Raw genomic sequence first — 576,716 nt, 5'->3', positions numbered from 1 at the left:
TTTGCCTACAGAGCAAACAGGTCTGTTGAGGATGCAGTTAACATGGGGCTGCATTTTGTCCTGAAACATCTGGATAGACCAGGGACCTATGTGAGGATCCTGTTTGTGGACTTCAGCTCCGCTTTCAACACGATCATCCCATCACTGCTCCAGACAAAGTTAATCCAGCTATCTGTTCCTGGCTCTATCTGTCAGTGGATCACCAGCTTTCTGACAGACAGGCAGCAGTTAGTGAGAATGGGGAAACTCACATCCAGCACCCGTACAATCAGCACTGGCGCCCCCCCAGGGGTGCGTTCTCTCCCCACTGCTCTTCTCCCTGTACACAAATGACTGCACTGCCCAGGACCCTTCTGTCAGACTTCTGAAGTTCGCAGACGACACCACACTCATTGGCCTCATCCAGGATGGTGATGAGTCTGCGTACAGACAGGAGGTTGAGCAGCTGGCTGTCTGGTGCAGTCATAACAACTTGGAGCTGAACATGCTTAAAACAGTGGAGACGATTGTGGACTTCAGGAGAAACCCCCCTGCACTCCCCCCTCTCACCATCATGAACAGTACTGTGGCAGCAGTGGAGTCATTCAGGTTCCTGGGCACCACCATCTCTCAGAACCTGAAGTGGGACAATCACATTGGCTCCATTGCTAAAAAAGCCCAGCAAAGGTTGTACTTCTTACATCAGCTGAAGAAGTTCAACCTACCACAAACTCTATTAAAACAGTTTTACTCTGCAGTCTGTCCTCTGCACTTCCATCACTGTCTGGTTTGGCTCAGCCACAAAGTCAGACATCAGAAGACTACAGAGGACGGTTCGGACTGCTGAGAAGATCATTGATGCTCCCCTGCCCACCCTCCAAGAACTCTATACATCCAGAGTGAGGAAAAGGGTTCAGAAAATCACCCTGGACCTCTCACATCCAAGCCATCATCTCTTCACAATGCTGCCGTCTGGTCGGCGCTACAGAGCACTGAGCACCAAAACAACCAGACACAAAAACAGCTTCTTCCCTCAGGCCATCTACCTCTTGAACAGTTAAATGTTTTTACCCACCGTGCAATTAATAACTCTATAAAACTAATAATTAAGTGCAATATTAATTATATCCTCCAGATAATACACTATCTATTTTTATACAACTTTTTCTGTAAATTATATTTCATTCATTCTGCTGTATATAGCACATACCTTGTACTACAATAGTCTATTCTTATTTTTTACTTGTACATATTTACATACATACATAGCTTTACTCTCTATATCTTTATCTTGTGTTTATTGTATTGTATTTCTTAATTTTATATACCCATAGGCCCTTATTTAAATCATCTGTGTACTGTATTCTATTATGTTATGGTCTCTGTGTACTGTTGTTGCTGTTTCTGTGTTCTGGATGCTCCTGTCACCAAAACAAATTCCTTGTATGTGCAAACATACTTGGCAATAAAGCTCTTTCTGATTCTGATTCACTTCCAGGCATTTCTGCTAAAAAAATAAAAATGTTGTGGTGGCACATGGGTTGTTGACCGTAAATGTGTCCTATGGTGTGACAGCAAAAAAAACCTAACAACCAAGATAAATCTTTCCTATAATATTTTACATTATGAATATAAATATTAATAAAATATAATAATAACAGTTTGTTTTCTATTTTTTGCTATATCAGACCAAAGGAAACATGTATTGTCATGGTTCTGCCTCGTCTTGCCAAGTTTTTCTAGTCTTGGGGCAGGATCATGACAGTATGTTCTGTGTGGAAGCTCGTAGGCATTGCTGGGTTTGGCATGCCAGGAGCTCTCCGGTCTTGTCTATGTCTCCGCCCTCTCGTTACCTCGTTAATTATCTTGTTATGGTTTCATGCCCCTCACCTGTTCCCTGCTTGATTTGGTTCCTTATTTAATGCCCTTTTATTTTCTGTCCTGTGCTCGTTCGTTTTGGTTGTTAGATTTCCTGTCTCAAGTCGTCTTATTATTGTGCCTTGTTTCAAGGAGTTACTATATGTGTCCGGTTCAAAGACGTTGCGTCTTGTTTTTGCTCGTAGTTCATGTCTAGTCTAGTCAGAATGTTTGTAGTGTTATGTTAGTTTAGTCAAGTCCAGTGTGTTGCTTCTGTCGAGTCTGTGTTCTATACTGTATCCCTGCCTGTGTTGCTTTACCCCCTCGTTGGTTGTTACTTTGTGTTTATTTATTAAAATTATTATTATTTTTCCCTCACCTACTGCCTGCGTTTGGGTTCTGTGCACAAACCGTGACATGTATGGCATATTTGTCAACTACCCCCCCACACAAAAGTGGACATTTTTGCCGGTGTGATCTGTTCTAATATTTATGCCCTGTGTCTTTGCACCTAATCCCTCACCAACACTCTGATCCCATCAGTTATAAGGCTGGCTGGTGCCGAGAACTCCAAACTATTCACGTTGGCCAACTGTCTGTAGATCCAAGCATTCATACACATCCACTCACTGAAGCTCTGGGGAAATGCTTGTGGAAACTGGGATGAAGCAAGACAAGGAATTTTAAAATAATAGCAAACACTGTCCCGGCTTTTCTATATGAGATTTAGCAAGAAATACCTGATCGTGAAGATAAGCATTGAATACTATCAGGTAAAGGTAACGCTCAAGACTCTGCAGTGTTTGTTGCAGGAAATACCCCTTTGTGCTGCTTTCCTGGAAACAACAATATGAATAAATGGCACTTAATAAGAATTTCATTTGACATAAAAGTAATAAACGCTGAGACTCACTTGAATCTGGTAATCTTCCCCAATGCCTTCCAGCTTTAGTTTGTTTTCATACACAGCATCTTTTATGTTATGCATCTCTGAACACATGGCAATGGCATCATCAACCTATGGCATATATTTATATAAATATAAAAACATTCACAATGGGTTATATAACATCATTCATTCACTGCATTTAAAAGGGGAGTAAATTCTAATGTGTGGCATACATCTTTATAGCCGCATCATGAGGCACCTTTCGATTTTTGAATCATTAGTTGTACACTGTTTACATAAACACAAACAAATTCTAACCTCTTTGAGGACCTGTTGACCTTTCGGTAGGCGACTGATTAGCAACTGAATCACTTTGAAATCCAATTTGTGTTCACTGTTCTGTACTTCCTCACTCCTGTAAAAGAGATGTGCGTTTAAGTACAAATTAATTTGACCTTCAAAACATATTATTATTTACAGTAGAACCTAAGTAATTAACATTTCCTTTGAAAAGGGAAACAGGAATGGGATAAACTAACAGTGTACTGTATGCACCTGGGGTTTTGTGATGCCCCCTGCAGGTGATGTAAGACTAGGGCACCCAGGATTAAGCCAAAATTGGTACGTCCCACCCCCACTTGGCAGCTGAAGAGCAGTGCAGGCAGAGGTCTGGAGGTATCCCTCATCATGGAGAGGTTCACGTTCTCCTGCATATGACAGAGAGTTAGGTGTATCAGTGTGGGAAAGGCTTATGCTTACATACAAGTATTTCGATAAAATGAGAAGAAAATTGAAAAAGATCATCTCAAAATGGAACACACAAAGAAACTGGATTATAAAGTCTAAAATACTTTCTGAAGCAGATACCTAAGGACATGTTTTATGGTCATAAATTAACATTTGTAAGTGTACTGTATGTCTGTTTAAGATTTATGTTACTGGTGACGATGAAATATAAATAAGGTTTACTGACAAGAGCTCAGTCAAACTTTCTGGGTTCTTGGGATATAAATAAAACAGAGCTCACATGAAGCTATTCTCACATGAAGTTATTTTTAACTTCAGGAAAGTAAGGGGAAAATGAATGGGAGACAAGGGCAAGTCTTCACACTTTTTACCCCAGAGAAAAATAATTATGATGATTATGATTATGATTTTTTAGGGTTGGTTTGTATTCTGAATTGGCACACCTTATAAGGTCTTGGCTACAGATTAGATAGATAGATGATAGATAGATGATAGATAGATAGATAGATAGATAGATAGATAGATAGATAGATAGATAGATAGATAGATAGATAGATAGATAGATAGATAGATAGATAGATAGATAGATAGATAGATAGATAGATAGATAGATAGATAGATAGATAGATAGATAGATAGATAGATAGATGATAGATAGATGATAGATCTTACCCTGAGTATCTTAACAAACTCATCAAATATCTCCTCCAGTGGTGCTCCTTCCATAGAGAGTGGTAGCCTGTAATATCTGAATTAATCAAAAAGATTAAACAATATACAGTGTCTCTCACAGTACACAGTTTAGTTTGTTCTGCTTATACTTTTATTTAAATATGAGCAATTACCTGTGCAATGGTTGACTGAAAAGTGGTCTTTTGTAGACCTCCTCAGTGGTGTAAATGTCCTCCTCTGACAGAATTTGAATACGCTGAGGTTCATCTTTGAAGTGCTCAATGTCATTATAGACAAAGAGCATATTTTCACTCAGTTTGGCCAAGTCACACAACTGGGAAAAAGATGTTAAACATACCAAAGATTTAAAAACTGACATGGAACAGATGCTCTGACCTCTGTCTACATGTTACCTTAAAAGGATGGCAAGCAATCCCCTGATGAGACTCAACATGAATTTTAGGCAGGCTAGTTCTTCTTACATGAAATAAGGCTTGTCTTCTCTTTAACTGACCTCTTTCTGGATGGAGAGCTCCATTTGTACTGCACTAAGCCCCTTGTCCAGGTTGTGCAGGTTCTCATGGAGGTTTTCTCTTCTTCTGGGAGAGTATGGAATGAAGTCTTTATCTAAATGAAAGAAGACTACTGGCTCCTCCCTCACACAGATGAAGATGACCTCCTGTTCATATGTTTTGTGGGATGAAAAGTAAAATTATTAATCTGATCATCAATGCAGAACACATGGAAATACCATTGTGGAGATTTTCGTGTTTCAATGCCCTTTTGCCCTTTAGCCATATGTTTATAATAAAGCAAAGCATACCATATTGCTTAAACAGCTAAGAGAACTCATTTTCTCATGGGGGACATGCATTACATCAACAAGCAGCATGACACTTGTTTCTTTCCATTCTACTTAAAATGTAAGTCTTCACGGACCTCATACTTGTCATTCTGCAATCTCTGGAGGACCTGTTTGAAACCTCTGAGGCTTGGTTGACCCATTCCAAAGAGTGGGTAGTTTCCCTTCACTTTGCGGAAGTTGGGGGCCCCGCAGCTTTTTGTAGTACTTAAGACATCAGCTCTATTGTATACATCCTGTACCATAAAAAACTCCCCCTGGGCAAACAAGAGCAAACTCATAAAACAAATTCATATGTTCGACAAGAACTTTTCATGCATTGATCTACATTTCTGGGTCATTCATACATTTTTATATTAAATAATTGTCAAAAATGCAAAATATGTCAAAATAAGTCTCTGTTAAAACAAACTTACCAACACTAGGTAGTGCTCAGGCAACATGTCAGATATCCTCCCCAATGAGTAATTGGCAGATTGGATCTTGTCATGAATCTGAAACTCTTCCCTGCAGTTATATCTGTATGGAGATGAATCGTGTATACAGCCACGAAAAAATGAAGAGACCAGATTTCAAAATTATTTTCAGTTTTTCTGGACTTACTAGGTATGCGTTTAGGTAAAATTATAATTTTGTTTCATTCTGTGAACTACTAACAATATGTATCCCAATTTTAAAAAACATTGTTTCTATTTGCAGAAAATGAAAACTGGAGAAACAACAGAATATAATATAACAGAATAACAGAAAAGATGCTCTGTATTTGTTCAGACCTCAAATACTGCAAATAAAACAAGTTCGTATTCACTTTTAATCAACACAACAATATTTGTACGTGCATTTAGGAAAAAATAAAACATATTTTTAATGTGATAACCTCGATATTTATCACAGTTTTCATGTGTCTTGTCATGCTGTCAGTCTTTCACTGTGACACAATGACTTTGTTACTCCTGAGGTTTGATTTTGTTGAAATTCAACAACCCAATACATCTAGAAATGCTGATTTAATGAACATTTGGAATGGTCTCTTAATTATTTCCAGCAAAATCGCCAGTGTTAAAAAGGGTCAAATGAACTCTCACAGTGTTTATATAATCCACACTTTGAGAGTGTGGATCATATATACACCGTGAATGTTAATTTGACCTTTTTTAACACTGGCGATTTTACTGTGATATTTGTTTAGTTTCATATATACTGTATATATAAACCCACTCAGTTAATATCTTTTATTTAATTGTTGTAACAGAACATCAAGATAACAATACAAATTAAAACCTTTTTGCAATATGAAGATGCCGATGTTTTTGCTCAGTGCATTTGTCACATATTAGCCCACAGGTGTGACATTTTGTGCATACAAGAGTCCTTATGTCAGTTTTAAAAAGAATCACTATGCACTCGTCACTTACGTGATGACAACAGGGGCCACTTTGTTTGTGATGATGGACTTAGCTTTGCTGTTGCGAATGCTCAGTGACTGTAGTGAGTGCCTGTCCTCAGCCATGCCGTTACCTTGGTGATCAGCGTGTTGTGTAAGCGGGGCAGCCTGGGATGTTGCACTGGCGCTCACACCCATAATCTGCACAGAGCTGTAATGAATCTCTATTGTGATTATAGTAAACTCCAGAAATGTTAGTTGCTTTTCATTGGGTTATTTCCCAAATGGCTTTGATGAAAAGATACAGATGTGCTTTCTGTTGAGTGGTGAGACCACAACGATTCAATTTCCTTTTTCTTAAACATCAACACATGCAGCAACACACAACAAAATTGGTTATAAAACACTAACAAACAAACGAGTGGTTGGAATTTTCTCTCTTTGAAAACATGTTATCTATACCCCAAAATTACGTCCAAAATACACATGTACAGCATCTCTGCTGTTTGACCATTAAACAAACTGCTTACGGTCTCACGTATGTGCCGCGTGTGCTGACATCCTTGGGTTTTTGCATCTCAGCTTCAGAAAGTTCAGGGCTCTTTATCTGTAATTCCAGTCAAAACCAACTTGCTCTTCTGTTGCCAGCAGTATCCCTAAAACATAAAAAGCCTTTTGTTCCAGCTCAACTACGATTTCCTACCACCGAAGTTATCCTGTTGTCAAATTCTCTTTTCTGCTCAGTCTCGCTCAATGTCTCTCTGGTTTCCTTCTTAGAGTGACAGGATAACGGTTCTAACCCTTAGGGGGGCAAAGAGAAATACATCTGGCAACCAGACGGCAGTGTGGGCGGCTCCAGACATTCACAGGAACAGCCCAAGCAAAGTTCTCTTAGGCCATAACACAGACATTACAGAAAACCAAACATCGGAGGAAACAGAGCACAAGACGAAACATTAGTGAAGCCTTTTTAGCATCTACAGAAATCCACCTCAAGTATGTGATGATCATAATGTAAAAACAAATCTCCAGGATAGCTCTGGATTACAGAGATTAAGAAGTAAAAAAACAGTCTGTTTTTTTTCTATTTCATGAGATTATCAGATCTGTGCCAGAGAGATATCGCTGGGAAATATATGAAAGGTCTGTGAATGTCATTATGACATTCTTGTCATGTGTTTATACAACTGTCTGGTCTATTGAAAGTTCGCATTACTGGGACCCTGGCACCAAGAGCAATGCTTCCCTATTCAGGGACTTGATTTAAATTCCAGTTGGGTCTGAGTATCACAGTCCCGGAACAAAAAACAACAAAAGAATCTCTAAATATGGATGGGAAAGGCCCTGGGATGTATCCGTGAAAGCTACACAGATCAGTGCACATATATCGAGCTGCAGTGATTCTGGAGTGACTGACATGTGATTGTCCTTCCATAAATTAAGTTTAAAGTCACCATTAAAACAAAACTCGTAATCCTTATATTTTTTATGAAATATTGCAATGTTTCTTATCATTCATTTGTGCATATTTATGTGTCCTTGAAATGTTATATAAGTAGCTCAAACAACACCACAGTTGGCACGCTGCGCTTTACATCAACAATAGAAGTACAATAATACATGGCTGTGTAACAATTCACCATAACACACACTTCACAAACTTTGATATTTGACTTAGACTTGGCCCCATTTTCCCCTCATTTAGAACACCTTCACAGCATTGAAAGCACAGAAAGCAATCTAACAGGGGTTGACAACCTTATATGTGTTCTTCTTGACCACTGTTTTTGACACTTGACATTGTAGTGTTCCTCTTGTACCACTGAGATTCTCAGCAACCTGCAACCTCCAATAAAATAGTTTAAAACTTTAATTTATAACATTTACAAACATTGTTACATTATGTTCTGTTTTTGACTTTCTCTGCCATATCGGGGTTTACCATATACAACTGAAGAAAAAGATCTACATTTGTCTAATTCGTGTGTAATATAGAATCAACCAGACATATTATTTTGAAGTATGTGCTTCAATCATAGATTAAGAAGAGAATTACAAAATAAAATGATGTTATTTAGAAGAAGCAGAGAGTATTGATTTAAAATTTGTTATGTTTTATGTATCAGTCCACAAAACCTGACAACCTTTGTTGACTTCTAGGGGTCAGAGAACATAAAGACAGAACATCAACAACATAATGGACAGTTTCGCCTAAACATTCTACCCTGGCTGTGACCACCAAAAACAACAATGGTACAGCTATTTTAACATAATTGTTTTAACAATGAACACATTTTTTTTGTTTCAACATTTTACAGAATAAAATAGGCTAGACTTAACTGTTTAAATAATAATAAAAAAAACCTTAAAAGTGCAAACTTAAGTCTGAAGCATGACGTCAAGGTAAGGTGATAGGGAAAGTAAATATTATTCAACATTTTCCTCACCTGGTCGTACCCGCTCTCTCAGACTCCTTTCAAGACTCTGATGATGAGTTGTGAGAAATAGCTAAACATAAAGACCATGTCACACTTATCTTGAGTCCTGTCAGTCAGGGGCGTAAATCTCATTTAACAGTGGGGGGGGACAATAAACATAAAATTTCTCAAGAGCAATTTTTGAAGGGAACACAAATAATACCATCAAAATTGTACTCACTATGACACAAAGCGACAATATGCGTTAGGTTCATGGTTTATCATGCAGACTTGCAGTCATATTATAACTGAACTGAACTGGCACGTACTGTAATACAAGTGAACACCTAAGAAAGCGGTTTCCATTAAAAAAAAAATTGTCTCTGTTGTCAAGACAGGAAACAAGTATAAAAACACACTACCCATGATACTACATGTTAACAATGAGTCACTTTTTAAACACTTAAACATTAATGTTTAGCTTATCCGCCGCGCACACACTGCACAAAATAGATGCTGAGAAAAGGAGCTTTTCCAACCGAATGAAAGCTGTGCACCTTTTGTGAACAAAAGGGGTCTGAAATTCGCTAAAAAATAGTGCCAAAGTCACTAAATTGTCACCGGTATGTGCGCGACTGTGTGTGACACGGGACCTGAATGGCAAGGATCGGTGGTGGCTAATTGTGGCCGTTAATGTTAACATTATGCCAGGTCGCCACAAATAAAACAATGCATGGGAAACGGCTTCAGCGTGTTAAGGCTGGAATACACTACAAGACTTTTAAAATCTGAACAGATTTAAAAAAAACTAGACATCATACACTTGCAGACCTTTTGAACGTTTGCATAAAAAACAATACATGATCAAATCTGCAGACTGGCACAGACTTTCTGCAACAACTCCGGACTGAAAATCTGGGCAAAAATCTGGGCAAAAGTCTTGTAGTGTATCCAGCCATTAGTTGCAGTGTGTGACGCACTATGCAACAAGCTATTGTAAACAAGCTAACGTTAACTAGCTAAGTAACGTTTCAATCGCTAACATAACAGATTCATGGAAAAATACATCAGTAATCAGCTTTTTATGCCACAACTAATTTATTAATGAATCAGCATAAAGAGAATCACTCCATTTAACGTGAATAAAATGGCCTTCTTACTGGAGTTCAACAACCACTGCTGAACTGGGCCACATACCTTACTAGGTAGGTAAGATGAAGGTGAGATGAACTGGGAAAGCAGGCAGTGGGCCAAACCACTGTGAGGCAGGGGAGGGGGAACTCAACTGTTTCTAAACTTAAAACGCATTTTTTTGCGTTTGTATTTTTTTCTAATTACACAATTAGTTTAGGTATTTTTAAATATATTTAGCAGAACAGACAGTGCGATTTTTAATTATTTTGGGGGACAACCCTCTGATGGAGGGGGAGACAACCCTCTGATGGAGGGGGACGTGTCCCCTCCGTCCCCCCGGGATTTACGCCCCTGCTGTCAGTCAATTATGTACCAATGAATGTGGGTCCAGAAACATCGTCCAGCTGAGCTTGTGAGACAGTTTACAGCAGCACGAGCCATGGAGGAGGCGGGGCTTGAATTCATAAACTTACCATGGCATGAACTCACCTGTAAACTTTGGCGGTGCTGCTAGTAAAGTGTCATGTAGGCTAATGTACGTTCACTGTTGTCACTTGACTACTTAAAATGCAAATTAATCGAAGTAATCGAAAGTCAAAAACAGGTGACGTCATCACCACGTCGAATGCGCATTTCGTCTATATGTTGGTAGCCTACTCTCATATGCTCACTTTATTTAATACAGCCGATTGCCGTAAAAGCTGTTTTCATTTATTTATTTTTAATTTCTATTGATTTTTGACTGAGCCAGGCTTTAGTGACCAGGTGACTACCAGCAGGCACGTTTGACCGATCAAGCGAGCGAGCGGAAGTCCAGAAACACAGGTCAAATATTGTACGGACTATAAATTCTTGTATGTAATAATAAATAACTTAAGCAGAATGGTACATTTTAAAGTTATATTAATAAATACGGAAACTTTAAATTCTAAAGCTGATGTCAGCAGCCCCCGGTCAGGCAAAACAGTGACGTTATGCGCAAACGGTGGCGAGAAACACAAAACTCCAAGGGAGAAAAAAAACCTCGGGAGAACCCAGGCCCAACCAGTTCCCCTCTGGCAAAACTGCAGCATCTCTACAAGCTCGACAGTGTTTGCACAACTAGGATAACTAAAAAAGAAAATAAACATAGTAAAAAAGGTAGATAATAGGTTTACAATTATCATTAATAATCTAATAGTAGTTGACGATATTTAAAGTGTGTTGTAATGTTTAATGTTGTAGTATTTAAAGTATTACAGACCCTTCCATCTCCATAATAAGAGTATCTCTGATTACTTTCACCACCAAGTAAATGGCTCTGCGGATATGCAGGTGTACTACTACGACTACTTTACTGTAAAAAAATAGTTAGGATGTGTCGCTCGCTCTCTCAGAAACAGACACCTAAGAACACACATTACTGTAAATCTCATATTATGTATGGAGGGTGCATAGACTGCATATCCTTGAAGAAGCCGTCTGTTAAAATACCTGAAGTGGTTCTTTCCACCAAAAGAGATACAAAAGTCTAAGTTGATGGGGTCGATAAATTTATTAATAACAATTTTAATAAGGCTTGCATGAATAGCCTTGTGTTGTTTAATGGTCAAGTCAATGTGACTAATGTTTTTGATTGAATTTAATTTTTTTTAAATAATCTATGGAAATTACTGTGGTAAAGCAAACACTTTGTATTACATGTACATATTTTTGTGTATGCATATACACGTATATAAATATATATTTTTAAACATCTCGACTAACTTTTTCTCCATCTTGTACTTTACTGCAGTGCTCCTCCTAGTGGCCAAATCTAGTATTTCATTCATGTATAGACATGATATTCCAGCACAGGGCAAAAGCACTTGTCAGAAAACATAATAAACAAAGACAGTTATTATCAATTAATTTTTTATTGATCTTGCTGTAACAGTGTACACTGGCATTGGCATTTTATTCAAATTAAACAGAACAGGGTCTCAGAGAAAGAAAATATACTTTTACATTTCTGCCACATTAAAACACCCCCATCCAAAAATCCCCTTTTATAGAGCTAAATGCATTTCTGATACTTACAAAGACTCAGGGAATGTATAAAGCAAAGGTAAGCGGTGATATTTTTTAAAATCTAAACGTTCATATTTCAGAGTGGGGATTTGACAACTCAAATCTATTACAGAAGGGCAGTAAATATAAATTCACTTTAAATCTTTATTACTTAAATGCAACTTACCAAAAGCTGAAAGGGTTTAGAGTGGTATATTAAGGATTTAAATTCAATTCACCAGTATGAAATATTTAATAGAAAGTTTAAATGCAACCAATCAAAGTGAAACCTAACCATTTTTTAATTCAACCAACCCATTACTTGTATTACAAACATTACATTGATGTAAGTCCAAATCTTTCCATCTCTGTAAGAAAGTAAAAGATATTAAACATGTTTCCAAAAATATAAATGTTTTCTAGTAAAACTTATCTTGATCTTATTCTCAACTTAACAGGGAAGAATAAAAAGAAATCAAATGGAATGGAATTATTCCCGTTTTAAGGTATGCAAGGGAACTGCATTTGACATAGCTGCTCAGCTTAGTAAAGTAAGGCATGGATACAGAGGCGAAGCACAAGAGATTGTTTTGAGAGAAAGTCAATCTTTCTCTGCTCCAAAGAATAACTAAAACACAGAAAGTCATGAGAATAAGTTGTATCCTCTTTTAAGCCACTTTGTTTGAATAATCTCTTTGTTTAATTATCTTTCAATATTAATCAAAGCTTCTTCCACAAGATTTGGCATCCCGAAAAATAAGTGAACTCCGTAATGTTCGAAGGATACTGACATGTGAAATAAAGAGCAGATCAAAACAACATGCATAGAAGAGCATCAGATTCAATTCAAGTTTTCAAGATTTGTTGATGTGAATCAAAATATGAATGTCTGGTCACTATAAAACTATCCATCTTTTGAACTTTCACATTCTGTAGTTGTGAAATAGACAAAATGACCAAACATTACTTCAGTGCTCTTCTACCTTTGTTTTGATTATCAAGGTTTGTAAGAATTGTAGTAATTGTCAAGTGACAGCAGATGTCACAGCTGATATTAATGTTAAATATTCACTGTTATTACTCCCATGAAAGGGGCAGTAAGATGTGTACTTGAGAGGTAAAAAGCACAAGTACTTCCTGAGACCAGCTCTATTAGTTGTAATGTTTTCTTAACTATGTGAAATCCTTATCCAGTCCAACAGCACTGGGTATTGTCTACCTTTGACCAGAAGTGTTTATCACATACAGTGACTACAAAGCTGATGTTGATGCTTCAAGTATTACCTGAACTAACTCGCAACGCAAGCTAGAAATAAACCGTACTGTTACCAGTCTGAACTTCGCAACCGTTCTCTGACCAAAAGTAACAGTCTCAACGTTCAAGTTGTTACACAATGTTTTCAACCCTAACCTTTAATGTAAGAAAGGATGAAAGATATTTCAAGTTTAAAGTTGATATTTCAGTTGACTGAAATAGTCATTATAAGGGAAGTTCTGCATAAACCTAAAAAGTATGTGTATTTGTTTGGCATCATGATTCAAATGATTGTTTATGGTCTGTGGTACGACAACTATGAACTTGTTCTTATGAACTTAACAAATACCTGAAAACCTTGAAATCCCAAAATAAAGTAAAAAGTATACAGATGTGTAAATGATACAAAACTTGGAATGAATATGGAACTGATTTCAACTTTAATCAAAAACTATGATGATAATCCTGCTGTTCCTTATTAGCATTAAAGGGACAGTTCACCCAAAAATGAAAATTCTGTCATCATTTACTCACCCTTAGGTTGTTCCAAACCTGTGTAAATTTTTCTGTTCTGCTAGACACAAGGAAAGATATTAGTAAGAATGTCAGTAACCAAACAGATCTCATACCCCATTGACTCCCATAGTAATTATTTTCCCTACTATGGCAGTAAATGGGGAATGAGATCTGTTTGGTCACTGACATTCTTACAAATATCTCCCTTTGTGTTTAGCAGAACAAAGACATTTATACTGGTTTGTAACAAGAGGGTGAGTGAATGATGACAAAATGTTCATTTTTGGGTGAACTATCCCTTTAAAAGAAAAATCAAAGGACCACTTTGAAAAGGGAAAGATAACAAATATTAAATTTGGGAGAGCATGTACATATTGATAGCTTTTTTCGACTTGACTGTGAGTTTACTTGTGAACAAAGTAGACTGCAGTAAGTGCCTTTAAAAGGTATCCACTGTAACAGTGTACTTTGAAAACAACTATCAGCAGTGCATCAGAGATTCAGCAGCAAATCTCTGATGGCGGATTTGTTTATGATTGTATTACAGTAAATTGGTAAGACCGGGCACTAAAAATACAGTATTTTTTTCTTGCTCTGTGACATAAGCAAGTACAGCTGAGGGTAACCCTGAAACTTAAACAGAGCAGGCTCATAGGTTAACTTTCAGGGCTCCAGAAGCCCCACTGGGCAAACATTAGTCATTTATCCGCATGATTATACAGCACCCCGCAGCTAGAGAGAGCTAAAGGAGAGGGCTCACAACATTGGTTTCTACAAGCCAAGCCACTGGCACACAGGTACCAGGTAAATAATCATTCTTCATGTTGGTTTCTCTTCTTTAGATGTCCATCTCAAACTGAGCATCGTCACCTGTGAAAAATTATATGCAAAATGCACAACCATTAGCAAACTAAAGAGAGTCACAATGTCATAACAATTATACTCTATACTGTATATTAATTTCTAGTCTAAACCTGACCCCTTAATTTAACTGTTTGTGTAAAAAAGATGACAGATTTCAAAGCAGGATGGTGCACGTAGAAACAGTTCCAGTTAGATCAATTTTAGACTAACCTTGCCCTGGTTTGGCATCATGATTTTTGATGTTTTTAGCTTCAGTCTTCTTGTTTTCATTCAGGATGTTTTTGCTCGTCACTCCTGGGATAACCGGCAGGTGTGCTGGTGGGGTCTGGGCAATGGGTGAGTTACGCCGGTCTAACAGGAATTTACGATCGTAGATGATTCGGGTACCTGCATTGGCATCACAACTGTCAGGATGGCATACTTTTATGAACAATTTGATACAATACTAATGACAAATACCAGCTTGTGACATAAGTCAAGCCTACAACAATGGAATTCATGACTAATTTAGTATGACTGGTCACAACAAACAATAAATTATTTAATCAATACAAAACCATTCTGTTCAGCACAAACAAAAAGCATAACAATGGCTATTATTTTTACCCTTCTTCTGGATGCATTAAACTAATGCATTCCTTTGTTCTGCTCTATTCTGTCAATCAGTCACCGCAGACCAATCACAGGCGCGCTCGTCGCTGCTGTTTTTGTTTTGAACTAAGTTACATGGCCGTCTCAAATCCTAGCAAGCAACCTTCCTGGATATTTTGGGCACCATCTATTTAAACCTCCTAACACCTTTACCTTTTTGTCCTTACACAAGCTACAACATGCCAACCAGACAACATTGACTTCAATGCTCAAAAATGCTGTCTACTGTCTATATGTGGTCAAGGCTTCCTGGCCAACATAGGCCACCATCTAACTTTAGACTGTCATCACCATTCAAATTACAACCAGATATCAGTCTCAGGCGGGCATTACCTCCCGGGGTGGTTGAGAATAAAGTGCCCCCTGGTGTGGTGCAATAGTCGTGAGGTAGCTGCGTTGAGTCGTTGATCAGCACCGTCCTGGTCGGGATGGACCTGCTTTCACTAAACTGACGGCTGGACGACATTGCTCGTGCTTCGGGTGCTAATCAGAGTCGAGCGATAAGTTATATCTATGGAAGGTGACACCTCGGGCCCTTTACTCTCTCTTTTTATCGCTTTCCAAGGCTTTCTTAACGTTCAGCTCGTCCTCCCAGCCGTCAGCACCAACCCCTCCCTCCGCCAGGCAGGAAGCGAAGAGCGCTGGGCGGATATGACGTCAACGGGGGATCGCGTCACGTAAACTCCCATCCCACATGCGCATCACCAATGACATTCTAATGTTTACAGTAGTTCTGCTGTGTCAACAAGTGTAAGAAAATCAAGTTTAATCATTTAATCTAACACAATAATAATACATACTTTTATTAATACAACTTTGAGATAAATCTTAGCGCACTTGTTGACTTGGCAAACAGATAAATGAGCTACAAACTACAAAACACACCACATGATAAATACAATTTTGGTGTATGCTTTATTAAAATGCGTAATATTACTGCAAGAGTATTATAAGTGATAATACACCAATTTGTTGTTTGTCAAAAAGAGAATAATAGCTTAGATATCTAATAGATTCACAACGCTTGACACATACGCAACACAGTTTCTGCGCATGCCTGATTTCCTCTAGCTAAGTCGCAGGGTGCTGTACAGTCTCCCGGAATCAATACATCACTGAGCGTGCAACATGAGTTTCACCATTGAAGAAAGAGGAAACCCTAACACTTTAAGCTACAGGGTGTATTTCAGTAAGTGTTAACGGTGTTCTTTAGTATTTAATGATGAGAAGTTTGTATGGCGAGGGTAGTTTATTGAATGAAGATGAAAGGGGGTGGGCCGCAAGTCCCACGTGTCGTTTTTCCTTGCGTCATTCATTAGCTAAAACTTAACCAAAATGAGCCGTAAATTCAATGGTTTTATGATATGAGGTTGAAATATGATATTAAAGTGTTTAGATTTATGACTATTAATGGTGGATTTGATTAAACGCCATTCTAACTTATAGGGATAACTTACACGTTAAACCTGTTATACCGGCTTCAGTACAGACTGAAAGTGGCAAGTTATAGTCAGGTGTATGTTAAATAATACCACGTAGTGCAATATTCATCAGTCTGTGTAACAGTGTCATGTAAGAATTGTATAAATGCGTGAATGAGGCTGTGAAATACACATGAGAGTTCGCGTTGCATCATTCATCATATTGCATCATTTTGAATGGCCTTTTCTGTTTTAAGATTTTGTCTTTGAATTAGCTTTATCTAAAATAAAGTCTATTTTATCTCGAAGTGGGGCGTGTTTTGTATATTTGTTTAGTTGCCACCTGTGAAATAGACGTCCCACCCTTAGCAGATGGATTAAAGGTTTTAAAAGTTCACACAGTTCATGAATTGTTTGGATTGTTAAATCAGGTGCACAATGTGGATTTATAAGTGATCAAATGTACCATTCCCTGAATCATACAGCTGTGATTGTAAATAGAAGTTGATATATAATTTAAACTTTCCTTTTTGTATAGAAAGCTCAGATGGAAAATACATTTCACCATTCCATGACATACCTATATATGCAGATGAATCTCAGGTAAAGTATCTTGAAATCCAATATTCTTATGTTTACATTTACATTTAGTCATTTAGCAGACGCTTTTATCCAAAGTGACTTACAAATGAGGTAAACAATGGAAGCAATTGGAACAACATAAGGACAACAAAAAGCATAAGTGCAGTAAAAACTGGTCTCATATAGCCCACCACAGTATACGAAGCTAAGGATTTTTTAAAGGATTTATATGTTATGACAATGTAAATGTCTCTTGTGAGAATCCTTTGGCACTAAATGGTCGTTTTATAATCTAGAATGATCTCTATCAGTTCCTTTATCAGGTTTACTTAATAGGTGAAGGGATGCAGTGTCATCATTCAAACACTTTATACTTGTCTGTTATCTTACCTTTGTAACTTGGTCAGTGTCATCCTTTTTACATGATAATAAAAAGAAAATTGAAGTTTTACAGTGCAGTTTCAGAAACAGTACAGACATTTTCTCCTTTCTTTCTTTTATTTGCTTCGCAGAATATTGTCCACATGGTTGTTGAAGTGCCAAGGTGGACAAATGCAAAAATGGAGGTATGACAACAATGCAAAAAGTTTACTGTTTGTATCTGACAGATTTATTTTTTTATTTGTGGATCTGTGCAAGGAGGTCCCCAACTAAGCAATATCCAAAATCAAATATTTTTAATACTGTAAACTTCCAGAGGTTACTTTACCATGGTTAGAAAATCCCACTGCACTTTGTAAATGGACTTTGCTAGGTCATATACATGGAGATAAACATGAATGGTTATATAGGACAGGTGCATTTTAATGCTAAATATATTTGCTCTGTATTTAAGTTTACTGTATATTGACAAAATAGAATATCACTCAGTAACTGTGTCTGTGAATTTTCTGCCATTCCATATGTCACCATTATGGTTCACTTTCAGATCGCTACAAAAGACCCTCTGAACCCAATTAAGCAAGATGTGAAGAAGGGCAATTTGCGTTATGTGGCCAATGTTTTCCCACACAAAGGCTATATTTGGAATTATGGAGCAATCCCACAAGTAAGCCATATAAACATACACTGACTATGTACATTTTCCCCGGGCGCTGTAGTGATAGCTGCCCACTGCTCCGGGGGTACGTGTGTTCACTACTCTCTGTATGGGTTAAATGCAGAGGTCACATTTCGTTGCCTTGTACTTGTACATGTGCAATGACAATAAATTGAATCTAAATCTAAATCTTAAATCTTACATGTAACATGTCATATAAAACAAATTAGGGATTAATAAGAAACACTAAATACATAGAAACACATAAAATACAATCTCCATGTACTCCATGACCTTTACGTTTTCCAAGTAAAGTTAAAGTCACTGTTTATCATTGCTGATGCACTGTACAAAATAATACAGTTTCTATATAAACTGTCTGTCTGTGTATGCTCCTTTTTCTGACAGACTTGGGAAGACCCTGGGCACAAAGACAAAGACACAGGGTATTGTGGTGATAATGACCCGATTGATGTCTGTGAAATTGGTAACAAGGTATCAGTATTTTGTTTGTTCAATATTTTGAAATGTTCATTAAAACAGAGGAAAGTTATTATATTATAGCCTAATTTACTTTGCACGGATAGATAAACTTCATGCTGGGTGATCTTTTTAGGTACTCTCCCATGGAGATGTTGTCAAAGTGAAAGTCCTGGGAGTTTTGGCAATGATTGATGAAGGTGAAACTGATTGGAAAGTTATTGCAATCAATGTTGATGACCCTGAGGCAAAAGACTTTAACAGTAAGTACAGACACACTGTACACACAGTGCTTCCCAGTTGACTCATAAGAGTGACGAAGATGTGTGATTGTTCCTCTGTTATAAAATATAGATATTAGCGATGTGAGGAGACTCAAGCCAGGCTACCTTGAGGCCACAGTTGATTGGTTTAGGAGGTACAAAGTACCAGATGGAAAACCGGAAAACCAGTTTGCATTCAATGGAGACTTTAAAGACAAAGTATGTTGTTCAATAAATTCACAAATTTTCAGTCCAAAAGTTCAGTCCTCCGAACAAATTTCTTATACTCCATCAGACATAAATGTGCTACGGAGTACAATTTGTCCTGTAGCTGTCTTGTTCAACCTACTTTACATCACTGTTAATATGCTACATGTATTACAGGACTTTGCCATTGAGACAATCAAAACCACCCATGGCTTTTGGAAGGCACTTATTTCACAGCAGACCAGTGGCGGAGAACTAAACTGGTAAGGCAATATTGTTCTTAACAGTCTTGATATAATTTCATAATATTATAATATACATGCATATGTAAGAATGTACACAAAATGTGCTTTTGTTTGTATTTGCATTGATATTTTATTGTAGCCATCACTAGCTGCGCTTACATGGACCATTGTAATCCGATTAAAAACCCAATCCGAATGAAAATGCTCCATATAAACATGTCAATCAGATTAAAAATGCCCACCGATTGAAATTTCAGTATGATTGTAAGGGATGGTTTATGCCATTTGTAATCCGCTTGATAGGACATGTAAACACTTGATCAGATTGAAAACCGAAGTAGGAAGTTTTGCGCATGTGCAAAGATGTCGCTGGGTCGGACAGACACAAGGGCGTTTGAACCATAGATTCCGCAATCGCATCTGTTTCTATGGGCCGCTATACGTGGGTCGTCTGCCATATTGGAACGGTGCGAGCCGGTCTGTTAACACTCAAGATCAAGCTGTCTGTACGATTATGAAAACATATTTATTGTTGTGTAAACTCAAACATTATATCTGCTACACTAACACATGACAACAACGAAAGGTTATCCCATTTTTCGGGAATTTAAATCCGGTGGTTTTCACAGCCATGGCTGCGCAGCGCAGTGTTGGGCCATTCTAGTCAACTGTGAGTGACGTTAGTAGACCGTTCCAAGATGGCGGACACATCTACGTGCCTGTAGAGCTTGAATGCGACATCTAGTTATATGTATCTATGGTTTGAAGCATCGAATGATCAGCTGCTATAGAAACCAAAAGCCATAGATCTGACAATGCTGCACAAATTTCCATTTGCTTCATCTATAAATGAACAGTAATATTTTTACGCATTTAAAATGTCTTAACTGTTTCCCTGGAGTGAGATTTTAACCGCAATTTCTCCGTTTCTTTTTAAAACATGACACATTTGCAGATGTACAAACATACTAGAATATCTAATCATAAAATTTCATTTGTATTTGTAGTTACAGAACATTTCTTTTATTTACATTTCAACAAGCAGGTGTGCAGGTGTACCTAATAAAGTGGTCACAGGGTGTAAACTGAAGGCTGTTGACTATTTAAGTGAAAGGACAAGCACTTTGATATCATACTTTAACTTTTTGCCATAATAAGAAATGTACCAACACAGAAAAGTTCATGGAGTCTTTGAAGTTTAAAATTTCTTCTTTCACTGTTTAGCAAGAACGCATGTATCTCAGGAGGAGACAGTCCTTTCTACTGTTCGGTAGATGAAGCCAAAGCGGTTGTTGATGGAGTAAGAACATTTTGTTTTATTACCAAGATTTTATTTTGATAACTTACAAATATCATGATATATTGCATTTTAGTGGTGCCCTATGTGATTTTTGATATGGTAACAAATACATTGTGAGTGACATCCTCGCAGATTTCTGCTTTGATTTGTGTAATACTCCGCATAATGTGATAAATATCTGTTTGTTCTTTACGTTTTCAGTCATGCCCGTGTGGAGATGGCAGTCCAATTCCTTGCTCAGGTTTGCCTCTTTTTGTCTTAAACAAATAGCATTTTTCACTATTGTGCAATATTTACATGGTTCTTTATTTTTTTTCAGTTGACAAATGGTTTTACTATGCGAAGAACTGAGGAAGATAACACTGTGGATGGACCAGTCTGATCACGTTTAGAATATCTGTATAGTACAATGTACATTTTAGAAAGACATAAGTACACCTTGTAGGGGGGACTGAAAGTCACAAATACAGTTAAAAGTGCTAACCGATGTCTTAAGTTAAGTTTCCTGTTTGATATTCTGTTTAACAGATACTAAAGTTAGGAAGCAGTCTGGTCAAACTCAGGTACTGTATCATTCTGAACAATTGCTTTAATAAAGCTTTTCACAACGATACTGCTGTTGTAAAATACTCTTTTGAAAATTCTGTATAACGTCTACCCTTAGGAAAATTTAATTAACGCAAAGGTTAAGGTTTATGGCAGATTTATTACCATTTGTGTTACCTCTACAAATAGTTAAACTATGCTACTTATGTTACTATGAGACCATGGTCAATTTATAGTTGCTATGGTTTTACAACAAATAAAACCAAACTTTTGTTACTTTTGGGTTACTTTTTTTACGAAACCATAGTTAATTTCTGCACGGGTAAATTGCGGAGTAGCTTATGCATTTTTTTAAATTAGATATATACATATATAGACAATAATGTAGACATTGTTGTCATCTACACGCAATGAGTGACAAGCATGTCTGAGCTGTTATAATAACACCTACAGTGGCTTGCAAAAGTATTCATCCCCCTTCATTTGATTCACCTTTTGTTATGCTGCTGCCTTATCTTAAACTACTTTAAATGATTATTTTTTACATTAATCTACACTCCATGCACAATAATGACAAAACAAAAAACTGATTTTGACAGCTTTGCAAATTTATTAAAAATTAAAAACAAAAATAAGTACATTGCATAAGTATTCATACCCTCAACTCAGAAAATGGTTATAGCGCCTTTACAGACTCAAATCTTTTTGGGTATGATGTGAAAAGCTTTACACATCTGCATTTGGCAATTTTCTGTCATTCTTCTCCTCAGATCCTCTCAAACTCTGTCAGGTTGGATGGAGATCATCAGTAGACAAACATTTTCAGGTTTCTACAGAGATGTTCAGTTGGGTTCAAGCACTAGCTGGGCCACTCAAGGACATAGACAGAGTTGTCCATAAGCCACTCTTGCATTGTTTTAGTTGTGTGCTTAGGATCATTGTCATGTTGGAGAATGAACCTTCTGCCCTGTCCGAGGTTCTGAATGTTCTGGGCTAGGTTTTCATGATCATTATCTCCGTATTTTGTGTACAGTCCCTGAAGCTGAGAAACACCCCCACATCATGATGCTGTTTCCACTACACTTTACTGTTAAGACGGTATTGTACAGGTGTTGAGCAGTGCTTGTTTTTCTCCAGACATGATGCATGAATCTGAGATTCATCAGACCAGAACATCTTGTTTCTGACAGTTTGAAAGATTCGTTGAAGTACGTTTTTGCATATTTCAAGTTTCCATGTGTCTTCACTGAGCAAAGGCTTGAGTCTGGCCACTAAGCCATAAAGCCCAGATTGGTGGAGTGTTGCAGTGATGTTTGTCCTTCTGTAAGTTTCTCCCATCTCCATATATGATCATGGAGCTCAACCTGAGTAATCATCAGCTTCTTGGTCACCGCTCTAACTGAGACCCTTCCTCATCGATGGCTCAGTTTGGACAGGAGGTCAGCTCAAGTAAGAGATCTGGTGGTTCCAAACCTCTTTCATTGTGGATAAATGGAGGCTACATGCTTCTGTGAACCTTCAATACAGCAGATTTTTTTCAGAAGTCTTCCCCAGATCTGTGCCTTGATACAATCCTGTCTCAAAGCTCTACTGGCAGTTCTTTTGAACTCATGTCTTGGTTTTTACTTTGATATGCATTTTCAGCTGTTGCACCCTTTATAGAGAGGTATGTACGTGCCGCTCCAAATCATACTTATTCAATTGAATTTGGCACAGGTTAACTCCACTCGAAGTGTATAAACATCAACAAGCAAAACTAATGCTTCTGAGCTAAATTTCAAGTGTCCCATAAAAGGGTATGAATACTAATGCAATGTACTTACTTCAGTTTTTAATTTTTAATAAATTTGCAAAGTTGTCACAAACCTGTTTTTTGTTTTGTCATTATTGTGCATGGAGTGTAGATCAATGTAAATTATTTTTAATTTAAAGTAGTTTAAGATAATAAAGCAACATAACAAAATTTGAATAAAATGAAGGGGGATTAATACGTTTGCAAGCCACTGTATATGCCCGGTTTCACAGACAAGGCTTAAGGCTAGCCCCAGACTAAAATGAATGTGTGACCTGTCTTAACTGAATATAACTTGCCCAGAAATATCTTAAAACATATCAGTGCCATTGTTTTGTCTCGAGATGCACACCCGTAATGTATTCTTTTAATGCATTTTTATAAAAGCGACACATAAATATCTTAATTCAACTAAGGCATAGTCCTGGTTTAAGTTAAACCGTGTCTGTGAAGCCGGGCCATAGTCTCTAAAACCTTCTCAAAGTTTCTATGGTCCTTTAAAAAGCTGCTGCAGCAAAAGCACGCATCAGCCGGACGGATCCATTGATAACCTGCGAAATTTTGATTCTTGTATTTTTTTTACATTTTAACAGTAATATGGGCCAGATCGCGTCAGCTGTGGGTCACATTTATCATTTAGCAACCAGATTCCAGTTGATAAACTAGAATTGACGTGAGACCATCCTTTACAACTACGCAGTTCCGGTTAAACGTCAATGTTGGATCGGCGTTCAGCAGCACAACACAGTGAGCGGACTGCTTTACTGTAGACGCGGACCCTTCCAGGTTTGGCATATATGTTTTTGTGTGACGCATTGTTGTTTGTAATACTTCAGTGTAACTGACGCATTTTCTTGCGCCTGGTAAAATAGCCTTACCGGATTAAACGCACAATGGCAATAACTTTTAACACCGAACACGGTCTCTCTGTGTAAAAGAATGTGTTGAGCTACACCTGTTTTTCACCCATTTGACTGCGCAATGCAGTGCCAGGTTTAAGCTTTTATTTATTTTAACAGGCGCATTTGGCCCTTGTTTGCTCTGTATTGCAAAGCGCGCCTCCAGTGAACGGACGCGTTTCTGGAATGTGCGCGCTAAACATTTGGGCTCAAAACGAGCGTATACGGTGACAATTACATGAAGGATGGGCATATGAAATAAAAACATTATTACGTATATTCCTTGTTATTTACATTACAAAATATAAGATCATACGGCATGCTATTAATGTATAGAAACAGTGGAACATTAAGCTTAGAGTTACTGTCATTTGAGTGACAGCTATGTCTGTGCGCTATATCCATGGCGTCAAGTGACAAGGTCTCGCAACTAGAAATAGTTTCTTGCTTGTTGTGTGCAAGGGTATAATATTTTGAGAGTTCGCATTTCTTTTCTTCAAAGTATACTTGTTAAGTTAAGGCTTCCACTTTTCCCCAATGTTCTGCAGCAGAAATGCAAAGCCACAGAAATAGCAAAACAAACAATTAAGTATTGTATGAACACTTGTTTACAACAGATCTTAAGAGCATGAGTTCGTGTTAAAACTGTTTAACAGTGTCATTTGTATATGTAAAAATATATCAAATATATAAAGAATTTGGTGAGGTCTCACAACTAAAAAGGCTGGGTGGTTAATAGCTTTGAGGTTTTTACTTTATTTTCTTCAATATACTTAGGTGAATGTTTATGCAGACATGCAAACTGTTTAAATAACTGTGGGGGTAATTTGTTATTGGTATATGGTTCATCACCTTTTTACAGTACAGTAGCTTATTTTGTAGTTAACAGCACCTTTTAAAATGATAGGACTGTATGGTTTTGCCAGAGAACAATTCTCTCATTTTGTCATCATTTAATTTCAGGGAGCAAAGGAAAAAAATGTCTTTCATATTTGACTGGCTCTACAGAGGATTCAGCAGTGTCCTACAGTTATTAGGTAAAGTATCAGCCTGAAGTTAAAGTGCTCATGGTTTTAGCATAAACTTTGCCCTTCAGCGTTGATGCAACAGTTGGCAGGCACAACTTCATTTAACTAAACTAACTTAACTATGTATTTTCCCTTCGTACTCTCATTCGTTGTAGGATTATATAAAAAGTCTGGGAAACTTGTTTTTCTTGGATTAGACAATGCTGGAAAAACAACATTATTGCACATGCTAAAAGATGATCGACTAGGGCAGCATGTTCCAACACTTCACCCTAGTAAGTAAAGTTTTCTTTCACTACAATATACATCATCCTTTTGATGAATAATGCATACATTTAAAATGACATTTACGTTGTACACTGAAGAAACCAATGTACACAATGTGTTGTGTCCTGTTTATGCTCTGTACTCTAGCATCTGAGGAGCTGTCTATCGCTGGAATGACTTTCACAACATTTGATCTAGGTGGTCATGCTCAAGGTAAATGTGGAGATATTACTTAGGTATCTCTTTAAAATACTTTTCTAAACTGGCATAATAAACAATGATTGTGGGCCTAAAATAAAAATACATTCATCAGTGCAATCATTTTAGAAATTCTGGACACAATGTAACAAACCGCTCTTGTCTGTTCTTTATTCTCTCAGCAAGAAGGGTTTGGAAGAATTATCTACCAGCAATAAATGGAATAGTCTACCTTGTTGATTGTGCTGACCATGAACGCCTACTTGAAGCCAAAGTTGAGCTGGATGTACGTATTTGTTTTACATTAGGCCTACTTATACATTTAAATATTTATGCTATATTATTATCTGACATACTTCTCGAATCATAGGCTCTCCTAACTGATGAAACAATCTCCAATGTGCCAATCCTTATTTTGGGGAATAAAATTGATCGTCCAGAAGCAGTTAGTGAGGATGCCCTTAGAGGAATGTTTGGTCTTTATGGACACACCACTGGAAAGGTACGTTAATTGGAAATATGTTTCAGTAAAATAACTTTATTATTAACTGGACAGTAAATAGAAAATGATTATAAACCAGAATCGAGCTGAGGCTTAGGGTACAGAATCTAAGTGTTGCAAACTGTTTAGAAATTAGATATACTGTATTTATATCATATCTATTAAAATTTTCTGGAGCTTTACAAGTTTTTTTGTTTCTGTGTCTACACAGGGAAATGTGTCACTAAAGGATCTCAACCTAAGGCCAATGGAAGTGTTTATGTGTAGTGTGTTGAAGAGACAAGGATATGGTGAAGGTTTTCGTTGGCTTTCTCAGTATATTGATTAGCATGTTTAATGTCATGATTTATTACAATTTATTTATCAAAATCCATATACCCTTAGTTATTCATTAATTAATTGTCTTATTAATTAATATTGTAATAAAACTATAGGAAACAGGGGTGTTGTATATTTTGTTATTTGAGCCTTTAAAATCCAGTGTGGCTATAGAATAGGCTTAGATAAACATTCATTTAATGTGTATCCAAGCAAGTACATTTTTATAGCATTTAAAGATGCTGTTTACTTTTCTAAAAGCAGGGATAGAAAACAATATGATAGTAGTTGATGTATATGGGTAATTTAAAAAGATATTGACAGTGGTACAAAACACCTTCTTTTACCTTCATGTCAGTAACGTATACCCTGCCAAGTGTAAACACACCTTTGTTCATTTGAATCATGGACTTTCATTCAGGTCATTATTTGTGCTGTGATACATTTTGATGATGTAAAAATCATCAAATGACACAAAATCAGTGTTTTGTGTTACATTACCTCTGTGCCTTAATGCTGGTGGTCTTTAATAAAACTTTTCAGCTTCATTTTCCACCTATACAAAAGAACTTTTGAAGTGATGAGGTGTTTTGCCTATGTATACATACTCATCAAAGTGATATAATATTTTTGATTCGTTTTTAATATTTAAACATGAAAATGTTTGCTATTATAGTGTTTTGATACTTTTAAAACAGTGCTGATGTAACACATAGTTGCATCTATGTATCCGCATTGGTCTGTTTAACTACAACACTAGACTACCTGAATAATCAGTGCAATAAATACTTTTTGACTGTCAGCTGTGATTTTGCAGCTTTGACATGAGAGTACAGAGGCTTTCTTTATTTCATAGAAAAGATGCCTGTGCAATATGAAAACGTGTCATTACTGGGTCACTTGCCTGTAAATAGGTTTATGTGAAATGCTGGCTGTTGAAATGGCTAATTGTGTACATGCAACTTGTAACACAATATTTATGTAAGCTTTACAAATAAAATATGAATGCAATACAATATTTTGAATTTCCTTGTGTACATATATGTATGCATATATTTCAAAGCATGTATGAACCATAAAACGCATTTTAAAAAATAAGAAAGAAAACTTTTGCAAAACAGAATTTAATCTTAGTTATGCAGGCAAACCACAGCCTTTAACAAGCAATTGGTCCAACGCGGAAAGCAGCAGCTTTGTATGAACTGCCGATTAGCCAATGGATCGACGTGCTATATGATCACGTGATGACGTCTACACCAATCAAATCATATCCGGAAATTATGCAGGTGAAGACTTTATGCTGTGGTCGTACAACTTCAGTGGGTTGGTTCGCCGATATATTAATAAAAATTGGGTATGAATTAACTTACTTTAATTAACTCTACTTACTTTTAAGAATCGTTTTAGCCCGTTGGTTGACACATCTGTGAATTAATGTAGTAGTAAAGTGTTGCTCTTTAAGGTGCGATAACTCATGCCCTAAACGCCTAAATTATCTAGCTTTTTTATTGCGATCAGTTTTAATTCATGAAAAATGAAGACTATTGAGGAGGCGTGTTGTGTTGTCACAGCATCTGAGACGCCCCTCGACCTCAGTTCTGGGTCTCAGAATAAAGCAATGAGTTGTAGTGGAGTATTTGTAAACTCCCAGTATGGAATTGTAGTCTGCACTGGCATTGTGTTTTCTGAGTTTATAAATGAACATTTCGCGAAAAATGACTCAAACCCGTTGTATTTTGACAATTTTTGTAAACATATGAAAGTGTACGTAGATTACACAAAGCGTACTGACGTTTCCGATAACTGTAACCAGAGGATAATGGACCGACCCAACGTGATCCGTCAAGAGGCGAAACTGTTAATGATGGTTAACTGTTTAGAGTTTCAAGACGCATTTCATAAAATCTTCAAGAGGGCAGATAACTGGGGTTTTTATAGTGGCAGTGAGGACACAGGGGTTCTGAAACACTCCAGGTTCCTAAGCTGGTTTGCTTTTCTTAAAGTGCCTACTTCATCCACCTTTAGTGAATCTGTGCCATGGTTGAAGAGTTGCAATCTTAAAAAGGGATTTGCTGTCCTCGCCTGTGGATCTCCTTTTGGTGGTCTCTGTCCAGATCTTTTCATGAACACCATCAGTAAAGGTATTGTGAGTAATCTTGCCGGAGATGAAAATGCACTGATCCTGACTGATGCCCGCTGCTTGCCTGGCACTGAAGGAGGAGGACTGTTTGTTAGTCAAGAAGATAGAGCTTACCTTGTGGGTCTGATCATTTCACCACTATGCTGGAAGTCAGACGAATGGATTGGGTTGACATTAGTGTGCTCTGTTCATTTAATTCTGAAAAATATGCTAAAGGTTGTTGAGTCTCAGAAGTCACTGACAAAGATGTCATCAGAGTTCATCTATAATTCTCTTCAAGCACCATTAACAAACAATGTCAGGTCAGTGTGTGGGTGTGAACGTTACCCAGATGTGGTACTGATCGACGCTGGTTACTTGTGGGGTTCTGGTGTACTGCTAAACCAGCAATTGGTACTGACCTGCAGGCATGTGGTGAATGACAAATCGGTGCTTACAGTCAAAGCCAACATGGGAGGAAGGTATGCTGTACTTTGAATTTATGCAAATTGGTCTAGAAAATACAAATATTGTTAGTCTTTGTTAAAATGTAAGCATTCATAAAGAATTGTGTGTAATCGCCATCTCCTTTGCAGTAAAATAAATACACTTTTTTCAGATTTCATACAGTGAGTGGTGAGGTGCTGTACTCATCAGCACCATCATCTCCCTATGATATTGCTGTGGTGAAGCTTCAGGAGCCCGTCTTGAATTTACTAACTCCCCGGTTTGCCACACACTTTAACCCAGGTAGAGTGCACCCATTTTATAATTACTTATAAAATGAGACAACATATTTGAGTCTTGAGATTTCTGGCTCCAAATATGCCTTAATTACATGCAGATTAATTTACATTTATTACATGTATTGTTTTTATGACATAATTACAATATAAATATAAACTTAATCATTTTCATAGTAAGTACAATACACAAGCACATATGACAATAACATTAGTTCTGCATGTACTTTCTCCCATTTTCTGTCTTGGTTCAGGTGAGGACGTAGTTGTCATCGGTTACGGGGCTTTAGGAGGTAGCTCTGGACCTTCCTTGACGTCAGGGATCTTATCCAGAGTCATCACCCATCAGTCACAACCTGTGATGTTGCAAACTACATGTGCAGTACAGTCTGGAGCCAGTGGTGGCGCTGTGGTTCGTCCTAGCACTGGGGAACTATTGGGTAATATCATTCATCGGCTCAACCAATGGTGTGAATGTGGGGTGGGGCTACTGGTCTGATAACAGTCATTATTTTTGCAGTTCTGTTTTGTGCCATTAGTGGCTCAGAAATTACACACGTTAACCTTAAAGCCACAATATGGAATATTTGGACCGCTAGATGGCGCACTTTCGAAACAACAACAAAAGGCGAAGCTAAATGATGTTATGTAGGAGAGTGGAATTATGGGACATGTCGTTTTCACCATCCAGAGGCATATGGAGATCGCCCATCATGTTCACGGACGAGGTAATGAATTACTTTTATTTTGTCATCGTAATGAATTAGCTTGCAAGAAACGTGGACTGTAATGTTACGTTAGCCCGCGACTGATATTGGACTTTGTCAGTTGATTTTGTAGCGTAATGCTACACAGTTTTACCTGTTTAAAACAGTCATACAGTCGTCGTTTAAAAAGTAAATTGGAACGAACCCACATCATTTACAAGTAACGTTATTGGCTACATATTTTTGTGCGACATATACTGTTGTATTTCATAGAGTAACTGCATTCATAACTATTCAAATAATCTGTGCATGAGTATTTCATGTACAATAAAAAAAAGTGCTTACCTGTCTATTAAAACACTTGCGAGAGCGGAGTCTCTGTCGAGTCCAAGTTGGTCGCGAAGCTCTCTCCATTTAGAAAACGCTTTTATTGATATAAAAAAGGATATGAATCCTTGTTTTATTTCTTCGTTTGTCCATAAGCCTGCTTGCCTCATTTGGCCTACGTTTACACTTTTTGGGGGTTCCTTTACTTGCCAAAGAGTAATCGTGATCCATAATAACAGAACAACAGATGCTGCGTCTCAGATGCTGTATAGCCACTTCCGCATTTGCGTGTTGCCGTAGTTTCTACAACCGGAAACTGAGGGTAGTGCGGAGCACCGGATATTATGTCACTGATATGCAACAGAGACAAGGGAGACAAGGGACGGGCCGTTATTTTAAATAGGAATTTCTCTGGATTTGCACATTCTTGGGAACATTTGGGATAATGTAAGTACACAACTGCATGAAATATATCACACTGTGCAAGTGATTTTTGTATATTTCATAACAAAATTCTTCCATATTGTGGCTTTAACTGACAACCACATGCATTATTCTATTGTGCTATACCTTCTCTAACCAGAAGAGGGCACCGTGTGACCAATTAAAGCATATTGTTTTCTTAAATGTGAGGACTGAAGATTTCATGCTTTCTTTTATATACTGTTATTGTAGGAGTCGTGTCTAGCAACACAAGAGACTTTTCAGCAAAAGTGACATATCCTCACCTCAACTTCAGCATCCCAGTGACAGTTCTTGAGCCGCTGCTGAGACTCTTTGCTCAAACTGGAAATGACGCTGTGTTTAAGGCATTAGACAACGCAGAGGAAGATGTCAGAAAAACATGGAGACTACAGAGCATTCAAAGCAAGCTTTGATTATTCTCATCAATTCATGTAATTGTACAAGACATTTGAAAATGAAATCAGGAGTGAAAATAATCAATGCTTCGAAGTTGGAAGAATGTGATAAAGTTTCCTAGCAGTATAACAACAACATAAATGCTGTTTTTCAGGTTTGTATTCCTGGAAAAGACATGTAGTGCATGGGTAGACATTGGGCTCAACAGCTTGACTCAGAAAAAAGGGCTTGAATGATTTAAACATTCACATATAAATCCTGCTTGAATACCTGCACATCTAAAATTGATTTTTTTAGTAATTTTATAGCAAATATTAGCACATTAACAAAGTATTTTATGATCGCTGGGAGAAGCAGCTTTAATTTATGCCATGTTTAATTACCTGTTAGTGTGTTGTAATTCCGCTGTTTATGGCCACAGTAATATATTTTACATTTGTCATTTAAGTACTAAATTATTCCAAATAGATAACCAAATTAAAACCTGAAAAAATGTATGTTTTCTGATTGATTTCTAGCCATTCCAATAGATCAGAGCAGGATACCACACAAGATCAGTAATATGCAGTATCATAATTTAGACCTAATGCAGATTCTATTATGATGTTAAGGACTCTTTAATTCCCTGTATGACATCAAGTGTGTAGTTGAAAGATGTTTCTTATGTTAACTTATGACTTCTATTAAAATGGATTTATATATATTTTTTGCCACTAAATTATTTGAACCCACTTCAAGACTTGTGTGTCTTTAAAACCATTCAGCCTTTGGTTATTTTCACTGTATTTTCAAATTGCCAAAACATGGTATGTACGCAGTCTTGTGAGTAATAAGGAGAAGAAAGGAAACGCGTTTAGGGCCCAGAGCCTTTAATCATATTCAGGCAAGAATGACACTCAGACAAAGAAACATGCAACTAAATGCAAATATACTGCAACTCAGCGCAAATAGAACGTTTTCCGTAAAATCCAAGTATTTACAATAATAATGGCATGTACAGTACAATACAATCATACACTAGTCCAAGTGGCATAACATCACTGTTAGCAGACTCCTGTACACTGATGAGCAAGACATCAGAACATTCACAATTGACTTTTAATGAGTAGGCCGTTTTTCCACCCAAACAAACCAGAGATGCTATCTGGTAATCCAGATGTAATTTAAATATCCCCAAACTTTGTCTTTTTGACATTTCTATTTTTTAGAGGATTTGTATTCGGCACGAAAAGCAGCGGTACGTTGATGAATATGTTTACTTGTTTGGATGTTACCATATCAAATGCATTTCCCCCTTCCCTATTTGGAGCTCAGAAAGCGCGTCGGAGTAAATTAGCATACCAGACCGAGTATAACTCATACACGTTTTACAATTCATGTGCTATAGCGAGTTGAGACTCGACACTAGTGGAATAAAGAAAGTCTGTAAAGCCAGCTAGCTACTTTGATTCCAAAGCGAAAATGTTTTCCTCATAGATGCACAAAGAGATACTTAAAGTGTTTTACACAAGCAAGGTTCCTGTTATACTTGGTCTTAGTTTATAAATTTGGACCTAGATTATAAATCCTCGCGGCACAAGATTTACACCTCGTAACATTACAGCTAACTCATCTTTCACTGCAAATGATGGGAAGATCTGATTAGAAGACATCTGCAAAGACAGATTGGTCCCTTTGGGTATATAAAGGGGAATATGTCAGATTGCATTTTCCAAAGCTCATTCCTGACTCCTGTTCATCCATATACTGCCTGGTTATAATAGCCACGTCGCCTCCGAGGCACCGTATTACAGCCTGACCTAGTGAAGTATAAGCAAATTCTATTACGATAGAAATATGAAACCAAAGAGCACATTTCTCAGGATTTATTACTGTGCATTTCAAAAGAGAATACAATGATTTGGTCGTCAGGGTTTGTGGGAGAGAAAGCTACTGCACTGAGACGTAGTTTACATGAAAATATAATGCGTCGCCTGGCTCTGGTTTCGGTTGGATTATTACACAAAAGAGAGAAAAAACAGTGCCTTTAGGACCAGGATCAGGATCTTGTAGAAGTGCATTGTGTATTTCTGGCAAACAGGCTAAAATCTGTTGTAGTTTGTGAGAGAAATGCATCATATAAGATCAAATAAACTGATAATCTTAAAATGTTTATGACTAAATGTACTTCATGGCTGCTTAATGCAAAGTGTTAGTATTACAGATACAGAAACTGATTTTGTTCAGATCTTACATGGACGATGATGATGGAAGAGGGTAACAGTCTTAGCTCTAGAGTTATTTCTTAATCATCGTGAGGACATAGAAACTTGCAATTTACATGAACTCTAAGAGCAAAGACATTACAAAAGCAGTCTCAAAAAGCCAAAGCCGTTGGACAGAACAATGGTTGACAGAAGGTCTAATGAAGCAGTACATTCTTTAAAAAGTCAGATCCGTACCTCAAACTATTTAAAATTACAGGTAGAATTTCCAAGTGTATAGTGATAAAAGTATGTTTTAATTAGACTTGCATAAGAACGTATCACATCACACCTATCAACCGCCTAGAGCTTGTGTTTGCGGATGCTAAAGACTGATTCACCGATTCAACAAATAATATGATGGTTCACAAGTAGTCATAAGCCCAATAATTTAAAACTCTTTGCCGTTATACCATAATCTCACTACAGCTAACACTAATCAGCGAGCCCTCCCCACCCCCTCCCTAACTCGATGCTGTTTGGAGTGCAGTATAAAGATGATCGACCCTCCAGTGTCCACCATTTAATGTCAGAAGATAGAGCTGCCTCTGTAGCGATGGGCCACAGAAAGCTACGTTGAGTAAGGCGGAAATTCTGTTACGTTCTACCAAATGTATCCACCGTCATCGATCTCCCCAACCTCCCCTTCTTCTTCCTCGGCCTCCTCGCCGTTCTCCTCCGCCTCCTTCTCTTCCTCATCTTCCCATCCGAGCCCGCTCCCGAAATCGCCCGAGTACGTAACCACCTCATCTGAAGAGAAAAAGAGTGATTCATTGATACGTGCATGGTGTTATGATAAGCCATATGTGCAAACTGAGCAATTTACGTGTGAAAAACCTCTAAATCGAAGTCGGCGTGTAAACAAAAGGCAGACAGAAGGTGTGACTTTGACATTGCGTTTTTTTAATCGCTATTTTATGTCCAGTCAGGGGATTTGTTTTATCACCTGCCGGTCAGACACAGCCAGAAGTGATTAATCTTACAGACCTTTATTTCAGCGAGACAACTGCTCTTTTGGAATGGAAATGAACCTGGCCTAATGAATGTAGCACTTGGTCTTCTGTCAGATGGGTGACTGATGTTCTTGTGGATCTAATCCCTAAGCTACAGAAGGAGTATTGTCCTCCCTGTGTGTGTATATGCGTGCGTACGAGCGCGTATGCGCTTGTGCTTACCACAGTCGGGGTTGCCATGGATTCTAGAGCCCATTAACTCTCCTCCATGCTGGTCCACACACCAGCACTCCCTTCTACTCTTATCACACTGCAGTCTCCTGTAAAAGCCGTCCTCATCACAGCTGGGTATGTATGTATCTAAAATAGCAAAAACCACACATGCACGTTTTAAAAAGTGTGTTTTTGGGTGAAAATTGGGTATTAAATAAGCGTTGCGTCATGCGTGACACTACAAACTAGTTTGCATATTGCTGGCTATAAATCATGTGACAGACCCAAGTGACAATTCTCATTGTAATGCAGAAAATGTAACCTTGGTGAGGGTTGAAGGCTGGGGTTTCTGTCTGCAGTATCTCAACGCATGGGTTGAAATGCAGGATGTATATAGTTCAATATAGTGACCAGTTTGTTTCATTCAAGGTGTGATGACATCACCATGAGCAAATGTTTTTTTTAATGCTATGGCTTTTATTGCAAATTGACTAAACAAAAACAAGACCTTTAACCCTTACCTACTGTATAAATGTATATGCATATTAGTATTTTTTTTACATAATTTTAGCATAAATGGCAAAAAACGATCATGCACATACATTCTGGACTATTTGCCATTATCTTCTATTGCAATGCAGACATGCTATCAAAATACCTTATTTCTATAAAATAAAGATTGAAAATGATTATATTCTTGTTTTGAGGTGATTTTATACGCAAGTGAAGCTTTCAAAATAAAGATGAAATACTTGTGTTTATTGTATACATTGCTGTTTTTTCTGAGGCGTCGGGTGCTTTTGCATTTTCCCTGATTCTGATTGGCTGATGCATCTGCAGCGTGTCCTTGGAGAGTCCTAGGAGCGATGCAGCCCAACACGCAGCGCTGCCCACTGCCAGGAGCCCCGCTCTAATCCCCACACCTGATTCTAAACTAATCCCAGCCCCGTGCTTATCATCTGTTAAATAACTCACTTTTATTCTCTGCCTCTCTTTTTTATTATATTGACCTTCATCATTCTCAATCTTCTAGCGGTATACATTCTGCACGTATAGCCTCAGGTGCTTTCGTCTAAATCTTTTTTTCCTCTCCCTCACACCTTCACTTGTTTTTCCTGAGATAGCACAGAGAGTCTCAGCGGAGCGTTCATTCTTACCCGGTTTCTTTTTGGCTCCCTCTTGCACTTGGATTCTCTCTAGCTCAGCCAGGCAGGGAGGCTCTGAGGAAGAAAAACAATCTGTGCCTTTAGGGGAAAGAGCCGGCGCTAATCTCCTCCAGACAAACGCTTCACACGAGCTCTCCCACCATCTCCCCGATGAGGTAGCATTATAGAAGACCTTCCCTCTGTGCAGCCGTACAATCAAATCACACTATCACACCCAAACATACCCACATTTTACAAACGGCATAATGGATTGTTATAATCTTTAGTTATATTCCAATGTAATTCTTGAAAGTAAATTACATTTTGAGTAATATAACTTGCTTTGGATAGATCTTGAAAGGTTGAGTTAATGAACATCCGTTATTAAACGCATCATATTGCAATTTTCGTTTATATGCCGTGAGGCTAAATGTACAAACGTTTTCATAATGCTTTAAGGAAATAGTTCAACCCCAAGTATTAAAATTCTGTCATCATTTGCTCGTCCTCATGCCGTTCTAAACCCATTTTCTGTCAAACATAATATGGGGCTTAGTCGTGCTATATTTTAAAGGGATTCAAATTTAAATTCTGTCAACCCTAACCCGAAACGTCGAGTCGTTCCAAATCTGTATCAATTTCAAGAAAGATATTTGGACGAATGCTTATAACCATACAGTTATTGGACCCCATTGACGACCATAATAGGAAAAATTACTTTATATGTTTTTTTGTTCTCTGGAACACAGAAGAAGATATTTTGAAGAATGTAGGACAGCAAACAGTTCTGGGGCACTTTTTTTACCATTGTCATTTTTCCTACTGTGGTAGTTAATGGGGTCCAAGAACTGTTTGGTTACAAGCATTCGTCCAAATATCTTTCTTTGTGATCAACCAAACAAAGAAATTTATACAGATTTGGAACAACTAGAGAGTGAGTAATTCATGACAGAATTTTATTTTTGGGTGAACAATCCCTTTAACTGAATGACTTTAATTCAAGGTGATAACTGAGTCTGTTCATGAATATCAGCGAATCAAATGCAAAGCTATCATGTTTCACAGCTACATGTGAGGGCCGGCCAGGTCAAGTCTAAAAAACGCGATGAGTTTCTGACTGCCTGTCTGGTTTCAGTCCCAAAGAGTTTGAATCTGAACGGCCTGTCAACAACCAACAGTGATGTTGTTTTCTCTCCGCAATAACCATTTCCTTTCCACCAGGGGAAATACGAGGGGAAGACAAAGTGTGACAGGCCAAAAGCAACGGTGCCCTCCCCTTGAGAGATGAGAGTGCCCAGCCACATCGTGAGCAGAATCACATCAAACAAGAGGCAAGCTGATACAGTGTGTGTGTGATACAGCTCTGTGCCCTCCGATGAGATGCAGAGCAGAGCATATGTCTGTTTGTGTGAAGAATCTTGCCATGCTTCATGGCTTAAGTAAACACACACACACTCACGCAAAGCACAACTCAAAGGAATTCCTCAAACAAAGCAACACACACCTGCTGACGAGTCTCATTAATATGTATAACATGTTGCTGAAAAACACATGCACATGCAAACAGACTCACGTTCTCTCGCTGACAACACACACGCACGCGCACATGCTGTCAGTCACCCTAGCAACACGCTGAATACCAATTCCTCCACACATACAGCGAAGACTTACGTATCTACTCGAATAAATACTCCAAATTACACTTGCCGCATACCATAAACAGTTAAAGGTCAACTCCCGCTCGCTGACTCCCTCATCTCTCGTATTCTAGTCAAAGGGCTTGCGAGAGAGAGCGTTTGAAGGAAATGAAAGCTCTGGATTACAGTAATCCAAACATCCCACATATGCTTCAATTCCCCCCTTTCAATGTTTGATTATATTTAGAAAACCAATTAAGTTGAATCCAGTGCAAACCGAATGAGTTACTGACGTGCGTTTTAAAAACTCTGCCCATAGATAGATGGATTTTCCTAAAGCTCTACACTAGTATGTTTAACGTCAGTCCAGTGAGCACTACGTAAAATACACATTCTGCACTACCAGCCGAGTCTATGCGGGCAAAATCTCTTAAGTCTTCGTAATGGAAACCAAACAGCCCCCTCAAACCAAACTCAAACATAATTTCAGATTTTAAACTCCCAACTGTCTGAAACTCTGTGTTCAACGTGCTCAGACACGGACTTGTGCTGGCACTGACATTCAGCCATGTGTCCCCCTTCTGTCACGCTGATATAACCAAGCAGAGCAAACTGTGGACCGTGTCACTACCCAGCAGGGTGCAGGGCACAAATGTGCAATGCCAAGGCAACCATCCCAGTTAGTTGGGTTTAAAGCTGAAGTGCCTCATTTTCCCGATGTTGCAATGTTTCTCCTATCCAAGCTTAATTCAATGATTTGTTCTGCAATTCCACAGTCATACCACAAATGTACATTTTGCTAAGAGAAGTTCAAGCTGTTTTGTTAATTTTGCACAAGCAAAAGTCATTTAAATATGTTTAAGTTCAGTGGCTATATTGAAAACTCACTTTCTCTCCAAAAGCAGAGGCACCACTCGGCTGTGGAAACTTTGCCATCGCGGTAAGAGTCACAGGAGTTGAAGAAGGGCCGTATGCACACTTCATACTTGTCCAGATTTATGGCGGCCAGCTCGGCTTGGTCCAGATACAAGTCATTGTTTGTATCCAACTTAGAGAACATCCAGCCAATAGAGTCCTTACAGGTCGCAACAAGTGTCCGGTCCACAACTGTACAGAAACACATAGGCACATGTCAAAGTGATTTCTTATTGTCTGAACTGGCAAATGAAAGCCAACATCATTTTCCACAGTTGCCTTACTGTAGATCAGAAATATCAGCTGTAAAAATTCAACCAATCTCCACTTAAATTGTTGTTAAAATGTATTATTTTTATTTGGTTGTTTTCAAGTCATTGTTCAACAACACATATACAAGGGATTCATAATGAAGCCACCAAATTTTCTACAATAAGTCGTTGATCAATGACATGTGCATGTCAAATGGTCTGAAACGGAGATCTTTCGTTAATATAAACCAGGAGCAAATAATAGAAACAATGCCACAAGAGAGGCATAGCAAGTTCACAGCTAGTTTGAGAACTGATGAGGCGTATGGTGAATCTGGCCATATATGTGCCATTAAACTTGCATTTTAATTTGTAGTTGGAACAAATGGAGTGCTTAAGCTACTGGCATTTCCCAATTCGACTAAACTGCTTTTCAGGGGTAAAATGGTGCCTGTGCAATTTGGTGATTGGTTTATTCTAAAGGCATGAAAACCATTCAAAATATAATAGCTCTGAGTTATACCGGCCCTTAGGCACATTTAAATGCAAAATGCAGTGTGGTTTTATTACTGGAAACTATCATAAAACCATCTTTAAGGCTCTTAGAACATACATTTTATAGTGTGGTCCAAATGTCTGAGACACATTGAAAATCTGGCATTTAAATTTCAGATGAAAAACTGTTGGTTAAATAAGAAATATTTAAGATTCTTTACTATTACTTGTTAGTATAGTAGCAGCATACTCTTGTAGCTCATCTGTAGTCTGCTGTATGCATAAGAGGCTGCTATATGCTAAATTCTCCATTGTTGCTGTCTTTCCGAAACCTTGGTTGTCCAAATTTGCTGTTTTTCAGGAAATGAAATAAATGCTGTACTTTTGAAATGATTAAGGGTAATGATAAAGGGTGACTAATAATATCGATTCATGGCAAAGAAATAAAAATCACGAAATATACAGATACAAGATTTCAGAAGGACAGCAGCGATATGTAACTCTGTCATATGTCATAGATTATAACGCCGTCGTAAGTGGACATTAGCGCCTCACTTGAAGCAGAGCTGGCTACAGGATTCCCTGTGTTGTTCTGCTTCCCGTTGCCTTGGAGCAGCTGAAACCAGTCCCGCAGGCGATCGCCCAGATCTGCCAGGTCCTGCCCTGTGCAACTCTCTATGGAATGATGAGCAGAGAGACAGAGAAATTGTGAAAAAAGGTTGATAAGAGAGTGTTGCCAGATGTTGGCATAAAAAAATCTGAAGAACCAACCGCGTCCAGATTTTGCCCTTCTGAACTTAACAAGCAAAATCTACGGACACTGCAGATATAAATCAAACTTAATCAAAAGTCAGCACATCTACAGAATGAAAAGAAAGACGCAGAGCGGAGAGTGTGTTGATAAATCAATAAAACTTTTGTTAGGTGGAGCTGCAAACTGCTCCGAGGACGTGAAAAGAGGCAACTGCACTGCAGCAGTCTTTGTCATCAAAATATGATCATGTGAATTTAAAAGAATGAGCTTTTTATTGTACTCTTGCAATTCAGTAGGTTATTCCTTTTTTACATCATGTTCTTCAGGTGCATATTGCAGTGTGTGGCAGGTTGATACCATGTTTGCTGTCCGCGTCTGTAGAAGGTGCCACAGTGGCGGTACAGGGGCAGAGACCAGCACATCTTACTTTCAGCTCCTTCCCGGTGAGACATGCCTGGTGCTCCAGTTTGCACTGATTCACAGGTGCACACACACAACACAAAGAATAAGCACTGTTCATATAACACCTGTCCAGTGTCACATGCCCCAGTTCAGAGAAATGAATTATAGCTCAGATACAAAACAATTACTTTTAAAGATGTCCGAAAATCGCTCATTCAAACATGATATCTCCATTAAAGAGAAGCTGTAGTCAACCTTCATTTCTTCAATCACAAGGTCAAAAATAGGTATAATAGAGATAATACATAATTCAACAGAATGGCCCTTTCATCTCAGTGCACCCTGAATGTTCTCAGGCAATTCTTTGATTTCTGAAGATGTCAAGGGCCACGGTACAGAATACAATAGAGACCATTACCCATATTGCTCAAGCAGATTGATCTGTGAGTCACACAGAAAATCATGCACACAAGATGGAAATATGCAGTTATTTCTAACAATGCCCATGGTTTTGAAATTCAGAAACGAGCGCAAACCAGAACAGAGCACAAACTGCAGCAAAGCCAATTGTATTTAAATGAACTGATCATATCCGCTGGGTGTAAGAGCTGAAAGGAAAGGTGAAAGGAAGCATATGTGCGGTGTGCAGTACCTGAGAGGCGTAGTTGTGTCCATCAGAACCGCAAACTGGGCCAGCAGAGGACACCGGGCAGGGCTTACAGCTGCTCTCCTGCTGCTGCTTTATGACCTGCTGCTTTAACCTAACACACAATAATACATATATTAAACTAAAACTGGGGAATAGCTGGGTATTTGTCAGTCAAAGAACAGGGCGAGCTATAATTAGCCAGTTTTTTTTCAGTGCAGGTAACATTACATGTTGTCTGTATGGATTTGTACAGTACAAAGAGAAAACCTCTAAGGAATGGTCTTTGGAACATGTTCAGCTTCAGTTACTAAAAAACCGCCAAGGGACGCAAACCGTGTACCTTACAATCAGACAACACATGGCTTTTTTGTCGGTGTTAAATATGACACCAGATGTACAGTACAGTATGTGTCCGATTCTTTTCCATATTAAGTTGTTTTTTATCTGGAAATAAAGGGATTGCTCAATTGAGGTTTCCTAAAAATTATTTCTCTTTGCTTTTCTATCTTCATTCAGGATTATCATTAAAATACATGTTCAGTGACACAAGTAATGTCACAAAGAATATGAATGTGATTTTAAATAGGTTGTTGACCAACTCAGATTTACCTTTGTACACTTTCATAAAAGATCAATAGAAGATATTAAAAGATCAATAAATTCAATAAAAGTGTTGATGAAAAGATTACGTGCAAGTAAAATCTACTTATATACTCTATTCTAGACATTATACGCTACACTATATTTCAAAACTGCCATTTATCGCCATCCATAAACAATCCACTCTGATGAATCAACTGCAAACAGTATGAAGTATTTCTTTCACTCCCCCCTACATACAAACACACTCACATGTCTTGTAAATTTTGTATTTTTGTACTACCATGTCTCAGTTCTCTTCTTTACACTGTGCAGTAAATGCAGGGATAATTCACCCAATGTAATAATTTACTCATACTTTTCTGATCCTGTATAGGGGGAGAGAGAGAGAGAGAGAGAGAGAGAGAGAGAGAGAGAGAGAAACAGTCTTGTCTTGTAACTGAAGGGCTCACCTGTGCTCCAACTTCTTGCGATTGACGCACACAGCACGCTGGTAGCCCTGGGCAACGCAAACCTTGTGTCGGCTGCACTTCACCTTCTGGCACGGATCTTTAGTGGTATCCACATCTGCAGAGATAATACACTTGTATATTTTATCTTTGACATTTCATTTATTTTTCTACCAGTTTCTCTCAAACCATAATTTTTGTGTACTTTCTGCACTTTGTCGTGTTGTGCACTGTTTTAAACACTGACTATACAAATGGAAATAGTATTTATTATGCATATCAATTTGAAACTGTAAAAAATGGGTGCCACCACACAGGGGCGTAGCTACATGGTGGCCATGGGTGGCCACGGCTACCCCTGAATGATGGATGGTCACCTATCTGGCCACCCCTGTTGTGCGAAGTAGTTTTAAGATGTGTGTCGGAGTTTACGGAGTGCTGTGCAGATCATTTAGCGTATGCACTGAAAGTAACGCGAGAACATTACTCTCGCGTTAATATGATGTCATACACTGATGCACTGATGCAAACAGTCTGAGCGCTATAGCTGATCAGCTGCTAACGGCTTCGTGACAGTGTAATGTACTGTCTGTGTACCATGGAAGTTCATCGCGAGCAGAAGGATCAGGTCAGTAAATTCAGTCTTGTTTAACTGGATTTCATTCATTAATTACATTTTCGCGAAAGTTTAAGCTGGGGTACTGCAATGTTTATTTTCTATACAAAATGCTAACTTACTGCAAATGATCGCTAGCAAATTATTTTAAAATAATGTTAGCACATGAAAGCATTGCAAATAAATTGTTTACTTTACGTTCTTTGTGTATGTTTTTGACCAACAAACTATGTGTAATGAAGAATTGGTGTAAATTACAGTAGAAGTTAAAGAATTTCTGTCTCTAAGGATTTTTTGGTCACCCTAATAAAATCATTGGGTCTTACCTGGCCACCTCTAAAAAAAAGTTCTGGCTACGCCCCTGCCACCACAATTCATATTGTCAGTAAGTGAGACTGACGGAAAATGTCGCAAGAATCAATATTAACATTTCTTGAATTAACAAATTCTGGAGGATTAAGTAAAAGTGTTGATGACATGTACTCCAATGTTAAAAATAATAACATTAGTAAATATTAAACCAATGGTATTATTATTTGAAGTGTGTTCTGATATTGTAGGTTAATGTCATCTCATCAGCCACTCTGATTTCTTGTGTTGTACTGGATTTTATGATCTATTTTTTCTTGTCTATTATTGAGTCTATTAATAGTACAGATACAGATTTAACTCATATAAATGTTTCTTATAACTGAAAGATATGTACTTTAGTTGACTATGAGTTCAGATAACGTAAAAATGTTTCCCACTGCTCCCCTGCAACATGGACACTTTTGTTTTTCACTTTTTGTTTTTCCACAGCCAGCTTAAGTTACTATATTCAAAAAATATGTACAGTATATACAACAAAGATACATTTATTCTGAGAACTGAGAAGTAATAAATCATAATTGCGCAAATTCAACAGCAACCGCCCATACAGAGAGACAGACAAAACAAATATTTTTAAGATCCACCAGTAATCCATTATAATTGCACATTGTGGTGCAAACTCACATATTTACAAAACATATTGTTTTCCTTATTTTTTGTGTAACAAATGGCTGAATCTAAGTAACACAACATTATAATCCTCACTGAATGAGAATCCTTATTTTAAGATTAAAAGATTATGATGGCACAGGTCCAGGATGATCTCAAAGTCTCACTTTGGCACAACAGGCTCTAGCAAATTAAAGAGAACACAAGAATGATGATGTTGCTATAGCAACAGTCCAACTCGAGAGTGAAGACTGATTAGAAGCTCATGTAAGTATTCTGGAAAAAAGACAACACTTCTCTCTCTGTCCATTATCATCACTCTTTTGGTCTCCAGTACCTCCTATCCATCAATCTCCAAAATGTTTGCAGTGGCCCTTTGAGTTTGAGCTATAAGACACATTAAGCAGGCCTCCATGTCTGAGCGATGCCAAATCCGGCTTAGAGAGCCGAGGACTCTCGTCTAGTCACCGCTGCACCATCTCTTACCCTTTGTTTACACACACACACACACACACGGCAGCATTTAATGATATCATTACATCACAGGGTGGAAGTGAGGAGCTACAGACTCTAAATCAAGCCCAGTCAAAGCTTGAGCTAATGCAGCTAATATACATCAACATAACCACTTCCCTGATAGCACACATACATCTGGTTTACGTCTATTTGACGTCTGCATTTACATCTGCAAGACATCTACAATACATCGTTTGCTCATCTGCAATACGTCTCGGAGATGTCTGCTGTCAGACATCATATAGACATCTAGAAGATGTCTGTAAGATGTTTATGATTTAGAATGGATGTACAACAGCTCTTTCTAAGATGTTTAGCAGATGTTTTTAAGCAGCAGATCTCCATATTACAGACGTTCAGACGTCTCCGAGACATATTGCAGATGAGCAAACTATGTATTTAAGATGTCTTGCAGATGTAAATGCAGATGTCAAATAGACGTAAACCAGCTGGATTGTGCTATCTGGGTTAACACACAGCATATCAGATCAACTCGCATGAAAAAGGTAACATTACACAGACATACGGATGTGACATACGCTGTTTACACAGGAAAGAGAAAATAAAAGCCCAGTGATAAAGAACACAGATTTATTTAATATAAATATCTCAGTTCTTTTCTTTATGAATTCCATTTCCTCTCAACAGACAAACTCAATGGAATACTTATGTTATTTTCACAAGGCCTTTAAACCCTGGGGTACAAAAGCAGTGCTTAATAATACTAAACTAGTACTGTAACACATGCCCTGTGTGTAACTGAAGTGGTATATACTATAACACGGAGGTTATTATCTCTGGCCTGAGAGTTTAGATCCAATTCTGATCAAACTCACCTATGTGTAAGTCGCAGTTTGCCGACTAGGATCGCTCTCGTCTCGCGGTACTTTGCTACGCCAATCGGTCTGCGGCTGCGCATCTAGCGCCGCCTATATTCGAACATGATTAGCTTGTTCGGGAGTGTTATCTGGGTTGGAGCTAAATTATGCAGGGAAATGGACCTCTCGGGACAGATGTGAAAACATCTGCTATCTCATCATACTTCATCATGGTATGGCAACTGCCGTGATGCGATTTCAATTCAGGGTCGGTTGAATAGCATGGAGCTTGTTTTACAGTTTAAACAGGCGCGTTGACGCAAACACAGGACGTGGCTGGCATAGGGATGCTCAAAACTCAAGCTTCAGAGATGACGTATTTTTGTATGCAAAACCCGGAAGCGAAGTAGCATTTTAGGACTTCTGGTTCCATCGCTACAAAGTCTATGAAGCTGTGTCCCAAATGACATACTATGCACTTAAACTATGCACTCAACCATGTAGTGTATGACATTTAGAAGGGTAGTATCGTCCCAAATGGAATACTAAACGGTTTTATACTAACCGGAAGTACATCGGTTTCCCAGACTAGTGCAAATGACGTCAATCGCACGGTACAATGCGTGTGAATAAAAATCAACTTGAACATTTAATGTAGTTTTCATCTGTTTTGCACAGCATTACTTTAGTCATCAGATTGAAGCGTTATCACTCTGCAGGAGAGTTTTGCTTGAGCAGCGTCTGATAGCCCCGCCTCCCTTCCGCTACGTCGTAAGGGAAACTGCGACCGTTGAGTGCGTTAAGTGTCCACAGTTCCACACTTCATATTTCCGGTTGAAAAAGTGCATCATCCGGGTACTTAAAGTGCACTTCTTTTTTGAGGATTATACACAAGTATAAGTATAAGCAAGTAGGGGTAAGGTGCCTTACTCAAGGGCACCTCAGTCGTTACCGCCAGCCCTGAGAACCGAACCGGTGTTCACGAGTCCGACTCTCTAACCATTAGGCCACGACTGCCAATGTTTGCACTAAGTAAACCACATTGTTGGTTGTTTGGTACACATAATAACTTACACAGATCAAGAAAAAAACAATGGATTGATATACCTCTAACGAGCAGGTGATTGTATCCAAGATCAAATAAAATTCTGATGGATACATCACGTGGGTTTGTTGACAGCCATTGCGTTGGTAACGTGTAAAATTCAAATTTGTTCCTCATTAACAAGGTAAGAAACTGACCTCCCATACGAAGCCACTGTAAATAAGGCTCTTTGGGAATTTCTGCTGCATGGGTATCTGTTAGCTGTCTGCTTCAGGAAAATTAGAAACCATAGAGCAGGCTCCTGTAATATACGCTATAAATAAGATCTTAAATAAATCACAATTCAATAGAACATGACTGATATTCTTTATTATTTGTCCTACACAGCAGATTTAGCCAGCCTCGTTCCTATCGTGAGGCGTGTTTTTAACTCAACATGTTGGCTAGAACAATGTCTTTGATTGGATAGATTCTGCTTTGGGAGAAATGTCTTTTGAAGTGTGAGAGTGACTTCAAACCAAAACTGTGACACTATAGACCCCTTTACGGCTGACGTCACGCTTACATCACGGCATTAGCTAGAGGCAAAACAAAGGGAAAACTGGAGGTGTAGTTTCGGCTAGATAAGGAGTTTAAAATATCCTCTTGTTGTGTTGTTTAGTGCCACAATTGACTGAATACACTGTCCAATTTGATATTTTAACACATACCTGCTGCCATGGCCAAACAAAAACACTGACGACAGCTGTAGTTAAATACAATAAAACGAGCGGACTGAACAGAAACGATCATCAAAAATGCTCGGGTTTCTCTTCATAACACTTAAGATTAAAAACTACTGTCTTTTGTTGGTGTGTGGATTATGATTTGGGTATGTCTCTAAAAAATATCAAAATCAGAAACTGGGAACAAGGTTATTTTTCCACGTAGCCTTAACTTTTGAACGCATAGGGTATGCTAGCTAACTTTGTTAGTTATACAACTAGCAGTTAACTATCGGCCAGAAACTAAACATAAAGGAAACTGTTTCTCATCTCTTCTTGATCTTACAGCTGCCTTTGATACAGTTGATCATAATGTTCTTCTTTGGAGGTTAGAACATTTGATTGGTATCACGGGTACTGCTTTGAAATGGTTCAGTTCATATCTTAAAGACAGGACTTTTTCTGTTGAGTTAGGCAAGTTCTCTTCATCTGTTGTTCCTATTATTTGTGGAGTACCTCAAGGATCCATCTTAGGCCCACTTCTTTTTAATTTGTATATGCGACCTCTGGGAGATATTATTAGGAAGCATAATGTTTCATTTCACTTATATGCCGATGACACTCATTGAACCCTTATTGGCCTGCCTTGTGGACATTAGAAATTGGTTATCTAGTAGTTTGCTCCGACTAAATGAAGACAAAACTGAAATAATTGTATTTGGCCCTCCAAAGCTGAGAGGTATTGTTATAAAGGAGCTCACCAACCACTTCTCCTCAGTCTCATCACAGGTCAGGAATCTTGGTGTTATTTTGGACTCTGAACTTTGCTTGACTAAGCAAATAAATTATGTTGTTAAAAACAGTTTTTATCAATTACGGATCATCTCGCGACTGAAGGCATCTTTGTCTTTTCATGACTTGGAAAAGGTCATTCATGCTTTCATTACCTCTCGCCTTGATTATTGTAACTCATTGTATTTGGGTCTCCCTCAGTCATCCATTGCACGTTTACAGTTAGTACAAAATGCTGCTGCAAGGATGTTGACCAGGGCAAAGAGATCTGATCATATAACACCTATCCTGGCCACCATACATTGGCTCCCTGTCTGTTATCGAATTCAATTCAAAATCTTGCTGTTCATTTTTAAAGCTCTTAATGGCCAAGCCCCATCTTATCTGGCAGATCTTCTTACTCCTCTTTCATCCTCCAGATATTTAAGATCATCTGACAGGGTTTTTTTAGTTGTCCCTCATTCACGTCTGAAAACAAAAGGTGATAGGGCTTTCTCAGTTGCTGCCCCCCTCCTTTGGAATCAACTACCACCTGACATTCGCCTTGCACCTTCTATTTTAACCTTTAAAACAAGGTTGAAAACATATCTTTATTCTCAGGCTTTTAATTGATTTTACGTATGTTTTTATTGTGTTGTTGTTTTTGCTTGTCTTATGTCTTTAACTTTGTTCTGTACAGCACTTTGGCCAGCTCTGCTGAGATAAATGTGCTATATAAATAAATTTTACTTACTTACTATACTTGTTAAAATTTAATCCGATTTTTTGCTAGTCATTGTCAAAAAGCAAGCAAACAAAACTACCTAGCTACCTAGCATTAGTAATGCGGTCAGGGGAATCTTTCTGCCTCCACCTAAGCTCCGCCCACAAAAACACGTCACAATGTTTACTAACAGTAAAGGAGTCTATAAGTTCAATAAAATGTTCTTTGTTTCTGTCTTTTACAGTAACCAAAACCCTAAATTAAAAGGATGTCTACACTGGCCACGTCTACAAGCGGAGACATCATATTTCTTGGGGGACTTTACCAATGCCTCATTATTTCACTCATAATTGAGACGCAATGCTGTCACATGGTAAGATGAATAGGTATTATTTGGTTGGGATTTCTCTTTCCTGTTCTATTTATGCTATGGTTGTGCAGCCACTCACTGAATATTAAAATATTAAAATTGTTGGCACAGGTATGAATTCTTAAAGGCGTAGCTGGCCAAAAATGTTTCACCCTTGTGTCATTCCAAACACTTTTTTACATAGAAGATAAAAATGCATGTTAAGCATGCTGACAGCCTCAGTTTTTGTTCATTGTATAGAATTAAGAGCAGCACTTAACCACAATTTCTTTTCCACAATTTCAAAACCACAAAAAAAAAAGAACATCATACAGGTTTTGAATAACACAAGTGTTATATTTGTAGTGGTATGTGTGCATTTTCTCTAACACATGTCAGACGAATCAGACAACATTCATTTTCAAAGGAAATAACTTAAATAATACTGAATGAGTTTCGTAGAAAAGTTCTGAGATGGGAGTAATGACAGCTGCTCAATATACTTTAGATTAAACTCAGAAATGGACCATCAGGTTCATGGACCTCTGTTCTGGACATATGAAGATTAAGTGGATTTGTGCTTTGAAGGAACAAAGCCGATGTCAGTCAGTGCTAAATCAAGCCTCTGGGGTTCTTACTGGGCCTTCAGTGGAACTAGCAATTATCCATTAATTACATCCTGGGATATTTGCTAATGGACCCCATTCTAAAGACTTCATTTAAACTGAAAATCCAGACACAATGTTCGAATATGCCCGGGCCTTCTCTCTACTCAAGCACACTGAGGAGATGACCTCATCTCTTGTGTAAGCAATTAGTGTTTGGCAGCCAATGAGAAAAGAAGGAAGGGCTCTCTGCTGTGACAAATGAACACAGTGCACATCATCTAATAATAATTACAATGCTTGTAAGGAGACAATACATTCAGTCAGTCTGGTTTACATCAAGACCTTAATAAACAGACTGCTATTTTTGTTTTTTGAAAGCATTATGCTTTTACAAAGTTGAAGATCTGCATTGAACTGACAGCAATAAAGTGACCATCATTAAATTTGCATAATTCATTGTGATTAATTCTTTTTGGGATTTAAAGAAAACATTCACCCAAAAATAAAATTCTGGCATCATTTATTCTCCCACACTGTATACGACTTTTTTCTGTGGAACACAAAAGAGGATATTTTGAGAAATGTCTCAGTGGTTTTGTGTCCATACAATGGAAGTCAATGGGGGCCAATGTTGTTTGGTTACCAACGTTTTTTTTTTTATTTTATTTTGTGTTTAACAGAAGAAGGAAAATCATACATGTTTAGAATGTCATGAAGGTGAGTAAACAATATTTTTTGTGTTGCATTTCTTTTAAGCACAACCAAAGCATGACACCTAAACACACAGGAAACAAACTGTCTGAATACCGACCCCAACATATAAATACAAAGTGTACAAAATATAAATACATTGCACTATAATAATTATTTTAAAGAAGACTTACTTTCATTTGAGTCTTGATTTTCATCCCATGATCTGATGTAGTCGTCCTGACAGAAAAAAACAGTTGTTACTCAAATGTGCTTTTGATTTCGAATTCAAGTCTTTGTGCAACAGGCTCACAATTTTTATCAGTGTATATAATCTATAATTTACTTTATTATAACTTACACAAGCAATCACATTTTTATTGATGGCAGGCAGAGAGAAATCAATAATGAACATGGGATGAATAGAACAGAGAGAGGAACAAGACAGATAAAGTGAAAGGAAATGTAAAGTGTGATGACTGGACTGTAGTGAAAAGCATTTTAGAACGTTGTTGAAGAATATTAGATGGTTTTAAAGCACCACGTTTTAAAACAAGACATCAAACACAAGCAAAGTCATGAGGCAAGCACTACTAACCTCCACTTCCTGGTGAAATGTGAGGAAAATTAATAAAAGAGAAAAGAGGAGCAGACAGTTAGAGGAGAGAGATGCATCTCTGAGGAGTAACTATCAAGAAAACAAAGACAGCCTCCAACTGCTTAAAACATCCATTTGCCCCCTGGGCAGAACTTTGAATACATCTGTAATATTCTCCCATGTATTCTAATAAAATAGGCAGTTACTTTAAAATAATTATGCACTTGGTGCTCATAACACTTGAAATATTTCAGTATAGTGATTAATAATCTTTTTTTTCTCGAAATGCACAAGCTGTGAACTTTACATATCGGCAGTCATTTATCTTGTAGTGGTCTCTTTGCTGTTGTAAATATGTGTAAATAAGAGGTGTAATTGCGTATTGATTGACAAATCAAAAGTGCAATAAAGGAATTACTTCTCTGTAGAAAATCCTTCAAGTCAAGTAGCTGTTGATATGATGTTTGCCGTATACAAAGATTACATGATTATTCGACTTGCGCGTGGTTTTATAAACTGCTTTTGTAGGTTTAAATGAAATACAGCTAAATCATTACGCCACTTCAGTATGTAAAATACGCACAGTTGGTTTTTCTCAACTAAATTCTTCATGCTTTTGAATGTAAAGGCCCGTCCTTTGCTTAAGATCTCTCCCGGATCAATTATAATAAATCACGCCATAAAAACTATTATTCATGCATGTCCCTAATAAGACATTACCTTGTCATATATAATGATTTCATTCGATAAAAGACCAGTGGCTCGGTCCTGCAGTGCTTAACAGCAATACTATATGGCAGTGAACAACCCTGTTATTGATTTCCTGATATTTGCATTATTTAGATCTGTTTTTGCTTCACTGGCAAATGAGATAGTGTGGTGTACTGACATATTAAATGTCTATATCAGTAAATATCTAATGTTTTACAAGGGCAGAACAGTGAAGGCATCTCAGGGGGGTCTTATATTTTTGTTTTTAGATTATGCAAATTAAAGCAGCCAGCCATACCAACACAAAAATGTTGACATGCATTTTTAGGGTGGAAAATATTGTGTCACATTGATGTGTTTCCCCCCTGTCTAAAAAGAGGCAATGATGAGTCAGAGCAGAGAAATATTGCATAACATATCATCATATTTAATATCACCACCACCATCACGGTCCTTACTCCTAATTTCTTTATAAGCATCTGCAGCTGAGCACGTCCTATATCCAGAGTCAGCTCATCTTTGCCCTGTCTTGAGTAAAGGCTGGCAGGAGTATATCTCCAAGGACCTCCGTCTCATGAAATACATCACAGAGTGCTTCACCCCCCTCCTGCGCTGACTGACAACTCTTTTATTCCTTATATCTCTGCTATGTAATCCAACATGTCTGCACATGCACTCTGTAAATTCAGCTGTGATTTTAAGTCCTTGATAGCACCTGTGTATGTTTACGTCCAAAAAATACTTATTTGATTGGCACTCCAGAAACGGATGAAAAGCGATACGTACACATGTCTGTGCGTTCGAGCAGCAGTTGGAGGGTGAACTGGATCTGTCTTTTTCACTCACACTTGACATTCACATCACAATGCAGAGACACAGTGAGCAGTATGAAGGAGTGAGCACTGTTGCGCTCATGTTGCTACAGAAAACGCTTGCGACAGTGACGTGCGGCAAGCACACTTTAGGAAACATCAATATGAAATGCTGTTTATTGACTTGCTTTTGCAGTAACTTCTGATGTTGCATGTCTTTTGGAGAAAAAAGACATTGGGTACGACATAAAGGAAGAATATTCAAGTAAACCTTTTCTTTAAATATACTAGTCATTTACAAATGATAGTAATCATAAAAATTCTTTGCCGCATAATTTCCTGTCATTTGTTATCATGACTCACATTCAGCCTGTGGCCTCCACCTTGCAGCCTGTTCTATTTCATGTCAAGCATTGGTCTTTAAGTTGATTCACATTTGGCTCTCAACATTTTGCCTTTTTTTGCACATATTAGTAAATCGCTCTGACAAATCTGCACGCCGTGTTTCTAATTATTGCCTGTCGAAGGCTCTCAGCAAAACAGCCTTCCATAATTGAATAAAAGCCGGATGGATCCTTGTGGTGATGACCTCACAATGGCCTCACTCCCACACATTTATCACACCACAGCATTGCCAGATATCACGCAGGCTTCTCGCAGTTCACAAACACCCCAGGCAGTGTATGATGCTGAGGTCCCACACATCCATTCTCCCTTTGACTCCGAATCTAATCAGTCGTGTTTGGCAAAGGGGAAAAATCGAGAGGAAAACAGACACCGTATTATCAGTACCTTCCAAACTATGTTTTCACTGTCACACCATGGCTATAGCTGACAGGCATGCACAAGCCTCCTCCTTGATTTATGCATGAGGCCCTCCGACTGGGATTTTCAGATTAACTGTACACAAGCACATCAAAAAGCTCTGCTAACAGCCCACTCCTTTGACTGTGAACATATCCTGACTTTCTTCATACTGAGGAAAAAGCTCACAGGCCTGCCAGTCTGTGGGGGGTTTGTAGAGCTAAGAGGAGAAATGCAAGCTGCTCCTCCAGGGTACAACTCCAGACCTAGACAGAGAGATGAGCAGATGAAATGAATGAACAGAGCTGACTTTTCACTCAGAGCATTTGTCACTGACTCAGGCCTTTAAATGAAACATACAACTGAAGCGGAGAGCATCTGTTTTCAGATACATGCGAGTTATAAAATGCAATTTGATGCATGAGAGATGTAACAATCTCTTGACTTCTTGAGGCCTTTTATACAAAATACTAATTTCAAGGTGCTGTGTGTAATTTTTTGGAGGATCTATTGTCAGAAATGCAATATAATTATACATGTCTTTAGAGATGTATAGAGACCTTATATAATAAAGCGTTTTGTTTATATTACCTTAGAATGAGTTATTTACACTGCAAGTCCCCTTGCATGGAATTCACCATGTTGTTTCTACAGTAGCCTCAAACGGACAAACCGCGTTTCCTTTGGGAAAGAAGCGAAAATGTGACGACATATTTGTTCTGTGTGCTTTGAAAAAGGACGGGCAAGGGGTGAAGTGAGCCGTTGTTTGCAATTCGCAACCTCACTGCTAGATGCCGCAAAATTTCATACACTGGACCTTTAAAATGATAGTTCACGCAAAAATGTAAATTGTGTCGTGACTTATTTACTCTCATGTAATTCAAAACCTGACTTACTTATGTGAAAACAAAAGCAGATATTTTGAGAAATTTCTTTGTTCTATACAATGGGGTCATTGTTGTTTGATTAACAACATTCTTCATATCATCTTCTTTTGTGTTCTGCATAAGAAAGAAAGTCATACAGATTTGAAATGACATGACAGTGAGTAAATGACAGAATTTTCATTTTTGGGTGAACTACAGTATGCCTTTAATAATAATTCTACACACATCACATTCAAGCAACCTTGCTTTTTCTTAAAGGGGTCATATGGCACGAACACGTGTTTTTCTGTGTCTTTGGTGTGTTATAAGTTGCCCATGCATGTATTAAACACGTAAAATTGCAAAAATGAAAGTGTCGGAACAAAAGATGCATTCTGTCTAAAAGCGAATGCTCACCCAGACCTGCCTGAAACGCCTCGTGTAACCACACCCCCACAAATCCATGTCAGTTCGTAGTATGAGTTAACTAAGACCGCCCAAATGTATACGCAAGTAAGGTAGGTGTATACCTGTCAGTACAATTGCTTTGGAACCTGATGTTCCAAATATGGTAAGAGGCGTTACATTTCCGTCACACGCTTGCAGTATTCGACCAATCACTATGCACTGATTAACTGGCCAATCATAGCACACCTCGCTTTTCAGAGCGATGAGCTTTGTAAAAAATCTGCGCGTTTCAGAGAGGCGGGGCAAAGAGGAGATACAAACATGCAGGGTATGTGGAAATTACAGCATTTTTTAACCTTAAATCGTGTATACACATTGAATTACATCTAAAACAATCGATAATATTCATTTTAGCCGTGTCATATGACCCCTTTAATGTCTAATGCAAGTGGAAATTAGCTCAAACATGTTCTTATATACGATTATTTTGGTCAGTAATCTTCCATCTTCCTGCCTTTCAGCCTCAATAACACTCCCAACAACTCAATGGAACTGACTGACAGCCCTTAAAAAAATAGTGAGAGAGAGCAATACAGCAGAGGCAAGAGCTGCCTTTAAATGAGCAAATCTGACACCAGCAGCAGTCAATAAGGCATTCTCTGGGCGTGGAAGACTGAACCTCTGAGGGGTTGACAGGTCACCTCAACTCCATACCTTTACAGCTCTCTGTAGGATTTAGTTTATGCTGCCTCATTATTGCTGGGGGCATAATGCGCTTTATTGGAGTTTGGAGCAAGTCTGTGCCACTTAACTCTGGCATTCTCAGAAAAGCACGTCTTACTGTATTTCAAGCAGACTTGAAAGGGATGAATTATGCTGGCTTCATCAGGGACGGGAAACCTTAGGGGGAGAAAACAGCGTCGCCATGCTATAGTTTTTGTAATTGGATGCCCGGAACAGGAGCCTTTTTATTTGGTAGGTCAGCTTGATCTTCAGAGGACACTGAGAACCTAGACTCCCAGAGGCTGAGAACCGTCAGGAGAACGGAAAAGTGTGGTCGCTTTCATTTCCAGCGTGTATCGTAAAAGCACTTGTAGATATTGGAGAAAAAGGCACGTTAAAAGAGATATTCACAACTGGAGCTGGAACAATCCCGACAAAAAATCAGCCTGGCTCCTGCATTTTCCAGATAAAAAGTCAAATTCAACAGGAAAGGCGCAGACCCCGAGAGCGGCATGATGAAAGGCCAGTTTCTCTCCACTCAATTAAAGCCCACCTACACTCCTGGTCTTTGGCCAAGACATGCTGCTTCATTGCCCTCATTCGCCTTTGTCAACTTTCATCCTACAGCACTCAATCTCCTTCCACCAGGCCTGCAACCTCCTCCGCTGTACAAACCGCACCGTTGTGTGTCTTAATCGAGCCTGAGAGTGACAAACAGATGTGCATAAGCATGCATTGACTGTGTTCCAGAATAAGCATTACATTTTGCATTTGTGTTGCAGTGCAGCGAATGCTGATCTTTCACGATTAAATCTTAATGGGGTATTTGGGTGTATCATCTTATGCTGCATTATCAGTAATTATGGACCATATGCTACGCTGCTCTGGCAGTTGCGAGGGCATTCCCACCTCTACAAGCATGTGATTGGAATCCTGATGGACCGGAGCCATGACAGGCCAGCACTGAAGTTCTCTGTGGTGGGTGTGCAGGCTTGTCAGATGAAATCACTCGCTTCTTTTGACGGACAAAAACTGCGCACTTCCTATCACACTGACACATACGCGCTGCATCCACATGAGGTTATTTTAAGCGGTGAAAACAAACATGCTTAGATGTGCCAAAAAAGGCTCTTGCTTTTGAAAAGACAAACGCATTCAATATTTGAGCCACACTGAAAATTTCATAAAGTAAGAAACAGACACATCTAAAGCAATCACAAGGAACAACCTTTTCCCATCCACTCTGAATGAACACATGTGCATCTTAAATGAAATGGTAATGAATGGCGAAATGGAAGACCATTTTCCGTGTAGGCTTGAAACATTTTTGCTTCATTAAAAATGTAGCGGGGGAATAACAGGTGCAAGCCGACAGCACTGATTTTTAATGAGCCTTTTCTACATTGTGAAGGGGAAAGAGAAGAGAGGGTTTGCCAGCTACCGGAGGATTGGTCAGCGCTGCTGGTTGTTTACTTTCAGCTGAATAGGTAACAGATTCACTCCTGGTTTGTAAGATGCTCTTTTTAACAGCCAGGAAGGTTAAGAGGTGGAATTAGACAGAGCTGCTCACTCTCGGCAACTCCAACATGTTTACCGATAATGAAGGTATCACACCATGAGATGTTTGTTTAGGTGCATTACTCCCTTAAATTGTAAAATAAAAAATATACTGTATATAATTATATATATATATATATAGTGTGTGTGTGTGTTGGGGAAAATCTGATATAGAGCCGAGTTAAAATTAACGTTGCAGAGGCAATTGTGAATGTAATTGTGTCCAGCAGGGATTTGTCATTTAAAATGATCTTATCTTTTACATTTTGCAGTATATTCGGTCTTAAATGCCGACCATGAAATAAGATTTAATTTTCCACTTGTATGGAAATAGATAAGCGAGCATGACAAAAGTGGTTTAAACCCACACTGTGAGTTTTAAGTGTCTATGTGATGTTCTCGGCTAAGCCTGATTCTAATGTATATCAGCACTTAAGGTTGATTAGTATGTAATTATCATCAAATGTAAGTAATCGTTTTTAATCCAGTCACTGTGATTACAAAATTGCAGTACGTCGATAACATCGTAACACTTTTTAAAGTCAACCAGAATTGACTCTTTACTTTCTTTTTGTATGTTGCTGTTCACAGTAATGATTTATCTATCGCAATTTCTGGTCCAATTTATACCTATTATTCCAAAAAGGGACAGTTCACCCAAAAGTGAAAATTCTGTCATTATTTACTTACCTTCAGATAGTTTCAAATGACCAAATCTGTATATATGTCTTTGTTCTGTTAAACACAAAGGAAGATATTTAGAAGAATGTCAGCCAACCAAACAGATATCATCCCACATTGACTCCCGTATTTATTTTCCCTGCTATGGCACTAAATGAGGGAAGAGATCTGTTTGGTTACTGACATTCTTACAAATATCTCCCTTTGTGTTCAGCACAACACAGAAATTTATACAGGTTAAGAACAACCTGGGGGTGAGTCAATGATGAGAATTTTCTTTTTGGGGTAAATTATCCCTTTAATGTTGTTTGTCTTAAATGTTTTTGTGCTTTATGTAACTACTTTCTGAAATGACTTTTTGGCTGATGTCAATTAGGTACCGCAAGCTGTTGGATGGTGTTAACTAATAACAAACAATTACATAATCAGAATCAGAAGAGCTTTATTGCCAAGTGTGCTTGCACACACAAGGAATTTTCTTTGGTGTTGGAAGCTTCTAGTACAGACATTCAACACAATGACAATACAATACAATACGATTTACAGTCTTAAAGATTCTAAAATATGCAAATATAAAATATAGACTTTAAATTATGTTTATAATCACCAGAAGAAAATAAAGTGTCTGGGTATCTTTGTTCCGACTTTCCATTTGATATGAGAATGAGAAAACATGGTAATAACACCTCCTTGGGCCCCATAATGATCCCCTTGAATTACAAGAGGTCTTTGGGTTGGTAGTAATATTAAAGTCCTTTAATATTTCGCTTATGATGATGCGTCACCATAATACAGAAGAAGCTATTTTCGTTTGCAAAACAATTTAAATGTTTGGGTTCCTTAATAAATCAAAAAGTGCAGAACTTAATTCTAAAACAGAAACATCAGTCCCATTCATACTGGTCGTACTGTATTAAGCCAACGTACACGTCCTGTTAATAGAAATCAACAATGCATGGAATACAAAGAGTGTTAACTATTTATATCAAATCATAACTTTCTGTGTATGCAAGTCAGCATGCATTTATAAGCCTTTCATGCTTTCATCAACATTAGCTTGGATTGTATCATTATTCAGCTCTGAGAAACTCAAAGGACTTTGAAAGCCAGCATCAATTTGGATTATTTGCTTTTGTCACAAGCAACACTTTAAAGATGAAATAAACTGTGTTCTGCAAGAGATTAACTTTCAGTCTCCACCAGTTCTATCTCTGTCTATGATCAGAGATAACAGGTGACTATTAAAATGGTGCTGAACTGTGTCAGAAGGCCTGTTGCTTTTGCTAATCCATGCAATCTCAGAATAATAAATACATTTACTATCAGAACACATCAGCATGAGTTTCCACATTTATCTAAATGCATTTTAATATACTTTGTAATGATTATTTTTGTAAAAGCAAGGGACAGGATTGAGACTGCATTTAAATCAATATTTAATTACATTGCAAATGATGTAAATTCAGGAACTGTGTGGATGGACCTATACTAACTTTTATTTCTTTGTCAGTACAAAAAAATAGAAAATATAGCACAAGCTAAAGAACTGTAGTTGACCTTATTTCACATGATTTGAGATGTATGCCTGTTGTTCTCCGTCAGCAGGAGGGCAATACTCTTAAATAAACCTAATCTGAAATGAGTTGCTTTTCCTGTCTGACTCAACCAAGCCTTTGTTGCTAAGGCAGCCAGCTGTAATGAAAATCGTTGCTTTAAATGTGGTAGATATTTGCAGCTTTGATGGTCCATTTTTTGGTTTGTTTCTAAGCACGTTTTCAGTCTTTTCTCCCTCGTCAAGGAACTCTTCAAGTTGAAATTTCTTTAATTTATCATTTATAATTAGAGACATTCCCATCTTCTGTGCAATGACATGACAACCCAAATAATACAGCTGCAAGCATTTCATGAGCAAGTGCTTCAACTGGAATAGTTTAAGTAAAAAGCACAACCTGCATTTTAATTACATGGCCACGGAGACAGAGGAAATGCAGCTTTTTTCAAAGTTGTTTTGATTTTCTTGAATGGAAGGAGGGCTGTTATTTCAGCAAAACACCCATATGTGTTGGACAAGCATTGCTTCTCCGCTATTCATATGTGTGAGATGGTGTGATCAATGGCCATTGATTGGAGAATACAGAGCCTGCTGCAGGGCCTTGTTTGAACCTAAGCCACTGCTGTAAAAATGCTGTACCCATCCATTTATAATCCTGGTCTAATTCATTAGTAATCTTTTCATGGCCACATTTTGATAAATTCCTGGTTCTCTTGGACGTGTTTTTCTACGTAATCATTTAAGGAGTTATACACTTAATCCACTTCCAGAAGGGTAAAAATAGCTGCCAGCCAAACACTGGTGGAGATAAATCTCGGTTTCTATTTGGAGGTTTAATGTTTCAATTTGAGCAGCACAGCTCAACAGAGAACCTTCTAAAGGTTGAACAGTACCGCTACTGTCAATTATCAAAATAGTATTTTTATAGTGTTACATTTCATCAGAATTGATTTTTTTCACCCACTCTCAAGTGTATTTTTCTTACATGGGACGAGATGTTATTTTCTGCATTACAAACACAAATACCATTGGATAAAGGATCAATTAACACACCATCTATAACAACTCTATGATAATACAGCATGACCTTTGGGAAATGAATTAATTCATAAATCTCCCTCTGAATGCATGTGAAGCCCGTATCAATTATTAAAGTTGCCTATTATTACATCACATCAAACAGCTGGCCAATGAATGGCACTCTAATGCAATCTGCTTTATTCTGTAATCAAACCAATGTAGTCAATTAAACACACAACAACAGATGGTGCATTGTTTTGAACCAAGTCTATGTATTATGTGTAAACAGCAGTGCTGGCTATTAAAGATGCAAAAGATTGCTATGTAGGCTATTTAAAAGCCTTTGTTTAATGATTAAAAACGTGCAATTTAAAACACTCAAGCAGCATCTTTTAACTCATCATTTAATCTATAATCTGTCCTAAGAGTTACTTTATACTGATTTCTTACGTTAACGGACTAATGATGTTTTAAGAGAAACGTTTAGTAGCCTACGTCTGTACCGCTTACAAATCTATGCGATCCATTCTGGTCAGTATTTATGAGAAGAAACAGTCGTGCAATGTCACCATTGATACTCTTAAAGGAAACTCACATCTCTGAAGCGGTTCCAGTGCTTGATCTTGCGACTGAACTGGGAAATGGTGGACAGCCACTGTTCATCTTCCATGAAATTCCCGGCTTTCGCCGCTTCTTTCCCGTTTTTGACGTCCACCTGCATGGACACCCGTACGAGCATTAGCAACGGGACGAAAAGACATCCCAAATCATTCATCCACACCATTATTCCGCCTTTCAAATGTCTCGATTTCTCCGATGTAAAGGGCGAGAAACGGATGCTGAGACTACAGTGAAATGTGACCTGATTACGGGATGCGTCTTCCCTCTGCTAGAGAGAGAGAGAGAGAGAGAGAGAGAGAGAGAGAGATGTAAAAAGCTGCTACTATCAAGCTTGGCAGTGGAAACGCGGTCAGAATGTAAATTGTGTGAATAGACATCATTATACGACAGTAAAAGTGACATTGGAATTATCTGGGTCTCAGTGATCACCATGGGAACAGAAGCAGACGGATTTTATTAAAATGTAACCACACTATGTGACTATATATTTTCTATAAATATAGCAATATTTCCCCCCAATTGCAGTTTAGGCAGATAATAGATTTAATAAAAGAAACAATAAAAAAGATTATGAAGTTGTCACAATAGAACTTGCAGTTGAAATCAAGTATTTACAAAACTAGATTGACATTTTATTTTACACTGTTTATTGTTTATTCAGTCTATTCTGTAGAGCTGTTACATAATCTTTTGTTGTTTTTAAATTATGACTAATTCTTTTCTATTCTTTTCTATTCTAAATGCAAAACAATAAAAGATAAATGTTCATTCACAATATAAAAACACTGTTTTGACAGAAATGTTACAACACTGTGACAACTTACCCCAACCTGATATTTACATGACGTATACCTTGTTCTCAGAACACAGTTCAGCTTTTCAGTTCAATTATTCCCATATATCCCTGATTTGTACAGTTTTGAAGTAGATATTTAATACACACACTGTTAGAGAGACAAACTGTATAATCAGAGAACATACTCAAAACCTTACCAATATTTACTGAATACACTTGTGACAACTTCCCCATGTGTCCGCTTCATATTTGTAATTGGACAAAGTGGTCAATGTGACATGACCCATATAACCTTTGTTGATTAATTCTATCTTAGAATTGTCTAAACATATTGTAGAATACATGCTTTAAGTATGAAATGGCTTGCTACCTGTTTGTTTGCAGAGGAGTGTCACATGAGCTGTCACACTTCAGGAGGCACATTTTCACTATATGTATTGTGTTCATAATCAGGGATGCACATAAGTGGTGCGCAGGTGCGCATGCGCGACCAAAATTAAAAATGCGCTCTGTAAATAAGTTTAGAACGCTCATTTGCGTACTGACATGGTTGAAACCTTTTGATGCACAATCACTGTTTTAGACCGACTAAATGTAATACTGGATAAGATTTCCGTTTGTACTGAATGCTGCTAAAACTACTGATATCTCGTTTGTTCCCGGTGTTGAACGGGACCTGGGTGTAAATTATGAAAAACTGAGTATTGGTAGCTCCGCCTTTGTTGGTTCTGCTTTCGTTACTAGAGAAGCACGCGGCACGCGCAGCCTCTGTGAATGTCTGGAACTGCGCTGCACGTCTACCAAAACACCGATTCTCTTAAACTTTCTAAAAGGACAAGCTGTTTAAACTTGACACTTGCACGCAGCTTGTGTTTCTCTATGCTATACTCAATCCTAGCTCCGCACCGCAAGTCTCCATGTGCGTTCGCAAGTGCAGTTCCCAGCAACCTGCCAAAAACCAAAAAGGTTGTCGTTTTAGGTTTCAAAATTGGTGTTGAAAATTAATATTTACTAACGTAAAAATAAAAACAAGAAGAAATACATTATCATTGTATTTTAAGTGTACTTTAAAGTAATATAAATATAGTATTATCCCACTTTATTATTTTGTTCATTGTTCATTAAAAAGTAACTACTTTTTTACTTTTATTTTTAATAATATAATTTGTCACATTATGTGCAATGTGAGCACCAAACCGAATCTCCAGGTACTCTCTTGAGAACCAGATAGAAAAACTTATTTGCACCCCTGTTCATAATGTTATGAAAGAGATTCCGTTACTCTAATAGCAGTGAAGTATCAGAAGATCTGTTTCTCCTGAATCAGTTGTAATAAGGAGCATGTATTGTATGGATTGAGAAACACTAATTGTGTGATATCTAATACAGCTATTTAATACAAATACATTTTATTAACCAAAGCAAGCAAATCTACATTATTTATCTAAATTACAAAATCTAAAGTGGTTGGGAGGAAATATGCACTATGACACCAACATGATATGACATACAAGGCACTGACTGACAGTACAATTGACTGAACATGACATCGTTTTTCTCTGCATGAATATGACATTGTGTCGTGTAACTCAACCCTGAAAGTCCCACAGGGGGCTTCAAGGGGTCTTCATTTTTGACTATGCTTGTCACTCATGTTAAAGTGTGAGAACACCTGATTCAGATGAACACATGCTGCAGGCAAGCAATGTAAACCTGCACAGACATGCGCTGACATTTTATTATATGCATGTATCAATGTCACAGTGTGAACTTAATTTGCATTTGTGCAATTTAACCTGTAAATTGAACAAAAATACATTTTTGCAGAGTTTAAATACACAAAAAGGCTATAAACACAGCAAGGAAAACAAACTCATGTTTTTCCAAAACAAAGATTCTAGATAGCCAGCATTCTGCTCCTTTCTCATGCTAAGGCACGTCGATGTTTAGAGGTGATGTTGTACCACACGCACTGGGATGGGGTGCTGTTTTTTTTTTACTGCTCTCAGCACTTCCCAGCACTGCAGCACAGTGTCACTTCTGCCACTGATATGCTGCAGTAAAGGCAACTTCTACACTTACCCTCCTTCATTTCATTGTCTTTCATCTGCAATGATGATATTATTACCTTACACAGCCAGTCTTAACGGTTGCCTTTAGTGACTATAAGTGATACTGATTTGTTTTATTTGCTTTTGCTGATACTTGTTGGCACTTTCTCAGAAGTAACTGGAGACAAATGGAAATATTTATACATGGACAGGAATATTACCATGAAAGCTCTCATGTCTCATTATTTTAAAGTGCACCATGTCGATCTTACAAAATGAGACTTTCCTTTACACTCTTAAAAATAAAGATGATAAAAATGTTATTTGCAGCAACGACATTGCTGTCTAAAAAATTTGTCAAAAACTGTACCCAAGCTGGGGCAGTACCCTTTAAAGGGATTTATGTACCATTAAAATACATATTGTACACATTTGGCATGGATATATACTATTATAAAATGGTCAGTTCTGGTCCTTGATTCTGATTGGCTGAGCCGAGTTCTAAGCCGTTATAAAATACCCCGATTTATAACGGCTGACTGCCTTACATAGCCTAAATATCACTTTATTTACTTTATTTTATGAAACCTTGCTACGCATATGGAATAACCGTTTTATAAAAGCAATAAGCCCCGCGAAGCAGTGGTTTACAGTGCATTTTATAATGCACTATATAGCTAAGGGGGTTTTAGACAACTGTTATTAAAGTGCACTGCAAGTGTACTTAGCTGCTATAAAATGCACTGTAACCCACTGCTTCGCAGGGCTTATTGCTTTAATATACACTCTTTGGTACCAATATGTACCTTTGAAATGCAAATATGCACTCTTTAGGCGCAAAGGTGTACTTTTTGAAAGCGTAGAAGAAGCATTTTTGGAACCTTTAAGTCAAATTCTTAAAAGAAATTAATCTGTGGTATATAACTGGCATACCAACTCTTTAAACACAACTCTCTAAAGATTTGGCTATCTTGAAGATAGCAGTTAGAGTTTTACGGTAGACTATTATTGACAGCTGGCACATAACATGGTGGGAGTGAAGAGCATGTCAATTCAGTCTGTAGAGTCATTCTATCATCTCAATTTTTAAATCAAATGATATGATCTGCTAATCCATTCCAACTACATTAAGAGATATTTACTGTAAAAATATTTGTACATTCCTCTCTGTATTGGTCTTTTCTCTTCATTTAAAGCTCTAATCCTTAATTCAGTGTGTTATTATTCTGTTTTTCCTCACCACAATGCAAAATTTGCACTCAAAATGTCACAGCGACATTCTTTTTCTCTCAAGAACACAGTTTAATGTTTAGAATGGCTCAATTAATCTTAACTGAAAGCGTTAAACAAGGGCTTATCCCATTATAGCCATTTTCTCAATATAGCAATACTGTCTGTCTGGAAGACATTATATTTGCACATTTTGCTGACAGACGGAGTTTAGAATTGTTTTAGGGTTAGGCTCCCAAAAAGAAGCGACATTTTAAATGGCGTGACATTTTCATAAATGACTCATCAATGCAATACTGCAGCTGAAAGAAATGGACTTTCCCTAGACATATTTTACAGCCCACTAGATAAGTGTTCTATGCTAACCTTATATCTAAATTCACTGTGCTGTGTATTGGAAATGCATGAAAAAACACATCTCAGCAAGAATTAGCCAACATCAGTGTTTCTCCTGCCCCCATCCTCCAGGGAGCTGGGATCCTTTTCGGCCTCTCCTGCAATAAATCAAGTCTTAAATGGAGCAGTGTTTTGGTTAAGACACAGACACATACATATTTTAGGTACAGTGTGTCTGTGGCTTGTGTCTGCTACCTGACGTCAACCACAATCCACCTCATTTTTGAATCATTATTGGATTAAATGTGTTTGTTATGAAAAGTAGGATAATCTGAAATAAATCCACACTCAATATCATAGTCAGTTGGCATTGCAACACAATCAGTTCTGGAGATAATTATGGTTTCACGCCTTTTAACAGCAGCAGCCACAGACAAAACAGGAGTCTGTCTTCTTTCCTAAAAGCATGTTGTTTCTATGGTTACTGACTCTCAAAGCAGTCCAGGGACTTTTCTGTAGCTCCTCCCCTCTCTGTACAGCCCATTAATTCAGCTCAGTACATGATTTCATCAAACTCCAATACTGGACCCACCGGCACTAGTTAGAAAGTATCATTTTACGATGCCTTAATGTCATGCCCATAAAAATGCATCTCCTTAAAGGCGGGGTGTCCGATTTCTCTTAGCCGTTGTTGATGTTCAGATCACCAAAACAAACACACCCTTACCCCCATCTTTCGCCTTCTTCAGTGCTCGGCTCGGCTAATGTCCGTCCTGTGCATTGTGCACCTTACTGCTGATTGGCTACTAGGTTGTTTTGGTACCCGGCCCAACTCAGTTGACTAAAGCGTAATTCGGAAATCGGTTACCCCGCCTTTAATATCAATTATATATATCAAAGTAAACTTTGACCTGGAAAGGATTACGACTGCAGGCCACTTAATATCAATTGCAGTTGTTTTAAAAAACCTAAATATGCCATGACAGAATTTTCTTTTTTTGGGTGACCTATCCCTTTAAGGTTAAAATAACAAAAAACTCTACCATGAAAGTTTCTCTAAATCTAAACATCTGTAAGGCACATCACAACCTTTATTCAGAAGCTTCATAGTTTCATATACCAACACATTTTCATGCGTAAACCAAAAGAGTTTACTTTACACATACTTTATTGTTCTTCCAGCAGTTGTTCCTCAGGTTTGAAATGTAGTCCTCCTCCACACTTTGTTCAACATTCTTTAGATTCATTCCTGTATATTCCTTTGAGAAGTGATCGCCCACATAGTAAGGCACCTTCAGATTGTCGCCTGTTCTGCAAAAGATGGAAAGTTTTAAGAATGTCACAGCTTTTCTTCACCCGCAAGCCAACCATCAATCATCAATATGCCTTACAAAACAAGATAAATGGGTTCCAGTTTTTCCAATGTTGGTCTTAGATATAAAAACAAACAAACAAACAAAACACATTATCTTATTATTAAAAAGTGTGTTACTATCACACAAACCATGCAGTGTAAAATCACAATGCACAATAAATAACAAAGTTTTTAAAATAATGCTCATTATTTTGATAATCGTTTGGTTTTACGATAAATGGCTGAGGCTAAATGGTGGGCTGGAAACCATCATCTGACTAAGAACTGAAATGATGATCAGAATGAGAATGAGGATCAGCAATAGGCTACAAAAGGCGTACTTGGTTGCATAAAAACACATAAAAGCTCTAAACACAATAAAAAGCTGCTGCTATTTTTTTTTTATAAGTTAAAATCTTAAACACTTATTAAGTCACATGAATACAATGCACCTCACGTGATTTGTGTATGTAATATGTAGGCTACTGATAGTGTGTCTGTGTAATATCAAAAGCAATATGACACTGTTGAAGATGAGCGTGACCTCTTAGCTCTGTCTGGAGCTCTTGTCGTTCATGTTGGTGAGACCTCATCCTGCCATACACCTGCAAAATACCTAGAAGAAGAGCAAACAACAGCAAAGCAATATTTCCCGGTGCTCAACTGGTAGAACAAGCTGTCCTAAGAAATGGCTCTATGAGCATTATGGATCATTGAGATGGGCTTTTAATAGAGTTTGTAATGCAGGGATGTTAATGTTAGCATCAACAGCAGCAATATTCTTATACATTTTAGGGTGGGTAGTTATTATTATCACAAGACAGACCAAGAACAGTGCTGCTGAATAGCAAACGTGTAAGGTCGACAGCGTTTTCCTGATCGAGTTATAGTAGAAAGTCTTGTGACTGCCTCCCGGTGTGCAATATCGGTATTACAAGACTGATATTTCTGGAAATGAAATTTAAGGGCTTTTTACGAAATTGATGTCTTTAATAAATGTTTATAAATGTAGAAACACCTTTGTTCTTCACTAAATTAAGTCCAAATAAGCCTTTATTTCTTAGATATGACTTTGAACTCATTTTCTGTAGCCCATTCAATTAGAAAGTTAAAGTTATTTAAATACAATTTTATTTTTCTTGTTGCCATGTTTTAATGTCCCACTTTCAGCCATCTCAAAAATCTTACCTCATAGTTCTTTCACAAATAGGCAGATTTTAAGAAAATCATTAATACTATATTTAACTGGCTTAATTTTTGAAAGGAAAGTACAGGGTCATAAAATTAATATCACTATGTATTTACATAAAGTCCTGGCCTAAGGTGAAGCATAACTGGTTCTTTACAGTACCATCTCTTTCTTACCTTTTTATAATCTGAAGAACATTTATTCGCCACAAAGAGCATTTGTAAAACAGAACGGTTCATTGGATGTTTAAGGTTCTTTATGGAACAATTTACACAAACATTTTCTTCTATGGCTCTTTGAAGCACCTTTATTTTTAAGAGTGTATGCCATATTTACATTTTCAAATAAACCCCCCTGTTATGCTGCGGTTTGCTCTTTTGTTTAATAAACAACTTAAGTTTAGTGTTTTGTACCACACACTTCATATTTTTACCGTTTAAACATACTGACACTTTTGGTTACCACTGTCAGATGGAATATTAAAGCACCCATTAAATCTGAAGAACCAAGTCCATGTTTAAAATGATAAGAAATTCATATAGTAATTAAGCATAATTCCTAAAACACTAAAACATTTTAGAAAGAGGATTTATTACTTTTCATGTCTTTTGGATAACTATATTGTGTACATACAGGCTATTTACATTTTACATAAAATGTCATATAGAATGAATGTGAAATGGAGGAAAAGTAAAGAAAATTAGTAGTTTAGTGGGTAACTGGTCTGAACATATCAGCCTAAAATCTGATGTTTTTTCCTTTCTATATTACATGTATACAGGGAGTTACAGTACACAGTAAGACTGGAGCTGGCAAGGCACTTGAATATGCTTTAAAACCCAAAATCTACACTTCTGCAACATACTGTTAACAATTAATGCTCGTTTCTGTCATTTTCTATCTTAAGAAATAAATTAAATGGAAAAAATTTATAGTATGATACCATTTAATAAATACAAATATTATTTTCTCATTTGCATAAACATTCTTCTTAAAAATCTAACAGGCAAAACCACAGTGAACAATTCGTTAAATGCTGAATGACCCCAGCGTAATGGTTTAATTTCCTGTGGTCATAAACAGATCGAAAACACTAATAAAATCTTGCAGTTGGCTCAGAATCCCAAATATGGGTGTTGAATAAATGCTCTGAGAAGAAGAGAGTTGTAAATAAAAAAGCAGTAAGCTAGCAGCATTGATTACCAAAAAACAGCCGTTTACTTTCTCTCTACCACCGCAGGTTCCATTTTTCATTCTTAAATCGTAGCATTTTGAATCAATGTTAAGATCTTCCAGGAGTTGCAACTTTCCGCAAATTTTGAGAGACATATGAGCTCCTGTTGCACCAGCATCTTTGCTCCTCTTCTACAGGTACAATGCAATGTCCCAGTTTAGCACAGCATTTCTGTACATAATCATCTTTGAACGCCTTCAACACAGGACACTACCTAAATGCAACCAAGATTAAGAAACACAACCTTAGTATATGCAATATAAAATATATTATGACAACTGCACTTTAAGATACATGACGTATGAACTTACTTTTTGCTACTCAGTGTCCATGTAACAGAACCTGTATGTCTGAAAGCTTTGAGCAACTGGGTGTTGCCATTTTTTGCGCCCTTTGGTACAAGTCTGAGTCTCCAAAATAACGTGCCCGATACAGCAAACCTTCTTCTGCAAATCAGAACACAGATGTCTATGTTAACAGACTATTCATAACAGCCCTCTTAACAGCTTTGAAATATTAAATCTCAGTAAAAATTGCTACTGTTATAGCCCATTCAAACAAATCAACAACATTTTTATCTATTCATGAACTGGGAAAGACTGCAAGCCACAAACATTTTAAAGCACATCATCCATTATTAAGCAGTCTTATATTTTCACAGGAACGTATGAGAACATTAAAGAGCTTCTCTGATGTCCTATCTATAAGGTATCTGCTTCTTTCAAAGCACAGAGCTATAACATCATTAATCCACATACTTTGTTGTTTCTCCTTCCAGCAGTTGTTCCTCAGATTTGAAATGTAGTCCTCCTCGACACTTTGTTCAACATTCTTTAGATTCATTCCTGTATATTCCTCTGAGAAGTGATCGCCCACATAGTAAGGCACCTTCAGAATGGCAGTGTGTCGCCTGTTCGTGTGGCCCATGGATCTGCAATAGATGGCAAGTTTTAAGAATGTCAGAGATATTTATCACCCACAAGCCAACCATCAAAAGGCCTTACTAAAACAAGACAAACAGGATTTAAGATTTCTCCCAAAATAAATAAATAATACACAAACAATCTGGTTATAACAATATCTAACTCAAAAGGCACAATGTGAGATATATCTTCTTCATATTATACATTTTTTGTTTAAAATACACATTATAGAACATGAAAAATACATATACATTTAAAAAAAGACATGGTCTTACGGTCTATGGCTGAGGCTATACGGGGGGCTGGAAACCATCATCTGGCTGAGAGCTGAGACTATGATCAGAATGAGTATAGGCATCAGCTGTACAAACAAGGCAAGGCCACCCTAAAAAATATTCATTTAAATAAACAATACATTATGACATAATGAACAAGCTGTTGGTATATTCCAATGCACAAATACACACGCTTACAAGACAAATGCTCAACGAATATAAAGCAACTCAACTTTTTCCCACATAAATGTATAAATTCCTACTGTTATCATGCAAACCCATCTGTGACCGACTTAGATCAAAGACAATACATGACTCCTACCTCTCTCTGCTGTTCTCGTCGTTCATGTCTTTGGTGATGAGCAAATCTCATCCTGCCATTGCTGTACACGTGCACATTACCTAGAAGTGCAAAATTTTACTGCTTTTAGGTATACTACACCACGCTGACTAATAATATGTATCTAAAACAAAAGGTTGCGATTACACAACCTATGATTACACTACACTGGACTACTCACTAGTGGGAAAGCCACCTCCAAAAAACATATTAAAAAGGTCCTCAGGGGAAATATCAGCCTCAAAATTTCTGTGATGGGTCCTCTGCCGAGTGGGATGGGCTTTTTCTTCTCCGTAGACATTATACTGTCTTCTCTTTTCGGGGTTGCTAAGAACTGCATAAGCATTACCTATAGCTGTTTAAGACAATGAAATAAAAAAAAACGTGAAAACCACATACAAACATTCTCCATGCAGATTGCTAAAATATATGCATAAATTGATACCTTTAAAAGCTTCTGTGGCACCAGGCGCATGGTTTTTATCTGGATGGAACTTCAGAGCTAACTTTCGGTAGGCTTTTTTTAGATCTTCCTCATTGGCCTCTTTAGTGACTCCAAGAATCTCGTAATAGTCCTTACACCTCTTAATTCTGCATTAAGGGAAAGAGTTTATTGAGACGTCAGTGGGTAAACAGCGGTGAATGCACATAACCAAAATGTATAGCACTAAATGAATGTCCATGTTAGGAAAGCAGTCGACAACAAACCTTTTGACGGCATCTAGCTGTTCTGATGTATATGGTTTGGCTGAGTCTTTGGCACCATGTCCAGAGGAGTGGTCTTCTGTGTTGTGCATTCTGTTTCGTAAACCAGCACCATCATGTTCTCTGATGTTTTCTTCATTTGTGGAAGGTCCTTCATTCTCAGCAATAGACTCTAGTAAAGCTAATGTAAGAGTACTTTCATTTCAATAACGAGAAATAGCATCAGTGTTCACATGATTTATTATATATAAACAAAAAATTTTACACAGCTATCTTATCAATACTATATTACTAAATACATTTTATTACCAATACTATAATCTATAGTTTATTGTTATGATTATGGGCATCGACTCTATTTAATAAGACTGACATATAACCAAAAGCACACGATTGCACGATTCAAGGAAACACTAATAAACATTCAAGAGTAGAAAAAGCACTGTAACGTCACACTTTTAATAAAAACACGAGATTACAGAGGCATAACTGCCATATCATTTATCTAACGTTACTGACTACAGGTTTTCCTGTGGCCCTTTAACAAACCACTTACGATCTATGGTAAACACGTCTGTACATTACACGCACCTTTGACCTTATCGGTGGGAAACAGTTTCTGTGCTTTTTCCAAAAAACGTCTCGCTTTGTCGTGTTGATTATCTCGCAACGCTGCGATTGCAATTTCGATGCAGCGTTCCGCTTCGTCCTTGTTTGATTCCATTGCGACGGCGGAACTGATGACTGATCCCCTTCCTGGCCCTAAAGACGCACCTTGATGACGTTTACAGCAAGCTAAAGACATTTTCAGTAGCCCATAGAACGTCCACATTGTAGTTATGAACGAAAGTGTCGAGCTTCAAACTTAAAAAAATCATGAAATATGTTATGATAGTTTAGTGTAGAATGCATTAGTGTAGTGTAGAATGGAAATAGTGTAGAGTGTATTAATATTAAACGGTAATTAGATCCGTTATTAAAATTCATGTACGATTCATTTATTGCAATAAGCTTATATAAGCTGTCATTTTTTCTTTATATTTTTCATTGCATATTTTTATTTTAATTAGATTTCCTTATTGGTTTATGCTGAAAATCCTGATTATTTTACTTCCGGAAACCAGCTGTTGCTTTCTCAAAGCAGAGTAGGTGAGCTAGTAAATGAAGTATTATCTTGCTATAACGAAAATAGTGTTGCTTGTTATGGACACACGCAAGTAACGTTAAAGGCAGAGAAAACGAGGCTTGTCATACAGGACTTTTGGCTTTATGTTGTGGGGAATAACATTTCCAAACCTGTGGTGGTCTCGTATAACGGCATTATTAGAAATGTGTTGGTTTGATGTCACGTGCTAGCTAACTCACTCGGCACAGAAGTCAGCATTAATGATTAATGCATGAAACAATGCGCGTAAATTTAACGTACCCGTTGTTGAAACAAATAATCACTTTACCGAAAGTATGCTTTAGTTCAGTATTACGCCACAGTTCTGTCGTTACTGACAGAAACCCTGTAAAGAGAAAAAATAAAAGTAAACGCAAACTACCTGCTAACTTTGCCTCGCTTTCCTGGGAAGAGAGACTGGCGGACACTGTGACACCCCTATGGAGACTGAGCTATGCGGAACAGCTTAAGTGGAAACAAGAACAGCAACACAACATCTTACTTGAGATGACAAAGCAGCTGGCACAGTATTCATCCCAAGATTTTTCAAACGATTTAAGATTCCCCCTTCTGCCCATAGTTCCCTCACCAGTGACTGATGGATATCGCAATAAGTCAACCTTCTCTGTCAACAAGGGGATGGATGGGAATCCAAAGACTGTTGGATTTTATATAGGCAATGGAAAAATGGGTAACATTGTGTGTGTCCGTGGCGACCACCTCTTGAACATGCCTCCAAAACACAAGATGGTTGCAAGGCATTATGAAGATTTCATACGTCTCTCACCACTCAGTCCATGTCTTTTGTTTCATGATGGTGGTCACTGGAGAGAAATCACTGTAAGGACAAATTCTGCTGGTCACACTATGGCTTTAGTTTACTTCCATCCTCAGCAGTTGACACCCGAGGAGATCAGCATCCATAAAGCTGCACTGGTGGAATACTTCACTCGAGGTCCTGGAGCAGTTTGTCAATTGGATTCTCTTTACTTCCAGGAGAGCTCAATGACCCGTTGTAGTCATGAGCAATCCCCCTATCAGCTTCTATATGGACAGCCTCATATCTTTGAGGTGGTGCTTGGATTTAAGTTTAGAATTTCTGCTGATTCATTTTTCCAGGTGAACAGGGCAGCAGCGGAGGCCCTGTATCAGACGGTTGCCGAGCTGAATCGGGCGTGTGTTGGGGGAACCCTTCTGGATGTCTGCTGTGGTACAGGAGCAATTGGCATTTCATTATCTCCGCAGATGGAAAGAGTCATTGGCATAGAGCTCATTGAACAAGCAGTTGAGGACGCCAGATATAATGCAAAACTAAACAGAGTTGACAAGTGTGAATTTCTCACAGGCAAAGCAGAAGTCGTCCTACCAAATTTGATGGCCACATTGAGTTCTCACAGTGGACTGACAGCCGTTGTCAACCCGTCCAGGGCTGGCTTGCATTATAGAGTTGTCAGAGCCTTAAGGAACCACCCAGCCATAAGGAGGCTTGTCTACATATCGTGCAAACCTGACGGTGAGGCAATGAGGAACTTTAAAGAGCTCTGCTGTGGTTCAGATGATCAGAGGAAGATTCTTGGAGAAGCCTTTAGACCGACTGTGGCCGTCCCTGTGGACCTGTTTCCACACACTCCACACTGTGAACTGGTGCTTGTTTTTGAAAGATAAAGAAAATTGGGACTGAAGGGAATTGGTCATTTTGTAACAACAGTAGATGAATACCTCTTTACTATTTGAGTGTAGTTACCATGAATTAGCTGAAAATTGAGACTCGGTATTACATTAAACTCATTAAAATTACATTCAAATGTATTTTTTAATGTTGCGAAATGTGTTCATTTCATTGCAATGTCTGCATTGCAAACCCTTAACATTATCACTAGAGGGTGCCATTGCGACGTTCCTCCATTTTGCGTGACGCTACTTGACGTGCAAATGAGCGCTATATTATGTACCAAGGTTGCAACATGCCAATGCCAATAATAAAGTGGGTTAGAAATAAAGCAAGAAACAATCATTATTAAAAAATTAAAAATACCTTATGTGTTCAAAACCTGCACGACTTTGTTCTGTGGAATGCAGAAGAAGATTTGGGAAATATCTGGTTTTGTGTCCATACAATGGAAGTCAGTGTTGTTGTTTGGTTTGGCTCTTTTGTATTCTGCAGAAACAGCCGTAGTCAGAAATAGTTTGAAATAAGGGATTAGGCCTAATAAAGGCGAGTAGAAGGATGAAAGAATTTTCATTTTGAGTGAGCTATCCCTTTATGTGCACAGACTGAGCAAGCATCAGGTAGGCCTAAATGGTTGTCTCTTTGACGAGAGAACACGCCTGTGGCTGAACGCAAGTTAATATAATGCGGTTTACTGAACTCGTATTCAATCACTGAGGGTTTTTTTTCTCGATTAGAGTTTTGGGTTCCTCACCCATACTGTTTTTTGCACTATTTGCCTGGCCGGGGGGCTGCTTTAGAATTTTAAAGTTTTACTTAATTAATATTGCATATAGGAATTTATAGTCTGTTATATTTGACATGTGCTTCTCTCTCCTTTAGCTTAAATGTGTGCTCTCACTGTGCATGCGTACTTGTCTGCACGCGTACGTGTGTGGTGTGTGTGTGTCTATGTCTATGTGTGTTAGTACGTGCATATTGTGTGTGTGGAGTGTTTTGTATGTGGGTGGGTATGTCTGTCTTCTGTGTTTTCACCTTTTTCTTGTTTTTACAGGTACAACTTTAATTGTTTTGCTTATAGTCAATATGTCTCATGTACAGCTGCTTTGTAACAATGAAGATTGTAAAAAGCGCTATATAAATAAAGTTGAGTTGAGTTGAGTTACTGGCTGGAAAAGTCATCTCGTTCTATGTTTCTTAAAGGCCAATGATGTCTCATTAGAACACTGACTAACTCTATGCAAAAAATGGAAGTATTTGTAAATGCATCACAAATAAATATTGGTTTGTACGTTATAGTTCCTCGTATCTTAAAACGATGCCTTTACAGATGCACTCATGAATGCTGAACGTCTGTCAGGAGATCAAACGCAATGTGTATTCGAACACTATAGTTTTAAAAATAACATCTTTTCTATAGGCGTTATCGAGGGCTATGCTAAACTATTTGAGTCGTATGTTAATTCTTTGAGCCACAAATATCAACGTGACTTGATTCTTAGCGTGACTTCATTCTTAGCAATGAATGAAGTATAATCATATACAGCATAGTGTACATGGCGTTCTTAACATAAGCATCAGATAACCAGGCAACCAATGAAACTGGTTGGAGTAGATGGCATCCCTTCTGCCTCGCCCAATTGCATCGTTTTCAACATCCAAAAACCGAAATCAGAGGGTTAGATAAGACAAAAATCACCCGACGAGAAAGCGCTGTTGTCTTCTCCCGCTTCTTGCCAGACACGTCAATCATATTGCAATAGGCTACGCAGTTATGGTTGCATCTCAAATAAAGGTAAGGGCACTCACGTTAATGCGCGTTTATTTTATCGCGTGTCTGAGGTTTGCTGGCTAAATTAAGATACTCATTTATATCCAGAAATAAAAATGTATTTGTTAATTGTATGCGTGCTTTGACAGATGAGCGCTTTGTCTTAAAAATATCCGAAAAACGCCTTTTGCACACGGTCGTGAGAATAAAATCGACTCCTTGTCTCGACAGAAAACATTAAGGAGCATGAAAGCAATGGACAAAACACCGCTAGCAGAAGATGCGTATGATGATGCTCCGAAAGAGGGCCCGGAACCTTCAAGACAAATAGTCTGGAGAAACGTTGTGTTAATGTCTCTATTACACATAGGAGCGCTTTATGGACTGATCCTTATTCCATCCACCTCTTCCTTAACCCTCATGTGGAGTAAGTTATCTTGCTTATTCTGATACTGTAAGATGGCTCTTATGTTTATGTTAATAAATATTTGTCTGTTATGTTTGTCTTTTTTCTGGTTCCACCGTTGTAATGTACATGTCTTGCCTCACGTGAGCGTGGCGTTCTCTAAAGATTAAAGTTGTGATTACAGATCTCAGATTTAATCTATTAATTCAACCTTTAAAACAATGTTAGACATTTCTTCTCCCACAAAAATATGCCATGACACCTTTTGTCTTTGCTATAATTTGTTATTTCGAATGGTGTTTGTATGTGTTTGAGAGAGACAGTCATAAGAATAACTTGAAATTTCACCAAAATCTAAAACTGCTTCACTGTTTGGTGCATTTTTTGCATCGCAGAACAGCATAATATTGCACCCTAGAACAATGACCGATTGCTGTTTAAATAGGCTCTCCATTGTAAACTGAGCAGGGTCATAACAGTGCACTCTTCTTCACAGTCTGGGGCTTGTCTGACAGCACACAGCGAGATATATTGTCCACTCATAGAACAATTCCAGGGCACACGCGTGCACCATTACAAACCAAACCACAGAATGACTGTGTAGTTAAACCTACTATTTTTTCTGTTGTGTGGCAGGTGGGGTGTGTTTCATGATAAGTGCTCTAGGAATTACTGCTGGTGTCCATCGCCTTTGGAGCCACAGGTCCTACAAAGCCTCACTGCCATTGCGGATCTTCCTAGCAGTCGCAAACTCTATGGCTTTTCAGGTAAACCGTTTTATAAAGTGGATGAAAAAATACAAAGGCGTTAAAACAGACACCGAGGCATGAAGGAGAATCCTTTAAAAATAATGTAAAGTTGAACACATCTTAGATGAGGTGATGTGGTGTAATGGGGTGAAATCTCACAAGGGGTGTTGCGTGAACTATCAATAATGTACCTTTTTGGCTGGAAATTTTTCAGAAAAAAGCACCTGCCAAATGACTAGTACTTTGCTATAAATTCATTTTTTTACAATCTCTCTCTATATAATATAAATGTATGTAAATATATATTATCCATTTAGAATGATATCTATGAGTGGGCCAGAGATCATCGCGTTCACCATAAGTTTTCGGAGACCGATGCAGACCCCCACAATGCTCGGAGGGGATTTTTCTTCGCTCACATTGGCTGGCTGCTGGTCCGTAAACACCCAGATGTTATTAAGAAAGGAAGCAGGCTGGATCTCAGTGATCTTGAAGCAGATGGAGTTGTAATGTTTCAGAGGAGGTTGGTAGGAAGATTTTGTCTTTTGCTAGACTTAAAGGGCCCCAAATCTAGCTCTTTTACAAAATGTAATATAAGTCCACAGAATGTGTCTGTGACAACGTGCACATTGTTTTTATAAGTGACAATACATGGGACAAACACGTCATATGTTTAAAAACTGAAAAAATGACCCATTATAAATCCAGCATTTTACTAACATTCATTTGTGAAGCATCCCGGTGTAAAGTGACTTCACCTGATGTCTTCTGCACATTCCGTTGAGAAATAAAAGTAATCCACAGCATCTTAAGTGTCTCAGATGTCGGGAGTAAATGAAGACTTATGTTCAGTCTTGCATCCAACAACAAAACATTCTTGTAGCTCTCTGTAACTATACAGTCCAGCTTGAAAACAATGGTGGAGAGTGTACAACTCGATAAGGGCGGAGACAGCAGTCCATCAGCATGTCTTAGGCAGGGCAATCAATGTGACGTCAGTTTACTGAGAATGCCAACACCTTGTTCAAGAGGACTGTTGAGCTTTATTGGGGATTTAAAAAAAAAGATTTGTTTTTTTATCGTTCTAGGGTGGTTCTGTACACACACACCTGATACACAATTATGTTCAAACAACATTTAAAAGTGCATTTTCTGGATAAGGGGCCCTTTAAGAGTTTCGAGTGCAAATGCTTTGTTTTGTGCAAATGCTTTATAGTACTCCTGCCATTTATAATAAAATATAATGTATTGTTGCTTTGTAATAGCTATTAAAAACTACAAAAAATAAAAGTACAAAATAAAATGTGATCCAGATGTTCTCTCATGACAAGGAAAACTGCCATGTAGTTTTGGAAATTAAAATAAATAGCCAGTTTCATCACATTGGCTGAAGTCCAACAAACATCCTGTACCTCTTGATAAGAGTTCAATGTTTTGATAATGTTTCTAAAACATATAATAGAATGGCTACATCAGATAGTAAAGAATAAGCTGGTTAGTCAGCATTTCAAGCTGTCCATTCTGTTCCATCTGGTGTTTCATAGAGTAGAAGCGATCAAAACACATGACACACAAAGCAGTGTCTGTCAGAGAGAAAATATGAAGATTTGTTTTTTTTAAATATGCTTCATTTCTCTCTTTCTAGATATTACAAGTTGTCTGTGGTGGTGGTGTGTTTCCTTATCCCCACGGTTGTACCATGGTTCTTTTGGCAAGAGAGTCTTTGGGTGGGTTACCTCATCCCTGGTCTGTTGAGATACACAGTTGTCCTCAATGTGAGCTGGCTGGTCAACAGTGCAGCTCACATGTGGGGAATGAGACCCTATGACCAAAACATCAACCCTAGAGAGAACAAACTGGTTGCCTTCAGTGCCATTGGTAGGAACGGTTCCCTCTTTATTTCTATTTTAAAAGCATTTTTACTTTTGTGACACAATGATATTTATTTCTTGCACAGCTATGACAACATATCCATCATTTAATTTCAGGTGAAGGGTTTCACAACTACCATCACACATTCCCACATGATTATGCTACAAGTGAGTTTGGCAGTCGACTGAATGTGACCAAAGCATTCATAGACCTCATGTGCTACTTTGGCCTGGCCTCGGACTGCAGAAAGATGCCCCGTGAGACCATCATGGCCCGTGTTAAACGCACCGGTGATGGCAGCCACAAAAGTGGTTAAATTATTAATTTCGTATACTGAACGAAAAAGTTACGGTAAGCCAAAATGTATAAATGCATTAGCAGCATTTCACAGTGTTCAGTGAAGGTTACGTATCCACTTTCATAAGATGAGAAATTCCAGAGTGCATAAGACTAACATTCATTCTGAAAACCTTTTTTCCTTTTCATGATGTGTTTTGGAGTATGAGGATGGGTTGTTTATGATAAAAAACATACATTGAGAGAATAATTATGCCGCAGTCTGCCTCAAGTGGCAGGAGATGGTACTACTTTGTGTGTCTCATTGCAGCTCTCTCAGGTTGACCCATGTATTTTTTTTGGATAAACTGCTCTGAAGTAGAAATAGAATTCCAGCATGATATTAAGTTGTAAAATTAAGATGACATGATATTAATAATCACCTGGCTTTATTTTGCATTCTCTGGTTTCTAGTGATAAAAGCTGCTATTTGAAATATGATTAACTCTAAGTATAAGCTCTTAGTCACAAGTCTGGAGTGTTGCTGTGCCACAGAAAATGGGTCTTGAGGGTTATTTGGTAATCTTAATGTAACCAAACATTTTCATATTAATACATAATATAATTGCATTGAGCTTTAGAATAATAACCTTTTATCAGTACGGACAGCATAAATGGAAATGTTGTGGATCATTCATCTTCTGGCATTGTTGTTAGAAACATTGGCGATAACCATGAAATGATGCTAAATACCAAGTCAAAAGTCACATTTTGGATAAATGGTGCTAATGATGAGGAATTTCCTAATTCACCACAAACTTTTAAGTAACATTTATCATTTTAATACACCTGACAAATATGATGAACAGGTGTATGGTGACATGTTTTAAAACAATTGCGCTTAAGCAACACGTGCTATAATATTTAGTTTATCTGTTGAGGTAACCGTAGTATAGGCTATTAATCCATTACAGATTTAATATGGGACTTTTATTTGTCTTTATAAATGGAACATTTATATATTTAAAAGTTCATGACATGCCTTTTGTCTTAAAAAATAAATACATTCAACTATTTTGCCTATACTCAAAATTGGAACACAAAGATGATGATGCCTAACTTTCCAATTTTCCAAGTGGGCTTTTCTCGACTCTTCTCTGAAAAATGAATAACCAATTGCTCGCTCAAAATACACATTGACTTTATATATATATATATATATATATATATATACTGTATATGTGTGAAATATATATTTAAAATATATACCCATGTTTAAAACAAAGAAACAACATTTTCTGTATATATTTTATGGCTGTGTTATTTTTACAGTGTTGACCTTTAATGTCTGAGCCTTAATGGGCACATTTTCAAAGAATGTTATTTCACTGTACCATGAAATAAACGACAATTTTGAATCAATATTAATATTTTCCTAATTTAATAAAATGTGTGTATGTCTGAAAATACTCGGTAAAGCTTTCTTTTCTCGCGCTTGTTAATTGTTAATGCACGAGCTAGACTATTTGTAAAGAAACCATAGGCTACGAATGACTTGCATTAAACATTAAATTGCTGTCTTTGTAGCATGCCTCTGAAATGCGTCTAATTATTTTTTACAATTACTGAATTCATTTTCAAATAGTTTAATTTTACTAATTTCAGTTCTGTTTTTCAGCGATATAGCAAAAATTAGAACTTTAGGCACATGCTATTTTAAACTATATTTTGAATAATAGTTTTTGTTATTAAACATTTCTTAACAGTTGCTTTGAATAGAGATAGCCTACAAAAAAATGTCAGTCATTTTCAATGGAAGAACATTTTAGAATATTTAACATTTACCAACTTGCTATTGTCCCCCACAATCATTTTTTGTGGAAATTGTTTATTATCGTTTGTATCAAACTTAAGTGTCAAATTCGTGAATTTCATGAATGTTTTTCACGGCGTAATCCAAAAACATCCCCGTGGAATCTCCCAAATATCTTTCCTAATCCTAATTTGCACATGAAGATAAAGACGTCAAAGAATCAGACCCTAAAGGTCATGAAGGGTCAGCTATACAGATAAAAACACCTATTTAAATCCTGCCGAATAAAAAATGCAAACACAAATCTCATCAATTAGGTTTATAATCCTTCTTATCTATGTAAAGTCCATCTGTATATCATAATCTCTTAATTCGCCCCACGAATTTGGGTATGAGATCGCTTGATGTTTTGAAACTCGGTAATGTAATCAGCAAAACGCTAAATTACAACCGCTGTCATGAATTAATCATTACCCGAAACACGCATCTTATGTTTCTTAGTTTTGGTGGCTTTTATGATTGTTTATTCATTTTATGTTTTAGTTTTATTTTCCATTACATTTTTAGATGTATCTTTGATAAAACTGTGAATAGGCTAGCTATAAATACTTATCTTTCGCAAGGCCTATAACACCCCAAATAGCATATAACACTACAAATAACATTTGTCGTTTGATCCAGCAGATAATGCCAATAATCATTCAATAAGATTTTTAAGACACTACTGTATCAAAATTTTCATGCTGCTCTTGAAATTTAGTTTTAAGGCACAATTTTAGAGATGCCATCCCGATTTCATATTAATTCACTGCAACTGTTAGCACGCGGGGAGTTCTTCCCAGCTATTTGTCCCGAAGGAGCCCAGGGTGCCCTTTTGATCATTTCAGTCTCTCTCTGGTACAATAGTTCTGATTGGCTGAAGGAGTAAGAAAAGGGAAAATCTTTAATTAAGCAGATAATCTCTTGTTGGGATGAGAGGAGCTCCATTTCAGAACCCCCTTGGCTCACACATGAGACCCCCAGCCTCTAAATTCTGGATGTAGGTTATATAGAGCTCTTGCAGACTCCTCTGCTTTCCAAGGTGACGAAAAGTCTGCCGGTCCTCTCTCAGGATGTTCATACATTGGGAAGTTTATTATTACTCTTTCATCTTGATGGCACACATGAAGTCTTGCTGCAGTTGGTAAGTTCATCGTTATATTGTTGTTAACGCACTTTGGTGATAACATCGCGGTAAAAGACTTTTTAAAACATCTTTGGATTATTTATTGCCGACTTTTTCTCGTCAAACAAAAGCATTTCAACTGATTATCTCATTTTATAGATCTTCATGGCCGCCATAAGGAAAGATTGTTTTTATTAACGCATTTTGCATTAACTGAAAATTGTTGGTTTTGCAGATAGCCTAAAGCCTACAAGTATTCTGTAATTCACTTTGTAAAAGGTGCATAATAAACAATTCTTGACTATTTTACTTTGATACTGTAGGACTGAATGTTATTTGTATTTGGAAATTTATCGTGCATTCGCAGTTGTAATATAACGGCTGTGAAATATACTTTTGAATGGAAGCGTTGTTAACAAAACGATGTTTTTCAGTGTGGTTTTCTCTTGTAATCTCCAGAGAAACATGTAAAAAATGTTGTCTCTCCATGTAAAGCCTCAGACCCAACACTGATTTAATGGGCTGATCTATCTTCCAGGTCAGTGAATAATTTCCTGATGACTGGCCCAAAGGTAAGCCTACATCTTTTGATCTCCTTTTCTGATCTTTATCAGCCGAGAAAAACTTCAAGAAGTCGAAATAATTCACGGATTTGAGTAGCTAATATTTGACGTGCGCCTTTTGATCACAACGCGAGCAATTAAAAGATTCGCACAGCACAGGTGCTGTATATTTCTTCGACATGTATATCTTCTATTAGGTATTGCTTGCTACTTGGGGTGGACTGGACCATATAGCTTTCACACACTTGAGCTCATTCACAATGTGAAGTTGTGAGGACTTTTTAGTGAGTGGCCAGGGAAGGGGCCTGTGGTGGGTGGTCATCATTAGCAACCCAGCCGTCCGTGAGAGCACTTGTAGAGCTGTTTCTTCTAAACCACTTGAGACATATTAGATTGTATAAACCACAGTTTCAGCGCTATATAGACCCTTATTGTTTACACTTTATGTTTTACCATTGGGAAAACCTCTACTTTAAATTTCTTGTACTTTTCCATAACTTTAAGAGTAATTATAATACGAATAAAGTCTTTATTTCATTAATATAATATTTCATAAACATATAACAGAAACATTTTTATGTGCCTTAAATATTTTTACTTGCAACCCTGCATGATGACAAAAAAATTATAATGGGTTTTGGTGCAGGCAGTACATTTGTGACCACTTTACTAGAAGTATTTAATCTAGAATTTGTAGTATTTCATTGTTTGGTCTGGTTTTGTGCTATTTCAGGCTTACTTGATCTACTCCAGCAGTGTAGCCGCTGGAGCACAGAGTGGGATTGAAGAGTGCAAGTATCAGTTTGCATGGGACCGCTGGAACTGCCCAGAGAGGGCTCTTCAGCTTTCCACCCACAGTGGACTGAGAAGTGGTGAGAACGGTGACCTCTGCTGATTCTTATTTTAGTGAAATTGTAATCTGTTAATAAATATATACAATTTTAAGATTTCAGTCTATCAAAATGAATGTCTTTTTGAATAAAAGTGAGACGGCGCTTGTTATTCGTATAACTGGGAACTACGGGAACTATGCTTAATGATTCAATTTCCAGTTGTAACTATCACAGATACGCCATCTAAAACAAACACAATGATCTGGTTTAGACCACAGAGAAGCCTCTTTCAATGTTGATGTGCATAAAAACATTCTTGAGTCAATTAAACCTGCTCTGTTAACAGGCAAATAGAAAAGCCACCAAGGGTATATTGTGTACCAGAGTGAGTGAGTGAAATGGACGCCCTCTCGAGTCAAAGGGTGTGGGTCAAAGGTTTGCCTCTGACTCTTTTCATCAGGCATTCCTCAAGTGCCAATGAGGGACCTGTTGCAGTCCAATGCCGACCTCAGACCGACGATGTATGAGAGTAGACCAACACTTGTACTGAATGTTTGTTGCTGGGGAAAAGTGTCAAAGGCCATCCTTGTTGAGATGGATGCCAATATCTTAAATAGAAACATGTTTTAGTTTATATAAAAACAATAAAATAATAGCCGAATGAGGTGCTTAAAAGGTTCTTCCCAGCGATGCCATAGAAGAATTTTGGTTCCACAAAGAACCATTCAGTCAAAGGTTCTTTAAAGAACCATCTCTTTTTCAACTTTTTTATAATCTAAAGAATTCTTCAGATGTTAAAGGTTCTTTATGGAACCAAAAGGTTCTTCTATATGACATCGAAGAACCTTTTGAAGCACCTTTTTTGTAATACACGACTGAATTCGCATCATTTAGTTTAAAATTTGTTTGATACAATAACATCTAAATAAACTGGTTTCCAACTAAATAATTGAACATCCTTTTATCAGGATTACACCCACAAAAGTAATTTTAAGGGTTAGATTAGATTTCCTTATGGTAACAGGGTGCCCTTTAAACAATGTAGCACATACGAATTTCAAAATCAGTACAAACTCCAAGAGCAAATGATTAATATAATTAACGCTTGTGTTCACAGCAAACAGAGAGACTGCGTTCTTCCATGCTATAAGCTCTGCTGGGGTCATGTACACCCTCACCCGGAACTGCAGCCTCGGTGACTTTGACAACTGTGGCTGTGATGACACCCGGAACGGCCAACGAGGTAAAAAGCCGTCAACTGAAAACACGTAATGCTTCGCATTTTCTGGCAAAGTACATATAAGTAGATTTTTATGCTTGATGTCTGTCCAAAAGCATCATGCTATTGCTGTTTTAGGTGGCCAGGGGTGGCTGTGGGGAGGCTGCAGTGATAACGTGGGTTTCGGAGAGGCCATCTCCAAGCAGTTTGTGGACGCGCTGGAAACCGGACAGGACGCGAGAGCGGCCATGAACCTGCACAACAATGAAGTAGGACGCAAGGTACATAAAGTCATTTTTACCCTTTGGAGAGTCTCTCTCATCTTAAACCTTTAAGAAAACGACCAGGCCGGTTGGGCACTTGTGCCATAAGACGGCGCCTAAAATTCAGACATTTATTTTGGCCTCCGACCGATTGTAGAGTGCCTTTTGAATCATTTTTCAGGGCTTCTAATGATTACGTACCACCCAAGAGTTTCATTCACGGCCTTATAAGCAAGGTGCCACTCGTTCTTCCAATAGAGTGTGCGCTGTACCAGAAGGGCCTATTTACAGCCTGTGAATGTCCTTTATGACGGACCCTTAACTTGAGATTCTTGGGATCAGTGGTGCTAGCTTAATTAGACGACCTAGGGGTCCGCACTTTCCAAAGGTTCTGTATTCTGTTGCTTCCCAAATAAGTGTTTAGTTTTATTCTTGCAATAAGGATCTTACATTTATGTTGGTCTTTGTTGTACTTGAGAAAGCCACGGGGATCACGGCCATGTGGCTGAAGTGCGCTTTGTTTATCCTGTCTGTGCCCCGTCTGCAGGTTTTGTCAATTGATTGGCACCTGGAGCATCATTGTAACTGAAAAAATGTGAAAGAATTCTTTTTCACTTACTCTTCAATGGACTTACCACTGCGTCTGTCCGTGACAGAAAACATGTTGACAATGGCTATGCAAAATAAATACACCCCTTTCCTGTGTCGAACAATCCGGCTCGATGTGAAACCCTGATTCTGTGCCTAACGCCTCGCAAGTGCCTCCCTGAGAAAAGAGGCGTTCCTTTTTAAGCGAACAGCTGTTTGTTTCAGCTGAAGTCAGGAATTATTGTATGCTCACCAGAAAAGAGAAAACCCCAGACTTGAACCTTGAACTGGTTCCTCTTAACTCAGAGTTTCCTTCTGTGTTTTTTTTTTTAAGTGGATGTATAGCCTGTCTAGTAAAGACAGCATTGTATATGTAGACAGATGAGTTCAATTCCAATTAGAGTGTTTTTAAACATGAACGTTTGCCCCCGGAATGCATGAATGAATGCCCTTGATTCTGAATGAACCGTTGAATGAAAAGTGTTCTCCACAGAAGTGCAATGGTAATTCTTTAACACGAGATCCTCTTCCCAATAAGGCGGTAAAAGGAACCATGCAGAGAACGTGCAAGTGTCACGGAGTGTCTGGCAGCTGCACCACCCAGACCTGCTGGCTGCAGTTGCCGGAGTTCCGCGAGGTGGGCAACTATCTGAAGGAGAAATATCACAGAGCTCTGAAGGTGGACCTGCTGCGCGGAGCAGGCAACAGCGCGGCCAGCCGCGGTGCCATCGCCGAGACCTTCAGATCCATCTCGCGTAAAGAGCTGGTGCATTTGGAGGACTCCCCCAACTACTGCTTGGAGAACCGCACCCTGGGTCTGCCAGGTACAGAAGGCCGTGAATGCTTGAGAAAGGGCAAGAACCTGACCAAATGGGAGAAGCGCAGCTGCAAGCGTCTGTGTGGAGACTGCGGTCTGGCTGTAAAAGAGCGCAGGGCTGAGACTGTGTCCAGCTGCAACTGCAAGTTCCACTGGTGCTGTGCTGTGAAATGCGAGCAGTGCCGTAAAACTGTCACAAAGTACTACTGTGTGAAGAGGACCAAACAAGTCAAGAACGATAGCAGTCGCAGGAAAAGCTATCGGTTAAAGAAGAAGCTCTAGAGATGTCCTGAACTGTTTGTTTCAGAATATGCCTTTAGGTTGTGAAGTAAATAACTTGAGGTCCAGAGGTATAATTGGATATTAAGGAATGCTTTAATGGAGGTCTAGATCTCAAAGAGATTTTAGATGAGCACATGTGACCCTGTCTGTGAAATCCAAGATAAAGTCTCAATCTAATTATGAGATTAGGAGCATTTCAATCATTAATTTCACTATGATTACAATCTTTGACATGACTTTACTCAGTCAGCATTAAATATGGTAAAGTTATATTTCACAGAATGTTCTTTACATCATATGTAGAAAACAGGTAAGCACAAAAAACAATCATTTATCCGTGTTTTCACATGCAGGGTCACATATATTTTCATCTGTATTATTTCACTTGCAGCTATGGCGTAGGTTGTTAAATGCACGTACGGTAAAACACCCCCTACTAAATCTTTCTGCATTTTATAATAGCACTGCATCAAATCATTCAAAGCACAATAGACTGTAAAAAAAACCTTCACCAACAGGGATGTACTTTACTAGATAATTTATTTGAATGATTATACAAGGGGTTATTATGAGGGTATGTCTCCATATCATGTTTACAAAAACGTTTTCTTGCTGAGTGTTTGTTTAGCATCCTGAAAATAGTTTTACCCTGTTACTGTATATTAACTGTAAATAAGAGGAAGCACTTTGTATATTGTTAATTTATTGCACAGATACTATAGTGCCGTTTTCTAGTGTTTTTTTATGTTGCATTCATCACCTTACTTTTATAATTAATTAAAGATATGTAATCTTGTTGGTAATGTATTCGTTGATGTAGGTCCGAATGCATCTGAATTTGTTGTTTTTGTAGTCTTCTGCTAAATAAATGTGCTTCACGATAATGACAACTTCAAAAATCAACAATGAGGATTTGTTGGATAATCTTTATTATGTATGATGTCATTAGCCAACACCGCCAATACAGAATTCCACCAAACGCCAGAATCACACATTCCAAAACCAAATTTGCCACAGACTGTTGGCCAGATTTGATTATTTCTTTGTCTTCATCACATATAACCTTTTTCTTTTTGTATTGTTCAGCTTGATGTCACATAACCCCGGGGCAAAGAGACAATGGGAGACAGCATTTAATTATAGTCTTCCTTCCTTCACGCCTCTCTCAATTTCTTCTTCACAAATGCCTCCTTTTCTGTCGTAGTAATCCTCAAAGCACTCCCAATGCTTTTGCGCTTGGATGTTTCTTTACTGTTTAAGACTAGTTTAATTAACTTTGTTGAGACAGAGGGAAAACATGAACCAAATCGCCCTGCAAATCATCCAGCGTCTAATTTTGTATGCTAATCTCCTTTTTCATGCCACCATCTCGGGAGAGGAAAAAATTGTTGGGAAAACTTCATGTAGCCTGTATTGGGCTTCCTGTGGATGTTTTATTCCAGGCCCACCTATTTGGCTCTTTTCAGTCTTCTAGGGCCTTCCTTTGCTCGATTTAACAATGAATGGCGAGCTAATCAGCTCCCTCGGAAATGCACTGCTACTGAAGACGCTAATCCCCCCTCTCCTCCTCCTTCAATGGCCTGTCGCCTTCAAAAGGACTTTGGGAAAAGGCTTTGCATGGATTCACACTGTTTGCTGAATAGAAGTTAGTTCAAGTATTGTACCCAAACAAGTAGGGTTTATAAACAAATACTTGCCAGCTACCGTCCCATCTGCGAAAGTGCCAACCCAACAGTATTACACTGTGACAAAACCGTGGCCCTTTGAATGTTGACTTAGAAAAACAAAAACAAATTAAAACTTAATTTATTGGGGACATTTGGTTCTGATGTAGTCCTCGTGCGGATGTCCAGTTATTGACATCTTATTTACAAAATATAAACTCCCCTTAGCTGTTCTAGTTTTAAATGACACATTAATTTCAAATACGAATCATAATATTCAAAGGACTATAAAAAGTCCCTATAAAACATTGCAAGTCTTATGTGATAAAACAAATATCTGCAGTATTTTAAACTCTTTTGGAGGCCCAATTTTTCCTTCTAGGTGTAACGGAGGCCAGCTAGTGAAGAGCTGTGCAGTGTGTAAACCTCACTCCCCGACCAACAGAGACGCTCTAGCGACAGACGCTAGAGACTGCGGTCTTTAGCCTCCTCGTTAGAGCGCCCGTCTCCCATTCGGACCGTCGCCGGTTCGAGGCCCGCGCAGAGCGGTGCAAGTGGGACCGGTTACATAGGCATAGGTGAAAATGTGTCATATACTGTTTATGTCAAAACATTTTTGACAACAGGTAATAAATCCAAAAAATAAGGCACAGTTGATAAACCAAGCCCCAGTTGATTCAACCTTAAAACCTACTGCTAAACTTCACTTTTTGTGGGTTCTAATGAAAGCAGGGTCACGACTGAAAGGTTGGCCTTGCCATGGATGATTTGCAGTGGGGCATGAGTTTGAGGTGGCTGAGAGTGAGGTGACACACTGGAAGAGAATAAGATTAGATTTTGTCATGTCTGGCATTTCCTATCCCAGCTTGGTGTCCCACTATGGGAATTCATAGCAGATATGCTTCTTATTAAAATGTGTATTGCTTAAAATATAACTAACAAAAGATATTTTACAAAAATGTAGACTTTTTTGTATTCGTTTGTGGAGATCTACAGTAGGCTATTCACAGTGAAGTACCTCAGACCTCTCATCTGACTGAAATGATGACATAATCCACAGAGATTGGGAAAATAACATTTAATGCCTCTGAGAAACCTTGACTAATAGGATTTATGATTTAAGACATCTGGGGGAACAACACTAAGAGGTGACTAAGGTCAGCATGGGTGTGAGAGTAGCAGTGGGTGGGAAAGAACTATTTATCTTCTCCAATTGACATTCCCTAGTTTGTACAACAGTTGGCTCACGTGGATTTCAGATGAAATGTTACATGCTAAAATCACACTTTAAATCATCAGATACTTTTTGCATTTAAAACAGTCTGAATCATTTATAATGATTAGTAATTTGATACATATTTCCTAAAATTCCTAAAAAAGGCTAAAGAAATATCTATGACGATGGTTGCAAGTGCGTCAACCAGGTGCAATAGTTCCATCTGCTGGTGAAGTTATTACTGACACTAACAAATCCACTTGTTCATGACACTGCGAATATTTTGGATGAGTTTTCAGCGCCTTCTGGTGGTGGCCTATTCGTAACAAAAATTTAAACTCGGGAGAAAAATGAGAGTAGCCAACAGTAGCAAGTTAAAAAAAAGCCATTTGAGGGTCATTATTTAGAAATCACACTTATGTTGTAAATTAACCTCTTGTGTCTCTAATGGCCTTCACGAAAAAATAGTTGGGGTTTTATTTCGCTTTTGGTTCAGACGCATAAACGCCATATTACATTTGTTTTTTTATATTTATTTGTTCTGCATGTAAACATTTTTAGCTGCCGCAAGTTCAGATGAAAAGTATAAATAAAAACGTTAAAATTCTAAATATTTGTTCTACATTTAAACAACGATACCACGTTTACACCACAACCTTAACAATTGTTCCATCTGATGAAGGATACAACTTTGATATCATTTTGAATCATAATCCATTTCAATTTAAAGCGCCCGCGCATTAAAAAAAGAGAGTTTAGGATAAACAACAATTCTAGACGAGAATACCGTGAATGACGTTAGAGACTTTTATTTTGAAATGTCTAACGTCCTGTGAAAACAAACCATAATTTCTGTATTCACACCCCTGTAATTTCGCGATGCACCAGGCTGACTCTGTTTGTGGTTCAGTGGTGTATGTAAAGGTGAGGGTGCGCATCGCTCTCTTTAAGCTCTGTGATGTGCAATCGCTCGATTCTATAGTAAAGTAGTAGTTTCCGCGCTAAACAATCCTCTGGCGCACGCGAAAGACATGGCAGCCGCGACCGTGGCTGAAGCGGACCCGGTGGATAGCGATGGAGCTGCCGCCTCCTTTGCGGATCTACGCGATCCAAGTTGGAATGATTCGCAGCTACGGCAGTATACTTTTCAAACAAGACAGATACCACGACTTTCGCATATGGATCCATGCGCCGAGATGCTAATAAATAACGAGGTAAGTTGTCAGATTTATCCTGGGTTGCATTACAATGCGACAGATGGAGGAGCTGCTGTTGGACTCATTTTATGCAAGGTGTTCGCATTACTCGCAAAGGGGATGGCTAACTCAAACTCAATCAGACCCCCCTGGGTTAACATTATATCATAAATCTGGTGCTAAAACGTTCTCATGTACTTGCCAGATGATTGCCCATTCATAACATCAGTTCTTATGATCTAAAGTTATTATTAGAAGCAATAGTTATTAAGTAACTGATGGGATGGGCTTTAGTTGTAGCAGTTAAATTGGGAAGCAGACAATGTGATATGTTGAATTCAAGCAGAAATTAATTATGTATAAATGAAAAGGTAAAACTGTTTGCCAATTTGACAGCAAGGTGCAATGCATATTAATATATTTATTGCTGAGACAATAAAACAACTCAAATGTACTAGAGTTAGGGCAATGTAACACTTATTCATATACGTTTACTTGATTATAGATCAAAAATATTTGATTTATAGTAAGAAGAGCATATTGAGAACAGCGGACATGTCAGGCCCTTTGCAAGTACACTAAACTACTAAATAAATAAAACGCAAAATTAATAAATAAAAGTTCATCTGCAATATCTCATATAAAATATAGTATGATATAAAGTTAAAGATGCAAGACTTTACAGTGGAATTGGTTTGTAACGAGAAAGCGAGTGAAAGCGAGTTGCTCGTGCTGTTTTGACGTCTGTAACGTTATCATGGATGTAAACAATGCCTGCCGACTCTTAGACGTATAGTATTTATAAAATAAATGAAACGAAATGCATTGTTTAAAAACACTCCTAACAGCGGTGTTGTCTAACTACATAATGGGTTGTGCAATATATATATATTTTAACTAAAATGTTTAGTTTAAATTCATGCGTGATGCTGTGGGTGGGTTTATTGTATTGGTGTAGCTGCAGCGGATGGCCGCGCGCGTGCTGGATCGGCGTACGTTCTTCTAGTCACGTAGCACTTTTCATTTTTTTCATAGTGAAGCATCTGTATTACTTTATGCAAGTTACATTTGACGCAGAACCTTGGCGTGTTCGCTACAGGGTTCAGGCAGTATTGTGCATTTCTGCTTCTGCAAATAAGTGTTTGATGTTTAATTTAAATATTCGCCTTTGAAAACATGCAGTAAACTTAAAGGCGACTATGCGTACTGAATGATGAACTGCAGATGGCCCGCCCAAATATACACCATGTTAAACAATAAGGAGTGCGTTTAACACTCATTTAAGCTGGTGTTTTCAAGAGTGTTTTCTTATTTTGTGCATATGATAATACTTCAAGATTTTAGGTGTTTTATTTTCTTTCTTAGGAGCCTGTTGTGTTAACAGACACGAGCTTGGTATACCCCGCTCTGAAATGGGACATACCCTACTTGCAAGAGAACATTGGCAATGGGGACTTCTCTGTTTACATAGCAGAAAATCACAAATTCTTGTATTATGACGAGAAGAAAATGGTGAACTTTGAGGACTTTGTGCCCAAGTCTCGTCGATTAGAAATGAAATTTTCAGAGTTTGTGGACAAGATGCATCAAACAGAAGAGCAAGGTGGAAAAGAAAGGTATGTCATGTTTTGCATGTATGTTCCTATTATGAATTATGGGTGTTTCATATTTTTAATGACTTTACAAAAAAAATAATGCAGTCTGTGGTGGTAGCCCTTATTTGTCTAAAAAGGCAATTAATTGTAACTTATATTGAGCCTGTCATCAAAACAAAAATAATCTTTTAATTATTTGTGATGAAAAAAGTCCCATTTGTGTATGGTTTTGAGTTATTTTCATTGACATAAACAGTATATATATGTCATGTTCTGAATAAGTGTTGATATGCACGAAATCCAATCCAGAAAATGAAATGACTCCGCTACATGACTAAGCAGTTACTTCAGCCAACGGGTGTCCAGCCCACATCTCTGACCTTTTACTACAGCACTTTGGTGGCTCTACCCCTTATATCATTTACAGTCATCTTGTTTCTGGCCCTTTGACCTGAGTAAATAAAAGCAACAAGAATATTCAGTTAGCTATAATCTTGTTAATTTCAGAGAGAATAGAGTTGGGATCTAAAGCACTACATGACATTAGGACTGTTTAACGATTAATTGCATCCAGAATAAAAGTTTGTGCTTACTAGTGTAGCCAACTTTGACAAAATGTGACCTGTGCAGCAGTGCTAATTAGCATATCCATGACGTAATCGCGTAGTATTTGAGTCTCTGAACGATTACATACAGTACTGTACAGTATTTTAATACAACTAAATGCCCAATAAAGCCGTTCTCTGTTGGCAACCCTAGTGCTTACATATATGTCTGTGTACTGTGCATATTTATTTTGTAGTTATAAACACATACAAGTACACATACATGCATATATTTGCATTCACATATTTATATATACATTTAAATTATATACAAACTTTTATTGATTTTTATATTTTAATATTTTCTTAAATACTGTATATATAATATGTGTTTATAAATACAACATTCATATGCACAGTACACAGACATATATTATTTAAACACAATCATGTTTTATTCACCCTCAAGGCATCCTAACTGAATATGGTTTTCTTCTTGAAGAATAATGCAGTGGGAGTTATAATATCATGTATCGTTTTTCTTCCAAGCGGTAGAATGGGAGTGAATGGGGGGCAATTTTTTGAAGCTCCAAAAAGTGCATCCATCGATCAAAGAACTGCTCCACATGGCACCGTGGTCTTAACAAATGTCTTCTGAAGCGAATCAATGCGTTTGTTTAAGAGAAATATCCATATCGACAACGCTATTAACGATAATGTCTAACTTCCGTTATCCCTCGGCTACGCATGAACCAGGCTTGTTTTTCCGGCAAATGACGGTGAAGCCTCTGGTTCACGTGCACAGGAGGGATAACGGATTCTTCAAGAAGAAAGTCATATTCAGTTAGGATGCCTTGAGGGTGAGTAAAACATAGGGAAATTTTGTTTCTTGGCTGAAGTATCCCTTTAACAGCCCTATTTGACATATTGATGTGGTGAATTGACTTTCTCCATTGTTTAATTTGCAGTGTGTACTTACAGCAAACTCTGAATGATACTGTAGGCCGAAAAATAGTGGTGGATTTCCTTGGATTCAATTGGAACTGGATTAACAAACAGCAAGCTAAACGAAACTGGGGACCTCTGACCTCAAATCTGCTGCTCATCGGAATGGAAGGTATAGTTTTACTGCACTTTATTCCAGATCCAAATTATTACCATTCTCATTTAAAATAGTTAAAACAAATACTAAAAAGCCCACATTTTTCTTGAGTTTTGAGTAAAATTTGCCTTTTGAGAATTCTCTGTTTGTTCTTACTGCCTGTCTTTGTTTTTAAGCTAATAAATCAGCAGTGCAGTGACTGTCATCTAATTTTTTTGTGTTTGTTTATCCTCTCAAAATGCCAAAAGGCAACGTGACACCGGCACACTATGATGAGCAACAGAATTTCTTTGCACAAATTAAAGGATATAAGAGGTGCATCCTCTTTCCTCCTGATCAGTTCGACTGCCTCTATCCATACCCTGTTCATCATCCATGTGACAGACAGAGTCAGGTATTATATATTTGATAGCAGCCTAGACCAGTGGTTCTTAGAATGACATTGGAAATTTGCAATCATCATTTTTATTGGTTTATTATACTGGTTGTGTTTGCAATGTTAATGTAAGGTGTCTTAGGTCCATCGTCTGTGTTCCACTTTGGGAGTGCATGTTGCAAAATATGTTTTTATGCAGTTTTATTATTATTAGTTTCTAAAAGATGTACATAGCATTTGCGTGTGCAGTATAAGATTAGCAAACATTTAAATCATGTTGCAAACATAAAATAAAGTTTTGCATAGACTAGGTAAAAATGTTGAAATTCTACTCCAATTTGCATGAGTGTAAATTTGGCAGAAATATTAATTTTCAAAGTTATTTAGCTGTGGTTTGGCCACGCTGGTCAGAGTGCAACTCACAATTTTATTTATGTTGAATTAATTGATTACCAAAAAGTGAAGATACTGTATGTGTCTTGGTCTGTGAGTGCTGAGATGCTTTGCGCTTAGTTTTGAGCATAATGATCGTGTTACTAATAATGTCAGAAGATCAAGGGGAATGTGTTGTCACCACATATTTGAAAAGTCCAACATGTTCTTAGGTGTTTTGTGTCCCGAAACATTTGAGAACCACTGGTCTGTTTTTTTGCAAGTCATATGTTTTTAGACTTTGTGATATCCCCCGTGAACCGGAAGTTGCGATCGTTATTAGTGGGCGTGGCTTGCACTTTTTACTGCGAATTGATTGGATGTATAAAAACAGCTGTTGCATTTTGAAATGAAACTAGCAGCAGACTGACAGTTGAAGGGGAAGGGTTAACGGATGCTCCGCCCAAGCCGTCTTATTTACGTCATTTGAGATGGATCGTCATTTCAGGGCGGAAGTGCATTTTCAGATTTTAACCGAAGATTATGAGGGTACATGAATTTTAAAAAGAAAATGACTCACATTGATAAGCTATTTACTATAAACATCTGCAATATTTCATGGAAAAATAAGAATTAAAATGTTTAATTTCACTGGGACTTTAATAATTTTGAGCATTTTTTTGCTATAGGTTGATTTTGAAAATCCTGATTATGACAAGTTTCCTAATTTCAAAAATGCCATTGGATATGAGGCAGTTTTGGGACCAGGTGATGTTCTATACATCCCAATGTATTGGTAAGAGTTGCTTGTTTAATATTCTTAGATCACAACGTTTTTTTTTATGTTAACAAGCTTTCACTACTATACATGAAAAATAACGCTAAGCCATATATAGGTGAAGTTGAGGTTTACTTTTACAGAATTCTTTAAACATATATAATTGGGAAGTATTTGATATAGTGTTGAAAATCATTCAAATAGAACTGAAGTGACCCAGCTGGTGTTGGCCACTTTTCAGTTGAGTGCTTCATTTATCATGCCTCTGCCTCTATGTCTATATGGACTGCTGACTTAGTTTCAAGCCTGTGAGAGTGACTCAGCCATGTCTGTTTCCTCTTCCAACTCCTTGCTTCTCCTAGTCACTGGAGGGCAAAATGATGCCAACCAGCTGTGTAATTCTACAGTCCATAATATTTCCCAATGCCTGTCTGAGAGCGAACATCTTCCCTCCTGTTGTAAGGCCTCTGTTTGAATTAGAGTGCTTGTTTCAGCTGTACCTAAATTTTCAAGTGATTGTGCTGTAGGGTTTTATTAATAGTAATTTCTAGATGTTTAAATATCACTAAAGCTTAACAAGATATGTGTTTACATTTTTACTCTTCAAGGTGGCATCACATAGAGTCCCTGTTAAATGGAGGAGTAACCATCACAGTGAACTTCTGGTACAAGGTATGTTTTTTCATCTCAATCATACTTTGTGTGTCTGTGTGCGTTGAGAATCTTCAACTAATACTGCACAAAATATTTCCAGGGTGCACCGACTCCAAAGAGGATAGAGTACCCATTGAAAGCTCATCAGAAGGTGGCCATTATGAGGAACATAGAGAAGATGTTGGGAGAGGCCTTGGGGGACCCGCATGAGGTACAGAGAAATGGAACAGTCAATCAAATTCTTTTCTTTTTTTAGTCACTAGATATGAATAATGCATTAAGGAATTCCCTGTGTATTTTGACCTTGACAATAACCTAATTACAAGTATATTTGTGGCTAACCTGCTTTAAACCTGAGTTAAATTGTGTGTGCCTATATTTGACTGGGACTAAAGCAAAAACGATCTTTTTTCACCTTTTGACTATTTCTACCATAGTATTTCTTAAAGGTACAGTTTGTAACAATTTTGCAGTAAAATATCCAAAAACCACTAGGCCAGTGTTATATACTTTGTTCAGCTGAGTACTTACAATATCTCAAATGTTTCCATCTACTTGTAAATCGTGAGAAAATCGCCATTCTAAACAGTGACACGGGTCTGTGCAGTCGCCTGTCAATGGCGTCATATCCACGTTACCCTTTGTTACCGCCTTTACTGACATAGAAACCGCATGACAACATTGTCGTGGACAAATGCGTAAGTAGTGTCTAGCGTCTAGCAAGCCACTAGCTTGTTTCGTGTGCCCTCTAGCGGCGGTTTTACAAACTGTAGCTTTAATTCGACATTTGCAGTTGTTTCAAATTTGTTATTAAGATTGAACCAGAATAATGGCAGTACATTTTATCTTGTTTATTCTCTTTTTTCGACAGGTTGGTCCATTGCTGAACATGATGATCAAGGGCAGATATGATCATGGGCTGAGTTAATGGCCTGAGCTGAACCTCTTTAGTCTGCTGCTAGAACGGTCTGTTTATATGTATGTGTGGATACAAGTACATATGCTTGTGTGTGTATATTCAGACTGTTGAAATGCAGTATTTTGGCTGTTATAATGACAGTCTGCCTTTTGTCTGCTTTTATTTACTGGGCCCGTTATCATTAGTTCTGTGTTGGTGTAAGGAGATTACCACTAGTGAGACGTCTTTATTTGATCTCTCCTTTATAAGACCCCTTATCCATTTGTGTGAAGCATTACATACTAATAGTCTAAAGCATTAGCAGAACCTGTAAAGTCCTTTTGACACCACCCAGAGCGCCTGTTGTCAGTTTTTGTCCCATGTTGGGAAGAAGAAGGTGCCATATAACATGATTAAGCTCCTGTGGTTCTGAGTCGGCGAGATGAAATTGGCAGAGTGCCTCGAGCATATCCACCAAGGAGGTTCATTTACAACTTGAAACCTACAGTTGTTCCATTGAACAGTTTAGATAGCAAGATAGCAACTGTCGATGCTATCTTTTTTTTTTTAGAAACCGTAATGACGGTGCTTGCTTTTTTTTAAGTTAATGTTTCTGTTAGGACAGAGGTAATGCAGAATGCAACGGACAGCCAAACTATGTTTTTAAAACAGAAGGAATTTTCTGATCCTTTAGTACCTGAATCTCACTGTATTAAATTTTGCATTTGTAAATGCATTTGTGATGATTTTTGTCTTTCTTTTCTTTTTTGCTTCAGTTTCTTGGTTTTCATGTACATGGTACAATTTCAGTCAGGATTTTAATTCAGAACAAACCTCATTTGCCAACTGTCTCTATCAAATGTTACTTGTAATTACATTTATTTTGATTTGAACTTGTAAAATTCTGATTTTATTAAAAATTCTTGTCTTTTTAGGAGAGAATTTCTGTGTGCTATAAAGCTGAAAGTTTTATTACTTATGTTCAGGGAAACAAAACAAGCAACACGCTGGTATTTGACACGCATTGTGCCAAAATCGTCCTCTGTACATGTTGTGATCTTACCTGTGTTAGTGTGGTTGGCTTCAGTATCAGTTGAGGTCAGTTAAACAAAACAGCCTTTACATTATTTGTAACATCTTCACATTTGATTTTGACAATGTCAAAGTGTTCCAGTGTTGTTTATCATGATTGTAGCCATCTACAAAGTCATATTACTGGATAAACTAAGGTGAAATAAATAAACCGTAGCACAGGACATTCTGGGAATGATTGTGTTGTTGGGTATACAAATTTTAATTTGATAAAAAAGTAATTTATATTTTGTCTTTAAAGAATTACCACAGGAGTAATGTACTGGAGCTTACTGGTGTAAAATGTTAGGAAAACAAACCGATTGTTTCAAAAACTTTCTGCATGATCTCTGTACTTATCTGCACTGATTTCTGAGGGGCCTTTGAGTTACAATTGTTCTGAAAGAATCTGCTTGTAGTCTTAAATAAAAAAATCATACATTTGTGTCATACACTTCATGTTTAGGCTTATTTAATATATTTATTCCTTTATGGAATAAATATATTCCTTAAAGGTATGGTTTACCCCAAAATGAAAATTCTGTCATCATTTACTTACCCTAACCCTTTACTAGTTCCAAACCTGTAAAATTGTATTTGTTCTGTTGAACACAAAGATATTTGGAAAAATGTTAGCAACTGACATTTCTGGGACATCATTGACTACGTAGTAGGAAAAATTACAATGGTAGTCAATGATATGTCCCAGAAATGTCAGTTGCTTTCTCTGTGTTCATCAGAACAACGATATTAATACAGATTTGGAACAACTTGAGGGTGAGTAAATATGACAGAATCCTTTTTAGGTGGAGCATCCCTTTAACTTTAAAATGAATTATCCACAACAAAACTATTTTGAAAACTATTAATGTCAGAAGAGACAAAACTGTGGAGACAAAGTATTCTTAAAACATTAAAACTTTACTGGTTACTTTTAGAAACATGAATCAGTCCTTCAAAAATAATGTGAATATATTTGAATTTAATCACTGCACATTAGTTTCAGGGTCATGGTGGTACTGGAAGTGACTGGTAATGTTGACAGCTGAAACTGAGTCTCTATGCAATACACCACATGGTCAACAAGTAAACAGAGTACACCAAGCACAAACTATCTGCATAAAATACCAGTGTAATATGGATATGACTCTACAGCTGTTCGTGAACACAAACCACATCCTTTTCTAAAACTGCATAGCCAGCCGAGAAATTAAATATGCCGTTTGATCTATGCACATTTGTCAAGTGTTGTTTATGAACTTCAACAGAAACCCCGTCACAGACCCTGCTAGTCAATAATCTCGGTAGGAACATATATGGAGTGTTTTATTTCTGCATATGAAAATAAAGATAGGATGCAAAATATAAATACTGATGTTCATCTGTTTTCCTGCCACTGAAAATGTGCTAAATTAGTTGATTTTAGAACAAAACAACCACTTAGCTTCATGTTTCACTGACTGTAATGATACTTTTTCAAACAAGGTTTGATTTAAAGAAAACAGTCAAATATAAATACTCCAGTGTTCTTAAAGGGATAGTTCACCTAAAATTAAAAATCCTTCATCTCTTACTCACCCCCATGTCATTCCAAACCAGTATGACTTTCTTCTGCACAACACAAAACCACTGAAACATTTCTGCAAATACCTTCTTCTGTGTTTGACTGAAGATAGTCATATACAGATTTTGAACAACATGGGGGTAAATAAATTATGTGATTTTTATTTTTTAGTTAAACTTTCACTTTAAGTATATTGCAATGTTTTTAGTAAAAAAATACAGTAACCCACAACCTGCTGGAGTTATACACAATACACAGCAAAATCAATTCCAATCCATCAAACTCTCAAGTAAACAAAAACTCGAGCACCACTTAAATAAATGAACACGCATTTTGAACAAGGTACAATTAAATAAAAACCAAACCAGTTGTTTCCAGTCATAGGTAAAGACAAAAGGATTTACTAAAAGATCATCTGAATGGTCCATCAACAAGATGCTTATCATCAATGAAAACGATATTTGCGTGCTGGTTTGAGACTGACGTAGGTCTTCTTCATATCGTCAGTTCCTTCTTTCTTGACTAGATGGTAGCGTTCCCCTTTTGTGGTGACCACTTGACTTCCATGGTAGCGCACCAGTTTCTTAGGGGCCTGCAGATAACCAAACAGACAGAGGAAAAATAAGTAAATATAAATATATATACCCACCTAATATACACTGCCCGTCCAAAAAAAAGTAACACACTAATATTTCGTTGGACCGCCTTTAGCTTTGGTTACGGCACGCATTCACTGTGGCATCGTTTCGATAAGCTCCTTTTTTTCCCATCCAGTTGCATTAATTTTTTGCCAAGATCGTATTGATGATGGGAAAGTCCAACCGCTGCGCAAGGTCTTCTCTAGCACATCCCAAAGATTCTCAATGGGGTTAAGGTCTGTACTCTGTGGTGGCCAATCCATGTGTGAAAATGATGTCTCATGCTCCCTGAACCACTCTTTCAGAATTTGAGCCTGATGAATCCTGGCAGTGTCATCTTGGAATATCCCCGTGCCATCAGGGAAGAAAGAACCCATTGATGGAATAACCTGGTCATTCAGTATATTCAGGTAAGTCAGCTGACCTCATTCTTTGGGCACATAACGTTGCTGAACCTAGACCTCCAATCCAATGGGAGGCTCTTACCTATTTGCTTAGTTAAATCCAGGTGGTGACTTTTTTGGACGGGCAGTGTATTTTATATATGATAAGCAATGGAAATCATTTATTTCTTCACGATTGCATGGCCAACAAAGATTAAACCATTTTAAATCATATATATTGAAACTCAATAAAAACTGCTTTAGAAAATTAAACAAAAGACTCACATCCTTTGGAGTGACTGGTCTGTGTACTTTTTTATCTTCTTCACTGTCAACCAGCATGTACCTGTAGGAGTTTGAAAACGTAGAAAACATTTTTTGCATTTGATATAACAATTGTGATATCTGAAATATGTTTGTGAAACAGTATAAAAGGAATAAAGGCAGTTTTAATAAAGCTCACTTTTCTAAAATGCTTGCTTTAAGTTTCTGATCAACTTCAGCTGATACAGCCTTCCCTTGGTTTCCCTGAAAATGTAACATTTAAAAAGGCATTTACACACAAACTACAACATATCCTCCTCATACTGTAACAGGTAGATAAAACATATCTTGTGATTATAACTTTTTTTATGTGAACTCACGTCGAGAGAGGGAGGACACTTAAGCTGGACATCTCCCTCAATAATAAGGCGAACAGCTTCTTCCATAACTCCTTTAGCAATGGACAACGCACTTCTGGCCTCAGTCACACTACATTTGGGAAACATCTCAAGAAGATGCTGCTCCTGGTTATCCCAAACAGATTTAGTCGCCTGAAAACATCCCCAAACAGACATCCATTTGTATAAGTTTGATCTCTAAGTATGATTCAGTGAAATCCGTGACAGTTTAATATAAATGTCTAGATAAGAACATTGCTTAAAAAGTACCTCTGGTGCTGTGGCTCCCTCTGCTTGTGATGGGAGGCTGTGGATCTTTTCTCTTGAGTGTTCCTGGATAATGGCCGATCTTTCTGACAAAGGAAATGTATTCTCTTCTGTTTTAACCTCCTCAGATTCTTAATGTAAAATGCAAAGAAAAAAACATCACAATTTTGTAAACCAATCCAATCACAATGTTTCCATGACAATATCTAAAAAGACAGTATTTGTTATGAGAGGTAACAATTACCTGCATCCCGTGCCGAAGCCAATTTGGATGCCAGATTAAACATCATCTCGCAAACTTTAACACTGAAAGCAAGAGTGGCTCATCAATGAGCAAAATTTACTTTTTCAAAACACTACAAAGATTCTCCATGTACAGAATTATTGTAATTATAACACTTTTAGTTGGGTCATTCAGTGTCAGATCAACCAAATTTTTTATATTTCTCCGGCTCAATTTTTTTAAAGAAGCAAGACCAAAATCTGGAGTGACGTTAAAAAAATTATGAAATGCCACAGATTAATAGTTATTAAGTAATCAATTAATTAATTTGTAGAGGGAGGTAAAAATGTCAATTTTCACCTGAAATTCGGAGCCATATTCGAGGGGGTACAAAATGAGATGATAAATATGCCAGCATCATAATTTTATTTTTACTCAGAGATCAGTATATATATATTAGTAAATATGTTAATTTTAGCAATCCTTGATGCATTTTATGCCAATGGTGAAAGCTAAAAAATGAAGCACTTTTTGTGTTCTTTAATGTCTTTTTATATTCTTGTAATTGACCAACTTGTCTTTTGGGAAATACTTTTTTAAAGCCCTATAAGCTTTAGTCCTAGATAAATGAGGATCTCAATGTGGCTTCATGAGAAAACTGTTAAAATGGACACATTTTCAGTCATCAAAAACTAAATGTGGGTCATTTAAAAAAAATCTCTCACTTAATTTCTTTTAAAGAGGAATGTCTGAAGAACAAATAATGTTGAAACTAGAACTGTATATTTTTTCCTTCTATTAAAACAACTGCACTAAACATAACCATTTCAGTGTCCTTTTGGCACTGAGTTACTTAAAAAATATCAGGTTAAGGCACATTAAGTTGCTCTGAATAGTTTATTTAGAAGATTCTATATTTCTTTCAGTTATAGGGAAATTTTAGGGATGTTGTTAATTATGGCCCGAGCACAGATGATGTGAGGAATTGCTCAGTTTGTTATAATCTTCAAAATGTAATTCATTTTGAAGATTATAACAAACTGAGCAAATGCTCGAAACCTGATGAAAGTGTGCATACATGTCAAATGTGTTGAAAATGTACATCTGATAAGCTTTCTGATATTATAAATATTATTGTGGGTTGCAATAGATGATAGAAGGATCTTAGTAAACAACTAAGATTTGAATACTTTTTAAATGTGTTGTTTTTTATGTGGGACAGCAGTTTGCACGAATTCTGTAGAATGGCCCAGCAAGATCAATATGGTTTTTGTTCAATGTGTGTCCATAGTGGCCCTGAAAAAGTTTTCAGGGCAGTTCTTCTTTAAAAGAAATAAAGTGACAGATTTTTTAAAAATGACCCACAATTAGTTTTTGATGACTGAAAATGTGTCCATTTTAACAGTTTTCTCATGAAGCCACATCGAGATCCTCATTTCTCTAGGACTGAAGCTTATAGGGCTTTAAAAATGTATTTCCCAAAAGAGAAGTGGGTCAGTTACAAGAATATAAAAGGACATTAAGGTATCTCTAACAGTTCTGGAGTTACAGGCATGCACATTTTGTAAAAAGAACACAAAAGTGCCCTTTCTTCATGTTTGAGCTTTTATTATTGGCACAAAATGCATCAAGGATTGCTAAAATTAACAGATTTACTAATATATATACCGATCTCTGTGTAAAAATAAAATTATGACGCTTGCATATTTCTCATCTCATTTTTACCCAATAATATGGCTCCAAATTTCAGGTGAAAATTGACATTTTACCTCCCTCTACAAATTAATTGATTAATTAATAACTATGAATCGTGGCATTTCATTTTTTTTTAACATCACTCCAGATGTTGGTCTTGCTTCTGTAAAAATAGAAAAAAAATCGAGCCGGGACCTCTGGTTGAGTTGACACAGAATGACCCAGTTGTGTAATTTTAATAGGATTAAACTGTGATACAACACAACAGCAACAGGTAGGCTACCTGTCAATATCAGAAAAACCAGGAATGTAGGCTTCCAGCATTTCAACAAACACCTCCACATCAAAGTTTTCCTCCACACTTTCTTGGGATCCCAAATCTTCTAGCACCCCAGTGATGTACGACAAAATCACATCATCTAGAGAACTATCGATAGAAAAAAAAGAGAACTCGATTTAAAGATTTGCACAGAACATTAAAACTTTATTTAAACGCGGTGAATTGACACACGCTTACCTGAGGTCTGCTTGAGGTATATAGGACTGAATGAACATGTAAAGTGCGTCTTGAATGATTTGGTGATTGATCTGGATGTCCATCTTATCAGAAATCAGTCTAAAAAGACAGAAGGTCAACAAAGAAGCAAACGACAACTTGTTTAGGAGCCCATTTCAGTTTTGCTACAAAGCAGAAATGTAAGGTAACGCATTTGGCATAGAAAAAAAGACACCGATGAAAACATTAGATAATAACTGTTTATTTTAGTATTTAAACAAACAACAAAAAAGAAGGGATTTAGAAGATTAAATATACGACTCAGCAAAACGTTGACTTTCATCATTAGCAAATCCTGCAAAAGTTACAATCTCCTAATTCATAATGTTTGCACGCAAGGCCGCTTGAACTTTTATAAACATCGTCTAAATAGCCGAGTCTTTAATGCACTTCACTGTATGCAAAATCAGCACCGAATTGATGCGCATTTAGCTCATCTTTTTTACACACGTGTGCGAAAACAACAAATACTTTAAACGCTTGCATAACGGTACCAAATAATGCACGCGATCTGCACAACTGGTTCAGCTAGCAGGCTTTGTGAACGCCACTAAATATTCAATGTCATGATCATTATAAAAAAAAACGTTCGCCAAAACATGCATTTTCCTACTGTTAAATAAATGTAACGTTATCTGATACCGATATGACGGGTTGTTTACTGTTGCTCAGGGTGGTAGCTGCTGATGGCTAACTACTAGCACCCATAACCTGCGCACAGGCCTTTAGATGATCGTCTTACCTTTCAGATAAAATCGCAAGCCTGAAAGAACACAGAGAAAATCGAGGGCTAAAATATATGTCTTAAACTAGTAAGGTGACAACCAATCTTAAAATGTTTAGCTAATTCATTAACCCTGCGCGCGGTCGCAGAGGTTTAAAACCATTGACGTCATATCCGCTTTAATGTAAACACACCCTCGTGTCATTGTTGTGATTGCCGTAACAGTTCTTCACAAACACATATTATGCTGTTTGTGCGCTTTTCTACTGTTTAATGCACCATATCTTGACACTATCAAGGTGTCTCACAGAAAAACTATTGCAAATGAGTTTAGTTGCTGATGGGCAACGTGGTGTTGTGTAACTGAAATGAAATGTGCTTTGTGATTGTTATTGTGTGACATATGTTGCGTATGAACAGAGGCTAGCATCGAACATTGTATTGATAGGCAGTAGTGAGTAGGCTACTGTCTGTGGTGTTTTGTTGATCTTTTATAATGCCCCACATACATCATCATTTGTTAGACCACATACAAGGGCTGAATAGTGCTCTAGTGGTTTCTGGTGGTTCAGTGTTATTACACAAGTGTATGCTGTCACGCCTCCTGATTACAAATTGGTTTCATAGATGTTTAGCGCTGCATAATTAATGCTTCATTATGCCTGTGTGTTTTATCCGGCTGCACTGTTTCATTAGTTAGTGCGGGAAATGCAGTACATGAGGCTGATAATGAGTAGAGGAGAAAGACTTCTCATCCTGGCTGGACTTTATTTAACCCTCTTGGGTCAGTGGCATGTGGAATTGTTTTACAAATTGAATGCATGAATGGTACCCATAGTCATTTCCTATATTTAGGTACATACACTGTATGTTCTTTTAGACTTCATTAACAAGTCTCTTATTAGGTTGACAAAAGTAAGGCTTACCTTTATGGTTAATAGCTGTAACCTTTTATACATATGCAATATAAATATATTGTTAATAATTGTTGATTTTTACTTCAAAAAAGGCTACACGGTATGAGGATTTTATTATTGCAGGTAAATTAGAGCTCGTTCAGGACTGTCTATAGCAGTATGATTACTGGGTTAGGGTAAGCCTGTATGGCTTCAGTCAAGTTTCACATTGAGGCCAATTTGAATGTTTATGGTATTTCTATAGCACATGCTATATTGTTTTTAACAAATTAAATAGAAGGATCATTTTCCTGTTGACCTTTAGAGAGATCATAAGTATCAAGGCATATTGTTCCACTTGGTCTAAATTCTTACACTGAGAATGAGCTGTAGCCTGTAGGATCTATAGCAGGTGGATTGAATAGGTGGGCCGACACTATTTTTAGCTAAATTTAAAAAAGAAATAAATATGGCAGTATTGCACAACAATACAGAAAATACAGCATTTACAGAACAGCAAATAAGTATTTTTATCTTTTCGATTTTTGACTCACATATAGTTACTGAGATATAGCCCTTGTATTTATCCTTTTGCAATATTATGTTATTAGGGCCACACAACATAACATTTTTGTAAGATTTAGAATTCAAGACGTTCACTTTGTTTTCGAAATATTCTCTGTATATTATATGTAATTATTAAGTGACGCTTAAAGATTTGTTGTCGCGGTTGGCCATATTTGACTATTTGAATGGTCGCTGTGGTCGTCACGTTGTGAGCACTAGGTGGTGGCATTGAGTCATGTTACACGTTTCATCGTTGCAGTGCTGCTTGTAAACAGAAACATTGATGCACTTACGAAAAAGGAAACGGTGACCCATGATGATGTATGGCTACGAAAACACACGCAGTTTTTATGACGTTTACAGAAAATGATCAAGGCTCATGTTTATTTCCTGTTTATTTCTTTTTGCTAAAATAACATTTATTTATCAGTAACTACAATTATCCAACAATTTAAAAAGCAAATCATTTATTTTTTTCATATATATTATTTTAATCCATTTTCTTTACAAATGTAAATGGATGTATGTAGGGTTGCATGGCATGGCTATGCAAAGCTTTTCACGTTGTAACATAAGTACAGGTTGTTAGTTGATTTTTGCTGCCCGGGGCAATATTATAGTTGTTTTAGTCACTAGTCTTGCTGTTTATTTTCTTTTTTTTGTTGTTACTGACACAAGAGAACTATTTTCCAGTTGAAGGCACGATGTGGCCCATCTGCCATTGTGTCAAAACCCTTGTGCTTAAGGTGGGCCACAGAGACACTGAAACAGCAGAGACCATTGTCTCATCAAGCACATCCCTTAACTGTGCTGAGCTTTAACATACTAAATGCAACACAATGCACATACAGTACATATGTTGTGACACTATATTACCATCCCTAGTGTTTGTTAAACACACACCGTTGTTGCTCTGGGCACTCGGAAACCAGATGTGAAATTAACAGCCTACAGCTGTATCATACAAATGTGTGTTATACGTTGGATATCTAAAGTTTCTGGTAAATTTCTCTCTATTCTGTATGCTGTAAATATCCTTTTATCATAAAAGAAGTCTTCAATGCGGTGTTCATTTTGACTGCAGTTAGCATTATTAAAACTTTGAAGCCAGACTTTTATGTTATAGTTTATAGGATGTTTGATAACATGACTAGTATTATTTTTTAAGTTACTATTTTATTCAGTAGAAATCCATTAACATTACAATAAATCTGGTTTCGGTGCCTTCCTAAGAATAAATACACAATTACTTCTAGTTTAATTTATTTTTTCAATGTCTTTTATAAGGAAATAACCACATTTAAAACATTTTGCATTTAAAATATTAAAAAGTAATTAATGAGATTTCACTCATAGTTACTGGTATGCTCAAGCATGTCATTCAGCAGTGGAAGACCGCGATACACAATGTGCATATTGTGTTAAAAGAGAAAGATTTCCAATTGATCAGACACAATGGAAGAAGACTTGATCTCCGCTTTTGCAATTTCCTCTCCTTCGTTAGAGGTGCCAAACACAGTGCGAATAAATTTACTGCCAAATTAATTACCTTTTCCTCAACTTTAGACAATAATACCAGGAGCTGTCTGTCGGAACACATCTCTAATTATTTTATTAATGTTTGATTCACAGTTCAGGTACAGCGGTTTCACATTTTTTATTAACTTTATTATACTTTGAAGTGAATGTGTTTTATTATATTCTATATTAGATGATTTTGAATTGAATTACCCAAGTGCCAAAATCAAATCAACTGATTTTTGTTTTCATCTCACAGATATTGATAAAAATATGGAACAAATCTATTGTGTAATTGAAGCCACCGAGTATTATTAATGAGGTTTTTCTATCTTTTCACAATTTGTCCTCTAACCCTCAAATGGTGAGATTAATGAATAGAATTTAATCACACAGCCAAACTGTTAAGGTGCTTTAAAGTTCACCATCACTTATGTGAAGGGAACAGAATGTTAGGTTTAGCCTCGATTTTTGTTAAGTTGATGTATTTGTAAAACACATGCAGTTTCTTGATCTGTTCTGTACAATATGTAAAAAATGTAATTGCTCAAACAAATAGTTTCTTAATTCTGGTATATGAGACAATATGCATATTTTAGATTAACACTAGTTATATAACGTTTGTTAAATTTAATATATCATTTACCATCCTCACTACTGAACTTTGAATTAGCAGTAGTACATGTGTATCCTGGCAGGTTGTGATCCGGACACGCTTTATCTTTGTCCTTGAATACAATATGAAAGACTTGTAGCAGGAAACCCAATGTCACACAGTAGCATGCGTGCTGCAGGCATGACAAACGTTATTTAGACCTGCTTCTGTGGCAAGGGTATCAGGCTTGGGGGTCTGGAGCTGTATCAAGCCATCAGAGCTGGCTTATCCGGCCTCCTGCAAGGCAATGCTTGCCTTCCCGTCTGGCTCCTGCTTAGATCCTGTCTCAAGGAAATAGGCACCAGACTGGCCACTGCTCTCTAAGACCCGCCGTGAACAGGCGGCATAATGCAGTATTTTAATGTAGTCTGATTTAGATGAGTCTGCTTAAATAGCTCAAATATAACGGAAACATCTGCATATACTGATCTTGAGAAATATATTTTGTAAGTGCACATACACACAGTGCTACCAAAAAGCATTTAAATGCTTCAAGGGATAAGTTACCCAAAAATAAAAATTCTGTTTCTTCTGTGTAACACAAAAGAAGATATTTTGAGAAATGTGTCAGTGGATTTGTGTCCATATAATGGATGTCAATGGGGTCTAATGTTGTTTGGTTACCAACATTCTTTAAAATAATATCTTTTGTGTTTTGCAGAAGAAGAGTCATACAAGTTTTGGCGTAATTTGAGTGTGAGTAAATGATGAAAGAATTTTTATTTTTGGGTAAACTTTCCCTTTAAGTCATGTATGCCATGAATTATATTGCATTAGTTGCAATTTATCGAACCATCTGAAAACAACTTCAACTGTCATTCAAAAGTAAACAAATAGAACACATTTCTTAGGTATTTTTTAATTAATTTGAAAGAATTGGTGTTATGGTGACTTTAAGTGGATGTAAGTCAATCGTGTCCCAGTAAAACAATAAATCGAGTGTATATAAATATATCAAAAATTAATTTGAAAGGTCAGCTTGTCCTATGAACTTCGCGTCTGTAAATCTTGTATAGAGTATACTGTATACATGTATGTCACATTGTCTGTATATGACAGATATACGACAAAGCCGCCCAGAAAGCTGTAGTATGATATATGAAGTGCTTCATATAAAATAAAGACCTTGTTTCGGGCTCATATCGCTTATCAGGCCTATGTGTGCCATGACCCCAGCACTTAACTGGTTAAAGGGTGTCCGCAATCCATCTTCAGGACCCCCTGCATATTAACATTGATCTGTTGGAAATGAAGAACAGACGTGTGTTATCGTTTACAGTGGGAAAATTTTTCTTTTCGTGATAGATCTGAAGAGCAACATTTCTGACAAATGGCCTTTCTAATGTGTTTTGTTTTCAGTCAATAACGCGTCTCTTCTCCGGATTATGGATCAATAGAGGCAAACGCTCTGTGTGGTAAGACTTAAAATTGCTATTTTTTCGTTTTCATCTTTTGTTTTGATCTAACAATGGTTCCTTTCTAGCCCTTTGTAAAACTTTGGCACCGGTACTTTGCTGCTTGTTTTAACACCCCTCTGCGTTTCTGACTGGAATATTTAGTGGTGGGTCGCCCGTATGGGGGGCTGGGGGTAGAGTTTTTACCAGTGTGAACATACATTTTTAGGACGGTTTCCAGAGCTTTTGGGTGTCTCTCATGTGTGAGACTGCTCAGTGGAGAGTAGACTCCCCTCGGTAGAAACATCTGTTGTAGAAGAGCCTGTCACATTTCCTTTTGTAGGCTCTGTCTCTTCCTCAGACTGAGCCTGTCATCAAGTTTGATCATTTGCGCGGCTCACAGATTATTGTAGCAGAATTGGGCATGCGTTCATGCAGTTGAGTAACTCTGCGTATACATATTTCTCCTTTGGATTTTAGAGGAGCGATGTTGTTTTTGTCACCGAGACGAAATAAGAAGAGTGAGATGCAATGAAAAGAATTACAGTTTTTTTTTCTGAAGCCACACGTCTGAATGTTAAATGTGACTTAAATGCATTTTGCATATGTTTTAAAGGGATAGTTCACTCAAAAATGAAAATTCTGTCATGAATTACTCACTTGTTGTTCCAAATCTCTATAAATTTCTTTGTTTGATTGATTGAACACAGAGAAAGATTATTGGACGAATGTGCCCCAGAACTGTTTGCTGTCCTACATTCTTCAAAATATCTTCTTTTGTGTTCAACAGAACAAATTTTTTTAGATATTTCCTACTATGGTAGTCAATGGGGTCCAAGAACTGTTTGATTCCAAGCATTCTTCCAAATATCTTTCTCTGTGTTCATCAGAACAAAGACATTGATTTGGAACAACTCGAAGATGAGTAAATGATGACAGAATTTTTATTTTTCCATAGTTGTTTATAGGTCCAAGTTGTTCATAAGTTGAATGGCATATCTAAGAAAAAGTAAATAAATAAAATCATTATAATTTTACGGAAAGCATCAACGTAACAATTGAACAATTGATTTAGTTTTCATTTATGATTTTGTTTCTGTTGTTTCATTTAAATTATCAGTGTCTCGAGATAATATTACACTATATTATAAATATACATTACACTAAATACATTTGTGTTTTACTGTTATAGTGGTTTGCCACCTTAAATTTAAATAAAGAACCCCTGACTTGTAAATCGTAATAATTCTGATTAATAATTTTAATTATTGATACAAAAGATTAACAAAACATGTTTTTTTATCAAATTTTTATATTTTTATACTAAGGCTTGAAAGTGATAGATGAGATGAACTTTATCAATTTACAGGTACTGCCAGTCTCATTCAGTTGCCCTTATCTCAAACTTTTCATAGATGATATATCCATGTCTAAAATGGCCCGAGGGTGTCTCGTCTCTCAGGCAACACAGGAAATGTTTTAGAGCAGCAGCAAAACAATGCTACAAGGCTTCTCACCTCCTTGTGTCTTTGGGTCAACTGCCATTTATCTTGTCAGAGAGCACCTTGTGATTCTTCATCTTATCTTGACATTAGAGCTACTTTAAATCATACCATGGCCTGATTTTTATGCCACAAGGATAATATTGCCAGACATGCATGTAAAGCAAACAACATAAATTTCAATTCTAATTCATTAGAGTATCTCAAATTCGGCTTTATTATGAATCAACTGTGTGGCTATTTCAGACCATTCATTCATGTTCATTTGGTTCATAGCGAGGTATTGAAAAAGATTCTGTACTGCTTGTTGAGTCGTGTGATATCTCTAATGAGCCTTTTTAATTCTGCGTTTTACCTCAAACAAGCATCTGATTTCTATTGAGAACGTTTTTGAAATTCAATAAGACATTGACAAGGGTTTCACTGGTACAAGTATTATTGACGCTTTAACAGTGACTTTATTGATAGCTCATGGTCCGCTCTGTACAGTTTCAGTTGGCATAATTGGATTTGATTTTTCACACCATTGTTTATTGTTGTTGTAAACGTGGCTCACTGTCAAGCGTTAATACGGCACGTGACAAAAAAGTGTCAGTGTTTAGCAAAAGTGCACTGCTAAATATAGTGCCCACAAGTAGATTAGCTCAGCCAAACCTTTGCACTTGGATGCACAGATGAATACCATGTTCACCTGCCTTCTGCAAAGATAGTCTTGCTTATGAAAACGCGGGTTATTTCAGGACGAAAACACGCTCTGCTTCAGAGGAAGGGCTCCGCGCCACTCTTGCCTGTCACCATATTGCTCATCTTGCACAGCGAGTGGAATTCCAGCTCTTTCGACAGTGTGTGTGTGTGTTTTGTTCAGAGACTGTGTTCCATTCTTCTAACTTTGTTCCATTGACTGAGTAGCCCCGAGTGAGCTATGAGAGACGCTGGCTTTCTGTGCCAAAGGTACGCTAGCATTACTGTCTGAAGAAAATAAAGCTTGCTGTTTCGCTTAGCTGCCACCAGATGCAATTCGCAGCATGAAACACAGGCGGTAGACTCTGGGCTCTGCGCTTTGTGCTAAAAAATCGCAGGGTGCTTTCTGCTCAAAGCCCAGCGTTTTCGCTCGCAAATTATACATTTGTATCATTTTCTTGTTTTGTATTTTTCTTTTACTCATTGGAAAGACGAGAAAAATGACTTCCACAGTGATGCAGAAATACTTTTTTTGTATTAAAGTGAGGGTTCTAAAATGCTTGCATCAAGACATTCGCTTTTTCCGTAATTTCAGCCTAACTTTGTAACCCCATAATTAAAGATGTAATGCGTCTTGTCATCCAAATATAGTATTTATTAATCAAATGTTAGCTGCATTAGTGTTTGGGCTGTTTTCAAGTTTGCATTGTTGTTGCGGATTGAAACATAATAATAAAAGATGATTACCAGTCTCTTATCTATCACAGTCAATCCTTTGACACACTGTTTTTTTTCCCATGGCCAATAACTAGATCACCTTTCCAGGCTCCCGCTCTGTACGGTTACACACCTGTGCTATAAAACTCAGAAATGTTTGACTGAGGTTCTCCCTTTCACAAATGCAGTCGTAGCTTAGAGGACAGTTAAATGTGTTTGTCCAGCAAGCTGTTTTATGAGCCATAGACTCGATTTTGTTTTATTGACATTAACGTTTACATTTATTTCCTTTGCATTTTTTGTGTAAACGCATATTAAAATACAAGAACAATTTTGTATTATTTTGATATACTTTAACCCTGAAAACTATTTAATGTGAATAAATCTGCAGACAAGCTGAGATCTATGAAAATAATTCATGATTGTAGTGGCCCGAAGTAATAAAAATGTGAATGCATCGGTGTAAAATTAAACTTCATTTTTTTGCGTTTTTGTTGTTGTCTTCTCAGACAATTAATATTAAAGCTTCTTCAAGGTGAAAAGGCAGAGCGGCTTTTCCATGCCTCTGATTTAACAGTGAAGCCCATGTCATTTTCATATTGATTAATTATCTTCCCCTCTGATGTTCCAGCAATGAACTGGCCCCTTCTTTATCTCTCCGATACATTTTATCTGCCTCCACCATTCATGTACTCATTTATTGAACGCGGAGACCTCGGGATTCATCTTTTGGCCACCATAGAAGCATAACTAATGGCAACATTAGAGCGGTTTTGTGAACGAGGCGACCGGATGCAGGTTAACCAAGCAAGAAATAATCTAGGATTTTATATCCTGCATGAACGAGCATAGGATATGCCAGGAATAAATTCATCCCCCAAAATAATTTGGGAGGGCGCTTCTTGAATGGGATGGTTTTTGGGGAGTCGGATTGTTGGCGCTGATATGAAAGCAACGGACTCTACACATGTGTGGCATTTGTGAGCAGATAATCGCTGTCAGTTTAATGTTCCGTCGAGGTCAAATGATCTATTTTGTCTCTGACCGCACGTCTAGACAGCTGCCGTTTAGAGCTCTGCCGTTCTTTGTGTGCATTGAAGGCCCGTTTCACTTCTCCTGCCCAAACAAGGAATTTTTTGAGGGGTTGACATTGCCACACAAGCTGTCCGTGGAATCCCCTTTAATTAAAGTGACATTTGAAGCTTTTCTCGGCCACTAATAAACCTGGAAACCCATTAAGATCTCCCTAATTACTCCGTTTGGGAGGAAGGAGAAACACATGGGCAGCCAGCACAGGGGTTAGCCCGCTGGCATTTGGCCCCAGAAGCTTAGCGGCACACAAAAGAAAACTGTCCCCTCGCTTACCCATCCCTCCCAGCTGAGCTACGCTCCCCCTTGTGTTTTTGCTCGCGATGAATGGAACTATATGACATGTCAGTCTTAGAGCGTCCATTCATGGAGTTGGGGGAATGTGTGAATGAAGCCTCTTAATTAGAGAGTGGCCTTACTAAGTCACCTGACTCATCATTAAGATGGCATTAAGCGAGCCCTCTGTTTTAATACGGCCCGGGGAGGGAGAGTCGGACATGATGGTCCTCGAATGGGGAGGAAATGAACGAATAGCATGAGAGAATCTGTAAATGATATTATATATGAAATCTATTTTACTCCATTTGTACGTGTTTTTCACAGATCAGTCGGTCGATGCCGCAAAAACAAAACGCACGTTCCGCAGAAACAAACAGACGACGAGGAAATTCTCTTATTGTCATTTCTCTGTGTGAAGCCCGAGTCTAAACAGCCTCTGGTGTTTTCTCCCCGAAGCTGGTACAAACAGGCTGATGTGTGTTTAGTGCATGTCCTCGACGGCAGATTAATGACATTAACGAAGTTTCCATTAGGCCAGCGATGGGGGGAGACTGGGGCGTCCATGCGGAAAGCCACATGACTGAAGCACTGATAAGAGAAAATGAAACACATCTCCGTGGGCCAAGAGGGGCCAGGAAATGCCACTCCAAATTAGCCGCCGGCCCAGTTTGTTGTTACTTCATTAGCCCAACAGCCTTGGGAAAAATAAAGAGGGAGGTTACGACCTCTCCTGTGTCCAAATGGGAGGCCCAAAAGAGAGCCTATCCAAAGTTTGCCTCTCTCGCTCTCGCTCCCTATCTAAAGACAGGTGGCTGGGAGGGATGTTCCTGGCACCAAACCAGAAATGACAAAAACCTCACTAGATAACAATTTATTTAGCGCTCAAACACAGGCCTGGGGATAGCCATCAGGTAGCTCGCCACTCAGCGCCAACACGGACCAAGAAAGCCATCGGTGCGGAGCCGAGCGGCTCCCTTTGTTTCGTGTTTTAGCATGCGTAGGAGATATTTTTTTAAGACTCAAGTTCCACAACTAAGCTTCTCGCGCAGGAAAAGCACTCGCGCCGACTACAACCCGCACAACCTTAGCCTTGAGTTGTGATCGGGTTTCTGTGTTTTTGGGTCTGCATTAGCTTAGCATATTTGTGGATAACAAACCCCCTGGAGGCATAGTGCGGCCCTTGTTGTTGGTAATGCGAGCGCGATAGCGGCTCCTCATTTAGCCGTTGGTGACTTTATTAAAGTGTATAGTTTCAGACCCCTGGTGCCTGAGCTATTGTATTCTCACCCCTCTATAGCAGGGTTAAGTCCTCCACAGCGAGTGAATACACAAAACACCTCTCAGCCATATTCAATGTTTTCTAATGCATTCAACTCTCATCGAAGGGGAAGTGATTGTTGCTCTCGTTCATGCTGACATTAATGGAAGGCTTAATATTTGTCCGATTTTTTTTGCCTTTTGTTTGTGTTTCAAAATATTGTCCCAATGTTGATTGACATTGAGGCCAATTATGCTCTCAATTTCTTGAGCGTTAAATTAATTTAGAGCTAAATTAATGCGATTTTAAAAATGAACACAATTTATTAAGCCACTTGACCTGCACACAAGATTTTTTTTGCTTTCTATGGTCAACATTACTGACCAAACGCTGACTGTACCAAGAACAGACAATAAAGAATAACATTATATTTATGCATTTAGCAGATTTAGCTTTATCCAGAGCGACTTGCATTGCTTTCAGGGTATACATTAGATCAATTTATGCGCTCTGCCACAACCATAAGGATATAAGATACGTAATTAATTTGATTCTTTATTTTTGATCAGTTGACACCCCTATTTACTATACGATTTTACAGCTTAAATTCAAATCAGCCCTTAAATCGGTTTATTTCAACAAAGATGCACATCCACACTCAGATATACATTCTTATCTGTTCCGCGCACAGATGTGGCTGTCTGCTGGATGAGCTGTAGTTTGTACTATGTTCACAGAGTTTTGCTTTGCCAAGTACCCAGTGGAGGGGAAGACACACGGCGGCCTGTATGATCTTAGGTGCTAAGTGAGCATGTAATATTCACCTCTGGGCTGAAATGCAATCAGTGGCCAGCAGTCGAGAAATTACAGCGATGAGCATGGCAATAAAGGACAGCTCTGAAACGCTTGACTGTGTGGCGCTTGCTTATCTCATATACTTAGATATAATGTGATAGTGTGGTTGCTTCTGCATGGGTTTGATTTAAAGATCATTATTAACCTGCACAGGTATATTAGTAAATTATGCGTTTTTTTAGGAATAGGACTTATATTTTTAATATTGGATATTGGCATTTATGAGTTTTGGCGAAGTTCTGTTAACTTATTTGCATTGTTTTATGTTAATGTCACAAAAACAAGGAGTGACTTGTGAGTGTATGTTAGAAATGTGAAACTCTTGTTTTGTTTTAGGCTTTAATGTGAACGTTGTCACCAGCTAAGCACATTGTCATTATAGTTGCATTAATGCATAAACAAAGATATGCTGAGCTTTTTGTTCACTGTTGACTCTCACTCGTGATTTTTGTCTTTGAAAAATATACAATTAATATTATGAATGTGTATTAAAATGCAAGACATTTCACAAAAACTGAATATAGTAAATAGCAACGGGATTCATTTACGTGTTTGGTGGAAAGCATGCGCAGGTTTTTGAAATACTGAGGATGTTACAGTTTTCATTTCAGAATAGGTTTTAGAATATATGGCGTCTGAAGTTTCATTATGTTTCTGTCTTCATCACTGTGGTAATATAGTTCTTATTAATATAGGAGATTAAATAGTACACAACTGCAGATTTATTTGTCATTTCCCGGCATAATTTCTTAATGGTTTCCTCATTATAATAAACCTTTAGAAATAAATCATATCTAACCTAAAGTCACAGTGCCTTCAATAAGATACTTTTTTTCTAAACAGATTTCTGTCGGGAGTATTTCATATAGCTGTGTTTTCCACAGTATAAATTAGTCATTTGGATGGCGCATTTGTCATCTGTTGGCAAAACCTACAACGAGGTATTTATTTTAGGAGACGACTCCTAATTGTCAAGGCCATTTCGGGTACCAGCGTTAGAATTAGTGCTGTTTTCATTGAGTTTCATTAGCTCCCACTGGAGTCAAAAGCTCTTTAGTGGTGATGGCTATTGTTGGTGCCCCGGTTAGAGCTCCACTGAGCACGCAATAACATTTTATGTGCTTGAGACGAGAGTTGCTCTCTGAGTGTTCCGCGGGAGCCGCTGGAGAGGTCATTTACACCAGCGCTCTCAAGATTCCAGTCTACCTGAGCATTTGGGTGAACAAAAGCAAAGAAAACAAGTTTTTTTTTAATGACGTGATCCTCAGACAGAGTCTTGAGCTGCAGTCTTGGTTATGGAGGTGTGTGAGTTTGGATATGAAAGAATTGCTCAATTTAGTTTCTTATTTTACAGCTGCTTCACGTTTTTTTCTATTGTAAGAAATTTATAATGATTTGAAACGGCTTTTTTGTTAGTGTTAAACATCTATAACGCTGATTCTGATTAGATTTCGTAAGTGTGATAGAAAATGAAAAATATTATTTGGATTTTTTTCTTTAATTAGTAACAGTTAAATCATAGCTTGTTTCACATTTTGTTTACATTGGCTACTCAGTCAGTTTTGACGGGTATCTTGACCTACTCTTGAATTGTTGTGTTCATTCAACATTTTACAGAAGCGGATTAAATACTGTTTCTATGATCTAATAGACAAAGTCAAGCCTCTCTTTTTTTTGTAGTTTTCCAACCAAATTGTGTTTGAACGTAACCAACTACGCCACTCTTCAACCGCATTGCTTCGTTGTGTGAACGTAGCCATTAAGATTTCATTCATGAAATTTCTCAGTAAGAATCTGAATGTACATAATGATACATTACAAGCCACTGCAGGTAAAACACAAACAACATCAAAAAAGACATTGGGTTTCCCAGCACTGTTTTTATTTTCTCGTCTGGCCACTGTGTAAAAAGGTGGATTGTTGATTGACAAAGTGTTTATCAAGGTGCTATAGTTACCAGACACAGGTAAAAAAACAAACAAATAAAAAAACAACGCACACCCCCGGGGGCCGTGCAGACGTCCAGGTACCAGAGAAAATGGACCCTTCACATTTAAAGCCATGTGTTATTTACTTCTGTTTGTATAGTGTGTGGCTGTTAAGCGGCTGAGAGTGGGAGTGTTTACAGGCTCCTCCGGCTGTGGAGTAAGTGTGGGATCAAGGTCATCTCTGAGCAACGCTAGTGTGATGGGCCATCAAAGAGAGCAGTGAAAGAGCTCTGACAGACACAAGAGCTTTTATTGACTTCAGTGGTGTTCCTCAGGTAACAGTGAGGGAGAGCAATAATGGGACACTTTTATCTCTCCCTCTCTCTATGTACTCTGACCAACACGTCTCTCTTTCTCGCTCTCTCTGTAGTATGTACTTTGACCAACATCACATACTCATTTTTACATGTGTTTGAATAGTTTGTGTATAGCGAAATGCTCCTGTGAAATAAATGCAGAGGCCAGTCTAGGTATTTTAGTACCTAAATATTTAGAATCTGTGAACATTTGCATCGAATATTGTTGGATTTGATATGAAGTATAAATCAATAAGTAAATAAATAAAAAGTTTAGTTTGAAAAACTTTAGTTTAAACAATTAAGGAGACCAGGCCAGGTCACTTTTTATCCAGTGAAGTCAAGTTATTTTCTGTATAAGCACATACCTACTGTAAAGCCTAACATATAATATTATATTGATTATTTCATACATTATTTAACACATTCGATTCATTCATTCATTCAGTTGTTATACAAACTTTAGTCAAACAATAAAAATGTAAACGGTCTTATATAGAAGTGAAGTTTTCGAACCAAAGGTGAAGTATTGTAATATTTATATAATTTAACGAGCATAACTCCCAGACAAAAATGACTCCCAGAAAAGCCCCGGACTCTGATGTTATAATATTTGTGAAAGAAATATTTGAATATCAAAAATAAAATATTTCAATTAAATAAAATATTCTAAAAATTATAATAATAATTGAAAAACTTAGTTAAAAATATTTTTTTAAATGTGTAAAAGTTACACACGTCTGAAGTCTGGTCTTCAGTAGTGTGTTGTAGCATAGATCTGGCGTGGTGTGGGTGAGACTCGGCGGTCGGATTTGAGCAGCAGTGACAGATGCCGTATGGTCGCTAGTATTCCCAGTAGAAACAGACCCCTAGGGTCTGCTGACATCTGACAGTACATCAGGGATCAGCAGTGACACTCTCCTCTGATGCCATCGTATACTGTATGTCAGTGATCACATGTACAGCGCTGGCCCATGCTAACATGCACACTGAGGTGATGTCATCTGTCCAATCATGTGTTCGCTTCTTCACCGCTAAGTGCACATTGAAAATATATTTCTGGAAATCTGTAATGTTTCGGTAGCTGTGATGGTCCTGCCTGGTTGGATTTAAAATTTTGGTGCTTTTTTTTAAGCATGAAGGCATTTATTATTGAAGTTAGGGCAGTTTGGGAAATTGCAGATATTATACAATGTAGACATTAATTTGAGTGTTATAAAAAATAAAATGACAACAAATGTTTCGGCATTAATATAATAGATTCTAATAAATGTAAATGGTTGGAAGTTTGAAGTGTTTAAGGAACTGCATTGCCTATGTTTGGCCAGCTGAGGACATGCTTTCCCCAAACTGGGCAGAAACGGTGACCAGAGGCAGTCTGCGTCCATTCTCCTCAAACACTGAAGCTCCCTTTTAGCCCTCCTCCTCATTTTCATTGATTCATTGCTTTTTTCCTTTTTTGTGGGCTATGACTCTTTCTGCACATTGAAGTACCAAATCATCAAATGGTTTGAATTAAAATTAAACTAATATTGTTAGAAAAATTCTTTTATTTGTTGCCGATAGACCTTTTTTGTTTGCTTTAACTTGCATACATATTGTTTTATTGATTTTTTTCTGGCACGGATTCGTGGCCATGGGGCTGAGGTAGAGGACCTCCATACAGAATAGAGAACTGAAGACAGTTTCCCTGCTGAAAGGTGGTCTACCTGTGCAGGCAGGGCTAGGGGCAGCTGCATGTCATTTTTGTCCCAGCCTGCCAGGGTCTGTCAATTAAGGGAACACAGGGCAATCTGTGGCCACTGAAAGAGATCCCCTCACCCTGCTTGCTGGCAGAGAGACGGGCCTTTGTTCACCGGCATGTCTCACATACTTTCTGAGGCCAGATAAGCTCGGGCTCCATGAAACCCGGCTTTATATTTGGCCACTGTAATGTCCCCGCGAGGGCAGAGTGTAGTTAAAAAAGCACAGGCAGTGAAAAGGTAATATTCCCCTCCTCATTACGGGGTCGGCAATAAAAGCCACAGGTTAGGTGGTCCCGAAGTCTGGCTTGGAATATTTGCTGAATGATGCACCCCCCACCTCCTGCCCGTGGTGGTGTAGAAATAAGCTGGGAAGCTAGAGGGCGGCTTGGTTGTTTCCTGAAATCGGATTAGCAGCTACTCTACACTTAGATCTGCAGGGAAAGGGGTTTTATTTGAGCTCGGCTCAAGACCACCCATCAGGTAAACAGGTACATTAACGTGGGCCTAAAGAGAGAGAGAGCAGAAGTCAAGGGGCAAGAGAGGAAAAGTGAAAGATGTGGTCAGTGATTGGGAGCGGTCTCCATTGAGAATAATGCCTCTTTTTCCTGTTGATTTTCACAGAATGTTTTAATCCAGAGGAAATAAGTATTATTATTGTCATTATTGTAAGCTGTATATGCAATGTAATGTAATGTAATATATAATATAATATAATAATTATTATACATTTTATACTTTTTTAATAGAGGGAGATTTTTATTATTTATATTATATAATTTAATAAATATTATATTATGTTATATTATATTATATATGTACTTTTTTCCTCGGCAGCTGTTATTTTGTTCATTTCTATGCAATGCACCCCCAGATCCCTCATGCGCCATGATATCTAAAGCCTGCCATGTCATAGCACCACCAAAGCATCCTGAGGAAATCCCTGAGTGCTCCTGAAAATGAGTTTTTGGCAAGTTGCTTGAAGACATGCTCTTCCCTGCAAGCCACTCAGGCTTTGTTAGCATTGCTGGCCTGAGCCCGGAGCCTTCAAGACACCTATTATGCCTGACTCAGTGGGGCAGAAAGCACAAGAGCCTTTTCTGCAGTCATGTGGCCACAGTGGCATTATACACAGTTGAGTATTAGATATTTTGTGAGTCATATAAACAGTGCAGAGGCTGCCTGGAGAAGTTTTGATAATTGGGAGTTATATAAGTGGCCAAATCCTCAGCGGAGGCTTGGAGGAGTTTTTCCCCCTTTTCTTTTCTCCTATTATGTATTTTTGAAAGCCAAGACGGCCTCACAGCGGAGGTGACAAATCCTTTGACATAAACTGTTGTGTAAAGGTTAGGGGAGAAGTAAAGTCTTCAGGAAGAACACTGCTAATTGCCTCGTCCGATTAAGTTTTTTTTGTGCTCTGTTTTACAAATGAAATCAGTGTTTGTGTTCACTGTTGACCGTTATTCAGTACTTAATGCTATTGTATCCACGCTGAACGCTTCACTCACTGAGGTTGTACAAGGTACGTGCCGGTTGGGTGCCGGTCGGGAGAATGGAGATTTTATTAATCAGTGATGGGCAAACTGCAGCACGGTCAGCTGTCAGGAGGGGGGGGGGGCTTCCTACAGGAAGCAGACAGAACGGCTCTTATTTTCAATCTACTGTTGTTACAATGTGGCACTTTTTTGTGTTTGAAATGCGGGGATGCGCTGTCCCTCCATTGTGTGGTAATGCATGAACTGTTAGCAAAACTGTGCCACAACGATGTTTCATAATGTTAAGTAAAGAACAAATCTGTAATTAAGAGCAGGCATTAGTGTTTTCATAATGTGTAATTGGACAAGGAAGCATTTGGTAGATATTATAAAAACGTTGTACATGTGTCTGAATATAAACCACACATGAATATAGGTGCACAATTCTAGAAGAGTTTAGTTAATCTGGATACTTGTCCTAATTCAAGCTACCTTTAGAAAAATACAGTACAGCGAGTCTTTTTTGTTGTATAGAACAAAACATTTTAATGGTTTACATTTCATACATCAAACCCCAAGTGAGGCATGCATAAATAAAACAAAACACTCAATTGTTTTGTTTGTTCTTAATGGCATAGTTCACGCCAGAATAAAAATGCTATCATCATTTATTCACCCTTATGTCATTCAGATTGTATATGATTCGTGTGGAACACAAAAAAAGATATTTTGAGAAATGTCTCAGTGGTTCTGTGTCCTTACAGTGAAAATCAATGGGGGCCGGTTACCAACATTCTTCAAAGTTTCTTCATACTTGTTCTACAGGTTTGGAATGTCAGACTACACTTTTTTACATTTCAACCCCTTCCAAAAAACAAAACACAACACCGTCCAGTCATGTGAGAGACCGAAACATACAAAGCTTTAACGTTCACCCTCTTGTTGTCTTTCTTGCCCCTTTCCCTTATTCCCCTCCGGTAGCTGCCCCAATTATAAACAACATGAATATCCCCCAGTGCGGGTGCATCCTCCTGCCCTGTGCAGCTGGCCGGTGTGAAGCCCTGCTCTCGAGCTGTCTAGCCCCCTGCCACCCCAGCTGTGAGAGAGCGGACTGGTTGAAAATGTACGACGGGCTGAGGCACTCAGGCATGACCCTGACCATGTCAGGCCATGTGTGCCGGGGGCACAGAACCGAACGCCTCCAGCGGCGTCTTCTGCCGAGCTCACAAACAGGGATTTAGTTGCCGGCGGAAAGCTCTCCGCCTTCATTCATGTACAGCCCTGAGAGATCTGCTCATTTCTCATACAGCCTTGCATGTAGGGATGTGAACAACAAAACTGTTGCGCTGTATCCGTCTAACCATTTCTACGTTACGTATTTCAAAGAATCTGAAAAATTGGGATTTGTGTACTCTTGGGTTTGCTTTCCTACATAAACTGACATTATTTATACTTTCCTTCTTTTTGTTAATTATATTGTGATTTATTTTTTATTCATGTCATTTGCTTAGTTTTTTTAGGATGATATTATTAGTATAGGCTTCTCTCTGTGGGAAGCTGGTGGTGTGGAATTCAGCTGCCAAGAAGGCCAGCCTGGGGCAGAGGCTACCGGTTAAGCATTTTCATGGTGAATTTGAAATCAGATTATAAATGTGTCCGCTCAATTGATTTAATGGATTTTAAGAGACCAGAATCCTATTAAAAGCAGCGCCGCCCCCCCAGGCCACTCCAACACCAGTATCGCAATAATCTAGCATGCAAATGAAATCCTACCTCGATATGCTTGTCTATTTAATGTAGTCTGTTACTGTTACCCCTTTATTTGTTTAGATGTAATAGTCTTTCAAGTACTCAGAGCCACCGCGCAGTAATTGCTCAGAAAGATGAAGTGTGTTTTGGGGCACGGAGTGCCTGAGGACAGACCCTGATCATCACGCAGGAGGTGCACGTCATATTCTGTCATTTCTCTTTCTCAGATCCACTCTCATTTCCCTTCCATTCGCTTCCATCTCTCAGTGGGGATTAGGAAGCGGCAGCCATTTAGGACTTTAATCCAAGCAAGTGCCACTGTTTGCTCTGTAACTGAGCTTATCCAGTTTTTTTCTCCCCCCTCTCTCTTTTTGAGCTAATGAGAGCGTCCGTCGCCTTATTTTTTTGCATCCTGTTACTGTACGCCCTATTAAGAGCCAAAGGTACGCTGCCTTACGTACATCGCATACGTTAATCGGCTTTGGCTTTAATGATGACAGAGATTATACAGCATATAGCGCTTTGACTTTCACTTTCTGGGTGGTGTCCCAGACAGGGCTGACCCACCTGAGCTGCAAACACCTTATACCGATCAGAAATTAAAGTTTAACTCGGCTGGAGGCGGAAAATCCCCAGGAACCGAGGAATAAGTGGCTGCACATTATCTCTCTCTTAGCGAAACGCCTGGTTTACGTGCAATTTATTTGTTCCTTATGGCTTGAAAATGATTTCTTGTGGGAGCGTTATCTGCATCACAGAGTGAGAAGATGTTCTTCATAAAAGAGCTCTTAGCTGTAGAAGCAGGTGGTGGTGTTTATTTATTCATTTGAACATCTCAGAACGGCAGTTAGAGGTGGCGAGTTAAATGAACGTGTTTTTAAATAAATTCTTAATTAATGTAATTAAGATGCTTGCAAAAACCTTTACTCATGAACTGCCAGCCTCCACCCGAACTGCAGCATCTTTCACAACTTTCTAAAAACAGCTCAAAACATACCTGTTCCGCATTTATTTGACTAACCAATAACTGACTATGTCTTGTGTCTAAACAAAATAAAAGAATCTTGTTTTTCATTCTCTCCCTTGCTTACTCCAGCTTTAATCCTCCTAGTAGCATGGCCTTGTAAACTAACGGTACTGTTTAGTGTGTTGACAAAATGATTATATGCTCTCCTACTTGTAAGTCGCTTTGGATAGAAGCGTATGCCAAATGAAAAAGGTAAATGTAATACGTTCCACGAGCGAGTTCGTGCGTAGATGGTGTCTTTCATTTTGAATTAAAAGATGTTATTATCGGGCCACGTTTAAATCAATGTTCTCTTCTAATTAGCCATCGGTAGATGGTGTCTGTTTAGCTATGACAAGTGTTTTGCCAATTAAGATATAACAGACGCAGATGAGAGACAAAGAGCTTTAGATACATATCGGGTATTGACAGTTTGATCACAGCTTTGGAATCCCTAAAAACAGAAAGCATGGAATATTTCCTGTTTCCCAGATATCAACATCCGGCCAAATAAAAATAAATAACCACCTTTCAAACAAAGGTATGCTCGGGAGTGCGTACCTCATTTCAAGCACAATTAACTTGAAATGGAGTGCTGTTGGATCAATAGTCCCCAGTTGATCCAAGGGGGCTGTCACTATGTGGAAATGGCACACATATGGTAATACCCCAGCTTAACAACAATTTAGAGGATTTACTGTTGCCGTTTTCAGACCAACATGAATAACAAACAGTCGTCCACCCCCTGGGAGCCATTTTGTTTTATCCCAGCTTCAATTAATCTTTCTGGGGGAGGATACCATTTAGGATAAATAACAGGGGGAGCTAAGTTGAATGTATTGAGGAGCTGAACAGTAAACTATGCTAATTATGAAAATGAAAACCTTTATTTATGTAAATGATATGCGTTTCTTTTAAGCTCTACTGTGCATCCGACTAAGGGAGAGATATTCCATTGTTATGCAGCAAGTAAATATTTGTAACCCAAATCTCTCCCTGGGATAGGGAGTTTATATTTCAGGTCAGATTATGATAATACAGAAGCATATTGTATTGTGCCGTTGAGTCACATTTCTTAGTTTTTTACCGTTCATCAGAAAGTAAACAGCGAGTAGTTAACAAACTTTTAAAACAGTTAAATATTTTGTGTTATTGGACATCTTGATTATTTTTATTGACCACGTGGATGCAAATATTTCCTAAAATGAAGGCAGTGTCATCAAGTTGATGTCAAGTTTTTCATCGAAAAAATTCAAAGATGACAAACAAGGCGAGAAAAAAAATATATCAAACACATTTTAAATACTTTGTATTTATCTATGTAGCATTTTCTCAACATTTGCGACACTGGACAATAAAACCAGTCATAGGGGGTATTCACATTTTGCGTCTTTTGCGTGCGCATATTCGTTATTTTAAATGTATATGCGCGACAAGTGCGCTCAAATAGGGAGCGACTCAGTCGCGATGCGCATGCGGTTCGACGCTCCCGTTTTTCTAGGCGCGGGTGGAGCATTGAGGTGAAAATATTTTAACTTTTGACAGGTCATGTGACAAGAACCAACCAACCAATATAGACAAGCTCAGTGAAGATGGAGACACAGATGATCACAGCACTAATATGTAGCAGAGTTATTGCAAGGTATTTTCAGTGCATATAATCCATATATCCTTTGTTTATACCTCCTCGTCTCAACGGCTAGCATGGCCTATTGCCTATTGTGTCAAATGTTTTAAATAATGAGCTTTTCACTGATGTAGAGGCGCTGTAGCAGGCCCTTTGCTAAGAAGAAACATATTTGTTTAAACGCGCTCTATTGACCTACTGCTGTAATGACGTTGTGGAGAGTAGATGAACCCAAAAGCTGAAAATCTAAGCTTTACATAGATACCAAACTTGAGTGGGTAATTCCCAAAGAGCGGGCATCATCTAGTAAAGTTTGTAGGTTTGTTTCCAGCCATTTTTGTTCACGATTTTGCTGCATCCACTCACCAAAATATTTTTTTAATATATTTGCGGTATGAAATTTATAAAATATCTTCATGGAACATTATGTTTACTTAATAGCCTAATGATTTTTGGCATAGAAAAAAAATCTATAATTTTTTTCATACAATGTATTTTTGGCTATTGCCACAACCTGTGCTACTTATGACTGTGGTCCAGGGTCACATTTTGCTTTGTTTTATGAGAATTTAAGCATTTTTGTCTCATAGAAGCAAGGCAACACAATGCGTGTATCATGTAGCCTACAGATGCTGCTTATCTAGACTGAATTGTTCACCTATGAGTTCCCTTTTCTGTCTCTAAGGCAGCTCACTAGGTTTTGGACCAGAGGCATTGCATAGCATAGACTGATTCTGCAAGTACTGCGAGTTCTCGAGCACTGAGCGCTGCTGATGAGTGCAAATGCAGACAGGCATATAAAGAGGGAATGTCACCCTAGATGATGAGAGAGCCGAGGTCAATTCCAAATTGATTTCCTTCAAGTGCAGAATTGATGTATTCCATTTGATCATGAAACTTTGCCATTGCAATTTAACAGCAAAACCGTTCAGGAGCTTGTATTAGAATTGACTATGGTGTGTCAAAGCACTTTCAAACCAGGTTTGGAATTGCGTATGGTCTGCTATCTGCCAATGGGCCAAATATGTTGTTCCTTGTTTTAAACTAACCTGTGTGGGTAGCGAGTTACTTTAACAACTTAGATGATCACAGTAAAGTTAACAACAAATAACAACATTATGTACTTGTTCCAGGTTTTATCGTAAATGATTCTTCCCCTCAGCTATTAGACTCTTAAACAGGTAGCGATAGTGGACTTGCCTATCTCAGAGAACAGTCGGTCCAGCTGTTTCATCTCATTTGAACATTTGTAATGTTATTGCTGTTATTACTACAATTTATATTTGTTAATATTACTCATGTAGCCTCATCTCAATTTGCACATCTGTTACTATTACTGCTGCTATTGTTATCATGTAAGTTGCACTCAATTTGCACGTTACTGCACTATTGTTTTTTGCATATGAGTTAATACTGTACATTCGCATATATAAATTTCATATACAGTACATAGTCTATGTTTAGTTTTTATTATTATGTTTCAGCATAGTTTTTATTATATGTTTCTTACATTGTATGTATGTATGTATGTGTGTGTGTATAGTTTGTGTATGTGTGTGCATAGCTTTGCACTGTCTTTGTGGACAGCAAAGTAAGAATTTCATTGCTCAGGGAAACTTGTTTCCTCACTGGGCATATGACAATAAACACTTTGAATCTTGAATGATGAATCTGCGCATGTACTGAATTTAGGAATTTGGCAGATGCTTTCTTCCAAAACTGTGCATTCAAGCTATGCTCTACCAGTTGAGCTTCCCGTTCCATTCTCTTCCTTTTCTCCTCTTTTAATGTCCTGTTTCACATAAATGCATCACATTACAGAATTAAAATAAGGGTTCCTGTGTGTTTATTTTGGGTTGAGCGCTGCGTCTCTTCTCTGATCTCTTGCCTCTCAGACCGATGCTGCTCTTGCGGGCACGGAAAGGGAAATACTCTACACCGAGGCAATTCCCTGTCCTCTTTCCCCAGGAGTACGTTAAACCAAATCTAAATTGCTACTATGATTTCCTCCGTAGCCCCTGATGGAAAGCTAGCGATGTTGGTAAAGAAATGAATAAATGAGAAGCAGTTCAGCTCAGGGGCCTGGTCTCTTAGACTTTGCCTTTCTCATGTAAATCAGAAGATCGGGAGTGGGTTAGGAGGACAATTCCCAAGCCGCCACTTGGGTGAAATGCAACTTTCCTGTGCTTTGAGGACCCACAATGAGGAATTTATTTGCAGGATTCAGTTTTAATTTAAAAAGAGTCATCGACTCAAGGGAGTGGGACTCAGCAGTCATGGTTTGTGTGTGTGCGCCCGTGTGTTCAAGACAACTAGGGCACTGCTGGATCCCTCCCACTATGCACCACGTTCAGTTTTTAATGGAAGGGAGTTCATCAGGGTGAAGAAGTGCGTCGGTTTTGGTTATTATGTTTTTAAAAATCATCTTCTGCTCCCTGTGAAGCAAAAAATGAAAAAAATTCTCCACTAGAGGCAATACCTTGAAATTGACAGCTGTTATCTCGCTCCAATGTGCGGCACCATCTGCTACTGATGCCAGACAACAAAAAGGGTTAATATTCTATGATGTTTTCTGTTGGCACTGCCTTCACAACCAGTCAAAGTGCCAGCAGATTGTATCGACCAGGTTCTGGTCCTGGTACTGGTTCACGTAGAGGGGAAGAAATGTTTGGGACTGTGCCAGAAACCCATAGGACTGTTTTGGTGATGTCATACATTATATTATTGTGTCTTTGCTTATATTGCAGTTGTACAGTAAGTTTTCAGTGCAAAGCTGACATTGCACCGAGGCCACAGATGTACATTTGTTAAAACAATGGGACATACGCTCTCTTTTCATAGCTTCCAGAGAGGATGCAGCCCGCTGACATTAATAGGCTTCCTGTGGCTAAATAAGCAGTGGTGAAATAACACTAAATGTCCCCAGATTGTTTGACAGACAGGGCCAGAGACTCAGAACAGCAGGTAGTTATTATGCAACGTCCTAGAGAGGGACATATTTTGCGACCTCGAGTCCGCATCAAACCCATTACTATGCAAAAAATCACTTACGAAGAACCAGTCAGAGTAAATTAATTTATAATCTTTCGTGCCGTCCGACTCAAGTCATTACTTTTGGCGACGATGTAACCGAAATCACGAGGAACTCGAAGACGTAGTGCATCAAACTTTTTTGCAGATAATAACACATATGGACACTCATTTGCCTAAAGGTTTAATGTTGACAAAAAGCTAACAAATATGTCCATAAATATGTGGTTTAGCTGGAAGACAGGCTTTTTTTAACGAGTCGCTCATTTAGCATTCTGGGAGACCGTTCGCAAAATGGTCCAACATAGAAAGCGAGCAGCGGGGGGTAAATTGGAGCTCAGAGATGAATTATCATATAATCAAAATTCCAGACTGCGCCAAAAACAAAATACACAACATTGAGCAAATCACATCACTGTTTCACTGCTTTCCATTCCTCACTTTTCAATGATAAGTTTTTTTTTTCTCCAGTTTGCTTTATTTATTTACATATAAAATGTGAGTGATTTACACTCAGAATTGCTATTGATAATGATGCCTGCAGTGTCACAGTTTTAAAAGTACAGGAGCAATCAGAAGAATGTTACTCTAGATCATGTAAAGACTAGGCTTTGTTTTACGATGCTTTTGTTACAACCACCCAAATTTATTAATGATAACCCATGCATGCAGATCAAGCTTTAAAGAAGAATGAGAAATCAAATTGAATTTACTGGACAGGAATGTTACATAATACATAGAAAAGAATACTGATTTGATCCGACTCATTTCATTACTTGTAACATGTTTTTGTAATATGTTTAAATAGCTGTTCTTAATACATCCTGAGTAAATTGGGTGTCCATTTAATTAATTGAGTAATCCCACTAATTAATTAAGAGAATGTAATTAGAAATGTGCAGTTAATTACTTTCTTGGATTAACTTCCCATGCCGGCCAACTGTGTTTACAAATGAGAAGCCATGTCCTGTAAGAAAAGATCAGGTTAAAGTATATAAAAGATGTTTCCCATAACACTTAATATGGTCTTACCCTATTACTAAACATGAATGTTTCTGTGGAGAGTTTAGAATTTGAAGTGTAAAATGTGGATTAGGTGCTTCTCTCTTCATGGTTGCAGGTTCTGTTTTGGTGATTAAGAAAACAGCGGGGCTCAGGCCACATGGTGAGATGAGACTTGTGCAATGGTCAATAATCTATTACCGCACACTGGCCTCCACAGAGTGACAAATGCCTATCACTGAAATAGAACTGCAAAGGTCAATGTTGGTCTGGTGACCTCAGCCCCAACAACAAAGACTGGAGTGGTTTTACACTTGCAGTCACTGTCTCCAGGGGAAAATGCAGCCACAGACACAAACAAAAGAGCTCGGCTTTTGCAGGCTGACTGTTGGTGGAAAATCTGTACATAAGTAACTCATAAAAACACACATGGGCACATATGTTGTATTGACATTGATAATTAGTAATGATTTTTGGTTTGGGTTCTGTTTTGCTGTTTTTAAATGCTAAAGTTACATAATTGTGTTTCTTTATTTAACATTTCAAAAGAAAGCATTACTAAATAACCAAATAACTAAATATCTAAACAGATTGGATGCATCTAAAGGGCTCTTTGCTTGGTTGCTGTTGTTTTCAACGGGGAGTTGACTTATAAGAAGAGTTGACTTATAAGAGGCTGCAGTTGATTCTTGCTGAAGGGAAATCTTTAGAGCTCAGTAACAGGTAGAAGAACATCAGTCCAAAGCTTTTATACTAGTCAATGTATGCCACTAATTCACATTCACAGCCACCCAAGCGTCACCCATTGCCTCATCTTTCCTCTTAAACCCACCTGCCCTCCAGTGCTGTTCGATAAACACTGCTTAGCTCCTCGAAATATTTACCAGACAGCGTTTGTTGCTTGTCCTACAAATCAACATTGTTGTCAGGTGGTAGCATCTGTTTAGATTTTTTGTTCAGAGTTTAGTCTCAGAAAGTATCTAAAGTTGTGTTGTTTTTTGTCTTATTTTTAAAACTCGAGCAATAAAAGGCTGAGGAAGCAAACTTGTGGGCGCTAAAAACTGTCAAAACATTTTAACACGTGTGCCGATATATTTTATTGTTCTGCCCCACATTTTACAAAAACATCCCACATCCCATATAAATAATTTGTCTGAATAAATTATTGTACTCATTAGCTCTCTCAACCGTTTATTTAAACGTCAACACACTTTTTGTGTTAAGTATATTCACCTTTATAAATACACTCTTAAAAATAAGGGTGCTTAAAAGGTTCTTCACAGTGATGTCGTTGAAGAACCATTTTTGGTTTCACAAAGAACTGTTCAGTTAAAGGTTCTTTATATAATCTGAAGAATTTTGTTTTACAACAAAGAACCTTTTGTGAAAAAGAAATATTCTTCGGATGTTAAATGTTTTTTGTGGAACCATTTAGACCAAAAAGGTTCTTCTGTGGCATAGTGAACCACCTTTATTTCTAAAAGTGTATTGTTACTGTTTTATAATTTTGTTGCTTTAAAAAAAAAGAGAAATGTGTTTGTTGTGTTGCCAAAAATATTCCACTTTGTGGCAAGTTTTTAGTAAATGTCTGCTGGTTAGGTTAAAGGAACAGTTCACCCGATAATGATCTTTATTTACTCACCCTTGAGTTGTTGTTCCAAATCTGTATAAATTTCTTTGTTGTGATGAACACAGAGAAAGATATTTGGAAGAATGCTTGTAACCAAGCAGTGATTGGACCCCATTGACTACCATAGTAGGAAAATTTGCTTTATACATTTCTTTGTTCTGTTTAACACAAAAGAAGATATTTTGAAGAATGTAGGAAAGCAAACAGTTCTGGGGCACTTTTGATACCATTGTCATTGGTTACTAGCATTCATTCAAATAACTTTCTCCGTGTTCTTCGGAACAAAGAAATGTATTCAGATTGGGAACAACTTGAGGGTGAGTAAATGATGACAGAAATGTTATTTTTGGGTGAACTGTCCCTTTAATGTCCAAACGGGTATAAAAGGGTTATATGAAGTCCCAGAGAACCAGGACCTGAATGTAGTTAAATTAATTTTCATGAATATTAATCGGCTTGTTTTCTTGTCCCATACCATGACTGACAGAATAAGGTCTTGCATTCTAAGGTCGAGTTGAGAGGAATTAATCCGATGGTCATGTTGAGATTTATTTATTTTGCCAAACAAAGGACCTTGAGTCTGGACTTTGTTGCTTTGATGTGTTGGGTCTCTCTGCATATTGGCATTGTGGCTTCCATGTAATAATGATAAGAATGGACGTGAGCCATTTAAGTAGCAAATCAATAGCAAATTAAAATTTTCGGCTCTGAGGCGCACTTTCACAATCACGTGTAATTAGCCCTGACAGTCCATCCCGGGCTGAATTAGATTGCTGCCTCTTGTCACGGAACCTCTTTTTTAAGTCTACTTTGGATTAGGCCACGCCAGTGCTTTATGGTGAATTTCAATGTGTTGCGACCAAACGGCGGCGTGGTGGCTCTGTTTATCATACCTGCAAGGCTAGAACATCTGTCCCAATATTAGACGTAAACCAAAGAGAACGTTGACATCAGGTATCAGTAAACTATGAACCCTTAATTAAAGAAAAATGAAACAAAATTGGGTCCCAAGGCAAGAAAACCAGTTTGTGTTGCATAGAGATGTATTTAAATTCACCATTCAGTTTGTGGAAATGTCTTTGTCAGACCAGCTTTCAGTATCTCTGTACGTACGTTTGTGATTTAATGAAACCAAGTGTCCGATTGTTCTCACTGTTATGACCGTTATCTCACATGACCCAGAATAATCACGCTAGCTATATATTCTCAAGGAGATCACGTTGGAAGGGCAGGTCTTGAAGACTCTACCTGAAGTAGGTTAATCAGAGAACACATGGCTCTTGCCTGGCGGTATTGGGGAAAAATGGGCTAGAACCTGATTTAGATAAAGCATGATGACCCACAGGCGCTCCTATATAATGAATAGTGTGACGACAGCGTCCTCCAAAATGCACTGCTTGCTGCAAACCATTCTTCATCTCGCTTCTCCATATGAATAAACAGCCTTGTTTAATTTATCTTTCCTTCATCTGTTTGTAGGGCATATGGCTTCAGATTCTACAAGCATCCACCAAGCTTTGTCTTTGAAGCGTTCATTAATTAAGTTGTTTTTAGTTGTTTTTTATTATGCATTTAAATAGAGGAGACAAGGGAGTGTTGTAACATGGGTCAAATGGTAATCGTTATCGTAACCCACTTAAAGGGACAGTCCACTCAAAAATGAAAATTCTATCACCATTTACTCAACCTGAAGTTGTTCCAACCCCATATAAATTTCTTTTTTCTGTTGAACACAAAGAAATATATTTGGACGAATTTTAGCAATTTACAGTTATAGTAAGTAAACAGTAGAAAAAATATTGTATATGCGTTGAACACAAAATTTGATATTTTGAAGAATTTAGGAAAGCAAACAGTTCTATGGCACCTTTGACTGCCATTTTATTTGTTCCTACTATGGTAGTGAATGATGTCCCAGAACTGAAAATGGCTAACATTTTTCCAAATATCTTGCTTTGTGTTCAGCAGAACAAAGTATTTCTACAGGGTTGAAACAACTTGGGTTGGGTGAGTAAATGATGACAGAATTTTCATTTTTGTGTAAACTGTCCCTAATGGTTACATAGAATATTTGTAAACTATTTAGACTTCGACGTATGTTAAAAATATCCTTATAAGGATTTTTGGTAGATTCGTGTCTTTTTAATTACCTCATACGTTCCCATTTTCCCATATTGATTCCCAATCTGTCCATGTTTTCTACAAGTTTCTAGCTGAAGGTAATATCGGTTCATTTTGATTGAACCAACATTAACAGCACCTGACTGACACAGCAAAGACCCTCAACGGGCTCGAAATCTGCAGACAAACCCCCTTTTAATAGACTTACACCTCATTTGGCCTCTAAAGCCTATTGAGGGGTCCCTGAGGATGGGTTGAAGGCAGGTCCCCTTGGAGACCGCAGGCCTTCTCTCACTTCTCTCTGGCTGTGTTGAAAGGGGGAGAGTGCTGATTAGAGCATTGCATCCCAGCCAGAGGAGACTACAGCAGGACAATGCAGCATTTTCCCTTTCACAACAACAGGCCAGCCCGTCTGACCTCTGTCACCGCCAATGTGTGTCACTGCGAAGATGACACATGCGCACACACACATTGACAAACAACAAAGCAGACGAAGACCCTTGCTTGGTAGTTTTTGTATTATGTAAATGTCTGTTGTTTGAGTGTACTGTGTACATTTTACTTTGTATTCACCGCTTGATACGCAGTGGTGAGTGCCCTCCACCAGAAGGTTCACACAAACACACACACCTTTAGATTTTTCAGGCTGTCATAAAATTTTACCTTTTTCAATAGCTTACTTGCGATTTTAAAGAGATACACTGAAACAAAGAAAAAAGCTATACTTTTTCATCCTTAGTGTTCCTCTTCATTGTATGTATACAGTATTTCTCCCCTTAGTTGATAATGCATTGACATCTGGATTTGATTTCACGTCTATTAATATTTAATTATTAATATAGTTAGTGTAGGCAACACTTTACAACAAGGTTGTATTTGTAAACAGTAGTAAATGCATTAACTACATGAACTAACAATGAACAATATCATTTTTTATTAATCCTGGTTAATGTTAGTTAATGTCAATACAAATATTTATGTTAGTTAAGTGTGTATTAACTAATGTTCACAGATGCATTTTAATCTAAAAAAATGTCTTAGTAAATGCTGAAATTAACATTAACTTTAAATGTTTTGTTCATTGTTAGTTCATGTCAGCTAATGCTTTAACTAATAAATGACCTCATTGTAAATTGTTATCAAATTGTATTGCAATTATATTTCATAATTAATAGTGTTGTTTTTACTCTAAAGGAACCTAACCACACTCTCTACGCTGGCAGCATATAAGCTAAGACTCGGGAACGTTATACATGCAGTTTACACTATTGCTGAAAATCATATTCCCTTTATCATTGAACAGAACACTAATAAAATGTTTCATCATGCACATGGTGACCCATGCTCTACATGTGTGCCACTATTTTATATAACTTGAGATTTAAATAAAAGTTCAAAAGTTAAAGGTGAAGTGTGTAATATGTTTACCACTATAAACGACATCAAACTAAATTGTGATTTGTTTCACTTTACAGCATTGGGTGGTTTAAGTTTGTTGTGGGACCATCACAATGCACCTTTAAGTTGAATTGTTTTCTGCAGTTTTCCCTCACCGCTGTTATAAAAATCCTCATTTTTTTCCACTGCAGTCAGATATTTTTTATGTGCCACGATGTGCTTTTTAAAGCTGAATTTTTATACATGTAGCAAGGACTAAAATGAAAAGCTGTGCAAAAAAGCTGTCAGCCTGGGCAGCTCTTTAAAGCTCCTCTGTACAGGTGTGTATGGAATTCAATATCTGTGCTGTGTGCAGTATATCACTGAGCTGGCTGAGATGGGAAACACTGCTCTTATGCTGCAGAAGAGACTTTTGGCGCTGTGAGTGTGCTGCTTGTCTTAAAGTGACGTCCTACATTTAGCCCCCAGCAAAATACCTGATAGAACCATGTGCTTTCATATCTACCTAACAGAATACTAATGCACACTCTGCGTTAGCTTCAGAGACAGATCAGCCACGTGAGGTAAACACAGAAGTGTTTTATCTTTCAATGACAATGTATACAGTAGATTGCGATAAGATCCCACGTAAACAAACAAGCAAGTCAGGTTCAGAAAGAAACATTTTTTTATCCGATTCAGCTGATGGCAGAGCCGATTGCCTCACTAACCCTGCTGATGTGCTGCGCAATATGGCAACTTTCCACGAGTCAGGCTTGGGTGAAGTGGTCATTAGAAACAAACATTGTCATTTGGAATGGATCGTTACTCATCTGAGTATTGTTCTCTCGTATTAATATGGAGATGACCTTCTCAGGAGGGGGCCGGTTTTGCTTAGCCGCAAATTATGATGAATACCAATTGCTATTTATGATATGCCGCAAAATACTTATGCATCATAGTGTCATATTCAAATTGGTGCCCATAACCTTGCAATCCCTAAAAAGTCATATGTTATGAATTTGTGTTGGTGGCACTGTTTACGCTGCATTAATCATGCAAACATGCATTTGGAAAACAAATGGCTTGTGTGTTTTTTGGAAATGATTCAAAAGGTCTGGCGCTGGTATTGCTGGCTCAATACATGGCAAGAATAAAGAAGACGTGGCCGTGGAACGGCTCTGACGCTTGCTATACCGCTTGCTTTCTTTTTTTTATTATTTTTTCATTCCGCAAACCGATTTCCTTTAAAGAACAATTTCTTATTGCGAGGGAGCGCTTCATGCTTTGCTGACACAAACACGTGTAAGACACGCTGCGAGAAAAGGCCCATCAGCCAGCTGTAAATATAAAACCAGTTAAATCTCTTGACATCAGTGCTCGGATTTAGGAAAGGACACAGGGTTTCAGGCCAATAGAAGTGCACTCAACGGTGTCCCTAATCTGCCCGTACGATTTTACGTCTTGCTTACCTTCTTTTTCGCTGTCTGAAAGATTTGTCTGTATTTATGAACGTGATCTGCTTTTTTGAATGAAGATTATTACGCCTGACATTATGCATGCTGCTGATTATGGGATGGCTTGACCTCAGTTACCCAGTTACCCATATTGGATGCAGGTCAGTAATTGAATACCCGCGGCAGACGTGCTGCTATTTTTTAGCGAGCTCAGCTGCTGAAGGAGCTGTACTGTCATTGCCGTCCAATGAATAGCTTACAGCACGTCTGAATGAAGGTTATTCTTGGCCGAGACAAATAAAAGGGATGTTGGTGATTTCATGAATCGTAATGAACATGTGATGTGCACATTTTCGAGAGCTTAACCAAGCACAGCCTTGGGCTCCTTTTCTCTCTCGTTCTGAAAGGTGACATCCAACGTTCTGATAAGGCACTTAATGTACATGAAGAGCTCTTGCAAAGCTCATTTATTCATTGGCTGTTTCAAAAGCATCCTTTGTCTACGCACGGGGCTTATTGTCTCCATATTAAGTGGGGTTCTGTGAAGATTTGAACAGCATCTTGACTCCCCTAAGTTGAAGTGCGGACGAGGTTAAGTGGTCTCCGTGCTCACACAGCACCCATCTCCACTCCTGCGTGACAGCTGGGGACTGGGCCGTTGCTATGGTTATGGCTCCTTCTGTTGCATTGCTGTGCCCCAGACTGCTCATTTGAGATTGGAGCAGTCCACCACCCAGTCGAAACGACGATCTGGAGATCAGTAAACTTCCCGAAGGGCTCTCTCTTTCTCTCTCTCTCTCTCTCTTCCCCCCTCTTTTTTTGTTTGCTTATGGCATTTGGCTGTAACTGTACCCGCTTTGTTTTCACGCGTTTGCAACTTTTAATTGCGCACAAATTAAACCAATCGCATAAAAATGGAAAGTCGTTTTTGGAACACTAAAAGTAAATTCCATTCACACGAGACAACCTTCCTCCAGTTTATATTGCTCTCTCTTACAGAGCACAGTATTGCAGATGGAAGCTTTCCAATTGATAGCGAGACCACTGATCAGGAAAATTATTTCAAATAGTTTTCACCAGTGCCCTCCCCACAGCTTTGGCCTTTGTAATAGTGCAGGAATAGCAAGCGTGTTTATTGATGTTCTGCACAGAGAATTTATTGAAATGGTTGTAAATTTAGGCATATTTATTGTTTTCAAATCGCATATTAAATCAAACGCATTCAGGTTTTTATTTTTTGTGGAATATATTGGACTTGAAATATGGTTTGTTTTGTAGTTATAAAACAGTAACAGTTTTGGCTTGTACTGTGGCATTATCGATTCTTGAGATGCGAGACTAAACGTGTGTGTCTTACAACTATACCAGCTGTTAAAAAGTAGCAGCACTTCTATTCAGAAAGTTTTAGGGTTAATTATTAGAATGTTCTTCAAATTAATGTTCTATTTTTATTTTCTAATTTTATTTAAAAAATCATTGACTGCCTCCCAAACCACCTGCTATATGGAAATGTGGAAGTTAGATTAAATTTGTGGTAGAAAAAAATGGCATTTTAATAGATCAACTAGGGATGTAACGATTCACTCAGCTCACGATGCGATGCGATTCACGATTCTGATCTCACGATGCGATTTATTCACAATTTACTCACGATTTATTTTTACAAAATGAGTTGAAACAAATTAGAAATGAACAACTTCCCTTGCATTATTTCTTAAATGCTTCACGTTTCTTTGTATAATAAAATGATCTTTTATTTCAAATAACAAAACTAAACTGCAATTTTATAACAAATTAATAATAGAAAAATGTCTTGAAAAAAATCTTGGATTTTTTTTGAATTTTTTTTTGCATTTAAGAAATATCAGCATGTCCACGTTTATGTTTGCAGTGAACATGGCGGCCCCTGCTGTTCAAAAAATGTATTGCGATTCAGTTCACACCTCAACCGATTTGAATCGTCACACATTATAATCCTTTTTCAACCGGCTCACGGTGAATCGTTACATCCCTAAGATCAACCTGAAAGTCATTAGAAACCATCCTGTAGTCTTAAGGCACGTTTACAAGTCAGCAATGTACTAAAAACACAAAAGTACGTTATTGAAAAAACATTTCACGTACACGCAAAACATTCCGTGTTCACATGGATGCACAAAAACATCCCAGGCGAGCAGTCGCTTGGTAAAGAAACACACACAATATGCATGCACATTACGTCACCATGTTTTAGTTTCAAATTATAGACAATAATTGTATAATTTGCAAAAACATGCACTGTGAGACCTATTTTCAAACGTTTGCATTTTCAGGCCCCCATAATGCCATTGTTGCGCCCTTCATTTCCTTCCTTCTTTCATTTTCTGAAGTGAATTTTACTCTGTCAATATTTATGAATAATTATTTTTGACACATTTTGAATTGTCAAATATTGCTCCATATTGACTGAGAGGCGAAGAAAACCATACACTTTTTGAGGAAATTGAAGAAGCAGATGTAGCTAAATGTAGCTAACAGTCAGTAATATACCTATTTATTGAATATTATTATGTTTTTATTATTGAAACCGGTTAACAAATTCCCAAATTTACAGACTATATTAATGCATTCCACATTTTGTGTAGTTTGTGCCGATCTCAGTGCTGTACTATGAATGTGTATGAATGAGCGTGTAGAGATGAACTCATTCCGGCAATTTATTTCCAAGAACGCTGTTTGTCTGCTAATGGGGTACAGGCACATATGGATACATTTTTGTCACTGCTGTCACTTTTAGCTCTAAATTAGTACATCTACCCTCTCTTTGTCAGCAACCCTGAGAGAGACTGGCGTCCTTATCTCAGAATCTTCTCAAATCACAGAGCAACGCAGGCAGACAAACAAAAACATTTCCTCTAGTGAGAGGCACGTCTCTTGCAGGGCGAACATTAACAGCTTTGTATGCAGCTGTGCTTGTAATTGTTGTTTTTCTTCCGAGAGTCGTAAAGATGAACTTCAAAGAGTGCTTTAAAGGAGAACCATTCCAATCCCAATGCGTTCTACATTCTCGATTTCAATCAGTTCTTACAAGGGGGTATGACTGGATGCTTTAAAACCGCTTAGATGGAGGTTACTTTGATCTTAAGTGACAAAAGTACATTCCAAACCTGTCCCAATGAAGACAAATAGAGCGAGTAAACACCCTTCAAAGCCCAAGTTTTGGCAATTTATAAGTTTTAAATAACCCCCGTAGTCATTGACTTGCCTAAACTCCAAGCCTGGCTCTTTCTGTCATCACCGTTTTGTTGCTGGGCCAAAGTGCCTGGGCCGTGGAGCATCTGGAGGTCCCCACAGCGTTAACCTGCCTTCAGCACCTCCTCCGTCATGCTGCCGGCCGGCTTGCGTGAAGGGTAAATTCAGGCCGTGCGTCGGCGGGCCCCACCGGAGCCTCCAACCAGCAGGCTCACATTAGAGGACATTTGTTCCACAATATTGCTGCCTCCTGCTTTCCCTAGGCTGGGCTCGGCGCAGAAGGTAGAGGCAGATATTTGGGTTGTGGCCAAAGCATCTCCATAGCCACCTCGCTAGCACTGCAGGTGCTGAGCTGGGCTCCCCACTGCTAGCGCTCGGGGTCCAGAGCCCACACCGCCTGACGGAACAAATGCCGGCCGCACGCTGAATAAACTTATCTCACTTGCATGACAACACATACCCTCGGGTTAGAGCGCTGCGCTAGTTTTGCAAAGCTTGCGGGGTCAGCAGCACATCTTCGGCGTGAGGGGGAGGAGGGGTGTTCCTCCACAGACGGAAGAGATGATGAAGTGTCCTTTTTGTTTTTATTTGGCACGAATATGCATTTTTGATAAATGAGCAGATAGTTGAAAGGAATTGTTTACTCACGTTTTGCCATCATTTTCTCACTCTAATGTTGTTCCAAGTCTGTGTTTTTTATTACGTGCAACACAAAATGGTAGGGCATGTCAGGGCTGCTCTTTACGCCAAAAATGTGCTGCTAAAAAGGATAAAAATAAGCTTCAATACAATATCTTAAAAGTAGTCAAAGATCTTGTATGACTTGGAGTATCGCGCAGAAGCCATATGGACGACTTTTATCTATTTACTCATCCATATTCATGGAAAATGCCATTATGCCTCTCATCTTTTGTATTTCACAGAAAAAGAAAATAATATGAGATATGAATGACATACAGATGATTAAATGATGACAAAATATCCATTATTGCATGAACTATAAAGTATATGCTCTTGTGTTTTCCTTTAAAACCTTTTATGTAGCCTGTGTACAAACCCATTTGATGCTTGATGATTATAAATTTTGGTGCTTTGGAATTTGTTTATTATTATTCAAATTTATTTGAAAAGGGACCATGTACAATTTTAACATAAATGTTAAAATGCATAGTACCGAATTTAGCCAATGGCTAGTTTTCATCCGCGGCCCCTTGTCAGGTAATCATAATCATAGGTAAACATAAAAACATAAAACAACAAACGCATACAATAATACGTTGAATTGTATTGTATGTGAATGAATTTAAATGCGTTAAATGCGATCTCTTTGACTTCACGTGACTTGAATGGTCTTGGCATGTGTTGAATTGATTGGCTCACTTTTGCTTTTAAAACCCGATAAGATCTCATCAGGACCCTGATGTAAGGGTGCCACAGGCATGATTGATCACCCCCAGCAGATTACCCCCCAGTCCCGGCCACGACCACCAGAGGCCAGCCGCGTCCGGCCGCAATGATTTGCAATGATCGGGGGTGAGGAGTTTGATGATGGATGAAGCTTTCTTAAGAGGTCAGACGGTCAAAGGAAAAAGAGCATTGACCATACGGGGTATTGACACAGGCCGCAGAGACTGAATAGCACTGTGCCGTATGTCTTTATCATAATTAAGTGGGGATACTTAACCCTGGAATGATGTGGCTCTTCACGTCCATTGGGAGGCACAAGCAGGCCTCCTCGGGGAAGCTCTCTCACAATAGCCGGCCATATTGTCAAATGATATGCTAATAGCAGTGACCTATGGTACGGAGGGGCTATTCCCACATCTGAGAGGTTACCCTCATGAACTGGGCCATTTAATGAAGTTTAGGGTGTCTTTTTAGTCTGCACTGGTGTAGTGTGTTAAAAATGACTCAACATTTTAAACCGAAATGTATCAATGAGATTTTAGTTTATTATTGACCTATTTGAAGTCATTATTCATCATTAGTTTTCTGTATCTTTATCCTAAGTGACGTTTAGCATCACATGAAGTCTTTTTTTGAATGTTGACCTTTTCCATGTAAAAGTCAATATTAATATTATCATACTCTTTTTTTCCCATATAATCTTGACCATGCTTTTCTAAATAATGAATGATTTATGAATTGAGAAAATCAATATTTAGTTTCATTTTTGGTTTTTGCTTGAAAAAACATAGCAGAGGATATTGATACAGTCCGACTGTATGTGTTTTATGCACCCGATGCCTAAGAAGAACCTTGGATTTGGAAGGGTTGTCACTGGCACACGAGTACATGCATCACAGAGCAGGAGTGCTCAGCCAACTCCCCCAAAAAGCCTGTCCCTCGGTACGGGGAATTACACGACCTCTCTCAGCTCACCGTAACCTCCTCATTATACACACACCAATGAGCTCGGATCATATTTTCCTGGGCAGTGGGAAAAAAATGGAAATGGGGTGGTGTGGTGCCATGCATTCGAACAATGCTTTGCTGTTTTTTAAAATGACTCCATGGAGAAGTTCAGATCCCGTGTTACCATAAAAAAATCTAATTTGCATTTTCAGTGTTTTTGGAGGATTTTTATGCTTGAATTTGATTTATGAATAGTAACATTTTTAATTTTGTCTTATGGGGAGTCAGATTTCTAGATTTGAGTCTGTAAATGTTTTTACTGTCCATGTCGAAAGAGCTAACATTATTTTTAGAGGAAACATGTTGTGTTGTATTTGTTGTTAGACATACGGTTTACGTCTGTCCTTGTTAATTAGAATAACATCAGTAGTATCAGAGAAACCATAGAACCAGTTCTTCTATTTTCCTGACATTTGATTTTCAGTTGATGAAATGCAAGGTATATGGTTATTGATAGCAAGAGGATCATTAACACGGAATGCTGTTTATGAGGCTCTTGTGTCGTCTCTGTTCATGGTCCTCTCTCTTGTGTTCCCTCCATTCATTTTCAAATTAACCTCCTAATAGACCTCATCTGTCCACGGAGAGCCTATTAACTGAAGATCTGTTTTTATCTGCTGAACAACTTAGGACAGGAGAGACCCCTGCCACACAGACCTCCACTCCCATGCAGCCAACAGCGTCAGAAACACAAATCGAATCAAAAAAGAGGTAATAAAAGGATTTCATTATATATAGTTAATTACCTCCCAGGCCCGGGCAAACCCTTTCCTGGCTAAAGAATTAGAGAACCTTAATTGCTTTATCACCCAGCCCTGTGAAATCCAGCAATCAGGTGGCTTTCGTTTAATTCAGCTGCCAGGGGACAAGGGGTTGCGTGCTGCTCTCTACCTGCCCTGGAGCACAGGTGCAGGTGGGGTGAAGTAGGGTGAGCCCCAAACTGGCAAATTTAGTGTCTGTGAATTAATGAAAATCAACAGAGGAGTCTGACGACTGCCCCTGAGGTGCGTGTTAGTGGAGGAAGCTGTGCTCGAGAAGGAGACGGCTAGTGAAAGCGTTTCTCGATAGTGTTGAGAAGATGGGGAAAACCTCACACTGAACGCCTAAGGATGAACGCAGGTACCGGGGGATTTGGACAGCTTACGATATCCAGGCAATTAACAGAATGTATGAGAAGGGGGAGGCTGATGGTGTCTCAGAGATTGTCAGAATGTCTTATTAAATGGCATTTACAGTATATATATTAATTAGAGACGTTTTAGTTTATTATATCAAAAGGATTATCAACCTGTGTCTATGAACATGATTTACATTTGGGCCTAGTGGGAAATAGATTCAGAATAAAGGCTGGTTGACACCAAGATAAAGATAAAATATAATGATAACTATATTAGTGTCCACACCATTGGCTGATAAAGTTAGACAAACAGTATTCAACTGATAGTGAGTAATGGACAAAAAGGGTCGATGTTGGAAAGTTTTCATTGGTAGGCGGTAGATAACATCTTATAATTTTGTCAACTTAAGTCTCAAAGCTATTCTAATGGACTACAAGCAACATTGTTGAGTCTTTAATACAAATATGTTTTGTTTTTATAGACTGTTTCAACAGTTTTCAAACGTTATGTGACCCAAATTTAACTTCTGGTAGACCTCTTTAAAAAATCAATAACTGTTTTAAAACAATTCATATACAATTAAATATTCATTTGAATATAAATTAAATAGAAAATAAATTGTTATATTAAAACCAAACACGGACCGGAAGTTAACTTTGGGCTAGACGCATGCTACCGATGAAACTGTCTATAGACCACTTCAGGAGACGTAAAGACAGCTGCTCCAACGCTGGTCCAGAGATGCTTCCTGTTTCAGTTTTTTTCACACTAAACAAACAAAATACCCCAACAGACAACCGTATCAAAATGTTAAACAAATATCTTTAAGATTCAATTATACTGTATATGTGAGATTAAAAAAACTGAAACTGGAAGTGCTTCTGGACCAGTGTTTACACTTCTTGCGAAGTGGTCTATACAAGATTAAAAGAGTAGTTCACTTCAAAATAACCCCCCATTGACTTTCCATAGTCATTTTTATTCCTACTATGGAAAGTCAATGGGGGCTTATTTTAAAGGGAACTACTCCTTTAAGGGTGCGTTCATATTTGTAGTTCGGTTCTCTTGGTTATTTTGTTCTGGACCAAAAAAGCAAAAAAAAAGAGTCCTGGTTCGCTTAGCGTTCAGACTTGCTTTTTTTACAGCGAACCTAAAGAGACCCAACCTAACAGCTTAAGTACAGTCACAATATGTGGTCTCGGTTCACACTTACACAAATAAACCGCACTAACAGACCAATCGCACCAGAGTTTGTTTTAATCGAACCAAACATGCCATATTTGAACACACCCTAAAACAGCATATTCTTATAATGATGCCAAACCACAGAATGTAGATAAATTTGCTTTTAGTTAAGATTTCAAAACATTCTAATAACAGATAGTTCTAATCTTTTGACATAAGTTGTGTTTAGTAATGGAAAGGTTAAGTCTAGATACAGTCCAGTAGGTGTTATCTTGCAGTGCGTTTTTCATTTATCCCTGTGATGCTAATAAGGTCCCATTTAAATACGAAATTCCTGACAGGACATTTTCTGACATTGTTACCTTTAGGTTCTGCATGGCTGTTTGAATCAAAGAGTGCTTATCTCTTCTATTGAGCTGTAGTAACCTCTGTCCAGTGTGATTAAACAGACTGCCGTGAATTTTCTTGTTATTCAGGACCAGGTTTCGGGGTCATTTTCTGTCGAAAACAAAAATGCACAAGGCAGTAAAAGACAGTACGCATGATAAAACAAATATTACTAATTCACACTTAGTCCGGTTACAATTTTGCAGTTATCATTTAGTTTTAATTGCCATGCATTGCAATAGTACTCTCCTATGACTCCTATGGCTCTGTGTAAACTTCAGTAACATTGTGTTTAACATCCCCTTAAACATCCTTAAAATATATCAAACCTATTCCCATAAAACTTATTATCCTGTCTCTTCAGGTTCCTCATCTACTGTTAGCTTCTTTGTCTCAACACCAGATAACCATTGTCAGTCCTCGATTAAACTGTTGACTTCTTACTCAGAATTACCCTGATTATTGTAATTGAATGTAAAAGCGTGTAGCTCAGCACAGGCCATGATCAGAGGAGATGGATTAGGAGAGAAGGCTTTCAAATTGAATACAGTTTTCCCCTCGCAGCCCATTAATTGTGCCGTTTACCACTACCTGAGTAAGTGACCAGTGATATTTAGTTTCTCTAATGATGATGCACAGTGTGCTTGGGTCAGAGATAATTAAAAAAAAAAGCTTGGCCCTTCTCTCAGCCTTTACTTTTGGCCCATTGACAGCTGAGCACAAGTGAAATATTGAGCTGTCCTCTTGGCAGCATCCTGACTGCCAGCATCGAGTTCTTCAAACGGTCTTGTGCTCTTTCAAGATCTAAAAAAAACTTTCGTTGTTCATCTGCTCATGACTGACAGAATTTAAGTGTACTCTCATGTAATGTGAAGAACTTTGCAAGACTTTGTCACTGGTTTAAATGAAAGTGTTTTTTTATGTTTCTTCTGAAAAACGGTCTTCAGTTGTTTTCTATATTCTCTCCCTCTTTCTCTTTTTCTCTCTCTCCATCTTTTCTCCGTCTTTTTCTCTCGTCTCCGCTAGTGTTGTGCAATTCCATACATGACCGCAGGCTAAGTGACATCAAACCTCATTATATTCATCACATGACATTTGTAACCTGTTAGAGGAGTAAATTGTGCTAAAATCAGCCGATGCCTCCTCCCCGTCCTCGCTCTCGCACAGAAGATGTTCTCCACGTTGAGAAGTGCAGCACAGGGTTAATTGGGTGGCTTTGGCCCTGTTATATTTCCTGCCGTTTCTGCCGTGAATCCATATCTAACATATTTCAAAGCCTGACACAAGAATACATTGTGTCTGGATGAAAACTGCAGTTCACTGATCTTCTGTGCGGCAAAATGTGCGTTATGACATTTATTTGGAGAGGGTGGTCGGAGGTGCTGAACCTCATCTGTAGTAAACAGGGAACATCAGCGGATGAATCTGTTTAATGAACTCATTTGGTTTTCAGCAGAAATGACTTTTTAACCTGCATTCTCTTGAGTTATTCTCGACGAGAGACACACACGGCTGTTGCGTCTCAGCTTGTTGTTTTAACATAGTGGGGTGCAGTTAAAAAGGTTTGTGTCAAGAGAAATATACAGTAGACCACAAGTACAGATAGGTAAAATAGACTAAATAAAAACGTCGATGTTACAGTTTACTTAAGTGTGTTATTTATACTGTGTAAGGCGGGTGAAGTGAGAGGCTGTATAAGTCTGCACATTACAGCTATAAAAAATGTTCATTGTACGTTTTGAATATTGTTTTAGTAATACAACAGTATTGTTTTGTTAAAAGGAGCATTATTTGAGGAAAAGTATATATATATTTTGTCTAGTCATTAGTCACAAAGTGAATGTAAATGTGCTTTACAGTGAAATTTAAACAGTAAAGTTTGAAATGAAAGGACAATTCTAAATGTTGTTTCCAACTTGGATAAGGGCATACATATATCTGTCATTTATTTTATTGCCTTTTGTAAAGAAGGACATGTTGGGTCAAAAAGGAATGAACCCGACCTTTGCATTGTAAATGAATCTATGCTGGATTGTTTCAACGCAAAATGATGGGTTGACTTTTCTGAATTAATGTAACCCAACGGTTGGGTTTGTCTCTTTTGACAGCATGGTGACATGATGTTAATACTGTACATGGTGAGAATTGGGTGTCATATACTGTATATGATGGTTCCTCATGAGTACAACAGGTATAAAACTGCTGAATTTGTTTTTTACTCTGAATTAGTGAATTTTAAAAACAAGGGCTTAACAAATTTGTGACTAGTTTTGAGAGTATTACATTTATTTCATTGTACTGTGATCTATTATGCAGTGCTGGCAGCAAAATGTGTCTCAAAAAGTACATGTAAGCTTGTAAGAAAGGCAGATATTCTTGTCATCTTGATTTTTAAATATGAAATCTCACTTAAGTTTTCCAGAGGGGAAACATGCTTCACCCATTCTGTACTACAGCAGGAGAGAGAGGGAGAGAGCGCAAGAACAATGTATGCCACCACTGGTGCTGAGCATATGCTGGAATAATTATGGGGAAAAAATCTTGCGCTTGTGCAAACTTCCAATTGCCAAAAAAATAATCTGTCTCAAACAATAGAAAGACCCCTATGGTGCCGGGGTCTATGGTTTCTGTCATACCTATTCCTGTGGGGTTTCACATGACAAAATGCAGAAAGTTGTTTTGTCCCTCTTTCTGTCATGTTACACCCCTTAACCGGAGTGTTTTTATTCTCTCTCTCTCCCTCTCTCCCTCTCTGTCTCTCATGTTGTCTCGCTGTCTGTGCTGTCAGCCCATAGCCTGGCACCTGCTCTCATGTTCCTAATTAGTCTCATTTAATTAATTATATTCTGCTGCACATCTCCTTATCTTCCTCTGTGCTCAGTTTTTTTTTCTCATTTTGCATTAGGCTGAGAAATGAGCTGCTCACTTAAAATAGCAGAACATTTAGAGACTGGGGTCACTTTAATAATGCTTTGTTTTCTATATCTAATTTTCTTGTGTTTATGATAAGAATGAGCTTAGCGCTAAATATAGGCTGGGGCTAGTCGTCGCACAGAGAAGTCGAAAGGTTTCTTTCAGAATCACAGAAGTCGCACGTGTGTTCTCTAGCAGCGGTGTATAATACACTTTAAATTCAACTACATTTTGTGAATCTCCAAACAACAACTGGGTATTGAAATAGTTTCTTCCCTATTGTCATAGACATATCACAATGATTATTAAAGCAATATCCAAACTAAATTACATCATTAGGCACACGGCTCAAATCCACATGTGTATATCTTTTCTTCCCTCTGAATTTCCCATGTCAGTTTATTCATTCATCCATTTACCAGTCACTTAGAGTCGATCTGATATGTGCTCTCTGTCAGCAATCCCCACGCTCAAGGCCTCACTGCTTCGCATTTAGTTACTGACACACTCATCCGTCGGCTCTTTACCTTACCTAAGAAAACAAGTCAACTTTAAACATGGCAAGTGAGCCGCGGTCAGGAGCGCACCTCAGCAAAGACAGTTTACCTAAGCACCTTCTTTCTTCTCGGTTAGTTTCTCTATTCTATTTGTCAGATTCACTCAGCTCGTGTGCCGATGTTGTCTATCAGGTTTACTGGGGCTGTGATAAATAGCGCTCTTTCAGCAGACTGTTGACCGACCGAGCCCGATATAGGAGCCGGGACTCAAGTGGACCTAACGTGTGGAGTTTAGTCTCAGATTGGAGAGCTCATGGGTGATCACTCATCATTTGATGGGTGATAAAGGCTTTTGGTACAGTTCCAGACTTACATGTACTGTAGAGTTCTCAAGGTTGGGAAGATCAGTTGAGGTCTAAGATAAAGAACTTTGTTGGGTGGACAGTTTCTCAGATGACTTTTTAAATGCATAAACGTCCAATCTAATGTGGTTGAAAAAAATCCTGTCATCATGTATTCACCCTCAAAGCCTGTATATGACTCTTTTTTTTGGTTTGGAACCCAAATGAAGATATTTATGTCTCAGTGGATTTGTGGCTTTACAATGGAAGTCAATGGAGGCCAATGTTGTTTGGTTACCAGCGTTCTTCAAAATATCTTCTTTTGTGTTATGCAGAAGAAAGAAACTCATACAGGTTTGGAATGACATGAAGTTAAGTAAATTATGAAATAATTCAATTTGTAAGTGAACTCTCTCTTGTTGTACTAACAATTAGCAGTGGTTCCCAAATCCAGTCCTCGGGACCCCCGTCCCAGAATGTTTTCGGATCTCTCCTTTGTATAAAACACCTGACTCAACTCATCAGCTGGTTAGTGTGTTAATTAGGTAGACATCTACAGCAACTCGGGTTTTTTAAACATTCTGTGAGGGGGGTCCTGAGTACTGGATTTGGGAACCACTGAATTATTGGACCTATTGTAGACTTGTGATAAATAGATTCCACTCTTTGCCAGATAATCTTTTCATCTAAGATACGTCTATGAAAGGCCATCATGGTACCTTGGCCTTCTCTCTGCCAGCCTCAAATTTCACTTCCTATTGGTTGAACCGGGATGTTCCACAGATGCCCGAGTTCTAGTAGCTTCCCCTTACAGCAGGCCCGGCGTCTTGGCTATATGAGCCCCATCAATAATTCAACCTCTGATCAGACCCTCCACAATGGGGAAGAACAAAGTTTTGGCTTCACAGCAACCGCGTCACACTGATAGTATTTCTCGTGCTTAGATAGCTTTGCATTGACCATATGGACATCATAATTACTAATGGGATGAAGCAACAGTCTCTTGATCACCAGGCCAAAAATCACACAACAACCTTAATTAGTTTGGGCTGCTTCAGAGCCCATCCTGGACTAATCCGATGCTGTAATGATGTTTTCTGATAGACCAGATACCATAGATACTAATTAATTCTAATCCAATTTTGGAAATGTGCACGGAAGATAAAGAGCACTGAGGAAACGGGAGTGGAGATATTTGAGCTAGAATATCAAGCTGTACTTTGCATTTTACTGTGTGCCATTGTCACATAGGTACATTACATACATCAATCCATAATATGTGACCCTCTCTGTAAAAACCCAGTCATTTTTTGTTATTTACTATTTTCTACATAAAATCATTCTACATAATGTAAAGAACATTCTGTGAAAATATAACCTTGATAACTATATATCAACTGAGTAAGACCATGTGGAAATCAAATTGAAATCTTTGATGCTTGTCAGATTATAAAATATTATGAGATTATTCAGGGTCACATCTATAAACAATCAAATACATTTCTGTAGTTAAAACATGCACAAATAAATAAATATTACATTTACTCATTGTTTGTTTTCATCCAAAGCAACTTGCAGTGCATTCAAGATACTGCAAACATTTTATCAGTATGTGCGTTGTTCTCTGGGTTTCGAACCCATAACATTTGTGGTGTTAGTGCAATGCGCTATTAATTGGGCTACAATTCGGTAAAAACAATTAATAAATAAATAATCATGAAATTGTATTCTTGTTGTCTGCTGTGCAAAGGTTGTGGGTTCAATTTCCAGAGAACACGCAGACTGAGAAGAATGTATACCTTTATGCATTGTACAGTAAGTCACTTTGGATCAAAGCGTCTGTCAAATGTTTTAATGTAATTACTTAAATAAAGATCTTGAGTAAAAAGTAAAAGTTTCCTCAAAGGCCTCTTCCAGCCCATGAAGCCACATAATATTTTGGCCAGTTTTCTTTCACTAAAACCCATTTTTTATAGTATTTGAAATGATGGGATGGGATTCTATTCTATTAACCTGAGTGCAGTGTTAAAGGATCTGTTTATGGAAAGGAAATGACAAGAAATCGGGTTGACAGCCCTGGAGTGAGACAGTTAAATGCCCCTCGCTGCTTTGGATAATTAATAAATAAAGCACCAGGGGAGCCCTGCCATGCCTTTTCTCTATGACAGGGGCTGTCTCCGGTGCGCTAAAGCATTAAATGACCAATTTCTGTCAGACTAACTTCCTCTACGCACCCTCTCGTTCTTTCTCTCTCGCTTCTCTCCGTTTCTTCCTCCTGCTCTCTCTCTCTTCTCCGAAGTAAGCTTCTTTGCTCTCTTTGCACTGAGTTTTTCAGCGACTGATGGCTCTAGTTCATTTCTGCTGAATTAATTGGTCCCTGAATGAATTCTGTTGACAGGGCAATTCATCATGTGTTTGGCCTGACAGTGACTGGGTGTTGGGGAGGGGGCGGGGGTGCGTGGGGGGGGGTTTGGGGTTAGGAGGGACGATGGGGGTTGGTGCTTCTTCACTTTCTCTGTTTTTCTCTCTCTTTCTCCACTCAGACACTTAACGGGGAGGATGAGCCTCCGCGTGGAGCCTTGAGGACTGGAAACGGGGGATCGCGTGTTGTTTTAGCCCCTCTCTCGGATGTTAAGGGTGCCCTGGGGTTGCAAACAAACAAATCCCCCTTAGGTACGGCCTTTGTCGGTTTTCTAGAAGATCTCCACTTGATTGGACAGCTGGGTCAGAGGAAAGCGCTCTGTTTTTAGATGGTTTGATTTCTCGTGCCGTTTCTTTACGGGCTGGGTGACATAATCACACAGAGAGGCAGATTGCGTTAGCTCTTAATTACATAATGTGTCACACAATGGCCATTAGAAGCCATCATTTAGCCGCTAAAAGAAAATGAGTTTTGGCTGGTGAGGGAAGTGGCCAGATTTGGTGAGGAGGAGGTGCGGGCTCTGTGATCACACAGTCTTCCATAAGAATCCTGTGCTAATAATACAACTAATAAAAGCGAGGCTGAACTCCACCCACATGGTGCTTTTTACAATGCAAAGTCAATCAGCGCTCGCTCATTAGGATGCTCACAAACTTATGTAAGTGTCTCTTGGATGGGCTCACACAGCTTGGGTAATATTGACCTCATAATCACAGCGCAGCCATCAAGAGAGTGTCTCTGCTTCGCTGCCACTGTTTTTTTTTTTCACATTCAATAGAATGAAAGAAATTCAGTGTCACTATATTGTTTTACAAAATCATTACTGTCCCATATGAAGTTTTAATACACTTAAAAAAATTGTAGTTAAGTAAGAATTGCTTCGTGTATACAAATTTTGCGTATTGGCAAGAATGATTAGGAAGAAACCTATCAGGATAGAAATAGACCTATAGTGTCTGTACGGTTGTCTGTTATGGTATGCTGTAAGGAATTTAAACTTTAAAAAGGAAGCATGCTATTTTAAAATTTATGTGAATATGTGTTGCTGCTACAGCTGTAAACCGTGCGCTTCTGTTAGAGAAAGCCATGATAATTTATTACATAAAGGGGCAGTCTCCCGGACATGGTTTAAGACTAGTCCCAGACAAAAAGTTAGAACTGTCTTAATTGAAAACTGCTTGCATTGACAAATCTTAAAATATATCAGTGGCATTGTTTTGTCTCAAGATGATCACCAGTAAAGTTTCAAAACCATGTTTGTAAAAACTACCTAAATATCCTAATTTAATGAAAGATTTTCAGATTTTCGCACACACATTAAATCTTTGATTCAGGTACTTGTCTCTTTACACTATTTTGTAGTTTCACACACACAAAACTGCAAAAAGTTGTGCAAACTGGATAAAATGGTTATCAATTAAAACAATATTCATATTTAATAAAATAGCTATCATTATTCAACTTGTTGGGGAAAAATAAAAAAATAAGAAACACCTTGAGCATTAAAAAAAAAGTTTGTCATATTGAAAGCATAGCATGCAGGCAACTTAAGAAAAAAGAACATCTGTTATTTAAAATGCATATTTATTAAGCATTTGCAAGATTGTATATAAGGTACTGCATAGCATAAAAGAAGTTTTATTTATTTATTAATTTTTAGGCAGCATGGATAATAGTCATCTTGACATTTCACAAACTACAGTGTCTTGTTCATCCAAAGTACCCAAGAAACTAAACACAACTCCATTTCCAGACATCAGAGAAAATTTCATAATTAGCAATGTCCCTAATGAGGTGGATTTGATTGACAGCCCCAGGTTGGCCTTTCCCCTCCCCGGCATCATAAATGACAGCGATGATGATGACAAGCACGTAGACGTCTGACAGGACGTAACAGTGAGTGCTGTCCAGTGTAACTCCTCTGGTGCTCCTTCTATTTCCAGTGTGATGCCCCATGACAGATGATGCGCTTTTCTCCCCATTCAGGCCTCCGAAAACACCCGACGTTTTCTCATTTCTTATGAATAATGTGCCTGCGAATCTTTATCGCGTGTGGAGAATTTACATAGAACTACATGGGCACATTTTCCGTGCTATTACCAATGTGACTAATGCTTGATGAGATGCAGGCGGTGTCACGCTGGCCTGTTTCTTGGTAACGTGTATGTATGTATGTTGGTGATCAGGTTATTCTTGTAAAATCAGCATAATGCAGTCATAGATTTGCAGTTTCAGATTGGCGTATAATTGGAATATGCTTACATGTGGCGACTCGGGTAAAGCGGAGTGCTTGTTTTTAATATATGTGTTTTTTATTTTGTATTGCGCAGTGTCAATATTTCAATGGTGTTGTTGGAGAGGTATTTGGCATTGTATTGACCAGAATGTGTTTTTACCCTGTTAAAAGTTTAAACTATAGTTTAACACCCAAAAAATGGAAAATTCTGTCACCGTTTACTCAAATGTAATACTGTATGACTTTCTTTCTTCTGCAGAACATAAAAGAAGATATTTTGAAGAAAGTTGGTAACAGAAAAGCACCAACCCCCATTCATTTCTATTGTATGGACACAAAAACAATGCAAAGTGAATGGGCGCTGGTTAACAAAATTCTTCAAAATATCTGCTTTTTTGTTCTGCAGAAGAAAGAAAGTCATACAGGTTTGAATTTCTGGGTGAACTATCACTTTATAATACTCTCAGAAAACTCTTTTTAACAGGCTGTCTTAAAAATATTTAGTCACTTCAGTTCCTAAACAAGTACATTGTCATAAAAATAAATATAAAGTATCATAATCATATATGTTTAAAATATACTTCAACTTCAAAATTTACTTTTCAGAACTATTAAATGCTGCCTTGGCTCTGAGAAGGAGGCCGAAATGTCTCGCATTTGTTTGTCTAGTGAGCTCGAGCAGCACAGCGCCTGGGCCCCTCAGTTTTTGAGGAGCCGAGAGGATGACAGGTGCTTTTTGTAATGCCTTGCTGATGAGAGCCAATCAGCTGATTCCATTCTGCTGCTTTTTTCCCCCATCTCCCCTGTTGTCATCTGGCATGCTAAAGTAAAGATGAGCCTGATTGACAGATGCATCCGGGTTCACAGTTTATTGGTTCCAGCAAAAGAAGCAGATATGCCAATTTAGACAGGGGAGTGACAAAAAAGTTTCCATCTAAATGGAATAATTTTACCACTGGGAATTCTCAGCTGGGGGAAGAACAGAGGCAGGCCTTTTTTCGTTATTTTAACAAGGGCTGAATGACAAACATATACGACAGTAAAAGGCTGACAGAACAGCGGCTTCTGATGCTTCACAGGGGAGCTATGAAATAAACAATAGGCAGAAAAATTGAATTACAGCAGGGTGGGATTGTCTGCTCGGGCAGGAGGAGAGCTGCTGCAGGCGGCAGTCGGCTGCGGAGGGAAGCCTATGCATCATTAAATAGTCCACACTCTGTTTTACACCCTTACTGTGATCTTACGCTCTCTCGTTCTTTTTCTTGCTTACACTTTCTTTCCTCGCTCTGTGGCTCTGTTTTCTCTCGCTTTTTCTTATTTCCGCTGCTTCTGCGGTTTGTTTCTCTCGCTCTGCTTCTTCTCTTGAAGCGCTGAGATAAAAAGCTCTGGAAATCTTTTTGGGGTTTTGTGTCAGTACAAGCGAACACGTGGCATTTACAGTTAATAAAATGGAGGATTATATGAATGAATATAAGGATTATATTTGATTATATTCACATAGACACACATTTGAACAGATATGATATGTTCATATAGATGCCGTTTATACAGACCTTGAACTCTAAGTGACTTCCTCAGTAAAGGGTCAAAAATCACCACCACGGTCACAGGCTGACATACAAAAAATTTATTTCTCATATGCACAAAAAAAGAACTGGACAGAGGTTGAATAAAGAGATGGCTGAGGCCATGTGTGTTTTGTTACATATTTTCATCAGAAATTCTAACCTTTATAAAAAATGACAGTTGTGATACATATTTTAAGACCCCCCTTTCCTCTGCTGCTGTTTGCTTCTCATAAAATGAAGAAGCGTGCTTTATTGTAATCGGGACTATAGTTTAACCTAACAATTGCCCAAAATATTTTCCCTGTGTGTATGAATTAGAATGTGTGGCTGTTCTGTGTGTACATTCATGTGTGTATGCATACACTTGTTTTGATTTTCCATTGCATGCGATGAATTTGGACTTATCAAAGGATCTGTTCTCGTAATAAATAACTCTGTGTTGGCAAGAAAGCATCATTTAGTATTATGTTCAATTGTATGTTGAAAATACGGCAAGGTTCAAAGTACAAAAGCAATCCACAAATCCAGGCATGTGAAATGTATTTGTTAATTTCTACAGGCTTATCCTTTATACAGGATTTAGGGATCATTTAAAATTAAAAAATAAAATGCAGCAATAAAGGTGAATACAGAATACCATTTTACTCAATTTGCATAGAGACTTAAACAGTATGAACAAGTTAAGAAAAACCAAACCAAAACATACAGACAGCCGCACATGTGGTGACAGCATTTGAAACCCGGGGGCGGGTTTCAAACTTTTCGTTGTGCGTTTTAGCAAAGCACAACACGTTGAAGACACAAATGTAATGTCAATCTTTTTTTCTTTCAATTCTCATATCTACAAATGGAATCAGTAAATTAGTACGATACTGCGATGGTGAAATGTAGGTGATCTTATATACATAGAATTGTTTTCACATTATACACAAATCATTCTACAAAGCAGCATTTTGTTGCAAATGACATACCTTTAAGTAACAGAATTCACCTTTCGTGTGTGTACATCGCTGTGGGGCTAAGATGGATCTTGTTCTTTTGTTTTATTATCACATATACAATCAGTATTGACTAATATTAAAACATAATACTGTTTTATTGACAGATACAGCAAATAAAATATTAAATATCAAACTAAGTCTTTGGCAAACGTGGTATAAAGTACATTCACTTTACATTTCCAGTGTGTGTATGGACCGTTTTCATTCCTTTCCTTGATATCCCACTTAGCATTTAGAGAAATGTTTGTTGAACCACAGAAGGGTTACATGCATGTCTACCTCTCAGGACCATAGCAAAAAAAAGAGAAAAAAGCTGTAAGGCATTTGTTGTACAATTAATGAATTTTTTTTTTGAGCCAGAGTAGGTCTGTCTCAGGTCCACAATATAGAAATGTTGTCCCTTAGTGTGAAACAAATGGATCCTTAAAAGGAACAAAGACTAGTTTGTAAATAAAAAATGATCAGCTTTTGTCATTTTTTGTCCAGTGTTGTTGTTACTCCATCGGTTAGAGTAGACCTCTGTACTTAAATATAACATGTAATCTGACAAACTTCAGAAGATAACTGTGATTCATTTGTACTTATAAATGCAGTGATGCAAAATAGTGCAAACGAGAAAAGCGGCACCAATGATATTACACATGATAAATCCGAAAAATGTATGACACACATAAATGCACACACGCACACAAACCATCAGCTAAACCAAAACAATAATTTAATATACTGATTTCTTTTCAGGCCATGAACAGCAACAGTTTTTCTTTCCGGTGTTGATGACCTGATTTTTCTTTTTTCTATTTTCTTTTCCCCCATTTTGATTGTGTATCACAGAAAATGTTAAATCATACCATGAGTCAGTGATGGCTTTGAAAACTGTTTTGCTGTTCTGTTTGACAGAAAACTGGGCAGTTTCCTTTTATGCTCAACTGAGTGGTACACATTGCTGTTCCGTCCGTGAGAGGTAAGACACTCGTGAAATGGTAGGACATGGGCAAATTACTTTAAAGGCCTCAGGCAACCTTGTGTGTGAACTGTTAGCGATACTAAATACAGCATGTAGAGGAATGTATTGATTGATTTAAAGAGAGAAAAAAAACAACAACACATCAATTGTTACTTTGTATTCTTCACACGGTTCGTCTTGTTTTATATCTTGTATAATATATATATTTTTGTAGAATCTTTCAGAAGTCTTTCAGGACATAGTTCAGTCATTGTTCAGTGATTTAGAGAACGAGAGCCTTAGTGTCGATGATGTGGGGGGGTATAGTTGATGTCTGTGGGGGGGGGGTGGGGGGGCGCTGTTGCTCGACCCTCCTAATCCGATCTCGGCCCCATGAAACTGAAGATTGTGTAGCCTTCTTCAATCCCTCTGACTTTAACGGCTTTCAGACTGGTACGATATGGAGGCCGCGGCCATGGTCCTGCAGTTTGATTGGGTTGCCATGGTAACTAGTGGCGGTCATAGGCAGTGGCAGCAGTGGGAGGGGCGGAGCCCCGGGATGCGGCACTATAATAATAAGGGGAACCTGGAAGTTAACAGAAGAGCGGAGCGTTTGAAACCACAGCAAGAACATTTACGCCCACTCTAATACAAACGTAGTTTGTTGGCATTAAGCAAAGAAAGCAATTGTTTTCCTTTTCACTCTGGGGATAATTCTACTTTTGCGTAAAATAAACCCCAAAATTCTATTACTCCCTGCACTGGCAAAACCACGGGCGAAGGGTTTATGCATGTCTCGAGTTAATTTAGAGATGCAGTGTGTTATGACCTCGCAAATCAAAAAAGAAATAAAACTGTACCTAGTTTACTAAAGCTGTATGCAAATAATTTCATTGTAAAATGTGATTATATTAATCCCACTTTAAAGCGACTAATCCCATAAGGGATAAGCAAAAAGGGTTAATACTCACTTAATAACGCGGGGTTGCTGAACCGCCAAGCTTCATTGTAGGTTGTGTACTGTGGGTGAGAGTAGGGATTTCCTGAAAAGTCGCTTCCTAAAATCAAATACAAATCACGGGTTAGCAATGAACACCTCTGTACTAGGAAACAATAAAATAATGGCATGTTGTGTTTATCTTCACTACACTGTTTGAAATAATGCTTTTCTTACATCAGAACTGAAGCCATTGGCATTGTTTCACTGGACCAGTTAGCAGATGGCTTGCCCTGTCCTTTTTTTCTGCGCCCTGGTGCTCTGCCATTTTGGCTGAATTTGTTACATTAATTCTGAGCAGGGTTTTGAAGTTTCTTTCTTCGGTTGTGTCTCGCACTCTTAAGATTCTCTATTCTCTGCTGCTCACACCAAAGCCTGGCTTCAAAAAAAAAACACACACGCCCCAATGGATTTATTCTCGCATACACTCGCCCCTTTTTACACAGCCGAATTCGACTTTCAGGAAGCGGCTCTGTCCATGTCAGTGAGCAATGCTGTTGGTCCCCCACGTTTCTTTCTTTTATGAGACAATAAAGGCAGGGTTTTATATGAAGCTGGTGAGAAATGGCTTTTGCTTTAACAGTGTTTGGGGTCTGTCACTAAATCTTAGTCGTTCGAGGGCCAGATGAATGGAAGTGCACACAAAACCCATGGCTCGGGGATTTAAGAGGATTTCTCAGCTTGTGTGACCAATGAAAATGAATCTTTGATGAAAACATATTTGATGTACCTGTAAAGATATGTTTGACCAGCAAATGAATCCTGTCAGTGAATTAAATTTGCTCCTGAAAAGTATTCACGTTTGCTGGCCGTGGAAACCAAGCTTGAATCCGTCTGAGTCACTCAACAGTGACCGAGAAAAGAGTCCCTCTCTGTGTTTGATGTAAAATATTTGTTTTCCAATTTTCGCACACTGTATGTTTGCACTCAGGCGCTACGGGTCCGACTTTGTGAGCGATGTTATCCCCTGGCTCTACCTACAATGGCATTTATGCTGTTCCAGACCGACAGTAACTGCTCTGTTGCAGGCAGCCCGCAGGTTGTGTGTTTGCTGCCGTTTACACACTGTCCGCTACTTATGCCGTTTGGGGAGAGGGCACCAATCTGCTGCCAGATTGCATCCCGTCCTGGCAGTGGAACTCAAGTCGGGTCCCTTTGAGAGATAGTGATTTAAATATTTACAGGCCTTTCCGCCCGCTGTTTTGTGACCCTTAACTGTTTGCTGTGAACCTGAACTGCAGGTTAAGTAGAGGGGAAAAGAGATACGCTCTGCAGCACTGAAGGCACGTCTGGAGAGAGCCTTGTTTATCGATGGCCCGTGAGAACGTCGAAATGAGCGCTGGAACCCGAGTGGAACCGTCCTATATCCTGTACTTATGTGCTTGATCACTTATTGAGAGGTGCTAATTTTCTTCTCAACAGCCAATAAGCTGTGGCTCTTTCACTGGGTATTGATGTACGTGAGCGAGATTCACGCTGCCCATCGGCTTCATTAGTTAGACTGCAACCATCCTGCAATTAGAGCTCCTCATTAATCTTATCCTCATTAATATTGTTCTGCTCATTAATATTATCCTGTTTAATAAACATTAGCATCACCATAAATGTCACGGGCAATATGTTTGCAGCTTTTGTGTCAACTCTCTTTAACTCTCATTTAGAAAATGTTTTTTTGTTGTTGCAGAAGGCAGAAAAACATCAAGTAAACAGGTTTGGTATTTAAGTATAATTTTAGATAACGCATTCTCATTATCAGGTCACTTTGGATTTTACATGTAATATTCAGCCGTGCAGAAGTTTTTCTCTTTGAAACATTTCTGAATAAACTTTAGGTTGGCTTTGCATGACCTCAGGTTTCTGAAAGATGATCAATTGTTGAGGACTCGTTGAAATTATTACGAGCTGTCCTAAAATTAATGCCCTCGTAAAAACAGTAATTACTCTTACCAGGCACCATTCCAGCAAGTGTAGAGGTGGGGTAGCTGCCCTGCCCAGTGGGGGGAACGTGAGGTGGGTACCCTGGTAGGGTCGTGCTGGCCATGTCTCGACCTGTAAAGCAAGAGAAAAATGGTGTTAAGAGCAGTTTCTAAAAATACATAAAAAATACTTTTTATTGAATAAGGAATATTTCACAAGTTGCATCTTTTTAGAAAGCCAGAAGGTGCAACTGAGGAGATTCAAGTCAGGCAGAATTGATTTGTAGAATTTTTTAGATTAATATCATAAACTGCCAAGAATTCCGTATTTATACCATTATCAAATACAGTTTCTTTTTGATATGCTGTAAAAAAGTATAAAGCGAACACCACATATTTCAATACATCAAACTTTATGATGCATAGAATAAAGTGGGAAAAGTGCCTTAAGCATTAAACTACTTCAAGTACACCCGAGATCACCTTGCAGATCAATAAAACATTTATAGAAAAAATAAAATAAAATAAAAACCACACACACACACTATTGTGTAAATCCTGTAACCCGTTCAATACGTTCTCTGAATCCAGCTGTAGCTTTTTTTGGATGACCTCAAAGACAAATAACTAGAACAACATGCAGTGGATAAAGATCAGCTCTCCTTAAATTCACAACTTCACAAACTATGACCATGCAAATGCTAAAAACAATCCAGGTCACTCAGCCTTTAAGCTTCCTTTATTACACAGAGTGGCGCTGCACCGAATGCCATCGGCCTGCTGGTGGCATCGCTGCAGCTGAAAAGCCCAGAGACTTCATGACACTCATGGCCTCCATATTCAGTTCTGTAATTGGAAGTGACGTCTAGCGATCCTGCTGGCTCAAACTTTGGAGCACGTAGGCCTAACTGTTCTCCCACATGGTCCTGCATCATTGTTCAGAAGAGGACCCTGCGAGGGTCGTGGGGAACGTGTTTCCCCTTGTCCGGTTATTTACAAGAGAGCCACTAGTCAAAGCTGCTTGGTATATAACACAAGTACACAGCAGTATCACAAGCAGTTTATGAAATCATAAACTATAATTGGAATATTATGTCTTATGTTTAATTAAAAACTAAACTATTAGAAAATATCACAATATAAAGTGTATCAATGGCCTAGGACAGTAGCGGTCTCCCCCCAACCAGCGCAGTGTACATTTTCTTGTCTTTTTTTGTAGGTCTGTACCTGCTATAATAGGCTGGCTTGCATACTGGCCGTAGCTGGGGGCATGATGGGCATAGGCACCGTAGCAGGGGGTGGAGGCATCTACTGACACGCTGGGCTGGAGGGGCAACAGTTCCGCTATACCCGAGACTGCCAGTGAGGAGGGGGTGAACGGAGCCAGGGAAGCCTCATGCGGCTCCTGCTTTACGCACATCGAGGATGAATGCAAGTCTGCCAGGTGAAGAAAAACAACAAAAAGCCACACACACACACACGCACACACAATCAGACAATGCACAATCGCTCGCATTCAGCAAAAAAAAAAAAAAAATGAATCATGACAGATGGAAGTACTGAATGGAGGCGGTAAAAGAAAGGGGAAATGAAATTTGGCTGATGGTGTTTGGTGTTTCTGTGACGCTACATTGCGTTTAAAGGAAAAAGAGGGATTTACATTGTTACGGAAGCCGCTGTGTTCTTCTGACCCAATTCCTCGGGTGTGTTGAGGAATTTTAACGCGAAGAGCATTTCTGTGCGCACTAGGGGATTTGGTATTCTAGTAAGCCAGGAAATGTTGTTATGTGGGTTTCGTGTGCTTAAACTCACGGCTAAACAGTGAGAATAAAAGATGGGTACACACAAATAAATAAAATATATCTTCAACAACTTATGTGCTTTACAAGGTTTAGTATAAGAGTTAATGAATTTATATTTTTATACCATGTAACCATGTGTCTAGTATGTTTGGTGTAATGCACAAGAGAGAATGAATTATCTTTTTTTTTCAACATGTTTTTTCTCTCTCTAGTTCTCTCCAGATAAAATCTGAAAATGTGCTTCATAACAGAAGAGGCTATTACGGTCGTCTAACACATTTAGACTAAATCAACTAAATCTAAATAAAACTACATTTTTAAACAAATCCGATTGAAATTACCAGTCCAATGAGCTAAATAAATTTGCACCTGTTAGATAATCTTTTTAGAAAAAAAACAAATGAACACATCTCTCTATAAAAATCCTTTTCAATCTCTTTAAAATAACATCAGCAAACAGCAGCTCGCAGATCAATCAAGCTTGAATACATCGAGATTTCCCCCAGGTTTCAGCATGTGATAAAACAAAAAAATCCACAAATAGCAAAACGGCCCCATTGCAACACCAGCCTTAATATCATTTGGCTGATGAGGTTGGGCATTTTTCATTTTAGTGGGTTTGTCACTGCAGCTCGAGCAATCAATGTGAGCTCTGTCTTCATCTCTCTCTCTCTCTCTCTCTCTCTCTCTCTCTCTCTCTCTCTCTCTCTCTCTCTCTCCACTCATCCTCTTTAACATCCTGTGCTGTTATCATGGTCTGTGGGGAGGGCTCTCACAGCTTCATGATAGCCTCATTAGCTGCTTCCCAACTATTGTTGTTTTACAACCGAGCTATGTGCGGAGAGTCCCTCATTAAGATAAGGCCTCCTTGTTGTCATACGCAACCCTGACAACCCGTTCCGACCTAACGCCAGGAAATCAGGCAACTTAACTGGCCTCTTTCCCACACAAATCAATGGCAGAATTTATTTTCCTGGGACTAACAGCTGACTCTTTGTACATTATAAATATGACTTTCTAATCGCGAGGTGCGTAAAGCAAGTACAGATCTGTTGCCCTTCCCCAAGTGAGGCGATGTGAGCTTAGATGACTATATTCCAGGAAGGTATGTAAGGTATGTTACTTCAAAAATAAAAACCTTAGAGGCCAATAAAGGAGAAAAGAAGGGAGGCTGTCGGAGGCATTAGGCCTCCCGTTTTCACAGGCTCTGCTTTGCCGTTGTATAGCAAACAAGGGTAGACGCTACGCTGGCCGAGACCCAGTGTTCGAGATCACTGAACTCTGAAACTAATCAGAGGTGTTGTTGCTTATTGTCCTGGAGACAAGCGAGACCTGCAAAATGGAAGGCTGTCAACCTCCTGATTACCGAGATGGAAGATAAACACTGGTCTATGTGGAGGCACATCACATTTGAACATGAACCAGCGCTATAGAGTTCTCCACGTCTGCCCTCGTGAGTGCACATGGGTGAAAAAGCGAGAGAGACATCCCTTTTTTCAACCCAAAGTCACCTGCCTTTTGAGTCGTCAGAGATTAAAAATACTATATTCACGAACACCCTCCTTGTTTGTTATAATAACAGCCACTGAAATCTTTGACCTCAATTTTCGACATTCCAGATCTGGCAATTTATCACAAGCCCACGGAAAAAAGCGTAATAGACTGCTTCACCCCAATCAATTACAGCAATGTAATGTTTGGACAGCCAAATTGCTTGAATCCCCAATATAAGTTCTAAAAGTCATTCATTATCAAATGTGTGCTCAAAGGTTAGTGTGCTATTGTGGGGATGAAATAAACATTAATTTGGGCACTAGGGCCTGCCGGGGCTTCTGGTGACTCCAGACAGAGGCAGTTTGTCACCGGGCCACACATCAGGTAGCTCAGCTTTAGCCGGCAGCGTGTTGTTTGCTGCTCACTGGAGAATAGCGGGCCACACTTAAAAAATGGCTCTCTGGCGGATATATTTCAGCCGGAGTTCATCAGCGGAATAAGGCGACACAAAGCAGTCTTTTCTTTCGCTCTGCCTGCTTATGCTGCTTTTCTTTCTATCTTCTCTTTCTTCATGTGTGTGTGAGCTCTGTTGCTTTCAAGCCCGGGCATTCGTACCCCCTCCCACGTCTCTGAAGAGATTTGGAACAAGGGGTAAGTCTTCAGCACCTGCTCAGGTTTGCAGCGGGTCGGAGGGGTGCCCATTTACATGGTACCATCCCACTGGCACCGGGAAGACTTCCATTATACGGCTCGGCGGGGACGGCGCTTAAGAATCTGTGCTGGTCGTTCATTGTAAAGGTATGTGCAAACGGCCCTTTTTAAAGGGCTGGCCGTATCTGGACGGCATCCAGGGTTTTTACTGCAGTTTGAATAAATCATGCCATTGTTTTTTTCTCTACAGTTAATACATGAAAGTGTGGAATGTGAATGACGCATAGAGGATTGTATTGCTCCTGATAAGTCTGAAGCCCTAGTAACAACTCGGCATGTCTGTTCTGATATTGTTGTTTTTATCCAATTATTATTCATTTTTATTGTTTTTTATGAATCTACAATGCTTACATTTTTTTTACATTACTTTAATTCAAGCAATGCAGTTTTTGCAGTAAAATAACTAGATATTCCTCATGCCTGTTCTTTTTTTTTGCCTACCTAGGTACAGAGCAGTAACCCCTAAAACTAATGGGTAAACAGTGAGCACATGTCTTCTATGCCTTGTGGTGCCCTTAAAATTCCAATTTCTGTTTTGTAATGAAGAGTTCATTAATCATTCATCTTTAATAGATTATGCAAATCTCATGACATAAAATCAACAAGACCAATGGCAGCATGAATTTTAATTGGCTCAGGAAAACATTGCTGGGAATGAGCATAATCTCCAGCTCTATCCAATGAGAGGGAGTAATTTATTCAGAATTAGCTCTCAGTGTAAATGTGTAGGATAATTTAGCACGTCCTTTGACTCTGCCCTTATTCTTATTTCCAGTTTATCACATGCTAGTACACCATAACATTCAGTTATTGCCCCCTCAAACTGCCTCGCTCTCTCAATGTTTTTAATATATAAATGAAGTTATTACTACCGCAAGTAATTTAGAATGCAACATGAAACGCTTAATATTTCGGTCTGTCGAGAAAAGCTATTTGGGCCTAATGCATTCTGAAAAATAATTACAAGCGTATTTTTAGAAAATACTAATTTACAATGCCAGAATGTTTACTTTTTTACATATTTATAATAATGCATTTACCTTTAACACATACAGACTGATTTTTAATATATAAAAAGTTTTTCAAAGAAAAACTTAACTAATCTTTCAAACAAATCTCTCTGCAGGGAAGTTTTCTTTCCTCTGAGAAGCAAGAGGTGGTCTGCACTAAGACCCCCAGTGTGTCCCGTCCCAGGTGCAAGAAAGGCCACCTGCCATGAGGGTGCTCCCCAGACCGAGACTGCTTTCATACAAAGGACAAAAACACACCTTTCTTCTCCAGAGGCCCAACTTTCTGGAGGGAACTTTACCTCCCACATATTACCGAAGGGGGGGGGGGAAGCTCTTTCTTTTCACATAACATTATCCAGCTATCATGTGAGAAGGGGGCACAGCAATTTTCAATCATCCTGTCCTCCACCCACACAGAACTCATTGGCTTTGATGGCTCCTGCATAATTATGTGAATTTTATTAAAAGCTCAGCGTATTAATCTCAGGCCGACAGTTGGCTATCAGTAAACTTAACCTTCTCTGAGGTAATAACAGCCGCAACAATGAAACAATATTTCAATTAGCCTGGCTGACATTAACCACCGCATACTGAGAGAAGACACAGAGTAAAAAACACTGCAGCGATAAAGGCCAAACCGTGTTCGAATATTTCTCTCTCCGCGATAAGAGCTGAAGAAAACCTGTGTTTACAAAGTGAATTTTAGAAAAGGAAAGTGCCACTTCCCGCAGTAAATCCCCTAGCACTGGTCATCAAATCTCAATCATCGCTTGGAATATTTGGCTTCTCATGCAAGTAACGGTACCTGTCTGTTTAGATTGTCCCTCTTTTACACGGCCCCTCAGAGCAGACAGCACTAATCCATCCACTTTAAATCAACATGTCACATTCCACAGTCACCTGTCTGCTCAACTTATAAAGCTCGCTTTACCGCTCAACACACATAAAAAAATCGCACAGTCTAGATTAACTCTGAATATGAGCCTCCCGCCAGTTTACTCGTGAGTGTTTTAGCGGTCAATTGGGACGGTGGTCCAGCGTTCTTACCTGTCACTACCGGGTAGCTCTGTGACACGCTGGAGCCCAAATCTGAATTGGCGCTGGTCGACAGACTGGGCTTGACTTCGTCCAGTCCAGGGTTCAGTGCTGGTAGCGAATATTCATTAGCCTGCCAATGAGGGGAGGGGGACACTTTTTAGAAGATATATTTTGTGATTCAAGCATAATTTGCTGAGGTGTCCAGTTAGAAGGCTGCCAGTCCAAAGACTCGAACAATTTTTTGAACAATTGCTTAAGCCGGGAATTTTGTTTGTTTGTTTTATAACAACATTTAAGCTTTTTAGGAGTTAAGTTTGTTTATAATTATCAATCTTAGTAATATAATACAATTTTAGGCTGTTTGTGCCCACCAGTATGGAACTTTTTTGGGGGGATTTTACAATGGCTTGAAACGTGGCTCATCTATAAGAATTTAAAGTCAGAGCTATTTCGAATGAGCACCTGAAATTAAGTTATACAAAACTTTTGCATTATTTTTGTCACCCTGTCAACGCAAAGCAAATGTGTGCCTGTGTGTCTTGGTGAAAGAGTTAATGTGAACTGTGTGTGCATACATTAAGGTTGTGAGCGGGACAGAGAGTAGGATTTGGAGCAGACTGAATGGAAAGGGTGTCAGCTGTCTCTTTGTGCTTGACTGCAGTCATTCCCCTGACCAGCCAAGGGAGGAGACGGGGCCGCTTTGTTACATTACCAACATGGCCTCGATTCGAGACACAGAATCAACCGTTTGTAATTGTTTTCTGTAGAATAAGTAAATGTTGAACATAACAACAGATCTATTGTTTTCCAAAAAGAAAACGTTTGTTTTTTTATTCGTACATATTCGTAAATAAAAATGTATTGTTCGGTTAGTTGAATTGGCTTAACCTAAGTTTTTGTGTTGGTTCGATTTTGTTCAAAACAGAACAAATGCAACAAATGAGAGGAGATTTCCGGCTACCATTGTTCCCCCAGAATTCTAATGTGGACATACATATGTCCATTCTTACGTGTGTATGTCTGTATGTTCGTGCATCTGTGCACCACAATAGGCCGGCGTCCCAATGGGAAATGCTGTGACCTCAGTCTTGTCTGCCTCAATTCCAGATAAACTCTAATTGTCTGCTACAACTGTTCAGTTGGCCAGTAGCGGATGTTCCTCTCTATTTGGTCTGGCCTCAGATGCACAACAGCTATTTTATCATGCAGATAGGGGCAAGTTGGGCGTGGGGCAACTGAAGAGCCATCTGAAAAGGATGACCAAATGGCTGGCAGAAGTGTGGGAGGGGTGAACCCATTGAGTTTAGCATTTCCAAAATGGCTTTTTAATGCCCGGCCTCACGCAGCAGACATGGCTAATAGGTCCGTTCTTTCAAGAGGTAAAAAGGGCCATGAAAACCGACCAATAAATGGGAATGTAGTCTGATTAATATTACATTAAATTAAAAGTGATTTTTCTGGACTGTTCCAGGGCTGTTTTTTCCCCGCGTTTAGCCTCTTTCCTTGCCTTTTTTAATACCTTCTTGGCTTCTCTTTGTGATTGCAAGTCATTTCCAATTCGTTTTAGTATTGATCTTCCAGTAGAAATCAGTTTTGTAATTAGCTGCAAATTAGGCTCTCTACAAGGGGTGAGGGCTGTCCCCCTGATTTATCACCAGTGTAATTCTCTGCGATCGGAGAGAAATTAAAATGAACTCAATTAGGCCACTACTTTTGCTTTATGGGCCTCTACTTGGGGTTCCAAGGGAAACATTAATAGTCGGTGGTTGTTTGATGGTATAATGAAAGTAAATAAAGGTTATCTATCGTAATAAGCCAAAATCTTTAAATAAGCAGTTGTATATACAAGCACGTTTTTTTTGCAAAGTGCGCTTTTTGTTTTTCTGGTTTGTAAAGACTTATTTGACCTGTGCCAATATGTTTACATGGAAATTTGTCAGTTGTTTTTGCTCGCATCCGCATGATTTTTCATGTTATGCAAAAAAAGTTTGTTGATATGCAAATAATGAAAATCCAATTGATGAGACTTAAATGCACTATTTTTATCGTAATTTATTACGGCAGACCATCTAACCAGCTACGGATTTTAAGTTCGTATTTTTGAGTTTTCGTTACTGGCAGGAAGTATTCAAATGAATTCCATCAACCTCAGTATTACTGACCTGCTCTGGCTTGATGTGCTCTGACGTGGGGAAGACGTCAGGGTACGACGGCCGCTCGAACACGCGGTCCAGAGCCTCCAGCTGCTGTTGAGTGAAGGCATCGGCCCTCAGGTGCTTCCGTAAACTCTCCACGCTACCCTGAGAATCACTGTTTGGGCCAGAGCCATCTGAACCATCTATGAGAGGAGAGAGGGACAAGGCCAAATGCTAGTACCAGTCGTTATGGGCCCATTTCTGCACCCCCCCCTCCCCCCGCACCCCATAACCGCTAAGTCTAGTGAAGCTCTCATCACCAGTGCAGTGAGCAGGGATGAAAGATTGGAGTATATCAGCTCAAATTCAGTCAGCGCTAGCCTCAAACTGATCCTAATGGCAGTGGAAAGACAGAGCACGTGAGACAGAGAGAGAAAGATGTGGACGGTGCAAAGAGGAGAGTAAACGACCCACACCTCCCCCATCCCAGCTCAGCATCAGCACCATCATCTGATGGGCCTGCAGTAATTGATGGATTACCTTCAGAGCAAACATATACTTGTTGGGAATGCCATGTGTTTTAGCATGAGCGGGATGGTGGGGGGGTGGTTCTTTTCCTGTCAGCGGCTGGTGGAAAATGGAGAACTATTATTTAAAAGGCACAATTTCCTTTAGAATGTAATGCTGCTTTCACTGTCAGATTGCTTTTCGCTGGAAAAATGGTAGACCGGTCCCAGCTTGAATACAATTACACAGCCTGACTGCCAGCTTATGCGTTTCCCTCCATCTTCCTCTTTATAAACAAATGAACAGTTCCCCCTCAGCCCGTGACCTCATCACCCTGTCAGAGCAGGTGCCGTTGCTTTCCGCGGCGGCTCGCTGAGAGCCCTCTGCAAACATACGGCCAACGTCCGGGCAGCCCCGGCGGTCCTGCCTGCAGCCTCCAGCCTCACGGTCTCTGGTGGTGGAGGGGCTTTTTGCTCCCTTACAAATCTGTCATTCTAAATTTGCAGCAGATTATGTTCTCTCCTCGGCGAGAGCGTAGTGATATATGATATGCAAGGCCCCTATTGATTGCCTGATCTGGTGGCAGGAGAGAGGCGAAATGAACTTGAAATGAACATCATGCCTCAACTCATTGTGCGTATAATACTCTACTTAATCCCACATTTTTCTGTGCTATGGAATTCAATTGATCAATCATGTTCCACTGATAGTACCATTTCAGGGGCTTTATTGCCATTCTACCCGCCGGCTTGACCTTTTTTCGATGGCTGAGGCCACAGGATGAACTGACTTTCAGGAGAAATAGAGCCACGGAGAGCTGCGATAAGAGACTGGGAGATATTGCGTGCGTGCGTGTGTGTATTTGTGTTGCTGTGTGTATTTAAGCTACAGTGAGACATACGTTTTTCGCTTCTGATATTAATTCCCATTGCGTTTGTTTTTCTTCTCCCAGCATTATCTGAGTCATTCCATGCATTCCATATCTGAGCGCTGGCATTTTTTATAGACGACTCCTTTGAGGGCCTTCTATAAGGCTGTGTTGTGTTGCCGTATAAACCTCAATTGTTTTCTTTGGTACAGAAGAAAATAGAGTCATTAATTACTTTCTATCAGCTGGTCTAAGTGCGAACTGCGATCAATAAGCAGGCGTTTGTCATTTGCTTCGGTGCAGCATGTTTCCCATACTCAACAGCCCACAGTGTGCTGACCGCTAGTCCATGCAGGGGACAAAGCTGCAGTTTGATCTGTTGGGGGGGGGGAGTGGGGCTGGGCTGGCCTACGTTACATTACAGTTAGATAAGATTTAGGTTAGACCAAGGTTATATTTGACAACCTACGCTGTGTTCAAGCTAGGGCTGTTTTGCATTTCGAAAACCGGTAATGTAGCTTCATTTTAGAGGGGTTTACTGTGAATGTCGTCTAGACTACATATATGGCACGACTCCTGTTTACATCTATTGTTGTGCTACAGTATATTGATTTCATCGGGACACTTGAGTGTGTTTGTTTTGACATCCCACTGCATTAGCACTCTGGTGCTATGGGACTAGAGCTCTGTCAGATCAGATAACCAGAGTCCATAAAACACGCCTCCCTGGGGTTTCCTCCTCTGGAGACGCCAGTTCAAATAAAACTAAGACCAAGAGACAGTGAATGGCTTATCGTGGTGAACTTGTCATTTTAGAAGATGTTTTGATGTTTGTAATTGCTTTTTAATTATATCAGAGTTATCAATAAACATGACTTGACGAACCGCATGAGGGAGATCACAAATGTTGATGATTTAGGAGGTGGATATTTACGGTTGCCTGGGCAGGTGTGACATTCTTTTACAAGAACAACCCTGAGTTTCCTGCTTTCATCCCATCAGATAAGAGCGTCCGGAAGAGAGGGCTATTTGAAAAGCAAATGAGGGTCCTGTGACCCCCGTAACCCTTGACCTGGTATCACACGTCTCTTGTTTTTGTTTTTCTGTATTAGTTTACTCTTGCGCTTAGTTGGACGTTTACGATAGCGTACTGATTTACAGAATCGTTTGGGTGGTCGTTTGTCTTTGGTTGAGTGGTTCGTCCCATCAAAGCACTGCAGCAAATTCGGATGTAATAAAAAGGTGGCGGCACACTTTTTTTTTGAGAGCAAATCTCCTGTTTCTAAAATCTATTAGGAGTACAACGCAAATGACTAAATCAGATCAAAACGAGACAATACGAGAGAGAGAGAGAGAGAGAGAGAGAGAGAGAGAGAGAGCAATAGAAATAGACATAGGAGAAAAAGAGGGAGATGGAGAGAGAGAGCGAGAGGTGGCAACAGCAGCGGCGGCACAACCGGGGCTGTTAATTTCCTGTTATGTTACAGCGTGTTTAAAGGCTTTATTAATTCAATTTAGCGGTGTTGAGCAGTGCGCCGGCTGGCAGTAGGAGCTGTGCTCGCTCTTGTCTTTTTTTCATTCTCTGTCTACCGCTGTCAGCGTGGGTTTCTCCTCTCACCCATAACACACATCCTTTACTGTATTCGCACCCGGTCCGTCATTTAGCACATCGGCCTCATGTGACGCAGCGTTCTGGAACGCAATTAATGAATGCATCTCTCCCTCGTGCTCGCTCTCTTTCCTTTTAAATCCGCGTAATGCAGCGCACCATTAATTCTCAGCATCAGTGTTCATAATTGACTTTTCCCTGACACGATTCCCCTTTGAGAGAACCACCCTGTCCCGAGATGTTTCCATGCTGCAGATTTTCGGTTTGCGCGAAGGCGGTCGGCTGGCTGGGCAGCGGGTCTGCTTGAATGCAGATGTATTGGCGGAGCGGGGGCACAGACCTTTTGTGTCCTTTGATAAGGAGCCCGGCACCTTCCTCTCTGCCGGTTCCGCTCTGCAGCCTCGCTCAAATCTGAGCTTTCTCTTTCATACAGAGGCCATCATCATGATGAGATCGGTGGGACGGTCTTATTCGATTTAGACTGAGGCCAATCCATTTCTTGGTTTGGATGTATTTCATTTCTATTCTTTTATAAAGTAGAATCCATATTGACACAATAGATTCTCACAAGGCATGAAATGGAAGCACAGGCTGAGGCGTTCGAGCTGCGGGCCAAACTATTTTTGCAAGGGGGATTCTACTTTCAGATGAACAAACAAGCTACAGAGTGAAACTTTTTGCATTCTCGTACCGTGACGGCACGGGCAGTGCAGATGTAATCTCTTTATCTCTATAACGTCAAATAAATACGCCGCTGAGCCTTTTAAATCACCTCGCTTTAATTTCTTTTACATATGAACGTGCACTTGTTCACTCCCACAGCTGATTCAAGTGTCAAGTGTATTTTTGTATATAATTTATAGCAGCTGCCCTTAAACCCTAAAACTCCCTTTTGTGTTTTTCAGTCTGGAATGATAGTGATGGAAAAGAGTGCTGGGTCATACCAACCCGCTTAACAGCCTACACAAGGACAGGTGAGAACAGAACGGCACGCAAACACGTTCTTTATACTACATGAATCATGGCTGTATGCTAGTAATTAACTCAGTTCACTCATTTGTGTCGTTTTGTAACAAAGTATTAACTTTGACAAATGAGAAATCCCAAACAGGCTTAATTTCCCTCTTTTGCCATTAATGCATTTGGCAAGAGAGGCATTCTATTTTCCATAATGAGATACACAAATAAATCTGGCAGTGGTTTGAAGGGCCTGTGAAGGCAGCAATAAGGTTGAGGCGCATTCTTTGTGTGCTGGCATAATTGGTATCACTGCTTGCAGACATATAAACCAATCTTTACACACATAGGGCTGTGTCTCTCTCTTCCCCTTTAGGCTATTTCTTTTGTCTCCTCAATAGCTTGCACATCCATGATAGAAGAAGGGGGTGCTAATTTGTGAATTAATAGCTTTTCTCTGCAGAATTGCAAATTCTCTTAAATGTCACTATGTTCAACTTGCCACCGAAGAACTAATCTTGGGAGCCTCCCCCCAACCCCTGCCTCCGACGGTCCGCGCCACGCTAACATCACCCGTAGCCAGCGAGCAACACGCTACTTTTAATTTGCAGTAACACATGAAAATGACAGATTAATGACTCTTATGACACCTGTGTCCCTGAAGCTCCTCTTACAAAGACCTGGGGTACATAACGCATGTCACACTACATTATCTCCATATCGCTCTTGTAATAGGCATCTTTTTTAAAGGGCACTTCCATCATCGAATTTAAAGGCTCCAGAAGGCTTACCCCTGTTTCTTAAAACAAGCACTGATAATTTATCATACTACAAAATGACCCGGGGGCTTTTTCTGGGACCTTTCTGTTTCTGACCTAATCTTACATGGTCGTTTTAAAGTGCACGCTCGTCCTCCACCTCAAATCGTATTAGAATATTTTCGGTTATGTCATCATCTAATGAAGGGAAGATCGGCTGCGCCCAGCCAAATAAGGCTCAGGTAGCCCAAGGCTGCTGGGCTGCTATGAAATTGAAACCATACACTGGCTGTCGCTCTGCCTCCCTGATGTCTCGGTGTGAAATAAGGGCTAAGTTTAAATAACACGAAGCTTTTTAGACATTTGGCACTGTATCAAATTACCAGCCATGAGATCTTCATTAGGGGCTCGGCATGGCATATTCACCCAGGATTACCGCCCTGCGAATGTGTGGCTACACCTGGAGAGACCTGCGTATGGTCACCGTGCCAAGAAGAAGGAAACACGCTGGCAACGATGGGAATATTTACTCCCGTCATTAGAATGATAATCACAGAGAAAATAATCCTTGCTGAAGCGATATTAAATTTGATATTGCACACACAAGTAAACTCATGTTTTCCCGCCTAGTGTTTTATGATCCAATTACACTCAACCCCTTCATCCACTCTTCACGTCCTGTCAGTTCTAATCAAACTAGGAATAAGTACCGACACTGGCATTTGGCTGGATATATCCGCCTACTTTATGTATCTCTGCGTATCTCCGTTTTTAGAAGCAAACGCTCGAAGTCCCAGCATGCCATGCTGTAGCAAATGCGATTTGCCACAGTCGCATTTCACAGTCTTTATATATGATCTACAGCTCTCTCCATAAAGATATCATTAAGCGTCACTGCGCTACGTCTCACCCCCTCCCTTCCCCACGACACACAGACCCACGCATGCACACAGTCACACGCACAAAGACACACACACCCAGAGCACTTGATCAGATTCGAGTGGCTCATGATTGAGCAAGCAAAGAAAAGGTGGGCTAACAACTTACAATATCCTATTTTCCTCCCATCCAAGTGGTTGCCACTCCAGAGAACTAAAGAGATGGAAACATAAGAGAAGCAAGTAGCCCTGCTTTGATAAATGTTTTAAGAGATCATTTCCAACCACTTCAACCTCCCTTTGACTACAGCGCTTTCTGTGTTCCCATTCGGCCCAGTGCCACATGGATGTTTATTCACTAGCATTCAAAAGGCGATTGTATGAAGAGCCGATCGGCCATTAGGCCTTAGGCAGTATGTGCCCTCTCATTTAGAAAAGGATAGAGAATGTTGGCATGCTCCCTTTTTGCCACTATTTCAGTTGTTCAAACTCAAAAATGCGTAGCCAGAAAATCTTTGGTTGTGACTAGTATTACCATAAATCACACATCTGGTAAGTTCCCATTATATTCTAAAATTCCAGTCTGCATTAGCACATTTTTCTGCCGTTTTCAAATGGATATCTCTGATTTATTTGTCTCTGACCTGCATTTTTTGCAAAAGCATAAAGCCGTGACCCTGACGCACTACATAAGCACAATACTGTTGTGATTCCACCGAATGATGGTACCTCGTGCCATGTAGGCATATTCTTGTTCGTGTAGAGGTATTGTATCATCAAATAAAATGTGCTACAACCCTGCAAACAGCAGAGTATCAACCCGGCTGAATGAAATAGTCCAATCTGCTTTACTACATAACAAGTCACTTGAGAGCGCTTTTTTACAAAACGCTTTGTCCAGTGCTATCAAACTACCATCTTTATCTCCCCACACAAATTGGAAATTACAGGGGGCTGTAGACAGGCCTAGAAAAAGAGTAAGGGGGGAATAAAAACCACGGAGAGAAATCCGGTCTCTTACCATCATCGCGTTTTCTCTTTTCGCCGTTGGAGCGAGGGATCCCGAGGATGCCATTAATAGAGTAGGACCCCACAGGGTCGTTGGAAGCGCTTGACACAGGAGGGGACGCCGAGCTGGGTACTGAGATAGCAGGAATAGGTTAATACATATAAGCGTATCACAATATATAACATCAGCGTAATTGATGGCACTGATAATGTGAATTTAATGTCGTATGTTCTTACCTATAGTGTGTCCTGCTGTGGTGAGAGGCGTTCCCGTGCCATCCGAGGATGGGTGGAAAGGCTGCTGGACTTTGGTTCGAATGATCCTAAAAAAATTCAAATGAACACAATGAGTTGCCGTGAACACATCCAGGGCACGCAGGATTACTTTCTGGTGAGTTTTCGCATAGCCCACCATAGTGTTGTTTTAGAGCCTTGCTATATAGATCCACTGATTCTGTCACAAATAACCAATCTAAGGGTATTAGGGCCAATCACGGAGTATACGGTGAGGCAGAGTGGGAGCTACCGCGGAGAGAAGTGGATTCAATCAAATGGGATCCCATCTTTAGAAATATGATAAAGTCCCACTACCTCGAAGGTGTGATATGGGGGAAAGTCTTTATTGCACTTTGGTCTGAATGATCTTGCAAACAAAGCATGAAATCACATCAATTCACCTCAATGATGAGCTTCACTGCCTCGAACTGGCCTCAGCTTTAATAATCTCTCCCTCTCCCTGTGCTTCTTTATCTATCTCAATCTCTCTCACTATCCTCCTCCTCACTGAAGCAAGTGAAGATTGCTTGTAGAGTGTGGATACTGACTTCCCAGATCCAACATTTTTTCTAGCACAAACATTCAGGGGTGCCAGGGCGGATGAGGCCCTATTGATCGGGACTTGGGTATAAAAAAAAGTTGGGAATTAGAGGCAGAGAAGAACAGATGCAAATTGAGGGCTATAAATTATATGTGACAGGAAAGCAATAGTGTCTCATTGCTCCAGCAAAGCCCACTGCAGCATCTGATGTCTTTAATCTGGGACACGCTTTTAAGAGAAAAAGCTGTCACCCTATTCTAGGAACACATTTATATTCCTTGGCTACACATTTTTCACATTTGTATAAACTATAATGTGGCTGTAAATTTCATCACTAAACACTTCCTCAGTCACAGTCAGTCTTCATACAGAAGATTTCAGTAAAACTGAGTAAATCTAAATCGGATTATTTATTATTAAACGCTTCTATATAAATATATAGCAAGAATATATATGTGCTACTCATTCTTGCATTATTTATTGTACAATGATGCACTGAGATTTTTTTATTTATCATTTCTTTACATTGTCCTACGCATTAAAATTGCAAAATGTATATACAGATCCGCCTTATATAACATGTTACAATTGTCTTTACATTTTTTACATTTAGCCAAAACTAGGATTTGACCTTGTGACTTTGCAAATTCAATAGCTTGAATCCATGTTCTCACAATCGAGCTATTTGAAAGGTGTGAATTAATGACTTGCCAGGGTGCTGCAAATTCCCTGTAGAAATCTGAAAATATGAATCAATGCTATTGAAACGCTTACAATCCAGGCGATAGAAGGTCTCAGAACTGGTTGTGTGCCAGTGGCTTCATGCTGTGAGGAGGACACAGAGAACACCCCAGACAGTGTGTAATCTTCAATAATTCATGCAGAGAAAATGTGCTTAAAGCTGGGACATCTTCTAATGTCAACAGAGCATAGGTCAACCTCTAAAGTGCTCAGGGCATGAGGGTCCAGCCTCAGAAGTCTGCACAGTGAGGAGGGAATACTTTTAGACGGGGTACAAGAACACCTGTTTGAAACGGCACAAGGGTTACAGTAGAGCTAGACCGCTACAGCCTGTGTTAGCTGCAAATTATTATACAGGAATTAGAAGAGAAATTGTATTGTAGACTTGACTGCTTTTCGCAGTATTATAAGACAATTCATAGAGGTAGCTAGACTTTATATTGTAGCCTATACACTTCACACAGCCTGTAGAAACTGATGTTTTTCCTCTAAATGCACATTTAGAAAATGATTAGCTCAGACAGTTCTCTCTGATGTATAAATTTCCTGTACACAGGAAACTCAACTTTCTTTGATTCAGCATAATAGGCAATAAATTCCTACGTCTACTAAATCGCTATTCATATTAATTTTCCACGTAAACAAAGGTCCTTACAATGCCCTCCTCTGAGGTGATAACTCGAACATTGTTGGAAATGAAGGTTTATTGGCTCTTCTTTCATGTCATTAATGTAGATTTAAAATTTACCTCATACAAGTGTTGAGACCTGTTCAAATTGCCCTTTTTAAGCAGTCATAGTGCATGAAATGAATTTTTTCAGCCTCTCACTCCCCCAGTTTTCTTCTAGGAAATGTCTTATGCGGGTCGGCCCATGATCTCTCTTCAGCTCATTAAAATGTAATGCTGCTGGCCAGCTCTATGGAACAGTGCCTCCTAACCAAAGTTCATTACTCCTGCTTGCAGGTAGGCCTTTTCACCTTGTTCTTCCACTCTTCTCTAATCCCCCCCCACCCCACACCGCACACATACTTGGTATAGTCTTGCTAGCTTTTATTTTGAAATGGGAAATAAGAAAGAAAATGGTAATTAATTGTTAACTTTTTATTTTCTACATGTGATTTAATGAGTTTATGTATAGCCCATAGTAATGTAGGATTGCATGTGATGAATGTTGTATTTCATTAATAATGATTACCTCAGGCCCTATTTTTCATGGTTAAATGGCTCAATAAAAGTTTTACAGAAAAAATTTCGACCAATATATTTTATGCACTGTTTCATATATTTTTCCTTAATATTAATAAATAAAAATATTAATAAAATGTCACAAACAAACTCTTTGCAGTATATAAGGTAAATATTTTTTTTCTCAACACTACATTGTGTTTAGAGGAACTCTTTTTGTCTCGCGTGTATTTTTTAAAAGAAAAACTAGGATGGGATTACGGGTAAGGTAGTGAGGTCTGCTTGCGTATTTCCTAGGCCAGTGGATCTGGTTACAGAGTATTGATTGGTTTTCATCGAGACAGATGTGATTTTCGCGGCTCAACTATAGATCCTATGCAGGCTGTGGACAGATTTGGGATTGAATTGCACATTTGAGACCACCCCGAGAGAAAACATTAAAAACGGAAAAAAGGAAAAAACACTCGTGAAATACGCATCGTAAATTGGAAACAATGCATAAGCCACATTTTTCTCTAAAGGATTTCAGATTAGTTGAAGATAATTTGGTCGTTACAGTTAGCATTCGCGGTTTTTATAACAGTGCTGATGATCAATAGAGAACAGAGCCAAGTTTTCATTACCAAAATGGTGTTTTTTATGGGCTCAGGATCACAACATCTCTAGTTCTATGACATCATGCTTTTCACAATAATTTCAAATCGGATTCAACAGTGAATGTTAAAATTTCAAATAGCTTTTACCTGTTTATAGATGAAACACTTGGTACGGTGTCATTGTCACAAACGCCCTCGGCAAGAAGTCGGTCTCTGATCTCCCAGGCGAACATTGTGGGATTCTGGCGCTTGTATTCTGCAATTTTATCCACAACTTTGGGCGTCGCCACCTTTGGTTTGGACCCCCCAATAACTCCAGGTTTAATACTGCCGGTTTCATAATATCTGGAGAAAGATGAGCGATATTTTGTTTATATAATATTTTTATGACATACTATACTTAAAGACTGGCGGTTTTGCTAGCGTGTGGCATTCTGTGTATTTATAAACAGTGAGTTATGAATACGATTTATAAATATTTAAACTGTTTTTGGTCATGTTCTTTTTGTGGATTCGATACTATTATATGTGATTTTTTCCAACACTATTATGAGAAAAGCGTGGCTCATTTCTTACGTCCAAACGTCCATTTTATAGGTTCGGGGACTCAATAACATTCGTTGGCTGCAATTAAAAATCGTAATCATCCATTTATTAAAATGTTTCCTCAGCGACTGATGTCCCATGCACCCTACGATTTAATACATGCCACCAACACATCTCATATTTCTAAGGAACATTTAAAGTGCAGAATACCTTTTAAGATCCTTTTGATAGCTGAAAAATATTTCAAAGAATTCAAAAATCTATATAACAGTTTCCTAGAAAACATCTTCCTCCTCCACAATGAATTTTCATCTTAGACGTTTTCACTTTAAGGGAAAAACTCTCAGTAACACATAGTCTAATAATAATGTTTAAGATTTAAGCACATTAAGCAGTAGCCGTTAATAGCTATCAATATTAGCTGTAAACGGAAATAAATGCACAAAATATGTGTGTTCTGCAATTTTTCGTACCTTCCGAGAATTTTGCTGACACAGCCATGGCTGACCCGTAATTGTCTTGAGATGTCACAAGGTCTGACTCCTTGGTGCGCGAGCTCCACGATTCTTTGCCTGACCACGTCAGGTAGGGGTCTGCCATTCACAAACACCCCCCCTAGCTGGTTCACACCGCCGTGCCCTATATGGGATACAACAACACAGACACGAAAAGCATAACATTACATACATATAGAAGATAGGCTACATCGTTAACATGGCTACCACATAGGCGTTTAATTCTCTTTCTCTCTACATTACATCTCTCTGTACGCTCTGTAAAAATCTCCGCACGAGAGCGCGTGCACACACGAATACACTTACACACGCTGTTTGTGTGCAAAATAGTGTGTGGATGACGAATTAGAAAACCGCATTAATGTATATTAAAGCTAAAAATGTATTGATCTCCTTCTCCTCGTTTTTTTCTCCTCTTTTTATTTTTGTGACAATATATAAATGAAAATGATCAAAAGTGTCATTGCAGTTTCATGTTTTTCCACAAACAGTTAAAAACTTTGTTCAAGGTTGGCCAACAGTTTTCAATAAATATAATTACTCTTTATATTAAATAATAATAAATTGTAAAACTATATTATGATATAATAAATAATTAAGAAATTATAAAACGTCCATAACTATCTTTTTAATACGTACTTGTGTTTGAAAACTGATAAAGTCATGTGCTATTCCATAGGTCCCGCTGCAGTTAGGTAGTATTTTCCTCTACTATTCCATTGCAGCCAAACACATGTCGCATAGATTATGTTTCAACCTGTTTAATTTTCCTTGCACAATTATTGTAAATAATTAAAAAGAGCTTTGATAACTCATATTACAACCATGGAGTATAGGCTACTGCAAAATAATTAAGAATTAATTATTTAAATTAAACCCAGGCCTCTTATTACAATACCGTATTTTTAAGAAATATCTCACAAATAACATTAAATGAACACAAATAAATTATGACTTAATTTATAAATTATAAAAAATATTTTTTCAAAATGTTGAGCACATTTATTTTCAAAGTATATTTTTTGCCTTCCGTCTATTCTACAAGTATTATAAGATAATTATTCGAATGTTTCGCAAATAAACTGGTATTATCGCGACAGTAGCCTACATGTTTCTGTAGATTTTGATGTATATTTTTTGCGGTATTCTTTCCATTCCAATGTACCAATGTTTTTACCTTTACCAAACCTTTGTTTAAAAATAATAAATATTTATGCGACGTGTGGGTAAATTAGTCACGTTTTTTTAAAAGATGGATTATTAGTATTCAATAAATTACCCTTAATATCGTATTCGACATTTTGGACGACTTTATGAAATAAGAAACTGCAAAAGACAATACAAAAAAACAATATTGCTGTACAGTGACTACTTTTCATATTCACTTTGCGTGGCGAGAAATACAAAGTAAAAACAATTTATATATTTTAAAAATATTATTTAACTTCTTTAAACTTTGTAAGAAATGTTTTAGCCCTAATAATTTCATACACAAACACATTTTTCACACATTGGTAGTGCATGTATGCCCAGCCAGGTAGAGATTTTCGATAATAAACTGATATTTTACTCACGGTGCATCGCCGAGAAGGGGTCTGCTTTGCAGTGAATATCCATGGGATAGCAAAGGAAGGAAAGATAATCGACTGAGGTCGCCGTCTCGACTTGATTATGTAGCGTAAATTGGAATTAATAAAGATTGCTATCCGTTCAAAGCAGTGCTTCCGATGTGTACAGAAGTTCTTCAAGCGCGCGACGAACTTTATCTCGTGCTGTTCAGTCCATTCAATGAAGACACGAGGCTGGTCAGGTGCAGATCATGTCCTGCACTCGTCTCTCAAAAATTACGCAGAGCCGTTAGCGGAATCAGTCGTTCAGTTAATATTTGTTAGCTACATATTTAAGGGAACGCAAGCATTTGTGGTTGCGTCTCCTCCAGTGTCCTCTGCAGTGTAAATTCCTCGATATGAAGAAGCGTTTCTGGTGAAGTCTGAGGGGTACAGTCAGGTTCGTGCGGGCATGACAGGAAAAAACATGGACACGGCGAGTGTCTCTCGGTCCCCCTCTCTTCAAGAATGGGATGTGCCTGTTAGAAGCTTTGGGCTGAGACTGAAACCCCTCTTCTCAGTGTGTCTGTTTCTAAAAGCTGCAGTCCACCGCCCCCTCCTCCCCAGATCCCCCCTCGCATAGAGATGGATGACATGTCAGACAAAGGCAATAGATTCCAACACTTTGTGATTCGCCAACGCAAAAAGCTGGAGCACCAAATGAGGAGGTCTCTTCATCTGACACTTCGGAAGGGGAGGGATGCAAACAGGGAAATGAGGAGAGATGGGTTAAAAAATCGAGGAAATTAAAAGACAAGTGGAAAGGAAGCGATAACACCAGCGACCAAGCATCGCGGTATTTCAAAACTATATACGTTGTCAAACTAAGTAAATCATTTTTTAATCATATTGGTGACCTAAAAGAGTGAATGTAATTATTTTGTAATATAGTTGTGCGCAGTGTTGCCAAGTTGAAATCAATTTAAAAGATCGTTTGCATGGAGGAAGCTCCAAGAATTCATAATAATGTTTTGCATTCCCTTTCTGTTGTACTTTTCGTATTCCGGTCTTATCAGATGTTTTTGTTGAACACCGGTTATGTAGTCGGTAAATATTTCTATTTCGGATTTTTACATAGACTTTTATTTAATCGTTTTAATGCATTTCATTTTTTATTGTTTTTACGGGAATATTAAAACCTTAAAAATAAAGTATACATTATAGAGTGAAAAAGAAAGACCTGAAAATGTAATTCTAATTTCTGAAAGAAGTTTGCTCGTCCATTTGACAGCTTGGTGACATACGAGAAGTACTGTAATATTATCTAAATTGCTTTTGATACAATAACAAGGTAGGTTTGCTGCTTGTCATGTTAGATGAGGGGTTGTGTCTTGACCATGCGGTTTGGTGTGTTGTGTTGTAGGTATATCTGTAGATGGCGCTGCTTAGTTTGCTTTATTCAACCAAGAAAGGTTCCTCAAGTTTGTTTTATGGGTATTTAACAAATCTCTTGATTATGAATAACACCCAATGAACTCAATATTTGTCGGTCATTTTTCATTTTTATCTAGTTTTATTTTTTACGTTCATCTCAGATGTAGCTAACCCATCAGAAAAATGTAACTGAGATACGACTCAGTTATGACTTTGATCAGTTTGTTTATAGTTGATCATACAGTTTATAACTGTTAGGCTTCACATATTTTTTTACATTTTAGTATAATAACGACGTATATGAATATGTGTCTCGTTTTCATGTAAGCCTATACATGTAATAAGTCTATTCAGCATTTTATTATTTCATCGAATTCATTTGCCATTTAAGAGAAATCAATCGTATAAGGGCACAATTTTTACAGTTACAATACATCATTCAAATTATTTATATACTAGGCCTATTTGGAAAATGTATATGTTATTTATATAAATATTATAGAACGGTTTTGGTTTTAGATATTGGCTTACTGTATAGTCCCCAATGAGGATGTTTATTTTATCCCTACAGCGAAATCAGTTGATAACGTTATAAATACTTATTTTAAAAATGCCTTTGAATCAAAAACTGCAGTTCTGCTCATGGTCTAAATATGTTCATGCATGTTTATGATTATTCCTTTTTTTATTATTAATATTTTCGTTGGTGTTGATTGCTTTTACATTTACGTCCTTATATCTGAAATGACAAGTGAAAATAGAGCTGAAGTTCAGCAGCCTAAATGATGTTAAAAACAAGTCTGCCTGTACTAATTTGATTTTAAAAAATGCAGGTTTTGGTTTACTGAAGAAGGTACTTAGATTTATAAAGTATTCGTACTGTGACCGTTGTGGGTTCGGCTAAAAGAACAGGAGGCCATGTTATGTTATGCCTCCCGGCCAAATATGGGGACGATTCTTCTTTTTGTTAGTATTTTTGGAGGGAGCTTCTGGTACAATATGTAACACCATGGGCTGTAATTTCACACTTGACTACACATTTCCCTTAAAGCTGCTTTTATTTCCCCCGCAAGACCCCAGCCTTTTGCCTCCGCACCCTTTTAGTATATTAGTTACTTCCTCTGTTAAATGATAGGAAAACTAATTGCAACTGATCATAGTGGCCTTTGAATACTGAATTGTGACTGTGCTACAGTAGCACTGCCTTTTAATGTGACCAGTCGAAACGTTATTGTAAATATTTTCTATGGGGTAATATTTTGTCACACCAGGAAAAAGAGGGAAGTGCATGCCTTTTGATTATACAGATAAAACAGCTAAATAAATTGCAAGGCTGCTTTGGGTTGATTTGAAAACATTTGAATACATTTCGGTGTTCTTTTCCAGATCAACCATTAATTAACAGAAGGATTTACTCTTAAGAGGAAGACTGAGAGAAAGAGAGATCGAGAGAGAGAGAGATACTCAATTGCAGGTGATACAGTGCTTCTTTTTGACAGTCCCCGGCATGTCACAGAAGTTTAGCAGCCAACGTGAACAGCGATGAACTTCCAATAAAAACGCAGAAAGTAATTCTCTTTCCGTTTTTCGAAAGCCTATGGGTCCTTCTCATTCACTGTAATATTGTCCACGTCATCAATCGATACTTTTCACTCTACTAAACCTACCGTTCACGTCAGTTTAAGTGTGCCACAACTGAATGCACGCAGCCTTAGCTCTTACAGCAAGAATAAACCATAATACAAATTTGAGAAGCCTAATGACTTTACTTGTATTTTCAGTAAATTGTTTAGTTATGATACTGAAAAAATAAATAATGAAATGCGTGTCCCACTTGGATATCCTTTTGGAAAAAATGAAAATGTCCATTTCAATTATTAAAGCTTTATGAATTTGCAAATAACAATTTGTATAGTAAAGGAATAACAATTATAACAGTAAAATAAATGATAATATTATATAACAATATGCAGTTGTTGTATCTAAACATTTAAAACATTTCAATAAATAATGTTGTAAAATTATATATACACAAATGTAATATATCCCAAATGTAAAAAATATATTTCGATATTTCAGCAATAAAGACCCAGCACTTCAATCCCCCATATAAAAATATGAGGTGTCCAAAAAGGGATCGCTCTAACCAAAACAAAACAACGCTATAGACATGATATCAGCTGTGCCTTTATATTACCCATTCATGTTGTATAGAGTGAACAGATGGACCATCAATTGAGTTCTGTCTACAGCATCAGAGATTGATTTTGTACTTGCTTTTAATTTTTCCATAATTAATTCGATTATTACAACTGTTTTTATTGATCTTCTCATTTACACCAAAAATAGAAAGGTGAATTAGCATATGATCTATGTCTTCAATTAAACGAACGGCAGAAGAAACAACGAACAACAACAACAACAATAACACTCCTCATCATAATATCAACAATAGCAGTGTTAAGAAACAGCAACTTTCATTATTAATGCATGAAAATTATGCAACTGCGAAAAGGCTTGTTTTAGCAACATTAATACTTTTTTTAATGATGCATTTGGAGATCGCGCTGTAGTAGGGCCTATTGATATAGATTACAGTGTGCACTTATGTCAACACATGGGCCCTAACATCGCATTATAATAATATAATCCCAGCGTGAATCGGTTGTCGTTTTAAATTCGCAGATTGTCAATGTCAGACTTTGCAGCACATATAAATAACCCGCGTAAGAGCAGGCAGTTAGTCAATAAGGTTAGTTGGTGGTCAAGTAGTTTGCGTTTGTAAAGTACACCTACTGTACGATCTTACCTGAGCTGACGGCGACTCACCCCTACAGCTAGAAAATAAACACTGACACTGTTTGGCGAGACGAAAAGAGAGCCCTGCGCTTACCTGATCGACCAGAGCTGTGAGCCATGGCTTTTCCCTGTCTAATGGTCCGTTTCGTCGATGCAGCCCACTAGATCTGTCCGGCCTCCTGCGTTCCCTCCTCGGCTGGGCGTCCTGCCTCTCCCCGCTGCTTTTCACAACCTTTGACCGATCATCCAAAACTAAACGGTTTATACGACAACAAAAAGGAGAGCAACCTCTGCTCCAGTGAGCTAGATTGATAAAGGATGGAAAATAGCAATCAAAGCAAATAAAGCGTTGCACTTGTTATATAAAAGAAAGAATAAAACTACTGGAAGTTTAAAGGGGACTAAGAGTATGGAGATATGCTAAAATCCGCACGCAGGCTTTCGCGTTATGAAATACTCAAAGGTAGGACTTATCTTGATGAATATTCATGATTATTTGAAAACACATTTGTATGCTTATGTGTGCGCCCTTCGGCGTGTGTTCTAATGTTTTGATCGGTAACTCGTTAACTGTGAAGTTTGGGTTAGAAAGTTCGTGCCGCTCATTGGCTGAACTTTAAGGTGAACCTGTTCCCGGTAGGAGGGTCTAGCGAAATAAACCAGCTAATATGGCATTTGCGTCCGTGTTAATATATTGCCAGATCTGATAATTGCATCTTATTGGGTTTGACTTTTTTGCGTTTACCAGGTGATGTTTTAAGAGTCTTATAATATCATCTATATATTTATAGCCGAAGTTTTACCATACTGTTTTTTCAGCAATTTACTAAAAGCTTACCTAAATATTACTATAGCCATTCTTCATGCATTTCTACTTGTATACCATATATTAAATCAATAAAATAATATTTTAAATAATGATAATTAGTATAGCTTGATAATAATTAGGAAAGGGTCTTTTGTAGGTTATTTCAGATTATTTAAATCACGTTAACCATGATTAACAGGTTTTGATGCTTATTTTATCTAAATGCAATGAAGCTGCGTATACAGATAAAGTAGGACTAACGTTTGGAAATGAAGTAAGCATATTTAATTCACTATATGCAAATGGTATTTTGTAAAGTTCTTAAGGGTAAGGCCTTTGAGCTTGTATTTTTTGACATTTTACAAACGTTCAAACATAGACACAGACCGACCCCAACCCCTCCCCCGCTACATCACTTCTGCCATCAACTGTGAATCAAGGTAGATAAACACCCGTGTAAGGTAAAATTCTTAAGTGCACATTAATTGTACATTTTAGGTAACGGTTTTACTAAATTTCGATTATAAAGCCTGCCGCGGGAATAAAACATGAGAATGTTTAATTGTTTCTTTAAAAAAACATCCATAACATTTTAGTGTTTTCTTTTTTTTTGTATAGCTAAAGTCTCTCAACGCAAGTTAACGCAATTACTTGCTACCATAAATTTCTTACTGTCTATAATCATGTTTACTCACACACAAAATGTCTAACTTTTAAGCCAGGAGCTAGGATCTAGTAACCCCACCCGCCTTACCAAACAACAAAAAAAGGCCAAAGTTTTCAGTTGAGTAGTCAAAGGTGTGCTCCCCTGTCACGGAAACAAGACCTTAGTCATTTGTTTTGGAAGATGGTTGTATTTTAAACCAGTGTAACGTTTCTTGTTTTGTAAAATTTACTGCATTTCGTGCATTACCAGCAGTTATGGCTGGTAATTATTTTATTAGTTGATAATAGACCTCTAGGTGCTTTTATGTATATTTTGTTTCATTTTAATTTAAAATATTTCTTATTCGCTTGCGGTAAAAATCAGTTAAAATAATAATAATAATATTACTTCTTAAAATAAGTATTTTGAGCAACTATGCAATTTAAAATCCTTTTAAAAAATCTCCCTGAAATATTAATGACTTTTTAAGAATATGAAGTTATTCTGTGCTAATGTAATATAACGAATGTTGCCTTTTTCCATAGGATTATTATTATAACAGTGACACGTCTCTGTCACTAGTAATTAACATACAGGCCAATTAAATTAGTCTGATGTAGAGCAATGAACATGTAACAAGGCGTCCACCAATGTTTTAATGAAATCGATTTCTTTGCTTCTCTCTGGCTTCAGTAACCACAATTCTGACGTTGTACAGAACCCTAAACTCTGACAAACGTGGATTCGCACAAAATGTTTGTTAACTAGGCGAAGTAGAGGCCATAATAATTTAATGTACAATTTTATGGCTTTACCACGCTCTGTCGTTCTTTTGGATATTGTAATATGGCATTTTGCAAGTTACTTGTCTGTTAATGTTCCAGTTAGTAGACTTTATCATCCCTTTCCTCTTTTTTCTTTGCGATCGTTCGCGCTGTTAAACTCTGGCTCAAGTTTCCATTCATCCGCTCTACTTATGTGCATTTGTGATGGGGGCTATACATGCATCTGCATTGAACATTTGAAGCATATTGCTCACAACATAATTCCGTGTCATTGTGCTACTTTAATGTACTGAAGCCTTGTGGCCGCATGACTGTTCTCCTCGCATAGTTGGCGTTTTGCAATAAACCACAGCTATGGGTTTTTATTTTGAATCAGATGAATACGCGTATTATTCGTTGTAAGTTTGAGAGGGATTGTTTTAACGCCCAGCTGGTTTCTGGATTTTTTTTTTTTAAGTACTGTTTTAGGATAGTTTCCAGTAGGTTTAAATACTATACTATTTGTGTTGCATACTATTAATGGATTATATACAAGTTTATGGACTTTTCCTTTTCGTTAAACTAGTAGTAATAAAAATATAAATCAAATGGCAAATCAAACATAAAGAAATCATTATTATCTGAACAGTAATTTATACCTGTTTGTATAGTATGCAACATTTACATATATTTAATTTGTCAAAACTCATTGTTTACATGTATTTTAATATTTCTCTATAATGAATTTTCAATTGCCTTTTGTGTGTGTGTGTGTGTGTGTGTGTGTGTGTGTGTGTGTGTGCGTGTGTGTGCGTGTGTGCGTGTGTGTGTGTGTTTGGACCCTGAGGCAGCCCAGGGTGCTCTCAAACCAGCTGCCACTGTTTAAAACAGACAGGAAACAGCTTCCACTAACATGGCTGCAATATGGAAAGCAGCGACCTCCTCAATGCACCCCATGGCATGATACTAATATCCCCCTCACACACACAGGACTTTTGTTAAATAAATTGTTAATGTTTAATGATGGTTTAATATTTTACCCTTTTTTTGCAAAAATGCATAGCATATAAATCCACAACTTATTTTAAATATTTCCAAGAGCATCAGTTTTTTGTTATATTGGAGATCATTGCAGGAGGTGCCGCCACAGGCAGCGCTTCGTGAGCGTTTTGTAACTTTGATAGAGAGTGACTTAGATTTCCCTTGTGCTGTGGAGATGCTTTGGTTCACTGTAAATGGGCTTGTCTGTGTGAGTGCATATGTATTATCCTTCTGAGAAATGTGGGTGTGCTCAGCTCCCACACTGGCCTCTGATCATCTCCCTGTAAATGCAGCCTGTCACCTTCAGTGGTGTAATGATCACAGAAACAGTGACCTTGATCTATGGCTCGCCATAATGGAGGAGAGAGCGTCTCTCCCACACTCGGATGTAACGGTAAAGCCCAGTGCACCAAAGCCAAAGGAGGGTTTCGAACAGGGCCGTGTTTGATTGGCAATAAAGCTTGTTGGAGGGTCTGTAATGGATGTGAGACCTCTCCTGTTATCATCCATTTGGATGGGGCATAGACTGAAGACGATGCGATTCCAGATTGAAAACTCAGGGAGTGGCTGATTATGGTTTTATTGCATAGTCCATTACACTGGTCAACACTGCACACAGTTTCTCAAAGCAAGGGCTGTGCTGGATTAATGGGCCAGCTCTTCTGTTCTTTCCTGCCCCCTCGGACATACGGTACCCACCTTTTCTTCCCTTCAGTGCGAGGCTTTTTTGAAAATGTCCCAGTTCTTGCCAGATTTAGCTTTAAATAAGTTTCACCCTCCCTCCCTTTAATAGAAGGGCACAGCGGGTTCATACACCCTATGAGTTTAGCACTCATCATTTATCATCCCTCTTTTTTTAGGGTGAGAGATGAGCAATATTGTGTCATTGACTCCTTTATGATGCCCAGGGAAAGGTCTGGAAACTGTTTGTGATTTGTTCTTTTTGTAAAATAGCATTGTTAATATTAATGTTAAGGACAAATATAGCATGTGCAGAATTTGCAACCTTGTGGGAAAAAAATGAAATGAAGTAAATTAAGACATGAGGGTTGGGAAAATAGTGGGTCAGCAAAGATTGTGCCCAGGCTAAGGCCATAGCAAACGCTGAAGCCACAGACGATATATAATGCAGGAAAGTACAACAATTCTCCCTGCAGAAATCTGGATGGTTTCGTGAAATCTGGTCCCCACAACTGCGAGCCCCATCAACTCATCTCCCCTTGCCAGCTTTTCATATTTAAAGCCAGTACGGGTTTAATTACCAAATGATGACAGTGTCATATGGTGCCATGATGGCACAGGATATGTGCGAGACACTGACTGACAGTGGGAAGCTGGAAAGCAAAACGGGGGAGAAAAAAATAGCTGAGACAGTAAAACATCTGTAATTTGCAATTCACTGGTGTTCAGTGGTTGCTCATGGATTAAAGATTAAAAACTATTGTCTAGCAGATGGAAGAGAGCGAGAGAAAGAGAGAGAAACATGGAGGGAGGGGGAGCTTCTAAGCAGCCCATTTACATTTGTATATAAGCAGCACTGTTAGGATAATCACATGGAAAAAATAAGCTGTCTCCATCACACACCCAAGGCAATGCCTCCATTAGCCCCCATCTCCAGATGCAGATGCTTCTATTTTCAGATTGATTTGCGGCGACAGCATGTTGCCCTCTGTAACAGCTTGGCATATAGTTTGGCACGGTTGCAGAGATAATGTTTCAGATAATGGCTGTAAGATGGCATGCTTTAAATAGCATCATCTATAAATCTACCTGTAATGTGTAAGGCGACCCAATGCACAGACCTAGAAACTATTACCTTTTCTCTCAATACGTCGTGTTTATCACAGATATTAGTTTCCCTCTGTGATGAAGAGACCAACTACACCTGATCTTTTTGTAATTGTAATTAATTAGTGTTTTGTTAGTCTTGCTGTGCCTTAATGAGTTAGCACTGCCCAATGGAGTGCTGCGAGAGACACTACCTGATACACATCAGACTGCAAATGATTTTTGCATATGGTTCTAGGCTTAAGCTTTCTTTGTGAAGTTGACCCAGGACTAGCCCAGTTTGATATGCTCAGAGGTTCCTTTGATGCATTGGGTGTATGGGGGTAAATGGGCGGCCTACTAGAGCGTGGCAGACCACCTGAGAGTTGTTTTCTGGATTCTGGGAGGTCACCTGACACCGGTTCTCCCTGAGAAGGTGCACAGCGCTGGATTTCATGCGAGCATCGGTGACGCTGAATTAAAAGACCTCTTCAATAAAACATCACCGGCTTTCAATGGTGCACGCATGAGCTGCTTGTGTAATTGACTTTTTGACTTTTTTTCGGATTTGCATGGACTCTCCAAAAGCAGCTCACCTGGCAAGCATCGCTCTGCTCCAAAATTACAGTAGCGGTGGGTTATATTACAAATTATAAGTACTCTCCACTGGTCACAGCTACTCGGATTGTCTTCAGTTGAATTCATGTTATATACACGTCAGAGATCTTGAGTCTCCTGAAATCGATGTAATTGGGTAAATAAAATGCTTTAATAGCTGTAAATGTTTGAACTAATAAAATGACTTCTTCTCTATATCAGATGGATTTCATTCTCTATGAAAAAACTAAATTCTATACGCATAAAACGTCTCGGCCATTCTAGGACTGAGGAGACTTATCATTTCTGTTCTAAATGGATGATTCTGAGCCAGAGGTGAATCATACAGGGGTTTGTTTGTATCTGTGCCTTTGATCCCCCTCTAATAGTCCCTACACTGCGCAACATCTGTCACGCCGCGTGCCACAATCGCTCACGTGAAGCTTTAGGTGATGGTGGTGTACGGTTGTTCCTGCCACGCGGTCCACATGGGCATCCCCAACGCCAGCTCTCATTAGCAGGCAGGTGGCGTTAGAGCTTCGACTGGGGCTGTAACAAGGAGTAGAACCTGGCACACCAGGTTGTACGTCGGCGTCGGGTAATCCCCGCCAGATTGCCAGAATATCAGAAGTGACATCACAAAGCCAACAAAAATTAGCATCCCTAATGGTCTGCCAGGCCAAACATTATTCTTCATGATGAGAAGCAGTCATGCCTGCCCAGGGCTCCTGGTGATTTGGCCAAAAGTGGAGGAGGCCCCTAAACTCTCAGCTACAGCCAAAACCAACAGCGTCTATTCTCCAAAGCTATAAAGACCATTTCTACTCTCTTGACAAGAAGGAACTGAGGTTTATGACTTAAATGCTGCAAAATTGCTTCTGCAGGGTCCTTGGACGGAGACGTACGTTTTGGGAGGGCCACCTGAAGGCGAAGACCATATTTTAAAAAGAGACTCGCACCTGCATTGGATAGCCAAAGAAAAACACCTTGAGAAGACGTACAGAAGCTAAAACCAAGATCAATGAGAAGAGTGGGAAAGACTGGCAGATTTAATTAATTACTCCATATTAGAATGTTTGTTTACAAAAGTGAGTAGTTACAAGGGGCCTGATGGTAATTAATTTAAAACGCACTTCCCCTTGTCCCTGCTTCGCGTCGCGGGTAGACGTGGTTGTTTCATGGCAGGTAAGTCTACGTCTCATTGGATTTCCATCAATTGCTCAAAGGTGTGTTTGAAAACAAAGATGCATGGTACGCAAATTAGCCTGAATGTTAACATGATCGCATGCTAAGAAATCTAATTAGTATTCATGGAAATTAAAAGGGATAACGCACATCTAAAAAGATCCCATAGTGTGTTTCCTAATATTTCACACTTGAGTTCAAGAGAAAAGCTTATTATACAAAATCTTAACAGTTTGAATATACATCATGAAAATCTGTTAATTCTTTAAAGGTGAAGATGATTTTATTTCCCCGACAATGTCACAGTGGTTGCAGGTGTGCGTAAGTGTGTGTGTTCGACTTTGGTCAGGAGGTCTCCTGAGGTCCCCCTCCAGGACAATGATGTATTTAAGCCCCCTATGAGGTCAGATGGACTCTGTCCAGAACATCACCTGCAATCAATAGTGTTGGTAAACCAGGCTCAACTGAGTGGCCATGAAGACTCCCCTTATAAACACGCTCGCAGAGAGGCCTGCATGGCCCATTGCTCTGCTAAAACCACAACAAAGATCCCCGCACGCACACATACAACACATGCCACCACTCTGAAAACAAGTGTTGATGACAAAGAGAAGAAAAATAACAGCACCTCTGTGGTAAGTGAAGCCTCCAGGTGATGAAATCCTCTCTAAAGTGACAAAAAATAGAGGCAAATTGACAGCCATGAGAATGTGTTCATAAATGCTGGTGGGTGGTATTTCTGTGGAAAAATGAGAGGCGAGTGAGAATAAAGGCCCACTGGAGTGAGCAATGGAAGATTTATCTAATTTGTTTTTGCCACGTAGAATCATTATGTTTGTGAAGTCATGACTGTGGCTTGGATATGTACTGTAGGTGTAGAATGTTTACAGCTGTTTAAAATGGCTGTTATGCATATCACTGCTGTCCTTCTGAAACCTTGTCCATATTTCAAGAACCTTTATTTTTTGCCATAAATCATAAAAAACATTTATGTTTGTAACTGGGATTTGCAAATGTCTAACCAATAAAAAGTATTAAAAAGTGTTTTTCTTCCATTTCCTGAAAAACAATTGGACATCTGAGATTTCGGAAGGACAGCAATGAATGATATGAAACTTTTTTGCATTTCAATCTATACGACATGTGTCACTGAGTAATAACTGAAGAGTGGAATTTATCTGCATATTCTTCTCAAAATGGGTTTAGCATCATTATTTATTTTTTACTGTTTTAACGATAGCCTAATATAGGTGCATTATTCATGTAAATGTATTAAATAAAATAAAAAAACGCCATGCACTGAAGAATGTTTGTACTATACCTCAAAGGATATTTTGAGAAAAGTCTCTGTGGTTTTGTACATTGAGTTGAAGTCAGTGAGGTTCAATGTTGTTCATTCTTCAAAATATCTTCTTTTGTGTTACACAGAAAAAGAACATCATACAGGTTTGCAATGACATGGGTGAGTAAATGATGTAAGATTATTATTATTATTTATGATAATCTCTCCCTTGAACTCATTGTAATGCTTAATGTGTGGTGACAGCTACATAACCAGCTTTTTACAAATATTAAAGTCAAAATAATATTTAATACTAAATCGCCATAATAATCATTATTAGGTTTTAAATTAGATCATAAATAAGGGTTATAGACCACTTCGAAAGACATAAATCCTGCTGGTCCAGAAGAATTTACTGTTTGAGTTTTTTACACTACACAATTATTTGAGCAAACTGCAACCAACAGAACATTTACAGTATAACCAAATCAAAATGTTGAACGAATATATTTGGGATTTAATTATTTATACATTATTTTACATAAAAAATGCAAAAGTCTAAGTAATTTTAGGGCTAGAAATTAAAACTTAAGATAACAGTTACAGATTATCACTTTTTACAGTGTGCAAAGAACAATTTATTGCTGTGTTTAAGTGTTGTACGGTTGAAAAGAACAGTGGACAGTTTCCTTTTTTGAATGTATGAATAAAACAAAATTTTAATCATTGTTAAACTTCTTGCCTGATTAATACTTCCCATGTTCCAGCTCCTTTTTTTCCTTTGTATTCAAAGTCACTCTGTCATAACCAAAGTTGTGCATTCCCCTTAACGCACAGGTGAATTGGGTGCACTGGTTCAATCAAGGCTTCACTATTGGGTTTGAGAGTCATCTGAGCCCCGGCAACAAAAGCAAACGCTACAGTGAGTGTCTCTACTGTAAGTGGCTTTTGAAGAATTGGCACAGTCAACTGGAGAACACCTCACATCTCTCACAAACAAATGAAGGCCTGGCGCTTCAAAGTGAGATTGATATCTCTCTCTGAACTTCAACCAGAATATTCTGAATATTGAGAGAGGTGCACGCCTCCCCCGAGACCGCCGAGACACCTTCTCTCCTCCCTCGCCCCGCCAAAAGAGGAGAAAAAAGATTGCCCTCTAGATCTTCCATGTTCATCAATATTCACTCATTCATTGTGAGCCATGGCAGCTGAAATTTGGCCTAGTACTGCTGAATGGATGAACCTGGTACCCACTTTGTCGCCATAAAGATGTCTGCAATTGAGTTTTTGGATTAAAATAGAACAATACACAATTTTTATGAACTTCAGACTCATCTGTATATTTTACACAGTGACAGAAAAACTTTTCAATTTGCTTTGCAAGTCCATAAGAGTACTCAGCCATTTAATAGGTCAGGAATAGATGTATCCGCTTTGTTCTGCTCTCTGACTTAGTGGGATAAAGCATCTGTGTGTTTGCCAAATATCACATTGGGTTTTTGTGGGCTTAGATTTTTTTTAAATAGTGAAGGAATCTACTGTTAAAGTAGGTTGTCATAAATCAAATATGTATTGCTGAACATATCTCAGTTATGTCACACCATATTTCGGCCAATACAAATGCAGAAGAGAGTCCTGAGTTAAAAATATTGAAGTAATAAAATGTAGGAATCCTCTTGCACATGCATGTAAAGAATGAAGCATTGAGATGTAATATTTAAATGACTTGATTAACCTTATATTTGTTTTGGTTTCGGAATTAAATAAATACTAACAGAAAATAAAACATTGTCTTGAGCTTACTTGTTAGGAAATTAATTCATAATTCTTAGGCAAACACTAATGATGATGCTCATCATTTTTTTCTATAATTCTGTTACAATAAGGCCGTACAGTAAATGGCAATTCTATATGTCAGTGTTTCCCTATTTTTATTTATTGGTACATTGAAGTAAGATGATCATATTCATGCTTAGCACAATATAAATGTTTTACACGTGTTTTAGGATCAGTTTAAAATATGAATATATGATGGAATACGCCTGATTTTTTCACATCTTTCCTGCGTCTTCACATTCTCTTTCACATTCTCACAATCTTTCACATTGCTGTTGTGTGACTTTGTCATTCCTGAGGTTTGTTTTTGTTGAAATTTAACAGACACTGGACTGGAATGACCACAATGCATGCAGAAATGTGATTAAAGGCAAAACTGTAGTGCTCTCTTAATTTTTTGCACAATGTTATTATAGTTTATTAATATTAAGATCATGTTGAATTAATATTACAACTTCAGTTCTAACACCCAAGTATGTTATTTCACAAAATAAAATAATTTTGAATAAAATAATGTGGACAGATGTGAGAAATGTGTTAACTTAGTTTGAATGTTATTTTAAAAAATGTTGTGTTTGCAAATCTTTTCAGTATGTGAACACATGAGATTACTGTAAACGACTGTATATGTATAATACAGCAAGTCTACTAAAGTAGGGAGTGCCTTATTAGTGTCTTGGCCTTGACACAACACAGTTGTACTGCATTACTTCAAAATACTCAAATGTTAATATGTATATAAAAAATATTACTATGAAGCTTAATTCAATAAATCTAACAATTGTTACAAAAAGAAACTATGAAAATGAACAAGTTTATCTTGCAAATCCTGAGCACATGCACCACTGAACATCTTCAGGTCTATGTGTAAATACAAAATGAAAAATTGAATAAGTAAATTTAATACATTTTCATTGCATACTATGCTGTCGATATTATGTGTATTGCTATGGTTGTAAATAATACTAACATTTTCCATCATACAGTATAATTTCTATATGTGTACATGTTAAAATGTTTATAATACACAACAAATCCTATAATGATCCTCGGAGGTAAATCAATAACTGCAGAGCTACAAGAGAGTGGTTTATTCTAAAATGGTAATTAGCACGGGTCGTGACCTCCCTCATGGCATCTCTCAGTCTCCCATCTGAAAGCCAGGGCATGTCCGGAGCTGACACTTAATGACGCTAACATTACACACTCGCTGAACATTGTCGGGCTTTTGTCTTCATTCACATCGAAATGAAGTTCTTGGGGCCCACGTTTATCAATCATGGTGGGGCTCCAGCTGTTCGCCAGTCTCTGGCCTGACTTCAACAGCCGCGCTTACAAATTGTCTCTGAATAGTGTGGAGCTCTGCCTCCCCACCCTCCACCCTCTTTTTGTCACTGTCTCCTGACAAATGTTCCTCTGCAGCTTTTCCCAGACATGGCCGACCCTACCTTCTGCTCCTCACCATTCAGAGGGGGGTTCTGGCCTCATGTTCCTCTTCACAAGATGAGCATGATAATCTGTTGGCCATTGAGCCTCTTACACATTTACACTGCGTTATAGGAAAAGAACAAATCGTTTCCATTGTGAAGCGACGTTGTCAGTTTATAGCAGGTAAGGTACTGAGATGAAGTAATCGAGAATGTAAATAAAACATGGTTCTCCAAAAATAAATCATTATTGCTCATTTGATGAGATGTTTGTTCACTTTGTGCTTCATTTTTTTTTTTTGTGACACTCTCTGGATCTTCTAGGCTAGATGGTGTCTGATGTCCTTCTAAAATTTCTCTTGGGTCCATCCTGTAAAACAAAACAATAGAAGCAAAATCAACATGGTGAGGAGATGTGTCGGCCGCAGAGGTTTGAAGGACTTATGTAGTTTCTCTTTCACTCCGGTTGGAAAAGTGAAATAATTAAGACAGATGGGCAGATGAATTAGTTGTCTTCCAAGGTCAAACGCTGATTGTCTTATTACTCTATTACTTCACTGTTGGGAAATTGTTACCGTTGACACTTTTTCATGATATTCTTTACATCCACAAAAGAGAAGGCTTGAGTGAAAGAGTGAGAGAGATACAAATTGATTGTTTGGCTGCCAAATCAGTCATAGTCATCTTGGGTGGAAGGATTAATGGGTCTGATGGCTGTTGCAGGTTCAGGCAGGAGACGGGTTGAAAACAAGAGAAATTGGTTTGGGCCCCCGGGAGCCGAATCGATGTGAGTAGCATGTAAGCATTGCACTGTTGTTTTGCGCGCGTGTGTGTGTGGTGGGGGAGAAAAAAATATGACAAATGATTTATGTATTTTTAAATTTGTACAAAAATTCTTTGAGGATATTAAACTGAACAGTGATAATTTAATTACTAATTGATTTGACTAAACACTCAGTTTCATTGTTGGGTACTTGAATACAATTTTAATATTTGATTTAGATAATATCTATGACTGATTTGTGTCTCCTGTCATGACCCAGGTTTCCTCATGTCTTCCTGAAAGGGACCCAAGGAGGTTAGCAGCTGTGACAAAAATCAAAATCCATTTTCTGTGGCCAAATGTAATGAGGACCAAATGGTGGATGTTCCATTCATCTCTCCAGCCTGTCTGAGCACTCAGGCCACAGGCAGGAGGCTTGTAAGGGCAGGTGTGAATGCTGGGGGGGGGGTGCATTGTACAGGCATGCAATTTTTACTTGTGTTATGTCTGTAATACACCCATGCTTTTTGCTAGAAATAGTGTGTATCTAAAATAATCTTGAATAAAAACCATTTTCATGAAATTACCATGTCAATCCATTTTTGGGTAAGATAAATAGAGTGGCGCTTAGAGGTCCATCTAATGCTGGTTTCAGGAGTGGGCAGCGGTCACCAGCGATTGTTTCTATTTGTGGATAAAAACGCAGTTTGTTCCACATACTGAGAAACAACGCATGAAAATTTCTCCTGGATTATGACTGAGAGCCTACCCTCTCCAATCTTCACCCAGCACACCCACACTAAATTTGGCAGGGCAATTCACTATGGTGAAGTTAGAACTCATGCGTATAGCCAGAATATATTTCCCTCCTTTGCGACGGAGTTCATATAAAATGAATCAACTCCCCACTGTAATTCTAAATATTTGCCTCGTGGACTGATTGGGGTCAATGGCTCAATTCAACATCAAGTCAACGTAAACTCCCTATCGTGATTGATTGCCAGCATAGTCACACATATTATTGAAATGAGTTTATTAGCTGTAGATCTACCGGTTATGCATGGCTGTTTAGGGCTTTCCGTGTAATTTTCAGCGAGGCTGATCGCGAAGGCTTTACGTGAAGTAGATGCCTTGTTTTGGAACTCTCACCTGGTTAATCTGGGGACAGCTACTGTGCTACTGATGAAACAGTCCTGAACTACAGGAGAATTTCTGCTTGTGATTTCTATTTAGAATGAGCTCTCAGGACCCTCACTGAGCACCAGTCAAGGCTCGTTATTCCCTCGGATAAGCAGGCAGGTCAATCGGAGACCACCGAGCCAATTCCCAATTTTTCTGTTTTTTTGTCCCCCGTATTTATGTCGTAATCTACATTGCCATGATTTCGCTCAGCAGCCATAAATCATAATTGCAAAGAATATAGAGGCGCCAATTTACTTGCAGATAATAAGGTCTTTGTATTTATAGCTACGCTGGCAGTATATTTTATGGTTATGATCATGTGCATTACAGCAGTTCATTACAATCAGCATTAGCTTGAGCTTTTTAATAGAATAAGAATAGTGCCAAATGCCTGTCTATTTTAACCTGCCTTTCTAATAGCCATATGAGTCTGATAACTAAGCAAAGAGCTTGGCGGTAATGAGTCATGTGACACCTCATGGGGTTTTCCATAACTATTTGAGTAAATGGTCGCTCTCCACCAACAATTCCCTTTGATGACCCATTAGATATTATGGGGCAGCCTGCTGTGAGCTCCATAGTCATGATCTTACCAAATTTGTGTTTAATGCCCAAGAGACAAACAATAACTAGATTTTAAAAACTTCCTAACATTATCTCTCATCTGAAAGTCTAACAAGTTTTGTGGTGACTGACATTTAATTTTTAGACATTAGCTGTGTTTTTGTTGCTACAGGATAAAAACAAACAAAAGCATCCTAAAACAAAGGAAACGATGAGGAGAACAAAAACCATACCTAAATATCTAAAAATTAATGTCACTAAAAAGTCACTGAAATTTTATAGTACTCTTACAATAGTACTCTTTAAAATGAAATATATTGCTTGCTGATTTAGAAGGATAGTTTACCCAATAATGAAAATTCTGTCATGAATTATTCACTCTCAGTTGTTCCAAACCTGAATTATTTTTTTGTTTGGTTGAACACAGAGAAAGATATTTGGATGAATGCTTGTAACCAAACTGTTTTTGGATTTCATTGACTACCATAGTAGGAATAATTGCAATGGCAGTCAAAAGTCCCCCAGAACTGTTTGCTGTCCTACATTCTTCAAAATATCTTCTTTTGTGTTCAAAAGAACAAAACAATTTAATAGTAATCTTTCCTACTGTGGTAGTCAATGGTGGCCAAGACCTGTTTGGTTACAAGCATTCTTCCAAATATCTTTTTCTGTGTTCATCAGAACAAAGAAATATATACAGATTTGGAACAACTCGAAGGTGATTAAATGATGACAGTATTTTTATTTTTGGGTGAACTATCCCTTTAAAGCGTCCTATTTATGTTTGAACAGCTACTATATCTTATATGTAATGTAGGACGCTATACTTATTCTTGTATGTCGTGTATTTAAACAGTGTTTGTGCTTTTGTTTTAAGACATTTGTTTCATTGAAGCCTTTACCACTGACGCCTGATCAACTTCCCTCGCAGACGCTTGTCAGACGGGGAATATATAAAGATAAATGGTATTATGTTAAATTCCACTTAATGACAAATTTTTAATTTTCTGAACATGGTCATTTTCTGGCTTGTGAATCAAGTGTAAGGAGCTAATTACGTGAGGATCTGAGCAAAAATAACTCCTCATCTCAAGGATAATGGAAGAGAAATGTTGTAGATTAATGGCACTATTTATCTTTTTTAAATTTCTATCTTTCTCCGGTGATAGCTGCGCTCCCCAAGGAAAATATTCATAAAATGAAATTGAAGTCGTAACTTAATAGGTTATTAAAAATTTTGAGTGCATATCACTTCTTCTTTCGCGGCGCTGTAAATTTAAATTGAAGTTTGTGGCGTTCAGAGTCACCAGCGGAGTTTTTTATGATGGCACAATAGAGGGGGAACATGCATCTTTGTCAGGAGGTATTTGCTATTCTAATTTTATGGCAGGCCAGATTATCAAAAAGGAATGTCGTGGCGCGGGCTGCTGACAACACCTCAGCCTTCAGCCATGTGTTTCCATTAGGGGACTGAACCATCCGGGGGTTTGTTCGTCCCATTATTTTCCATTTCTGTCTTTTATCTTGATTTAAAGTGAGGCTCACTGCATATTCCTGTGCTGTCATTTCCTTTTCCTCTGCCAGAGCCCGAGATTGGGCGGCGCAGGGCGCCTCGGCGCGGGGACCGTTGCTCTCTCTCTCTGGGGACCGCGTGTAGAGCGAATCAAGGTGGAATATCTTTAGCCTGCCTGTATGTTTGGAAACACTGTGCGAATGAGAGATGGTGATGGAAAGAGAGAGGGGCCATCATCACCTCTCTGGCATTTTTCCTCAAGGTCAGAGGGCCAAATTTATTTATTTCCCTGAAAGTTACGATGAAATTTTACTGAGTACTTTGCAGTAATGATGAGGGACATCAGCGGCCATAAATTTCTCTTGCCATTTGTTCGCCAGTGATGAACCATTTTTTATTTAGCCTTCAAGGACGTTATTTGGTATTTGTATGGAAGCAGTGTTATATGTAATGATATCCGTTTCATGGTGTCATATAACCTAGTGGAAAAATTTAAGCCAAAGCCGACTGGTGGGATTCATATTTATACTATATAGTAAATAATTAGTGATGCTTGTTTTCTCTTTTGAATATTTTTATCACATAAAGCTAAAATGCAAAAGAAAAAATTAACAATGAATTTTAAGAACAAATAAAAATGCATGATAATCACAGCATGATATTTTTTCTTTGATATGTGCTATGGACAGAAAATCAAATAAGTGTCCCAGCTGTGTGTGTGGCTTTCCAATGTCATCAACTTATTTGTATTTCTTTTCAGCTCCTGTATACCTTTCCAGAAATCCACAGATTTCCGTCATCCAAAGGTCATGTAATTAGCATAACATCATGATGTCTTTTATTGATTGGCTATTTAAAATCCCATTGTAGTCCTGGGAGTAATGTTAATGGGTTGAAGCCACACCTCTTTATTGCCTCTATTATGATATCCCATGAGCCCTCGTGGATATTCCTCAGTGTGCGCTCTTTTGTAGTTCATTAATGGTCAATTACTTAGAGCTCATGGGCCCCACTGTGTCATCAACACAGACACTAGACAACCCTCTTTCAAGCCTAACCAATCCCTGCTGCCTCCTAAACAAATAATAGAAAACCTTTCGGTGCGCGAGGGCTGCGAGCACAGCCTCTTAACTAGACAATGCCAGAAAACCTGAAAAGTTCCCGGTCCCTTGTTATTTGAAAATTAATACCATTTTGTTTCTCAATTTCGGGACATTCGGCATACATTTGTCATCTGAGAGAGAGCAGCCTCCATTGTTCCCCCAAGGATATTTTTCCTCCTTTTTTTCCTCTCGGTCTCTACTTAGAGATTCTGCATGCTGAAAGCTTAAAGTAGAACATATTGGAATGTTCAGACAATCCTGACCTGTTTATGCAAGCAGAGTTGATAGGTTGTCAGGCCCCCAGCGAGAGGGCCCCGAATGAGGCGAGCTATCCTTTAAACTGCCTGCCTGATATTTGTGGATAATAAAAGAAATAAATCAGACAATAGGCCGGAATATTTTATTTGTTATCCATATTCCTTATGGGCAAAAATGATACAGAAATGTAAAAACAGCAATTTCGCTGTGGCCCCTGATGGAATTGTAACTCTGCCGCTGTTGTTTTCATGTCTAAAGACAAAGTGCATTCTTCCCACTCGGCTAGCTTGTGCTATATGTGCTATAACTCTATTCAGCAGCCCATTATTGCCTATTTTAATGGGGCCGTGGATACATTGTGCCCTTTACAGATATCATCCTCCTAGAATTCCGTCCTCCCCCTTTTGATTCTCGTTTTGTGTCCTTGCTTACAGGAAACTGAATGTTTTGTAAATGTCAATGTAACAGTATCTGTCCCTCAGCCTCACCTGGTGCAGTGCGTACACGTGGACCTGAAGCCTATCGGGGTCACGCTCGCCACCGCCTGTTGCCCTTCATTTAGCATCTATCCCCTTGGTGTGCCATACTCTGTCTATGAAAGATGCCTCCATCAGCAGAATGGGGGTGGTGACAGTCAGAGGGGAATGAGCTCGTGAAGTGATTACGAGAAAGGGTGGCAGTCATTCAGATCCCCGAGATGACAGCGCATTCGGAGTGAAAGTGCCCGACTGGCATTAATCCCGGGAAAATCGCCGGCCTCCAGGAATGCATTGTGGGCCTGATAAGATGGTTGCTGTAATATGCACTTAATCTGCAGGTCTCCAATGAGCCTGCTTGTATTACCAAACTAGAGGGAGCCATTGTTGAGGGGCCTTAAATGGGATGCTTCTAGTATATTTTAATGCAAAACCTGCCTAGATCGCACTGCGCCTCATCTGCATTAAAGCTATAAAATCTCACTCTCCTATAAAACGTTTAACTCCGCTATAAAAACTCCTCCAAGTCGCTCAGCAGCAAAATACATACGTAACATAAATAAATAAGAGCATTCACTGTAATTCAATGTACTAATTTAAAATTCATCTCATTTATAAAATTCAATGCATTGCTCTTTTGTTTTCACTATACCACTGAGCCTGTTGAATGTGAAACAGCGGGAGTACACAGACACACACTATAGCCGACTCTGCGTGCCAAAACGGAAGGTGTATGTGGCCAAAAGCTGAATGTGTCCAGTCAGCACGTTGTCAGAGCGGAGTTGACGGTGCCCCTTTCCTTCTGTCATTAGGCCTTTTAGGGGTGAATATGTGGCTGTTTTGAGCAGGAGGAGCACGCTCAATGCCTGTTATTATCAGTTTTATCCTGACAACACATTGGTCTTTTACTTTCACCAGGAGATGGAAAGATGTCTTTTCAGAGGCCCCACCTGAAAAGGAGCCATTGACCGAAGGTCATTTTCTTCAGAGCTGAATTCTAGTGACTTTATGTTCACGCATGTATTATTTTAACCTATTTTTACAGGTTTGTTTTAATATAGTATACAGTATATAACATTCTAGAAGTATTTAGCGTTATTATAACATTTTGGTAACACTTTACAATAAAACTGTGTTTGTATAACTTTAGTTATTGCATTAGTTAACATGAACTATAAGAATGAACAATAAAAGGTATACATGTATCTGTTAGTTAGTTAATGCTCAATGAACTAACACGAAGAATTACATTGCCATTAACTAACGTTAAAGGAGTAGTTCACCCCAAAATGAAAAATTCTGCCATCATTTACTCACCCTCTTGTCATTTCAAACGTATGACTTCCTTTCTTCTGCAGAACACAAAAGAAGATATTTTGAAGAATGTTGGTCACAGAAAACTGTCGGTCCCCATTGACTTGCATTGGTTTTGTGTCCATACAATAAAAGTGAATAGGGACCAACATTCTTCAAAATAGCTTCTTTTGTGTACTGCAGAAGAAAGAAAGTTATACAGGTTTAAAAAGACAAGAAGGTGAGTAAATGATGATTTTCATTTTGAGATGAACAAAACTTATAAACGTTGTTCATTATTAGTGCATTAACTGATGTTACCATTTGTGACTTTTCATCTGTTTTCATCTTGTAGAGATAAAACATACCAGAACAGGTGTTGGGAGCTACCCTCTGCCATAAACGCTTTAATTGAGCTAGTTGATGATTGATTTTCATGCTTCACTGCTGGTTCTATTGGTCCATGCCATATAAATGTTGATTAAAAAATAAATATCACATACCTCCCGCTGTCATTTAAGCACCTGACTGGTTAGAGGGTTTGGCAATATCAGCCCACTGAAAACCTGAAAATTCTGTCCACCTGTGACACAAGTATGACACTTTTATCCAGAGCAACATTGAACATATTTAAAGTAAATCGTTTATCACCATGTGGTTTCCCTGGGTGTCGAACCCATGAGCTCCACACTATTCATGCAACGCTCTGTCAACTGAGATGCGGGAACACCAAGCACCGCCAGAAAAATCCTCCTTCACCTTGCGGAAATCTGGCTTCTGATGTTAACACGTGGTGTGGATATATTGCTCCTCAGATTATTAATGATAGCGGGCCAGAATGGGCTATGTGATGGGGGACCCAGGTGAGCTCCAGGAGAGTCAGCACACCACACCCTGGGGTCCCACAAATATCACCCTTGTAATTTCATGCCTCTGATTATTATTGCACACTGTAGCTCTGAGCACTGCTCCTCCACCCATTCTCTTTTCTTCCCCAGCTGAGCTACTGTTTTAACAGGACAAGCCCACCTCCTGCTTCGCTCTCACATGCGCACGCAAATATGGGCACGATCAACTACTGTATTCACTGACTCCCTCTCTTTATCTCTGAAGCGCAAGCACACAAATACTCACACACACTTTAATCTTTATTTTTTAATGTTTTGCCTCCCTGGACCAGTCATGAGCCTTCTCATTTCTTCTTCGCTCATTTTCTGTTAATTCGCTACCATCTGCCTCAGCATCTGTTTGAGGAACCAGAAAAACTGTCTGCCGTGATGCAAAAAGTCTCAGCTTTTTCTTTCTCTTGTTTCGCTCGTATCTCTCTCTCTCTCTTTCTCTCTCATTTACATGCCAACCCTCTTCGCTCTTTGTTCGGGGTCCGTGCTCCACCCCTTTCACCCGATCTTTTTTAGCATAATCTCATCTGACGCCTTTTTTGCGCCCTAACTCTATCGGCCAGTGAGTAAACCCGTGGCCTTCTTCCTCTGTTGGCCTCAGAGGGAAAGGACAGAAGAGGGAGTCATATCCTTTCCATGTCCGACCGCTTACTTAATATCCACAGTCAACAGGAGAGCACAAAGGATTTTAAAAAGTGCAATTGTAATGCCCAGACAATGGCACAAGGCTTTCACAAGGTCCTCAAAACATCTCCCTTCCCCCGAAGGCCCCCCTTCCGAATCCCCCGGCCTCCTCCCTGCATCTTTGAGGCTCGCCGACAATAGCGGCAGGCCTGCTGCAGAGCAGAACCCGGGCCCGGCATCACCCCCAGCCAACCTGCCGATTACAGGCATTCTTTGTGAGGGCCAGGGTTGCTGCGGTCCCCTCTTAGGAAGAGGCCGTGGAGGAGGCTGTGCTGTGCCTCAGGCTTCATTCTTCTCTGTTTAGAGAAGTTATTGTGTTCCCCCTGTTTGACTGACACGGAACCCATCATAATCTCCTCCCCGCAGGGACTTGCGCCAGTTGTCTAGCAGACCTTACAAACTGTTTCGACCCCACATCCTCTATTCCGTGCCGCATTAGTGTCATTTAATTAATTCCGCCTTGCATTTCATCTTCACTTACATCTCCCCATGGTGTCTTGGTAAAATACACAACATTTTAATATGTATAAATAAATGGAATGAAAATGTTTTCAGAAGGAAATGGTGTGGTATGCATGGACTTGTAAATAAATGTAATTATCACAAGTGCAACGTCGTTTTAATTAAATTGCAGCGATAAATTGTGTTGTGTCTCCTCTGAGGGCCGGCATGAGCTCCGGGGTATGAATGGCGGTGGCCTCATTATTTTATGCATATTTTGAACTCTTCAAATAAATTATAATCTATAACCTATTAAGATTAGGATTATTTGTTATACGTAGTGATGCTGACCAACCATTTCTATACGATCCTCTTGGCTTTGGATAATAACTCTAATGGAGTGGATGCATTTGGCCTAAGGTGCAAGTGCATGGCATTCATTTCCCATAATGCCTCCCTTGCTCTCCCTCTTTCTCTCTATTTCTCCACAGGGAACACTTTGCTGATAAGTTGCTACATTACATACTAACTTTTCGGCAATAGCTCTGCATTTGACTCCTTTATGGTCCAAGTCCTAATGGTTACCCCCGGGCTCTGCCTCTGGCAGTCATGTCACAAATAAATAGAGGCTGACACAGTCATTTACTTAAATCTTCTCTCTGCTTTTGCACCATTTTCCCTTGGAGATTACTGCTGGAACAACAGTTATTTGAAATGTCACTGATTCATTCCTTGAGGCCATAGACAAATGAACATTATAAATCTATTAACACCTATAAATATTTAAAAAATTGCATTTATCTATTTAAATTTCACTGCGCTTTTTTGATAAGTTAAAGTCCTATTCCCAGACCATTGGAAGATGTTGCTGTGAGCAGCTTTTGTGTATTCATGTATTTACTTTATTAATTGTAGCTTTTCAAACCATCAACATGTTAAAATTTATTGTGCTCCTGTGGTCCATTGTAACCGTATAACAAGCCTTTGTTGATGTCTGAGTGTGAGGTCATCTTCTTTAACCACACTGCAGCTCCTTTGATGTTTCAGTATCCGTGGTGATGAGGGGATCTGCTGTGGTGACACTGGAGTTGCCACGGGGACTTTGTTTGTGTTTAATTTCCAAGCTGGCTATTGTTTAGCGTGGCCGTTTCTACAGAGGAGGGGGATCTGAGGCCGCTGTTACAAAAAGTCGTTCTACATGACCTCCTGTAACCTTTCATCTGCCCTCTGTGGCATCCCAACATCCCTTTCGACTGCCTTGGCTGATGAAGATATTTTCGCATGCACACACAGAACATCAAATAGGTGAAGTGGATTTAAGCATAGATAGAAATCAGTGTGCATGTCCAAATCCTCAACCTCTAGCAGTAATAAAGACCACTAAAGGATCAGGCGCCATCCCAAGTTAAATGTAATACATGGGTCAAATAAATTGCTCGTAGCCTTTAAGTCTTTACATCAGACTACTTTTATTCCACAGAATTAAAGTGCAACCAGTCGTATTCCACTATAGCTTGATGTCCACTTAAAATATGACGATATAATGATATTGCTCACAGTATCAATCTATTCCATCTGATTGCCTTTTTGATATGGGCTCAAAATCCATCTAGGAATAATAGCACCATCTCCCTCTTTATATTGCATGTATTTGTTACCTTTAGCCCAGTAGCAATAAATTCAATCTAGTCTTTTGGATTTGGACCACTGACCACTAGGAGCTGGTCACAGTGAGCTGCCACAGACCACTTTACCTCCACCACAAACCAATGACAGCACCATAACACACACACACATACATCTTCATTCCACGCACACACCTTTTTGAGTTAAACATTTTATTAGATAACATTTATGAAATCAATATTAATATTCAAAAAGTTTTTAAGGGTCAGTGCAAACTTTCTGCTTTGCCCACATTTTCATTTCATATTTTTCACATTAGTTTTACTGATAGTAAGATTTCTTAATAGTAACTACTAAGAACTTTTACGCAACAGGTCCACATAGCAACTTGAACCGGAAATCCTTGACAAAACTGATCGACTTACCATGGTAATCATGACTATTGACATTTTTTATGACAGGTAATTTGCAAGTTGTACAGCAGTAATAATTGTGGCAATCTTGATTTGTTTGACTCACTTAACCATTGACGCTCTAAACATTGTGTACATACTGCGCGTCGTAATCTACAAACTCGCGGACAAGAGCTAAAGGAGCGCACCATTTGACATCAGACGCATGGCGCGAGAGCGTGCGTAAACACATGACCGTGCAGGCGGAGCTACGACAGCGTCAAACACTTCTTCACGTTTCTACAAGCAAACATCAAGTGAGTAAATGATCTAGCCTATTACTGTGATCATTGTTTAATATGTCTTCTGGGAACGCCGTCTCTGAGTATCTCACTCATTCGTTTCTAAACTTCGCGACATATTGTTTCCTCCGAGTACAAACATTCAGAAATTAAATTACTTATGAGTGATTACTGTCTTTTATTACTGTTCCCACGCGAGCTGTTAATGGAGCCCAGATGGCATGTAAAGCCACTGTAAGGAGAAAGAGAAATAAGATATATGCCTATGTTTAAGTTTCCTTTTGCCTTGTGAAAGCATCACCTTTGCGGACATAGGCGTATGCCTTGCTCTGACTTAATAGAAACCATAACAGAAATTTGATTAGGAATTGCATTTGTTTAATGTAAACTATGGACTCTATACAAAGGAGTCTATACTTGTTGTTCTCCTGAAGAATTTTGTGATGGGTTTAATGGTAAACAACTTGTGGTTCATAGTGGTTTTGCAGAGCACAAAGGAAGATATTTTGAAAAATGTTCGTAACAGAACAGCACCCCAGTGACCAATGCAAGTGAATGGGGGGCTGTTAACAACATTCAATGTTCTTCAAAATATCTTATTTTGTGTTGTGCGGAAGAAAGAAAGTCATACAGGTTTGAAATGACAAGAGGGTGAGTAAATGATGGCCAAATTTTCATTTTGAAGGTGAACTACTCTTTTATAGCTCAGTGCACTTTTTTGAGGAATTACTTTAGATCTAATCATGAGGCCTAGACAGAAGAGCCGTATAGCCACATGCAACAGGCCAAAGCTGAGTGGCGCACCAGACTGTGCCTTTGCAGTCTTCGCTGGAAATGTTTTAAACAAACTAGCACAGTAATTAGAGTGCTTGGGTTGTGAATGAAAAATTCAGTGACTCCCATGACAGTGATGTATTCTACATTGATCATCCTCTGTAATTTTGACTTGCTAATTAATCAACTTTATTTATGCAGTAAGGGGAAAAATTCCTAATGAGCGAAATGCCTCAGCAATCCAGACACGCTCAATCATATAAACTTTTGGGAGTATGCTAAATATGTACATTCTTTTACATAGGATAATGAAGAAGTTTTAAAACCGGTGTATGCATTGTGGAGAATCTGAAAGAGCTTAAAGTACTCTTGAGAGTATTGACAATAAACTGATTTGTTTTATAACAATAATTTAGCTTTTTAATCATTTAAGCTTGATTAAAGGGTCACTTTTTTTTGAAGAACGTAGCACATGTTAGATAGCTTTGCAGTGATCACTAGCCAGGTATGATAGGTTGTGTCAGATTTGCAAAGGGTAACCATTTCTTGATCTAGCACAAGTTTAGCTACTATTCCACAGAGTTAAATGTATTTTAGAAAATGTCTATCACTTAAATTCATTAGACCCTCAAATGGCCTCACGTTGTACTCCAGAACAAAAAAATATGCACACCCTCTACCCAAGGATCTTTGCATTGGCCGGCTCACTGTATTTTATGCAGTTTCTCTTGTGTTCATTTGCATTTTTATGCAAGGTTACACACAGGGGCTCGATTACCGTCGTGAATAGATTAAGGAAACTATCAATCACATCTCTTGTCGGACACAATGAATCAGACACACGGCTTTACCTTAACACTGGAGGTGTGGACTGAAAACTGTCTATTCAGAGAAAGATGACCTCTCTTGTGATTTGACTTATGTCTTGCAAGGTCAGGATTTTGTGGGGTACTTTTTAAAAAGTTATTGTCAATGTCTAGACTAGCCAATCATAATAGCATTTTGCACTCCATGTCACCTGTTATTTTATTTTCCAGATGCGCTTGCTTTGTAAGGTGTTCACACAAACAACCTGAATAGAGAGTCTATGCTTCTCAGTGAAAATACGTGCGTTACTTTTCTGAGGCGAGGAGGACTTAAAACTTCAAGCTAATGATAACAAATGACAGCTAATGAGTTGTCCAAACATAACAAATGAAAAGAATTAAAGGCTTAGAAGCACCACTGTTTCATTAAAATGCAATAAGGAGAGGAAAGATTAGGTTTATGGATGAGTGAGGATTTTTATTGTGCAGGTTTGGTTTGGAAATGGAAATTCACAAACAAGGGCACAGTTGTGTTTGGTTAGCTGATTGGATGCAATTTTAGTCTGCCTCCCTAGTTTGGCATATGAGGATGCCCATACAGTTTGCACAATTTCTATCTTGTGTTTTAGGTAGACTTGCTGCTTAGTAAATGTTTCTTTGTGCTTCTTAAAAGTCTTTGTGCTCGACACCGTGCACAATATCATTTATCTTTATGATTGTATTCCTTGAGTAGCAGTTTTCTTAACAATAATCAATATTGAAGTCGCCATTGGCCAAAGCGAGCAGAAGAGCACAGCTGTATGAAGAATGGGGAGGTGAGGGAATTCTTCCACTGAATTGACCTTGTCAGTGTAACAGTGCTGTTCAAGTTTGGCCCTGAGCATTCAAACATGCTCTCAATCACCCCTGGAACCCGGCAGTCCACACTTGGCTGCAGTAGTAGCCCTTTGCTATGATCTCAATTTGTATGTTGTCTCGGGCTGTTACGACTTGACGTGGTAAAATGAATGGATTGATCTATCGTTTGAGTATATCTCCTTCCTGGAGGCGGGATAAGTTGTTTTCGCAAACTTGTGTGAAGAATAAATAATTGGAACGAGAAAGATCACTGAATGTCCCAAGGTCGGAGATTGTACTTGGGTTAAACTAGAATCATTTAGAGAAGAGTCATAAGGATGACAATGCTTTTATTATTGGGCTGTTTTTGTTGTTAATCCTAACAGGCAAATTATTTTCTTGTTTTTGAATAATTTAGTTAGCGTTGTTCTCAGCACACTAGATTATTATTCAGTTTTGCTCTATTTACTCTATTTGCATAAACTGAATTTACATTGATGTATTTTGTATGTTTTTCACATTGCCAGCCCGGCTCATTTGTGTAATTTTGTTTTTATTCCACCGCATCTCTGCGTACCGTATAGCCTGCTCTGTTTTGACTCTTGACGGCATTACATCTGTTAATGAGCTCGCATATTCTGAACGCCGCTGCGAATTACTTTGCATGTTTTTAGAATGCCCAGCACAGAATGGGTGCTGTGTGCTTTCCATCTTCTTGCAGTCTCCTAGAGAGAGTGGAGAATTACACTTATGTTTACTGCAGAAAAGGAGGCGTGCTCACAATTAGATGGCAATAGAGAACCCAGCAGTCCACTAGACTTCATGCCAGGATTTACAGAATGAATACATTCAGCCATCACAGTGTCAAAAGCTTCATTTGTTTTTAGCTCAGTGTGATAGGTCAACATTGGAAAGCTGTAAATACTGTTGTGTAGCTCAACATAATGGAGAATTACTATTCATAATCCTATAGGCAAATACACATCTTTTGAAGATTACTGTGTTTATAGATTATATGAGATTACTATACTGTACTATAGTGTACGTGCTAAAGATCAGTGGTTCTCTTAAGGATGGTGGATCAGTGGTTTTGCGAAAAGGGATAGTTCACCCAAAAAAGAAAATTCTGTCATAATTTACTCACCTTCGAGTTGTTCTAAATCTGTATACATTTCTTTGTTTGGTCGAACACCTAGAAAGATATTTTGATGAATGCTTGTAACCAAACAGTTCTTGGACCCCATTGACTACCATAGTAGGAAAAATGACAATGATAGTCAAAACTGTCCCTGTTTGCTGTCCTACATTCTTCAAAATATCTTCTTTTCTGTTGAACAGAACAAAAAAATATCAAGTATTTTTTCCTACTGTAGTCAATGGGGTCCAAGAACTGTTTGGTTATAAGCATTCTTCCAAATATCGTTCTCTGTGTTCAACCAAACAAAGAAATTTATATAGATTTGGAACAACTCGAATGTGAATAAATGATGATTTTCATTTTTGGTTGAACCATCCCTTAAATGAATTATTAAAACATTGATCTCAGCATCTATAATAATTGAATACAATAGCACAATCCAATTAATCCAATAGCACTTACTCCGTGATTGTTATTGTACGTTTAGCGTTTAGTTTTAATATTTATATCATTTTTCCCTGCCAGAACAGAACCAGAACCTCTCTGACCTACAGTTGAGAATCACCACGATATATACTGTATAACATCTGAGTGTTAAGAGAAATTCATATGTGTGTGTTTTTGTGTGCGTGAGAGAGAGGAAGAGAGAAGCAATATCAGCAGTCACTAAATCATCCTGTAATCAGCTCTCTGTGTAGATCCATCCATGCATGTTGAGAGCGGAGTCTTAGTGCGGCCTGCCTCCGAACGCAATCCCCCCTCGCCACCTCCCCGTCAGCCGACCCCATCTGTAGCCCATCTCCTTCTGCATTATCTGGAACCTATAAAACTCCAGAGCGGCACAAAAGAGTTAATGATTCCTTTTGTTTTGTGGAGGGGGGGACGGCACACGAACAAATGACAACAACAGATCCATCAAACTTAGCGGCGCTGGGCATATCAGCACTTTCTCTTCACCGCTGAAGTGCACATATTGCACGCTGGCCCCCCCAGGAGTGGCAAGCAGACCGCAGGGACAGGGCGGCCCTTCGGTGGCCAGCCAGGACTTGATAAATGACTGGAGCAAACTTCCCTGTCGCCAGCCGGAGAGGAGCTCCCCTGCAGTGAGCTACATCGTCCTAACAGCATTATTCTTTGTATGCTGTTTGTCGATAAAGCCACCCCCCTATGATTGGCGTGGTAACATGGGCAGGTTAATTGGAAGGCTGAACTGTGAAATGGCACGGGAAGTGCACAGATATTGTCCCCACACCATAACATATGAAGAGTGTGTATCTGTCTATCGATTACATGCCGGGTTCACGGCTTCACTGTAAGCCACAGATGATTGGAGATGGGTGATAAATGTATGCAGGGACAAATGTATGGACGGTTTTTTAGGGTGCTTGTAACAATGAGTGAGGGAAGTGGTGGGAACTTTGAAGCTTTTGTAGTACTTTTCACCTTTCCAAATCCCAAACATGAAGGGTGAGTTACAATAATGATTTATCGCAAAAATAAAAATTCAGTAATATGGAGAGGTTTTCGAAGGACAGCAAAGCAGTGATCTATTATATTTATTACACATTTTATGTACGTACAATGTAAAACTTTGCTGTAATTTTGCAGCAGGTTTGCCAGTAACTTACTGTAGATTTGATTACTACTTAATATTTTCCTATTAGTAGACTACTGTTTTTAATTTAAAGTTAAACTACTATAATCAAAATTAAAACACTGACTTCTGAGATTCAAAATGAGCAAGAAGAGACTTGTCTCATTACTGGCATCACACTGAAAAATTACATTCTTCCGAAGCATTTTTGTTTTGTTTTCTAGTAAAAATATTTAAAACTTCATAAATTATGTGGATAGAGATATTTAGTCTTGTTTTATGACAGAAAACAAACAAACCTGCTGCAAAACTATACAGCAAAGTTTTACAGTGTATGTATGTGGGTCAAAGACTATAAGAAATGTACAAAAGTGATTTTATGTCCATAAAAGCACATTAAATTTAAGTAAAATGTCTACTTTATGGTTTCAACTAAGTTTTTGGAGAATAAAATGTCAAAATTTGGTTGAAATGATGTTACATTGTCATTTAGTGTAACACAATATTTATGTACAAATTCAAACAACGTGCTTATTCTGACTTGTATATATTAAAATATATAAAAGAATAAGGGAGCATATTACATTTTATTGTGCTTTAAATGAGTAAAAAATTCTTATTGACAAATGGGCAAAACCTAGGACAGTGGCAAATTTTAAAAAATGTAGAATTACAACTAATTAGCATTTGGGGTGAAAGTAATTAGTCTTTTAACATTTAGCATTTGTTACACTGAATGACATTTTAGTGGGCGTCTTCTGTAAATCAGGGAAAGATGTATGATATTTATTTTTTTATTATATATATATATATATATAACCTGTAAAATTAAATATATATGTATTATTTATATAGAATATATGTATTATTTATATAAAAACATTACAATCACAAAATTCATAATCACAATACCACATCATATAAATTATCTCAATGTCCACTTACTTTTTTTAAGCCATGACTTGAGTGTAATTTTAAAAGTACAAAATCTTATACACTCTCTAATATAATTAAATGTTTCCGCTGTTCTGACTGAAAAAGCTGATTTTTTTAATTCAAGCAGTCGCTTCTTAGTAATGTCACAAGTGTCTCTTCTTGAGTTTCAGTTCAAATCTCGACCGTGTCACACACCATTGTTAGATCTTTTTTTAACAACAAATAGTCTGAGCTATTTATCTTCAATAATTGCATAGCTCCATATTGTTATTGTACACACCAACAATTGTCTAGGTTTTATGACAAAAGTAAGTTGGAATGCAACACAAATGACAACTCCACTGGGATTCCTAAACAATAAATCGGCAATAAAATTAAGGACAAGTTCTCAATTATAGCATCGTTAGCATTTGGACAGTGCTAAAAAAGCATCTTCTCAAAGGTTGAACTGCATTTTGGAACAGCAGTAGTGTCAAAGAGTCATGGCAATGTTTATTGTCTGGGCTCTTAGCTCTAGTAGCTCTCTTTAGACTGTGATCCCTTGCATCAGGAGGCCTTTTGATCAGAGGGCCATGCCTAACATCAGATGCAGGACACTTGATACCAGACAGAGGAGGTAATATAACACAACGTCCTCCTCTAGAACTTTTGCTCTCTGTCTTGCGTGTCTGGCCACCCTGCTCCCTGATGCTATCAGCAAGAGAAAAGACTGACAGTAGCTCATTGCCACAGGATAGGACGTACGCTTTTTACAAAGCCTGACAGGGGTCAGGTATTTAATTGCTGTGCATTTTTCCCTAGAGAATTTCACAGAGAGTGTGTGTATTTTTGAGCAGATACATTCATGTAATTTTGCTCATGTCTGCTTGACTTTTGAGTGTACATTTTCATGTGTATGGCTGATCGGGTTTGTTTGTTTACCTTCCTTAACTTGTCTATCTGTTACCGAAGTTATCTCTCTCTTCACATAAATGAAGCATTACGTGGTCAAAGTGCAGCCATTACTTCAATTACCGCCCCATCATTCCAGGTAGTGTCATGATTCATTGTTTGGGTATCAGGATTTTCATTAGTCCGATTCCTTAGCCCAGATATATAGCTTATTAATTTTGAAATTAATTGAAAACGCAAAGTGACATTTTACAAGAAATGTTTAGCACGGCATGAAATATTACTTTGCTAAATTTGATGCAAGGTACTTGGGTGCATATCCTTGACTTGTGAAAAGTGAACTGCTTTTTTTATTAAGTATTCCGTGATTGGTCAAAGTCACTATTAGAAATGCTATTATGGCTCGTTGGCCACATTTGAAGGGCACTTTATTTCGAAAAAGACAGGTTATATGGTCGACAGGCCCTGCATTCCGTGCCATACATTTTTCAAGTTAATATCAAATATGTCTTTTTAGATGTTCACAGTGGGGCGACAGAAAAAACAGCTGAGTATGGTCTTGACTTTGCCGACGCAACTTCTGTCGCCTTTATACTTTAGCACATAGTCAGATATCATCAGCAGGACAACAATTAAAGCATCTTGCGGTAGCCTCGAGATCCATGTGTCCGCTCCGTCTCCCGTGGTCCGTCTCCGCACGAGCCTCTGTGAATGGATGGAAGGCCCCAGCAGGCAGTGTTTTGGCCGCCTCCGCGCTTCCTGTGCCTCCTGGGGCTGGGTGAGTCTGCCTCTTCTCTGGGTGGATGGAAAGATAAGACTGTCCCTCACTGCACGGCACCGGGGTCCAGATTGCTATACTGGGACAGTCTGGAGGTGGGCTATGGCACTCCAATTCATCTCCCGCTGTAGCTCACCGACGAGAGCGCCTAGTGCCCACTTCTCATCTGTGGGAGCACTCAGGAAGATGGATTGGTTGGCCGGACCATCAGAGGAGGCAAAGCGTGTGGCTAAGAGCCTATGTAGCACGTGGCTGCTCTCATATGCAAGTTTGATGAAAGACATTCACAAACTGAGTCTGGGGAGCTTCTTCTATATCAGATGTCTCTGAGTGGCCTGCACTTTGGAGATGGCAATTGTATGAAAGCGACACAGTCAGGTAATGGCAATTCATCACCTGGTTTTTACTTTTGTGACTATCTGGAGTACTTCCAGCGCATTGGCTAGTTTTGCTAGATCTTTGTAATGCCTACTGCAGAAATGATGATGATGATGCTTTAAGACGACGTCCCACCTTGCTTGAACTGGTGCTCATAATTACATGGGCATGTCCAGAAAGGCAGACTAAATTACACAGATATAAGATGAGGTGCTATCAGTAATATTCTTATGATGTTCCTATTAATCAGCTTGGCTGGTTTTTATCACAGCCCGCCCTGCCCACTGCTGGCCAGGCAATAATCAGAAATACATGAAGAATTTCTAGTAGAGCCAAGACCCAGCTTTGTCTTATTACGGAATAAACCTTGTGGAAAATATCGGTTCATCCCCAGAAGCGGCTACAAATTGGTCCTGCGCGACACGCTCGGAATTTCCGCCGCATTCCATGACCTAAAACAAAAATGACATGAACATTGACAAATTTGACAAAGAAATTTGTGCAAAAAACAACCTCTATTTGGTCAGCCAAGCAGCAAATATGTCGGATGATATGCTTTATTAAGCAATCCATTTTTCAGCAATAGCTGTGCCATCTGCAAAGGTTAGCGTGCATCAGGCTACAGAAATTTCATCTGCCTCTGTGGGCCTCGGCAAACACTCCGGCACATTTTTCATGTACATACAATTTTGGATGCAAATAGAATACTTGATGAAAGGGATGACCTTCTGAAGTGACTCCTTGGCAGTACGGTAGGACGGAACAGGCAGCAGGAACAGAATGAGTTACTGCCTTGGCTGATCCAGCAGCACTGTAATATATGACTACTGTTCACACACAGAGTGAAAGCTCACCCCAACCCCCCCCCACACACACACTGCTACGTCTCGTTTTGCTTTGCCTGACCAAAGAAACTTGGCAGAACTTGGAGATGGTATTCTTTTAAAATATGCCTTAAAGGTATTTCATATGTTCTTGTTTGTTTATAAGCAAAAACTAAATAACTAAAACTGTTTAAAGGGCTAGTTCTCCCAAAAATAAACAAACATTATTTTTTTCACACTTATGTCATTCCTAACCTGTATGACCTTCTTTCTTCTGTAGAACACAAACATGTATATTTCAAATAACGTTGGTATCCAAACAACAATAGACCTCATTGATTTCCTTTGTATGGGCACAAAACCACTGTGACATTTCTCAAAATATCTTCTTTTGTGTTCTACAGAAGAAAGTCATAGCTTTTGATCCACATGATAGTGAATAAATAATGACAGAATTTCTTTGGGCATACTATCTCATTTGTTTGTCCTATACAGTCTTGAGACTAAATATCAGGTATGAAAATCCACATTTGCTCACTATTTATAAAATATTGATTTTTCCCCTAAAATATGTTATTGTTTTGTTTTAAGTTTGTTACCTCAGATGTTTCTGCAGTAGAATTTCAAAGTTGATCTCAACAATGTCTCAAACTGTGCTGAGATTTCTGAGAAGTAAACATTCGACAGTCAAACATTCTCAAGATATTTTTAACATAATCTGAGCTATTCAACACTGTCATTTTCGTGGGTTGCTTCCATTTAAATTGTACTTTTTACTGTGTGTCAACAATTGACTAATATATCTGGGTAGTTGAAAAAATATACCGTCATGTCCTCTGGTGTGACACAGCAAAAAATAGAAAACATACTGTTAATAATATATTATTTATATTTGTAATATAATATAGCATTAGAGAGATTTATCTTCATTGTTAGTTTTCTTTTCATTTTTGCTGTCACACCATGGGACACATTTACACATTTATTTGAAAACTACCCATATATTTATGTATTTTGGTACTTAAATGAGAATTCAGTTAAAGGCATAGTTTACATTAATTTTATTTTCATCGTTTCATTACCTTTATGTCATCCCAAACTTTCTTCTGCAGAAAACAAAAGAAGATTTTTTGAAGACTGTTGCTAACCAAACAACATTGCCTGCCATCGACTTCCATTGTATGGACGCAAAACATTTCTCAAAATATCTTCTTTTGTATTCCACAGAAGAAAGAGTCATATACAGGTTTTAAACAACGTGGCCGTGAATAAATGATAACTTAATTTAACTTAATAACGATAATTTTTTTCGTGATCTTTTTAGGTCTCATTGGTCATGAAAAAACAACTTAAAATTATATTTTTACAATTAGTTATTACTTAATCAAAACAATCTAACTGCATTCTGATTGATATTACTTGGAATGCACAATAAGAAAACACGATTCTTGAGATATCTGTTTTTGCAAATGAACTCTTCAAATATTTCTGACCTTTTATTGGTTGCCTAATCTAAGTGAAGTATTTTTTTGTGTGAAGTCTCCAATGATTTTGTCACCATGTAAGCAACGTTCTACTCGCTTTGTCTTTGTTGTCGGTGGTTTAACAAATGGACAGTCAGACAGCTAGTGTTCCACTTACTCAGAGACGTTGGTCTCATCTGTATTGTGGCTGGCAGCACAGTCATCTTCATTCTCTTTGTCCTTACTGAGGAAGGTGATCTATCAGACCACAGACATCATGGTGAATCTAGCTGGCCTCTGCCTTCTCCCATTTGAATTGAACACACACTGCTTTAGTGCTCGGCAAGCGTTCCTCTAACCAGGACAGGATTGAGAAGGAGTGAGCTGTCCTTGGCTTGTATTACTGTCCCAATATGATTGAGTTCCTTAGCCGGAATTGAAGAAAGGATGAAAATTGAGGACTTGACTTTCTGCGTTTCAGTAGGAATCAGTAATGTCATTTCCATCTAGGTCATTTCGCATGATTTTTTGATATTATAAGTAGTGTAGAATTTCATTAAAACTTTATGAATTTGTTTTAGGCTGACATTACAAATACAATTAGTTTTCCAAATGTATATGTAGTCCCTAATGCGAGCGCATTAGGATGTCATTTTATATCAGCAACTTCATTATTGTTTTTGTTGTTGTAATTTAAGATATTTACAAAACAGTTAGGCTACAGTAAGCTCCAGGGAAGGTTGAATGCTGTTTTGTACAGTATTGTGAGGCATATGTTCTGCATTGATCAACCATGTAGGTTTTGGTTTTGTTTGTCGTCTGACTCAGGTGTGCGGGGATGATCACGGCACGATAATTCAAATGACTTCGAAGTTCCTGCTTCGATGACTTTGTCCCGCGGAGGGACGTGACTTTCAGACCCCCGTTGATTGATTGTTTACTCGGGAGCTGAGGGAAAAGAGCATCTCGTTGTTTCCCAAGGTGAGCGTTTTTCCAAACACCTGCTGTTAAATAAGCGGGGCAGACCTCTGGCCGCAGCTCTCCGGCCAGGGGAATACACCAGCTTTGTCTCCATGATGAAGGACTAGAGCTATTTATCCAACCCCCCCATTCTCTAGACGTGTCAGTGGCTATGTGCTTACGCTTGAGTGTTATATATAGACTTCCTCAGCCTCTAAATAGAAATGAAATGGGATTGCCATTGTGTTTTTGTTGGGATGACATCAGAGGAAAAAAATTAGGGATCTGCTTGCTGTGTATTTCATCACCTGCAAAGCCAATGAGGGAGAGCGCCGTGTGCCCGGCGACTGTAAACTGCGCCCAGGTTACTCCACGCTACAGTAGCCAAGAACGCATGCTTCTGTAGATGATTAAATCAATACAATTTTGACAAGACATGTAGGAACATGCCTCTTTATTTCACGCAGTTCCTTCCCCTCCGTCAGGGGGCATTTATCACCCGACCCAGGCGGCGTCATCTAATGGAGATTGTTCTTTAGTCCGCGCTTGATCGAGAGGCAGGATTATGATGCATGTCGATAGTTTGCCGTGGTATTGACAGAGGGACAAAGAGCACAGCCGGCAGCCACTAGCCTGCTTATTCACGACACACAAGGTATCCCCTGTGGACGATTCTCATTGATATCCCATTGATGAATCGGTCCGAAAGCCCGGGTGACTGGCGGCAGTCATTAAGACCCCCGCGAATTCATTCAGTTAGCGATTAACGCCGCGAACGTGTGGTGCGTTTCTCATCTTTATTTACCCTGGCGAAGAGAGCGCGCCTTGGTGTTTGATACGGTAACACGTTCTCTCCGTCCTCCCTCAAGCACTTGATAACACGTCCTTGGGACCTTTATCACAAGCATCTCTTATCAGATCACAAAGGGTTAATGATGAAAGACAGCACTTGAGAAAAGAAGGCAGAGGGATAATGAATATGAAAAGGGGGGCTGCATTGGTAAGAGGAATGAGAGGGGGGCGAGCTAATGACAGGTGTAGCTGTAAATTCTTCATTCTGCATGGGCTGATGGGAAGCACTCGGCTGTGCGTTCGCCTGTGACTTTACAACTAATCCTGTTTGTAAGTTATTATTTATCTTCAGCAAACTTTGTCAAACTTGGGCTTTGTTTTTTTTTCCTCCTGCGATTTCCCTCTTGTGGCTCGCTCTCGCACATGCTCCCCACATAATTTATGACTGCCTCTGGTCCTCGTGACAGATTATTAAAAGTAGAATTAGTTTTTTGCGGCGGATTTTTCCACTGGGAATTGGGAAGGCAGTCCTCTCGGAGGAAGGTCTCTTACGAGGTCTCCATTACTAATAGAAGTTTTTTCCTTTTTTTGATGGGGGTGAGAAGACTAATGATTTGAATTTACTGTAGCGGGCGTCACGTGGTCGGAAAAGCATCAGCAGACGAGACAAGAGGTTAAGTTCTTCCCCGTAGAGAGCTTTATTGGATTGTTTAGCAGCAGAAGGATAATGTTTTTGTCATAGACTGCTGCTGCCGCTGCTGTGCTGAAGTGCAGTAGTGTGGCTTTACAGAATAGAAACGGATAGAGAGAGGAAAAAACTGAACGTGAGCTCTACGTGTAGGCAGACGTAAAAGATGCTTTGTTATGTGCGTGGTGTATAGATGCGAAGTGAAACCCGCACAGCGCCGTTTTTATGTAATTCACCTGGACAAATTCAAAGGTGCGACTTCGAGATTTAGAAACACAATCTGTTTTCTCTTTTGTTCTTTCATTTCCTCTGTCATGCACGCAACGCACAAAAACACAGGATAGAGGGACGCACATGCACGCACACACAAAGTGCTATTTCCATTCACCTGATGGCCGTTTGGAGCTTGTTCTCCCAGCATGCTACTGCAGCATGGGAACCAGAGGGGAGTCACAGCACAGCTGAGAGCCTCGGCTTAATCTTATGCATCATTAAGCACTCAGCGGCAAGCCAGCGCTGTTCATATACATCATCCACGCTTAATAAACATAATGATGACATAAGATGTAATTCTAGATGAATTTTCATTTTATAGGGAAATGGAGAATTCCTGTAGAAAGGAAAAGAAAGAAAAAGTAAATTATCAGGGAAGAACAAAATAAATGATGTTTTTTTCTGCAAGATGAATGGCGGTGTTTGGGGCTTTAGAGCGGGAGAGGAGAGAAGGTGTTATGCAGGAATGAGATGAAGGGGCAGCGGAGGCGACCGGGAAAGGGGGCTGGGTGGGGGGGCGCTGGCCATTTGTACGTTTTAATCGCGGGTGTCTGATAGACAGGCTGAGGGAGTCGGACTGGGACTCATCCATCATGGGCAGTGAAAATCAGTAGTATGAGAGGTAGAGTTTCAGCCCGGGTTGCCTTACAGGGGAGGAAATAGGATTCTGATGAAAGTGTGAGGGGAGAGCAGCCCTAGACACTTGCCGGGGCGGCCGGGGTCAAGGGAATGCAGCAGAGACCCGTGACTGCCGCGCCTGCTCTGAGAGCCGGCCACCCACTATAAGCATGGGCCATGTGATGAGGGGGGAACTCTCCTATTGGGCCCCCCAATAACGTTGCGTCCTGGGCCCTGCAAATTCTTTCGATGAGCTTGGGTGGGACAGATTTTCACACACCCATTTCAGCCAAAAACCACACTCACCCCGATCCCAGCCCTGCGCCACAAAATAGCACGCCCCGTGGCACAGGAGCGAGTGGGACCCATGAATAAATGCAAACGGGAGGGAGATGAATCGCCCTTTGAAATTAGTGAGCACTTTGAATTCCAACGGAGTGGGCCGGGCAAACTACTTCCCCTCTATCAGTGACTCTTGACACGGGTAGATAACGGCGCAGAACGAGCATCTACAAATCAAAGCGTAATTACGACTGCTGGCGTCCCATAAACGTTCTAGTCAAGATGGCCGCTCGGAGCTGTGCACTGTTTGTACAGCTGTGTGAGCCCGAGCTTCAGATGCGGTAGAGATGAAACGCCAGCAAGTGCACAGTTGCATGTCTGCCAAAAGGCTGAGAAAGTGGAATGCTCTGCTTCTGTCTAATGACTAACTAGAGCAGATCAGCCCAAACACAACATCCCTTACGCAGTGCTGTGAAACATGGTGAAATTATTTTCCAGGTTTCTTTTTTTGGATGCGGTAAACAATCAGGGGATGTCTTTTCTCCTTTTTTTTTTATCAGAGCATAGCTAACAAAGTCGTTCTTTTTATTACAGGTTTTGCAGAACATGTACTGTATATTTAGAAAAACACAAACTCTGTAGCTTGAAATAAGAAAAATGTACCATGTAGTAAATGTAGATGAAAGCTTTATGTGGTGTGATTGTGAATTGAGAAAATATACACTGTTTAGCACGCCTCTGTAGTGCCAGGATGTGTCCCAATAAACTTGCTGCCAATGCTCAACTGGATCTCTTCCCAGAATGCGAGGACTTGTTAATATGGCCTTGTAGAGTTTTCCAAATTTCCGAATTCACTATTTGCATAAATCATACGAGTGCAAAAAGACAAAGAAATGAATGACCAAATACCAAACATTTCATATGAAGATGAGCTGCATGCATCCACACAGGCGCTTAAATAGTCATGTTGCAAATATTATTCAGAGCATTTACTTAAATAATAAAAGTGATTCTTCCTCCGTTCATTTCCATGCTTGTAAGGTGATGTCATTATATATGTAGCACCTGTTATGAAATATTCCGACAGTCCACCATTGACCTTCATTTTGTGCTTTGTAACTCAGCGATAATGTCTGTACTTCTGACATAATCTTTCTCTCGTGAAGTATAGAACTCTCAAGCATAGCTGAGCTGCTCCTGGTACCGCTAGCGTATTACATCTTGTTTCTCCGACTATTAAAAGTGTCAGCGCTTGTCTTTTGTTGCTTTTATATGGTGTTATTAACGGCACAATGCTAACCGCCCTGAATGTACATCTAATTAAAACCCCCGAACAGTTACGGCGAGGAATGAATCCAAAAGATAGGATATAATCATAGCAAATAATGTGTTTTTTTTCTAGTGCTATTGGAGACGGGGTTGTAATGGGCTATCTGTATTCATACTGTGGGTTGTGAACCCACCCAGTGATTGTTATAGACCGCTATTAAAGTTGTGAGCTCCTGTGGCAGCTTTTATCACGGCTAGCTTTCTTATTTTAACGCCTATTTTAATTTATTATAGGTTCATTGGATTTGTTATTTGGGACTAAGGTTAATTTATTGACACTCTTCTTAGCAATAACCTTTATTTTCTGATATACTATTCAAATACCGATAAACTTTACCAGTTAGACTACCTTTAGCTTACAGAGCGTTGTGTTAGCAGTTTCAAGGTCATGGGTTTAAATCTCAGGGAATGCGTAGACGTGTATCATTTCTTTGCACAAACATTTTCTTTGTCAAATTTAGTGTAATGTTGTATGTGGCCCATTTGCCTCATTTGATTATGAGCGGTGACCAGGTGTGACTTGTAGGAGTGTTGAGGGAATGTTAACATTTTAGCCAAGTTAGTCTTCTCACCAGTTCAAATTTGAAAATCGTGTATATATTTTCAGACCATGCGATTTAGATGACAGTCAGTGGGGTGGTATAAATACATCTTTCTGCCGTAATGCATTTTTGTCTGGTCGGCTGGGGTCTCGGCCCCCCGTTCCCCCTCATTCCTGCCCTTTGACACAATCATCTCCCATACCCGAGCCCGCTGGCCTGCATTCAAGCCCCCTGTCTTAACCTGAAGAATTATGTGTGCAGATAATTAGCTCTTATAGGTACACTTTCCATTGCTTCACTTCACTAAGCACATCATCTTCCTACCCTCTTTATTGTTTGCTTTGCTTTGTCAGATCGATGTCTTGCTACTGCGTAAGTAGCAGTCATATCTAAAGCAACATAAATCACAACAAGGTTCCCTGTCGCACCAGTCACCGTGCACTCTGTCTGAAAACGGTAGGGAGCTTCCTATTTTTTTGGATGTCTGAGTATCACTTCGCTCACCCTTTCAGTGCTATCTGTATCTGTGTGGTGCTGTGCTCACTGGTCTTTTGCCATGTAAAATGGAATGTGATTACACAGCGCTTCGCTTTGGCTCTCAGACGCTGTCAGAACACCGGCGTTTGCGTCGGATCCCTCTCCGCCCATACCATAATATCCCCCTGCTCCCTTTGAGTCGGGGCAGACTGTTGAGGGGGAACTTATCCGATTATTCCCTATCTGGTGCCTTGGTGAGGAGAGGCAGGGTGGGCAGCGTTTCTCCCACCATTACTGCCAAGCCCTGTGATCATGCCCCACTAATGAATGCGCAAATGCAAATAGCCCTTCCCTGTAAAAGTTGACATTGTCTCCTGTGATAAATTTTCTGCTGAGGTAAGAGACAATTTAGAGTGGAATTACAAGCAGGCTCTTTGTCACTCTTCGGGTCCATTTACATCCGTAATTAGCTGTAATTCCACTGCACCCATTAGAGAGAGAGAGAGAGAGAGAGAGAGAGAGAGAGTCGCCAGTAAAACAGATAAGCAGTAAAACGGGGTGAGAGAGGGGAAAAGAGGAGCGGCAGATCTCTTGATGCTTAGCACAGCGCCGTCAGCTGGTGATTTATATGCGCCCGTACGCGGCTGTCGCCACGCCAATGGGTGTAAACATTGATTAGGAGCAGGAAATGAGGCACACACTTTGTCCTCTGTGTCAGGGTCTCTGGGTCACCGAAAAGGAAGACTCGTGGTCTTAATGTGCATGCTCCTCAACACCTGAGCGCATTTTAGAGGGTGGCGTTAGATACGCCTCTCAAGCATTACCCAAACAAACACATGACATTGTGCCACAGAGCTGCTTGAGTGACAAGCTCAGACTTGTCACCGAGTGTCTCTCAGGCCTGTGACATGTAGATGGCCGCTTTCACCGGGTGACAATGATGTGCTTTGCGTCAGCTGGAAAGCAAATGTGGATTGATGGAAAGCTTTGAATGAGACTCAGAGGGTCATTTGCGTTATGTATCACCTTTTGGGATCTGACAAGGCAAACTTTTTTTGTTACAGTGTAATCAATGTAAACCTCACCTTGCTCTTTTTAAACTGCTTAAAAGTATTTTTACCACTTCATTTTGTGTATTTGTTTATACATTATATATATATATATATATATATATACATTTCAACCTGATCTCACAGGAATTCAAAACTATTTTTGAGGTGGCTATTTTGTATGAATTTGTACGTTGTGAATCGTACAAAAACGTACGATTACTATAGGAAAAAAGCACTACTGAAGCCCCGCCCCTAACCCTGCCCCTAAACCTAAAGTCACTTGCGCAAAAGCAAATCGTACTAAAATGTACAATTGAGATCGTGCAAATGCATACGAATTCGCCAAAATTAGCCACCTCGTACAATAGTTATGTTTTTGCTATGAGATGTTTTATGTTGTACATTTATGTAATGGTTTCCTCTCAAAATATCTGATGATGGCTTTATCTGGAAGGACACCAAATATTTGTCCTTCTCCCTGCCGTGCCAGGGGACCAAATAATCTGCAATAAAGGTTAAACATCTACTTCCATACTTCCTTAGTGCATTCTAATTATCGATCACGGTCAATTCCCCATATCCAGTCTTAAAAAGAAGTGAAACACCTACTGATACTACTTTGGCCAAATTTATCTATTCAAAAAAATTATTTCCTAGTAAGCAAAATCAACAGCATGTTTTTTCCCATAAAGTTAATGTCAATCAGTGCCCTTTTATTGACCACTGGCTTGACCTCCAGTCCCAACCTGTGGTGGAGATTTTTACCCAAGTGCTTTTGTAATGGTCTTAAAATAATTATTTGAATTCCCAAAATATTGTTTGTTTGCATGTTAGCTATATTGGCAGAATCCACACTTCTAGATTTGAAAAGGGTGCCATTTGCGTATACTGTACGTCTACCTCTGCTTTCTCGGTAGTAGCAGTTCCCCCCTCTCTCTCTTTTCCACCAGTGCTGTTTCATTCCCCATGTACCTTCTGGTCTGTTACCCTGGTGCTGTAAAACATAGATGCCTGAATTGTGCATTAGGGCATCGTGATTACATCCATCAATCATGTCAGAGATTTTGGAAATGATGGTTTAATGTACCTTTTTAACTACATGTAACTTTGTTGCTGCCTCTGTACATATTTCGCGCCATCGATGTGAAATGCGCGAGAAGGAAGGGTGGAAAAGAGAGCAAAAACCCATTGTGTTTTTTCCCTGTCATTAAGCTGTGCCTGGGAGATGATGTGGAAGCCGTATGTGGTCCAGGGGAAGTATTTATGGCCCTGCTTGAATCTGGTTGGGCTTCGCTGATAGCTGAGATAATGTGAGCGAATGGGATGCAGCGAGCTGTTCTAATGGCACCAACAAGACATGCGAACAGCCAGGATAAATAAATGTTAGCCATTTTCTCTACTCCACGCCATTTGCATGTTCCATCATTAGAGCTGCTTAAATAGTTGCGATAATAAAATAATAATAAAAGTAACGGTTGCGTTTTGAAAGCGGAAAACGGCTCTTTAAATTTTCTTAATACATTTAATGCAAAGGCTCTGTGTTTCAATTGAATGGTGAAGTTGTGTTCGCTTGAAGATAGCGGCAGCTTTAATTTTAATTTGTTTTAATTCTGACACTTATGCTCCACTGGCTTTTCTTGTGAAATGGGGATGAATACAAACAAGATTTCACTTCATTAAACAGCAACAAACTGTACGGAAATTGCACTTACTTATGGAAATGGATTTTAAGCATGCAAAGCATTACTTGCTCGGTCTACGCTGAAATTTGAAAAACATTACAGGGTGAGCCTATTAGCTCTGACAGATTTGAGCACAATTACAGAATGGGGAGATCAAGGTACTGCTAAACCCGTGATGATAAAAAGTGACAAGCTATTAGGGAAGTATATTGACCTTAAAGAGCACTTAATTTAATAAACCACAGTTTGCACAGGTGGCATTACTCTGAGACTGGCATAAGAAAAGACAGTGATAGAAATATCACGCTGCCAACCTAGCACACGGAGGTTTGTTTTGCACACTCTCCGGTGTGAATATATTATTTGTGCGCTTTTATGTGCTTGTGCATTTCTACATATCTATACACTGATTATGCATTGATCAAAGAGAAATGTGTGTTTTATTGACATAGTTTAAAACAATTAATTGTGTAACGTGATTTGTATTGTGCAATAATCTCATAGTTTTTTTGGTGTTTTTTTTTAAAGCCGTATAAGAATAACATGGTTCGATTTCTCTAGTTCATTATTTGAAGGATTGTATAATCGTTCTGACTTATTTACTGGTGTGAGTGACTCTGGTCCTGTTGGCGAACTTGAATGTTATCTGTATTTTCAGTGCCGCTGGGAATTAACTGGATTTGTTTACAAAAGACCTTTCTTCCTGAATCGGCTGTTAAAGGGCATATGGTGGTGGTACTGTTCACTTATTTACCCCAGGTAGGAGGTAAGGCTAATAAAAATATAAGCCATTTTTACATTTTTAAAGATTGTACTTATAGCTTGCTTAGCTAGTTATAATTGCCTGTGATCCTAAAATATTTTTTTCATTATTATTCAATGATTACCTTTTGTACCTTTGTACCAATATTTAAAAAACATACTGTATAAATATGAAGAATTTAAAAATAAGGTCTTTAAAGGCACAATTTACAGATTCAGACCCTTAGTACTGGCCTGTTAACTTCCCAAACCCATACCACACCATCCTCCTCCAGCTTCTTTTAGTCGAATGATGTCAGGAGGTCCAACACGACTCTTCCCCGATCCTTTGTGACGTCAGCAGACGGGTCGGGAATAAAGCAGTCTCCACCAGCTCTTTTTTCCTCCTCTCGTGTCATCTTGTGCTCGGTCTAATCTCCCGAGCATCTGAGGCCCAAATGCCGCTGGAAATGAATAGAAACTTCAGCCGTATTGTTTATGTGCCGCTCAGTGTGACCGCTCTTTGTGTCCCCCACCTTGTTTTGTTTTTCATGCTACTTAACAGTGACATTGAATTCCATGTGTGTTTATCTGTCTTCAGTGCGTTAATCTGTTTGCATTACTGCCGGTATTCTGGTAGTCCCATTATATATTAGAAAAGCAATTATCACTTCATTAAACATAAAAGGTGTTAACACAAGTCATAAGACTAAGCCATCTGTTGAGTTATCTTCTCTGTGTGTTTCTGATGCTATCCGCTAAACAACGCTTCTCACCAATTAAGGTTATACTTGGTAATTTAACTTTGAAAATGGGAAGTGTTCTGTTACCCCTCTAATAATAGCAATGCATATGGTGGTTATTTAGAGTTTTTAATGAGAGAGATGGCCTCTTCAATTTATCTTTGAGATCTGGAAAAGGCAGATTGGACCCCGAGGACTCAATTCACCTGAGCATATGTTAGAATCAGAGGCATTTTTTGCATGTGGTGGCAGACGCCAAAACATTTTTTGGCCTATTTTCGTATTCAGCTGTGGGATTGTATGACAGCATGATTTCATTTTTTCCTTTATATCCGTTGCTCCTTCTGCACCGTATGATAATTGTTTTCAAGGTCAAAACGTGTTCGTAAAATTGCTGTGAATTTATTAGAGTAACCAAGCTGGTGTATTTTATAAGGAGTTACTTTGTCACCTCTATATTTGGATTAAGTTGATTTGCTGTTTTCGAAACGCTTCGAAAAAAAACGAATCGTCACACGTGAACGCTATGAAGTATAGGCCACTTGTACTTCATTTTAAGTGCAGCGCTGATATGTCAAAAAGCCTGTCATCAACTTAACCTCATCTCACTCCGTAAAATCAATAAATCAGTGCTATAATTGGGCTGCTTTAACATGTTTTCTGTTTTGAATCACACGCTGGGGTAATTTGAAACTTAGCAGTCATAAGCTAACATCTTGAATTATGTGACATTTAGGCGTCTTAAATCTGAAATGGAAGCATTAAGACGGATAAATGTGTCGGAAAATCAACTGGATTTGAAGCCGAATGCTTATTTTTCATGCTTCTCAGTTCATGTAGTTTAACACATTTTATCCGGTCGGAGCCGTCTGTATATCTGAACAAGATTTGTGCCAATTTAGTTTTAAAGATGATGTTATCTCTTTAGCTGTGCACATCCTACTGATTTAGAGATTTAACAGCTTAAAAGCGCCTACCTACTCCCGACAAAAGAGTGATGTGTTTGGCTTAGGATCATAAGGACCAGCAAAATAAGAACTTAAAATACAGATATAAATGATCATAAAATAAAATGAAATTAAACGGATGGTTCACCCAAAAATAACAATTCTGTCATCATTTACTCACATTCGAGTTGTTCCAAATCTATAGATTCTTAAATATAAGAATGCTTACAGTTCTGGGACACCATTGACTACCATAGAAGGAGAAAGAAGATATTTTGAAGAATGTAGGAGTTCTGGGGCACTTTTGACTTCGATTGTAATTCTTCCTACAATGGTAGTCAGTGGGGTCCAAGAACTGTTTGGTTACAAGCATTTGTCCAAATATATTTCTCTTTGTTTAACCAAACGAAGAAATTTATGCAGGTTTGGAACAACTAGAGAGTGAGTAATTCATGACATAATTTTCATTTTTGGGTGAACTGTCTCTTTAAATTTAAATGCAAAACACAATTTGGTTAGAAAATATTTTAACCATGTTTTTTTTTTGGCTTTATTTTGGTTTGTTTACATGTATGCACTGCTAAAGGAAAGTGTCTCTAGTTATAAAAATAGTTTAGTCATTATAGGCTAGTATTCATGAATGCCAGATTGCAATTGTTTAGCTAATCTTTACTTCTCAAAAATTCAGTTGTTCTGTGATTTTAGGGAAAAGTCCACCTCAGACTGCGAACAGAGAGGTTTTCTCTCAGTGTATTGACAGCTCAGATGGGAAGCTGGCAGAGGAAATGGCCTCATTTGTTTCCTATGGCTCGGTAATGGCAAATCACCTCTTAGGGGCAGTCAATTGACAGACTCCAATCCTAGTGCGCAAACATCCATGAGGATTTTATTGGTTTCCTCCTCAACTCCTCCACCTAATGTGGTTAGCCCAATGAGGCCCAAAAGTTGTAAAGGTATTACAGAAAAAAATCAATCACTCGCTGTCCGGCCGAGTTCTGTTGTAGGATGGATCGTTTAAATGAGGACATCAATCAGACTTGTTGTGTTATGTTTATTCTAGTAATAAATGCAAGGTTTGGTGATGTCACAGGTTTTAAAAGAAAAAATGGAAGACAACAACAACACTGAAAAGAATACATCTTGTCTGTTGCTATTTTAATGTTGACGGAAGATGGATTTTTCTAATCCGTTTAAGTACACAGTAGCTCTTGACATCCATCATTCTCTCTTAAGCTCCCGTGTAAAGAAAAAAGATGAAAGTTTGGTTTTTCAAATCTTCTCCTTTGTCTTAATGAACAGGTGTCTACATAACACAGCCCACTTCACAGATGGCTATATAATTAGCATTCATTATGGCAGCCTTGCCAAGGCCAAGATCTGTGTGGCCAGGAAGACTTGCTAACCTCCTCACCTTCAAGCAGACCCTTCACGGTGGGAGTCTGACACTTCTTTTTTTCCTGGGTCCGCCAAGAATGGGGCCCTTTCAAAAAGTGTCTTTTTAATGCTTGAGCATTACTGAGACACAAGGTTAAATTCCAAGGAGGTGAGGGTCTTGTTTAGAGAATTAAAACATGGTGCTGTAGCTTAAAAACATTTCTCTTAATGTGCATCCGTCTCTCTTGCAGTAATAATTTTTAGCCACTTATGCAAGTACCATGCGTTCAAGCCGTCACACTATCTCCCGGACCAACATCCCATCTCGTAGAGCTTAAAACAATACAGTTTACCCCTGTAGTCACGGTAGTGGCAGCAGTGGTCAGGTCATTTCTCGAGCATGTCAAGTTTCATGCCTGACTGCCTCCGTTGTGGGGCGAGGGGGGTGGGCCAGAGTGCATGGCGCAGGAGTAGGCCTATAATTTTCTCCACTTAGAAATGAATTCCATCTAATCTCATTTCACCATGTCAAACGGCAGCGTGACATGCTGTTTTCCTCAGTAACATTTGGTTATTCTGCAGCAGTCGACTGCCCTGCTGATGCAGGCTGACACCCTCTGGTTATTAAAAACTGTTTGCACTTTGCGATATTGCATGATGCGGGTTAAATGCAGAGCAATAGAGAGACTAAATAAACCCTCTCTGTTTTTTAGTTTCACGAGCTGATGTCTCATGCTGGTACAGTAGCTTGTCTGTTTTTTGAGGTTTGCTTGCTGTCAGTGGACAATACAGTACATGGCTAATTTATTTTGTATTCTTGGTGTCTTAGTGTTTGTTCTTTAATTTAAATGTGTTTTATTAATTCACCTTTTAAAATTATTATTTATTTGAGTAATTACATTTTTTAAATGAATAATTAAAATTCAGTTTATTTAGGTGTGATCATTTAAAAAACATTTATTATTATTTTCATTATTGCTTTGTTTGTTACTTGAAAAGGTGAATTACAATGCAAAAACTACTCAATAACTCCACTTACACAATACCAGTAGTTAAGATGTTAATTAGAAATTATTTAGTGTCACCTCTTTGTTTTTGCTGAATTTTACAATTTAAACAAAGCAGTTACAGTATTTTTTATTTACATCTAGGCACAAAGGAAAAACATATATTGTAAATACCTGGACATAGTTATTTTTACAGTTTATTTTGTTCATCATTTTAAGAGCATACTTTTTGGGCACTGTAAGTTCAGACATGTATTGAAATAGATATTCTGCATTTAGCAGTAAATGCCAAACGCACAATCTTCCATCCTGAGTGCCGACACACACACGCACACACACTGAAGCTTTTTCCTTCACCTCACAATAAAGAAGTGCACATTTAGGAGATGGAGTTGCAGTTATTTGCAGGGCTAATGTATTATTCTGTTCAAGTAATGATCAGGTAGTGTTAGATGAATGCGAGGTGTTCAGCTCCATTACTGGCCGCACATCAGTGAGGCATTATTACATTATCACTGCTCCTTAGCAGGAGATTGGCTGTGTGACCAGGTTCTGAATACACTCATACTGCTCGGGCTGGCATAAATTGCAGATTGGCTCATTGCTTTCAATGATAAAAAGTAAGAATTGCTAGTAAAAAGAACATGGACTCGGCAGCCGCCTTGCAGTTGTTTGTCAACTAAACATGTTGGTGCACAAGAGAAGGGATGTTCAACACAAGCACAGACTTGAAGATTTAAAGAGATTTAGACTACCTGAATGTCAGAGATTTGTTTTTCATCTGATATGAAAAATACAGGCGTTTTTGAGTGTTCTGTATAAGAAGCCAAAACACGATGAACGGTATTAAAAATAATTGTGTATTTTTGGCTTTTTTGGCTTTTCTCAGTCATGTGGATGGCTTGCTAATTGCTTTTATTTACTCATTCTTAGTCTGGCACACTAGACCCTGGATAATCCTTAAGAGGGAAGGAAATCATTAAAGCAAATTAGACTGTAAATATTCTAAAGAGCATTTGTCTTGAGGATCAATATGTTCTGCTGTTCTTTGCTGGATTCTATAGTGTTTTCGAACCATCATGATGTAGATTATGTGGAGAGTCCCTTTTTCGGTTTACAGATGTTATTGACAGGTTTGATAAGTGATGACTGAACTCCCCTTTATCCTGTTGCAACACTGTAATGAATAAACTCCTTTTGCTCAAAAAGGCCAAATGGAGTTATTGATGTATTCCGCAAGTAAAATACTGATGCAATTAACCCTCATTTTTTGTCTATTTTAGAACAAATAATCATTTATGACACATCTTCTCAATCCAATATTTCCCCTTTTTTGGTTGCCAGTTTGATCATATTAGACTCCATTCATATTAAGGACGGCACTGTACAAGGTGTTCCACTAAATTGGACAATATCACATGTATTCATTTCCTCTTCTTTGTACCTTTTAAGCTTATTTTCACAGGATGAAAGGGAGAGAAGTGTCTTCACTAGATAGGATTTAAAGCCCAATGTAACCAAAGCTCTATTGTCATTTACACAGTCTGGGCCCCTAACCTATTCCCCTGTCATATAGCTGAGGCCTATGAATTTGTGACCCCCCTCCCCACCCCAGATAATAAGTCTTAATGGCAACAAAATGACTCCTCTGTTTCGTTCTGTTGTTATGTTAAAAACAGCTAACCCTAAATGACCACTCTTCCCATCTCAGGCTGGGATGTTTGCCTTGCTTTTGGTGGGCTGCAAGTTGGAGATCCTTCTGTTCCCCATATGGCAACATTGTCTTGGTAATGTGCTACAATGCCCCCCCCTCGGAGCGTGCTGCAGGCCCTGCTGCTAGAGGATAAACTATTGGTTTCACTTTTTCTCTCTCAGAGCCCCTGGAGGCAAGCCTATGGCCTGGGGGACATGCTGCTCCCTGAGCTGGGGGGCTTTCAGCGCGTGGCGCCCCGCCACCCCCGCCGCGGCTGCCGGAGAGAGCCCTTAGCCAACAGAAAAGAGAGAGCGAGGTTTGAAAGGAGGGATGCGTTCTGGGGGGCACTGAAAGGAAAAGGGAACCTTATTGTGTCACGTACGGCGGGAACACGACATACTGCCTTTTTTATATGTACATGTATATCTCTGCAATTTCTATGCATTCTACCTTTAATGCTAGTATAATAATAAAATAATTGTAAACTTTTTCTGCGTAGAATCATCATAACTGAACATGTTAAATTGTGCATCATGCATGATTTTCCTTCATAACTTGTCATTTACTTTCCCCAGTTTTTTTCCAATATGAGAGGTCTTATTAACAATGCATGTTTAATGCTGGTCTTTAAAAGAAAACGTTAAAAAAGTAAAAATCGGGGCGTCACCCTTCAGGCATCATCTCAATCAAGAGCATACATTAGCCCAAATGAATAATGGCACTAACTAAAATAATTAGCAAAGATTTTTAAGACCATTATATTATGTAAATGTGTAATCATAAAAAAGTGCTGCATTTGCAAATATGCATATGATTTCATCTTGACTGCTTTAATTAACCACGTTGTCCTGCCTGAGAGATAATATGATTTATAATGTGTCATTAGCAGACGATGCTCTTTCGTTTGTCTGTTTGTTGAAGTTATCTGTAGTGTCCTCCACTGGATCTGTTGCTTGGCTGTCATATAGTTCTCCGTTAATGGGAAAATTAATTGCCAGCCAAGATTGAGATTGTCATCTCTCAAAGTATAGAAGTCAGTTGTAATGTAAACTAAGTAGAATGGTAATGGCACCCCTGCACATCGTCCCACATCAACAATATCAGACAGTGATAATTAAAAACATTTAAGCTAACTAATGTATTAGGATATTATGTTCTTTAAGATGCAAACTTGATAAAAATGTACTTATTAAACTGTGCTGTCATTTTGAGGCTAACTTAGTCCGACAGTAGAGATGCTTTATGTACTGAGCATACAAATCACGTAATGATTTGACATCTTGTGCTACACGAGACATTGAATTGTTTGCTCTGTAAATTAATCTGACACATTTATTCTGTCATTATCTCGAGTTGAGGGGTAAATGTAGTGTTTGGAGTGTATGTAATTTGCATGTTTGGATGTGTCTAGTTTGGCATAAATTCCATTTTTGCTTATTGTCAGCAGTTGACAAAAAATTGGTGTAAAGGGTCAGTGACAAATAAGGTTGCGTGAGATAGCAAGAAACATTTTTATAAATGTTTTTAAAACATGTTCTTAATGCAATCTTTTTATTTACAATACATCTTACAAATGAAAGATAAAAAATAAATACAAAATATATATTTTTACACAATCATGACAATCCAAAACTTTTCTTGTTTACTTAATTTTACCTGAGCAAATGTCTTTTTAAAATATAAAGTTGACACACAATAATAGGGTATAAAGGGGGTCCTTTGTGTTTTATGGTTTTCTTGTCACTTGTCACAAAATGACTCCCTGCATGTTGATTATTTTGTATTTGTTTGGATTCGTCATATTTGTAATCATTCATATTAATAAGAATATTATCTTTGTTATTATGCTTTACATTTGATTTTGAAAGTATTTTAATTACTAAACAATTTTTATTAGAATCAGTCAATTAATTGTTCTAGAAAATATGAATTGTTTTAAAATGAATGAACTTACTTGCATTTAAATTTTTTACCTAAAAATAAAAACATAAAAGATCCATTATGATAGATGTGTGTAATAAAAAAGAAAAATCAGTAATTAAATGTATCGCAAGGAAGAAATAGTTTTCTTTCTGTTGTTTGTTCTGTTTAAAGACCACTTTAAGTCTCTCTCACTCCAGCGTGTGCATCTGAATATCTGTAAGCACTGCTTTGTAGAGTTACATCATACTAAAAAGAAACTCCACTCATAAAAACTCAAATCTAATTTAAAGTTCACACGAGACTTCAAGAGTTTTTCTTTTGGCCACTTTAAAACTTAAAAAAAAAACCATCTCTGGTTCATCGCTCACAGGACATACCTTTTTCACTCCCCTTTTTGTTCCGTCCCCCCTCTGGGATTGTTTCTACAACACACATTTGTGAATCTTGAATTGATGAAAAAGTAACAAAGGCACTCTGTTGTGGCAGGATGAAGGGCCTTTGAGAACACTGGGCTTATCTGCTCAATAAATATGATGCTTCCTCATACACCAACTCTTTGTCACTGACAAAGAGCAAACAGCTGGTAGATGAAATGCTACATTGCAGCACAGGACAAGAGACATTTTCAGCTTGGCTGACCAGACACCAGCCTTTGAGCTGGATCTAGGAAGGCTGTTTGTTTGACCCAAAGGAGTGGAATGACAGAGAAAGCCTGCAGCACTTTTCTCTTCTATGACTAAGGCCACAAATTATTTTCCAGCGTGAGGTGGTGTTTGTGCTATCTCTCTCATGACCGCATTGCACCTGCTGTGTCCACGGGTGCTTCAACAAAGAGAGCACTTGTTTACTGAACTTCTTTTAACATTAATACTGGTCACTTCAAACACTGATTCGTGCAGATATATTGTCAAAAAGTGCTTTATTGAATAAAAAAAGTGCTTTCTTACTGTATATAATTTTATTTACTATTATATGTCCATCAATATTCCTTTTTAAATTACAGATGTGAACAGACTTTTCCAGGTAGCCTGCATGAGTCTCTTGGTATAAACGGGAAAATCCGGTGGCGTTGATTTATGATCCAGGGCACTCACAAATTGACTTATATGCAAGAGATGTAAATGGGGAAGGCTGTTTGATGGAGACACTCATTTCCTTCTATAAATGTTTTAAATTAACTCAACCCTTGTGGCAGAACAGCACAAGCTTTCTTCCCCCCCACTCTCGCTTTTTTATTTGCAAGATTATCCTCATTATCAGGCAATTTGTTTCATAAACGGAAACATTTCCCTTTGATAGAGTTAGGACGAGGGAGTTTGATTAAGAGGATTCATTTCTGAAAGTAAACCTATGAAATTAGCCAAGGAACGAGCCATGTTAACAATGATGCAGAGCAAAGATGTTTATAATCAGAGCTTTTTGACAGCAGATAGATCACAGTAAAGGTGGAAATAAAGCAACATACGAAAGAATCACAGCTCCACAAAATGATACGATAGTATTCATTTATCAAGTTTGCGGAGCTATTCCATCAGACCGTAGTCAATTACCGTATGAATAGTAAAGATGCATGTGATTCCGGATTCACAAATCTTATTTGCTTTTTGCAGAAAGTGTATTGTTTAGGGAAAAAATATTGTTGACGACTATTTTCTGCAATAAGTAAGTTAACACGCATTTTCACAAAGATGTACAGAACATGTGGTGTATACGTCACATAAGGACTCTTTAAATTTTTTCTTGCGTGATGTAATGTTTTATGACTTATTTAAATTTGACTTATTTTTTAAGTTGCTTCTTAATCTTGCATATCGGAACAAATTGGACAATTTAATTTTAAACTCACCCTGTCTCTCTATCTCTGCCTCTGACTGCACATATCCTTAACTATATGGTTTTCAATTATACCTCTGTGCCAACAGACCCTTCAGACATAAAAGTTATCTACCAGCTCAGAAGCTGTGGCTCATGCCTTCTAATGGCGTGGTGTTAAAACTGTACTAATTAAAGAGAGGAAAAATGGAATATGAAGTCATACATGGTAAAAACACAGAAACCTGACTGCTGTATGATGTGTTTTAAAGCAGGCACCTTCACTGCTTGCTGTTAGAGGGAGGACCCCTGCTGGAGGATGTCGTGCCATCGGGTCTGCTTGTGTTACCTCATGAATCCCATAGCATTTGGCCCTGAAGTAAGAACATTTAAAAGGCTTTTATATTCTGACAATAATTGTATTTAAATTTCTTGATATCTTGGCTGATTGTGATGTGACTGGGTGAGACTGGCAGATTTTTAACACTATCTTACAAGCGTGACAAGCTTTCATTTACAGATCTTGACATTTGCTCTTGTTTTGGACCCATTATCTGAATAATTGCAGGCATGTGAACAGGTGAGCAGCGAGACTGTAAAAAGACTTGAAAATATACACCTGTTGTGATTAAAATGTTGAACACCACAAAATGTGAAAAAGAAATAAATTGAACGCATTTTATCAGATATAACATACTGTACAAACATGGTTATTCAGCATCTCATTTTCACCTCATGTTCTATGTGCGTTTCACTGTTATCCTCTTACAAAAGAACTCTCTTCACGAGTTCATGCAAAATGAATGGGGGGGGGGTATGTACGAACGAAACCTTAGTCCTCTGGGAGGGAATTTGTCTTGCTGTACTTAAGAAGCAGGCCTTGTAAATTATAAGCTTCTAATTTTTGTAATTAAATACCACTTGAATATTTAACACCATTGTTTGGGTCCCCGGCAAAATGTCGTACAATGTCGTTCGGACTATCAAGTGACTATTGTCTCTCAAATTGGGATAAAAAGTAAAGTGCAAGCCAATCCCTTGCTCTTCTCCATAATTTATTTGCATAATTAGCTCTTAATTTTAATTCACTATGCAAATATGTGCCTCTTTTAAATTGCATTAAAATGTGAACTGAGCTCACTGTCAAGGCTAATGTGAATGTATTGTTAAATCGTGATGAGAAATGATAGAGGAAGAAAGCCCGTATAATGGAGAGCAGAATGCGCTCGTAGACCATATATTGGCTATTTAATCTGTTTAGAGAGTGTCCGTTCTACAAATTCAAGAAACTTTCATTTCTGGGAGGCGAACCTGCACCAGCTCTCCTTTTTTAAAATCTTGTTTTAATACACAGGCAAGAAATTTCTAACCTAATTTGCCCGGGGTTGATTTGTGTTGATAGTTGGAGGACTTTATTCTGTATCCATTTCTGTTTGGATGCTCTTATGTCAGTTAAGGGAGTATTTGCTCTCGTTTCTCAAAAGGAAGGGAGGTATGCTTTGAGGACACTTATTTCCTTCTATTATTCAAAGATATCAAGTGGTCAAGCATTGAGCTAACTCTTAGTGGCTTAGCCCACAGTGTAGCCCAATGGTGGCCTTTGTAGGGAAGGGAATACAAACCCTTGGCTAGGACAAAGTGAAGGGAAATTGACCTGCTTGATCCTTTTTGGGGGTGCGGCTTCATCTCTTTCATCTTCTCTTGAGGTCCGTGATCTTGAGGTAGCGCTTAAACAAATTAAATTATGCCCATCAGTAACATGGACAGTCAGATGGACTATCCTCAAGTTAAATTTTTACTTTGTGTGTTTTGTCATTTATTAGAAAACAAGAGTCATTGTTTGAGGGTTGGGTCAAAGGATTGTCTTTAAATTCTGAATTCGATTTGTTGAATTAAAATCATACATGTTGTTTCAGCATTAAGAACGGCACAATTGCAGGATGGCAGTGAGAGAGCAGAGGAGCAGAATAGAAATATGAGACTGACAGGCCTTTAGGCCGAGGAAGTAGCCAAAAGGGACAAATTAGCTTTAAACAATAGGGGATCTCTTCCACTGGGGGATAATTAAATGTTTTCTTCATCAAAGCCAAGACAGTTTGCAAGCTGCTCATTTTGTAATCCTATCATGTTTGCCCCTGAGATATGCATTTTGAATTTTCTTCCCCCTCTCTTCTTTAGGTTAGTCACTATCTCCATTGATGGCAATTCCATTTAATAACACTGTCGGGGGTGTTAATTATGCTGAGGGCTCAGGCCAGCCTGTCTCAGGCTGCTGCTAATGCTGTGCCCTATGTTGAGTCTGTGGGACTCCAGCCTGCTGGATCAACACAAACAAAGACCTTTTTCGCATTTTCAGGTGAGCTGCAGAGAGACTGCCAGATACCCTCGGTTGTGGGGATGGTTTTCTGTGGCAATGAAGAGATTTTTCGAAGAGCTTCCAACTTTATTCATTTTAAAGTGAGACACATTTTCATGTTCCATCGCTGCTGTCCTTCTGAAACCTTGTACCTCCATGTTTCGTGATTTTTATTTATATTTGCCATAAATCATTATTATTAGTCACCCTTTATGTTTGACACTGGGTTTTGCAAATATTTAACCAATAAAAAGTATTAAGAATCGCTTGTCAACTTTGATAACACAGTATTTAATCATTTAAAAAGTCCAGAGGTTTTTTCCATTTCCTGAAAGACTGCGAATCTGGACATTTGAGGTTTTGAAAGGACAGTGATGATATTTTACGACGTTAAAATGTTTGAATATTTTGCTATGTGTAACAGCACCATGCTGTTTTGCTGTTCTCCTGCCAAGAGATTAAACTTTAATATATCATCGCTGTCGGGCGGAATCCTCGCATCTCCAAAACCATTATTTTCAGGAAATTAAAAAAACTGCATATTTTTTGAGTTATTAAACATTGTATCGTTAAAGTTGGTATTATGCCTTATATTGCTATCATATACTGTTGTGTACCAACATTAACACAACATTTCTCCAAAACCATGTTTAATCGGAGATACAAGGTTTATGACTTGGGAGCAGGGAGATTACGCTGTCATTGATAAGAATGATACGGACACAGACGTCTCTGCTGCCAGCAGTGTTCATCAAAGTCTGCGGTCGCATTGCGTCTTTTGAGACGAGGCTAATGAAAGCTAATGATTGTGGTTACATACATCTTCCTAAACTCTATTTTAAACGTTAGAACTATGAGTGATGCAATACCAAAATAAAAGTTAAACAGGCTGTCTAATATAGGCGGAAATTAATCTGCACGCAAATAAAGTCGGCGGTCGCGTTGAGACTCTTGACAAGAGAAAAGGCTTCAATAGTTAACCAAAGCTAACGACTTTGGTTACATACATCTTCTTAAACTCTATTTTAAAGGATTAAGAACTATAAGTGATGTAATACAAAAAACGATGAGCTGACTAGGCTGTCTAATAGGTGGAAATTAGCCGAATCTGCTCGCAAATTTACCTTCGTGGCTCACGGGCTGCACCGAAGCATTACAGCTATCGATTTTTAACAAAACAGGCCTACTCAAATGCATCTAACCTAACTATTTTCACTCGTTATTGTCTAAAAAACATAATGACATAATGCCGAGAGGCTCCCGCGGAGTGAAGAGGTGGAGTTACGAGACTTCTCAGACAGTTGAAGTGTCTAATGGAGTTAAGAGATTTGCTCTCAAGCTATTTTCAACACTTTAGATTGGTTAATAATTTGTAAAAATACCAGACCCACATGGGGACTGACCAATAGCATCGATTTGTGAAAAAATATGAAATTGACCAAATTTGGACATAGGAGGTTTCCGCCCGACAGCGACGATATGAATATTAGTTTTAATTTTGGGGAAAATGGCGACTGATCACTATTCACAGCTTCTTTGGGGCCGCAAAATGTGCTGTAGATTCAGATCAACACAAACTCTTTTATCATTCAGTAAAATATAATAGGGCTGTCAAACGATTAATCGCGATTAATTGCATCCAGAATAAAAGTTTGTGTTTACATAATATATGTCTGTGTACTGTGCATATTAATTTTGTATTTATAAAGCATACGCATACATGCATATATTTAAGAAAAATATAAAAAATAATAAACATTTATATATAATTTAAAATATGGTAAATATAAATCAATACTGTACGTGTAAATATTTCCTAAATATGTATACATGTATGTGTATGTTTTTATAAATACAAAATTAATACGCACAGTACACAGTAGACATATATGTAAACACAAACTTTTATTCTAAATGTGTTTAATCACGATTATTCGTTTGACAGTTCTAAAATATAACCAATACGTTTATTTTTGTGTGAGAAAATGTAACGCTGCACGACTGTGCACACATGCATATAAATACAACTGATTCTATACATTTAAAAAAGGTGAACGATTAATCTTTTGGCCATAGACTCAAACCTAAACCTGCAGAGATGAGCTCAATGCAACTTTTACTGTTTCTCCTTGTTCCTCAATCTCTCTCTGTCCCATCTGCACATGTAACAGGGACATTCTGTGCCCGCTCTTTCTCTTTGGCCACTGAGCTGTGGATTACATGGTTTGTTGTAGGCCGAGGATCAGAAGGAGGAAGCTGAATAATATTGCCCCTCTCTTTGAGGGAGGCCCACGGTCGGCCGGCTTCAGAATAGCTTTAACAGGATATCTCAGAGGAAACGATGGCTTTTGTCCAGTGCTTTCCAAAAAAGGTTAAGTCAGAAAGAGTTGGGGGTCGCCTTTTAAACAGTCGCTGGAATACAGCTTAAACCCGTGCCCACAGCGTTGCCTATCTAACCTTGTGACACCATCAAACGGCATGCTGGGATGTTCAAATCTTGAATACGTCCCAGTGCACCATGCCGCCTGCCTGGTCCCTGTGGGCATGGCTGAACATTAATACCCTCCTTGAAGCGGAAATTTTTAATGTAACAGAGGGAACAAAATGCATATGGTTAAAATCGATGGATGCATTTTATTAAGCTGTTGGCACTTACTGCTGGTTTTGTAGGAGCTCTTGATTTTGCGAATATCTTTCGGTGGAGGGTCATTCCAGCGTTTGCTTTGGTGGTGCAGATTTTGGCGAGAGGATCCTTGAAGTGGAGGAAAGGATTAGCAAAGATTATCAGTCACAGCGAATAAGCAGAAGTGGAAAAGTATTTCACCTTCCAGGGCCCGTGGTGATATGAATAATCAAACGCTCCCCCAGCACCTTGTACTCCAATGCACACATATATTCACACACACCAACACGTTCGCAGTGCCTCGAATTATCTTTTCCTGGCATGAGAAAGACAATATGTTTTGAGGAATAAAGCCACGCTAAAACAATTGCAGTGCCTTGCCTCGGGGTCTGACACTGACTCTGGGGGATTGCGTTGAGCTCAGGGGCCTGTTTGCTCAACACAATCCGTCCTCTTTTCCCAGAAGGCCTGTCACTGTTCAGATCATTTAAATAGCCATTTCTCTAATGGGAACTGAAGCCTGTCTAGAAGAGCTAGTCTGTGCATGTTTGCTTAACAAAAGGAAGTGTGGCTTTAAAGTCAAGTGTGTTTGTATTATTGTGGGAAACATGTAACTAGAATAGAATAATCAAAATCGTTGTATAGGATTAATTAAATAATGTGATGTAAGACCAATGTTAGCGTATTTTTGTACATTTGAACAGAATAGAATATGAGAAATTGTGGGTACATAGTAGGTTTTAAGCTTTAATGTGGGAAACATTTTTAAGACAAGAATCGCACAGTCCTCCTAATTGTTATTTATAAGAGATTTTAGTGAACACAAAAATTTTAATTATTTACATTTATGCATTTGGCATACACTTTTATCCAAAGCGACTTACATTGCATTGTTTCTGACTATGTGCAATCCACTGGGATCGAACCCATGACCTTGGCATTGCTAGTGCCATGCTCTAACCACTGAGCCACAGGAAAGCTTTAAAAAAATGATCATACTCACTCCCAAGCTGTGACTTACTTTCTTGTGCAGAACACAAGGGAAGATATTTTGAAGAATGTCGGTAACAACATTGACCACCATTAACTTCCATCATATGGACAGAAAACCACTGAGAAATTTCACAAAAAAATCTTCTTTTGTGTTCCACAGAAGAACGAGTCATATATGAGTACATGTGAATAAATGATTTTTATTTTTGGGTGAACTATCCCTTTAAGTACATTGTACAGCCTCAAATTTCATGTTCTAAAATTTTCCATTTCCTTGGAGTGCTTTCCAGCCCCGTCTCATGTTCAATATCATGACAATGACAAATGACAGTTTCTGTTTTACATTTTAATGTGCTTAATTGAAATAGCCATGTAATCTCAGTTTAGATTGGAAGGCGAGTAGTCATTCACAAACCAATATAAAATAAAAACATAACCACATTAGAAAGCCCCAGAGGCAGTTTAATAGACCTGCTACTGCTGCCTGGAGCCCCATATGAATGCGTTTTTAGTTGAAAGGGATATCTGGGAGTACATAAGCTGACAAAATTTATAAAAAGTGAATGTATAATAGCTCTGTCAAGTCTGATGGATTTGTAGGCCATCTGAAGTAGCTGCCTATACCGAATACAATCACACTATAGTTTATGTAAACAGGCAGGACTAAACCCCCCCTTCAATTCACCGGCCGGGCGATGCACAGGCGCCCGGATCAATAATACATTCATCCCTCAGTAAGCAGTGAGACAAAATACATGATGGTTAAAGAGTTCAGTCCATGAATCTGAAACCGCTCGTGAGGCTTTCTCGCAGGGAGTGTGTTTTTCCAGCAGTTTGGCCAAATGCAATCAATGGCAGAATGGGCTTCAGCTCATTGATGATAGCCCGTCATTACAGATTACTTTCTGTGAGTAATGAGACCCCACTAGAGAAGATAATGTGATTCAATAACATGTTAACTGCGCTCACAGGAAGAACCAAATTTCCGTACTTGTGCAATTATAACAACAAAAAAGCTTATCATGGGGTCTGAGTTTTCTTACTGACGTTCATGCATATATAAATTAAAGGGTTTGAATGACCAATAACGTGTCTGTGCAGGACATAACTTCATACAGCTACACCTGTTTCCAGTATGAATATTTCAATCTAATCCGGGTCTTAATTTACGTGGTTGCAACAGAAAAACAGTCGTGCAATGCCAATTAATTAGGTGTGTATAAATATTTTAATGTATGCTGATACAAAAGCAACAACACAAAGATTGGATTTAAAACCACATCCAAGAGAATATTAATAATGCATAGATGTTATGTTTATTATGTTAGCCCTTTACCATTATAGACAAACATACAGCAGATTAAAACAAAAATTCTGAATTTACTATGTATAGGTGTGTGTTTAGGTAAAATTATCATTTTTGTTTCATTCTGTGAACTATTAACAACATTTTTCCCAAATTTCAAATAAAAATGATATTTGCATTTGTTTGCAGAAAATGAAAACTTGGGAAACATGTCAAAATAACAGAAAAAATGCTCTCTTGCAAATATTGCAAAGAAAACAAGTTCATATTCATTTTTAAGCTATACAACAGTAATATTTGTACATGTACTGTATTTAGGAAAAGTAAAAAAACAATTATGTGATAACCTCTGCAATCTTTTTATCACAGTTTTCATGTGTCTTGTCATGTGTCAGTCTTTCACATTGCTTGTGGATGACTTTGTCACTCCTGAGGTTTCATTTAGTTGAAATTCATCAGACACTGGACAGGAATGATCACAACACTTCTAGAAATGCTGATTAAATGAAAATGTGTACTAGTGCTTTACATTTTTCAGAGGCTGTATATTCTATAGTTTTGTTTTTCATTGCTTAAAGTAGCACTTGAGGTTTTAGTGTGCATAGGCTTCATTTTGGTGTTGTGTTTTTGTTGTCTTTTCTTGAATTATTGCATGCTCAGTCATCTGTTGTGGACCATTAGCTTAAAAATAAAATACCTTCTAGATTTTGATGTTCTGTAGTTGTTTGTTCAACTTTAAATTAGTCAGGCATTGTTACTGTTATTAAGGCTAATTCATGCCACAGCTCCACTCAGTCACTGTACAGCTTCTCTGACGCAAACATTAAGCCAGGCATTGGTGCATTGGTTAGTGATAAAAAGAAGCCCATTATCACAATTATTAGCATTTTTTGGCACCCCTGTGAAAAGGCCATTAACAACATGCGTATGTGCGTTAGCGTCAGAATTTGTTCTGTGCACGGACACGGCAGGGAACCCTCTCTTTCTACTCTAATTCACATCAGAGTCAAATCAGCATGCTCATTGATGAGTGGCATCAGAGTTGTGGGTTACAGCCCAGAGACGAGCCGCTGCCATTAATCACCATTATTGTTATTTTGAGATTAGATGACTAAATGCTGATGTGGGGGAAGAGTCACAGGACCTTCAGTGTCTCATTTGAAGGCCCTGGTGTTTCCTCTAAGAGGTTAGACAGAAGGATAGATAAGAGGTGGCAGGGTTTTCAAGTAGCTGTTACTTTCTCTAGGGTGTTTAGTTTTAGGTCAAGTAGACAACTTTGGTGCCTGAATTGATTTGTTTTACTGTACAAAAGGTGTGTTTGATTCTTAGTCAATGTCATTATAATAAACAAAGTTCAAATTAAAGTTATATTCTCATATATTGCATGTTGCTTAAATTTATTTCTGAACCAATTCATTGCAGAATGACTAATATGATTTGATCTAGAACTTCACATATCAGAGAATAGAATAGTGGAGTAATGGAAGAGGTCTTGTGAAATATATGTTTTCAACAATCTTGGCATTTTTTTCTACCTCTGCCATTAGAATTACGCTTGTGCATTTTGAAAATGATTAATCTAGTGGAATTCATCATGTGCTTTGATAGGTTCTGATTAACATGTATTTATGCAATTAATCAAAGCGCTCTTGCCAAAACAATGATCACGCCGATGACTTTGCCAAAGATTCTACACCTGCTGCCGAATCGACCTACACATTATTCTGAGAACGCTGGAGCATGTATCGTAGCATATTTTAGCATCGCTGTTTTACCAAAACCACTGAGGCTATAAGAATAAATTCATTTCCTCCACACTAATTTTTCATCCATGACCTCGAAGTAAACAAATAATCGCGGAACAATCTATCAGACAAATTTACAAAACACGGGCTTTGGACACGATGAGCATCCCTTATGAAAAAGCAACTTAAAAAAATTTGTAAAAAGGATTTCTTATGTCCACATTCTCTGCAATAATTGCTCTGTTTGTCTATCTTACAAAAGAAACATATAAGTTTGTTATTCATGAATTCAGTCATTCTCATCAGCATGGTTGGGTAGGAAAGCTGTAAAATACTTTCAGATAGCCATAAACACATCTGATGGAAACAAATTGGGGCAGAGAAATATAACTGTCGGAAACATTACAGGCTGCAGTCGAAATGCGTTAGAGGAAAATTTTGACGTAAATGTAATAAATGACACTCGTGTCGCATAAAAATCCGAATCTCTATTTCGCATATATCATTCGAATGCTTTTCTTTTCCATTAAACATGCTATTAGGAATACCTCGACGCATTTATGGAAATAAGGTTCTGTTGCTAACCTGTTGATACACAAGTAACCTTTTATGAGAAATAACTCTCTCGAATAAAGTAGCCGTAATCTTTTGACAACGTGAGATGAGAGTTTGGCTGATTTGTTGGCGGGCTTCTGTACTATTCTTGTTAATGAATTTTTAATACCCTTAATGACAGCAGAGGAACGATGTAATTAAAGGAGCAAGTTAAGAAAAACGCTGACTTAAACTCTTTATGAGGACCATTTTAATGTTAGTTTAATTGGAACTAACACATTATCTTAATGAACAGATTGCCTTCAAGGAGGATCTTTCCTTTAGCGGCCTCAAACTAGCCTGCATGCAATTTGGAAATGTCTTTTTTCTTCTCAAGCTGGTTCCAGAAATGAAATCAGTCATATAATACAAAACGTAGACTTTTCCTATCAGAATTGCAATGTTACAGCAGATCGAACTGGCCTACCAGCAAGCAATGTCCAGGTTGCATGAAATAAATGAGGGCCCAACCAAATGGACTGTCCCACAACCTTGACATCGTAGAGACAGTCCCGTCTTTGTCAGGAATGTCTGTGCACCTTGGTATGGTGTGGATGGGTTGTGCTGGCGGTGGGGCAGGGGGCTGTTTTTATGCGGTAAAGCTTTGGGCAGTTGAGTTTAATTTGGGATTTACAAGTGACATTGTGCCCCCACACCCGTCCTCTTACTCTCTGGGGTTTATGGAGTGAGACAGCGGGTCTTCTCCTCATGAATAGACAGCCTGCAAGCGGCCATGCACAAAGTATTATGGCTCTGCTGCATTATGTATCCAAATACAACCCCCCTCACCCCGCCCGCTTCAACCTGACTCGCACAAACTGCGAAGGTCAAGGCTTATACACGGCACTAAAGCAAATTGAGATGTTTGTACCAGCCTAGAAACATAACCTGTAAAACATTTGGCTAAATAACACTGCACGTGGTGCCAGCTACTGTATGCTCTTGTTATCGGGAAGTGATGGTGGCAAGAAAGAGTTGGTCAGGGGGTATGTGAGGGAGATATGCGTGAACCGCATGGACCCACATGTCAACCGCGGGGCTTATCTACCCGAAGCTGTTTCCCTTAAGCCCTGGCATTAATACACTGATAGCCCAAGGAATAGCCAAGCATAAAATGAATGTAAAAGGATGAAGAAACAACAAGAAAGGCAAAAAAGAAAGAGCACGAAAGTGTTTAGGCCAAAAGTTCAACAGACCAGTGATACAGAACTACCAGGGGCATTACAGGATGGCTCACATCCACGTGTGTATAATTTGCTGTCATGCCGCATGAAGATGAAGCTCTCCAGATGAGCGTTGAAGGATCGCAGCTACTCTTTGGCATGTCAGCAAAAAAATTTGCATCGTTTATTAGCTATGCAGTATTTATCTTTCCATTATAAGCACGAATTGACTGATTATTGAGGAACACGTTTGTTTCTCAGGGTCCAAAGTGCTGTCATTTATGGCTACAAATGAGGCTGACAAAGACTAATAATGATGTCCTAATTTTAAATATAATGGTGCTATTGAGTGGCAAATCTATAGCTGTTTTTCGGTAGTTGACTCGTTGGATTGACTATGGATCCTACCATGAACGAATATTCCAGTGTTCCATTTTCTCTCTGTAGTTTGATCAAAAGCTCAGATGAAGATAATAGGAGAGGATATTAACATTGTGTCTGGGCATTAATTTAGCCTCTGGATCTTTTGCTCTAGTGAAGTGTAAAACAATTTGTAAAGGACAGTTAAGTTGTTGCCACAACTCCACCTCCTCTGTGCACAGGACTATGCAACCACGGCAAAAGGTACGAATGACCACTACTACATAAACCGTGTATTGCATAAATGACTGAAGAAAACATTAAGGTTGCAAAATTTAAGATAATTTGTGGACGACTCTGAGAAATAGTTAAATCAAATCATCTCTCAATCAACCACCCAATCAATATTAAATAATTTTTGGTGACTTATTAAACCAATACGTTATATATTTCCTTATTTTATTGATTTAAAAAAGGCCCAGAGGCACTAAAACATACAGGCAATGATTAATGTCCCTCTCTGAAAAAGAAATTATATGGAATAAATTAAACTACTGCGGCAGCAAATTGAAAAATAAGGATGTAAATGAGCTTTGAATACTTAATATCTTATAAAGAAAAATAGTCAATGAGGCCCAAAAATGATGAGGGATCGCCAAAGAAACATAATATTAACACTAATGACCGAGGCTAGGTTTCCGCACTGTCAAAATCTAACTGTCACATGTGATTTGCTAGCCATAAAATGAGTAATGGGGGACAATATAGACCAATTGAAAGAGCTAACCTTGTTCACAAAGCGCAAGACAGGAGCAGTAACCCGCTGGAATGTCGGCTGTGAAATATGGCCTAGAAAATTCCTTAAATCTTTTGTATTTAGTGAGAACGGTGATTAAGCGAATTGACGTTGGACCTGAATTGTTGGTCACTTTGAATCATTTCAGATTGTTATAAACCTAAACTTAGTTCCGTGTCAGCTTTTAGGTTGGCAGAAATTGTCCCTTTCAGAACACATTTTTTGTTAATTTATGGCTAGCTAGACGATCACGTGGTGCAGTTCTGGCTCTGCAAAAGTCATAACCCTCCTCCAATGAATCCCACCCGGAGGTGCTGGTAAAACCAGTGATGTGAGTGGAGAGATCTGGCAGGCTCCCGTCGTTCCTCCGGCCCGGGAGAAGAGAGGAGGTGCTGTATATTAAACATCGCTCCTTCAATCGGAACCTTTAATTAGAGGATCTTGGTATCAGTTACAGCAGTCCCGCGCAGCTTCCCGGGCCCTTCGAAGCTTGGTTACTCTACCAAACTTAATCTGGGTGCATGGGGGGAGGCGAGGATGCAGATCGGTACGACTCGGGATATTAGCTGCCTCTCGGCTGTCTTCCAATTACAGAGGCAGCCAGGGGCACATGACCCGGCGTCCAAGTCCGCTCCAAAAATCTTCTGTTGCGTTAGTGTTATTTGTGATTTTATTCCCCCCACCCTCATCATCCCTCTTACGATCCCCACTCTCAGACCTAAGGATATACTGAAGCGTGTGTTATGCACACCTAAAGACGCAGTAAAAATTGCTGATGTATAAAATCGAAAGCGCTCAAACCTTCAGTGCAGAAATACCTGGATGCTCAGCCTATCGGGTGGAGAGGGAAACGCTGGCAAGGCCAGAAGCACTGTAAATCAGACCAAGTTCCGGCCTGTTTGTTTACATATCACAGTCTTTACTATGGTCCTGGTAAGCTGGAAGCCCTCTGCTCAGGCTATTGTATGGCTCATAAAATGCAAGAATATCATGATTGTGCAGGGTTTCTCTAGCTTGTTTGCTTGTGGCTCTGTTATGGTCTGCAGAGTAGAATGTTGAAAATGGAGCTCATGGTTTGATGAAAAGTGTCGGTGCATTATGGAGCTTGACGCTCACAGTGCAGTGTTCCCAGAAGTTGACATTTCAGAACATCAGATAGTGTCATTTGCTGAATTAACGGCTCACAGTATTTTTTTTCTTTTGAAGATATATGGAACCGTTGTAAAAAAATGTTGCATCTTTATGTTACAGATTAAAGAATTTGAATTTTAGATTGTTTATTTCATTTTTTTAATGTTTTCTTTTTATTCTGGATGAACTCTTAACAAAATAAAGGTGCTTAAAAGGTGCCATTTTTGGTTCCACAAAGAACCATTCAATCAAAGGTTCTTTAAAGAACCACCTTTTTCTTCCTTTTTACAATCTGAAGAACTTTTTGGAAGACAGATAAGGTTGTTCGGATGATGCAGCTTTCTTTTTAAAAGTGTGGTTTATTTTTTTTATGCTGTGCAATTTGTCGTAATCAATTTTTAATCCATTTTTTGGCTTCCTTCAATTATGAAAACAAAATTATCAAGGTAAAACAATTATTATGGTGCATTCCATTTAACAAGGGTTGTCTAATTTCTGTTTATTATTTTTATATGAGTATTTGATTGTATTTATTTATATTATATGAATATTTTAAGAATTAGTTATTTATTTCTTCATTCATAATTGATCTATTTACTTTGTTTCCAAACTCAACGTGTAATGGTATTAAAGGGATAGTTCACACACAACCCCCCCCCCCAAATTCTGTCATGAATTACTCATCCTCATACTCATTACTCATCCTCAAGTTGTTCCAGACCTGTATAACCTTCTTTGTTTGGTTGAACACAGAGAAAGATATTTGGATGATTGCAAACAGTACTTGGACCCCATTGACTACCATATAGGAAAAATTACAATGGTAGTCAAAAGTGCCCCAGAACTGTTTGCTTTCCTACATTCTTCAAAATGTCCTCTTTTGTGTTCAACAGAACAAAAAAATTATAAAGTAACTTTTCCTACTACGGTAGTCAATGGGGTCCAAGAACTGTTTGGTTACAAGCATTCTTCTAAATATCTTTCTGTGTTCATCAAAACAAAGAAACTTGAGGGTAGGTAAATGATGACAGAATTTTTATTTTTGGGTGAACTATCCCTTTAAATAATTGTGATCTCAACACAAAATTATTGTTAATATAAATTTTGTCATAGTTGAGCAGCCCTAATTTCTTTATCATTCAATGTTGCAGAAGTCTGTTTGAATCATCAGGTTTCCAAAGCTCTTTCTGTCCACTATCAGTTTATGTACTGTACAACTTATCTCACATGGGTTTAAATTGCATATTATTTTCTATACATGACACTGGGGTTACTTTTTGCACAAAGTGGTAGCGTCTTTAAAATAGGGTCAAGAACATTCAAACAAGCATGTCAAGCTCTGTTTCTAATGTATGTGTTTACGTGTCACACGGGCACCCGGTGTGTCCCGTTTTACAACAGAATGTAACTAATCAATGGAGGCTTGTAACTCATACATGAATAAGTCTACAGTCCTGCTGTATATCAAGCATGCGTGTGTGTTTACAATGGAACGCTGGGCAATCTGATATGTTATCGCCTCTTCCTCTCTCTGTCTGGTGTGCAGCGGTAGCAGGCCTATAGGGAGTTAAACCAGACAGGTCAGGCATGCAGTGTGGCTTCCTCTAGCCAGTAATCACAGTGCTTTAGTACACATACACACTGATGTCTCCCTCAGTCCCAACAGTCTGCATCACTGAGAATAGTCTCTCCCAAGCGCATGGCTGATTACAGTCAGGCCAGACCCACACATCTCATGGTTTTGGAGCAAATGTATACCAGGCTAAAGGCTTGACCGTCGCCCTGAATGGTTACACCCATCTTCATCACACCTTGTCCTGCCTGATAAGCCAAGATTTTCACATTTTATGCTTTAGGTTCTGTCACACAGGCCACTCCCAGACTTATATAGACTAGTGCACAGGATCAAGGAGAAAACCCATAGAAAAGAAGCAATGTGCACGTTTTTCTTTGATTGTAAGTAAGTTAATGTAAATCACCAAATGTTTGTAGTTTTACACCAAAAACTATGTTGAATGTCTACGGTGTCGGAGGACATAACGTGCATGACAACGAGAAGGCCACAGAATAAGAGAGAGAGAGCTTGGTGGAAAGGGAGGGGGAAACGTGGGACAGGTAAACAAATTCCTTGTCATTTTCTGTTGTTGTCTTCACTGTGCCACTTGGCATTTTAATGGAAGCGAACCTGATGTTACATACAGTGGTTTGGCGACCGCGGCATCATACAAGCCAAGAAAACTTAACTCCACAGACCTATGCATTAAACATATTGTAGAATAGAGTGTAACATTTATCACTGTCAATGGCACAGAGTTTGTATAAATTTAAATGCAGTCAAGCGTGCTCGTCCCCCCTCCCCACTGTATATGTGCACAAAAGCCCATTTTCCCATCTTTTCCATTGTTCTGCAGCCCTGTGCCAAAAATACCACTCGAGTATTAGGAATGTGCGAGACCATTTCTCACCATGATATGGAAGCGGCTTTTTATGTATTAAGCGAGTGTCATATATTTTCCATGACATAGTTTTTATCATTTTGCGGACTGTATTTGTGTGTGCGAGTATTGCACTAATGATTGTGGCCATTTATAAATGGGCCAAATAACTGTTAAAATCTTATTTTTGAAATGTGCATTTGCCATTACATTATCTGCAATAGGAATGACAAGTTGTGGACTTTGTTTAGCACTACTACTAAATCTTCCATTGTGAATCAGAGGTTCACTTCAGCAACACACATCACTTTTGTGTTTTTTTTTAGCACACAAGTAGAGAGCCGGACTGCGAGAGTAATTTATGGGGAGCACTTTTGCCCGAAATAAGGGCTGATTTAGAAAAAACAATCACGCCTGTAAGTGTGGAATCTGTCGGAGACCAGAGCATGGCAGCAGTGCTAGCTGACACTTTGCACATTAAAATAAATTACCTAACCTTTCCACTTGCAGTGACAAAAACAGGAGAAATGAAAGATAATGGGTTATTATTCACGGCAAGATCCTATACATAATAATGATATCATCAATAATGGCCATGATACCACAGCTCCTGCGGCTTTTAAAAAACATTTAATGGAATTACTTTTCGGAATCATCACTCCTCGTCCAGTCCTGAGCTATTCAGCTGGAAACGTGCAGGCGAAGAGAAGTCTGCGTGTTGGAGAAAGAGAGGGAGGGTGAAAGAAAGAAAAATGGAGAGCATTATATTTCTAGAAGCCTGTTACCAACCGCCAGTCATGAGTCAATTTGCCAAATAATGCGAGCAGAACGAGAGAGAAAAGGACTTTTTTTAAGGCAGCGAGTGACCATTAGCTTAAGTCGGTACCTTATACAACAAACTCCTAGAAATGTTATGAAGACGATTGGCTGGCCTTCAGGGGCAAATATTTTAGAGTACATTTGGGCGGTGCATGGACTATAGCATTAGAGGGCGTGAGCTGAGGCTGGGCACATTTGTGGGCAGGAGGCAAGACTGGCACGGAGACCCAGGAGGCTGGAACGCTCGGCTGCCCGTCACTCTTCACTGTTGCCCTGCTTAATGAGACTAAATCCTTTGAGTGGAACTCACACAAAATTTGTCCTTAGGTGATGGGCAGTAGTTAGATTTTGTCATTTTTTATGCTGCTTAAAATAAGGGATGGATTTTTGTATAGCCGATTTTGGAACTGTTAATAGGATGAAATTACCCCAGAGTTTAGTTGGATTGTGTGATGCTCATTTATAAACCTGGCACTTAAAAGTCATTAAGAAAATGCAAACTGGAAGGCAAAAGTAAATGATACAGTATTTTCTATAGTCACGAAAACAGGATTGCTTACGTAAGTCTCTCAGGGCATTGATTTTGTTTCTAGTTATTTAGTGTTGTGGCTTGTTTTGTGACGGTTTCGTGTTTTCATATGTGTCCATTTTAAATTTAATAATTTAATGCAGATGTGTTTTTGTACATGATCTGTGTATCATTTTTTGATTCGCTTAACGTGCATGTGGTTTGTTTGTCGAGTCACCCCGCGATTTAATAGAGTCTCCAAAGTTAAGTGTGAGTTTCTACCATAGATAAGATGTCTTGTGCGTCTCCTCTCTGAATAATCACAGTGATTAGGTTTTTTAATTAACATTAGCATTATGGCATATGTGCTGTGACTGAACACCTTCATTTCAGCGAGCATGGAGAGTGAAGCAGTATACTCTGCAGAAAATTCACTAAAGTAAATTTAACTGTCTGCATCCAATATAGTCCACTGGAGATTGCTTTATGCATTTGACTTCATAATTAACAGGTTTCAAACCCATAAACTTAAATCATTGAACACAGCTGGCGACCTGTAATTAAATGCATTAAATATTTGAATGAACACCTTCCTCAAAACAAGACAGCAGTGTCATTTCTCTGCGAGAACTTTAAGCTTGAACTTCAGTCGTGAGAGTTTTTTATTGAGGAGAAGGTCTTCTGTGCTCAAAGTTTATGTCTCCATATATCTAAAGACCACATTTTTCTCATTTTTTAGTGATATCGTGTTTGAATATATTGCTTGATATATGGTTATATGGATATGTGCAAAGCTATTCTATCTATACCCACATAGACTTTTTGCCATGAGGTATTCTTATACGTTGATAGTTTCATGATTTATTAAAGCTGAGCATCTCTATCATAAAACACTTGCCAAATGCATTAATGTAAAAGTATTTTAAATACTTTTTTGCACAGTCTTCTTCTAGATAAGTCCCTTCACAAAAGCCACATTGTTGGACCACCGCTGTTTGTCTGATTCTTTTTTCTGTCTCTTCTCAACCCACCAATGATGTAGGACTCAATGAGATGTGTCCTGGATGCAGTGTGAGATTGGTTAATACAAACGCTTGTTGGTGAAAACAATGTCCTCTCAGTGGTGACAGAGACAAAGTAGCTCCGTTTGGGGGACGCGTGCGCTGGAGACAGGTGATGGCTGCTAGGGAGCCTTTGAAGAGAATTTGAAATTCATGTGCGAGAGGAGGCAGCTCGTCATTAAAAAGCCTTAATTTCTATGTCAGGTAGTTCTACAGGTAATCGATCATCTTGTCAGATGGATTTTATTTTTTCCACTCCTTCAAATGGCCCCTACAACTCTTCAATTAAACTTGTAGGTGAAACGGAAAAATGTCTCGTGGCGTTAAAAGAAAAATCGGAGAAACTAAAAGTGCAATAAAATATTAATCCACAGGGCCTGATCGGTCAATACTGTAACACGGAGAGCAGTAATGATCATGACATTAGTGCTGCAATATATTGTAACCGCAAAGCCTTTATAGTAATTTCATTGCCACCTTCTGGGTAATCAAACAGTAATCTGGATTGGAGTGTTCCAGTTATCGGTGCAATTCTATTAAATTTGTGCTCTGTTTTACACACAGAAGCGTTGTTGCTAATTGCATTGGCGAAAGCTGATGTGATTGTAGGAGCTCTCATTCTAGTTTACATCCCACGTTCTTCTACTAAGATGCACTCTTGTTGCACCACCAAAATATCTCCACACGAGAGCCACTTATTGCTACATTTCTAAACGTTAACGCTTGTCAGCTCCAATTTCTGTCCCAGACCCTCTTGTACCTGGGGAACAAAATGCTTGTACATTTGTGCTGGAGGCTTTCTGCCTCCCAAGGCACACATTAGATCAGACAAGGAATGACAAAAGCCACCACACGACGGTATGGTACCCCCTCATGCCCAAGAAGTTGCCTATGGCTCTTGTGACTCCATGTGTACCACGGGATGAGTGTTTTGAGTAATAATAATTCAGTTGCAGATGATTTAGGTCTATAATGAAAAGTATTCTATGGAAGGTTATTCAGTGTCAGTCCAGGTTTTGCTTTTAATACAAATGATTTTATGGTCATTTCACTTTGGCAAACATTAGAAAACATGTTTCCTTTATACCTAAATTTGCCAACAAAAAAATTGGTGTTCTTCACCTCATTCATATGCGTTCATATGGTATAGGTTACTGGAAACCATGTTGGTACTTGTAGAATAAAAATAAAAAGTTATTAGAATAATACAATTTCTATGTAAAATTATATGAAGAGTTTATTTGCAAAAATAGATTATTACAAATTATGTTTTTTATTATGTTATCGTGTTTTATTGTGTTATTTAGCTGTATTTTATTATTATTGCTTAATCAAAATGACCCGACTGCAGTTTGGTTGATATTACTTGTAATGCACAATGATTTTTTTTAAAGAACTAAGTTATCTGTTTTTGCAAATAAACTTATTACAATCCTTTACAAAAAAAATCGAATCATATTTTTTTAATGGAGCAATACATAAGTATAATATTAAGTATTACAGCGCAGTGTGCAGATTCAGAAACAGCCGTGCGAATTGTTCTGAGCAGTAGCTACAGCGAGCTGGTCTTAAAACATGAATGTGTTCTGTTGTCACTCTTATACGGCCTAAATGGACAAAAATGCCAGTGCAGCAGAAAAAAAGGGTGGAAGAAATAGAGTTGATTAGCAGAGCCTTCCCAGCATGCCGTGCAGTGACAAATGATTGACTTGGAACAATATCTAAGGCGATCAGGATAAAGCACCGGCCATTTCAAGGCTCAGCAAAATTCAAATTCTAATTAGACTCTGTACCACATTCCAAATAAAAATTGTTCCCTTGGTATTTTATCCTATCAGGTGTCTCTGTCCGACCACTGAAACAAAACGAATAAAGAAAATGATTAAAGTGATAACAAAGGCATAAAATTTAAATTATTGCGGCCTCACATCTGGGATCTGTATGTCACCGGGCTGCCATTGTTGGCCCCCGCACTCAGAACTCCATTCTTTCTGCATGAGGGCAACTGTGAGAACAGAGGAGAGTAAAAGAGAGAGAAAGCGCGAGCGAGAGGGTGAAAAAAAGAGTATGAAATTAAAAGGTAGAAAGCGAGAACGCAAATAGGTTTTCAGCTTTAGCGTTATTAATGACTCTTCAAAAATCTCCGACTTTTCCAATCTCTCCGAGAAGCGCTTGAAGGAGCTTGCAGATGAAGCTGACCTTCAAAATGTTCTTTGGTCTTTAGTTAAGAAATTCACTCACCATTATGGCATCATTAGGGAAACAAGGATAAAATTACTCCATGGTTAATGACCTATAGGATCCCCCACCAAAATTTGTTTCAGATCTAATAAAACTGCGCTTAACACACTCGAATGAATTATGAAGACTGTTACGTGGGGTATTAAAATGTGGAAAATAGATTTTCTGAAGCTTGGAGGACTGGACTTTTCAAATCAGATAGTAGAATGGAATTTTCTGGGCAATAAATTCTACCATGTCTCAATTTCATTTTTTTCACCGGGAATTTTTCAGGCTGTGATTGAATCTCTGAGCGGGATGGCGTCTAAAAATGCATTGTCAATAGACGGCCACCCTTAAAACATCTTGCGATCGGCCGATTGACAAATACATGGCCAGATAAGTATAGTGTGTTTATCTCAAAAGCAATGCGAAACGAGGATCAAATTATATATTTTTTAATAGGTGGTCCATTGCAGACTTGTGACACGCGAAGAGAGCGGAAATATAGAATAAAGAGTTTAATTAAGAAGATCTGTGTTATTGAGCTTGATAATTTACCATGAAGACCTTTATGAAATTGGATTTGCATGTACATTTACTCAGCGTGCTGGCCAGATTAACGAATGCCAAGGTGCTAATTAGCAAAATGTGTCCTAGAACTGAGAAAGCATGCAAAAAGCTGTTAGTGAGAAAAAATGAGGCTGCAGGCTATTGGACCTGTTCTTTTACACACACACAAACACAGTCATTTAGGCCGATATGATGTTATTCTCTGCAGTCTTAATGTCAACTTATTTTGAGAAAAGGGAGGAGAAGTGGAGAGTTTGGCTTAGCGAGAGCTGCTTATAGCCACTGAGAGGTGGTTTGTGCGGTAATGCCATTTGCTCTCTTTAAACTTTAATCTTTCCTATTAATTCCCTGCAACTGGAGAATGTGCAAGAGTTAATGTTCCATGAACGTGTTGCTCACTCTGCAATCTCTTCAAGCTAATTACCTTCAGGTGCTAAATGGAGGGAAATCGCAATCCATTTGGATGAGAGAAATTTCACCTCTCTGTCCCCTGTGCAAGATTTTTGGGTGCTTTATTGAAGTAGGTTGAAGAGATGGGGGTTGGAAGGAAATAAAGTCTTAAGTAGAGTAGTTTTCTAGACATATCATCTAGTTTAAAGGGCTTTGCTGTTTTGGGTGTGCTAGCGCTGTGTGTCCAGTGTGACCCGGGAGATGAAGCCGCTGCGTGCCGGGACGCTTACCTGTGGAGGTCACCCGGAGGTCAACAGGTGCTGTCTGGGACACGTGGGCAGTTTAGCAGATGTTTGATTGACATGAATCATTCGGATGGCCCATTAAAATCTTGTGATGGGCAGAATTGATAGCGCAGCCGTTTTGAAATGTAAATAGGGAGAGACTGTAGAGGTGAAGGGCCTTTCAAGATGTAATTATACTTGAAGGTTAATACGAATATAATTATCGTCATAATTGTTAAAATCTCATTTTAATTGATTTGCCTTCTTTGTGCCTACCTCTGTGTTGAAAATTATTTCTTAACAATACCCATTCTATGTATTGTAAAAAAAATCGCCCATAATGGTTTTGTCAGTATTTGCTCATTCTTACATACTGTATTATGCACATATCTATTGATATTTTTTCATACAACATCATGTTTTTTCTTTATGGCATTGGACTACAAATATGTGTCAACATGTTCGCTTGACCTGCAAGACTTTTTTGATCTCCTGTGCCCCCCGCTCGCCCACTCCAGGAGTGCGTCTGTGGAGTAATGTCACAAAGACATCTCATATCAGAGATGTGAAGGGGCCAGCTGGGGAGGGCTGGCCACATTGTGATCACTCACCTTCATCCTTAATTTGTTGTCATTACCTTTACGAGCATTTCAAGATCAAAAACAACCAGAGAGGGAGGATTGCCATGTGACAGAGCAGGATTGAGGGCTTCAGAGGGAAAGTGAGAGAGAGGGAGAACGAGCAAGGAGACATTTTGGACACCCTCTGCTTCATTATGGCTTTCATTATCCCGGTTAGTGATGAACAACACGCTCTTTCCTACCCAGCATGCTCTCCTCTTGTGTCGCTCCTGCCATCTACACATGGATCCAAATCCTGTATTTTTAGTCTCTCTGATTTTCAGATTCCTGCGGCGTTTGCAGGCAAATTGCCTTTCTTGCACTCGCAATAAACCCCGACTGCTAGCTATTGACAGATCTCCCTAAATGTTTGCAGGAGGGGGATGTAATTATCTTTTATCAAATTTTTCCCTCCACCTTGCGGGAGGGTCCTCAGGAGGGGGCTAAAGGGAGAGGAAGTGAGGAGATAAGAGCAGAGGGAGGGGGGTGATTATCTGTAATAGAAGAGCATGGAGGGGCACTTTGTCCCCTGTTTGATGTGTCCCTTTGGATGACACAGCAGGAAATTAAAGATGAAAGAGCTTTACCACCACTGTTTTCTGAACAGCGGGGAAAAACAGACTCGTTTGTTGGTCGCACACCGTACATGGACATTGGGTTTAAACCGTAGTCACCCGTTTTAATCATTATCATGCTGTTTGTTATTCTTACATGTGTGCCGTTGGCAAACTCAGGTGAGGTGAGATAGATACTTATTTTTTCCTTTTATTTATCTGAGATTATGTGTCCGAATGTGTCCATGCACGCAACCAAATTGATTTGGCAATGGAATTACAATGAACAGTCAACCGCTAGTTTGAATATCAGGGCGGCTCAATGTCTTTTATTGTAATGGCTATGGCGAAAATGAATGGTATCTGTATAGAGAGCTGTTATATTAATGTCAATAAAACACAGTATGTTGCATATATACATATATATGCAAATTTATTAATGTTTTTTATTTTATATATATATATACAGTATATATATATATATATATATATATATATAGACAACCCGAGCTTACAGAAATTCATAACTGTTTTACAAGTTGGCTAATTTGTACGATTATTAGAAAAAGCAATACTGAAACCCCACTCATAAAACTAATGTTACTGGCATGAAAGAAAATTGTACTAAAACATACAATTAAGATCATACAAATTCATACAAATTAGCCACCTCGCAAAATAGTTAAGAATTCCTGTAAGATTGTGTTGGTTTGAAAGTTTAGGGTCATTCGCTAGTTTACTTATTTTCTTCCCATTTTAGAATAATCGTAAACTCATCAAAACTATAAAAATCCAGAAATGTAAATATGAAAGTTATGTTTTGACCAAAATAAATCAAACCTTATTTTTAAGCATCTTATTTTAGAATTTCTAGAAATGTTGTCTTGGCAGCCAGCTTCTTGATGTACTGTATCGACCTGGGATGCTTTTAAAGAGTAGTTTAAGAGTTTCTATGCTGGACTCATGCTGGCAGATTTTTCTTCACTATTCAGTAAAAGTTATCCATGTAAAAAAAATGTTTTTACTAAATGAAATGTTAGTTTTTTAATGAAAGAAACTAATATGTTTGCACAATTCTATTTTTGTCTACAAAACTAATTTCAGTCATTTAAGCAAACCCCTTTGTAAGTCAAAATAAACATGACTAGAATGAGTATGTGTGTATATATATTGAGCTTAATATATAAAAAACAATTTAAGACTGAGTTTAGTTGATTTCAGTTTTAACAATTACAAGGTAAGAATGATGCTTTAAATTAAAGCTGAATCTTGGTTTTCTCAGAGAGCATCTGATTTATATTACTCATTACACTCATTTAAACAGTAGAACATCTCTGGCATGATGTTCACAGCGGCCCTCACATTTTTCCTTGGCCATATTTCACCAAGGTAATAATAAATGAATTAGCACAGAGGAGGTTTCCAAACAGCCTGTATCTTACATAAACATGTTGAGTGACAGGGCAAAGCTCCCACCGTGGCAAAGAATCTCCCACAATTAACACTCCCCAACATATATTTCAACAGCTGAGAACTAGTTGGCCGACAGTACTTCAAAAGAGAAACTCCCCGAGACATGAATCTCCTAAGCATTGGAAAAAAATATAATAATCCCATGTCGTCTCTGTTTTAAACAAAGTGGCAGACTTGTAAAGTGATTAATGGTTCCTTTAAGTTTGCTGGTAGCTAATCATGGTTGACAGTCGTGCATATTTGATAACATGCACTGTAAAACTTTGCTGTAATTTTGCCAGTAGATCAATAGTTTATATATTTTTCTTTCATAAAACAAGACTAAATATCTTGGGTCACTTTTCTTGTTATGTAAATGTTTTGTAATTTAAGAAGTTTTAAAAAAAGTGTTTTAATTTTGATTAAAGTAATTGAAAACAGTACTAATTGGAAAGTATATTAAGTAGTAATTAAATCTACAGTAAGTTACTGGCAAACCTGCTGCAAAAACTACAGCAAAGTTTTACAGTGTGTCTATTTATCAAAGGAAAGATATCATGTTGTTTTATTTAAAGAAAACATTCTGAATAGTTTATGTGAGAGGATGTAATGGCTTTCTGGGTATTATGAAGCATGTATGCCCTTTAAAACACATATGGGCCAGTGATCCCTTGAAAAAAGCATTGACATTTTAAGTGAGGGGAAAAGCATGCTCATCTCTTTGATTTTTCAGTAACTTGCCACTGTATGTGCCAAAGAGGAAAATATTTCTGCAGAAAACCTTTCTATTAGCCTGTGTGTGGTTATGAGACTCTTGAAATGAATTGCTCAGTAAGTGTCTCTACCCTACAGCAGTACTTATCCTTCAATGTAGCATGAAATATCAAATAAGAGTAATCGGCTTTGCGAAAAAACACTAAAAAGTAAGTTAGAGAAGTTTCCCTCTCATGCATGAGCTTCTTTCTTTCTTTCTTTCTTTCTTTCTTTCTTCTTATTTATTCATTTAAAGAATTTGAACCTGTTTTTACTTTAGCATATAAGTAATATATGCAATATTCTGTAAACCTTTGGTGCTACTGCAGTCTCTAGCTCCTCTCTCTTGCCTTTCTCATTTCTCATTTCTCTTTCATCTTCCTCTCCTTTTTTTCAATGTATAAACCTTCTGTTTTAGTATTTTCACCTAGTATGGATTGAATGTATAGGTATACCAATACTGTATTTAGCCTTCAAGGCCATATATTAAATATTTTTTAGAATATGTTTGGTTTATTTTAAAGTTTGTTTTCTGATGAAATTCGTTTTTAAACTATCCTGCCTGAAATGACAACTGTTGAAGTGTCATGTTTGGCGATGGTTTAGAGATATTGTATGCCATAGATGTGGTTGCAGTCAAATATAACTAAGTGACATTGTTGTAAATGCCTCAATGTTTATATTCAATAAATAATTAAATCTTACATTTGAACTTATACTAGAATTTTTTATATAAATATGTACTGTTGTAGATTTTAATATTTTGCTCCCTCTGCTGGGCAGACAGACCTTCTAACATTGTACTGAAACTTAACTAAAAAGAGGATTTTTTAAGGTTAGGCATAACACTGCAGTATATATAATGCCATTTCAAATAATCCATCATTAGACTACATTGTTTTTAAAATTCCTGCCGTACGCTTTGTATCTAAAATTGACCAAAGCCTTAGCTCGCAGCTATTAAACAGTTCAGCGAAATTGTCATACAGTACGTTTCTTTTTGTAGCATTTGGGCGTGTGAATAGGCAGGTCGATGTAAATGGAGCAGTTGGCAAAAACTGTGAGTGACTCCTGCAGCTATGCTGGTGGTGGCTCACAGCACTCAGAAACATAGATTTACTATTTCACGCTCCAGAGTTCATGCTGTCCTTAAAGACTTAAAGGCATTTCACACCAGGATTACAATTTTACAATCACAGAGAGTGACCTATCACTCACTCGCAGGTCCCACCGCTCCAACCAAATCACCTATTCTTTCTTTAAAAATGAGCTGCCCTCTATCAGCATTATTCATTCTTGCCCTGATGGGAATTAACAAACTTGGAAACAGTTCCACTTATTAGATTCCAGCAATATTGTTATATCAGTGGGTAAAGGGGAAAGGGATTTTTTGCCACATGCATAGTAGGTTCGTTTATGGGGTTTGGACTAAATGAAATTCCACTGATTTTTAGTCTATAACATAAAATTTCCTTTTAACTCCTATATGAGCCTGCCTGTGAAAACCAGGCTATAGTCTCATAATCTAATTTTTAGAACAAGCATCAAAGTTTGATTTCAACCATTCATTTCACTATGATTTTAATCTTTGACGTGTCATTACTCAGTCAGTATTAAAGATATCAAGGTTATTTTTTTACACAATGTTCTTAACAATCTGTATAAGATGATTATATGTAGAAAAATGACTTTAGCTGGCCCTTGGTTGGGTTTATTGGGTCTTTGTAGTTTTAAAAATATATATTTATTTTATTTGTACATCTTATTAAAGGCCAGACTTTTCCATTAAAACGTATGTGCAAAATATTTGAAAACAAGCTGATCCAAATGTTTATTAATGAAAGAAACAACACAACCGGAATGATGTGTTTAGTAACACCTTAAAGAGAAATATGTAAAACAAAATAATTTCAGTTTCATTATAAATATTTTGGAAGCTGCTTCGCCATGGTACACTGGGGACAGAGAATAAATTATATTTGTTATGCAAACAAATGCTTTAATTTTATTCCAGTGCCTAACAATAAGGTGTACGTTGCAAAAGCTTTTTCTTTAGTCTAATTTGAGTCCCTTAATCTCAGAGTCCTTGTTTTCACAGTGATGGGAATAATTCAATCTGTCCATCAAAACAAGTACTGCGTTTAAATTTTCTAGCTGGTATATTATCCCTTATATGGATAGTATAGGTCACAATGCGTCTCATCTTTCACCTGAAAAATGAGAAATTTTAACCGTTTATATACACAGTTCCATGCAAAATAGTACAGTCAGGTGGCTTGAGCAGGTCGACAGACTTCTGTGCCAAAGCTGTGGCCATTTAGCTGCCGATAACGCAGGTAATTGCATTTCTGGAAGAGCAGAAGCAGATGAAACACGACGCGAACAGATACCACTGGCACACCGGCCCCTTCTGTCGGAAAATTTCATTTCTTTCCACGAGGAAGCCATGAATGCGAAGGCTGAATCCAAATCCGTTCCCCCTGCACGTTTATCAGGCCTGGCCCACCAAGTGGGTAGATGGAGGTAATTCACTCAGCTGAGACTCACCACTTTAATCCAATTTACAGCCTCCCCCAGCAAGAGATAATTACAAGTCTTAAACCAGTTAGGAGAAGGGTAGAGGGGGAGAGCAAAAAAAACCCCTCCACTCTCCCAAACTGCTCCCGGGTCTAGGAAATGTCGACGGAGGACGGGAGAGAAGATTTCTGTTGGGAGGACTCAAGCAAAGGCGTTGTTAAAAACTAAGAAAGTGTGCAACTAATGAGGCAAAGTGAATTCCACCGCAAATGGAATTCTGGGAAGAGTGGCGGATTACACCCTGGGTTATGTTTGCACATTTGCGCGCACCCTGGCAGAAGGAGAGCCGACTTTGTGGTCAATATTTCTGAGCTTAGTGTGTTTATGTGAAGAAAAGGGTCATGTAACGCTGCAAGCATGGCTAGATGTTATTTTATCTCTGGAGTAAAGGACAAACAGGTGATTTGCTGGTAGACTGTTGCTGTTGAATCCAACCTGATCTCACTGAGGTGTCATGATTTAGATTTTGTTTACAATTCAGTAGCTTAAAAAACAAAAACAATAATATCATTTATTAATAAACATGCAGTGATTCTTTCAGTTTATTGTATGATGTGTTTGTCTTACTACTTCTGCTGATTATGTGTTCACAACATCACCTCGCCGTTATGAAATTTATCACACTACATATATATTCAATTTTCAATGACCTGTATCCCACTAGCATCTCAAAAATGTCTTTGTAGTGAGCCTTATCGATTTTCAAAAAGACATTTTAACAAAAGAAAGGGCAGGTATTGATTTTCTTCTCTGTGAAAATAATGTAACATTTAGCCCTTTGTAAACAGAATTAACCTGGTATCACTGGGCTATCCATGGGAAGTGACACTTGTACTATCACATTAATAACCATACAGATGAAGTGTCAGTGTGCGATCCCGAGGTCATGAATTGTCATTATCTTTGGAGTCAACTCTTAGAAACTGAAAGTGTGTGCTTATGTCTTTGTGTTGTTGTGTGTGTTTGGGCAGGGTGAAAAAAATGATGCAGGTTTCAGATATCTGGGTCATTTCCACTGTGTCATATATTTCAGTCTGATCAGTATATAATCAGAATTAATCACATGAATGTGTTCATTGATTCTTTCTGCTCATCCTTGCAAACAGCAGCAATTCTGAGAAAAATGGTTGGGAACCATTTCAACCAGAAACTACTGTATGATCAACATTTTTGATGGATGCCATGAAGATAGTGTTTGCAATTATTATTATATCACTTTACACATTAAAATTCATGCATACACTATATGGTTCTGATTTTTTTTTTTAATTTGTACTTTTTTTATCAACTTGGACAATACAAAGCATAACAGGGGCTTGTCAAGATGAATATAATAATATGAATATTTTAATAGTAGTTAATTCACAACCCATCTTTATAAGATTATTCAGATTAAAAAGGACAGACTTAAATAGTAAAAGCAGACTGTGTAAACGCAGATAACAAAGAAGTGATGCAAAATGTATTTTATCATTACTTTAAAACATTTTAATAATACACACTTTTTAAATGGACAGCAGTCAAATTCCGACTGTCTGTTTATTCAATGCTTTCCTATGCATTAACATAGACGTTATAGCAAATAGCTTTAGTGAAAAAGCATAGTGCTCGCACGTTCTTGATATAACCACTTTGAGTGTATTTTGCATTAGGTTATGTTTGATGTACTAAGCGTCACAGGTCTGTATAAAGTAAACATATTTTTATTGACTTTTACAAAATTTTACAAACTTTATTTTCACTTCTCTCCAAATAATATTCCGGTCACCAAGGCTAATACACGCACAGTATGCATCTGCAGCCAAACCAGCCAGCGACTCTGGGCATCTGCTTCCTTTCTTTGATGTGTGAGCTGAGGAATGGGGTTAAGTTGTGTTAAAGAATGTGAGGAAATAATAATGAGGCAGATTCTCGGGGAGCGGAAGCGTCAGTGAGCCCTAATTAATGGAGGGAGAGACGCTCCTAAAGTCTCCCATTCAACGCCTCACAATGGGCGTCTCTCTGAAGCAGAACCTGCGGTGGAATATTAAAGAAATGAATGAAAACGGGCGCAAATGCTGGACCCTCGGCCACCCCTACCCCACCTCCCGTTCCTTTGGCACCCCGGCTCTCATTGTGTGTCTGTTCTCAAGTGTCTTCTCCAATCTTCCAGGGGAGTCCCATTCATCGCAATCTGCTTCAGAAGATCCAGCCGCGCCGTTTTGTAAATATGGCCCTGGACAATCCGCACAAAGGGAAGGCACATTGCCAACAAGTATCCAATTTGGTGCTTAAAAAATGTTAACTCCTCAAGCTCGCCCTTACTCATTTAGATGGTTGAGATGAGGCGAGATGTGAAGGGCCACGGTGTTGTAGAGGGGCCCTTGTGTAGACACAAGTCACATCGGGGTATTTGAGAGGGGTGATGGGAGAAGTGTGGACCCACCTGTCGTTGTTTGTCCCTCCTGTTAAGGGGTTTAGCATTGACCTCTCCTCCTTCTCTCTGGTCTTTACCACTAATCTGTTCATTAGCCACAAGCACCAAAAGAGTAAGGACATGTGCAGTGCCAAGGTGATCAGAGAATTTTTGTGTGACAGTGATGCATAACTGTCAGATTTTGAGGGCCAAGACCACCAGAGAGCTAGTTACTTGTGTCTTATGGTGACCCTGCAGCTTTTTGAATACTCAAAAACTTTGAGTTTTTCCACATTTTATAATAATAGTAAACGCATCAAAACCATGGAATTACTGTAACTGTGGCAATTGTGTTGTGATAGAAGCATCCAAAATAAATTAACTCTATATATTTTAGCACCTTCAAAGTAGTCACCCTTTGACTAGAATTTGCAAATTCATACACTTGGCATTTTATCATCCAGCTTCTTGAGGTCTCAACTTGGGAGGCTTTTAAACAGTATTGAAGGAATTTCCAGCTATGCTGGTCTCTTATTGGCTGCTTTTGAGTCGTTATTTGGTCCAAGTAATCCATTTCAAAAATATTTTTACATAGTAATTTAGTTTTCTAAAAGAAATGAATATGTTGGCACAATTATATTTTTTTCTACAAAAGTAATTTCAAACATTGAAACACAAACATTGAAAGATTTTTAAGATTAAAAAAATGTTTGTCAAGTGATCCTAAACTTCTGACCGGTGTTGTATATAAGCTTTACGGCTTCAGAGGAACAACATAAACAAACGCTACTGTGCATTCACGCTTTTGTATCCATCCACAAAGAAAAGAGTCCCTGCAGATTATTTCTAAAAACAAGCAAAAGATATAACAAGTAAATTACATTAGCAAGCAAGTTAAAAGTATGTCTGGCCAGTATTATTTAGGGTTACCAGTAGAAGAACTTTTACTTGACCCATTAAACAAATAATGTATTTAATAAAATGAATATACAATAAAAATAAATTAATTAAAATATAGATAGTTAATAATTCTCGGTATTAATAAACCATTAACTACGACTTTTGCCTCAGTAAACTCTTAATTTGGTGCTTATAAATAGTTATATATGTAGTTGTTAGGTTTAAGTATTGGGTAGGATTAGGGAAGTAGAATATGATCATGTAGAATATGTTCTTTATAAGTGCTAATAAACAGTGCTAATAATAGGCATGCTAATAAGCAACTAGGTAATAGTGAGAACTGGTCCCAATACTAAAGTGTTACCACAAACACAGACCGGAAGTTAAGTACAAGCATGGCCAGGCGCATTGTGTCAGATGAAACGTCTATATTTAAAATATATACAAATAATGTATAAATAATAAAGGGAACCCCTGAAAATAAAACCACTGAACAGAACATATTGTTTAAATTCTGAGTTATATATTGCATGGATAAATATGAAGCAATATGAAGTCTTCGAGCAATGGCATGTTAATTTGCAGTAGAGCTGCAGAAGTCAGTTAGTTGTGTGTTTATTAGTATGTGACAGGCTTAAAGGCATGTAGATTAATTCATGACCCCGAGAAAGATTGGACAACAATTACTGCCAAACGTGTGTGTCAGAGCAGAAAAGTAAAGGTAGCAAAAAGATGACAACAATCCATGCTCAATTCATTATACATATTAATGAAGTTCTGCTTGATTACTTGTAGATGACATTCAACGCCTTAGCGTTTCGTTTTTTTTCGCACCTGACATAATGGACACTCGCATGTAAATAATTGAATCCTCAATGATTAAGCATACTAACATTTTGAGTTTTATTAATGTCCTCTCTGGTAGGTCTAGTAATTAAATGCAGTACAGTCGTTGGTCATAATTAAACTATTAAGCATCTCAAGGTTTGACCTTCTCCCCTCTGACCCACTGTTAAAGCAAATGTAATGACTCAGAGAAACTCGTTTGTGCAGGCACGTGAGGTGACCTTTTACTGGCATAGGACGCCGGTTATATAAGGTTTCTCTTGAATTCAGAATGAATGTAAGTCAGCCGGGCTTCAGAACAAGATACCTTTTGTGTAACATTTGCATTTTTTCGTCTAGAGCTTGCACATGAAAAGAAAACTCTCAAACGCAAATCCACAAATGATCTTGATTAAACAACTACAATTAAAGTGATATCCATTTAAAGTTGTGATTTTATTAATTTATTTAAAGAGATATTTTTTGAGTGCACTCAAAAATGAATATTCTGTCATGTAGTTCAGCATCATTTACTTTAAAAAAATGCTGGGTTCGGTTAAAAAGGGACAAAACCCACTTTGGGTTATAAATTAACCTGTCGCTGCTGTCCTGAAACTTCCATATTTTGCGATTTTGATTTTTTGCCATAAATTATTATTTTTAGTCACCCTTTATGTTTGTGTCACTGGGTTTTGCAAATATCTAACCAATAAAAAGTATTAAAAAGTGCTTGTCAAGTTTTTTACATTTCCTGAAAAACGCCTATTTGTACATCCGAGGTTTCTGTAGGACAGCAACGCTATGCTGGGTAGTTTTAACCTATTGTTGGTTCAAATATGAACATTTTTGGGTTGGATTTGTCCCTTTTTGACCCGACCATGGGACCCGACCAACCCAGCATTTTTTTATAGTGTCATTCATAACTCATAGTGCCGGGCTATTCAATTGGCGGCGGAATTGCGGAATCCAGGCATATGTTGCTGTATAACGCGGAATGGCACAGAATATGGCAAATGTATTATTTCAAAAAGTAGCACAGAACAAAGCTAACTCAATTCAAATTTTGCATGAGTAACTTTAGAAATATTCAGATGGTGTGTAAATATGTAATCTGCAATTGTTTTGCACGTGCTCGTGGAGCTTTAAGAGAACGCATGCACATATGACCTGTTTCACTGTTTCATGTGAGAAAAGCAACTGTCAAACCAAACACCCTTTGCGGCGACCCGTCAAAATAAAAGTCCGGTTAACTTGAACAAGTTATAACACACCCACATTTTACCACACCATCCTTCTTGATTTTTTTTATAGTTCAACCACTGAGTATATTATTTACTTTAGTAAACTAAAGTAAATGTGCTAGTAAAATTATACAAAATTAGAACTTATTATAAAAAATATGACTTACATTTAAGTAGACTAAAAAACAAAAACAATTTTATTTTTGTTTTTCCCTCTATGGTTCAATGTATCTACTGCAGGTTTTTTAATATAGGGTTATAAGTGAATACTGTAGTATTTTTTCATGTGGGCAAATATATTGTATAGTAAAGGACAGAAAACACAGAATCCAGTCAAATTTAAACAGAAAAAATGGAATTTGGGAAAAAATAACACTGATTTCTTATTGTTGTTGTGTCATCCCTCATATTGCAAGCCACAACTCTCCGGCCCCTCATTTGGGATGCTTTTCATGAACTTGCCCCTATGACGAACTAATTGAATAGCCCTGACATAGTGTATGACTCTCTTTGATAACAAGGTGTCTAGTAAAGCAGTTTTTGCAAGCAGTGAATGAAAGAGGATTCAATGGACCTTAAAAAAATTAAAAAATAAAACATATTTTCTTAATATTTATGTTACTCCCTCTCTAATTCCTAAGACTTTTGTTAATACGCCATTAGACCTTTGAATTTTTGTAGGTAGACTAACACATGTCTGCTGCATTGAATGCTAGAGCGCTGACATCTTTCCTCCATTTCTTCTAATTCGGATGGTCCAGTAAACAACATCTGCCATTCCATTTGCCCACCTTACACTGTAACCTCTGTCTAGTATAGTTAAGTGAATGCACAATGGAGGGTAATGATCTTCTACTAATGTCTGCTATTACCAGCACTCTCGCAGTGATAGATTAGCGTAGATACCTTGTATATTTTCCCAAGGCCGCTTGTATCTAATGTGCTTGCATTGATGTTTCTCAAAGTACCTTTTGCTTTTTTGTCCAGTTTTGCTATTGTTTACTTAAGGTTTTAATCAATGTACTGAATTAGGATGCTTGCAGTAGTATCTGAGCCGTTCTCAGAGGACATTAGATTTGTTCACATTAAAGCATCGCCTGTGATTTGACTGTGTTAAGCTGTTGATAAAGATAATGGACCTTTGCCCGTAGCTGCATTTGCTTTATAAGTGGCCGAGCCGTAGATCAGCCTCCTACATGCAGATCAGTGCCAGATCAATACGGCACTACAACGTGACCCCGGGACCCGAGGTCAATACCCTTTAAATCAATGCGCTCAGAATTAGCTGTCATCAAGCTCAGTTAATGGAGATGCCTCATCCACAATGGTAAACTGACTGGCATTGCCTATTCGCTATACGCTAGGGCTCGTTCGAGCAGGTCACATCGTGGCTTGCGGTCCTCCCAGAATGGTGCGTGCTTGCTTGCTGTTATCATGTTTGTTTGATGTGCGTGAAAGATGGCTTTCCAGTTGTTTCTAAAGCAGTGCACGATACATACGTTTCCTTGAGGAAGTAATATTATTCCAAATATTATGGGCTCTTTGAACTCATTTACACATGGTTACTGTTTAATCCACAGGCATTTCATTTGCACCCATGAGTAGGAGCAGTCTGAGGGATATTGTTTCCCCGAGGAGATCATTGACTAAAGCACGTTGCATTCCATTCACTGTATGTAAGTCATTTTCAGAGGTTATAACCCAAAGCCAATGGAGGAGGGCACGGTTGCTTTTATAGCCCATAACAAAAAAGGGGGATTTGTGTGTGTGTGCATTTCTCACCGATTTAATATTTACACCCGCTCTCCAATTTCTTTGTGCGTTTGTCAGATTTCCTAAACCCATGAAGAAGATTAAAAGATTAAACTGTGTTTTAAAAGCCATCCAGTATGTGTTTTTGTAGCCCGCGAGTGCATTTGATCAACAAGTGCATGGGATTATTCTTCTCTCACCACTAGACTTCCCCGCAGGTGAACAGATCTGAGAGCTGCCGTGCGGACCCTGCTGCTGCTAAAACTGACCATCACAGGCCACAGCTGAGACTTAAACTGAGCAGCACAAACTGTTTTCTCAACAAAGGGATTGGCTCAAACAAATGTCATAAGCCTTTAATGAGAGAACTGATCTCACTAATACCTACTTCTATTCACAGGCCTTTTAGCCGCGGGAGTCATTGAAACTTAACAGAAGCCGTGTCTCTTAGTAACCCACTGCAGCCAGGCCACATGACAATGCAGGTCAATTAATTGGTTCAGAAAAGTGGGAATCCAATTAACGTGTATCAAGCTGGCATTTTTGCATGATGATAGCTCATTAGTGGGGGTGTTGTGCTGGATTATCCCCCCCTCATTAAAAGGCTGTCTCTCTCAGTAGGGCTTTAGGCAGCAGGGAGGGGATTCTTTATGCAACAGGTCTGAAACAAAACTCTATGTTATCCCCATTTAATGGATTTAACGCTGTTGAATTTTTAAATGGCTTGGGCAGATTCGCATTCACACTCACTTTCGCGCTGTTTCTAAATTACTTGGAGGCATTTTGCGGAAAAGTGAAAGCCAGGGAAAAGTTTTTGCTAGTTTTGCTTTAACTTGTAAATAGTGCAATAGTATACAGTTAAAGCCTTTTTACATTGTAAAATACATTTTAAATACATTTGACTTTCTGGAGGTGTTCATCTGAATGTAATACTAAATGCAGCTTGAGAATCACATTTTAAAGTGCAAACCATTGTATTGTGTTCATTTGAAAATTAAACACAAAAAATGTACCGATACTGTAGTCTGTAAAATTGCACCATTTTATGATTTGCCTTTTGGCATTTGTTTTTAAATAAAATAACTTTTGTAAATAAATAGTTGTAAATAAATAACAAATAAAAGTAGTTAAATAAAAAAACAATTAAATAGTGGCTGTACAACAATTAGTCGCAACTAATCGTATGCAAAATAAAAGTTTTTGTTTACATAATATATGTGTGTGTACTGTGCATAATAATTCTGTATATATAAATACACACGCGCATATAAATATATATATATATATAATATATATATTGTATAATTACAAAAATGTATATACACATGTAAATATTTCTTAAATATATACATGCATGTGTGTGTATTTATATATATGTAAACAAAAACTTTATTTTGCATACGAGTAGTGGCGACTTATAGTTGTACAACCCTACAATTAAATTAAACTTATAAAATATTGAGTTGCCCAACTATACTGTACCAGCAGAAAGATGTGCCGTTTGACTTTTGTTGCTCTGTTGTTTTTAGTTTTTCTCTGAGCAGAAGATTGATATCCTTGCCATACTTGTGTAGAATAACTTCACTTTAATCTTGTTTGAGGCAAAATTTCAAGTGGAGTGTGTCTAGTTGTTTCCGAGATTACTTCATCTTTCTCTCTGCAGCCACTTCCGATTTTGTCCTCTGGCATTCAATGTCCCATTACCCTTCACAAGCAGCTAGTTTCTGCTGTTTGCCCAGTGCTTTCCGCTGGGGCCAACATCCCAAAGATGTGCAGAAATACCTGTTCTTCTCTCATAACTGGCCTGCTTTACAAACGCTGATTAATTGATGTCTATCTCTTTCGTGGACCGTTTCTATGTGCGTGTTTTTCACTTTCAATTAAATAGGATATTCCTGTTTGTTGTGGTGCAGGTTTTAGCCGATTGAAGTGAAGAAAATCCCATGTTTGTGTCAAGTGACATGTTCAGAGAGCTGGGACAATTAGTCCAAAGGCAGGCGGCGTTGGGAAGTTTTTAGGCACATGATGTAGGTCACTGAGACTGGCTTTAACGTGCAGAATACCCCTTTGTTCCTGGAAATCGTGAGAAAAGCTCACCCGTGCATCCAGCCACACCCATAATTCATCCTCTTTGTACATTCATAATTGTTTTAATTAGCTTTCGGTTTCTTTTGCCTTTTTTCGGTGTTTTTCCATCATGTTCAACAAACAATGAGTTATCAGATCAAATTGCTTTCAATGGGGTATAATTGAAGTTAGTAATTATAGCCTTAGAACATTAAAAAGTAGTTTTGTATATTTGATATGTGCCCTGAACACTGCGAAATGTAAAACGGAGTGTCTATTTCATGAGGGTATCAAAGTTTAGATGAATTCAGCCTCAAGTCATGGCAAATGTTAATTGTCAACGAGTAATGATGAAGTGGGAAAATAATTAGGAATATGTTAATCAAAGTGTTTACTATGCAACCCAAAGCGTCCTAATTTTAGCACTGAATGTTTTTCCCAAATCTAATACATATTTGGTCATTATTAAATGTGTGTAATATGCTGGAATTTGGCACACCAATCTATTTGGAGCATCACGGCAGAAAAGAGCTACTTATTCTTCCTGTCCCATTCTTGGCATCAAATCAACATGACAAAGTTACCGTGTGTATATATTTTTTGTGCTGTGGGAGTCTGATAAAGGCCGGTCTGTCAGATCCAGAACAAAATCAACCAAAGTTGCAATTTTTTTCTGTTTTTGGCTATATTATTCCCCCATTCATCTTCTAATCATCTATTCCGTGCAGTCAGGCGCATACATTGACAAATGTTTCCAACATTCGCTATGTACCTAGCATAGAAAACGAATGCAAAACATTTCAAATACCTACTGCGTTAGAAAAGCGAAATTATAAATCAATGCATCCCACCTCGTGGATGTTTGTTATTTTTGCTTTTCTTATCATTCTCTTAACCAAAAATATCATCCATCCATTAAAATTCATCATCTGTGCTTTGATGTCTCAGACCCTCTGGTGTTTATATGCTGATAAAACTATTTCTTGATTTTGGTTTAATGTTTTGAAAAATTGAACAGCTTCTATTCTTAATCCTGTTTTACTAAACTGCAGAGAGAGACATGCAGTTTTATGTGCAGCATCCCAGAGGCTCTGCAGTAAAACCCAACCCCTAAAAATTACATTCAACATTAGAGTTTAGCTCAAGATCCCTAGGCCATGCGAAGAAGGTAACACTGTTATTTTAAGTGCTTTTAACTACACAGACTCTCTGTGCGTCCCGCCGTTAGAACGTATCCATTTCAAAATCAGTTTAGACTGTAGCAGTGAGTCTAACAGTAGTCGCCGTGGGGTTAAATCCTTTTCATTGGTTCCCTGTAATATACTAAAACACTGTACAGTACGGCCGTACATCGGGGAGTTTGATTTCAGCCAGATACTGACCCTAACAATGAACAGATTTAATCTGCGGCAGTCTCTGTAAAGCAGGGTGCTTGTGCGGGACCAGTCAGTGAGTTTACCCACTCCTGCCATCTGTTAAGAGGCTGCTCCAAAGTTCAGCTTGGATTCACAAACCCCAGGAGTTCTACCAGCCTGTACACTTCTCCTGGCCGCTGGATCGTGGCGCGTGTGGGTTATGTTTGTATGTGTGTTCATGTGTGCATGTCTGGACCCACCTCTGCTTCACATACCAAACCGATTGTCCCCGCATTCACACAGACGGGTAGGAGACTCGCTGGCAGGGTAAGACTACCATAATAGTGTACTGTAGAAGATGTAGACCTTGCATATTAACTACAGCAATTGAATGATATTGCAAGAAAGTTCATCTCTAGTTTTAGCCACTTGTAGCCTTTTTGGATGAATAAATCTGGATTTGACAAAATTGGCAAAAAAGTGAAACCAAAGTCTCTCTCTCTCTCTCTCTCTCTCCTTCCTTTTCTCTCTCTAATTTCCTGATTTATAGCGCCACCACCTTGCTCGGACTGACTAATGAATTAGGTTGTATGTTTTAAGTCTTGCCCTCTTTTTCTTCTCTAACTATTATCACCTCTAAGTACTGTCTTTTCCTCTCATTTCTAAGAGTCGTATAGTCTTAGTGGTTTTTTGGGCATTTTCACGACATTGTTTGATATCTGGCTAAATTTGTAATACAAAACATATAGTGACTCTTTTAGTGTTTACATTTTGTGTTTTGGAATGCTTTCAAAAGAATTGATGCACAAACAAAATATTTTAAGAGTTTAATATATTTAAGAGGTTTTATGTCAGTAATATTTAAGACAATATTACTTTACCAATACTTTTTTTTGTTTTGCAGGCTACAGTATACTGGTAGTATTTGAACTGGTAGGGTGTCCTGAAAATATAATATATATATATATATATTATTTATAATATGGATAATTATGAAAATAAAACCAGTATATGGTAGGATGGTAGATTTTTTAACTAAATAAGTGGCTCATGATTTAACTCTTACATCTTGGATTCCTAGCCTCTCCCCAAAGTTTCTGGGTTAATAGATAACCAAAAAACAAAACAGATTGTTAAAAAGGTGATGTAGTTTGACCCACAAAATCATTTCAAAGTCAAACCGTACCCATACATACTTTATTATTGAAATACTCTTGGTTTGTGTGATTGAATTTCTGACCTTTCTGTGAAATGAGCGCGAGTTGTTTCACTGTATTGCTGTGCAGACAAAGGTCGCAACTTGACACGTGTAACATGCAGTGTGTAGAACTTAACATTGGCCATTTTAGACACAACCTTTGCGCTTTTTGTAGAAAGCTACATTTGTAAGGATTAAAATAACAATAATAAAAAACATTTGATTATAATTTTGCTAAATTTGCTAAAATTGTTTTGCATTCACATCAAACGGCCAAATTTGATATTTTTGGTACATTGAATTCTTGGAAGCATTTTGGAAACTCCTAATATATTTAATTACATTTGAAAGAGTTTGATCATTCTTGTGGAATATAGAAAGAGAGACTTAATGACACTATGTTTGTTCTTTGCTAAGTAAAGTGCGAGCCGCTGTATTGATGTGGGACTGTAGGAGACGGGATGGCGGGGAAAGTTTGGAGGGAAACCTGGCAGGCCCCGCCAATCAATCGCAAAGTTCACATTAAAAAGTGCTGACAGCAGTGGGAGAGAGAGTTCCCACTTTCATCTAGCACGAGACCTCCAGCTAACCTCCACGTCACACTTTTCCTCTCCAGACCTTCTTTCTTTATTAAATTGTGTTGCATCCCACGGTGGAATTGAAGGCACCGCCTGCTTTGTCACTTATCGCAAAACTTTGACTCATTGCATTTTTTATATGAAAAACAATTCACATGATAGCCTTGAACCCAGGGCCTCCTTTTGTCTTTGTAGAGGCCACACACATTTTTCCTGTCCAGATTTACCCTTTGCTTAATTGAGTTTGCTAAAATCGCTGCGGTTAGAAACTGTGCGTTGAGTTTAAGTTTTTTTTACATTATTCTTATGTTTTTGTGTAAGTTTTTTATGGCAACTTAACAATTATTTTGTTTACTGTGACTAAGAAATCGTTCCAAGATTGTAAATACACAGTATATTGTTTGTTCATCATTGTTCATGTTTCTGCAGTGCTAGGCTATATTTATCTATTCATGTATTCTTAATTTAATTCAATTAAATGAGTAAATTAAAGGTTAACTTTTCTCTTGCTTTATTTATTGTATAATCTGATTATTAATTTATCACATTTACAAAAGTTTCAAGCTTTTTCTTTTTTTTTAAAAATAAAGGCAATAAATGTTTCTGATATCAATACTGATATCTTTTCCTAATAATTAGTTGTAACAATAAAAAACGAACTGTACGATAAAACCTCAGTATGATGTTTATTGCAATATTTAAAATTACAAATGATGACTTGGAAACGTGCAATAAGCATCCTCTTTTCTTTATTCTCTAATCATAACTGTTGCTTAGAGGTATGAGTTATAGTATGAGATGGGTCAAATGACCTAAAAATCAAAAATGTATGTACCCATCTATTATTTTTTCTAACATTTTCTATGTTAGGCCCGGATGACCTTTCATACAGTGATGTGACCACGATAATATTGAGACAATTTTGCTTTTGCGATAACTCGATATCGATAATATTGTTACATCCCTACTAATAATGGTAATAACATAAGTGATTACATTTTTTTGTGTCCCAAGTTATTGTTTTTTACTTAAAACCTAGAAAATGATTCACACATGCAACACAGCAGCTGATCTCAGCATTGCACCACTAACATACACTATTTATCCTTTACTGGTAAAGGTTCAAATTTAGTGTGTTCGGTTTCTGTAGGTTAGATCAGGTAATATTATATCAGGTAATATTGATGTGTTGTGTGGAAGATGCTTGTCTGTGGGTTTGTTTGGGGAAAATGTGTGTAAATGATAGGCTATACTTAATAAGGAGACCAAATATTTGGCTTTATAACACCCCTTATCCTTATCCAACCTTAGTACATTGTCCTGGTACAAACAGGATTTAGCTAATCTGTGTATTTTTTCATGAGATGTTTTTGCGTGGAAACTGTTTCGTTCACTTTTAGGTTAGTTATTAACAGAACTATGAAGTGCTATTGTTGGGTCAGATGATATTTCGCTGCTTTATTTGTTCTTGTGCTTCTGTATTTAATTTGTATATTTATTCATTTATTTTCATTCTTAACAGTTTCTTTGTAGTTTTTTCTTTTGTCGTAAATACATTTTGGCATATTAAAACAGTATTACGTAGATATCCAAATGTTCATTTTTGCCAAAGGGAAATGGCTCTTTTTGCGCTAAATACTGCCATCAGGTGGTGTAAATTTGTTACAGCAAAATGTATGACAAAGAAATACAATTTAATTTTAGGATTAAAATAAAAAAAATCACTATACATGTATAAACATTCAATTGTACTATGCGTTTTATCCGACAGACATGCTTAGTTTAAATTTATTGTGTAAAATTACAGTGATTTCTGTGTATAATATCTATAAATGTTTGCTTAAAGTGACTTTGACTCGCAGCTTATCCAGTGTCAAAAATTTAACAAAAATAGATCAAACATATTAATGACTTCAGCATGCATTTCCTCTGCCAGTATTAAATCTCAATGCCTTTAACTTTGTTCCAGCTTCAACAAGACACTAAGACCGTCACTTCGGTCTTGTTACCTATAAAATATGTTTTCCTTTTCTCTCTTTTACTTGAGCCCCACTACAACCTGTCAAGTGGACACAAAGGAAGGAAGTAGGATATTAAGTTGCTGGCCTTTGCTTGTGTGGTGTGTTTATTTGCTATGTCAGAGACTGAGAGATTACACTGTTTGTATGTATGGAGGCTGGAATCTGGTCAGGTGTCTCCTCAGGGCAAAAGCAGCAGGTCAGAGGCTGATACACTGTTGAGACTGGCATTAGGAATGAAAGTTGTGACTGGAGACTTCACTGAGAGTAAGTGGCTGCCATCAATCATTCTGTGAGAAGTGGACATACATTTAGAGGGAGAAAGAAGATCTTCCTTTTAAAGAAGAGCTATAGTGTGTAACAATGCAATATTTGTTTTCATATCATCACGTTTGAAAATTAATATTTTATTTTTTGTATATTTTATCTTTGGAGTGATATTGAAATTAGTGATATTATCATTTACATATTTATTTTCGTTTCAAAAACTTTTTTTGCTTGCAAGTGTATTAAATTGAATACTTTTTTATCCTTTTTTGAATATCTGAAACTTCAAACCATACAATAAAACGAAAAGATTAGAGTAGTATTGCCAGTTTTCATACTAGCGGCATCATCAGAAACCAAAAATGGCCAGTTGCCAGGCCTGCTGTCAGTGGATTTTGATTGATTACCATAAAAATATCTATTGCTGACTACATAGAAAGTTGATCCTGCAGACCGGAACCCATTTGAAAAATTAGGGGATATATGTGAATTTCAAACTATTTGTCTATAAAAGCAAAAACACAGATAGCAGCCTTACAGTCATCAGAGGGAGTCATTCCTGCTTCTCAATATAACCTGAGGCACTATAAACACTGGAAGTGCTCGGATATTCTCTATAGTCCTGGCCGACTCTATTCTTTGTCTCCACTGTCTCACTGATGGGAATAGATGGAAGGTTTTTTCTTGCTTACGGTATAGAGATGGTATCAGAATGAATACAAATGTATGTGTGGTGTCAGCACGCCACACACAGGTCTTCAAGGTCAAAGAGGCTGTCTGTATGTTAGTTTTTCTGTGTGTTTGGGTGGGAGTCTCATTGCATATTTGTTTTCTTATTACAAACAGTTTTAAACAGGAAAGACTTTCTGAATGTATATAGTTACACATTCTAAGACGAAGAAAATAATTGAAAGTTATACAGTGTGTTAGAGGAAATTTCCTTTTGTAATTCATGTCATTTTGTTGTATTTCTTCTTTAATTAAAGTAGTCAGAAGTTTCACCGCTCTGCATATCAAAGTCAGCGACATTTGGAAATGGACTTGAAGTGTGCTTTGTTAGACATCAGGAAACTACAACTGGCAGTGACATTCCCGGCACTGTTAAAAGAAAAAGTACTCTTTTAATTCTTTCTTTATCAATTCCATTAGGAATACTAATCACCTATATGTCAATGGACACAGCAATTAAGGCTTTATTTTGCTTGGATCTGATGTCCTCAAGATCTGACACTGCTACACTAAAAGTTTTAACAACAGCAACATTGTTGTCACAAAGGAAAAGAACAAAATCCCAAGTGTTATTTTTATTTATTTAATATTTTATCTAATTATTCTAGTTATCTAGTGTATTTAAAATAAGCTGACATTTTAGTTATTTGGTGTATTAAGAATAAGCCTGTTATTACCTTGTGGTTGTTAGTGTAGAGCTTTACATTTATAACACTGTTTATTTGCATACATTTGTTTTGAAGTAGCTGTGATTCTTCTGGTGTGCGCGATCCCTGTCAGAATTTCTACGATCGGTCGCTTTGCATGCATTATAGACGAATACAACCAGAGTGGCTTTAGCTAAATGACCTTACGCTTTCCACACAATATCCCTGACATCCTTCTGAGAGCTCTATATATTACTCCAGATTGTACTGAATGATGCATTAGCAAATGCTAAAGCGATTAAAAATGCAATGTTTATTTTAGTGGGTTAATAGATGCCCTCTTTCTCAGACTGGCGTGGGATTCCCTCTCACCTCACGCACAGAGGAAAAAATGTTATGCTATCTGTTACAAAGAGCATGAATATTGTACGAGTAGAACAAATAGTCCAGAAATTACTTTTCATAGTTCGGGACATTTGAGAAGGTTCTCCCAGCAGAATGATTGATGGATCCGTGTTTACGAGGCACTTTTGGATAGTGTGTCAGTGACGAATAAACTCTTCATTATTTATGTGGGCAAAGTGTTGACCTTACGGTGTGGTATCGGCCTTTAGACGTTCACTGGAACGTTCTGAAAAAGGGAAAAGTGATGCTTTTGTTTTAAACCGATGAGTGATGGTATTCTTTTTGTCTTTTTGGTTTAGATTTATATATAAAGTGGATAGTTCTGGGCTTTGATGCTGGCTGGTTGATAGTTGTAGATTATTAACAAGAAAACACAGACATGACCACTTCACTTGCATCACTGCACAGCACCTATTGTTGATCATTATTTATTGTTCAAAACAATGTTCAGTTACTGTTAAATGTTAGGGATTATATTTTAATTGAAAATGCTATTTAATTGTTTTTAATATATATACATGTAAACATTTATATTGTTTATATAAAATATATTTATATATTTAAATATTATATATATTTAAAATATATATTTTCAACATTTTTTATATTTTTAACATTAATAGTTTTAGCTTTCTTTTTGCCTCTATTTTAAGAAGTTTGTCTTTTGGGGTATTTTTTTTTACATCAACATAATCCGAAAATCCAACTCTGTCAGCAGATAATGTTGACAAATGAAAGAAAAAAACATAAATTCTGTCAAGTTTAACAAGCATTAAAAAAGAAATTGAAGTTTAGTTTGGATAAGAAAATAAAAGCATAACCACTTATTTGTGGCCCAGATAAGGCTATGATATCATTTCAAAAACTTATTTTGAGTAAAATTATACGAAATTAAAATGATACAGTGCTTAATTTCTATCCCATAATATTAGAACATGCAGCAGGAACTTAATATTACTTTACATTACTTTTACAATTTATCACTTGATCATTTTTATTTATATACTGTAGATGTATAACCAAGCATCTCCAAGTGCTGTGCTTTTACCAACTGCAGGTATTGCAGCACAATGGCTGAAGAAAGCTTGTGTAAATGATAGGGCCTTTATATTATCAGAGAACATTGTAAAGCTCTTCCTCTTTCAGTCAGACGCAGATGTCCACCTTCTCGCATTACAGTGGAATCCAAAGGGAAAGGTCCGCAGCCAGAGCAGGTAGATGATGGACAGCACACAGCTCCTGTGAGGGACCATAATAGACCTAACATGCCATTTTCCTGCCAAGCTGCCAAGCATCTCCATTACCTCTCCTAGTTTGCTTAATTAAAAGAACACATCCATAGACGTGTCAGTCCGACCAGGAATCACGAAAAGACAGCTCAATATAGTGTATGTAATGTAATGAAGACAATATCAGTTTTAGGATCTTTACATGCAAAAACAGAAAGAAGTTTGTGTTCTACTTAATATGAACCACTATCTAACAAATTCATACTTTTAAAGTTGAAAATAAAAGTGTGCGTGTGTGTGCTTGGGAAATTTTGGTAAATAAATGTTTCCTACTTCTCTGAGACAATCAAACTGAATCTTTTTAAAACACAAAGACCTTGACAAATCTCCCCATGACTGACTGACATCCATAGTTCACTGCCCTCAGATTGTGGGCAGGTCTGATTTGAGACATGGTTGACCTCTCAACGCTTGGTCTCTAATCTCTGTGAAATATTCATAAGTGTCGCCCCTGCATATGTCTTTCAGTGGGAGGTTTCAGAGGTGTGGCAGGACTGCTTGGGGAAGCGCTGATGTTTGTCATCTAAAACCGGGTTCTTCTATCAGCTCACACACACGACCAAGCCGCTCACATTTGGCTTGTAATGGGCTCCTGGATATCTACCTCTGCGAATCGCCCACCTTTATCAGAAGCAGTCGTTTAAAAAGATGCGACTAAAAGAATCAAAAGTACAAATTATCTCAGAAGAGGACGCAAACCATCTGTGTTTGCATTGCAGAGAGAAATGTGAGCTGATTTTTATCTGTGGATTTTGATTGTTTGCAGTTATAATGAGAAGTACAGGGTCAACGAAAGAGTCCGATTCCTGATAAACATTTTAAAGCAGCAGCGCAAATAATTTATGTATCAGTGACCTCAAACGCTGACATATTTCTCTACACAATGTTCTTTTCCATAACAGTCTGTGAATGAAGGGAAAGGTTGTTGGTATGAAATCACTCATTAAAGATCAGACAAGAAAGCTTTGCTCATTGCCACAATGTTTTGAACTAACATGGCACGTAATGAAAGAGAAACAACTCTTTCAGCAGAAGAAGAGAAATAGTTATGGCAGAGGACATTGTCTTGAGGTTTTTTCATCATGACAGTGGTTCCCGAAGCCTGACCTTATTTTATTAGTTTTAAAAGATGACCACAGAGCAAGGAAATGCTTGTTAGGTCTTTTATGGTCTGTGGTCTCAAGCTGTCTTTGATCAGTACCGTGACTTCTCTTCAATCTATCACTCAAACAAACTAGTAGGTGTTTGTAAAATGAACTTTAATAAATAAACAAACCAAAATGATTTAATCATACCTTAACTGTAATCATACCTTAACATTTTTTTACAGTTTTTCTACGTATAATGTCAATAAACTTTAATTACAGTAAAAAAAACATAAAATTACAAAAAGACCGCAAATTTACAAGAAAAATGGGAAACGTAATTTTACTAAGAAAAAAACTGTTATTTTACGGTTTATTTCTGGCACCCCAGCTGTCGGAAAATTTCTTTTTTTACTGGATTTTTTGTTACAGTTTATTTCTGAAAATACAGTCAAAAAACGTAAAATTGCAGAAAAAGACTGCAAATTTACAATAAAAATGGGGAAAACATGTAGATTTAGAGGAAAAACTGTTATTTTATGGTTTATTTCTTGCGCCCCAGCTGCAAGAAAAGTTCCCTAAATAAACGAAAATACACTATTACATTTCCTTTATTAAATAAAAAATAAACCAAAATAGTACAAATACAGTACATTTTACCAAATCGTACTTTTAAAGTGAAACAGTACGTCTAGAATATCAGAAATACACTTAAATATATCAAATGCACACCCATGTACTTTCTAAATGTTCACGGCAGTTTGAGGACAGTATGTTGGGTGGAAACTGGGTATTAGTGTGGTGTGACCATTAGGAACCGAGTGACAGGGCCGGGCACCCCTGTCCGCCATTAACTACGGATTAGTGCTGGACCTCACACCCTTTGATGAACGGATTCTTCGCATCCGCTCTACAGAAAATCTGCAGGCAGTCATGCTTTCACGCACACACTTTTCCTTCAAACCTACTGTATTGGACATAGGAACAGGGTGTTTGTCACATTCATTTGTTCATGAAACCGTGGAACAGAAGCGCGTTTTCTTAGCAAGATGTGACCGTAATGGTGTCCCAAGAGTTTCAGTGTCAAACTTAACTTTTAAAACGTAAGATAATTATAACTTTAATGGTCTTGTTGACAGCATTGGGAAAAAAACTCATTCTTTCCCTGAGATGACTTGTATGTTTCAAAGCTGCTTTATTTTGTAGTGCACACTGCCCTCTACAGTTAGAGAGTATGAACAACATGGACATCAGGACACCAGGCATTACACCACAATGTGGACTTGTAAGGCCATGTTGGCAGTATGCTAAAAACCCCAAGAAATCCAGTTTAGTTTTGTGGTTCTTAGTCCATGTCTGTTACCTTAAATACTATATTTATGCATAATTAACTTTCAGCTCATGCACACGTTTACCGTATATATTCCCTCGTGCGGAATGGAAATTTGATTTCAACTTTGCAGGGCTCAGAGGGACTGTTTATTTAAAATTGGTTATTATTAGTATAAACAGACAAGTCTCTCCCTCCCTCTCTCAAGCCACATTTCCCCCTCCCTTTTCCAACACTGAACCCAGACACTAAAGATAAACATCTGCAGAACGACCCAAGTCTGCATGACTGAGAAACAATTCGAAAATAGGCTCTCTGGGATTTTCTTTCGTAAACGGACATTAAACCTCATTTTTGTCGTTTTTTTGTGCATTCTCCGACACATTCATTGTAAAGCCATCAATGAAGCACTTAGAGAATCTAGTGGGATAATCCCTCATACGATATGTCAGATTCTGGAAGACCAACAGGCTTTTGAGTCATGAACAGGCAGGCCTGTGTGCTGCGCGGACTAGAAGTTTTGCAGAGATGTATGAAAGGCCTGTTTAACGGCACTCAGAGCTCTAGTGTGGGCACAGGGACTCTTGGAAGGTGTGGCACATCCTGTGGGTATGGTACACATGCACATACACAACGAGCCTAGTTTCCTGTTGCCCTGTCTGCACAACGTTCCCTTATGAAGGCATAGTAGACTTAATGCTGGAAAGAATCATTTAAAAGAAAACATACTTAAATAAGAAAATATCTCTGGTTGAGTTTGCAGGACTGTGTATCTTTTATAGTGTACATGTACATGTTACATATCCATATGATACTATCGCAGTTGCATAGTGCCACCTCAGTACTTTTTTGTAGGTTGAGAAGGGGCACCTTGTCGTTTGGCCTCGGTGTGAACCAGCAGCAAAATCTTACGGGTAAATATTCTACTTTGTGTTGAATTTACATGTCATACTCAGGAACCCACCTACGTTGCACAAAATGTTGTGCAGGTTCTATAATCTGAATCGGCTTTCACGACAGACCACAGAAGATACAGCACATACAGCGAAGCAGAGCGGGAGCGTCAGTCTTTTGCCAACACAAAATTCTGTATCTCCCTGTGGATTAATTTAATCAGAGATTCTGATTTCAAGAAGCATGGTGTGTATTATCATAAACCCATATTTTGTGACACACTGTGTGTAATACTAGTGTGTAGACAGACATTCTGTTCTCTCTCTCTTTGTTTAACAGATGCTAGATATCTGAATGCACATTTGTCTTATACTGGCATGGAGCAGTGAATGCAATAGCGGGTCTTAAATTATTTATTGTTGCAAACACAGAGCAGCGGTACTAAATGGGAACATATTTTAGGGAGCCTTCTGGTGGAATGAGATAAATTCATGTTTTGCTGGGGTTCGTTTTTGACAAACTATTTCTGTAAATAACTATGAACTTGTATATGGGGTGAAGAAAAAAAGAAACGCCAGTTCATGTGACAACCCTTGGAAACGGCCTTCGTGTTGTTTTTTTCCATTACCACCCTCTCTACACTAAAAAAAGCAAGTGACGAGACATTACAGAATTAAAACACTAACGTTATTGTTATCAAATGAGTCTATGAGGAGGTGTTTCATTCATTATAATAGGAGCCTTCTAGTTTTGTCACTCGCTGTGTAACTCATAAAGGTGCTACTGTGTCACTTTTCATAAGGTCACCGAGTTCTCAAGACAGACATCTGAGCTTTACCATTTAGTAGGTCTCCATGGTCAGGAAATTGTTTGTGGGTGATGTTATCATTTAGTTCTGTAGTTTTTAAAAATGAAACGTTAGATAAGATTGTGAAGTAATGTGTGTAGAGAAAACATTACTGTTTCAAAGCTCTTACATTACATACTATCTTTGAATGCATGTTTCCTAAAATAACAGTTCACAAGTGGTCAGTCTAAAAATAAAGTTTACTGTATCTGATTTTTGGAAGAGAATGTAGCTTTTGGCCATTCAAATTATTTAAAGGAAATGCCATTGAACTACTTGCAAGAATGCAATTGTAATTGTAATGCTATGAAAACTGTAAAGGGGGTGAATTGTCAAAGTAACAGTTCACCCAGAAATAAATATTCTGTCTTCATTTACTCACCTTCAAGTTGTTCTACAACTGTATTCATTTCTTTGTTCTGATGAACACAGAGAATGATATTCAGAAGAATGCTTATAACCAAACATTTTTTGGCCACCATTGACTACCATAGTTAGGAAAAATTGCTTTGTAAATTTCTTTGTTCTGTTGAACACAAAATATATTTTGAAGAATTCAGGAAAGCAAACAGTTCTGGGGCACTTTTGACTACCATTGTCATTTTTCTTACTATGGTAGTAAGTGGTGGCCAAGAACTGTTTGGTTACAAGTATTCTTCCAAATATCCTTCTCTGTGTTCATCAGAACAAAGAAATTTATACAGATTTGGAACACGCCGAGGGTGAGTAAATGAGGCTAAAATGTTTATTTTTGGGTGCACTGTCCCTTTAATTCACCCCATACTTTTGCATTAAACGCAATACTTGTTTTCTATTTTTACACCTTTTCAGATATTCTATTCCTATTTCTGAAGTTATTAAAAAGATGTTAAGTAAACATTCAAGTGAAATTTAAAACATATAAAGACATTGCATGGACAAAAAGTCTATTTGTGAATAATGGCAACATTGTATTCAGTCATCACAGCTGCTTGCCAAAAGCTGACTGCATTTTCACCAACTGCAAGTTATTTCTCAGTTAATATCTTGTCTTTTAAATTAAACTGAACTAATTTTATATCATTTTTGCTTTAATTTCAACAAAGCAATTAAAAAAAAAACACTGATCACAACTCTAGCAGCATCCACACATAAATAACATTTATTTCTTTAGATAACATTATCCGTTCATGTTTAGAGAAAAGGAAATGCTGTTCAGACACATACACACAAGATTCAATCCAGGCGATTGCTATTTTCTATTCCCTAAACTTAACCTTGACACAAACACAAAACATAATTAGTCTTTTTTTAAATAGGTAGAATGACGTCAGTTTTTTGTGTATGTTTTTCATCTTTGTAAAGACATGTTCAAACAATTGGTCCTCACAACCTACACTCATACACGTACAGCCACTAAACTCAGACCACTTACTTTCTCATCACATGAGTATCGAGGATTTTTGCCCTAACGTTACAGCAAAGGTTTTATCAGATGAAGACATCTTAAACCAATCATTTTTTAAGGTTAAAGGCTCTTGCATTCAGTTAAACCAAGTGACAGATGTCACAAGCAGATCAGTATAACCAACATCCCAGTGTAGATACAGAAAACCTGGTCACATTTCACTCTAGACATAAACATGAAAAAGCGTTAAAAATGTTTTTATGAAAAAGTAAATTCCTTCTCTTCAAGCAAACTAAAAGTTTTGTTTACCAATGTCTGTTCATTTTCTACAAACCTATAGCCAAAAAGTTTCATGGTCGGTCCACAAACTTCTTGTACGACTTGGGCCAGTTTGAAAGGGATACGCAGGCGCCATTTCTCCACCTGTTCGGAAGAGTTTTTTTGGGTGGAATAAACGCCGCTGGCCTCCGCCGACGTGTGCGTATTCTTAAGGATCCAGTCCCTTGCTTGTGTTGTAAATGGAATCCCTGTGAAATTGTACATTTCCACTGCTTTCTGCATGGGGTACCTGGCGATGTCCTCGTAACGCACTAACATGTAACGGTTCTTTAACCATTCAGGCTGACTCAAGCCCAGCTCGGCAGACATGCGGATGTTGTTACAGTTTCCCTCCAGTCGTTTCACCTCCTCGTCCTCAACAGGTACTTCTCCATTCACAGCCCAACTTTTCCAGTTCTGGTACTTATTGGCAAAAGCCACCATCCTTGATGCCAGGATGGCCCGAGGGTCCCTTACCAGCTGTATGAGTCTGACATCCAGTTGCGGGTCCTCTACTAGAGAACGAAGAGTGTCTAGTTGTTGGACCCTAACGGTTTTGATAACCCTGTGTTTTTTTCCCTGGCAGGCCTCAGACGCCAAGGTCAGATTAAGCGGCCCGCACCGTCTCGTCTTGCAATGGTACCTCTCAAAAACGTGTTTTACCACTGGGGTGCAGACCCCTTCCTCACACAGGGCCACGCTGGACTCCCTGCGGAACAGGGCATGGGTGACGTGGTCCCGGGGAGGGGGGCTGATGAAACTCTCCAAAAGAGAGAAGTCGCACAAGAAGAGATGTTTCAGGACATCCCTGTACACCCACACAGATGTGCTGGTGTTTGTGCCGCCTGTGCCCAACGATAGCATCCTCTCCACATGCCAAAGCGGCTCAAAGAGGTAAAACATATTGGCGCCCTGTTGGTTGAATAACTCGCCCACAAAGGAGGATCCCGTGCGAGTTGTAGCCATCAACAGGATGTGCTTTTTGCCTTTCTGGCTGGCCCTTAAAATCTGAGTGCCATTCTCGGTATAAATCTCATCTGGATAGGAGCTGTTGTCATCCATAAGCACAAAAGAACTTGAGACCGGCGTCTCAGGCGTCTGCATTGTTCTGTGAAGTGTGAGCTTATCTGAAACCCTAAAATATTGAGAGTAAATAAAATTACAACTTTGTAAAGTTTAAATTAATTTATTCTTTTCTAAAACTTCTCACCTTGAAATAATGTTGTTTTCCTTTTCGATGACGACAAGCGCCACAATGGAGATAATGATAATTGCATACTTGTTCCTCATTCTCAAATTCAATTCTGGTTAGAAAGTGCCTCCACAGACTGCTTATTAGTCACCGCTGTCAGTGGTTTTGGTCTCATCTCATGTCAGAACCTGCACTAACAATTCATCTGAAATAAAATCAGAAGCAACGCCACAGTTTAGGACAACCGTATTAGTCACACAGACATAAAACAAGCACACCAGCCTACGTATTTATTCAGACCGGTGACAGATTTAAACCTTTTGGCACAGGGGAATATAAGCAGACACAGACAATCTCAGCTTTGTTCCCCAACAAGCAACATGCACTGTCATCACCTGTCCAGTAATTCCTCTAATTTGGAATGATGAGAGATGATGAGTAGCACAATGTCTCTCTTTGGTCTGTGCGCTTTTTCGTACTTGGGTCACGATGAATCATTTTCACATCAAAACGTGATCTATGTGCTTCAGAGCACAACCTTAGAGAGCAAAGAGGAAACTAAAAATCATACAGTAACTTCATGACGCTGCCCCTAGGCAACCTACTGCAAAAAGGATATAACACGTCTTATTGCAGAGACACTGAAATTCTTTTTTTAAATCTGGGAAGCCAGTTTCTGTGTGGATTTTGTGTTGTTGTGCAATGAAGCTATTCGTTTTCTGAGAAATATTTAATTGTAAATAATGTGGTTTCTGCTCTGTATTTGTTTAGCTGTTATTACTTGCATTTATAGCTGTTTTCATTCATTCGTCTTCTTGGTAGAACAGCACACAGTAGCTGGCAAAACATATAACGAGTAGGTGGCAAAGAACTGTTTGGTTTCAAGCATTCATCCAAATATATTCATTTGTGTTCATCAGAACAAAGAAATGTATACGAGTTTGGAAGGTGAATGATGACAAAATTAGCATTTTTGGGTGAACTTTCCCTTTAACTGAAACAGTTCAAGATTCTTTCACATCGTTTTACTTCCACAAGACATTTGCTCACTGCAGCGGTCTGTTGTGGGGGTAGTTTTGGTCATAAACTGTTAAAATTGACACTTTACTAAGGTGATACATTTCCAGGGTTTAGTTTCTTTATTCAAGTTGTTACTACACTAGTAGTTAAAACTTTGACTACTCTACACAGGTTATACGGGTTTAGAAACAAGTTTTAACAAAACGTTTTAATATATGTAAAACACCTTTTAGGCTTTTATGATGAACACATTTTCTACACTTCCTCTAAATGTTGTGGAACGGTTGTTATAATGATATACCTTTTGAAAAGCTCTGTTGTACTAGCACTATTTAAAAAAATCCCAAGTATGGATATTGTTTTTTATCGCACCAAAGGCAAAATGAGGTAAAATTCTCTCTCTCTCTCCCTGTCAAACACACTCAAAATAGATTGGGCTGTTGCAATAAACCAGTGGCTTTAGGGCATGTTTGACCCCATATAACCCCACAGAATGGCTTTATATGCATTAGCCACCATAACCAGATTCGACTGTTGTTTACCCGCAGTAATGCATTGTTAACTCAACAGCAAGACAAACACCAGTTGATAGGGCTTAATCTGGACCATACCATGAATACATCTGTGATGTCAGATTTTCGACTGTAACACTCTTCCAAACCCTACACAAATCACACAGTGCAGTATTGTCGTCATAAAATAAGATGCGTATCGTGCTACGTGCAACTGTCATAGGTAAATGCCACGCAATTTGTCTGCACAAAAAGTAGCATTTAGGATGTGACACAATTTTCATGCCGTCAACGAATGATAGTGTGCAGTCCAAGTAAATATAAACCAATTATGTAGGCTTATTATGCCATAGCCGTCAAACTGTCAGGCACGGCGGTTGAGCCGAGATCTTTACATATTCAAAACCCACTGGAGCATTTGACAAATCTGATGATCTGCTCAGGCAGAAAGGGACATCGCTCTGTTCATCATTCTTATACAAATTACATTAATGGCTTCTCTTACAGCCGTATAGATGTGTTAAACGTGTACTGGAAATTTTGGTTTTGAAGGATGCTTGCATGAACCTTTTTCATTTGTTATTATCTACAAAATGACTGCGCTTTGATGCCGACATTCATTTATATTTCCAAGAAACGGACGGTACACTACACATCAAAGGCTTGTTAAAATAATAGTGTATCTGATGTATTCCGACCGGTCTATAACATGTGGTCAGTCATTTTAAACTTTTGGAAAATCACTGTTACACTGATATAATCTAGTGCCGGTGTCTGTCAGGAAACATGACACAGAAAGTGAGTTAGCAAGCGGGTATCAGAGAGGTGTGCGCAGTCTAGGGCTAGGGAGCATGTTTCATCCTTGTGTTTTTGTCTTGTTTCATTACTGAGCGCTTTGCGGTTCAGCAGTGCGTGATGGCGCCTTCTGGGAGATAGGCAGTGTTTAGCTGGAGTTCTTCTGTGAGATAAATCCACTATCACCAGAGACAGCCTCACATGTGCTGCCTGGGCCCACAAGTTGCAGCTGCGGCGGTGGTGGAGGAGGGGAACATTGGTGTATTTGTCATGGAAAATCTTAAGTAGACATGGCACCAAATGCTGCTTTCTCTGTCACAGACGCACATACAAAGTAAGGCTACAGTATTGCTTTCACTAGCTGTTCTGTTGATGAGCTAATAAGGGCGAACTTACAGAAATGTTGCTTGCTGATTTATCTATGCATACCTGAGAAAATATGAACAGTGGCTTTCATAGAAATTAATTAAATAAATAAAAATATAATACTGTATACAATTGTAAAAAATAAACACTTTCTTTTAAGTAATGAGATTTAGGTCTAGATTTGAAATGAAACACTTTTGGTGCTCATTTGCAAAATAAAGGGTTGATGCCCCAAATGCTTTTGTTGTGGCAATATTAGAGTTTAATAGTAAGAAACGCAGAAGACACGAGAGGACCAAATCAATGTAGCCTATGTGTCACACTGACCTTGGCTAAACGTGTCTCCGGCGGCAGTTCCGGAGCATCCCGAATGATCGCGTCTGGTCACCGGTACACATTGTTCCGTAGCGTACGTAAAGTCTCCAAACTACTGCAGTGAGTTAAGTCAGTATAAAAGCTTTAACTCAAAGTTAATGTTTGACTTTTACAGACTTAGATAAGAGGATTCCCCTGAGAATCTTTTAATCCACGAACAAAAGGAGTTTGATGGTTTAAAGTTGAGTTTAACGCTCCAACTTTGACATTTTTGCATGTACTCTCTTCGCGTGAAATGTCCTGAAGTCATTTCCAGACTCGAACAATATTAATGACTTACAGACGTATCTCCATTTGCGTTTTTCTTTGCGACGTGCTGAAAACGTTCGGCACTGCTCAAGTTTGGGCTATCCTTGGATACAGGGTCACGTGGTAAAAAAGAGAACCCCCTAATGTGAGGGTCTTCACAAGGGCTTTTCTGTTTAGGAGGGCTCGGGACACTCCTACGTGGATTTCTCCACCCCCTGTCTGAGTCACGTATGTGTTCTTGTGCTCAAAATAAGCGCCAATGTTTAGTTTGCGGGGAAAGATTGTACACTCAATGAGCGACTGAACTAAACAATTTAGATCTCAAACGTCAAGCTTACAGAAAATTAACCTAGTAACCTTACGACCATTTCTAGTGAAACTGCTATACGGAAATATATCATCCCACCATAAACATTCTTGTACTATAATAAAACCACTGGTAATTTCCACAAGAGAGTGGACCCCTACTTGCCATAATGAACGAGGCTAATGACCACATTCAATCACACATGATGATAGATGTTTTTCCTGTTATGACCTGTAAGTGGCAGCAGTGTTCACAAGAAATGTAGAAATCAAATAAGTTAAGCGCTAGAACATTATAAGAGACCAATGTTAAAATCGAGAGGCTATAGCAACTAACAACGCTTTTTAACGGTTTGTGACATTTATGAGAAATAATCATTGTTTCGTAAATAATCGCTGTAGTTATTTATATGGTAGCCTACCGTTGAATGGTTAAAGATTTATGTTATGCCATTGGTGAGACCGGGGATGAATGTCACAAGATTTAATAACTTTATTGGTCCGTATACCATATGCGAGGAGTAAACTAATTCTGATGCAAGAAAATAACTTTTTATGACAGTTCCTGTCATGTTAGTGTTTTTGCTGTGAGGTAAACTATATCCTGGCTATTCTGGGCAACAGTGACACAAACAACATAAGTGTTACAAAGCTTTTTTTTTAAATCCAGAAAGCAGTCATTTGCATTCTATATTTTTTACTGCTCACTTTCTGTGTGTATTTATTATGGTGTTTTTAGTGCAATTAACATTGATGTTTTTTCTTTGCTAAAATACGCTTACAGGTCTCCAAGCCGTGTTGCGAGAAAGAGCTTCAGGACGTTTGGCAGTAATATATTCTTGCCACTTGGAGGCAGTGATGCACAGTGTTACTGACGACAATTTGTAACACTACAGTGGACATAAAACATTGACATTTTTAGGGCTTTTGTAGTGATTTTTTTTGTATTGAGCCAGCACAGTGCAGTTATATTTAGTCTTCCAGTAGATTGAATCAAATAGAAACTTTCTTATTAATGGAAATTATACATGATGATGAGTGTTCCTTTTAAAATGAATTCATTAGGCAAATGTTTTTTTATCTAAAGCGAATTTAAAGTTACAATCTTAATATGGTTATTGAATCAGTGCTGCTAAATGGAGTGTTATGAAACACTATAAAATGCATGACTCTCCTGGTGTAGTCAAGACTTTGTATCTCAATATAATTGTGTATATGATTTAACTGAGATGTACAGTCTACACTACAGTGTTTATACAATCTATAGCAAGTTTGTGGGGGAAAAAAGGGGGGCTCTTCACGTGAGAAAATGTTTTGGAAATAGGAGAAACGTGACAAAATGATTGGATTGGAGGACCATGTAAAAGCCTCCACCCTTAGCCAAAATATGCCTGTATATTATATTTTTAAATCAGGTGAAGTTTGTGAGAAGATTAAAAGATCCAAATTTGTAGTTGATCCAGACTTAAACTGGGTTTTGAGTTTTTTATTCATCCAATCCAAAAATTATTTGTAATCCAAGAAGTAACATTCACATATGTACAGGGATTAAATACATGGTAAACACATTGAAACTGGGATTTCAATTAAATAATTAGAGGGATTATGTTTCTAGTATAATTGCTTTACTAATAAACACAATATTCTTTCATTCATCTTCAACCTTGTTATAGAGCATCTGTGTTGCACATGAGATCTGAAATGTAATAGTAATTTGCTTGGTTCAAAATGTCAGTGGTTGAACTTTCCCAGGATGAGTTTTCATCAGGAACATTTCCTTTTCTTTTCCCTTTTTTATACGTGCATGTCCTATTTTAAACCATGGTAGGATAAACACAATAAAAGGGCTATCTAAGGCCTTTTATAGTCACGTCACAGATTTAAGCAGATGATAATATTTCACTTAAATGGCAAATCTGTTCTATTCTGTTATGTAATCCATGACTGACGTGCATGGTCACAATATATGAAAAATGTACAATCTTAATCTTCTGATGAACTGTAGGTCAAACCTGCTTTTCCATTCTTCCACTATACCAAACACAAATGCAAAGTGTTTGAAGTGATTTATATGTGGACAACGTTAGCTGTATCATCGTCGTCCTTATCATTTATTTACATTAAGTATTATTACAAATCTAAATAGTACAAAAGAGATATTTTTAATAAATGTTATTTTTATTAAATGTTAAATTTAGTGTATGGAGCAGAAACGAACAGATCAGTCAACATCTTCATAGTTCCTACAAGATAATCAATATTATATGTTCAGTTCCCTGCTTAGACTCTAGTCTTCTCTGTAGTGCACATCCAGACATGTTTCTGTTTTGTGTGTCCCTGTTGGCTGGCTCTGAGCACTACATGATGATGAAGGATTATTGTAGGTTAATCTGCTTGCCTGCCATCTGCCTGCTCCATACAAATTGAACCTGTAGGCAAAGCTACACTCACAAATGTTGATGAAGGTAAATTGGCAGGTGTTTCATTTTGTGATCCGCACAGCTGCTCATCTGCACAAAAGTAATATGAAAATGCTTATGTGCAATGATAATTTCGCAAATATGCTTACTGAAGTTTCAATCTCTCAATTTAGAATCAGTTTCAAAGGCAGTAATTACTTGTTAAGTGCATAGTTCTTAAAACAGTATACAAAGAAATAAAGTATATTTTCAGTGGTATCCAGTGTCCAAATAGATTTTCCAGTTAATTTGTGCAAGAAATCCTCAGTTATTTGTAACAATGACTGCAAATTACATGAATATAATTAAAATGAATACTTCATTTTCACAAATTGTACATTCCATTTATACGTGGGGCCAATTGAGCAGCGACTGAGTACATCTTGTATTGATCAAATTCTTTCAAATGAAAATGAAATAAAAAAATGAATTACTCTTTAATAATGTTTTCTCGCTAGTCTTTGATGCTGAATCATTTTGTATTTAGGTTAAAACAAGTACTGTAACATGAAAATGCTTCATAAGCTGTCATATCAGATGTGCTGTTCATGAACGTCTTGTGAGCTCTGTTCTACTGGACTCAAACACAACAGGGTTAAGGCGTGTCATTGGATTAGGCTCTTAGCACCTGCCTTAACTCTCCTCCATCTGCAATAAACACATTTAGAAGGACACTACTATAGCATTGTTCCCTAGTGCGCTATCTGGCCTGCTTTGCTTTGATAGGATGAAGAATGCTATGGAAATACAATTTTCATTATTTTTTCTGCTAGGATATATCTGCTTTGGTATGTATTCAATTTAGAGAACACATTGTGAATTCAGGATGTAAACCACAGGCTAAACGTTCTTATACTTGACTGTTACATTGTTACCTGATGTATAATGCATGTATGTATTTCATTTTTTCATTTGCATCATCTGTATTCCTGCTTGACAGTAGGAGGTGAGTAATGTCCCTGAAAGAAAGAATAAAAATAAAAATGTATTATTTTCTATTATTATAATGTAAAATTATTATTTATTTATTGTTTTAATATATTTTGTAAATGATTATAATTAAGTAAATTCAAATGAATTTCTTAAATGAATTTAAGTAATGAAAACGCTTTATTAAGTCAGGGCGCTCATGCATGACGTAAAGCATTTGTAATCCTGGACAAGTATTGTGATACAAAGTTAACTCTGGTTATGATATACTGTTAAATTGGTTTGTGTTATTCTCATTTCTTGGTCTCTTTAATGTTGTTTATAGCACAAAGTGACTACGCACCTTATTTCTATGATAATGGGCCCAACAGTAGCAATGGTAACATGGCATTGTTTAGTCTTTCAGAAGACACATTGAAAGGTAAGATGCTATTATATTTCATTTCAATTTATTATTAATATTTTGCTTGGTTGCTGTTCAGATCACTAAACTTGCATGTTTATGCTAATGTTACCAACTAATTAGACTTGAAACATTTTGGACGGCATCTGTTGATGGGTTTTGGTCAACAGTAACCAGTAACAATAACATGGTGACTGCTATTTATTATATACCGTGTTTTGAGCTCTGATGAAGTTGGTTGGTTGTGAGATACTATTGAGTTCAGGAGCTGTGCTATGCATTGTTCTTATAGCTCAACGGGTATTGTGTGGTGTTAGTGGTGTCAAGGTCATTAGGTCTAGAAAACGTAAAAACAGAAGCATCCAGTTTGGTTAAAAACCTCTGCCTAGTGTGTACAGTTTTGAGAGATCACAGATTGACATACTTTACTGTCTTAACCGTTGTTGTTGTTAATAAAAGACCTAAATGTAATTTTCTCATTCATTATCAATTCCTCGCTAATTCGCTGCTGTTATTTACAGGAACGCAGATTTATGTTCTAAATGGAAGTGACCCAGAAGGTCAGCCAGTCAAATATGGGCTGACCTTTGAATCTGGATCCAAGGAATATTTTTGTGTTCATCCTCAATCTGGAGAAGTAACTTTGATAGAGGAGCTGGACAGAGAGGTACATTTAGCATGTGTTAGTCTAAAGCGTTTTTATATTTGTTTAGAACCTGACAGCTGTTTATTATCACAGGCACAAGATGCAATTGAGGTCTTTGTCAGTATCTCAGATGGCCTGAATAAAGCAAGTATTGTTGATTTTAAAGTCTCATCCAGTGTTAGGCATGTGTCTTATTAATCTTTCCAACACTGTGGTGTCATGTCAGGTTGTTGAAAAGGTTACAGTTTTTGTACTGGATGCCAATGATGAGAGACCACAGTTTCAAAATATGCCCTCCATCGTGGATGTGCCAGAGGTGAGGATTCAATTATGAGTTATAAGTGAATTGCTTTGTTTTCCTTATTATTAACATTTAATATGAAATTAAGGCAATGTATGTAATCTGTTAATTAACTCCTCAATAAGTCAATAAAAATACTATGATTTTGAAATTATTCAGTAGGCTTCTTTTAAACTCTATTAATATGTGTGCACAGAACACAACATCTGGGAGCAGCATTTTCAAAGTGTTGGCAGTAGACCGAGACACAGGTTCAGGGGGATCGGTCACTTACTCCCTCCAGGTAACATCTGGCAAATACTTGCCTGAGACTACATACTGTATTAAATGGAATTAAGGTTAAATAAAAGAATGACATTTGCCTTTAGTTCATTAATGCTGGAGCCTTTATTTGAATCCACATGTTAACAGTACTGTTGAATACTGAGTCATAAAGAAAAAAATTCTATGAGCCCATTTGAAACTGGACTTAAATGGATTTTTAGTATCAGTCCACTCTGTGCTTGTGCTGTTTGGGACAAGTTTAGATTAAGTGGAAGACAGCTGGGTAGTGCAAATGTTTCACTATATAAAGTTTATTATTACTGTAAACAAAACAGCTGGGTGTTAAACTGTAGTTCAGAGAAATTAGTTTTGACCTTCCCCCTAATGGCACAAAATGGCTTTTTATTCCTTTCACATATTTTTTAATCTAGAGCACTGAACCAAACACAAAGTTTGCTATTGACCACAACAGCGGTGTGCTGAGGATAAAACCTGGAGAAGGCATCGATTATGAGAAATCTCGCACGCATTTCATCACTGTAGTGGCAAAGGTGAGAGACTCTGTTTCACCAATGAAAGCTTATTGTTCCCATTTCCAGCCCTTATCTGATTATATTGAATACTTATGGAATTATCAGGTATGTTACACTATACATATTAATGTAACAATTTATTTTGTTTTAAACTTTTGGTTTCAGGATGGTGGTGGCAATTACAAGGGAAAACAAGTAATGATGACATCATCTGCCACCTTGACAATAAATGTGATTGACATTCAAGACACTCCCCCCATGTTTGTTGGAACACCTTACTTTGGTTATGTCTATGAAGTCTCCTCACCTGTGAGTCACACTCCACACATGTCATAGTGTACAGTGTTTCAAAGCAGCTTGCACAAAAGACAAAAAGCTTCTGTCATCCTATAAACCATCATGGAAATTTACTGGCTTACATAGTTTTCTAATATATGCAAATGCCTTCAACTACACTACTTTTTTGGCAAATGCTGTAGCTTTCGTAGATCATTTCTCATTTTTCACCTAAAATGGAAATATATCGACTAACTGAACAGACTGTACCGTTCCAAATCTGAGACTGAGTTTTGTCCACAGGGCTCTGAGATATTTATAGTTTTTGCCAAAGATGGAGACATAGCAAATCCAAATCCAGTCATTTATTCAATAGACTCTGGTATGTAGTGCTTTTCTGGTTTGTAGTAAGTTTTTCATTAGTAACAAAAAACTAAAAACAAATATCAGATCTTAAACGAAACTGCATTTTATACCACCAATTTAACACATTCTTATTTAATCTATACAGGAGCAGATGGAGTTTTTGCCATTAATAAAACCAGTGGCTGTATTACACTGAAAGTATACCCGACACAACTGAAAAGGGAAACTTTTAATATAAAAGTCAAGGTAAAATTAATTTCTCTTCTTTACATGTTTGCTGCTGCATCCCTGATCTCTGAATTGAAACAGCGCTACAGTAACATTTCGCCTATTTTATGAATGAGGCAATTATTAAAATTGATCTGGCATGGTTGTGTGTTAATGCCTTCATTTCACAACCGTCATTTCTTTTGTTCTCAGGCATCAGAAGTCAATCCAGAAGGGAAACTAATGGACTATGCTGTTACCACAGTGACCATTCGGGTAGTGGATCTCAACAACCATCCACCCACGTTCTACGGAGAGAATGGACCACAGAACACGTTTGAACTAACAATGTATGAACATCCTCCAGTGGGAGAGTTTCTGAGGGGCTTGAAAATCACAGTCAATGATTCAGATCAGGTACATTCCTGTTTGCTTTCATTTCTCACACTAAACGTTTTGCAGCAACTTGCCGTAACTTACTGTAGATTTAATTTACAATTTTGTTTTAAACATAAACTTACCTAGTTCTTTTATTTTCTTTCATAAAAGACTAAAAATCTTAGGTCACTTTTCTTGTTATGTGAATGTATTGTAATTTCAGAAGTTCAGAAGAAATTTTTACTAGAAAACAAGACAAAAATGCTTAAGAAGAATGTCATTTTTTGCAGTGTTGCTGTGCTAATGCCAGTAATGAGACCAGTCTCTTCATGCTCATTTTGAATCTCAAAAGTCAAAGTGTTTTAATTTTGGCTAAAGTTGAGTTTAACTGAAAATCAAAACAGTACTGATAGGAAAGTAGCATTAAGTAGTAATTAAATCTACAGTAAGTTACTGTCAAATCTGCTGCAAAACTACAGTAAAGTTTTACACTGTAGATATCTGTTTATTTTATATTTGTTAGTCAGTGTTTAATAATAGCAGATTAAGTATAACAGAATATTTGCAAAGAGCATTATTTAAAGATAAACATGGCATTAAATCATTAGTTTAATGCATCACTTCAGTGTGCTTCAATGTTCAGTCATAATGAAACAGATTCATTTATGTTACATAAATGAAACGAATGTAACCAAACAAGCAGGTGGTCCATTTTGAGCTTGTGTCATATTATGTAATAATTTATCTGGTTATTCAGCATTCATTGAGAGATGTGCAGATTCATTACACAAATGAAGATCACATTGGGAACCACATTGCAACAACATACAAACTAAAAAACATTTTTGCCATCCATTCAAAAAAAGGTTTTGAGATATCATTCTAAATTTACATTTTTAAAAGCTGTAAACATTACATTTGTAAGTATTATTTGTGAGATGAAATTATGTTACAAAATGGGTTTATGGTGTATTCTTGTTGTTAGGGAGCAAATGCAAAATTCCACCTCAGATTGGTTGGCGCAGGCCGCATGTTACGGGTGGTTCCTCAGACTGTCCTGAATGAAGCCCAGGTCACTGTCCTGGTAGAGGATTCTGCTGGAATAGACTTTGAGAAATCAAAATTTTTGACATTTAAGGTAATCTGCTGGAATTTTATAAGCAAAATTTAGAAGAGTATAATGAGGCCAAAATGTCACGTATTTGTTTCTTTTTTCCAGCTCCTCGCTGTCGAGATTGACACACCTGAGAGATTCAGTGCTACAGCAGATATAATCATTCATCTACTAGACACCAACGATAACGCTCCAAAGTTCACCTCCGATTTTTACATTGCCCGGATTCCAGAGAACTCACCTGGAGGCTCCAATGTTGTGTCTGTGACAGTGAGTACAGGACACTGTAGACATTATATAAAAAAACACAAGAAGATTAACAAGTCTGTCATCCTCTCCAGAGTGTTCTGCAACAGTATAAAAAATGCTAAGCAATAATCATCTAAATATAATGTTGGAGGACCAGATTCCAAAATCATGCTCAGTATGTGAATTCTTACTAAGCAGTAAGCTTCCAGATGGCTATCATTTTCATTCAGTTGTGTAACACCAAAAGCCCAGATTTGATTTTGACATTAATAGACACTAATGGCATCAGTACCATCACCTGATGTGGTCTTATCATTAAACCATTCACTTTCTCTGGTGACAGTAACATCAACTTCCTCAATGTCGAATAAAATAAGTGAATATGTTTTTACTGTCATCTAAAAATATGAAATATAATATAAGGCACATAATATGTTTCGAGGTTACAATTTGCTAAGTGATCTGCTAGATTTTGGACATAAGAACATGCTCCAAACATGAGTAAATCCTCACATCCCCAAAAGTCATCTGTTCTGTTACATAGACGTTGACCACGTTCACCATAAATGAGCATGTTTGTGACGTTTGTTTATCCCAATCTTCTTATGCTCTCCACAGGCCACAGATCCTGATTCTGGTCTATGGGGAGTGGTGAGATACTCCATCTACGGTTCAGGTGCAGACCTGTGAGTAACATTACTCTGGTATCACGCTCTTCATCTCCATCTTTGGATGTTAGTGTATGTTTGATCGCTTGTAAGGTGCTGTGGGACCTGCTGGTGCAACACCAGCTGACTGGAATAAGCCATGTGAAAAGCAATCGCTTATGCAACATCATTAGCACCGAAACGCAGACGGTTTAATGAATGGGAAAGGAGGAGGGATGTGTCTGAGCTTAGCTCGATTCATCACACACTGGAGGGGTCCAGTCACATGCAGCTTACAAATACTAAGGCTCCTAAGACATTACAGACTTTATAAACAGGTGGTAATAATAATGATCATAACCATTCTGGCAAACTTCCAATGACTTGCAGTAGTAAGAGTTGGCTTTGTGACTCTGGCTGCCTTATGACAAGTCACTGAGGACGAAATGTACCCAAGAGGATTTAATTTTGTTTTCTTTCATTAAATTCCAAACCCAGTGCACAAATAGCTGGAAAATTCTTGCCATCTTGGAATGCAGTTCAGTCTATATTCAATGAACATGTGTCCAGCTCTAAGCTTCTCAAGGCCATAAAGATAGATTCATGATCTCTTTTGGTAACATATTATTTATGTTTTATACAGCATAAAACACACGACTACGAACCAAATTAAGTCTGTAAGTGGCGGCTTATTGGCAGAAAAAGCATGTTAAATCGTTGTGGTGTAAGCTCCCGTTGGCTCTTTGAACTTGATGTCTTGCACACGTTATTTAAAACTGAGTGAGCGAGCAAGTGAGTTAGAACCCATGTAAAGACAGTAATACCAGTTTATATCCCTTGTTTCATTTAACTAGCACCAAAAGTCTAAATTGTATGAAATCATTTCATTTAAATGTTAAGTTCAATCATGTTATGTCATTAGTAGAAATTTCCAATATCCAATCAACTGTTTACTTTGACCAAATGACATCATCTCTTCTCTACAGAGCTAAAAAATAGAACTACAAAGTTCAATTTCTGGAACAATCTGCTTTTACACCACACGTAGTACCTAGACCTCCATTTTGGTTAATCTGCTAATGGGATTTATGGAGAAAATAGATTTGTTGTCATGCTCATGTAACTGCCCCACTTAAAGGTGCAGTCTGTAGATTTAGCACCATGAAATATTGTTTTAAAAATACTGATTCAAAAATAAGTTTCACACAAACAGAAAGAAAGAGTTTGTGGTTTAAATGATCTATACGACAAGCCTAACCTTATTTTCTATACATTTACATGCAGGTTTCTCATTCAGGCTGATTCTGGAATCATCTACACCCAGCCCTGGGCCAGTCTAGACGCTGAAGTAAAATCCAAGTATAACTTTTATGTGAAGGCCGAAGACACAGAAGGAAAATACAGTCTTGCTGAAGTCTTTGTTACCATCCTGGACCTCAATGACCATTCACCAGCATTTAATGAAAACTCACTAGAGAAGACGATGATTATCGGCGCACCGGTGAAAATAGAGGTCAGCTTCTAATTTTAAAATGACAATTCACCCAAAAATTACAATTCTGTCATTATTTACTCACCCTCTTGTCATTTCAAACCTGTATGTCATTCTTTCTTCCGCAGAACACAAAAGAAGATATTTTGAAGAATTTTGTTAACTGGCCCCCATTCACTTGCACGTTTTGTGTCCGTACAATAGAAGTGAATGGGGGCCAGTGCTGTTCGATTACCAACTTTCTTCAAAATATCTTCTTTTGTGTTCTGCGGGAAAAAGAAAGTCATACAGGTTTGAAATGACAAGAGGCTGAGTAAATGATGACATAATTGTCATTTTAAGGCTGTTCACTGTTCTGTAATTTCTGATTTATCTTTCTTTGACGATGTTTAGGCAGTTGATGAAGATGCAGAGGAGCCAAACAATGTAATTGAATACTCCATCATGAAAACCGACCCAGACAACATATTTGACATTGATGCAGATACAGGAGAAATAAAGTTAAAGCCGTACATCAAGTCTATGGACATTGTCCAGAACATCACTAACCAGAGAGACTGTACCTGGTCTGTGGTAGTTCAGGCCAAAGACAGAGGTTCTCCATCATTTAGTACCACTACTATAGTAAAGATTGACATCACAGAAGCGGTAAGTGTTTTTTTTTTTTGTTATTTCAAGAATATTCTCATTCAAAACAATCTAAAAATCTAAAAGTTACCAAAAGGCCATTCAAAGAGGTTTGCACTCACGTTTATTGTACATGTAAGCCAAAACAGTAGCCAGTATTTGTTGCCAGTATTATCTCTTTAGTGAACTTGGTACTGCAGTTTTTACTCTTGAGTGCAATTTTTTACTACCTTTTTTCTATTTTTTCAATACAATATTTTTGAAGGTCTAATTTAAGTAGACCTTTATTTTATCTGTATTGTGAAACTTTAACCTTACCAGTATAACAGAGTTAAGTCAGTGTTATTGTGTCCTTTACAGATCAAATCACGAATGATATCATACTTCTTGAGTTTGAGAACTCGGCCCTGGACTGTTTTCAGCATTTGTATGAGCGTTGTTGTCCTCGCTGTTTGTTTGACCGTTTTCATTTCCACCATAATTTACTGGAATGCCGTGAAAAAGTCCCGGGTCCACCCAAAGGGCAAGATCAGAAAGATCATTAGAAGGTCCTGACCATGAGACACTGTTACAAGACTGCAAATATATTTCTTTAATTGACAACAACACAAATGCTCAGCTTGGTTTTTTTATTTCTTTTCCATCTTTCATTTTGTTTTGTCTGTAAAAGAGCGCAGTTACAATAAAATCATTCACATATGTCTATTTTTCTGAATTGTCTGATTATCTGTTCAGACTTAATTAGTTCAGCATATATATCATAAAGACGAGGCTACATGGTCTTATTTGTGGGTGTCTCATTTAAGTCTTCTGATCTTGTCTGGCTCTTGTGTAGCACTTAAATTTAACCATATTATCTGGCTAAATCAACTTTTTTCAGTCAGTTCTCAGACGCCAAGATGCCATGCAGTCATGCCATTTATATTTACTCTGAGCAGCCCTATCTGTGCTCTCCAACACAGATGTGTACAATCCAAACACTGTGTTGACTGCTGTTGGCATCTCTGGGAGATGATTTACCTCCCCCACTTTACCATTTGTCTCTGGGCAAATAGCAAAAGCCTACAATATAATCCTTGAGTCCTGTGGACTTGATTTCTCTTTGTGCTCTTTTACAGACTCAACTCAGGGGACCATTGGCGTCCTTTTTAATGAAAAGTAGAGAAAATCCCATGCATATCCTAGGCTTGATTGGTGGTGTCATTGTAACCGTGGTTTGTGTGACAGTCCTGATCTCTACCGTTATATACATAAGAAACATAAAGTCCAACCGGATCCTGCCCTCCCGGCGCATCATACGGAGGAAATGTAAACCTCGGAGACGAGAGAACTTTCAGCAACCATTTCGAGAGGAAAATCATGGAGATCATTTCAGAGAGAGGGGATCTGAGATTCCTACAGTAGAAAACGTCAACTGTAATAACAACAGGAGTGCGTGTAAACATCGATCCCCTCCGTCACCTCCTAACGCCCCCGTTCCCCCACCGTTGCCAAGTCACTACAGGAAAAAAGACAGGGATTGGACGGTACCTACAGTGTCTGCCTCCGTGGCGTCCAAGACAAAGAAAAGGTCTGTTAAGGAAAAAGACAATCCTGTCAACACGGCACTGGTTTCTGAGCTCAAACTCAGACTGGAGCAGAAAAAGATGGCTAACAGATACTGAGTATGTATGCTTAAGTATGATTGCTTAAGTGATGACCACAAGGACAAGATCCCAGCAGGCATTGGACACGTCTGCCAACTTGGCAAGCTACTTACTGAATCTTTTCTAATGCGTACATTAGTTGGGGCTGCAAGTCAAAGCTAATGGATAATTAAAAGACGTGTTACGGGAAACTAACAGCCTGCTATCATGCCCTCTTCTGGATAAAAAACAATCATTGGTGTACCACTGTACCTACTGTAAGCTTCTTGGACATTTCTCCATCTTTGGTTAGTTTTCATCTGGAAATTTAAAATACACGTATATTTACACTATAATTGTAATATAAGGGTTTTTCATAAAAAGGGAAACTAACAATGAAAATAAAATATGCCTCTTCATAGTCCTGTACTCACTATGGTTTTTAAGTTATTAAGGCCAGGGTATACAGTATATGGATTCTGGATCTCATAGAATATTGTCTGTTCCTTTAAAGAACCATCACAATGCCAAATTGTTTATAGAATTTGTTGGTTTATATGATATTTTATTTGACAAAACCTTTTGATTGTTTAATCCAGTATTATACTTTGTGTAAACCGTGCTAAGCAGATGTCTAGACTAAATTTTTTAAAAAGCTCCACTGACAAAAAAAAACAATTATTTTAGTACGATTAGTACTATCATGTCTTTCAATTATTCATACATTAAGGCACACTCCAAAAGATAGAGGTGCTTCACGATGCACAATTTTTTTTGTCTAAATGGTTCCACAAAGAACCTTTAACATCTGAAGAATTCAGATTATAAAAAGGTAAGAAAGAGATGGTTCTTTGTGGAACCAAAAATGTTTCTTCTATGACATCGCTGTGAAGAACCTTTCAAGCACCTTTATTTTTAAGAGTGCAACTGTGCATGATGTAATGTACCTAATCCCTTCATATAATGCAGTGTTAAATGATTCTTGGATTGCTCTCAATTTATGAACTCTTTTGTATATAAATATTTAATGCTAAATTCTTGTTTGTTGCTTTTTCTTTAGTTTAATTTCTAGAATGAGAAAAAAACTGTTTGTCTATTGTCTATATTGTAATATGTTGTTTCTCTCTCATACTGGCTAATGATCCAGTTGGTGACAAATAATTTGTACAAGTGATCATAGACACCCACAGTTATCTATCATAAACTGTCCAGCTGCAGCTGTGGTTTGTGCTTTGCTGTCCTGCTGTGCTTGTTGTTTTTTGGGCTTAGCATGGAGCTTAGATTTGGTGCTCACATTAAGATTTTTAGGACAAGTTATGAGTTTGCTCTCTGTGGCTTTCCTAAATCTCTAAATACGCACTGTCATATGATAACAGTTCATAAGAACACTGTTTAATATTAAGTCAAACAGTCTATTTTAAACACTTGATGGCTTTGTTCAAACACCCCTGCGCATGAGACAAAACTGCTGTGATGGCGAAAGTTCTGGTTACAGATAGTAAAAGCAGCACTTGGGGGTAAAAGCACAAATGTTGTGGAATTATACCCCATATAGGAAGCAAGGAGGATTACTTGGTTTTGAATGTTGCGTTTCTCTTTTATCCTTGTGCATCAGCGCACTTTGGAAGTTTGTAATCCTCTCTAAAAAAAAAACAAGATGTGTCCATGTTTATTTTGTACTGTGGTTTACTTTGAAAAGCTCTGGCTGAGGTCACAGAGCGGACTTAACGGTCCCCATCAGAAAATGTTCCGAGTTTATATGAGGATTTGGTTTGAAAGCTTTATTCATTGTTCAAGGACACCAGTAACATGATACAAACAGATTGTGTGTTAAACAACTAAATATTCTGAATCATTTGTTTTGCTTTTGTCAAATAATGTTGAAAACTGGTAAAAAAAAAAGGTTGACTGTCGTGTTGAAAAACACATCTTAAACTGAATCTCAAAATAAGATAACTGAATCGCGCTGGTATCCACATTTCACAATCAATATCTAGAAAAGCAGAGGACACATCAGCCAGTGACAGCTGTGCAGAGATACAGTTAAATTTTGGATCCGGTAAATGATCATTCTCTGTTAAGTACTGGCAACTTGATTTGCGTCACAGAAGGGTGGGGGGTTGAGAAGCCAGTGGGCTTAGAGGGAATTAGAAGCGCATGACTGTATAGCTTTCACATCAAGTGAACAATAAAATGGTCTTTCAACATATATTCCTCAACCATCTGCTTGTGTTGACCATTGCGGCTTTAGACGGCTAAAACTCATCTGCTCAGCTGTTATTCTCATTGTTATGATTACAATACAATGCTAAATTCAAATGAAAATCAGTCTGCAACATATGCAATAACCGTTTCCCCATATAAAAGCAACTACAGAAATCATTTTATTTAAACACAAACATTCAGTAATGTTCAGTAATGATTTTCAATCATTCAATAACACATATTTACAATAGTACACTGTAAGGAAACCATTATTAATACCATACACTATAAAAAATGCTGGGTTGTTTCTGCCTATGGTTGGGTCACACGTGTACTCATGAACCATGAGTTTATACAACCATGTGACCACAGATTGTGACATTCCTTGTAATTAGTGTATTACGTAGTGTAGATCTCCAAGCTGGATGAACCTCCCAATGTAATTAAAATGGAGTCCTCTCTGAGTCCTGGGTATTAATCAGGCTATACAGTAGATACCACTTTGCATGTGGCCTCAGTAAAGCTCAGCTGTCGGTCTGCGATCATTCCTCATTTTATGTATCTTTTCAGCAGACCTTCGTCGGGTCTTCTGATCCTTGCTGGATTCCTGACAGAGGCCTTCATCGCTGGCAGCTTGGAGACTGTCAAACGTACCCTGCCTCTCATCCGGCCTGTGAGGGTGCTCAGTATGTCTCCTGTTTCTCCACATCTCCACCCCACGCTCAAAACAGTTGAACCTGGCATCGGTGGTGCACGCGTACATTCCCGCCGGCACGGCGAGCACCATGGCAAGCACAATGACCACGATGTGAATGAGCCTCTCTCTCTGTTCCATCTCATTGAAATCACTGCCCGTAACAAACACGATGCACTGGTCGTTCCGAGGTGCCTGGCTTTTCAGAGTCACACAGATTTCATACTTGGTGGCTGGGAGGAGGTCTGTGACAGAATAGGTGTTAATGCCTGGCCCGATGTATATCAGCTCCTTCCTGGGCGAGTCAGGGCGGCCAAAATGGATGGTGAACCAGGTTTCCGCTGGATTCTCTGTCACAGCACGCCACTCGATCGTGATGCCGTAGACTGTCTGCTTGGCTATACGGATGTCGATGTAAATGTTTTCTTCAGCTATGGCAGCAAAGTGGACTGGGGAATGAGACAGTGAGCCATCTGGGTTTTTCACGTGTAGTTGGATGTTGATGGAAGAATTGCCAAGGAAATTGTTGGCGATGCAGGTGTAGACTCCTCGATCAGCCAGGTGGAGAGAAGGGATGACCAGCTGGGACATAATAGTGTCCTCATCCACACGGCTCTGAATCTCTGTAGACATAACACAAATGATAATATTTAAAGGAAAATGATAACTGTATATGTTCTTTGGGTGAAAATGTGCCAACATAAGCTTTCTGGTTGTATTAAATGTTTGGCTTCTGTTAAAAATCTTATTGAGATTAACCGATTTGTGAGATAATCCTGTTTCAGAATATAACAACATATGCAAATAGATCTGATGTATTAAAAGTTTTAGGATAAGAGTTTAGGAATCGTGCGTCATGTATAATGCTATAAATGCAAAATATCGTTGGCTGTAGAACAATGTTTACGATGAGTTTACCTAATATTCAAAATACATATAGGCTATTTAAATAGCTAAAGATAAACATACGTTTATGTTTTCAAAAGAATAAATCTTACCACGAAATCCTCTTAGTATCTTAAGGCCGTATATCCATCGAATAGCAGGTTCAGGTCTGGCCGTCGCAAAGCATGTTAAAGTGACGTTTCTGCCCAAAGGCACCGTTATGTTGGGGGTCTGGACTCTAACTGCTGGTTGCACACATGCTTTTAACGCGACCTCATGAAAAAACTTCCCAGCCCTGAATTCCGGACCAGAACATGTTAAATACGAGTTCATTAGAATGAACGGCTGGCTCAACGATCTGATAAATTCAACGAAGCCCCCAAGGCGACAGTCGCAAAGCCACGGATTGTCGTGAAGTGCCAAAACAACATTAGGTGCTGCGGTTTTGTATTTTTTGCTTTCTGTGTACAGAGGCCAGTTCAAGAAGACGTCCTTAGAAATGACCGACAGTTGATTAGAGGATAGATCTAAATAGGTCAGACCTGGTAAAAACTTTAGCGCGTATTCAGGGAGGGCGTCAATGAGGTTGTGTTTCAGGTCCAGAATCTTCAGGTTGGGTGTTTCCTCAAACGCTGTCCATGGTACTGAACGCAGTTTGTTACCCTGCAACCTGAGCTCGGTCAGGTTAACCAAACCCTCCAAACTTTTGATGTTTATGATGGCGATTTCGTTAAAATTCAGCCAAAGATTCTTTAATGACTTTACGCGGGAAAATGCTGACCTCGGCAGCTCACGTAGCTGTGACTTCTCAATGCGGATTTTGGTAAGGTCTTGCGGTAAATCCTCAGGAACTGACGGTAATGCTGTTTCCATACATGTGAGTGACCTAGAAAAAAGCGTTGAATACTTTCAGTTGTACATTTGAACGTTTGTTTGCAATATCTGATTCTTTAGTGTATTTACTGTATTTTTTCGACATCTACTGTATTATACATTCCTAAATGTAGAGGTGCATGAAAAGTTCAGTAGCCTATGAGTGTGGTTCCATATCATCCACAGAATCGTTCTGTTGTAGAAATGTCTCTAATAGTGGAAAATTATATAGACTTATAAAAACTAAGAAAACAACTTAAAAGAACTTATTTAAAGAACTTTTGGCTGAAAGTCTTTTTCTGAGGAACTAAAATGGTTTCACAGCATCGCTTCAAAGAAGACGTTATTTTTTAAGAGTGTTTAGACTTCAACTTTCAAATATGTCAACGCTACGCTTTTCCTCAGAACCGTCCTGACATCATGACACCATTGTTATTAATCTAATGCACTAAAGGAGCTGAAACTAACCTTCCATAACGATCAGTCACGCAGGAGCATCCCGGAAAACACTCCGAGTTGATGTGACTAAATAAAAGAAAGAAGTAAATAAAACGAAATATATCTGAGACGCCCATAGCCTCCTGTAAAACTAACATAAGCACAGTGTCCTCACGCTACATGACTGCAGGAACTGTACAGTAAAGCTTATTAACAGTAATCCTTGACGTGAGAAACTGATTGGAACTTATGTGGGTTTGCAGCGCTGCCGTCAACACATTTTAATCAGGGCACCAATTTGTTATATGCCAAAATAATTCAAGAAGAAACAAAAACAGGTTTAAAATGTAAAAACCAAGTTTATTTTGGAGCAAAAATGGGTGACTACAAAGAAACCTTATCCTGTCATAAAAAGTGATAAGGTGGCACACGTTTCACTTGTGATAAAAATATAAACACAATGAGGACCAGGTTGTTGCATAAGGACATTTTAAATACTCTCCATGTTCATATTTTCTGTGTTACTCAAGATGCATTATTTTCTCTGTGTAAAGAGATCGTATTTGTAATACAAATAAAGTGTGTGGAAATCAATCTATAATTCGTTTATATAATTAAAGCAAACAATAACAGTGATGCTATTACAGGATTTGTTCATATGCGCAGTCATTTACATGAATATTTCCCTTTAAATCAGTTTCTTTTAGGAGTATCTGAAGGGCTAAAAGTTCATGTGTGCGTGTTTCTGGGATTGCTCAGCCACAACCCCACCACCAGCCAAATGGCTTAGTTTAGAAACCAAGTCCAATAGCACAGCAACAAATAGCAACATTACTAAGACTTCTTAGTTGTGCGCTTTGTTACTTCTGCAAAGTATCAAAAAGTTGCATTACACATTGCCAGTCACGTACTGCTGGTACAGATTATGTGCACTCAGGTACTGCGGCTGGGCCTGGATACTTTGGAGGCTGCGTGGTGGAACTGTGGCTGAGGAATATTGTCAGCAGAAGTATTCATTTGGCTGTCCCTCAATCTTAGCTGTGGATTCAGAGTCCAGACTGGACCTGGCCGACAGCAGTCTGTTGGACTCCTCTGCATTGAGTCTGGTGAGGTATTCCCCTTCCAAACCTTTGGACTTTGTGTTGGGGGAAAGTGTCTCAAACGTCACATACGAGTCCTGAATGTCTTTCGACTTTTTCCCCAGAAACTTTTGAATTTTCCTCTTAAGCGCCCCACAGCACACGATCACAGTAAGAGGCACGGCTATCACGCAGGCGACCGTGATTACTACTACATTAATGAGCTTTTGGGTTCCATTAGCGCTCGCCGCCGCATCTGTTGAGAAGATTACACACTGCTCCTTTTTGGGGATCAGCCCCTTGACGCACACACAGGCGATGTATTTGGTTTTTGGAACCAGTCCCTCGATGATGATCCTGTTGTTGCCAGGACTCACGTTGATTCTGCTCATATCCCTCTCTCCAAATACGGCATAGAGGACGCTGAATGCTGTGGTGTTCTTAGCCGTTGGGGCTCTCCAGTTAAGACACACGGTGTAGTCTGTATCACCGATCACTTTTACAGAGCGGACGACCCTGTCAGGGTCTTGCTGGAGAGAGGATGTGTTTGCAGCGAGATTGCTAAGATTGGTCTCCAGGTACCCGTCGGGACTGGCTGTTTGTGTATTTGTTCGACTGTTGGCAGCATTGTCCCTCTCCATACCTGGATACGGGCCTGTGTAACTCCCAGTTGCGCCGAGTGGTGGTGGATTCTTGGGTGTTGGTGAAACATATGTGGCAAAAAGTTTGTCTTGATAGGCTGCCTTGACAATAGGGCTTGGCCTCTTGCCCTTAACTTTGGCTTTCGAAATCACCGTCAGATTCTCTGCCTTGGGCGAATCACTTATAATCAAAGAAATGACAGCCTCTGCGCTTCCTGCATAATTTGTGGCTCTGCAGATGTATTTTCCAGTGTCACGGTAAGATACAGCAGGCACGCTTAGAATAGACCAAACTATCCCCTCCTTTGAATTCTCCAGTTGAACTAAAGTTTTGAAGGAGAACACAGAAAACAAATGAGTGTATTTGCTCAATAAGCCGCAATGCAGTGATTAGTATCACAATTCACTGCTGTGCCAGCTTTCTCATAATCATGGTGAATTAACACTTCTGGTTAATAGCGCTTGGCAACTCCTCTACTCTACTAACTCACCTGTGCCATTCAGTGGCTTGCCATCTGCCTTCCTCCATGCCAGCTCTGGGATGGGGACGCCAATGGTTCCGCAGCGCAGGAGGACATTGTTGCCTACCACACTCCTCACCCGGGCTACAGCTGTGTGGACCCGTGGCCCCTGGCAGCGCCTGAGCTCGGCATCGCTAAACAGAACGCCGGAGAGGCTCTCAGGATCAGCGCACCTGAGCCGCGTGTCAATGAAGGCCACTGACAGACTGGGAGATTTCTGGAACTGGACCAGGTCATATAATCGACAATCACACAACCAAGGGTTGTCATGGAGACCTGGGGCAAAAAAATGATCGGATCAAATTTTTTTGGTAATATTTTTGACATCTACTATTTTTTGTAATTAATGCTTTTAATTATTTATTTAGAATTATTTATTCGGTAAGAATACAAAAAAACTTTCTTACTCACCAAGGATCATTTTTGAACTTTCAGGTCCCGGGATAGGTTTGATTGTCAACCAAGTACTAAGAACCTCAGATGGCACCGTAAGCAAACTGTTGCTGGATAGATCCAGGTAGGTTAAATTTTTCATGTAGAGAGCTGCCTCTGGCGGAATGGAGGAGAGCTGGTTATTGTGTATATCGAGTAACCTAAGACTGGGCATGTCCATTAGAGATTCCCAAGGAAATGAAGTCAGTGAGTTTCCATCCAGTCTTAATTCCTCTAAACTGTACAGACCACGGAAACTGTCCGAGTTGAGAGAGGATAAAATGTTAAAAGACATCCAAAGGAATTCTAAATTGGATAGGTAACTAAAAGCCTCGCTCGGGATCCTCTTGATGGTAGTCTTTTCGATCCGAAGTTTCGAGGTGTCCTGTGGGAAAGTGGCGGGCACCAGGGAAATCTCTGGGTCATTGCAAATCACGCTCCTGCAGAAACGTATTAACAAGAACAAGGCACGATAATCACGGATTTACAAACATGCGCATTCGACATGAATCTTTAAAACCAGCAGTCTCAAATCACAAAAATATTACATATGTAAATGTATGAACAATAGGTTGGCAAATGGTCCTTAATTTGAGTCTGAAAGTACACAATGCAATATAAAAGTGCATAAAAAAAGATGTGCAATAAAAAGAGAGAAAAAATGCAAGGAAAAGTGAATTGATGATGATTCAGTCATTTAATGATATTTAAAAAAGTTGTAAACTAGTCAAATTTAGATTTAGGTTGTTTTAAAACTAATAAATACTGAAATGCCTAAAATAAGCATAAGGTATATCCAATGAATATGCAAGGTCAAATGTTTGAATACAATTGACAACAGAGCACCACAGTTTAAATGGAAAACTGGAATAATAATGTTCACGTAACATAAAAATGTTGAAATTGTAGCACAGACACGCACCTGGCTCTTGACCCATCACTCAAGTTGTGATAAAAACAGCTGCACTGAGAAGGACAGGAGCTCCAAACAAGTGGAAATCCACCTGAAGCCAGCAGCAGACCAAACAAGACAGTTAGAAACATTTCAGCACTAGTGCGGATAACACAATCCTGTACTTTTAATTAAGAGCCATCTGGTTAAAATGATGGAAAAATCATCAGCATGTCATGGTCCCTCTGCTGCGCCGCCCCATAGTGATCTGACTGCTACCAGCACTGCAGATAAAAAGGATAGACGAGGATTAGCAAGAGGATGTGCGTTATTTTCATTTAGATGCGTTTGCATCTTGGAATCTGATAGGCTACACAGAGATGTAGCCCTTAATTATAGGAGAAAAAACTTCCAAATTGGTGTTACCAATCCTCCAATCTCTACCAATCTCTCTCCTCTTTACCAATCGTTTTTAATCCATCCTCTACCCTAATATAATTGATTTGGTTTTAATTGCATTGGATTGCTTTTTTTGCATCACTTATAGATGGTGTGAAAGCGGTTTCATTGTTTACAGAATGACTACTGCATTGTTGAATTAAATTATTTTAAAAACAGACTATTTTGTTTATGCTGGGCTTGTAAGCTTTGGCACCAAGTCTTCTGTTCTGACAAGACTCAAATAAATGCCAAGTTGAAAATAAGACTTTCACAAAAAAAACAGAAGAAATTTAATCTTTTTTGTTTAAAAGGCATTGTTTTGCATAATTGGTAAGCATGATAGATTTAATGTGGAATTACAAATTGTGTCTATGATTATTTTCTAATATTTGTAAATTATTGTAAATGATCAAGTAACTCATTATATCAGTTTCACTCTGTGTAACTTATCTAGTATTGCCTATTCACTCAAGTATAAATGATTTAATCAGAAAACAAAGGGCTTTAGTACAAAGGAATTCAAATTCCAGACCAATTACAGTACATGTTTAATTTTTGTTGTTCTTGTGAAATATGCCGTTTTATATTCTACAATAACAGTCCTTTACAACAGAATATCAATCAATAAAAAGAGAATGTTCTACACTGGTGGTCTTTTGAGAAGAAATTGAAACCCTTATCTATTTTACCAAATCTGCATGTAGATATTGTAGCAAATGGTAAAACGACTGTTACTGTAATAATCCAATACAAACTATCAGCTGTACAGTCACTGTAAGTGTAAAGAGTGACAGCTCAATAACACCTGTTGTGAAGTGAACAGAAAGAAAATCGATTGGCTCAGACTGGGCTGCTTCCCACCCACCCAACACACCCGACACACAAAGGCTTGTTGTGTAACTGAATGAGCGCTTTACTGTCGCCCTGCGTAAATACGTATTGTGGCAGGAGTTATGTTCATTAAGACATTCTTTCGCGGATTGTGGCGAAGAGAGAGAATCTTTACATAATTGCGTTTATGCCTTTTCACGTGAAATGCTCCTTTAAAATAAGGTTTCGTTTAAATACACCTAGATACAGCGAGGGCGAGCGGACTGTGAAGGCGCACTCTGGTTTCTGCACAGTTAGCGCCACACATTACATACAAAAATGGTTACGTCGTATCCTTTACCGAAGGGATTTTCCGATTTCGATGTGTTCTCCCTTGGATCTTGCCTGCTCGTGGAGGGTAAGAGCTATTGCTGGATTTCTGGATATGTACATATAGCCATGGAGGGATGCCCTTTGCGCGCTGTCTATTCTGGAACAGTGGTTAAATAACTGCCAGGTTGTGGCGAAACAAGTACCAATTGTTTTAAGCGGTGATTTAATTTTCCATATGAAGACCATATGCATTATGCATAACTGTTGCGTAACTGGGGTTTGCGCGCTTGTTCATATGTTTTCTATATTTTCTGAAGGTCTCCTCGGTTTCTTCCTGAATGCCGTGACCGTAGTTGCTTTTCTTAAAATAAGAGAATTACGGACCCCGAGTAATTTTCTTGTCTTCAGCCTGGCTTTGGCAGATATGGGGATTTCTATGAACGCCACCGTTGCAGCCTTCTCCAGCTTTTTAAGGTGAGCCAGGACACGTTTCTCATGTTGATGTTTTTAACTGCACCGCTAGAGGCTAGGATACACTATGAGATGGATGTAGTGCCCGTTTGTAAATAAGGATTAAGAGAGGCTTGTTAATGTAAATGACCAAATCTTGTAATTAGTATAAACTTTTAGATTAAATTATTATGTAATCATTGTGTTTACGTGTAGCTATATGCATAAGATACAGAAAACTCTTTAGGCCTTTTTGTATTTTATAATACTTGATCGTTAAACTCTTAGATACTGGCCTTATGGATCAGATGGATGCCAGACCCATGGCTTCCAAGGTTTTCTGACCGCACTTGCCAGCATACACTTCATCGCAGCCATTGCTTGGGACAGATACCATCAGTATTGTACCAGTGAGTAACATGACCAGAGAAAGTTCGTACAGAGAACAAATGAGATGCATCACACCCCATGATCAAAACTTTGTTGGATGTGAGAGCCTTTGTTGTGGATCAGCCCACCCACATTGCTAAGACCACCTGCTAAATTTCCAGCCCAATCTTTCTGTCAAAGGCCTATCACCCAAGACCATTGTTTCCAATAAACCATTTGCGGATGTTTACTATTACAATTTGTGTATTAAAATTGAGCAACTCAGTTCTAGCAATCAGGTCAACATTTATCATTAGAAATAAAATACAAATAGCATCATCCATTGTACCTTTTTTATTAGGGACAAAGTTGCAGTGGAGCGGTGCTATCAGCCTGGTCATTTTCATCTGGTTGTTCACTGCCTTCTGGTCTGCCATGCCTCTGATTGGCTGGGGAGAATATGACTATGAGCCGCTGGGGACCTGCTGCACTCTGGACTACAGCAAGGGTGACAGGTAAGATCACAGTTATCAGCATGCCATCATGACATGTACATGAATTATATCAAATGGCCTACAGATTGTGTGGATTGCAACATATACAGTAAAAAATAGTTTTCTGGATCAGACATAATTCTGACCAATTTATAAAGGATAATGTTACGGTGATATGCTATGACTTTTTATCCTTGTAAATCTCTACCATGAAATGAGATCCTTGAATGGCAATAATGCTGTGTTGTCTCTTATTTTACTCAGGAACTATGTATCTTACCTGATCCCCATGTCCATCTTCAACATGGGCATTCAGGTATTTGTTGTGCTGTCTTCCTACCAGTACATTGATAAGAAGTTCAAGAAGACTGGCCAGGCCAAGGTAAAGTATCCTGTGCATTTATTAGAATTGGACATGAGACTGACAGGTCCATGTAGAGACCCCAGGTATACATTTCCCACAATGTTGCGTAATACTATTATTCATGGTGACTGAGTAGAGCAGAATTTTTTTTTGCCTGAGAGCACAATGGCGTTGTGAACTTCTCTTCACTTGCAAGTGACCTCTCATCCAGGTCAGAACTATTACGTAACACAAAAAATGTATCACATTATTCATGGGACAGTTTGCCTGCACTACACACAGAATGAAATGATGTGACTGAATGTGATTTATAGCTGTAATTGTAAAACAGAATTCGTTTGATTAGTCGTATAAGGAGACCTGTACTGCTGAATTGCATTCTCTTCTGCACTCTGCATACAACAGTATGTAGGTCATGTTATTGTTTCTTTGTCTAGCCTTCATGTCCAATTTATCATGTCACATCTACACTCAATGCAAATAATCTTTTTGTTGCTTTATGAAGTTTGAAGTTCTTTTTCTGCTTAACAATGCTAAGATTGAATTAAAGCAGAAAGTACATTTAAAATGATAAAAATATAATATATAAAATAAGATATAAAACAATAATAGAGATATGAAATATGCATCCATTCAGTCACGCACAAAGAGCATAAAAAAGTATAAAACATTCAAGTACAACTGCAGACGGGGACCCTAAGCATCCACATTACATTCATTGAACAGTCTAATACCAAAAGGAATGGTAGAACTTGCATAACGTGTTGTCCTTGCTTGGGGTAATGTCAAATTGCTTAAGAAGCCGACCAGCTTTTTCACCCCTGGTTGGTGGAAAAATATCATGGAAAGAATGATCATTCTGTGCCTTCTCTTGTATTCATTTAATGGTGGCTTGCTCTCTCCGCCCTTGTAAATCAGGCAGATGTATTGATGTGTTGGTGAATCTCTCAATGATTCGTTGTGCTCTCCTTTGAATTCTTCCCAGCAAAGCGGCTTGCTTTTTTGTGCAACCTACTAACAGCACATTTGCCTACTCCAGACAGGGTCTGATCAAGGAGCAGTACTGACTAGATCATCAGCAGAGGCTCCATGTTTTGCAAAAACTGTCAGAAAGTGAAGACGTTGAGATGCCATTTTTACATACTCGTCAATATGAGAATTTCTTTTTAATTGATTGTCTAGAGATGATACCCTAGGTATTTTGACTGTAATACCACAGGAACCTCCTGTCCTCCCAGAATAAGTGGTGGTGGTTGTGCTGGATTTTTTGCAAAACATATCCTCATTTCGACAGAATTTTTTCCATTTAAGAGCATTGTTGTTATTTTGTGCCCAAGTTTCCAAAGCAAGTGCCTCCATCTTTTTGTCTATTTCTATGTCTTTTAGATTTACAGCTCGTGATATACCAATATCGTCTGCATAAACTGTATCCCGTGTATCGCCAAAAATGACTTCAAGAGTTGACATATGGAGTAAAAACAGATATGGTGACACAACTCCACGTTGGGGAATCCTGTTCTTAACCAAAGGATCTGTTTAGGCTAATAAGCATACTGATTGTTGCATTCATTCAGAACTGTTGGCAAGTTTCTTCTACACAAACCTCTCTTGTATTGACAGATATTAGCTTCTTTTACCATGCCGTTGGTAAAATTCCCAATTGATATGAGGTATTGATCAGATGTGCTATAACTGGTGCCAAATCTTCTGCGTGGTTCCTGAGAAGCCAAGGAGGTATATCATCAGGGCCACTTGCTTTCCGTGTATCTAACCTTAAGGGCTTTTATTTGTCCTATACTACACAGTTCATGTGTTTTTGTTGGTTTGTCCAAAGGAACAATCGCACACATTATCACTTGCCCAGGCCTCAGCAAAAAACTGTTCGAAACTTCTGCCGCATGATCTCCATTCACATTAATAAGTTTTATCTCAGTTCTATTGCTTTTAGATCGCCCAAACTCATTGTTGATGTAATCCCACCACTGTCTCGGCTTTTTACTCTTCAGATTTTGTATTTTATTTGTATATTTATGTTTTGCTTGTTTGATCTTCCATTGGACAATGTTTCTTGTTTTCTTTCATTTTTTAGTTTTCCCATGTTTTGGGTAAATTTTCTGTCGACTTTTTATAGCACATTTGATTTCTTCAGCCATCCAAGGTCATATGTTATGTACAGTACAGTACCTACTCATCAGAATAGTTAATAGTGAAGAGTTAATAATGGTGTGTATTTTCTTATGTTACATCAAACTCTACTGAATTTGACATTCATCTTACCTTTGCAGGTATGTAGACTAAACTTTTTTTATCCTCTCTTCAGTTCAACTGCAGCACTCCTTTGAAGACTATGCTGTTTTGCTGGGGACCTTATGGTGTCCTGGCCTTCTATGCTGCTGTGCAGAATGCTACCCTTGTCTCTCCTAAACTAAGAATGGTGAGAAAATTACCATAAATGTACAGCAAATGACTTATATGATGGAAAAACTATAAATGACTATAACACGAAGTGGGAGTGTTGCAATAGGAGAGCAGCGTCTCGGTGTTGAACGCGCTGCTTTAGTTAGACTTCAGCTTTTTTCTGTGAACTTTTGTTTTGGCTTTTGTTTTTGCGGCGTTTAATGAACAGCCACAAAGGACCGCCTACTTCTCCTTATACGTACATCATGCGTAAACATGAGCGTGCTAGCCAGACAGGATTTAAAATAAGCCGGCTAAAAACCTAAAAGTTTGGTTTAAAGATGAAAAACATACCAAGCAGAATGTTTTCTCGCCATTCCATTTCTAACACACGCATACAGTGTTCGGCACTGTCTCACATCTGTCAAAGCAGAAATAAAACCGCTGCTCTCTGTATGTTATTTCTGTCATCTCCGGTCGCGCTCATATGTACATTGCATGCACTTACTTAGTCTATTTCAATGAAATATCTGAAAAAGCAAATACATGTACCCAGCCAGGGTGTATGGCTGGGTAAATGTGTATGCTTTTTCAGATATTTCTTGAAGAAATCAGGACAGAAGTGGTCAAAAGTGGACAAAATACAGCAGCAGGTGTAAACGGGTATGTGCTTCTTTCGTCCGCTTGTGATCCGATCGACCAAAACGCATCTTAATACCAGGCATAAACAGGCCCTAATAAAGACTACAATGAGCCGCAGCAGGGGGGCAGAAGAGCCACATGCTGCTCGAGAGCCACGGGTTGCCGACCCCCGCTTTATGACCTTCTTTCTTCTGCAGAACACAAAAGAAGATATTTTGAAGAAAGTTGGTAACCGAACAGCACTGGCCCGCATTACCTTCTATTGTATAGACACAAAACCAATGCAAGTGAATGGGGGCCAGTAAACAACATTCTTCAAAATATCTTCTCTTGTGTTCTGCAGAAGAAAGAAAGTCATACAGGTTTGAAATGTAAATGATGACAGAATTTTTATATTTGGGTGAACTATCACTTTAAGTACATGAAATTACCAGTATTTTGTTGGGCAAGTACAAAGTTCACACATTGTAAAATAAAGTGCACCCAAAAAAAATTGTGTTGTACTACAGATACAGGTCAACTGTATTCGGATAAAAGCATTTGTTAAATATCTAAATGTCACATTAACACTTCAAATTTTAAACACTGTGCTTAAAATGAATCATAAGCATGTTGATGTATTCTTACAGATCGCTCCCATCTTGGCCAAGACATCACCTACGTTCAATGTCTTTGTTTACGCTCTTGGAAATGAAAACTACAGAGGAGGAATCTGGCAGTTGCTCACTGGTCAAAAGATTGAGTCTCCTGCTATTGAGAACAATTCCAAATAAACTAACCACCTAATCATTCATTTAATGTCCTGGTACTGTAGTTTTTAACAGGTATTGACATCTTTGCTTATGTCATTTTTGGTGTATATTTATGTGCCTCAGATGTGCTGAGCATTTGTGGTGTGTTATATTTAATATGACAATTTCAAGGAGTGAAAATGTCTAGGTTGACATTTTGACAAAGCACATACAGCAGGCTGCTCCTAATGAATATTTAACTGAACAGGGTCCAATTTTATAACTTGTTAGAAGAGAATTTGTGGCTACTTTTCAATATGAGTTAAGCTACTGTCAAAGTCAAAGATCATATCATCTAAGGTATAAGGTTTCTGGTAAACTGTATTATTGCTTTTATACATTAAATTACATTTGAAAATGTGACAGCAGCCACTAAAATTAAATAAACTAAACTAAACCTAATTCTACCATCACCATGTAAATTTATTTTAGTTATGTTGTCCAGAATGTAAAGTTTAACAATACAATACGGTTAGGAACTGAAGTGTATGTTTTTCCATAGGTGGAAATGATTTCCTACGAGAGAAGGACTACATCAATCTTTTGAGACTGAATTAGGCAAGCAACATCATCTAATCTCAGTAACACTGGAGCTTTTTATGAAAACACATTCCCCAGTGCACGAGATTAGCAAAAAGGAAAAGATTACGCAGGAGACGCTTTAATTGGAAATGTTCTCATGCCAGCGTTCTTGTTTTCCTCATGCACATTCTCTCTCCATTTCAACATTAAATCATGTTGATTCTTAAACAATCTAAACAAAAAGTCATTTCTTTACGCAGGGACACTGTATAAATAGGCTACTAGAAAAATGAACATACACTCAAAAGCTAAATATAGCATCTGGCCAGAGTAGTTCACCAAACATTTATTTTGAACACATTTGTTCTGCTGAACAAATACTACACTATATAGGGAAGTATTTAAATGAAATCCATAAAAAATTGCAATTGCAAACACAACATCACACTATTACAAATATTAAATTGTCCTTCTTGCTTCTCTGTGCTGAAGTTCTGACACATCTATGTTTGTGATGTTTAGTGTAATGTATATCCTGACTGCAAACTCTATAATACTGTATAAACAATGTGGCATTTCAGAAATGCTTGACCGTTAACAATCCATAAAAATTGTACCCAAATTATTGTATTTTGTGTCACAGACAATAGAGATGTAATGTTTGAGTGCAATTCTGTACCACAACACTTATTGTTCCGTTCAATTTGTTGTCTTGTTAAAAAGTCTACTTCAGGTCAACTTTCTCAAGTGCACTTTATCTTGTGAATGATGTGCAACATCTGTTCAGTGCATACATTGTCAACCAAAGTCAATTGTTATCACCCAAGAGGCAAGACAGTTAAATAAACATTGCTGGACACGTCTCTGTGTTTTGATGTTAGAATATCACACTCTCTAAGATCTCAGCTTCTCTCCAGTCCTGGCTTGTTCTCTATTTATAACATTTAACATATTGTAATCAGTCACAGGTTTACAATCAGCTTGTGGTTCAAAAGCTGAGTGAGGGGTTACGCTGGCTGCCTGAAGCCAGGTATTTTTCATTTGATCAACATCTTCTGTTCACATGTGAAGCAGATTATGCAATCATTACGCAAATGTGTATGGAAGCAAAGCAGCCTGTCACAGGATTGTTAGTTCACATAATCAAGTGTTTTTACAAACAGAAAACATCAGTAAATTAAAAAGTGATGACATGGTGGTCCATTTAATTCCAAAAAAGAAACCTCTGGAATTTGTTACATTATCTCTGTTTATGAACATTAAATGATGGTTTGAATAATTACCGTGGATACAACAGTCAAAAGGGACATTTTTGGTGTTTTTGCAGAGAAACTGTATTTTAGGGGATTATGGATATAGAGTAATCTGGATTACTGATGTGTGCGTCATTGCTTTTTTAAAGTGCTGCGTGCACTGTCATTTAAAACACGAAAGCCATTTTAATTTTACTGTACAAAAATGATAAAATGGATATAATTATAAATTAAATGTTTATACATTAAGCAGTTTAATTTGAAAATGAAAATTTGCCTAAATACAACAAAATTGGATGTTACTATTGTCTTTATCAGCATTTAAATGATCCACACATTTTGAGCCTCTATGAACTAGTGCTAAACAACAATGTCAATTTTCACAATATACAAACTAAAGAAATGAAAACAACTTCCTCTTTCTCAGTGTAATGATGTAATAAAATCAAATTTTTAGAAGAATTTGAAAAAAAATTAATTGAATTAAACCTATAGCAATTTTGGCAAGAAGTGCAAAATATAATGGATATTGCACTTTGTAGTTTACAATATGCTTAAAATAAAAATGGTTTCCATTATCACGTCCTGTAGACCTTAGCAACAACACTTTTAGATGTGACTTTTTGTATTTTTACTTTAAAACTGAGAGTCTATGGTGTGTAATGATTTCTTAGCTTGAGTTCATTTTACAAGTGAGCAGTCTGAGCTAACCTCCATTAATGAAATTGTATTTCCTCAACAAGGTTAGTTTAATCCTTTGTTTATAACTCAGTCAGACACTGATTAAACATTTTAATCATTTTTTCTGCATATTCTATTTCACATGATCATGCAATGTGGTTGGTCTACAGCTTGTTGTGGTGATTAAGAGAGACATGGTATTAACACATGGTTTGACCTTACAAATGTACTGCGATTTACTGACAGTAACAAACGATCTATAAATGAACACAAATTAATTTATAAATAAAGATCTTTGAACCATCTCTCATGTTATTATAGGAATAAAACAAATGAAACACAGACAGAAGATAAAAAAATATAAAATGTGTTGTGCGGATTTCAAATGACTCACATTACAGCGTACAGTACGAATGACAAGTGCAAACTGGTGACAAAAAGTGAAATATAGGATAACATTTATACCACAAGGAATGTAAGGCCCATTTCATTTGTTCTGTCGTAACCTGGGAGATTGTGTCTTTTATCAGGATTACATGAGGATCTTGATTCTCTTCATTTCAAATCGAAATGAAGTCAAAACCAGAACAGCAAAAAACTTTGATCCTTTGGGAACCAATCCAGTGAGGAGGAGGGATTATGGATATGACGTGCAGTATCTGCTTCATGTCTGCGAATGCAAGGAATTAAAACCATATTATTTCCAGTGAATGAATAGACTGCAAAAACAACATGTAACGTAGAGGATTATCAGTGAGAGCAAAAACTGAAAACAACAAACCCCACAGGAAACAGCAGATTTTAGCGCATGCCGTATGTACAGTAGCACATGTCAAGTGTATATACAGGACATCATGTGACGTCATCAACTGTTTATTAATATACATTTATCATGGGTATTCACATGATTTTTTTTAAAAACACAAAACTGGCAAAAATGGCTAATTTACATAGACCATTATGAAATATATTAATTGCATGGTACAATCACTTACTAAAATATAATATTTTTACAATAAGTAAACAATGTAGTTTTTTCAACAAGTTAACTGTAAATGATTAAATGTTTGGAAAACTAGATTTAAAATTAACCAATCATAAAAAGATTTTGAAAGATTTATTTTAAGTGCCATAGTTTTAGACTCTGTTCGTACCCTGCTGTCACATATCTTTTCCCTGCCGCCAGAGGTCGCCACACACCACTCTGATTGTTTCACCCTGGACTCCATTTCCCAAGATCCCCTCTGATTACACCTTCACCTGTTGCCTATCACTCAATCACTATAAGCCACACTCACTCCATTACACACTGCTCAGTATTGTATGTCCCACAGCTTTACCTAGCTGTTTCCTTGGTCCGTGTATACCCATGGTTTGACCTGTACCTCGATCTTGTTTTATGATTGTTTGCTGCTTGTCTTGACCTTTGGCCTGTCACTCGATTATCCCTTGATTTGCTCCTTTGGATATTGTTTGCTGACTATCGACCCTTGCATGTTTGACCACTCTGTCTGTTAATAAAGCTGCATTATTTGGATCCAACCCTGCTTTCCCAACCCATGTGTTACACCTGCACATACCTTAAAAATATTTTCATTTAGTTTTAACGAGTGCTTTAAATTATGGCATGTATGATTTACCAGGGACATCTTGTGGCAAAACTCAGTATAGCATGACTTATTCACCTTAAATTTAAATACAATTATTTACCATTTTTACGTTTATTTGGCCCATGATGCAAACTAGCATGTGAGCTGAAAAAATCCGAAAAAGTCATTTTGATGGGACATATTTTTTTGTTCTTTGTTATTTATTACCCTGCCATACCTAACACAAACAGGGGGGTTGTGGTTATGCAATCTTCTGGTGTCACTATTATAACATTATTTTTTCTGTAAATTACCAGTAGCAATAACTTCCATTACCTCCAAGTGTTTGAAGATTAATTAGGTTATGCACCAAAAGCTTTCTGTGTTTTCTGCGTTGAAATGCAATTCCAGATTCATCCAATATTATCTACTTTGCAGTAGAGTGATAAAACCACTAGATGTCATTAATACCCCATTCTTCAAGCAAGAAACGTTGCGACCAAGCTTGCCCAGCAGATGGCGTTAGGTTACTTCACTACAACCAAAATCACAGATACCGCTCGACATTGACGTGAAACCTTACTTCCGTCATTCATCAGCAAGAAAAGGGTGACTTTAAAAATGGCAATGCTTACACTTGTAACTGCTTCCTTGAAAGCTCCGAAACAAATCTTGACAGTTTACAGCTGATCAGTCTTCGTTTTAAAATATATGAGGAGCTGTCCAGCCAGCTGTGGTCCTGAAACACGATAAATTAGAATTTAGATGAATTCGTAAAATAATATAATAATAAAAGACGAAGAATAACAATAATAATAATAATAACATAATAACCATTTACATTATATTAAAAATATTAAACAATTACATTAATCTAGTAAATTAAATACTGGTTTAAAATGCTAAAAATGTTATGCACACGCACTTTGGTCGTTTTGGTTAATGCGTAATAACATCCCAATCATGAAACAACCTGTGATGAAAAACCTATTTAACCTTGATTTAATTACACAGCAATTTTTCCAATTTTGCGTAATTAATTACTTCACAAGACTACCAACCCTTTGGGTAGGGGGTAGATTACACAGTTAGCTACTATCTTTGTAAATAATTGTGTCATTTTTCTTTTGTGTCTTTTGATCCTCCTCTCCCCCTGAATAGAAAGGAAAAAATTACTATGTATGGAGACCAAAATAATAAACTGTCTCCAAAAAGTACACTGCTACACAAAAATCAATGACGTCTCAGTGAAGTGTAAACTCTCTGAGGTCCTGCATGTGTTTGAGGTCATCTCTTGGTGAGAATCTACAATAACATTGCCAGGCATCTTCCTCGTAGTCAGCATGCCTGTCAAGTTCTGTGACATAAGCTTTGTGGTCCTAAGCAGTTACTGAACTCGGTCAATATTTCGAAGTTATAAAGCAAAGCACCGGCGTTACTGGGTAGGGACTTGACGTGTTAAATTAGCATAAAAGACCCAGCTGGCTGGGGAACCACTTGAGGGGGTAGCAAACAGAGCGTCACATCCTTGGGAAAAAAGAGGAGCGTTTTCAATGGAATCAACATGTAAGCGCATCTACATTCTGTGGCATCAACGAGAAGACAGCTGAAGAGACATGAAGACATCGCGCTACAGGTGAATTAATTTATTCAGGTTCATTCCGCGAGTCGTGCAATGACAGCGTAAAGAAGGGAAAACAAGAGCGTGAATTTTGACTTGAGCACGAGTTTTGGCGTCCTCACCCGAATGACGGGTCATGATACGATGAAACAATACAGGCTGACAGCAGTCACTAGAGAGGAAATGCACGCGCAACGGAGGACCGCAGCGGCACGCGAAGGTAAAGCAGGAAAAGTTCGCCCGCGCGTTGAAGCCTGACTATTCAAGAAGTGTTGGACAACTCACTTCCTTTGCAAGAATCGCAACAGTACAGAAGAGAGTTACAGTCTTTTGGTTAAATCGAGAAAAGTGTGAAGCATGGCGACGGACGCATCCGGTGGCTTGGCGCAAACCGCCGCCGTTAAACTGTCAGAGATGGGCGAAAGAACTAAACAGTTGGGCACTGCGATCCAGGACCCCGAACGGCAAAGGAGGATTATTTTAGTCATTGTGTGTGTGGCACTTTTGCTAGACAATATGCTTTACATGGTCATCGTCCCAATTGTTCCAGATTACTTAGCCCGCTTAGAGAGCGAATCGGAACGTGCTCATGTAACGCACAACTCATCCAACAGCACGCACTATCAAGCGCAAAAAGAGAATTTCGATGTGCAGATCGGCGTGCTTTTTGCGTCCAAAGCCATTTTGCAGCTCCTTGTCAATCCTTTCACGGGAACATTCATAGACCGCGTCGGCTATGACATTCCACTTTTAATTGGACTTAGTATCATGTTCGTCTCCACCTGCATTTTTGCGTTCGCCGAAAACTACGCGACTCTGTTCGTAGCACGCAGTCTGCAGGGTCTCGGTTCGGCGTTTGCGGACACTTCTGGGATTGCCATGATCGCAGACAAGTTCACGGAGGAGGCAGAGAGAAGTCGAGCGCTGGGTATTGCCCTCGCTTTCATATCATTTGGAAGCCTGGCGGCGCCCCCGTTTGGAGGGGTACTATACGAGTTCGTGGGCAAACGCGTCCCGTTCATTGTGCTTGCTTGTGTCTGTTTGGCAGATGGCATATTGTGCTTGACTGTCCTCAAGCCCTTTTCCAATAGGACTAGAGAGAATATGCTAGTTGGCACCCCAATTTACAAACTAATGATAGATCCCTATATAGCTGTTGTGGCAGGAGCTTTGACCACGTGTAACATCCCACTTGCTTTTCTGGAGCCCACCATCGCTAACTGGATGGAGGAGACCATGGATTCATCCCAGTGGGAGATCGGGCTCACCTGGCTACCGGCCTTTTTCCCTCACATTTTAGGTGTCTACATCACTGTCAAACTGGCAGCACAATATCCACATTTGCAGTGGTTTTACGGGGCACTGGGCATGGTTATCATTGGTGCCAGCTCCTGTATTGTGCCGGCATGTAAAAACTTCGAGCAACTCATTATTCCCTTATGTGGCATTTGTTTCGGCATTGCACTGGTAGACACGGCTTTATTACCTACTCTTGCTTTCCTTGTAGACGTCCGTCACGTGTCTGTATATGGTAGTGTATACGCTATCGCAGACATCTCCTACTGTGTTGCTTACGCGCTGGGCCCAATCATGGCCGGTAAAATAGTACACGATTTAGGTTTCGTGCAACTTAATCTAGGCATGGGTCTGGTGAACGTCCTTTACGCACCAGCCCTGCTCCTGCTGCGCAACGTGTGCTTAATGAAACCGTCTCATTCCGAGAGAAACATGTTACTGGAGGAGGGAGCCACAGGTCTCTATGACACCATCAGAATGGAAGAACGCCTAAGTAAGAAGCACGGCTATAGTACATCTGGCAACTGTGTGCCTATCGACGAGAATGGGACATTTGCTGGACAATCAAGGTCCTTCTCCGAAGAAGAGACGTCCGAACCAGAATGCATATAGTCATCCGTCCTAGTTCTATTAGTCATCTTCAAAACCTCTACTAAATATAAACGTTTTTCATAACTTCATGAATTCATTTACATGTAGTTTATTGTCCCGATGAGATCCACTGGTAAACATCATACAATCTGAAATTATTAATTTACATAAATTATACGCGCAATGAAATACAATTTTCCCAATACAAATATAAAAATGATCAATGAAAAATGTACTGTATGTTTTCCCGCTGTACTGAGTTGTATTCAGGGACATAAATATGGTGCAAACACATTAAATATGAAGACGCGTGTCTACGTATTGAATGGGCCTTCGTTGAAGTTATTCCGCCAATTTTGTGCTGTAACAATTAATATGCAACATGTCACCTGACACCTTCATAGAAAAAATGATGGAACTGGTGTGAATCCTGCCTTCCAGTGTCTAAGTATTAAATGTTTAGGGTGTATGTATGGAATGCATTACTGTATGTTATGGAACATAATGTGTACATATGTGCATATAAAATGTACATAATTAAAAAACCTATATGTGAAAAAACGGTGAAACGTCTTGTTTTGCGGAGTGTTCAATGTCATTTCATAAAGCATGCATCCCTATAGCATGCATCTTTAAAGTAACCTTTAAACAAATAATATTTACACATCGTAAATTAATTTGTTTTATTTCGTTTTGAATAACTTTGAGCTTGATTTCACATCGTTTTACAAATTAAATATTGATATTCAGAAAACGGAAAAAAATGTTTATAAAAGATACAAGCAACACTAGAACCATAAAACCTCATGGTCTTTTGTCGTTTAGGTGAATTAGAAAAACATCATAATAAAGAAGAAATTAGCGTTCAAGACAGCATTTAAATATAAGGGCGAGAAGGCTAAAGATGTTTTCTGTTGCGGGAGAGAAATAAATGAGAAGTTTATACAAATAGGCTACTACAAAACATTTGGTTTCCTTCTACATTTCTTTCCACCCCCAAAAAGATTCTGAAACGATTCGTATCCAAAACGGTGTTTGCAAGTGCTTTTGAGAACAGAGGTAAACTAAATCTATTCGTTGAAAAATTACAGCGCAAGGTTGTATGCAAAAAACTTGCCATATTTAGTTTTAATTAAATTATCGAGCACTGTTATGTACAATGCACAATATTATTTTACTTTGACTTCAGTAAGGGTGTCTAATATTGCTCAAGGACTCAACTAACGCAACATAAGCAAGAGGTGGGCGGCAAGGTGGACTGCAGATCAGACATCGAGCGAATGGAGTTTGGTGGGAGGAGTCTAAAACAAGGTGCCGCTCCTTCAGCATCATTCAGCATCTTTCCCAAGGAACATCTTACGGAGCTTCTTGTTTTTAATGAATGGAATTCAAGAATGCTGTCTGAAACAGGACAAAGTTAACGTTTACCACTTACTGCACTTCCCGATGTGAAAACATACGGATTATGAACCTGTATACACCATTTGCTATACACTTTTGGACTCGACGGGAGTATGCCATTTTGGTGAGTATTTTTTAAGTCAATACTTTTTAGAATTTTAGCAACAGAAATTAATCAAGTTATTTTATCACAATGTTTATATATTTTATTTCATTTTAAATAGCAGCCCAATGTACAAAATGACCTGCTGCACGCAACAGAAAAACTGCGAAACTGTACAAGATGTCTTTATAGTATTAGTAAATAATAATTTAAGGTGAAGCATAACTTATCGCTTAATAACACTGGTTGGAAAGAATAGGTATGTTAAAAACTTGTGTGTTTGCAATGCAAAGCATTCCCTCACACCTGTCTATTCCAGAGGGACACTAGTGGAATTTCGTCTCGCTTGACAGAACTCTGTCTGTAGTTTCTGAGGATGCCGGTTTTGCAACGGGAACCATCAAAAAACGCAGGAGATCCCAGTGTAAGTTGCCTATTGTTACTTTACGACAACATTTTTTTTTTGTAATGTTTTGTAGCGTAACAATCCTATAGTTCAGGGGTCTTCAACCGGGGGTCCGCGGTGGAACTGCAAGGGGTCGCTAATTACTGTTTACTCACAGGCAACTTTCTGTTAAAAATGTAAAGCATGGGTACAGGAATATTACAACCAATGTTCTCTTTAAGCTGCGCACGTGCGCGGCCGCTCGGACTCATTGAAGCTCCCGCGCACTGCAATTATAACCTGTGTGTGTGCAGACATAAACATCCATTCAGGCAGCGGAAGCAAGCAATGGAAGAAACGTTACATCTGCATCATAAAAATCGGTAGAATTAGAATCAGTGCATTCTCTTTCTCCCTTCCGATAAAAGTACGCATGAAAGGAGTTGCTTGCAAATAAAGTGCATTCTCATATGTTTCTTAACTTCTTTTTAAATTTGTTAAAGCTGTAAAGCGCTAATTTGACAGCCAAATGACACCACACCGCTTCTGCATTGTAAACTCTGACAGAACTATCGTACGTGTTTAAAATCAATGAAACACGCGCCGTCTACTGATGGTGAACGTCAAACAAGTTGCCCCGAAAATAACGCGGACTCGTTGCATCATGTTGCTCTCCTTAGTCTGATGCTCTGCAGAAAAAAAACTCGTGTTAATTTTCGTGTAACAGCCGCGACAATGCTGATCCACGAGAAGACAACGGAGCTCAGAATTATACAATAGCGGTGTGTTCTACAACACACAGAAAAGCGGAAGAAAAACAAGAATGACAGTTAATAAAACGGCCTGATTTTACAACAGAATGCTTAAAATCTGCACCGATTTCTTTCGCATCCAGAGACAACCCCTATCTCCACCAGAATAGTCTTTGTGCCATTAACCAGGGGCAGTCATCTCATTGAAGCCTTAATAAAAACTAAGGTTCAAATAAATGTTTAATTGTCCATCTCACAGTAAAATTAAAATGTTTGATGCTGCAAATCCCTTAAAATAATCAAGCAATCTTTATTAAAAACAAAAATAATATACAGAAAAGTATTTAGCCTATGTGCAACAATAACATAATAGTGCTAATGTAATGTCTTAACATAATATTGCTGTGACAATAGGGTTGTTTCTATTTAAATAGCTCCTGTTCACACATTTAGTATAAGGGGGTCCCTGCTCCATGCATCTCTCATCTAAGGGGTCCTTGCCCCGAAAAACGTTGAAGACCCCTGCTATAGTTCAAACCTTATTTTATGACCAGCCATGGCTTAATAATATAGATGCATGTTTGTCTACAATGTTTTGTTTGCATTTAAAACATGAATGATAATTTCTATTTATGTGCGTTTCTGTAACTCGGCTGGTCGGCATTAGGCTAACAAAATTAATAGGTTCGATTCCCAGAGAACGCACATTAATACATAGCTTGAATGGACTATTGTAAGTCACTTTACATAAAGTGTCTGTCAAATTCTTAAAAGGTATTTCATCAAATTAGCATGGTCTTACTCTGGCATTTGAAGCATGAAGAATATACCAGGACTCTATCAATATCGTCTGTAAGGCTAATTTGACAAGAGACTCATTTGCAAAAGTTTACAGCCAAGCAAGCAGACGGTATCAAAACAGATGCTGCCCCTGACATGATAAAATATATTTAAATAAATGATACCGAAGCTCTCTTCATTATATGGTTTTAGGGCCTGCCAAAGCTCCCGGTTGCCCCGCTGCAGCAAACTCTGGACATGTATCTGAAGTGTATGAGTCACCTCATACCAGAGGAGCAGTTAAGAAACACCAAAACTATTGTGAAGAAATTTGGAGCACCTGGCGGGGTGGGGGAAATGCTTCAGAGGAAACTATTGGATAGAAGGGATCTTAAAGCCAATTGGGTAAGAACTCTGCAAAAATGTACTAAATGTAACTTTTAATGCGCAGACATTGAATTTATGTTTTTGAATGTTATTTGCAAACACCTTCTCCATCATTTGGTGATTTTATAATGTGTGTGTTTTCCATCCTTTAATGATTTTTAAGGTATATGACTACTGGCTTGAAGATATGTATTTGAATAACAGGTTAGCACTACCTGTCAACTCCAGTCCTGTAATGGTCTTTCCCAAGCAGAAATTTAGGTGCCAAAGTGATGTCCTCAGGTACTGGGACTTATAGGGACATTTGTTGCTACCCCACTTTAACTTGCCTTTTCAAATTTTTCAAATTTACAACTTTTGTTTTGAAACAGTTTAAATGCTTTTTTTATTATATATATTTTAAACAAAATGTAATAATCTAACAGTATGATCATTCTAAACAACAGTTGTATATTCAAAATTATATATTGAAAAATAACATTTTTTTTCTTCAACAGATATGCCGCTAATCTCATCTCTGGTGTATTAGAGTATAAATCTCTCATTGAGACGTAGGTTACTTCACCTTGTTTTCAACAGCAGAAACACCTGAACTTTACACTACAGTAATTTCTCTAATTCTGAAAAACAAAATGCTCTTCATTGCAGACATAGCCTCCCTGTGGAAGAGGGTCGTGGGCAGCAGGCTGGGACGCCCCTTTGTATGGATCAATACTACAAGGTCTTCACCTCTTACCGTCTGCCTGGGCCAAAGACTGACACTCTAGTGGCTCAGAGGAGTACTGTAATGCCCGAGCCAGAACATATCATTGTGGCTTGTAAGAATCAGGTAGGCATATTAGTGAATCCAATTAGGTCTGATCTGAAAGTGCTTTCCATCAAGTCATTAATAGACAAGTCCTATGACAGATGCTCAATGTTTCATTGACGTGTAAGAGATAGCTGGGAATCAATTATTGTTATGCCTCAGTTCACTCTAATTATGTTAAAGTTTGTCTCAACAAATGATCAGCAAACGTCATAGCAGTCTAGGCCACTTAGAGGATGTTTAGTTTGAGGTGGACTTGGATCCTGGCCTTGTAAGTCTATAACAGCATCCATGTTGGAAATAAGTCAGCATAAAGTCTAAAGTCAAAAATGATACACCTACATCTTTATTCTGTATTTGCAGTTATTTGTTCTTGACGTGGTGATAAACTTCCGCCGGTTGAATGAAAAAGACCTTTACACTCAGCTGAAGCGAATCAGAGAGATGGCAGACTGCGAGGAGGAGCGTCTGCCTCCCATTGGTCTGCTCACATCAGACGGCCGAACGCAGTGGGCCGAGGCTCGCAGCATACTGATCAAAGGTCAGACATCACTTAACCTCAACAAAACAAGATGTATCTGTTATCAGACCTGCAATTTGACATTAAACATTTCAGGTTGCCCACAAGAAACTAAACAGATTGACTTTATCTGGATTCGTTTATCTCCTACTGAAAAATTCCCCTGATAAAACAGGAAAATCTATACAGGTTAATTGAATGCACACATATGTAATGTAACGCTATACAATCGGGTTCAGATTCTACTAACAGGGACTCTCTAGACATGATTGAGCGCTGTCTGTGTCTGGTGTGTTTGGATGACTCGTCTGGCGTTGAACTGACTGACACCAACCGTGCTTCGCTGATGCTCCACGGAGGAGGAAAGGATAAGAACGGGGGAAACCGCTGGTACGACAAACCCATGCAGGTACTGAGAACCCAATGGGATCTTTAAAGTCCCCGTGAAATCAAAAATGTTTTTTTTGGCTTTTTGTCTCTCACTTCCATCATTTTGCACCTTACCTTCTCGTCAGATTTTTCGGACCAATCATAAGCTCTCTAGAATTTAGTGTCCGCCTCTGCTATTGGCCATTTTAAAAGGCCAGGAACCACCCAGTATGTCCCTCCCTCATTTCCTGTTTCAGAGGAAATGACATCAACGCATCAAACAAAGCTGCAGATTTCAAGGCACTTCGGTCTTTTAATAAAAGTGGCAAAAAGCATATAACCATCAAGACTCATTCTAATATTCAACTACTGTAATGATTTCAGTTTGTAATAGGTGCAGATGGATGCTGTGGGGTTGTCTGCGAACACTCCCCATTCGAGGGAATAGTGCTCGTGCAATGTACAGAATATCTACTAACATACATGTAAGTTAAAGAATCTCCCTCTATAGAAATATATTTCAAAGCAAATCTCTACCCAGAATGCATGTTTGGTTTGGCAGATTCAATGAATACATTCTCTTCTGAAAGAATCTTAAAAAATGTCTTTTCACTAGAACTGGGCATGTGAGGCTGAAATGACAAACTCTAATTAGGTGACTTGAGATCAGAACATTGTCAAGTGAATACACAATGTGATGGTTAACATGATTGTGTCTCAGGAGAGGCAGTCCTTCTAAGCTGGTGAGAGCAGCCAGCATGAGTGACCTTTCAGCCCCTAGACGACTGCGCTGGAAATGCTCGCCAGAAATCCTAACCTTCCTCACAGCCTCGACAGGCAGATTATAAAAGTAAGCCAACAGGATAGACATTACACAATTTCCAAATCTTATGTATGTCATTCTTAACGCGCCGTGCTGTAAATCTAGATTAGGTTAAAGTTAATTATTTGATCTATGCATCAATCTATGCATCCATTTCAAGAAGAATAAACAGAATATTACATTTGTTTTTTATTGATTCATTTATTTATGTATTCATTCAAATAAATAAATAAATTTCAGTTAAGAGAGAATAATTAAGTCTATAAGTATATTTGACAACAAATCCACTGCCAAATTCTACAGACTTGTTCAAAACTTGGACATGAATGTCAACAAATTCACCGGCTATGGAAAAGAGTTCATCAAGAGACAGAAGATGAGCCCTGATGCGTACATTCAAGTTGCCCTGCAGTTAACATTCTACAGGTCAGTTATCTCTATAATATACACCAGAGCCATTGAAAAACAGAGTTACGACACTCGAGCTTGCTGCTGTGTGGTCACGTGGTTCATGGAGCGCTCAATAGTTCCAAACAAATCCGTGCTGTCAACCTATTTGAATGGACTTTAGCAGGACAGACAACAGCAATTTGCATAAATTTGGCCAAATATATTAGCACATGGTGTACAGTGAATACTACGTTGACTACATTTATAGCAGAATTTTGTCTGGGGAGTAATATGTATTTAAGATTTATAAATATAAGATCTATGAATAGATATGTCCGCCAACTCGTTAAAATGTATAAACATGCCGTTATTTCACCAACTGTACAGCAAATGCGTTTGGGAGACATTGAAATGAATGGGCTTCAGTGCAGTGTTTGGAACTATTGGTCACTCCATGACACGAGTTATTTCCGCATTCTATTCTTTCAAGTCTATGCGAGTGTCGTAACTCTGTTTTTCAACGGCTTTGATACACACTGTCTAAAAGGGATATTTCACCCAAGAATGACAATTCTGTCATCATTCACTCACCCTCAAGTTATCCTAAACCCGTATAAATTTCATTGTTTGGTTGAACACAAAGAAAGATATTTGGGAAAATGTTAGCAACTGAGATTTCTGGGGCACCATTTTTGGGTGTACTATGCCTTTAAGATTATTATAGAGTCTTCATGCCTGACATGTGTCTTTCAGATGTCATAGATGTCTAGTTCCCACCTATGAGAGTGCATCAATACGGCGCTTTCAAGAGGGACGAGTCGACAACATCCGCTCTGCCACACCTGAGGCCTTAGCGTTTGTTAAAGCTATGACTGTCAGCTCCAACATCACTGTACGTAAAATGGCCTGTACATAACATTCTTACAATTTAATCCAACTGACCAGCAAGATGCCCATTGCTGTGTGTATTGTTAAATGAGGAACATAAGACCCCACTTGATTCCACCCCGTCTGCCTTTATTTTTGTAGGATGCTGAGAAAATGGAGAAGTTTCGGACTGCTGTTACGGCCCAGACCAATTACACAATATTGGTAAGTAAAAGCTAAATGTGAACCACATCTGTCACAATCATTTGTTATTGTTGTATCTGCTCTTACAATTTACCTCTTTATCAATCTGTGTAAACAGGCAGTCACAGGTATGGCAATAGACAATCACTTGCTGGGACTACGAGAGGTTTCCAAGGAGCTGAAAGTGGAGATGCCAGAGTTGTTTACTGATCCGACCTATCTCACCAGCATCCAGTTCATCCTTTCCACAAGCCAGGTTCACATGCATACCTATACATAAAAACAGATTTGTGCTCTACAGTGCACATGTTAACTTAATTTAAATAACTTCACATCTAATTTGTACCACTAGACTTACCAAACGGTCTCTTCAAATTGTTGACTTTGCATAGGTCCCAACCACTGAGGAGATGTTCTGCTGCTATGGTCCAGTTGTCCCTAATGGCTACGGAGCCTGCTACAACCCTCAGACAGACCACATCATTTTCTGTGTGTCAAGCTTCCGTGACTGTGCAGAGACCAGCTCAGATTTGTTTGTGAAGACTCTTGAGGGGTGCCTGAAAGAAATGCAAGATCTATGCAGAAAATGCAACATTCAAGCAGACTCCGCAGAAAGGATGGGAGGAACTCCCAAGAAGACCGCAAAGAAATCATAGCAAGAAACAAGAACCTCACTGGCTCATCCTACATCGCTTGAACCATATGGACGATGCTGGAACCATTTTGACAGTTGTAAAGTCGTTAGAATGGGATTTTAGGAGTCAAACAATCTATGGGTTTGATATAGAATCATACAGTACGTATGCATATTTTTGGTTATAAGGGTACATGGTTGAGAAGTGTAAGTGGAAATTGAAATTAAATTATTTTACTGCCAGTGTATAGAACAACATTGTGCAATTGGAGGAGAACAAATATAGATGCTAGAGAAACAATAAGTTTAAATGGCAACAGTAACATTGATATAGTATATACTGTTAATATAAATAAGATCATATATTATAGCTAATAAGTTCAAAGACTCCAGTAGTCAAATAGAGCAGAACGATTAGTACAAGTTTATTCATATTGCACATTTCATGCTTAGTGGTAATTTAATGTACTTTATGCATTTTAAAGCTCAAGAAATAGACATAAGAAAATAGGCCATAAATTAAAGGCTAAAGAATATAAAAGTAATACAATAAGAATAGAAAAGGAAATTTTATTTATTTATTTTTAAATAATTGAAATAAATTATATAAAAAATGGGGTGACTTGCTCAGGGTTTTCTTCAGTTCTAATGATAAGAATAAGCTGCAACGGAACTGGAGCAGAAGCTTCTGTTTAACTTTGTTCTTGTGAGTCTCAAAATTATATCCCAGAGTTTACTTTAATATAATAATGTATATATTTAGGAAAAATATTGCAAAATACATGTATTTTGAGCCTGTAGTATACAAACAATACCAGAAAGCTACTATAGTTTATATTGTATCGTATTATAATTTTAAAGTGTGCTGTGATGTGTGTTCTATCCATTTAATTCTCAAACTGTCAAAAAACAGGGGTTGAGCGCTTGAAAATAATCTAGTGAAAGAAATGGGACTTAATATTTTAAGAATATGGCCCATAGTGAATCAGTAATGCATGAACATTGTGTGTAGTTACATTTTGTGGAATTGTTTTAATTTCTAATGCAATAATACTAACAGGGATTGTGATTTGCAATGCAATAGCTGTAGGGCAAGATAAATCAATTCATTTAAGATGAGGTTACAAAACTGATAAGCATTTAAAAGATACAATCAGCATTGTGATAAAATGATTGAATATTCTGAAATGCCCTGCACAGTGTATGTAAACATTAATGTGTTCAAATTTAAATGTGCTTAAATTTAAGAAACTATACCTGATGCCTAATGTGCTGTATATAGGTAAAAAAAGAACACTATTTTTAAATGCATTTAATTTCTAGATTCTGTAGGTTGACAGTTGTGGTAGTTGATAAGGAAATATAAAAAGTATATTATTTTAAACATATAAGCCAATGTATTTTAGCACTTTACAACTAGCTAATTCAAATATATATTGTATTAAAAAAATCTTAAAGCAGTCAATTGTGCTACATACACTTGACTGTACCGAGAAAATTCGATAAATATGTAGAGAAATTATAGCCTTAGTGCAAGTATTAGTAAAGGGATATGTCCTTTGTGCACAGTGTTCTCAAGATGTGAAATCTGAAACTGAATGTTTTCTGTCAAACGGGTGGAGGAGTGTTTAAAACTGTGACATTCTTTGATGTATTTTTTTTTTTAAGTTTTGGTTTGCAAAAAATAAATGTCTATTTATTATTATTGTTGTTTTTGTAATAATGTCATAAAAACTACTAAACAAAAGTGCACTGAGTATTTCATATCTTTTATAGCTGTAGCCTAGGTGTACAGCGGCACAGGTAGACCCATTGCTTACATACTATGCTATAAAATATATTATTTTATTTATACTGTATTTTATTTTGCATTAATTACATTTACTTTTTTTGTCATGCTCATGATAATGCAAAAGTGGGTTTACTAGGCAACTTTCAGCATGGCACATAAGCTTCCAGTAAATTTTGTTTTAATTGGGAAAATAATCAATGATTGTTGCAATAACACTTAAAGATAATAAATAGAACACTTCTAAATAAAGACAAACATCCAAATATTATTAAACAAAAGTATGTTTCATTGATGAGTCATAAATGTAATGTAACTTGAGTTTGTATGTCCCTCCCACTTTGTGTGCACTTGACATTACAGACTCTCGGTTACTATGGAGAGAGGTAGACACACAGACGCAATTAATCCTCATTGTGCCGATTTACCAGTGACCTTTTTGTGTATTTATTGGTAATAGTTTAAGAAAAAAATGCCCCAGAAGAACTCACCGGTAATAGTACAATACGGTCCATATGAGTCGTGTGGTATCGTCGAGCACAGAACATGTCGCCTGGACGGTTTACAAGGTATTCACCATATTACTAACCGACGTTAACTTAAGATGTACTAGACAACAAACCAAGTTTACCAACCCGTTTTTTTATAGTAGGTCTAACAGAAACGACGACTGTGTTTGCGGTCGCTAGGGTCATTTATTATAATACTTAAAGAGAAAGTAAATTTGTCATTATATTTCCTGCAGCTGCCCTGAAAGCAGACGGTCACCAGTGTGTCCTGGAGGAAACAGATGACTGGACTACAGTGAAGCTTATTGTGAATGGAGAGTGTGTCTATACGTGCAGCATTGCTGACCTGGAGTTTGGTAATAGTTTGCGTCAACATTTGGAAACCTCTGGATTACAGCATGATATGATGGTTATATAGTGTCTAACTTTGTTCATAGGGGGTGATGGACGACTTGATCCGCTGTGCCACCAAGCCATTGACGCAGTGAGGGACGCGTACTGAATCTGATGCTTTTCGAACTCTACACCTAGATTTGCTTATTTGAGCATGCGCACTGAGTCAATAGCAACATTTCTATTAGGGTGCGGTTAAGTGGATTTTGTGCATAAGTAGTAAATGATAATAACCAAACATAGTTTGTATGTAGTTTGTTTATTGCCAGGTTATAAGACACATACATCACACATCACAGTTAATCACCTTGAATTATTGTTTCTCTTCTCTCTTATGAGAATTGTCTAATAAAGTGCTAAACCAAAATCTGAAATACTGTATTAAATTATCTTATATTAAAAACGTAAGTTCACTATTGCATGTGTCATCATCACACGTAGGCACACAGCCTACAGGTCTAGTTTACAGTACAATATACTGTAAGTAAAATCCTCGAGAGTGGCAATATCGTTTTAGTTATGTTCACCACAGTTCATTACACTATGGCCATGAGAAAGTAAAACCATATTTTAGTGCTATACATCGCTTATTATTGTGGTTTTGTGACTTGTTTTTTCATTTCTGTGTATAGCCTTTTAAAGTTTCGCTGTCAAAGACATCAACATTAAAGATTTCTCACAAGTCTTAAATGCTACAAGAACCATAAAGTCTTAAAAGGAAACATATTTTGTAAAAGCTACAGAGAATATTGCCCCTGCCGCAGAGAATATTGTTATTTGTCTACATGCCATCTGTTTGATGTCTCAGGATGAAGCCAAGCGTGACAGTTACGGAAGACAAATAAGAAAAAAATAAAGAGCAAGTATTACTTAACACAAATAAAGCATTTCTACTGAGAACAACTTTGACTGATCAGCACACAAATCTTCTGCCCTGTGCTTACAGTTATGTATTCTGTGTGCTTTTGCATATAGAAACCTCTTGAAGACTTACCTTATACCTTATCTAATATTGTGCGTTGATAGCATGACCTGTATCATATTCACTTCAATTATAATGTTAACATCTCCCATTATACATTAAAAGCTTCTGCCCTTGAATGCCTCCAGGTTAAAGGCAGTGTCGATGAACCTCTTCAGCTCAGCTACATGAGTAAACTTGTTTCCGGTGGCAGGGGCTGCAGCAGGGTCACGGCCAACATACCTAGGAGTGAGTTTGATGCAAAAGATGTGAACAGGTTTCTGTTGGTTTCACCAATCCAATAGCTGGAAAACTGAATCATAACACTGACCATACTGGATTCTTGTTAGACAGCACGGTGAGGAAGCGTGGCCTTACATAGTCATAGTAGCCCATGTTCTTGTGCTCCTCTTGACACCATACGAGTTCAGCATTACTGTACCGCTCAACTTCATCTTTGATGAGGTCAAAAGGAAATGGTGAAATCTAGGAGAAATAAAAAAGTATTTTATTTTCAAAAAGCTGTAAACATTGTCACATGTACAAGTAATAAATTCATGTCTCATGGTTCTTCTATGCTTCTATGCTTTTATTTAAAGACAGCAGCAACCTGTTCCAGTCGGATAATTGCAACATCCTCCTCTATGTTTAACTGTTTTCTTTCCTTAGTCAGCTCATAGTAGACTTTTCCAGTGCAGAAGATGATACGTTTGACCTTTCCTGGGTTTCTGGATGCAGGACCATCATCTGGAATTATTCTTTGGAACTTTGTACCTGCCATACAGAAATTGTGTAGGTCTGATTTTTTGGAGACTGCAAAAGCTGGAAAAAGTCTTGAATGTGTTTTATCAAATTTTTTTGTACCTGTGGTCATCTCATCAAAACTAGAGCGGGCTTCAGGGAGCCTCAATAAGGACTTTGGTGTGAAAATGATCAGCTGAATATGATTAGAAAAATGTTGTTAGTCAAGTGCTTTGAACTTGGAAAACGTTAAAACTTCAGTCTAAGGGATTATACAAATATAATAAAGACAGCTGTGAATCCAAGCGAAACAATAAATTAAGAGCACTTTCATACATAACAAACAAAATCATCCCCAGACGCTAACAGTTTCATTTGCTCAGGAAGACATTTTCTCATGCTCCACAAACCACTGTATTTATCTCCAACAGGGAATCACTTTAGACAATTGTGGTGGCACAGAACCAAAAGCGTGCAGGAAGATACTTCAAACTTTTACATCACACCTCAACTCTAAGTTTCTAAAATGAATGCAAACTGCCATAAAGCCATCCGATTTTAACCAGAGCATAAATGACATGAAATTGCCCATAGGTGTAAATCCACAAATAGCTAGAAGTTAGAAATCAATGTGACAAATAATATAGACCATTTCAGAAGATACGCATAAAGCTGGTCCAGAACTTTGTGTTTAAGTATTTTAACGCTACACAAATATTTGAACAAAATACAACCAACAGAACCTGTCAAGATGTTGAACGAATATTTTGAAGATTTTACTATTAATGTAAGATAATACAAAAAACAATAAAAAAATTGTTTACATCTTGTGAAGTGGTCTATACTAAATTATAAGGACAAGAACAATGTTTACATTATAGATCTAAACTAAATAATTTTGCATATACTGTATATGTCAAAATTACACTTACCGGCTTTCTAAAAGGTAGTAAGATTTGCCTTCTTAGCACATGGAAGTAGTTGGCAGGTGTTGAGCAATTGACCACAATCCAATTACAGTCATAGAGCTGTTGGACCTCAAAGTCTCCAGTGAATTCCTTAAATGAAGTAAACCTAGCTCATTAAAATGATCTATTAATCTCCTGTCAAAAATGTGCCAAATTAAAAAATAAACAAAAACGTGTATTGCAGAGGTTTAATACAACAGTCATTAGCAACTCTAAATAAATCCACATAATTATGTGCTATTTCAGCAATGACACCTCTGTTTACATAAAGTGATAACAAATTACATATTGTAAAACATACATCATATTATATTAGAATACAAGATATTCATACATTTTTACCAACACAAAGTAATTGTTGATGAAATGAAAATTCTGTCTTCATTTACAAACCCTCGAGTTGTTCCAAATCTGTATAAACTTCTTTGTTCCGTTGAACACAAAAGAAGATATTTTGAAGAATGTAGGAAAGTCATTTTTCCTACTATGGTTGAGGGGGAGTAAATGAAGACAGATGTTTTTGTGAACTGTCCCTTTAAGTCATGTTGGTTTAGTCAGTTTGTTTAATGACTGCTCGTTGTATACACTGATCAGAGTAATAATTAGTATCATTCTAGTCTGCTGAATGCGTTTAACCCTAATACCTCGCCAGAATGACATACTACTACTGGACTAAAAGGTAGTATTAACAAGGACTATATTAAGCATCAAACAAATTGGCAATCAGAAGGTTGAAGTGAAGTGCGTATATTTCAAACTCCCCGTGGCCATCAAGGCATAGCAGGAAAGGCCACTCACCGGATAGCAATCAGGGTCATCCTTGCTCATCTGCAGGAAGCGTTCGGGCCGCGCTGAAGAGTGCTCCGGACCCTGCTCATTAGTGCAAACACACCAGCGCTAATGAGAGCACGTCTATCAAAGGATTATAACCTCATTTATTGGCTCAGACAAAACTTGAGTCATCATTAATGATCGCAGTACTGCACAGCAATCTTGTGCTTAAGGAGTAAGGGAGGTTTGAAATAACAACATGAAAACTTACCCTGTGCTTACACAGCAGGAAATTAGTTTCAATTGACTATTATGAGCTACATAACAGACTCTTAAAATAACATCTCTTTACTGATACGGCTTAATAGGGCAAAGGCAGAAACAGCTGAGTGTTTAAATAGTACATTATATTTATACTGCTGTCTCATGGAAACAGGTTACACAATTAGTTCAGTTCCATAATTAGATCAAATATACTGCTAATGTATACTTATTGTAAATTTGTATTATAAGACATTCATATTGATATGCTAATATCTAACTTATTTACCATTCCCTCCATCCCGTGGGGCAACAGTAACACAATGCCATTGTGTCGGACCCACTTGGCCTGGCCTGCAGAGATGAACTGGTCTATGATGCACTGGGCTGTGTTATGAAAGTCACCGAACTGAGCTTCCCAGCACACCAGGGCATTAGGATTAGCCATGGCAAAGCCAAGCTCAAAACCTAATGCAAATCAGAAAATACGCAAACAATAACACTGCATGGAAATAATTATGCATGTGGATCTTGTAAAAGGGATAAATGAATGTTTATGGGTATATTGAGACGTTTATATAATGTTAGCGATATCAGAAGCGGGGAATAATTGGGATATTTCCATGCACTGATTGATAAACATGCAAATTGAGCACAGGTGCTTCTTACCCAAAACCCCATACTCAGACAGGGAGCTGTTGCACACTGTGTAGAGAGCCTGGTTCTCCCACAGATGGTTCATTGGAACACAGAAGCGTTTATCAACTTCTTGATCATGCAAGACGTGGTGACGGTGACTGCAATGATAAGGCCACAAACCGCACAAAGCACACATCAGGGGAAAATGTGTAACAAGTGCATTCATTAGCATTTCATTCAATAACAAGATTACAGCTTTATCGCTCAATTTCTCTTTCATGGCTTTTATTTCGCAAGGATGCTAATAATATGTGGAGGACTTTTTTGCAGGAACACAGCGAGTTCAAACAAAACCATTTCCTTTATGCAGATTGAACCCTACAAAAGTAAATAAAGGGCACACTGTAGGCCTATGTTTAATGTTTAAAATATTGTAAATTCAGGAAGCAGAATTGTAGTCATCTTAAAGAAATAGTTGATGTAGTTACTCATCCTCATGATGTGCCTACGTATCTGAACACATGTGTTTGGTAGTTCACCCAAAAAATCTGTCATCATTCACTCACCCTCTTGTCATTTCAAACCGGTATGACATTTTTTCTTTTGAAGAACACAAAAGAAGACATTTTGAAGAAAGTTGGTAACCGAACAGCGGTGGCACCCATTCACTTCTATTATATGGAAACAAAACCAATGCAAGTGAATGGGTGCCGCAGTTGTCTGGTTAACAACATTCTTCAAAATATCTTCTTTTGTGTTCTTCAAAAGAAAAACAGTCACCAGGCAAAAAGTCATACAGGTTTAAAATCACAATTCATTTTTGGGTGAACTAAGGACAACACAATTTGTGTTACTTTTAACTGCACCTTGTGTTGTCCCTTTTGCTTATTTAACACACAATCAACACAAATTACATTTAATGTGTTAAAATTACACAGTGTGTGTTAAAATTCCAAATACCATATTGAAATCCTCACAAATAGCAAAAAAAATGATACAAGAATAAAATCGGGATGCGTAAATAAGAGACTTGGGTAAACTTTATTTATTTTGTTTTATTTATTATCTACTTTATTATTCATGTTTGACAATTGTCTTTTATTTATTTATAATTCTGTATTATCAAACCTCAGAACAGTTTATTATTTTCTATCATTGTAAGAGATCATGAGCAGCAGCTGAAATGAAGTTCTGGGATTTCAGACAGGAGATGTAATACGATTTGCTGGGTTACTCTGATGCGATGTGCAAACCAGCCATCTAACCCACCGCGAATGTCTGAACTTTAAAGTCCCTTAAAAATCACACTAATGATGTCCTCTGGCTGTCTCCAATTCCAATGTGTACATATATATATATATATATATATTACATAACTATTAAGAAGGTACTTTAGAACTGACAAATATGAGCTCCGCTGCTTCTGTAGATAATGCTGTGAAATGAATTTAGCCATAAGGAAAGTGCTCGGGCTAATCAGGGTCTGTCTGTTATGCTCATTTAATAACAATTGTAAATCAAAAGTGGCTCGTTGTCTTGTCCCTGGTGGGCAGCTCTGGAAACACAGAGAATCTTGGGAGTAAATAGTTTCTTCGGTGCATCAGCTGTGTGTCAGTTTCATCAATCATGGGACCAGAGCACAGTACTTAGTGCATTCCCAAACACAGCCGACTGAATCAATTACTCATAGCCATTAACTCCCTAAGTAACAAGCAGAACCAGCAGACTGAGGAACAGCAATATGTTCACTCCTCTAGCCTTCGCGTGAGATAGAAAAAAAGACATCCACCGGCAGACAACCCACTTCAATAAATAGGCTCATAACCCACAGACACTACTGTGTTGATGTCTTTTTGCTCATTTTAGCTTCAATATGCTCTATCAAAGCTTCGCTGTATTCTAAACAATGCATATAACGCTCCAGCGGAACCCATTGAGGAAAAATCCAGAGACGGAATGGTAAATCGAACGAGTAAATAATGCCATGTGTGGTGTGATAAATTCAGCCGCGAAAGGAGAATGCTGATGTCTCAGTACTGACAAAACAAAACAGCCTGCCAAAACTCCTTTACACAAGACAAAAGTGAACAGACTCTGGATTCTGTGTCTGTTCTGTGGAGTGCCATCAAATGGGTTTCCTTCGGAAGCAATACCATGACGGCACCATGTGGTCTTGTCTCCCCCTTCTCAAAATGACGTCATTTGTCAATGAGAGGAAAGTTTACCGTTTTAACAGAGCCATGAGGCAGAAAATATAAACCTGTCTATTTTCAACAACTGAAATCCAACAGTTAAAACTAAGTCTTACCTAAATGTTCCTCTTTCTACATCTTGTCCACTGAGTCTCACATGAATACCATCCTTTAGCAAAGAGCCAAAGGTCATGTACTCTGCCAGAGCCCAGTCCACCGAGCGCTTGGCAACCATATCAGCACGGCCGCGAAGGATCCGTGACAAGCCTGAAAGGAGGAAAATCCTAAACAGTCATTAGGAAAATTAAACGAGGAAAACAATAAACAGTAGAGCGAAAAGCTACAGTACAAAGTAAAGCCACAATCAGTTCTGGCAGTTCTTAAACACAATTTCCCATTGAAGTAAAGCACCGCTCTGTGTCAGGGAAGTGCGTGTGCCGGTGGACCGGTTTGATGCTCGGAGGCAGTTGTGCTTAAAAGCAGGCAACAAAGAGTTTAGCTGGTTACGGTGATTTGGCAGAATTTAAGGCTACCAGATTGAAGTCGACTCCTTAAGTGCAATGGTCCCTTAGTGCTACTTCATCAATCCACTATAGCTCACTTGTGTCTGCTGTTTAGTGAAAGAAAATGATGACCCATGGAGCAATGAGACATTCCTATACCACAGAAGCGTACGCATCATTTGTCAGGGCTTTGCTGATGTTCCACACCATTACCACCATCATCTCGCAATGCTTTGATGTCAGCTTCCAGTGTTTATCCCTAGTGGTCACAGCTTAACATTACTTTAGATATGTGCGGTTGATGAACTAGTGTATCCTTAACCTAACGTGGTCTGTGCTGCAAAATAATGGTTTTTCTAATCAGCATATTTGTCCCAGAAAGCATCGAAACAAGATCATCCTTAATTGAAAGAAGATATATTTACTTAGGAAGCAAAAAAACATTTAAACTAAGGTTATTAGGAAATAAGTTAATTTTTCTAGCCTATTGCCAAAGAGGTTTTATGCTTCATGCATAAGTAATTTAAAACAAAATAAATATCTATTTGAGAGATATTTGTATATCTGTTCTTCGATAATGGATTATACCCCGTTCAGACCGCCAGCGTCACCCAGCGACAAAGTGAGGTGATGTCATTCATTTCAATGGAGAGCACCAGCGACAGTGACCATTGGTGACAGGAAGTGGGTGTGTCTAGCGACGTGACAAAGTTGAGATTTGCTCAACTTTATGTAAATGATGAGCGACTTTCGGGAGCGACTACCAATAGGAGTTAAGCAGGGGAGCTCACGTCATCCATCTCCCGTCAGTTACTGCAAGGTTTGTTTATAAATGTTACTAGAGCAACCAAAGCTAGGAACGCCTTCTAATGACCTCATAGAAAGAGACTTGCGGCACACAGGCGGTCTGAATGCACCTTTATACTGCATTGGTCGATTTTTTTCACTTCTGTCCAGATAAAAGACAAAATATTTAATAACTTTCAATTTAGTTGACATGTTGCCCTCAGATAAACCTACAAATAAATGTCCAAGGGTACATGTTGTGAGTACAGGAAGTTTGCTTTTGCAGGATTTAAAGGTGCAATGTGGAGATTTTAGTGGCATCTAGTGGCGAATCTGCTAATTGCAACCAACAGCTCACTCCACCCCTCCCTTTCAAAACACTACTGTGACTGCACAGAACTAGGATGTCATCACATGTTCGCTTCTTTGCCAAAGGAGATAACATGTTTACGAAATGTGCTCTGTAGAGCAGTTTGTCCGTTTAGACTAGAGATACTGTAGAAACAACATGGTGAATTCCTTGTAAGGGGCAACCGGCTTTGTATGTAGATAGAAATATGTTGTGATTCTGCCTCATCTTGTCATGTCTTTCTTGATCTTGTGGCAGAATCACGACAGGATCCCTTGTTTTATGTGGAGAGAGAAGTTTCGGCCTTCCACATTCCCTCTCTCTCCGGTGTGGCGTCTCTGTTCCCGCCCTTTCGTCTCGAAATTGTTAATTGTTCATGTTAATTAGTTCATGTCCCGCACCTGTTCCCTCTTGATTTGCTCCCCTTTAAATAGTCTTCATGTTTCATTGTCCTGTGTTCGGTCATTGTGTGTGGTGTGCTTGTGTTTGTTGTGACATGTCTCTGATACAGAGAGTATTGTTTTGCCTGTGATCGTTACTAAGAGTCAAGTAATTCAAGTCCAGTAAGTGTAGTTATTTGTCTAGTGTTGTATTCATCTAGTTAGTCTGTGTTCTTGTTGTGTACTTGATTATTCCCTTTGTCATTATTGTTTTACCCCCTAGTGGGCCTTTGTTTTGTGTTTTATATTTTATTATTAAAGTTTGTTGTCCAACGCTGCCTGCAATTGGGTTCTTCTCCTCAAGTTCATGACAGAATGACCGAACCACAAGAGAACCCAGCAGGCAGCACAGACGTGAGGCGGTGGCCGTGTACTTCCAACCCGGAGTGGTGGAAGGCCATAGCCTCACAGACCCATGCTGGAGGTGGCCCATTCCCAGCCCAAGGCCACCGTCCCATACGGGACTATGCTCGGGAGGTCGAGGCCAGGAGGGCTTCCGTCCCCGAGGTGCTGGTGAGTGCCTACCTGTTGGCCGGGATGGACGAACCTCCATCTTTTCCGGAGCGGGAGGAGTGGGTCTATAAGCCGTTCCCACAACTGTTCGAGGCCCCTCTCCCAGCTGTTGTCGAGACTCCTCTCGTTCCGGTTTGGTGGACATTCTGGAGGACTGCGTAGTAGGCACTCTCACCCTGGGGGACTCAGCACCCCCTGCGCCAAGCACCGCCTCACCCCCTGCTGCCTCGCCTTCAGCCAGCCTCTGTGGCAAGCAGGGGAGACGAGAGTCCTGGAGGTCCTCGGCAGAGGCCTCCAACCCCGAGCCTGTCGTGCCCTTCACCTCCTTCCTACAGCCGACCACCAGACGGGTGGCTCTGCTGAAGAAGAGGCAACGGCGGGCAGCACGGGGTCCCTCCCAGGTGGTGCAGCAGCCGACGTCCCAGCCGGTGACCCAGCCGGCGTCCCAGCCGGTGACCCAGCTGGTGACCCAGCCGGTGTCCAGTCCGGTGCAGCCAGTGTCCAGTCTGGCGTCCAGGGCAAACGGCTTTCCAGCCGGTGTTCCAGCCGGCAACTCGGCCGGCCTCCCAGCCGGCAATGCAATCGGCTCCCAGCCTTGTGCGGCCGGCCTTCCAGCTGGAGCCCAGCCTTGTCCCGCCGACGTTCCAGTCGGCGGTTCCCCCCAGGACTTCCGCCCCTAAATCCCCCAGAACTCCGCGCCCTCAGGCGCCCTCGGGGACTAGGACTGTTCCCCCGAGTCCCGGCTCCTTTGGACTGCCTCCCACGAACCCTTGTTTTGCCCCACCCCCCTCCCATGTTTGTTGTTTTTGTTGACCCACCCCAACCCAAGTGTTATCCTTGCTTGTCTGCCCCTTGTCATGTTCACCATGTTTGTTTGGTTCTTGTCATTGTCACAGTCTGTCTTGTCCTGTTTGTCACCTTGAGGAGCGTCAGGATATCGCTCCTTAAGGTGGGGGTTCTGTCATGATTCTGCCCCATCTTGTCATGTCTTTCTTGATCTTGTAGCAGAATCACGGCAGGATCCCTTGTTTTATGTGAGAAAGCCATGAGTTGTTTACGTTTTTACATCTCATGTGCTTTCTCGTGTCTTGTCATTGGCCCCGCCCCTCTCGTTTCATGTATTGCCTCCCTGCCTTGTCTAATGTTTCCCACCTGCCCTCTTTGATTACCTTTCATTTGTCTTCCCTTTAAAATGCCCTCATGTTTCATTGTCTTGTTGCTCGGTCATTGTATATGGTGTCTTTTGTGGCGTTCCATGTTTGGTGTATCCTGTGCTTACCTGTCTCCCCCATGCTCGTGTTCCTGTTTGGATTGTCCCGTCAGTCTTAGTAAGTGTTTAGTTTAGTTTGTCTAGTAATGTTTAGCTTAGTTTAGTGTCAGTTAGTCTACGTCCTGTTGTTTGTATTATTATCCTGTTGAGTTGTTTTCACCCCATCGCGGGTCTTTGTTTTGTGTTTTTGTTTAATATAAAATCTGTATTGTTAACCCCTTAATCCTCGCTGCCTGCAATTGGGTTGTTCCCCTGTGCGTTTCATGACAGAAATAGCTCATTCTACGATAATAAAAACATAACGCATCATTATGTAAGGTCTTTATACACTTCTAGTTATAGTTAAAGTTTTGTATATTATATTGCATATCTGTCAATAGAGCCTCCCGAAAACTACACACTGGACCTTTAATAACCCCACAATCTTTTAGTTACCTGACCAAACCATTTTCCCCACTATACCACACCTTCCAGTTGTTAAAGCTATAATAAAAAAGATCACACTTTAAAATCTGAGATTGTTGAAAATTATTGATGGGAGACAACATGAATACATTAAATAAATGTGATTTATTTATGTAAATTAAATGCTAAGTATGATAAACTCACCACTGTGAATGGCAATGTCCTTTAAAGGGACTGAACTGGCAACCTCACCAATGTGTCTGAGCACCTCTTCATTTAGACCAGTGGAGGGACAGCTCATGCTCTTTGGCTCTCCTTCTGGTGTAAAGAAGTCTTAAAGAGGAAGTACACACACAAAAGACCAGAAATAAGGTTTAAATGCACCTTACAGTAAAATTTGACTGAAAAGACTATCAGGATGTAAAATATTACACAGTTAATTTACCAGCAATGAAACTGCATTATTGGTGACTTGAAGGGAAAGTTCACAAAAATAAAAAATAAATTATCTATTACTCACACTCTTGTCATTCCAAATCAGAACACAAAGAAGATATTTTGAGGATCGCTAGTATGCAAAAAACATAGACCCCATTGACTTCCATTGTATGGACACAAAACTACTGAGACATTTCTCAAAATATCTTCTTTTGTGTTCCACAGAAGAAAGAGTCATATACAGGTTTTGAATCCCATGAGGGTGAATTAATGCTAACTGGCAACCAACTCTATTTGATTCACTCACAAAAGGACATTTTTATTCATATTAAGCACTTTGTGTTCACTTACGACCCTCTGGCCAACCACAGTTTAAGTGGTCTTCATAATTTACCTGGCCACGGTGAGTCAAGCCAGTGGCGTATGTGTAGAATCTTCTCATCTTTGGAGCTTGTGTACGCTTCCTCACAGATCTTGTCATATTTAGCAACTTCCTCCTGAAAAACAATTCACAGTAGTACAGCCAAAGCCCACCAACCACCATCTTCATCAAAAACTCAGACGCGTGACACATTTGTGACAAATTATTAATTAATGATTCATGGCACCTATGTGCTACGGCGTAGAGAAAATAGCGAGATTCAAGTCACAATTTATTCTCGGAGTGAAATCCCCTGAGCGATGTCAGCGAGTGAAGAGTGACAAGGCTGCAGTTGTAAATAAAACGAGCTGTCGCTGTGCGAGACGAGGTGTCAGCCATCCGCACTGGAGGGATGGTTCGGTCCGAGGATTGTGGTTTCTACGGCGACACAAATCTGAGGCTGGTTGGGGGGAGCTGAAAGCCTGGGGAATGAGAGCTTGGGTCAATAGGTGAAGTATGAAACGTGTCATCACCAGAGCGAAAAGACACTGGCTGAACATCTGAGAACACAACCTCCATCAATTGTCAGGAAACAATGTACAAACTGAACAGGAAATGCATCATTTCCTAATAGCCCAGGAAATCAACAGCTGCGGAAAAGATGGTTAAAGAGGTCAATCAGGATGAATCGTGGGAGTGACTCCAGGTGGACTTTTCATTTTGCACAGTGGGGACATGTGGACATTTTCCTTAATGATTCAATAATCCGATTTTCTTAGTACACAAACCTCAAACTCTTGCAGTGTCACAACCCCCTCGGAGATGAGCTTGTCGGCGTACTTCTTGAGCACATGTTCCTGTTTGCGGATCTGCTTGTACATGAGGGGCTGCGTAAACATGGGCTCATCCATCTCGTTGTGCCCAAATCGCCGATAACAAACCTAAACAATAAACAAGCACTATCAGTATACACAATACAGCTACATGGGTGCAATTTTTCAACCAAAAATATCAAATAAACAAATTACATTTAGACATTTTTAAATGAAATATTGTTAAATATTGGATGTAATACAATGTAAATGCATTATGATATATCTGACCCTGGACAACAAAACCAGTCTTATGGGTCAATTTTTTGAGATTTTTGAGAAATTTTTTGAAATTGAAATTTTTACATAATCTGAAAGCTGAATAAATAAACTTTCTATAGATATATGAGTTGTTAGAATAGGACAATATCTGGCTGAGATACAACCGTTTAAAACTCTGGAATCTGAGAGCGCAAAAAAATCTAAATATTGAGAAAATTGCCTTTGAAGTTGTTAATCAGGGGCACTGTGGCAGACCATCCACTCACAAAAATAAAGTTTTTATAAATTTAAGGTAGGAAATTTACAAAATATCTTCATGGAACATGATCTTTACTTAATATCCTAATGATTTTTGGCATAAAAGAAAAATCGATAATTTTGACCCACACAATGTATTTTTGTCTTTTACTAAAAATGTTCCCGTGCTACTTAAGACTGGTTTTGTGATCCAGTGTCACATATTAATTCATATATTTTAGTTATATACGTTTTCCATAATGATCCACAGACCCCCTGCAGTACCTTCACTAACCCCCAGGGGGTCTGAAAACAATATAACGCATCATGCTTCTGCAACCAGGATAAGGTGACTTTAGTTTTGTACTCAAGCACTACAGCTGTGATTTATTTAGTTACTGTACTTTTAGTGATATTTATTTAGTGATGTTGTTTAGAAAATGTAATGGATATAATGGTTATAATTAGAATTGTACTTGTAAACTAACAGTACTGTTTAGCGTGTTGACAAAATGTTATTTGCTCTCCTACTTGTAAGTCGCTTTGGATAAAAACGTCTGCCAAATGAATAAATGTAAATGTAAATAATGGTGTCTACTGGTTTGTGATTGATTCTATTGGTGGGATGTTGTAATAATGCCCAAAACAAACTACAAAAATGAATTTTGTAACAGTTTTAATGGAAAAAGCTAATGGTTCATAATGGTATTTTAATGGAAACCATTAGAATTTCTGTCAGGGTTTCTATTGTTTTTTTTAGCATGGATGTGTCTTCACAGTATTTACCAGGTCTATTACCACATCCTTATTGAATGTGTTCCTCCATTCTGCAGCAACCCTGCACACATACATCACTGCCTCTGGATCGTCAGCGTTGACATGGAAGATTGGTGCGTTGACCACACGAGCCACGTCTGTCGGGTAGGGAGAGGAACGTGCCATTCGGGGATCTGTAGTGAATCCAATCTGGTAACAACAGATAACATACATCAATCTAAAGCATACAGAAAGGTCAGGGGTTACGTGTTTGAGCAAAAACACATCCTAATCTCTACAAGCTTAAACTTCTTCAGTCAATTCTGATGGGAAAATGGGATGTCTGATGTTCACCTGATTATTGACCACAACATGGATTGTGCCATGTGTGGAATAAGAAGGGAGTTCACTGAGGTGGAAGGTTTCGTAGACGACTCCCTGACCCGCGAACGCAGCATCACCGTGCATTAGGATGGACATCACCTGGGAGACACAAATGCAGGTGATTTACAATTTAAAATAGAAATGTCTGGCGTAATTGGTTTGCATTCATCCAACACTCATACAGTAGCAATAGTATGGAGTTATTTTTAAGATATTACCCTCCTTCCTTCAGTGTCTCCGCTGTAGAACTGCTCTGCCTTGGTCTTGCCCTGAACAACAGGATCCACTGCCTCCAGGTGAGAGGGGTTAGCCATCAGAGACAAAATGATATTCTTATCTGTTTCCCTGTTGATCCGTTCATGATACATCCCCAAGTGATATTTCACATCTCCTGAACCCTGTGCAAAACGTTAAACGTACATTAGAAGAACAAAATAGAAGAATAAACAAAAGCAGCTTTCATCAAAACAAATGATATAATATCTCATCTGCGGCCTCAAGTTTGGGATCAAACTGGCAAAAAATCTGATCTAGATCTTTGCGCACCACATTGGCCAGAACGTTTAGTCGACCCCTGCGTGAGTAAGAGGTTGTGTTGTTACTGCTGAGCTAAATTCTTAAAGATAGAGTAATATTGAATGAACCTGGTTTATTGGTACCTGTGAGGCATGCCCATAATTACACTTTCTATACCAGCTTCACTGGACTTGTCAATGATCATCTTCAGGGCAGGGATGAGGACCTCACAGCCTTCCAAACCAAAGCGTTTCTCTGAAGACCATTTACGAGCCAGAAAGTCCTCAAACCTAGAACGTTTCACAAAAAAAGATATTCTGAGAAATGTCTCACTGGTTTTGTATCCATAAATTGGATGTCAATGGGGGCCAATGTTTGGTTACAAATGTTGTTCAAAATATCTTCTGTGTTCTGCAGAAGACAGAATGACATGAAGGTGGGTCAATGTGATGAAAGAATTTTCATCAAGTTTCTGTTATTGTGGGAGACTCTTCTCATCCCATGTACGGTTCTTTCCGGTTACTTCCCTCTGGCAGACGGTAAAAGAACCTTTAGTAAAAAGGGCCAAGTATAAAAAGACCTTTATCCCAAATGCAATTGGTATTTTAAATAGGATCTTAAAATGATTTTGTTTGTACTGTTTGTGTGTTTGAGGCTTTGTCTAAAGATAATCTTCTATCTCTATCTTCGTATATAAGCAAAAGCTAACATCCTCCATTATCACCTTTACATATATGTGCATACAGTACACTGTATATAAACCATTACATTAAATAATATATATTATATACTGTATATAAACAGTGAGGGAAATAATTATTTGATCCCCTGCTGATTTTGTACGTTTGCCTGCTTACAAAGAAATGAAGGGTCTATCATTTTTATGGTAGGTTTATTTTAACTGATAGAGACAAAATATTAAAAAAAACAGGGGTAAAATTTTATATAAAGGTTATAAATTGATTTGCATTTCAGTCAGTGAAATAAGTATTTGATCCCCGGGCAAAACATAACTTTGTACTTGGTGGAGAAACCCTTGTTGGCAAGCACAGAGGTTAGACATTTCTGATAGTTGGTCACCAGGTTTGCACATGTGTCTGGATACATTTAGTCCACTCCTCTGTCAATCTTTAAGGTTTCTTGGCTGTCGCTCAGCAAATTGGAGTTTTAGCCTCCTTCACACAGGTTCTATAGGACTAGGGTCTAGAGACTGGCTAGGACATTTAATGTGCTTCTCCTTACACCACTCTTTGGTTGTCTTGGCAATATGTTTTGGGTCTTTGTCATGTTAAAGGCTCATCCATGACCCATCTTCAGTGACCTAGTTAAGGGGAGGAGGTTCTCGTCCAAGATTTTACGGTACATGGGCCCGTCCCTCAGCCCCTCAATGCGGTGAAGTCATCCTGTGCCCGTAGCAGAGAAAAAGCCCTAAAGCATAATGTTTCCAACACTGTGCTTCTCTTTAGGGATGGTGTTCTTGGGGTCAATGTCAGCATTTCTCTCCCTCCAAAAAAAGGGGTCAATTTTGGTCTCACATCACTTTCTCCAAACCTTTTCTGAATCATCTTGATGTTCATTGTCTAACTTCAGATGAGCCAGGCGGGCCTTCTTGTGCAGGAGGACCTTGCGGGTGCTTCAGGTTTTCAATCTATTGTGGCATAGCGCGTTACCAATGGTTTGCTTGCTAACTGTGGTCCCAACTGTCTTGAAATCATTAACAAGCTTCTTCCGTGTAGTTCTGGGCTGATCTTTAACCTTTCTCATAATCATCTTTGGGGACAGTTGTGGCCTAATGGTTAGAGAGTCGGACTCGTGACCAGAAGGTTGCCGGTTCGATTCCCAGGGCCGGTGGGAAACAACTGAGGTGCCCTTGAGCAAGGCACTGCTCCGGGTGTACGTGTGTTCACCACTTGCTGTGCGTGTGTTCACTACTCTCTGGATGGGTTAAATGCAGAGGTCACATTTCGTTGCCTTGTACTTGTACCGTACATGTGCAATGACAATAAAGTTGAATCTAATCTTTACTCCATAGTGGAAATCTTGCAGGGAGCTCCAGACCAAGGGCAATTGATAGTTATTTTGTATTTCTTCTATTTCCAAATAATCACACCAACAGTTGTCTCCTCACCAAGCTTCTGTCTGTTGCCTATTCAAGGTTTGTGCACGTCTACAATCTTGTCCCTTTTGTGCATGTCTACAATCTTGTCCCTGACATCCTTTGAAACCTATTTGGTCTTGACCATGGTGGTGAAGAGGTTGAAATGGAAGATACAGATTCTGTTGGCAGGCATCTTTTATATACATAACAAGCTGACTTAGGAGTACTTTCTTAAAAGGATCCCTGGGTATAGAGCGATGTATGGCTTTCTTTATGAACAATGGCATTGACTTTATATTTGTGAAATAAAAAAACACATAACTGTCACAGTATTCATAAACTTTGAAAAAATATTTTTACTTGGAGGCCGCCATTTTTTTTGCGTCAGAATCCGTGATGTCAAATGGTTGCGACCTAAACCTGTTCTCTTTCGCAACAGCGAAGCACACACGTTTTCTATATATAACAGTAAAATATGACACGTAAAACATAAGATCAGATATACAAACACACAGGTACAGTAGGTGGCGGTATGTCCTCTTGACACAAGCCAGCCTGCCAGCCATAAAAGAAGAACACGTTCAGTATTAGACGTTTACGGAGCCCGTCTGGTCACCCCTCGGAGAAAAAAAAAACAAGACCCGCAAATCCGTGGCCACAGTTTTGTAATTCTTTCCCTCAGTTTAAAAATCCGTACTCACAGATTCTAAAACTGTTCCCACATTCAAAACCGTGCTCTCGGATTAATAAACTGTACCCACGAGTTTACAATCCGTGCTCTCTGTTTTGTAAACCGTCCACTCAGTTTTTGAAATCTGTACCCACAAATTCTTAATCTGTGCCCACGCTTTCGCAATCCGTTCGCACAGTTTTGCAAACTGTAGCCTACTCGCAGAATTGAAGCCTCTGTCTGTCAACAGAACAAGCTCCTACAGGAACATTAACGAATATTGTATACTGTTTTATTTTAGATTATATTATACATTGTATTGTAATATCACAAACGTTATAGTGTAAAACGTTGTTCACGCTCACCTTGAACGTTTGTTCAAGGTGAGCGTGCATTAAATCATAGCTTTAAACTACCGCCTTTGAGACATTTAAGACTATTTAAGACATTAGCATCCACCATATCGTATACTTTATACATTATGAGAATATACTGATAAACACAGTAATAATGCTTGCGGTTTAGTTATTTATTCTGTATTAGAGCACACGTGAATATTAGCCCCCGTCAGCTAATGGCCGAGGGAGAGAAGACAATAATGTTAGGCTACTGATGTTGATAAATCAACATCAAAAAGTCAAAATCTGGATAAAATGCATTGTATAATGGCTAAAACATCTTGTATATGATAAATTCGAAATGATTTTGGTTATTAATATGCATGTTTGTGTTGTTTCTGACAAACAATATTAAAATGTAGGAAAATACACCAAATAGCGTCTTTATTTTCTTTCTTCTTTTAGCATTATATAAAAGGAGGAGCGACAACAGTAAAGGACTAGAGAGAACCAGGCCTGGACTTTACATTTTGTTTTATTATGTGTGACCGGCAGTCGACCGTGAGGGAGCTGTTGTTCAACGTTCGCCGGTTCCCTCCTCCTTCTTCCTTGCTGTGAACATTGTTACACACACACATATATATATATTATCCTACAGAACCTTATATTTACTGAAGAACTGATGTGTCGGTGTTTAGTTTGGCTGCCTAGCTGTGCGTGCAACCAGTTTACGTCATCGAAAATGAATATGGCGGCCTCCTTAGGTTAAAATGAGTATTACATTTAGGGGTTTTTTAAGAGCTGAAAATATTTGATGTGTTTCTAACGACAAATGCCAGTATTACAACGCATTAAGCCATACATCTCTCTATACACCGGGTTCCCTTTAAAGTGACAGGACTAATCTGCGGTCCATATAGGCACATATCCAATCTTTGGAGCCAGAATTCTTGCTGGTTGGTAGGGGATCAAATACTTATTTCACTGACTGAAGTGAAAATCAATTTATAACCTTGTATGACCCTGATTTTTTTGTTGATATTCGGTTTCTATCAGTTAAAATAAACCTACCATATAATTGATAGACCCTTCATTTCTTTGTAAGCAGGCAAACTTACAAAATCAGTAGGGGATCAAATAATTATTTCCCTCACTATATATATAGTATATATTCATTTATATCCATTTTAAATACACTTTCACTCTTATATAACCTTGTCCATGCAGTTTAAAAGAGTTTTGACAAGAATACAAGACACTATTGTTCGGAATAGATTATAGTATTTATATAGTTAAACAGTCACCTTGTTGAGCGAACCAGCCTGGCCAGCAGCGTTCTTTTCTCTCTGTCAGAAAACGTCATGATTCCTGGACTTTCAAACTTCTGTCGTATCCACTGGCACTGCTCCACATTGTTGATGAACATGAATTCCACCCCAATATGACCACAGTAAGACATCTGAAACAATCAAATCAAATTCATTGCAAATTTGTTCTTTTATTCATTAATGAATGCATTACTGAAGCATAATTAAACGTCAACATAATCATCAAAGCTCATCAAAGCTCATCTTTTCAGTATAAATGAATGTTAAGATTAGTGAATGTCACATCTGAATCAGTCAAAGCACAAAACCAGCTAATGATGAATGGAGTGCTTCAACTCACATGTAACCTTTACCCACCTCAAGTCTGCGTATGATTTCTCTCAGTGGGAGTGTACTTTCATTTCCCCCGATAAACGTGGTTGGTGGCAACTGAAATGTCTTATCCAGATCAGATTCATCCAAACCATAGGAGCCTAAAGTTTGAAGACGAAATCAATATTAAATAAAAGCAGCAACAATTCAAAGATTGGATATTATAAAGATTTTATATTTAAAACAATAATTACTACAAGGGAATATTAAAAAGGGGTAACACAGACGTTAAGAAATCCAAAAATACTATTTGAAAAATGCTCATTTCAGAACTCATTTCATAGTGTGTCAAACATTAATGTAGAGAAACAAAACCATGCAATATGTAATGCATCCTGTAGATAACACAGGTCTATCAGAAACCCTGGGTCTCCTCAAGAGAGGAGCACACACAAGAGGAGACAGGTGCAAATGTAATTAAAGCCACAACCCAGATAAAGAGGGCAGCGAATGGAAAGATACATCTTACCGAAATTAAGTGCCTTCTGGTTCAATACACGGCCTCATTAGCCGCGTGTAGGCTAAAGTAAAAACGATGACAAAACCCCACCTGACCCACACAATGAGTGTATACTGAGCGAAAAAGGCATGTTTTGAGAGATCTTCTCACTGGCTATTACTCTCTCTTTTTCGATCTGTTATGAGAACATGTCCTACATCCTTCTATTTTGCAGACACTAAAGGCAATAGGACCCGACAGGAGCAAAGGGGAAGATTTATGGGCCTTTATCTCAGATAACATTAACCTGTGCTTGCGATTCTGTCTCTTCCCTCTAGCCGCTGTCTGAGACCAGGGAATCTGTAATGGCCGAATGAGGAATTGTTTGGCTGACCATTTACACGACTACACAGCCAGAAATGCACACACATACATACACACTCTCAAATTTAATCTTGCTATATGAGTCACCAAATAACCAAAGCACTGGTACAAGCAGCGTTACAAAAGTTCATAACAATAATCGTGATCCTTAAAAAATATGAAGTGCTATCAGCTCTGATTATGAGGTTGGGAAAGCAACTTCCAATGGACTTCGAAGGCCCTAAGCAAAACTGAAACGACTGATTTAAAGAACTATACATAGAAACATCTCAGAAACGGCACTTGACCAGCTTTTATTTCAGATGAAAATTAAGACGATTTATAATATTTAACACTTGGTTTTTAGCATTGTAATAATGTTGGGCTCTTAAACTGTTATTTGATAAATGGTAATAGCTGTATATCCTCAATTTGCAATGAAAGATTTTTTCTGAGAGCTACAACAATCTAATTTTCCTTTCTTAATTAAAAAGGAGATGTATGTAGCGGATGGGTGCAGTCTTGTTGCTACAGTGACGTATAAACATTGCGGCCACAAGGTCAGCCACCAATTGCATTATACATCGGGTAGAGAGCTGTTGTGCTGACATCTGACGACAAAAATGTCATAGGCTGTGTAATATACAGTATGTGTAGACAAAATCAAAGACAAAAATAAACTAGAGGAAGTCTGTAGGACACAATCTTTTTTTGTGTGACCAATTATTAGGAGAGCTTCCATACAAAGAAAGTGTATCTCTCAGCAGTTACCGTATTGAATGGTGGTGTGAGCTACAGAAGAGGGGGGTGGCTAACATAAGAGGATAATAACAAAAAACTCTTAGGGATGAGCCTCAAAGTCACGGAACCAAGTCAGCTTTTTTGTCTTTAGAATAAATATTCTTCTCTAAGTGAAACAGTGTAATTATAGCTGAAGGACACTAAAGATATTAACATAGGAGGAGAGTGTTTATAAGAATTATGAATTAAAATATGAATATAAAGTGCTTGAAAAATTTGTTAGACCACCACCCAATCATTTTTTTCCTGTAATGGTTATTCCACCAGTATGTGTAAGTTCTTTAGTCACAGTTGTATTTCTAATTCTAAAATATAGTTGTTATTATCCATATATTTTTAATTTACCGCTTTACAAGATTTGAATGATATTTCATTCGACCATTATCAGTTGAATACGCCGGCTCAAATTTGGGTATAAAACATGAATAAAGATTCTTTAGCTGTTCCAGTTTGTTTTTTGCCTTATAAATTATAATAAAATGTTTAGTTTTAAGCTTTTGACAGATTCCTAAAATATTTGAGTTTTCTTTTAATTTTACATTAACCATACATAATTGGTCTACATACTTTGATATACAGAATTTGTTCTGTATATCAGAAAGGATATCTCACCAAGCTTGTCAATCGACGCGATCAAATCTGAGGGATTGAAGGAATTTCGATCTGCTGTAAGGATGCCAAGAGGGTCTAGCTGGGCCACATGGTGACCACGTACCTACGGGGATTAAAATGCATATGAGAAATGATTTAACTTGGTATCTCCATACCTGAAGTAAGGAACACTTATCAACACACTTACTGTATAAACAAAGCACAACCAGACCAGGAAGTGTATTTCCTTAACTGCTACAGTAGCTGACCCACACAAACATGAAACAACAAAACTCGGGACTAAAAATCTCCCAGGATTTCACACCAAGTTGAACATACAACCCCAGCAGGCTGGTAAGAGAAGATAATAAATGTCTTTGCCAAAATACAGAATTTAATAAACCCCTGTGATACTTCAATATTTAATTTGAGGAAGCAGGGAAAATATTACCACCTGTTTTGATTCAAATAATCTCTTTGATATTTTCATTTTCAAAAGGAAGCACATCCAGTCTAATTAGGCTGGGGTTAATCAAGTGGGACACTATAAAATGTATAGATTTACAGTCCCTTTTGATTTGTTACAGTCCCCTTAACATGAATGCCAATACATTTGAGTGAGTACAATTTTTTATCAAAAATTCTTCTTGTTGATTATTTGATCAAAAAAGATTTTGCGCATAAAACCTGCATCAGATCTAATACAGAACCACTCATAGGCTCTATTACCTGATAGGCTCTTATAAGCGTGTGCACAGCTAAATGATCCTCCACCACTTTTTGGGACATGGCTGGTGTCTGGGACATGGTTCGTCCTTGGAGAAGTGTGGACAAGCGCTTCTCTTTTGTTTCCTCTGGACTGCTGGCCTGGGCGTTACGGAAGTATGCATCCCAAGACTGTTGATAAAATAGTCATAACCTATTTAAAAATGTTTATTTTTATGTTTATTTTCAATTTCAATAGCCATTTGATGCTATTTTTGGAGAAAGATTTATAGAATGTAACATAACAAATTAATAGCAATGCTAAAGTGATATAATAGGAAGCACACTAGATCTCTAAAAGGACACATACAGAGCTTCAGTGCCTTTAGTAGATGTTCACTGCACCTCATGAACATTTTTGTGATCCTCCAGCCAAGCGTAGTACATTTCCACGACATAGCTAGAGCTGCAGGCCGCCAATGAGGGCTCAGCAGCCCCGGACGAACAGTTACGACGTGGGTCAAAAACTCGCCTTCCTGTCCCCACGTGCCCCCTCATCCATTGGCCACTGCTTCTTAAAGCAACAGCCAGGTGTCTCAACTGACTCATGTCTGAAAAAATGGATAAGAAATAAAGTAACAAAGTAGGAACTCATTTAGTCTTTTTAGAAGTTTAGAGGAACCAGTTGTAGGCTATGTAGTCAGCGGATATATCAGGGACAAATCACACCAGTATAACGTGCTTATTTTATTAACATTTCTGTATCAACCTATAAATAGCCAAAACATAACGACTCTAACTATATAAATACCTCAAGTATCGACAATTATGAAAAATGTTTAAACATAGCTTGTCCTTCATGTCTAGCTTTCCATTGACAAATTGATTTAAAAACCTCTCTCCATCCAATCGCTTCCGTTACATTTACACGATGCAAATGTATCGCCGGACAGTCATAAAGACGCATCGATTTCACGGTTTTGTTTACAGCTCTTCTGCGATATCCATCTAGGTTACCGTATGTTAGCAGTCGCCTGCTTCACCTCATCCGCATCGTCATAAGAAATAAATGTCACCTTGAGTTATAAAGACGGTCCAATGGACTTCAGATGCTGTTGGTTTTACAGCGCATTGTCGTCTGGTTCTGGGACGCCGTGTTCTCTCCTGTCTATAATCTCACCAGCGTCAAATCCGCCCTATAATCCAAATCCACACGCGTTGAACGCGCACTGCAGTGTTTCCATTTTGAGATCTGAACAGCACAGCACAGGTTAACGCAGAATCTGAAGTAACTGCTTATTTTAATCATCGTTTAAATGTACAGTTGTACTGTTATACAGGTATAACATGAACTACTTAACACCAATGGACACATTCAATTTACTTGTACTGTGGGCACAAATAATGCATGAGCAAGTGTGTGCTCTGGGTGTCAGGTAAACCAGAAATATTCTGCTCACCTTAATATGATTCAATTATCCAAGTTTCCCCCTACATCTTAATTATTTTGAAGTATTAAAATCAATAAATCTAATCTGGTAAAAAAAATTACCCTACACAGTAGGGACAATGTTGTCCACACGAAACTTGAGTTTGACTATTGAGATCCTTTTGTAACTGTTGAATTAGAATTTCAATTTAGTTCATTCCTTCAGTTCCCTTTTTTTGTCATTTATTAATTGTATTTTAAAAAATATTACAGATTTACGGTCTCACATTCATGCCAAAGAAATACCTGGTAAAACAATGAAGATTGTGGATTTATCTGAGTGCTCATATACACAATAATATGGGTTATGCAGTATCAGACATCACAGCATTTGTGATTCATAATAGGGTTAAACTAGATTAACATTCATTTAAAACAGCCAAACAGAGAAGAGCAGCAACAACAAACAAGTATACAAACTTGCAACCACGGTTTAAAATGAGTGCAATAACAAATAGAAATGACATCAGGCTATAGATTTGTGCCAGGGCCTAATGAGAACATTGAGATTTTCCATTCAATCTAATTCCTAATCATTTCACACAATTAGGCTTTCCTAATGTTCTAAGGGATTGTGCAGAATTCTCTTGAACATGTGATTTCTGTCGATTGATGGTCTTTATGTTTCTGAAATATATAATCTGAGCTAATTACCCTCCCTCCCCCTCAATAGTTTAAAACTAGTTTCATCACTCTTAGGGGCCAACCACCAGAAAAATAAAGCATTGTCATCAATCATGACATGAGTCGCTATCATATGCATTATGATTAAACTATAGCGCTAAGACAACAGGTGGTGAAATGTCAAACGCATCGATGATTTTTTTGACATGTCATGAACAATTTTTACGTAAAACAATATAGAGCGATTCTTACTTTAAAAAAGAACACAAATAGCAAATTGGTTCTCCACACTAACATGGGATGAAATTGTACAAAGTGCAAGATGAGTCAGAGATTCAAACTGTGACGCTGTTATCAATATAATCAAATATTCACACTTGTCCTTACGACAACCTGTTTGTCTGGCTGGTGATCAACATTAAAGTGCCTAATCGAAACTCTAGTTTGGAACAAAAAAAGCATCTTGTAACCAAGCACAAGTAAGGTCATGCAATTATGAGTGAAAATGCCATTTTGGTGCTCTCTGACTTCAGCTCTTGAAATAGATGGAGCCAAGAGCCCCAATTCCAGACATCTTATTACAGGCAGCAGTCATTTGAAAAACAATGTGATTTAATACCCTCAATGCAAACCGTTTGTTTTTTAAACAAATGTAGAAATTTAAGTACTGCTTCATAATTCACTCATTCCACTGACATTTAAATTTCTAATACAGCCCGACCCTTTAACAACTGCAGTTTGAGAAAGCTAAATCTGCCTTTAAATAATAGTACATTTATAAAGAACCACCTGGACACCAAGTGGTACTTCTGCTGGAGGTTGACATGATGAGGTTGAAAAGCATCAGAGATTAAGACCAATCACAACAAAATGAAGACTAGTGATCAAAAACGGACAATCAACTAATCTGATAAATGAGCTCAAGACTTGTTATGTTATCATCTTCACTGACAGTCGACAACCCAAACGTTTGAATAAGAAATATGACAAATATTACATTGATTATGAATTATGACAACACCAGTGCATAGCATTGAGCATGAATAATTGAATATTTAATAAAACAAAAGCAATGTAACTCTGCACTGATCTATGAGTCTATTTGTTTAAAAGCTTTAGCATGTTTTGTCATAGAAAGAAGAAATCTTGGCATACATAGACCTAGCAACAAAGAACTTAAATAATGGATAATAGCAATTGTGCTCCTGTTTCTGTATATTCATTGGTGGTGCTATGGGCAGATTTTCATAAATTTTTCTAAAATACAGGTTTTCACTTACTTCTTGGAATGGTTGAGAGTTTTTTTTCACACAATAAAAACAAACCACAGAAGTATCATAATCAACAATTTAATTATCAAATTATAATAAAATAAAGAACACAACATATGAAATTAATCACTACCTTTAAACAACCCCATTTCTCAGGTTTCTTTAATCAAAACAATAAATGAAACAGTAAAAACCTTGAGCATAATAAACTGTTAAAAATGTCATGCAGAGATGATATATATTTTCCCACAATTTGATAATGCAGCATTTCCATTTGTGAATATACAAGTACTTTTTTTCAACATCTAACATATCTTTCACTATCAAATATTTTCGCATCTGGAAACTTCAGCAATACTTTCCCTTTCAAAGTATGGCAGAAAAATCTGAAAAAGTTAATACCTTTTCTAATTAAGTGTCAGGGGGGACTAGTGTATTTAGAGGTTTTTAAGTGTTAGACATCACCACACACTTTACTCAGTGATACTGAGTGCCTTGAGAAGTGCTGGGGAAAATCAGGACTTTAAATATATCATTTAATTTCTCGTTTCATGCAGTAATTTTTGACCACCAGTAGATTTGTCTGGCACTCCGAGGAAGGATAAAATGTACCAAAAATAATGAATTACATATTGCCATAATTCCTGTCCACTTCTTCAAAGTGACTTGAAACCTATACTCATGGGTAGAAATAAAGGTATAATGTGCTTCCCCAAATGCACATGTCTGAAAATCACCTAAAAAGTCTTTCTAAAGGAAAAAGAACACACTAAGGCATCAGTTATTCACCAGCCAGCATTAAAGGCAGTTTGCAGGAGAGGTAGAAGGCTCACTGTGGCTGTCGCTGGGACCCATGTTGGGCTCCGGGTCTGGATCGGAACTGACCTGCTCATAGAGGAACCCATACAGACTGACATCAGGCCTCAGGGCAGTCTTACACAGCACATTAGAGTACTGCTTTAAGAGGCAATACAAAGTGCCTGAGAGACAGAGAGAGAGGAAAAAAAGAGGAAAAAAGATTTGAGGGATGGTGAGCATCATGGCGTCAGCGGAGTCCAGAGCTATTCATAAATCAAAGAGCACTTGGCTTTACTGCGGTCTCCACTTCACTAAAATAGATAGCTGACAGTGTTTTCCCAAAAAGGCTTCAATAAATGTCACAAAGGACAAATGGAACAGAAACAGTTGTGGCAGAAATTCACATAGAACAGGATAAATAGCATAATTTAATTATGTAAAATAAATCGTTCAGTATAGCAAATAAATGACCACTTTTCTTAATAAATGTGGTGGTAGATAGTCCTGGATATTTCATGAGTAATCAAGGGCTCGCAATATATTCAAATAATATGAATTATACAAGTTTTTAGATAAATCTTTTTTGTTTGAAAATTCAATTAATATGCATAAAAAATGTACCAATTATACTTTATTAACTATGAAATTATAAATTATTTAAATGATAAATGTTTTTATATTTTAGACGTTTCATACAAAGAAACCCCTCCGTTGGTAAAAATATCCACAACACAACAAACAACCTATTAAAATGTTTACTACAAGTATAGTAATCTAATTCAGATGTAGCATGTCCCTTACCAACAGTGACGTGTCTGTCTTTAAGAAATGTGTGCAGATCATGCACGTCCCTCATGAGTTCTTCATCTCCGAATGTGAAGTAGGCCACATCTCTGCCAGCCTCGGCGGCCGCCATCAGCTGCAACAGAGCTGGAAGGACAAATCAACAGGGTTGACAATGAGCAGCAGTTCTACAGGGCCCTTAAGCCATAAAAAACATTTAGGATGCATTTCATTATAATCCGAGCATATTGACAACCCAGCCATTTTCTTTTCTCTTTACCATAAAATGTACTACTCGCATCTCTAAACAGGAATGACACGCATGCATTTATGCATGGATTCCTGTCATGCATGTATGGAACATGAAATGAGAAAAAAGCAAAAGCAGATTACCCCCACCACACCATTGGCACAAGGAAGGGACAATCAACCACTAGCACAACACTGGTCATACATTCTCTGAGGGTCTCAAATGACTAAAATAAGATGCAATAAATCATAAAACTAAATAGTGTGGATGTCTTATTCTTGCTCTGCGTTCTTAGCTTTAGAGAAAATGATTGGCACATCCAATTTGTTTTTAAAAGGTAAATAATCCATGTCCAACAACCCCTATTAAGGGCCTCAATCTTAGTCACCCAGCTTCAAATTGAGTCTAAAGATTTTAAATATTTAAAGAGGTTGAATGCAGCACACTGATGAATGAATATTGTTCAAATGAGAGCGACCAATTACAGCGGGTAATCTGCAGTATAACTGGCTCTAACATAGAAAAGTAAACTACACCGTGTGCGTAAAAAATATCAAATTCATTTAGAATGCAAAGATTAATTTACTATGTTTAACAGCTCTGGATGCAAACACGCACACGCACACACACCCACACCCACTTAGTTCATTAACTCCATTCTCAATATGCATGTCCTGTACCTTTGAGTCGAGTGTCGCCTCCAAAAGCACCACATCCCCAGTTCCCTGTGGCAACAGCAGAGAGGTTCTGAGGGTCAACACCATGCCGCACAAACCCACAATACGCCTAAAAATCAGAGACATGTCACACATTATCAAAAAAAAGACCATCTAATCTAATTTATCAAAGCATGAGACAAACAAAGAGACTGATGTAATTACCAATTAAAACCTCTAACCAACACATAGAAGACAAGGTTAAAGAAAATCAAAGGCCATTACACCGTATCTATACTGGATGCAACACGGCGCGACGCGACAAGAGACAATAGAACGCATTAGAACCCAGAAATTTTGTCAACACCGGACGTGGCACGGTGAGACAATCCAATTAGAACAAGCCGTGAGTGGCGCCGCGTCCGGTGTAGATACGGTGTTAGAGCATGACAAGAGGTCAAGGATTTTCCTTCTCATATCTTCAGTGTGAAACAGAATTTCTTTTAGCACAATTTGTGCTCGAAGCCCTTGCTGACCTTGTTTAGATCCCGGGTCATTTTCTCAGGTTGAAATTGCTCCATGAAATGCATGTACTTCAGCGCGTCCAGGGCAACAATCTCAGTGCGCCTCCGCTGCCACTCGTCCCTGAGTGTGGAAACAGATGTTATGTGAGGCTTCCCTCATTTCTTTCTCTCATGTTGTTGACTGTGTTACATTTAGACATTTTACATGTTTTGGGAAAACTGTGGGAACTGTATGAAGGGTTTCTTAAAGTTACAGAATCAGAATTGTTCTTACCTGGGTGTCTCATCGGTGTGGTTTTCTTTCCATCTGTAGCTTTCTGCATAGCCAGAGTACTTACTGTATTGTTCAGTGCCTGAAAGTAAATAATTTAAGAAAGTCTACATGTAAATTTAAGAAAGTGAAAATAAATTTAAGAAAGTGTGAACGAATATTATTATTATTATATTATATATAATTATATATATATATATATTAATACATGGTGTAGTAGTTTACAAAATCTACTCATCGTTGTAGACTGCTTTGAGGTAAAAATACAAGATTTAACCTTCCAGCTTTGAAAGACATACCAAAAGGTCAATGCAACTATGCTGTAGACATCTAAATATGAAACTTCATGTTCTGTATTTTATGTCAATGTCATTAATGTGAAGAAACACTTCAGGAATTACTTTAATTTCCCTTAAAACCAGAATATGCATACATTTTCTTTATTATGATTTTCATAATCAGCGCCGTCCTAACATCCCAAATCCTCTTCCCTCACCTTGATTCAATTTGCGTTTGTGGCCAGTTTCAGTGGCACTCAGACAAAGAGCAATCACAAGATTAAAATCCAGCCCCGGTACCAATGCGTCTGAATTCCTGCCCACTCTACTGACGCAGAAAGTGCATTAAGGACCCCGTGTCATGACGCATTACCGGCGGGATATGATTTGCTGCGAAGGCGAGTTGCGGCGCAATAGAAACAGAGACGACAATGAATATTACGTTTGTTCTAATAACTGTGATGGAATGGCTGGATCCATTAGAGAAGGCCAAACCCACAGTCATTCATTGTGGCCAGAGGTAATACCATTAAGTGGAAAGGGGGCAGAAGGGGTGAGCGGGAGAGTATAAGTAAATGAAAGAGAGAGAGAGCAAGCATAAGTGAATGAGAGAGAGAGATGACTAATATCCGAGCTCAAATCTATTTGAGAGTATGATGTGTGCTGGGGTAGAACGCTCCCAAGTTCACCGTGACTTTGAGGCGGATTTCCAGAAATATGACTCACGGGGAGATGCCCTGAGAATGACTTTTCAATGGTACGGCCAACTTTTGCACCATAACTATCAAATCTTTTTTTGGTTCTAAGGCAGATAGCGTATCAGTGTGCAACCCGTGAAATTTTGATTTATTAACACTTTGCACACGGTGGCATGTGCTGTGCTTGGCACAGCATTTTGTGGTGAAGATTTGAGTGGGTATGGGTGGCTGAGGAATAACAGCAGGTGTGCGAGTGGGCAGCGGCCAATCACAGCGCAGCCATTCTACATGGTTGTGACTGCACAGAGACCTCAAAAGGAGAGCGATCAACTATGCAAACAATACTGTGGAACAGACAGTCGACTGTTGAATTTGTCTTTCCAAACATCCATAGTACATTTAGACCAATAAGATTTATGAAGTAAATCTTTTTTTATCTCTAACTTACTCCATTGGACAAATTGATGTATACAGGACCAAGATATGACAGGTTTTTTTTAACACAAAATGTATAAGCATCTTACAAACACATAACATGTAAGTATAATAATATCTTGAAAGACTGCTAAGGGGATATGTCAGACATCTTATTGCAAGCACTATTTTCATCTTACGGTCAAATTTTAAGGGGGTTCAATTGAAAGACGATGAGATCATGTCTAGCGCCGCCAGAGGCGTGTCTGTAATATTGTTATAAAAGTGCAGCAATAGGTGAGAGAGGACCAACGAGACCCGCAAAGAAATTTGGGAGAGAAAGCTATGCATTTTGGATGCATGGGAAGCAGGACCTGGGCTCCTGTCCAACCCTGTCACTCAGTCAAACAGTGCTGCTCATAAAGGACGAATACAGTGACGAAGGACTGAGGATGGAGAGGATGGGGGGAGAGATATGTGGGGGAGGGGGGTTGTCACTTAACGTGTTGACTCAAGCACAGTGAGTTGGAGGGTGAAAAATAGGGCAATTCAGATAGGGAGAAATGAGGAATAACAGGGCTGCTCGAAGTCCAGCGTGAATCAATGTAATGGATTTACGTTCAGATTGGATGAGGAGGACGGGGGGCGAGGGCTGAGTCTGAATGGAGCCTCTGTGAGCAGTGGCAAATTGCTTGCAACAAAAAATAAACTGAGGTGCAACTCAGGCCAGTGTTAGAGAAGAGTGATTATACAGCCAAGATGGACTTCAGTATTGGAGTGTGGAAGAAAACCTTATTAAACTGATTAAAACATTGATAATCTCACACCGCGTTAAATGTAATTACATTAATTGACCAATAGAATGTGGACAAAATTATAAAATGAAAAGAGCAGCTGTTACTGTATGAGTTAAAGGGACAGTTCACCCAAAAATGAAAATTCTGTCATTATTTACTCACCCTCTTGTCATTTTATAAACATATTTGTAACCAAACAACGGCGATACCCATGGACTTGCATTAGTTCTGTGTCTATACAATAGAAGTAAATGGGTACCGCCATTGTTCGGTTAACAACATTCTTCAAAATATCTTCTCGTGTTCTGCGGAAGAAAGAAAGTTATACAGGTTTGACATGACAAGAGGGGGAGAATAAATGATGACAGAATTTTCATTTTTGGGAGAACCAACAATTTAAATAATCTTTCACAAACCTTTACTTACACAGTAGAGCTTCGCATACTGTTTTTATTGTTGGTAAAATGCTCCATTTTTTGTTAGTCACTTTGCATAAAATAAATGTAAAATGTAATACTATAACTTATTCTACTCTTCTGACCAGATTTTGGAATATGGTTCTGCAAGGCAGGGAGCTTGTAGGTTTTCAAGGGGATTCCAACTAAATCGAACTATTCCTCAATAAACCTCACATTTGTTTACGGTGGAATAAACAGAGAATAAGAAAGAGCCTGTAACATTTTATATTTTTGCTTAATTTAAAGGAGCAATGTGGAGCTTTTAGCAGCATCAAGAGGTGAGGTTGCGAATTGCAACAAACGGCTCACATCACCCCTCACTCTTGAAGCACTACGGTGGCTGACACAGAACTAAGATGTTGTCGCATTTTCACTTCTTTGCCGAAGGAGATACGAAATGCACTATGTAGAGCAGTTTGTCCATTTTTGGCTACTGTGGAAACAACATGGAGAATTCCATGCAAGGGGGGCGTGTATGTAGATAGAAATAGCTCATTCGAAGGTAATAAAAGCAACGCTTCATTATGTAAGGTCTTTACACTTCTGAATATTATATTTAATTTCTGTCAATATATCCTTCAAAATATTACACACAGCACCTTTAATGCACCTGCTAGTAACTTCTTATGTAGAAATCCATGTCCTCACACTTTTAGCCATGTAGGGCATCTAACACATTGAATAACCATGATTACCCTTCTCCATCTTGACAGTAACAGTAGTAGATAGTTAGCACCTGTTACAGTATATAATGAGCCACGGGTTCCTCCAAGGATACAACTCTGATTCTTTTTTTTAGAAAACAGGTGACTGAACAGCTAGATGGGAGGAACCAGATACCTCATTGGTGGATGACTTCTATCAGATAGAGATGTGCGAGTGTGTTGAAGACAGACGGAAGGGAGGAGAGGACAGTTTCTAAGGCTGCGTGTGTGTATGTGTTGACCTGTGATGATGAGGCACTCGTTGTGTTCCAGAGCTTCAGTGAAGAGGCGTGATATGATGAGCTCAGGGTTGATGAGGAAGCGGATCTCCTCCTGGACCAACCCCAGACCCGTCACCCCTCCGCCCACCATCCTGTTTGCGAAGTCCACCTGTGGCACACGCGGACAAACACCGAGAGAAAGACACATAACATCAGCTACAAAACAGCCCTGCTCAGCGTGTCTAAAGTGAGAAAACGTGTCCGCAATTTCACCCTTGAACATGGTGTGAAATGACGTTTACGGTACAGAGATCGGCAACACTCGTCTGACCATTTTAACAGTGTGAATTGTAATATCTGGTGACATACTAAAATACCTGGCTTACAAGTTTTGGTAAAGGACACAGAGTTAAAATGCACAGGGGTGGAAAATCGAGCGATGTGCTTAGATATGCACAGAATTAAGAAAAAAAATGTTTTAGCATTTAGCTTTAATTTGGGCAGTTTTTGGTGCATGTACAGACATTGTCCGAAAAATATTTGAGAAAATTGTGAGAAGTGTTTCTTGTAGTTGCTGTATGCACATCTTCAAGATTAAAACCTCACACGTTTCTTACATCTCAGGGTCGACCATTGCTGGTACAATTCGACTCATATTAAAGGAACACTCCACCCAAAAATGAAAATTCTGTCTTTATTTACTCACCCTCGAGTTGTTCCAAATCTGTATACATTTCCTTGTTCTGATGAACACAGAGAAAGATATTTGGAAGAATGCTTTTAACCAAACAGTTTTTGGTCAGCGTTGACTACCATAGTAGGAAAAAATGCTTTGTACATTTCTTTGTTCTGTTAAGCACAAAAGAAGATATTTTGAAGAATGTAGCAAAGCAAACAGTTCTGGGGCACTTTTGACTACCCTTGTAATTTTTCCTACTATGGTAGTCAATGGTGGCCAAGAACTGTTTGGTTACAAGCATTCTTCCAAATAGCTTTATCTGTGTTCATCAGAGCAAAGACAGTTATACAGATTTGGAACAACTTAAGGGCGAGTAAATGATGACAGAATTTTTATTTTGGGGTGAACTGTCCCATTAAATCAGTCAAAGCTTATTTTATCTCATTTTATCTGCCATCTTGTATACCGGACTTATTATGTACAGTATGTGCATGATTCCTTTGTGCAGGTGGAAATGTTTTCTGTCTTAGCATGTTAATAAAATCTAACAGCCTACATTGACACACAGGACCCTTATGGTTTCTGTCCACATTGACACTTTGGGTTAGTGTCAAGGCCAAATGCCACTCCCCTTGTACTGAATAATGGATCTGTTAAGCATTATCCATTACCCACAGAGGTCAGATAATTCAAACAAATGACTCTTCATGGCTGACCGATTAACCTGTGATCTTATATAACGTTGTGGTTGCAAAGCCACTTGTTTTTGTTTAGGATATTGTACCATACAGGGTAAAATACAGCAGTAAACCTATTCTAATAATTTATCTTTTTAAATACAAAAATTTTGTTAAAACAAAATATATATATATTTTTTCCATTTCGATTATTTGATTATTTCATATATATATATAAATACAGGATACACCGCACAAGTTCTTTAAACACTGTCTAAAGGGCATACAAAGGCCAGTCTCTTGTCACAGGAGTTATGCATTTTTATTGTTTCAGAGAGCAGTTGAGTGCAAGCAGCGGTTCTAATACAGGCCCAGGACAGCTTTGAAAAGGTAAACAAGGGAAGCGCAGGTCCCCTTTGAGACTGCGTTCTGAGGGCTGTCAGGCCAGGCTCACTGGGCCACAGCCTCCTCAGTTAGATGACGGAGAAAAGGGGAGGGAGGTTGGCAGGCTGCCAGATGATCTCGTTGATCAGGTCACTCAACTCCGACTCCGACTGCTCCACCTCTCCTCAGCGCTACTGACAACCTGTCAGACCGTCCCACCCTTCCGGAAACATCCGTCAATCTGGCCTGCAGGACCACAGGCTCCTGGGACCTCCCAGGGCTGTTCATGTGTGCCCATCAGTTGTCAGGGCGTGCCCTGCCCCAACCGGATGAAGATGAGGAGAGAGGGGCAGAGGACCCGGGCAGACAGATTGTACAATGGGTGCAGCGAGAGATGTGATTGGCTGAGAGATGTTTTGTTTTCTCTCATTGCATGACATGGTGAGCAACACTGACAAACAGTCTAAAACTAAAATCTAACAAGAGGCTTAAAATGAAAAACAGCTAGTAAAAATCTTGTAATTTCAGCTTCAGAATCGCTTAATATGACCAATATGATTAATATGGCGCAATTAACACCTTACATGTGATTTAAAGGAGTATTTCACATTCAAAATTACAATTTTATATGTCATTTATGTCATTTTAAACCTGTGTGATTATCTTCAACAAAACACAAAAGAAGATATTTTGAAAAATGTTGGTAACTAAAAACCGTTGATCCCAATTGACTTCTGTTGTATGGACACAAAACCAATGCCAAGTCAATGGGGACAACGGTTTTCTGTTACCAACATTTTTCAAAATATCTTCTTTTGTGTTCTGCAGAAGAAAGAAAGCCATACTTGTTTAAAATGACATCAGGGCGTGTAAATAATGTCAGATTTTTCATTTCAAAGGTGAACTACCCCTTTAAATGATTTATTTCGTGAAATGGCAAGAATCATTTTACAGTCCATAACCAAACCTTAGTTGGTCTAGTTAAGTCTTCTGTGTCAAAGTAAGCTCACATCTGACCAATATTACTGTCAATGTATTTAGAATACGTTATATTCTCACCTGCAGCATTTCATAACCCTGATCCTCTATGGTGCCCTCACAGGTGATATGAAGACGGGTGAGCTGTGTGTTGGAGCTGAGGGCAAAAAAAATCCATTAAAAACACTATGAGTGCTTACCATAGCAGTAGTATAAAATAACAAGGAATTGGTGAAATGAAAAGTTTGTATAAGGTTACAATCTTGAATTTAAGCAATTTGAAATATAACCTTCAGAAGGGTAAGAGTCTTCTAATAAGCAAATCAGAGTGGCATTTTGGCTTGGCCTTCACTGCCACTGAAAGCAATTGGCTAAAGTGACTACACGGTGCCAAACTTCATTTATCAAGTACAGAGTTTTGAAGGAGTCATTTCTGCAAGTGACGTACTTTAAAATACCAGAAAGCCCTCTAGCTGTTGCAACTGTTTACAAGTTAAAAACTGTGCTAATTATTACATTTTTAAATAATAAAATAAAAATATATTAAATTAAATAAATTGAGAAGACGATAAAAACTTTCATTTAAAAAAATGTAATAAGTAAAATATATAATAATATAACCATGTTAACGCATACCTTTCCCATTTTGGAAAATTGCTTAAACCCTGTCTCATGAATGTCACAAGTCCAGTGGGCACTGAAGAATAAAAAACAAACAAATATTTAATACAATAATAGCAAACTTACAATGTCTGAATGGGTCTCTGTACAATTTACCACATCCACTCTCAGACTTACTCGACGTAGTCACTCTTCTGAAATAGCACAGCAGAGTTTTGAGTTTCTCAATCTTACGTGGGAAGGAACCTTCAAACAGTCTTGAGAAACAGAGACGCACACAACTCACGTTAATTAGCTACTTAACACAATATTCACATCTAAACACTTTTAACACTACTACCACAACATCATCCTCTTGTTGTTGATTATGAAAGTCAACATGACGTATATAAGCTTCATCTTCTGCAGGTCAGTGCCTCATACAGAACACGTGGGAGCAAAAAGGGCTTCACCGCTTCATCTCACAAGTCCCGTTTGCTCTCGCCTGTGATGGCCCCTCTGTCAGGACAACAATGACATGGACCCGCGGGCTCTGCTGCGCTCGCATCCCATTTCACAAAAGCCGACGGAGAGGCGCGTTGCTACTTCTCATAAAGACCATTAAACAACTGCAGCCTTGCTTTTAAAAGTCACAAATAGCAAAAGCCTTGAGTGATCAGCAGCAATGCCCTCTACCACACCAAATGGCTTCCTCCATTTAGAAAACTGCAGTCTTCGAGCTAACCAGCTTCCACTTACATTCATCTTCCCTCTCATGGAATAAGCTGAAGAAAAGGGTGAAACAAATGAAACGACTGTGGAAAAGCTGATGCACTAAAAGCCCTTGAGGAAGGCAGACGGAGTAGTCATGTATTAAAGCATCCTACATGCAGGACGCTTGATGCTGGGGCTGATTTTATGTAATGCAGCCTGGAAGGCAACCTGTCATTGACAGAAGATTGACGCTGGATGGGGAGATAGCGTTTTAGTTAGAAACAGATTGCTGACCTTTAATGTGGGGTAATAAAAACATAAATATACAGCAAAGATCACAGAACCAACAGCAGAACAATCATATATTATAGGATTTTATAAATCTAATTTGCTACAACACAATGACAGGTTGAGAATTGCAGGGTATACGATGGGAAACAAAAAAGAAAAATCTCTTAAAGGAGTAGAAACGCCCCAAATGTCATGAAAGTCTTGCGGCGAGTAGACAGAGCACACAACTGTAAATGCATATTTCAGATAAATCCATTAAATCATTTAGTAAATAATTGTATATTAAATAAAACTACAAGATTGTTTTTGTTTAATGTCTGTTTTCATTTCACTATAAATAATTCAGAGTTAAATCCGAAGCTTTACAAGAAACAATGACAGTTCTCCAAACTGTATTTATAGTTTTGCGGGTTTCTGCAGGAAAGCTTTGACGCACACAAAACTAAAGTAAATGTATCTTCAGCTGGCCCATATGTCATTTCCCAGAGGGGAGACTGTGACAGGTCTGCCAAACAAGCAATCTCTAAATTGCCTGGTGCTTGATAGCGGCAGTGCTCAAGCCAATGAGTAAACTGATGGACGGTCACTCAATTAAAGTGGGCTGCACCATAACGATCCGCATCTCTGGATCTTCTGCTGTCTTACACCGCATTCCTGAAGCCACGGGTCACAATATCATTCCACAAAGTACTGTGGTGGTATTATGGGTTACAATATAATGTAATTTAATATAATTATTGATATCATGTTAATACGGCATATGATAATATCGTAAATAATTCAGTCCCAATAACTGATTTCACTCCGACAAAGACTGGATTTCTTACCTTTTTCCATTTAGCCTTAAAGTCCCAATGACGTAAAAGTTACCCTATTTAGCTCACATTACCTTTGTGGTTTAATTTATTTCTGTAAGTCAATCCACAAAAAAAGAGAAATAAATGTCTTGGTAATTTTGAAAATACTTCTGCTCTGGAATGGCAATCATTCTCTGATGACATCAGTTTGATGCCTTGGGCAGAACATCCATTAACCCTTTCCCTCCTATTGTCATTGTGTTGCGGGGTCCATGACTGAATGAAATGCCTACCTTTCTAGATACAATTAAATTCTCGGAATTCTCAGAAAGCACGCCTTCTATTTTTCTCATTCATTATTTAATTACATTTGGAAATACAATACTGAAGGTAAGGCCATCACATACCAGCTCACGGGAACCTTAACTGCCACTTTTTAAGGGATACACAATTTAAGCAGCAACAGCATAAACGTTATGTGGCCCCAACTTAACTCCCTTGTAGAATAGATTATTTTATTACAATGAATATAAACCAAAATATTAATGTAAATTAAATATAATATAAATTGTTACATTATATAGATCAATAAACAAACACTGACAGGAAGTTAACTTCGGGCCAGGAGTGTGCGTCTGATGAAATGGTCTATAAATCTGATGACACAGTGTAACAAATTTTTGTTTCGCCCGACCTTTTAATAGTTCTTGTACAATTCTGTGGTGCCAATTATTGCTTTAGTGTATATTTATCACAAGTAAATTTTGAGCTAATATCATTAATTATGATACATCAGTATACTGCAAATAAACAAAAACAGTACAAATTTTCACATATTTTAAAAATTATTTTTCAATTGTCACTATCAGAAAATTCTAGAAATTTCTGTTGCACAGGGAAGGTGGGATGAAGCGATGATGAGTGACTACATCTGGCACTTTCGTGAGGACAGTAGGCTATAAGTCATAAAAGACAAAACCGATCAAAAACTTTAGAAGTTTTGGACGACTCATTTTTAGTAACTTATGTTAACCTGTTGTTTTGAGCTCAGTGCTATCCCAGATTCTTGTCATTTCCACGTACGAGTAATAATATCGAAATGTATAAATGTGTGAAAATATATATATATTTTTTGTGAGTACCATTGATGGTAAAATTTTTTTATATGATTTTCGTATTCAGCTTGTTAAACTTCATCAAGAAACAGTATAAAATAAAACGAAACACAACTTAAAAAAAAATGGTTGCATCGTGTAATAAGACAGCTCTGCTGTACAGGATATGTTATGGTACTCGATATACCACAGTATCATGGTACCAAAAGATCGGCATATAGTATACTACTTACATCGTACTCAAATGTGATTAAAAAAAGACTACAGTATTACCATGTCGCTGTATCATGTCAAAAAAACAAACACAATAATCCAACATCACTCAGTTTGTGTGTCATCATTCTAGTCACAAATGTGTCCTTTCCCTGTGTTCCCAAATCCAATTAGAATTAATGCTGATATCACTCAAACCGATTTTATCTGCAGCACTTAAGCTATGTCCGACAGGGAAGATAAAGTCAGAAACACTGCAAGCCAAATGTATTCTACAGCCTCTTAGATATCCAGAGGATCTAAATATAAGCACTTGGTGTGCATGGGGAATCAATAGCCATCTCAGCATGACAGCTTAAAACTAAGGGCTACTACGTTTTTCTGCAAGTAAGCGGTACGACAACTTACAAGAGCTTTCAAAATAAGATTTCAAAGGATGTCGTTTTAACTCTGATTTGCATTGCAACAACTTCATTAAAGTAGAGACAGATGACTGCTGTCTTTTCTAAACATGCACGCAGATCTCCGTGTCATCATGTTACATCAGGAAATGCTATAAAACAAGCGCATCGGATTGAGGCAACTGGACAATGTCTCTGCAATTTTTACAAGACAAATGCTGTTACCAGCTAAATATTAAATAGCATTAAATCTTGCATCTGCCATTGATGGGACAAAACATAATCTTGCCCCGAACCCATGCCATTGATTGAAACAATATTTCAATGTTCAGCTGCACAACTGTTGCTATTGATGCTGTGCCGCTATATAATAAACAGGTGTTTTATGTCATAGATGGTTACTATATTACTGACTGTACCACAGCTGGAATGGTGTTTTGACCAATCAGCATCCGGTACCGGTGCCATCCGTTTTATAATGTCATATAATAAAAACATCTTCATGCGAAGAGCTGATCTCCAGCTGGAGGGATCCTGCTCATCAGAGGAAGATATCTGAAGAAGCACAATGACAGACGGGAGATGGATGGCCGAAGACGTCACATCAGTCTTTCTAGCATCTAATTCATTTCTTTTAATCAGCCTGTAAAGATTTGATTTAAGTACTGTGCCACATGAGCGCCTTTGTTGCAGAGGCACAATTTAAGGGGGGAGAGAAACTCCTACACGTTGTCTCCTCTACACGCAGTAAAACACTGCGATGAAATCCATCAAACCAAACAACGGCAAACGAGGAGTTGCAAAGTCAACAGAGACCATAAACTGTAGTCTCATTTAACATCGGCCAAGTTGACGCAGTCTCCAGTTCACAGGTCTATTGCAACAGTGAGAAGTTAAAGGGACAGTTCAAAAATAATTTTTTTATTGTGATTTATTCACCCTCATATGGTTAAAAACATTTCTGAATGAGAAATGTGGTTTTGCATCTACAGTATACAATGAAAGTCAATGGGGGCCAATGTTCTTTGGTTACCAACATTCTTCAAAATATCTTCTTTTGTGTTCTGCCGAAGTAGAAAGTCATACAGGTTTGTAATGACATGAGAGTGAATAAATGATGACAGAATTTATATTTTGAGAATTTATATCCCTTTATAATGGCTGTGCTCTGCATACTTCCACATCCTCATGACATCAAAATCTATTCGCTTGATCTATAATCCAGTTGTATGTTAGTGTACTTCTAAAAGTAAGTAAATTAACATTTGGTAAATATTTGCATATTAAAAAAAAAATTAAATGCAGGTTAGTGATGACTTTTCCTGCACTTCAGTTGTTCGACCAATCAAATGGTCCCTAGAATAAGAATGCCCCTCCCTCAATACGTCCTTCAACGGGTACTGTAGTACATCAAGGTTGATGGCTGCGATGTAACTAAAACCTACGGCTTACATAAAATAATAACTCTGATATATAAGCTTATAATATAAAAACACATTATTGTATTAATAGGAAAGGCACTCAACAGGTTGTTTATTGGGTCTTTAAAAGTAGTCATATTCATCACTACCCCCCACAAAGCTCCAAATCTCAATGTATGAGGTACTCTGGAAATCAAATTGGATTTGTGAATGTGTAAGAGTGTAATTTTGATAAAGAGGAGCTTTCACTAAACTTACACTTACAGGAGTGAAGCCTACACATACCACGTATTAAGGAGGTAAAAATCCATTGTAAATGTAATAGAAATAGACAACAAGAAAATGGGAAGCAAAATTAAATCACGTCGTGACTTACCTCACAGCCTACAAATAAACTGTAATTTGGATGGAAAACTAAACCCTAAGCTAATCAATAGCCAGACCTGAAAATATGTAAGAGCTCCCTAGAGAGGCTCCGTAATCTTGTAAAGAGAGGACACGGCACCTGTAAAAATTGATCTCCGGGTAGTTGGAATATTCAGACTTGCGTGAGTTGCGTCTGGGAAATGTACAGAAGAAGGCATTGGCTAGAAGGCAGGCAATTTGTTTCTGTGACATGGTCAAGGACTGATTCATCCCCATCTTAAGCAGAGGGATTGGCTGTGGAAGAGGAGAGAGAGGCAAAGATAATTAGTTTAGCAATTGACCAAACAGGGAGACAGAATTACATTAAGCAAATGGCCAGGAGTAATTACGGTGCCCTGCTGTATTCCACCATCAGCCGCCAGCATTTGCATTGAGGGTCATTCATCTCTACTGATTGGATTTAAAGACTGTTTAAGACCAGTGTAGACGACTAATCGATGCAAACATTAATAAAACGTACGTAAATAAAGAGTGCTAAGCAAGGAGATGAAAAATACCTGACTTCCCTAAAGCTCGTTTAAGCACTGATGAGTCAACTGGGCTATATTGAGACGTGAATGTGTTTTTGTAGCAGCGTAATCTTTTAGATGTTAAATTACGGTGTTTCATCCCAAAGATTTTAGAAAACTTTCATTATTATTCCAATTCTGTTTGGTAATGCTAGTGGTGCAGAAATTATACGCTTAAGCTATAAAATGCTTAGTTGGGTTTAATTTCACGACTCAACGTTGCCTTCTGGCAATCCCATGCAGTTTACATTTAGCAAAAGCTTTTACCAAAGCAAATGATAAACAGTAAGTTAAAAAAGATACATTACATTACATGATGGTGAATACGGAGAACATTCTTAAAAGGGATATCTCACCCAAAAATGAAAATTCTGTCATCATTTACTCACCCTCAAGCAATTTCATACCTGTATAAAAAAGATATTTGAAAGAATGTCAGCAATTTTCAGTTCTGGGACATCACTGACTACCATAGTATGAAAAATTAAAATGGTAGTCTAGTCAAAGATACCCCAGAACGGTTTGTTTCCCTAAATTCTTCAAAATATCTCATTTTGTGTGCAACAGAACAAAAAAATATATACAATATGTTTTCTACTATGGTGGTGGATGATGTCCCAAAACTGAAAATTGCTAACATTCTTCAATTTCTTTCTTTAGGTTCAACAGAACAAAGAAATGTATACAGATTTGAGACATCCTGAGGGTGAGTAAATGATGACAGAACTTTCTTTTTTTGGTGAACTGTCCCTTTAATGTGCTTATTGCTGGCTGCTATGGCAAAATGTTTAAAGCTCCCTTATTTGTTAAACATGCCTCAAATTGGTCAGGTATATTCAATGAAAGGGTTATTATTATTTAGTATGTAGTATCATTTAATCAGGGAAAAATCTGATGTTCAGGCTGATGGATGGTGTTCTTTGGCTTCCATTAGTTCAGATCCTAATGAGACACAATTGCTCATGTGGAAGTGTCCTTCGCTAGCCACTGGTTTTACACAGCAACACTCTTGACCCGCTGTAGACATGATTATCACTACTTATCTACTGCCCAAACGCCGAACTTACCTGGGTGCATATCTCGGGCATTTTCACTGTCAGTTCCACCATCGCAGGCAATATGTTGTTAAAAAGAAACTGTACTTCACAATTCTCCAGACCCTGCGAAAGAGAGGTTACAGGTGTTAGGTTGTTATTTACAGAACATTTAACACAAGACCTGTTTCTTTATAGCTATTTTATCTTCTACTAAACTCAAACTTATGAATGTCTTCCAGTTTTTGCTTCTTTGACGAAGGAAATAACGTATTTACGAAACCCGCTCTGTAGAGCAGTTTGTCGGTTGAAGGCTACTGTAGAAACAACATGGCGAATTACATGTGTGGAGACCCACAGTGCATGTAAATAGAAAGGCTCATTCTAAGGTAATAAAACATAACGCTTCCTTATGTAAAGTCTTTATACACCTCTGAAGACAGTCACGTATATTATATTGCATTTCTATCTATAGATCCTCCAAAAAAATGACACACTGGACCTTTAAACTGCCAACATTACCATGTTTACTCCTCAAACTAATAATAAAGAAATAATATTCAAATGTCAACTGTCTGGTACGAAACAGAACAAATAAATGAACCATTTTCTTGTTTCTCTTTTCCTGGGGCCTTTTCTAAAATACTATTAAATGGAAAACAACTGCCAGAAAACAGAGCCATATTGTTGAATAAGACACTTGAACCCAGCTGTCCACTTGTCATAAAGAGTATAATTCAAGTGTCAGATTTAAAAAATGACTGGCTGTCATGCTGTCAGGATGACATCAATCGGTAAGGAAAATGATTTGCATCCTGGGCTGTTGGCTCTCTGGTTAGCTTTCAATTCCTGTCGTTTTTGTGTTTCTGCGGACAATCCCAGCAATCACGTAATTGCCCGGGGCTCTGCACAAAGCTGAATTCAGGTAGTTTCAGAAATAGAACCCCTTGGTTTCTCAGTGTAGTAAGAAAAAACATCACTCATATCGAGAGAGGCAGTAACAGCGCTTGATCTATTGCACAGAGGTCATAAAAACATCATTTTGGGGATATTGGGGGAGCTCCCATGGTGAATGACATCACTGAGGTGGAAATAAAGACAGCCGGTGCACTTTTTAGTAGAATCCAGCAAACCACCATAGATCTTATACCAGGCGAACGGTGTTACTGTGCAATACTCCGGCACGGCCGTGGGTGTCAAAACAGCGCGAGCTGGCTCAGCAGCCTTGTATGATTTCAGCAAAATAAATACGCTTCTGTTTTATCATCACACAGATTTACAACACACTTATTTACAAGTATACTGGCTGCAATTGGCAGAGTGCTCAGTCACGGGCCCATTTCGTCAAGGTTACAGGGCGTGCTCAGCTGATTAAATGGGCTTCCTGGAAGGGATGCAAATGGGCTGAGGAAGGAGAGGCGGCGAAGGGCTCCTGTGGATGGGAAGCCTCGTCTGACAATTTAACCAAGGAGCATTTTTACGCCTGTAAAGGAGGCCTGACTAAACGCTGTCATAAGTAATGACCTGCTTGACATCGTAAAGTGCTCCTCTGGGTCTAATGAGTGAGGAGAACTGACAGGCCCGATGGGTCTGAGCTGAGGTTGCAGGAACTAGACCTTACTAAATCAAACTGCCTCTTATCCTGGCCAACCAGAACCTGTTAGAGCAACGCATTACAATCTTCATCCAATCCCACCAATGAGAACGCACTGTATAAAAGCAAACGTATAAAGGCGAAATAAGCTTTGAGATTGTTCTCAATGAAGCTGCTTTAAATGGCATAGAATGTATCAGTCACAGTATTTTGTCCAACAGCAGTCCTTGTGCTTAATTTATTTGGCATTATTTTGCTGGCATGTATGCCTACATAAACGCACTGCATAATAGTTTCTGGGAACTCCCTCCATTTAAAGACGGCGGCATAAGAAGGTTGTGAAGGCGTAATGCAGTTTTGTGCACTGAGACAGCAGTGTGAATTGATCAGAGCCCACTCTTCTGACACTTTCATTTCAGGGTAGGCCTGTGGCTCAACTACAATTTATGACAAGACAGGGTCTAATTTGTATTTTGCTCCTTTCCATAGCCATTACACCTCTGTTGTCAATCAAAATCCCAGAAGCCGTTCACTTCGTGACAATAATTGGAGACCTGTGGTAACTGACACGATTTTAAGATGCCTGAGAGTCTATTTACACATCTTATGGGGATGGTATGGTTACAAAAGCGTTTAGAAATGGTTGCATTGAATATAAAACCCAGCTAAGAAAAGGTGATACCTACTCAAATATTCATACAAACTCTGTTTAATGCTTGCGAAGCACTTGTTTAGTTACAGTGATAAAGATTTTTTTTATTTCAAATTCTTTTCTAAGCCTGGAATTCCACTTGCATATCTGATATTTCCAAGATTCTAAAACTGTGGGAATCTTGGAAGATTTTTTAGTCTATGATCCATGTGATCTTGCTGAAATCTATATTTTCCAGTAAAATCTACTTTAGCAAGCTCACATTTTTCTGACTCATTCACTACAATTTGAGACTCCGCTATGGTTTTCAACTGCTGTTCTCTTAATTTCAAAAACTGAAAATCATTTACCAGCTCTTTAGCCTGACATACCAGTGCCCTCTATCGAGGATAAAGAGAACACAGACAGCTTGTGCAGAATTGTAGGACAGCATTAAAATAAAACAAAATAGAAACAGGGTTCACACACCATTTCTAAGACTCGTACAGTCATTCATGATGACTGGACCAACAACATATTTATGAGCTAAAGCATAACTCAATATTCACTTTAAAAAGATTGTAATAATTTTTTATTTATTTATGAACACTCCTATAAAAAAAATCCACTAATCAGATTTTTAATGACTGTGGAAACCCTGAATGTAACACATTTACATTTACCTAGCACACACTTTTATCCAAAGCGACTAACAAATGAAATAAACATTACTTGAAGTTTTTACGACAAATAGTTTAAGTAATATGAGTAATATTTCACAATAGCCGCCTCACAATTTAGAGACAGCCACTAGTACAGATCTATAAATAAACATAATCATTCAAGTTTTTATGGGCAGCAGCATACTAAACTAGAGCTGCAAGCAGTGTAAATGACACTGCATTGATTAAGTAAAGGAAATAAAAAGAACATATAGATTGTATTGCACAACTGTATTCATAAACTGTATCTGGGAGCGTAGATACAGAGATTTTCCTCATTCTTATGTGCGTCTAATCAATGTAACCAGCGTATGCTTACCAAATGCATTTGTGCAGTAACAAAATTATTAAGAGGAAAGAAAAAAATTCCAAGGAACGCAAAGACACATTGTGTCTGAGCCAAAGAAGAAAAGTACAGCTGAAGATGTTAAGTGGACAGTTTAAAGGACTGGCCCCCTCAAGCATGCTTCATTACAACAAGGTGCACTTTGCTAATGGCTTTGATTGGCTCCCTTATAGATTTAATGGCTGCGGTTAATTAAATTGAATAAAGCCATAAAAAGAAACAGACTGCTATTGATTTAAACCGGCCTGAAATTATTCTATCAAATCATTTTAAACGTGCATGGAAATCCTGAGGTCTTGGCCGAAGCCCATAAATCCAAGAAAAACACGGCAGCGCAGAAATGGCTTTCAAGTATTAATCTAAGATAGGACGTAGATCAAAGTCTGCAATTTACAGAACCCTAGAGAAGGAATCAACACGACTTGTGATGAGTCGAGTCCCCAAAGGTATAGCCTGCACAAACAGTAAGGTCAAGGAAAGAGGTCGAGAGAGCCCCCCTTTAAATTTTGTCCTCTATAAATTTCAGCACTGACCCCGTCTGTCCTGCTAAACAAAAACAAGAAATTGAATCGAAACGCAAACAAACAAGTACCACGACACAAAACAGACCACTATTTAAGACAACCTCTTCGCCAGATAAGAGCACTCGAGTCATCTTCCAACTAGATCTACCGTCAAAACCAGCTTCTGGCTATGAGAAAGAGTGTGGCCCATCTGTTGAGTGTGTTTATTTGCAGTAAACAGGGCTCTCATCTCCCTGGTCTTCCTCTACCAGCTGCTGCTCGTTATGCTGAGTGCCCACCTCTGTCTTAATTGACTAGTGCTGGATGCAAAGAGATCCCCGGAGACGAGGAAGCAGAAGGGGCAGACGCGGGCTGCTTGGTGCGTATCCACTTGGAGGCTAACCTGCTTCTTCTCTTTGACTGAAGAGCACTAATGCCTTTAGTGTGCCAGTAAATTCAAACCAGTCGGATTAAACAATTACAGAGCATTTTTAGCATCCCGGGGGCCTTCTGGTCTCATTGTGACACATCACAAGAAATCACACTTTCACAAAGCACAGACCTCACTGCTCTAACTTCATTAAACTAACAGTGTTATGGATTTTATTTGGCCTGCTGTATCTAATTGCAATTACTGTATGATAGAGATAAAACAAAATATGACGGACAGCAAAATATACTTTTTACAATACTGTTTTTATCAGTATTCCAAGCGTACAAGTCTTTAAAAGTGATGTCAAATAGTGATGTTAAGGTTTAAAAACATAGTTTTGCTGTCCAAGCACAACGTGTTGTTGCTAAACTGATTTACTCATAATTATTCGCTTATGTACAATTTGTTTAAACTCATTAGTGATTGGGCAGTTGTAGATTTCATTTATTATTTTCTGATTTAATTTCCGCTAATGACACTATCAAATGCAAATCAACCATCTGCATGCACATTATTTGGTACACTTTGAACAGTATACAGCTGGGGGTATGTCAAATGTTTCTACATCTGGCGATGTATCTGCATAAATATATTGGACAAACGGACTGGTATGCCCATCTCTGGCCAAAGTGACGCTCTATACAAAACAAAGATAATTATATTTTTAAGAAAAACGTGTGTGCCTTACCTCAGTGCAGAGAACGTTCAAAGCTGTGAAGTCCCATCTTTTAGCATGTGCTGTATTGTAACTTAATATTGCATCCTGTGAGTTTACAGAGAAACACATTTTTAAATAGCAAGTGTGTTTAGCAATTCAAATATTCTTTAGCCAATACAAATTTTCATATAGGGAATACCGCTGTTGTTTAAAAACAAAATAAGTAAAGTCTAGTAAACTAAAGTACTAAATACTAGCCCTATTAAATTAAATCATTTAGCAATCATCTTGGTGCAATTCTGCCACCCTCTGGTGGTACAGTATTCTTTACATATTTATTCATCTTTTTGACATTTGACAATCTGCCAATGTTAAAATTATTTAGAGATTTCCACCAAACCCACCCTTATATCAAGTGAACTTTTTAAGCCCCCTTTTAAAGCACTAGAAATCAACTCCCAACGACTCTGCAGTCCACTTCCATCCTGAAAAAAAGAACATACATCATACAACATTAATAATGGTATGTCACATATCACTTTGTGATAGCATAACAATTATTATTTTAAAACAATGTGATAATACAATTTAAAATGGCCTCAAAGTAGCACTTACCTCACTTTCCACAGGAAACAGGTTCTTTTCTGAACATGGCATTTTTACAGTCATATCATCCCAGGAATCTCTGAACTTATGTAATGGATATGGAATGGGGAGTTCACCTGCTTTAAGCAGATCTGTCTGCAAAACAAAACCAAGAGACACTTTTAATCGGTTATGTATCGGATCACCTTCAAATCACTAGTACAAACACATATTTCAACGACTACTAAATCTCAAGTTTCAAAAGATAACAACATTTTTAGTCTCTGCTAAACATAAAAGAAATACTGCTACAAACAAATAACAATTTGTCTCTGCTTTGGTAAATGTGAAGTACAAAACTATTTACTTTAGGGCCAATTTAAGTATCAGCCATCACTTCAGTCCACATCACTTCCATGAAACATCACTAAGTTGTATGGTGTGCAGGCACAGCGGTGAGATGCTTGGGCATCCACATCCTGATCATACTCAGACTGACAGCAAGCCCTTAAGCACTGGATGAGAACTGCGGAGTGCTGTGGAGAGCATGGCTTACCCTGATGAGCACTTTGTGATTGTCTGTCGCCCTGAGGTGTGGCAGGGACTGTCCAAACTGAGACCTCCGTCTAAGCTCCTCTATTGGGGTTCCAAGCCACTTCGTTTCCTTTTGCTCGTCCACTTGCCCGCTAAACAGAAAACACACATGTCTTTCATTTTCATTGTGGTGATTTGTAATATTGCTCATTGCATTAACTTAATATTTTCTAATGACTTATAAATGTTTCATTTCAGAAAACATCGCAAAAGGAAAATTCACAAAACACAGTACTGTACCTTGCTGAAGATGATGTTTGGTTACAATTCGACTCTTCAGTAACAGCAGTTGAGTTTTGCTCAACATCATCCGTTTCCATTTCTGTCACTTCAGATATGTCTTTGGTGTCATCATCTGGATTTGGGATTGGAGTTTTGGACTCCGAGTCAGGGCAAGCAGAAGCATTTTCGCCCAAATTTCTGGGACTTTCTTTGCTTGTGGGGCTATGCGGGCTCACCATCTCCACATCTGTACTACACGTCTCACTTGCATTTAATTGTGGGCTGAGGTTGGTCATCTCTGTAGCCATGCAAGTAAGCTTACTAAGCTTGGCATCAGGCGAGCTGGGTTCAGAAGCCTTTTCTCCATTGCTTGGCTTCGTCTGGCCAGTTGTATCATTGCTGTCCACGACATTTGTAAGAATGGTGTCCTTTGAGTCCATGTCGCATTTCGGGTCCTGCTTGGCATCATCTTGCTCCTTGCGTTTTCTTGTTGATTCAGCTGACTCATTGTCTTTCATGGCATCTTGACTGCTTTTCTTCTGTCCACTCTCAAAGGACATGTTGAGTTCACTTGAATTCTCAGATGTGGTATCTTCACCATGGCTGTTGAAAAAACACTGCTTTAGACAGAGACTTTTATCAATATAAATAAAACAAAACAAAACATAACCAGCTTACCTGATGTTTTCTGTCTTAGATTCATCCATATTCATTGTAAGCACACGTTCAGCCAAACTACGTTCTGAAACAAGCAAAGCGATCTCATAACTAAAACTGTAAATATTAAAACTATTTCAAGGCAAACGTGAAGATTAAGGGATAGATTGTAGCATGACTCGTTTGACTAAAGGTTAGTAGAGTTGCTGTAAAACGTGAGGAATGAACATTTCCTTTAAGGGGAGCAGGTCAAATGACGATCTGACTTTAGGTTTCATTTTCCACATAAACTTAACCATCAGCCAGAGCGGCCTTTCATTTCATCTGAATAATTATACCGCTATTATAACTGCTAATGTTACATCAGTGCTAGTCACATTTCCGTTTACAAAGAAAGATGTAAGCATAAATAAGGTTTAAAATAAGCAGGCGCATTCTGTTGATGTGTTATAATAAATGGCTAGGCTAGCTCAGTGAAAACAAAAGGGTCCTATAACAAACAAAAGGCATGTCAGTATTTGCATGAATTTCTAAATTAACACATCAGCCTGGACAGAAAATCATCTTTATGTTAGTATATGGACCTCTCAGATGATCATTATCAAAGTAGTTCAAATCTTAAAGCTAAAACACGTTCTAGTGTGATGGAGCCTTGCAATATCAACAATGCATTCAACGGCATACAGCTTGAGTCCATTTTAATTATCCGTAATCTGCCATTACTATTGATACAAAACTGCAAACGCCGTAAGTACTTTATCCTGATATTTGTGACTATGACAGGCTGATTTGCTGTAGGTTTGCTCGCGGATCAAAAATCATACTTGCACTCTTATTCTGCTTTGTCTTCGTATCGCTGTGCAGCTCACACACATATTCGAGCTCTTTTCCAGCTGCAGAGGGGAAAATAGCAGCTGTTTATGCGAAGGTATTCTGCTTATAACAATCTATCAAAATAAAGAATACACTGAAACAGAACTAAACACATAATAGAACAAGAGTGCAGCATCAGTTCCGGGCCGTGACGCTGCTCGCTGATTGGTACGTTCGTGTCACGTGATTGAAAGAATGGTTTTAAAGGGATACTTCAACCAAAAATGAAAATTCTGTCATCATTTACTCACCTTCGAGTTGTTCCAAATCTGTATACATTTCTTTGTTCTGATGAACACAGAGAAAGATATTTGGAAGAATGCTTAAATTGACTCCCATAGTAGGAAAAATTACTTATATTTATTTTTTTGTTCTGTTGAACACAAAAGAAGACATTTTGAAGAATGTAGGACAGCAAACAGTTCTGGGACACTTTTGACTACCATGGTTTTTCCCTACTATGGTAGTCAATGGGGGGCAAAATCTGTTTTGTTATAAGCATTCTTCCAAATATCTTTCTCTATGTTCATCAGAACAAAGACATTTATACACATTTGGAACAACTGGAAGGTGAGTAAATGATGACAGAATTTTCATTTTTATGTGAAGTATCCCTTTAAGTCGAGGGGTTTCTTTCAAAATCGTTTGCTATACACCAATGCGTTGATTGTGGGTATGTCTATTAATTGGTAAGAACGATTATGATATAGTGAAGAAAATATGTTTCAGTGAGTAAAAAATATACATTCATTGTGTACTGCAACTTTGTGTATTGATATCCATGACAGTCGGTCATAGTGCGCCACCCTACGTTTAATATAATTCAATGATTTTTAAGGGAAAATTGATTTGTCCTCTTTTTCACCATCATCGTCCTAAAAAGTTATCCAAGATGTTTCAAAAACTTGTAATTAACACGGAAACCTAATGAGTAAATTATTTCTGTATAATATAGTGATCTCATAAATCTATTGACAGAGTTATTGAATTATTATAATATTTATTAACATTATTGCACTGTATGTATTTTAAGTGAGGCAGCTACTGTGTAAATATAGGGTACAAAATACAAGAAAAAATCGTTTAATGAACAATAAACAACAAAGGAATGGATACATCAACATCCATTTGAAAATGTTGGTAAATACTAGCCTACTATATATGCACAGGATAAATTCTACAAAAGCAACACATTGAAACTGAAATTTTAATTCAATCCACCTTTTGCATTATTTGGAAAATATATCAACTGAACATAGTGCAACTTCTTGCAGTGTTGTAAACCACTAACCCAGTGTAGTCCCCAAGGGAGAATAATAGCATTTAAAATAGATTTGACAGTCAAGTTTGGAGTGAAAACAAGAAATGCCTAAAAACAGGTTCACTGTTGACTATGTCATATCGCTGGTTGCTTCACCAATATTTCAAAATTCTCCTATTAAAACGGCTTCACGATTTTCATGGAGATGTAGTTCTAAAAGAATACAAAAGAGGTGTTAAGGCAATGCACATGATACAATGATATACGTATTATGATATATGTATTTAAGTGATAATTGATTGATTTTAAAGACTTACAGGCAAGGAGTACAAGAAGATTCCAAGAAACAGAATCACCAGTGAGAGAATAAGGATTCCAATGAAGACCCATTTGAATCTGCGCCATACAATAAACTTCATGGTCTTACAAGGACTTGTGAACCAAAAGAAGGATGTATCTGGACGGCTGTTGAAATACATGAAAACATTTTACTGTCACATCATCTAATCAATCAATTCCTAAAAGACTAAAAGTATGATATTCTTATACTTTGGAGGATCAAGTTTGGGGTTCATGTTGGGTTCATCTCTTCCCTTTCCGGCTGGCCTCTCCTCACCCTCCTTCTCCTCCACCACTTCTAGAGTCATCTCCACTTTACCCTGACACAAATACAATGAGCATAATCAACTTGATGTACTAGTTTACAATGCATACTGTATGTGCATCACCATTATACTGCATGCTTGAAAGTTAGACTTACTGCCAGGGTTTTTTTGCCATCCTGTTCCATGGCACATGGCCACCACCCTCTCACTGACTTCTGAGAGAAAAGTGATGTTAGGGGAAGGCTCTTGCCTGTTTGTGTTAGCATGCTTAAATTGCACTTCTCAGGGCTCTTAGAAGGGGGAATAAGATGAAGCAGATCCAACTCCACTGTGCCTGTTTGAGAAAGCGTGCTATCAGAAATTCCACATTTGGAAAAATGTGCTCAAAGCTTTTTTCTTTTCTACAGAGAGCTGAACAATTTGGTTGCTATGTATGTTCATTTGAACCATAATATTCACCTAAGTAATCATCCAAAGAGAACTTGTCATTGTCCCAGATCTGAATAGTCAGCTTGGGAGGGATCCTGAACTCAGTTTTGTCGAGATTCCAAAAGTGCTCCTAAAAATCAATACACAAGGTTTGTTGTAAATACTAAACACTATTATTTGTTTAACACATTGTCTAAAGCACTAACCTTTCTAGACACAATACACAATTGTTCTGCAGGCAGATATTCAAAGCCAAAGACAAATCTCCAGTTGAAATTTCCATCTCCATCTAGAGACCTGTAATGGACGTCAGTTTTTTGCTTGTCTTCGTCCATGCCCGGCATCCACCTGTGAATACATATAATACCGAATGCATGGCTGACGTATACAGCAACAGGTTTACGAATTAAATACAGTGATTATAGTCCATTGATACAGAAGATTTTATATTTAGATAAGCGATTACCCTTTCACATAGATGTCACTCATGTTTTCTCCTGTGATGCTGGTCTCATCCAGAATGACTTCAGTCGTGTTCCAAATGATGGCTCGCAGGAAATATCTTCAATGAAGGCAAACACTTTAGAACAACATTTCAACACAGTCATTTCAAAGATGTTACAGTGTGAGGAAAAAGTAGACTGTACTTTTTGGGTTTGCGAGGAGTGATGTGGCAAACAGGTCCGGGAATACCAAGGCTTTTCGGAAATATTTCAACCCACATCTGAATTTTACCCTGCAAAGAAAAGTGAACGCGAGAGACACGTTGGGATAACATTGTCGTATACCTGCATATGTTTCAAAAGAGCTGAGATCATAGGGCTGACCTGAGATAGAGTGGGCTGGTAGGTGCTGAACAGGGTCCTGTTCTCCACATGCTCGGGTACGAGGCCTTGCCTTCTCAAAACATGAAGGCAGATTCGCTCCTTAGGTGGGCCCAGGTGTGGGTGGATGCTTTTATTGGCCTCTATGAGCAAAGTGGCATGCATACAAAATATCAGTTCATATTCAGATATGTGTATGATGTCCAGTCTAACGGTTTTAATGTACATACCCAGTTCAGCAAGCCTGTACTCTCTTCCTCCAAAAGACAGAAAACTACCATCATCTGCAATGTGAGGAGCAGCAATTCCTCTCATTCTGGCCAGATTCTGTAGGATCTGAGATGGTTTGAGTTGGTCCCTCCACTGGTTCACTCCAGATCTGTTTCAGACATATTCATAAGACACATGCGTCACATGATAAACAAGTAAAATGACTACTAGTAAAATGAATACGTACATGCAGTAAGATTTTGGGATGCCACAGTGAGAGCCAAACCGCGACAGAAGTCGGTTCTCAAGGTCTATCACTGTTTCTCCCACCTTCTCATCAGCACTGAGCAGGTCAAAGTCATAGACAGAAATCTTCAAATCTTTGTCTTGAGGGATGTAGCAGCTCAACTCAAACAGTCTGCGAACATACAAAACATTAAAACCGCTGTAAATACCACTGAATTAGAAATACACAATCTCTGATTGCATCACAATTCAACTCCATGCTAACCTTCCAAAATCTGGATTCAAGGTGTTTGGTTTATAGTGATCTCTGTCATCAATCGTTTTCTTCCCCAATGTAATCTTTATGTATGGATCACACTTGATAAAAGGCAAGTATATGTACATGTTAAATTTCATAGATGTGCCCATTAAAAAGTTGCATTATGGGATGTTTTGTGTACAAACTCACCATTCCGTTGTTGTCTTTGGGCTGAAGGTCAAGGCAGCGTACGATGTAGATTCTGACCAAGCACTCCTGAGGGCGACTCTCAGGCAACTCCCTAAACTCCCGTGGTGGATCTGACACACTTGGGTCATCAGATAGGGGATACACTCGAAACGACCCCTGTGAACAGAGTCAAAACCACATTGCTAAATTATTTTTGCTGGCACATTTGTACTAAGGAAAGACCTTGTTGTTACTCTAGTTGGCCTCCAGATGGCAGTCTAACATCATTTATAGTATTTGGCACATTGAGGCAACATTATTTTCCTAGTTTTGTTTACAATCCTTCGCACTTGGGAACTTGCCATTTAGCAAACGCTTTTAAAATGTTTATATTATTACATGTTACAATACACCAGTGAACATTCCAAACAACTTGAGATTAAGTCTTTTACAAAGTCACAATGGTAAAAGAATGAGTTTGTAATAGCAGCAACTCTCAAGTTTCCACAATCCCCTACTTCAACCTGCAACTTTTGGGTTAACCGCGTAGATCCCTAATGATGAGAAACCACCAGCCTTTTTAAAAAAGCCACTCGATTGAAAAGCAAAGGAAGTTTTTGTGAATTGCCATGGGTTTCTGAGCACCACATGGCACAGACTTGCCTTAAACTCTCCCACCACAGACGGGTCGTCATCCTCATCCTCAGTTTTCCCCCTTTGCAGTTTGAATGTACTGCAGAAGTCTGTCAGGCCCCTAAATTCCGGAACCGCCTCGAGCTCTGTGTCGTAAACCTAAAAAAACATAAGCTTTTAACACTGTTCATTAAATAACAATGGGCATATCTGCATTGAAACACAGGCAGGATGCAAACAGGATGGTAAGAGCAGGCGGGTAAACTCACTGTTAAGGTGTCATATCCCTTTTGGAGATAAGGGCCACACTTATCGGGCTCATTAATGGAGGCGAAGAATTTACTCCACCAGTCGACCGTGTCTTCTTCCTAAAACCAGAATTGGGTTTAGAAGTAACAATCCGCCTCCAGTGGTTTTTTAGCTATAACGGCACGGCTTTAATACTGTTATGTAATGAATGGTAAACTTTGTGGTTGATTAAATATCACAAGGGTTTAAAGATAAAACGAGTAATTATTATAAAAGCAAAATTAGTCCTTCAAATCTATTCACTGTACCTGTCTGGAAATGCTGGGCATTCCGCCTCCCATATCAATAACTACATCTCTGGGAGCGGCTGACATCATGGCCACTGATATATAAATAATATACAAAAAGAACATTAACAAGGGAATGTTACTGATTGTATTTAGATATTTTTAGACATATTTTTGTTTTTCTAGACATTTTTGTAGATATTATGCAGACTCTTATACAATTTACAAGAAATAAGAATAGATTTTAAATGTGACTTTACCCCTGGCAGACATTGCCACCTCAGTGGTGACTGTGTACGGGTCACATCTAAACTCCTCCAGGGAGTGTATTGTACATTGTCCGACAACTGGTTTTCGGCCAAAGGGCCTGTGGTCAATAACTTTGAGCACAATGGGTGGAGTATATATCTCATCTTTGGGGAGAAGCTGAAGAGAGAGACATATTTAGGATTTCATTTTTAGCTTTATTGACAAATCTTGATTTTGTGTCATTGTAAATTGCGAATCTTGAAGGGATAGTTCACCCAAAAATTTAAATTCTGTCATCATTTATTCCCCATTGAGTTGTTCAGAATCTGTATAACTGTCTTTGTTCTGATGAACACAGAGAAATATATTTGGAAGAATGCTTACAACCAAACAGTTCTTGGCCACCATTGACTACCATAGTAGGAAAAATAATTTTCTTTTTACTTGTTCTGTTGAACACAAAAGAAGATCATTTGAAGAATGTAGAACAGCAAACAGTTCTGGGGCACTTTTGACTACCATTGTATTTTTTTCTACTGTGGTAGTCAATAAAGTCCAAGAGCTGTTTGGTTACAAGCATTCCTTCAAATATCTTTCTCTGTGTTCAACCAAACAAAGAAATGTATGCAGGTTTGGAACAACTAATTCATGACAGAATTTTCATTTTTGGGTGAACTATCCCTTTAAAGTAGTACCTAGATGTAGATTAAATACATCTTAAAGCAAATAGCAGATTCTTTGAATGAGGGGAATACTGTACCACTTTGAGGAACAGGACAGATCCTGGGAAGTTAGGACTTTTCTTGATGTTCTTGATTATGCCAGTTTGAACCGTGTGCCCTCCGCATTCAACTATAAGGCTGGGAGACGACACTGCAGCAAGCTGATATGGCTTCATGTTTCTTAAACCCCATGCCAGGATCTGTCGCAACACATCACAACACATTTTGTAATTCCATTTGGTTTCAACCCATTATGTCCACAAGCCGGGTGATTACCTCAACAGCAGTGAGCTGCACCACAGGCCTGATTCCCTGAGGAACCATGTACAGATTCTCACTTCTTCTAGGTGGAACCAGTGGCAGGTTAGCTTCATTTGCCTGAGGTCAACAAATGAACAACATAGGGCATAAACAAATCTGAATGGTGATGTGGTTCAGGCGACACCTTTAAATGTGTCACTGGTTTTTGTATATTTTAAATAATGGAGAACTGGCATGTCTCCATGCTCCATACTGTACTTTGGTCAGTATAACAAAAAGTTACAAAACAGTTGACAGTTGTGTGCAATTAAACAAAACTCTTATATTACACAAAAAAAACTAACAAAAATACAGGCTACACCCTGTGATTTTGAAACTGCTGAAAACCATGTGATACAAACAGTATTTACATACGTCACTATGAGACCACCTGTGAAGGCAGAAGACAAATATTTGCACTAAATTCTTACATTCGGATCTAAAGTACTCAAAATATTTATATAAAAAACCACCTTATCTTTAAGGAGGAGCTCAGCTGCTACCAGCATCTCTCCAGCGTTTCGTCCTTTCATGGTTATTGGGAACCAGAGGAGTTTCGGGATCAATGGGTTCCCAGGATTGAGCTTCACTACTGGAAGATACGTAGATCTGCCCATAGGTTCATCTTTTCCCTGTGATACATCCAAAAATCATTATTAAATCATAACACCAATCATTAATGTACATCCACAATCTTATGAAAGTTTAGCTCATATTTTACGGCTTCATTGTTTTATATAATAATAAGAGACAATTTGCGTCACACTCCACTAATCTGGAAGCCCTGGTTCTTAAGTATTCGTAATAATAGAGAGTCGTACCACTTGGTCACTATCATAAACTTCCAGAACAACACTGGGTGGGTTATAAGCGATGGTCTGAGGGTCGCCGTAGATTTCAATGTCATCGAAAATGAGGGTCTGGTCCCATGTGGGGTTGAGGTTGGACTTGATGATCTCTGTGGTCTTGCTCACGTGCAAAAAGGACACGTGGACATAGGGATCTGTAAACAGACGACCAATAAGCCATCATTCATTAAAAACATATCTGCTGAAGTGATTGGAATTCATGTCTGGTGAAATGCATTAATGAGTTAATGACTCATATTAGATGAAAAATCACTTGCCTGAAAAGCTGTCTTTATCCATAGGAAGAAGGTTCCTGGCTTGATAGACATAGACTCTGAGATGATAGATGAATGACTCTGTTGAGAAACAGTGGCTTGGGTAAAACATCAAGTGGGTTGTATTGTATCAGACCTATGTACTGTATGTCTCAAATCTGTATAGTCAATAATAAACTTACACTATCTGAAATTTCTGGAGAAACTACCAGGTTGCCAGTAACTTACTGTAGATTTATATGCATCTAATTTGATGGCAACAGTTTGTTCAAAGATTAATTAACATTAAACATTACAACATAAAATAACATACAAAGCATTCTGGAACCAGAAATCCTCATCAACCTTAGTTTTCTGTTTTTGTTTCTTTCTGATTTTTGGTTCCCAGAATGCTTTGCACGAGGCTGTTATTTTACAGTTTTTTTTTTCTGAGAGTAAATTATGGGAAAATGTGTATTCCTTTAACACATTGTGAAGTAACTATTTTAAACAACCTTATAATTTTAAATAACTTCTTTGGAAACACCAATAGGTGTTTGCTGCTTCCTCTTCCTGTTTGCTGATTTAATGTATCAGCAGTTTCCAGTATTTCTATTGGCTCCTACAATGCGTGTTGTATTTTGGCGTTGTCTTATGTCCCGAAAGGGAAGAGGAGGGGTGTGTTATTCTGGGAGATATAATCAGTATGAGGAAATTAGATTCTTTTAATCAGCAGGCACAAATAAACATGACTCACTGTCAAATCTGCAAAACACAGTGGGTGTGCTGGCACCAAAGAGTTTAGCCGTGTCCTTCTTGCTGCCCTTCTTGCTGTCCTCATCATCGTCTATTCCCTAAAAGCACAGAACAGTTTGTGTCCTTTCATGTGAGATCTAAATGAAATGAGAGTTGTCATTCTTAATCTTGCTCAGGCATCAAAGTACCACAGGAATGTTACATAAACAAGCAGTAATCCTTTTAATCCCGTGTCAAGGATATATAAATGAGCAATAAATCCAAGTTTGTCCTCTACCTCAGTTAATGCAATGACCAAAGGTAAACATATTTCAAATATCTAATTATCATGTTCAGGTCTGACAGTCATTGAAAAAAATGAATGGTCTAACCAATGCCCCCTCCAAGTTAAAGATAGCCGACGGGCCCACAATGTTGGCCGGTGCCATTTTTCTCCTCCAGCGTCTGCGGCGGAACGTGTCTGAAGAGCGCTCCTTCCTGTGGAATTTCCAGCCAATCAGGGATGAGTATTCCCAGCCATCGCCTAAATCTTTCTTCTGTTGGGAAATTGTGATTATACATAGTACAAACAGTGATTAAGCCATCAGAAGTGATCCTGAATTGCAGTACAGGTGCAAAAAAGAATAAATCACACAATAACTGTAATGAAGTGCCCTTACCTCGAGATTGGGTGTGTCTGCTATCTTCTTACGGGGTCGAACCAGTCTTTTTCTGCGATGGATGTGGTACATTTTCTCCGCAGCAACCCAAGACCTAGGTTTATCATCAGGAGGTATAGTGATGCCATATTCCCAACCTAGCATCCAACAAAAACAGTGGAAAAACATGTTTATAAGGCATCCTTTATGATGCATACATATATATATATATATTATATATATATAAGTCTAAGACCACTAATGAAAATGCTTCGATATAATGCAATTTTCTCAATATTGTCATTACAAATTTTGTGTAGTTAAACATGTTCTTTCCCACGCACAATAACTGTGGTAAAAATATCATTGGAAACCCTGAGATACTCAGTTTTGAACAGCACATAAAAACAAAACAAACTGATTGTTTTGCATGTCAGTCAGACGGCTCCTCCTGTCTAAGTGAATAGTTCAGAATAAGCTTCTATGTGAACCAATGTCGACTTTTCGCCACTTAAGTAAAACCTAATGATCCATATTATCCAAGTCTGATTTTTTTTAAATTCTAGAAATGATCTAAAAATGACCTAAAAGAAGTGCAGATACTTAAATATCAATTTATCACATTTCATTGGTTTCAATGTTCCTGGTTTCCATTTTGGAAACTTTAAAACTCCACTGCCAAAGACTAATGTGCATTAAGCACTCACTGCATCCAAATCTATCTGTGTTTTGCAATAGTTTTATCACAGGAATACCAGTTCCTGACCTTTCTCATCCACTGCCCTGTTGATGTCAAAATTCCACTCGTCTTCCCAACGCCATCCTGGAGGACACTCAAACTCCTCTGGGCTCTGGGCTTTCTCTCCATTCTGCGTAGAACAAATCTCTTAAAATCACTTGAAAAACATTACCTGCTACTGACCCAACAGTGAACTTTCTATGTGGCCAGTGGAAAAAGTCAGCTGCTTCCAATTTCCATACTACATTCAACATTCAAATGTAAAACTCAAATGTGAGCATTCAGACTGCATTCAGCAGTCAGCCAGCTCACAAGAAGATATACTAGATGTAAGCTTTCAACTGGGATCTTTTTCTGTGCCAGGATATTTTTTAGCGGCGCCAGGATGTTGCTCTCACCACATCAGTGTAGGGTTCAGCCGCAGGTTTCCATTCTCCCCCCGGGAAACGTGTTTCGTTTTGGTAGACCTCATCTGTGAATTCGGAGTGCCCCGCATCAGCCTCTGTAAGCAGGCTGAGTCAAACACATCATGTATTAATGGGGCGGTGGTGACAGGCACCGTATACCTCTCATTTCTGTTTTCTGTTTTATTTGTGCACGCACACAAAACACTCAAACATGCCAACAAGGCCGTGACACAGTAAAGGGTAGGGAGAGGGGTCAGTGTGGGAAGCTCTAAAAGAGAAGAATGAGCTGACTGTATAAACACAGAGCAGAGAGAGACTGGCTGAGAGGTTAAGAGAGGAATATGTTTATTTTACATCAGACCAACTATGGATGTGTGCCAGCTACCCAAGTTTCCTTTGATTGTGTGCAAAGAGCTCAATAGAGACTACATGTACCACACACACAGGATTTTACAGGACTTTTTTGTTTTATTTGATAAGGAAAACTGCATAGGATGTTATGACTTATATCTTGAATATAAAGTATCTCAAATTATGTCCAATTATGTTATATATTTTTTGTATAACATGTAAGCATAATTCACCAAACAAGTTTATGCTTAAAATGTTTGAGACTGTTGTAAGAAAAATGAACTTATTACAAAAATATTATAAAAAAATCTATAGGTAAAATATTTTTTTGTTTGTGTTTTTTTTCTTTGCAATGTAGCTTAAATCAGTGTCAAGTTAATAATGAATAATCACTATAATTATTATATCAACCACAGAAATATATCATCACTGTTGGGTGGAAACCTCATATCTCTATATTATGTGATTTTTATTTTTTACATAAATCATTGCTTTTTTTCACCCTTACATTTGTCTGTGGGTTTTGCATATATTTAACTTAAAATACATTTTTTTTCCATTCCCTGAAAAGTAGCAGTTTTATAACGATATTTAGAAATTGATGCACATACAGTATTTATCATACATCATCAGCTCACCAGCGCTCAGGGTCAACTATCCAGTCTCCTTCCCACTCCCAGCCCCGGGGAGGCATAAAACGCTCCTGCTTTAACTTCACCTTCCCCGTCACATCTGAAAACTTGTGGCGGCCGACCAGACCTGTGGTTCCCCATTTCCCAAACACCTGAGCCTGGTTCTCATACTAGCAAAGAGGAACAGAAAATGGATGTTACTGTGTTTCCAAGCAAGTTCACACAACATACCATGGCATAAAGTAGAATCAGAATCAGAATCAGAAGAGCTTTATTGCCAAGTGTGCTTGCACACACAAGGAATTTTCTTTGGTGTTGGAAGCTTCTAGTACAGACATTCAACACAATGACAATACAATATAATACGATTTAAAGTCTAAAAGATTCTAAATTGTGCATATATAAAATAAAGACTATTTTACAGAAAATGGGGGGTAATAACATATAAGAGACATTGTACAGGGTAGTAAATAGTAGAATATACATATTATAGATACATATTATATACATATTATAGTAAAAAGAAAATGTACCATTTCTGCATATACGCTGAATGTTCCCTCTGCAAAGGTGTTGAATTTCTTCTCATGTGCAGACAGACCCAGCCACATGTTCACACGCAGCTGCACAGGAATCTTGAGACCTTTGTTTTTGTCCATTGGATACTATAAAAACGATATGTGCACTTTTAATCTGCTTCAGGATTACTGGCACAAATATTTATTATGAATTGATGAGGGATTGGGATCAGGAATTGAGTATGTTTCTGTTAATATTATTAGAATTAAAATATTATTATAAGAATTGAATTAAAATGTTTAATGCATTTACAAATAGCTAGTGAATCCTGGCATCAGTATGATATTGAGAAATTCTCCTCTTTACCTGTAGGAAGATACTTTGTGTCCTGCCACAGTACTTGCCGGTGGCCTGATCGTTGTGGGTTGAGTAGAGCACCTGATTGGCTGGGATGCGGGCATAAGCCACACGTTTCTCTCCTCTCAGCATCCATATGATGACATCAGGCATGCTGTTCTGAGGCTGTGTCAGAAATTCAAATGACCATCTTGATTTTCAAAGGGGCTTTTGGTTATAAACAGGACTGTACATTATTACACTATAAAATTCCTTCTTCAGTGTGAACACAGATATTCAACAGGATCAGATTAGTGTCTAATGAGGCAGGATTCAGAGCCAAACCTCTTCTGTGAGCTGTTGTAGTCGCTCCAACCAGTCCTCTATATCAGGCATGGTGGCTTTAACATCAACAGCCTCGTCTCTCATGCGATTGGCTGCATCCTGGATGCTGGCCATGGTTTTGTCACGCAGATTCTTGATCTGAATATCGAGCGCTGTCAGGTTCGGCTTGCCCTCCAGATCTGGTACCCTGTAACTAATAGCAACAGCATCCAAGAGCCTCAGTCCCATTTCGCTTTCATTGTAAATGGTAAACATTCTTTAACATTTCTCCTCTTGTGTTTCATGAAGAAAAGAAGATGTGTTAGAAATGGTGAATAAATGATTATACTATTATAAAAGGTTTTACCAGCAAACACATGCAAAAAAAATCTGTCGTCTCTGATTTACCTGGTGAGGTCATCGATGAGTTGAGTGATGAGTTTCAGCCAGATCTCAGCTAGACGAGAGTCCGACACTTTAGCCAGGATGGCCGTCTTCAGAGAGGTAATGTTTGATTGCTAGAGGAAACACATACAAATGATGTCATTTCTTTGATTCATATCCATTTGCTAAAATGTTGAAATGTCACAATTTAACTGCATTAAAATTATACCAGCCGGTCAGCAATGTATAGAATGATGTTCACTGCATCCAAGCGATGGTTGATGTCCTCCCAGAAAGACGTGAGGATCACAACAGGCTTAGAATCAGCCCAGGGCAAGTAATAATAGTGATTTCCTTTAAAACAAAACACAAAATTCCATTAGCAAAGGTTTTGATGGTTTTCTTATTTGTATGAGTCATGGCTATTTGTGTTCTGAGATCATCTCTTTTTGACTCACCATCAAATACAGCACAGCTTAACTGAGTGGTGGAGGCCAGAGGTTTGCAGGTGGAGTCCAGTTTATTTCCATAGTTCCCAAAGCTGACCTCAAACTGAATCGGTTCACCTGGTTCTTGAAGCATACATGCACTGTGGAACACTGCACATAGAGAATATTTCCTTCTGCGCTGGTATTTCTGCACAGTAAGGTACATAAAACAAGACGTTTAAGAACCCGCTTCTGTGAAAATAATGTCCTACCATATAATTGGACGTAGGAAAAAAATGGGACATGCTTGCCATTACCTGAGCCACCAAAATGTCATCGTTTGAAATCTCTTCCACCTTCTCCTCAGTTTTGTTCTCCAGTTGAGTAGATAGCTCGATCAGAACCCTCCCTCGATACGCCACCCCTTCACCCTACAACACACATGCTGACTGTAAAACATTTGACAGCTGCCGCAGATTGTGCAACAGAAAACTGACAGTGTAAACGTGAAAGGCTGCCTGTGCTATGTTTGCTGGAATTCTTTACGCAAAGCTAACAGTGAATAACAATATTATCTTGAAAGCTAAGGTGTTGCAGAGATGTTTTCTTTGCCAGCATATTTCTCCACAGCCCTCACCTTTCCGCAGTTCAGCTCCTCAAATGGGTCAGGAAGCCCAGTAAATTCTCTAGGACTTCCATATAGGTTCACAAAACATGGACCGAAAGCAGGAAGAAAGCCCACCTCAGAGTCTGCAGTGTCCGCTGGAAAAGAAGCAAGCAGTCAATGAACACAATAAAAAATACTTCAATATATTTAGATTTATTTGAAACATATATATATATATATATATAGAGAAAGATATATATATATATATATATATATATATACTGTACATATGACAGCATAGATCATATGAGTTAAAGGTAATGTATGACATGGAAAAAATAATACATAGCCAGAATAGTAACAATACCGTTAAAGGAAGAAGGCAGACCATTCTCTGGTGTCAATTCTGGTGAAGAAAGAGAGAATACATAGATTGTTTGACAGTGAAGTTTCAAGAGCTGCTTTTTTTATAAACAATAAAACAACAATAAAAGAAGTAAAAGAACACTTTAATGACACGTCACATGTCCCCAGAGCCCAATATTAACCTGACACACCAAAAACGGTGGGTATATTGACAACATCTAAAGATCATAAATATTTTATTTTATAATATGTGTCCTAAAAACTCATTTTTCACTCCACTCATCAAAACTCACCAAAGACCATTTTTTCATAATTTTTGTGCATGACATATTCATTGTGGACCTGAATCTTATGAGATGTTAATAGGAAAACCCTACCCCCTTCTCCCCCAGATGATGCTATTTTGGTCAGATTCAGGAAGGTGGTCCCAATAACATCATTCCTTGACAGCCGATCCCTGTGAAAGAGTCGATTAGCAGAATGAAACCAGGATAAAATTAGAAAATGACACAAGCCAGACTCAAACTCGGAAAAACAAGCACCGTAGCTCAACCGCTATGCCACAGCTTCAACAATGTCAAAGAATATCGAGATGTATTTATAAATATGTCAGATCAGACAGTGAACCTACCAGTCAAATAACGTGAGCTTGATGCGTTCACACATCGATGGAAACTAAGAAAGAAGAGACATTATGCCCCTTACTGAAAAGTATTATAGTCATTTTACATTTATAATGTACTGTATTTTTCAGCTGATAATGGGCTTTAACTCTTCCTACAGTACCTTGACCTGCAGGTGAATAAGCTGGTTCCACTCTGGATTGGCATTCTTCTCTACAATCTTCGTGCAAACCTTTATGCAGAAAAAGCAAGTCATCATCATGTTTTTAGCTCTTCAACAATAAACTTCAATCCTTTGTTTTACCTTTTTGCCAGCAAAACTGACTTCTAGAAAAGGATCCACCAAATTTTTCTTGTCATCTGTTCCACCAAATATGCTCTTTACTGTCTGGGCAAACGCATCATCCACTGTAAGTGATATGGGAATGGAAGAATGTTACCGGCGGCAATAAGACAGACAATGTCAGTAAACAGAAAGTCAGTGGTGTGTTTGTCAGGATTACTCTGTGGCAGGTCTTCTCCACGGTAGATTTTCAGACTGAGTGTAGCCATACGCAGAGCGACTCCCGCCGGTAGCAGCAAGTTACTTTCTATGTCATCCTGTTCCTCATTCCCTTCTCTTTTTTCTACCTGATCAAAAAATCATCAATGCCACAAAAACTTAATAACATGAGATGCTAATTGTGATTTGAAATCAAAAGTTTGAGTTTTAGTGCATTATATTATAGTGGTCTTCTAAAAGGACACTTAGCCTGTGTTTCTAATATCACATATTTATTTATGCATTTTGCCAGACGCTTTTATCCAAAGCAACTTACATTGCATTATCCTATACATTTTGTTTCTAAGTATGTGCAATCCCCTGTTGTTAGCACCATGCTCTTACCACTGAGCTACAAGAAATACATATACGTAATTACTAATTCCAGAGTAAATGTATATCTTATTTACAATGTCCCAATGTCCAAACTATTGTTATAGCAAGCCAAATGCATTTAAATTACCATGTAAGCTCATGAATTTCACATAAAAAGTGTCAGATGCACAGATCGTTGGAGAAATAACATTTCATCACCATTAAAAATCACAAAAAAAGTCATTTTTGCATTTTGACTTTTAATTGTGTTTTATATTTTGGCTGACTACTCAGTTTCTAAGCATTTCAGTTTCAGAAGAGCATGAAAACATCCTTAAACTAGCTACAAACCAACAAACTTCTTGAAACTTGAGAGTTTAGCTCACTGTACACCAGAGGTGTAAAGAGTACCTGAAAACCATACTTAAGTAAAAGTACAGATACCTTGCAGTGAAAATTACTCCATTACAAGTTACAAGTCACCAATTCCAAAACGACTTCAGTAAAAGTCTCCGAGTATCTGATTTTAACAGTACTTGAGTATTTTACTCATACTGAATGTAGGCTCAAAGAAGCACTAGTCCTCAACACTTAAGAGACACGTCAGTGAAAAACAGTTGATTTGTGAGGAGAGCAATCGCATTTATTTTCTTAAATCATAATAAGACTGAACACCTCAAAATTGCAACAAATCATGGTCGACACCATAACCTACGTCATTACAAACACCCTAAGTCTCATTTAAGCTCAAGTGCTCATAAGTAAACCAAACTCCTTCAAAAGGGTCTCTTCAATATAACAGATAAATAAAATAATGTTAAGTAGAATTAAAAAGTCAAAGCCTTTTTGCACTGGACATGCTGGTTTGGGCCTCATCGCCAGCTGCAGTCATGTCCTCATTTCACATACACGGTTAGCCCTTACCTGCCATTTCTACAGTAATATATTGGCAACACTGTTGCCAGCTAGTTACTGTAGGTGTTTTACAGTAAACTACTGCAATGGCTGTTTGAAGATACATTATTAAAGAATCTATTAACGCACTTAAGTCACACAGTCTTAGATGACCAAGTGTAAATAACAGATGAACACAATAAATCTGTCAAGATTTCACCAGAGGAGAATTAAACACAAACATCAATAACATCTTCACATATTACAGACACCACTTTCACTTTATATCTGTCATCTGTGTAAGATCTTATTGAGATTTAACTCTAGTTCATAGTGGTTCAATTAGCTATGTTTTAAGTCACCATTATGGCGATCAGTGTTTGCTTTGGTTGGACTCTTTGACTTTCTTGTAGCTTTAAAATGTACACTTTTACCGCAACTTTATGTTTGCTTAGTAACTGAAGATACATCTGAAAGAATTCAATCATTAAATAATAATAATATAGCATTTAAGATTTATTAAGATATGTTTGGTAAAGTGATTACATGTTATAATGGAAAGATCTCTGTCAGAAAATCTTTCTTTGCAATTGAGACACAGTTAGACACTTGACATACAAACCTCATCAATGATGACAAACAATCATGAATGAGTTTTGTACTATGTACCCAGCATGCATTGCAGCATGAAGCTGTTCAGTTGATTGTCACCATTGTTGAGATTCATATGTGGATGGTTTATTTCTCTGTGTCCGACTCATTCTATAGGTTAATATTTTGTCTTTTGAACTTTTGAAAATTGAAATACTATACATTCTTTTTACTGGTGTACATCACTTCATGGCAATAGTCCCACCATATGGTCAAATTTTGAGAAAACATGTTTAGAGCACATTTAGGAAGAGTTAGTTTTTAAAATAAGAGCTATAGATGTGTGACCTACAGTAACTAGCTGGCAACAGTGTTGCCAATATATTACTGTAGAAATAGCGGGTAAGGGCTAACCGTGTATAAACCGCCAGCGATTGACATCTACCTGATACTGCACTCATATTCACATAAAGAAGCCATGTTGACAAGTTTTTGTAAGTTAGGGCAAAATCCACAAGATTGTAGTACCTTCATTGCCCTGTAAATGGCGATATTAATTATAAGATAGGTGTCATGCAAAATGTAATGTGTAATTGCATTAGTCATTACAAATGTAGTGGAGTAAAGAGTACATATACTTGTTCAAAAATGTAGTTAAGTAGAGAGTAAAAGTTGCTAATATCTTTAATACGCAGTACAACTACAAAGTAGCCAAAAAGATACTTAAGTAAAGTAACTAAGTACATTTACTCCAATACTTTACACCACTGCTGTACACCCCTCCTTTACATCAAGAGGTCCTTCAACGAACAATGTACTCAATGAACTTTACCAAAGAGGCCTTGCATGCGTATATATCCATTTGTGTGGGTAACTAAAATCTTAACAGTTGAGTACTGTATGCTTTCAGACTTACCGGAGGCTCATCTCCGGTTCCAACTACGAACATGCTAACTTTCAGGTAACCTTTGGCTCCAGAGCTGGAGTCATCGGTGTCGCTTAGCAACAGCCACTTTCTCATAACTGCATGCCCTGTTCACACCACACATAATGTATGTCAATAAAACACCAACTTTAAAGATGCAATTTTTTTCATTGTTACACAGTTAACACAGCTTAGTTAAAGGCGGGGTAACTGATTTCCGAATTACGCTTTAGACAACTGAGTCGGGCCGAGTACCAAAACAGCCTTGTAGCCAATCAGCAGTAAGGTGCACAGTGCACAGGACAGACATTAGTCGAGCCGAGCGCTGACGAAAGTGAAAGATGGGGGTAGGGGTGTGTTTGTTTTGGTGATTTGAACATCAACAACGGCTAAGAGAAATCGGACACCCCGCCTTTAATTCGCATCAGTCAATCTGTTTACGTACCAGGTTCATCGTAGATATAGCCAACATCCAGCTGTGTTTGAGACAAAGATTTATAAGAAAACGTAGTATACTAAAGTATACTCTTATCCACTGTAAATGTTTATAATCGCTTGAAATTACACAATAGAGTTGTACATCTACTATGATGACTTTAGGATTGTATGGAATAAGTGTACCTTAAACTCCCCCATAAGACTGTCTGCTCTCAGAGAGTAGGCATTGTACACCTAGATTTAAGACAATGGAAGATCAGCTAGGGTCAAAACATTAGATAAAGTCTAACTGATATATAGACACGAATATATCTAATATCTAATATACTGTATATAACTGATATATGCATAGACACAAATGTAATGTAGTGAATTGACATCTAAAGGCCACTTAAAGTGGTTTAGGATATGCTCCTGGATCTTTATTCGCATCGACCAATCAGTGGCTAAAGGTTGGGGCTATGATTGGTTGTTGCACCAGGAAACCTCATTCATGAACATATCCTATTTGTGTTGCTGTGTTGTGTAATATCTCAATATCTATCCTACCCGGATCATGATGCTCTCGTCGAAAAGCTCAGAGGGCAGCATGTTGACATTATAGAAGAAAATCTGTGGAAAAACGACTTAAATTATGTAATGTTCAAAAAACAGTGGACCACAAAATAACTCACACTAAAAACCGCGAAATGCGAATAGAAGTGGTTTCAGCGCAAATCTCTTGTCAGAACATGTCTGTAATATTAAGAGATTGTAAACTCACTGAGGCAGGTGAGAGGAGGACAGAAATATCAGGGCTAAAGGAAAGAAGAGGGACAGCAGATTTTTAACAGGCGCAGACAGAGCTGAGGAGACCAAAGCCTTAAAAAAGTCCAGAGAAAGAGAGGGAACCTATCTAGGTAAAAATATTTATTGACCAACGACGAAGCAAAATGTTCAACAAGAGGCAAAACATATACTATACCTCATCAAAGAATGGATTGTTTCCTCTTCTGACTCTTGTTCTGTGGGTCTGACCGCATACACATACTTTGACCACCGGCTTTATGTTGTTGCCAGGCAACTGCCGACCCTCAATGACTCGAACACGGATCTAATTTACAATAACATTATATTTGCTTGAAATCCCAGAAGTTATCAGATAAGAAATGTAACAATATCAAGACATACTGTACCTGAAAGTCTTGGGGTTTGTTGGCCAAAGTTCTTTGTCTCTTTCGAGTTGTACGAATCACCTTTTTTGAGTCTTTTCCAGGCTGTCCAGAGGGAGAACCTCCAGGTTCTCCAGGTTCAGTCCCATCTGCAACATCTTCATCATTGTCCACACCTTTCTCCTCTTCACCTGCTGACAGCAAAGCAAACAAATATACATAGTGTACTAACATTTGTTTACAAAAGTGTCTGTAAAAAAAGTCATTTGGCCTAATTGCAACACACAGAAACTAATCAACTAATGCAGCTAATCAATAGATAAATAAATATTGTAAGTAATAAATTCTGTACAGAATAAGAGTGTAACTAAAAACTCTTAACTTCGTTCTAGTTGAGGTGAATCAATAAAAATTTTATACTTTATTTTAGAATTTTAATAAAGTTCTTTCATCTATCTGACTCTTAAACAGGTTTAAATAACATGCAATTTTTGCTACCTGACTTTTATAAGTACAGTAACTAGTAACTTCTAAGACATATTATGTCAACGTGCTAAAAGCACGTGTTATGACCTATTTTTCCAGGTGGATTGAAAAGGGAGTTTGCATTGTAAACAGTGTGTCAAAAAGTGTATTTTAATTTTTTTTATTTTTATGACTTTTATATTTCGGATGTTCCTTTTGTATTACACAATTATTTGGATATATATATATATATATTTTTTAAATTGTCTACAGAACAAAACTGTTTGAGTGTCCTTTGTGTTTTGAGCGCTTCGTGTATCCTGTATTTGCATCATTAATTTCCATGTGTTCCAAGTAAACACAAACAGCAACATTCTTCCTGCATCTCTGTAGGGCAGTCCAACCCGAATGACGTAAGATAAAAACAGAAACAGTGAGAGCAAAATAAAATGACCTCCAGTTTCTCCAGCGACAGATCCATCTCCACCTCCGAGATCATTTGGGTTTGGGACGGTACTTGCGGGAGGCTCATAACCAATCGTAATGTTAATAGTTGCCTACAGTAGAAAATGCAGAGACATGGAATTACAATACTGTACAATCTAAAGCTTATCATTTTAAGCCATTTTAATTTGGCCAATATACAGTATAAGTTGCTTCACATTATTATTCTTTGTTCAATTTTATAAAAATTACCCCAATATCCTGCTTTTTTTCATTGATTAGAGGAAAACTCTTTGAAGGAAGAGATCTAGCCTGACCAGAAGCCAAATCCTTGAGAGAGATCTTTGCAGAACCAATAAATCTACAAAACAGAAAGTACTTGATTTTCAATTGCACACATGGCTTATGAAACTCTGTGCTTTTGTTGTAGTACGTACACACAGTATAGAATTGTATGAAAAATCCCACTTCCATCTTTTTATTATTCAACATCAATCTGATACACTGTTATTCTAGGACTGGTTCACATAAATTTGTGTTTTTAGCAACATACATTACATTATGTTGTTTCACTTCAGTTTTTCGCAACATCAGTCATAACTTTCTTACACAGCTAACGCACACACCTGGAATAGACCAGAGTAGTTTTGCAATGCCTGGTGATTCAGCTCTGGTAAAAATGTTGGTCGGGATCAACCACCACATTTCAACACAGGAGCAATGATTAACATTTAGACATACAATATTTTTCATGGCTGATGAAAGCATTGAGTTGTGAGCGTACTGTATTTTACAGATTGCATTGTACAAACTATTTCTATTTACTCGAAGAAGAAAAATCTTGTTTTCCATCACAATCCCCACTAAAAGCTATACAGTACAGCAGAACCAGTGGAGCTTAGAGATGGAATCAGAGGAGAATTACAGCTGTTAGTAATTACACCACACCACAGACATATTATGTGCCAGGCAGAGAGGACAAAAGCAAACAGATTTGATTTTTTCCTACTATGGTAACCAATGGTGGCCAAGAACTGTTTGGAAGAAATGTATACCGATTTGGAACAACCTGAGGGTGAGAAAATGAGGGTAAGACAGAATCTTCCTTTTTGGGTGAACTGTTCCTTTAAGACAACTGTTTTGGTAAAGCTTATCCTAACACACTGGCATGTGACTAAGACCGCAATGTAAATAATTTACATGACAGACATACTCACGGCAAACAACATCATCGTTCAAAACCCATTGCATTTATGATGAAAGTATGATGCAGTAGCCTCGTGTGATGACAAACCTGTGAGTTTCAAATCTGAGACTGATATCGCCAAATAATCTGACACTAGGATTTGTTAGTACAAGTAAAATATGAACAAGGGCATCATGGGTTGTGGTTATTTAAACCAACTTCATTTATGTTTCTCATAGAACGTCTTGGTTACGTATGTAACCTCAGTTCCCTGATGGAGGGAACGAGACGTTGTGTCGAACCGACAGATGGGGTTCGCTCTTGAGAACCAATCGTCTTCTGACTATTTGGAAAAGGCCAATGAAATTGGCGAATGAAATTTGCATGCCGGACTCCGCCCCGGACATCCGGGTATAAAAGGAAGCCGGCGTGCTCATTCATTCACCTTTTGGGCTGAGGAGCCTGAGAGCATCCCTCGACCACTGTGGTGGGCGGCCAGCGTTGTGGCATAAAGGACACAACGTCTCGTTCCCTCCATCAGGGAACTGAGGTTACATACGTAACCAAGACGTTCCCTTCCTGTCGGTCTCTCGACGTTGTGTCGAACCGACAGATGGGGTTCCTCTGGAAAACGCCACAGCGCTGTGCCGCGTCACAATCTCTAGCGAGGCGACGCTGACTGGCCTAGGCGTGTCAGACGTGAGCGCCATCGTGAAACTTGTGACCATCCAGTGGAGAGGTAGGGGGGTCCCAGAGCTTTTTAGGAAAGGTGGGAAGCCACCTACCACCGGCCGTCACAGGCGGAGGCCTGTTTCTCTAACAGCGAGAAGCCGCCCGACACCGTAAGGGCCACTGGGTAAGCGTTATTCCCCCCTTGGGGGGAAAAACACTGCAGAGACCACTTCCTGCCGTAGGGAGGAGATTAGTGGAGACACCAGCATGGTCTCACCATCGGGGGAGATCTCATGGGAAAAATATGCAGACTGAAGAGTTAACCGCAAGGTGGGAGTCCACCTAGGGAGGTCATGGGTTGCCGGCGCGGTAACCACTCATGAGAATACATCAGACAGAACCACCCAGTGGGGGGTGGGGTTACCACGTCTGGAGCACTAGGTCCGGTTAGAGCTATATGGTAGATAACTCAACTGTTACCCAGCCTAAGGGGGCAGGGCTGCTCTGCCCAGCCCAGCCCGGTCCCCAAGAAGGTGCTTAGTGATGGATGGAATGCCCAATCTTCACCCAGTGGGGGGAAGAAGGGAGGCAGAATATAGCGCACTGACCCACCTAAAGAGAAGGGGGAAGGCGCTTTCGCAGCCCTACTGGTCGCCGTTTCTCACCTGTTGCCCTGCAAGACACGGGCTGACACCGGTTCCACTCGGAGGTTGTAAAACCTCACGAAGGTGTTGGGCATAGCCCAACCCGCAGCTCGGCAGATGTCTGCCAGAGAGGCGCCCTGAGCCAGTGCCTACGAGGAGGCCACACCCCGGGTGGAGTGTGCCCTCACTGCCAACGGACACGGGCAATCTTGAAACCGGTACTCCGTAGTGATGGCGTCCACGATCAAGTGCGCCAGTCTCTGTTTGGAGACAGCCCTCCCCTTCTGCTGACCTCCAAAACAGACAAAGAGCTGCTCAGAGCTTCTGAAGCTCTGCGTGTGGCCCAAGTAGAGGCGCAATGTGCGTACTGGACACAACACGGATGGGGTTGGGTCTTCCTCCCCAGTGGGGAGCGCCTGCAAGTTCACCACCTGGTCCCGAAAGGGAGTGGTGGGAACTTTGGGCACGTAGCCAGGCTGTGGTCTCAGGATCACGTGAGTCTCCAGGCCCAAATTCTAGGCACTCTGTGGACACAGAGAATGCTTGTAGGTCCCCTACCCTCTTGATGGAGGCGAGCGCCACCAGGAGAGCCGTCTTCATCGTCAGATGAGAAAGAGCGGCGTCTCCCAAGGACTCGAAAGGGGGCCTCTGGAGGCCCGCCAGGACCACTTCAAGGTCCCAAGAGGGTACGGAGCGCGGACGAGGCGGATTCAGCCTTCTCGCGCCCCTAAGGAACCTGATGACCAGTTCGTGCTGTCCTAGAGACTTGCCAGCACCTGGTTCGTGATGTGCGGCGATAGCGGGAGAGAAAGGGGAGAGGTTACTCTCAAGTCTCTCTTGTAGGAAGGACAGCACGTACCCGATCGAGCATCTCTGCGGGTCTTCTCCTCGAGAAGAACACCAGGACGAGAAGATGCGCCACTTCAAGGCGTACAGCCGCCTAGTGGCAGGGGCCCTAGCCTGCGTGATTGTCTCAACCACCGCAGGGGGTAGGCCACTCAGGATCTCCTCGTCCCGTCCAGGAGCCAGACATGGAGGTTCCAGAGGTCTGGTCTCGGGTGCCACAACGTGCCCTTCCCCTGCGAAAGAAGGTCCTTCGTCAGGGGAATCGGCCAGGGGGAGTTGTCGTCAGAAGCATCAGCTCTGAGAACCAAGTGCGATTGGGCCAGTAGGGCGCAACCAGTACCACTTGATGCTCCTCTTCCCTGACCTTGCACAGCACCTGTGCAATGAGGCTCACTGGGGGGAAGGCGTACTTCGCTTGTCCCGCGGCCAGCTGTATGCTAGGGAGTACCAAAGGGAGTACCAAAGCGGGCAATGGGTGGAGTCCGGGGAGGCAAACAGGTCCACCTGGCCTAACCGCTCCCATATGAGCAGGACTGCGCGGGGATGGAGTCGCCACTCTCTGCGAGGCGTCGATTGACGAGAGAGCGCGTCGGCTGTCTGGTTCAGGTCGCCTGGGATGTGTGTGGCTCGCAGGGATCTGATCACCTGCTGACTCCAGAGGAGGAGGCGTCGGGCAAGTTGTGTTAGCTGCCGTGAGCGTATGCCACCCTGGCGATTGATGTACGCTACGGCAGTTGTGCTGTCTGACCGGACCAGCACTTGCTTGCCCTGCACGAGGGGCTGCAGCCTCCTCAGTGCAAGTAGCACAGCCAACAACTCTAGGCAGTTGATGTGCCAACGCAGCCGGGGGCCCGTCCACCGCCCGACACTGCGTGCCCGTTGCACACGGCACCCCAACCCTGCAGGGAGGCATCCGTCGTCACCACAAAGTGCCTCGAGACCTGCCCTAGGGGGACTCCCGTCCGTAAAAAGGTCATTGAGGACCAGGGGGTCAGGGTGCGCCAGCCCCACCATCGAGGGAAGTGAGGGCGACAGAGCTGGTCTGACGGAAATGCGCCGAAAAGGGGGCGTTCCATGTCTTACTGAGCTCCTCATGCACCTCCGGGAAAAACGGGACCGGGGTTGGGCGCGGCTTGGAGTCGCGTCCAGACCCGAGGTACCACGTATCCAGCCACGAGCGTTGGGGGAGGGGCGGTGCAGTGCACTGCAGCCCAATGCTCGCGGCGGCCCGGGAGAGCATGGTTGACATCTCGATGTCCGCTTCATCCTGGGCTCGACCCCCCGAGGGAGGGAGCTCCGAGGAATCGTCAGGATCAGATGCCAATAAGTCACCCTCCGATGCTGCAAGCGACATCTCCTTGTCATCACGTACTTCAGAGTACTCCTGGGGGACGATCAGATGAGCAAGATGGGGCGCGAGCGGTCCGTGAGCCTGTGGCTGACGGGTTGCCGCTCACAGAGCTCCCCTTATCACCCCCACCGCTCACCGTCAGGGATGGCAGGGCCGTAGCCACTGTGATCCTAGGACGGGAAGCTGACGAGGTGGCGGCTGCTTCCACAAAGAAAACAGCTACCCGTGACCGCAACGTCTGAATAGCCATACGCCCGCAGTGTGGGCATGACGTATCCACAAATGCTGCCTCAGCGTGCCGGAGACAGACATCGTGTCCGTCCCCCTCCTCAATGAGCGCGTTGCACCCACGAGAACAGCGGGACATGCCGCGCTGGAGAAATTTGCTCTTTTAGAAATAAAAAAGGAAAAAACTCAAACACCTCCGGAACTGCCGAGACGCCCAGGGGAGAGTCGCTGCAGGAAGGGACGGTCCGCTGCACCACGTCGTACCGATTCCAGCAGAAATAGATCAGTAGAGACCGCAGAATGATCATAAGATCGAAAGCTCCGAAGAACAAAAGGTGAATTAATCAGCACGCCGGCTTCCTTTTATACCCGGATGTCCGGGGCGGAGTCCGGCATGCAAATTTCATTCACCAATTTCATTGGCCTTTTCCAAATAGTCAGAAGACGATTGGTTCTCAAGAGCGAACCCCATCTGTCGGTTCGACACAACGTCGAGAGACCGACAGAAAGGGAACAGTGACTCCCTTTATATTATATTGTTGCTTTAGACAAATACTGCAGAGGCTGCTGGTATTACGTGATCGGTTTTGGAACACAATAATAGAATATTTAAACTATTATTATGATTTTAGACGATCCAAACCATTGCTCTTTCCTGCTGAAAATACAACTATTCCTATTGAAACAATCACTGCAGTCTTCAATCCAAAATAGAAAACACAGAACTCAGGGTTTAACTTATGACTCATGAAACTATGCTAAAACTTTGTAAAATATGGCACTTTCCCCAAAGTTCCCCTATAAGATTACTTCAAAATCCCATACTGTATAAGGCCAAAGCCAGTTGGGAAGGAATATAAAAAGAACAGTAGAGATTAACATTCCAAGATGTGTGTAAGTAATATGGTGTATCACCAGCGTTTCAGCAGCTATCCAAGAAAATCCACAATCAAACTAAACACGTTATCACACGCATTACCCTGTTTCTTCATTTTGTTGCTATGTTATTCTCCAGCCTGTGACAACAGAGAACAATACTCCAGTGAGTATGTGCCGACATGTGCATGAGTATGAGTCCGTAAACCTCAACACAAACCCACTCTGGACGTCTCTGGTGTGACTCATGGAAACATCATTACCATGACAGACTTGTGCAATAAAACTTGGAAAACGAAGCCCATGGAGGAAAAAGTCCCCCTTTGCTCACTATTAAATGCAGTTAATTCTGACCTACTAAGCAAGAATAGAACTACTGTATATAGCCCCACTTTATGAATAAAAAGTAATATTAAAAGTAACAGCTGCTGTTATCAATCCCATGTAAATATTAGGGAAGGTTTTAAAAGAACACATTGTGAACCTGCAGTGTTCCTTCATAATGCCCAGCTTTTCTCACCTCACATAACTCAAGTTTGTAGCAAGTGTAGCAAGTTTAGACAAGGTGGTTGGGTGTGGCAATGAAGGTTTTAAAAGTTTTCTTTCCTCAGCTCTGCTCTAACTACATCTCCTTTTGGCAATGGCTTGCACTAAACCATTTATTCACTCAGCATTTACAAAGTTACTCCTTATTGCCCCTTCACCTAAACATAAACACCCCGCCCCCTGGTATAAAATTAGAGTGATTTCAACTACAGTGATATAACATTCATAAACTATTACCTCTCAAAATATGACTACCATGGTTTAACCATGGTTCATTTGTGGTAATGTTTTTCATAGCAAAACTATGGTTAGTATTTGTAGGGGCTATGGTCTTATTAAATGTAGAAAGGCCCATGAATCAGTGATGGGTGCAGACAACTGTACATACTTGTGTTTTCCGATGGTTTCATAGTCTTTCACAACCACATCAATGAATGAGGAAGAATCCAAAGGGGAACCTTTCAAATCAAACTCAATGATCTGAGACAAGAAAGGCAAGTGAATGATCCAAGTATATAAAGTAATAAATAAATGATGTTAGCAACAAAAAAAAACAGGGGAAATATCACTGACCTCATTCCATAGAGGATTTAATTCACTGTCAATTGCTTTTGTTTTCTTTTTTTCACCTAAAGAATAAAAACCTCATGAGTTTGAGCTCGAAAGTTCAAAACTGTCAAGTATGAGTTGTATTATTTCAAAGCATGAAAGCATCATATTTTAACTTTTTCATACTTTGAAATGTATGTTTCTACAGTATTGTACAGTTTCAATGCCACTAACGCTGTTAATTATGTTTTTAGTTAGATTTACAGAAATAGCTTCTTAAAGTAACAACTGCACATTTTTTTCATTTCCAACAGGGAAAGAGAGAGAGAGAGAGAGAGAGAGAGAGAGAGAGAGTATCCCTTAATGATGGGTCATTCCAATCCCTTATAAGGACATCTGCTCTTCTTTTCATGCAAACAATGGCACAACACAAACTGATAGATTTCTAATTCTATAATGCATATAATGCTGAATGTTGATAGAAAACGTTTAAAATACCAAATTGCTTCAGTGCTTCATCTAGGAAATAATTTTATTTTATGATACATAAAACACACTCTTGTCTTAAAAAAAAGTTAAATTATGATAATTTCTGCTTTAACCCATAAGAGCAAAAAAAAAAACGTATAATGAGACATTAACTTACTGTAGAGAAAAGTGACGTTCTAAAGCTTACCTTTAAAAATAACTGCCGCTATGGGATCTGGAAGTCCAAGTGTCTTTTTGGGAATTCCTTTGGCCGATTCAACAACCACCCTCAACATGTTGCCAAATATTGAGAGTTATGGATGCACAGAAGACATGGAGTTAACAAATAAATTTCACGGAGAGCAGATGCATTGACCAGAAGAGGAAGCGCAGAATGAGAGGAGGAACAACACAACGCGCAGTCCACCTTCAACTAACCACCTTTGCCTTTTTATAAAGAACGTTTTAACGTGTCTTCAGTTATTCATTACACCAAACTAACACTAATATCTAAATACTGTCTTTTTGTTGTTTGCTGTTATAAATAATAGATGTAAGCCTAGACCAAGGACCTCAAAAGAACAAGGTTAGTCAGACCCAGATTTGATTCTCTGGTGATGTGGCTTTGGGGGCTGGAGGAATAGCATCAGTGATCAGAGGAAACGGTAAAGACTGCCACATCCATCAAGTCAACTGCTACCATTCCACAAAGCCGAGATAGAGAGCACAAACCTAATATCAGCATACAAATAATGCTTTGTCTGTAGCCTACATACAAAACTAACAAACTCATTTGAATAATATATTTTTTGTGTCCAGGCTCCACCAAGTGGTGGCATGTTTAACTCACATTCCCTTTTAGTCTATGGTTTTATTTATGTAGAAGTGGTTCATTTTATGATTTAATGGTTATTGTTTTACTACAAAGAAAAACATGTATGGTTATTTTTGTTAAGGAGCTGAGCCTTTTTATTATTCCAAATATGTTTCATTTATAATAACGACGTAAATATGATGAAAGGACTAACACATCATAAGGACAATACCTAACGTTAGCGATAGACGACTGATGACAAATATAAAGCAATATGTCAACAGGGGCGTCGCAAGTGGGGGGGGGAAAGGGTGACATAGGGCATGTGAGGGGCCTTGAAGTTCCTGAAATTATATTTATTATTATTTTACAATTGTGCGCCTAAAATTGTTGTCCGCTAATTTTGACAAGCTTCGGCAGACGTCTGTCATGCCTCACCGCGAACTGCACGATAAGCTTTATGAGTAAAGTGGAATTGACTCACATCCCCCACATTTTGTTATCACTCCGCAAGAGATCCGTGTACTCCGCTCCGGGTTTTCCATTTCCCGCTCACAGTCTGCGTTCATTGACTCCGCTCACAGCAGATGATGGATCTCATCGACAGGTAGATGAAGACCTGCGTGAAACACCCAACGCAAAACATTTGCAAAATAGCGTCAATCGTTTGTGCTAGTGCGTGATCCGATAAAAGTAGTATTTGGGTAGTTTGTTTTTAGTATTTGTGTCGGAAATGTTTGTTTTTGTTTCTGATTCTTGTTTCTGCAGGGGCAGTATGTTTGGAAGCCTGCTTAAATGATTGAAATCGATCTCGAAGGTCTAAATTACCACAAAATTCACTGTTCTTAGCCTTCACAAAAATTAGGCAGGAGAGGAGACTGTGAGAGTTATATTCAGTAGACAACCCCAAAAATAGTTGGAATGGAATATACAGAACAGGCTGCTATAAAACAATCACTTGAAAACAAAGTACACCGGACTACGGAGCGCATGTAGGGACAAACATCTCGCGCTTTTTGTTTTTATCTGCGTATTGAAGTAAACTTTGGATATGTACGAAGTTGAGGCAGTTCTTCTGACATATTCGTTTGATCCCTAATAATATATAAACATTCAATTAAAATAATAACACGCTAAAGTTAAAAAGGTCAATAAATATGTAAGCAATAAAAAGATGTGCTAGTGTATTTAGGACTTTTTACTTTTAATAAAAAATAGAGGGCCATTGTTTCTTGACATACTCGACGTGGCATTAAACTTTTAAAGAAATATTAATTGGCAATCTCAGTTACAGTCATGAAGTGGCATTATTACTACCATTTATGCAGTACTAGTACTAGATTTTATAATGTTCAATAGTTAAATGTGCAATGTTTTTGACTATACTGCACAGTGTCTCTATTAATGAAACACGATTCTAAATATATAAATACAGTTAAACGGTCAATTCATGTTTACGGGATACTGAGGTGATTTATTCATATATAAGTATATCACAATTCATACAGAAATGAGATTCAGTGCTGTATTATGAATCAATATAACAATTTACTTAAAAATAGCGTGGAGGGGCCCCACACATTGCCTTTGCACAGGGCCCGAGATTCTGTGCCCCCTGTATGTCAATATTCTATGACGTGCTCATCGTATGATAAACCATTTAAAACAATATTGTAAAATAAATTTACGTCAGAAAACTAAAAACTAGATTTATCTAGATCTTTCAAAGACTTTAACTTGTAGTCTTTTTAGTTAATTTAACTACCAGAAGATGGCGCTAAGTGACAACTTACAGTAACTTAATGCGGTTAAATGACTGAAAATTGTATTTTTGCCGTGTATTTTTGTCAAGCTAAATGTTATAATTGTGTGATTTAGATGGTTTTCCCAATCATAAGATGTATAGGGAATATGTCAGATAGGCTACACATGGGAAATAATATATTCTAAATCTATAAGACATAATTCTTCAGCTAATAAAATAACTTCCTGTGCAGAACAGAGTCATAATAGGATTGAATTGAACGAATGCCTGACAATTTATTCCTGTATTGTTAAGTGCTAAAAGAGTCTGTGAATTGCTCCATGGGAAAATGGAATAGATAGAGATAGCAGAAGGCAACATTTGATTACATATCTATCCAACCATTTTAACCAAATGATGAAACGAGTCTTTTGCTCAAACCAAAAAGCCCAGTGCAGCTGCTGAGGGCAATATACAGACACTAAAAACCTTTTCACTCGCTCTCAATCGCTCTTGCTTCCTCTCGAGGGCATTGTGAACACTTTTATCTGGGAGATAAATGGAAGAGTGCATCCTCTCCACATCCCTGTAACAAGTCTATAAAGGGGGGAAAAGGTTCCAAGTCCGCAACCTATTTAATCTGGCCTTAAAAAGCTTCAAATGTCAGAATCTTGTTACATTGAGAACACAGAGAAAGAAGTCAGTCGTTGCATTCAAACCTGAAGTTAGTGTTGGGGTCAGATGAGAGTACAGTAATGATCTTAAAATATTCTTCTGCCATGGAAATTAATTGCTTTAAAGCTGACCTTAACCAATTAAATATATAATATAATATTATATGATGTTGGAAATATATCATAATAAAGATAAAATAGTGAGCCATTTCAGGTGAATACATTGATAACCATTCGAAATGTTGTTAAAGGGATCACCCAAAATGAAAATTCTGTCATCATTTACTCACCCTCTTGTCATTTCAAACCTGTATGACTTTCTTTCTTCTCCAGAACACAAAAAAGATATTTTGAAGAATGTATGTTAAATGAACAACGAGGATACCCATTGACATTGGTTTTGTGTCCACATAGAAGCCAAAGGTTACCGCTGTTGTTTGGTTACCAACATTCTTTAAAATATCTTCTTTTGTGTTCTCCAGAAGAAAGAACGTCCCGCAGTTTGAAATAACAAGAAGGTGAGTAAATGATGACAGAATTTTCATTTTTTGGGTGAACTATCCCTTTAATATTCAAGCAGTAAAACTATTTGAAAAGTGGACTACAGCACAAAACATTAGACATTTGTCTTGTTAAACTAGGAAATATAATTTATTGCATAAAAATTATATTTAGGTACAGTAAGAAGTCTAAACAGTTATGTACAGTAGTATTTTACAGCATTGAACCAAAAAAAACCTCTTCTTGTCAACCCTCTTTCGTAAAAAATGACATCTGAATAAAATAGTTTTTTCGGCCACATGTGGGCATCCAGCAACTACAATCCAGAGAAGCGAAGCCGCTTCACGCATGTGAAATGGTCAAAGGCGTTTTCATGTAACATCAGCCGAAATGTGACTAGAGACATTGCAGAGCCATTTAAAGGTTCAGAAGCCATTTGAGATTCCGCATGTTCACGTTGGGATTCTACCGCATGTAGATGTTTAAAACAGTCCTCCAAGCAAACGTTGTTAGTTCATTGTGAGGGTGCAGGGAAAGGCCAAACGCTTACTAAACAAATAAGGAGGAACAATATGGTGGTCATGGATCCCTGACCCTCAATTACAGTTTTGTTTGCATTTATTACTGCTGAGTGGCTTCATTTTCATCCCCAGCTTAGTTACAGCAGAGATCAGCAGAAGGAAAGTAATGATTCCCATTCCACGAACATCATAAACGGTACATCAAGACGTCCACAGATTCACTTTTGTTGTGTACTTGCATAGTACTTATAATGAGAAAGAGGAAACAACAGACACAATGAAGCCCATTCATACAGTACACTGTAGCACTATAGTGACTCATACGTCTGCACAAACAATCTCTCACGCTCTGTTTCTCTCTTTCACACACATACGCACACTTTATTTATTTAATTCACACCTTTACAGGCATGGACAGATACTGAACATTTGTGTTTTGTTTGTTACCAGACATTTGAACACTTCTGAGGAACAAGTCAAAAAATAAAGTAATGGACCGAACACGTCGTTCTCCGAGTCCATGCGATCGCATGATTTTTGTTAATAAGCAGTCCAAGTACATGGCTTTGAGTCTTGCTCAATGGGAACCCCTTAAACCCAACAAGTCAAAAGAGACAATAAAGAGCAAGTGGGTCATACTGCAATCAACAGAGCACTTATGCCACCTCTCGAGGCTACTATTTATAATTTAAACAGCACAACAGACTGGCATGAAACCCTGAAAAGAGCTTTCTGCAACCCGTGCAATTTCATCCTATTTGAAAAGCGCAGCATATTCATGGTGAACTTCCGCAAGGAGGTTCAAAGAACGTTTAACCTCAGCACAACATTTACGTTTCACCCCGTTTTAGGTTCAATTGCCAAATAATCCAGATTTACTCGCAAAATGCAGTCGTTATGAAAGGTGAACGCAAAACCTTTAACATTCATGCAATAAATTGGGGACTTGGGAAAGTCGTTACTTCCTTTTGTGTTTAACACAAGAAATAACATAAGGGTTAGTCAACGAAGACCACATTTTCATATTTGTGACCCTGGACCACAAAACCTTCTTTTGGGCAAATTACTTGAAATTGAGATTTACACATCATCTGAAAGCTGAATAAATAAGCTTTTCATCGATGTTTGGTTTGTTAGGATAATAACAATAGGACAGTATTTGGCCGACATCTGGAATCTGAGGGGGCAAAAAAATCCAAATATTGAGAAAATCGCCTTTAAAGTTGTCCATCAGAGGCGCTGTAGCAGGCAGTTATTAAGAAAAAGGTTGTATTAACCGTCTCTATTGGCTTACTGCTGTAATAGCGTTGTGGAGAGTAGATAAACCCGAAAGTAGAAATTCCAAGCTTTACATAGATACCAAACTTAAGTGGGTAATTCTCAAAGAGCGCGTGGCAGCGTGCAATGTTTGTAGGTGTGTTTCTGGCCATTATTGTTTGCTATTTGCTACATCCACTCACAAAAATAAAGTTTTGATACATTACAATACAATACAATAATTTTGACCCATACAATGTATTGTTGATGTATACCCATGCTACCTATGACTGGTTTTGTGTTCCAGGGTTACATTTGAGCTAACTGTCCCTTTAATTCGTGTTTATACTGCTCTCCGCCATTTTACCTATATTCTGCAAAACACAAATAAAAACAAAGATCATGAATCTAACAGAAGTTATGAGTGACTGTTGAAAAACAATGATCCACAAATAGGCATATAACTCAAGTCCGTTCCCTATAGGAAACTAATACGAGTTTACCAAAAAGCTCTCTTGCATTACAAATCATAAATCGAATATAGAAGGCTAACGGAGGCATGATCAGATAAAGAAGAAAATTCTGCGAAAGCGTGTTCCTTTGCTAACGAGAGCACTGCTTTCTATGTCTGTACGCTACTTCAGAAGACAGACGCCTGAAATAATGCTTCAAACAAAAGTCAAAATGAAGCATCTGTTACTGATGTGTTTTGTTTCAAGTGAAATCATTATAAAGTCATTGTGAAAATAACTGTTGATTAGTGCAGATGATCTAAGTCTCTCGCTGTTTATTCATTTTTCATCCGTATTCCCACACTCCTCCGCACCTGTTTATTTTCTGTTTGTGTGTGTGTAAGTTTCCTGAGGTGCTGGGCACACTGCTGTTTTATCGGACACGGGTTCTCTGTGTCTTTAAGCATCTAGTGGTCGCTAGGAAACAAAGCCAGGGGTTTGATGTGCAATGGTTTGATTATGTACTTTTAAGAATAGCAGTGTGTATCTGCACGTCTAACAGGGTGTGTATCAGTATGATGAAACTATCATTTAATCATAAGCTTATCAGGTGGTGCTCTTAACCGTACCGGCAAACACACCACACACAGGCCTTCATTATTTTTAACCTCATCACACGGCATCTCTGTTGTCCGAGTACAGTGTTGTTCCATGTGCTACATTTAGGTTTGTATCCCTCCGAGATCATCCCGACTGCTTGACCACCACTCAGACGCGTTGCAATCGTTGGAAGATTCCGCACAAACGCAAAGCAACTGAGGTATTGGCTTGGCAAGTTGTAACAATTGGGAACTTGGTTTGTGCATCTGACGCAGATTCCTTCTTATCATCCACTTGCGTTAATTCTAGGTTTGTAGTGGCGAATACATCTCTTCACACTTTTTGATTTGCCAATCAGCAATCGCCGTCTGTCGTCATGACGACCAAGACCTCACTCTTGCCCATCTCTTCAAGAGCCGTCGCCAGGGAGACCAGGTCTGCGTCACCCTGGTGACAAGCTTCCCACAGGTCTAGCAGCACACCTGTGGGGCTGGGTTTGGTTGCAAAGTAGTTCAGATACCTGGGGGAGAGAAATGGAAAGAGAGGAAAGCGCTCTAATCATTCGTCATTTTAAAATAAACAAGCACATTTTTCACGCTGTGAAAGATTCGCGTAAACGTAAACAAACGGGTGCTAAAATACCTGTCGAAGCCCAGGCTGCGTGCCAGCATTCTCCAGTCACAGCCACGCGCGCTGGGGGCATCCAGACTGGCACAAATTTTCTGCCGGATGGAGACGGGAAGTCGGAAAGCATATGGACCCACTTGAGATGAAGGCAGACAAGAACCACCTGCTGGCAATGGGGAGTGGGGGGGCAAAGTCTAAAGAGGACACACACACACAATAAATGAAATTTTACGTTTAAGATTTTGGAGAAAAGTAGATTTAAATGCAACTTTAAAATGCAACTGTAAGATTTATTTAGGTAAAATAAATGATGGTATACTGTAAAATGCTTTAGTCTACATTGTAGACTTCTATAGACCACTTTGCAAGATGTAAACACTGGTCCAGAAGCACTTCCGTTTTCAGTTTTCATTTATTTCTTTATTTTTTTTATTTATATTAGTAGTGTTTTTTACATATAAAATACATATATTATATATATATATAATAAAATAAAGATATTCGTTTGACATAACATAACACAACATAGGATATTCTGTTGGTTATATTTTGTATACTATTATATATTTTATAAACTGTATATATATATATAAAATATATAATTATGTATAACAATTATTATTATATATTTTTATTTTGTATATTATTACACAACAAACATTTGTGTAACTGAAACAGTACTTGGTACTTCTGGAACAGCACTGAACCAGTGTTTTATACTTGTCTACTGTTTTTTTCTTGTTCATGTTTTATCATGCCTAAGTGTGCATGTGATGCAGAAAACTACAGTAACTACTCTTACTAATATGATTTACCTCTTGGATGTCAGTGTTAAGCTGGAATATCTGTCCCTCTCCCTCCACCTGTCTAACACAGATCTTGCAGGTGAGCTGTGAAACCACCAGGCTTCCTCTTTCTAGACTGAAGGTGCAATGCAGCGGCCGCTGGCTTCCGCTCCAGATGTGATAGAACGGGATTTCCTAAAACACAATTAAATGGACAATTGTTGATAAAAGGCTACAAACAATACATTAATATATAGGCTGTATACAGTATACAGAAAATATTCATTTGATTAAAAAATGTTATTTCAAAGTGCTATTCATAAATGTTACACAAAATTACAAATATATAGAGTGTTTCATCGGATGCAAGCACTGGCCCGAAGTTAACTTCCAGTCTGTTTATTTCATATTTCATTTATATGAATATTTTATTGTATATTAATAGTATTAAATTACATTAAAACTACTCAACAGTTATTGATTCTTTGCGGAGGTCTGCCGTTAAGTTTGGTCCACATAATGTTTGTTTATGTTGTTACGCTGATACCGCCTATAAGTTATATTCATATAACCAATACTGCTGCAAAATCAAAACAATTAACAATAACATGATTACGTCTCACCTGATACTTAGCCAGAAGTTTACTCCTCCAGTGAGAATGAGGAATGTCATGGATTGATAACCGCAGATTGTGATAACTGTCCTTAAAGAGCAGAGGTTTGGGGTCCTCTAGTAAAACTCCACCCAGACTCCGCTCAACCTCTAACACTTCCTGCACAAAGATAACAAGTTGATTTCCAAGTTACTCAAATACTAATTCTTTTGCGATGCGAGTTAATATGAGTGTTAATTTGGGGCAGGCAGACTTGCCTTAAGGGCATGTGGGGTATCCTGTATACAGTAGACCCTCAGGCTGTAGTCCAGAGAGAGGCATGGCGCTCTGGGAGCAAACAGGGCCAACTGCAGTCTCTTACAGGCTGGCCGAGGGGGAGCCGACTGTCCCACCAGCCCATACGTGCCCAGCTGCTCCATTAGAATATGGCAGCTCTGCTCTTCCACCTGTAGATAGCAGGGTGATGACAAGCTCTCCTCTCCTACAGTTAGCACCTCCTAGTGGTAGGGAAAGGGATGGAATGGGGTAAATGTCAATAGGGATGACGGAGACACTCATGGTGTTATGCTGTCTACATGATCTTACTGTAGTGAAGTTAAGATAACATCCTTACCTCCCAGGCACCTTGATGGTTTTGCATTTTAAGGGTGAGGGTCCAGTCAGGGGTTTCTAGTTGGGCGCAGTGGGGCAGAGTAAGGACTACAGGTTTGCTGAGCAGCATGCCCGAGGGTCCGCAGCTCACAACAGGACTCAATACCGTCTGACTACCATCTGACGGCAACCTGACAAAATAAAGCCGGAGGCTAAAGTTAAAAAAAATCAGGAGCATAACAAATATACAAATAAGATTATACGTTCGTTAATGCATTATTCTGTTTGTAATGGTTTCATTGACTGATACATCAGAAGTCATTAGCAATTACGACTCAATGTAAGTAGTAATTGCTTGTTTTTTTATTATTTTATTGGATCTGATTCAAACTCATGTCTTCTTTCAGGGCATATAGTATGTGCTAACTGCTAGACTATAGCTCAAACATCAACTGTTTATTTATTGAGAAACTTTACAGCAAGCAAAAATAATGAGCAGAGCCAGAGAAACACAAAGTTTGCAGTCCGAACGCAGGGAACCATATTTATATATTTCATATCTGACGTTCAAAACAAAACCAGCAAGAAATAGCGCCTCAGCAAAAAAGTCAGAGCTCAGACAACCATTCAGTGGTTTCATAACATATTTGTTGAGGTCTTTTTTCATTGTGTCATAGCTTTGAAATGTTATTTTCTCCTTTGTGATGCCATTGGGGTCACAGTGTTTCTGGAGTCAATATTGCTTCACAAAGGCTGTCGAGATGTTTTGAACTGGACTGTTTGCAACTGCACAAAGTGACAGATAAAGTGTTGTACTGTATGCTGGGCTGTGACAGCATGATGGGGACAGAGTACAGAGAAACTGTTTAAAGTGGCAGACTCACGTTGTTTTCTCCCATTTGTTGATGATGAGATACATCTCATAGAACTTTCCCTGAGGAATTGTTCCCGGTGGAACCAGCAGACTCACTCCTGAAATAAAGAAATGTGACATTACATTAACATTATTTAAAAGGGTAGTTCACCCAAAATGAAAATTCTGTCATCATTTACATCATTAGTTGTCCCAAATCTGTATACATTTCTTTGTTCCGATGAAAACAGAGAAAGATATTTGGAAGAATGCTTATAACCAAACAGTTCTTGGACCCCATTAACCACCATAGTAGGAAAATTACTTTATAATTTATTTGCTGTTAAACACAAAAGAAGATATTTGGAAGAATGTGGGACAACAAACAGTTCTGAGGCACTTTGACTACCATTTTTCCTACTGTGGTTATCAATGGGGTCCAAGAACGTTTGGTTACAAGCATTCTTCAAAATATCTTTCTCTGTGTTCAACCAAACAAAGAAATTTATACAGATTTGGAACAACTAGAGAGTGAGTAATTTTTGGGTGAACTGTCCCTTTAACAGCAGTCAATTACACATAGAACTAATTATAAGCCGATTATATACATACATACATACATATACTGTATTATGAATTACTAAGTAAAACATTTTACTACATTACATTGAAAAATCTTAGTATTTGTGTCTTGTTTTCTAGTACAAATGTCAAAAAATTCTAGAACAAATTTCTAGTACAAATGTCTAAAAAATCAAGATGCATTTACTTGACATGCAAAATGCAAAACTTTTATAATGAAAAATTGTTTGATAAATTTAAATTAAGTGAGCTAAGAAAGCAAAAATAGTTGCCAGTGGGGTAAGAAAAATAAACGTGAATTAAGTTGAAACAGAATTTTTTTTACCCCACTGGCAGATAATTTGGCTTATTTAAAAAAAATTGCTTTTCAAACAAATGTTTTGATTTAAGCATTTTTAGACATTTGTACTCGAAAACGAGACAAAAATACTGAGTACATTTTTTATTTTTGCAGCGTTTATGTCATATCTATGTAGGAACCATGAATCTATAACATGTAGAACATGCATGTATATAGAGTATATCATATAGAAATATATAATAACTAAACTTGATGGAAGCTTATTTACACATATTATATTTAAAGTTGCAGACAGTACACATATAAAACAAATGAGGGGAAATAAAGTGCCTGGAGAACGCCTGCAGTGCATCAGAAATAGAAACAGCATATCTGTCAACTGTCTCCATGTGGCTGTCATCGACTACATAGGAGCGGTTTTGTTTCAAAGTGCCATGCCAGCCGTTGTGGATTTTAAGAGGAAAAGCCGTATTAAAATGTCTTCTAATACACTACCTGTATTAGGGATGGTGAGACGACCTCCCAGTGAGCCCAGTGTGATGCTGATGCTGTGACTGGGCTCTCTGGGCAAGGTGTGCCCGTGGTGGTCTTTAGGTCCAGAGCCCACGGTCTTCAGACTCATAATCTCTCCATCAGTATAATCCGGACCGGCCGGCAGCTCAAGGGAGGACATGGTAGAAGCATTATACACCTTTATCTTCAGACTAGGCAGTGAGTCCAGCAGAGGAGACGTGGTCATGGGGATCTTATGGGTGGAGTCCAGGGTAGCCTGCTGCAGTGCGTAAAGAGGCCCGCGGAAGGTTCCGGCACTCGCTGTGAGGTCAGGGGGGGCTGCCGGGTGCAGCAGGTGTGGGTTATCTAAAGAAGAAGCAGAAGAGTGAACAGACAGTCATTTTCTCACGAAGAGAGAAAAGAAGGAATATTTTTAGATAGCGTGCAAAGTTCTGACTGGATTTGCCTAAGAAATATGAGCATTAAAGGAGAGAGGGATTTAAAAGAGGAACCATATAAACAAGTTATAGCATCTTAAATACTGAGAGTGAGAGAGCAGAAGACGGCATGAGAACGGATTAAAAACTTAAAATACAGGGAAATAAAGAGATTATATTAGGTGTGCTGGGAGAAGAGAGGGAAACAGAGAACAAAAGCAAGTCTGAGAAGAAGAGTAAAGAAAATAAAAGTGGAAAAAAGAAACCTAGCACAAACTGGCCTAAGGTGGCCAGGCTGGTGTCTTTAGGCAGTTGCATTGGATAAAAGCATCTGCTAAATTAATAAATGTAATATATAGGAAAGAAGTCAAAGAAATAAGAGATACATAGTGAAATGTAAAAGACAGATGGCTCACCCTGTCGTGGTGGTTTGTAGTTTCCAGGATGGAAGGCAGCTGTGAGGGCTGAGGAGGAATCTGTGATTTCACCGTGGAGGTGTCGACAGCTCCGCCGATAGACCAGGATTCCCACACACAGTACGAGGATTATGCAGAGCAGCAAAGCTCCCACCAGTCCCGCGTACACCGCCACACTAGCACCAGTGCCCAGAGCTGAACGCAAACAGTACAGATTTTCTCACATATGCAAACCTGTCAGCCATGTCATAAAAACATCATACAACATAAGGCCAAGGAAAACAGATAAGGTAAAGATAAAAAAGATTATTTCACATAAGTTTAATGCCCCCCACCTCTCAGTGTTTGACAATTTTCATCAGACATTAAATGAACAGACTGTGTGGTGTGAGGCTGAGAACAGGTCAATAATAAGGTGATTATAAGTGTGTACGAGTCTCTTCTTTTGTGTCTGCTGCTCGCCTAATTATCAAACAGTTAGTGTGCTGTGGATCTAACAGTGCATTATGGGAAAGTCAGCCAAGTGTTCTCTGATCAATAAGGAAAGAAGAGAAAAGAGAAGAACCACCAAAAGAGAGCCTAGCATTTCAAAATATGGCAAGTAAATATGTTTTTGGTGAAAATTAACATGAAGAAATCACTTAATATTACAACTGTAATGATAGACTGTTGGTATCAATCAATTATTCAGTAAATTATGTATTCTAGCAGTTTGTTTAATGTGTTGTAATACAGTTGTTCTTAAACTGGTGGCCGTGGCCCCCTGGGGGCCCCCAAGATGGATTCAGGAGGCCACAGATTTTGTATATATGTATATATGAAATATAAAAATGTATGATACATTTTATGCAATCAAACATCAGAAAAATAGCACCAGCAACCAAAATAATTTACTGTTAAGCATTATATCACTGAATATGTTTTTGAAAAATGAAAAGTCTTTATTTGGGGGGGCACAAAGCGATGAACTCTACACAAAGGGGGCCTTACAACAAAAAAGTTTGAGAACCACTATTGCTATTTTTGCATCTCTGCATATTCGATGTTGATATAGTTTTATTAGTAACACCATAATTGTTTAGATTGAGAATTTTATTTTAACAAATCGATTCAATTCAGAATATTCAACATAACTGTGTTTAAATGGTTATAAAAATGCCATCAGCAAAGATGACACCTGTCCTGGACTCCAGACGAAGCACAAGAATCACAGCGAGAGAAGGAAAAAAATGCAAGCAGAAGCGTGTGGAAAGTAAGAGTGGGAGATGGGTAAAACAGCTCACGGGTCTGGATGAAAGTGAATCCGACAGCCGTCTTAACTTATTATAGCAAAGGAACCAAGCCGAATTAGGTGCTTTACTTTTCGCTCTCTGAAGTCCCGAATGTCACATTGATCTCTGAATATTAGCATCACTTCAACTGTAAGCTACCCTATTGATCGCTCTGGGCCAGCAAGATGCATAGTCATTAACTTCAATGTCTTCAAAAAGCACTCTGTTTCTGCCTAAGTCTGCATATGTATTATACATAATCTTCCAGGAACGCGTATGTACATTTTCCTGTGTGCGTTGTAATTTACATCTGTGATGCAGACTTAATCTGTTAAACAACAAATTTGTTTGTATATGTCAATAATGGGGTCATTTGGCGCAAATACGTGTTTTTCTGTGTCTTTGGTGTGTTATAAGATGACCATTTGTGTATTAGACACGTAAATTCACAAAAATTAAAGTGTCGGAACAAAAGATGCATTCTATCTAAAAGCGAATGCTCACCCAGACCTGCCTGAAACACCTCGTGTAACCACACCCCCACAAATCCACGTCAGTTCATGGTATGATTTGACTAAGACCGCCCAAATGTATAAGCAAGTAAGGTGGGCGTTACTGTCAGTACACTTGCTTTGGAACCTGATGTTCCAAATATGGTAAGAGGCGGTACATTTCCGTCACACGCTTGCAGTATTCGACCAATCACTACACACTGGTGAACTGGCCAATCATAGCACACCTCGCTTTTCAGAGCAATGAGCTTTGTAAAAAATCTGCGCGTTTCAGAGAGGCGGGGCAAAGAGGAGATACAAACATGCACGGTATGTGGAAAATACAGCGTTTTTGAACCTTAAATCGTGTATACACATAGCATTACATCTAAAACAAATGATAATATCCGTTTTAGCCGTGTCATATGACCCCTTTAAATATACTGCTAGAGACAACCAAACCCTTATGTTTGAAAGTGATATGTAAATGGTTATAAATAATGATAGATGATCTATTAACCAGTTTATCAGATCAGCAACATTGGCTAATAACTGAAACTGTTTTGCGCACATTCAAGTGCAATATGCCATTATCAAATAGAACCAAATATACCAAAACTAAGAATTTCTGAAATTTACCCACTTTTTAGATCAACTTTAATTGCAATACTGTTCAAATAAACTGCACAAGTGGTCTTTTACGTCCCAATGTATACAGTAAACAGACATTTTATTGACCATTAGCCATTTCAGTCATTAGATATCAGTATTGGCATAAAGCACTTAAAAACCCACTAATCGACCACTAATTATAAATAAAAACATCTGCAAGAAACGGCTGCAGGAAAATTAAACGTCTACATGTAAACAGTGAGATGCATCTCTGTCTGTTCATCAAACACACAAAATCAAATTACTTACATTATATTTACATTAACATTTACAATCACTAAGATAAATACAGTACATAAATAAATATCTAACATAGAGAGGATGAAAAGTGGGAGAGTGTCAAATGAAAAGTGTGGTATTAAAAGGAAAACTTACGATGGCTTGCATGTTCAATAGAAACCTTTTTATCTGTCAGAAAAAAGGCAAAAACAAAGAAAAAGAACAAGAAAGAATGAACGTGGGGATGGATGAGCAAATTATGAGTGTAGATCAGAGACGACTGCAAATGAAAGTGGAACAAATAATCAATAAATGCAAAAACAAGACTGCGAATGAAACATCAAAACAAACACTGACATGATTTACAGCAGATGGAGCAAAAGTAAATGACTTAACAGGGCTCTCAGGGGACAGCAGGCAGTAGAAGAATTATTTGAGAGGGTACATACTGTATATTTCTCTCTCTCTCTCTCTCTCTCTCTCTCTCTCTCTCTCTCTCTCTGTGTGTGTGTGTGTGATGCATTATTAATGCTGAAATCTGGGTTGTGCTTTCAGCTTAGACAGACCACACTATAACTTTCAGTCTGCACTGTGTGAAGACTGTATGTGTGTGTGCGTGTGTGAGCATGCTATTGATGGTCTCCTGAGATAATTCAATGCTGTCTGCTGTGCTCATCCAAAATCAGCCCTGCAATGAGCACCCAGTGTCAAGATGAATTTGGCTCACCATTGCATGGATGATGCACTTGAGAGGTTCTTTACTTGCTTGTGTTAAGTACACTTTGTGTGCTAAACCTCTACGTTTGTGCTCCTGCCAATCTGCGGAAGTGGCAGAGTGTGGGGGCGTGTCTGGGGGTGGAACCACTGTGCCATCAAAATATTATATTTGACCAAACAATTATATATTTCTCATTGGTTTAACCATCACAATATGTGACTCCATTTAAAATGAGAACATCTGCAAATTAATCATGATACTATTTGATCCAAGCAGCAGCTAAACCTGGCACGGTCACTTTCGGGCGGTACAGTTCTTTAAGACGGCATGGGCCGCTGTGTGCAGAGATAACTCTTAGATGTGTGCTGCATATTCCGGGCGGATTTACGGAATCTCCGTTCTGCTCGCCCTCTCATTGAATACGAATTGTGACTTAGCGGGTAACTTTTTTCAGCAGATTTCTGCATTTTACTTCACCACCCCATCTCATTTTGGCTGCTATCTGCCTGTACCACGGAAACGGGATAAGCAATCTACCCATGACAATCTCTTTACCTGCCAGAGCCCAAAAATGAGGCAGGCATGGATGATAATAATGGCATACTGTTCAGGGCAAGTTAATCAATTCCGTAAATAAAATGGTATTTTACATCTACTAACACAGAGTTTATATTTTACCTGCTTTCTTAAAAAACTCCAGGAAGCTATTTTGGGGAGACTTTATGACCAGTGTATTTATTATTTATTTGCAATTCTTGGTATGTTTTTAAGTTATGCACGTCTGAATTGGTCTTTCGTTTAGCAGATCTACTTTTATTACTGTAAATTGCCAAGAGTGCCTACTTCAAAATTCCAAACTGTCACTTATCCTACTGTTGATTTTGTTAGAGATCCAGTGTTCTCTAAAAAATCATGTGAATGAGGGAGGGTGTTGGGTCATGTGACTCACTGCGGGCACACAGTCCCTCTGTGCAGTTCTTGCTCTCCATCATGCTCCCGGTGCAGTGACGTCCACCATTGCGTGGAGGGGGCGCCTGACATTCACGGCTCCGCCAGTGCATGCACTCCGTCCCGCAAGCCGACCACTTCGCCCACTCTGTCCAGCCTCCATCAACTAATGCAATTCATTCAGTAACAAAAAAAAACTATATCAAGGAAAAATCTAGATCTCATAAATAAACAAGTTGAGTGTGACCCATCCGCATCAGAATCTGATAGGTGTAACTCTTACCTGGACAGAGTGTTGTACAGGTAACTCTCTGGAAAGGTGGTCCCTCGCAGAAGGCTCCTCCATTGAGGGGTGCCGGATTGGTGCAACTGCGTGTCCGTCGCTGCCAGCCCCGCCCACACTGAGCATTGCACTCTGACCACTCTGTCCAGGATGACCAGCCACCGCTCACTGAGGATAGAATCAAATTTTATGAGACATACGCTGACAAATCTGGGCTCATTCATACTTGCACATGTTGTTTGCTCTGAGGGGAATGAAGCAAATTAGCCACAGTAACTGGACTGAGAAAGAAACAACTAGAAATGCAAAATGAACATTGTGTGAACCAAACAACACTGTAAGTCTTAAAGGGATAGTTCACCCAAAAAAGAAAATTCTGTCATCATTTACTCACCCTCAGATTATTCCAAACATTTCGTTGTTCTGATGAACACAGAAAAATATATTTGGAAGAATGTTAGCAAACAAATAGATCTCATCCCCATTTACTGCCATAGTACGGAAAATAAATACAATAGGAATACATGGGGGATGAGATCTGCTTGGTTACTGACATATATCTTCCTTTGTGTTTAGCATTACTAAGAAATTTATACAGGTTTGGAATCATCTGTGGGTAAGTAAATGATGACAGCATTTTCTTTTTTGGGTTAACTATCCCTTTAACACAAGTAATAGGACACAAGATGTTATATACTACAACAATGACTGGCAACCTCATTGCTGTACTACACGAATTAACAATCCCCCCAGTGTTTATTAATATGCCCCGAGTTGTGAACTTTCCCTTGACACATGCATTCAGTGATTTGGCTTCCCACTGAGATTCTGATTGGTCAAGTGGTTACCGTAGACGATGAGTGTCGCAGTGCTGCTGCGTCGCTTAGCGACCACATTGCGAGCCATGCAGGTATAGTTAGCCGTGTCGGAGAGTCGAGCCTGCTTGATGATCAGGTCGTGATCGATGGTAATTAGAAAGTTAGAATCCAGTGCCGGGTCAATGAGCTCCTCATTCTTCAGCCAGTCCACCTGTGGCATTATGGAAAATCAATTCAATCAGTGTGTATGGAAGAATGATGTGAACGTGGATTAAAACTGCACTTTAAATGAGCATTATCATTTGAATGGGAAATTAAAGAGCGTTGGATTTGTTCTGAATATAACGGGTGTTCGATTTGAACAAGGGTGAATGGTGTAAAATTTCCTGCGCAGTTCAAACAATAAGACAAAGTGAGGAAGGAGAATGGTCACCTCAGCAGGTGGGATGCCCTCTGGTGGACGACATTGCAGCAAGACTTCTTGCTCCAGACGAACTTCCCTGCCAAGTGGCTCCTGCTCAAAGTTCTTTCTTAAATCTGAATAACACAAAAATTAGTGCTTTTAACAAAATAAAATAGTTAATAGAATTTGAGCCAGCAGAACTCCATAGAAAGCGCTCTAGAATTTAGCAGAATTGGATGTGTGGTCAATTTCTTTTACAGATACATTCACTCGTTGCGTCTTTGTTTAATAAATATTTGGGGAAATTTTATACTTTGGTTACTTTGAAACTTAACTATTTTTTCAGCACTGTTTCTGTGTATAAAAAACTAGGGTTGTCAAACGATTAATCGCAATTAATCGCATACAAAATAAAAGTTTGTGTTTACATAATATATGTCTGTGTACTGTGCATATTAATTTCGTATTTATAAACACATACACGTACATATACATATATACATATTTAGAGAATATTTACACGCATTTATTTATGTTTACCAATAATTTATTATTCCTTTTTAAAATTTTCTTAAATATATGCATGTATGTTTACAAATACAAAATGAATATGCTCAGTACACAGACATATATTATGTAAACACACACTTTTATTCAGGATGCGATTAATCGTTTGACAGCCCTATAGAAAAACACACTTTACCATGTTAAAATTTACCCAAACAATTTCTCCTCAAAATCAGATTTTTTTCCACAGATTCCATTTCGGCACAATTAGAAGCAAAGATACATGTTATAAAACAGCATAATAGCAGCGAGTAAGTACCGTATTGGAAAAATAATGCCAAACACATGTTTTTGTTTAGGTCTTCTAACTGCATTGTGTGTATTACATAACCACATAACACATAACCAGCCAAACTCACAAGCGATGCGGACGTATGCCCGTCGGCTCTTTGTGGTGCCTGCCGAGCTCCAGGCAACACACTGACACCAATAATCGTCAAGGCCGAACAATTCTTCTACCTGCGTGCGAGACACAGATATGTCCACTTCTCTCACAACCAAACCTGAAACACAAATAAGACATACATGTCAATGTATGTACAGTATGAATGATACTGTTTGTCATAAGTGTGAATAAAGCCTTCAAGCAGAATTTACCTGTGATAGGGTCCAAACTCTCTTTAGTAACGTGGTCATTCTGGTTCACCCATTCTCCATTGCACTTGAAGTATATCTGCGTGGCAGGGGCGGCCTTGCAGGAGAGCTTAACCGGTCTGTTTTTCACAATGAAGGCATCCTCCGGTTCACTCTGGAATTCTGGCAACGGTTCGGCCGGAGCGGATGGAAAGGAGTCCGGAAGAACCTCGCTATAATCACTGCCATCTACACGCACGGGGAAGAGAGAAAGAGAAATAAACATGTTCACAGTTTATGCGAGTGTATTTACAAGAGTATCTCAGTATACAATATCTGTCACTGCAAATGAGTTTGGCCTTGAGGGTAATGGCGAGACTGTCGGTGTGCACGCTAGTGTCTGTTAAGAAGGCCTTGGTCTCTGACATTTCAAGTTTACTCTAGTGATACAGTGTTTGCTCCCCTCCCGCTCCCCAAAGCATCCCTGAGGAGTCCAAGCAGAACCGGGATAAAGGCGGGGGAGCTTGACCTTCCATTCAAATGGCCAGTGATCACACATTATCCTCAGACATTTTCCTGGTGACACATCCCTCACAGCGGAGAGCTCATCTAGGGGCCAGTGTGCTTCGAAGCTCCGCACCCGGGCCACCCTGACCCCTGTCACCTTCAACACGACAACGCTGTTAACCTTTCAGTAAAAGCTAACAGCAACACAGGCTATTTACTACCGAGTGAAAATTAGGTCCGAAGACACCCACTCTGCTGGGTGTAACAGGAAAGTTGTTAGTTTGCACTTCTTCAGGGCTGACATTTTTCAAGTTTTGACACCTGTTAAATTTACTTTATCTGAAAAACACATTATCTACTTTGTCTCTTAATTACACACGAGTGATAATGTGTTAAAACAAAAAACTCAAAGCAGCACAAATAGTTCTTTTAAAGGGATAGTTTAAAGGGATTTACTCACGCTCATGTCATTTCAAACCTGTATGACTTTGTTTCTTCCGCAGAACACGAATGAAAATGTTTTGAAGAGTATTGGTAACCGAACAGCAGCGGTACGCTTTGACTTCTATTGTATGGACACAAAACCACTGAAAGTCAATGCGTACCACCGTTGTTCGGTTACCAACATTCTTCAAAATATCTTCTGCAGAAGAACGAAAGGGTTTGAAATGACAAAAGGAAAAGTAAATGATGAAAGAATTTTCATTCTTGAGTGAACTATCCCTTCTGCATGAGGCACACTTGGCAACCATAAAAACTCATTTCTGAGTCATTGAGAGTCATAATCATAAATAACAACAAAGGCAAATACAAAGCAAAAATAAAACTGCAAGACGGATGAAGCCTCTCTTTAGCCATGATTGTGGAGCATCTCACGATCTCGTGACTGAAAGCGCCGTGTGAGTTTAATTACCACACACCCGCTGTCATCGTAATGATGTCACTAAAACATCTCCAATGGCGTAGCCTAGTTTGCACCAGTGCTGGAAAACGACTTAGCCCTCGCTCATGTTCACCGACACAGTGTGTTTCACCAATAAAAGGGTCAGAATTCAATATAGGCTGTAATGTGGATTCAAACAGAGAATGAAAGAGAGTGGGTGGGGGAGCATAAGTGCTCTAAACGCTGACACCTGGGTCGAATATCTTCCCGTGCCGTCGCGTTTGATGGAACGTGTGAAGGGTACAGGGGTCTGGACGTGTCCGCGTGCCGCAGAGGTGAGAGAGGTGAGGAAAAGCAAGCTGAAAATTGGATTTGGGAGGGTGTTTTCAAATACGGTAGAAAAAAGACAGGAAGATTATACAAGTCAGGTAAAAATACAAAGGGCAGAAACAAGAGAAAGTCAAAAACAGAGTAAACAAACTGGGCTTGACCAAATATCGTCACACCTTCAGAGTGCTGGTATGTTATAATATTTGAAATTGTTTATGATGCCGTGTCGTGATTTTTCTTGAGAATACATGTCAAACTGGGCGGAGCCTCATGTGGTGTCATGGAGTGCACAGCACACAACAAAATCAAATTTACCCACACGTACATCAGATAGGTCAGTGGCTGGAAGGCCAATTGAAGGTCCTGCCGGAAAGTGTCAGTCTAAATCTGTGTCACTATTTGACAGCCGTGCCCTTCATTCAAACCCACAGTAAGAAAGACGAACAGATACAGATCCATCTACCTTTAAAATAAGAATAAAAATGAATAGTAATATTATTTTGCAAAAGCGTATAGAGTGCTTACAGTAGGACAAATTGTAAGAACCAAAAAAAATTATTGAGAGTATCAAAGTCCGACGATTTTAAGCAATACTTACATTTTTGACATTTTTTTTCACATCTCTCTATATTATCCTCTCACCACGTCTTAAATAAAATAACTTTGTTAAACACAAAGGCTTCAAACCAGCTGAGCACTTTTTGAGCTCCTTTTCAAATCACAAACATGTTTTGTGGTTCTGACTGACTAAGTATCTACCCCCCCACTCTTTCCAGTCTTTTGTGCCGTTCGCTCTCTCTCTCTCGTCTCTCCTCCGTCAGCTGTCAGCCTGTCTTTTTCAGACTTTGACTTCTCTGTCGATAAGCAATTGTGTTTCGCTTTTTCCACACTACCTCCATATGGCATCGATTGCTACACAAAATCACCAGTCAAAAACACAGGCTGTCATTCCCTGTCACACGCAGAGAAAAAAAACAGACGTTTTGTCGAAACAAGTAGCCGAGTAAGAATGTGTACTAGAGTTCTTCAAATGTGTGTTTGTGTGCGTGCATGTTTGTGTGAGAAAGCGAGGATCTTTGGGTGACAATGTGTGTGTGAAAGTCACTGAGAAAGAGACGGAATCAGTGAGATAGCACAGACCGAACATATGGAAAGGTTGTTTTGTGCTCACGAAATCACTGAAACACAACATCGCTGTCCCTCACGCACTGGGGCGGACGCTCACTTCACACTGAATGCTTTCACACATATTTTGAGGAGCGGACACGAATACCCATCAGGCCTTTGGCAGCCCGCAATTTAGCTGGAATGGTCCTGGCACTCCTAAAAGAGGGAAGCTCTTAAGAGGCCCCCGACTGCAGGTCTTTTATCACGGTAATGATAGACAAGACGCAGCCGGGACCAAAGCCTCCCAGCCCTCGGTCTCTGGGAAGGGTGTAAACATCCACACATATGTGCAAACATCAACACGCAAAAACAGGAAAACAAGACACACAAATTTAAAGCAGAGCCAGCAGCACCATGGGATACAGTGCGTGTGGTACGGTTACTTCTAGAGAAAGGGAACAAAAAATGCGTAGATGTCAAACACGCAGCTAACACTAACATATGGACTAAAAAGAGAAAAGAAAGAGTGTTCCTTGACCCGTCCTGTTTCTCACACACACAAAAGTACAATGGCAAGTCTCAAATTATGCACAGAAGAATTTCAACGATCGCTCGCCATGGAGGAGGATGTCAGCAGTGTAATTTCACAAGCTCCAGAAAGTCGGCAGTCGTGGGAGCAATGCTTTATCATTAGCTTACAAAGGCTGTCATTATCGTCCACATTATATATATTGACTGCAGCTTTACCCTCAACTCTGCTCTCTTAATGATGCTTTTGAAACCTGGGAAATCTGGACTGCACCAATGCCAAGATTTCTCGGCAGTCAGACCTCAGGCGGGGAAAATGGGTGGTAAAATCCTGCCTGCGGAGACTGTAAGTACATGCATGTCTCAAATCCTCTTTCCTAAAGCACTACAATTCTATTCCCAATTTTTGCTATTTTTTACAGTAAACCTAATACAAGAGAGTGAGGACAGGAATTCAGGGCATGACACGGGCTGAATTCAAACCTACCACCTCCACTTGAGTGCACAACAGGTAGAACCACAGCAACACTTTCAAACATAATAAATACTTCACATACTTTTGCGTAGCAAAACGCTAGCTTTATTGATTCTTCTAAAACACCTGTTATTCACAGGTTAGTGTCATCTCCAGCTTCTATTATCATTCATTTTAATCTCATCCTGTTCTTGTTCTTGTGACAGACAGTGTAATGCTTGTAACTGTAATTGTGTGTACTCGTATATTGTACAGAATTGTCCTGTTCTAAAACAAAATTTATAAAATAGATCAAAGGCGATTCTAAGTTTTCAATATTAGGAGGGCTCAGCCTCCAATGAGGAAATATACATATACTGTATATGTGTGTGTGTGTATTTTTATAGCCACTTTCTAAGCACCACATACATTACAAAAATAAATAATTAAGAAAGAACATGCAGAATAAAGACAAGTTATTAAAATTAATATCACATTAATCGATCAATCTGCAACATTTATAATTCAAAGTGACAACAACAGCCACAAATCAATATAACAAATGTCACAATCAACTGCTGAGTCATTATTTAGCAACATTGGAAGGAATAACTTGATATGATGTTTCCCTGCCATTCATTCTGATTAGCATGAGCGCTGTCACTTCTGTGCATGACTGCGTGTTCATCTATCACATCCACAATATGTTTTAAATTAATAATACAAATACTGAAGCGTCTGAAAAACGACAAAGAGCTTCTAGGTACACTTTTGTTTACTCGGAACAATGAATAACTCGGCCACACCAGGCTGCCCGTCGTCTTTCCGGGGCTCTCAAAACTACCGTCTGCGCTCTATAACTAGGTGCAGAAAACGTTTTCTAAAGTATGTCGTCATTGGTGTGAAATGATACGACGGAGGTATGACATTCTGAGTGAATTTACACACACATAATATCTTACTTTGTTTTAAATGTACAGCAAAAACATGAAGAGCAGGTTAAAAAAATAGGTATGATGAGTATCACATTACCTCAAAAAGTATGGTCTTTACACTTGTACAGCTGTATGAATGTATAAAGGTCCAGTGTATTAAATTTAGTGGCATCTAGTGCTGAGGCTGCAAATTGCAACAAACAGCTCACTCCAACCCTCCCATTCGAAGCACTACGGAGGCTGACACAAAACTAAGTTGTCGTCATGTTTTCTTTTCTTTGCCGAAGGAGATAACGTATTTACGAAATGCGCTGTGTAGAGCAGTTTGTCCGTTTAGGGCTCGGCGCTTTCCGCGTCCGAAGTGCGACCCCCTTAGGTAATAAAAACATAACGTTTCATTATGTAAGGACACCTCTGAAGACATAGTTATGTATGTTATATTGCATTTCTGTCAATAGATCCTCCAAAAAATTACACACAGCGTCTTTAATACAACAGCATTCATTTAGTGCCTTCAGTGGCATTTGTTTTCACGAAATATTAATAATTTGTTTGCAGATGCCACTTCATTTGACACTTGACATTGAGAAATTTCAAACAGAATCCAAAAAAAGAGTCTGAATCTGGATATTTTTAAGGAATTGTGAGTAAAGAGAAAAGGAGATGGACAACGGATGTGCAATGGAAAAATGTTAGAGAAATCAAGGAGGGAGTGTGAAGAGGACTACGGCAAAGGGACAAGATGAAAACATAAAAAGCACTCGAGGTAGGAAAAGAGAGGGAAGCTGTAGGTTAGAGAGTGTTTCTATATAAACACTGGCAGGGGACGTGTATATTGACAGATTACAACGGTCCATTAACGCATCTAAAGTACAGAAAGGTGTAACATCGTGAATCTGACCTGTCGCACAACAGTTCACTGAGCGCTCAATCTCTGCATCGCTAGTGCACCTTTCCTCGTAAAATTGCCACGCACGTAGCGTTAGGAGGAGACTTGATGCATTCAGAAAATTGAGTGATGCTAGAGGACAAAGTACAACAGCTGCAAAACAAAGTCTTGAAGAAAAAAGCAATCAGTAAATACAAAACACAATCTTCATCCTTTTCCCAGAATGCTTTACGTCTTGTTCTATCCGTGTCTGTTTCCTCTTTAATCGCATTCAGAAACAACACTTTGTGTTGGACAGACAAGCTTGTTATCACTTTCAACTTTAAGCTATTCTCTGACACACACATGGCAACGCACTCACACAAACATTTAACATGCATAAAGATGAGATGAAGATCCGAGGACAATGGCTTGGGGAATCATAATGGCAACAGAAATGTCACGCCTTTGATTGAATCTAGCATGTTAACATGTTCTTGTGTGACAGGGCTGTTTCTGTCTTGTGTGTATATGCGCGGGCGTGAGGATGTAGTCTCCAGGGTAGGTGGCATATTGGCATAGGTGAGGAGAACGGTTATTTGAACAGACAAGAATGCCCATTCTCACCCATTCAGCGCATTTGAGTAGCCACTGGAAAAACGCACTGATGTAAGCTCACATGAACGTGCACGTTGCCAGACACCAAAGTCCCTTGGGAGACGTTTGTCAGTGTGTAAACAGACACAAAGAACACACATGTCAGAAATGCATATACATGTCATTATATGCATAATATCTGGACTTATTCGGTGTCAGACACGGCCACTCCCCCAAGCCTTATGATTACTGCTGAGGGCATTACTGGCGTCTGTGGTGTGTCTGTGGTCGCACAGAAAAATCCAACAATGTAGTCCTCACTTATTTGACTGGACAACCACAAACACAATGATGTTAGTGTACTGTCAGAATGCATGAATATCGGACTCTGCAAGTTTACATTCCTGTATTTGGCAGATACTTTTATCCAAAGTTACTTGCTGTGCATTAAATACATAAAAAATACATTTTATATGTTGCCTGGAAATCAAACCCATGACCTTTGGGTCAATGCAATGCTCACTCTTATTAGTATTTTATTACTTTTTGATTATGTTTTTAGCTTTTATTACTGTAATATTATATTTATATTTAATATAACACTTGGAACGATGGAAGTGACTTAAAAAGTGTGTCATTTTATTTTATTTTATTTAAAAAACTACCCCAACATGTGCAAAGACTCGACATAACGTTACCTTACTATTAATATAAATGAATAGAAACTACAAATATACACAAGTCATATTGTCAGACTGATGTTTATAAGCAACAAACGTTTTAAAGTACATTGTGGAACCACTACATGTCACTGTGATGAACAGAAAACGTTCATTTTGGATGAAGACATCTGTTAAATGTAAAAGTGTACATGCAAATAAAATCATGTGTTCTGCTGGTGTCTGAATAGCTGAGATGTCTATGTGCGTGTGACACGTTCCATGGGAATGACATGAAGACGGAGGAGCGCTCCTCGCTGCTTATCTTCCTGTGCTGCTGACTCTGTATTGGGGAGCAGCTAGAGGGCGCCACCCCCCACTGAGCCCATTTATCAGGCACCATCAATAACAGCCCAGTTGCGCAGGACCCCCTCTGTTCCATCCATGCAAACCTCTATCCCCCAACACCACCTACTGCATGGGAACAGACAGAGCACCCCCAAACCATCCATCACCCCCAGACACAAACATTTAAGAAAGCAAGGAAAGGGAGAATTTTAAACATGTGGTCTATGAAACAAAAAAAGTAATGGACTAAGAATAACTGTGGATGTGAACGTGATGACTCTTGACCCTCTGGCTGTGTTTGTGTGCATGCCGTGTGTAGCTGCGGGATATACACACATAGGTGGCACCAGCTCTGATCGCTCTGCATGTGTGTGGCTGGTTGCCATGACATTTAGTCACATGGACTTCATCCCTCCGAGGGCCTTGAGTTGACACACAGATCTACACAAAACACCAGAGCTTTGCATTAAACTCCTGTTTCTTTCTTTTCTCCTTCTTATCATAGAACTTAATTTCAAGTCTTTTTCCAAATGACACAAGGCACCAAGTGTATTTCGGTGACATATTTAGTTGGAAGAATTGTTTCATCTTGGAGTCATGCAGTGATCAAGGATCTTCTGGGTTAATCCTAAAACACACACGTTCACTTTATGCAATATTTTCCCCGTGAAGAGTGTCTTTTTATCTGACATTTCAGGAATTCCCAAATTTTCTCGGATCAAAGGAGTCTTTGATCATGTGTACTTATTGTTTTCATATTTCATATAATAAAATGGTTTGGTTTCTAGTATACATATTTGTGTCGATTACTATTATTATCATCATTATTGTCATCTCCATCTGTTGTTTAGATGTGTAATTGCACATAGGTAAGGCTAGATATATCAAGTTCATGTTTTAATGATTTAAATTAAGTAAAAAGGTAAACAGCAAGCTGACATTTACCACATGCTAATTTATGCAATACTTATCACAATAACAGCCCTTAGCAACCTGACACATAGGCACAAATGTACATATTCTACTTTTTCACAACTATAGTGTTTTCCAGTGGTAAAAATATGCAAGTTTTCAAAACCTTGCACTTTGATGCACATTTGCAAAAGTTTGCGTTTTGAGCCCCCCCCCAAAACATCACTGTTGTGTATACGAACAGCCAGAATGCATGAAACGTTTTCAGTTTTTAGTTGAAAATGCTGTCGTGTAAATGGCCCCTAACAATGCACCTTTACACCCCACCCCCTTCCGTGAGTTTGGAGCCAGGCTGCTTTAAATGGGTGTAATTAAATGAGAAGATGAGCAACATTCCTTCCTGAGGATAGGGTGATTACAGGCCCTCTCTAGACTCCCTACAATTACCCACTTCTTTACCAAACACACACACACACACACACACACACACACACACACACGCGCGCACACGCGCAGACACACACACACACACACACACACACACACACTCTCTTTCTTCAAACAAACTACTCCACCTGATTACCAGCTCCACTCAGTAAAAGGACATATGATGGACAGCAGACACATAAAAACCAAAAAAATCTCAAATTTTAGTGAGCGGAGCTCAACGGTCTGACCTTTGACCGATGATGATAATGCACAAGCCTCAGGCTGTTTCAGTAGAAAGGCCCAACGTTTCATCACACCGGACCCTCACTTGCAGAAATCTTCCTTTCTGTTGTCTTATTTTCCTCTAAAACCTACACTACTCTCAACCCACACACTGGACACACTCTCCTTTCATACTGTATCATATCAAAATAAGTACAATAACTTTTAATAAATGGTACGTTGACTGGCACTGTCACTGTGGAGTATAATAAACACCAACCTGTGAGTCACTTACACTGTGTCTTATATTCTGTGTTTAGAGGAGTATAAAATGGTTAACATGCATTTAAGAAATACAATTTAACTACTTTTTTAAGAAAACGCCAGAGATCATTGCCAGTGGACTGTTATGCATTTGCTAAGGTGCTTCTGAGCTGTTAGGGTTGCTATGTGGGTGGTTGTAAATCTATATTATATTCAGATCTCGAGATATGTGTGGGATTAGAGCCTGGGGCTCATTCTCTGTGCATGAGAAATATTAATATATCGTTTTTGTAATATCAATATATATAGATTAACATGACTCATTCTATTAGATTAATGCATACAGTCAATGAGCCATAGCCGGGGTTTTTCCTGCATAGAGAAATTGGAGGCGGCCGCCTCCGTCAAATGTCGTGCCGTCTCAGGCTCTCGCCAAAATTATGTTGCGAGTCTTCACAAGAAATGCTGCGTGCATTTAACAGACTGTCATTTGTAACTGCAGTTGCGACATTACGCCACAGTGGAGGCGCTGTTTCGTTATCAGCACACTGAGGCGCTAAAAAGAGTTGCAGAACAAGAGCCAACGTGTGTTTCACGGCTGTTTGTTTTGCGTCCAAGTACGTTTCATTTCTTGAAATTTCTTAAATTAACATGACGCACATCATTGTAATGTCTTTAGCTGTGCAGTTGGATCGTTGAATCAGCGTATACTGTACACAGCGAGTTCGCCAGTATGAACGCACATTGCGATCAGAACGGCACACGAATGACTCATTTGAACCGATTCATTTAAACTATTGAACTTTTCATTCACTAGCGTATATAAGAGATCCTTGAATTATTTAAAATGAACCACAGAGAATGCAAGAGTTGAATGACCTTTGCTCATTGAGAAAGACTGGTTAATTCAGTTGGCTATTGTGGGCTGAAAAGTTAGTTGAAAATGATTAAAAAAAAGCTTTATTTGATAAAAAAACATTTCTGTTTGGTTGAATAAAAGTAATGTTTTATATAACTTAATAATTGTCATTTTTATCTAATTTTATTAGAACTTTTAATATGTCAAACTCGAAGTCACTTTGGTTAAGCCACTAAAAGGTACGGTAGGCGTAGGTGTGTGTACAAGATCAGGATGGCACCACCTCAGCCTCATTTTGAGCCAGGAAAAACCCTGCATAGCCTGTCTACTTTTCTATTTCAGATTTCAGAGTATTATACCACAATCCTTCCATCCATAAATCCAACACATTCGACTGGCAGAACATCCAGCAAAGTGCGACTTACATTTTACAATGAGGGAAAATCATATATTTTTCTTAAGGATATAAAAATGTACACAGCTAGTAACACTTAATATACAGTATAAATGAAATGCTTTACAAGATGCAGCTTTGTAAACTAATCTCACACCTCACAACAAGAATGCTGAGTTGTGAATACTGTTTGCTGTCATCTGCAGGAAGTTTCAAAGCCCCAAAGGCTGATTACACGCATTTTTCCATTTAGACATTCCACCTAATGTTTTCTCATCTCGGATGTTAAATGCTTAGTTGGGGGTGATGGTGAATGTGTGTGAAATGCTGGGTCATCAGAACGCCAGTGTTGTCTTGAGAGTTTGTGGTTTCGCACATGTGAGGAGAGGAAGGAGGGGCAGTACAAGCTGAGAGAGAGAAAGACATAAAGAAAGAAGGTGTGCTATCTCTACAGACTGATTCAAATGAATGAATGTAACTTTCAACCCAAATGACATCAGGACACCAAAAGAGATGCTAAAAAGAGAGAGAATGGACTGAGGCAGATCATGGAAAAAGAGGAATCCTAAAAATCCTAATTCTTAAAAATGTAACTTGAATAAAAAAGAAAGCATAATAGTGACATGAGATGACAATTTGGTCGAGCACAAGCTGAGAAAGAATTAAAATGTGTGTGTAGCTACAGAGATGTGTGCAGAAAAAATAATAAGGGGATTTTGTTGAGGAGGAACACAGAAACAGTAAGAGGGAGGGACCAAAACGTGTGTGCTGCTGTGTCCAAGTAACCATGTGGAAGAAGGATGGAAAGAGAGAGAGAGCCAGAGAGAAAAAGCAAAGAGAGATGGGGTGGGGGCTCACCATTTCCAACAGTGTGTTGGGCTGTTCTTGTTTACAACACTGTTTTTTGTTATACCCATCCTCACGAAATGTGTTGTGACAGGCCGGCATCTCTTGACTAAATGATTTGGCAAGGCTGCACCCCTGTCACATTAATGAAGATGCGTGGGGATGTGCAAAAACGGTGGGCGACTGTCAAATTGCTGCGGACTAACATGCTCACATACATCGATACATGCACAGATACACAGTGGTAAGAATAGATGCCGACTGGAGATGCTGATAGACCGACACAACACCCCAATATCCCACGTACATAACAGATGCTGCAGGACTGGCATGATCACTCATGCCTGTGACCAGATGAGATGTGATATATTGGCTGTAAACACTCAAACACACACAGGCATTCACGCGTACACACCCGGACAGGCACGCGCGAGCGCAGGGACTGGCGTCACACCACTCTGACATTGCGTCCCCTTGCATCAGAGAGTTCCCCTGGTGCTTGCTCAGGCAAGAACAGGTACAGGGAGCACCAATTGCACTATCCAGTGAAACAGACACACGCACACATGTGCACACATGCTACACAAGAGTGTTGAGGAATATACTTTAAAACTGTTGCTGGCCAAGCTATAGTCAAGAACACAACACAGCTTCAATACAAGCTAATATAATATCATATCATTTAACAACATTTGTTTATTTATAATTTAATATTTATTTAATTATTTAACTTATTTAATTTAATTTATTCTGTGCAATGAGAGTATTGATTCAAAACAAGGGAAAATTTTAATTTAAACGCATTAAATTTACACAATTAAACACAATTCCTAAGCTAGAAACACACAAAGGTAAAAACGGAGCCAAAAACAGCATGCTGCCAGTCCTTAACTAAATATCTGAAAAACAAAAACATGCAGGAGTTAAAAAAATTCAATATTATTTGTTCCGTGAATCATTTACATGAACTGAATCAAATCATTCCTTGAAGTTTGAGTTTAATAGGTTGGCACTTGGCAGTGCTAATGATACTTTTAGTTAGCACTCCCAAAAATACGCACACACAGGGTGAAAAGAAGAATTTGGGCCAGGGGAAAGAAATTAGAAAAGAAAACCAAAGTTTACTTAAGTAGAAGAAAGATAGATAAAATTGATAGATCGAGCAAGTGAGAAAGCGGAAAAAAATAGAGCGGCTCATCGATCTCCTGACCCCATTGGCTTTGACGAAGTGAATGTGCCTTGCACTCAGCTTAACTAAGCTTAATGCTGTTTACATCCTTTATCTGCCTAGTATTTTCTCTTTCTCACTAAACTTTAGCCACACCGGCTTTTTCGCTATTCCACTCTCTATTATATATATTTAACTTATTTAACCTCTCACCTTCAACCCTCTCACAACCTTTCGCTTTTTCCTCCATGCGCCTTGTTGGTAGACAGCACAGCATTTCTGCCCTCCAACTCCATTAAAACAACAGTAAAAAAGCTCTTACAGGCTAATGTCTCCCACTCACATTACTGGTTGTTTTCCCAGTCTAGTGACTCAGCGCGTTGATTTAAATTATTCAAAAACAGCATCTGACGGCTGATTTTTTTTACTTTCATGAGATTATAAGTGTATGTCTGTGAACATAGGTTATGCCCTTACTAGAATGTAACAAGTGAGTTTAAATGATCATATAAATAGTTTAAACAGCTGACCCACATTTCTCAGCATCAGACCACATCCACATCCCAGGTTTGTTCACGTTTGACAGGTATAACAAATGTACATACAGTATGTTGTCACAGCCATAAAATAATCAGTCTTGCGTCTTTTGGACACATGTTGTGTATATTCTGTATAATACATTATACTAAAACAGTATACAGCATACTATATAGAGTCTACAGTTCTCTGAATGCGCTGCAATGTGGACCAGACTTTCCTCTGAAAGCCAATTATCTAAATTTGCACTTGAGGAAAACTCAACAAACCTCTGATGGAATGAAGAACAAAAATCTGTTATCATCTTGAAACCCATCACAGGTTGTCATTCATCTGATGTATCATGACTGATCTAATTCCTCTGACTACCTCCTCTGGCAGCACCGTTTGATCACTTTTGTCTGAAACTTTTACATTGCATTATTTATTGAAAGCACATTATCTAGGGTCCGGCTGAATCAAAGCCCACCGTTTGACATACAGGCAACTGCAGGTCGAGTGGAATCACAGCTGCGCTCCAGTGATTGACTGATAGTGACAGTGTCTTACTGGGAGCTGTGGTAAAGAAAGACTGGTCATGTCACATGTCCAGAGCCCTGGGCTTGGTTGTTTTCTTCTGTGATGCAGTGACTGAGCGACTGGTGTGACGGGCCCCCACATCTGCTGTGCTGTGATACTAACAAGCAATGACGTCTCGTCTCTCTTGCTCCTCTTTTCTTCTCCTTCAGCTGCTCTTCACTCCTTCACGGTGTCTTTTCCCACTCATTTCCACTCAGCCAGGCAGAGATTGACTGGGATTTAAAAACAGCCCGGCAGTGTGTCAGCCAATCAAAATCCTGCAGATAATCCACTGCTATGTGGATTATAGATGCATGCAATCCAAATTATTGCCTGTCTATCGTTGTCTTTATTTTCGAAAGATAACAGAGCATTGGGCATCTTTAAAAAAGCCTAATTTTGCATGCGTAACCAGAATCCGTGTCATAAATTGTCCTGCATGATGACAGAAGATTTTCTCCCATTAGGCTTCTATATTTACATGGTGCATACATTTGGTGCCAACAAGTTGCCCGGCCCATTGGAAGAAATCCTGACGCTCACCATGTCCAGTCAATACCTGCAGCCAGCACACTGGGCAAAGAGTTCAGACTCTGTAACAGCAGCAATACTGCTCCGGAGAGTAGCAAGGATGCCGACTGTGTGCGCGTAACACATTGACAGATCCAGCTGTGCATACACTTACCACATCTCCATTCGTACGTTTCATTACAGGTCTGCTGGATTTCCAAGGAAACATTTCTCTACGCGCCTGTTTTGAGCTTAAGATCTTAGACAAGTAAATGTTTCTCTATCTGTTCTTCTGTCACGCTTCCTTGCGCACTCATTTTTTATGCATTTGCATATTTTCAACATTCCTCTCGCTGTGCATCGGTATTAGCGGTTTGACACGCTGCACGGATTGCACGCTGTCTCTGGGTCAGCTGTTTGTACGCAGCGCCTTTCTCTCGATACTGTGTATCCATGTGGACACTGTCTCCAGAGCAGAGAGAGGGCGGACTGTTCCGGAGCACGCCGCGGCCCCTCGCATGCAGGCAAACCCAGAGCTATGTGGCTCCCATTAGGATGATAAAGAGACCTCTCATCATCCCAGTCCCTCTGGCTAAGAGCTGACATAAGATTTACCTTCAAAAGTGCTTCGTATAAGCCAAACAGCCTGCCAAATAACTGAACAGACGGAGGTGGAGCAGGAGAGAGAAAGGCAGAAAGAAAAAAGACTGTTCCTCACGGCCATATTTATTATATTTCTAAGCCTGTAGTCTAGATATCATGAGCGTTATGGAGGAGCCTTCATAGTACAATAGCACTACGGCAGGGTTTTTAAATGTAGATGGTAAATCAATAGAGAGACAGGAAGACAGATGCAGTGTGGAGCGATAGAGAGAAATAATGAGGAAAAAGTAAGACCAAAATGATGTAGGTTGAGTCTGACCTGCATAAGAGGGAATAATATTGATTATAACTAAATTAGAGCTGGGTAGACTGAAAGCCCACGGCTTAGTTTTTTAGCGCTTTGTGACACTATTTTCACAAGCAAAAGGTATGAAAATCTTAATATTAATCTTTCACGGCACTTTCATTGCATCTTTTTTCATTTAATGAAAATGAAGGACGACGGAGGCTCATAGTCCTTACTACATCTTTTCATATGAGTGTGGGTCAACATAGGGTAACTGTTGACAGAACTTTCATTTTTGTCCCTTTAAGGGTTCATAAATAAATCATTTGATATATATTGTCACGGTACCATAAAAATATCGTAGGATACTATACCAACCGAAGTGTCACAATACCAAGTAGTATCACGATGATGTGCCATGTTCATAATTAAAATCTAGGAAATAAACCAAATTTGCTTAATACACAGATCTAAATTAAACATTTTGTATTTACTAGTAAACTGTATTATACTGTACACAACAATATTTAGTAGTATTAACTATAGTAATTGGATAAATTGTTGCAAATATTGTAGTATACTTAAATACAATGACAAGACTCAAAAACATCAGTATCTAGAATTTAAGTTTAGTATAGTAAATACTAAAGTATACCAGAATTTTTTATACGTGGGAACTAATTCAAATGTGTGACAAATTTAATTTATACAGTAATGTTCATGAAGGGAAATGTTAGGCTTACTTTAAATGTGAAACTAAAACGGCAAGTAGGTGGCAGCAATTTTTTATTAGTTACTGAATCATTTAACCAATTTGTTCATGAATGACTCACTTAATAATGAACTTGTCCGAGTCGTTCAAAACACTGATTCATTTGAGAGAAACACAGCAAAAAGGAAGATGTACTGTAAGTGTTAAAATGGACGTTAATGCGCATATGCAACAGTAGTCTACTTGCAGTAGTACGGTATTTTTTTATTTAGCATCACAATGCTAACGTAGTGAATTATTAAAATACTGACATTGCATCTCACATGGTAACTATACTACTCACTTATATACAAAATAGTGTTTTTTAGCATTAAAAGTACACAAAAAAGCAGAAGACACCAAGCCAACACAGACAAAGACACACTAACATGAAATGAAGTACTTTAGACAAATCACTTTATCTAGGTATATTACTGCAAATCTGCATGGACCCCACAGTAAGACAGTGACAGTTAGAAAACTCAGAATCTGTGCAAATCCACTTAGAAACGTTATTAACATAAGCAAAAGCAACATATGTGGGTTCTATCTGATGATGTCTGGTCTATAGACACAAAAAGCAGAACAATGCCATCCACCGTGGGCTCTCTCACTGGTAGAAACCCCCACCCTCTCGAAAACCCAGATTATTGCATTCAATCATAATAGATTATCTTTCCGCGAGCCCATAATCGCTTTGTGAAATCATAGCTAAATCACAAGCAGGCGGAAAAATATTTACTCCAGTAAATGCTTGAGATGAAACATACTGTAGGTGAAACAGCGGCCTGTGCGTCTGCGTGCTCACAAACCCGCACACGCCTGGACACATTGTAATAAAACGCGGGATTCGCACACGCTTGAGAATAGAAACCAATATAAGTCAACAATCATTTCCATACAGAACCGCCATCAGCAAACGCACACATCCTTACACACCCACACACTTCAGCCAATATAATATCCAAGTGTCCCTTTGGGAGGCTCTCAAACCTTTTAGGGCCAATTCTGGTGCTATACCACTAGAAGTTTTTGCGAGAGCGCACGTCTGCTATTAAGACAAAAGTATGCCATATGAATGTTACATATCTCAGGGGTCTTATATTTACCGAATCTTCACACTTCTCAAACAATGCCCATGACAATAACAGACCACACAATAAGCCAGGCCTGAGTAGAACTCAGGTCACAGGACAACTCAGAAAAAAGGGTTGTTCTAGAGGTAAGAGCACCAAGAGGGGGCAACCACAGCTTTATAATAAAGGTACAAATGGATGAGTGGCCGTAAATGAGGTCCAGTTAGAGCAATCAAGCCTGACCCTTTAAAGGTTTCAGTCGGTTCTGCCATTTATGGAGCAAAAAAATTAAAACATTATCTAATGTACCAATGCTGATAATGTCCACTAGGGAACTGACCTATAGACTTTTTGGAATGGAGCACTCTTTGTATATGTGTGTGTTCAGGTTTGGCTATACCAGTGAGGGGCAAATTATTGAAAATATCCTCATAAAGGTTTTTCTAGGTAATCTTGCTGGTGAAAAGGCTTAAATCATTATAGGCTTAAATTTCGAAAGGTTTTAATTTGACTTTAAATCTAATAATGATCACCTCAAATACATCATTTCATGCCGGTTAGAACCTCTACATGAACTACTATAAATCTTTAAAATTATAAGATAATGTAGCTGCAGAGAGATTAAGAGAAATGGGAAATATACTAAGCAAACATTTTAAAGGTCCAATGTGTAATTTTTAGGAGTATCTACTGAGATGCAATATAATATACATATCTATGTCTTCAGAGGTGTATAAAGACCTTACATAATGAAGCGTTATGTTTTTATTACCTTAGAATGTTTTTTCTATCTACATACACTCCTTGAGTTCGCCCTAAACAGACAAACTGCTCTACAGAGCGCATTTCGTAAATACGCTATCTCCTTCTGCAAAAAAGCGAAAACGTGAGGAGGGAGCCATTGGTTGCAATTCGCAACCTCACCACTACATGCTGCTAAATTTCATACACTGGATTTTTAAGAGTCAGTAATCCATCCATATCCTAAACAAGAAAATGATAGAGATTTATACAAATGTTCAAACTGAACTGTTATTCAGCAGTCGTGACTGTAATTTGTCATGGTTCTGCCTCATCTTCTCATGTATTTCTTGGTCTAGTGGCAGAACCATGGCAGAACCTCTTGTTAGGTGTGAAGAGAAACATATTATTGTTCCCTTGACATAATATGTGTCTCGTCTCTAAGCCCCGCCCTCTCGTTACCTCCTTAGCTTCTCCTTAGTGTTTGATCCTTGTCACCTGCCCGTCACCCTCCCTGTGTTATCTTCCTTCGTTTGTATTTCCCTATTTAAAGCCTCTGTGTTTGCTGTCCTGTGCTGGTTCGTTTTGCATTTTCCTCTTGTTGTAATCTACCCCAAGAACGTCTAGTTTTGCCAAAGTTCCTGTCCAGTCAAGTCTTTGTTATAGTTTATTCTCTTTGGTTTTGCCCCCACATGGGAAGTTTTTGGTTTTGCATGTTTGAATACTTTTAGTTACCTTGTCTGTCCCCCATCGTGGGTGTTTTCTTGTTTGTACAATTAATAAATCTGTGTTAACCCCTTCACCGCTGCTGCCTGCATCTGGGTTCTTTCCCGCAACCCTGACAGTAATTGCTCAGTTCTACTTGAGAAACCTGGGGTTAAGTGACCTGCTCAGAGGGCAGATATCTAATAGTGTTCTCTTAGTAACTCCCAGTTCACGGGTCACCTCATCCTGAGATCCCGAGGCCGGCAAAAGAGTCTCAACATGTAGCCAACACTGCTTCGTGCATAGCTGGAGTGCATCGGATTATTAAACATTTATTTTATTGTGAACTGAATTTACACAATTCCATAAAAGATTGCAATGAAATGTGTGAAATGGGCAGACATTTTGTCAGCAGACATAGATTTACATGTATTGTTAACAGACATTTATTCAGGTAACTGATTTTAAAAGGCCTCAGGTAAATTTAAGATATAAATAGAAAATGGTTGTTTTAGCAAAAAGCAGGTATGGTTTCTTCAGGGAAATAAACCAAATTAACAAATAAATGTCTGGGGGGTGATACAAAAACTACTGTACAGCATGTTTGTGGTGAAATTAAACTTATAAATACTGTTAAAATCTTTAGTTTTTTTACAACCACATAAACACGGCCATTGTAATGTACTGTAAAGTACTTTAGTCATCTTATAAACTCATTAGTTTCTTTAAGAGCACAGCTCATATAATTTCATATCTGTGTATTTGCCATATACTGTGAGTTGTTATGAATCACTTACTGTAAATAGATACTGTATATAGCAACTTAGTCCCTCACAGGCACTATATATTTAATCATGAAACACGGCGAAAACAAGTTTCTGCCTAGTGAACCATAACAATGTTTCATCTTCTGTCCAACATCCAATATACACCACTTCATGTTTGTAGTCTATTAATTTCCTTAGTTAAGTTTTATACAGTAAAATATTTAACAACTGGTTAGATGAGACTCTGTGTCACCTAATGTCTCAAGCATACTTAAAACTCCTAATCAGAAGTTGAAAATGAGCGGAGCCCTTTCGAGTCCTGCTCTAATCTCACTGTATTATGAAACGCAATGTAAAAAACATCATGAGAGAAGAACGACAGCTGGTGAGGAAATGGTGCACATACTGTAAATCAGGTATCACAAACAAGAGACTGACTAGAGACTGCAACCAACAACCAAAACAAGAGTGAGAAAGATATGATGAAAACACGAGATGAACGGTGAACAAGTGCGAGAACGCCTCTGCTTCAACTCGCCACTTTGGTCGAAACCTGTGAGGACCTATATAATAAAAGAAGTGGTGACCAATTACCTGCCAGCACCCTAAAATCTTTCAGCTCATAATCTAATTGGGCTCTGTTTAGCCTGGCCCGCCGAATCGTCTCAGGTGTTCCCCGGAGGAGGCAAGAATAATGAAATGTACACTGCAGTCCGACCCGAGCCCCGGCAGAGAGGAAGCTAGTGTAAACACACAGCAGCCCCCTCAATCTCTCTCATATGAGCAATAAAACCAATACTAATATGCAGTTTGGAGAATGCTTTCATTTGTTTAGCTTAGGTGTATATTATGAAGGTCTACTGGGGGTGGATGCATTAGTAAGCAAAGGGAGAAGACAAAGTCTCCTCTCCTTCTTTATCTCTCTCTGCCCGGGGCTGAACAACTCGACATTCACTCACAGCGGCTCTCAGCTTCCTCTTGTTTCATAATTCATCTTAAACAAGGGGGAAAAACAAACAAGTGGTGAAGCAACCAGAGGATGCTAAGAGCACAGCCCATATTTCAAGGGAATAAATGTAAGAGAGAGCACAAAAGGTCATATTGTATCATGGGTGTGTGCGTTTGAGTTGAAGATGAGCTTCCGAGATTACATAACAATGCATATGTGCAGGTAAAGTTTCCTGAATGACACAAAATTGACAAACAATGATTTAACAAGTGATGTAATTCTTAGTAAGTCTGGCTGGAGCCACAGGCATCAGATCACACAGGAAGAGACTGTCTGTCTGGCATGTAAAGCGACCAATCACAGTGGTGTTAAGGGGTGGGCCATATGAAATACATCATGTAAGGGATTATGTACAGACAGCCGGATGTTATCACAGAAATAAGACCCGACAGTGTAATCAGGACCCGACGTGAAGCGGCTACTTGCCACATGAGAAAAAAAACTGGACATGAAATGTGAATTTGAAATATTTTTTAGCTCATTTTTACCGAATGCAGACCTTCCGCAAGGAAAAGCCATTTACTTTCGGTTTTAAGGTAAGAAACGATGTTCAGATGTCACGGACAGGCAATTTGGTTTAATCATTTGTAAATATAATGTCATATATGTTATTAAAAGATATATTTATATTTAATTTGTCAAAAAAACCTGCCAAAATGATTTTTGAGAGGTTGTTATCTGGGAATAACGAACCTGCAAATGTCGCGACTGGTCAATCAGAATCAAGAATTCCAACGAGCCGTGTAATAAATGATATTAACAGACAGGTGAAGAAAAATGGATTTACATGGGAGCATTGCAATCTCTGTAAATGGTTACAGCCACAGTAGTGCTTCGAACGGGAGGGGTGGAGTGAGCCATTGGTTGTAGTTCGCAACCTCACCACTAGATGCCGCTAAATTCCATACACCGGCCCTTTAAGGCACAATGAATTAACAGAAACATAAACAACTGTATTGTCTTTAACTAACATTAAGAACGATTAATAAATGTTGAAAAACTGTATATGCTAATATACGCTAATGCATTACTTTAGTTAGCTAAGCCTAATGCTAATACTTTTACTAGCTAATGCATTAGTTAACAAATACAACCGTACTGTAAAGTGTTACTGTATAAACTTTGAGGAAAACAACTGAAAAACTGTCTGTACCTTTCCTAACAGGGCTTAGTTCCCCTTCAGTCGGTTTCTCGACGTTGTGTTGAGAGACAGACTGGGGTTTGATCTTGAGAACCTATCATCTCCTAGAGGAATTTAAAACGGCAATGGGCTTGGCGAATGGCACACGCACGCCAGTCCCCGCCCCGTGCATACAGGTATAAAAGGGAGGTGGCGGCGGCCATTCACTCATCTTTATGTTCTTCTGAATGTCAAGCGATTCTTCTCTCCGAGAATTCTCCTTCCAGACTGCTGGATTTACGACACAAAGCAGCGGATTTCTCTCTCTCGGTAGCGGACTTCCCCTGGGCGTCTCGGCAGCGAGCCGCAGATATTTCTAAAAGAGCAAATTTCCTCTCACATGCGCTCTCCCATCAGGGGACACCCCGCGGAGAATGGCGACTCCATCCCCGCACAGTCCAGCTCATATGGGAGCGGTTCGGCCAGGCGAAGGTGGACCTGTTTGCCTCCTGGACTCCACCCATTGTCCGCTTTGGGACTCATTGACCCGAGGGGCCCCTCGGCATGGATGCCTTAGCACACAGCTGGCCGCGGGACAAGCAGAAGTACGCCTTCCGTTCAGTGAGCCTCCTTGCAAAGATCCTGTGCAAGGTCAGGGAAGAGGGACATCAAGTACTGCTAGTTGTGCCCTACTGGCCCAACCAGACTTGGTTCTCAGACTTGGTGGCTCTGACGACAGTCCCCCCCTGGCCGATTCCCCTGACAAAGGACCTTCTGTTGCAGGGGAAGGGCACGGTGTGGCACCCCAAGCCAGGCCTCTGGAATCTCCACGTCTGGCCCCTGGACGGGACGAGGAGACCTTGAGTGTCTTGCCACCGGCGGTCAGGGAGACACCGGCGTGCAGGCTAGAGCCCCCGCCACTAGGCATTTATACGCTTATAAGTGATGTCTCTTCTCGTCCTGGTGTTCTTCCCGAGGGGAGAACCCACGGAGTTGCCCGATCGGGTCGGCGTTGGCCTTCCTACAGGAGAGACTTGAGAGCAACCTCTCCCCGTCCATGCTGAAAGTGTATGTAGCCGCTATTGCCGCTCATCACAATCTCTTGGAGGGTTAGTCCCTCAGCCAACATGACCTGGTCACCAGGTTCCTTAGGGGTGCGAGAAGGGTGAATCCACCTCGACCGCGCTCCGTACCCTCTTGGGACCTTAATGTGGTCCTACAGGGCCTTTGTACGGCCCCTTTCGAGCCCCTCAGATATGCCAGTCTTCCTCATCCGATGATGAAGACGGCACTTTTGCTGACGCTAGCTTCCATCAAGAGGGTGGGGGACCTCCAGGTGTTCTCTGTGTCCCATAGGTGCCTAGAATTTGGAATTAGTTCTCACGTTATCCTGAGACCCCGGCCAGGTTACGTACCCAAGGTTCCCACCACTCCCTTTCGGGACCAGGTGGTGATCCTGCAGGCGCTCCCCTCTGGGGAGGAAGACCCAACCGCCAACGTGTTGTGTCCAGTACACGCACTGTGCCTCTACTTGGACCGCACGCAGAGCCTTAGAAGCTCTGAGCAGCTCTTTGTCTGTTTTGGGGGACAGCACAAGGGGAGGGCTGTCTCCAAACAGAGATTGGCGCACTGGATCGAGGATACTGGTCCCAAGATCGCCCGTGGCCACTTGTAATGAGAGCCCACTCCACCCAGGGTATGGCCTCCTCGTGGGCACTGGCTCAGGGCGCCTCTCTGGCAGACATATGTAGTGCTGCTGCCAATGTCTTACACGCTACCGGCATGTAAGGTCGGCAACTGGGTTGGGCGTACGCCTGTGCCCCTCTACACGCGAGTCTAGCACACTATTTTAGCCTCCCTACTTTCCCCCTTAGGGCGAAGTACAGGCATTCCATCCATCACTAAGCATTGGCAATTGTGGTAACAGACCGGACGGAGCGGTCTGTTGTAACCAAGTCCAGTACTGGTAGAGTCGCCCCTGCTCATGTGGACCCCTATACTCAGACTGTTGCCCCATACGTAGTGACTCCCCTGCAGGGTCGTCCCGTATGTTGAATTCCTCACTCTTGGTTCCCCTGTTGGTGAACCTGTGACCTCCCCTCCGGTGGGTTACCCCACCTGGGTTCTGTCTAGGGCTGTGCAAAAATATCGATACATGTAACTATCGCAATAATAATTTTTTCAATAGTGTATCGATAGTGATACCTCTACTATCGATAATTTTTTTTAAATCATGTCATATACATACAGCCAAAAGTAAGTGGAAGTGAGCATGGTAAAAAATATAAGAATGCTTGGAGCTCTCAGAGCTGATGTGTGGGTGTGCTCTGGTTTTCAAAATAAGTCATGGAGTATTGAGTTATATAAAATAATGCTGTTTGTAGGCTTCGCAAGTCATGACACAAGTCACTTGGCTACTGCAGTGCATTAGACATAAAGTTTATTAAGAAAAGTAACAATGACATTTATTGTGCTTTCACGGATGTGACACCAGCACATTTACAGCACGGATGAAGCAGGGGTTTTATACTGCCCATGTTCATTGTTTTAACTGTAATCAGGGCTCGACATTAACGCTTGTCCGGGACAAGTAAATGTTTTGTATGGGCAAGTGAGAGAGAATTTTACTTGCCCGACCGGACAAGTAACTTGAAAAAAAAACAGTGCGACATATATGTAGAATAATAAGAATATGTGCATTAGACAGAGCTGCGTGTTTGTCGTGGTTGTGCTTGTTTGTGTGTGACAATAATCAATGGCGCACCGCACTGAGTCCACGCGGACGAGGAATACTGTTATCTAAATGTCATCTGGCTGTTCTGGGTGTCTGAGTGAATTATGTGCACAGTTTAACATACAACACGAGTGATGGTCGAGTATTTATCTGCGCTGCATTGTATGATGATATGAACACATGAACTTCATCTCCAGAGTTGCTCTGAGAGTTTATTTTACGAATGTTTTAGTGTTTGATTGAAGCTATCTGCAAACAAGCGTCTTCCCAAAGACCCGTCAAAATAAAAGTCCCGTTAAATTGAACACTCAGACAAAAATACTGTAGTGTACTATTGAAAATTGAAGTGCCTTTGTAGTAAATTGATAAACACTGTATACTATAGTAAAGTTCAAAAACAATATAATAAGAATTTTTACTGCAGTTTACTATAGTAAATACTATAGTAACCTACAGTAATTTATGTGGACAAATATACCACTATTGTATAGTAAAAAAGGAAAAACACAGAACTTAGAAATATTAAAACAAATTTAGGTAATCTAAAAATTATATATGGCCCTAATTTATCCATCTGTATGTAACATTAATGTCTTTTGTCAGTTATCTGCCTATTCATGTTGAACTACACTTCCACATTTCTGCCTGTGCTACCAAACTTTAAACCTCTCTAGCACCAGTGCTATGTGCAAAAAAAGTTAATTTAGCCTTAACATAATAATTACTGCTTGCCTTTGTTTTATAGCAGTCACGGAGAGTAGGCCTATAGCCAAATTCAGGCGGCCAAAGCTGACACTAGTTAAAATGCTTAGAAGCAAACTTGACCAATCTAAATCCGAAACAATTATATTGATTATATTATATTATAATTCAAATGAAATATCATTTTTTTTAATCTTTGGACAAGTATTTTTGTACTCGGACAAGTGTATGTCAAATTAACTTGTCTGATGGACAACCACATGACAATGCTTAATGTCAAACCCTGTGTAATGCACCACAACAAAGTGACTTGCGTGAGCCACCTTATTACCTAATTATTCCCCTGTGCTACCCACTTGAGGGGCGCAATCCATAGTTTGAGAACCTAAACCTCTTATCTAAAGCTCCATGCATCGCACATCATGGCCACTCTGCAGAGGTAAGGGATGTTTTTACACTTATCCTTACAGAAAATCCCAGGTGGTGGACAGCATGTTGTATTTCTAGCTCTACTTTTTACATTTTCTATTAAAAGTATTGCAATATATCGCAAATGTGTATCGTATCGAAACACATAGCAATATATTGTATCGTGACCCATCTATCGTGATATGTATCATATCGGGAGGCACTTGCCAATACACAGCCCTAGTTCTGTCCCCCCTACTCGGGCTGGCGCATTTTTTCACATGTTGTTCTCCCCACCGGTGAGACCATGTTGGTGTCTCCACATGTAAACTCCCCTTGTCGTAGGATGTGGCCTCCGTAGCACACTCTTCAACGAGGAGAGCAGTTTTTCCCCAGTGTTCCTTACGGCGCCGGGAGACGTCTCGCTAATAGAGACGAACGCCACTGTCCATGACGGGCGTAGGTACGAGCCTCTCAGGGTATGCTACTAAGTACTGATCCCACTAGAAGATTACGTCTCGCAGTAGCGCTCACTTGTGTCTCGCTAGTCTAGTCAGTGTCGCTCCGCTTGAGGTCGTGATACGGCTCAGCGCCATGGCGTGTAAAGATAGGTCCCCAGTCTGTCTCTCAACACAACGTCGAGAGACCGACTGAAGGGGAACGTCTCGGTTATGACTGTAACCTCCGTTCCCTAATGGAGAGAACGAGACGTTGTGTCTTCATGCCACAACGCTTCGCCGACCCGCTGCAGTGACCGGGTGATGTCTCTCAGGTTCCTCAGCCCAAAAAGATGAGTTAATGGCCGCCGCCACCTCCCTTTTATACCCGTATGCACGGGGCGGGGACTGGCATGCATGTGCCATTCGCCAAGCCCATTGGCGTTTTAAATTCCTCTCGGAGATGATAGGTTCTCGAGATCAAACCCCAGTCTTTCTCTCAACACAACGTCTCGTTCCCTCCATCAGGGAATGGAGGTTACAGTCGTAACCGAGACATTTTCAGGCATATAATAAAAACCTGAACTGGCATATTTCCTCACATCATGCGTCAGATAGCTACACGTTTGAGAAAACCTCAAACAAAGTGTGAGACTGAGATTAAATAAATATCTATTTAGTCTTTAATCTATATGCCACAGACAGGGCAATTCAGGCGTGTATGCAACGATAACCAGCAAAGAAAATATGCTGAGGGGAAACGCATGACACAATGACAGAGCTCATCATGAAGTAATCTCACTCTCTTCGTGTCCCTGTGGGCATGTATAAACATTCACACAAAGGCGCAAACACAACAACAAAGAAATCAATTGTTTTGTGTCATCGACGGTGGACGCTTGAATACATGGAATACAAGCTGATGCTGTCTGTTTTTATCATCTCTCTACTGTCATGTTTTTGCAATCTGGGACCAGTGGTCAAGCGCTTTAATCAATTTTCTATTAGAGCAACATGGTCGGTCAGAGAGTGAGTTGGGTACAGGCCCGGCCCTAACAATAATACAAAATCTAATCTGAATTATGGTTCAAAGAGATTAGGGATCCATAATCCCTTGAATAAACCGTGGAAAAAAAGTGAGCATGAAAAAACGCTTAGGTGGGGGGTTGAGCTCCTCCTGCGGGACTCCATTTGTTAATAAGGCCGTGTGGAGCTGAGTGCCAGTGTGTGCATGTTTGAAATCGTGTTGTCCATCTCAACAGATCTACCTCTGAAAACTCCATTTCATCAAAACCAAACTAATCCTCAAGCAATCTCTCTCTCCTGGGACTCCCCTTCCTATCCCACCCTCCATTTTTTTACCTTTTTCACTTCAGCCTCAAAGCCAGCCTGATAGGTTTTGGTGGATGGGTATGAAGCAGTTAAATCTAAAAGGTGAAAAATACACCCTTGATGCTCAATCTCATTATGAGTCACACTCATTTTCTTGAATGCAATTTTCAAGAGCTCATTGGATGTTGAATGAGATCATTATGTACCTCTTTTTTAAGGTAATGTGTCTTTATTTTCTTTTTAAATTGCAATTGAACAGTGCTTGAAGACTGTCCACCCTACACCACAAAGAGTCTGATAATGCTGTGTACTGCAAACAAACACACATAGTTTTGGTAAATGTATAGCTATGACTTCAACCTAAATAGTATTACGAAATCTTTATCCTATGTTATTTTTCTATGATTTCTTGTTCTTAACAGTATATCTAAAGACATATTACAGGCACAAAATCTATAGCAATGTTTCAGCTACATTTTCATGGCATTTTTATATGCATGTCTGTGTTTTATCAACTCTCGCTGCAATACTAATCCATCCCTGTCTTTATTTCATATATTTGCCTTTGTTTTGTTTAAAATGTCTCATTTCTGAAGCCTTTTGTCTTCTGACCTTTGGATGAGTTGTGGCTAAATGTCATTTGACCATTTATGACATCACAGCCTCTTAAATCTTACAGCGAGACACACACAGTGTCTGCCGTTATTATGCTCAATGAAATCAAATGTAATGGCTAGTTAGCCTGAAGAAAGGTTGTCAATGCATCTTACAACAGCTAAATTGAATTGTCATTTTCAAGCTTAAATAACAAGTCAGTATTTTTTTTCCCATTATTTTATGCTTCCTCCTTTGGTCCCACCTGGACGTCTCCATATTTAGAACTGCTGATCTGAAAATCTTAGCAGTTTTTAATATTCCAGAATATACAAAATTCTAATTATGTATATTTTGTGCCAAATTTGTTTGTGTAATTGTAACGAGGAAGGCGGGACGAGAGCCGCGAGGGAATGGTGCGAGGCCGGTGACGCGAGTGATAATGAGTGTCAGCTGCGTGTTGCACCGGTCTCGCATCTCTCACGGAGGAGATCAGAAGCATAAAAGGACGAGCAACAGGAGTGTACAATGAGAGAGGACCAGGCCTGGATATTGTGTTAAGTTTTATTTATGTTTGTGTGGCCGGCAGTTGACCGTGAGGTCGCTGTCGGCCCTTTACTTTCGTTTTGTTTGTTTGTTTATTTTATTAAAAGTTTTATTTAATGTTCGCTGGTTCACGCCTCCTTCCTTCCTTACTTTGGAAGGAACACCCTCCCTTATTTACCCTTCCTTACTCATTTCATCCTTACATGCACATAAAATCACTCTTTTTTCTCCACTGAATTAAAACTAAGCTTTTAAAACAACACTGTCTTTGTATGTTTGAAAAAATGCCACCTTTGAACTCTGGCTCTATGAGGGTCTTTGTCTAAGCTCATATTGCCAGATCTTCTTGATTTTTGCCTCCAGTCTCAGACACGACAGACGGCACAGGTCTACAGCATCACAAACAAAACCTTTGTTCACACACTCCATGTCAGAACAACAACATATACTCAATGGTAGATAATGTTAAAGGATTAATGATTAGTGCTAACAACCGCATTAATATGCACATATATTCAACAACTACTACACCTAATAACCAGACCATAAGGCAATATAAATGTTTGAAAGTGTGTTCTTGTTTCAAGTAGAAATCAAAAAAAAATAACGAAACCCAATACCCGCTCATACATTTTTACTCATTGATCTATTTATGTTTTGACTTTCAAACATACAAAAACGTACAAAAATATAAATGTAGATTATATTGATGGTTTCTTGTACCCACCCCCGGTGGCTTTATCTCCATTTTACTAAGTATACTTAAAGTTCACTTTTAAGTATACTTTATGTAGCAACTACTAGTAACAGTATATTTATAAGTATACTCTTAAATAAAAATAAAATTATATATATATATTATATTATAATAGATTATAAGAATATATTTTTAATTATAATTTATATAATAAAAATATTAAGTATAACATTAGTAAACTTTTTTTTGTTGAGAAGAATGAAAAGTACACTGAACAGTATACTTTCTTATTTTAAGTTTTACAAAAAAATATTAGTAGCAAACGTAAATAAACTTCTTTTTTGTAAGGGCAGTTATTTCATAGTTCAGCATGTCCTGTAAAACACACACGTAAATATAATGTTATAAGGTCTAGTGAACCAACAAAACTGCCACAAAAATGGGATACAAAATTTGTGCATACAAAAGGCCGAGAAGATGCCTCTCAGGTTCCTGATGGATCAAAGAGTCAAACTGGTCTTTTATGTCCTCAAAGGTATTCAAGAGTGTATCTCTGTCGCCGTGTGCGACAGAGCCCCTTATCCAGGACGTCTCCATGTAATTGCACGAGAAGGGACCATCATTTCAGCACTGCTCCTCTTAGCAGATGAAAGACAGGTAAGACATAGTCATGTAATTGGCCCTCTCGCTGAGAGAAGAGCAGAAGACACAGAGGGCAGGTTTGTTTCTATACGTCCTGTTTATTCTTGTTTCCCATCATTTCTCTCTCTCTCCTTATACCGTCTCCAGTCGATTGTGGGTCATTAATTCCAATGTGTCTGCGCCTTCAGGACAAGTGTGTAAATGGTGGTGCTAAAGGGTCCGGCCTCATTTAGGATAGATTTACGCACTCCTCAGCACTGCACAACTGTCATTCAAGCAAAACACATACTCGCAAACAAATACGATCTTAAACGCAGCCGCGAGCAACTGCGCGAGATGTGGGAGGACGCCATAATCTGCACAAAGACTCGTACAAACATTTCTTTATTCCTGTCAGTCACACTCGGTACTTTAAATCAATGAAACAAAAGCTCTGTTGCACTTAATAATGTGAGCATCGACACATCAACATAAGCACAGTTTGCTGGCGGCAGCTTGCGTTATGAAGATTTAAGCAGCAAATGACTAGACTTCCCGGGCCTTCTTTTCTCTCCATTTCGACTTCAATTTGTCTCACAAATAAAGCAAAAGGGTCGTAAATGTGTTCGGAAGTCATTACCGGAAAGTAGATTATAAGAAGCCATTGCGGCGATGGCATCTCAAGAATAATCAGTGAAGCAATGACCGAATAAAGGATTTCAGAACGACTTCTAAAAGTACCAAATCTGTGCACGGGAATAAGTTTTGCCTTGCCAAACCCTGATGGGTCTTTGTTGTGTTTAAATCCCTATTACGGGCAGATGGTAACATAAAGACCTCTACAAGTATTCTGTGACCCCAGAAGAGAAGTTAGTCTTTCATGCCAGTTTGTGTTTTTACACCACCTGTCTACCCCAGAGTGACATACGTAAGGTTGCAGCCCTTACATCCCTCCTAACAGACCGCGGTACACGCACAAAGACTCCCTGTGGGGCTGTCCTTCCAAAAAACATCTTCTGTTAAAGCTTTCTCCCACGGGCTGCTGGAGGTAAGTCTGTCTACCTGGCTTAAGTCATCTATTAAGATTGCTAAGTACGTTCTGTTTTTGGCTGCAAGTCGCTCAAAATGTTAAAGACAAAGAAAGAATAGTGTTGGAGGTTCAGGTTAACCCTTGCGTATACAAAAGGCGGGCTAAACTGAGCCATGTCTCAGAAAGACGTGTTTAGACAGTGATTCTTAATGCACAGGAGTGGACTGTGGACTATGACTATGGGTCTGACAACTGGTTTCACACTGTCTGATGAAAAAATAAATATAAACTCCATCAGTCCAGCCGTACAATTTCAAATCAGTTTGTATTTCATTGCCATGTCACCCATGCTCTTTGACAAACTGCCGAACAAAACCACAGCGGCACATACTTGTAACATACACAACTCCTTTGGGAAAACCACTCTCTCTCAGCCCCTGGTTTGACAACATGATGTCAGGAGTCTTTCTTTAAAGAAAGTCCCACTGCTTCACTTCAACATTAATCAATCAAGTAGAAACACCCAGCCCCACATCTCAGCTTTCCGATCAATAAACATCTTCACAGCCGTCATGAGTGCGATCCGCCTCCCCCTGCTGTAACCTCGCTCTCCCTGCAGACCTCTGGTCTGGCTCGGCCCTGAGCTCCGGAGCGAGATGTGCAGGGGCGGAGGACTTTACAACGGTCGCGCTGAGAGTTAATGAAGCCGCACCAGTCAGCATGGCCGTCCATCTGTTTCCTTAATCCTCGTAAACACGAGCCACACTGCGATAGGGCCCTAGCCAACCCTGTGCACACTGCTCTGATTTACAGACATAAGGATCGTTTTGCTTCCTATGAATGGATGGGTGGCTGAGGGGTGCGTTGGGGAAATGTCGGCTGTGGCAGCGGTTTGAGATGCCTCAGGTCTAGGTATAAGCACTAGGGTGCGCAAGAAGCCACTACACACTCAAATCCCCTGCTAATCGGAGCAGATAGGTGGAACAGAGCCGTGTGACCAAAAAGGTGAGTGTGAGGTCGGCAGCACCATCCATCTGTCCATTCACGGGTAAGAAGCTTGAGAAACAGCAGAGGTGGGCATAAGTGTAAACTACACCAAATGGAAGAAAGTAATGCATGTCTATTGAAAAGAAGCCTATTTGAAGGACAACAGAGGCCACCTTACCACTGTAGATAGAGCATAAATCTAATAGACTACATGCCTAATAACTTTAAAGATACATTTTTAGACATTAATATAAATTTAAGAGAATAGGGAAGACTTAACTACAACTAATGATACAGAGGAAAGATATGGTTCACTTTTAGACGTTTTTTTTACAGCTGGTGAACAGTAAAAAGATATGACATCCAATCAAAATCCATTCAAATTTAAAGAGATCACATATTTAAAATGTGAAACTGTCTTAATAAGACTTATGTGGGCAGACAGCAGAATCAGGTGAGATTCCTTGAATCGTTTGATACGACTGACAGATGTTTTTCCCAGGACATAACTAACATTTAGGTATTGTCACCTCGGATGTACAAATTTGCTGTTTTTCAGGAAATGAAAACAAACACTGTGCTTTTAAAATGATTAAATATTTTGTTGTCAAAGTTGACAAGCACTTTTTAATACTTTTTCTTGATTAGATATTTGCAAAGCCCAGTGACAAACACAAAGGGTGACAAAAAATACAAATCATGAAATATGGAGATTCAAGGTTTCAGAAGTACAGCAGCGATATAGTATTATCTTTACGTGTTAAAAAATCAGTGCAGTCTGTCTCAACAGCAAATAGAAAATAAATTAAACTGGGCTTTTTATTCAATTTACATTGAACAGCTGATTAATTGACTTGACAATCAAAATAGCAAACAGTAAAACATATTTCAATTTAATCTGAATTGGGTTCAAAGTGACCAAAAACAGACCAAAGCATATCAGACTTGCATGAGTGAGGGGTGTAAAACATTTGATTGACAGGCCCTGTGAATGTGGCCTTCTTGTGAACCCTAGTTAGCAGTTAAAGATCCACTTCCCTGCTTTTGCTCCTCCCTCCACTTGAACATATCAGATTCTGCTACCTCACAGTCTAGGAGTGGAACCATTCACACAAGGAAACCAGGCAAAACTGGTAAGATCAAACCAGAATCACACCAAACGGGTGTGGAATCAGCAACAACACACAATCCAAATAGATAAAGCATCACTAGCTTATGTGTTCAAGAACAAGGGTGCAGCCAAAGTCCATAAAGGAGTCACTCCTAAGGTGTTGACTGTGAAACCAGGGCTCTTCTAAGTTTGCTTTAATTAGATGCGTGTAACAGTGTCTGTTCTTTTGTTTTTGTCTAAAGGTTAGTGTTTAAAACACCACATACAAATGTAATACCACCAGTGCATCAAATAAATTTATTGCATTGGTTTCACTCATTCAGACATCAACATTTTACACTGTTTTTGTGTCAAACGCCGCATTCTCATTTCCTGGTCAGGCAGGGCTGTTCGTTCACAAAAGCACATTGTGTGTGGCCTCCTCAAAGAAAACTAGAGCGACGTCACAAAGAAACATTACTCTTTGGTCACACACCATCAGACTGCCTTTACCAGCATGCCACACACACAGGGGACGTTTCGTTCCAGCACTTCAACATTGAGAACAAGCCGTTGAGCAGGCATGTATGTGTACGTGTGTGTTCTCGGGGAAGATGCCCCCCATCCCTCCCAAGAGGCCCCGCTGTAGCATGCAAACCACAGAAGACCCTAATAAAAACCCCAAAAGATCCTCAACCCCCAATAATTCTCTATCCCTGGGGCAGATGGGAGCCTTAAAAGGCGAGAGATAGAATTCTCCACGCTTCCTTCCAAAAAGCAAATCCACAAACCCCCATCACAATAGAGGAGCCAGAGGAAATAAGAGCGGGATGGAGTGAGCAAACATGAGTGAGGAGAAGATTCCACAGCTTTTAATTTAGCGGATAACATAGGAAGGAGATTTTGGCTGACAGTGTGGTTTTTATTTATCCCTTGTCTAAAAGACTCAGTGGTGAAGTCTTAAAGGCACAGTTTAAAAATGAAAATATCTGTTCTTGATGACTTATCACCCTCATGCTGTTTAAACCCATGTGATGTAAAAAAAGATGTTTGGTAGAAAGTAAGGAACTGACATTTTCGGTCCCCGTTGACTTTCACTGTACAGAAAAAAAAGAATATAAGTGAATGGTGACTGAGTCTATCAGTCCCTAATATTCTATTGTTGTGTTCTACGAAAGAAAAAACGTATATTAAACATTGCTTTTAACCAATTAACACACATTTAGCATCTATTAAAGTAAAATGCACAGTCACACATACCACAGATTGGCTGGGGTCTAATCTTTAGGCATGGACCGGCCTGAACTTCCTTTGAAGGCTAAGAAGATGAGGGAAATCTCCATGGCCTCAATAAGTCTCTCTTTCAAGACAGGACACACAAAAGGCAGGTGGACTGCAGGAGACCTATTCACGTGGCCCTGGCACCAACACTTCCAGACCCCTGCCGAAAGGAATCTGACATGCTATCCAGACCCCCACAGGTACCATCAAGGGGTCTGACTTGGAGGCCCTTCACTGCTGATTTTTGTAACTCCTTTAACTTTTTATACATTACTCTCTGATGCAAGTAGTAATCGTCATGTGAAACCGATTCTGAAGCAGCTTAGAGAAGCGAATGTAAAAACAGAAAGGGTTGCATAAAAACACTAACTTTACCAGTCACATCCATCTATCAATCCGTCAAAATGAGGGTATCAGTTTTCCAGCCAGCACAGCTGAATACTGTCAAAGCAAACAATTCGACAGACTAAGATTGAGAGGCTGATGCTCCTAGATGTTTGTCATGCTGTTGGGTTTGGAAAAGATCCTACTGTACGCAGTAATCTCTGGACTCTGCCAGGCACAGCAGCATCTACCCTGAGCCTGAGGGAAGGCTGTCCGCCAAAGTCACTGTTGGCTTGGCATAATTGTGTCGGTCTGCCGCATTTTGCAATGTTCAACCGTCGCATGTTTTTCTTGAGGTAAAAGAAGCCATCAGGCTGGCATTTGGTAGATGTTTCCACGGAGGATTCAAGATATGCATGAGTATGTGTGAACCCCGGGTATCAAACCCATGACATTGCTCTAGCTAGTGCCAAGTCGTGCTACAGGAACATTCGTATCAAAAAAAAAAGATGATGAAAGAGTTATATTTACAGTACGTACACTAAAGACCAATGAATTCTGACATAAATGTGTCGGCTCTTGACGGCATTGTTCACGAGGACTGAATAAGAAGTGTGACTATGAATGGAATGCAGACACAGAGGAAACACAAACATACACCGTCAGTCACTCTCTCCAGCTGAAGAAGTTGCAAGCATTCTGACCCCTCCTCCCTCTCACCCCACAAACACCCCACACACAGTGGCAGAAAAGAGCCTCATTCAGTTCTCTATTCAATCCGGGCACAAAGCCACCCTACCGAGTCATTCTTCTATAGACCCTGTCACTCTCCGCCCCTCGACCCACCTCCACCACCACCCAGCTGCCGTAAACCCCAGTGGGGTGAAGAGTCTCCCTCTCTACTATTCTCATTCAACCATCCACTCCTCGCTTTGACTTCATTAAAATGTCTTTCTTTCCCATCATCCATCCATCTATTCATTAACACACGCTTACTCTGTTCCAAAACCTGGTAAGCTGCCTATGGAGACAAAATTTGAAGGTATCATAGACATGCAGGATACCTAATTGTAAAGGAAAAGGCAATCCCACAATGCACTATGATGCACTTAGTAAAAATATATTATTAATTATAATACAAATAAAATAATGCATATAATCATAATAAACAGTAAATAATAACAAATAATAAATATTTAGATATAAAGGTATATATAGATATATGATGTAATATTATAATAATATATTTGATCTATTTTATAATTAATATATTATATAATATGTTAAACATAAAATATAAATATTTTTATATTTTATATATATATATATATATATATATATATATATATATATATATAGTAATAATTATACATTAGTAATAGTAATTTTATGAAATTATTCTTATTCGTAACTTTTTACATAAAAATATTAATCTAAAAGTTCAGTATAAAAAATATGGATCATTTTACTTATTTGAGAGTTCAGGTCCACATAAAAATATGTATCTTACATAATACAAATCAAATATTATGTTTACAGTATTGTGCTATCAGCTTAGTGTTCAATACAAGGGAACTCGACTCATTTGTACACCACATTAAGTCGCTGGCTATGTATAGACTCCAAATCGGTCACTTATGAGGTTTCATTTCATTTAGGCCGCTGCTTCTGAAGTACATAACACAGCTAATGTCTCCTCTCAACCCTCTTTCCAGCTCCTCTGTTGTTCATTTGTCCTCCTGCCATGAAGTGATACCTGCAATTACAACTCCACCACATGTTCTTTAATATATCTTTTTAACCTCTCTTCCTTCCTCTCTCGCAGACTCCATCCCTCCTGTTTGTTGCAGATTTATGGCGGTGTACATGCACAGTATTGGCAAAGCATTAAAAATGTCCACCATTAATACAGAGAGCTTCAAGCATCGATAAGAACCTTAATAAAAACATCTCCACTCAACGATCTGTTCATCACACAATGCTCTCTGTCACCATTCCTCACTCTCTCCCGCCGCTGTCGTCTTCTCTCTCGGTGTGTGCCAGGGACTTAATGATGCTTGAATGCCAATGCTTCTGACTCCTGACTTTTCGCTCTCGCACTCTTTTTTTAATAAAGTCTGTTTAAAAGGCAATCCCATGGGCTCCATCCATCTCAATACATCTCCCTTAGATATATTTCTCTCACTTTCATTCTCAAGCTGCTTTTGCTTTTAAGCCGCAGATGAATATGTCTGCGTCGTCTTATCTTCATGACGCATACACATATACAGTAACCTACACTCACAAGCACCGTTCACATTCAACAGCCTGACATTCAGCATAAAATCTTCTTATCAAATAACTTGTGACTTACCATTTTTCTGGGAAAGAAAAATCACAAAAATTGTGTTTAGGTAAAATTATTATATTTGTTTCATTCTGTGAACTACTAACAATGTCTCTCCCAAATTTCAAATAAAGTTTCTATTTGAATTTTTTTGCAGAAAATTAAAACTGGAGAAACAGGTCAAAATAACAGAAAAGATCCTCTGTATTTCTTCAGACCTCAAAAACTGCAAAGAAAAAATATATAATTTTAAGCAATACAATACAATTTGCATATGCATTTAGGAAAAGTTTGAAAATTATTTATTCATGTGGTATTTTTTATCACAGTTTCCATGCGTCTCGTCACGATGTCAGTCTTTCACATTGCTGTTGGATGACTTTATGTCACTCCTGAGGTTTGATTTTGTTGAAATTCAACAGACACTGGACTGGAATGACCACAATACATCTAGAAATGCTGATTAAATGAATTTGCGGCTGTATATAATATATGATACAAAAAAAAACTTTCAAAACTTCATTCTGCCACAAACCCAACTACAACAATCATTAAGTTTCTCTACTGACACACAAAACCTGTATGCACAAAAAAACGTGTGTCCGACACCACTTCAGCAATCCGTTGCATCATAAACAGATCACACACCACCATAAACTGCTTTAAAATATTAAAGAGGCCACTTTACAGTGATGAATAATACAGTATGGGGGTGAGTGAAAAACCAGTGATCTCCTCCAATGCCCTGTACTCACCCCTCTCTTTGCCTCCCACAGCGGCCATAAACCTAATGCACACCACAAGACTGGCAGTTCAAATCTCTGCCAGACGTCTTATAGATCTAAGCATTTTTTTCTTTTCTACCTCTAAAACTCAATTACAAGGCTTACTAGTCTCTCTCCTTACTTCAGGAGTTTTATTCCGTTTCACTTTTCTCACGACATGCAATTCGGTGTTGCAACTTCAAAACTCGACTGCAGGATGCAGATGACCTACTCCTAAAGATAACCAATTACACCCCCCATCCGCCCCAGACTGCCAACGAAGTCCGATAGCTCCTGTTGGGAGGATCCGACATGTTACGCTTTCTAAACATGATTGGGGGGCTACCAGAGCAAACCTCCCTCCTCCATCTTGACCTTAGGCACTGACCTGCCTACTTCTTAGCCAATGGCACTTAACTGTCAGGCTACAGGGTCTCCTCATGCGCTCATTCCTCTATAAACAGTCAAAACAATAAAGATCAAGTGTTTATGTCTTATTCATAGCATTCCTGAGAGAGTTATCTTCTCCAGCTCCCACAACACGCACACGTGCGTGCAAATCCAGACTGTGTGACTCCATTACATACACAAGAGCAAAGATCTTCCGTCACTCATCCCACTCTAGCGTGTATACAAGGATGTTCAGCCAACCAAACACAAACAAAAACACACGTGCACGCACACACACAAATCAAGCAAGGAGCAGAAAAGCTGATGGGGCAAAGGAGCCAGACGTGGGTTCCTGGCAGTCTGGGTAATTAATGTGTATGTCAACAGTGAAAAGCTGTAGCATACAGGAAATCTGTGCTCAGCACATCCACAATACACAACGACAAGGAGGAGAGGAAGAATGGGAATGGACAGAATGCGAGAGGAGACAGTATCCATCTTGACTGTGATGGATGTGTGTCAGCATCTAGGCCTGAGAGACACTGATTCAAACACTGAATTTTGTCTTGAAGAACTTCTGTCTGCAAAATCTTTTTTTTAAGTTTCCAATATATTACATATGTTACTATTTGAGGGAAAATAAGCATCCAGTTATATTCTTGTTTTCTTTTTACAAAAAAAAACCAATCACATAAACTCACTGAATGTTAATCTGATTTTATGTGTGTGAGAGCATGAAGAGGGAGAGATTTCTTATACGCTTCATTGCTTTCTGTCACTTCTAAGGTCAGACAGAAGATAGGTTAGCCTTCATGCAGAAAAATAACACATCACAGCATCATCTGCTTGTGAACTAGCAATTGATAAACATTATCCAGAACTTTACAAGGAGTTTATTAGCCACGTAAAATGAATTTTTAAAACCAATATGTCCAGAAGCTTTGGTTATTTCATTAGAACAAGCATTACCATATTAAGAGAAAACTTGAATGAACCTGGTGTGCCATGTTTCAGCTTTCCTCCTTGTTCAGTGTTATTATTAGGCATCAGGCCTTGAGGTTATAGCACTACTTTAGTGATTATATATGAAATGTAAATTAGGCTAGCGTAGTAATGTAATATTTTCACAAAATGAATTATTCAATGTCAAAAAGTTGGCAATCTGCTGAGAAAACTTCACCCCCGCTTAATCATCAACATTTGCTAAATATAATCCTAAACTACATCAAGAGAAAAAAGTCAAAGAACCGGGAAAAAGGAAAAAGCTTTTTAAATGCTACAACGTGAATCGCAGAATCGTCTGCTTTCCTTCAGATGTTGTTTCCTTTTTACAAGGTTAATATTTCTCTCTCTCTCCTTCTGAAGCCAGGAAGACATTGCGCTAAACCTTAATTACTCGGAGAACACCAGGGGTTCAGCTTTATTCTGCTGCTCAGAAGCTCAGCACCGCAAGCAGAAAGAGATCAGAATATTTCTCTGAAGACGCATGCCTTTAACTGCTTGATAGATAGATAGATAGATAGATAGATAGATAGATAGATAGATAGATAGATAGATAGATAGATAGATAGATAGATAGATAGATAGATAGATAGATAGATAGATAGATAGATAGATAGATAGATAGATAGATAGATAGATAGATAGATAGATAGATAGATTTTGTTAAAATGAACAGTGCCACCTGTTATAATTTAGAGACAGTGCACATTTAGTAAAAATGGATCAACCTAAAGCCTTATTCATTCCCTTTCCGCCTTCCGTAGATAATACTGTACCTCGTCCTCTTTTAATCTTTCATGTCGTTCGTGCAAAGTTGCGTTAAAATGTATGCAATTCCGGACACGGGAAATAAACAGGAAAAAGTATAAGGCTTTCTGCAACTAACCATTTTCGCTTAAACCGCGTGACCTTTATATTACAGTTTTGTCTTAATCGTTGATGAGAAATTCACATCCTGCTTGACAACCTCATTATCACTAAACTTATCTGTGTTTTGGGGTGTGTATGTTTACATGAGTGTGCGTGTTATAAAACGCATCCGAGCTTATCTGTTGTATGCCTCGTATCGAAAGTCCGTAAACATTCACTTAAATAACCGAACATAAGGGTTGCTCGTACCTGCATGGATCGCAAAGGTTCCGTACAGCAGCGCTAACGTGAGAAAGGCAGCGGGAGACTGGTCGCGCTGTATCCAAGCAGAGAGCATCTTTACCCGGTCGCGCTTCTGCCAAATGTCCCCAGGTGCTCTCGCGCCAGTCGGCTAAAGCCTCGCTGAATCCTCTAGTCTTCCCTCTTTCAACCCTCTCCGGATACTTCTACGGAGGCGAGTTTCTCCTTAAACTTCGCAAACTTGTTAGTTTGTTGAAAAAAACCTATTTTATAGTCCACTCCGGATGATTCCCCAAATCATTAAATTACGCGATTACACGAAAATGTATGCGTTCCTTAAAACGACAGTTAAAGTCCCCGTCATTAGTGAAACAGAACAATTTGCGTAAAGTTCATCTCATTCACAACTCCAAGTAAGCAAACGCGTTGTCTTTACAACAGTTTGAAAGCAGCATAACGAATCAAAAACAAAGGTACTTGACGGCGTTATTCCTATCGAGATTAGTGAAAAAGAACTGTCCGCATTTCTTAAATGTAATACAACTGAATAGCTTGGAAATCTCCGCTGTTATCTGTGGAGCGCCATCACCCTGACGCGTCCGCTCGTCGGTGTGTCTTGAGTACTGTGAGTGTAAACACACGGACACGGGTACGAAACGCCAGCCTCCAGCCTCTCATCTCCCATCAGCCAATGATCAACCTTCACCGACCTGTACTGAGCGCTGGAGAACAGAGGACGAGATGTGAGAGATGTGCCTAGAAAGACAGAAAGCCTGGAGACAGACTTTAAGGATTCGCCCATATGAGCATTGTTATTAATATCATAACAATCAAATTATTTTCATTTTGATTAGTATGATTATTATTATTATCAAGCCAAAGAAAACTGATTTGGATATTTATACAATCATATTATTTTTTCTGACTAATCAACTATATTTTGTATCCTTTATCATTTAATTGTAGGTATACAGTATATTGTAATATTATATATTATAATAACTTAATCCAAAGCAATTAGATAATGAATCACAAAATGTATTTACCACTATTAGTAATAATTTGACACAACCACACATCTAAATTGATGCCGCCTTTCCAAGCACATTTCAAAGGGTTTCGGTTTAGGGTTGGCTTATTGAATGCCTTCTCAAGCACACCACACGAGGGCGACATTTCCTACATGTGTGTTTTCTAAAGTCATCTCAGATACTGGAAATACTGATTTTCTAATAACATATGTTCACTCAACGCCTGGTTTCATTGGTTTCTCTCTAATATTGGTTGTGTAAGCAGGAACCAAAAACAGGTTTTTAAAAATCTGTTTACGGTTACGTTTATGGTCTTCATTTCAGGTAGTAAAATCCTTTGAACTTCCATTGTTATGCAGATAGAGGTGGACCACTGGTGGTACCATTGGTAAGGAAAGCAGTCATACCTGACTGGCAGGTATTGCTGACAGAAAAAAAACTCAACTGCTCTCTGAGCTGCAATTTATTTTATGTTCGAGGAGACCTAAAACTGACATGTCGGTGATAAAAGTGTTTATTTTTTGACGGTACAGTGTAAATGTTTGTACGTCAGTTTTTCCTCAATAAAATTAGGTTTAAGAGATTTTAATAGGTGAAGCACGACCACTTTGCCTTATTTCCCCGCAGCATCAGGTACCATTTTTGGAATTAATCGCACCTGCTCTAAGAAAAAAACATACTGTGAAGACACATGCTATAAAGGGGGGTTGAAAAAAGAAAGCCTTGTTAAGTATGTCAGACAATGTTTATGCTAAAATTACTGTCTGGCAGTCTTTAACGCACAGATGCTTGAAACTGACTTAAAAAGATTTTAATCCCTGAAGACTAATGATGATTTTCCAGCATTGTTCCTCACTTTTCTAAACGTTAAGGTGTTTAAGAAGTCGATGTTTCGCCTAGTCACAAAATACATAAAATGTAAGGTCTATAATTTGATTAGTGCTTAAAGAGTTAATGACTGATATTTCTGTCCCAAAAATCAATATCAAAAACAGATAAAAAAGCAGTGACAAACCTAGTTGCAACGTTTATTCAATCCTTTTCACTTGCAAACTGATCCAATTCCCCGCCAGTGTCAACAGCATCGAAAAATTCAGTGCTTACTAATGGAACAGATTGCTTTCATTGCTGCTCATGCATATCTTAAACACATTTTAACACCAGTAACTGGGCAGATGGGAATATACTTGAATCCTTGAAATGTCTGTAACTTAATATTATTGTGATTAATTAGAAATGTAACTTGTGATGAGCAGCGCAAGGTGAGAAAATGTAAGAAGAGTGCTGGGGTGGTGAACAATGGAATGAGCAATGGAAGACAATGCTAGTCTTTGAAAAGAGAGAATTCTAAAAGAATGAGAAACATGTTATTATGAAGTAATTGTAATACCAATGGTCAGATATAGAATCGAATTACTTAGTTTTGACTTTCAAACATTAAAACTTTAAACATTCATGAAGAAAAACACAAACAATTGTCTGTACGTTATGGAACTGGATAACTGAAAATAATTTGCAGGAATTTTCCAACTGACCCAAGCCCCAGACTAATTATCCTTGCTGCTTCACAAAGGAAGTCATGTTATTTTAAACAAGATATGTGTACATTTTTATCTTTTTATCTCATATCAGAAATATGATGGTGTTACATTACAACCGTAGACAGGAAAGAGGGAACATTTAGTAAAGAAGGAATATTTTTAAAGGGATACTCCATCCAAAAATGAAAATTCTGTCATAAATGACTCAACCTAGTTGTTCCAAACCTGTATAAATGTCTTTGTTCTGTTGAATAAAAAGAAAGATATTTGGAAGAATGTTAGCAACTGAGATTTCTGGGGCACTATTGACTACAAATAAAATGGTTGTCAAAGGTGCCCAGAACTATTTGATTTCCTAAATTCTACGAAATACTTTCATTTGTGTTCATCAGAACAAAAAAATATACAATAATTCTTTCTACTATAGTAGTCAATGGTGCTTCAGAAATCATAGTTTCATAAATCATACCTTTCTTCGTGTTCAACCAAACAAAGACATTTATATAGATTTGGAACAACTTGAGGCTGAGTTATTCATGACAGAATCCTATCCCTTTAAAGAACCATTAAAACAAAAGGTTTCCAAATTATAGCCCTGCTTGCTTTTTTCCTAACAAAATAGCTTTATGTTTATAGCTTATTAGATGTTTCTTTTATGCATTCAGTATTCTTTTGCATACTTTGTTCAGTGTCCACAAGGACAGCAAACCTGCAATTACCTACATTGTGGAAACAGCCCCATGAGGAAAACATCTTAATAAAGGCACTTATTTATTTGCAAAATTAAAATTAAAATGCTGAAGGGTTTCGGTAAAGGTTACCAAATGTGTGTGTGTCAGTGAGTAATGTGTAAGTGATCCCATGCTGGGTTCACCTGTCCCGCCTTGTTCTAATCCCCAGGTACACCCAGGCCCGTGGGCAACAATGGCTTTTAGCAGATTGCATGGGCAAGACTATTACTCTGATTGTTGTCCTAGAAACTCAGCACTCCTGCGGGGAAAAGCTAATGAAATTAAAGGTGCCACAACAATTGGGAAAAATGAGAATTTTTCGACCATTTGCTCCTTTGAACCTCTCCATCAGCTGCACGATGAAATGTAAGAGTTAGCCTTAAGCAAACAAAGTAAGAGAGAGCCAGAGAGGTCAGAGACAGAGGTTTTACACCATTTTCACTTTCCAATTTCGAAACCTCTCGCTTTTAATATGTGGAACCGTAGATAGCAGCACCAACGCCAGAAAGAAACATATTCAGCCTACCCAGAACTTCTGCTAAAAATAGACGAGCCAAATTTATTGAGAAGCTCTTTATAAAGTTCTAAACGTAGGTTCGGGGGGAGCCTAAACATTCAGTTCTGTCAATCATCATTAAGGCTGTAGATAAGCATCAGTCTCTGCGCCGCCCCAGCGTCAGCTCTTCCGGCATCCCTCCTCCTCCCCATCTCCTCCTATTTTTCTCTTATTTGTAGTTCCGTTACATGGGGGGGTTAAGCTTTGAGCTCGAACCGAGCCTCAGGTTCGAGCCCCCTTCAAGGACAGCAAGCCAAGTTCGTTTACCATTATCTGTAAGACTGAATGGGCAGGCGAATTCGTGAACAAGCCCTCAAAAACATGCCATGTATCACATTCCCCGTAAACAGAATTGGAAATGCATGTTTTTGTAATTACAGGCTGACAATATGAGCACAATACCTTTCACAGGTGTCACTTGTACCTGAGGCCTTCCATACAAAACCGAAATCTGCTACTCAATAGCAGTTTGTTTTGAATGTGCGCTGGTGCCTCTTAAATTGCTTTCCAAGGTAAACAGATCTGTTCAATGGCTTAGGACTGAGTCAGTGAAAAAGCCGGGCCCGGGTTGACGCTTACACGTTGTGGCATTTAAAGCACATGAAAGCAGCCCAGACCCAAATAATCCGGTCCTCACATCTGACTTTCACCTGAGCATGAAACAGGAGATTTGAGAGGACAGAACAGTCTGTTGAGTTTAAGGGCTTTTGCACCTGGCAGCTGAGTCACCAAATAAACAAATATTTAAAAGAGAAGCGTGAAATCTTTTGAATAAGGGATGCATTGACTTTACTAATTGATCAATTGAATTTGATTGAAGAAACGGTACTTTGGCACCTGTTGTGGGGGTGATCACTGTGGTAACATATTCGTTCAATTAAACATTCTTGATGAAGTATCTGCACAATCGGTTGTCATGGTAACCTGGTAGTTTATGATGCAATTCTAATTGATGTAACCAGGCAATTACTCTAGATAGAAGGTCCAGAAGCACTTCCTGTTTCAAGTCTTTTTAGGTTCATATATATAATGGTCTTGAAGATGTTGTTTAACATTGTGTAGGTTTAAAAACCTAAAACAGGAAGTGCTTGTGGAGTGATGTTGTTTACATCTTGCAAATCGATCATAACTCATGGCATATACTTGCAAGACTGATTTGAGATCCAGTGACAGCACCTATAAGGTTATAATTATAACTGCAAACACATCTGTGCGTTGCCTCCCATCTGTCTCTCTATTTCATTATTATTCCTCCTAACACATTTTGTTCCCACATGCACTAAGAACGAGTGCAGCAAATGAGTCACACCGGGACACATACGTTGATTTCTGTCAAATCAAGAAAAACTGGCACTCATGTTTGTGTGTCATGATGTCTGTATGCGCATCCCACTGTAGAGGGCTAAAATCTGTGCAAAGGTTAATTAAACAGCATTTGCTTGCACATTGGCCTTGTGGGAACGCTCGCTATAAACAGTACGGGGCAATTTCAGCACAAAAAATGCATTATTATCTACCCTCACTCCAGTTTAACCGTGTGTTATCAGCGCTGAAATGAAGTAATTGTCACTCTTTTCAGCGCAAACACACCTCCTTTCTATGTAAATTGAGCTTATTAAATTAGGCCTTACAAAAGTCAACGCTACACTATTTGCTTGCTACAATTAATGTTGCCCTCCCGCAGAAAGCAGGCAGTAAATGACATTTTGAATGAAAGAGACATTTGTGTTATTCTTAGTAATTCATTAATTTTCTTGAGCTCTAACTAATAAATGTGCATTTCTGAAATAAACTCAGTATTTACCATGCCAACAGTCAACAAGCAATCATGTCAGAACTGAGCCAAAGCTTTTTTTCAGGTGGCTGTGAAAAGCGTCAGGTGTATATGTTGATGTGTGTGCTGGAATTAATGACCACCGGATAAGGAAATGCCACCTACTGGTGCTTTACATAAACAATCTCTGGTTTGGTGACGGACCGGGGAAACGCCCGAGGGCAGAAACATGCCTTTTGCTGTTCTCTCGTATTCCCTCCATCATCCTTCAATCCATGTCTCCTGGACCACCACACTAATGATCGCTCAGAGTCTGGGACCCAGCCATGCATCATTTAGGAGCTCTGGAGACAGAAAAGGAACGAGCGAGGTGGGAAGAGAGGGGAAAGAATTAAAGAGACTAAAGAGAGAGAGAGAAAGAGCTAAAAGGATTGGAGATAATGAAATTTGGAAAAAGGGAGCATGACATATAGAAAAAGAGGAAGAAAAACAAGTGCAAGGAATTGAATTGAAGTCACAGCCAAAGTTCGAGGAGAGATGCTGGAAATAACGGTGATGGAAAGACAGCGTGCTGGTGTTAATTTCATTGGCGGAGAGATCAGAAACAAGTGATGCAATGTCTTTGACCTTGCAAAGTCACGCCTCTATTACTACAAAAGCAATAACATTCAAGGGCATAAACTTTGTGTGCTTCAAATTCAAACGATCAAAACCAGAATAATAACGCAAATCAACAGGAGGTGACATGTAACTTTGTCTTTTAAAACTTAGTGAGCTATCAGATGCATACATACAGGCAGCTGTCTCCTCACGCAGGATCACAACAGTCACAAAACAAACATTTACTCATTGTGAATTTGCAACATTCTCTAGTCTCCTGAGGTGTTTCAAATGTTGTGTTCCTTATTCACCGCTTATTTAGCCAACGACCAATAGGCATAAAGGAACAGTTCACCCAAAAATGAAAATTCGGTCATCATTTACTCGCCCTCGAGTTGTTCCAAATCTGTATAAATTAGTTTGTTCCACAGAAGCTTGTAACCAAACAGACTTGGAACAACTCGAGGGTGACATAATTTTTATTTTTGGGTGAACGGTCCCTTTAAGTATGAACCTACAATGATGCATTACTGTAATAATCACACAGAATATTTTCTTTTTTTAACTGAACTATTTTTATTCACATTTAAATGAAATATTAAATTAAATACATATTTATCTTTATAAATTTAAATCAATATTGTCCTGCTCTGTCCACCATCATGAATTTTTTTTTTATCGATTTAATAATTTATATGATTGTCTTAGTGAGGAATTTTTGCACTAAAGCAAAAACTTACGATGCCTCAGAATGCTGCCTCCATAGACAGCTCCCTAGTTGTTGCAGCAGATCAACTGTAATCTCATCTCACCCCCAACCCCTCCGTGTTGTAAAATTGTGAAGGAAGCTTACATTTCTATTTTTGGTAGTGTAAATAATATCCCAAGTCAGAGGTTTATACCAAGATTAAAACCGTGCTTTACTACTTAGTAGCTGAACATATCTATCCAATAAAGCATTTAAAGGGTTGTCGATCTAACAAATGTCTTTGTTTTACGAGCAACTGGATGTATTGACTATATAGCAGGATGTTAAAGGGATAGTTCACCCAAAAATAAAAATTCTGTCATCATTTACTCACCATCATGTACTCCCTGGTGGCCTAATGGTTAGAGAATCGGACTCGTGATCAGAAGGTTGCCGGTTGGATTCCCAGGGCTGGCGGGTAACGACTGAGGTGCCCTTGAGCAAGGCACCTTACCCCTACTCTGGGTGTACGTGTGTTCACCACTTGCTGTGCGTGTGTTCACTACTCTCTGGATGGGTTAAATGCAGAGGTCACATTTCGGGTATGGGTCACCATATCTGACTAATAGGTCACTTTCACTTTTTTTCATCATGTCTTTCTCAAACCTGTATGACTGATTTTCTTCAGCAGAACACAAAAGAAGACATTTTGAAGAATGTTTGTAACCAAACAATACTGATCCTTATTGACTTCCATTGTATGGACACAAAACCACTGACCATTTCTCAAAATATCTTATTTTGTGTTCCACAGAAAAAAACAACATAAGGTTGAATAATTGATGGCAGAATTTTTACTTTTAGGTGAATTCTCCCTTTAAAATTAAACAACATCTAATGATTTGATACCACAAAGCATCTGCTCGGCACGTAAGGGGAGCTTCCAAATGTTGGCAGACAGGAGAGAGAAGCAGTGCTGTGCACAGAGTATAAATGCAGAAGGTGAGAAAATGCTGGAGGCTATAGGGAAGAAAAGGCCCATTCTATTAATCACGGCTTTGATGGAGGGCACCATGGAGTGACAATAAGTTCTGGTGTTCCTGCAGCAAGCCACGGGTCTCAGCTGCGACTGGCCGTCTCTGCAGCTACCCAGAGAGACCCCCATGGGCCCACTGCTCAACCCCACTCTATAAAAGAGACAAGTGGAGACTAGCTTTAGGTAGCAAGGGATAAAGTAGAACAGAATTATGGAACAGTGGTTTTTCGAAAAAGCCATAAAATTGGAGCAAAAACAGACACAAAGTGTGACTTTTATATGAAATCAGACAGGGAGATGATAGGAAAATGCTTGTAAATTATATATCAAAATGGATTTTAGAAATCTAATAACCACCTAAAGCCACCTCTTGTCACCTCTGGTTGTGAGCAGACTGTCTGATAAATGGGTCTTGTGACCTGAAGAATAATAATGTGTGAATGTTCTGTTCGGGACTACAGCTGCTCGCTGTCTTGGTCACCTTATTAAAGGCCTGTATAAAGGTCCAGGTGTGCGTACGCTCTGTTTGCCTGCACAGGCTACTGCATCGCACCAATCTCACCTCATCCTCGGGGTTGTGAGCGGCAGAGGGGAGGAAGAGAAAGACATATGAAAGGGGTATGGAATGAGAACATAAAAATTATTTCTTTAATGCTGCGTTACTTGTGGCCATTTGCGAAGTGTAATAGGCTGTTACATCACTGCTGCTCTCTAGCAGTATAACATGTCAAGGCCTAAAGTGAAGATTTCTTTTGGTTTGTGAGCATTTCAGCTAAATAATAATAGAATAAAATGTTTCTTGTTTTAAACCGGCTCGGAATGAACAAAGCTGGTTGGAATAAACACTTCAAAAAACAGTAACTTTTTTTACATTTTTATGCATTTGGCAGAGAGTTTTATCTAACGTGACTTACAATGCATTCCAGTGTATGCAGTTTTTCCATCAGTATGTGTTCCCTGAAAATCAAAGCCACAACTTTTGTGTTGCAAATGGAATTAAACAGGAACACTGCAGAAACAGTTGTCTTTTTGCACTTAATAGTAATAATAATAAAAACATTAAAAATACTAAAATGAATATTCTAAAAGATTTCTTCTTACATGTGCTCTTCAACAGGGAGTCATGGGGTGTGTGGTCGTACTGCAGGTGTCCACCAATTATTGTTTGATCTCCAACTTATTAAAAATAAAATGAACAAATGCATTATTCAAAAATGCAATACTGAAGAGATAGTCCACGCAAAAATGAAAATTTTGTCATGAACAGTGTTGGGTGTAACTAGTTACTAAGTAATTAGTTACTGTAATTTAATTACTTTCCTCTTGAAAAAGTAAAGTAAGGGATTACTCAGATTTTTCTCTGTAATTTAATTACAGTTACTTCTGATGTAATTGAGCTAAATCCTGTGTAATATATTTAATAGTGGAAATGACATCAAAATTATAAGTCTAACTTTAAAATGTATGCTTTAATATCTCCTTCTCACATTTGTATACTTTAGTCAGTTAATAAGAATAATTTATGTAGTTATTTATTTAAATGATCTAAATAAGCCGTTTCATGTCTATCCTTGATTCAGTTCTAATCAAGGATGATGTAGGATATAGAAAGTAATGGTAATTAAGTAATTAAATACTTTTTGGAGAGAGTAATTTGTACAGTAATCTAATTACACTATTGAATATGTAATTAGTAACTAGTAATAATTACTTTTTCAGAGTAACTTACCCAACACTGGTCATGAATGACTCGTCATCTGTTGTTCTCAATCTGTATACATTTCTTCGTTTGGCACAAAGAATGACATTTGGAAAAATGTTAGCAATTGACATTTTTGGGGCATCATTGACTACCATAGTAGAAAAAAACTATTTTACATATTTATATATATACATATATATATATATATAACAGTTCAGGGGCACCCTTGACTACCATTTTTGACCACTCCAAAAATCTCAGTTGCTAACATTCTTCTAAATATATGTCTTCGTGTTCAATAGAACAAAGATATTTATACAAGTTTGGAACTACTTGAGGTTAAGTAATTCATGACAGAATTTTCATTTTTGGGTGGAGTATCCCTTTAAAGTTAAAGCTAAACCCAAGCAAAGCTAAACTTGAGAAGCTAAATTAAATGTATTGGTGTCTCTCACATTCAAATGTTTAAGGTAAAATAACACAAAAATATAAAAGTATGTAAGTGCATAAATAAAACACTATACACTTTATTATAATCCAGGCTTAATGTATATGCAAAACTTCTGTAGATCATTCTATCCACGCTTGGGCCACTGGCCTGAAAACAGTTCAGACCTGCTTCCAACAAACTGCTTTTCCTTTGAATCAGCCCGTGTTGCTCCTGGCTAAAAATCCTCCCCAAGAGACACCATCAGCGGCAGCAATATAACCCAAGATGCAGGTTTGATTCCTCCTCCTACTGATCCTGTGATCCAATCCGTCAACCTCCCGATGAGACTCCCATCTCAAACCAAGCACTGGTCTAATCTTCCTACACTGTTCGGTCAAACATCCTACGATAACATTTGGGAAGGTACAAGCAGAGCTGCGGTCATTAAGTTACGTATTGAACTAGCAGGAAGAAGCAATAACGTTTCAGCACCGTTCATAATCAATACTTTCCTGTGCTTTCTCTCATGTACTGTTATTACTGACACGGCTCTGGTATTAACTGACATTTGGTGCCAGTGATTGGAGAGCGGTATACACAAGTCCGAATTTGTCTTTGAAATGGCATTAGTCCTATAAACCGGGGGGGGTGAAAGAATGAGAGAAATAGAAGGGTAAAAGACAGAGAGAGGGAGAGATGAAGACAGAATAAAGAGTTTTTAGCCTACGGTGTTGTAGCTTTTCTTGGTGAGGTGTGAGGAGAGCACATATCTCCCCAGCTCTAAACGAGAGCAGGGCAGCTCAAAGAGGTGCTAATTTAAACGCAGAGAGACACCTGGACACCTGGTTTCACCATCCACACACAATGAGCACAGTAGCCCGGCTAAATATAACTCTGTCACACGCCTGCTCTCTGTCTCACACACACATACGTGACAAGCAAGTTTACGTGTCTTCATCAAATAAGGTGTGTTTGTCACACCAAGCGGGTGAAAACTAGATGTAACACTATTTTAAATGTTTAAACGCTACGATGCCCCAATTACTAAGTGCATTAATTACAGTTTCCATTGAATTTATATTTGAGTATTTTAAGAGGATCTCTTAATTTTGGTAACGATTTTGTTATATTTACATTCACATTACATGCAATTTAATCATTTAGTAGACAGTTTTATCCAAATAATGCAAGCAGAAGCAATCGATGTAATGCTATCACACCAAATTTCTGTAAATTACTAAAGAAAGCACAAGCCAAAGTGTAGTGCAAAGGTTTAGTTTGCATTTTCTTGCAATAAAAATGTGGAGTCAAGTCCCTGAAAAGGTTGCAATTTCACCGTTCGAGTGAACATTATACCCTCAAGAGACATTATTGTCTATAGCAGCAAAATCAGCTTTAGAAAATATATTTTTATGCTGTATGTATATTTGTACTGGAACACATTCAGATGTATACAGAAACAACTATTTACATAGTTGAATTTGCATAACTTCTGTGTGAAGCAGTACTCAAATTGAGTCTTATGGGGTCTCCACTATGACATTTTTTGGGGGGTGGGGCTAAAAATCTTAAAAAACTTATTTTAAAATAGTTTTTAAAATAAAATATGTAAAATAATTCTAAATACATTAATAATTGTAAATAATTGATTCATGATATTTACTATATCTTATCTGCACAGATTTTAGATTTGTAATTATTATTATTGGTCTATTTTACCTCTTATAGGGGGTCCAGGATCCCCCCAGCCCCCTCTCAATTTGAGCACTTGGCAGAAACAGTTTTTCAGAGTCAAACTAAAGATCATATACCTCACGCTTGTTTTTCAGCAATTTAGAGAAAACTAACAAACAAGCTCTACTTTATACGTGAACCATGAGCAGAAAAATCAGTCAGAATTTGCAGTGGGTTCTTTTCAGACAGCAGGGGTCCAGGGAGAGAAGAAGATAAAAAACTGCTCTCAAAACCAACACAGAAGGAAACAACGTCTGCCTGCCCTCGGGAGAAGAGAAATGCTCTTCTTTAGTCTTCTTCACTTCTAATGTCTCTGTTTTAAGTCTCTTCGCTGGGGAGCTTTTTAAGCTGCGAATGTGCATCGTACACAGATATAACAGAACATGAGCTCTTTAAAGCTCCTGCAATACCGTGGTGCTTCATTCCTCCACGTGCTCCCACTTCAGATGCATTTCGAACAACTGTTTTTACAGTAAAAGCCCAATTATAAAATGATTAAGTACTTGAGAGACCAACTAAATATGACGCAAATATGTGACCCAGTCTGTGAAAACCAGGCTAAAGTCTTATAATCTAATTATGAAATATTGAGCATCAAATTTTGATTTTCATCATTCATTTCATAAACATTTCAATCTTTGACATAAAGATATCAAGATAATATATTTTTATAGAATGTTCTTTCCATTATGTAGGATGATTTTATGTAGAACACTGACTTTAGCTTGGTTTTCACAGACTTGGTCACAAACATGCAGAGACAGTCTGATATAAAAAAATGAAGAACAATTGAAAAAAGACGATCAAGAGACAGAGAAAAACTGTTGTTTGAGTCAGCCATCAGAAAGATTGTGAGGCCGGTCGAGCAAGAACACGGACAAGACAAATGATTCAGACACAAGTGGGCAGGCATACAGAGATATTCTGGCGCCATGAAATCCATTCAGCATTGTACTGAATGCCCAATACACAGATGTTCAAAATCAATAAGAAAGGAGTGAAAAAAATCAAGCAAGGGACAGCACCTGGATCAATGAACTCAATGAGTCAAGTGTAGAAGTGCATTGCTTGCAGATACAGTATCTGTAAATATGTGCTATATACATCAGTACCTAACAGTTCTTTTATTTGAATAGACAAGCAGTGGTAGGACAACCAAATATATACATATTTAGTTTAACTAAGATAATAAATATAACATAAAAATAATATTCATTCAATTTACATTCTACTAAATATTTGAGCATATAATTAAATGCAAGTCACATAACTAGAAATCTGCATAACTGGATTCCAGCAATGAAAATCTGAAAAAAGTGCCCAAAAAATCTTTCATTGTATATTCACCATCTCAATATATAAGAATATATAAGATATTTTGAGAAATGTCCATCAATAGCTATCAATAGGGGCCAATGTTGTTTGGTTACCAGCATTCCTCAAATATCTTTTGACTTTGAAAGAAAGTCAAGCAGATTTGTGTCATACGGATGTGTAAATTATGAAACAAATATTTTAAGGTGAACAGCAACAATAGTTACAAACAAACCCGTAGCTAGGCCATAACCTCATAGTTTGAACTTTACATCTCATTTTTACGTCAATTTTACACCTACATCTTTCGAACAGCTGGTGTAAACCACTCTTTAAGATACGCTGCATCCTCTGACCGCAGATGTCTCGCTCATTATTGACTTGTAGGAGAGTGAGGATCCTTTTTTAATCATACGGAGAGAACAGAAACGCATTGCTCCACTCAGACTTTCTTTCATCAATAAAACAGGGAGGAAAGAAATTCTAAGAGTAAAATAAAAGCTATGGAAGCAGATTAGGGACCCAAAGCTCAAAGCGAGCCACCGGTGCCAAAATCAACAGATATATTCAGCTGCGTCTGAAGCTATTTTGATTTGCTCTGGTGTTGTTATTGTCCTGTTGAAGATGGAGCATCATGACAGGATCTTATAACCTGTGTTTTTGCATAGATGATGACTTTACCAAAGAAAGGAATCGCGAATGTAATCAAATTAAATTTAGACAATTCTGCAAATGATCAGTTTTTAAATCCAAATTGGCATGCCTATGCCTTGCTTAAATGGTGCCCAATGTTATTAAGCAATTGCACCTCTTTACATGTAAACAAGATTTGTGTCTTTTGTTTTGTACCTCGGGGACAAATATTTAAATGCTTTTTTCCATAATGCAGTAAACGGATCTATAGTTCATTGTTGTGTTTTCAGCTTAGCATAATCTTAGAGAACAAACGCAATTATGTGAATTGAATAAAGAAGGCTAATTTGGGCTGGTCTTTATGAAATAAACTAAATGTTATACAGTATATGATGAAAGTGTATACATTTAAAGTGAAGAAGCATCTGACGAACCATTTACAAGTCAAATTAATTCACTCATTCATATGAAAAAGAGTGCAAGATAAATGTTTTTTTTGTCCTTAAACATAGAGATATAATTGAAAAGATGAGAAAATGTCTATCGAACATTAGACAACTAAAGGCGTCAAACATATTGCTGAAATTAGATTACACAATCACAAATGTCCCAATCAAGACCTCATGCATATTTCATGACTGCGCCTCACAGCACGATAATTACTTAATTAATATCCTGCCAACCTGAAGCCCCACTGAGACCGGACCGCTCGTAATCCCCTGCCATCCCGAACCAAACACATTGCCCTCGGGACGGGTAAACCTCTGTTGTGGGACTCCTGACCAACAGTCACCATAGAGCTAAATACTACCTATTTTCTTTGCTTTTCTTGCCCATAATCTAGGCAATCTAATAATGTTCTCAGCTGGGTCTGTCAAACAGACGCTAAAAGAGATATTTCTACCTCATGCTGTTTCCTAAGCCAGATTCTCAGAAGCCACAGGGTGCCGGTGGATTTGTGCTGGTCTGCTTGAAGATGGATTAGAGATGACTGATATGAGGGGATGGGGAGTTTTTAAAAAGGCCTTAATCACACAAGAATTCTTTTTCATAACCAAGGGATACCGATTTCTGCATTTTGTTTGTGTCACGTTAAACGCTACAGCAATGCCAAACATCAAAGCTTAAGCTGAATTTGACGGAAACATTCTTGTTCTGTGGATTTGGGCAAGCTGATCATTGTCAAAACTGACATGTTTATTGTATTGCTGTCTTTACTTTAAGCAGGTCGTAGAAAAAACAAGGTATCCCAAACTGACCTTTTAAAGAACGAATTCATTCTTTGTGGAGTTCAGTTTGTTGAGTCAAATTGAACAAAAATGACACTGTTGCTTTAAAGTGATAGTTCACCCAAAAATGAAAATTCTGTCATCATTTACTCACCCTCCTTTCATTTTAAATGTATATGACTTTCTATCTTCTGCAGGACACTAAAGAAGATATTTTGAAAAATGTTGGTAATCGGACATCCCCATTCACTTCTATTGTAATGGGTACCGCCGTTGTTACCAACATTCTTCAAAATATCTTGTGTTCTGCAGAAGAAAGAAACTTATATATGTGTGAAATAACAAGGAGGTGAGTAAATACTGACAAAACGTTCAAGTTTGGGTGAACTATCCCTTAATGATGGTCTTTGGTCATTTTGGTCATAGCAATATTATTTGTCAACTTGTAACATTCTCTCTTCCTCTCATTGGCCTATAGGCAACACACTGACAAATATGCAGTAACTCATAATTACTCCTTTATAAATATTTCATTAAGGGTCTCATGGAACTAATTACCGCCCTTTAAGCAAACATACAACAAAAAGTGTGCACAGAGGTGTCATAACGAATGTGACAGACCAGAAACCAAGAAAGAATTAATGTAGTGTGTGTGTACCTTCATCCTCTAGGTTTCCAGTGCTCAGGCATCTAGAGACATGGCAAAGAAACATCCTTCCGCCACCTAATCAATCAATTCTCACTCTGTGGCCCAAATCCATGTTACTAATTATCCAATCAGAGTGGGCAAACTCCCTGAGTCTGTCACACCAAACCCTACAGGGGGCTCCGGGGACCTGCTCCGTCTCTTCCCCTCATTAACTTTTCCTGTCCTCTCCCCTTGTCCAGACACTCCCATGAGCAGCCATGAGTTGTGGATAATTCAGTGGACAGTCTCCGAGGTGACCACGTGCCCTGGGGCTAAAATGGTAGAGGACACGCTGCTCCCTCTATGTCTCACTTAAAGTCCCTCCATCTCTCCTGGAGACCTCACGCTTTCATTTGTTCAAAAGAGTTTCACTGTCCCATCGTCTACATTAGGGCTGTCACAATATGTGACCCAGTCTGTGAAAACCAGTTTCAAAATCTGAGATAAAGAGCATCAAAGTTTGATTTCAACCATTAATTTCCCTATAGTTCAATGGTCTTACTCGGTCAATATTAAAGATATCAATATTATACAGTATTTTCACGGAATGTTCTTTACATCATGTAGGACGATATTATGTACAAAACAGTAAATCACCCAAAAATCACTTTAGCTGGGTTTTCACAGACTGGGTAACATCAGATTTTCACTAGGCAGATTATTGTGGCCAAAAGAATTTATTATAATGATTTAACTTTTATTTAAAAGCTAAAATAATCTATAATGTTGTTTATTTTGTGTTTTCTCTTTTTTTTCACTGTATTACACTCAAAATGCTAGTGTAGGGAGCTTGTAACCATTGTGGTTCTTAGACAAATAAGTGGAAAATAACCACCTTCTATATCAGGGTGTCAACCAGATACTGACATTGGATTATTTATGATATTTTTGTGTAGTACCAACACAATGTCAATTATCACTGTTATCAACATAATGTTTACTGTCAAAAACACACATGTAACACCTGTAATCAACAACATTGGTTACAATGAATCCATAAAGTAACATGAGGATGCCATCAGTAACTTTAGCTTTTTTATCGCCATCTCTGAGACATAAAATTGCAGAATAATTTATGTAGGCCTACTGGCTGAAGTAAAATGACATCAAACTGACATTTCTTTGTTCTGTCTAGTAAAAGTGAATGCATCCCTTTTTCTAACCACACTAGTTACTAATATCGTTGTTCTCTTTTGCGGTTTGTCTACACCTCAGGCATTTCCTCCTCTGTGCTGTTCAAATGAAAATCACTATGGTGAAGGAGATGGTCTGCTGAGCACCAATGTCATTATGCTAATTAAACTACAGATAAATAGGAAAGTCTGGCTGTATCTCAAAGGTCCACTGTACTGCAACCAAATATTATAAATACAATGCACAGAATTATTAACTTGGGGGAAAATGCACCACACAGTAGAAATCTGGATACACTGAAAAGTTGTAAAGTGTTGGTAAAGAGACCGTTCAGTTCAGTTCAGTTACAGTCATGTTACGCTTAAAAAATTATATCATTTATATATTTTAAAGTTATTTTACAATAAAGATGAATCTATAATTTTGTTTATTTTGTGTTTGTCTCTTTTTTTCAATGTATTACACTCAAAGTGTAGGTAGTGTAGGGAGCTGGAGAGAGCATATGATACCACATACTTTTAGATAGCTCTACAGTCATGTTATGCTTTAAAAAAAAGGAGCTATAGCTACTAGTTGTTATAAAACTACATATACTAACTATATATAACGATATACAGTACTTGTATATTTGAATGCACAATACAAAACATGATTTATGAAAATGAATAAAAACAGATATTTTTTCAAATGAACTCTTCATATATAAGCCTACACACATGTTTCAATCTTTTTAAATAATAGAATTATTCTATTAAATTATATTAAAGTATAAAGTTACAACCTGTCCCGCTCACACCCAGCGGCACCTGAGATGATGTCACTGCACCACTTTTCTACACTGATGATTCTTCATTATGCCACATAACAGTGTGATTATGACCTGTGATAAATAGGGAAGCTTAACTGAGGCAGTAAAACATAGGATTAGTGTTTAATGGGCTACAAGCTGCTGTCTGGTTCTGTGAAGAGCCCACTTTTATTGGCAAGCTATTTCGTTTGCTCTTTCTGTATTTTCTCATCTCTTTTACTCTCCTGTTTTCTCTTCATTTCTTATGAACTCGCTCTCACTTGCGCTGTAAGAATTTTTTCAGAGCAGATCCAATAATGGTACCATTTGCGGAGCTTAGACACGCATTTGTTTTAAAAACAGTAAGTGCCGCAGTGGCAGAACCCTGGAAAAACAAACAGGAGATGTTTGGAAAGGGTTTAAACCCATGCAATTTTTCTTTCCTGAAGGCAACTGTGAATAGAATAGAACAGAATAGAACTTATTCCATTTAAACGTATTAAATTATGAAATAACATTACGCTACAATACAAAATAAATCTAACTACACAGTGTCACAGTGACAAAAAATGTACCAACATGGAGAAGCCATGTGATAAACTAAGCATTTGCTTATGTATGACTATGTTACACTTTAGCATTTTCAAAAGCATTTTTTTTCTTTATTATTTGGTCCAAATAAAGAAATGAATATATTGGCACTTTAACAAGTTCTCCACATAACTTATTTTAAACACTCAGAAATATGCCTTTGGATCAAAACGTTTTTAAGATCATGAAAAACATTTTATCTAAGTGACCCTAAACCTTTGAACGATAAAGGATGCATTTAAAGCTGTCCTATAATCACCTACAGCCATTTAACTGCACTGCACTGTCATTTACCCTGTGCAGTGTGTTACTCTTCATTGCAACCTTATGTAGCTTTCAGCACTGTCCCGTTTATTGCATTTCACTTTATATTGCTTTTCATCACGAGAGTGACTTTTAAAGTCCCCTTGTTTCATCTTCCCATCCACCGGTGCCAAATAATATACTTTTATGAATCTATATATCTATGTTTTGTGTTAGAAATACACCCTACACAGTTCTATTTTTATTTCTTTCAGGTTTCTATCCCAATATCGTACCTCTAAAAGCAAATACGTTTTCAAAAGGAAAACTGCGAATAAACTTTTTTCAGAACACAAACACAACACACGTCCACACGCCAATAGATCCGACAAGCTCTGATGGCGAGTGTGACACGCCTCATCGGACCCAATATGTGACTGTCTTACTCTGACAACTCAACGAAACCAAAGCTGTCATTTTTAATCCAATCAGTATCCACTAAACCTGCTCCGACCCCACCCCTCAACTCTCCTTCACCTGTCTATTTCTGCATCTAACGCTTATCTGTCCAGTCACAATGTGTAGCCACCGTATCCCAAAGGAGATGATGTCGACCGACTCAAGCAGCAAGATCAAGGCATTGAAAGCCACCCTTGTCCCACACACATCATCGCCCTCCCACCCGGCACCTTGGGACAATGATAATGAATCTACTCCGCATTTCCACTTTGCATTTTGGTGAGCTTCCCTCTGCAAAAGTCTACGGGGATTAGCATATTTTAGCCAAGATTACGTTTGACTGGTGTGTTTGAAAAGAATCGAACAGAGGTGGGAGGTAATGAGAAAAAAAGACCCTCCCCGTTCACTAGCATCGAGGGAACGGTAAATGATTTGATGAAAAGCAAGCAGACATCCACGGCTGCGCTTTATTTTAGGCCTGAGTGGTGGCAGAGGGGCATGAATGGATTCTAAATTACTTTTTGTGGGTGGATGACGTATGAGCTCAGAGATCTACAGTCTCGGGAAGGAGACAGCTGTAGCGTAAAGATTAACTCGGATGTGTGGCAGGCAACTATATGGCCACGCTTTGAGTATACTGTATACTGCGTGTGAGATCACTTCTAAAAGGATGGAATGAGTAGAGTGATATGTAATATACAGGGTCCCTTGCGTATAATGGGATTGAATTTGCTCACTTGACTGTATGTGAGACATGTGTTTGTGGATGTGTTTGTGTCTGTCTCCTGCTAATGAATGAAACATTTCCCACGGTCTCCCAGAGGAGGCGGCTGCTCCCTTAAAGCTCAGGAGACGTAATTGAGTTCTCAGTTGTTTCACTGAAGTTAACTCTGTGCTGCCTGATGTCACAGATTATTAAATGTTATATTTAAATCATTAAAACGACATTAAAATGCGTTACATCAAAGCAGGATACTGATCAGTACACCTTCTTAACGAGGTGATACAACAATTATTCCTGGCACCAAGCATGTTCTTTTCAAATGCGTACAGCTCCCTGAGTGACCTGTTGGTTGGTACAAATTGTTGACCTCTCCCGGTCATGCTCTGTATAATGGATACAGTGTATCTGTTGCCAGCTCTGCCTTACCCTGGCAGGACATGAACACCCAGCTGACCTCCAGTGCCCTGTTCTCTCATGTGAGCCAGGAGCAGCTAACCCCAATAGATTTCTCATTTGTGGCTTGTGCACAATCAATGCACCTTCTCCTCCTGCCCAGACAAGGACCATGTATCAGCACTTTCCACTGTGTGTGTGTGATCCTTTATTTCCTTTGTTTTCACTAACCTTTTCCCATCCCCTGTCCCTGTGAAACCACAGTGTCCACTGGAATGTCTCTCTTTCATACTCGTGTCATTATCGTTCTGGGTGCATGCCTCCGGGATGAATCCTGAAGTAACACACAGGAATGTCTATTCAGTAAAATCAGAGAAACATTATTTATTCATTTTTTAAATTATTGTTACTATGTTGTGTTATTTATAGTGTCATGTAAACCATGAAATGTCTTGACTAGGGCTGTCAACGTTAACATGTTAACGCATGCGATTAATTTTTTCAGATTAATGCGTTAAAATATTTAAGGCAATTAACGCAGCATCCTTTTATTTTGTCATCCTTTGTATAGCGTTACATTATTCATGTAAAGGCCTTTAAACCATTTAAGCGTGATTTAAAAAAGTTGCTTTGGCGCATTCAGTATAGATAGACAGCTTCTAGGGGGGCACTACGCAACGTGACAGTACCGTCTGGTGTGTGTTTTCATTTTAATTGACTGAATCAACCTACAGTACATTGGGTTACAGCAATGACATTTTTTCATTTGATCAAAGAGATATAACAATAACCATAGCCGATTATTTAAAGTGATATCTGATACCGATTCTGAAGATCAAATTCATATTTCTTAATTTTCTGAATGTCATTAAGTCATATAATGACTATTAATATTGAACATCAAACCGGTGATGTTTCTTAAACATTTTCTATATACAGAGCACAAATTCATTGCATTCATTGTACGCTAGCCGATAGTGTGACAAATTGCTTTTATCGGCCGATACCGATTATTGGCCGACGTATCGTTGCATAGCATAACAAAAATGTAAATATAATATATATATATATATATATATAATATATACAGGGAAGGACAAAAGCCAGAGAAAGCATCAAAAACTGCTCTGTAGGAGGACCAGGTGTATGCCAGTAGAGGTGGGCAGCAGGGGATTTGCCGGTCACTCCCTGAGCAAGGCCTACGGCACGCTGAGCATAACAGGTCTCTCAGACATCAAAGAGAACATGAGAAACATCAAATCCTCAACCCCGAGATGCTGGATAATGTCTTAAGCGTCACTGAGGCAGACGAATAAAAATAAATTCAGGTGGTTTGCCACCACACGTACAGGGAAGAGTTTGTGTGGGGGGGGTGGTCTGCGTTGCCAACTTTTCAGCAAGGTCAGGATGAAAGAGGCCGAAACGATTTCAGGATGAAAACAAAATCTATTCCCCTTTGAAAAAAGGAGGAAATATAGGTGCACTACGTACAGTAAATGATAAAGGCCTTATATGTCGGCAGTAACACACATACCCATCTACACGCACACATAGACACACAGATCAGACAGTTCCCTGCAGCCCTGCAGGTAGCATTTTATGAGGCTGTATCTTCTCATTATCAGAGCTCAGGAAAAGACCAGAGCCATAAAACATAACCTCCCCACTGTGTTAAATTGAGACCAACATTTTGTGTCACATCCTTTTGATGCCAACATCAAATCTTAAATGGATATCAAAACTTACTTTAGATACTAGATGCTGCTTGAAGCAAAGACCAGTGTGAAAATAATTGAATGTAATGAGATATTGCTAAAGAGCATCACTAGTTTAAACAGAATCTGAAAAAATGACAGGGTTCTTTTCATTTTTTAGATGAAGGTAACTGTAGCCATGTATCACACACATCCTACTTAAAGTGAATTAATAGCAATTGATTGGCTGGTCATGTTGTACTTTCTGGACAAGATTTACTAAATAGGGCAAATTAGCGTAAGAGCACAACTCTGATGGGAGTGAAAATTTCTGCAGGTAATTCACTGACAAGGCGCATGTTAAAGAACACAGGCAAAATATCTAATTTCCATAATGACCAAGGCAATCTACCAAGAGCAGCGCAAAGTGCAGGGTTTAAGACATGGGTTTTTTAGGCGTAAAATAATGGAACAAATATTCATAAATTGACAAGAGCCAATGTTAGTAAATTGTGTTGCATGATTCACTGAAATACTCTCCTCCCATACATTTTGGGTCTGAAAGGGAACTCCTACAAATGTCAGTCACAAAAATAACTAGCCACACCTTTTCAGTGCTAATTTTTCTTTTCACTGCCAAAAGATGGTTTGCACTTGGACACACTTTTTGTAAATCTGCCAATAGAGTCTAGCTGCAGACGATGCACTCTCAGCCGCGCATGCGCACTCGGACACATGCACTCTCAGCCGCACATGCACACTCGGACACATGCGCTCTCAGCCGCGCATGCGCACTCGGACACATGCACTCTCAGCCGCACATGCACACTCGGACACATGCACTCTCAGCCGCGCATGCGCACTCGGACACATGCACTCTCAGCCGCACATGCACACTCGGACACATGCACTCTCAGCCGCGCTTGCGCACTCGGACACATACGCTGTATTCATTTCGTACACGATTAAGTTGAAGTAAAAGTGTTGTTTTTAATTATTAGGTAAATATTATTGAAAACGATCCTGATATTTAACGTTATCCGATATATCTCGCAGGCACAGGTCCCTCGACATTGTTAGAGGGAGGGTTCAGCGACCGCTAAAGAAATTTTGTAAGTATATTTATTTAATTCATACAATATTAGGTAGATGTAAAAGTTTTGTTTTAATTTATGAGACAATGTTATCGAAAACTATCCGGATATCTACAGTATCTAATATATCATGTCTGTGCTAATTGGGTACTTTTTCTTCATACAGTAACTAAATTAGAGAAGAACTATCTAAATTCATCTTCTTTTAGACGGTTAAAATATTGATCGTTTTACTGGCTCTGTGTTTTGGGCTGTTGTTAAGAAAAGTGACAGGGAAGTTTTCATAAGACTTGCTCTATTTATGCTGAAGAAAGCCTGACCCCTGTAGGTCCGGAGAGATATTGCAATATGTCGTAATGCACATGCGTCAATACCCGTGTGTACACGTATGAGTCAAAAGCAGTATACTTTGCAAGGCTGTGCGTTCGGCTGTACGCGTACGCTCGCATACACGTAAAAACGAAGTATGCCACAGGCTTTAGACTGCCCGTCAGCGGTGCTTGGAGAACTCTGGGGATCTTCTTGTCTCACTTCAGCTATCTCGTATACTGTGCATGGAGGATGAAGAAGCTGCTGAGGCCTTGGAACGGTTCTTCAGTGCAGAGCTCATAGAAGACAATTTTGTAGAGCCACTGATATTTTTTTTTACATTTACGCAGGACATTTTGGTGCTGCCCTTGTCCACCCTCCAAGAACTGTATACATATAGAGCAGGGGTGGGGAACCTTGATCCTGGAGGGCCACTGTCCTGCAGTGTTTATCTCCAACCTAATCAAACACACCTGAACCAGCTCATTAAAGTCTTCAGGGTTACTAGAAACTTCACGACAGGCGTGTGTTTGAGCTGGTTGGAGCTAAACTCTGCAGGACAGTGGCCCTCCAGGATCAAGGTTCCACACCTCTGATCTAGAGTAAGAAAAGCCATCATTTCTCCAAGCCATCATCTCTGTGAACTGTTGCTGTCTGGTTGGCGCTACAGTGCAGTAAGCACCAAAACAACCAGACACAAAAAAAATGTTTCATCCCTCACGCAATCTACGTCTTGAACAGTTAAATGTTCTACCCACTGTGCAATTAATAACATTGTGCAATAGTAACGATGTGTAATATTAATTATATCCACCTGATAATACACATTTTTTTGTCAATTATTTTTTGTTATGCTGTATATAGCACATATTTTGTACATACAATATATATACACGAATAGTTTTACACTCTTTATCTTATTTTTATTCTATTCTTTTTTATATATAGATAACCTGTGTATTGTATTGTGTTATGGACTCTGTGTGCTGCTGTTTTTGTGTACGGGATGCTTCTTTCACCAAAACAAATTTCTTGTATGGGCAGATAGCCTATACTTTGCAATAAAGTTCTTTCTGATTCTGTATTTTTGGAGAATGTGGTGGACAACATGCATCTCAGAATCTTTTGTCAAGCACAAAATTGAAAAAAAAAAAAAAATTGAATGTAATGATTTTATATTACACATAGAAAAGTTTTATTTAATAATGTAATAACGTTAATTAGTTATGTATATTGCCATTATAACCTTTTACGTAGGCACATATGCAAAGCAATTAGACATTTTTAGTGTAATAATGTCAATAATGTCTTTCAGCTGTAATTGTATATAAATCCCGGTCGTGACCTAAATCGCCAGTCTTTACGGTACTCTTAAAAAGCAAAAAACTCCACCTTTTGAAAATAGGATTTCACAGTTTACACTTCGTGAAATACTTTTTCATTTTCATGTATTTTCAGGCGGTTTTAACAGGACGTTCTTTTATATCGTGCCGTTAGTTTGTAACCAGTATTTTGACCCACTGCAAAGAGCGCATGCGCGGCTGAGAGTGCATTGTCTGCAGCCAGACCCTTCTCAAATCTTCCCTCTGTCTCAGTGGCTTTGCACGGTGCACTACACATAATAACTTTGTAGGCCTTGTAATACATTTAGCACCCACTATCCAAAGATGCCCATCTCGCGCATAAAATCGGCTGTTGTTAACTACACGTAAACATAACATCTTAATATTATGCACTGACTTGCTCAACTCATTCCATGCACACTGCAGTCAATGCTGCTTCAAAACATCACTGCCAGAATCCACACCACAAAAAAAATACATTTAGTGTGAATTACCTAGCTACCTTCTGCTCAACAGCCCTACTGTAAGTCTCCAAAGTGTATTTCTGTAACTTCCCCAAACCCGAGTTTCAAGAAAGCATCGCTCCCCCTCCCAGCGAGTGGACAGTAATGACAGGAAATGATATGGTGTCAGAATAGCAGCACTTCTACAGGGAGAATCAGCAGCACCATACTTATTCTCAGCCCTGCAATGAACCAGTTGAAAATTAAAATCCTCCCGTTCTCCTCTCTGTAATTACCCACCTATGGGGAGGATAGATGAAGGCAGGTAGATGTATTGAGACAGAGAAGGAGTGAAGGAAAGTGAGGGAGTCGGAAAAAAAACGAGTGGAAATAAATGGAGGCTCGGAAGAACACCAGGCAGAATGTCTTTTTATTAAGTCTCCTCCCCTCAGATGTGTTCTTAATGTGCACTCAGCACAGTCTTCTCCTCCGTTTTTCTCTTTCGAATCCAGCCTCATGTTGCTGGAGGGACAGATCAAGGCACTACTGATCTGGAAACAGAAAACGGGAGATGGCAGAGACACATTAGCCACTGACTGTTTAATTTTTTTAATTTTCATGACCAAAATGTGGCATAAAAGTTTGTAACATTTATGACCTAATAGCCCCGTGGTCTTTGGCCTCATTCAAACTGGCATGAACAACAATCTAGGGTGATGCAATCACGAGTGAGCAACAGTAACTGGGGTGGATTATGGGTCTCAGACCATCACTGTTCTCCAAAACCTCAAGTCATGTGACCTGAGCCAAATGAAGTTGAAGTTCAATGCCTAACGCACAGTTAACACCAAATTGCCGCTAGGGGTTATTGGCACCCTCTGCTCATGCACGACTCATTAGCATTTATACTACAAATGTAATGTTGCCGCGATCACAATGTGTTTCAAAAAGAATTCTGCTTAAATTGAGAATCACGATTCTGTTGTTTCAAATAGAGATTGCGATTCTTTTACGATTCTGAATGACGACTAAAAGTAATACATCATTTACTAGAGGTTCTGACAAAAAAATAGTTTATTTAGGTGATATGTAATATTTAGGAGTTTGCTTCAAAATTATTACATATTTCATGGTTAACCTACAGTAAATATAGTGAGAATTTTTTCAACAAATACCATAGGTAAACTAAGGTTATTTTTTTAAGTTTTACTTTAAGGAAATTTTGCATTTAAAAGTATTAATGCATTGAAGTAACTTGTATATGAAATATTTCTACAGTAATACAAATTCATAAGGTGACACAATTAAAGGTCTTTAGAAAGATCGATCAATTTGCCTGACATCTACAGATTGCTTGAAGAGGTCTTTAAAGAAAGACACAACTGATAAACATAACACAGTATTATCACCTGTAAACATGAAATGTTGGGCAACTTGATGAAAAGCTCTAATAGCGCAGCTTCTCTATTAGTTATTACAGTGAAAAGCGCCACACTCATGACGCATTTTTACCATTAGATATATGCGCGCACTCGGATTTGTCTGCGCTACAAACTGCAATCGTTAGTTTAGTTTCAAACATGTCCAGTTAAGATGTGAAGCATAATCAGAACAATGTAACACATAAGAGCAGATTTGTTGTCAGGCTGTATTTACTTTATGTTGGTCTGTTATTTGGTGTGAGAATAATTTGGGCAGATTTAGAGCTTGTAAACACGTGTCTCATGTGTGTGATTTGGCAATTCTCTGCTTTAATCCCAGTACTTCTGTGATAATTTGACACAGAATTAATGATAGGGTATGGTTGAAAAGACTGTTTGTGACGTTGTTTCATACCTAATGATTCTGCGGCAGCACCAGCACAGATTGAAGTGTTATGATTTTATTTGGAGATGTAAGTTAGACACAGGAGAATCGTTGATTTTCATTAATGAGATCGTGTGGTTGTTTGAATCGAGATCGCGATCTTTTAACGATTAATCCTGCAGCTCTAAATTATAGTATGAGATGGGTCAAATGATTTAAAAATCCCTTTTATAAAATAAAATAATTGCACCAGATGGACCTTGACAAAGGTAACATCTATTATTTTTTCTAACATTCTCTATGTTAGGCCCGGAAGACCTATCGTTTCATACAGTCATAATATTGAGACAATTTTGCTATTGCGATAACATCCCTAGGTAACAGTGATCCCACAAAAAGTGCCATTTACGTCTCATTCTGATATCTGGAGGCTTTTATAGGTTCAGGTTGTGAAATTTAGCAGCATCTAGCGGTGAGGTTACAAATTTCAACCAATGGCTCCCCCCACCCCTTCCTTTCGAAGCAGTACGATGGCTAACACAGGCCAAAAGACTTTGCCGAATGCAATAACGTATTTACGAAACGCGCTTTGTAGAGCAGTTTGTCTATTTAGGGCTACTGTAAAACAACATGGCCAATTCCATGTAAGGGAACACCTGCGGTGTATGTACAGTAGATAGAAATAGCTCATTCTGAGGTAATAAAAACATAGCGCTTCATTGTGTTTATACATCTCTGATAGTTATGTATATTATATTGCATTTCTGTCAATAGATCCTCCTTAAAATCACAACTTGCACCTTTAAAGCAAATTCTAAATTTCTAAAGTCTCCTGTTTGTTTGCTGTCAGAAAGGCATAATTTCCACTGCCATATGTTCTGACATGTCATGTGACAAGTTTCACATTTGCTGTGGACAAATTGTTGACTGTCATCCAGATTGTTAAACAAATGGTTTAACATGTTTTCGAGATTTTTTTCTTGCTGTAATCAATAACTGGAAAGGATTGTAAACCATTTAAAAGAAAATCATTTTTACACCTGTTGTATGTGATTTTTTGTATTTCCCTGTTGAAAAAACAGCATATACTGGTTAGGTATGTTTTGAAGCATGGTAGCTGGTTTGAGCTGGTCCTTAGCTGATCCTGATCTAGAAGTTAGTTGCTTGGGACCAGCTATCTTGCTTCAAAACATGCCTAACCAGCATGTGCTGTTTTTTTCAACAGGGTTAAAACAGACTGTTGCCATTATCTGTATCACTAAGGAATTGTGGGTCCTCTGAATGTGAAGAGGACTAATCTGTCAAACGTCCTACTGATCTTAATTTAGCATTTTAAACAGAATGGCCATGCAAACATGATGCATTGCAAACATTAAGTTTTTAAATCATACCACAAGTATGAATATGCATATTGTCCTTTTACACAGTATGCAAAGAAGTACATCCAAATACTCAGTATTCATAATACAGTAAAAAAACAAAACCCAGATGCCAAATAGCATTTGCCAAGGTTCTGATGTGTGCAAACAGTGGACGCTTTGCTGTCCCACAAGGCCACAGGAGCTGAGAAACCATCAGATTTTAAAAGCAGAAAAATAAAAATGACCGTAAGCCAGGCACCTCTTTTCAAGTGTAAATGCTATTACAAGAAAACTTTGTAACAAAAAGTTGGTTAAATAGTACTTTTGTAGAACCACCCAAGTAAATTAATTTCACGGTTGTAGTCAACGTTAAACATCACAGAGGTCCGAAACTCCAAGATGACAACATGATGCATACAGTATCTGTAAATGTAGCCTGCTTATACTACACACCGGTTGTACTGAAAGTATAGTTTCAATACATATTGTGCTATGAAAGGAATGTGGGTGCAGACAGTCGCTCACTACCACACTTCCCTCAGCATCGCCGACAAACTACGACCAGTGCAGAATGACAGCATGAGACACCACTCATCCAGTTTAACCTCCTGCCTTTCTGCAGTTCGGCACACAGCCCTCCATATTGCTGCTCATTTACAAAACCTCTGCCTCGCAAAACCAGTAAGGCCATAAAAAATCTCTGTGCACAGAGGGGTGAGGAGGAATCATTATTCGCAATTTATAAACCATTAAGAGCCGTATAAAAGAAGAGAGCCAGCAATCTGATAAAGGGAAGGGTGTGATGGAGCTTGGAGACTGAGGGGTAGAAGCTTTTCATTTGGGAAATGTGTTCTGGCTGCTGACGGTGGGTTCGGGTAATAGGGCTGGGGGGTCACCTCTAGACCACTGATTCACGCAGCGCTCTGCAGACCATCTGAGAAAGATGGAGAGAGAAAGTGAGAGAGTAGATTTAGATGAAGAGAAAACTACAGCAGTTCTCAGCCCGCCGCTGATGCCCTCTGGACACAATGGCATCACTTCTCATGTAACTGTAGATGAAATGATAGAATAAGATGAATGTATGAACATGTAAAGAGACTGATAAGGAGCCACCTGGGTTCTACGGGGTCAGATAAGGAACAGGGCTGGCTTAGATCTTACAGGATGTACTGTACTCACAATCCAGACAACTTCAAAATGACTTGAACAAACACTGGCATTATTATGGTGACATACTGGGATGGGCAATGAAAGTTAATATTAAAATAAACAGAATTTTCCAGGAAAACAATTTTGCCTCAAAAATGTGAAAGAGTTGTCTTCAAAACAGAATAAAAGCATGTGCTAGCAGTTTAACACTAAGAAGGATACAGACTCAGATTTGTCTAGCAAAAGAAAGAAATGGATGGTAGATAGTCTAACAATTTTATTGAGAAAGATTTTTTCACAAGGATCACAGGTAGTAATTAAGTATTTTTACTTTTACTCAATTACATTTTTCAAGTACCTGTAGCAGGGGCGTAGCTACATGGTGGCCATGGGTGGCCACGGCTACCCCTGAATGACAGATGGCCACCTATCTGGCCACCTCTGTTGTGCGATGCAGTTTTAAGATGTGTGTCAGAGTTTACGGAGTGCTGCGCAGATCATTTAGCGTATGCACTGAAAGTAACGCGAGAACATTACTCTCGCGTTAATATGATGTCATACGCGGACGCACTGACGCAGCTGCTAACCGCTTCGTGACAGTGTAATGTACTGTCTGTGTACCATGGAAGTTCATCGCGAGCAGAAGGATCAGGTCACTAAAATCAGTCTTGTTTAATTGGATTTCATTCATTAATTACATTTTCGCGAAAGTTTAAGTTGGGGTACTGCTATGTTTATTTTCTATAAAAAATGCTAACTTACTGCAAATGATCGCTAGTAAGTTATTTTAAAATAATGTTAGCACATGAAAGCCCGTGCATTAATGCGCCCTTGCCTTTAATACAGTATTTATGTACATTAAAATGTAGCACTTTTGTACTTTTAAAAGTAAAAATAATTGAGTGAAAGAAAGTACTAGATTTGAGATTGTACTGTACTGTATTGTACAGTATTAATAGGTTAAAAACAGCATTAAAAGGTAAAAAATAAAAGGTATTTATTTATGAAATGTAGTTGAGTAAAAAGTATGATATATGCTTTATAATGTGAAGTAAAAACACTCATAAAGTAGAGATATTTAAAAATGTACTTGAAAGTAAAAATACTTAAGTATTGTACACCTCAGTCAAAGACACCTCTAAGCTAGATTGACGTTATGCAGCATTGAGTGTTTCCTGACACTTTCCAAATGATCAATTATAAAAATGTAAAAACTTAAATCTGAAATTAAGCAAAATCTGATGCTGTCTAAAGGCTCTGGGATCATAGAGTGAACCAGTTGTACTGTACATGTCCTACATTGTACGTATTCACATTTTTCATATAGGCTGAAGAGACAGTGAGGATTACATTATATGCATGCATGAGACAGCACATACGAAAAAAAGCTGTTGGAAGGTCAGTAGGGTCAATAACTGCGGCCCAGCACGCGTCTGAGTGGAGCCTGAGGGCAAGTTTCATCGTATCATAACACTACCACAGTCAATACACTCCAAAGTGAGCCCTCATCCTGCAAGCAAGAAACGGGAACAGAAATCAATAAACTCAAAAAGGTTACACAATAAAACTATTAAATATATTATTGACCCAATCCAATATCTGTTGGACTGCATGGATATTCTAAGATGTTTCACTAGATGAAACGTGTGTGGAGAAGATGAAAATATAGAAGAAGAACATTTACTGAACATTTACGGTGTGAGGATAAAAACAGCTCGGCTTCATTGTTTGGTCTGCCTTGGCAAAAATAAAGCTGCATTTATACCACTATTCTCAAGGTCTTGCAGTCAAGGTTATTTTTCGAAGTTTTATGGTTAAAAAATTCTAAAAGTTAAACCAATTCATCTTATTTGTACCAGTTGTCACCAATACAAGCAGGAAAGAACGTTGCATAGCCTGGAGACAGTGAGAGCGACCCGAGTGAGATGGCATCTCTACAGTGGAATCTGATTCCACAGAGTTCAAACCACATCATCTCATATGAATCTGTGTCTGTCAATCATCTATCAGCAGAGACATGATGCTTACGTAACATGCCCAGAAAAAGCCCACATCTCACAGGTAATGGAACACTGTGAAAAATCAAAACAAAACAACTGATAGGACCAGGAAGGAGGGAGGAATGCCATGATTGACAAAATAGATTACAGGTTCTGATATGAAGTTCTCTAGCAGAGGAGAAAAACAGAAAACAGAGTAAAAGTGTTAGAAGTAAGGGTGTGAGAAAGGAATGTGAGAGAGGGAAGGTGAGAGAGAACAAATGGCAAAAACATTGACAGAGATGAAGAATAGATAAGGAGAAAAAAGGTAAGTGTCTGTTAGGAGAGAACACATGTGTGTGAACACAGTTTTTCCAGTGTGCAGGAAGAGCGAGAGGGAATAATGAAGCAATGGTGTGGGACAGTGAGAAAAAAATAAGCTTTTCTTTTTCAACAAATGGTTGGTGAATGGAATGGCTGAAAATTAATAAACAAATATTCAAATAAACAAACAAATAAATTTAGGCAATACAAAAAACCTTTTTACAAACGTTAAAAACAGTGTTGAAAGGATAAGCCTTTCCCATTTTTTTCCCATTTTTAAATTGAGAAGATGTATGACAATTTTGACTGATTCTTGTAGTAGCCTAATACTGTATAATACTACAAACACGTTACACTAAATCCTTTAAAAGATTTAAAAAAAAACACTGCGTTAATAATATAAAAGAGTAAATAACAAACTGATAAAATGTACAATAATAAAATATATTGTATTTTCTTATCAGTTTTATTTTAGTTCAAAATGAATAAAAATGAAAATTCTTTCATCATTTACTCAACCTCATGTTATTCCAAACCTGTTTGACTTTCAAGCGAATACAAACGAAAATATTTTGAAAAATGTTGGTAACCGAACACCCACTGACTTCCATTATCTGGAGACGAAACCACTGAGACGTTTCTCAAAATATCTTCTTTTGTTTTCCACTGAAGAACGTCATACAGGTTTTGAATGACATACTGTAAAGGTGAGTAAATGACAGAATATTTATTTTTAGGTGAACTGTCCCTTTAACCAAATATCTACACGACAAATGTATGAAAATGTTCTTACCACCTTTTTGGATCTTGTTTTTTGTATCATTTGCTTATTTTTATGCTAGGTAATTTTCAGAATAAAGCCTTTAAAATCTTAATCCACTTCTCAATAAAAAGATGTCTTTGAAAATTCATGGAGCACCAAAGTGTCATTGGAAGTGTCGGAGATGTATGTGTAAGACGTGAAATAAACCTTGTGTAGCTGTGAATAAGGACAGAGAGAGAGAGAAACAGAGACAGAGAGTAAGAGAGACAGTAAGAACAGTAATACAATAACAAATTACTCTTCACCCATAATAACGTGGATGGGGAGGATGACACAGCCAGAGTGAAAGTCAAGAGCAACAAAAATGTGCTGGCAGTTATGAATGCCTGATCAATACAAGACTGAGACTGAGAAAGATGAAATAAGAAAGGAACGAGCGTTAAAGCAAAAGCCCATGCGTGTCACGAAGAGAGGGGATGAAGAATGATAGCAGTAACCGATGTCTGCCGAGAGATCGGTTATTACACAAGCTGAGAGACAAACGGCTTCTTTCACTGAGAAATAAAGACACTCATCCATTTAAATCAGCTCGGAGGGCCGTCCGCGTCCCGTTCGCAGCACAGGTAAGGAGGACGCTGGGTGCCCTCATTCACCGTTCATTATGTCAAGGGAGCATCTTTTCCCCCTGGGGCATTCTGGGTAATTTCGTCGACCAGAATGTGGCGCTGTCCACGGAGCCCTTTGTTATTTACTGCACACTTAGTTCCCTTCCTCACCCTGACACACACACAATTTATGAGGACAATTGCAAGGCCCGCCGCGCTTCAACGGAGCCCTCCCTGATGAATAGAAAGACAGAGATGGGGGAAAGATGTAAGAACTAGCACGTGGGGTGGAGGGAGAGAGACGGTCTCAAGCAAGGCTTGATGAAAAGTTTATGTTTCTTTGCCTCACTGGATTTCAATCTTTTAAGAACGAAGAACAGAGTTTATGATCCGGGTCACATTGACTAGAGGGGAAACATGCTGTTCTCTTTTTTTAAAGTAAGAGAGAAAGAAACATAAGGACTTTGAAGATTTTGACAGCTTGTGTTATAGCTTAAATGGGAATTTGTGTGTGTGTAGTTCTGTTTGCATTCACATTGTACCAGGATTTGACGTTGACATGAAAGAGATGTTGCTGTGGTGTTTTCTTCTAAATTGTGATGTATATCTGAGTGTCTTCTGCAATGAGGGAAAATGGGCGGGGCTTGATTTCATCCTTCAGGAGTTTATAGTCAATTTAGTCCCACCTCTTGACCGAAACATACGTCATGACAAGATTGTTTGGAGGGGAAGTAAAACAATTGAACTAGATGGATAAATCATTTATAAGAAACACTGCAATAAATAAATATGTTATAAAATATGACTTTTAAGTTGACCTTAGATCATGTTTTGGTCCATTTTGGTTGTAGCCAGGTCTTTTTTATTCAAACTACTGTTTTCTTGAACCCAGTTGACTACAATATTATCGTCCTTATTAAAGATCAGGATTCCTTTTTCATACCTTTTCTACGATTTTCATGTCATTCATGATTACTAGTTAAAGATGTTTAACACTGTTTTATTGACATAGCACTCACAAAGCACAATTTCCGTCGAAACACCTTCAGAGGTCAGTGCATGTGCCTCGGGATACTTGGAGCCCTGGGTAAAGCCGTTTTGTGGAACATCTAGTCTTGAACTTAACGGCAGTGAAGCTTGCTCTCATCTGTCTTGTAAAATGCCAGTAAGCCACCAAATGTCACTGGAATGTCACTTCCTCCACTTTCTGTACTTTGGTCTTTCATTTGAGACAACAGCTCCGCAGTGTGACATCCCTCTTCACTCCCCAAACACTTTCGGCCGTCAGATCATAACAATCCACTAAATATAATCACTTCAGATAAGTCCATTTTCATAAAAGGGGTTACATAAAATTTTAATGAGATTAACCCAATTTATGTACCTTTTTATTCTAGGTTATAAATCGATAATCCGTTGATTATATTATGCACTCAAGCAAAGCGTTTAAAGAGCTGGCGCTGATAATTCAGGCTTTATTTGATCAGTATACACATCCTGTTTCACAGCAGGGAGTTCTACTGGGACCATTCACTAGCAAACACGTATATTTTTAGTCTCTTCAACACTGTTTGGTATAAAAAGACAACAAACCGGATGGAGAAAAGAAACTACCAAGAGACTAGTCTACAGGAGAGAAGAGCGAAGGGTAAAACAAGAAACAAAAATCTAAATGCTTGAAATAGCAGAACTGATGGGAAACAGAGACCTTATTTCTATTTGTTTACCCTCCTATTTTCAAGTAACCTTTTCAATTGGATTCTTCCAATTAATTTTTCTTCATCTCATATAAAATATACAAAGGTGCATATCCAGCTATCAAATCGAGTCAGACCTCTATCAGACCAGAGGAGGCATCGGATGATTGACCACAAGAATGGCAAGATATTCCCTAATAGAGCATTGTCCAGCAATGGCTAGCTCTGACAGGGCTCCCGGCGGAAGGGTTTGTGAAGCAAGCGAGGTTAATTTGAAATGTTTCGTGGGCAACGGCGCACAAAAAAAGCTTTCCCTAACTCCAGCTGCCCGCTTCGCTTCCCCCCAACTGCTTTAAGGTAGCACTGCCCCATGGGGACGCTGAGAGTGGATGTCAAAGTCTTTATACTTGTACCTTTTTCCACTTTGAAAATTATACACTGCACCGGTTTGCTGACTGATGTACTGATGTGAGCCTGGGAACAAATATTTTACTGCTGTTAAATGATTAGTTAATCCAAAAATGGACATGTTAATCTCATTTGTGATTTTTCTTTCTTATTGGATACATTAAACTAAATGAACTCTACTGGGTTAAAAAATGGGTCTTGTGGTGAAACGCATATGACCACCCATTCTGACAAACATATAAGATGATAACATGACTTCATTTTAATATTAAATTCACGTAAACATGACATCCTGTGGGTGAGTAAATTATAAGACACTTCCTTTTTCAACTACATTCTACTACTTCTTGAATTTGCAGGTTTGTGGTTGAAATTGCTGACTTCTACTTTCAAACTTCTTGCTTATGGAACACTTACGTAACAGCCTTCACTTGAAATTGCATAATTAAAGCATAATACAGTTGGTTTGTTACAGTCGGCTAAGGACATATGGCATAAGGAGACACAGAGATCCATTTGTATCAGCATGTACATAATAAAAGCTAATGTCCCCAATGAACTACCATCACTTGAAATCCTCTCAATAGATCCTGTCCAGCCAACAGTGCACATATGGTCAATGAATGCCTCCTGTCCTCTGCTTTCAATGTAGGTTAATGAATTCATAGCTACAGTCGTCAGCTTGCGTGACCGTTGCATTTGAAGTCATCATACGAGAACACCTACACCTGAACGCCTGGTGTCAGATGGTCGCACGCTGAGATTTGCGCTCTGTGTGACACTATGTTGGGCACGCGATCAGCGTGGTGCTGAGGTGATGGGCAACTTGGAGCAAACAGGCTGTGCTCATTCATCAGCAAGCGTTTTGTGAGCTACTGTAATAACACATTCCGAGTGTGTGATTCAGATGCACATACACACATTTTGTAAGTGGCATTAATCACCACTCTGTAGGAGGTGAAGTCTGGCTTCTGTTTGAACATGCAAGCGTGTTAAAGTTATTTTCAAGAGTGAAATCATGACTCGTCTTAGCAAAAAACAAAAAAAAGACCAGTTTCACACTATGGGTTATTTCCCTCCCAACGGTATATCTCCATCCTTGTTATTGCACATGTGAAGGTGGCACAGAGTCAGGTTAGACATCGGACTCGGCCCATTAATTGATTTGTCCAGCCCCACTGGTGAAGACAGAAACACATTGATAGAGACAGTGGGGCCATGGGAGAGAAGTATTTGAAAACAGAGTCCTCAGATAAGGACTGCAGGCTTAATGAAAAGAAAAATACAATTCAGGTGGCATTCTTTGTTCGTTTTAAATTGAATCTATTTTGCTGGAAAACCTTTTGAGAGGACAAGCATTATTGGAGAGGATTTTAAAGCTTGAGCAATAATAGAAAACAATGCAACGTTAAAGCGTGCTGTAGGGAAATGTTCTTTCAGTATGCAATTGTGACTGTGAATGCTATATGAAGCATCTTTAAAAGAGAAACCAAAATGGGTAGGTTAACAGTAAGCACTTTTACTGGATGGATACAAGAAGAGGATTTTATCTGGGTTTTACTACTTTACAAATGAACATGAGATGAAAGTGATTATTCACATCAATCAGTTACGTAAAGAACAAACCTCAGGTGTGCACTGGTTTTAATAATTTAACAGAATCAAATATTCTTCTTATACAACGGTTGCCACATTTTTATGTATTTTCAGGTCTTGTTTTCTAAAACACACTACAGCAGATGAGGAGATTTGCATACTGTGCATTGTGTCTTTGATTGTGACCAAGTCAACAGTGCAGAGAAATTGGTATAAACTCTCTCTATGGTATAATGGTCTACAACCTCAGAAAGAGCAAATGGGCAATTCCAGCATTACGGATGTGACATTTTCAGTCAAAACTTGAAATATAAATTCTCAGAGAATGTTTTTATTAGCTACCAATACACTGAATCATCGTTTTATATTTTACTAAACCCCTGATGATAGAGTCCAGACATCAGAAAAATCTCAGTTGTATGCACAAGTTTTCTATTTTAAAAGTGAGGAAAATTAACGTGTTATGGATGGGACAAAAAAGGATGCATGTTTCTGAGAGATCGTACTTTGTGGGATTTCTGTGAATTAAATGCACAATATGGAATATTTGGACTGCTAGATGGCGCACTTTCGAAACAACAACAAAAGGCGAAGCTAAATGACGTTATGTAGGAGAGTGGAATTATGGGACATGTCGTTTTCACCATCCAGAGGCGTATGGAGATCGCCCATCATGTTCACGGACGAGGTAATGAATTAATTGTATTTTATGTCATCGTAATGAATTAGCTTGCAAGAAACGTGGAATGTAATGGTACGTTAGCCCGCGACTGATATTGGACTTTGTCAATTGATTTTGTAGCGTAATGCTACACAGTTTTACCTGTTTAAAACAGTCATACAGTCGTCGTTTAAAAAGCAAATTGGAACGAACCCACAGCATTTACAAGTAACGTTATTGGCTACATATTTTTGTGCGACATATACTGTATTTCATAGAGTAACTGCATTCATAACTATTCAAATAATCTGTGCATGAGTATTTCGTGTACAATAAAAAAAGTGCTTACCTGTCTATTAAAACACTTGCGAGAGCGGAGTCTCTGTCGAGTCCAAGTTGGTCGAGAAGCTCTCTCCATTTAGAAAACGCCATGCCAATATTAATCCTTGTTTTATTTCTTCGTTTGTCCATAAGCCTGCTTGCCTCATTTGGCCTACATTTATACTTTTTTGGGTTTCCTTTACTCGCCAAAGCGTAATCGTGATCCTTAATAACAGAACAACAGACGTTGCGTCTCAGATGCTGTATAACCACTTCCGCATTTGCGTGTTGCCGTAGTTTCTACAACCGGAAACTGAGGCTAGTGCGGAGCACCGGATATTAAGTTACTGATATGCGACAAATACAAGGGAGACAAGGGACGGGCCATTATTTTAAATAGGAATTTCTCTGGATTTGCACATTCTTGGGAACATTTGGGATAATGTAAGTACACAACTGCATGAAATATATCACACTGTGCAAGTGATTTTTGGATATTTCATAACAAAATTTGTCCATATTGTGGCTTTAAAATGTACAAACCAAAAGCAATAATACCCAACAAATAGAGCAAGGATGAAAAATAGTATCATTATTTAAATTTTTATGTGCCCACTTATGAGGAATATGGACAATTATGGATGTGACAATTCACTTCCCTAACTATCGAAAACTACGCTAAATAAAGTGCTTTAAAATGTTGGTAACCAAACAACGGCGGTACTTATTTACTTCTAGTGTACGGACACAAAACCATTGCAAGTGAATGGATGCCGCCGTTCGTTGGTTACCAAGAATCTTCAAAATATCTTATTTGTGTTCTGCAGAATAAAAAAGTCATACAGGTTTAAAATGACAAGAGGGTGAGTAAATGATGACAGAATTTTCCATTTTGGGTGAACTATTCCTTTAATTATCTTTTTAAGTATCTTTGCTTCAAAACAAGACTAAAATACAAACAATTTTTGCAGTGCAAGCAAAACTCTTTGTGGCAAAAGCAGCGAACCGCAACTGGCACAAACCCACACCTTTGACCATCACATACTCCAGCGATCGGATATGCTGAGCAGGCAGAAGACTCAATCCAACTCTACCTGCAAACTCTCTCTCTTTTGCTCTCTCTCTCTCTCGTTCTCTGTTTTGCAACTGCAAATGGGACAGAGACCAAGAGGTCTGCTCTACAAGCAGCAGCTTAAAGGATTACCATTAATTAGATGTCAGGGACAGAAAAGGGCTTTGCCTGTCTTGGCCATGATACAATATCTCCTAATCTTGCTGTGCTCCTGGATAAAAAGAAATCAGTCCATTGACAGAGAAAAGAGCAAATGGAAAAGTACGAGAGGGGATGAGGAGAGATGGTCTTGGGGGAGGTAGAGGGATAGAGAAAAGCAAGAGGGCTCGGGTATGGATGGAGAGATGGATGGAAAATAATAGCGCTGGAGATCTTTAGAACTTTCTGTGTCTTGCACTCGAAAGGACAATGAACCATCTCTATGGAAACACAGAAGAGGAGAGTAAAGAATATAGATGGGGATGAAGGGATGCGGGGTCCAGACAGGAAGTGACATAGAGCTAATAAAAATGGGACATGGGGAGCAAGAAAGAGTGCATGAGAGGGGCATGTCAAGGGAAGGAATAGAGTGGGAAAATGATAGCGCCATAAATGAGACGTTACTCACATGAGCCCAAGCGTGCCGGCAGGTGAACGGACATGCAGCCAAAACCACAACACCTGCAAACTGCAACTGACCTGTGGGGAAACTGTAAACAAACCAAGCTTGTTTTACTTGTATATACTGCCCTTCCCTTCAGCCCTGCGGGTCACATTACTTCATGACAGTATGCAGAGACAGCACACAACCAGGTTCCCTAGATGTCCACATCAACTGCAGATATGTCATCTGGTGGACGTTTGACAGCTTGGATTTTGATACGATTTTTGCCTCTAATGGGTAATGGATGGCCTGACCTAGCCTGAAGATAGAGATGAGCAGGAATGCATCCTTCTTATCTAAAGCAAAGTCTGCATTCTCCCGGAGGCATGTGAACTCCCTTATTCCCACCTCGGTAACATTTTAGACAGGGAGAAAAGTAAAGCGAACATTTTTAGCTTTTTGTTTTCTGTGAAACATTCCTCTGACACGTCACCGAGATCAATGTGTTTCTTTGTTTTGTTGTAGAATTGTTGAAAACTTGCCCCTCTGGCACATGCGGGTTAGGGGAAATGTGGTACAGTAAAAACACCTCAGTGGAACAGGATACACCAGTGCTTTTGTGCCGATTGATAAAGCAAGTCATCGTCAGCTTTGAGCATGACAGCTGTTTTTGTTTGTTTGTTACTGTGGTTTTTTGTGTTTACACTGCAAGCATCATATTCGTAAAGCATATTTTTTTCGAGTTTTCTGTGAAAATGACTATACATCTTTGGAACAAGTTGTATGCTTAGCCGAGTGAAACCATATTTTACAGTATAAACATACAGTATATAAAGATTTGAATGTTGAATTATAGAAAATTTGTCTGAATGGTTCCATAAAGAACCTTTTACATCCAAAGAACTTTTCTGTTTTACAATAGGTTCTTTGTGGTGGAAAAAGTTCTTTAGATTATTAAAATAAAAAAATGGTTCAACCATTGAGTAAACCGAAATGAGGAACCAAATGTGACCCTGGACAACAAACCAGTCTGGTTGTCGGGATAGGACAATATCTGATGGAGATACAACAGTTTAAAACTCTGGAATCTGAGGGTGCAAACAAATCTAAATATTGAGGAAATCGCCTTTGAAGTTAATCAGAGGCACAGTAGCAGGTCATCCACTCACAAAAAAATTAAAAATGTTTTTATATATTTAGGGTAGGAAATTTACAAAATATCTTTATGGAACATGATCTTTACTTAATATCCTAATGATTTTTTGCATAAAAGAAAAATCAATAATTTTGACCAATACAATTTATTTTTGGCTTTTACTAAAAATGCTCCCGTGCTACTTAAGACTGGTTTTGTGATCCAGGGTCACCAATTTGTTTGAATAACACAGCCGCACCAGGCTGCCCGTCCGTCGTCTTTCCGGGCTCTCAAAAGTCAAAACTATAGGTGCAGTATAACTAGGTGCAGAAAAACAAAACAGCACTTCATTCATGAATGACACATTTCTGTGTGCTACAATATCATCGTGATCGTTTTCTAAAGTATGCCGTCATTGGTGTGAAGTGCTTTCATTCATGTTGCTGGAGGTAAACAACTAGGCTAGTTAACAGTGTGACAAGGGTTGAACGCCGACAAAACTTTTTACAGTGGATGGGAAAGGGTCTTGTATCACTCCCACATCATATTATGTAAAATGCATTTATAACAAAGAATGGCAAAGATGCAGATGTCATGTTAATGCACACACCTTGTACTCTGCTTATGACGTTCACTACACTCTGTGTCGCTGTGAACTGAAGATTGCGCTAAATAACGCAGCCTGCTGCCGTCTTCATAATAAGAGTTTTAAAGGGGACTATAAAGCGATTTCGAATTCCTGTACAAACTACATAATTACTCAAAAATGTTTAGGGGGGCTGAGCTAGAACGTTAGGGTGGCTAAAGCCCATCTAAAAAGGGCCTAGCAATGCCACTGGTGGCCAAGAACAGTTGTTGAGTAAATGATGACATAGTTTTCATTTTTGGGTGAACGTTTCCTTTAAATCCAGTATAGTATCAGTTAATGTACATGACCTTTGTGTGTGTCATCATGTGGATGAGAGGTACAGTGTGCACATACAGTATGAAGAAGGAAATCTGAATAATGGAATAATGAAATGTAATAACAGGGGGCTCACTTCTGACTGCGTGTTCTTCAGGGAGGAAGTCTGTGAAGGTTCAGGGTTCGGGGGGCTACACTCAGAGCCCCCATCTCGCCAGAGACGCTAATTACTTTGGGGACCTTGAGATTTCATGGGATTTAAAGCAAAGGGGGGCAAGATTTTCCAATTTGCTTCAATACTTGATGTTTGCTTCCATTAGAGTTGCAATTCGACTTCTAAAAGCAAACACAGTCTGTGCACATCGGTGTATCCTGATAAAAGTAAAACGCTATTAAGACACTGTCTGCCTGCAGGGCTTTATCCCTGAGGAGTGTGTAATAATCTCCAGGACAAACACATTGTCCCTCCCGAAAGACACAAACTCCCACTGCACAGCACATATGCATGCATTTAAACTCCATGCAAAGAAATTTGTCATTTCCAAAGGGATAAAAATCTACGAGTGTTTAAAGTCAGGACGAGAGGTTTTGTTTGCTGATGAAGTCATAATTCAGACATTTTAATAGAACGGGACATGGACATTTACTGAAAGCAATGAAAGCACAATGATCGGTTTGTAGATGAAGAGTCGTCCTACACAGCCACCTTTGTCCTACACTTTTCCTTTTCTAACACAGCATAGTTCAGCAAATTCCCCCGAGCATTACATAGAAATTCAGAGGCCTATACTTGATCAAGCAACATGCGCTCCATAAAATTAGCATGTCATTACACATGTTGCAAGCATCACTTTTGGTTCCTGTTACACTGGGGGCCAACACATCATATTTCACATCAAGATAAATAGTGTTATTCACGTCTGACAGCTGTTTACTAAATGCGGCTCTGCTCTTGCGTAAATGAGAGTAAATAAGAGACGCTTAGCATAAGATTTGCATTCTTTTTTATTCGTTCATTCCCTTCTTCATTTCATACGCCGAAAAGCGGCCATAATCTTTAAGTACCATATTGATTAATGCGGTTCATATCAATGAAACGCACAAATAAAAGTGTCACGTATGCTAAATGATGATGCTCGGGCGTGAAAAATGTTAATTACATTTAGACAGTTGAAAACAGATAAGGCGCGCATTGTAATGCGAGGTAAATGAGTAAAGTTAAAACAAAGCAGTGGCGTGTTTGCATATTTTACAACATAATACAGCGCAGTCACACTTCATCAGCGTGTTAGAAACATATCACAGAGGTGCCCTGATGAAACCAGTCATAACCCTGGATGGATTGTGCGTGTTTTCATGTTTATTTGCAGATTTTTCTATTCGCGATTTCCCGAGCTCCCAGCAGGACACATTTGACATCGTAAAGCGTGGCTGTCGTGACTTTTATTGATGGAAGGTAATGCAAAAGTTATGCAAATTAAGGCGCGGGGTTGCGTATCTCTTTAATTGAGGATAAGTATTTTTTCCTTAACTTTCTGCATATGCCCTTGGTATAAAATACTATATGGGTCTCATCTATATGTGTTACGCAGTCATCTCTTTAAACATATAAGATTAGGCAAAATAGGATTTAAATTTCTCCACATTAAAGAATTAGCAACGGTATTGAGAGAAGCTTTGCTTATTATTTGCAGCTTCACTTAAAAGTGCCCCTAAGCACCTGCCCACCCACATGCACACAGTGACCAATAAAATAAGATCTAGAGAAGCAAAAGCTAAACCGCCTATGTCAATCCTTATTTCCGACATTACAATCCCCATTACAAAAAAGTTTTGTGAATTTAACAAGGACAATATTTTTCTAAAAATACCAAGAGTTTCTCACTTCAGCTTATGACAACCAGGCTGGTTTTTAAGATGAGAAATCGGATTAGTTCTAACAGTTAGACGGAAGAGAAAGATACAAAGCAAAAGAATCTTCATACTGTATGTTTATCAGTGTGATTGTATGCATATGAGTTATATATAATCCTCACTGTGTCTGTTAGCATCATTACTGTAAATGACAGAGGTGTACGTTTATGGATAAAGACATGAATGCCATGAATTCTTCCTTTAATTGACCGTTCGGTGAGCGAAATGTCAGCTTCCGCAGCTCTGTCGGGTCGTATTCGCAGCTTAACTGTGTTTTGTGTGCGCACAGTGTGTGTGGGTGTGTGACAGACGGAAGAAAACGAGAGTGCGAGAAGGAAAAGACAATCAATGGTGGTGTGAAAGGTGTGTGAGAGAGCTACAGTGTAATTGGAGAGAAGCATAGCAGCTCTCAGCACAAACTGAGGCGGAGTCTAGGGAACAGGGACAGGTACAAACAGGCTGGACAGGTGAGTCTGTTAGTGTGTGTGTGTGTTAGGGGGTTGCACGAACAAAAAAAAAAGTCTCATATAGAGAATGTGAAGCTGACGTCACGCCCTATGTTGCATGTTGCAGTGGCGCCGCCATCTTGGGAGGATAATACTCCACTGCTATTATTGTTTTGATTTGTACCGTTACTTGTTTTGTTTGATATATGGTGAAATCGAAAGTGAAAGAACCATGGGCTTTTCCTGAACGACTCGGTGTAATGCTATTGCAGTTTTTAACACAACAAGACCGACCTACCATAGTTATATTTCCTAATCAGACAAGAAAAATAAAACACTGCATTGAACGCACTAGCAGCCATCCTCCCAAGATGGCGCAACATTCAACACAGCGTGATGTCGATTAACAAGCTCTATTGGCTGCTGTGTCACAGAGGTGCTGCGTTTGTAAGTCCGCTTTGATAAAGCGTCTGCTGCATTAGGCTAATAATAAGTATATTAACTGAAGTCATAGGCCGTCACAAACAAACTCGACACATTTTTCTGTTGTTTAATCTATTAGTGCACATGACACTTTCAGTTGACTTGTAAATGCAAGGGAAGTTTGGTCTGTACACGCTTCAGATCTGAAGTAACATTAGGCTGCTGTAGAGATCCACCTGATGCTCTTTTACTGCATAGCCCCGCTACCACCGACCTCGCGCTTTAAAATAGATTTATTTTAGTTCAGTTGTTGTGGCTCTTGTGCAATAGATGAACAACAGTTTAGACTATTTGTTTTTAGATACTATATATTTAGGCTGTTTTGCGGGAGTCCAGCCATTCTCTTGGAGCCCGCACACACGAGTGTCTTACTGCCCACACCCATCAAATCCCTAGCTCTTATTTTATTTATTAATGGCGTCATCGATTAGTCGACTCGACTTTTATCACATAATAGTCGACCTCAAAAAATCTTGTTTTTTTTAGTCGAGGTCGTTCAACCCCTAGTGTGTGTAAGTGTGTGAGAGAGGTTGTATACTGTACATCTGAGCATTGTTGTCAACTTTTTTTTGACATACACACCAAACTAATTCTTTCTCTGCTTTTAAAATTTCTAAAGAAGTTTCAATGTCTGTCTGGGACATGCCCTCTGCATGTGACCTTATGCTTTCCATGATGTGTCAATGTGGATTTTCCTTCTAACACTATTCCTTTGCTTGGGTTAAATACCCTTTGCAGGAAGATGCATATTGATGTATTGAATTGTTAAGCTGCACCATCATTGTGGGGCTCAAGTGCTAAAAGCACATAGAATAAGATTGATTTGCAAGCCTGTGATTTTTATGGATGTTAATTTTAGTCACTATACCATAGAAAGAAAATACCAATGAAAACAAAAAAATATATTTTGAACATCATTTGAAAGGGTTACTGCTGAAGTCACGGCTAAAGCACCAGGGTAAAGTACCATGATTTGTGCCACATGTCACATTTTAAATATTTTAAATCGAAATGTTGCAGATTTGTGCAAATATCGCTGCGCAAACATGGCTAATGCCTACACTGAAAAATGTTGCTGTAGTTTTGCAGCAGGTTTGCCAGTAACTTACTGTAGACTTTTTAAAAATAAACTTACCTAGTTCTTATATATTCTTTCATAAAACAAGACTAAATATCTTAGGTCACTTTTCTTGTAATTCTTGTAATTGAAGAAGTTTTAAATATTTTACTAGAAAACAAAATAAAAAAATGCTTAAGTATTCATTAAATCTACAGTAAGTTACTGGCAAACCTGCTGCAAAACTACAGCAAAGTTTTACAGTGTAGTAAATATGATTTGCTACTACTAAATATGTTTGCACCACTCCACAATATTTACAGCCAATAATTTTGTACCTTGAACCAAGAAAAAAATCTGGAAAAAAGTTTTACTGCGATTTTTCTATTGTAGAGTCAAAATATTCAGACTGACAGTATCTAAACAAGATTAAGCATAACACATTACTGATACTAAAAAAGTCAAATTGCAACTCCAATGGAACAGAAATTACAAAAAAATCTCTTTTGTTGTAAAGCACATTGGACAACCTGGGTTGTAAATAATGGTGCTATATAAATAAAATTGCCATTGCCATTACACATTTTTTAATCCCAGCAGTGGGGCCAAATAGATAAATCCACCCACTGGGTTAAATAAACCCAGATAATGTTTATATTTGACCCAACAATTACAACAACCCATCATGTTGTGTTGAAACAACCCAGAATACAACTCAGCGGTTGGGTTTGTCTCTTTTTGACCCAGCGTTGGGTTGGGTTTAGACAGGGTGTGTAGACAGGCAGTAAAAGCATACTGTATATTAATATTTCAATTTGAATCAATTGAAAAGCTGTACTACTTATTAATTTAGCAATAAACACCAAACTCAAGTAAATAAATAAAAAGTCCACTGTCATATCTATTTCTATTACTTTTCTATTACTCATTTTTAAATTATGGGGACACACATGACACAGAATGAGCTGAACCTTCCAAAGCAAGAAAGACTGCACATATATTGCAGCACAAACAATGCTAAAGAGCTGCACTGTTGTCATGCAGTTGTAGCCACCGTTCATGTCTGTGGTGGCAGAAATAGTGACACCCTGGGTTAAAATACAAGCAATGATAGTGTGTGCATATTTTTAATTTCATAATGCAACCCGATCTCTATTGGCAGCTTGTAGGCTGAGCCTGTTTGGGTCGGGCAGTCAGGATCTCCATTTATCTAACGTGGGCTGCCAGTAAACCCAGCCAAATGCAGCTATCGCTCATTACCAAGCTATATCCAGGAATGGATCCTGCAAACTCCTACTCCATTCTAAAACCGTGACAGCGCTGAACAACACCAATGACAGGCCTGCGCTGTGACAGTTTAGCAGAAAGGTCAGCACATTCAACCCAGAGACAGTGGAATAGACACTATGAGATGTTTAGCTAGATGGAATTTTGTCTAGAGAGAGAACATTCCCACGTTTATATTATTTCTTCCTGAAACACTAACAGCATACAGTATATATGGATACACTACACTAAAAGTAGGGAATTCATGTATGTTGGCACTATCAGTGGGCTAAACATTATTAATATAATATAGGGATGCATGATAAATTATCGTTCATATCGGTATCGGCCGATAAATGGCCATTTTTAATGTTATCGGTATCGACCGATAATAAAATTTAGGCCGATATATTATAGCCGATAAATCTTGTTAAACTTCTGCAGCTGCACGCTGCTCACAGTTAAAATACAGTACAGTACAATCTGTTTGTCCTCATAGGCGTAATTTGCGGGTGGATGGGTGGGTCATGTCCCCACCACTTTTTGCCAAAGTCAATTTTGTCCCCACCACTTATTGTAAGAAATAAAAAATACGGAGCGTCTATTTACCGTGTAAGTAGCCCGCTTTGTAAGCAGAGGCTATTTATAACAATTTCGCCCATCAGTTTCAGATTGGAATAGACAAAATGTAAGAAAGGCACACGAAGCTTAACTGCTCTCTTGGCGTAGAGCGTAAAGCAAGTGTTACCTGCTTCATGTCGTCGTAGGTTCGCGACTGCAGTTTGCTGAACTTTTTCCCTATCACATATCAGATTGTAAAGGTATTTATTTTTAATAAAATGATGAAAATATTTGAAAATGGCTGTTCAAGTCATACATGTACCAAACATTTTGCGCTTAATTGCACTTTGATGCTATATATTCGTCCTTATTGTTCTCGACATGCGGTTGCTATCGCCTATTGCAAGATTAATTACATTTTGATACTTGATAGAAAACTCCAATAAATGGAAAAAGTCACAACTTTGTAGTTTCATGAGTTCAAAACAAAATTTAGAAAGTTTGTTGTATATTTGTAGCCTATCAGGCAATTCCCGTAGTAATTAGTGAAAATAAGATTTTTTAAAGATATTATTTTCCATCTGTTTCCCCTGTATTCTTGAATGTATGTCCTTATTAGCAGGGGGTTGTCAAACACCAAATTTTTAACATGGGGAAAACACACATTCGTTTCAGTAGTTTTTGTTTCATCACGAATTAATACGTTTAATTACGTACGGCAACAGCCATCCTTACATATAATAAAGCACAACATGCTTTAAATGATCTACTGATGAAAACATGATATAGTTTAAAAACAAATGGAAGCAGATCTGATATGTGAAAAATTAGAATAGTGAGATCAGCGGATTCGAACCTGCTTCACGGCGGTGTCAATATTACTTGTTATGCGTCTTTCGCACTAACGTTACACCACTGAAGCTGTCGATAAAGCTGCAAAGTTTTTATACTGTTTTCTAGAGGAGTCACCTACATGTTTCGCGCTTGTGACGTCCATGAATATTCCCAACGAGTTCTTACAGAAATAATTTATTACAGTATTGTTTGTGTCGTCTTTGTCCCCACCACTTTTCAAAACAAAGTTACGCCACTGGTCCTGATCATTCACTTACCTCTATTACTAGTTCTCTTTTTCCCCCCTGAAAATCATGTACCCAGAGCAACCCAGAAAAGTGTCTGATTCAAACAATATATTTTTGTTTCTATAATTTACACATTCATAACTGTATCTGCATTCTGTACCTACATCAACAATGTTTTGGTGGTTACCTTTTTTCCTGCAGTGAATGTTTTCAAATAAAAGCAGTTGTTCACTTTTTGCCTTTTGTTTCAGTCTTAGGGAATTTTATATTAATATTTAGATACTGTGTGTCGGCCAGTATATCGGTTATTGGCTTCCAATGTTAAAGAATTATCGGTTATCGTTATCCGCAAAAAATTACATATTGGTGCATCCCTAAAAAATATATGATATAATATGTAATATTCACCATGCCATTTATTCAACAATTTGTTTCAATAACAAACCGTTACGCACAGCACCCCCGCATTCTTTGAAGCTGAGTGTCTCAGGAGCTCAGAGGGGGCTTCAGGTTTGGTGTGGACCTATCAGTGCCAGACAAGGCTTTAGGATTACACACACAAAAGATTGAACCAGCGCCTCTGCCTGCTGGGATTTCAACCAATTATCAGCCACCGTCTCACGGGATCCCGGGCAAGACCAGAGCAAGGACGGGATGGGGGACAGCAGATGAAGTCACCCTGCTGATACCCATGTCCATCTCACGTCCGGCATCCTGCAACACAGAGATAAATACTTCAAGCCTGGAATCAGCATGAATCAGGCAAAATGTAATCTGGCTGTGTGATGCCTGTCACGTGAACGCTTGAGTGCTCTTATTGTTTCGAACATTCTCTCCTTAAGTGTGTGGACTGGTCGTTACTTTTGTTTCGATGGTGATCCACACAGAAATGGGATTTAGAGGGTAAGAGACCGGCTTTAGGTGGCCTCAAAAAAGAAGGGCCCTTTGTTGTGGCGTGCACCAGTGGTAAATTGAAGGACCCTTGTAAGTGCCAGAGAAAGTGAGAGGAAAAGAGTGTAATGAGAGCACTCAAGCACCATATGCCGCTCTCTGTATCTCCCGCTCCCAAGGTTGCCTTTTATTTTGCTCCTCTTGCAGGATTTTTTAAATGTGTGTGTCATTGTGAGTCTTTGAAAAAGGCGAGCCAAAGTGACCCTGAGAAGTGTGCCGTCCCCTTGGCTCTAGTGTCCCGTAGCGGTGCTGGCCGTGGAAACGTTTCTCACAGACCTCCAGCGTGCCCTGCAAAACCCTGAAGACAAAATGGCACACGGACAGAAGCCGAGCCCACAAGCTCAATGCCTGAGGTCTCGATTGTACCTCGAGGTCTGTTGTTGCAGTCCACCAGGGTTTGGTGAATTGGCGTGGGGAAGAGAAGTACGTGTAGGTCAACACAGGTAACTGACCACAATACAATTTTCAGACCGTCAACACCTTCCTGCTACACAGACCTGGAACACTGAGGTGTAAAATCACCGCCGAGGGACGTTGGGCCGGTAGGTGTCCAAAGATCAGGCAGGCTGTGAAGGACACACACGAACATGCCTAGCAGTGGACATCTGTTCATTAAAATGTGTAGCGTGCATCGCCGGACTATAGTCACAGCCGATGTGAAGACAATCGACAAAAGCAGAGTAGCGTCACTAAAACTGCTATGTTGGAGGTGAGTGGTGTTGAGAGTTAATCTTTAGCGGTTCGTCTCTTTCATGCTTCAAAGCTCCTCTTCAGATAGGTTGCGGTATTTGAAAGCTATTAAAGCCGCTGTTCAATCAATGAAGCTACAAAGTGCTGAATTAGAGGGTTTGAGAAAAAGGCAAGAGATGGTGGACTCGATGTGTGTCTATCAATGTGTGTTCGTGGTGGACGTATGTCTAACGTATAGCAAGGACATAACACTTAAAGGGATAGTTCACCTTCATTTCAAACCTGTGTGATTTTCTTTCTTTTGCAAAACACGAAAAGAGGTATTTTGAAAAATGTTGGCCTCCAAAAATCGTTGGTTTCCATTGATTTCTATTGTATAAATAACAAACCCAATGCAAGTTAATGGGGACCAACGGTTTTCTGTTACCAACATTTTTCAAAATATCTTCTTTTGTCTTCTGCAGAAGAAAGTAAATCACACAGGTTTGAAATGACAAGAGGGCACATAAATAATGACAGAATCTATTGCTTTAAAGAATTTTTACACCATGTCCATATTTTTGGAGAACATGCATGACAAGATTTCAAACAAAACATTTTTGAGTGCTGATTTTTAGCAAAAAAAGTGAGTAGGAACACATTGGTTGAGTGTGAAACTGAAGACAGCTGCCTTGCTGTCTCGCTGCCCAGTCAGAAAAATCATTGACTAGATTTTCCCTCTGCAAAAATGAATCATACGTTGAAAAATATGGACATGAATTTACTTTTTAGCCACTCATAAAATATAATTTTGTTCTTTGCCAAACCACAGGATTGTGGTATGTCAGGAACATATTTTTAAAGGGACAGTTTCACACAAAAATGATTCTATTCTCCATATACATGCTGCCCCTTGGAAACATTATTAGAAAACATGGAATTAGCTTCCACTGTTATGCAGATGATACTCTATATATAGCTATATATCTCATCAAGACCAGATGATATGTTCCAGCTATCCAAATTGGCAGAGTGCATTGAAGATATAAAACATTGGATGACTTGTAATTTCCTTCTATTAAATTCTAATAAAACAGAAATATTACTTATCGGACCAAAGACACGTGAGCAGAATATTTCGGATTATAACCTGCAAATTGAAGGCTGCACTGTTACTCCAACAAATACAGTTAAAGACCTCGGCATTATATTAGACAGCAACCTGTCATTTAAAAATCACATCTCAAATGTCACAAAAACAGCCTTCTTCCACCTTAGAAATGTTGCCAAATTACGAAATATTTTATGTGTGGCTGACGCAGAAAAGCTTATTCATGCATTTGTGACATCAAGACTACTGTAATGCACTACTTAGTGGTTGTCCTGCATCATCAATAAACAAACTACAGTTAGTTCAGAATGCAGCTGCCAGAGTTCTAACCAGGTCCAGAAAATACGATCACATAACCCCAATGTTATCATCCCTTCACTGGTTACCCATTAAGCATCGTATTGACTTTAAAGTTCTTTTAATTATGCCATAAACGGTTTAGTCCGTACCTACTCAACAGAGCTTCTACCACACTACAACCCATCACGCTCTCTAAGATCTGAAAACTCCGGACTTTTGATAACACCTAGAATAACTAAATCCACCAAAGGGGGTGGAGCTTTCTCATACGTAGCACCTAAACTCTGGAATAGCCTTCCCGATACTATTCGAGGGTCAGACACACTCTCCCAATTTAAATCTAGATTAAAGACACATCTTTTCAGCAAAGCATTCACTTAATGCAAAATATGCTAAAATAAACCACCGGGAGACTGCATTTATTATATTTTATTTACTAGAATAATCTTGATTGTTCTATAAACACCATGCACTGTGCTGTTTTTTACCTTTTTTGTGTTTTTCAGTTTTTCTTATTTTCTCCTGTAAAGCTGCTTTGGAACAATGCACATTGTGAAAAGCGCTATATAAATAAAATTGAATTGAAAATTCTTTCATCATTTATTCACCCTCATGTCACCCCAAACCTACTGTATAACTCTCTATCTTCTGCAGAACACAAAAGAAAATATTTTGAAGAATTTTGGTGACCAAACCCCACTGACTTCAATTGTATGAACACAAAAGCACAGAGACATTTCTCAAAATATTTACTTTTGTGTTCCACAAAAGAAAGAGTCATATTCAGGTTTTGAACCACAAGGAGGGTCAATAGAGTAAATAAATGATGGTATCATTTTTATTTTTGTGTGAACTATTCATTTTAAAGCAGACCAGATGAAGGCATCTTAAAACACCCGATTCTGACATGACTTGATGCATTCCTCTATATACTGTTTGCGAAAGCTTCAATTTATAGGTTCTAGATTCAATCATTGTCAGACACATAAGATGTGAGCAGGTCTATGTCACTCATTGCTTATCTATACTGCTGGTAACTCTGATATGACATTTTCTCACATGAGCTGCCAAATGATTCCAGATGGCATTTGTTAAGATAACAACCCTATTAAGGCTCTTCAGCAATACAGCACAGTAAGGTGGGTACAAACATCTGGACATTGCAATTCTGCCACACAAAACGCGATCATTGAAACCTTCATGACACAGCACAGAACTGTTGAGGACATTTACCTGTAAGGCTAATGAGTCCAATACCTTCCAAAACACAATAATAACCTCAGAGATGGAATAAATGATGTATGAAAGTGATGACCAGGGTGGTGTGTATCATCTCCCAGCATGCACTGCAGCTGCTGGACTATGAAATTAGTTCCTGTTGTATTTTGTTTGAGTATTTGCAATTTCCTGATTTGCCTGCTTTAATGACTTGTCAGAACAGATGTGTAGAATTCTGTATACATTGTTTAATATTAGTTCATGTTAGCGTATTAGCTAATGTTAACACATCCTTATTGTAAAGTGTTACCAAACTATCAATTTTTTTTGTTACAGACAATATAGAGACAGACAAGTGTGGAGATATTTTTTACGGCTGTGAATTGGGATATGTTTTCTGTTTAAAAGAAACCAATAATAGGTATCAGTTTGTATAATGGTACCATGTACTAAGCACCATCATGAAACTGGAAACCAGCACTTGAAGTGAATGGATTCAAGAAGAGATTATTTGAATTGCTCAGGTCATTTGCATGGCAGCAGTATAGGCAAATCCATATGATCGGTTGGAACATGATCTCTTTGGTCCCATGGGCTGGAGATAGCTCAAAAAGCAGGACAGGTTCCTATAGATGCTGGCCACTACCTTCGTCTTTGACACAAGATCATAAAACAGAGAACCTGCAGGAGAACTATTAAGCTCATGTTTCACATGCAAATATACTCAGTCCTCTATGAAATGCAGGTGACTTCATATAAACAAATATTCTAGGAAAAAAGAGATTCATCACATCCCTCGGTTTGGCTTCAATACGGTAAGTAAATGTGCTTGTGCAGTTTATTCTCGATGCGGTCACATCTTTTTCCTGCTTGAGCTTTTGTTTATATAATCACATTGGTAGGAATTTTCCATAGTTTTGCTCAGTTTTATTCATCATATTCTCTCATTCTTACCTCAGTCTACCACTTTCAAATACAGTAAAATTAGAGGGTAAATCAGTAGTTGTCACAATGGAGAAGCTGGTGAATGCCTCAGCCCTGTTTAGACAGCAGCGACCGTGAGCCAGTTCTGACTGGAGTGTCCTTGGAAACCAAACTTTTATATCTCAATTAAAACATAACCCCACAGGCCCTCTTAGACAGGTCCAACATTATTGCCACAGCCCTCGTCTCTCCAATTAAACAAGCCCCTGACAAAATAGTCAGACGTTTTTAACACAAGCACACCACACACACACAAAAAGCACATTTACGTTCCTAAAGAGCACACACACAAAGATATTCTACTGTGTTTGTGTCTTGTTGTGTGCAGTATTGTAAAGGTGTTATATGCTGGACTTCATAGGGTTTATGCAAGGGAACAGCAAAGCATGATGGTGCATGATGCTGAACTGCTGCTTTGGCTTAACGTTATTGGCTATGGAACGAACAACCAACTGGGGCTTCAGATATCACAGATATCTCATCCTTTGCCAGACTTTAGTGCTTCATCTTAGGACAAGGCCTGCAAACCTTTGAAGTCTTAATAGAGAAAATTGGGACACACATGAAACAAACTGACATCTGAGTGACGGAAAAATTTTAAACTATTTGGTTAATAAACAGCAGGCTCTACAATTTGTCTAATTGTATAAATTAGATAAACATACACTGCTGTTCAACAGTTTATCTGAATTGTTGTGTCTAAATGATTTAAATGTGTTTTGTTGTTAAAAATAAAACTGTCAAAATTGAATTAACTAAATAATGATGGAAAACAGCTAATAAGAGCCCAGAATCGATTTAAAAAGCACCTAGGGTGATACCTCAAGTAGCTGGTTGATATACCGTAAGGCCAAGGGTACATTTTTGCAATGGGTGGCTTCTTTAAAGTGATAGTTCACCCAAAAATGAAAATTTTGTCAGCATTTACTCACCCTCTTGTCATTTCAAACCTGTATGACTTTCTTCTGAAGAACACAAAAGAAGATATTTTGAAGAATGTTGTGAACTGGCCCCATTTACTTACATTGTTTTTTGTGTCCACACAATAGAAGTGAATGGGGGCCAGTGCTGTTTGGTTAGCAACTTTCTTCAAAATATTCTTCTTTTGTATTCTGCGGAAGAAAGTCATACTGCATGGGTTTAAAATGACAAGAGGGTGAGTAAATGATGATTTTTGGGGGGGTTAACTGTCACTTTAAAGAGGCTAAAATACTGTATAATATGATTTTTGGGGGGATTTGTTAATAATTTCCATAGTTTTTTAGTACATTTGTGTTACTCTATAGTTTTGATTATTTTAGTATCATTCCATAAAGTGTGGCGGAACAAAGAATGATTAAGAGAACCTAAACGTTGAAGAGTAGTGAAAATACAAAACATATTTCAGAATTTCCTCGCATTTGTCACCGTATCTCCCTCTTTTACTGTAATGACAGCATGCAAATGAGCTGGCATGAATTGCACAGGTTTAAGCAGAAGCTGATGATCCATGTTATCCCATCATGATTTCACAGTATTCCATAGAGCACATTGTGTGCTTCACTGGAAGCAAGGAAGTCTGACCTTTTGTACAAAGGAGTTAACATGGTCAATGTCACTAATTTCTTGATGTTTAATTAATGACCCAGAAATACTGCACAATCTTCTTACGTCATGTATCTTTGTTATACATTTTCCCAATTTTTTTTGTTTATTTATAAATAAACTCGACTTTTGGCTCCCTGGTATATTAATATGTATGTGCATTCATGCACATTTATGACATTTTAAAAAAGGAAAAAGTTGCAATTATCAGTTGCACTCTGCCTTAAAGGGTGACAGCAAGTCATTTGCAGTTTGAGAAATCAGTTAATTTGCACTTCTATTGAGAATAAAAGTAGGGAAAACTCAACCAACCAAACAAGAAAAAATGCAGTATAAAAAAGTTTTTTATACTTGACATACATCACAAATCAATTAACTTTAACCGCCTCCAACAGCAAAGGACCTCCATGGGGCTTTATTGAATGTTGGGCAGAACTTCATTGGAAACTGACCCTCTCTAATCTATAGACATCAGCATTTAATTCATGTTGGAGGTCTCATGTGACTGATACACTGTTTGACTAACAATGCAACTTTAAACTAAGACCCCTCTGAAGGGTAAGGCCAGAGTCAGAGAAATGTCCTGCTAATCGAACTACTGTTGCCCCTTGGCAGCTCAATAAATTCAATTAGTGAGTGTTTTCGCCTTTGTATTTTGATTAGCACAGGTTTTAATTACTTTAATTCTTTCACTTACAAGTATGTCTGTTTGCTTCAGTGCAACGGATGGTGGTGGCCAATCACTTTTCAGTTAATGGACTGAAGAACATAATTAAAATGCCATCAGTGTGTCTGCACTTTGGACACAGCCTCTCCCTTGAGCACGAGATCTCTCTCTCTCTCTCCATACCCTGAGAGGTGGAGAAAGAAAACGTGGAAAACAAAGATTGACTGTGAACGAGAAGAAGAGATATGAATTCAGGAAACCTGGCCATAAAACCAGAAGGCACGTCAGCGCTGATGTAACTGTATGAAATGGCAAAAATGTCCATGATTTGAGCACAAAAAGTGATTAATATATTTCAGATTGTTAGATTTCATTATAGCTCATGTATGACTTGTTTAAGCTATTAGTTTCGTCCCCAAAGGAAACAATGGCGAAGATTCATCTTAGCACACTGCCCTGTCAGGATTCCTGGTAATGTAGCATAGAAGAGTCGGTGGCAGGGATGGATTGCATCTGTAGGCCCATTAATCATATGCATGTGTTGGCTAAAAGCATTGCTTTTGAGGAGTTGTGCTGCCAGCCTGCAAATGTGCCAGATGCTAACAAAGAAACAGTACAGCAATACCCATCACACCAACATAAAGGACTTTGAGAGACAGGCCAGTAAAGGCACTTGCTACTGACACAATTACTTCAGATCGATCAGGGGGTCATTCTGGGAGTTACAGCTTGTGTGTAGAGAAGACACTTTCATAGCTGTTAGATTCAGTAAAGAGAAGGAATAACGTTTCAGATGAGCTGCCTGCCATTTGAAGTCACTGTAGGAGCACTAATAATACAAATGCTGTCCTAAAAGGTAGGCAGGTGCCTTATGATGTCTTCTAAGATATCAAGCTTTGGCCAAGTTATAAGACAGCATTGTAGAATTCTATGTACAGTAAGTTTTACAGAGGACGCAATCCCAGAATGCAATCTAACGAACCATGAAAAGGGTTCATGAAGGAAGGTGGACAAAATGAGAGAAGTACGAGTATTCTTACTGTGTATTTGGATTTGAAAAGTAAAGAAGATTTTTTTTCATCTAAGTATAATCAAAAAAATAATGAAACTGAATAATGTAAAATACACTAAAACACACTTTATTTAATTACACTAAGTACACTTATTGAAGTGTACTAAAAGCATTCCATTTTCACACAATAGGTTTGTACTTAATATACTAAAAATATAGTCTTTAGTACTTCTATTAATGGTGTCTCAAAATAGCACAGTTGAGTACACTTAAGTTTAGCTTAATAAGTACTTAAAAATATCCTTTTTGTATATTAAAGTGATAGTTCACCCAAAAATGAAAATTCCGTCATCATTTACTCACCCTTTTGACATGTCAAACCTGTATGGCTTTCTTAGGTCTTATAGCTTTGAAATTACAAGAGGGTGAGTAAACCATTTTCATTTTTGGGTGAACTATCCCTTACAAAATACCAAGTACACAATTGTATTTTATTGCACTTTTTTCACCTGGGATGCGCTTCACAACAGAAATGTTCTTTGCGTGGTGTGTGTGCTGTATGAAGGTGCTACATGTAAGACTCAAGAGTGTTCCATTTCAATTAGGATGCTACCTTATAGAACGGAGCTGCCTACAGCTAACTACATTTTGAAATGAAGTTTAACAGTTCTGTGGCTCATTGTTTTACCTGAAAAATGTAAGTTTTTTTAATCATTTTTATAGGAATAGTTCCCCCAAAAATGGCCCCCATTGACTTGACCATAGCCATTTTTATTTCTACTATGCAAAGTCAGTGGGGACCATTTTTTGGGTGAACTATTCCTTTAAGAAAATAGATGTTACACAAATGTACACTGGCTATACAACAGTTAACAACAAAAACAGCAAATGTCAAGTATGTTCTTGGGAAGAAAGATGAAATGATCTGTCAAACGTTCCTAAGAAAAAGTGGAATTTGGCTGAATCTGATTCCTAGACATGTTTTAATGGGAGGGCATGGAGATAATTATTCAATCTGGGATATCCCTTTATCATTTTTTGCTCTTTCCCTCATCTTTTTTGTTCATCTGATATATTCATTATTCATTCCCTCATCTCTGCACTAGCCCCTCAGGAAGAATGGATAAAGATCACTCCACATCAATGCTTCCTTATTTCTCCCTTGGTGCTCCCTCGCTGTCCAAGAAGAAAGAGAGCGATTCTGAGTCGTACAGCAGGCAGCAGCCAGTGAACATGTAGAGATGAAGGTAAGGAGCGAGAGATGGAAGAAAAGTAACAAGGAAAAGGGACGTTAACCCTGCCTTTGCTGGTAATTCTCGCACAGATGCACCACCTCGAGCTCGCCCGTTCTCTTCCTCAGCCCCACGCGGCTTCAAAGCATCCGAGAACTGTCATCGGCTCATTAAAACCAAGACAGCTTCTCTTCTGCTTTTACCCTTTCGTGCATGCCCTCGTATTTCACTCTGTGATGTGACATGATGAATTTATGAGTTCAATCACAGGCGGATGGGGTGGGCTAAAGGTCTCTCTAAAAAGTGCTCAGATGTGTCACATAAATGTAGAAAAGAGAGACGAAGAGTGCAGAGACCAGATACACTTAAAGGCTGCATGGCGTGAATGAAGAAAATATTCAGCATGTTAGGAAAGACATTCTTCACAGTTTATTTGGAAGGGTTTTATATCAATTACCAAATGTAATATTAAAAAAGAAAAATATTGAATTTGTTGGTTTTATCATTACTCAAGTCTTACAGTCTCTCAAACAAACAAAACAATATGACTATTCAAGACCAACTCATGTTAAATTATGACATTCCTTTGCATAAGCTTTTTCACAAAGATGTAAATGAGAGCCATATGCAAATCCATCTGTGCTGCTGACTCTTCACATTCACACTTCTGTGACAACCCCATACATGTTCTCTTTACAGCAACTCGTATAGAAACACATGATCCAAATAAAAAATGGCATTGTGATAAGAATCATCATATCACAATGAGGCAGCCAATCGTGTTATCCTGTCACAAGCCACACCTTTGACGAGCCCATTTGCGGAGAGTCGAGTGGGGACGATATGGCGTAATGTCTCCGGTGCTTTCACCTCCGGGGAGGAAGAAGGGAGATGAGGGATGTTCATTAGGGCAGACGACACGACACTGGGAGGAGGGTTGAGCAGATAGTGGGAATCGATGGGGCAGGGTAATTAAAGAGCTGTGTATTGGAGGAAGGGAGGGGGGGTCAGTACCGGTAAATAAAGTAGACTCGCAGACTACAGCAATGACGCTACGAGAGTCACCGCAGTTGAACACACACACATTTATATGCATAACTGCTATGGAATTATTCTATTTTGCTCTTTTCCACACCAATCAATATATTATCAGTGACACACAGAACCTTTAGATTCTCTCTTACAGTCTGTTTGGCACAAACTGTATCAGTATTTGTGCATATACAGCACTGTAATCCAGAGGCTCACTTTTTCTTAATGTGATATTCCAAGCCATGCATGAGATCAGAAGAGGAAGCATTAAATGAGATCAGCACCCGCTGAATCACAGGCCGATGTGTTTCATAGAGATTTCATAACATCTCGGCTTGAAACACTTTCTACATGGCCTGCTACATCCTGTAATCTTCGCTTATGCCCGGCCTTCTATTTAGCGTACTTTGATCATCTGACAAACCCTGAAAAAGCCTGTCCCATTCAAATCGGACGATTTTAACCCGTGTATTAAACATTTTGTCATTTTCCAGCTCTTTTCTTCCAAAAAGACATGACAGCGGTAAATAAGAAAAAAACTGATGTCTATGCTATGTGGTATTTTTTCTGATTTAATTCAGTATTTTTAAACTGTCTTCTCTGACCCCTAAACCATGTGTTATGCAAGGACAAAAGAACATTCTGGTTGGGTCTGTTCTCTCTTTAATTTCTTGTCAAGTAGCTTTTTTAAATTGACACCTTGATGAATAATTAACATGAGTGAATCTATTTACCACAGTCAGGTGTCAGTCACAATGAATGTTAATGGCTGCTGTATATTACAATGATATTCAATGTCATCTAATCACTTTGACATATTCTGTGCTTGCAGGTACGACTTTAATAGAGAGTTTCAAAGCAACAACATTAACAAACGTTACTGTGCATGTGCGCGTTCGTGGACTGCCCTTAACTTCCAGTACACATTTGCAAAATAATGTAGATTATTTCTGATAACAAGCAAAAGAAACCAAGATGAACCATTACTTTATAGGTCGTTTGCAATCACGTGGTTTTATGACACGCGAGGCGTGGCTGGAGGGCAGCAAGTGATTTTCCTCCATAGGAATACACTATCACAAACTCAAAGTATGTTTAACGGGCCCGTTCTTCGTACCTCGCTAACTCAGTTAGCTGGGTTTGATTGTTGACAATTTCGCATGATCTTGGATTGTTCGGTTATTCAATGCTCATCCTGAACTTGTTGTCTTAGCAACAGGTCCGCTAGCTTAAAGGCGCAGTTCTTGAAAATCAGCGGCCACTAGCGTTGTATTATAGTTTTGCAAAGAATCTCCCTTTCGAAGTACGACGGTGGCCGCAACAGTAAAAAAAGATGTCGTCTACTGAGACAGCGGATAGCAGTGATACAAGCAACGATGTTTCTTTACAAAGGTAAGGCAATATATTACTGTAATTAATCATTTAACATGTATTCTATTGCTAAAGTTACTGTTACAATTCTATAATTAGATATATTTCTTGCGTGCTATTTAGTACACGCTGAGAGTAGTGAAGTAAATAAAGTTAGCTAATCGTAAATAGCAACGCTGTTCAAAGCGTTTGATCTGACAGCGACATAGGCAGTTAGGTGTAAGTTAGTAGATGTTTGTCTCCCCCTTTGTAAAGTCAGGAACAACCGGAGTACGTACCGCAGGGACGGAAAAACATTATTATTCGGAGGTTATATGGCCATTTGTATAAAATGCTAACGTTACCGTTTCAACAAAACAGTTGTTTGGTAAACATTGAAAAAGTGGAAACATTGAAAATGTTGATTTATCTTACCAGTCTAGCAGAAAACAGGCAACTTCGGCTTCGCCTTGAAAACATTTGTCTTTCAACAGTGCCTTCCATCTGGTAATAGATACACCGATGTTTATCCTGGATTTCTGCCGCCGTTTGTCTCTAATTCGTAGAGACAAATAGATAGGTAGATAGGCCCACTCCCTATGTAGATACAACTGGTTTATTCTAAGGTAATAAAAACATAACTTTTCATTACGTAAGGTTTTTATACACATCTAAAGACACAGTTTTGTATGTTATATTGCATTTCTGTTAATAGATCATACAAAACATCCCGCATTGTACCTTTAAACCTGATCGGGAGCAGGTTTATTTCATGCAAACAGGATTAGATCGCGGCCATGACGCAGTCAAGTTGGTTTCATTCATACAAAAGCAACTTGTTGAGCAAGGTACAGGATTAATAGAAAGAGATTTGCGAATTTAGCATGTAATTAACGCGATGTTTTGCTTAAAGAACAATATTTATTGAAATATATTTAGAAGAATTTGTATTTTTATTTACTGTGAAAAGACTTCGGTGAGGACCGAAATAAATGAATGAATGAATGAATGAATGAATAAATAAAATATCGTTTTTTCTTGTGAGGGAGATATTTGCCTTATTCATCTGTACCACTTTTCTGTGCGGACTCAGCAGATGTATGCCTTTCAGATGATGTGGACTCCTGCAACTGTGACTGACAATTTAAGAAATGTTATTGAAATGGACAGTCCTCCAGACACTTCCCTCAGGATTGCAGTGAACACTAATGGGTATAAAACACTTTTTTGTGTGGGGAAAAACACCATCTCATTGCAAATAACCATTAAAAAAGAGAATTTATAAAAAAGAACTAAAAGTTCATTATTCAAATTATACAGCTTGAGTGTACACCTGCTTTAAAATGTAATAAATATCTCTTAAAGTTATCTGTCTCTGCATCGTTTGAAGTGTTCCTGGCATTTTAATAAGGTTTTAAAATTTGTCATAATCTTCAAGCAGCGGTAAAAAAAACATGGACGTACTGTAACTACGTCTTTTGACGTAACAACCAGAACAGGTTTAGGTCGCAACCATTTGACATCACGGATTCTGACGCAAAAAAATGGCGGCCTCCAAGTAAAATATTTTTTCAAAGTTTATGAATACTGTGACAGTTACACTGTTTTTTTATTTCACAATTATAAAGTCAATGCCATTGTTCATATATTAAGCCATACATCGCTCTATACCCAGGGATCCTTTTAACATAAATGGAATAAATAAATATTTATATTATTAGACACTAGCCAGGCTGATAAACAAACACAGACCAGAAGTTAGCAGCAGTCCAGGCGCGTGCGTCCAATGAACAGTCTACAGACTTTTCTGGTAAAACACTATGCTGAACAGAAAACCAAAACTGTGTATATCTGCAACATCTTGCTATTATAACATATCGATGTTTTAACAATGTGACGTAGTAGTTAAAAAAGGAAAACATCCACACATTTACCATCACCACTCTTGTCTAAAGTGACAACAACATAACTCCAAAAGTGAGATGTGTCATGCCTTTGATGGTTTGAGAAGGAAACAATTTAGTCCTGAAGCATAAGACTCGAATTGCGAATTCAGTCTGCCTCAATTCTATTCCCTGAAGAACACGCTTAAAAGAATGAAACATAATTTAATTTAACAAGATAAAGCACTGATTGTTTATCTGGATGTTTGCAGTTCACAAATTTAAAGTTTAATGAAATCTTCCTGCATGGGCGTGTGATGTATATTTTCAAAGGGAGTGAGGAGAAATGTGCTATGATTCTGCCACCTCTGCCTATGATATTACACACACAGGCACACAATGAGTGTCATAATTCCAATGAGGCTAAAATACACTCGCTAATGAGCTCAAATCATACGTGGGTTGCAGGTTGGAGGCTGGATCTTGCATGCCTAAAGTTAACATTCTAAAGCTGCCGAGAAAGATATAGTTCCAATTAAAGGGCTTGCATACTGTACAAGCAAATGGGTTTTTCATGCACCATGTAACCTAAAAAGGAATTTGAGTGCACTGGGTAATTTTCCGACAATGTTGCGCAAGCCGATTTGGCAGTCGGCTTGAACTTACACTGACACCTACAGTACAGTAGCAGTGTGAATGTGAATACCGCATCATGCCAAAGTATATGTTTTCAGTAACACATTTGAAGTCAGTCATGAATAATTTCTGTTATTAATGAAAATTCAACATAATCTACTGATTCGTGTACATTTCCCTTTTTTGTGTCACTTAGCACAACTTAGAATGTCGATTACTCTTTGTGAAACCACATTTTGTCACCCTTTTTTCTTGTCACTGGGTTTTGCAAATATCGAACCAGGGCTGGCTGGGACTAAAAAACTGCATTCGCATTCCGTTGTGCGGCGGCCCTCTGCCCAGGTTTAGATGCGGCCCACCGGGAAAAGTCCCGGTATGCCAGATGGCCAGACCGCCCCTGTATCGAACCAATAAAAGGTATTAAAAAGTGCTTGTCGACTTTGAAAACACAGTATTTAATCATTTGGAAAGTACAATGTTTTTCCATTTCCTGTAAAACGGCAAATCTGGACATCTGAGTTTTGGAAGGACAGTGACGATATCAACACAATCTCATAGGAATTCATATGTATTTTACAAGTTGTCTTATTCTTATGAATTTGTTTGCTCTCATGCGTGCACTTTAGTACATTTTGCCTCTGCCCATGAGACTTAAAGGTTGGGTCATGCTGAGTGACACGAAAAAAGTGGAAATTCATGTCCATCAAGAGAAATCAAGATTATTAATTTAGATTATTAATTTTGTGATTGTCACGAACTGACATGTGCCTACGTTAGCGAATGCTCAATAAGAGGGAGGTCATCTAGTTAAAGTGAGTAGTATTTTAGTCGTGTCATGTGATCTCAACTGTTTCCCTGATGCATGTGAGTGTTTACAAACCTAAACATTGTTTTCAGAAGCCCCATTTGCTTTAATGAGAAAGAAATTACTGAATGCACCTTTAAAGAGAATTTGTTGACTGGTTTTAAAGAGCCGATGACAGAGCTTGATTCGTGCACTTTTCACAGGAGGTTTGTCATGTATACAACATAAGCCGCAGAGACAGCCATTACAGCCCACCCTTTCCAGTATTGATCTTCTTGACTGATTCATTGATTCGCTCTGCCTATATCAAGAGAGAAAGTTACAAGCAAGGAGAGATGGAAGGATTAAGGAAGAAAGAGATAAAGAAAGAGTGCACAAATCAATACCTGTAGTTAAAATCTGATCACTCAAACGGAAGACTTTGATAAACCCCGACAAAAATACAAACAGTAAAAGCACTTGGATGAAGAATGTATGCATCCACTCCACAAAACAAATTCTAGGAGGCGTCCGTTTACCCAATCGACAGCCTCATCTTATCCCAAACCAGGGATAAGAGGCCCATCTGACAGTACACAACAGTGAGAAACTCAAGAAATTCCGGCTAGAAAAAAGCCAGCCAGTGTAAACAAGACATCCTCGCATATTTCTGGTGGTGCCACACAGAAGCTAATCTCTATTGAGACGCGTTTTCATGGTGACAGGGAGAAAAGCAGAGGCGATTGATCTGATCCGCTCTCATTAAAAGCGGAGCAGCAGATTTCCTCCGAGCTTTGGTCCCTACAGTGCAGCATGGGTCAGCCATTAGAGCCAGCGCTGCAAACAGAAGACGATATATTAAAAGCTTAGAGGCAGCTTTAACACAGTGGGAACTGGTTGTGCCGCGGTACTAAGGGGGTTGACGGGAAAAGAAAGGCGCGTTAAGCCTCATTTTGGCGTTTGTATTCGCCAAGGCACGTCAACATGAAATGGTGTTAGAAATGCAAAGTGGCACAAGCTGTAAAATCCACTCATCATGACATGAATAAATAAAAAGATGACGTCGCAGCGCAGGCATTGTGAAGTACGCTCGTACAGAAAAGAAAAATCCACGACCATTCACTTGAAGGGAGCTTTCTCTCCCTCTAATTTTCTGAGGAAAATGCCAACATATATTGCCTCAGGGATTTTGCCAAAGCCCATAAACACACTTCCTGTAAACAATGTGCCGCTGTTGACTCCGAAGTACACACACATTAGGTGGATGATCTGGTATGACCCTTACGGCAAATTGTCTTCATCACAAGGTGTTTTGATATTAAAACCCTTGTTGGCATCAAGCATTAATGAAAACCAGAATGCATGCATTATACCGTCTCTGTTACGTTTGTAACCACTGTTCCCTGATGGAGGGAACGAGACGTTGTGTTGAGACAGAATGGGGTTTGAACTTGAGAACCTATCATCTCTGAATGTACTTTTAAAAGGCCAATCAACTTGGTGAATGGCATAGCATGCCAGTCTCCGCCCCGTGCATACGGGTATAAAAGGAAGATGGCGTGCCCATTCATTCACCAGTTCTGCTGAGGAACCTAAGAGGCATCTCCCGGTCGCTGCAGCGGACGGCGAAGCATTGTGTTTCCCGAGACGTTCCCTTTCTGTCGGTCTCTCGACGTTGTGTCGAGACAGAATGGGGTCCCTATACAAAACACCACACCGCTGAACCGCGTCACGAACTCTAGCAGAGCGACACTGACTGGCCTGGGTGTGTCACAAGTGAGCGCTACCGCGAATCGTGATCATCCAGTGGTGTAGTAAGGCGTCAACTTGAGAGTGTCAACGATAAGACGCTCTTACCATCGGCCGTCACAGGCGGTGGCCTTCCTACTCTAAACACGAGATAGCCGCCCGGCATCGCAAGAGACACTGGGAAGTGCTACTCCCTTGCTTGAGGGGGTGCGGTACGGAGACCACATCCTGCCATAGGGAGGTAATACGTGGAATACCTACACGGTCTCACCAATGGGGAGATCTCATGGGAAAGTGGTGCGGGGCCCCAACCGAGGGGTGCACAGAAGAGGTGGAAATCTACCAAGGGGAGGTCACAGGTTCACCAACAGGGGAACCGAAGAGTTAGGAAACGTCAGACGGAACGACCCGGGGGGGGGGGAGTCACTACGTATGGAGCACCAGCTTACGTACAGGGGTTCACCTCGTGAGGGATAACTCTGCCTATAGTGGGCTTGGTATACGAGCCACTCCACCCGGCCTGTAAACCAGAAGAAGTGCTTAGTGATGGACATGTGCAGTACGGGCATGTCGTATCAATGAACGCTACCTCAGCATGCTGGCAACCCAAGCATGTGATGCAGGTATCATGCCCGTCAGATTGGAGGACAAGGCGGCCGCATCCAAGGGTACAGCGGCAAGACATGTCGAGCGACAAGTGCACGCTGTTAGAAATTGCTCTTTTAGATACCTTGGTCCACTGTCGAAATGCCCAGGGGAAGCCACACACCAAAGAGGACGAGTCACCTGCTCTGCATCGTAGATCCGGCAGAAAATCTTCTCAAAGATGAGTCGCTCTGCATAAACAAACATATGCCTTGTTGGTTCCAAAGAACAAAAGGTGAATGCATGGGCACACCATATTCCTTTTATACCTGTATGCACGGGGTGGAGACTGGCATGCCATGCCGTTCTTTGGTACAATCAGAGATGATAGGTTCTCAAGTTCAAACCCCATTCTGTCTCGACACAATGCCGAGACACCGACAGAAAGGGAATCTAATATTTGAGGGGGAGGAGCAGAATTTCAATAATGATGTAACCACAAAGGAAGCAGAAGAAACGAGAGATACAAAATCTCTCACCTGCTTCAATGACAGCTGTAAGCCAGCTCTTTAATTTAGCTGACATTAATGTCAAAACCCTTCGATATCCAATCACTTGTCCTGAATAAGTGGATCTAAACAAATCCAATAGCTAAGGATGGACAGTGTGTATGTGTGTGTGTGTGTGCGTGTGCGTGTGTGCGTGTGTGTGTGTGTGTGTGTGTGTGTGCGTGCGTGCGTGCGTGCGTGCGTGCGTTCATGTTTGTATATCCCGGTGGGGACCTAAACCTGAATACACACCAACTCATGGGGACTCGTGTCACCGTGGGGACCACAATTGAGGTCCCCAGGGGCAAAACAGCTAATAAATTGTACAGAACAATATTTTTTACAAATCTAAAAATGCAAAAAGTGTTCTATGATCTTTAGGTTTAGGGATAGGGTTAGGGGATAGAATATACAGTTTGTACAGTATAAAAACATTACGCCTATGGACTGTCCCCACGGGGATAGTCAACCAAAGCTGTGCGTGTGTGTGTGTGTGTGTGTGTGTGTACATGTGTGTGGATGCAGAAGGCTTGGGTGGTTGCAATATATAACTCATTTCCTGTGAGCTCCATCTCTGCTCATAAAGAACCGTATGCATCATACCACGCGAATGTCATCTTTTTAGTTAATTTATACTTTTTCTTACCCTTTACCTTTGTTCAGTTGTTTTGTGGATCCTTATTGCAATCTAAAAACTAAAAACTGTTCTGTAGAAATGTTTAATATCCTCAATAACCAGCCTTTTATATCCACGTTTCCACAAAATGTTATTCCTGCCCATGGATGTAATCACAGTATGACAATTAGCCACAGTGCAATGAACTATGGGATTAATGGCTGTCTCTCTCACCTGTTAGATCTGCGACCGCTCGGATTTATCCGTCAGTCATCTTGAGTGTGCTAAAACACATGGGCACCAAACAACACACTAAAACATCCCTGCTGTGTCTCAACTTTAAATGCAGTTGCTACACAATTTACAGAAGAAACGCTGTATTTTTTGGTATGGTTTGTTGTTATATTATTTATTTAATGATTGAGTAATGAAGGAGTCATGAATAATGTCCTCTCATGAACATTCACATCATATCAAACGTATGGACTGGCGTTGCGGCAGTTTGACACACAGCCAATCTGGATAGCAGACAGGAAAGGTGATTGAAATTCATTGCTTTTGTATGCGTGTAATTTGTTACCAGATCAGATCTCGCATGCCAAGAGCTGAGTTTTCCAAGCCCACAATTAAACAAAAGCACAGTAAGAAGCTTCTGCTGTTTGGTGGTCTGAAATGGAGGTGGGTGTGCCTGCGTTTGGTCGCAGAAAGTATTGCTTTGTTATACATTTAACCTGTCATCATCTATCAAACGAAGAAAGAGAAAGAATAAAGTTGTTATTTTACCCATGTGCTGAGAAACTTTCAAAGGCTCTCTAGCATATACTTCAAAATTAAATATGTTTTAACAGCCTCTTAGTGGCCATTTGTAGCTCGCACATTTGGTGCGCTTTAAGCCCATGACCAGCTGAAATACATAATGTCTGTGCCCAGACTGGGAAAATACATTTTGGATATATGCTGTAATTATGGCACTCAAAGGACATGTACACAACAACAAACACACACTCAGAACACTCGATATGTGTAAATATCCGGATAAAGGCACTTTTAGCTTCCAATACACTGTATAATATTCCCAAGACCAACAGCAACCTCATTACACCTCACATATGTTTAAAACAGGTAAACTACTGTACACAACTAGATAGTTTCTCAAAGTCAGAAGGCACGGTCTAAACCCCACTGGATCTCTTTATGATTACAGCAGTAATTGTAGACGTCCGACAGCAACCTGGTAATTAAAGCGGACGAGGAGATTTTCACATTAAGGCAATCTGAAATTGCTGACGGGTCACTGGGCCCCCTCAACATGAGGGGCAATCCTTTATCCTTTATCTCAGAGCTGCACACTGAGAAGACGCATGGCAGGGTTGAGTTAAAATAAACCAGCCTGTAATTATGTCCATCTGGGTAGTGTGTGATTGGGATATTAAAAGTAACTGAAGTGTGATTCGGGGTATATCAAAGAGTGAGTCCCCCTTGGCTTTGGACCCCCAGGGCCCTGGTTATGAACACCTGAATAGCTCTCGATTTCGTTAAAGAAATTGGATGAAGTGCTGCACCTGCTCTGCAAATGCCCAGAGAGACCAATATCATGTTTTTTACTTCTCTGAGAGATGTTAATAAGACAAAATATAAAGCATGAAATATTTTATATAAAAGGTTGAGACTGTCAGGTTTCAAAAATGACAAATATTTTGGGTACAAAAAATCTTGAAGACGTGCAGTTTTCGATTCAGCAGTGCTGACAACATCATTTCCACCGTAACAAAAACCGTGAGCTCAATAATTTGTTGGTAAATCCAAAAACACAGTAAAAGGCTAACTGTCGTATGCATGTCACGCCTGAGGCCAAAGACAAATATATTGTCACCGATCCGAGAGCAAAACTGAATGCTGCAATCAATCAAATAGCAGTTAATTTCCTTCACAACACAGACTGAATGTTGTTTCAGCCTGAAAAATCACCATTGAATGCACTACATGCTGCTTAATTAAGTAACATAAAATGAGATCCGTGCCAAGAAGCGCTTAATACAGTCATCTCACACAAGCAATCCCTACTGAAAAACCTATACAGATTCTAATGATTTCCATTACAAATACCTTTAAAACCATTATAAAATTCCTTTATGCAGCATGTTTTGGCCCTTCCACAAGACAACATCCCAAAGTTCCAACATATTACCTAGACCAACACAGACCATTATACAACTGTACAATTCCCATTAAAACCATTAAATCCATGAGAATTTCATTTCAGATTTGTATGCCTTTGTCATAAATGTTTTTTTTTCAACTCTCAAGCATCTGCTATCTAAAGTGAATAAAGCAAGCATTTAAAAAGTTGAACTTTCCTTAAACTAGCACGCAACACATCAACGCAACACATCGATCTCCTGTTTACGTTCATTTGCATTCACTGTACTAATCGTTGCAGTCTATGAAATCATTATAAAAGTAAACCGCTTACACTTGCTTTTTGATAGCCTTTTTTACATGATAAACGCTCCAGTATTAGCATTACATTCGTTCATTTATTTAGGTAGTACATCAAACTACGCGAAACCGCGACCATACCTGTATTTTGAAATCCTGTGCCACAAACAGGTCCATGTACTCCAAAGCACTTCTTGTCAGATGATCACAATAAACCAACAACGTACGTTAGAGATTTTGGTCCAAGTATTCCAAAACATTTTTGAAAATATCTTTGGGTATAGCGTTTTGTTTATTTCCCATTTTCTCGCAAAGCCGAGGGACTACCTCCTGCTTAAAGTACGGTAAATGCCATTTAAGTGCGAAGTATAGCCGTAAAGTAATTAAGAAAAAGTTTTGACAAAAGAAGCAATATATGCTTTTAGGTGTTTGCAAGTTTGAGTAAAAAGCTGTTTAAAACTTGTATATGCTAAATAGCATTAATTAACAATATAAAAAGTTAAAACTGCATAAAGACCAAAGAATTATGGCAGCAGCACTAGGATTTATAAACTGCCAACCTATTAGCAGGTCATTTTCAGGTCTGTGGTTAAATAATACTGTAAGATCAACAGGTTGATTAAAACAGAAGTTAACACTTAAAGGTGTTTGACGAAATCATATTTAACATACATGCAATACAGTATTAATTTAACACAGTGCACGATTCGCAAAACAACCTTTTTTAAATACAGTTTTGCACCATATTACAGTAACGCTGCTACAAATCTGCCCTGTGACTACTATACCCTAAACAGAGTCTGTTGGGTATTAAGGGATAGAAATCACACCACAGCAAGTTAAGTACCTTTTAGCCAGTTACATGACGCTCTGGTGACAAAATGTTGTATTAATTCTAATTAGACTAAAACCAGTGGCATTAAATATCCAGCAATTATCTATTTAACAGTTCAGACAGCTGTGGCAGCGCTGAAATTCTCTCTGAATCAATATTACTGTACATTCACAATAATTTCAACACTTGGATACATCATGGTCACACCTAGTTTGGTACCTCATTGTCCTTTATAAAATATTCCTTCTAGCACAGTTTCCAATGACTCTCTCTCTCCAATGATTCTATCTGGTTCTCCTTCTCTCTCTCTTCACATCATCTTGTTCCCCATTGTCTTTCCAGGATGACGAGAGTGCACACACCCCACAGCTACATGCTCCTTTAATAAGAACTACATTTTCATTGATGTGCATGCTTAGCTTTTGTGTCCTCATGTCTCATTTTGTGGCTCTGTAATTTAGGCTGCAGGTCCCTTAAGGTCAGAGTCATGTCTATGGCTTTCATTAGTGAAATGCTGTTTTATAGAATCTGCCTGCAATAGATAAGAAAAGGTCACCATTTGTGTTAAATACAAAGACAAGTAGCTCATATCAAATTTGAAATAAAAAAAGATAATTCATACAGATCGTGTGTGACTTTCAAGATATCAAACTATTGTTTTTAGTTTAAGTTATATATGCATGAGAAACTGCACAATTGAGCCTCTGGCTGATGTCATGGATGATTTTACAACAGTGTTGTTAGCCTAAAGAGTTTTTCATTGTGTTAAAACATTGCAGACAGAAATCCAATTTATTATAGGTCACAAATTAATATTCCATCACAACCCTACATAATAACTTATTATTTAAGCCAATTTAATGGGTTTAGAGAAGTAAAGTAATAGTGTACCATTTCATCATCCAATGAAAAAAACAGCCAATTATGATTCAAAGACTATTTATTAGTTGCATCTTAAAATGCTGGAAAGTGTTAATGGCTGTTAAAACATATATTCTTTATTTGAGCGTCCCTACATAGGATCACTAGATAAACCATGGCACGAGTTTTGGTATTTCTGACCAGATGAGGTGACTGTTAGCGAAAATGTTTTTAAAAACAGGAACTGAAACGTGCGAGTGGCACAAAAATGGCAAATTTAAGCTTTAAACTACATTAAACTGATATATTAGCTGACTACATTGTGTCAAAACAGTTTTCCCCAGCGATTGCCTTTGTTATCATTGGGAAAAAGTCTCATGCAATTCTAAATTTATGATCTATAAAAAAGTTAGCATCAATATAAGAGTTCACATGCAAGATCTCCAACTTTTCACGCTTTTGCACATTCATACTTGGCGTGTTCACAACACATACCAATGAAGTTATGTGCTATTTTCCCCTCCCCTTCTTTTTCTATGGTGTCGAAAGCATGCTGCCTCCAGCTGTGCAGTGCAAACAAGTGTTCTCATGGGTAGCATAATTTGAAAAGAAACACTTCACACAAATGTATCATTTGGCTAAAAAGATTTTAGTCATTGTGATTCTGTTTTTGATATATTTTAGTAGTTTTAGGACTTGAGCTTATAGACCAGTCAAGTCTAAAACAGGTTCAGTAAACTATTTATTTATTTTGTGCTTTGTGCATAGGGATATTAACAATCAGGAACAGAATGTTAAAGAATTCTCTAGATAGCATTCGGATATGTCTTTGCATAAATTTGTGGAATAGCCAAACCTAGGGTTGAGCTGACCATACTGTATAGTAGTCAGAATTGCGTATTTTAAGATAAAATTACATATCAATATATAGAATTCCAACAGATTTTAGTTGTTTGCATGATCATAAGATCAGAACTAATCTGTTGTATATAGGCAAGCAACATTTGTTTGTGTCTTAAGTTTTGTATGACGTGACTATTGGAACAAAGCAATTAAATCAGAGGCTTTCTCAATATAGAACTCGCCAGGCAGTTTATACCTCATGGCTTATTAATTTACACCTGGTTGAGGTGTTTGAGAGATTTTGGAACAGAACTTCTGATCACAAGGTCATTGTTTGACTTGCAGCCATTTAAACAAACTGTAATACATGCAGCCAGGTGTGGGTGGAAATTATATTTTCCTAAAGTGTTGTTAATTAGCAGCACTACAGTAGCACAGAATCTAAGGCTTTCTGTTTGATTAGCACTTTAATTGCTCAGGTTTCAAACAAATCACTTCCACACCCACAATACTTTAGTGTGGATTGAGTGTAAGAAATCATAATTATTGATAAAGAAAATCATAATTGGATTGTGTTTTATTTAGTATTGTGTGTATGTAATTGTAAGTGTTTATGTAAATTATAATTATGGTTTTCAGCGTAGTTGGGTTGGCTCACCTACATTGCTTATGAAGTCGAAGTGTTATTCATATTGTGAATATTTTACAGCATATTTCAGTTTTCGCAGCTCTTAGCACTTGGATCACCATTGAGACAACAAGGGACAAAGACAAAGAACAAAGAACAAAGAGCTTCCCTGGGAACAATTTCTAATGGAAATCTTTAAGATCGATCAAAGAAATCTAAATTCTCAATGTTCAAATTTCTATCAAAACAACATGAAATGTCAATAAAATTGCAATAAACACTGCTGATTAAAATAGCCAGACAGACTTTCCAATGTGAATTATTTTTTAATCATTTGTGATCACTCATGCAGTCTAAAAGCACTGATGAATTCCTTCTCAGTGGTCTCTTGAAGATGGCCTTAAAGATTTATTAAAACACGCTATAAAAAGAAAGGGAGTAAAAATAACTGACACTGATATCAGTATTTCTCACCCGGCTGTGCTGCAGACCAACTCAACTCAATTTTATTTATATAACGTTTTTTACAATTTTCATTGTTACAAAGCAGCTGTACATGAGACATATTGACTATAAGCAAAACAATTAAAGTTGTTCCTGTAAAAACAAGAAAAAGGTGAAAACACAGAAGACAGACATACCCACATACAAAACACTCAACACACACAATATGCACACGTACTAACACACATAGACATAGGCACGGACGCGCAGACACACGGACGAGCACGCACACACACACACACACACACACACAAGCACGCACACACACACACACGCACGCACAGTGAAAGCACACATTTAAGATAAAGGAGAGAGAAACACAGGTCAAATATTAAACAGACTATAAATTCCTATATGCAATATTAATTAAGTAAAACATAACAATTCTGAAGCAGCCCCCCAGCTAGGCAAATAGTGCAAAATAGTATGCAAACGGTGGTGAGGAACCCAAAACTCCAATCGAGAAAAAAACCCTCAGGAGAACCCTGTCCCAACCAGGGGATTCCAGTTCCCCTCTAGCAAAAGCTGCTGCCTCTGCACAAGCTCGAGGCAAGGCTAAATAAAAATGAATAAACTTACTAATAAGGTAAATTATAAATTTAAGATTATCATTAATAATCTAATAGCATTTGCAATTTTGTAGTGAAGACGTCAAGTCGCCGCGTCCTTCTTTATCCAGCTCTATCATCTCAGCTCTTGTCAGGTCGCCGCTTCCCATTCTCCACTCTACCATGAGGTCTGTCCATGAATTGCATCCTGCTCGCTGTGATAACCTTGGAACAATGAGACAAGACTGGCTGAGAGTAGAGTACTGTTATGCACTCTTTGATGCAACAAGTACATCAGTTGTTGTTGGAAGTGTTCCTGGTTCCGGTTGATCTAACTACTGCAGCCTAAACCCTCAGAGGATTTATATTATGGAAAGTGTAGTGTATGCAAGATTAAAAAGATGCGTCTTTTAAAAAGATGCGTCCGCTATGTGCAAAAGAGGGGTTCACAATATCGAAATGCAGTAGTTACCCATTTCTTCATAATAATCAAATAAATTCATATCTGTCATACTAAACAGCCTTAAAGCCATTTGGATGCTTATATTATCTGATTTTGCTCATTAAAGGTTGACATTTAGAAATCATTTCCAAAAATACCAAACACAAACTAATAACTCCATTTAATTCTGAAAAATAAACAAGGGTTAATTATTGACTGTGGCAGGAGAGGGACCAGATTGTTGTGGATTAAGGAACCAAATGAAGTGGCATTATGGGAAATATTAAAATCAACACAAAGGGACCGATATAGCCAGAATTCCCTTATGCTTTAATAATATCCACATTACCATAGTAACACACATACATACAGTTATTTTTTCTTTTTGTTTTTCCCCATTTTATATTTTCATTTAATAATGTTGCTGACCCCCGACTCTCACACAGCTCCAACAAATCCTAAACACAATAACCCTTTCAGTTAAAATAAGTTTCTTAACTTAAAATGAAAAACAATGCACTATTTTCATTGTACATAAACAAAAGCAAATATTATCATGATATGTTGACTACACGACTCATTTTTTAATCAAGTATATACTCACAAAAACAATTCATGTGTAAATAAAAAATCAACAGCAGAAAACACGCACATACGCATTAGACCACATAATGTTTATTCCTCTCCACATCTGTCCCCTGAGCTCCCGGTATAAACTTAATTAACATATTATTGGCAATCAGAGAATCTGAAGTGCACTTCATCTGCAGTTTGAGAACAACACTGTAGACATCTTTTTTGTTTAATTGTATACTAAGAAGTCATGTTTCACATTTTAATGATTTGCAAATGAAAAATAAAAGGTAGATCTCCCATAAAGATAAATAAAGTTTGTTAAATGACACGGCTAAAAGGAATATTGTGGTTTGTTTTAGATGTAACGCAATGTGTATACACGACTTAAGGTTCAAAAATGCTGTATTTTCCACATACCGTGCATGCTTGCATCTCCTCTTTGCCCCGCCTCTCTGAAACGCGCAGATTTTTAACAAAGTTCATCGCTCTGAAAAGCGAGGTGTGCTATGATTGGCCAGTTCACCAGTGCGTAGTGATTTATGGAATACTGCAAGCGTGTGATGGAAATGTAACGCCTCTTACCATATTTGGAACATCAGGTTCCAAAGCAATTGTACTGACAGGTACGCCCACCTTACTTGCGTATACATTTGGAAAATTCTGAAATTTTCGTATGCGTTTTTCGTATTTTGTACGGTGTCTCTGAATTGTTAAAAAAGGCCACTCAAAATGCTTGATGGATGCAAAAAACGCAGAAAATCGAACCCGGTTCTAATTTTTTTATGACTGACAAAAATATCGGAGGCAGTGTGTAAATGTCATTGACACAACGTGAGGTCGTATTTATTTTTTAATGTGCGGAAATTTCGGACGCAAATTTCGGACTCAATGTGCAATGGGCTTTAGTCAAATCATACATTTGGGTGTACTAACTAACGTAGATTTGTGGGGGTGTGGTAATTTTTGCAATTTTACGTGTCTAATACATGCATGGGTAACTTATAACACACCAAAGACACATAAAAACAAGTATTTGCGCCATATGACCCCTTTAAATATAGTTTAACCATAAACAAGCATATGGAGTGTCACATTTTATCATGTCATTACGTTAGCCTCGATTATTTAGCTTAAGGACTTTCCTCAACATCTTTGTATACCATGAATATGATCCAACATTTACTGTACATGCACTTTCATTTCCCTGGCCAAAAATGTGATTTCTTGGCACAGGAGGGTTAGGAAACAAATTGAGTTTTAAGCCACATCATGTAATGACTTCAACACATCATCTGTTTAGCCGAAACAAATGCAGCCAGAGTCCAGAAATTTGGCAGGCCAGACCATTAGTTTCCCCTAAAACGCCAGTTATCTCTTTTATTTTTTATTGAGCACAGCCTTCAGAAACCTCGAGGGCACAAGATCAGTGTCTTAGACATGACTTCTCTTACATGACTCATAACCAAGTGAACCACATCTCTACTTAACAGTCAGTATTGCACGAGAACAATAAATCTCTACAGCTGGTGTTGAGCACCTCGCAACTTCTGCCAGAACTAGTGCAATTCTTAAGATGAATAAACAAGTCAGGTAGTCGTATTTGGAAGATGTGGGCCAAGGCTGAAGGGAAACAAGTTGCAATAATCAAGATCCAAACACGTAAAAAGCACAGACCTTGAAAAGTGTGGAATAAGGCTATAGATAAAATTACTGTTTACAAGCTCGACTCGAGTGCAAACCCCTCCGGATACAGAGCTGTTAGTGTACATCGGATTTCAAATAGCATTATTTTTTTAATAAGATTGTTGGGAAATTTGGGCTTCTGTGGATTTCTATCTTTATAGATGACACAAATTATCATAGATCCTGATCATTATAATTGCCAATGCTTATAAGACTCGATTGCCCAATGGATGGTGTCGGGAGATTTATATTTCTCAGAGGCATCACACAAACCCTAAAGTCACAAACGGCTTATTTGAAGTTTCAAAGAACAAACATGGTCTCTTTGTAAAACAACATACAAAAAAATAATTTAACGCTGCTTAAATACATTATTGTATTTATATCGAATGTATCGTAAATTAGTGGTAAATATTCATTAAGCATACCTGCTATCTAAAAGCTATCTGAATCAGTAAAAAAAATCATTTCAAGCCTCCCACGCTATTAGTTAGGACCATCATGACAAGAAACCTCAACTCAACACTCAGCTGCAGGGCTTCTAAAACCTTCTTTTGAAAACTTTTAGAAGATAGTCAAGATGAAACCATGTCTGAATCAACCAGACAGAAAAGCAGCTTTGCCAAACTCTCAACCTGAAAGCAGAAGTCAGCGCGAGAGCTTAGTGCTTGTGTGTAAGTTGTGGTCAGAGTCTTAGGAAATGATGATGGTAAGACTTGTCATAATGGTAATAAGAGTTGAAGAAGGGAGACACCTCGGCTAATTTGTTCAGAGCCATGGGGATTTCAAGGCCGCTTTGCAAGCTAATGATTTTAAAAAGGCTCAATTAGCGAAACCTGACAGGCAGGGCAGGTATCATTTATCACAATGGCAAAAAGGAGACTTTTTGAGGTTAGACATTTAAAAGTTATTTTGAAAATGTCACTTGAACGTCTAGACAAGGGTATAATTTTATCTTCCATAAAAACCAATGATTTCATTCAGATTCATAGTCTGAACATTTGCATTTTCATAGAAATGATTGTATTGGATATTATAGGGCAGAAGAATTGTCACTTACAAAAAAGTAACACAATTTGACTTCTTTGATTAAACACGTGTGCTTTGAATGTCATTAGAGAATATGCCAGACTGAGAATTAGCCAATAGACCACATGCCAACAAGCCAATGTGCTCGACAGTGGCGCAGATTTCATTTAAACCCTAAAAGGAACACGTCACCCTATCAACCACCCCTTAAAACAAAAACATTCTCTTTTTAACTCATAAAAACCCATTTTAAACTACAGTATTTGAGCATTGCACGTAAACCGGCCATGGTGTATTCAAAACTTGCTAGCCATGACCAAAAACTGTCATATAAAATCATCAAAAATCTTTTGTGTTTCACAGAAAAACAACTGGACGCAGGTTTCAAAAGACATAGAGTCAATCACGACAGAATATTTCACAGGTGAACTATTTCTTTAAATGCTTTATAATCCTTATGAATAAAGCAACCCAGCTTCCAAAGTCACCTTAATGGCTATTTCTTAATAAGCAATGAGAAATGTGGTCTCTGCCGGTTCTTTTAGTTTATGGTTGAGCAGGGAAAGCACAAACAGCTGCTGCAGCCAGAGAGGTCACACATCCCAAGGCATGAGGCTTTGTTCTGCGTGGCGGTGTTAAAAACAGCATTTGTGACAGCTCAGATTAAGTTGGTGCCAGTGACGTTCAAACAGAGACTGATAATGAAAGTAACCTCCAGACTGCTGACTCCGTTAACCCCCCGCTGTTATACGGCCACTATCTCCACTTGCCAAGCAGGCTTACATGAGCAGCATTGCTTTAGAGGAGCCCTGCTCCACTGCAGAGAGAACCGGATAAAAGATGGAGAAAACAGGATGACTGTGTAGTGACCAAGATAAAAAGAAAATCAAAATTCTGATGAGAAATGAATGCGTGTCGCCCGTGCTGTGAATGGCAGAACATGACAGATGCAGAATTCAAACCAATAGGAATCCAGAGAGACAAAGGGTTAGAGAAACATCTAGTCATTTTTCATTGGGCTCGTTATGATGGCAGCCAACATTGAGGAGAAAGCAGGGTCAGTGCATTGTAGAGAGAGAGAGTTAGACCCTTCCCAAGGTCAGTCAGCTTAATACATCACCTCACCCTGTGGCCTCCACAAGCCGACACACCATGGCCACGTACACGCATCAAATAAACGCTTCTCGCCAAAACAAATCACCCAGAGGGCATCCCAACAAGATCATTTCTCTCATCTCTGAGACTTCATGTGATCATCTCTCACTCAGCTATGCAAACAGCAGAGGATAGAAAGCAAAGAAATGTTCTCTGACCTGACAATCTTAGCTTGATGGATGCTTAAATAGTTCGTTTATTAAATGTTTCATTTTCACCTCTTTATGTCATCCCAAAACCATACGGCTTCTCCCATTAAGTACAAGAGAAATTGTGCAAGAATGTCGATGCTGGTTATTTTTCATGTCAGTGACTGGTAACAAATTGACTGTCAGTCACTAATATTCTGCATAATCTCCTGTTCTATTCAATTAAAGGGATAGTTCACCCAAAAATAAAAATTCTGTCATCATTTACAAACCTTCGAGTTGTTCCAAATCTGTATACATTTCTTTTCCTGATGAACACAGAGAATGATATTTGGAAGAATGCTTATAACAGTAACAGTTCTTGGCCCCATTGCCTACCATAGTAGAAAAAATTACTTTATAATTTTTTTGTTCTGTTGAACACAAAATAAGATATTTTGAAGAATGTAGGAAAGCAAACCGTTCTGGGGAACTTTTGACTAGCATTGTCATTTTTCCTACTATGGTATAGTCAATGGGGTCCCAGAACTACATTCTTCAAAATATCTTATTTTGTGTTCAACAGAACAACAAAATGTATGCAAGTTTGGACCAACTAGAGAGTGAGTAATTCATGACAGAATTTTCATTTTTGGGTGAACTATCACCTTAATTCTTGATCTAGAAAGAAAAGATGAAGGAGGAGCTGAAAGGACCAATATACTTCATAGATGCTAAAGGCTCTCTACCTGCATTCCTTCTCAGACCAGTCCGCTGCACTTTCTAAAGCAAACTTTTTGCATGATAATTTAATGAACTTGCCGACCTACTTTTTTGCAGATTAGATAATAAAAGTTTCTGCTTTTAAATATCTCTACATTTTTTTAACACTTACAAATATTTTATTTTTTCCCTCATCCCCATATGGGCATTTGTCTAATTTAGGGCTTAAGGTTAGGCTGTGATCATCTTTAATCATGATATTAATACAGCGGTCACCATAACAACGCACTCCGTTCCAAGCAGGTGTTCTGTGGATGTGATTAATGTTTGCTACGCGGCCAGAACAAAAGATAGTTTTAGTGGTAGCACATTTTTCCAGGAAAATCTCTTGTATACGAGCAGCCCCGGCTTCCCGACATCCACCTCAGCAGTTCACAGGCGTCCACTCTTCAGATTTCCAGCTGTAACCCAATGTGGAGTCAGTTTCCTCCGAGACCTCTAACAGCTTTTTGCATTAGGACAGAGGGGTGACCACAAACGCCACAAACTGTTATTGACACCATTATGAAATTCAGTCCCCTATACATGATGTACCACACACATAAAACACATTTCTGCACACACACGCTTGTACAGTATCAGACACACACCCTCCCCAAACCCAGCCCATTTATTATTAATACAAGAAATCATTAAAGAATCTTAATTGGTGATGGTGTCTCGGAGTCTCCAAGGTCTATGTGGTCCTGTCAAAGATGATCTACAGTCTTCCAGGCTTTTGATAAGACGGCAGGGCGGCGTGCTTTCATGTGCCCCGCCTGTTGACTGCGAAAGATGTAATTTAAACCTTCTCTTCCTACACCTCCGCGTCCCGGGCTGATTAGCAACGTCCGCTCCCAGACTTGCAGATGCTAATTCAGGAATCCTTGTCTGGGGAAAGCTGCCATTAGCGGCAGGTAACGCTCCGACGCGAGATCCGAAAACCTCCAGACGACTTGACTCGGCTGTCAATCACAGAAATGAAGTCAGTAGTTTTGGATGGCTAATGATACCTCACCAAAGTGAGGAGGAAAGACGACAGCAGTCGAGGGAGAGAGGGGGAGAGGAAAATAGAAAGAGGAGTGTAAAAACGTGATCAAACGGCACTAATAATAGGGGGAAGGAAGTACTTTGGTATGTGTTGGGATCCGTTCTGCCTTTATCTGTAACTTCATGAACTTTTAATGACAGACTTTGCCCAGAGCAACAGACCAGGGTCCTGTAGGACAACCTCTATTGTGTCATTTCTGTCTCATTATTGTCTGAAACCCAAGACATTTCCTTCTGTTCCATTACTCAAACGCACAGTTTTAAATATACATTATATACGACGTCTCACCTCCAACCACCTGCACAATACAGACCAACAAACGTGTTTAACTGTATGAAATCGCCATTGACTGAATTGTATGCCTGTCAGACAACACAGGCATGCCAAGATATGAAAGAGCTTATCATTATACAGGAATCTTAGCCATGTCTGGTTTGACAAAAGCAATCATGGTGACAGCCCATAGCACTGTCTGACAAGGCTCCCATAAACCCGCAGTGTGACTGAACAGTTCGGACTGTTCGGATTATGCAGGACTGAGAACTGCTGCCAGCACCTGTCAAACCAGCTGTCTGCTGTCCACAGGTAAATAAGAGCCTCTGGTCATTTAAACCACTATTAAGATTACATTATAGTCCAGTTCCAGCCAAAGGCATCATGCACCGGTGTCATCGGTAACAGTCCTGGCTCACTTAATGTACTAAATAAAATAAAACTTTTTAACAATGTCTGTGCTAAAAAGACAAGCAAAGCTGGTCACTAGCATATAGCATGCAGTGCTTTAGTTGCTGATGGATAGCTGAAGTTTACATTTAGGCTTTTTACACATTTGGTTGTCTATTTTGTCTTATATTATTGGGATTATAGATAAAAAACAAAAATTCAGTCATCATTTATTCACATTCGTGGTCGTTCAAAACTTCTGTATGATTCTTTCTTTTGTGGAACACAAAAGAAGATATTTTGAGAGATGTCTTTTTTGTGTGTCCATACAATGGAAGTCAATGGGGGACAATGTTGTTTGGCTACCGAGTCCGACATTCTTCAAAATATCTACTTTTGTGTTCTGAAGAAGAAAAAGTCCTACATGTTTGGAATGACATGAGAATGACATGAGTAAACAAAATTGAATTTTCATTTCTCTACTGTATTAATTTAAGTACGTTAAGATCAACATGTGTGAAATGGTTAGGGGTCACAATATAACAGTCTTAATAATAACCATTAAAAACTACAATTGTTAATGTGATAATATCAAGTGCAATGGTCACAAACTCTCTCTTACCACCTCCCTACATGTTTTTAAATATCAGGCATTGGCCAAAAAAAGACGAATAATTTGACTGATATCATCATTACTTCTTTTCTTAAAAACATTTCAATTGGCATCGTGATAATATCATTATAATGATTTCCACCACGATAACCATGTCATGACCAACATAATATATTGTGATAGCCCAATTTGTATTCGAAGTAGGGCTGGGCGATATGGCAAAAAAGTTAACTCGATAGTTTTTTTCTATATTGATCGATAACGATATTTATTTCGATATATATTTAATTAAAAAAACTGTATTTAAAAGAATATAAATACAGTTTATTAACAAACGTTAACCTTTAACCAGTTAAAATTAAATTAAATTAATGCACTGTTGCAACACAGAGGATATTAGGCCATAAACAACATGTACCAGTTCATTCAGTCTCATTTTGACTCAATTGACTCGTTAAGTAAAGGGAGTGTTCATTCAGTACATTCAACCAATGAAAGGGCTCCGTTACTGTGTCCATTCGAACGCTATTGTCCATTCGTATGTATTGTACATACATAACGCTGCAATAATGTCTTGCTCGAGTAGTGGGATTCATTCAATGCATTCAGTGAACCTTAATCTTTCAAAAAGACATCTCACATAAACTGTAGGACATTTCTTTAATCATGCAAGCATCTTACATACAAGGTTCAATATGTGCACACAAACTCACTTCATTACATCTCTAATCTGTACAGGGCAGCGCTGGTTTGTTTCATATGCACCAGCTCATATTAGCAGATATGTTAACGATGCATATAAAAACGTTTGTGCTTGAGTTTCGAAGTAACTCGCTTGCAATTGCGCATCAAGTTTGTTTTGTTTAACCGGCGATTGCGGAAAAAAAACAAGACACTTGATAAACCGCGTGATGACAACTCGAGGTTAGTTTCACCTTTGTTTCCTCTTCCAGTAATGTTTTCCTCCTCATGTCGAGTTTTCTTTGCCAAGTGCAGTATGAAATGGACTTTGTACTTTGACGCACATGCTAAAAGCTGCACGCTGACTGACTGTTGTTGCGTTTATTTCTGCTTTCTGTTAGACTGTAAGATTAACCCATATCGAGTCAAAATGCCAATAGCTTCTCATCGTTATCGACATAAATTCTACCGCGATTCGATATGATATCGTTTATCGGCACAGCCCTAATTCGAAGATCTAGGAAAGCATGTGCTCCTCGCATTCAATGAGCATGTTCTGCTTGCAGTTATTCACACACCACCGCTGCTTGACCTGCTTGCAACTGCGCTAATTCGAAGCCCGTTCATTACAACTGAGTCTCATCACTGCCATCATCTGCCGCAGCTTCTCCCCCATCTCCCACTGGTGAAAGCTATTTAAATGAGTCCCACTGGTCACTTGTTAAAAATGAGATTCCAGAGGCCCAGTCGTACTTGATTGATGGCAGACAGAAACAGCGCAATTGCTGTTCCTTCTGCATTTGAACGCTTCATGCGTGCGCGTATCCGTGCACACGTCTGTTGCAGCACAAGGGGTCAATGAAGCCCCTTAGAGAGGCATGAACTTATACTCCCTTGAAACATCGCAATCAAAGGCATCACAACAATAAAACACATCTCGTATGTACAGCCTCCCAGTGGATGCCTGGAGTTCTATCCTATTTGCACCAAGAGTGTCAGCATAGCACCCAGGCTGACAGTTCCATTTCTTCATCTCCCTCTAGTTGGGCTCACGGTGCAGCGGGTTACGGAGGCTTCAGAGGTGGGCTGAAGCCTGCAGATTGCCTGAAGTAAGGTTTGTAATTAGCCACTTGCTCTGTGGGGCTGGTAGAGGAGAGAAGTGGGGGGGGTTGTTGCCGCGACGAGTGTGTGAATGTATGTTAGAGTGTGTGCTTAATGCTAGGCATGTGTGACAAGGGTGACAGTCTGGTTTTGGGAGGCGAGAGTAGAGATTGAGTGTGCCGTGATGGTGCCTGGTGTGTCACAGCTTTGTTGGTGAGAACGGCGCCCCGGGCGCTGCCGGTGATTGCTTTGATGTGAAATGATTTCAGTGTCCCCGCCGGTGGAGTCCACAGACCGCGGGTGAATTTCTATGCCCTCCCTCAAATAGGCTTGCGAATGTTAACTCTCATACTCTACACGCACCCGCATACACTTTTATGACACAACTGAGAGCACACGGTGAGAACACAGCTGCTGGTATGATCATCAGGTAATGTCCCTTTAGAAGGGACTTGGTGTTCGGTTTGAAAGGTGCAAATGAAAAAGAGGGACGCAGACTAAAGGTGGGAGGCGCATACACAGGCTATGAGTTCAATGGCACTCTCTTCTAAAAGATACAAAGCGACGTACCCGTTGCCCCTCTGGCTCAATAACGCATCACTAAAGCATACAGTCTGTGCTGAGGTGTGATCGTGTGTTAAAACACATGGAAAAGCAAGCTTCAGTTTCATTTGAGATTCACATAATGCAATGCTAAATATATACAGTAACATATCAAAGGGATCAAACAAGATTAGATCATTGACAAGATTGGACAATTGACATCTTCACTCTTTATTCAAAGCGATATTAAAAAGTTGTATGTATGTGCATTGGTGTGTTTGGAGTATAAACTGAAGCTCAGTTTATAGAGAAGGATTTAAAGTGATAGTTCACCCAAAAATAAAAATCCTGTCATCATTTACTCACCCTCTTGTCATTTCAAACCTGTATGACTTCCTTCCTTCCGAAGAACACAAAAGAAGACATTCTGAAGAATGTTGTTAACTGGCCCCCATTCGCTTGCATTAGTTTTGTGTCCATACAATAGAAGTGAATGGGGTCCAGTGCTCTTCGGTTACCAACTTTCTTCAAAGTACACTGTAAAAAAAATTCCGTAAAATTTACGGTGAAAAACTGGCAGCTGTGGTAGCCAGAAATCCACCGTAAAAAATACAGAGAAAATGTTATTTGGTTTACGGAACACAAAAAGTGGACTGTGAAATTAACGGTAAAAACTGGTACGGTATATTTTTGTTAGATATATAGTGATTAATACGTTTAACAGTGAGAAAAAGTATTTTTTACAAAAATTAAATGCAAGAATTACAGTGATGGCTCTTATATGTATATTACAGTATATTTTGTTAGAGATACGTTGTTTAGTACATTTAACTGTGAGAAAAAGTATTTTGTACAAAAAATAAATGTAAAAATTACAGTGTTGGCTTGTATATATATTACGGTATATTTTGTTAGAGATACGGTGCCAGTGCATTTTACAGTGGAGTAATGTATTTTTCCCCCAAAAAAACTGTAAAAAAATACTGCTTTGGCTGATATATACATTTACGGTGTTTCATTGTTACTAAAACTGAATTAAACTATTTATCGTTTTACGGTCTTTTACTGTCATGGTTTAGCAGTTTTTCACCGTAAAATCTACAGACATTTTTACAGTGTACCTTCTTTTGTGTTTCTGCGGAAGAAAGAAAATCATGTACGTTTGAAATGACAAATGCTTGGAATGAGGGCGAGTAAATGATGACAGAATTTTAATTTTAGGGAGTCTTGACAAAATATTACAGCAGCCATGGTTAATGTCCAATAGTGATGTCTGGGGGGCATGTTTGTACAATATTTGCTTTTAATGTCCCCTCAGGTTAACCACCAAAACATAAAGTGTATGGTACAAAATGGACCAAACACTACAAACACACTGCAAAAAATGAATTTTCTACTTTTATTTTGGTCTTGTTTTGAAGTACAAATATCTAATAACTAGCAAAATATCTGCCAGTGGAATAAAAAATATATTTTCCTGACCCCACTGGCAAAGATTTTTGCTTATAAACTTACTTAATTTTGTATTTTCTTTCAGAAAACAAAGTTTAGGCATTTTTCTTGTCAACTAAATGTACCTTGATTAAGAATATTTTTATATTTTTACTGCAAAACAAGACAGAACGCTAAGTAGATCTTTTGCATTTTTTATAAAGACACCCCAGGAGAATGACAACAAAATATTACCACAAGAAAATTGTAGTCAGTGTGTTGTCTTTATTTCCTGTGAGCATTTTATGTGCATATTAGAATAAAACCCATATTCCCTAGCTTTCCTGTAGCTCAGTTAGAGCGTGGCGCTAACAACACCATGGTCGTGGGTTTGATCCCAGGGGATTGCATATACAGTACTGTACTTAGAAACAAATGTATAGGATAATGCAATGTAAGTCGCTTTGGATAAAAGCAGCTGCCAAATGCATAAATGTAACAGGCTGTGTTTGCCTTCCTGCCAAATAATAAAAAAGTTTAGCATTTTCGTCCATTTTGTACCATTTCTATGGTTTAATCTAACCTGAGAGGGAATTAAAGGGATAGTTCATCCAAAAGTGAAAATTCTGTAATTTTGGTCACCCTCTTGTCATTTCAAACCTGTATGACGTTCTTTCCCCTGCAGAACACAAAAGAAGATATTCTGAAGAATGTTGGTAACTGAACAGCGTCGGCATCCATTCACGTCTGTTATATGGACACAAAACCAATGCAAGTGAATGGGTGCCAGTTAACAACATTCTTCAACATATATTTTGTGTTTCGCAGAAGAAATAGTCATACAGGTTTGAAATGACAAGAGGGTGAGTAAATGATGACAGAATTTTCATTTTTGAGTGAACTATCATCAAAGCAAATGTCAAATATTACTATCGACCAGTACTCTACATAACCCAAAGATGCCGTTTACGCACAAAACACCCCCACAATCTTCGCAGCGCAAATTATGAACCAATTTTATTCTTGTCAAATATGCATGTAAGAAGCTACATGTAAGATGCAAATATACTGTGTGTTTTACACGGACGCAGAGGCAGTGTAAATGTATTCATACAGATTCACAATGCCGTAATTTCAGATTATATGCAGACGTTGATTGTTGATTCGCAGACGCAGCCGACAGAAGATAAGACGCGCTGTGATTGATTGTCATTATCAACGCTGATAAAGGCAGCACCTTATTGTCTATCTAATTATGCGGTCAAATCATGCAGATGTGTGTGCGTAACGCCGGTGCACTCCGGTGTGAATGTTTGCGGATGTGCTGTGCTGGTGGAGCACCTTGACTCTAACAGACGGCCAGCATCTGGTGCAGTTCAGCCCCGCTCTGCCCAGACACTATGAGTGAAGGTGCAAGTATAGCCATCAATTAAATTTTAACAAATGACTTTCTAAGTGCATTACCTAGCAGCTGTTAAATCGGTCAACCCCTCCCCTACTCCACCTAGGAGGGGACAGCGGGAAAAGAGGAAGATAAGAGCAGAACTTTTCTCTTATTTCCACAGTGTTTTGTTCCATATCACGGCCAGCTGCTTGTAAAGTCAGCTATGGCCAGGGGCGCTGAATGCTGGATCGAGAGGGGGGGACCTAACTGCATCTCTGGGGGATGAAGTGGGGAGGTAGGGACACGGAGACACATACTAGAGACCATGTCCACCTCAGGCTAAGGCCGCAAAGGCCACTCGCTTTCTCTGTTCCTCATTTAAAGGGATAGTTCACCCAAAAATTAGATTCTATATGCAGCGCAAAAACGTGTCATTTTAAAGAATTTACTGGTCGCCCCATTTTTTACCATTATAGAGAATGGGGACTATAATATTAAGAATTTCAATATTCACACCAAGCTACAATATAAACCATATTTTTCATTTTATACATTTTTGTACACTGCGTAAGAAAAAGAATTTCTTTTGTCTTGCTTTCTAGTGCAAATATCTAAAGATTCTTAAATCAAGATACATGTATTTGACAAGAAAAGTGACCCAAGATATTTTGTCTTGTTTATGAACAAGAATTACGAATTTAGTTTTCTTACCCCATTGGCAGACATCTGGGCTTGTTTTAAAGGGATAGTTCGCCCAAAAATGAAAATTCTCTCACCGTTTACTCACCCTCAAGTTGTTCCAAACCTGTATAAATTTGTTAGCAATTTTCAGTTCTGGGACATCATTCACTACCATAGTAGAAAAAGTATTGTAGGTTTTTTTTTCTGTTGAACACAAAATGAGATATACAAAAAGTTCTGGGGCACCTTTGATTACCATTTTTACTCTTCTAGTCAGCCTTTTTTACGTGTTGTTTACATGTACACTCGTCTATATCTGTTGTAAATTCAGACATATATAATAGATATTTAGATGTTGTGTGTACTTAAGAAAGAGCTCATTCCCCACAAACTTCTAGTCTAACATTCATTTCTCTTTTTGAAGCTCTCTTTCGATCTCTCTGAACAAGTCACACCTACATTTTTCCTGTTTTTGTCAATCCATTTATTCACACAAACACAGCCCCTTAACCCATAATATAATTCACAAACAAATTTTCACCGCAGTACATTTGTGGTGTGTCTCCATTTCACTCGTAGGCTCAACTGTGTGACATTCACACAACTTCACTGGCATTCACTTTATCATGAGTCACACTCTCTTCTCATTCATGCCAATATAGCAGAAGTGATTCAGCCAAAATCACACGTTACCAGTGGCTTCGTACACATGCAGGACCCGGTGGCGATGACTGCTGCTTTTAGGGCCACATTTCAGTCTTGGTTTCCTCTCTGAATGATTTTACCAAAATGTTTTAGTGCACTGTTGCAGGCACTTAAAAGCTCGCCCGTACGAAATCTGTGACATTCAGCATTGAACTCCAACCACTGAAAGCTTCAACCTTCCATCAGTGTTGCCTTTTAGTATTTAGAATGACATGGTGAGACTGACTGAAACCTATACTCTTTGTGCAGTGATCAGGGGACGTTTTTATAAAAAAGCACAGGTTTTCCACTAAGACGGTTGCAATGCTAGTGCACTGTTGCTTATCCTTACAAAAAGAAAACAGAGCATATGATTCATCTGCAGAATTTGAAGGGATGAAATACAGCATTCAGAGGTCACACTTGGTATAGACAATAAGAGGTATGAAGCGTGACATTTAAATCAGTCAATTTATCTTTATTTAATCTTTGAACCTAATTTAAATATAATTGATCCTATGGGGTTATTACTTTTTTGTGTGATTAGCATTGTGAAATATGCCTGGCAAATGATAAAACGGTCCAAAAATCCCTTAGATATTGAAGAACCAGAAAGATTTTGGGGTGGTCTATTCTGACCTGAGCCAATGAGTAACCAATCAGAACAGTGCTACAAAAACACTATTAACATTTTCTACCGAAATAGAAACCAACTCATCACGGTTACGAATAACTAAAAACACCAGTAATAATAAACACATTATCTCTAAAGTCTCAAACACAGTGTTTTATAGGGAGGGGGCACTTATTCTGAGAGTGAGTTCGCAGATCTTGCATGTGTGAGCCAGATTTGCACACTGCTGCTTTTGTTTATTGAGAGAATTAGTGTGGAAATTAATTTCCACCGCGCAGGGAGTGTGGCCTCACCTTTGAGGTTGTCTTGCTGCTTGGTATGTGATAAAGCAGAATGTAATTAAATCATTCATAACGCATATTTCACAATTATAAGCCCTTCATTTTGTTTCTTTAACTGGCAAACTTTTTCATTACAATTTTTAATGCATATGCCCCAGGCGTCAAACACAGCAAGATGGGTGGTTAAATAATTAGATGGTGGCCCACATTGGATACATTTCGTTTTTAGGACATGCTTCATGCTGTCCAATTAGCCAAAAATGTGCTACTCGACAGCACTCTGCTCCTCCGCTCTCACCTATCCTCCCGGCGATGAAAAATCCCTTCCATCCGAACTTAAAATTATAAGTGAGAGATGTTTTTTACCTATTTAGCGCTGCATGGGAAATCATGAGTCTTAAATTGTCTGCTTAAACTGCTGGAAAAGACAACACATTTGCACAACATAACCGCTCACTGTTTATATCACCCTACCTGGTGGGTGCTATGGGACTGTAGGTTTTGACAGGTCTTTTTTCCACAGTGGTGCCCTAATTTCCATTGGCTTTTTTGGTCATCTGGGGTGGCTTTAGGATAAAAACTAATGGAGAAGAAGACATTATTGAAGGGCACATTATTTTTAAGAGACTTCAGAGATTGGCATACAGTTTAAATACAACTTTACACATACTACAGGAAGTGTGAACTGTTGCAGATGTTCTGATGACAGAACCAATAAATGGTTTACACTGTTTAAAGTCTTTACAATGAAAATTCTTGAATCATCAACCACCCTCGTGTCATTTCAAACCTGTATGAGTTTCTTTCTTCCAACACAAAATATATATTAAAAAATGTATCAGTGGTTTTGTCCATACAAACAAAGTCAATGGTGTTTGGTTACCAACATTCTTCAAAATATCTTCTTTTGTGTTCTGCAGAAGAAAGAAAGTCGCCAAGCCAATAATTACACTCTTATCCTAAAAATTGAATATTTGCAATATGTATATAATATAATATCAAAACATGTGGAAAGATATGTTATTGCTCTAGTGGGTGTGTGTGCACTACAAACTACTTTAAAGTACAAACTGATCATTATATCTACCCTCTGATTTTACAGACTGTACTCAACCATATCTTTCTATTATTGTCTTTAATGTCTCAAATGATTTCAGAGTTTATGACTCTGTCCATGGGAACCAGCTATGATGTGAAACATACACGCGCAATACGCATTAACGTGTCGCTGATCTTATAGAACTGTTGGCAACGCTAAACCGTTTTAAAATCACAAGTTCATAGAACGTATCCCGTCACCAAGGTTACACACATCAGCTTTGTCCATCGACAGGAGGGAGAGTGAGAGGATTAAACCCGAGCACATTAAAAAGTATGTTTTGATTAAAACAAGCCCACCGTAATAACACCACATCCTGAGATGACATGCAGAATCACAGAAACTTTTCACAGGTTGCCATGTGGTACTTTTTAAAAACCCTGAACTGTTCTGTGGTGTTAATTGAATCAAAATTACAAATGTGCAATTTCTTAAATGAGTCATGCAGTTCATGATGCACGAGCTGAAGAAGCACAATGGCAGATGGCCAACACATGGAACGACAAGCGGTGAGATGCAAGATGTTCCCTGAATGCGTCGCTGCTGCCTCAAGAGGCCCTATGAGGAATGACACACAAAAAGGCAGGGCCAGAGAGAATAATCTTCCCCTAACTCCTTTGACCCCCTTCAACCATGCTACATGCCTCACCTCATTTCTCACACGGCTTCAATAACGCCTCCTGCACCCCTACAGAGAGTAGATTAGGTCATTACAGTGTGCTGTCAAAACCTGTGACCGCTCTGCGTCAGAGCCGACAGGATTAGGGGCTGAAAAAAAAACAAGAAGGCTTGGGGAAGAGAAGGAAAAAAGCAGAGTCTTACATTTTTTGCCATATATTCCCCCTCTCAAAGTTGACCCCTTACTGTGTTTTAAAACTACTTTCACAGGGTCCACGAACTTAGAGAGGATAGGGCAACACAGAATTCATGGATATGGACAACTCAGAATATGAATCCTGATTCTGATCAGGATTCATATTCATAAGAGAACTGCAAGGGATTTTCAGCTTCTTTCAGCTTTTCAGAGTACAGGCCTACAATATATTTTTAGAAACAATAAAAGTGCAGTAATGTAGTTGATGACCTACTGTTTTTGAACACACCCCAGTACATGAGAGCCATGGCTTATTGGTAACTTTCATTAAGTAAATGTGCAGCGCAGTGATACACCTGCTGTGTCTCATTTCGAAGGCTCCATCATCCGGAGGTCACATTTGTCGGCTGCATACATCATCGAGGTTTCTTATTTCAGGGTCTATTTCAGAAAAGCAACAGTTACATTTATAGGTAAGAATGAAACTACAGTGATTACATGTTACGAAGAATAAAGGTTAATTTTATAATGTTGGTAACTGAAATGAGCCAACCTCGATGACATTTGCGGCCGACAAATGCGACCTCTGAATGACGCAGCCTTCGTAATGAGATGCAATTACAGAATTGTTAGGTGCAGTGGTCATAGCTGTGCTTTATTCTTGATAACTGGATTCACCAATCAGAATCAAGAACTAGAACTAACCATTTTATCAAACTACTTGCATCACATCTGAGGTAGCCTATACATTTCAACAGTCATTCCACTCTCAAGTTCTACAAGTTGGGCTACAGGAACACTATGAAACAAAAACAAACATTTAAAAGGTCAATTTCCAAACAGTAATGAGAGATACAATCAGTGTTAAATTACACAAATAGCTTACAGCACATGACACATCCAAAGTGCAATATGAGTAACAGCTGGCCCTTATCAGGGTTACGCGAGGAGAGTCCTGTAAAAAAGCAGTTTCTCATTAAGTGTAATGTCAGCCTACTCAACAGGCGTTGCAAGCATAAGACAAGCCCTACAGAATGGCAGGCTCATTGGATGCGAGAATGCGAGCCAAGAGTAGAAGCGCATTATAGACGGATACATACTAATGACAGGAGTCTGAATATATCATCTCGTAACTGTCTGCTAAGGTCTGTCATTGTCTACCAGCTCTGCAAGATCTACCAGCCCACTGCATTCACTGGTTGAACTGAGTGGGTAGGAGACAGAGTGTAAACATGCTGGAGCGGAACCCAGGGTGAAACCACATCTGTCAGGAAAACTTTTAATGAGGGTTTAAATGCAAATTCTCACATCCTTGAACAGGGGGATGGAGCCGATTTGAGTTTGTAGGATCTAACCGTACAATTGAGGAGCACCGGATGGATGTGAGTCATGCGCTGTGTTAAAGAGTTTGAGAAGTGTGACTTTCAAGTGTGTCTGTGTAGTTCGATTTCTTTACAGCTTCCGCTGAAGCACTAGATGCAAATACCACAGTTTCTAGCCAGGACTGATTTGCCCCTCTTCCTACTTCCATTTAGCCAGTAGACTGGCATGTCTTGCATTAGAAAGTACATCCCAACTTAATGCCTGCACTTCCCTTCAATACACTAGAGAGCTTACTTGAAATAAGTGTAAATCTGCTTGCTAACAATGGCCTTGGAAGTGAGTGTTTTTATGCAAAATACCTTCCCAAAACCCATAAATATTTCCGAGAGGCTTATGCTCCGCTCTCTGCAGCCCTCAGCCCATCACGACAGAGCTCTATCTATATGGTAGTTTTTATTACCCTGTGTTAATCCATTGTTTGTTCTTAAATACACCTGTTAAGTGGTGCAATACAAAATATATGCGATGACCAGCCAAGTGTGTCCCTTGACAGGTAAAAGAATAACTTAAACAAGGCCTTGAGCATCAAACACAGAGGCAAAATGAAAAAGCACATTTATAGTCATGAGCCATCAAGCAGTCCGCCAGTCACAGTTGGATGGTTAAGAACATACCCAGCTGCGCCTCTTCCATTATGACACCTGGCAGCCGCTGTGCCTTGTCTCCGTCTGTTGGTAGTGCCAGTCTCCCTAATCTCTCCCAGTGTCACAGGCTGCAGACCAGGAGCCAGGCCTCAGAATCTTGGCCAGAGGCCCATGTCTCCGTGCCCCCCCCCCTTTCCACCAGCTCCCTTTATTATCTCATGGTATTCCTGTGTTTTCCCTCTTCTCTTTAAAGGACTGAATTACTTCCACCTCCACAAACTTGTCAAAACCAATTTGCTCCCCTATTATCCCCTGAACTGATTTTGCAGTGACCTCCTCTCTCCCCCCACTTTCCCACTTTCTCCTCAACCAACCAAAATCCCAACACGACCTATGCTCCAACTAAACTAAAACCCCCCACCATCCCAAAACTTCCTGAGCTGGGTTTTACCTGCACAGCGCCAATCTTTCCGGTTTCCTCCGGCTTTAATGTGGAACTCTACGCTCTTTATCCTCTGTTAAACTCTCTGGAATAGAAAACAAAGATAAAGCGCAGAGTAGCAGGAAACACAATGAACTGCTTGAAACGAAGACAAAGGAAATGTCTTGACAATCTGTGATGGAAGGCTTGGTCTTCAACAAGCTCTGCTCTTCCATCAAAACTAGAACCCCTTCATGTCCTCCACTTCCACCTCCCCTCAATTTGCGCCTTACTAGCGACAACATTGAGGATCTTCATTAGGAGAGAATGCTCAATTATATCACTTGATATTCCTTTCCAAGACTAATTATCCCAGTGCATGACATGGCTGACTGAGTGTGCCCCTGCCCCAGGGGGCAGCGGTTAACGGTGCGAGTTGGTTTTGGTTGGACGCTTGGCTTCCCTTCCCTTCCCTCCACTCCGTTTTTGCTTTTCTACTTCATTTTATAGTGGCCTACAGCGTCCTCCACATTTTATTCTCACTTTCCTGCAAGTTAGTATGATAAAAACATGTACATGCTGTATTAGCACTTTGACTGGCAGGTAATCTTTTGTTGCTTATGTGGGCATTTTCATTCTTTTGGACATAATGCTGAGCCCTTCACTTGACTGGTGAAAAGTGGAGCTGTTATATTTTCATATATTTGCAGGCAATTTAAAGTATTCCCATATCATTTTCAATTCAATAAACTAGACCAAATGACTGGGGTGTATAATCTGATGGGAGTCCTGAATATTTGTGGATACATTTATATATACATCAAATTCAGTGTGGCCCAGAGGGGGATAAGTAATAAGAACCTTTAAGCTGATAAAGATTCATATGTGGTAAATTTTTCATCTGAAGGTGATTCAAACAAAACTAAAGGACTTTTTGTTATTAAAAGATTATTTTAAATGTTTATTTGGAAAAACCGAATAAATGTACATGCACTGAAATAAACTTATTTTGCAGCTTAGTTTGCTTTGATTTTCAGTAAAAATAGCTAAACAGCTATAGAAACAAATTGACATAAGATATTATATTTTGTTTCAGTTTTTTTAACTAAAAACTGAGACTAAACTTAAAGTTCCAATGTGTAATTTGTGTGAGGATAATAAACATAAGTATGTCTTCAGAGGTGTATAAAGACCTTACATAAATGAAGTGTTATGTTTTTACTACCTTAAAACGAGCTATTTCTATCTACACACACTGCGGGTCCCTTACATGGAATTCGCCATGTTGTTTCTACACAGACAAACTGCTCTACAGAGCGCGTTTCGTAAAAACGTTATCTCCTACTGCAAAGAAGCGAAAACGTGACTACATCTTTGTTCTGTGCCAGAAGCGGTATGTTTTTATTACCTTAGAATGAGCTATTTCTATCTACATACACCTCAGGTCCCCTTACATGGAATTCGCCATGTTGTTTCTACAGTAGACCTAAACGGACAAACTGCTCTACAAAGTGCGTTTTCATCGTAATTACGCGTAAATACGTTATCACCTTCTGCAAAGAAGCAAAAACATGACTACATCTTTGTTCATCTTTGTTTGGCAGTGGGGCTAAGAGCTTATTTTTACCCCATAAGCATAAACCTCAATAAATTGTGTTTGATTCCTCTAAAAACTTTCAAACTAAATAATAAAAAGACATAAGATACTTTCACTGTGAAATGAAGTGCTAGTTTGAAAATTATTTTCTGCACCGTGCAAGTATATACAGTATATAATAAAATCAAGCAATTCCTCTCAAATGCACTTGTGTCATCTCATGTGTGTTAGACTTCCCATCCTGCAAATAATACTAATCTGAAATAATTATCACATGTAAAAACATATCATCATGCCTTCAAAAAGACTGGTACAAATCTTCTACAAAGAAAACGTCTTGGTTACGGATGTAACCTCAGTTCCCTGATGGAGGGAACGAGACGTTGTGTCGAGCCGACAGATGGGGTTTGTCCATGAGAACCAATCGCTTCCGACTTCTTAGAAAAGGCCAATGAAATTGGCGAATGAAATTTGCATGCCAGACTCCGTCCCCGGATATCCGGGTATAAAAGGGAGACGGCATGCTTGCTTAGTGATGGATGGAGTGCCTGTTCTTCACCCAGTGGGGAAAGAAGGGAGGCTGAACTAGTACTCTGACCCACTTAGAATAAAGGGGGAAGGTACTGTCGTAGGCGTACACCCTACCGGCTGCCGGTCCTACATGTTTCCATGCAGGACGCGGGCTGATACCGGTTCTACGCGGAGGTTGTAGAACCTCGCGAAGGTGTTGGGTGTAGCCCAACCTGCAGCTCTGCATATGTCCGCCAGAGAGGCGCCCCGCGCCAGTGCCCACGAGGAGGCTATACCCCGGGTGGAGTGAGCTCTCACTGCTAATGGGCACGGGCGGTGTTGGGATTGGTAGGCCGTCGTGACAGCGTCCACAATCCAGTGCGCCCACCTCTGTTTGGAGACAGCCCTCCCCTTTTGCTGACCTCCAAAACAGACAAAGAGCTGATCAGAGCTCCTGAAGCTCTGCGTGCAGTCTAAGTAGAGGCGCAGCACGCATACTGGACACAACACGGATGGGGTTGGGTCTTCCTCCCCGGTGAGGAGCGCCTGTAAGGTCACCACCTGGTCCCGAAAGGGAGTGGTGGGAACCTTGGGCACGTAGCCGGGCCGAGGTCTCAGGATAACGTGAGAATCACTGAACCCGAATTCTAGGCAATCAGGAGACACGGAGAATGCTTGTAGGTCCCCTACCCTCTTGATGGAGGCGAGCGTCATCAGGAGAACTGTCTTTATCGAGAGATGAGAAAGAACGGCATCTCCTAGGGGCTCGAAGGGGGGCCTGCTGAGGCCCACCAGGACCACATCAAGGTCTCAAGAGGGTATGGAGCGCGGACGAGGCGGATTCCGCCTTCTCGCACCCCTTAGGAACCTGATGACCACGTCGTGCTGCCCTAGAGACTTTCCAGCAACTGAGTCGTGATGAGCGGCAATGGCGGCTACATACACCTTCAGTGTGGAGGGGGAGAGGTTAGTCTCGAGTCTCTCTTGTAGGAAGGACAGCACGTTCCCGATCTAGCAACTCTGTGGGTCTTCTCCTCGAGAAGAGCACCAGGACGAGAAGAGGCGCCACTTGTAGGCGTACAGTCGCCTAGTGGCTGGTGCCCTAGCCTGAGTTATGGTCTCTACCACTGCCGGGGGTAGGCCACTCAGGATCTCCTCGTCCCGTCCAGGGGCCAGACGTGGAGGTTCCAGATGTCTGGCCTGGGATGCCATAACGTGCCTTTCGCCTGAGAAAGCAGGTCCTTTGTCAGGGGAATCGGCCAGGGGGGAGCTGTCATCAAGAGCATTAGCTCCGAGAACCAAGTCCGGTTGGGCCAGTGTGGCGCAACAAGTAACACTTGATGCTCCTCTTCCCTGACCTTGCACAGGGTCTGTGCAATGAGGCTCACTGGTGGGAAGGCGTACTTCCGCTTGTCCCGCGGCCAGTTGTGCGCTAGGGCATCCGTGCCGAGGGGAGCCTCGGAGAGGGAGTACAAATGTGGGCAATGGGTGGTTTCCAGGGAGGCGAACAGGTCTACCTGAGCCTGCCCGAACTGCACCCAAATGAGCTGGACTGCGCGGGGGTGGAGTCGCCACTCTCCGCAAGGCATCGACTGACAAGAGAGCGCGTCGGCTGTCTGATTCAGGTCGCCTGGGATATGTGTGGCTCGCAGGAAGCGGGTCACCTTCTGACTCCACAGGAGGAGGCGTCGGGCGAGTCGTGTTAACTGCCGTGAGCGAACGCCACCCTGGCGGTTGATATACGCTACTGCAGTAGTGCTGTCCAACCGGACGGCACGTGCTTGCCCTGCACGAGAGGCTGCAGCCTCTTCAGTGCGAGTAGCACGGTCCACTGCTCTAGGCAATTGATATGCCAGCGCAGGCGGAGGCCCGTCCATAGCCCCGACACAGCGTGCCCCTTGCACACTGCACCCCAACCCTGCAGGGAGGTGTCCGTCGTCACCACGACATGCCTCGTAACCTGCCCCAGGGGGACCCCTGTTTGAATCCGCCTGCTGCCGGTGTGCCACGCTCTCCAGGGAACTCGACTCTGTAGCCAGTGTTGGAGCGGTCTCATGTGCATCAATCCGAGGGGTATCACTGCCACCGAGGATGCCATGTGTCCCAGGAGCTCAGGGGGACCGCTGACTGCTTGAAATGTTTCAGGCAGTTCAACACTGACTGGGCGCATTCTGCGGACAGTCGTGCTGTCATGGAGACAGAGTTGAGTTCCATACCGAGATAGAGGATGCTCTGCACAGGGGAGAGCTTGCTCTTTTCTCGGTTGACCTGTAGTCCCAGTCGATCTAGGTGCCAGAGCACCAGGTCCCTGTGTGTACACAACAGATCTCGCGAGTGTGCCAATATAAGCCAGTCGTCGAGATAGTTCAGTACCCGCACACCTCTCTCCCTGAGGGGAGTGAGGGCAGCTTCCACGATCTTCCGGAGGGGTCTAGCTGATGTTGGGACGGGGCAGGAACCATCCCGGATCGACCAACCAATGATAGAATGGCTGGGGTCGGGCCCGATAGTGTTGACCTCCCTGGGGTCTTCCCGTGGCGGTCTCCTCTTCGACGTCCTCTTCCGGGGGGCCGCCTGGGTAGGGAGCGCTGGAGCCGGAGCTGGCGTCGAAGAGGGCCGGGGCTGCTGGGGAGCAGATGCCGCACGGGATCTCGAAGGCCTGTAGGCGGCCGAGTCACAACGGGGCAGGATGTGGCTGATCGCCTCCGTCTGCTTCTTTACTGCCGAGAACTGCTGTGCGAAGTCCTCGACAGTGTCGCCAAACAGCCCACCTTGCGCGATGGGCGCATCGAGAAAGCGGACTTTCTGGGTCCTCAGTCCGGAGGTAGATCACTTTAATTCTGCTTCATGGATCTTTTTCAAAAAGACCTGAGACCCGGAGACCCCATAACCAGTGACCGCGGGCTGAACCCAGACCAGCCAGTTGGGCACTGCACACTCATAAACACAGACATCGTCTCACATGCTCTGTTTTCCACCCCACACTTTTGTTCCCTCCCTGTTTGATATGGCCCACTACAGTAAAGGCCCCTTCTCAATTTGTTTTGCTGGTTAATGGGATGTTTGAGTGCGACACACTTGAACTATTTGTATATTTTATAAGAAAACTATAGTGCCTACAGAAACTTACAGTACAGTATACATTTTGTCAATCTATCTATTAATTTCCTGGGAATCAAACTTATGACCCTAAGATAAAAATAATTTGCCAGATCCTTTTCGCCTAGACACAAGGGGTCTTGGCATTACTCAAACCAGATGTCCTTTATACGTATTGTTGAATGCTGAAGCACCCCAAGCCAAAAGTTAGTATCACACAGTGGAGGATTAGTTAAAAAAAGATCCCCAAACCCAACACATAAGTGGGACAAATCAAGTTCTAAACCGTATCATAATTTAAGATGCTGATAGACTTCAATAGGCCATGATGAGGATCTAAAGCATAATTTCAGTGTGCACAAAAACCCCAAGTGTGCTGGCAAGACCTTCTACGGGATCAAAATGGCTGTCGTCTGGTTTCCAGCATCCACCAATAAAGGGCATCTGGCTTAAGGCTCTCCATAGTGAGGATGGGATTTACAGTAATAGTGTCCCTAGGTAGCAATGGATTAGACTTGAGCAGTTACCTAGGGAAGATCAAATGACCAATTTCTTCCTAGACGGTCACCATAGGGATGACCTTTACGTACACCACTGATGGCAACCAGTAGCATATTTAAGAGATGATAAGACATTTTTTGGTTATCACTTTCCCTATAAGCTCCGAGGCAACTCTCTGGTTCCCTATGATAAAATTTAGCACAACCTCCGGTGGCTCAGACGATGTTGGACAATATACATCATGGCACCAGACCTTCTTCTGGTTTCGACATTTCATGGAGGACGGCTCCTGTATTAGCGCTGCTTTTTTAGATGAAGACACAAGGACACACCTCACTGCAACCAATGAATAAATACCCACCATCACAGTAATAGTAATACATTTACATTTACACTTTTATCCAAAGTGACTTACATTTCATTGTACTATACATTTGTTTCTGACTATGTGCAATCCCCTATGGAATCAAAACCAAGACCATGGCGTTGCTAGCGCCATGCTCTAACCACTGAGCCACAGGAAAGATATATCAAGATAAATGCTGCCTCTGAAGGTAAAATTCACTTTGATTTACTGCAAACACCCATTAGCCTTGCGATTCACAGCCTTAACCTCAAACTAAGGTCTTGATCATAGTGTGAACATAATCTCTAAATAAAGATGATGAGATCTGATGAGGACTGACACAAGCAAAGAAGAGAACCCAGTGGAAGGGCCCTGGAGTATCACAGTTTGGGGTCATTCTCTATCCCCCTGAGGGGCAGCTGGTTCACAACATCACACCTGTCTGTCAGAGGTGAAACTTACAGGCCTCAGCGAGGAAAGAGGAAGAGAGGAGTGCAAAAGTGGCGAGAAATCTGCTGTTGTCATGGAAATGACAGAAAGTGTGATATTCAAATTAACATATTATACTTGAAAACAACAATATGCTAAGTATTTTTAGTTTTTGAACAGAATTGACAGAGAACCAAATCAAAGTTTTGAAGACAACTGAGGGTTTACCAACCCTTCAATTTACAACAATACCATAACTGTGGTAAACATAACTATGATCAGGGCTCTCAAGTTTTATCAAAAGTTTGGAGTGAGATCACATCTGTTAGGGGAGGAGCTACTAAGTTTCAGCAGCGGCCCCTTAGTCCCATCCAATTCTCTCAAGGTTTTCTAGCAGTTCAATGTTGTTATAATTGACCAGCACAAATAAAAATTATACCAATTGGTAAATCTGATAAAAGATAGACAAATGAATCCAAATAAAATAAATCGTTTTATATATTTATCAGGTTATTTATCAAAAATAAAAATAAATGTTGGCCCCAAACAAGCAGTGCTCAGTGTACATACTGTATACATACAGCAGGATTGCAGAACTTTCAAGCTGGTGTAAAACATTACTGAAATGTTGACCAGATTGCTCTGCTTTAAGAGATGTAGTCTGAGCTGAAAAGAACATTGATACAGGAAAATGTATAATAATGAAATATATCTCTAGTACTTTTCTTAGAGAAATTAAATGTGCATTGTCTTTTATATGCATTGTCTTCAAATACTTATATTTAATCAGTTGTTCCAACAAATAAGAATGATGACAAACTAAAGACCGTAAAATGTTATCAACATTAACAAAAGCCTTCTTTAAACTGCAGCTGCATGACATGGTTTATTACTCTTGAATGCTGTTCAAATGTGCCATATTTACACCAATATTACATAATGTAATATTTATG

At 38.8% G+C, this 576,716-nt stretch overlaps 25 protein-coding genes and 1 long non-coding RNA gene across 48 annotated transcripts in view; 13 read left to right on the top strand and 13 right to left on the bottom strand.

The window, feature by feature from the left end:
* pald1b (phosphatase domain containing paladin 1b) overlaps positions 1-7,221 on the bottom strand; it is a 14,261-nt gene extending 7,040 nt beyond the window's left edge. The window contains exons 1-12 of one of the 3 annotated variants that reach the window (XM_057342990.1): positions 6,921-7,221; positions 6,422-6,601; positions 5,423-5,525; positions 5,084-5,263; positions 4,659-4,823; positions 4,318-4,478; positions 4,145-4,220; positions 3,281-3,432; positions 3,044-3,140; positions 2,750-2,854; positions 2,577-2,672; positions 2,360-2,494 (exon numbers count right to left, since the gene is read on the bottom strand). In XM_057342990.1, coding sequence (XP_057198973.1) covers positions 2,360-2,494; positions 2,577-2,672; positions 2,750-2,854; positions 3,044-3,140; positions 3,281-3,432; positions 4,145-4,220; positions 4,318-4,478; positions 4,659-4,823; positions 5,084-5,263; positions 5,423-5,525; positions 6,422-6,601; positions 6,921-6,967 — 1,497 coding nt within the window. In that variant the 5' untranslated portion in view covers positions 6,968-7,221. Of the gene's footprint in view, positions 1-2,359; positions 2,495-2,576; positions 2,673-2,749; positions 2,855-3,043; positions 3,141-3,280; positions 3,433-4,144; positions 4,221-4,317; positions 4,479-4,658; positions 4,824-5,083; positions 5,264-5,422; positions 5,526-6,421; positions 6,602-6,920 lie in introns of those variants that run through there. The other 2 variants (XM_057342991.1, XM_057342992.1) reach the window with 2 other exon arrangements.
* A 4,602-nt stretch (positions 7,222-11,823) lies between these two features.
* eif4ebp2 (eukaryotic translation initiation factor 4E binding protein 2) lies at positions 11,824-15,896 on the bottom strand. The gene is made up of 3 exons (XM_057342826.1): positions 15,589-15,896; positions 14,815-14,991; positions 11,824-14,610 (listed from the first exon to the last, which is right to left on the bottom strand). Exons 1-3 carry the CDS (start codon positions 15,719-15,721, stop codon positions 14,579-14,581), a joined length of 342 nt encoding a protein of 113 aa, XP_057198809.1. The 5' UTR covers positions 15,722-15,896; the 3' UTR covers positions 11,824-14,578.
* A 413-nt stretch (positions 15,897-16,309) lies between these two features.
* ppa1b (inorganic pyrophosphatase 1b) lies at positions 16,310-21,405 on the top strand. Its single transcript, XM_057342009.1, has 11 exons — positions 16,310-16,444; positions 17,215-17,279; positions 17,771-17,824; positions 18,187-18,306; positions 18,706-18,792; positions 18,914-19,040; positions 19,132-19,259; positions 19,425-19,510; positions 20,717-20,792; positions 20,994-21,033; positions 21,112-21,405. The coding sequence occupies exons 1-11, from the start codon at positions 16,384-16,386 to the stop codon at positions 21,141-21,143; spliced, it is 876 nt and encodes a 291-aa protein (XP_057197992.1). The 5' UTR covers positions 16,310-16,383; the 3' UTR covers positions 21,144-21,405.
* Positions 21,406-23,722: 2,317 nt separating this feature from the next.
* Positions 23,723-27,352, top strand: sar1ab (secretion associated, Ras related GTPase 1Ab). The gene is made up of 7 exons (XM_057342175.1): positions 23,723-23,916; positions 24,993-25,066; positions 25,213-25,332; positions 25,472-25,537; positions 25,705-25,808; positions 25,893-26,024; positions 26,236-27,352. Exons 2-7 carry the CDS (start codon positions 25,009-25,011, stop codon positions 26,350-26,352), a joined length of 597 nt encoding a protein of 198 aa, XP_057198158.1. The 5' UTR covers positions 23,723-23,916; positions 24,993-25,008; the 3' UTR covers positions 26,353-27,352.
* Positions 27,353-27,630: 278 nt separating this feature from the next.
* tysnd1 (trypsin like peroxisomal matrix peptidase 1) lies at positions 27,631-31,825 on the top strand. Of its 3 annotated transcripts, none has more exons than XR_008963540.1 (5): positions 27,631-28,943; positions 29,081-29,211; positions 29,459-29,644; positions 29,725-29,932; positions 30,914-31,025. XR_008963540.1 is itself a non-coding variant. In XM_057342081.1 (4 exons), exons 1-4 carry the CDS (start codon positions 27,877-27,879, stop codon positions 31,114-31,116), a joined length of 1,587 nt encoding a protein of 528 aa, XP_057198064.1. In that variant the 5' UTR covers positions 27,631-27,876; the 3' UTR covers positions 31,117-31,825. The 3 variants fall into 3 exon arrangements, 1 of the variants encoding a protein (XP_057198064.1); XR_008963541.1 differs by lacking the exon at positions 30,914-31,025 and adding an exon at positions 30,539-30,900; XM_057342081.1 differs by lacking the exon at positions 29,725-29,932 and having other exon boundaries at positions 30,914-31,825.
* Positions 31,826-31,951: 126 nt separating this feature from the next.
* spock2 (SPARC (osteonectin), cwcv and kazal like domains proteoglycan 2) lies at positions 31,952-60,261 on the bottom strand. Its single transcript, XM_057342040.1, has 10 exons — positions 59,955-60,261; positions 49,822-49,867; positions 41,809-41,923; positions 40,760-40,868; positions 40,063-40,177; positions 39,507-39,626; positions 38,179-38,397; positions 35,666-35,728; positions 34,518-34,655; positions 31,952-34,092 (listed from the first exon to the last, which is right to left on the bottom strand). The coding sequence occupies exons 1-10, from the start codon at positions 60,141-60,143 to the stop codon at positions 33,947-33,949; spliced, it is 1,260 nt and encodes a 419-aa protein (XP_057198023.1). The 5' UTR covers positions 60,144-60,261; the 3' UTR covers positions 31,952-33,946.
* Positions 60,262-67,285: 7,024 nt separating this feature from the next.
* Positions 67,286-71,169, bottom strand: dnajb12a (DnaJ heat shock protein family (Hsp40) member B12a). The gene is made up of 9 exons (XM_057342077.1): positions 71,005-71,169; positions 70,417-70,594; positions 70,154-70,299; positions 69,890-70,063; positions 69,691-69,770; positions 69,369-69,478; positions 68,929-69,101; positions 68,482-68,616; positions 67,286-68,384 (listed from the first exon to the last, which is right to left on the bottom strand). Exons 1-8 carry the CDS (start codon positions 71,135-71,137, stop codon positions 68,492-68,494), a joined length of 1,119 nt encoding a protein of 372 aa, XP_057198060.1. The 5' UTR covers positions 71,138-71,169; the 3' UTR covers positions 67,286-68,384; positions 68,482-68,491.
* Positions 71,170-71,584: 415 nt separating this feature from the next.
* On the top strand, positions 71,585-74,450 carry trmt2b (tRNA methyltransferase 2 homolog B). The gene has a single exon (XM_057342126.1). It carries the CDS (start codon positions 71,807-71,809, stop codon positions 73,241-73,243), a length of 1,437 nt encoding a protein of 478 aa, XP_057198109.1. The 5' UTR covers positions 71,585-71,806; the 3' UTR covers positions 73,244-74,450.
* Positions 74,451-74,828: 378 nt separating this feature from the next.
* scdb (stearoyl-CoA desaturase b) lies at positions 74,829-79,517 on the top strand. The gene is made up of 6 exons (XM_057342570.1): positions 74,829-75,042; positions 75,250-75,445; positions 76,061-76,191; positions 76,491-76,696; positions 77,819-78,051; positions 78,162-79,517. The coding sequence occupies exons 1-6, from the start codon at positions 75,022-75,024 to the stop codon at positions 78,359-78,361; spliced, it is 987 nt and encodes a 328-aa protein (XP_057198553.1). The 5' UTR covers positions 74,829-75,021; the 3' UTR covers positions 78,362-79,517.
* Positions 79,518-79,696: 179 nt separating this feature from the next.
* wnt8b (wingless-type MMTV integration site family, member 8b) lies at positions 79,697-86,747 on the top strand. The gene is made up of 6 exons (XM_057342569.1): positions 79,697-81,317; positions 81,838-81,871; positions 82,596-82,734; positions 83,813-83,938; positions 84,053-84,195; positions 85,304-86,747. Exons 1-6 carry the CDS (start codon positions 81,247-81,249, stop codon positions 85,862-85,864), a joined length of 1,074 nt encoding a protein of 357 aa, XP_057198552.1. The 5' UTR covers positions 79,697-81,246; the 3' UTR covers positions 85,865-86,747.
* A 2,845-nt stretch (positions 86,748-89,592) lies between these two features.
* hif1an (hypoxia inducible factor 1 subunit alpha inhibitor) lies at positions 89,593-97,516 on the top strand. Its single transcript, XM_057342900.1, has 8 exons — positions 89,593-89,958; positions 91,306-91,556; positions 93,049-93,197; positions 93,431-93,576; positions 94,620-94,726; positions 95,317-95,380; positions 95,463-95,573; positions 96,234-97,516. Exons 1-8 carry the CDS (start codon positions 89,776-89,778, stop codon positions 96,288-96,290), a joined length of 1,068 nt encoding a protein of 355 aa, XP_057198883.1. The 5' UTR covers positions 89,593-89,775; the 3' UTR covers positions 96,291-97,516.
* A 528-nt stretch (positions 97,517-98,044) lies between these two features.
* cuedc2 (CUE domain containing 2) lies at positions 98,045-104,216 on the bottom strand. The gene is made up of 9 exons (XM_057341414.1): positions 104,062-104,216; positions 103,281-103,379; positions 103,047-103,190; positions 101,090-101,151; positions 100,849-100,976; positions 100,561-100,731; positions 100,380-100,444; positions 100,202-100,262; positions 98,045-99,487 (listed from the first exon to the last, which is right to left on the bottom strand). Exons 2-9 carry the CDS (start codon positions 103,361-103,363, stop codon positions 99,341-99,343), a joined length of 861 nt encoding a protein of 286 aa, XP_057197397.1. The 5' UTR covers positions 103,364-103,379; positions 104,062-104,216; the 3' UTR covers positions 98,045-99,340.
* A 50,078-nt stretch (positions 104,217-154,294) lies between these two features.
* Positions 154,295-180,429, bottom strand: pax2a (paired box 2a). 12 transcript variants are annotated; one of them, XM_057341401.1, is made up of 12 exons: positions 179,878-180,429; positions 178,262-178,439; positions 177,999-178,019; positions 177,390-177,587; positions 174,140-174,225; positions 173,916-174,035; positions 173,064-173,108; positions 167,345-167,520; positions 165,192-165,312; positions 159,159-159,260; positions 157,186-157,272; positions 154,295-156,781 (listed from the first exon to the last, which is right to left on the bottom strand). In XM_057341401.1, exons 1-12 carry the CDS (start codon positions 179,918-179,920, stop codon positions 156,660-156,662), a joined length of 1,299 nt encoding a protein of 432 aa, XP_057197384.1. In that variant the 5' UTR covers positions 179,921-180,429; the 3' UTR covers positions 154,295-156,659. The 12 variants fall into 12 exon arrangements, with proteins under 12 accessions (XP_057197384.1, XP_057197385.1, XP_057197389.1 ...); XM_057341402.1 differs by having other exon boundaries at positions 178,262-178,427; positions 179,878-180,428; XM_057341406.1 differs by having other exon boundaries at positions 154,295-156,800; positions 179,878-180,425.
* LOC130558795 (uncharacterized) lies at positions 174,183-196,764 on the top strand. 2 transcript variants are annotated; one of them, XR_008963496.1, is made up of 4 exons: positions 174,183-174,293; positions 176,309-176,424; positions 190,591-196,223; positions 196,480-196,764. It is a non-coding gene; the product is annotated as an uncharacterized LOC130558795 (long non-coding RNA). The 2 variants fall into 2 exon arrangements; XR_008963497.1 differs by lacking the exons at positions 174,183-174,293; positions 176,309-176,424 and having other exon boundaries at positions 183,306-192,353; positions 193,011-196,223.
* Positions 196,765-206,842: 10,078 nt separating this feature from the next.
* Positions 206,843-306,097, top strand: cdhr1a (cadherin-related family member 1a). The gene is made up of 19 exons (XM_057342850.1): positions 206,843-206,947; positions 236,559-236,665; positions 238,465-238,642; positions 295,656-295,751; positions 296,255-296,400; positions 296,473-296,523; positions 296,606-296,695; positions 296,877-296,963; positions 297,376-297,495; positions 297,643-297,786; positions 298,057-298,135; positions 298,265-298,365; positions 298,540-298,743; positions 299,690-299,842; positions 299,924-300,088; positions 300,686-300,753; positions 301,999-302,227; positions 302,600-302,854; positions 303,952-306,097. The coding sequence occupies exons 3-19, from the start codon at positions 238,525-238,527 to the stop codon at positions 304,495-304,497; spliced, it is 2,652 nt and encodes an 883-aa protein (XP_057198833.1). The 5' UTR covers positions 206,843-206,947; positions 236,559-236,665; positions 238,465-238,524; the 3' UTR covers positions 304,498-306,097.
* chst3a (carbohydrate (chondroitin 6) sulfotransferase 3a) lies at positions 286,565-293,514 on the bottom strand. Its single transcript, XM_057342851.1, has 3 exons — positions 291,339-293,514; positions 288,337-288,523; positions 286,565-288,261 (listed from the first exon to the last, which is right to left on the bottom strand). Exons 2-3 carry the CDS (start codon positions 288,414-288,416, stop codon positions 287,067-287,069), a joined length of 1,275 nt encoding a protein of 424 aa, XP_057198834.1. The 5' UTR covers positions 288,417-288,523; positions 291,339-293,514; the 3' UTR covers positions 286,565-287,066.
* A 153-nt stretch (positions 306,098-306,250) lies between the features above and the next one.
* Positions 306,251-309,690, bottom strand: lrit2 (leucine-rich repeat, immunoglobulin-like and transmembrane domains 2). Its single transcript, XM_057342612.1, has 3 exons — positions 309,584-309,690; positions 308,356-309,128; positions 306,251-307,980 (listed from the first exon to the last, which is right to left on the bottom strand). The coding sequence occupies exons 1-3, from the start codon at positions 309,688-309,690 to the stop codon at positions 307,178-307,180; spliced, it is 1,683 nt and encodes a 560-aa protein (XP_057198595.1). The 3' UTR covers positions 306,251-307,177.
* A 208-nt stretch (positions 309,691-309,898) lies between these two features.
* On the bottom strand, positions 309,899-313,368 carry lrit1a (leucine-rich repeat, immunoglobulin-like and transmembrane domains 1a). The gene is made up of 4 exons (XM_057342507.1): positions 313,149-313,368; positions 312,206-312,666; positions 311,765-312,070; positions 309,899-311,596 (listed from the first exon to the last, which is right to left on the bottom strand). Exons 1-4 carry the CDS (start codon positions 313,268-313,270, stop codon positions 310,554-310,556), a joined length of 1,932 nt encoding a protein of 643 aa, XP_057198490.1. The 5' UTR covers positions 313,271-313,368; the 3' UTR covers positions 309,899-310,553.
* Positions 313,369-314,432: 1,064 nt separating this feature from the next.
* Positions 314,433-321,593, top strand: rgra (retinal G protein coupled receptor a). Of its 2 annotated transcripts, XR_008963608.1 has the most exons (8): positions 314,433-314,787; positions 315,020-315,176; positions 315,441-315,562; positions 315,883-316,036; positions 316,280-316,397; positions 318,700-318,813; positions 320,048-320,242; positions 320,712-321,593. XR_008963608.1 is itself a non-coding variant. In XM_057342957.1 (7 exons), the coding sequence occupies exons 1-7, from the start codon at positions 314,709-314,711 to the stop codon at positions 320,189-320,191; spliced, it is 888 nt and encodes a 295-aa protein (XP_057198940.1). In that variant the 5' UTR covers positions 314,433-314,708; the 3' UTR covers positions 320,192-321,593. The 2 variants fall into 2 exon arrangements, 1 of the variants encoding a protein (XP_057198940.1); XM_057342957.1 differs by having other exon boundaries at positions 320,048-321,593.
* Positions 321,594-325,739: 4,146 nt separating this feature from the next.
* Positions 325,740-328,304, top strand: slc18a3a (solute carrier family 18 member 3a). Its single transcript, XM_057342397.1, has one exon. It carries the CDS (start codon positions 326,233-326,235, stop codon positions 327,781-327,783), a length of 1,551 nt encoding a protein of 516 aa, XP_057198380.1. The 5' UTR covers positions 325,740-326,232; the 3' UTR covers positions 327,784-328,304.
* Positions 328,305-328,956: 652 nt separating this feature from the next.
* chata (choline O-acetyltransferase a) lies at positions 328,957-338,176 on the top strand. Its single transcript, XM_057342118.1, is given in 15 exon segments — positions 328,957-329,287; positions 329,586-329,690; positions 331,397-331,588; positions 331,734-331,852; positions 332,068-332,121; positions 332,219-332,399; positions 332,742-332,919; positions 333,138-333,307; positions 333,652-333,752; positions 333,989-334,117; positions 334,394-334,516; positions 335,234-335,372; positions 335,510-335,572; positions 335,670-335,807; positions 335,944-338,176. Coding segments are annotated over 14 exon segments (1,899 nt in total). The 5' UTR covers positions 328,957-329,287; positions 329,586-329,642; the 3' UTR covers positions 336,208-338,176.
* A 270-nt stretch (positions 338,177-338,446) lies between these two features.
* On the top strand, positions 338,447-339,012 carry lg9h10orf53 (linkage group 9 C10orf53 homolog). Its single transcript, XM_057342403.1, has 3 exons — positions 338,447-338,543; positions 338,720-338,839; positions 338,921-339,012. The coding sequence occupies exons 1-3, from the start codon at positions 338,447-338,449 to the stop codon at positions 338,983-338,985; spliced, it is 282 nt and encodes a 93-aa protein (XP_057198386.1). The 3' UTR covers positions 338,986-339,012.
* Positions 339,013-339,122: 110 nt separating this feature from the next.
* Positions 339,123-362,463, bottom strand: ogdhl (oxoglutarate dehydrogenase L). Of its 4 annotated transcripts, none has more exons than XM_057342400.1 (23): positions 362,184-362,463; positions 361,572-361,777; positions 361,191-361,358; positions 360,483-360,585; positions 358,253-358,368; positions 357,872-358,026; positions 353,605-353,751; positions 353,431-353,519; positions 353,164-353,345; positions 352,916-353,044; positions 352,592-352,771; positions 351,263-351,415; positions 350,508-350,610; positions 349,880-350,008; positions 345,526-345,676; positions 343,248-343,375; positions 342,868-343,046; positions 342,345-342,416; positions 341,511-341,636; positions 340,702-340,774; positions 340,448-340,611; positions 340,169-340,323; positions 339,123-340,080 (listed from the first exon to the last, which is right to left on the bottom strand). In XM_057342400.1, the coding sequence occupies exons 2-23, from the start codon at positions 361,773-361,775 to the stop codon at positions 339,957-339,959; spliced, it is 3,030 nt and encodes a 1,009-aa protein (XP_057198383.1). In that variant the 5' UTR covers positions 361,776-361,777; positions 362,184-362,463; the 3' UTR covers positions 339,123-339,956. The 4 variants fall into 4 exon arrangements, with proteins under 4 accessions (XP_057198383.1, XP_057198381.1, XP_057198382.1 ...); XM_057342398.1 differs by lacking the exon at positions 362,184-362,463 and adding an exon at positions 362,062-362,177; XM_057342399.1 differs by having other exon boundaries at positions 339,124-340,080; positions 362,243-362,462.
* Positions 362,464-364,603: 2,140 nt separating this feature from the next.
* Positions 364,604-389,618, bottom strand: parga (poly (ADP-ribose) glycohydrolase a). 2 transcript variants are annotated; one of them, XM_057341884.1, is made up of 18 exons: positions 389,411-389,618; positions 388,608-388,671; positions 387,948-388,532; positions 387,670-387,799; positions 387,144-387,269; positions 386,933-387,013; positions 386,559-386,633; positions 381,675-381,767; positions 380,178-380,332; positions 374,919-374,998; positions 374,757-374,817; positions 374,202-374,277; positions 371,424-371,571; positions 367,836-367,914; positions 367,574-367,682; positions 367,062-367,167; positions 366,150-366,278; positions 364,604-365,530 (listed from the first exon to the last, which is right to left on the bottom strand). In XM_057341884.1, the coding sequence occupies exons 2-18, from the start codon at positions 388,640-388,642 to the stop codon at positions 365,349-365,351; spliced, it is 2,250 nt and encodes a 749-aa protein (XP_057197867.1). In that variant the 5' UTR covers positions 388,643-388,671; positions 389,411-389,618; the 3' UTR covers positions 364,604-365,348. The 2 variants fall into 2 exon arrangements, with proteins under 2 accessions (XP_057197867.1, XP_057197868.1); XM_057341885.1 differs by having other exon boundaries at positions 389,415-389,618.
* A 908-nt stretch (positions 389,619-390,526) lies between these two features.
* Positions 390,527-417,920, bottom strand: myofl (myoferlin like). The gene is made up of 53 exons (XM_057341747.1): positions 417,452-417,920; positions 416,800-416,855; positions 416,615-416,706; positions 410,130-410,238; positions 409,888-409,990; positions 408,993-409,159; positions 408,782-408,910; positions 408,367-408,429; positions 408,001-408,051; positions 407,825-407,855; positions 407,371-407,486; positions 404,617-404,743; positions 404,418-404,521; positions 404,277-404,345; positions 404,122-404,165; positions 403,868-403,947; positions 403,492-403,530; positions 403,155-403,279; positions 402,835-402,948; positions 402,548-402,725; positions 402,319-402,443; positions 402,114-402,223; positions 401,727-401,919; positions 401,412-401,567; positions 401,060-401,191; positions 400,533-400,696; positions 399,535-399,649; positions 399,164-399,266; positions 398,419-398,555; positions 398,131-398,295; positions 397,761-397,857; positions 397,028-397,105; positions 396,723-396,904; positions 396,375-396,533; positions 395,878-395,979; positions 395,640-395,801; positions 394,891-395,056; positions 394,652-394,725; positions 394,364-394,462; positions 394,125-394,253; positions 393,483-393,638; positions 393,300-393,391; positions 393,036-393,206; positions 392,809-392,957; positions 392,582-392,721; positions 392,402-392,490; positions 392,221-392,316; positions 391,961-392,102; positions 391,785-391,884; positions 391,481-391,659; positions 391,270-391,379; positions 391,038-391,185; positions 390,527-390,933 (listed from the first exon to the last, which is right to left on the bottom strand). The coding sequence occupies exons 1-53, from the start codon at positions 417,537-417,539 to the stop codon at positions 390,898-390,900; spliced, it is 6,141 nt and encodes a 2,046-aa protein (XP_057197730.1). The 5' UTR covers positions 417,540-417,920; the 3' UTR covers positions 390,527-390,897.
* A 3,210-nt stretch (positions 417,921-421,130) lies between these two features.
* Positions 421,131-476,499, bottom strand: unc5b (unc-5 netrin receptor B). 2 transcript variants are annotated; one of them, XM_057342810.1, is made up of 17 exons: positions 475,825-476,499; positions 436,492-436,716; positions 436,254-436,397; positions 435,358-435,461; positions 434,955-435,135; positions 434,107-434,274; positions 433,825-433,989; positions 432,314-432,346; positions 429,505-429,699; positions 428,655-429,017; positions 427,308-427,395; positions 426,446-426,614; positions 426,086-426,329; positions 425,842-425,987; positions 425,249-425,413; positions 424,449-424,627; positions 421,131-424,326 (listed from the first exon to the last, which is right to left on the bottom strand). In XM_057342810.1, the coding sequence occupies exons 1-17, from the start codon at positions 475,910-475,912 to the stop codon at positions 424,161-424,163; spliced, it is 2,823 nt and encodes a 940-aa protein (XP_057198793.1). In that variant the 5' UTR covers positions 475,913-476,499; the 3' UTR covers positions 421,131-424,160. The 2 variants fall into 2 exon arrangements, with proteins under 2 accessions (XP_057198793.1, XP_057198794.1); XM_057342811.1 differs by lacking the exon at positions 432,314-432,346.
* Positions 476,500-576,716: the final 100,217 nt, after the last annotated feature.

This window comes from Triplophysa rosa, linkage group LG9 (genome assembly GCF_024868665.1).
Source record: "Triplophysa rosa linkage group LG9, Trosa_1v2, whole genome shotgun sequence".
In the NCBI taxonomy this organism is placed as follows: Eukaryota; Metazoa; Chordata; class Actinopteri; order Cypriniformes; family Nemacheilidae; genus Triplophysa; species Triplophysa rosa.
The sequence above is the reverse complement of the archived record's forward strand: the minus strand, read 5'-3'. Positions and strand labels throughout refer to the sequence as shown.

What these genes read in the sequence shown, in the direction of transcription:
- ogdhl (XM_057342398.1), bottom strand. An exon ending in ATCACAAAAATGTTCATGAG is followed by an intron (nt 361,359 to 361,571) that starts GTGCAGTGAACA and finishes TTTTATCAACAG; the next exon opens with TCTTGGGATGCATACTTCCG. An exon ending in TGACACTGCAAGAGTTTGAG is followed by an intron (nt 350,611 to 351,262) that starts GTTTGTGTACTA and finishes ATTGTTTTTCAG; the next exon opens with GAGGAAGTTGCTAAATATGA.
- lrit1a (XM_057342507.1), bottom strand. Translation starts at nt 313,270, where the DNA reads ATGTTTCTAACTGTCTTGTTTGGTCTGCTGCTGGCTTCAGGTGGATTT. An exon ending in AGTGATGGGTCAAGAGCCAG is followed by an intron (nt 312,667 to 313,148) that starts GTGCGTGTCTGT and finishes ACGTTTCTGCAG; the next exon opens with GAGCGTGATTTGCAATGACC. An exon ending in AAGTTCAAAAATGATCCTTG is followed by an intron (nt 312,071 to 312,205) that starts GTGAGTAAGAAA and finishes TTTTTGCCCCAG; the next exon opens with GTCTCCATGACAACCCTTGG.
- hif1an (XM_057342900.1), top strand. Translation starts at nt 89,776, where the DNA reads ATGGCAGCCGCGACCGTGGCTGAAGCGGACCCGGTGGATAGCGATGGA. An exon ending in CATGTGACAGACAGAGTCAG is followed by an intron (nt 93,577 to 94,619) that starts GTATTATATATT and finishes TTTTTGCTATAG; the next exon opens with GTTGATTTTGAAAATCCTGA. An exon ending in CTATACATCCCAATGTATTG is followed by an intron (nt 94,727 to 95,316) that starts GTAAGAGTTGCT and finishes TTACTCTTCAAG; the next exon opens with GTGGCATCACATAGAGTCCC.
- ppa1b (XM_057342009.1), top strand. Translation starts at nt 16,384, where the DNA reads ATGAGTTTCACCATTGAAGAAAGAGGAAACCCTAACACTTTAAGCTAC. An exon ending in TCTGTGAAATTGGTAACAAG is followed by an intron (nt 18,793 to 18,913) that starts GTATCAGTATTT and finishes TGATCTTTTTAG; the next exon opens with GTACTCTCCCATGGAGATGT. An exon ending in CCAAAGCGGTTGTTGATGGA is followed by an intron (nt 20,793 to 20,993) that starts GTAAGAACATTT and finishes TTACGTTTTCAG; the next exon opens with TCATGCCCGTGTGGAGATGG.
- cdhr1a (XM_057342850.1), top strand. Translation starts at nt 238,525, where the DNA reads ATGCTGAGGGCTCAGGCCAGCCTGTCTCAGGCTGCTGCTAATGCTGTG. An exon ending in CCATCGTGGATGTGCCAGAG is followed by an intron (nt 296,696 to 296,876) that starts GTGAGGATTCAA and finishes ATGTGTGCACAG; the next exon opens with AACACAACATCTGGGAGCAG. An exon ending in TCATCACTGTAGTGGCAAAG is followed by an intron (nt 297,496 to 297,642) that starts GTGAGAGACTCT and finishes TTTTGGTTTCAG; the next exon opens with GATGGTGGTGGCAATTACAA.
- trmt2b (XM_057342126.1), top strand. Translation starts at nt 71,807, where the DNA reads ATGCATGAAACAATGCGCGTAAATTTAACGTACCCGTTGTTGAAACAA.
- slc18a3a (XM_057342397.1), top strand. Translation starts at nt 326,233, where the DNA reads ATGGCGACGGACGCATCCGGTGGCTTGGCGCAAACCGCCGCCGTTAAA.
- spock2 (XM_057342040.1), bottom strand. Translation starts at nt 60,143, where the DNA reads ATGGTGTGGATGAATGATTTGGGATGTCTTTTCGTCCCGTTGCTAATG. An exon ending in ACTGGAACCGCTTCAGAGAT is followed by an intron (nt 49,868 to 59,954) that starts GTGAGTTTCCTT and finishes TTTTTCTGTCAG; the next exon opens with GACGACTACATCAGATCATG. An exon ending in GACACAACTACGCCTCTCAG is followed by an intron (nt 40,178 to 40,759) that starts GTACTGCACACC and finishes CCTGTGAATCAG; the next exon opens with TGCAAACTGGAGCACCAGGC.
- parga (XM_057341884.1), bottom strand. Translation starts at nt 388,642, where the DNA reads ATGAATATGGATGAATCTAAGACAGAAAACATCAG. An exon ending in AAAGTTCACTTGATATAAGG is followed by an intron (nt 386,634 to 386,932) that starts GTGGGTTTGGTG and finishes GTAAACTCACAG; the next exon opens with GATGCAATATTAAGTTACAA. An exon ending in AGGCGACACTCGACTCAAAG is followed by an intron (nt 366,279 to 367,061) that starts GTACAGGACATG and finishes TTGTCCTTCCAG; the next exon opens with CTCTGTTGCAGCTGATGGCG.
- lrit2 (XM_057342612.1), bottom strand. Translation starts at nt 309,690, where the DNA reads ATGGGCGTCTCAGATATATTTCGTTTTATTTACTTCTTTCTTTTATTT. An exon ending in GTGACTGATCGTTATGGAAG is followed by an intron (nt 309,129 to 309,583) that starts GTTAGTTTCAGC and finishes GCTTTTTTCTAG; the next exon opens with GTCACTCACATGTATGGAAA. An exon ending in GATACTAAGAGGATTTCGTG is followed by an intron (nt 307,981 to 308,355) that starts GTAAGATTTATT and finishes TTATGTCTACAG; the next exon opens with AGATTCAGAGCCGTGTGGAT.
- sar1ab (XM_057342175.1), top strand. Translation starts at nt 25,009, where the DNA reads ATGTCTTTCATATTTGACTGGCTCTACAGAGGATTCAGCAGTGTCCTA. An exon ending in TGTTCCAACACTTCACCCTA is followed by an intron (nt 25,333 to 25,471) that starts GTAAGTAAAGTT and finishes TCTGTACTCTAG; the next exon opens with CATCTGAGGAGCTGTCTATC. An exon ending in AAGCCAAAGTTGAGCTGGAT is followed by an intron (nt 25,809 to 25,892) that starts GTACGTATTTGT and finishes CTCGAATCATAG; the next exon opens with GCTCTCCTAACTGATGAAAC.
- wnt8b (XM_057342569.1), top strand. Translation starts at nt 81,247, where the DNA reads ATGTTCATACATTGGGAAGTTTATTATTACTCTTTCATCTTGATGGCA. An exon ending in CCACAGTGGACTGAGAAGTG is followed by an intron (nt 82,735 to 83,812) that starts GTGAGAACGGTG and finishes TTGTGTTCACAG; the next exon opens with CAAACAGAGAGACTGCGTTC. An exon ending in ACAATGAAGTAGGACGCAAG is followed by an intron (nt 84,196 to 85,303) that starts GTACATAAAGTC and finishes CTTCCCAATAAG; the next exon opens with GCGGTAAAAGGAACCATGCA.
- chst3a (XM_057342851.1), bottom strand. Translation starts at nt 288,416, where the DNA reads ATGAGGAACAAGTATGCAATTATCATTATCTCCATTGTGGCGCTTGTC. An exon ending in GAAAACAACATTATTTCAAG is followed by an intron (nt 288,262 to 288,336) that starts GTGAGAAGTTTT and finishes TCAATATTTTAG; the next exon opens with GGTTTCAGATAAGCTCACAC.
- cuedc2 (XM_057341414.1), bottom strand. Translation starts at nt 103,363, where the DNA reads ATGGACATCCAGATCAATCACCAAATCATTCAAGACGCACTTTACATG. An exon ending in AGGGAGCCACAGCACCAGAG is followed by an intron (nt 100,732 to 100,848) that starts GTACTTTTTAAG and finishes GGATGTTTTCAG; the next exon opens with GCGACTAAATCTGTTTGGGA. An exon ending in AAAGCAAGCATTTTAGAAAA is followed by an intron (nt 100,263 to 100,379) that starts GTGAGCTTTATT and finishes AAACTCCTACAG; the next exon opens with GTACATGCTGGTTGACAGTG.
- unc5b (XM_057342810.1), bottom strand. Translation starts at nt 475,912, where the DNA reads ATGCTCTCTGCTTGGATACAGCGCGACCAGTCTCCCGCTGCCTTTCTC. An exon ending in AGGGCATCCCACCTGCTGAG is followed by an intron (nt 435,136 to 435,357) that starts GTGACCATTCTC and finishes ATAATGCCACAG; the next exon opens with GTGGACTGGCTGAAGAATGA. An exon ending in CGCAGCCTGGGCTTCGACAG is followed by an intron (nt 424,327 to 424,448) that starts GTATTTTAGCAC and finishes TCTCTCCCCCAG; the next exon opens with GTATCTGAACTACTTTGCAA.
- myofl (XM_057341747.1), bottom strand. Translation starts at nt 417,539, where the DNA reads ATGTTGAGGGTGGTTGTTGAATCGGCCAAAGGAATTCCCAAAAAGACA. An exon ending in ACGAGAGCATCATGATCCGG is followed by an intron (nt 408,052 to 408,366) that starts GTAGGATAGATA and finishes TCTTAAATCTAG; the next exon opens with GTGTACAATGCCTACTCTCT. An exon ending in TGTGTTTTGCAGATTTGACA is followed by an intron (nt 397,106 to 397,760) that starts GTGAGTCATGTT and finishes GTTTCTCAACAG; the next exon opens with AGTCATTCATCTATCATCTC.
- lg9h10orf53 (XM_057342403.1), top strand. Translation starts at nt 338,447, where the DNA reads ATGCCCCAGAAGAACTCACCGGTAATAGTACAATACGGTCCATATGAG. An exon ending in TCGCCTGGACGGTTTACAAG is followed by an intron (nt 338,544 to 338,719) that starts GTATTCACCATA and finishes TATTTCCTGCAG; the next exon opens with CTGCCCTGAAAGCAGACGGT. An exon ending in CATTGCTGACCTGGAGTTTG is followed by an intron (nt 338,840 to 338,920) that starts GTAATAGTTTGC and finishes CTTTGTTCATAG; the next exon opens with GGGGTGATGGACGACTTGAT.
- pax2a (XM_057341401.1), bottom strand. Translation starts at nt 179,920, where the DNA reads ATGGATATTCACTGCAAAGCAGACCCCTTCTCGGCGATGCACC. An exon ending in TATCAAAAGGATCTTAAAAG is followed by an intron (nt 177,588 to 177,998) that starts GTATTCTGCACT and finishes ATCTTTCTCCAG; the next exon opens with ATATTATGAAACCGGCAGTA. An exon ending in GAGCTACCCGGTAGTGACAG is followed by an intron (nt 159,261 to 165,191) that starts GTAAGAACGCTG and finishes CTTGCTTTACAG; the next exon opens with GTCGAGACATGGCCAGCACG.
- rgra (XM_057342957.1), top strand. Translation starts at nt 314,709, where the DNA reads ATGGTTACGTCGTATCCTTTACCGAAGGGATTTTCCGATTTCGATGTG. An exon ending in AGAAGACTGGCCAGGCCAAG is followed by an intron (nt 316,398 to 318,699) that starts GTAAAGTATCCT and finishes TCCTCTCTTCAG; the next exon opens with TTCAACTGCAGCACTCCTTT. An exon ending in TCTCTCCTAAACTAAGAATG is followed by an intron (nt 318,814 to 320,047) that starts GTGAGAAAATTA and finishes GTATTCTTACAG; the next exon opens with ATCGCTCCCATCTTGGCCAA.
- dnajb12a (XM_057342077.1), bottom strand. Translation starts at nt 71,137, where the DNA reads ATGGAATCAAACAAGGACGAAGCGGAACGCTGCATCGAAATTGCAATC. An exon ending in TGCCACAGAAGCTTTTAAAG is followed by an intron (nt 70,064 to 70,153) that starts GTATCAATTTAT and finishes TGTCTTAAACAG; the next exon opens with CTATAGGTAATGCTTATGCA. An exon ending in TGGAGGTGGCTTTCCCACTA is followed by an intron (nt 69,771 to 69,889) that starts GTGAGTAGTCCA and finishes TTGCACTTCTAG; the next exon opens with GTAATGTGCACGTGTACAGC.
- eif4ebp2 (XM_057342826.1), bottom strand. Translation starts at nt 15,721, where the DNA reads ATGTCGTCCAGCCGTCAGTTTAGTGAAAGCAGGTCCATCCCGACCAGG. An exon ending in ATTCTCAACCACCCCGGGAG is followed by an intron (nt 14,992 to 15,588) that starts GTAATGCCCGCC and finishes ATGCCAATGCAG; the next exon opens with GTACCCGAATCATCTACGAT. An exon ending in TGATGCCAAACCAGGGCAAG is followed by an intron (nt 14,611 to 14,814) that starts GTTAGTCTAAAA and finishes AATTTTTCACAG; the next exon opens with GTGACGATGCTCAGTTTGAG.
- scdb (XM_057342570.1), top strand. Translation starts at nt 75,022, where the DNA reads ATGGTTGCATCTCAAATAAAG. An exon ending in CAAACTCTATGGCTTTTCAG is followed by an intron (nt 76,192 to 76,490) that starts GTAAACCGTTTT and finishes TTATCCATTTAG; the next exon opens with AATGATATCTATGAGTGGGC. An exon ending in GTTGTAATGTTTCAGAGGAG is followed by an intron (nt 76,697 to 77,818) that starts GTTGGTAGGAAG and finishes CTCTCTTTCTAG; the next exon opens with ATATTACAAGTTGTCTGTGG.
- tysnd1 (XM_057342081.1), top strand. Translation starts at nt 27,877, where the DNA reads ATGAAGACTATTGAGGAGGCGTGTTGTGTTGTCACAGCATCTGAGACG. An exon ending in AAAGCCAACATGGGAGGAAG is followed by an intron (nt 28,944 to 29,080) that starts GTATGCTGTACT and finishes CACTTTTTTCAG; the next exon opens with ATTTCATACAGTGAGTGGTG. An exon ending in TAGCACTGGGGAACTATTGG is followed by an intron (nt 29,645 to 30,913) that starts GTAATATCATTC and finishes CTGTTATTGTAG; the next exon opens with GAGTCGTGTCTAGCAACACA.